The 484,155-nt window shown below is 41.3% G+C and overlaps 3 protein-coding genes and 2 long non-coding RNA genes across 10 annotated transcripts; 1 reads left to right on the top strand and 4 right to left on the bottom strand.

Annotated features, from left to right (window-relative positions):
• Positions 1–20,712: 20,712 nt before the first annotated feature.
• LOC146434920 (histamine N-methyltransferase A-like) lies at positions 20,713–36,338 on the bottom strand. Of its 2 annotated transcripts, XM_085067131.1 has the most exons (8): positions 36,235–36,318; positions 36,098–36,186; positions 32,763–32,959; positions 31,797–31,849; positions 28,359–28,466; positions 24,859–24,989; positions 24,255–24,348; positions 20,713–21,962 (listed from the first exon to the last, which is right to left on the bottom strand). In XM_085067131.1, the coding sequence occupies exons 3-8, from the start codon at positions 32,897–32,899 to the stop codon at positions 21,607–21,609; spliced, it is 879 nt and encodes a 292-aa protein (XP_084923257.1). In that variant the 5' UTR covers positions 32,900–32,959; positions 36,098–36,186; positions 36,235–36,318; the 3' UTR covers positions 20,713–21,606. The 2 variants fall into 2 exon arrangements, with proteins under 2 accessions (XP_084923257.1, XP_084923256.1); XM_085067130.1 differs by having other exon boundaries at positions 36,098–36,338.
• On the top strand, positions 21,958–43,077 carry LOC146434919 (uncharacterized). The gene is made up of 4 exons (XR_014853540.1): positions 21,958–22,270; positions 30,946–31,060; positions 40,038–40,152; positions 42,816–43,077. It is a non-coding gene; the product is annotated as an uncharacterized LOC146434919 (long non-coding RNA).
• Positions 43,078–48,671: 5,594 nt separating this feature from the next.
• On the bottom strand, positions 48,672–54,707 carry LOC146434918 (uncharacterized). The gene is made up of 2 exons (XR_014853538.1): positions 51,296–54,707; positions 48,672–49,785 (listed from the first exon to the last, which is right to left on the bottom strand). It is a non-coding gene; the product is annotated as an uncharacterized LOC146434918 (long non-coding RNA).
• Positions 54,708–55,261: 554 nt separating this feature from the next.
• Positions 55,262–68,843, bottom strand: LOC146434917 (carnosine N-methyltransferase 2-like). Of its 3 annotated transcripts, none has more exons than XM_085067124.1 (9): positions 68,710–68,843; positions 67,157–67,364; positions 65,068–65,129; positions 63,597–63,735; positions 62,097–62,149; positions 58,956–59,063; positions 58,718–58,848; positions 58,330–58,423; positions 55,262–57,319 (listed from the first exon to the last, which is right to left on the bottom strand). In XM_085067124.1, exons 2-9 carry the CDS (start codon positions 67,180–67,182, stop codon positions 56,964–56,966), a joined length of 969 nt encoding a protein of 322 aa, XP_084923250.1. In that variant the 5' UTR covers positions 67,183–67,364; positions 68,710–68,843; the 3' UTR covers positions 55,262–56,963. The 3 variants fall into 3 exon arrangements, with proteins under 3 accessions (XP_084923250.1, XP_084923251.1, XP_084923253.1); XM_085067125.1 differs by lacking the exon at positions 68,710–68,843 and adding an exon at positions 67,492–67,514; XM_085067127.1 differs by lacking the exon at positions 65,068–65,129.
• A 19,064-nt stretch (positions 68,844–87,907) lies between these two features.
• On the bottom strand, positions 87,908–383,235 carry THSD7B (thrombospondin type 1 domain containing 7B). Of its 3 annotated transcripts, none has more exons than XM_085067129.1 (29): positions 383,120–383,235; positions 329,918–330,011; positions 327,754–327,927; positions 277,521–278,316; positions 268,548–268,799; positions 262,462–262,631; positions 251,344–251,499; positions 249,599–249,796; positions 222,346–222,537; positions 218,199–218,433; positions 216,321–216,436; positions 211,650–211,782; positions 210,514–210,617; positions 183,645–183,839; positions 179,742–180,005; positions 164,375–164,553; positions 121,056–121,189; positions 120,214–120,367; positions 111,033–111,174; positions 108,996–109,111; positions 108,429–108,546; positions 102,311–102,456; positions 97,192–97,351; positions 96,674–96,847; positions 96,490–96,585; positions 95,350–95,432; positions 94,207–94,399; positions 90,807–90,894; positions 87,908–89,058 (listed from the first exon to the last, which is right to left on the bottom strand). In XM_085067129.1, the coding sequence occupies exons 3-29, from the start codon at positions 327,890–327,892 to the stop codon at positions 88,977–88,979; spliced, it is 4,815 nt and encodes a 1,604-aa protein (XP_084923255.1). In that variant the 5' UTR covers positions 327,893–327,927; positions 329,918–330,011; positions 383,120–383,235; the 3' UTR covers positions 87,908–88,976. The 3 variants fall into 3 exon arrangements, 2 of the variants coding, with proteins under 2 accessions (XP_084923255.1, XP_084923254.1); XM_085067128.1 differs by having other exon boundaries at positions 383,091–383,229; XR_014853539.1 differs by lacking the exons at positions 87,908–89,058; positions 90,807–90,894; positions 94,207–94,399; positions 95,350–95,432; positions 96,490–96,585 and having other exon boundaries at positions 96,711–96,847; positions 102,311–102,451; positions 383,091–383,229.
• Between the last annotated feature and the right edge of the window lie 100,920 nt (positions 383,236–484,155).

Genomic DNA, 484,155 nt, shown 5'->3' with positions numbered 1-484,155 from the left:
ATTTGTATAAATCCACAAACAGGGTGAAAAGTTTGAATATTTTGGAAGGAGCTGATACATGCCCCACAAAGGACACTGATAAATTTGCTTATTTGTTCACCATGGTTGCTCTGGCAGAAAGACAATTCTGTTGCCTGATGTCAAGTAGTTCAAGGCTACTTTGCTCATGTACATTTTCACAGTCTAATGTTCATTTTTGCAAGTGCAAATACAAAAATATATAAAAAGACATACCTGGAAGATTATAAGTTCAAAAAGAAACATCTTTTCCTTAAAGACAATTTTTACTTCTTTTCTCTAAAAATTACTTTGAAGCAACCTACAGCTCACTCAGTGTTAAAATTAAAAGCAAAGGTTCAAAATAAAGGTGTTAAAATGCTTTAAATTCCGGTAAAATCTTTCTGAAATTTTTAGAGCTAATTGAGGGCACCTATGCAGACACATATTGCATTCCCACCAGCATTGCAGAGGCTGAGAGCTGAATTATTAAGAAAGCTCTTTTGCTGGATTTCTGACAAATCACTTTAATGTGTCAAAATTGATTTGGCATGAAATCGTCAATAGACCCTCCAGAATACTAATAGCATCAAAGGCAGAGGCCAGGGCTGACAAACTTGCCTGGCTGGAGCTGGGTTCATAAATTAGCAGTGAGGTATCCTGATGAACATCTCAGCTGTGCTGGTTGTCTGTCAGTCCAGCCAGAGAGATTTCAGCAAGTGACAAATGGGAACTGGGAATACTGGGCACAAGGAAAAGGGTTTATTTAATTTGGCTTCTCACCTCAAATCTTCATCTGCAAGCCTCAGGTGCTGTAGGTAACCACCCCAGGCAGTAGCTAAACTATTATAGTTTTGTCTTTTTTTTTTTTTTTCATTTTTTGTAACAAATTCACAGATCTTGACTCTGCACTCTCTCTCTTCATCCATTGAAAATACCAGTACAGCCCAGTGCCCTGGGCAGAGAGCACAGAGCTGACAGGTGAAGATCACTGACCTCCCAGCTCCACTTTTAACTCTCCTCATGGCCTTGGATGAAACTTTCCCAGCCTCCAGTTTCTTGTCTGTAAGACAGCAGTGACAGTGCTTATTTTTCATGTATGCTGTGAACATCCCTTGTTGTATTCACCTACTTGCCCTGAAGCACAAATTTACTGTAGGATCTTTGGTATGAAAGTGGAGAGCAATGTTCTTCCCTCAGCTAGTTGTGTTTATGGAACTGAAGAGTGCAAAGCAGCATTTGGAGCAGGTCTTTAGGCACTAGGGTACATATGTGCTATCTCTGTAACACTTAAGGACAGAAGCCTCAGGTGACATAAATCTGCTTGCTTTAACTTTAATGAATTTGAAATCATTTCCTTTGGTGAAGGTATTGATTCAGTTCAGCTGAGGTCCAGCCCTCTACCATTTCAGCAGCAGAGTTTCCTAAAACAATTGGGAAAATTACTGTACAGGAGGAGATCTGCAGCCAAGCAACAACTCAAGGGAGCTAAAACTGTCGTAGCTGATTAACAGAAATGAAAGCTGCTCAGAAACAAATCTGAGTATGAATTTGGAGCGCAAGAATTAATTGAGAAGGGGATTCTCTTTGTACTTCTTTTAGTAGGTCAGGGAGTTTATCCACTAAGATGCCTTTGAAGCTGCCAGCAAAAAAGGCATCACTGGAAAGATGAAACGAGCCAGTGAGTGAAGTCATCTGTGTGTTCTAAACCCTGCTAGTCCGAGTGAATTAGTTGCATGGTGAATAACAGAAGCCTGAGCCAAAGATGCTCCATTACCCTTCCCAAAGACACAGTGAGGAAGGGATATCTCTAGGAAGGGGTGAAGGAGGGCAATGTGCAGCTTTAGTGCAAGAACAGGCAGGATGACACAAGGCTGAGCTGCTGCTTCTCTCACACAGCTGTGCAAACACTTCTGCTGTGCTGCAAAGAGCACCAAAGCACTGAACACAAACTCAGAGCACTGTGCTCCCATCCTGGTGTCACTCATTAACTGTGGGGTGTGTCAGGTGAAAGTTTAGCATCATCTCACAGTGCCTGAGTGGATGGCTGTTCACAAAGCTGTGGATTCAGTAGGAGTTTTGCCTTGATTTTAATAGAATGTGGCTCAAAAGGGGGAAAAAAAGCAGATAAAGGCACAGGAACTGATCAGTAGCATACAGGGGAAAGACTGTAACTCCTGCAGAAGTCAGTGAGAGGAAAGATTTTCCCCAATAACATACAGAAAGGTATTTGAGAAAAAGAAATGTGCATTCAGAGCAAAGGAAATGGAGTGTTTGTTTTTTCTGGCCCCTGGCTGCTTGAAGATACTGACAGTAGAAAAATTCACTTTTTAAAGCTGTCTCTGTTTTTAGTGCAGAAAGGCAATGTAGGAATTTTATCCCAAAGAGAGCAGAAGTAAAAAATAGTAAGATCTTGCACTCCTGCTCTTCCTCATCTAAGAAGAATTGTGGAAGATTTGCCACCCTCTGCCTCCAGCATCTAACCTTGTACCTAAGGCATCACTCATCCTTCACTGAGGATGGGTTAGATATAAGAAATGGAGAAGAAAAGAGTGCAGGCACAGGATATAGCACATTTTAGAGAGTTTAAGTGTGAAAATACTGCTCACTTTGCCCATAATTTTCCATACCTATAGCTGGAAAACCAATAAAAGAGGCTTTTTGTCACAATGCTGTATTATGTTGTATTTATTGTTTTTTCCAGCCTAAAGTGCTTTGTGCGTGAGATTAAAATGCTGCAAGTCTCAGGCCATCTGGCCAACCAAATGGATTTAGTGTACAGGATCACTGCCAGATGTATGCCAGTTGTAAGTTTAATTTTTGAACATATAAAGTGCCTGGGGCTCTGTGTCTGTTATTCAGAGGAAATCATGTTCCAGTTTTCCAAAACAATCCAGGTACAGTTCAAGTCTAGGTGTACAGTCTATTCTCCTTCACCTGGTTTAAGGGCATATTCTTTGATTCTCATAAAGAGAAAATTATGGCAAGAGAATTTTGAAGATATCTTCTGTCTTACATTTGTTTGATCACATCTGTCTGACTTTGTGGAATGGTAGGAAACACAGCAATGAGTTTTCTTTAAGGACTTTCACTGAAATTGCCTAATTGAAAGATAAAATTTCACAGAATACTTTAGATTAATTTGCAGTTATATTTATTTATAATCAACTTGGAGAATAAATGTGTTTTCAAGTATATAATAGTTTTTAATATCTTAAAAGTGATATTTAATTGATTTGATTTCTTTTAAATGAGGAGCTAATGGAAGACAAGATGTATTTTTAGCTTTACAGACTCTAAGAAGGACAAAATGTGTTTAATTTTTTGTTTTGCAAATGTTCTCACATAAGAAAGTCTATAGCATGCCTGGGATAGATATTGTGAAATGAGCAAAGGTGTGAGCACAGATAGCTCTGGGCTTTGCAAAAAGTTCTCAAGGATTTTGTTCAAAGCACACCAGCTGAAATGCAGGGCAGAACAGGATTTGGGTGATGGGAGAGAGTGATTTGTGGGTCTGACTCTCCCACTGCCCAGGTAAGTGTATTTCTCTGCAGCTGAAATCCCAAGGTTGAATTACTTTCTCCTAAGCAGTCCTGAAGGCCCAATGAATCAGAGATAAATGTTTAGAAAGGGAAGAGTGACGTCCTTGTCAGGGTAGGGTTATTCTGTGCTGTCTGAAGGAGCTGCAAGGGAGGAGAGCTCTGCAAGCCACTCACCAGGGGCTCCTGCAGCAAATCCCAGTGCCTTGGAGAGGCACCAGGAGTGGGACAATTGGCAATTTCCATCACAGTCCAGGCAAAATATGAGTAGGCAAAACCAGGGTCAAATATTTGGGAAAGGCGAGTGGCAGCCACGTTGCTGGACATTGCCAAGAGGCAAAGCCTGCAACAGGAATTGCTTTGCAAAAGTCTCAAAACCTAAAACTAAATCTCAGTCTTCCCAAGAAAGGGCTGCATTGGCTTTGAAATCAGCAGGTTTAAGTGTAGTCATTCTCCTGGAGATGGATGAGAAGTTTTGGTGAGCAGCTCAGAGAGCTATTCAGTGAAAAAGGCTCCATGTCTTTTTGTGTATACCTTTCCAATGAAGGACCATAAAAGAAAAACTGGGGCTGTTATTTGTAGTCTATTTTATTCATGAAAGCCATTTTCCCTCTGATATTGGTTCCTTTTTTTCTCCCACAAACTCGTTTAGGGGGTGGGAATCAGAGGAACCAAATAAATAGCAGATTTCATAAAGTAAGGAACAGCAAATTGAGCAAAAGGAGGATTATGAGGACTAAATCTTTTGTTCAAAGAGTGATTAAAAAGCATTAAGTTGGATGAAGTCAATCTAGAGCTTAACTGAATGAACCTTCTGCTCTGTTTTTCTTCTATTTGGTTTTACATGTGTTAAGAAATTAAAGGAGTGGGAGAGACCCCTTGAGGACTGCTGAGGATGGGGCTTCTCAGAAAATAGTAGTTGAGCAAAATCAGCTGGACATAAACTCTGTTTCCTGGTTTCCAGGCAATGTAAATTGTCCTGGTCAGCTGTGTCCAAGAGCAGCACGAATAAATTCAGGCTCTGTTCCAGCAGAGGACTCAAGTAATTCACACCCCAATGTGTGTGCTGGGGGATTCCTCCAGGCAGTGAAATTCTGGGATTTGTATCCTACTCTCCCCATGGCTTAAGTGAAAACAGTTCCCCTGCCCAAGAGCAAATACAGCTGCAGCTCATTGCTGAAATAGGGGAGTTGTCAGGGTAATTGCTATTTGCTTTGCATTCAGAATACCTTTTTAAATTTTTTTCTGTGGATCTAAGATTAAATCTGCACAAGATGAGGGCATCCAGCTCTCAGGGTGGTTTGCCTTAAGGAAAATTGTGCATTTAGAGGAGAACAGCTCCTTTGCAGGAAAGAGCAAAAGTGTAAAAGTAGGAGTTGTCAGTGGATGCTGTACTGTAGCCATGGACATAAATCAAGAGAGACTAAACCCAACAAATTGTCAGATTTCTGCACTCTGCTTGTGTGTGGCATTTGGAAATCTCTGAGCCTTTGTTTCCACACAGTGCCTGTACAGAAAGATCAAGGGTGGGGGACAGAGTGCAGCTGGAAACAAAAGTGAAGTTGGTATATTCCTTTTCCACAGTGTTTCTGTATTTACTGACTTAATTGTCTTCTGCTTGGTCTGGTTTTAAGTTAATTGCTAGTTTGATTTAAAATTAATTGCTAATTTCAAAATCATCTGTCTCCAGCCATTTGCCATCTTTGGTCTGTACATTTTTGTATCCTCCCAGTTTGGCCTGATAACATTTCCTTGATCTGAAATATTTTTATTTCTGGTCTTTGATGTCCTAATGAACATAGCAGTTTCCATTTCACTTCTGGGAAACTCTGCTCTTGGACAGCAGCTGTGTCCCATTGCAACGTGGAGTGACAGCTCATAACAGAGCAATGCAAAACTCTCCCATGCCAGCAACATTAAACTGAGTTGTACTGGGCAAGAAATTTGCCCTGAAGCCTTTTGCACCCCTGGGATCTTACTTCCTCCCTTGACTCACACTTCTCTTGCTAATGAGGACCAGAAGGAATGTCCCCCATGAGGCACTTGCACAGAGACTGGAGGAAAGCTCTTTTCCTTCCAACAGTTGTTCTTGGTGTTCCATCACCTTCCTCATTCTCTGATAATCTGCAAACAGGACCTTTTTCCCCAGAGAGAGCTAACAAGTGGTCTAGTGGCTGTGGCACATGTCCAGGGCAGGAGATACTGAATCCTCAGCCTGGTACTTACCAGAGACTGAGCTTGGCTTTTAGTGCAGGGCTTGGGGTGACTGATTGTCTCCTCTCCCTTCTTCTTCCCCTCTGACCATTCTCTGAACTCTCTCCCCAAAATCCCGTGGAAATTTGCTTAATTAGCCAGCTAACAAAAAGCTCCATGTGGTTCTAGCCAAAAAAGTTGAAAAACTGAAAAAGGATTTGAAGAAGTCAGTTAACTCCAACCATAGGGGATACACATATTTATATAGGCTTTTTTCTTTTCTCTCAAGTACAGTGAATTATCATGGAATCATAATGTCCTCTCAGAATTGCTTTTGCAAGGGGTGATGCTGTATAAATCATGAAAACTAGACACGGAAAATATTGAGCTGGTCTCCTGGTCCAGCCATCTGCCAGGAGAAGATTGTTCCCTGCAGAATTTTCCCCACTGCTCTGCCGTTGCAAAGTACCAAAGAGATGCTTTATCTGCAAAACAGCTCCACGCCTATTTATAGTCCTGCAGAACTCATTATCTTTAGTTACAGGGGAATTATTTTACTCCCCTCTTACAGAATAGGGTCCTTCTGTCCACAGCATTGCCCGTTTGCCCACATCCCCCAAGCCACAAGTATAAAACTTCATATGGGCTTGCTGCTCAATAACTAAATCAGAAATATATCTTATCCTCTGCCATCATGTAAACTTCCCTTGCATAACACATTGATAACCAACCAGCTACCACTTGATTACCCCCCCATGAATAATAGGCAGCACAGCAAAATGTTCCTGTGAGTTTGAAGCAGAGAAGGAGCATTTCATTACCAGATCCTCTCCCTCTTTGCCAGAAGCTACCAAACAATAAAATGGAAAGGAGAGATATAGCTTGTGACATCTGTCAGTGGAAGTAGCCTTTGGTTCAACCTGGGCTGTTATAAATATTATATTTGAAGTATTAGCAAGAGCAGATTGGATTGCAGCAGGCCCAGAATGAGGCAGCCTGAAGGGTGGCAATAAAACTGGAAGAAATGAAATGGTTTGGCATAGGTATCTTCTGCTTTGCATCGTAAAAGGAATGAAGAGGGAAGAGGGAAACCTTTCAGTGTGATTCAGCTCATCTGGAACATTTATTTAGAAGAGCCATTTTTGCTGCCCTGGCAAAGATGGACTGTGCCTGCCTGGGCAGTGTGACACAGGACAGCTTCTTCAAAACATCTATTTAATTACCCCCAGCACTCTTCTCTGCTTTTCTGGGTGTGTTGCTCTGTGTTTAGCTATGTTTGCATCCTCACTGGATATGGACTCAGTCCTCACTTTGGCCAGAGCTGGGAGTGCAGGTTCAACTTTCAGTCTTCATGGCTGAACCCAGTTGCACTCTGAGGGACAGAGGCTGGAGACATTCAGGTATTGAAAGATAAAAAAAATGGTTACTGATTCATCTTGGTTTCATACAATGTGAGCTCCATTTAGTTTTTTTTCTCCTGTTTAGACATCACACTGATTTTAAAAATCTGGTTCAAATCTTTGCATCTTGGTCCCCCACCTGTACTATGGAGAGAAAATTATTTCTCTAGCATAAAATTTTGAGAAGGTAAGAAACTTCTGGCAGAGAATATGAATACCTCAGCTAAACAGGAGAATTCACTACATACATTGAAATTCTTCAAGGGACCAAAGAAAATCAAGAGAGTGTGGATATATCTCATATTTCTTTCTGTTACTGCAATTTTAGGTGTTACTTGTAAACAAAAAAAATTTAGCAAAAAGTTTCAATTCCTAAGTTCATGGTGTTATTAAAAAAAAAAAGGAAAGCAAAAAATCCTTTAACATTTTTCCTCCAGCAATGAGAGAACAGAGCAGCCAAAAATTATTGAAGTCATGGACATTTCCACACCACTACATAAACCCTCTGCCTTGGCATACATGGGGATTAGGAAAGAGAGATGCCAGAAATTGGCCAAGACTATATTTCCCTAGAGGCATAGAGAGATATTGAGGAAAATCACAATCATTCCATTACATGTGATTAAGAAATCGGGATTTTTTTCCCTTGTTTTAAGAATGCAACAAACTGGACAGGAGCCACCAGAGAAAGCTGATGGCAAGAAGAGCAGAGAGAAATCATTCCAGTCAATACTTGGGAAGTATGGACTTGCATCATTTGCTCCACAGCATTTTCATTATAGCAGAAATCCTCACACTAGGAGAATTGCCTTGATCATCTAAGAAAGAAGTTATAAACAATATTGGCTGATGAGAATCTCGGAGTGACTCAGCAATGTGCACCTCCAGCCTGGAAGCCACCAGGGAGGGAATTCTGCCCCTCTGCCCTGCTCTCCTGAGACTCCATCCAGAGCTCTGAATCCAGCTCTGGGTTTCCCAAGGCAAAAAGGACATGGATCTGCTGGAACAAGTCCAGGGAAGAGCTAGGAAGATGTTCAAAGGGCTGAAGCCCCTCTGGTCTGGAGACACACTGAGAGAGTTGGGGTTGTTTAGCCTGGAGAAGAAAAGGTTAAGGGAGACCTTAGAGCCCTTTCCAGTGCTGAAATGGGCTCTAGGAGAGATGGAGAGGGACTTTGGACAAGGGCATAGAGTGACAGGATGAGGGGCAATGGGCTTAAACCAACAGAGAGCAGGGTTAGAGTAGAGATTGGGAAGAAATTCTTCCTTGGGAGGGTGGGGAGGCCCTGCCACAGGCTGTCCAGAGAAACCATGGATGCCCCATCCCTGGAAATGTCCAAGGCCAGGTTGGATGGGTATTTTTGCAGCCTGGCCTCTTGGAAGGTGTTCCTGCCCATGGCAGAGGGGTTGGAACTGAATGATCTTTATGGTCCCTTTGAACCCAAACCATTCTACAATTCCATGAAGTGTAAATTTAATCGCCCTCTTGTTACTCTTTGGAAGGACTTTCCTCCCATTTCAAGTTGAAGATTGGTCTAAACTGAAGAGCACTTGGCACAAAAAGGCACTTGAAGTTTTCTGCTTAAGGACATGCAGTTGCAGAGCCTCTTTGCACAGCTTTAAATAGGTGCTGTGAAGGGCCAGTGAGAGGCTGTATTACCATCAGCTTTCACCTGCGGGCAGAACGAAATGCACTGGCTGACCTTAGCTGGATCAGAAACACTGGCTATCGAGCAGATGGCAGTAAAATATCCCTGACTGCTCTGCTGCTGTTAACCACTTCTGCTGCTGGGCCTGCCTTACAAAGCACAGCAAGGCCAAGCTCTGCTTGCAGGGCTGTCACCCCTACAAGACAGGACAGACCAGTCCCACAACTTACACTGCAGCTATTGATGTCCATGCAAGGGCTGGAAATGAGTTTTCATCACCACCCCTGACTCCCCTGGACTGTCATTTTGCTATTTCGAAACACCCAGCTACAGCTGAATCATGACCCATGTTGGTGCCAGCAAATGACCCCCTGGCAGGTGTGTCCTGCACCTCTCTGAGAGCACAGTGAGAGTCCCATCTCCTCAGGTGACACATGTGGTGTGACATGTCACTGCCCTGCCTGCTGCTGTACCTCGAGGGCTCTTGCCCAAAAGGCAGGGCCATGAACAACCTGCTCCTGAGCACCATCCTGCTGGGATGGTGTCCTGTGCCAAGGCAACAGGTCTGGCCACACAGCCTCTTGCTGTCCCTTTGCTACAGACAGCTGGGGACATACCTGTGTCCCCTGTGCAGCATAGGGTATGTACAGTCCTTTCCCTCCCCTGACTTCTCCTTTCACACTCCACACTGCAATTTGTGCCTTGGCTCCCTTCCTAATGACTGTATTATTAGCTCTATTTTCATCTGCTCTCAGCCCTTTATTTCACATGGAATTATTTTGGCTGCTCTACATACCACAAATTGAGCAGCTGAACCAAGTCCACAAGGGCTAAGAGGGAAAACACATGGAGCAGGGCTCTGTATGACCACCATCGTTGTCACCCTCACATGTGCCACCACTCCTGGCCCATGCCACCATCCCCACTGCCACCCTGCTGCGCCTCTGAACGTGGCACAGTGAGGAGCAGGGTGACCATATGGCCTGAGGCAGCTGGGCCATATGAGGCTCCATTTGTGACACCTAGTTGGTGCTTCCTAAGACACAGAAGGTGTTTAATATGTTATCTGTCACTTTATGGGTTATTCCAGCCTTAATTACTGAGCCAGAAGTGGTGCACAAAAGCTGTCCTCTTGAATGTGCTCCCTGCAGGAGTGGAGGCTTTGTCCCTAGGTCAGAATGCTTTTCCATTTGTGCCGAGGACATCTGAGCAAGGCAGCATTCCAGGTGGCTGCTCCTGCTGTTTGTCATCCACCCATTGTCCCCTCAGCTGCCCATCTGGGGTTTGGGTACAGGTAATGGAAAAGTGACTTGCAAAGGGGTGGGAGAGGTGCACAGGGCTCTTGATGGGTTTATGGAGGGAAAAGGATCTGGGGGATTCCAGTTTTGTCTTGGTCTGCTGTCACCTTCAGACCACAGAGCTCTCTTATTAAAGTCTGAAAGGAGTGGAGATATCCTGAATTCACTTCTCACAGACTGGGTCTTTGGAAAGGCCTCATTTGCAAATGTGGAATCCCAAAATATACCTCTGGAGATCCCTCCCTGTGATCAGCATCAGGTATGAGCCCTGCAGCCTGCAACTGCTCAGGAGCTCAGTGCTTCCTGCTGCCCATCAGCAGCTTCAGTGGGAATTTCCATCTGCACCATGCAGATTGCCTCCGGATTGTTTGTGTGGAGGGAATGAACTGAGAAATAGGGAAAGAGCCCTCAGCTTCTGCTGTCCTGGGAGCAAAGGCTTCCCAAATGTTCTATTTCCTTCTGGCTCGCTGGAAATTTTTGAGGCAACAAGGGGAGGAAGTATATTAGGAGATTTCCTAAGAACAAACACAACAGAAGCACCTCATTGCCCAGGGAAAAGCAGGGAAGGGCTGGGTGGATAGAAGCAGAAAATATCTCTGTTTAGCTCTTCTTTTCCCACTAAATAAAGCTAAAACTGGAAAAATTAAGCAGCTGCCTATCTCCCAGGTTTCGGAGGAAGAAGGAACACAGGTTATGTATATGTGTGTTGTTACAGGAGTCTTTTAAAAAGAGTTTTCTGTATAATTTTACCTCCATCCCAGACAATCCACTGTTTTCGCAGCAAACTGGGATCTCTGGTAGACAACAGCCCACTTTCCAGCAGGAAGAACTCTATGAAAGCTGCACACAGTTTTTAATGTTTAATGACACAAAATCAATTGCAAGTGGTTGCTGGCTCCCAATCAATTTTAGGAGATCTCTCAGAGAACAGGAGAAAGTGGGAGAGTTTCCATTAGCCCTGGAAATCTCATCAGCGATAGGAAAATGGTGATAAACAACCCTGCACTCCAATAAACGTATTAATAAACTTGTCCTCACTCATTTCTCATGTCTCTGTAAGAAGATGCAGTTTTGTCACCAGGAAGGTCGCATTTTGGTCTCAATTCAGTCCTGTATTTGCACAAACACTCAAATATCCCTGTGGCTGTGAGTGCCTAGAGAGAGCCACAGCTCAGGGTTGCTGCCCCATGAGCTGTCCCAGGTGTAGGAATATCTGAGGGACAGGAAACATGGAGGGTTAATCCCTCTGAATTTTGGCTCTGCCCCACAGTGAAAGCCACCTTGTCCAAAATACAGTGTAAGAAGCTATCCTGCCCTAGAGCTGGGTGGGAAAAGGCTCCATAGGGAAACACAGAGCTCCCTGTCCTGGATGAAGCCAAATTTCCCCCAAACACTCACGGGTGGTCACACTCAAGGGCTGTTCAGTCAATGGGGAGGTTCCTGCTGATTCTGATGGGCTTTATGCCATTTTCCAAGCTTTATGCTGCATGGCATGAAGTGCCCTTTTTCTGCCCTTGTTTTGCTCAGACTGGGGGATTGTGATGCCCTCTGCTAGTTGGAATCTGGGGAGGGGTGAGGGAAAAAATGTGAAAAAAAAGGTTATTTTTGGTGTCTTTTAAAAACCCCAGGACAAAGCAAAGTTAGGAACAGCCCTGACTTCATCTCAATGCAAAACAAGGAGCTGTTTTCGAGTTTTGCAGGTTCGCCCCAGGACTCCAGCTGAGTGAAGTCAAGGCAGGGTTTGTAATGCACAATTTAATCAGTGAGTTTGTAGATCTCAAAAGGCGTGCTTAATTTAATATTGTTTCTAATGGCTATTGTCTTCATGCTTGCCTGTTTCCCCGGTGTTTTTCCCTTTTGTAATTACTTGAATGGGCATTTCCAGGTGCACTGCATATATTAGCAAGCATTTTCATTTTAGTAATGAGTGAGATGCTTTCAGTGTTTGTTTCTTCATTGCCCTAATACTTGCTTTATTAAAGATCCTGATTCTCCTAAAGGAGAAAAATAAGCATTTACCACTCCTTTCTACCTCATTTACCTCTTCTACCTCATGATGCCATCAAAAAAAGAGGAGTTAAATTACTTATTGGCCAGGGTTAGACCAGATTTAAACTATCAGAGAAAGATAAAACAGCAAGGGGAGGCTTGGTCAGCCATAGAATGGTTTGGGTTGGAAGGAACATTCAAGATCATCTCATTCCAACCCCCTTGTCCTGGGCAGAGACACTTTCCACTAGACCAGGTTGCTTCAAACCTGGTCTTGAACACTTTATGCCTCTCCTTACCCTTTCTTGGGATGAGAACTGAGCACTTGTTGCACTTAAATCCATTCCCCTGAATGTCAGGACCTCAAAACTCTTTTAAACTCTGTTAGGGGCACCTGCAGTACCCTTTACCTGGCCTCATTAACATCCCTTAGGGTTAATGTGCATTTTCTCACTTTTGTGCAGCCTGGGGACTCGTGGGGTGCAGGAGGCTGAGCCTTTCCTGGCCACCCCAGGCTGCTGATGAGCACTGCAGCAGGATTCCAGCCCCAGCTGATAACCCTCACCCAGCCCTGAGCAGCATTTATTATACATGCACAACAGCCCTGTGCCACATGCCAGTCCAATTTTCAGATTAGCTGTTTATTAGCATTATTATAAACATGGCTCTTCATCTTCTATTAAATGGCACTGCAGCCACTGCTCTCCTGCATGGAGCCTGTAAGGAAGCACTTGGTGCACTAAATTACCCTGCAAATGTCAAACTTGCTCTGTGTTATTAGCTGTACGTCTTACATCCTCTTTATTAGGATTTTGTGACTTGAGGGTGCCCCGTGGCGTATGGGTTTTTTAAAACACAAACCAGTGTCATTTCGCTGTTTAAAAGAACATTTAATTAAACTGGATTCATTGCTTGTATGGGGCATGTTAAATGAAAACTAAATAGAAGGCATATGATTACGTGTTATTAAGCAGAGTGACTGCTCCAGAGACCAAACTCTTTTAACACAACATCAAACTAAATTTATTTCATGTGCACAGGTTAGCTCTGGCCTGCTAGGGCATCATATTTTGAGAGCAGCAGAATGGTTATGGGCACTAAACAGCTTTTAACAAAATGTGTGTTTCAAGGAAGAAACCTTGCCTAAGCTAGACTTAAATATGCTAATGACAGAAATCAAAGCTTAGCACTGATTCTGGGTAACCTTTTAAAAATTACCATTTCTATAGTGTCAGATGCAAATGAGAAGATCAGCTTTGTTTATTATTTCACTAGCTGTAAATTAACAAGAGGCCCCACTGAGTGAAAAAATAAAATTGGAAGCATTTTTTGGGCTTGAGTTGTTGGTCACATCATGGCTTTTTAATGTTCTTTAGGAAAACAAAAGAAATTATAATTAGAAGTCCATTACACGATTTCCTATTCCCTGCTCCTTTTATGTTAACTCTGTTGGTACAATTAGATTTTTTTAAGGTGAGCACTCACCAAATTTCCTTTCCAGGCATTCTAAGCTTGTTTTTGAATGTCTGCTGTTCTCCAATCCCATCCCTAAAATTCACCATAGCACATCCCTGGTTAATAGACAAAACAATTTTTGCCTATGCATTAGGCCAGATCTGTCCCCCTGCCTTGATGTAGGTCAGTGAAAGCCTTGGGAACACTGAAGGGAAAAAAAATAAAAACGAGGAAGAGGCCTTCCTATAGGCCTTCCCATTTTTATGTTGTTTTAATTGCTTTTCATGTTTTCCATAAGAGCTGAGAGGAAACTCTTCCCTGAAAGTGCCACTTCCCCTCTCACACCTATTCTGGGAAGACCTGGAATTCCCAGCCACTGCAGCCCAGTCACAGCATTTTGGCTTTGCTGCTCCTGTGGTTCCCTCTAAAGCTCATCTTCCTTGTCTCCCCTGTGTGTTTCTTTCTTTCTTTTTTGCCTGCAAAAAAAGACTAACCTCCTCCATGCATTGGGAGCATCCTGCCACTTATCCATGAGAAACTGAATCACAGGAAGCAAACTGAAACAAATAAAGCAGTCTTGGAACAATTCTGCTTTCCAAAGGGGAGTGTGGTTGTCCAGAGGTTGAGTTCACAAGTTCTGGGCTTTGAAATGGGCTCTGAAATGGACACTGTTTGGTTTTGTTCATCAACACAATCCCCTCTTGGGACACACCAGTATGGCTGTGGCTCTGGGGCGAGTTGTAGCCAACATAATCAAGTGCAGGGATGTAATTAGTGACATTGGAAGGGTTGCTGTGGGCAGATGGGAGCTGAAGAGGCTGTGCCTGTTGTGAGACAGAGTTTTATATGGATTGGCCTGGGAGTCCAAAGCAATGTGTGATGGATGACCTTACACAGGGATAAACCATTTGAACACTAACCCATGGCATCTGTGGCCTTGGCTACAGGGCAGTTGTACTCTCTCCATAAATCATCCCAGAATGATGTTCCCTTTAGTAATCCAGCTTAGCCTTTCCTGCTGTGTGGCTTGGATACCCAGGGGTTCAAATCAGCTGTTCAGCCACTTGGCCTGAGGTTCACCTGCAAGGTAAGAAACTCCAGATTTCTTTGGCCATCATCCTCTGCCTTCCAGCACAGCCCAGTTTCTTTCTTAGGGCAATGCTGTCTCCAGGCACAGCCTCAAGAGCTCTGCAAGGCAAGAGGAAGGGAAGCCAGGACATGTAGGACACAGAAATACTCACAGTCTGTGCTGACCCAGCTGCCATGGGTCAACTCCTCCTTCGGGGTTTGTAGATCTGAGCAAGAGCATCCCTGGGGCAATTGCTGTCAGCAAACTCATCTGTGATCACTGATCCAAATCTGGATCAAATCCTTACAGCTTTCTTCTCTAAATAATACTCTGTTCTTCACATAAAAAAAAAAAAAGTAATTTATACAACAGATGCAGCTAAAACACCCAGCAAGATGAAGACTCAATTGTGCTAGGCACTATAAAAACAAGCAGTAATCCCCCAAAGAGCTGTTTAAGTAAGGGACTGATATTTTTGTTCTCCTGGGAAGACTGGTCACGGTGAATCTTTAAAATCTATTTCTATTCAGAAAGTTGTTGGGCTTTCAGTCCTTGCAGTTCTTGATAGCACCCATAAAGCACTAAACACAAAAGCTACATGTGACTTTGCAGCTCCAGCCTCAGACAGAAAATGTGTGTAGCTCCTGCCTGATACATCCATGGACTCCTAAGCAGAAATTTCTGCCTGAATCAGTAAAATGTGGAGCTGGGCATTGCCCCTCACTTAAAACCCCAGCCCTGCAGCGGCAGTGTGATCACAACATGTTCCATAGAGAGGAACCATCCCAAACCCTTGACAGAAAAGCATATTTCTGGCTTCCTGCTGTTGCCCTGTCTTCATGGATGTGCCCAAAACAATCGTTTTCAGAGCAGTTCGAGTCCCAGGCTTGCCTCGGTGCACTTGGAAGCAGTTTGTTCTAAGCCAGTCATGTTCACTATCCTAATCTGACATGAAGCCTGATGGAAAAATCTGTGATCGATTATAGCAGCAGGACAAAGAGATATGAGAGGAAAGCAATGCAAAAGAACAGATATCAATCACTGGCTCGCAACGAGCCTGAAGAAGGTAGCTGGTGATATTCCTGAATTTGAAGGCAGTGTAGCACATCTTCCTGCTGTTGTAGGTAAACACTCCCAGCTGCAGACTGTTTGTCTTACAGACAGACCGATTGGGTAAGAAAAGTGGATTTTGAAGTATGGATTTTGTTGGAAGGGGACAAAATAAACTATTGGTTTGTTACCTTGAAAACGGTGTAGCATGTAATGAGTGTTTGCAGCAGCTTCACAGCTGCTTATTACTCTTCTTTTTAAGCTTCTGAGTGTTGAGGGTTTTTTGTTTAGATTTACCCTTTTTAATTGATTGAATGTGAAATATATGATGGAGCAAATTTGTATTGAATAAGAAATAGCAGACACAATCAACAAACTTTAATGTTGAGTTAGCTTTTTCTTCGTTGCTGGACAAGATCATACTTCAAAGCAAATTAAAAATGTGAAGCCAAAACCTGATTGCAATGCAGGCAACAGAAATCTTCCTGTCAGCCTCAATAAAAGCAGGTGTAAGTTTTCAGTATTAGTCCAGTCCATCCAATTCACATGTCTTTCTGTCTTTATCTAATCTAATACATGGTCTTGAGATAAATTACAGAAGGGTATGATAAATTGCATTGCTATTCATTTTTGGCAAGATCACCTATACACTGGCCACTAATTCATCTCCGCCAGGATCCATTGAAACACGCTGGATCCTTGAAACAGCCTCCAAATACTGTCATTTCATTTTCTCTTAAGAAAACAAAGAGATTATATCTGCTGGCAAATAGCCTACTTACCCTCAACAAAATAAATGATACCTCACTGTGACCTCTGTAAAATCATGGTTATAAAAGTATCAAAATGTATTTATAGCATTAAGAGTCTCAAAGATATTAGGTCCCTATATTCTGTTTGAGCGGAAAACTATGATATGTTTTAGACTGAGGGATTTCAAAGTGGGAAAGGATAATGTGGTTTAGGTTTCTCAGTGAATCTCCTCCTCATCCTGCTCTAAATCACTGGGAAACAGTGCCATGGACAATCCAACAGCTGCTGAATCCACCCAGGAGATTGCTGCACCTCACTGATAGGTAAAGTGATTTTGCATATTAAGATTTTAAAGAAATTTGGGGCATTGTGAGATGAAGGACATGACTGATGTGAAAATACAAATATTATATTTACTTCACAATCCATTATCCACACCTGGAAGCAGTACTTAAAAACAGAGCTTGTATTGCAGGGTGATGTGAAAACCTGGCCTGGTGAGAGGTAAAATTTTCTTGATAATTTTGGGGAGATGAAGGCTTCATCCTACACTATTTAGGAGCTGTTGAGGCATAATGGCTACGTCCAGCTGATTGGATGCATTGATGTAGGCACTTGAGAAATGTGATAGACAGATGCATCCAGCTAGAGAGATATCCCTTGGTGCAGAGAGCTGCAGTCAATTAGGGAGTTAAATTGTGAAAGATTTGACCTGGTGTCATTTACATCTCGAGTCATAATTAACACTTAAAGTTCAACTCTATAGCAATTTTCTTTTAATAACACTTAAAACCTATATAGAGCTGAAAGAATTGCATAGACACGATGAAGGATGCCTTGAGTGGATGCCTGAATTTCAGCGTTAGTAATTAATCCTCAAAACACCTTTGTGAGGCCTATGGGGAGCCTCATTGCTCTCCAGTTTCTCCTTTGAAGAGAAGCAGGTTTTACCCAATGGCTCCCCAAAGCCTCTGGCACCTGGAGATAAGGACAGAAGCTCTTTCAGGTGCTAAACTAGAGAACACTCAGCTCAGCCCAGCTCCCATCTCTTTGTCTTGCTGAATTTTTTTAATTTTACCACCATCTTTAGAAATATCATGGACAAATTACTTGTCAAATGGCCTGGGTTTTCCAATTAAAATCTGTGCAAATGCAGAACCTAGAAATCTGTCACAAACACAGCTTCTGCCTCAAAGGTTTTCATATGGATGAAATATGAATCTCACTGGGGGAAGAAACACTCTCTCAGAGTGAGACCTTGTGAGATGGGATTCAGCTCACTGCAGAATTTTATGGTCAAGTTATAACTGCCCGTAAAGCAGGGGTAAAATGGAAGTGCTGACAAAACTTTTAAACTACAACAGTGGAAATGGCGCCGCAATAATTTATAATCTACAGGCAGCTTTGGATTTATTATCACAATGACAAATGCACTGTCATTGTTAATAGGATATTTCCCAGCAAGGACTTCTTGTTATGCAAGCCAGGTTCACTGTGTCATGCAGCATGATAGCAATAAAGTCTACAAGAATTTGTAATGAACTTCAATTACTAATAGATTATGGTTAATGGGAAATATGTGCAGTAAAGATATGGGTTTTTATATGCGCCTTCTGGTACTCTACAAGGCAATGATTTATGCTACAATTTCTGTTAACATTCTCCTGTATGAAAAAAAAAAAAAGCCTAAATTGGTGGAAAGCCACTCCATCCATAACAAATATTTAAGATAATTTTGCACATCATGTAAATGAAGATGTAAAATTAGATATTAATCCATTTCATTTTAGCATTTGTATTTTTATTAAAAATGAAGACTTTGCCCTACTGTGTAATGACATTAAAAATCCTATCATGGGCTGCAAGCATGAATTACCCCAATGCAGGAATGGTGACAGCAGCCGAGCTGTGAGTGCATTTGTTCAATTTGCTGTAGTAATTAACGGAGCAGTGAGAATATTTTTCTACGTGTGATTTAAAGCAACAGCCCTGAAGCTGCTCAGGCAGATGTGTGTGGTGTGGAGGGATATATGCATGAAGTCTGGGCTCTCTGGAGGGGATCTCTGTGGTTCCTTCCCCTCAGCCTTTGAGGCATCACTCCAAAGCTGTGCTTCTCTCATGGACATCAGGCAATTCCCTTCCCTGCACAGCAAACCTCCCACGGGAATTACTTTGGGAAATAATCACCTGACACAGCATCAGAGCCACAAGCTCACACTTACTTATCAGAGGGACACAGCTCCAGGTGTTTGCCTGTTGTTTCTAAAGAGACTCCCTCCTCTTCCTCCTGCTCCTCCCTCCCTCCTTCCAGCTTTTCTCTCCTGTACCTGCACTGGAATCTATATATTCCAGGTTTATGTGCTTGTGAAATGAAAAGAAGAAAGAATGTCTCCCAATTTAAAAACAAGCACTGCTCAGAGCCATCTTTGAGAACAACATATAGATGCAATATTAAGGTTTGCATTTACCCAGAGTCATGTTTCACATCTAAAACATATATTTAGCCAGAAAGCATGAAGAGGTTTCAAGATAATTTCTGTTATATTTTTAATACAGGTATCCTGAAGCCCAACTTGTTTAAATCACTGTAATGCTGGTTTAACACCATTGCTCTCAATGAATCTCTGTACAAAGCCTACAAGTTAATTTTTTAGGGGTGCAAGCCAGGAAAATATGGAGTTGGGGTTTGACTTTTTTACAAGGCTTTTAGTGATAGAACAAGAAGAATGGCTTCAAACTGGCAGAGGGCAGGTTTAGATTAGAGATTAGGAAGAAATTCCTAAGGGATGAAGCCCTGGCACAGACTGCTGTGCAAATCCCAGTCCATGGACAAATTGTGCTTCCCAACCATGCTGTGGAATCACAGTATCTCACTGTACAATTAAGGGTGATTCTCGCATGAAAATGTGGTTCTCCACTCTATTAGGAAGTTGTTTGAGAGATTTCCAAAATGTACTTCAGTTTTTATGGTAAAATGAGCATAAAATTGTGCTTCCCCACACTCATTTCCTACTAAATAATACTTAAAGTACTTGCTTCTTGAGAATGTGTGAGTGTGTTACAAATTTAAAATTAAAACTAATTTATCCCTTACGGGTGCTCTGCTGATTCAGTTTTCCCCCAGCTCTTAACAGAAGCTGTTGCAGGATATAGAATTGAGTTTACTGTATTTTTCCCCCCAGTTTTTATGGAAATTCTCATCAGAAGCAAAACAGGGGAAGAAGCTTTCCCAGGCATTCACTCAGGATATCTTTTGTGTGTGTGTGTGGGGCCAAATCCTCCTCTCTTCTCATCTTTCCTTCTCTCTCCCACATTTTCAGAACAGAACAAGCATCCTCCAAAACCCCTAAAACCCCTTTTTCTCATTTTGTTGGGTTTTTTAAAAAGTCTGATAAACACTAAAACAGCAGGAACTGCAAGTGCATCTCATTGCTGTGTTTTGTTGCTGGATTAGTGGGTTTTTATTTTATTTTTGTTCTGGCATTTCTGTGGCTCCCTGAGATATCTCACCCCTGACAGGGTTGATGTGGCAATATTCAGCGGTCAGCTGCTTTGCAAGCACCATTTAGAAAAGGTCACTGACAGCCCAAAAGAGCCACGAAAATAAATGTAACTTTAATTTGTTTCCCATTAGAAATGTGTGCAGCAATCTGCTCTAATGAGAGATTTTCTTTCTTTCCTGCTCTGGCATGTGACCACAGCAGCTCACAGATATACTGAGGTCTTCTAAAGCAGGAGCCTCTGCACAGAACTGTGTAAAATAGTAATAGATCTTGTTCTGTTCAACAGAGGAATATCATGGAAACACTCTAAAATACAACAGAATTAATATTTGAGCACCAGGTGAAGTTTGTGTTTCAAATAACTTGCTCTAAAATGAATATAAACAGCTATTACACCGGATATGATCTCTTGAAATCACTTCAAATCATTAATAATCTATATTTTATCAGAAATGTGTGTGCAAAAATAAAACATAATTCCTTGCAGCTAAAGTATTACCAAAAGTAAACCATTTCAACACTGAATCAAATTATTTCAATGGCAGAAATCACACCTGTCTCAGGGGATAAATTGAGTATTCAGGCTATTAAATCCATTCAAGCGACTCTATTGTATCCCACTATGTATTGTGCCTTGTAGAGAGAAAACAGTTCTGCAAACTATAAAATCATTTAGCAAAACAAATGCATCAACCACAACAGCCTCACCTGGAGAAGGGGCTGAGGAGGTGAAACCCCTTCTTGCTGAATACCTTGTACAATGAATAGTTTTATCTGACATGATGCCATTGAAAATGAAAAATAACACTACTGGAACCAGTTATTTGGGTATCAGAGTTTATTTTTATATTTTCTTTGTTACAAACCTCACAGGCTAGGGGATTGCTGTGATCAGGAGCTTTGTGTGGTTAATTAAAAATACAAAAAAAAAAAAAGCCCTGTGGGACTGCAGCAGCTGATTCCTAACAAAGATTTTGCATCATGGCTCACAACTGAGATCCACCTCTCCAGGACAGCTCTTACCAGCCCTGTGCCTCAACCATCTTCTCTTGCTTCCCTCTTGTAGGGCCAGCATGGATCTGACACACAGATTGCTCTGCTGATCCATCATCATCAAGTAAAAATACAAGAAAGGGGAAGCAATGTCATTAAATGGAGAAGTCTGCAGGGGCAGGAGCAGGGAACCATTGAACACACAGGTGTGAGGCCATTTTCACTTTAGCAGTTGAAGGTGTGAGATCTTGAAGTCACAAACTCAAGAAATCCCACCAAAGATCCACCCAATGGTTGGTCATTCTGAGCCTCCACTCCTGCCAGCTGCACCAAGAGATTGAAATTTGCTTATTTGGCCTGTGGAGAGTTTATTTAAAAAGATGGTGGAACCACGTGAAGTTGTGGATTATTTCTTAGGAAATGGTTGGGTTTCTGCAGTGCCTTAGTGGATGGTCTGAGTTATAGCTGATTACACAACATCTGTATGATAAAGCACAATTTACTGCCTAATGAGTTACACATTCATAGATTAGTGAAGAATTAATCAAGTATTAAAGCTCACTTATAACAACAAATGTTAGTACTGATTTCTTAACAAGCTCAAAAAATTATTATCAGTGCTGAACCAAATTGGACATTTTATAAAAGATGAAAAAATACATTTCAGCTGTTAACAGTTTGTATCTGACATTTTGTCCTGGATCAAGAAGAAGAGGTTAACTCATGGCTCAATCACTATCACACCCAGGTTGTTATTGAAAAACACCTTCCCATCTCTGCTTTCACTGCATCCAGGCTTTCTTAACTCTTCCATGAGCTGACGCTTCAGTTCAGGAGGAGCAGTTTTAGCAAAGTCAAGTGTTTCTGTCAGGAAATCCAGCAACAGCTCCCCTTCTTTGTCCCCTTCAGTAAAGCAGCTCGTTATGTCCATGTGGGATGGGAGCTCAAAGAGCTGGTATTTCATCCCAGCTGCATCCAACATCCTTGGCAAATCACCAGAGGAAACATAAGAGCAAAGGTCATTTAAAGGGAAGGAAGACCCATACTTCTTCCATAGCGTTTCCCAGCCGCTGTTTCCTAAGAGATAAACCACCAGAAAAACACTCAGAGTCAAGGAAAAACACTGTTTGAAAGTATTATTGATTGTCTGGGTTTTTTAGCAGTTGTCATCATTGCAAGTGGGATCTTTCCAGAGCTGGGATGTGTCCTGGGGCAGGGTGGAGTTGGCTGCCTCCCTGCTCCTGTTCTTCGGGTTTTGGGGCTGCAGGAGGGGATGGACACCTAGCCTGGAGTTCCAGCACCTCTCCTTGAGCCTCCAGCTGAGGCCAGAGCAGTTCACACTTGTGTACCTCTTCTCGAGGCGTTTTATAAAGCAAACCAGCTGGGTAAGTTGAAAACTCCCCATATATGCCTTCACATCTTTATTTCCCCCCAGCCTGGATCCCTAATTCCGTATATCTGCTGTAAATAATTTTTAAAAGGATTACTCAGAATGCCTGGGCAGAATGGAAATAACTTTGAGCCGAATGAGCAGCTCTTGAAAGTTACAATAATTCTCCTCAGGTACTAAAACCAGTTACTCATAGTTTTGCAGTTGCTTTACCTGCAAACAGTTATTTATAGTCAAATAAACAGTTTGTTGTTTAGAGGAGAAGCTCCAATATTTTCTTTCACCTGGTGGAAATGGAATGCAGAGCGCTAATTGCAGGAAATCTGCTGGTGTCAGTGTTGTGTGACTCAGTGCCATCTCTGAGCTGAGCAATTATGCCCTACCTGAACGCAGCATTATTATAATGGCTCTCGGAAGGCTCAGCATATGGCACTGCTTTTGTTTGCAAGGCGCTGTAAACACATTCCCAGCCCCTGCACACCCTGCTCTCCCGGCAGGGTCGGGGCAGGAGGGATTGCAGCCTCCCCTGACTGACCCCAGCCTCTCCTACCAGCCCTGCTCCCAGGCTGCCTTTTAATTAACTCACCCTGGTGTGCTTGTGTTGGAGATGACATTGCCTTTTGTGAAGTGAGCTTTGTTCTGATGATATTTCAGCACCTCCTTTTGCTTCAGTGCTCATTTTCGTGGCACTTCTTCCTTCCCCTCTCTGTTCTCGTTTCCCCCATGGTTTTCCCCTTCCTTTCCTCTCTGCTGTTCTGAGCCCTGCTCCTCTCTCCCACTTTTTTGTCGCCCCCAGCAATTTCTGCTCCATCAGAAAACACAGACTCATGTAGCCCAGAGAAGACTTCAAATACTTTTCATGACCTCAGAACCTTAATCATTTTAATTTCAAGTGGGCATGCCTTTCTTCCTGTATTCACATTTTGTGAATATCCAAAGGGACAGGTTAAGCAACTGGAAAAGAGTTTAATTAACTATATGCAGGTAATAAGCAATAGTCTGGTACTATTATATATTCTCATTCAGCCAAAGAACAAGAACAGGGGGTTTTAAATCATTTAAAATACAGATTTCTAGATGTGAACTGCTTGAAAACACTTTAAACCAAAAACATTATGGAGAAAGGTAATTTGAATAAATTCAGGTGAGAAATGTCACTTTATAGTGGACCATTCATGAACAAAATAAATGGAATTTCATCAGTTTGCAAACATGGTCAAATTCAATAAGAAATTAAGCTTAAACCTCTGAACAAATAACAGTTAACATCCCTCTCAGAATTGTCAGATGTGACTGTTTACACAACTAAGATTTCCATAGCTTTTGAGGCAAATTAAAGGCTTTCTAGAGTCAAATTAGACTCCACCATTGCACTATCTCTGGCATACCTTGCCCACAGTATTAAAAGGTTGTCATTTACTCTGCTCCAGCATTTTCCTGCTGGATTGACCACAGAGCATCTCTGCGAGATCTGAACCAGCCTAAGAACGCTGTTTCGTACCCAAAATGATGATATTAAGGAAATGGGCAGTTTGAGAAGAAAATGAACCATATGTGCTCCAACACCTGCTGTATGGCTCAGCTGAGCCTCACCACAGCCGTTTGCTTAATGCCCCAAATCTCTGGGAGAGAGAGTGCAGTGCCCAGCCTGGAGAGCCTTTCACAGCAAACAGTACAGGCTGAAGAGGCTCCTGTGAGTGAGAGCTGCAGGATGGAGCCTCTCCTGCTGCAGGGCCTCTGCTGCCATCCATCACTGCACAGGCTTCAGGATGGGAAAGGGCAAAAGGAAGATGTTTTGTGCCCGTGATTTGGGGTTTGCTGGCTCGTGAAACCTTGGTCTCTGTGACCCATGCAGATATGGACAGTGGGCAGGTTTCAGTGGAGTCTGTTCACCTCTAAGGCTGTGCTAAACTCACAGGAACCCCAAAGGTCCTCATGGCCCTTTCCTGACTGAGCAGCACTGGTGGAGCAGCTCTCACCTGAGACCAGGATAATGAGGAGCTTCCCCTGCGATTCCAGGAGGCTGTGGAAGTACTGGACAGTTCCTGGGACATCTTTCACATAATACAGCACCTGGAAAAAGCAGAGATGCTTAGAGGCATGCAGTGACTATGTAACTGGGCTATTGTAGCTTGCACCACTGTTAAAAATACCCAGATGGGCTCACACTGCAGGCTCAGGGCTGTCATGCCCTGCCTGCTCTCTGGCACTCCCAGCACTGAGCTCATGTTCATTCATTAACCTGAGATAGAGAGATTTGCCTTTCTGCATAGTGAGGATGACTCCAGCAATGGCTTCAGTGAACTTGGAAACACAAAGGCAATTTCATGGAGAGGACAAGGAGCTTTTGAAGACACTAGCTAAAATGTATTTTTAGTTGACTGCCACCCACAGCCTGGTTAATAGGACTACTGTGCTCAAAGCTGCTTTTCATTTTTGCAGTTCACTTATGCTAAAGCACTTCAAATTACTGGGATGTAAACTCACCTTTCTTCCCCCACGAGTGGATAATGAGGTCACATACTTCATGCATACTTTTAACAGCCGAGTCTTTGACAAGATTTGCTTTGCAGAGACTCTTACCTGGATCATGTGAATGAAGTCCCATTTTTTAGTCTTCTTTTCTGCATTCATTCGGCTTTCATATTCATAAGCCGTCTCCTTGTGCCAGGTAAACTTTATGTTCTCAAGGTTTGATGCCTGAGCCACACGCTCTGAGATAGAGGAAAAGGCAGGACAGAGTTATCTCAATTGCAAATGTGGGACTGATTTCCACTCAGAGCTTTAATGCATCCAAAAGCCATATTTAGGTAGAGAGTTTTGGTACCAGTTTAACACAACAGTGTTAAACCCTGAGCCCATATGTGAGGAGGAGGCTGTAAAGGGCTTTGTAGGATAAAATCTTAAGAGGGTCTGATGCTTTTCCCTTTGCTCCCTCATTTGGGCTCCTCCAGTCTTTACCTGTTTTTTTTTTTTTTTAAATAAGTAAATTCTTCCCCAGGACTGGCTCAAGCTGGATAAAAGATGTTGGCTGGGATGAATAATTATGATGCCATGAGGAGCACATTTTGTATTGAATAAGAGGACTCATGGCCCCATTATTTATGTGCCACACAAAACCCATGTGGCTGAGCAGAAGCCAGGCCATGGTGGAGAGCTTTCCCCAGATAGAAACAGGGGCTCAAGGATGGATCAAAGCAGGGCTTTCTTGTGAAGAGAAGCACAATTAAAAGGTTGAGAAGGGCAGAGAAAGCAAATATCTTCTAAATTTGTGTCACTGGGATGGTGGGAGAGGGAAGGAGCTTTGTTCCATAAGCAAGAACTCATCTCTTGACTTTCAGCTGCTTCTGTGTTGAAAAATTTTTCAGAAGCCCATAGTTCTGACCAGCTGTTTCAGGCAGAAGGGATGGCAGTGTTTTGAAGCACAGAGCAGTGTAAGGAGTGACACATGGTGTGTTTTCAGACCTCCATACGATGCACATCAGCAACTGAGGAAAGCAGAAAGTTGGAGAAGCAGATTCAGAGAGTAAGTCACACTGAGGGCCTGGCTCATGGCTGCATTTCTTTGGTTTTTTGGGAGCAAAACAGAGAGGTAATTTCATAATGTAGGAGATGCTGGAATACTAATGTCCATCTGCTGGCATATGGAGCTCATCTCACTGCGTTGCTGCCTGGTGCTCAGGATTGCTGCAGGACAAAGCAGACCCTGATTCAGATCCTGTGCAAGGCTGGAGTTAGCATCAATTTAAAACTTCCATGGCCCTAAGGCAGGCTGAGCCTTAGCTACAGAGCACATGTTCAAAGCAACAGATTTGCTAAAACCAGTGTCTTTACACCACTGACAGTGTTTCTCCTTTTGGGCTCTGATTAGGACACATCCCTGAAATGCTCCATCAGTGCTTATCTCCTCTCTTCTGTGGCTGGAAATGAGCCACCCCTTTCAGATGCTGCCTCTGTTACTCTGTTAGCTTCCCTTTATCAGTCACTGACCCCAGCATTGGCAGTTCAGATTTAATCTGCTGTTCTGAACTCAGGCAGCAGCTCCTATCCCCTCACCAACAATCTGGGGCAATCTGGTTTGGTTCAGTTGTTGGTCTGTGTGCAAGGAGGAGTTGGGAAGAAACCTGAATTGTTTTCAGGGCTGGGCCTTCGAAGGCAAAATTCTAGGAAGTGCAAGCTCATGATGGGATTATGGTAAATTTCTGCCCATAGGTTCATCCAAAGCCATTTTGAAAATTTTGCCTACATTTCCTGCCTAGGTGCTTTTCCCAGTCTGAAGCTGTTCATTACCTGATGGGTGCCATCAAATCTGGGCTGCCTGCAGCTGTGCACTGGTGATGCAGCTCAGTTTTGGGGCCACCAACTCTCCAATGATGGCCACCAAGGGATTGCACCAGGAATGAAGGGAAGCCACAGCCTGCCCATGAGGCTTTGTGAAGAGCCTCCATCACACACCACAGCCTGAGAGAAACCTGAGTTTGTCATCACTGCACATCCCAGTGGGAAGTTTCTCTCGTGAGCTTGGCTTCTCCTTCCCAAGGAGAAAGCATTTGGTGAGGCAGAAAACATAACCACTGAATTCTCAGAGGTGGGGATAATGTTTCTAATTCTCCATGGAAAATCCTAGGCCTCAGAAACCTAATTAATGGTAGCTACTGGGGACATGATTAATTACCAAATAAGAGAGTTTAAAGAAAGAAATTCAGATGAATATTTCATTTCTAGTTTAGCATAAAACTTAAATAAGGACAACATTTTATATTTTCATTAACTTTCTTCTGGAAAGAAACTCACTGCAGTAGGATAGGACTGCCAGTTAATTGGTGGTAGGTGGTGAGACCATTGGGAAGATTCAGAGCAAATCCAGTCCTGTGCAGCCCAGACAGGATAGAAATGTTTTGTGCAAGTGTACAAATTGTTTCATAAACAGAGAAGATGCTGCGTTGCCCATCCTGCACCATTTCAGCCTGGAGCAATGTGAAAGCTCTGGGGATTTTGCACGAGCCATCCTTTAAAAGATCAGGTCCATGTAATACAGTGAGAAATATAAAACAATTATTTGTTTCCTGGCAGCCTTTGGTGCTTCCAGTGATTCTGAACTACCTCACTGCAGGGAGAAAGGGATTGTTGCTTTTTTGTTTTTTTTCCCCTTTGAGTTCCACAAGCTGATTCACACAGGGAATGCTTCATTTTTGAGGACTTAAGCAAGAGCAAGAGCTGGAGATTTCCAGTGTGGTTTTACCGCCTGGTATTTGCTGTGGTTTGGAGCATTTCCAAACAGGAGACTCGGCTGCTGAGGTTCATTCACTGCTGTCACATCCGTTCAGCAGCTCTCTCTGGCCAGGTGTGCTCTGCTCAGGGCTGGTGTCACCTCCACAGTCACCTGCCAGGTGAATCCTGCTGGGCGCTAATCCAGCGATAATCCAATTCTGCATTGCTATTTGATGCTCACTTTGTAGGGCAATTTGATCAAAGCACCCTCGTTAACACTCAATCCTCCTCGGAAAATGCTTCCACTTCCTTCATGAATGCTGCTTAGACCTTTGGGCTGGGGGAAGGAGAGGAGCTCTGAGCCCCAGAGCACAAAAGCCTTTCCTAGCAGTCTTGCTTTCCTTTCCATGTTTTCTAATTCAAAGCCTGGTAACTAGTGTCCCACTGTGAGGTTTAGTTATTTGTTGGAAACGATTTTTAAGATGTGAGAGAATTACCATGAGACACTAAAAGTTTCTCTTTGATGCTGAGGAAGGATCCTGATTCAATGCAAGCTGAAGTAGGAAAACTTTCTGAAATGCAGGGATTTCACTCCATTCCCATGCAATCACCCATCACTTCCCACCTTGCTTAGCTTTAAAGTCTGTCTGGCCAAGCATTTACCATGCAGAGTTCTTTGCAGTGTGAGAAACTAAGATTTTAACTAGAGTGAACATTGTTGAGAAGCAATGATGGCAAAAAAGCAAGAAACAGTGAATTTTTTAATTTCTAAGTGACAGTTCTGACAAGAAGGCATTTGAACATGGGGTCGTCCACCTTTCAACACATGTAAAATAATTAGTGTAAATTTAATTTATTTAGTGTAAAAATACCTTTGTACTTGGAGAGTTGGTCAGCACTTGGCTCAATCACATCGTTGTTGATGGTGACCCCAGGATATCTGGCTTGTATTTTTGAGAGGATCTGCAAGTCCATCTCACCTAAGCAAGCAGGAGACATGAAACACAGGATGAAAACAAAGCTCAGGCAAAGGGGATCTCCACCACCATCACATCCCCACTTCTGCAGACAGATTTCTGCCATTTATGCATAGATCTACCACACAGGTCCATGCAGCTGCTTTGTATTCTCAGTAAATTGTCACTGAAGACTGAGCTCTAGGATTTGAGAAAAATTTAAATAACAGTCCCAACTCCCTTCATTTCTCCTCTCTGACTGCCACCATCAGGGCCAAGGGAAATCCAGGCAGAGCCATTCCTATGGCTTCACCTCATAGTTCCTGGGCATGATCTAACCTCTTGGGGGAGATCCTACACGACTCCAACAGTGCCAGTTCTGATGGTTCCAAGTCACCAGCACACTTGGCAGGATTCCTTAGCAGTCAGTGGAGCACTTTTAGCCAAGCACCTCACTGCTTACAAGGTCGTGTGGGGAAAGGCAAAGAGAATAAGTGTTTACACTGGAATCAGAGACAATATTCATATCTGTTTGTCTTTAGTGTCCTGTGACTTTTCCCAAAAGAATGATGAATAGAGCACATACCCTTTGTGTTTATCTAACCCTTGTTTACAGAATACTCCAGGGATGACTGCATTTTGTATTTTTGGTGAGGGAGAGTTCTCTCTAAACACTGCTCAGGCCAGCTGTAATTACTTTATTGATGGATGTATGGGTAGATCCAACATTTCAAAATTTAAAAATAGCTGCTATAATTCTTGGCCATCTCACCCCAGCTGCAATATGGGAAACTCAGGGGGATGGTAATTCTGACTGAGGCATGGGTCCAGGGACAATATCCCCTGGCTGACTCAGCTTTCTCCAACCTCACTGCTGCTTATTGTGCTTGGATAGATTTTAGGTGGAAAAAATAACAGCAGAATAAATTAAGGTAGAAAGAATGAAACAGAGGGTAACTACAGTGAATAATAGATCCAGGGGTCATGTTACAAGCAAATATTGAGCTTTGTCCTGGAAGATGTGCTTGTGCTTGCACAAAACTCCTCATTATAAAGCTCCCTACAAAAGAACAAAGTTTTGTACTGAATGGAAGGCCACCCAGCAAAGTTATGGAGTGGAAGGACCACCCAGACAGGCCCTTGCTGAGGGACCCTGGAGGGAGGACTTGCACAGCCTCTGCCCACCCTCATCATTTTCAGTGCCCCTGGACTCCCACTGCTCCAGCATTGGCTCCATTATGCAGAATATTTGAGGTACAAAAGGAAAACATTGGGAATCAAATTGCTCATTAGTGCTCAGAGTATGTAATATACAAAGTGAGGAAGAGCTGGCTTTTTTCAGACTTGCCTTTCTTTCTTGAAGCAACCAGCAACACCACAATTTACATGGCCTCTCTGGAAGCACGTTCTTTGGGGGAGGGAAATTGGATTTCTGAGGCAGCAGAAATAGCTGCAGCTTTGCTATTGCTGCAAACCCTGTGTTCTGTTGAAAAATCAGAGTAAAGCCAGTTGTCTGCAGGCTGCCATGGTAAAGTCTGGGAGCAGAGAATTTGTAATGAACTACTGCAATAGTTTGGTTTTTGGTTGCTTTGCCAACTTTCTGTGAAATTATTTAGCCCTTTGAAAAGGCTGTGCAGGTCCTGACTAAAAAAATTGAATTTTGTGTTTCCATATGCAGATAGGTTAATATATTCCCTTCCACTCTTGTGTGGCCAAATCACCCTTGTACTGTTTTAACCAAAAAAACCACCCCTTTGATTCATAATTTAATCCACAGCCTTAACTGACTTCACTTAGCTCTTTTATATGCAAACAAGTGTCCCGAGGCGTTTTACAGTCAGATCTGTGGCAGCTTGCATTATCAACAATTTGGCAATTAGGCTATCCGAATTATTTAAACTCTCCAACACAATTACCTTTTAAAGGCTACCACTATGTTCGCCATTAAGTTTCTAATTAAACATTTTACGTAACGGGATGGTTTATAGCCCAGTTGCTACTTTATAGCAGCGTTGATGACTTTTATGGTTTTTAAAGGTACAGAGTGCGGCGCGCCGGAGTGTGAATTTAATCAGGCAGCAGAGAAGGCAGTGCTGTGTTCGGGAGGTGTAATGGGATGGGATGCTGCAGCAAATGGGTTCCTGTCTCCCGAGGTGGGAAAGTGGAGGGGAAAAGCTTTCCTTCTGTGCTCCCTGCCTGGGAAATGCAGGGGCAGGTGGAGTTGGGGCAGCAGCTCCATCACTGCCCTCCTGCATCAGCCAGGGTTGGCTGAAGGGATTTGGGAATCCTCCCTCCAAACCTCGCAGGGATCCGTGATGGGAGCAAACCAGGGAGCAGGTGGGCTTGGGTGATTTGGGGGTTTTTACATCACAAAGTGAGCTTTGCCTGCACATTATTGATTGATGGCAAGATGGACTGTCTCTGGCCAGGGAGTGAAGTACCTCACAACATAAAGTGTTCCTGTTGAAAACATCTTTCCTTCTTTTTCTTTCTTCTTTAGCAGAAGAGTGGTTTCCCTTGGAGAGCAATGTTCCTGCTCCGTCACACTGTCTGTTTTATAACTAATGCCCACCATTTACATACAATTACTGTGTGGAGGAGAGACTGACAAACCTGAGGTTAGTCTTTGCTGATGGTATGACTGCAGCATTTAAACTAGATTAACTGTTCATATAAAACTTAAGTGTGGTGACTTAATGGGCAGAGAAGGAAACATAGGTTTTAATTATGAGGGCACTTAAGCAAGAATTTAATGAAAAGAAGTTGGTTGATCTCACTGGTATTGTTTTTCCACTCAGTGAACTTAAAAGATTCATTATTTCTGATTTCTCCTGGATTTCTTCTGGAGCTTATGCTCAGCTCCAGTGTTTTGGGGGACAATAGGAAAAGCTCATACACTGATGGTGGTCAGCAAATAAGGCAAAGCAGAGCTCAGCCATGGCTCTCACATAGCAATGAGGGGAGTTATCACCTCAATAAATAGTTACAGGGAAGAGTAGTTGCAATGCAGTTTGCAATGCAAAAATTAAATATTCTGAGGAATCTAAGACATTATGGCACTGTTTTTTTTGTGTGTGTGTAGAAACTCTATGGAGCAGTTCAAGCTTCTCCTTTCCTTTGAGGTGTGATTGTGTAGAATGAGATTTTTTTGTGGAGGGCACAGAAGAACCAGAGTGGGGAGGCACAAGCTGTTTTCAGATGATGAAAACACCACCAACTAACACCACCTGTCACCTGGAGCTGACTTTTCAAGGAAAAACTTATTTCCCACTCTGCTCCTTTTGCAATTTTAAATCCTCTATTCTTTAAAAAAAAACAAGGAATAAACATATCAATATTGAAGTCCATACACACCTGCTCCTCCACCAACGCTTAGAACATTGATTGTAGACTTCCCGTTTCCAACACTGAAAGACATTATTTATGCATTTTAGGAGAGCTGCCCAGTAGAGAGGGCTCCATGCATGATGTGAAACACTGGAGATCCCATTAAGACTTAAATTTGCAGAACAAAACCCAAATGCAATGCCTGTGTGTACAGACATGGCTGTGAGTGGGCAGGAGGGATCAGATTTAGAACTCTGCCCTTTGGATATTCCCAATTTCCACTTAGTCTGGCAATTTGGAGAGGCTTTTTGCTTTAATTACAAGTGCATACAAGCAGAAGCAAGTACACAGCTTCTCTGTGTCTGTGCTCTGAGGAACAGAGAACCCTCTGGATCTGGACCAGCACCTTAAAAATTATTTGTAGTTTTTCATCATGCAAAATGGCAGGGGGAGAGGGGAGAGTGTAATGCTCTTAAAATCCCTGAGTGAGGCTCTGGCAGAGCCATGCAACCCTGAGCCCTGAGAAGAGCCTCCCCAGAGGCAGGATTTGATGCTGGCTGCCTGCTCCCAAGCCAGCCTGAGAAGTGAGGTGTCCAGCAAAGCACACACACTGGCAGGCAAAGCAGGAGCATTGGCCAGCCATCCCAGAGAGACTCAATATTACCTGAAAACATTGCTTTTAAAAAGCTGCTTTCAATCAAGTTAGATGCTAGAATGTAGTATCTGCTGCTGCATTTCAGAGCTGATTCAGGGCAAGCTGTGCTTGTGTGCAAGGAAACAATGCAGCCTTATCTCCTCCTGGCTAGGCAGGCTCCATCCCGGAGAGCCTCCATCCAGCTGTGAGTGCACACAGAATCTCCAGCCAAGCCCTATCAGGGACCAACAGACAGGGCAGGAACAGCAATCTGCCTCTCCCAGGCTGCCCCCCAGCCCATCACCAGGTGGGACTGTGTCCCTGGCTGTCCTTCAGCCCAGGGTGGTCACCTCTGTTACCTCGCTATCACGTCGGGCAGCTGCTTCTCCACGAACTCCTGCATGCTCTGGTGCTCAGTCGACCTCTCCAGGAAAAGGCGGAAAGACTGGAGGTATCTGTCAGGATCTGTGAGCAAACTCCTCATGGGTGGTGCCATGCTGGGGGTCGGGAGGCTGCAGGAGGGGACAGGCTGCTCCCTGCAGCTCTTCTCTCAGGCCTGGAGAAGGAATGAAAAATGCTGGAGGGGGAAATGCAGCGTGCACCCGGACTTTGCTCCACGTCCCTGGCCCTGCTGCTGCCTGGGAGTGTTACACAATCCTGCAAGAGAAGCTGTAAATGGGGTCCGAGCAGGAAAGGGTAATATATCATCTTTAATCTGTGTAGAGCAAGTGCCAGCATTTTTTAACTCTGCTGACACAGGACTCTGTTAAAACACAGTAAAAGGGTCTTTAGATGGTTTTTAAATACAAGAAAAATTCCTCTGTTTTGTGAAGGCATGGAGAAGCTCCAAAGGCTGGGTCTGGATTAGAAGAAATTGCAACACTCATCTCCAGAGACACTGGCAGATGTCTCTATCTGTTTTTTTAAATCTTTTGATGTTCTTAAAGGGAATGGTGATGGTGGGGTGAAAACAATAAAAACCATAGAAATGCACTTTATTTTTCTAGTTCTTCTGAAGATGATGGTACAATTCCCATGGGTTAAGTAGTTAATTCACCAGAGCCACATGAGTTACTGGAATAGATATTGTGCTAAACCAGCCTTACAGGGAATCAGGAGTGGGGAAGGCAAAGCTTGTTACCAGGGAAGTGTCAGACTGTACCTTGGAAAGTGCACAAAGACATCTTTATCCTCTCTTAAACCTCAATTTAAGTTCATCACATCTTGTCCTAACTGGCAAGGAGAAAGAGGAACCCATGAGGGTTCCCTCCTCATGGGCCCCTTGTTTAAGGACACGCCACATTTCCTCAGTGTCTCCTACCTCTGGCTTTCCTGCAGAGATTACATCCCAGCCCCTCCCATTATTCTCAGAATTCCCTTTGGACTCTGTCCAGCCAAGCCCCATTGTTGCTGCAGTGCAGCAGCCAAGGGCAAAACCCTCCTACCCGCTGATTTCCCTGTTTCCCAGCACGCCAGGATGGTTTCCATGGCCCCACTGAGAGCTGCTGCCTTCACTCACCAGCATGAACACTGGAATACAAACCATGGGCTTTTCCCAGACTACTTCTCTTGTCCCTTTTTAATTACAGTTCTGGCCTCTGTTGTGCTCAAGTCCCTCCCAGCTGCACATCCAATAACACAGTCTTGTCCCTCCTCCAAACCATGAACAGAAACATAAGCAAGTAACAGGCTCAGGTTCATATTTGCCATTACCTCCCTTTCTGGCAGGGAACTTCTGACAAATTTTCTAGCTGTGCAACCAGTTTTCCACCCATCCAATATCTGCCTCATCAAGGCCACATCTTCCTCACTTGTTAATGGGAATGTCACACATGATGTTGCCAATTCCTTCTCCTTTGTACACCAGCAGAAAGAACAGCTTGGAACGATTTCTCCCTGACATCTCCTCATTGCCTGACCATCACCTTATCCTCTTTCTGCTGCAAGAAGGACTATTTCTAGGGACTATTTCTAGGGACAGCCATCATGCTGAGCAGCTGCACTTCCCCAGCTCCTTCTCCTTCCCCCTTTCCAGTGACAACATCAGCTGGCTTTGCCCATTTGCTTTCTCTGCCTGTGACAAAGGTATCACCCAAGCTGTGACATGTTCTGGTTTTGCAGCCCAAGGGCCACATCTCTGCACATCCCAAAGGTTCCTGCAGGAAGGAACATGGTGAAGGTTGGTGGCAATGCACCTCCTCCAGTGTGTGCTGCTACCAGAGCCATTAGCAGTGGCTGAGAATTCATAATCAATTAGCAATGCCTGATAATTGCTTTCCTTGGGGCAGTCCCAAAGACCAGCAGTGACCTCTCTAGCAGATGCCAAGGTTGATTTTCCACCCATACTGCCTCCAAGGCAGACTGGCTTTGGCACACTCCCTGCTCTCTACCTTCTGAGATAGCAAGGATGTTTTCAAGCCAAAACCCAGCAAAACTGAGCATTTAAAAAAGCACTAATGAAAAACAAGCTGGTGCAACACTGGTAACAAGTAGATGGGAGAGGTTTAGAAATTTTGTCAGCCTCTGACTGACAACCCCTCCTTGACCTAGATAAGCAGCACTCAAACCCCCAACAACATCTGAATTAACCTGGGGAATCCAAGCATGAATTTTTCCAGAGAGAGCAAGGAAGAAAACTCTTGGATGTACCTCAGATGAGAATTTCTCACAGCTAACCCACCCTAAAAACACAGTGGTGTATTCTTTGTTTACCCATTCCTTTGCTGTGCCTGACTCCTCTTTTTTATTTTAAGTGCATAAAGAGGCTTTGCTGCTTGCCACTAATATATTTTTACTACCTTCAATATTGAAAAAATGTTTTGCAGTTTATAGGAGGAGATTTAGACAATCGACCCTTTTTTCTATGCCTCCCCCTACTTCCCATGATTTAATTTGCCAACATCCCCTGCTCAGCAGTCTCTAATGAGCAGCCGAGATTCATTTTCATGTTAGGTGCAATTCAAGGAATTTGTCTCATTTCTTTCATTACACTTTTGTCTGCTGGAATTTGCCCCATTTATTTCATTGTGTGGGGGGTTTTTTTCTGTTTGAATTGCAGCCAGTTAACTTTAAAAATGAGTAAAGAGAAGGAAGGAAAGGATTTTTTTTCTGAATGAGGCTGATAAAAACTTTGGGTAATAATGTCCACTTGGGCATGTTCCCTTCAGTGATAATCCAAACTTAAGCATGGCTCCCTAAGAGGATTGAGGAGTTTTGAAAACAGACACTGTGTTTATCTGCAGCTACTTGTGCAGGAAGGAACATACCACCAAGCCACGTCAAGCTCTGTCACCCTCACCAGAGCCATGGGGATTTATGGGATGCAATGGAACCCAGGGAGGCTGAGCTGCAAAGCCTGTCTGGTCCTGCTGGTGTGTCCCACAACCCAACATCCACTGGAGGAACCCCCTGCTGCAGGATGCCCTGCTTTGTGCTGGGGCGAGCAGAGTGAAACTTGCTTCAGACTCAAAACCCTTTAAACAGAAGCGTGAAGCCAGAAAACAAAACCAGAAAACAAAACCAGAAAACAAAACCGGAAAACAAAGTGAGCGTGCCCTAAGCTGTAACCTCTCTGCAGCAGGAGCTTGGGCTCATTAGCACAGGATTACTTGTGTCAGCAAACACCAGAGAAAGTGGGAATCCTCTTGCAGGGAATCTGCTCCACTGGCACTGCCTGCCAGGCTGCTGTACTTACAGAGTGCTCTGTGCCCCTCGGGGATGTGACAGTGATGCTGCTGAGCTCCTGGGATGTGCTCCTGGCTGGCCACCTTCCCGTCCAGCCACCTTCCAGTCCAGCCACCTTCTTATTTGGCCACCTTCCCATCCAGCCACCTTCTTATTTGGCCACCTTCCTGTCGAGCCACCTTCTTATTTGGCCCCTTCCAGTCCAGCCACCTTCTCAATTGGTCACCTTCCAGTGCAGCCACCTTCCCAGCAGCTACTGCTGTCCCACCCCCAGGGCCACGTCACGGGAGATTTTGCTGCCAGAGGAAGGAGCAGGCAGAGTTGTAACCTTGTGTGGCAGCAGCTGCAGAGGGGCAGCTCCAACCCTGCCACATCCACTGGCTGTCATGGCGTGGTCCCCACCCTCTGTCCCCTGGGACACACCTGGCACTGCCACTAGCACCCCGGGAACATCCAGGCACGGAGCTCTGTCCCTGTGCTAATTAGAGTACAGATGACAAATGAAGCCCTGCCAGTGGTATATGGAAAATGCAGCTCTTGACAAATTGGAAACAGTTGTCTCAGTGTGTGGCACGTGGCGACGGGCAGCATCATTTGCAGTTTGCCTATAGAACCCTTCCATTATAGATTACTGTGCTTTTTAGCTGGTTTTCTTGCCAGTAGCTATTCTTCTTATCCCTTACTTCCCAGAGCTTAAGCAATGGGAAACGTTTGCCAAGTGGTGTGCACCCTCTGCAGTCCTGTTAGGAGCAGTTTTATCCTAAGGAATGTAAGTATGGATAAAACCATTGATCCATATCTGCTATCATATTGTGAGTTGGTGTTCAGGGCTCTAATAAAATATTTGCCCTATGTGAGCCTCAAATTATTCTTTGTTTCTCCATGTTTAGAAAGAAAGAATTTTTTAAGCTAAATGAACTTTTCCTTCTGGACTTGGATAGAGAAATGAACTGCTCAAGGAGAAATGAGCTGTTCACATGACAGAAGTCATATAAAATAACACCAGTAATATTAATAATGATGCTTTCCAAGGCACAGTTACAAGGAGAATGGCAGCAGTTTGACATTTAGCTGAGAGTTTACTCAAATGAAGATTTCATATCAACAGTTAAAATTGTTCAGCCAGAACAATGACTGTGTGTGAAGGAAACACCCACTGTGATTTTTTCTCTCTCTGTTCACAGCACCATTTCCTAACCAGTTTGAGGGAATGAGACACACAGCTCTTTTGCAAGGATCTCACCAGGGTCAGAAATGCCATGGTGTTTAGTACCTGCTGCAATATTCTGTGATTCTCTGCTCCAAAGAGTGATGCCAAAGCCACGCAGGCAGAATTACCAGCAACAGTTTTGCCCTTTCAAATCAACAACCATGACTTCCTTGCCCATGACAGGGAGATTAGACCTTGGTGGTCTTTAAGGTCCTTTCCAACCCAAACCATTCTGTGGTTCTCTGATTCTATGACTTTATTTTCAAGGGGTGTTTTAAGGTAAATGAAACCCTAAGTACCCTGTCAGCTACAAATCAAGCTAACTTCTATTGGCTTGCAGTGTCCCAGCAAATGTCCCTTCTGGCTCCCACCCAGGGAACCCTGTCCTGGCTCTGTCTTGGTGATAAGCACTGCTGTTCAAACATAGCTGAACGGCAAGATCAGTGGTGTGTGGTTTTCTGTGCGGTTCTAGAAATCTGTATTAATTGGTATCACCAAAGCTGTGCAGGCTGGTATAAAGAAAATAAACTCAGTGCATCTGGCCCACACTTTTCTCCCTCTGTAGAGCATTAAATATGAGTTTTTCAAGTGCCAGTTGCCATTTAATATGAAAGCCTAAGTTTAGAGAGCCAAAAATAAAGATTATATGCATCTGGTGCTTTTAAGTGTTATATGAAAATAAAAGATGCTGCTGTTAATTTGCTTCTTTAATTTTCCCTGGGGACACATTCTGTGAGCTTTAAGTGGAATCCCAGCCATTTCAGTGCGATGTGTGCTAAGTGCAGGGAGCTGGGGAGGCAGGGATGATCCTTAAAGATTATTTTGTTCCCACCCCTGTCATGGACAGGGACGTTTTCCATTAGACCAGGCTGCTCCAAGCTCCATCCAACCCAGTCTTGAGCCCTTCCAGGGATGGGGCAGCCACAGATTATTAAGATTTATTTAAGAAAAATCACCTTCCTGTCCCATTCTACCATATGCCCTCCTATGTACAGCACTGTCCTGGATAGCAGGAGGCTGAGTAACCAAAAGGAAATCCTACAAGCCATGAGGGTATCAATATTTGGGAAATAATCACTATTATGTATTAAACATCTGTCTGTTGTGACAGCTCAAGGGAGAATTTGCAGCTCTGTAGGTATTTCGCCAAGTGGGAAGTGGAATAATGCTGAAATACAAAGTTGTGAGTAACATCCATGTGTAATGTCCCCTCTGCCTTAACAGAACACAGGAGTACAGAGTATGTGGGTCAGATCTGGACTACTGGAAAGAGGCAGAAGGAATGGGAAAGGCTGCGCAGGAACTACCTAATTTCTACCCTGTAACCAGCTTTCAAGGTATTTGTAGACGGACCAAATATCTGAGCCCAAAGATCCAGGAGTTTATTGGGCTTACCTCTGGATCTGATGTAATCACACACGGCCAGCCTGATAAAAGCAGAAGCGAGACATTGCTTAATGTCTAAAGAATTATTTCTGCTGTCTCCTAATAAAGCACGCTGATGTAAGCTGGGGATGATAACAAGAGCACTGCGCTGGGCTAGCAAAATCTCATTTTTCAGGACAACTGAACTGTCAGTGCCAAAGAACAGACAGGTTATTGCTCATGCTCCTCCAAGGTTACTTTTATTAAAATGGAAATTTCCGAAGCTTTGCATGCACACATACATGGCCACGGGCACAGACTTCCCTGGGAGGGGGAGAGGGGCCTTGCATTATCCAAATGCTTTTTAAAGAGAGGATAATAAAAGAAAAACAGAAGAAAAAAAGCAAAAATTAATATTTTACTTTTTTGTTGTCATTATACATTGAGCAACTAAAACAGGCAAAACAGAACTTGGATGCTGAGAAACAATTTGTTCAACAAATGTGTCCTTTTATCTTCCCCAGTACATCTGAGGAACTGATTAAATTTTTACAAATATGTGCCTTAGTTAAAATAATTTTGCTTTTCCTCCTTCCTGAAATTAATTGAATCAAAGATTGTTTGTGAAATATCTCATTATGGAGCACTCCAAATTTCTGGCTTGCAATTAGTGAAACAAATCAGTGCTCTATTCCCAGACTGAAAAAAAAAAAATATTAGAGCATTTCAATTAGCAATTTGAAACTGAAATTCTTAATTGAATTTATCTAAGAAAGAAATTCAAGTTTAAAAAAAACAAAAAACATTTGTAAGGGGATTTTTTTGCTGTGCCTGGTTTTGGAGGTGGTCAAGGATGGGAGGATGGTCACACCTTCACCAGCTGGTGCTGCAGAAGGAGCTGGTAGAAGGGGATGCTGCTAGAAACCATGCAGAGTGTGCAGCTCTTGTCCTGCAAAGCCATGAGCAGTGATGGATCAGACACAAGACCCTCAGCTTCCTGCTAGCCCTGAGTGCAGCTCAGTTTCTCCTGGGGGCTTCAGTCTGTGCCAAGAAACATTTTCTGTACTGGAGAAGCATGAAGGACTTGGCACAGATCTGGCTCAGGTTGTTGATGTTATGGGAAGGCAGAGTTATGCCAGGGAAGAGGAGCTGGCTTTTCTTGTGTGCCACTTGTGCTGCTGATTTAGGTTTTACTGCACTTTTTAGCAAGCAATAATCATTCATTTCAGAAAAAAAACAATTCTTAGGGCATCTTACATATATGTGGGAATAATTATTTTCTCTTCTGAAGATACAGTGATATGAGGACAAAACTGACAGAAATATCCAACAACCAATAAATGAGAACTAACATCTTGGACATTTTTTTTTCCAGAGACTGTCATGAGGAGCTGCCCCTGGTACCAGGCTGGCCCAGTGGAGCTTCAGACCCACAGATGATAAAAGCATGAAGTGAGACAGAACTTGTGCCACTCTTAACAGCTGCTCATGTAAGCTTCACTTGTAACAGCAATAGTTATTTTTTTCCAAAACAAATATTCCTGGCTCAGAAGATCACTGCCTTTCCTATATTTGTGCAATATCCACTTCCCACTGGCACCTTCCCCACGTTACTAATTTCCCCTTCCCTCCTCCTCCTCTAGCTGCTCCCTAATGAGCTGGTGTGACAAAGAAGATCTGAACAAGCCACGTTTGAAAAGCAATCAACCAAAATTAGAAGGGCTTTCTTCTAGGCTGTGTTTGGAAAGGCATCATCCATCCCCCTGAGCACATGGCACTGATGTCTGCTGTGCCCTGCTCTGACATGGCAATGCAGGGGGAGCAGGGGCTGCCTTCACAGCCTAATTTGACAACTGAATATTCCACTTGGAACTCCTTGGCGTGGCTCACATGCCTCCTAAATCTCTCTGCTTGAAGTGGAACATTTTCATGCCCTTCATATCTCTTCCTGTGGGAACTTCTGTTAAGCTTTGCAAAGGGTTTAGGCAGTAGCTGCTTACAACTCTCATAATCAAAATCTTTGCATGAAGTTGTCTGTGTCAGAAACACTGCAGATGTTTGTAAGCCACCATTCACTGGTGCCAAAACCCCACATGTAAATTACCCTGACCTGGTAAAGAGTATCCTTTGGACAAAATTGATTACCTTCAAGCCTGTGGGATGCTGGGCTGGATGGCAGCTGGAAATACCAGCCCAGGTGGCATCCCCATGGCAACCTTTATATCTAAAATGCTCCACATATCTTTCTGAAGAGGTTCTTCTTCCTGGGACAGAGGAGAGTATCCTAAACCTGGGGCTTTAGCACCCAGCAAGCCCAGTGCCTCAATACCCATCACTTGCCTTTCCCTTTTCTTCTTTGCCTTTTTTTTCTTCTTTGCCTTTTTTTTTCCTTTATTTTCCTTCCAACCCACAAGTTTTTGCCCTTTCTGCCCACCTAATTACAATGGTGGGATGTTCTCACAGGTTCCTGGTGAGAATCTGTGTGGAAAGAGAGGGTCAGTGAGCTTTTGGAGTGCCTGTGTGGGAAGAGGGCTCAGCAGCACTGGATGTTCTCCAGGGAACTGTGTGGCTCCAGACCTCCTGTTGGGGCACAGATGGGAGGTGAAGCTTCACTCTGCTGTTTTCATTTCTCCCATGCCTAACAATGGGTCAGAGATGGAGGAATAAGAAAAATAAAGATCAAGTGCTCCTGCAAGCTGCATGGCTGGCCAGGAGGGCTGCTCTGCAGTGACCTTGGCCTCTCCAGCACTTCATTCTCAGCAAGCACCCCCAGCAGAGTGAGCTTTAGTGGCACTGTGCAACTCACAGCCACAAAACAAACTGCAGACAGCACCCCAGAAATGGACTGACAGCTCTGCAAACTACTATTAACAATGATTTCACTTTTATTTATAAATGCCAGGTGTTACGACCAACTATGGCCACATGCAATTAAACCCTTGGACTCTGCTATTCTGGATAGAGTGAGATTGTCTACAACCCATCAGGGTCTGGTATGGCCAGAGAACCACAGAATGGGCTGAGTTAAAAGGGACCTTAAAGACCATCTTGTTCCAAACCCCTGCCATGTCAGGGACACCTTCCACTATCCCAGGTTGCTCCAAGCCCTGTCCAGCCTGACCCTGGACACTTCCAGGGATGGAGCAGCCACAGCTTCTCTGGGACACCTGTGCCAGGGCCTCACCACCCTCACAGAAAATAATTTCTTCCTAACATCTAAACCTCCCCTCCTTCAGTTTAACACCATTTCCCCTTGCTCTATCACCACCTGCCTATGCAAAAAGTTGTTCACCAAAGCCACGCCGTAGCTTGGCTTTGAACACAGCCATGCTGTAATTTATGGTTTTTTACTACAGTTTGAACTAATATATTAATTTTGGAGCTGAATGTACCACCTACTGCCAAAAAACATTGCAACTGTGAGATTTCACTGTGAAATATCAGTACAAAAGCACTGCTTTCTTGCTAGCACTTATCAGTGTGAGGTACATGGATCATTCAAAAGCCCTTGACACAGTGCTAGAACATTGCTCGAGTGAAAATGTGCAAGAGCTTGTCATGGATAGTGCTGTCATTTAATTTTTTTTAATTACAACTTAATTTGGAGCCAACGGGAGCCTCGACTGGAAGCTCCTCCCTGCAGAGTCCATTCATGCTTCAGCAAGAGATGCTGCAAAGGCCATCTTAAAGCTTGCCTAGCAGTAAAAGTGCTGTGGATTTCCCCCTCTCTGTGAAAAGCTATTCCCACAGAAATGACAGTCATCTCCTCAAGCCCTAAACTGAAGGGCTATTTGTTTGCTCTGAAGCCAGTTGTGAACAATTTTGTCGGAAAAGGAATTTTTCAGAAAAGGAATTTTTCAGGAGGTCATGTGTGGGATGGAAGGGGCAGTGAGGGATGAGCCTGCCTGTCAGCCTGCACAAGGCAGACCTGGAAGGAGGCAGCTCAGTCCCTGACTGCATCCTCTGAGCTCCTTCTCCTCTTACAGCAGCCCAAGCAATTGCCATTCCTGGCGTGATGTCCTCACTCTTCCCTTGCCCTCCTTATTTCTTTCCATGATCCCTGCTCTCCCTTCCCTTTCTGCCCTGCAGGCCTGCAACTGTTGCTGGAAATAATAATTTTTTAATACCATTTCTATCTCTCCCCTCCATCCAGCTGGTGCCATTGTAGGCAGTTTCCAAGTGTAACTGCTTCTCTCAAGCATCACATCCTCCTGCAAGATACAGACACATCCGACCCAGCCTGCTCCCTCTCCTTTGTGCAGGCTTTGTATTGCAAGTTATTTAAACTCCCAGCTATTTTCCTGATTAAATAAACCTGGGACCAGTTACTCTGAAGGCATCAGGGTTTTATTAGAAAGCTACATTGCCATCTTGTTATTTTGATCCCTACTCACCTCTCATCTTCCCACAGACAAAAGCCTCTGAGTTTCTTTATATATAGGTGTATTCATGCTTTTATTGAGCAGGAATCCTCTGCAATCTCTACCCTGGGATGAGCCTGCTCTGCAGATCGTATTTGGTGTTTTACTTGGGTTTGATTTTGTCTCTGCTCTGACAGCAAGAAGTATCTTTCAAATTAGGATGCACAGGGTATGGTACATGAAAATGCAAAGAGAACTGAAATTGGTTACAGTGTAGCAGTTATGGCAAAGATAATTGAAAAAATACAGTCTTGCTATAGTTAATGAGTTTTCCAACTCATAGCCCAGTGGACAGACCTGGGCTGTGGATGTATCCCATGGCTCTGGAATGCTCCTGGTAAGGCAGGGCTAAAGGTCCAGCCTCCTGCCTTCAGGCACAAAAATGGAAACGTGGTCCATTTTTTGGCTTTGCAGAAGCAAACATCTGCTTTAAAGGGAGCTTAATATGAAATTTTTGAGCCACCTTTTTTTTTTTTCCAGACAGAGGGTTTACAGCATGGTAATAAACCAAAAAAAGTTGTGAAAAGGATGATGATGATGATGATGATGATGATGATGATGATGATGATGATTGTTGTTGCTGTTATTATTGGTAGTGTTGTTGTCGTTTACTATTAACATTAATTACCATTACTATTACTTGTGGAGTGGGTTTTTTCCTTGGTGTCATTTATTGCAATTTTCATCAAGGATTTTCTCACTCCAGAGCAAGGGAGTGGGATATTTTGCAGCTATCCAAAACGAGGGCACATCTCTCAGGTCCCTGCAGCTGAGGTCAGCAGCACAAAGTGCACCTGTGCCATCCAAAACCCAAATCCTGAGCTGCTGGGGTGACAATGACGCGATAACATCATCAAAAGCCTCGATAAAAATGTGCCTTTTTTCTTCCATTAATCAGCTCTGTTTAAGTTGGATGTGCCAGCTTTCCTGAGAGAAGTAACCTGCCAGACACCCAAATATTGGCTGTTTAATTTTTCTGCAGTTAATGGAGAGAGTGCCCATAATTACACGTGGCCTGCTGTAAGTTTGCAGCTTTTGTGATGAAGTAGGAGACAACATTATGGCACTTACAGCTATTGATTAGTTAAGCTAATGGACTGAGACTGATTGGATCTATTGCCACGGCCAGAGGATTCTGTGTGGTGCTTCTTTCATGAGCTCAATAGAAAACACCTCTCAAGCTGCAGGGTGGAGAGGTGGGGGAGCAGGGAGGGTCCAGGCTGCTCTCATCTCACAGTGAGTTCTTCATCTCCATGTGGCTCCAAATCCAAATGTCTTGAGAAGAAAGCTGCTGTGGTAATCCTTGTCCCGCTGGTGTACTTCTCATTTGGGGTCTAATGTAGGATTTTCACAGGCCTGTCTTGCTAAATTGCACTCATCTGCAAGAGATGGGAAATTTAGGGAGGCACAGAAATGTATGAGACAAAATAAATGCCTAAGGGGAGCTGAGGGAATGGCAATAAGGGTTCATTCATCTAACAGAGTTCAGCCCTGGGCTCCCCAGGCAGCTTCCCTCAAACAATCCCACAAAGTCTCTCACATCACACATTTTTGAGGTGATTTCATGTGGATCTTCAATTTGATAGCCAATATAGAAGGCCAAGATCAGCAGGATTACAACTGCACCTAAATTTCCTTGTCATTACCAGGATACACCACATCCAGCCTCCAAACTCATTATTTTTGTCAGGCATTCAGCCCAAATTCTGTACCTCCTGGAGGGCAGGGGGGCAGATAGAAGCCATTTCTCTGCACACATACTAAAGGCTGATCAGCACCTCCTCCATCCATGGGGACATCAAAGCCACTTTGCTTTGCAGGGCTGCCAGTGCTGTCCCCACAGGCCATCCTGGGACAGCTTTGCTCTGTGCCATTCCCCTGCTCCAAGAGGAGGCACACAATGGGTGCCAGACAGCATGTCTGATGGAAAATACTCCTGTCAACAACTTCTGGGGTTTGTTGTGAGATTGGGATTTTGGCTGACAACAACACTGAGGCAACCAGTTTGACTCTCACAGCTGCTGGCGTGTTGGTGTGCAATATTTTCATTTTGTGTCAAGACTGGTGAAACTTCAGCATGGTGCAGAACATATGGATTGGAAAGTGCCTGGCTGAATCACTCAAAACATAGGTAAAAACCCCAAAGACTTCAAAATAAAGGCTGCTTCTAGTCAGAAAGATGAATTTCCCAGCTTGGGAAAAAATATTAGGGACATAGCACAGTAATTAGGCATTAAATAGATCCCCAGAGGATTGGCTCACATTTCTGTTTCCTCTCCTGGACCCACACTGTGTCAAAAGTACGTTTATAAAGAACTATTTAGTGGACTGACTAAAGTGTCCAGTAGGTGTTTTAGAAGTGCAATAATTATCAATATGCAATAACAATTGAGTCACGTGTTTATAACATCCCTCAGCCATTTAACAAGATGTACATCAGTCAGACAAAAACACTCCTGACACAAACAGGACTGGGGGAACCCCCATCCATGGCCATGACCCCCAGGCTCCACTGCCTGCCCTGTCTGGGGGTGTTTGTGGTGCCAGGGGTATCACTCTCCCTCCTGCTGCCACTCTAGGTGGGCACAGGTGTCCCACAGGTGTCCCCCAGGTGTCCCACAGGTGTCCCCCAGGTCCCATGGCAGCACTCTGAGTACATCTGCTGTCCCCAGGCACCTTGAGCAGCCCATGGCATGATCAAGGCCACCTCACAGCCTCCCTTGTCACCTCCCTTGGGACACAGCTGGTGGTTTGGTCACCTGCTCCTTGCTGGAGCTCAAAGACACAATCCATCACAATAAAAGAACAAGGCCTAATGAAAACTGATTTTGTGATGTTTTGCTGTTCCCTGCAGGTGGAAACGTGGCTGTCCATCAGCAGGGCAATGCTGACCTCTGCTGCCAGAAACAAAAATTATGGAAACCTGCCTGTGACAGCACAAACATGGCCAGGAGGCTTTGTTGGAGGGGGTAAAACCCCACCCGGGTGTAACATCATTTCTGTGTCACATAACCCGAGGGAACCCAGGTTTGTACCTCCAAGCTGCAGTCCAGAGCCTGAGGAGGTTAATTTTTGAGGAGATTGGTTTTAAAACCCAACTGGGTTATGAGCTGGGGCCAAACCCTCTCCTGATGGCTGGGCAGAGACAGGGGCAGTGTCCCCACGTCTGGAAACCAGAGCTGATGTGTCCAGCCCAGCCAGCACAGTGAGTCTGGCAAGTCTGGCTGCAGCAAATTCATCAGTGCTTTGCTCTGCTGGCTGGGAAACAGGTGGAGAGAGGATGTGACAGAGACAGAAATGATGCTTCAGTTTCTCAGGCAGAAATTGGGGTTTTCACACTTTGAAAATATTAGCTTGCTAAAACATAGTTATAAAAATACAGGTTATTCGTCTTCATTATACCTGGGGTCCAGAAGTGAGGACTGCTCAAAGGAGCACCAGACCTGGAGGCATTTTCCAGGGTCTTCCTCATGGGTCAGTCACACAACATTTCCATGAATGATCCAGGCAGAAAAGGAAGATTGTGGTGATAAAAATGTGCTGATGCCCCAAACCCAGGGGATGCCTTCAGTACAGAGGAGAACTGGGATATGATACTGAGAGGCATGGAGGTCTTTGAGAGGTGAAAGTACAATTTGGGATGGCACAGGGCAACAGGTGAGGAACTGGAGTTTGTCTGTGGTGCCACAGTGATACAACCAGGGGCAAAAGGCAAGGGGGATGCTAAGATGTATCAGGTGGTAGATGTACTTCCCATGAAAATACAGCAGAGTGTAGTAATTTCTGATTTATTTGAGGGCAATTTAGTCAACCTGGGCTACAGAGGAGCTTTCCCCCAGATACTGACACCAGCATGACCCTCCCCCAGGCACTGTGAGTGTTCCCAGCTTTCCTCACTCAAATTCTTCCTGCAGTCCCACAGGTCTCCCCTGAGCTCATGATGGATACAGTGAGCAGGGTGGAATCCTCTCTGGCTTTGTACTCTGGTTTTACACAATTCACAGAATGTGCAGTGCTCAGCCTGGCAAGATCTTTTGTAAGGGCTTGGGGCAGAAAGTTAATGGAAGCAGCTCACTCCTGCTTTCCTGGCAGGGAAAATCCAGAGGAGCTCTGCAGCCTCCCAGGCACTCCCAGAGATCCATTCTGAATCCCTCAGCTCCAGACACTTTCTCCAGTTAGACAATAAGGGAATGAGATTGGTTAGACCTTTTTGGATTCCAGGGCACCAAATCTGGCAGCTCCAGGAGGTGGAAGAGAGAAACAAAAGGCCCAGGGGAGGCAAAACTGGAGCAGTGGCATTACAAACCCACTGCAATCGTGACAAGAACTCATTTGCTGATTACAGCTGACATGGGAACCACCCGTTTTCTACTTTTTGCTAGAAAAACTCTTTCCAATACCATCCTACACACAAAACTTTCAATTTGCCACCAGCTGCTGCACAGGTGACACAGAGCAAGGCACTTGCAGTTCCTGGGCAGTCAAGGAGTAAAGACAAAGCTCATAATCTCATGTGTTAACTCAAAACCCTTGGGGAGAGTTTGCCATCAGCCTGCCCTGCTGGTATCTGCATAAGGTGTTTTATTTATTACTGCTGCTAATCCCCAGCTGGGCAAACAGAGCCACACAGCAGTCAAGTGAGGGAGTCCTGCAGGGAAAAGGAAGAGGCAGGGGCTCAGCAAATGGTTGCCAGCCCTCCAGCACAGGGACAAAGCCAGCAGCACTCCACCCTGAGAGCCTTCTGGCTGAAGGATGAGCTGTGCAACCCTCTGCCACTCCTCATCAGAGGCAGAATTATGTGTGTTTGTGGTCAAGGTGGTCTATCCTGGGACGTGTATTTCTTAGTCATTGTCACAAGGGCTAATTTATCTCTGGTAATTAGTTTCTGTGCCTTGGAGCAGTGAAGCACAAATAAGCATTTAACATTGATCTATTGCAGCACTTCCCTGGGTAAATGGATGGCTCTGGCGTTGGCTGCTGCTGATGCATCAGTGTCTCTCACCATCAGAGGAGTCACTCGAGCATCAGCTCAGCCACAAGCCAAAAAGCATGTCTGAGCTTTTAAACCCAACTCAGGGAAAGTGTCTTCTCTGAGCTGCTCTGTGAGACAACAGCAGCATTTCCCCCTCCTGCTCTGAGGCACAACCCAAAGTGCTCTGAAAGGGAGTTTATTTCAAAGAAGAACACAGAAATCTGGGGCAGCAGAAATGTCCTTTCCTTCTGTGAACCTCATGATGGCTTAGCTTCAGGCCTCACAGCCACTGAATCACCTGTATGTCCAGCTCAGGACCATAGTCTGCCCTAATTAATTAACTAACCTGTTGCCAGATTTCAAGTAATTTCACATGATTATACATGTTTTCTTTTTAGATGAGCACCCACTCCAACCCAAGCTCATCCATGGGACCACCAGGGAAACAAAAATACATGTGGGCTGGTTTAGCCCCAGGGCTAAATGTCTGGCAAAAAAATGAGCAAAGGAACTGTGGTTTCATTAAAAGAAACTATACCAAGTCATTAGTTGAAAAGAATGGGTGTAGCAGTTAGTCTACATGGAATAGAAACAGAAATAATAACTAAGAAAAGCATTATTATACACAAAGTATACTTAGTGGACTGGTGGACTACAAAATACCCATTAATCTCAAAATAAATTAAAGACAGTAAAATCTGTTAGAGCTAGTATAGTTTTTCACTTAATTAAATGTGTTATTATTATTTGATAGGGACGTGCTTTATTCTGTGATACCTAATTATTTCTCTGGAAAAGTTGCATGTTCATCTTTATAACTGTGAAATTAAAAACAGGCCATAAAGTCTCATTTTAATTGAGAGACTCCTCCAGAATACAGAAAGAAATCTTAATTCAGTGCCCACCACCTGGATGCACTAGGCTGGATACTCTGGCTTTTCTACTACCATATTTAATAAAGTGCAATTTAAAAATTAGTCCTTCCTGCCAGAAGAAGTAGAAGTCTGAGCTGCTTGCAGTGTTCAAAAATTATCCCAGTTCTTTGTCTGAGGTATGAAACTGGGCTGCACAACTTCAAAGTGGTTAATTTTATCATGACCCCAGAACCATGTAGCAGCTGGAAAATAATTTCTCCCCAGCTATTAGCTCCATTGTCCTCATTAAAGATTTTTTTTCTGGTTAAATTGGAAATGGGGAGACTTATAGCTGCTGTTCATGATGACTTTACTGAATCATTTTATAGCAGTGGACAAGTTATAGTGGCCAACATTTAAAATTTGGGTATTTCAGTTTATCCTAGCTTGTTGGGTTTTTTTCAGTAAATCCTAATTTTCAGGTACATTTTCTTTTTTCAAGGCTACAAAAACACTCACTAGCATGTGTGAAAATCAGATCACTAATATGAGTTCCTAAAGTAGAGGTAAGAGCTCAGTGGATAATTTTGGGTGCCCTCATTTGGAGATGGTCTCACCCTTTAGAACCATTTTCTAATTGCAGATCAACAGGAGCTTCCAGCTTTATAAAAGAACCAACATATAAATACATGGTATTAAAAATCTTCTTATCAATACTTCTGACTTTTTTCCTCCCTCTGGGTTTGTTTCAGTCTGACTCCTTCTGCTTCGGTTGAACTTTCACATTTCTTTTCCCCCTTTCTGCCACTTCCTTTCTTGAGATCTCCAAAGCACAGGAAAAAGCAGCAAAAAAATGTCACAGTTGGGCTTCCAAGCCTGTGGTATAAAGAGAGTCACAATTAAACAAAACCAATTGAGGGCCTGGTGCACTGATGAATAAAACATGCTTTGATAAAAGAATGTGCCTGAGTGCAAAGTGTCATTATAACACAGCTTGGGTGGAAAAAGGATTCTTTCCTCAATCCAAATTTCTCAGAGCCAGAAGAGACTTTTTAGACTACTATTACTGAAATAACCATCAAGGTGTTCAGCAAGGTAGTTACCCACCTCAAAAATACAGGTTATCAAATGAAACTCCATTTCTAAGTGTTTCAAACAGGGAATTTTCTCAGCTGCAAATTCAAAGGGAAGCGGATGCCTAGGAGCCTTATTATAATTTGAGGAGTTATTAAAGAACAGGATCATCAGGAGAGAGCACAATGGCAGATCAGGTTGAAAAGTACAAACCACTTTATTTTTTCCCCCTGACAAGTCAAATATCAAAATAAATTCACTTCAGGCACATTCCCATCAGTTTTCATCAGCTTCCTCGCACGACTTTTATTGGCACAAATGATCACAGGAAGCAAACTTCACGCTGAAACAGCTCTGCCCACCTCCGAAGGGTAAGTTCATTAGGAAGGATTAATTGGATGAAGGCATTATCTCCTTCCAGAGGTCTTTTTCATGTCACCACTTAATAATGTTCACTCTATTCAAACCAACTCGGGAGTGCAACTTTCTACTGTCACTCTGAATAGGCAAAACACACCCTTTTGTGTCAACTATTTTTATTTCCATTGTAATGAAACAACTGCCCCTTACTAAATGATCAAAAGAAGATAAATGTTACAGCAGAGGACAGAATATGAGGTACAGGAGGTTCAAAGGACACATTAAATCTGCTGGAGTGCCCTGCTTTTGCTCAGGGAACTTCTCTGTGAGCATCTCAGCTCAGATGTACAAGGCAGCCTTGTGCAGAGCTTTGTGCCAGAGCCCTGCAGCACCTGGGACCAACTCCTGCCTTTATCCAAGAGCTTTAGTCACTTTTGGGGCATTGTGAGGCTCTCTGCACATTCAGCACTGAATAACAGCCTGCAGGAGAGATGCAGGAAATCACATCCTTTATAAGAATCTACAGGCGTTGCCTCCTGTCGAAGTCATCTGACACCATCTCTGCTTAGGACTGAGAAGATTCAGAGCGTTTGCATTTGCTGTTGAAGGGGAGAAAAGGAAAGAAAGACCTGCCCTGCCTGTCAGAGGGGTGTTCCTCCATCTCTGCACCCCAGCAGGGACCCCTGAGCCCTGGTGGGAGTGATGGGGGGACTTGCACAGGTGAGAGGTTTGTTGCAGGATTGATGCACTGAGGGCATTTCAGCTGAAAAAAGGCCATTTCTTTCCAAAGAGCAAAAATGCAAACAAGAAGAAAAACCTTTGGTCTGTTCTGCATTCTATCCCAATCCACACATGCTGCAAGAGCTTGAAATGCAATTAATAATGTCAGGCCCTTTTACACTTTTAGAGAAGTTATTTATTATTACTATTGTATTGTCATGACACTTCTCACCTCAGTAATAAAACCCTTTGCTTGCTGGAATGGATCCAGCCTCATGACCTGCCTGAGAGGAAAGGAAGGTTTTAAAGATGGAAAATTAGTTCCAAGCAGGATGAAGTGATCATGGCCAGCCTGGGAAAGCCCACGGCAGGGCTGTGTGCAAATACAGATACCCTGGGAACAGGGGAGGCCCTTGATTACAAAAATGAACTTTCCTTTGCATTCTCAGACTTAACTGTTTCTCTGTTGAATAGCCAAATGAGAGTCTTTGAACAGCAGATTATCTCTGAAATAATTTCTAGCCTGGTTTTGGAACCAGAAGGTGACAGACCAGTCTGCAGTCAGGGTGTACATGAAAGTTGGCCAGATGGTCCTCAAAATTAGAGGAAATTATTAAAAAAAAAACAAAAAAGAGATATCTTCTACCAAGATAAAAAGTAACTGTGGAGAGACACTTTTAAAATAGATTTATCTGTTGCCTATTTTTGCAAAAGACATTGAAAGAAATTAGGGAAATGAATGAGGAAAGGCAAGGAGGAGGGAGGATTGCCTGGATGCAGCCTTTGGCACAGGAGGTCCCCGACCAACAGGTTTCCAAAAGGCAGGAGAGGATGGGGGAAATATAGGAAACATGCAGAATATTGACTATTTGCTATATTCCTTACTTTCCTTCCTTCCCTTGAAAGTACAGGATTCTGGTCGAGGTGATGTTTTTGTCTAAGCCTGAGTGAAATTTTACAAATCCTTATACTTTCCAGGGACTGTTGTGACTCACAAATAAACAAGTCTCCAGTACCAATAAAAAGGCTAATTACGTTCAGAAGCAATTTGTGGCTAAGAGATAGAAATAGAAGATTTATTTAAATTCTCAACAAAACAGGAATGAATTTGGGGACTGTATTTGCTGGGGTTAGGGGGAGAAAAATAAGTTCTCCCATACAGAAAAGCAAAAATTTCCTCTCCAATTAACTCCTTTACCTGGCCTTGTGCTATAGGTTACATTAATGCCCTTAGTTTAAAATTTCAAAGCATCAGAAATCATAAACACTAAGCAGTGGCCCAGGGATAATTTACACAAAGTGCAGAGCAGGGAGGCTCTGGCAGTGCTGGTTTTAAGGCATTTGTAATGGGGTGAGATGCTCCCAGTAAAACACCCAGAGGAGCTCTGTGTCACCTGAGGCTCTGAAGCAAGAAATCTGCATTAACATTGGGCAGGAATTGCAAGGGAGCCAGGATCAAGGCTGGCCACAACCCTGTGTCCTCTGAGCACAGGAGAGTTTTCCTGAATTTGGCTGCTTTGGGATGAGGTTTTGGTCGGGGGATGCTCTGCCAGAGAAGGGAGAGAGGAAGGATGAGGCCTTGGAGAGAAGCTGTCAGAATTACAGAAGTTCAAGAAGGATTTCCAGAGCAAAACTGATATTTTTGACATTGCTATTTTTATGTATAAAAGCTAGCCCTGGTACAAGAGGGGGTAAGTCTAGGTGAATAATTTTGAGTCTGAAGGTTATTCATGGGTGTGTTGTTTGATTCTCCAGTGTTAATTCTGCTCTGTGTTGCATCATAGGAGTCACAAGCACTTCACTGCATCCCAAAATGGATAAGAAATACATAAAATTAGAGAACAACCTATAGTTGATAGTGAATAATGGAGAACACCTATGAATTAAATTTTTAAACCTGTAGAACCTTTTTCTGAATTTCCTTAAATAACACCCCCTTTCCCCAAATAAAAAGTGACATGATCTGCACCAGCATGACAAACCAAAGTCACCATTTACCTACATGGAAACATCTGTAAATCATGTGGGGTCTTTGTTCTAAACTGCAAGTGTATTAGCCCTTTCCAGAAATAATAACATCAAGACATTTCCCTTCTGGATGAGCATTTTTGATATTTTTTTAAAGTAAAACCACTCTCAGTCAGGGAAGCACTGCAAAGTGTTTGCAAAAGCAAGGGGCTGGTTTTGTCAGAGGGAGGCCAATGGCAAAGTGCCCATAGAGTTAAATCCTAAAGAAAACAGCCACCAGAGCAATGAGCTGTAATCTTCCTTAATCCATAGTATCAGCTGTTGACAGATACATCCAGAGTGATTAATAGGATGCTAAAAAAGGTTAACAAAGCAGTAGGGACTTAGGGACTGCTCTGAAAATTTCCTTATCACGTTTATAAATTCACCAGAGGTGCCATCATTACAATGGATGACAAAACATATGTTTTCTCTACCAATTTGCTGGCAGGTCTAATCGAAAGTGTCATCAGAGCATCGGGAAGTGGGGAGTGAAAATGAAACTCCTGTTCTGCTCTTCCCTGGTCCTTCTCAGAGAGGAGGAGAAGAGCCCCACTGGGATTCTGCCATCTCACATGTTCCACAAACCCTCCTCAGGCACAAGATCTTTCCAGCTGGAGCTTCTACTCCAAACGTTTATCTTGGAGGGATTTGGTTCTTTCTTTACTTATTTGTTGTCAACAAGGAATTAAAGGAGAATGGAGGATGAACAACACATTTTCTGCCTAAGAGGACTTTCACCATCTAGCAAGATTTAGGTTTCCCTTGCTTCAGTAAAGGAGTGGAGTGACTGCAAGGAGCGATGCTCCATAATAGAGGTATTTTTAGACTTGGATTAGATATTCACCCTCAGTCTTCAAAAAAATTAGGTTAAAAAGAAGGCTGATAAACTCCATATTCGAGCTATGACCAAGAGATTATTATTCCTACAAAGGCCTCTGTAAACTCCAGAAAGGTGAGTACAATCCTACATATATGATATAAGCCTCAACAGATTTCTGGGGGCAAATATTGAAGGAGGAGGAAAAAAAGTTTAGCCTCTTTTTGTTTGCCCCCTATTGAGATTAGGTTTAATCTTTTCAGTATATGCTCCAATATTTTACTGAACTTGTTTTTAATGAGATTATTCAGAAATCAGCTACTAGATTTTGCAGTTCCTTTGCTACCTTCACTCCCCTGATGATATTCATGAGTAGAGAAGCCTTAACACTTCAAAGGCAAACCACTCAGCCCCCAAGACTGTGTACAGACCCAGTAAAACTAAAATTATCCATCCTTGAAGTTGTAAAGAGCTGCTTTCTGTAACTCCTTTTTAGGGGACTGCAACACACAACCAGAGCTGTGCATTAAAATGGGTGTACAATGAACTGGAAATGAAGATAAAATCTGCAACTACTCCATGTGAAACTATCCAGTTTGGGTTTTGCAGGCATTGATTCTGCTGCAGAGAACACAGGGCATCTTACTGTGTGGTTATCTGCAAAAGCTTTCTGTTTGGACTGGAACAAAGTGTCCTGGTGATGGAGAGGCAAAGCTCCCTCTGGGACACATGGACCAGCTCCTCACTGACTGGGAACTGCCATGAAACTCATCATGGACTGAGCTCAGCAGGGCTAATTTGGCTCAAAGCTAAAGCAGAAGCAGCCTCTGACTCCTGCCATTCCCTTCCTTGTGTTTCCCTCCCCAGGAGCTGTCACTCCTGGTTCTCTGTCTGCAAACCCAGGCTCCAGAGGCATCTGCAAGCTCCAGAAGAGCTGCAGCACCTCAGCTGTCGGGTGGGAGAGAAAAACCCAACCCAAAAGCAGACATTTTGCATCCTTTGTGGCACCTGTGCTGTGCCACTGTGACTTTTTTACAAACCAGAGCCCAGAACCAGAGCCAGAGCCCATGACTGCAGCAGAAAAACAGTGTGTTCCCCAGCTGGTGAGATCAGGATGCAATGAGCCAGCAAAGGGAGCTGAATGCATTTATCTGCCTGACTGTTTGGTTCTGCTTCTTCAGCTCAGCATTTCCCGTGTTTTGGGAGGTGGATTTATTCTGCTGGCTGCTGCAGCCCTCTCGTGGCCACACTGCTGGTGCTGGGAAAGCAGTCTGACATTCTGTGTGGGAGGAGAGCAGCTTTTAGGAAAAGAAACAAATAGTTATTAAACAGCATGTTCACCGAAGAATAAATATATAAATAAATAGAACAGACACTTAGGATGCTATTTATTCCAGGTGCACAAGCAGAGTTGTTGATAAATTACTTGCTTTTGAAGAATCAAAGGAAAAACTACATAAAAAGCATTAAGCAGCTGTGGTTTTAATGGGGTGCCCTGTTTCATCTCCCCAGCCTGTCACTAAACACTCTGCTTTGAAGTGCTCCTTTTCTTTTGCACATTGATTTACCATGGTGTGGGTATATTTTGTGCTCACAGCTGGGTCTTGCTGAATATTTCTTTATGGGGAAAGTGGCTATCTGCTCAGGAAACTCCAAGGAGGGGTGGAAAACCTCTTGGGTTGGGGAAGATCTGGGGAAATCTGCGTTGTGCCAAATTTCTGCACAGACTAACAGGTAGGTTTTTCTTTGAAGCTTGAAAAGCAAGCCTGGTTTTTGGTACCTTTTGTTTTTCCTCTTAATCTACCAGGGTGAGACAGAGACATGGTTACTGATTGGAAACAAACCATGGGAATTCCTGGTGGAAGGAGAGCACTGACGGGAGCAGTGCTGAGAGCTTGTCCAGCAGCCCTGCTGTTCACTCCCTGCCCAGTGCTGGGAGCCACAACCAGCAAAGGAGATGCCTATGGAATGAACAATGGATGGATCAAAGGGAAAGCTTGTGCACAGGTACAGGGTGCTCTGGAGGAGGCTGCCCAGTTTGGATTGATGTTTCTTGAACTGACAACAATACCACTTGCAGGCCAGGGTGCTTCATTCCTGCCAAAGAGATGATACTATGCTACTGCTTTCCAATTTTTTTGTTCATTTTTTTTTCCCACACAATAGTTTCGGGAGAAATGGCTGCATTTCAAAAAGATATGATAAAAACCAAACCTAAAAAAACCTGAAAAAACTAAGGACAGAATGGATCCATTTGATCCATACCAGACTTACACAAAACCCTTAATGCTTCCATAAAATGGTACTTTGCATCTCTTTTGTTTTTAACTAAATAACCTCTTCATTTTCTGTAAGCCCACATGTGCAGAACCAGATGTGACTTTTTTTTGGTTTAAGATCACTTTTATTTCATATGGAGACAAACAGTAGTAAGAAAGTAACAAAATTAATATCTGCCTGAAAGAGCACAGGGCAAGTATCATCCTGGGTACTGAGATATTCTCCAAACAAAAAGGCTGATAAATTTTTAAGACATGTCTATATTGCGAGACGCTGAGAGACTGGGGGCAGTGAATGCCTGTGCTGATAAAACCATGTGAAACAGCCTAGTGCAGAGCAACTCAGAGCTCAGGCTGGGTGCAGTGGCATTACCTGGGTGCAAAGCAGCAGGGACACCTTGCTGGTTTTGCACAGATGGAAGCAGTGGTGCACCAAGGGCTGCCACCCCCTCCCGGGTGGTACAGACACGTCTGTAGGTGTGCAAACACGCTGGCTGCATCAAGTCCCAGCGAAAGCACGGGCAGGATGCACACTGTTAAAAAACAAGCCCAGCTAGGCTTTTAGTGAGATGGAGCTCTTTGCTTTCTGGAGAATACTCTCCTAGGGATGGGCTGAGCAGCCAGGGTGAGACCTTGGCGCTGCTGGCCTCGCTGGGTCCCAGAGCTCATCCCAGGACAGGGGATGCTGCAGCTCACCCATCCTCTCCTTTTCCCTGCCATCCCCTCCTTCCCATCCACACCTCCCCGTGCCTGCAGCGCCCCAAACACCCAGCCCAGCTCGCCCTGCTGCGGCTCTAGGACTCCACGACGATCATGCTGAGGTTGTTGCTGAAGATGACCCTGCCGTCCCTGGTGCTGCTGCACTCGGGCTGGCACAGAGCCTCCCGCAGCCGCCGCCGCAGGGCCGGCGGGGCAGTGCCCTGGAAGTTCTTGGTGCCCGTCAGGAAATCCAGCATGCGGCCGCCCACCGCGTCGCCCTCGATGAAGCACTCGGTGATGTCCCAGCCCGAGGGCAGCTCGAACACGCGGTGCTCCACGCCCAGCCGCTGCAGCACCTCGGTGATGCCGCCGCAGGTGATGTAGTGGCCGCGGTCGGTGGCGGGCAGGCAGTCCCGGTGCTTCTTCCACAGGCTGGCCCAGCCGCTGCTGTCTGCGGGACAGCGGGCAGGGTTACTCTGCAAAGCCGAGGTGGTCAAACAGCAGCTAAAGCCACTAGGAAATGGGATGGGAAAGGTGCCTCGCTGCCGGAGCAGACCTTGGTGGGAGCAGGAGGAGAGCTTTCCCCTGCTTGGGTCTGCTTAGGAATATCTGCACCTCATAAAGCTCTGGTCTCCATCAGCCCTCCCTCCAAAACTCTCCTGTTTCAGGGAAACCCCCAGGAGAAGGTCTCCAGCACGGAATTTGCCCAGAAGGAGTGGGCTACCAACAGGGATACCAACACACTGAGCCTGAGCATCCCTGCCCTCTGTCAGTGTCCCCTGCCAAAGCAGTGCAAGTGTTGTCACACATCAAACCTCAATTTTAAATGCACACTGAAGAATACATACCTTGACAAATAGCCCCAAATAGCAAGGGAAACAGCCTACAGGCAATGTGAGAGGCAGTTTTAATGGGGAACATGGGAATTTGTGCTTTATCCACCACACCATGAGACAGGGATCCATGAATGGCACAAGGGATCAAACACTGTTTTTTTATATAAGTGCTGTCATGTTGCAAGTACCTCTTTTTTCCCATCCTACCATCAAGCCTGTAGCTCTTGGCAGCATCTCTTGTCCTGCTGAGGTCTGGGCCATTGCTGTGCAGAGGTAAGAGCCCCAAAAATGTGTCCACACAGAGCTCAAATTGTGTTTTTACAGTGCTGATTACACCATGAGGAAGGATTGACCCTCATTCACCAACAGCCACTCCTCCCTTACCACATCTATTTCATAAGTAGGGAATCAAGAGCACAAGGGCTATGCCTAAGTGGCCCCATCAGACACTGGAGTCCAAAGCAAAGCCCAAAATTGCATGTTCCATATGAAATCCAGCATTTGCTTTAGTTATTTACTATAGAACAAGCACTACTGACATCCCCAGATAAATATTTGTGGCTCTCAAAATTCAAAGCTTGTCAGAACTCCAGCAGTGAAACAAAAAATGCAAGGCCTCCCTTACCTGATAAAATTATGATCAGAAGTTTACCATGATGGTCGAGGCAGCTGTGGAAAAACTTGATAGTACTGGGGATATCCTCCACACGGTACAGCATCTAGAAGAGACAGTGACACACAGCCATTATTCCTCCTCCACAGTGAAATGACCCTCCAAAGGCTGTCTTTGGAGGTGTTTTAAATTGTGTCCCAGCCTTTCTTGATTGTGCATGCACATTTAGGGACACCTCACAGGCCTGAGCATTGGCAGCTTTGGTGTTTGTAGAGCTTCTGCAGAAGTTATTGCTATGGGAGAGCTGTGATAAGCCCTGATCCCCTTCAATTGAAGCATACAGCAGAACTGAAGGGAGCAGTTAAAGCCAATAATGCCATGTTAAAGCAGTGTCCATCACCTGGATCATATGGATGAAATCAAATTTCTTATGTGTGCCTTTCTCTTTCACCTGCTGTTCATACTCCAGGGAAGTGAGCTGGTGCCAAATAAAAGAAACATTCTGCAGGTCTGAAGCTTGATTCACCAGCTCTGTTTCAAAAAGTAGGAGAAAACCATGAATTTCACAAAACAGCAGAAAAACTCATCATTCAAATGGCTGGTCCTTGCTATAAGCCAGGCAGGAATTGTAGCCTTACCTTTGTAAGCTGCCACGTGCTGTGGGTTGGGCTCCACAATTTCATTGTCAATAAAGACCCCTGGGTGCACAGCCTGCAGTATCCTGATCATTTTCAGATCCTGCTCACCTATTCAACAGACACAAATTCACTCCTTTAGAAAGCAGGTAAACATGATGGAAGGATGACAGTGCCACACTGCTGCCAGGGAATCCCCCAGCACAAGGGAGGCATGTTCTGCTTTGTGTCTCCTGCAGTGGCACAGCCTGGTGACACTCTTTCCATGGTGTCAGAGGAGAGGTACAGAGGAGCCTGAGAGCAAGGCAGAGACAAGCAGCAGCACAGAAACCTGCTGGTGGCAATACCCTGGGCTGTGGGACAGACAGATCAAAAGAATCACAGCTCACCATTTAATCAAATAACCATGAATAATGAGTTTTCAACAACCCCACAAAGTTTTACTGGGAGCACAGAGGCAGCTGACACAGCTGTGTGACTCCAGCATGCACAGGAGGATCCATGGCTCTGGGGATCTGTCACAGGGACACAGTGGCTGCAGGGACACAGCTCTGAGACCTGGGGAGCTGCATCAAAGGGAAAAGACCCAGTGACATGCAGTATCCTGGATCCTCCCTCTCTGGGGATTGTCCACATGGTGTCAGCCCTGGGTGTCAAATAGTTAATGGTTATCTTGGAAATACAAGTAGAAACTCAAGTATTTGTGTGGAGATGCCCTGCAAATGTAGCTATGGGTGCTCCTGTGTTGCTGTGTAAGCTCTGGAGGAGCAAGCACAGTCTGTCCTCCTATTCTAGGAAATTTCCAGCCTCTTCTGAGGTGATGCAGCTCACACTGCTAACTTCCCAGAAATGCCATGATATTCCAAGTGAATGAGTCCCCCATGTTCACTTGAAACTATGTAAATAGACAGCAGATGAGACCACCCTGATGGGACCTCTGCAAGAATCCTGTCTGTAGCTGATGGAGTGGCCTAAAAATAGCCCTGTCCTTGCAAATGTCACACAGAGAGGTCCTGATACGAGACACTGCATCCTTCCTGCTCTCTCAGCTGATGGAGCCACGGCAAGAGCAGTCATCTTTGGCAGGTGCTGCAGTAAATTGAATTCAAGGAGGGAAATATCAGCCATGCCAGCACTGCAGGGACATCTGAGGAAGGATGAGTCTTTTGAAATTGGAGAAGAAATACCCCAGGCCTGTGAGGAACGCAGGGCAGGGCTGGCCAAAGGCTGGAGGGAAGAGGCTGTGGCTGCATGCCTTGAAGGCACTGCAGGGACCAATACTGCTGGCAAGAAGGAAGATCCCTATAGCAGGCAAATGAATGGTTTGTGACAGTCCTACAGTTTGGAAGTGCCTGGTTTGGGCAGCAGCAGCCCTTGGAGGTGCTGACCTGAGCTCCCTGCAGGCTGGGGGAGCCCAGAGGCAGAGCATTGCTGTGCCCTGGAGCCACTGATGGAGGCAAATGGGTACAGCAAGTGGATATCTTAAAAGCTGCTTGGGTTTGGGGTTTGTTTTCACTCCATCTCCATAAAATTCCTTAATCCACTCTTTGCACTATCAGGGAATAACATCTTCAACCAGAGTCTGCAAAAACAAGCAGTAAAACACAGCACTCTCAGGCAGGAATTTCCCTGCTGCAGTTGCCCTGCCAGCTACAATCCTCCAGCACTGCCCACAGCAGGGCTGGACAGGACTGGAACCTCTCTGCAACTGGGAAATTCCAGCCCAGAGTTGAACCAGCCATGGGAAAACATGGGGTGAGTGAGCAAACGTGATTTGGACCACACCACAGGCTTTCAGGATGTGGAGTCAGCCACTAATCCCCAATAATATTTTCATCAACTAAACTAATTCTGGGGGCTCTGTGAAACCAGAGTCCACCTCTGAAAAGGTCAGGGATCAGATATAACCTTTTGCTCTGTGCCATCCCAGCTCACTCCCTGCCCAGCCCCAGAAGTTCAGCTCTCACAGCCATGGGAGGAGCAGTTCTGTACCCTTGGCATCTGTAAGGGGCACTTACCCAGGAAATATAGGAAATTTTACAGGTTTTATTTTTCCATTAAAACCTCTTCTGAAGAGGACATAAGGAAAATTAAGGACGATGCTAAAAGTTCATTTTCCCCTTGTGCTTTCGTAGAGTCAGAATTTCTGTTTTATATTACTTAATGAAAACAGAGGGTAATTGAGAACTGAATGATTTCTTCCTGCTTGGTTTCTCATATGCTCCAACATATTCCCAGTTGGAGAAAACAATCAAATGCTAATTTTCTCTTACTCAGGAAAACAAAACCAAAAAAAGTGAGAAAAATACTTTAATTTGAAAGTATTAGCACTTAAAATTCAGCTGAAAATACTTTTCAAAGCAGAAGTAAACTCTGACAAATCAAACTGCTGCTTCTTTTCTCTGCTCTTTATTTTCTCCCAGTTTCCCTAGGAGCAAAGTTGGCTGCTTCACCACTTTTTTGTTTTGTTGTTTTGGCATTTTTTTTAAACACAAATGCATTTAGAATAGCTTTAAAGCTGTTTTTCCAAAGGATGGGTTTCTCTCTGGGGAAAAATATCATTTGCAGTTAAACCCTGCTTATCACTGGGTAAAAGCACAGCAGTAACAAAGAAACATGGCTTGAAAAAGCTGATGCAGTCCATGCTAATTGTTGTGGCCAGGTGGTTTTGCAGTACTGGGAGCAGGGCACTGCCCAGCCTTGGCCTCTGGGATCCCTAAAAGCAAAGCAAAAGGAGAGATCCCCTCATGGGGATAGCCTAAGGCAGGATTTGGGGTGGAAAAGGCCTCTGTGATGTCTCTAATTCTCTCCAACAAGGTTTGAAGATGCTCTTGTGCCTAACCAGAAGGAGGAGTCATTACATTGAGGCAAATAAAGTCAGGTGAGTCACCAAGAGGCAGAAACCAAGCTAAAATCACACATGTCTCACTGCCCAGAAAGGTTTGAGCAGCAGTGTTTGAGAAGGGAGATGGAGAGGGAAGGAAGGCAAGGAGCACTGCTCTCATCTTGGCTCCAGTCTTTTTCTGCCCTTCTCTGCTTTAATGAGAAATGCAGTCATTGATGCCTGAGTAGTTCTCCTCATTGCCCAATATTTCAATTTCTCCTTCTGCTCCCCACAGGGACCCCCCAGCACCACACTCTCACCTGTGCCACTCCCAACTCCCAGAACGTTGATGGTCGATTTCCCAGGGCCGAGACTGAAAGGATAAATACACATTGTTTAACCACACTGTGTCACACGACTTCATGGTTTCATTCTTACTGCTTGGATGACACACCAGCCTGATAATTTTCATGTAATGCCCATGAATTGGGAGAGAAATTTGAGAGTACCAGACAGAGCCCAGCCGGATCAGCCAGCTCATATTTCAAAGCACAGTGGGCACCAGGGTGTAGAGTTCCTCAACCTTTGCCAAGGAGTTCTCTTCAGACTGTGGTTGGCACTGTGCAAAAAGGGCTCTGGGAACCCCAGGGCAAAGGGCTGGACCTGCTGGGATGGCACTGCTGGGGAAGGAGGGACAAGGTGAGCCAGGGAAAACCTCTGCACTCTCTGGAGAAAATATTTGGTATAGATACCCAGAAAATATATAACCATCAGGCTATCCAGGTGATTGGAAATCATCTCTTATCAACATTCATCTTGGCTTGAAATTGGGAGGAGGGTCAGGATCTTCAATAATTTTTATCTTAGAAAAAGCACTTGTTAAAAGACTCCAGCCACACACCTAGCAGAATATTTAATAAGAGCCATGCTCTGACATGATTTGTGGCCTTACTGTGCTCTCAGGCATGGACTGTGCCAGGGGATTGAGTTTCCCAAACACAGGAGACACCACAGCAATGATTTCCCAGGCGTGGGATGAGTAGCAAATCCACAATCCACAACCAGCATCATAGAAAAAGCCACAATGTTCTGCAGGATTTAAATTCACAAGCAAAATTTCTTCATACAATCTTTAATTATTATTATTTTTTGCTTATTTTATGTATGTTTATCTGATCTGTAGAATAAAAATCTGCCTGCCTAAACTTTTTTTCTCAGTGGAGAATACAGTTCCTATAACACCCAAAAATTACCCAGACTTGAAAGGGCTTTCATGTGGCTTGGATCTAGGCTGTTCTGAAGCTATCTGCAGTTATCCAGTCTTAAGATATTACATCAATACTTTACAAAACTGATTATCATTCGGTACTTAAGCAATGCAAATCGACTTAGGATAGAAATAAGGACGTCTTAGGGGATTGGGAAAACTGAGAATTAGCCACTAGGAGAGAATTAGTGATGTGTTTCTGTTTGGATGGATGTGATGAAGTCCCAAAAGCCGGGAGAGAGCACAAGAGGGCTTTCTTTTGGAAAAAAACAAACAACCAAAAAAAAGTAAACTTAATCCTTAGAAAATCAGCTAATGAAAAGAGATGGGCATGAGAATGAGGTTTTGATTCTTTCCTTAACATAAGCTGAGAGGCAGCACAGTGTATTAGTTGAAACAGCATGTACTGTGGAGTCATTAAATGAAATATCCTTAAAACCACAATTAGGGGGCTTAAAACTGCATTAAAAGTTCATTCCTGCCCCCAAAAATCCTTAAACACTCTACTGCCCTCCCAGGATGGCTTTCCCACCTGGGTGGAAGTGCTCCTTACCCAGCCGCGATGTTGGGCATTTGCTCCTTGTTGAACTCATCCATGCACTGGTGCTCTGTTGAGTGATCCAAGAAGGACTTAAAGGCCTCCACATACTCCTCAGCTGTGAGGCTTCTCATGGCAGGGATCATGTAGAGCTCTTGGGAAACAAACATGGATTGCACATTAGTGGCTCCGAGGTCACAGCGCTTACCTCGTGGGAGGAACTCAACCCAACCCAACAGCAGCCAGAGATTTGGGGAGATGATGGAGAGGATGCCCTTTCCAACCTGTTCACACTCAGGCTTCAGAAATTATTCTAGGGTACCCGTTGACATCAGCTTGTTTGTTAAGTGACTCATCATTACAGGTCAGCCTGGGGAAAATGCCTCCAAAATGCTGAAGCCAGATGTGGGGCTCTGCTTGCAGGAAGGGCCAACACTGGAGGGGTTTTTCTGGAAGACTAAAGAGGAGGTGAAGGGAATCCCACAGCAGGTCTGAACCTGGGGACTGTCACTTGTGCCTGTGCTGGACAGTGTGAGTGGGATGGGCAGCTCTGGGCACACTGCCCAGGAGGGCTGATGCTCCACAAACCCTGCTGCCTGCAGCTGAAACACAAACAGTCAGCCCTGTGCATCTCATCTGTGACTCTCACCAGCATGGCACTGAAATGGGCTGCCAGGGAGGTGAATTCCCTGCTGGGAACTGCAGCTCATGGCCAGGAGGGCAACTTGTGGCAAAATGTTTCATCTGAATGTTCAAATGTGCATGGCTGACACCAAGATTTGTCTCTCTGAGCCAAAACCAAGGGATACTCAAGGGGTTGCAGGGGATTATTGCAAAGTCTCCCTTCCTTGCTGTCCCATCCTAAAGACAGGGCTGTTCCCAGGCCACAAGCTCTGGCCAGCAGTTCAGGGCTGAGGAGCAATGGCAGGACTAAATCTGAGGCTTGTGAGAAGATGCCCTGCAGCTCTGGGTCTGTCTCAGGCTGCAGGAGGAAGGCACTCGTAGTGCAGCCTCCACCCCCAAAATCAATGCTGAAAAGGCATCATTCAATGGGAAAAAAATCAGCTTTTCCTCCTAAATAACATGAGGATGAACATCTTCATTCTTATTTTTGCCCTTCAGGGAGCTGCTTTTTTATCACCTGCTTTTAGTCACCACTGATAAGAAAATTATATGTATCCCATCCAGGACAGTGCAATCTCAAATTGAATGCCTCTGCTGTTTCCAAAATCACGTCATTGTGCTCCTGGTCCAGCCCTATTGGAGGTAAAGATATCAATGTCTGTCCTCAACACTTTGAACTCTATCCTAACATAAGCCTGAAATCACCTGAATTGCAGTCAGTTTACCATCCTGTTTCTTTTTTCCTTTTTTTTTTTTAAACAATCTCTAACTGCAAAAGAATTAAAACATGTTTGTAGTGATAGCAATCTGAGCGGGAATTTTACTTTAATCTCTTTTTTTCTTTTTTATTTCTCTGAAATACCTGAATTATCGGGTGGAGTTGTCAGAATCTCTGCTTCAAAGTTCATGCTGGGGAAACTATTCCTGTAAGGAAAGTATAGCACTTCAGTTATTTGAAGAACCTGTATGCTTTTTTGAAGCTGCATTGAAAATGCAGAACAAAGGGAAGATGCTCCAGGAAAAACTTTCCTCTCCTGATAATCAATAATTTATTTTGTTCTTTTTTTTACCAGAGAAAGCCAAAAATTCTTTGTATCTGATCATAGTCATAGAATCCCTGAATCCTGGAGTCAATAGAAGAGTTTGGGTTAGAAGGGACCTCCAAACTCATCTTGTTCCAATCCCCTGCCATGGGCAAGGACACCTTCCACTATCCCAGGTTGCTCCAAGCCCTGTCCAACCTGGCCTTGGACACTTCCAGGGATCCAGGGGCAGCCACAGCTGGCCACTGCTCCACTGTGTGTCTGAGATTTTGTACCCTGCAGAACCATTAAACCAGTCAATGCAATTGAAGGCATTAGAGTGACATTTTCCTTTCATTTTCCTTTAACAATGTACCTCATACATAAAACAGGGGTCAGGTGCCACTGGCGAAAGGAAGGGATGAATTTAAATTCACTCACTTCTGCAGAGAAATGTCTGGGATGAGGCTGCCTGTGCAAAGGGAATAGTCACCTCCTGGATAACCACATTTCAGTATCGAGATGCACAGCAATTCTTAGGGCTGAAATCCTGTACAACCTGTGTTTACACACAGCAAGGCTTTGCTGTTAGAAAATGTTTCAGGACAAGCCATCTGAGATAGCAGACCCAGCCCAACTCTCCTCTGCCAAGGTAAAAATCCCAAGTGAAGAAAAACAAGGCAGGAGGTGGGAAAGTAAAGAAGGGAGTGTTGCAGTGGGATTTTGGGATACAAGTATGTAATGACTGTGCTGGCTGTGTAGCAAGGAAGTGGCCACGTGCAAATACTGCTCTGCTTTGGTCAATGAAGGCAAGACTGAGATGACCCAGAAGTCTGGGAGATGCTGGGGCACTGCCAGAGTCCTGCTAGAGCAGCTGATCTCGTCTGAGTTCAGTGCCAAAGCCACGTAACTCTCTTCCATGAGATATGCCAAAGGTCTCTCTTCACCACCTTGACCTCACCTCTCCCCAGGAAAGACTTCTCAGAAGTTCAGCAGGAAGAAGTCAGAGCTCAGCCCACCTCCAGCTTGGCTGCAGGCCAGTCCCTCCAATTTCCACTCAACCCTCTGACCTCTTCCATCTCTGCCTATCAAAGCAGAGGGCTGTTTTGTCCCCTCAGTTGGGTGAACACAGCAAAATGGTTTTCAGAGAAAATCTCCCACTAAAATGCCGAAGGGCAGTGTGGCTTTTCCTGTGCAGACAGGAACAGCTCGGGACACAAACTCCATTTCTGACCGGTCAAATGTTTCCAGCCATGCCAGGAGACCTGCCAGGAGAGCTGGACAGACTTCAGCACAAGCATTCACCAGCACAGATGATGCCAAGATCTCTTCCCTTGGCACTTTTGCCACTTCTCCCCAGGCAGGGCTTAGATTCTAAGGCTGATTAACACTTGTTGTGAAACAGGAATAAGTGGACTTCCTCTAAAATCTGGCTTAAAATCCAGACCAGATCCTAAAATTTGTAAATGCCATTTTGGGCTGGTGCTGCCCACTCCAGGACCCCAACACCCAACAGTAAAACAGAGGCAGGGACTGCCAGGCAGAAGGATGCCCACGGGCAGCTGGTCCTGCCACAGCTCCCAGCTCAGACTGATTCCAGAGTTAGCAAGGTTAAACCTCTTCCCCCCATGACCAGAACTGGCTGTGTTATGGACAGCAGGAGCAGGGAATTCACAGTGTTACTTCAAGTGATGCAGCCCCTTTGAGCTGAAAAAGTTGTTTCTAGGAGCACAGATTGCAAGAGCATCTTCATAACTTATAAACTTCATTATTGCTAAGCTTAGGCTGCGGAGGGGCTAAAGGTGTCCTGCTTAGCCCCCATCCTTCCCAGAACAGGGACACATCTGCTGCTGCTCCCACCTCACCCAGAGGTGACACAGAGACAGCAGGTGGGACAGCACCACCCCATTCCCTGCCCGGCCCACATACCTCTTCACCTCCGGAGCCGGCTCCATCTCCGGGCGGATGCTGTGCAGGGACTCAGGAGCTGGGCTGATGGTCCTGGTCCCGTCCAGCTCGGACTATCTGTCGGTGTCCCGGCAGCTAGGGTGGGGCTGAGGGTCAGCCCGTGCCCTGGGTCAGCATGTCCAGCATGTCCAGCATGTCCGGCTGCACCGCCAGCCCCGGCTCTGCCGACCTGTGGGGACAGACAGCGTCACTGGGGCAGCGACAGGGACAGGGGGAAGGAAACCCGAGCCCCGCGGGGCACTGGCTGTCCGCAGAGGTGACAAAACACACAGAGGGACACTCTGAGACCTCCGAACCTTCGGAGCCTGGGTGCGAGGGGCTGAGGGCTCCGAGGTTTCCGTCCACTTTTTAATGTTCTCTGAGCCCTGCCTCTCCTCCCCGCCCGCGGATCGCTTTCCTGCATCCCTGCCGCGCTGCTGCCCGATGGATGGGGATGCGCTGGGAGATCCCTGCCTGCCCCAGGGAAAACAGGAGCTCACTGGCTCCCCTGAGCAAGCGATTTTCCTGTCTGTGACACTGGGGGAAATGGAGTATTGTGGCAGGACCTCTAGCCATCACTGCAGCCCCCGGGCAGCCTGGCACCCCCTGTCCTGCCCCACAAAAGGACAGCGAGCCCAGCCTGCTCCCACTCTGCTTGTAAATCGCAGGGATTAAAAACATCCAGGGCAGAGATAACACAGCAGAAAGTGCAGTGATCACTGTTCCAAATACAGAAAATCCTGGGTGTTCCCTGCATTTGCATCTAGATCTTTCCCCCTACCTGCACCCCCAGGACTGATGCTCTTTTTGCCTAAAATCTAATAACACAAATGTAAAAAAAATAATTTAAAAAAAAGAAAAAAGAAAAGAAGAAGAAAAATAAAGAGTATTTAGAGACTTTCTATTTCCAAGTGAGGTTTACTGGTGGAAAGAGCAGCATGAGTATCCTCATCACTCCCTTTACCTGAAGACAGCAGGTAGAACAGATTGAGCAGATGACAGACAAAGCCTCCCCCTTGCTGAGACCCCCAGAACACCAACTGCCCCTCACAGATCCCTGAGACCAGGGACCTCAGGTGGAGATGCTTCACCATCAAGTGACCTGCCTTGGTTTATATTGGATTTGGCTTCCAGCTGGATGTATCCACCTTAAGGCAGGTCTGCAGCAGCACGTTGACCTAGAAACACATGCATTGCTACTCTCCAACAAAATATTCAAAATATTCTGAGAAAGAAAAGACAAGAAACTCTTTGCTGTAGGTCTAAAGTGCAGATTTGCCTCCTGGTGCCGTGTGGCCACCTGGGCAGTGATTTTCCATCAGTTAATCCAATCCTTCAGCATTCTCAGCAGAGATGCCATCCCCCAGACACCACCCGTGCACCAGTGGATGAGCCAGCAGTGTCCCAGCAGAACCCCAAGGACCTGGGGACCTCGTATTCCCAACCACCTCTGCCTTGTCCCAGCTCAGCCACCCCTCAGCCCCCATGCCAAAGCCAGGGCTGGACACCCCGCAGATCCCAACAAGAAGCCATACCTCCCCGGAGCACCAGGAGCTGTGCAGAAATGCCCAGCCTGCAGGAGCTGCAGAGCCCTTGGCAACCTCCTTGTACATCCACGGGGCTCCGATCCCCTCCCTGTCCCCCTGTGCCCCCCCGGGCCGCAGAGCCCACGTAGGCACATGGCACACTGAGCCGGCATTAGCCTCCAACAGCAGCCTTTGTTCTGCAGGGCTGCGAACAACAACGGGACATTGTGGGCAGCTGCCCGCTGCGGCAGCTCTTGGCAGCGCGGTGGCTTTGGGGATGTTCCCCGGCCAGCCGTGTTTTCGGGTGCTCTGGCAGCTCGTGACTCAATCCGCTCTCAACTCTGTTTTCCGCACACACTGAAAAAGCTGATTTTTGATCGGCGAGGTGATGGCTAAAGGCAGAGCTGGGCTGCAGGAGGAGGAAAACAAAGTGGCTGTTTCGGGCTGATCCTGCAGAAATAGGTCATTACTCTCCCCATGGCCCTGAGTCCCCCTGAGTGTTTCATTCCATCAGCCCCACAACAAGCCTGGACCTGCATCTCCAGGCGGGAAAGCCTGGGTATTCAGACACCAAATTTCAATGAATTTACCTTCTAAATACAATTCAGCTTTTAGGCTGATGATTGTCAGGAAGGTCCTTGGCATTTTTACAGTGTCCATGCACAGGGTTTGGGACTAGATGGTCTTTAAGGTCCCTTCCAGCCCAAACCAGTCCATGATTCCATGTTTACTACTTTATTTTTTGAGACCCCTCCAGCTCCACCTAGAACAATTAAAGCTCATGTAATGTAACTCTGATTTTCTCGTGAGCAAAGCTTTTCTCTTCTGCAGCAGTTTCCTGTTTTAATGAAAATGTTTTCATCAGTTAGATGTTTTCAGTTTTCCAGACTAATATTCTAAAGAACAGCAGTTGCTGTACTCTCCTAAGTGAAATATTTCATGCAAACATGCTATTCTGCATCAAGCAAGTTCTGGTAGAGAGAAGTATAACCAGCAATTTTTTAGCACCCATTTTCCTGATAGTTAACAACAAGGTTTCTCATTAAAGGAAGAAATTTTGGTTTTCGTTAATCCTTTAATCCTGGGCAGCAGTAGGTGTTGGAGTCTGAGCAACAGTATTTGTCTTTATATGTGTATATAGGATATTTTCCTATGGGAAAAATAACATAATTTCTGATAAACACTAAAAAAAAATGGCACTGCAGAAGCAGCACTCATCCCTCCCTGGGGGCAGCAGCCCTCACTGCTGCTGGACTCCAGGATGTTTCTGTTCAACCTCCCAAAATAACTGAATTATCTATTTCTGGAGATAATTTTTTTTTTTTTTTGAACACAGCCTTTACTACTTCTTTATTAAAGCCTGGATCCTGGTACAGCTCTTCCAGACCTTTTAAAATGACCCTTTTAAACCCATTTGACTAGAGGTCATAACTCATGTAGTTGTAAGTAGTTGTAATTACAGAGCCAAGGTGAAGGCAGAGGGAAACTCCGATGTGACTGCCTGCAAAAAAGGCTCTTTGATTCAAGGTGAAGACCAGCTTTGCTCTACAGACCATCCAGAATTTAAAAAAAAAAAAAAAAAGTCTGAGAGCAAAGACAGATATGGTAAAATGTGCTTTTTACCCCTCAAAAACTCACATGTCTTCAGCCAGGAAAACACACTCAGAATTTAAATTTCTCTGGCTGTACTTGTGCTGCTGCCAATAGCATGTGCTGGGAGCCCAACATCAGCAGGATTAAACACATCCAACAGGAACAGCACTCCAAACCAGGGGTGTTTGCCAATCCTACTGAACCAAAACACGAGGAATTGCCAGCAAAAAAGATTTTTGCTAGCAAAGTGAGCAGTGCAAGTAGTAGGGCTGGAGACTGGTGCCTGAGAGGCTTTTGTGGCTCAAGAGGATGAACTGAGGGGGACAGGAAATGAAGGATCAGAATTTTAATTATTTTTACTGACCTGCTCTTAAAGCAAAGCTGAGCTCAGCCATCACACCACATCTGGAGGGAAGGGATCTGAATGCTCAGTGTCCCAGGAGAAGCCACTTTGCTGGGCAGAAATGTGTTACAGAACTGGAATATTTCTTGGAATGTACACAGGATGATGAGGCACCTTTATCGTGGGTAAGCAGAGAGAACCAACAGTGGGAGAGTGGGTCTGAGCCTTCTGCTCACCTTTCACAGAAGCTTTGGCTGTTCTCTGAATTTTCTGGTCTGTCCCACTCTCAAGAAGAGTTTCCTCAGCTAAATTAACTCTTCTCTGAAAGTTGGGTCAAAGTTTCCTCTCCATTGGCAGTAAGTTCTGCCATCTCTCCGACCCTGAGGAATATTTATACAAACAGATCAAATCGAGCAGCTTTGGCTAATGAAGCTCAGCAATGTGCATGTCCATCACTGAGCAGATGGCAGGAACAGAGGAGAGCATGTCTAAACCAAGATACCACGGTTTATTTTGCCAAAAGCCACTAGATGGGGATGCAAGGACATTTTTCTGCTCTCTGTTACGCTTTGATCCCACCACTCTAAGCTCGGGCTGGCCTTTCCCACTCTCAGGGGCTGCTGTTGTCTTTGCTTTTTCTCTTTAGTAGCTGGCAGAGGTCATTTGGGAACTTATCACTCGCTGAGCTCTCATCCTGTAGGGATCAGGCCTCAGGCAGCAGTTAGGGTGCAATTGCTTCTTGCTGAATATTATTTTCTGCACCAGGACTCAGCAGAGGGAAGAGTGAAGGGTTTGCCTTTCAGTTTGTGGATTAGTCTTCTTTTATAGGCTGTGGAAAGAAAAAGTACTTTAGATTGAACACAGGGAGGGAAAAATTGTATTCAGCACACTGGTAATCTCTGAAAATGTCCATACTTTGGAGCAGTTACTGTGGGAAAAACCAGGAGATTTCCTCTGGCTCAATTGCCAAATCTCTGGGTAATTTTTTTTGTTTGTTTCTCGTCCTTTGAAATCCACAGTTCTTCTATGAGTAAGAGATGGAATCAGGAAAATTGGTTGGGCAGGGGTGTAGGCAGGATCAGCCCTGCTCTCCAGGGCAGAAGCACTCCTCAGATCAGCCCAGGAGCACATTTAGGCTGCAGGAGTCTGTGAAATGCATCAGCAATGCTGTGGGAGTGAGGAGAGCTCCAGTCATACAGTAATTGTCAGCTCTGACCTCCAGTAACCTTGGCCTTCTGCAGTGAGCACCCACTCTTAACTATTTTATCTCAAGTGTCAGGATATTTAGTGCTTATATTAATTCCCAGCTCCTGAAGTCAGGTGAAATGGGAAAAAAAAACCCCAAACCTGTTCTAGCAAATATTTAACAGTAAAAATCTGGCTTCAGGTGTATGCTAAGGTACCTAAAATGCACTCCAGGCTTCAAAACACAGAAAATTATTTGAAAGAAATCCAAAGGTTGATTAATTGCAGAGCAATTTCATGAATGCTTTCAGTGGTTGGCAGGGAGGGAGAGTGGGTGTCAGGGTGTCTTCAGGAGTCTGAGAGAAAAGGCTCTGATAAATACCCTGAAAGCAATTAATCTTATATCATAATGATCAATTCAGAAAAGTGGGAGAACCATTCAAATACTAACTGTTCAAATATTATCAAAATAAATGTCTTTCCCACTCCATATGCTTGGAACAGCTAATGCTGCCAGTTCATGGCAATCCATGTTTTAAGGGAGAACAGAGGCACTGGGGACTGTTTGGTGTTTTCAGTTTCATCTCCACTAATTGCTAAAAACTGATTGTTCTACTTCATGAAGCATGAACAGAAGGGCAGGTGAGAGGGTGGAGAGGTTGCAGGGCCAGGGCTGCAGGAGCACTGGGATGGCAGCAGAGGCTGTGTCCCTGCTGGATCACAGCCTGGATCCCCTTGGGTTCTGCCCACCATCCCTGCCAGGGCATTCCCAGCAGCTCCAGCAGGCACTGCAGGTCCCATCTATTCCTCTTCTGTGTTTTTCCCTCACTGCTTAGCAGTCTCCTCATGGTGACAACAAAATGTCTGTTTTCCAGGAGCCCATCTGAGCTGTATGGATTAGCCATGGCAGGCACTTCAGCCCTCCATAAAGCACGGTGACACGCTCTCTGGGGAATTCCCAACAGAGTGACAAATTGATCAAAGCTGATAGAGTTACAGGGCCCTGTGTCCCTCTACAATCTGTGTTGTGCTGCTCAGCCTTTGCAGAGCCTGCAAAGCCAAACCCTGTGAGAACCCTGCCTGAAAAATACGCAAAATACACCTCCATCCTGCCCTTGGCTTTGCCTGTAGTGGATGATGTGCAGGGTGTTCCTCTTCCTCCTCCAATTGCTGCTGGTTCTCCTGGAGCCACATTCCCCCAGCATTGTGGTATCCCCAGAGATGAAGCAGGGAGTGCCGGCATGACCCTGTGCTGCCACCAGGCTCTGACACCTCCTGCAGTGTGCCCAGGGCTGGCATATCCTCACCCCAGCGTGGGGAAAGCCTCACGTGCCTCCTGCATCCCCTGTCACATCTGCTCCAGCAGCAGCCCTTAGGAGAGACTGCTTAAATTATGGGAATATTTAGCAAACTCAGGAAATGTGGCCATAGGTCTGCTGGAGAAGATGGGATGTCATGCAGCAGAGCAGCTGCTGGTTTCTACTGCAGAACCTCATCAAAGCCTTTTTCCTTTTCCTCCCTGCCTCCCAGCAGCTCTTGCTTTTGCTCACTGAGAATATCAGCCCCTTGGAGCACAGTCTGTGCCTCATTTTATCCCAAAATCTCATGGTTTTTAGGAAGCCAGCAGGGTGTCAGGTGTGTAGTCTCTCCCCAAGCATCCTCCAGTGCCCCAGTGCTACAGAAACACTTCCTCCTCCTGTTTGGTAATTACAGTTTGATTTCTGCTGGAATTCCAAAGGAACACCAAATAACAAATCCAATACCTGATTCAAAGAGCTTCCAAATGAGAGGTCAGGAGGGATACAAAGGATATTAAGACAACTGACAAGGGCTCAGAAGTGGATGAGATAACGGGGGAGATAAGGCACTTGCCTCCAGTCTGAAATGTGCAACCAGAGCCAAAGTGCTCTTCACTGTGCTGTAGGTGATCCCCACTCCTGTGCACTGCCAAATTCAGTTCAATAAAGCTGATCACTGCCAAGCCCACCATTAAACCATATCTGCATGACTTCTAAATGTCTCCAGGGATGGTGACTTACAGCCCCCAGTGGCTTTATTTAAATATGGCTTTTAAATTATGTCAAAATATTATCATATGGCTTTGTTAGACAAGAAAAAAAAGTACAGTAATGACTAGTTTCAGCATAGAGAGCAAAGAGGTAATTTTTAAATTATCTATGTTCACATGGATGAATATACAGGATATTCATTAAAAAAATGAGGTTATTTTACTGCAAGCATCGAGCACAGCCAACCTTCTATCACCTTGCAAAATGCTGGATGTTGTCCAGATTTCAAGCTCTGTGCCATTGTAACACACCTCAGCAGTTTATTTATTTTTATCTGAATATTGACAAAAATAAAATGATCTTCTCAGAGCTGTTTGCACTCCTGCCATTCCCTCCAGCTATGACCAATTTCTGATGGGCTTCTCCCCATGTCCTGCAAGCTGCACACACAGGTAAAAGTGGGCAGCAAGAACCCTGGACATCATTAAGGTATTTAGTATCTTTTCAGACAAGGCTGCTATTTAAGTCAGCATTACAGAAAGTGTAATTTTTGTTGCACATAAATCCTTCGTGGCCACCGAGGTGATGACAGGTCCTGATGGCCCCAGCTCCCTCATCTGTCCCCACTCTCTCATGTGGCCACAGAATCTCATTTCCTTTCCCCCAACCAGATTTTGAGCACTTACCCCTGAAAGTGTTGGGAGGTGACCCACAGCTCCAGGCAGGTGTGAGGAGTCACCAAGGACCAGCACCAAGCATTTCATCAACCCCAATGTGTCAGGACCACAACTGCTTCAAAAATCCCAGGAAACAAAAACAAATGAAGCACCTGCTGTGTAAAATGGACCTCTCTGAACTGAGCCACACTCCATGGCTTGTGCCGTTGGGCTTGCCCTTGCCCAGCCCCTGCCCATGCTGCAGATCTGATGTGTGCCCACCTGGAGTGGCCATTTCCCTCCAAGTGAGTGTCCCTGACTGCTTGCACTCACATATCCCCTAGGGTGTGAATCCTAAACCCATACAGCAGGGGCTGCATATGTTTATATATACATTTATATATACCTCCAGGGGCTCCTGGAGGTACCTCCTGCAGCTTTATTGCTGTTCCAAGAGTGCCAGAGGCAAGCAGCTCAGTCAGCTCTGGCACATTCCTGTATGCAGGATTTAGTGAGCTGTTAGCAAACCTAACCCAGACCTTTTCATCTCTTTTCTTCCCTTCCTTCCATGGTACATATGTGAGTGAGCTTTCCTAAAGAAAAGAAAATACTTTTGATCTTGATTACTCACATCAGCTACACAGAGAAAATTAGAATTCAGGGTTTGTTACCAACACTTCAATTATTCAGTGTTATCAAGTTGTCACCAGGCCTTTAATTATTTTTCAGTTTATATCTAATTTCCCACACTATGATTGCTTTAGCAATGTTAAGGTAGATCTGCAACTGTAATAGAAAATGTCCAAGTCCTTTATGATGCTGGGGACTGGAAATGACAACGTTAATAAAATTCACACATCTCCTGTGCCACAAGCCCTCATCAATATAGTGTTGATCTGCAGCTGACATGCTATTTAATTATGCTCTTTTGGTACCAATAAACACTTAATAATATATTCAATGTGAGTAAACAGGATATAACACTGACTGTGATTCTGCATCTATTTAAAGATTGGGACACGAGACCATAAAATCTCACTTTCAAAGCCTTTCAGTATTTGACTTTGCTTTTTGGACAAAGTGAACCTCATTCTGTAGAGGGCATGTGAACCCAAGCCTTTGGTGAGCCCAGCCAAGCCAGGGCTTGTATCACAGAGATTCAGGGAGGATTCAGCCCTGATTAACACCAATTATGCAGATTGTTATCGCTGTGTGCAGAGATCATTTGTTTTAACACACCAGGCAATTTTGACTCATCAAAACATTATGCAAAGGAGGAAGCTGATTACAATGATAGAACTGGTGCAGAAGCTCTCACAGACCTCAGCAGAGCCAGCAAAGAGGCAATTTGCCAAGTTTCTCACCCAGCCCAGAGCATGGAAACAGTGGGATTATTACACCTGCTGAGAATCCCTGTCCAGGGGAGACCCTGAGGAGCTCTTCCTGCTGCTGTGCAATCAATAACCCTGCATCTCTGAGGGAGGATACAAACCAGCCATTTTCTCCTCTTCTCCCCTAACAGGCTGTTAGCAGTCAGGCCCCACTTTGTCTGTGATGTGCAGAGCATGTTTGAGGACACAGCAGGTGAGCAGCCTCTTGGTTTAGGCAGCTCCTCACTGCAGTAGCTAAACATCCCTTGGCACCCACCCCCAGCTGTCCTTCCCCAGGCCCAGGGCTCCCAGAAAAATGGGCAAAGCCTATTTTTGTGCACTGTTGTACACAATTCTGGTCCATAAACCTGATGAGCAGCAAAATTAGAAGCTTGTGTCCAACCCTGCCCTGTTTTACTCTGAGCATCCTGAAACCAAAACACAGTGAGAAAAGCCTTGAGCAGATCAGCATCTCCAGCCTGGGCTCTCCCAGTGACCACCACAGTTTCCTCTTTCAGCTGGTGTTTAGGTACATTTAAGGCTTTCAGATGTCCACCATGTGCCCACTGCTGCTCAAATACATGTTTGACATGATTTGCTTTCTGTCTAATGACACTTCTCGCCCAGAACTAATGAGCAGATGTAAGAAATCACTTTTCTAACTAGAACCTCCATTCCCAGCCTCCAGCACCTTCTGCAAATACATTTTACATATTTGAGATTCAAATTCATGCTGGATCATTAGTGCTGATATCCCGAAATGGGATGAACATGGTGCCCAAGTGCTCAAAATCATTGCATATTTTATTTTATACTCTTCCTCCCTCCACTAACTGAGTTAATTCCACACACAGCTGGAAGGGCATTTGCATCCCCAAACACTCTGATGATGTACCTTTTCACGTGCCAGTCTGACACCTTGACTCACAACTGGCTCCTCCCCCCAAAAATACCTGCACTGCACAGATGTGGATGATTAGTGCCTGAACCAGAACTAACTTCTCAGAAAATTGTACTTATTGCAGGACAAATTGAATCTGCTCCGGCAGAAGCCAGAATAATTGCTCAGGGGAGCATGGGGCTTATCCAGCAGTTAATTCATTATTTGTACCTGCCCAGAGCCAGGATGGAAACAGCAGGAAAGGCAGCAGCAAACAAGGTACAAACTCTGGTATCTCAAAACCAATTTGCTCAGTTAAAGGCTTATTGCCATCACGGCAAGGGGGCAAAACACCTTTACAAGATCTCACAGGTGGCAAAATAGAGGAGGGACCTGCTTTACTGCTGTCCTGTAGTTTTGTGATAGGCTGTACTGACTTGGATGCAATTAATGCTGTGTTTTGGCTTTTCCATATCTTTGTATCCTCCAAAAAGTCAGAGTTAAGAGAGGAAATGTGTTTTAAGTCAGGGCAGATCCCACCACCATGACAATGCCAGGATAAGGCAACCATTGTGTGGTTGCTCTTGCTGTGTGTCAGGACTGATGTTTAGAAAGAAGTAGAAGGTTGGAAAAGGTGTTAAACCCCAGCAGCACTGCAAGTGGTGCAGACACTGAGCTCTGCTGTCGTTCTGCTGGTGCTGATCACTGCAGGGCTCACTTCCCTGCCTGCCCCAAGCACACACCGTTTTGCTGCTCTCAGTACAGCTCTTCAGGGGACTGGGGCTCCTGCTTGGAGTGACCCCACATTGTCCCTGTCCCCCACAGCCTGCTCTGTGATCATCTCTGTGCCTGTGAGCCCCAGGATGCTGCTCTCACCCACCTCACCCCATCACCACGTAGTGATGAGACACCCCATGGTGCCAGGGCTTGGCTTCTGCCAGGGTCTCTGGAAGATGTGGGAAGTCAATTTAAAAAATAAACCAAACCCCGAGCCATTCATCAGAGCACACAAACAAGCTCAGGCACGCAAACCCTGTGTGACGTCCAGCCTGGCCTCGAGGCAAAGCTAAGCTGCTCTTACCTTTAACAGCCTTGACAAATTGGAATAGGATGTGTCTCTATTGAGCGTGGATATTTCCCCACTGCTTTTTCTTGTAGTCTTGACTGGCGCAGGGAATCACCATGAATCTTCATTTGCTTTGCTGCATTCACACTGGGTTTAAATTCTTAGTACTAAATCCCCACGGCGGGGGGTTGGAACTGGATGATCGTTAAGGTCTCTTCCAACCCAAACCACTCTGTGACTCTGGGATTTTATGAAATAGAAACTATTTTGGCTAAAATTCTTCGAGATCGTAATACATTAGCTCTGTCAGATCTATTATTGCTTAATACTTTTACAGAATTTAATTATTTATTAACGGGGAAGAGTGAAGAATACTGCCAGCTCTCTCATTCCCATGAAATGAAGTGCAGAACTGCCAGGTGAGGCAATAGCCAGGGACAAGCCCAGGGAGGTCTCAGAGCAGATGAGGACAGTGTGGCTGGGACAGTCACATTTGCTACTGTGGGTGGCCAAGGATCCTAATAGTTTTTAATTTCAGTTGACAGAATGTGTTAGTTAAAATAGTCTTGGGCAGATTTACACTATTTGTTCTGTGCCATTACACAGCCATTTTTGCTAAGGCAAGCAATAATTAATCTGGCCGTCCCCCTTGCATTTGTGGGGAGTTCAGATATAGTCATTTTTCTATTCCTTAAAAATGAATACTTCCCACATGGAAAGGCAGTTTTCATAACATGATCATGTTTGGCTCAGCAAGGGCACTTGTGTTGCACCCTATTAGCACATCCATCCTTCCACCAGCTCCCAAATGGAACAGAAGTAAAAACAATATGAATTCATGGAAACCTAGAGAGAAAAGAATAATAAATCCAGGCTGCACCATAGCACACAAACCACCCCATCACCCTCATCACAGGCTGCAGCACAGAAAGGCCACTCCAGCCAGCACTAGCACGAAGATCTGCCCTGTGTGTGCAAGAAGGGTTTTTCTGCTTTACCCTCTGCTTGGAGAGCAGCTGGATGTATCCACAAGGAATGGGAAAGTTCACAGCTCAGCAGCAGCTCTGTGCATGAGGAGTGATTCAACACAGGACAGGTTAGGGAGGGCAATGCTTCCAGGGCTTTTACAGAATCACAGAACCACAGAATCACAGAATCACAGGGCTTGGAAAAGACCTCCAAGATTATCGAGTCCAGCTGTTAACCCAGCCCCACCACATTCACCACCAAACCATAAACTCAAGTTCCACATCCACACACACCTTCTGAATGCTCCCAGAGATGACTCCACCACTTCCCTGGGCAGCCTCTTCCAAAGCCCCACCACTCTTTTGTTGAAGACATTTCTCCTAATATCTAATCTAAACCTCACATTCCTTGGACATTCCTTGTCCTTGGAGTGCAGGAATGAGAAAGGATTTCACCTCCCCATAATTCTTCTTTATAGTAGGAGGGTGTCAGTGTGTTGTCTTGGTAGCAGGAGGGAATATCTCAGCCAGGCATTTTTCTGTCTCAGAGGTGATTCATGGGGACACATGAGCCATGGCAGCTGAGCTGTCCCTGTCCTGCAGAGGGTCTCACTACCAGCACCACATCACCTTTCCAAAAGAACACAGATGTGTCCCCTCACTCCTGGCAGAGCCACCCTGGGCGAGCCCTGCTCTGCACAGCAGGGAGGAGCTGAAAGCAGCTCCGTGTTTTTGCAGCCAAAATCTTTCAGCTTTCAGCTGGGCAGCAAATGACTCCTGAGGGATTTCACACCATCACCGAGGTCCATTCGTGAAATTGGTCATTTGGTGGAGTAATTTGGGTGTCTGGCCCCACATCCACAGCCAAACACCAGAATTTCAGCTCTCCCCAGTCACACTGAGATAAATGGAGCTGTCAGGTCAGAGCATGACAATCCATTCTCATTCAAGCACCTATTTAATATTCATCATGTTACAGGGGGACATTTTTATGTCGGGAAAAACACAAATGCTCTCCCAAAATGACTCAAGGGCAATAAAGAATAAATTGTCTTTAAACCTGTATAAGGGATGCTGAAGTCACAAACAAGGCATAAAATAATATGAAGGTGGAAAGTGCTTTTTCCTCATTAGATTTATCAAAGTAAAACTAGGCTGGTAAGCTTGCTCTATCAAGCAAATGGATGTGGTAAAAAAGAGGAAATGAAAATTCTGATCCATATTCATTGTTTCAGTGTCAGCATGGGAGAAAAGCTCCATTTTAATTTTAATTTTTTTTTTTTTGCCTTGGAAAGCTGATCCAAAGTTTTACATAAAAAAAAGGTAAGCAAAGCTGATAAGAAAATGAAAGATAATTAATAGAAACAAAGCACGCAGCAGACATTGTCGAATATTAAACAAAGTGTGAAACACAGAACATGCTTGGCTGCACCAAGCCATAGATCCAGGCACTGACAGCATCTTAATAGGGATTTCTTTCCCAAAACTCCCATCACTGCTGCCCCTGGCCCATGGCTGGCAGCCACCAGGCCCTGCACTGGCAGCAGGGCTTATCTTCAAACACAGTAAGGTTTTCTTTCCTGATTAAATTATGTTTTAACAGAGCTCTGAAGGCAATACCCAGTCACACCCATGGGGCTGTTGGACCCATGAAAAAAAGCCAGACTGATTCCAGGTTAAGAAGAAGCTCATGCCTTGAACAGCAGAAGTTTAAGGGAGGAGAAGACCAGTGACAGAATAGAAGAGATTGGAAGAGTGTTCTAGGATTATCCACTCAAACCACTCCTCCAGCACTGCCAGGTCCACCAGTAAACCACATCCACAAGTGCCACATCCACATGGCCTGTAAATCCCTCCAGGGATGGGACCCAGCCACTGCCTGGGCAGCCTGTTCATGTGCTTGACCACCCCTCCAGTGAAGAGCTTTTCCCTGATATCCAACCCAAACCTCTCCTGGTGCAGCTTGAGGCCATTTCCTCTGGTCACTTTCTACCCAGAGAGCCTGATCCTCACCTGGCTCCAACCTCCTGTCAGGGCATTGTAGAGAGTGAGAAGGACTCCCCTGAGCCTTCTGTGTGTATTTTTCATTTCTGCAGGCCTGACAAATGAACACATTTCTCTCTGTAAAACAACAGGACAAGCAAGTTTCAAGTCAGCCCCACAAGGTGCAGCTGAGGCTCAGGAGGGAGTTGGTCCCACAGCCAGGACTGCACACCCTCTGCTCTGCTCTGGGCTGCAACACTTCCATTTTGCTTCAAATTTCACAGCATTTGGTTTCCATGCCTCCCTCCCTTCCCAAAAATCTACTTCCCAGGTTCACATGATTGGGTAAGACAGGCAGTTTTCTGGTTCTTGGATTTGAGGGGCTGTAGAAGGGATCCAGCAGAACCATTGCAGATGGCAGCTCTTAATTTCTAAATCATGCCCTGCTGGTACCTCAAAAATACTGCACAACTCCAGAATATTGATTTATATTTAATTGATTTTGGTTTTAGGGGCTCTTTTGGCCAATGAGGATCCATGTTGCATGCAGAGTGACAAAGGAACAGGAGTTTGATCCCTTTGGCTTTTCTACAGCCCACTGAGGGCAATGAACAGATCTGTTCTTTCCCCGACATCTGTCTTCAGTCCCACAGGCTCATCAGCAGATTTTTGTGCACATAATCTACTCCTGCAGAAAACACAGAATTACTGGAGAGCAGTTTATGTAAATATACTCTCTCCTCAAAGAGAACAGTGTTTCTAATGACAAATTGAGTGAAATCTCACTTGGCATGAAGCAAATAAAGCAGTAAATATTTCAAGTTACTGCTCCACAGTAATAGAGACTGCATTGAAAATTAATTGCTGTGGATCTGCCACATCATAGAAAGAAACAGAGTGACAACACAACTGTGATGTGACACATCTGCATTACAGCTTTTCATCTCAATTCTCTCTTCAACAGGCTCCATCAGCTGCTTGAACTCAGTATATGAAATGATATTTTCAGCCCATCTCTACTGGAGAAGCAGCAATCTCCTGATTCTTCCCCACAATGAGAAACCTGCCTGAATGTCACTGCTGTCACCGCGGAGTGCAGCCATCAGGCACGGGACACAGCTTACAGAGATGTGTGAGTCTGATGCTCCTCTGTGAGCCCATCAGACACAGCCCCTTGCAACAGAAACCAGAGCTAGGGCTGGACTGGGTTATGAAACCCCATTTTCTCTGCTCCAGGAGTGTCAGACACCGGGAGATGAAGTGGTTTGCCAGTTAAAAAGGTGGTGTGGGGCTGTTAGAGAAACAGCAGATCACCAGGCGCTGCTCTGGTGTGACCTGACTGCTGTGACTCCCCTGGCAGTCCCTCAGTGTGTTTGTCACTGCAAGGGATGGCTCAAACACGGTGTCAAGGTTCCAGTAAACGTCCTCCTTACATCTCTCAAAACAAACTCATCATTGGTGCTGCAGCTGTGCCACAACACCCACAAGTTCTGGGTAGTGTATGTTGGAAGGAAAAACATTCTGTCATTGTGGAATCTCTTCTGTGAAGTCCTACTTTCAATTGCTGCAGGACAAGGCTTCTGTTTCATCAGAGGAAAGATTTACCCACTACAAACAGGGAAAGCACAGATGCTGACTGACACAAATGCTTTTCCAAAAGCATGGATGACCATAAATTGAATCTCTGTTGCATCCCATCATTGAAGCAATGCTGGATTTTCATCCTCAGGTACACCCCATGTACTTCAATTAGATAAATTTGGATATACTTGATTACCCAGTGCACACAGTTAAGCCAGAAAGCTTAACCCTTCCACTACAGAAGAGCAGCCACGGATAATGTTTCTCAGAGAACACTTGCATCTTTCACTGGTCTGACCTGTCAATTGCTGGGATGTTCATCTCTAATCCAGTCACCAAGATAAATTGACCTGTAATGTAGAAAGCAAATGCAAATTGTGTAATTAAATCACTTAATTTGCCACATGAGGTGTTTCAGGATCAATGCACTCATATTCACAAAGCTCAGTGAAGGTGGAGAACTCTAAGGGAGCAGCAGATAACAACCTCTGAATGGTCTGATCATCTCTAAATGAAGTCAATAAGAATCGTTTACTGACTTTCGATCAGATACATTCCTCCTCTGCCACTTCAGTTCTGGTTTGCCTGATGCTACAACAGTGACAGAGCAGCAGCACTAATTGTGTGTGAACTCCTGCTAAACTTGAGCTCCAGAGCAGTTACCAGAGGTTATTTGCAATGGAGAGAGGAAATGTGGCACCATTCCTTGGCCCAATGCTGCTGCTGCAGTGCTGTGACCACTGGGCAATGGCAGCATCCTGGAAACAACATTGCTGGGCTGCACTCATCTGCTCAGACACTTCTGCAAGAAAAGCTACTTGAAGGCTGCTCACATGAGGCAGGAGCCAGATTGCACCCCAAAAACATATTAATTACAAGTGCCATCTTCCTCGTCTGCAAAATGAATGCTGGGTGCTCCACTTCACCCACATACTGTTCAAAGATCCTTTGCTGTTATTATGTCTGAAGAGTTTTTCACAAATGTCATGTGACAACCCCAATATTCATAATGTGCAGGTGAACTTTCATAAAGCACAAGAGAATAGTAACATTTTTCCCTATTGGAGGAAACCGAATCTGATTTTTCATTCCATCAAAACATCTCTTCACAGACAGGATAAATCCCATAAATTGCTTTAACCCATGGATCCACCTACAGCCCATTCTAGACACGATTGTAACAAAACATGTAATCAAAGTAAATGAGCATAATTTCCAATGACTGCAAATATGGGGGTTTAGGTTATTTTCTCAGCTGTTTCATATGTGACCATTGTTTTACATTCAAAAATATGAATAAACTCTATTAGATTGCAGGATGAAAGGGTACACATTAAAAATTCATGCAGAAAGCATCCCGTCGCTGTGATTACTGTTATAACTATTCATTCAAATCCACTCTTCTCTCCCCACACGCAAATATAACCAAACCACAAAGCGTGGCTAAGTAATAACCTGTTCCAAGGCAGAGTGGGGTCCCTTGCTATCAGATTTCTCAGCAAGACTCTTCTTTCATTTCTAGCAGGCAGGAGCAAGAATCGACTGCGCGTTGTTCCATTTATCCAGCGGCAGTTCATGCAAATGCCTCTGGTTTTTACACTCGGGTTTCTAGTCCTGGTTATCCTGATGGCTCAGACAGATTTCTCCAGGGCTGTACAACTTTCTCAAGCAGTGACAACTCCCTGACACATCCCACCCCATCCAGGCAGCTGCTGATGGAGCTGCACCGGGCAGTGCTGGCAGGAAAGGCCAGGAGGAATTACCTTGGACTTCCTTAATCTTCCATGTCTGACAGAAGCAGGAGGCACAGCCCATCGTGAGCATTAGGGATCAGGCCGTGTGACATCTCAATAGGTTAATGGCATGGCTGGTGGCACAAGTCATGTCAGCAGCTAAGTGACAGTAACAGAGTCACCTGCCGGGTCGTGGCTCCAGGAATGAAGGAGCACATCCATATGGATGGCACGTAACAGCCTGAGCTCAGAGATCTTCACAGAGGTGATATAAATCAACCTCCTGTCCAGGACAGGTGCATGTCACAGCTGTAGGACGTGGAAGTTCATTCATTTAAATTACATTTTAAACCAGACAGAACCATAATCTGTCCTGAGGCACGTTAATACATCAGGTAGCCTGATCCATCTTTCACAAGGTTCTGAGTGAGGTAATTTGTTTCTGCATTATGACCTCCCAGTTGAAAACAAGCCTTAAAATTATATTTAAACTACATTTCTCATTCCACTCACAAGTGAAAAATACATTTAGAAAAATCACAATCAGAGGCCTGCAGCACCTCTGCTATGGAGGAAGGCTGAAAGAATTGGGGTTGTTCATGCTGGAGAAGAGAAGGCTCTGGGGAGACCTCAGAGCCCCTTCCAGTGCCTAAAGGGGTTCCAAAAGAGCTGGAGAGGGACTTTGGATGGGGCATGGAGTCATAAGTCATAAGAGAATGTCTTTAAAGAAGGTAAATTTAGATTAGGTATTAGGAAGACATTCTTCCCTGTGAGGGTGGTGAGGCACTGGAACTGCTTGCCCAGAGAAGCTGTGGCTGCCCCTGGATCCCTGGCAGTGTCCAAGGCCAGGCTGGACAGGGCTTGGAGCAACCTGGGACAGTGGAAGGTGTCCCTGCCATGGCAGGGCTGGGATGAGATGAGCTTTACAGTCACTCCCAACCCAAACCATTCCGTGATTCTTTGACAATCTTCCAAGAAACCAGCCATGCCATGTTAACAGCAAATATAACTTTATACTTATCAGGACTAATCCAAAATAGAAGTGCTCAAATGATCTTTCCCCCCCAAGATAATTCCTCCTTCATTTCGTGATGAAACTGCCCATGAATGCAAGTGCACTTAAGCAAAGAAAACTGTGCAATTAGGCTCTTCTTTGACACATGAGTACAAGCACAGGCTAATTTACAAGTCTTCAGCTAGGTTTTCATGTAAAAATTTTTACTCTGCTTCCAAAGCAAAGAAAATGAGTCTCTGCTCTAGACTGCAGCCCCTGCAGTTCAGGTGTCCAGTGACACTTCTAGTGTAGTTGCTGTAAGGAGGTACAGCTGCAATCCAGCCCTACGAACAGGAAAGCTTCCCAAAACTTTAGAATATTTCTGCAGGAAGAATGTGGTTTGATTTTACACACCTCACACAAAAGCCCCAGTGCTGGCAGTGTTTAGGCCCAGTGATGTGCATAAATATGATACCTGTGCATGCAAATATCCCATGCTTGAAAAAGGAATGTAACAGCACGGGAGGAAACATCTGGCAGTGGACACTGAAATCAGTAATGTTGGAACAAATGATGACAAAGTGCAGACTCTCTTCTTATCTGTTTACTATCTCTGCAGGGCATTTGGCAAACTCTTCACCCCCAGATGCCTTCATTCAAAATCACACAACACATATGAGTGTTGATGGGATGCCCTAGCTGGGAGTAGAGGAATTACCTTCCTGAGCAGGACCAGGACCTCTCTCCTGCCTTCAGCAGGGGACAGCAGCAGCACCAGCTACTTCAGCAAAAAGTTTAGAAATCCCAAATAGGCAAGAGTTGGGAGTAATCCCTTCTCCATGTCATGATTCAGTTTGGACAATGAAAGGCAGGAATTGACTCCAGTGCTCCCACAGGAGGCTGGGAACCCTCCCCAGCAGGATATCCAGGCTCCTACAAAGAGCAATAACCTTGGTATCTGTCTAAATGACCGATTCCTGGTTTTGCACAATGCTGCATTCTCAGCCTCATGCACCCTGCAGGGCCACTGGTTCAATTTCACAGCTTAATTCAATCCCAAATTATCAAATCCATGCAATTACCTGGTGATATTTGAATCACCATGCTGTCCAAGCTGGATGAGGGGCAGACAGAGCACAGCCAGCAGTCGCTGCCTCCAGCAGCCCCATGAGCCTTCCCCGCTGTTTTATTTTATTTTATTTTACCAAATCAAACAGGTGCACTCATTCCCTGGGCATTTCTGAACAATTCCCTGCAGGGCACCACTGATCTGCAACAGCTCTGTAACAGATGTTGTCCCTTGTCCCTGTCCATGAGCAGTGCTCAGCCCACGTGGCAACTGCCGTCAGTCCCTCCTGACCAGAGGGTACCTGAGTGGGAAACAAAGCAGGAGAAGAACACCAGACTGAATCACAGCCCCAGCTCCATCTCCTCAACATGAACTCACCTTGCAGTGTTGCACCTGGAGCTCCTCACCTCCCCCAGGATCTGACATCTCCTGCACTGTCAGAATCATTGAGTCACAGAACAGTTTGGGTCAGAAGGGAACTTAAAGGTCCAGCCCCTGCTGTGGGCAGGGACACCTTCCACTATCCCAGGTTGCTCCAAACCCCATCCAGCCTGGCCTTGGACACTTCCAGGGATGGGGCAGCCTCTGCTTCTTTGGGCAGCCTGTCCCACGTCCTCACCACCCTCACAGGGAACAATTTCTTCCTGGTATCTCACCTAAACCTGCCCTCTGTTAGAAGTCATTTCCCCTTCACTCCAAACTCCCCTGTCACTCCACACCTCTGTCCAAAGCCCCCTCCAGCCCTCTTGGTGCTCCCTTTAGGCATGGCAGGTGCTCTGAGGTCTCCCCAGAGCCTCCTCTCCCTCCATCACAGTTTGGATTGTAATTTTCCCTGATGCTGAGGGCAATGACCACATGTTGCTGCTGTCATTTTTGCTATTATTACACCAACTTTCCCACTCCAATGCCTTGCTGAACAGCATGCTTAATTGACTTTATTCCTTCATTATTCAGAGCACCATTCTGCTGACACTGTATGCCAGAGACAGCATATATTAGGATCTGTCAGTGTTGTTCCTAATGGTGCCAGATCATTATTCCCCTTGTAATTCTTCCTCTGTAGATCTTACTCAATGGCTCACTACAGGGCACTGTTAAAGAAAGATTTAGGATCCCAATGTTACCAGGAAACACCAGATCCTGCTTGAAATTCCATAAACAGTCATAGCAGAGCCAGCAGAACATCTTCAGGGCCAGAAACACATGACACAACTTCCCCTCACTGTTCCATCAGCCTTCCTTTCTAAAGAGGGAAGAGAAAAACACATTGCTGACCCTGCCTTAGTAACACAATACCATCTCAAGTGGATGCTGCAGGAGCAATACTGAATGGGTGGGATCCTGACACGGGGAAGGAAACCTATCTACAATTCCATCATTTTTTCAATAAAACTGTAACACTCAGAACACTTTACAAAGCTGTGAACAGCAACATGAAAAGATAAGCAATGCCTTGTACTCCAGTCACAGCCATCTGTTGTGATGCTCCAGGTACCTTTGGATTGGGAAGGACCACACAGGTGCTGGGCTGGGAACAATTCTTTTTCTCTTCTCATCATTGGAATAAGCAGCAGCATTGAGTTGAAAATAAGACCCAACATTCTCCAGACCTGCAATTATTCTCTCAACTTGTACCTGTCTGTAATCTTTCCCTCACTAATCACTGCAGCACAAAATAATGGCAGAGAAATTTGAAATCCAAGCCCAATCTCAGACCCAGCAAATGACTAATAACACCAGTTGTTTACACACATTTAATTCAACATACTAGAAGCAATTTTCTCACTCTCTTTAGCATTTTATTTGCTTATAAATACAAGTCAATACCACAAGATGGCACTTTCTTACTTGCAACACACACTATTATAAACACTTACCCTCTTCAAATGTTCCCAGAATTTTACGACATGTAACTTCTCAGTGGTTCTGAAACATTTAAAAAAGCAAAACCTTCTACAAACTGCATTTGTGTTTGATGTATATTAAATGAGGTCAGGTAATTAAATTCAAAAAAAGGAATTTATAAATATTTCAGATAAGAAAATTTAAATACAAAAGCAGAGTTTGTTTTAATTCAACTGAATAACAATTTAAACTGGCCATAATGTATCTACATGGTTTAATTTAATTTAAAATCCTTTTTAAACAATCAAATCCTCTAGCCATTCATCAAAACACCAATCTACTCAACTCTTTAAAAAATATTCTTGGTTAAGAAACCACCTATGCTTTTTCATAACAATCTTTATTCTGTCCTGTAGGTGGAAATGAAGCAAAATCATATTCCAGACTAGAAAACAGGATAAGAAGGAAGAAACTTTAAAAAACCTGATAACTTCAGACACTTCAACTCATTCTTCCTTGCATTTCTCAAAATACATGATCTGGTTTTAAAGTCTTTGAACGAAATGTAAACACTAGAAAACTCATTGTTGAAGTATGTGAAGAATAAAGAACCCTGCACTAATATAGTGCATAATGATGCTGTGTCAAACTTGTCATTTACAGTAAATGTCAGATTTTCCTTGGGATTGTCATGCCTTTTTTTTTAACTAATTCCTTTTGATGTCTGTAGATTCCCTCTTCTTTTTTTTTTTTCCCAATTCCCATTATTCAACAGGAAGAGATGTAGTTTCTGGTCTCTTCAGAGAAGTTTCACAAGATCCAAGTTTTTTACTCCATTTTTTGTTAATAAAGAGGTGGCAAAATTTTTCAGCTTGCAATATTTCTGTTCTGCCCAGGATATTATACATCAGGAGATTCCTCAAAAAACTGAGAAGTCGCAGAGATCCAAAAAAGAAAGCAGTTAAGGCAGTCGATGTCTACATTTGGATTTCTTGTTTATGTTACATATCAATGTCTCCATCGTAGGCCAAGGTTAGAGGCTTCTGCTGTGGTGGAGGGCTTTGATGCTGCTTCGTTTTTTTGCTGCAAGAAAAGCATTTCAGAAAACAAAATTACAAACTGCAACAAGCTCACAAACATCATCAAAACCCACACTTCCTTTAAATAAATGGAAATAGCCATTCCACCATGGCTATTGAATGCTCAAAGTGGGTGGCACCACAGAGCCCCTCTGGTTGTGCTCTCATGGGTGACATGGACACACAGCCTGCCAGCAATGGGCAGCCAGCTGTGCTCCCCATCTGCAGGGGAAATGAAGCTCATTCTTCTCCTTGTCTCTTCTCACAGCTGACAAAACGAGGAACACCTCGCAGAAAAATTGGAACATGAGCTGTCTGGGAGTGGGATATTGTCATTTTTTCTTTGGCACGGTGTTGAAGCAACAATAATTATTATTGAGAAATGCATTTCCTCAGCAGCCTCCAAGTGATGGAGAAGTGTGTAATGTTATTTAAAAAATCCTCTGTATCCTCTGCTGTGAAGCCACAGAGAAATGGAGCTACATGGCTTGGAAAATAAGGGAGCTGCAGCTCCTAAGCTGTTATTTGAGCTTTTAACCCAAGAGAGAGACAGAGAGTGAGAGGGAACAAACTGATATTGGATGACAGAGGACAGTGATGCTGTCAGGCCACAGCTGTGACTCTCGGGTTGCCTGTCCTGATCTGACAGGGCTTGGGCCAGCTTGCACCATGAATGGTTGTAAGTTCAGGCCAAATCCTTGGGAATTGCAGGATACATGGATGCTGCCCACTTCTCTCTTCCTGTCCTCCCAGAGGCATCAGTGGCAGTGCCTTTCTCAGAGCAGGGAGAGCAAGGTGAGCTCTGTCACACCAGGCTCAGCTGCCCTTCCTGAGCACGGGATGTGCTGGAGTGGGTGGAGACACCCCTCACCCTAAAAAATACCTGAGACCCCCTGGAATAAAGGTGCAGAGCAGGCTCCCTGTCCTTAACAATGGCTGCTGAGAGCAGCTTTACACACAGGGCATGTTTTCACCTGATGTATTCACTGCAAAAACCTATTTAGGGATTTTCTGAGCTGTAGCGAGCAGCCAAAAAACCACAATTAACACCAAGAGACCCAATCTCCCATGGACTCTCCTGCCATCTCTGAATCCATTTATCTTCCTGGCATGCACAGTCCCTGGCAGCAGCAAGCTCACGAGGTAATAATGCACTGTGTGAAAAATAATATCTTTTGTTTATTTTAAACGATCATTTCATCAGATGCCTCCTACTTCTTTTATTGTGGGAAATAAAAATCCCCTAGCACCCTTTTCTCCCCCATTCATGATTTCATAGATCTCTATTGTATTCCCACATCAAACATCATTTTTCAACTGAATGTCCCAATTCTATTTAGTCCTTCCTTGAGCAGAAGCCAGCTCCTTGCTCCAATCACTCTCCTTGCCTTTCTTCAGTTTTACTTTATCTTTTTTTGAAGAATACAATAAAACCCTTTTCTAATTCCAGCAGAAGTCTGAATAAATATAAAGGCCTATTGATAACCAAAAAGAATTCTTTCCCTGCATGGCCACCAAACTTCTTCACAATAATGTCTGTTAACATTTACAATTTGGGGAGTTTTAATTACCCTGAGGTAGGGGCCAAATGAATACACTTAGGTAATCTAATCTCCATCCTTTCCTGAAGCCTTGAGCATTAAGGCTTTAAATGCATTAAAGCATTAAATCCCTGCAATGCAGTGTTGTGATATATTTTGGATTCTTTAAAAAAAAGAAAACTAGTTTTTATTTAAGAATTGCCATACTCACCACATCAGGTATGATGTAAAAATCAGGAAAACGATGATGAAGAACCCTCCAGCTGATACTCCATATACCCATATCTTCAGTTTACCATCTGGTGGAGGATGAGGAAAAAGGACAGAGGTAGAAGAGGAGAGAATAAAAAACTTTATTCTAAAATACACAAAATTTTAAGAGATCAATTAAAGATAAATTAGTAGCATCACTGATGGTAAACACAGCAAGGACTGGCTGGAAATAACCCATAAATCCCATATTTTTGATAACAAAGAAGATTTCTGAAAAAATCCATAATTTCAAAGACAAAATTTTAATGGAAAAGGGAATGGGGTACATTCCCTCTGGAGCCCCAGTGGCTGCTCTGGCAGTGGCACTTCAATGCTGAGCTGACCCAGACACACACAGGCAACACCTGATGGGTTTAGCTGAGGGCTGAGAAGGGATGGGATTGTTCTCCATAAATACTTTGGGGTCACTTGGGGTAAACACCAGCAAGCGCAAGTGGACAAGCTGCTTAGAGCTGGGAAACACTTGGGCAACAAATGGGAATAAAGTCCACTTAGAATAAAAACAAGCATAACTTTGTACTAGTGAGAGGGATAAAGCTGGCAAAGAGCTTTCTGGTTGGGCCACAGGAGCAGGAGAGTTGGCTTTAAGACAAGGTGAGGCTCTGGCTTGGGCTGTTTGGGCTGCAGTGACCCAGGAGCTCTGCAGGAACCCCTCCATGCACATGTGGGCTTGAGGCTGTTCAAACATTCCCTTGTCTCTCAGCACTTTCCTTGGACAGGTCCTTAATTACCAGCTTTGCATTAATAACAACAGCAGTTTTTGAAAGATCAATATTTCCGTTCCTCGCTCTGTTCTGGCTGGACAGCTTTCCTTGTAGGGAGCAGGTTTGGTACTTTTCCATGCAGCAGCAGTCTGAGCTGATTCACATCACCAGAGCTGCAAATACACACTGGAGGCAGCAACAGGAACCTGTGCTGTGCCCACAGACACGATTTGACAGAGGCCATTTCAAATTCAGTCAAGTGAGAGGGACAATCACTGAGCCTGGTTTTCATTTTATGTTTGGATGACAAATTTTTTCAAAGGGAAACACATTTAATCAGATCCCATTCTTTCTCATTTTTCTTCCAGGCTTCGTGGCAAGGCTGAGCACCTCTCACAGATTTTCCCTGCTTCTCAAAACACTTGCAGATTATTTTCCATGTGAGAAAAGCTCTGTTCATCAGGTCTGGGTTGGTTTGTTTGGGTTATTTTGCTGAAGTCTAGGTATAAAATTTGTTGCCCTCTTAACTGGAGATGGCCAAGAAACACTTAGCAGTCCTGCAAAGGGACTGTCACAGCCACATAAAGGCATCACAGCATGTCTGCTATGGAGGCAGCTCTGCTCTCCATCCCCAGCAGAAAGGCACTGGACCGTGTCATCTGACAATTTAAACACTGCTATTTAAATTGCCTTTCAAGTTGAAGAAAAGTTTCTGTACCTGAACTCTGGCCTCTCAGAATGTGGTTAAGAGAGGAGAAACACAGCCTGATTTGAAATCAGTTCTGTGCACTCCTGTAGAGCATTTAGAAGAACAAAAAAATTAGCCTCATTAAGTCATAATAAAATTTCTGTTCCAAACTCTAAACAGGAAGGGAAATCACAGATGAGCTGGAGAAGACACACAGTACTTTCACTGACCAACACAATGCCAAGGACTGTGGTGCTGCAGGGTGTTAAATGCCATCCACACAGGGAGCTCTCACCTAGCAAGAGCAGAGCTGGTAGGTAACAGTGGTTTCCTGGCCCAGCCAGCAGCAGCTACTGCAAACCCCAGACTAGAGAGCCTGAGAGCCTCTTTGAGGGGACTAATTACACATTTTATCGTGAAGTTAGACAAAGGGGAGTTATTTGAAGAGCACCAGCCTTGAGCTGGGGTCTGAAGAGCACATCCAGACTGAGGAGTTAACTGCAGGATGCCACGGGGTTGGTGATACACTTAGCACACAGGGAGCACCTTTATTCCTTCCCCATATATTGTTTCTATGACATTTCTGCTCTAAAATTAAGCAACACCACGTTCTGTAAAAGCCCCTTAGTCACTGTTTCTGTTGCAGACCTTGGGTAAGAGATGGCTCACAGATGCTGCACTGAGGTAAAGCCCTCCAGACGCTTTTAGGGCTGCAGACTCAAATGCTGGTTCAAAAAGAGAGGACTGCAGCATCCACCTGCACTTCCCTCCCTTTTTCTAACCCCATAGAGGTACCAGCTGAAGAGATGACACCCAAGTAAGGCAGCCTACAGAGGGCCAGGGATGTTGACAAAAAGGCAATTAACCCCAAACCTGTGATTCAAACTGCTGGTGAACTGTGTGGGTGAACAGCATGAAGGGTTTGATAGAAAAGCAGCCAACTTTAAAAGGCTTTGGACTGAGCTCTGTGAGCCCAGAGACTGTCAACGCAAAGGTTAACCACTGTCTGCAAATCAAATATGTAAATGTAACATTCAAAGTGTGATCACATATATCAGACAGAATTATGGCTCCCTGAATCCCCCAACAGAACCTTTCGCTACATGTTTTCTAAAGTCTCGTGTTCATTAGAAACTAATTGCAAACAAATGCAACGTCAGGTACCAGAAGAGGGAGAAGAACTGCACTGCCATTTGTTCTTGTGAGGGGAAAAAATGCATTTCAGTAGAACCTGATGTGCCTGACACATTTGCTTTCCATTTTGTAAGTCCTTTTAGCATTTAAGAAATTTGTTTTGAATGAGTTTATCTTGAATACAACAGTCAAAATGGCAATCAGCAATTACAACAATGGACCAGTCTGGGTATATCCAGTCCATGGTTCCATCTAGGAAGGATTTTATGCTGTGGATGTCAAAGATCATCCTGGGATGAGCAGCTTGAGCCCAGCAGCTTGTCTGCCTTTGTGGGACACTGTTAATGTTGCAGCTTCAACACTTAAGACTAAACTCTACACTTTTCACCCTGTTCTTTTCATATATTTTTGAAATACAGCAAGAAACAACCAATGTTTTCTTAAATGAAATCTTAAGCACTTTCTGCTCTGCAACTTCTGAAGCGCTAGTGATCAATATCTTTCCTAGTGCAAACATATTACCTCTAGAAACATCATCAGATAATAGTTCTAAACATCCCCCCAAATCACATATGAGTGCATTTTGCAAAACATTATTGCTTCATCCTGCCTTTGCTATCTCTCAGCATAAGAGATTGTGATTCCTCTGCACAGGCACAAAGGCATGAAAGACAGCACATGAGCTGGAAAGTGGGAGGTCGCTCTGCAGCTCCCAGACACAATCTCTGATGTTATGATCTACAAAGCTTGCACCTTTCTTCTACAGAAACGTTGCAAAGAAAATCTATCCCATTCATATTTCAGTTTTTCACCTGGATTGAAAGGTTGAATAGACCATCCTTTGAAAATGTCATGCATTTTGGAGTTGACAGGTTTATTTTTTCCAGCAATGGTCTTAACATCAGCTTTCTTATCTTCTAAACCTGGAACCTTCACGCAGTAATCCAGGAAACCATCTGATGTCATTACTTCCGTGTATCCTCTCTCACAGCCGCAGACTCCTCTCTGGCAGATAAAAGGGAATTCAGCATGAAACCAAACAGTGCCCTCTCACAGAACAGTGCACACTGTGGGGAAAGGAGCAACAAACTGCAAGCTCTAACCCCACATTCAACCTCACCACCACAAACCAAACCAGCTAGGAACGAGTGCCTGCAAAGCCCACTGCAGTTCAGAAAAGCCAAATATATTTGGGGAATTGGTTGAAAAAGAGTCAGTAATTACAGAGAAGTTCAACATAGAAACATTTTCATCCCAACAGGCTTAGTAAAAGGAATCTGTGGCAAACTCCTCTTGTCAGTAACAATTTTCCCATTGACCCTGTTAGGCAATAGAACAGACAAACCAAAAACAATCCCCCTGCAGACCCAAACCCTCCTCAAGTGTTTCCACTCTGGTATTCCACAGGGCTATCTAAACTGGAGCTTTCTTATGACCAAATATCTACTACCTTGGATCACACTCAGCAGTTTCCTCAAGAGGTTTCTTAGAAGTCTGTGGTTTGCTAAATAGATACTCCATTTTCTGGATTTCTATTTAAAACAACTTTTTTATATTGTTTTTCTTTGCTAATTATCTTATATCTAAAATGTCTGTCTGAGGGTCTGATACTCTTGATCCAAACAGGTGATTGATGCTCTTTTATCTCGTCATTTTACAGAAGTTTTAAACAATCCCTTTTCTACAGGACAGTACAACAGCATTCAATGAAAATTAAACCAAGAGGTCCCAAAACCCCTCCACAGAACAAACCCAGACCAGTAACACCACATAAATTCTCCATCACTTTCTGTGCAGGTTCACCGTTTCCTTCCAGGATGAAATTCCCACAACTTCCTCGAGGTGGTACCACGGACACACTAAACTTTCTCCAAGTCCTGGAATGCAACCTGAGATCCGATCGAATTGATTAGATCTCGCAGTGCTAATTTGCCTGCTCTGCAGCGAGCAGTTACCTGTGTGCAGTAGGAGAAGGGTTTCCTGCACGCCGGGCTGCAGTGCCGGACTTCAGCTGGTTTTGTCCGAAGAGGACATCCTCCTGCAAAAGAAAATACTAACAGTCTTCCAGGGCATGTTTCAAAATGTTTTTGTCTTGGATCACCACAGTGTAAGTGCTTGCCTGCTTATTTTATATAGTTAAATACTAGTCTATTAAGCACATTAGCATAATATCTGTAGGCATCGCATTAATTAATTTGCCTTAACAAGGCAGGGAATTATTATCATACCCATCTTGTTAATGGAGAACAGAGATATACAGATTTAAGCAATTTGCCACTGGTCACATAGGAAGCTGGGGACAGAATTGGGAATTAGATGCAGATCTTCTGTGTCCTCATTAATGTCTTATCAACATAAAAAGACATAATCCACATAACGCCCCTGCCCATCCTCACTTGGGGAAGCCTGTGCTTCTACAGGTATAAAAACACGTTAATGAGTTCTCAAATACTTGGCAACCTTTGCACATAAGATTTTTGTTATTATCCTAACTAGTCATTATAAATAGAACTAGACATGAACATCTGCATTTTCGTTTCTACTCTCTCCTCATTTACCCTGTGCATATTGAAAGAGATCCCAAGGATATGCAGCCCTACTGCCTTTGTCAATCTCTCATGCACCTTCAAAGTTCTGACCATGAATTTCCCTTTTCATCCTGCACAGGCAGAATTTGTAGGTCACAGCAACAGCAGGAATCTCACAGTTTGAGGGATCTGAGACTCTTGTGTTTTGAAAAAGAAGAGGAGGTACAGAAGATGGGGTCTGTAGCACGGGTGTGATGCTCTCTTCTGCTCTTCACAGCCCCAGGAAGGTTGAACTGTCCAGGCAGCCCTTCAGTATGTGTGCACTCATTTTTCCCAGCCTGATAGTAAGGGCAATTAGCCCAAAAACTCCTGTGTAATACATGTGTGATGTTGAGCTGACAACAAAGCTGGTGAGCTCCCACCTGTCCTTCCTACACACAAAACCAAACTGAAATTCTCGAAGAGCGAGGAAGGACACCCAACTCCCTCTGAGCAACAGATGCAGAGGCAGAAAAACCTGTGTTGAGCCATTTAACAGAGCAGTGTGGAGGCTGTTTGGGGACATACCTGTGACATTGATCCCATCGGAGCGCTGGCACCACACCGTGCGCACGTTGTCTCGCCAAAGGCTGGTTTGCCACAGGTAATCATAACACATCCCTCCTGCAACATCAACACCAGTTACTCTTCACCTTGCACCACACCCAGGATAAACTCCTGACAGGCAGGAGCAGCACTGTGGCCAAGCTACCTGAGCAAGGCCGTGTTTCCATCTCCTGGCCCGAGCAGCTGTCCTGGTTTGCTGGAGACTGGACGATGAAGGCTCTGGACCGAGACTGGCGCCCGGTGCTCTCAAAGCTCCTGCCATTGATGCAGGTGAGCTCACAGGAGCTCCACTCTGACCACTCTGTCAGGTGGCAGTCGCCTGCACGTTGAAAGAAGAAATCACAGGTTTTCAGGAAGAGTTAGCCTTGAAGGATAAGGACAAGCTAAGCATACAACAGTTTTAATAGTGAAATGTCCCTAGGATATATCACTCAGTAGTAACAGAGTATTTGGATTTTCTGCTTCATGGGGTATCTCATTTTCTAAAAAAACAAAGCAAGACTTTCTCAGGTGATCTAGAAACAGCAGTGTGAGCATTTACCTGATCTGCTGAAGCACAGATTTGTACTACAAGGGCTGACAGTACTCAGCGCTAAGGGAGCATGTCCACCTCAGACAGCTACCACAGGCAGAAAATTCATTGTGACCTCCCAAAGCCTTTACCTGGGCAAGGCACAGAGCAGGGTAACTGCAGCACACTTTCTTTCGATGGCAGCTCACCACATAATGCATTTTCCACAGGTTTGGATGGAGCAGAAGCTGATGCATCATGCACTACACATGTGAGGTTGCGGACTTGCAATCCATCTCCACACTGTCCACCCTAGGGGATGATGAAAGGGAACAGAGGCACACATCACTGGTGTTAGCTGATAACAGAGAAACTCTGTAGATTCTACATGAAAAGTCTTCAAAGATACAAATTTGGTCTGCAGCAGTTATGACCAGTTATGACCAGTTATCCCCAGTTATGACCAAACAGATGGAGATCTCCTCTCTACAGAAGCCCAGAGGCAGGGACAGGGCCACACAGAAAAGTGTGTCCTAACCAAAGCTGGGGGAAAGCTGGGTACCATAAAGGATTAATACCATCTTTGAAGTCTGCCTTTCATGCCTTTTACTCAAACTAGTGAATTTACTGATTCTGAATTAATGCCCAGTGACGTGAACACAAGCATTTTTGGCTTCTCTAAATAAGCCAAGAGCAGGGCCTGCCCATAAGGAACAGACATTTCCTCTACCCTTTGATGATACAGCCCAAGAAGAGCACTCATGATTTAAACCCTGCAAGAGCAGAAATCCTTACTGCACACTGGGCTATCTGTGCCATGCTCTAAAGGGAGTGACCAGACCTGGAGCGCAGAGAGATCACCAACTCTGTCACACACTCTACCAAAACTGAGTCAGCCATCACCTGCCAGCACTGAACCCCAAAAGGAAGCTCCATCTGAGCCACTCCAGGCTCACCATCCCAGTTCTGAAATACCCAGACATTCCAAACTACTGAAATGACTTCCAAACTACTGCAGATGACTTCCTTTATCAGAAAATATTGCTTGGCTAAAGGTATGATCAAGGGCTGAGGATGCTCTGAGAGCCGAAGCACTGAGGCTATTTCTAGAGGTTGGAATTGTTTCATTCTCATCAGATAAAGAGCTGTGATGCTGTTGAGGTGCCTCATGCCTGCATGATGCCTTATGAATGTGCACCTGAAGCCTTGTGGAAACAGCACTTTACAAAATTCAGTAAACAAAACTCAAGAAGAAGGAAGAAACATTGCTTTTAGATAACCCAGGGAAATGCTCCTTTGGATTTCTTGGCAGTGGATTCTTTTAAAATAATGGACTTCATCTGCAGAACAGAATGGCTCCTACTGAGTGCATTCATCCAGCAGCAGGTTTGCTAGCAGGAATCTCAAGAATGGCTCTCCTGCACACACCTGGCAGCTTCTGCATTCTCTCCATCCCTTCTGTTGCAGATCCACAATACAATGGAAGTAAGAGCATAACTAGCTGGATTTACAGTAGCAGCTAATCAAAAGCATCTCAAAGAAGTATTAGTGTAGATTTACTATCTAAATTAGTATTTACCCAGATTCCAAGTTTTTAACACTGTGTTTCACTTTAGTCAGTGTGTAACTTACTGTTGTAAATTACTGTTTCACTGCTGAAACTTCTGTTGTGGTCTGAGATTAATGGTGTGTGAAAAACTCATGCAGCTGTCCACTGGGTTAGAGTGCTTAGAAATGGCTGGTGGGAACAGAAGATGATGAGAAAATATTCTCAGGGGGAATGGGCACTAATCAAACTGCAGTATTTCCAGTTCAAAGTGACTTAAAGAATGACTGGAAAAGACAAAAAAAGTCTTCAAAAATATACTTCTTCCTCTACAGATAATATAAAATTAGCTACGTACATATCAATAAATAAATAGTAATAAGAATATTGAGAAATAAATAGGTCAAAACAATAATTCTTTTCAGCACAACAGTTTCCAGTATAAAAGGCCACAGGCAACACTCTTCATTTTTCTATCACATAATATTGGAGCTACATTCATTCTTTCTAATGTTTGGAATAAAAAAAACCAAGCCCACGAATTCTCAAAAAAATCCCAAAGATAAAGATATGCTTTTTGACAGTGGTTTCCACTTGCTTTCTTTCCTTTAAGACCAGGAATGGGTCTTTATAATCAATTGAATACACTTAGAAGATAAAATGTCACCCTGTCACTTACAGTAGGAGGTGCTTTTTGGAATATTTGAACAGGTCTTAAGCAATGCAGGAGCACTGCATTAACTTCCCTATCATCTTCAAATTTATTCTTGTCCCCAAAATTATACATTTGAAGATCTAATTAATAGGTGTGGAACCAGAGGAAGTTTGTGGCAGCAATGGCACACTGAGGATGCAAGGAAATAGCTGCTAATCACAGAACTGGCAAGGAAAAATCACATATTCAAAACACAGAGAATCGATTCTCTATTGTAAATGCTCTTCTTTGGAAGGTGTGATCCTCTGAGGTTTGCCTAGAACCAGGATTTGCCTCTTGAGTCGTGATCTCCTCGCTGGAAATATGTGGGAATTAGACTTCCAGAGGGGATTCCTGCCATTTGGCTGCAGAAACTCCTACCCTGACCCTACAGAGGATGCAGAACCCATGCTGGGGTTCCTAAATACAGGGTGAATGTGCTCCTCCACCTCTCACCCTCCTCGCCCTGATGGGAAAATAAGGAGAAGGTTTACACCTCCTGTGTCTGACAGCCAGCAATCTCTGGGATTCAGCACCACACTTATGAAAGGCAGCATCTCCAGAGCCTTCTCTCACATCACCCTCTGATACTTCCCACTTGTAGCACTCTAATAAGGCAGGAGGTAACAGCCCTAATGAGATGTTTCACCCAGATGTGCCTTCAAGAAAAGTTTTCCCTTTTTGGCTTTTACTGGGGTCCATGTGTTCACAATTATTTTAGGTAAAGAGCTGATTGGGCAATGCTTGCACAGGTTGATGAGCATTTAATCACGTAAAAGTCTCTCTAATGAGGGAGTGTTGCATGATCACATTTAAGGGAGTGCTTTTAAAACTGTTAGAAAGGAAAGGTTCTTAGTGCTGTTAGGAATGTCAGCCAGCTCGTGTTTGATAATGCCTAGCTACTCCACTTCTATTCCCTTAATGGAAAAAATTATGAACAGTGTCAGCCACTGCTATTTTATTTTTTAAGCTAATCAGGGTAAACCACTTCAGCTCTAGGAGAAAAATTATTAATGTCCTGTAACCCTTTAAAATGGAAAGTATTGACCAGTTCCCAAGTTCTGCATCCCTCTGAATGTAGGGGAAATGCCCCATGCTGCCCCAGGTGTGCCTGGGATGTGTGCAATTACTTGGGAGAGCAACACTCTGATTTTGTGACAATCAGCAACACAGAACACAGCAGGCTCTCCTCCCAAACATGCAGACACCTCTAATTACTCACATGAAGTCAATTTGGCATAAAATAGTCCTCCTACAGCTAGGAATTGCAGTCTCAGTTATAATACCAGGAAAAAATATTTTAGCCTTATAATTAATTGTCCTGCTTCTATTATTACAGGAAGACACTTTCACACTGTGCATTTTGGCCTTACCATAGGATGCTTTTACCTTATTTCACAAAGCAGCCTTGAAAACAGGACTTCTGAAAGCTTTCTTTAGAACGCAGGCTTAAGCTTCTTTTCCGGTAAAGCGCAGGAATAAATCACCCTGTATTTATGAACTACATTTAATTCCTAAGCACCTCATTAAAGAGAAGTGAACATGAATAGAATGGCTTCTCTCCAAAACAAAGCAAAGGGTAGAGAAACTGCTCTGTGGTAATTGAAGGAGAGAAGCAGGCTCTAACTCACTGAATGCAGGGATGGTATCTGGGTTACGGAAGGCTGTGATTACTCGCTCTGAGCTGAAATTTAGCAGGGTTGGGGATGTGCACACTTTAATCTGCACAATGTGTTATTTAGCTGGAGTAAGCCAGGGCCTTAATTCAGCTTCCCTACTAATTCTTTTATCAGCTGTGTTAGCTCCTATGGTTGAAGGTCTCTTCCCTGATGTTTAACTGAATCTGCTTATGTTATCTGGACAAAATATCAGCTGATGCCATCATTTTGTTCTATTTATGTTATACGTATGTTATATATATGTTATGCATGCTGAGTGCAGCACATACAAGGACCACATCTACATCACTAGTTGCAATGAGTTGTTGATCATAGAAAATATAAATCTACTTCTGTTTCTCTGACCTTGGACTGTCACAATCCATATTTCACTTGCGAAAACCTGGGAAAATTCTGGGTACTTATTGTGCCACTCACATATTCACTACACGTCCCTCCACCACACTGAGAAACCATGTGGGTATTCAAGGCATTGGCAGAGCAGAAATCACAAGGGATGTGTGTCTTTATGTGCATTATTGGCTTCAATCTTCTTCATGATATAATGTGGAGAAGCAGCCACAGATCTGGCACAGGTCCTGTCCCCTGGGACCAGACAGGGCTCGTTTCCACCACACTTCTACCTCCATCTCACCAAAGCCAGATTTAAGAAGCCTGATAAACCTCACTGTGAAAGATTCACCTCTGCTTAAACTGGGTTACCAACTAATATGTTTTAATATTGGAAATGTGATCTAACAGATAAGGAGAGAAGAAAAGGCACAGAGGGGAAGAAAAAGTCAATTCAAGCTTGATGGAAGTCACTGCCAGTGAAAAAATGATGGCCCTGGTGCTGAGCAGAGGTGCCGAGCGTAGGGACAGCACAGCAGAACTGAATTCAGACATTTTTAGATCATTAAAAAGATAGCCAGGGTAAGGAGAAAGTAGAAACCAGCCCTTCATACAATAACTCACACTGCTGTGCTGGAGACCTGGGGGGAGAAGATCTGCTATACAGTCCAAAAAAAAAGGAAATAAAAAAAGATAAAAAAATGGCTAAACTGTCTTGATATCTAGTGTATCTATTTTCTTGTTAGAGTTATTTTATATAATTAAATTATAGGTCACCACAACTATGCTCACTCAAACACACTCACCCCATAAATCCCCTATAATAACTCTGTGAGCTGGCAGCACTTGGACCCATACCACCACTTTTGAATGGTTGCTGATGGCTGCAAGGTAAGAGGCAGGAGTTCACCCCTCCTGAACTTCCCCTCTTCCCTCCATCCCATGCCCAGCAATTAACCCCCAACACCACAAGGGGTTTTCCCGCTGCCCCCTGGCACAGGAAGCTCCGCAGCAAGCCCTACCTGGAGCGTGCAGGCAGACCAGGGCCCCAGCAGCCAGCTGTAGCAGGGTTTCACCGGGCAGCTCCTGTGCTGGCTGAGCTGCTCGGGGCAGGGACGACCCTCTCCCGCTGCCCGCAGCACCACGGAGCGCCCACGCACCATCTGGCCTAGGCAGGGACACAGCACACAGCCAGGAGAGACACAAACACAGAGAGAAAGACAGGTTTGGTAATTTATCGCCATTCCTAGCTCATTTCCCACCGCTGAAACCTGTTAAAAAAGCAATTAATTGGATAGGCTGTTTGGATAATAGGGATGTGATCGCTACGTCTAAGAAATGCAGTCAGTGATATTTTCAAGCATGCTTTTTAAGAGTGGTTTTGTGTGTTTTCCAAATATAGTATTTGTTTATGCGACACATTTAAATACTTGACTAGATCCTGATTATTAAATATGACGGGAAAATAATTCCTATGGCGGTGGCGTTTCTACCATTACACATTCAATATGTTCCCAAAGATTTTTAACAAATGAAATTTTCTTTTTATGAGCAATTATGTGGACCTAATTTGAAATCTGCAAACACTGTAGTGGCTATTACCGTCCATAACCACTTCTACCATTTCCATTAAAATCCTATTTATTATTGGTGAAAACTTCTTCAGCCACTGAATGGAAAAAGCAATTATGTTACTACTTTTGAACTAATAAAACTGAATATATTCATTAAAGTTACAGCAATTCCATTTCCGCCTCCTTTTGCTGTCCATTTATGTCCAGGAATGTTTTCACTCAAAATGTTTCAATTAGAATTCCATCTCCAATTAAAAAGAAAAGTGGAAAAGAAAAAGCCCTTATGCAGTGGGATGCAGAAGATTGTGCTGGGGATAAAATTTCTGCCTTGTCTTTCAACAGGTGTGGATTTGAGTTAAAAACTGAAAGGTCTGGGCAGTAAGGGCAGACAAATACAACAAGGAAGAGGTAAGTGGTAATTGCTAACCTAGTGCAAAGGAAGAGATAAGGTGTTGTGGTCCTTTTTGTGAGCACAGGGGAGTCTGCTGGGGGAGCAAACACCCTGCAAAACAGGCAGGCTGCAATAACCAGCCAGATCCTTCTCCCAGCTATTTATGCACATGCTTTTTCATTAAGGATACTGCAGGTGTAAAGCACATCTCTGATATCTGTCATCCTGACCATCCGCAGAGCTGGGTTTCCAAAAGCATTTTAGAAGATAAAAATTAAAAGCAGACACACCTGGAAAAGGCACTTAGCAAGATCTCCTACCTTTATTCCCTTGCTCTGACCCACTGAATTCTATTTTCAAACCCATTCAAACCAGTTTTAAGACTTCCTCCTTTTCCGGTTTTAATCCCCCAGACCTGGGGATTTTGTAATGGAAGTGATGATAGAAGCTGTTATCCACATGAGTGTGCATTCAGCCACCACAGAATCAGATACATTAGGAGGTGGAAAAAATCCTCCCAGCTGAGAGGAAAGGAAAAAGGAGAGGAGAAGGAGGAGAAGGACAGAAGAGGAGAGGACAGGAAAAGGAAAAGGACAAAAAGGGAAAAAAAAAAAAGGAAAAGGAAAGGAAAACTGTGGTTCACTGGGAGGTCAGAGCAAGGGAAGAGAAACCTCCCAGGCTGCTGTTGGATGAACACCATCACAGCCCTCTCTGGCCCAACAGGCCAAAATTAGTCATTCCTCTCCAGCCAAAGACCGAATTTGCCAAACACATCTCAGTGCTGATGCTGAATTTTGCTGAGCAATGGCAAAGGATCTTTGGGAAACAGTGGGAAGCTTGTGGCTGCAGGATTCTGGGGACACCAGAATCTGCATCTTCTGCCAGGCACCAGCTCCCTGCATGGAGCTCTGGAAAAGGAGGTCTCCTAAGGCAAAAAGATCCAATTTCATTAGGAGGGACTTGAAAGCCTGAAGCATTCATCAAGCTATTTTAATTAACTAAATAATTTCCTTTCGTACACTCTGTTTAACATGTTTCTAGCAATATGTAAATGGGAAGATCATTGAACAGAAAGAGGAATTAACAACCTTTCTTTCCATTTTGGTTTCCTACAGTTGGTTATCCAAACTATTGAAACTCACTACAGTCCCAGTGGTCAGCTGGGGCTTGACTCAGTCTGTCACTTTCTTTTTACACTATGAATCAATTATTGAAGAAAGAAATTTCCTTGGAAGCTTTCTTTGCAGAGTAATTGCAGTGAGTTTCTTAAATCTCTAACTTTTTTTTTACTCCAAAAACATGATCTAGGTGCTCAATTACCACTCAAGTAGCAGAAAAACTCTGTTTTTTTTCCTTTTAAAATCCCTTATCTTTTGCTGCCTATGCAGAACAGAATCTCATTGCATCTGAAATTAATTTGCTCTCAATACAATATCTAGAAGAGTTGAAGCAACCCTAGTTAGTTTTTTTCATTTTCCTTTGAATTGTTCTCTAATTTCCCAATGAATTTGCCATGTATGATTCCTCTGCTCTGCAATGTTATATGACACAAAAATTAGGACACAAAGTGTGCTGAAATTAAAAATAAACATTTCTTCGTATGCTCAAATTAGTCTTGAAAGGGAAAAAAACCAAAAGAAGTCATTAGATCCAGTCAGAAGCAAGTGGGACACGAGATAAATATGGCTTTTCATCCACTTCCCTCCAGCAGGCACTGAGGCAGCCCAAGCAGCATCTCCCACCGTCAGACTGAACTGGCCAAGTTTGAGTAGCAGGCGAGAAAACATCACAAGAAATTCTTCTGCAGAAGGCAACACCAAAAATGTTTTCCCAAATTGGTGATGATCCAGGGAAGAATATAAGCACTGGAATTTTCAGTTTGTGCATCCTTGTAGCCCCTCACACTGTGGTGTTGGGATTCACATCTCCATAGCCCACTACAGTCCCATCGGAGCTCTGAGGACTAAGGCACAGCAACATGTTCAGCCCTGGGTAACTCAGGTAAATCCTTTAATTTATCTGATAAAGCCAGCTTTGTAAGTGGCAAAGCACAGCTGGAGGTGGTTTATACAATTTAGCAGTCCAGTTACAGAACCTGGGAGAAGCCATGTGGGATTGGAAAATGTTTACGCAGAAGAATTCAGCATCGTCGTGTATTCATTTGCCTTAACAAAGGAAATTCAATTTGCTGAGGATTATCCTTAGCAAACCTCTCTCCAGGAACTGTGATCCAGGCCATGGAAGCATCATCCATTAAGGCAGCACTATATATCTTTTCATAGAGGTACAGCAACTGATATAAGGAACTCTAATATATAATAACCCAGTGTCAGCCTAAAGCCCCATCCAGCACCCAGAGCAGATGCTGCCCAGAGCTGCAGCTGCAGCAGGCAAGCATCAGTTACACATTTCCACAGGCTCAGCACAGGCAGGAAAGAGAGATCTACTTTACTCATCATCATTCATAAAAATCAATATATTCGCCTTTGGCTGCTGTGTACCAGAACTGTGTTAGATGCCAGTGCCACATGCACAGCAGCACCGCTTCATGTTTAAATGCATTATTCCATAAAATAAAACCTGAGTAAAGGCACCACCCATTAAAATATATCACATCAAGCTGTTGCTGGAAGAGAAGGACAGAATAAAAATGTTAGCAACAATGTTTGAATAAAAAAACATGTGAAAACACAAATCCAGCAACACTAAATTTTGATCTGAATTATATTTAAATTATGTTTCTCTTTGAAGTACTTTATGGCGCTTCTGCAGGCCCTTCACACGCTCTCAAAAAAAAGCCAGAAAAGCAAAATATTGTTGTGAGCTGATCCAGTAATGCTGCATTAAACTTGCTGTGAATTATTTCTGAACATCAAGCATCTAAGCCCTGCATTTTAGCTGTACCAAACAGTGGGCAATTACTTACTGGCAAAGGGAAGCAGTTATAAGTGTTTACTACAGCCAATTCCCACAGCTCGTTTATTGTCATCCTTTCTTTTTTCCTATCTAATTTGAGGCTTCATCCCACTCGCATAAATGCCTGTTGGAAACTCAGAGTGACCTCAAAGGTGTCACAGTCCATGACCCTTCTCACAGGAAACCCTCTCTGTGTTCCTTTGAAGCACCACCTGTGGATGAGTGCACAAGTGACGTCTTCTCTTATTATTGCCATCATCCAGGAGTATTTACAGCCTACTGGAACTCGGTGAAGCAGCTGAAGTGACAGTGATTGTGCTGCTGGAAGCATACAAGGGCCATGGTCACAGCACTGCTGCCAAGGTCCCTCCACCACACATGTTTGATTCCACGGCAGATCCACACTTTAGAGTTGATACAGCAAAAGTCAGATCAGGATGGAGCATGCAGGAAAATCAGCCATGTGCTTGGAATAATCTGGATGCAAAGAACTTTTGTTTCACTGATGCTCCTGCTTTGGCAGGAGGTTCAGAAGACTCCTGGGTCCCTGCAAAGCTGTTCAAATGGTAGAGAAGGACGGAGCAAAACTCAGCTTCTTTATTACACAGTTTTCCAGACAGTTTTCCCAGCTGCTTTGCTGCCACAGATTCACAAAAGAGTATCTTCAGCTTTTAAATCCATGTTTAACCACAGCAATAGCACGGTGGCCTGTACAAGCAGCACTCTAGGCAGCAGTGTAACAGAGTGATGATCTTGGAGGAGCAGGGATGATCCATGAACTGAGCTGAGCTTGGGCTTGACTGTGTGCTTCAAGCAGCCTCAGTGAGGTTTGGCACCCAAAGGCAGGACACTCGCTGGAAGATCTCCTTTGGCAGGGCACTGCTGTTTGCAGCTTTCCTCTGATTTAACACATGAAGCAACTCATTGTAGTCATTGGCAGCCATCAGCTCTTTAACCAGTCTTTGGAATTTGCACAAGCATTTCAGGATCAGGGGCAGAATACAAAGCCCATCTTCAGTTGAGTACATCCTTTTGCAAACTGTGCAATGTAAGAGCTCAGGATGAAAAAACCTTCAGGTACTATACAGGGTGAGCTGCTCCTTGAGCATGCTAAAAGCCATAAAAACACTACAACCTGCTTCTGCACTGTACTCTAACTTAGTAAGCGATTGAACACTCAAAAAATTAAATTAAGTTTATTCAGCAACATGAGCATTAACACTCCAAAATGGATTTTGAAGAAAAAAAATAAAATTTGGAATTAATAGTACTCCCAGTGTGGTGTTGTTAAAACATTGTCCATGAATTATTCATTTCTGTTAAGAAAGCACTACTTCACAAACGGGCTAAAAGCTCAGCAAAGAAAGAACAGCACTAATCCAAATATTAAGCTTTTTCTGTAACACACTTTGATCTCTGGAATCCATCTGAAGGAATCACTTTATGGAAGTTAAGAGCTTTTTTCTTTTTGACCTTAAGTGAATTTGATTCAAATATACATTATAGCTTTTGAATCTTAAAGACCATTAGCTGTACATCTAATGCACATCAGAAGCCTGGGAAATAAAGTCCCAAGCTTATTGAGAATAAACCTTCAACGCATTTCCTCATGTCAATACTCAAAGGGTATTTCCAATCACCTAAGTTGAAAAAGGTCCTAATCCTTTCACTTTTTGTATGCTGGGGAGCATTTCTAGCTCTAGAAAGTCATGCTGAAGTTACTGGGGTCATAGAAGTGTTAAGGGACCTGTGGATTCACAATGCAAACAGAAGCATATACTAAATGATGAAAAATAGGCTTTGTGTGTTTTCCTCAATGGGATGCAATTATGTTACTAAGAGTTATTTCAGCAAAGGAATTGTATTTATTTATTAATCTCCTCAGAATCCTGTAGCACTCCCCACCTCTTTGCTAGCTTTATGTACTCCCCATCTTTGGGGTGAACCTTTGCTATGACTGAATTCTGAGAGTCTGAATTAATTAATAAATAATCCTCCAGACACCTGACTACTTGTTTCCTAAGTTGCATTTTTTCACTTTAGACTACTTTGAAAATAGCCTGCTTTGCTCTAAACACCCACCACCTCAGGACCTGGAGAGCATCCAAAAGCACCTTGGAAGGATTGGGATGTGGCTTGAGGTATCCTCAAGCTCTGTGCCCCTGCTCAGGGACTACCTGAGCCCACCTGGGGCTGGGAGGCTGTCTGTGCTGCATGTCTGAGGATGGGGTGAGGAGGGCAGGGCAGGTAGGGACTCACCGCCGGCGCCACACGTGTGGGAGCACTGCGACCAGGCCGACCACGGCGAGAGCTGGCAGTCCACGGCACAGCCCACCACACAGCGGCTGCTCGTGGGCACGGGCTGCTCCAGGCCGAGCTGTGACAGGGAGACACAGAAATCAGCTTCCCCAGGCCCCAGCCACCTCCTGCCACAGCCAAGCACCCAAACAGGATTGGCACCAACTCTGGGGGCCAGCAGGGTGGTGTTCACACAGAGCTTTCCTGAGGGTGCAGTGGTGAAAAGTTTCAGTGTTGAAGTGTTTCACATCTAAGCGTCCCTCGGTGTTTGGGTCTCATTCCAAAAGGACACCCCTAGATTTCTAACAGTAGGACACAACCTCCCTGACCCCAGATCTGGGATGGAGGGGTTTGCAGCCATGGAACCTCTTGTGTTCGAGTCAAGGAGTGACACCCCCCAGTGACCCCCTCTGTCCCCAAAGCCCCCAGCCGTACCCCGCCAGCACCGAACACAAACTCCCCACCGTGTTCTTGGTGTGGATCAGAGGGCACCCCAGGGAAGTCTGGCCGTGCCCCAGCGCTGCTCACCCGCTGGCAGAGCTGCATGCTGACGGTGACCCCATCGCTGCGCTGGCAGCTCAGGAGGCGGCGCCGCTCGCCGTGCCCGCAGGTGGCATTGGCACCCAGCTGGCACCCGCTCCAGCCTGCGGACACAGAGAGAAGGGTGCATGCTGCAGCTCACCTGGGTACTCAACACACCATCACAGAATCACAGAATGGCTTGGAAGGGACACCAAAGATCAGGCAGTTCCAATCCCCTGCCATGGGGAGAGACACTTTCCCCCAGGGCAGGTAGCTCAATGCCCCACCCAGCCTGGCTTTGAAGCCTTGAACACTGTTACCCTTAGCTACAGCAGTGATGCCTGATGGCCTCTTGTTCTTTCTTTTTATACCCTTTTTATACATTTTTATAGCCTTTCCTTGTACCCTTCACAAACACTCCTTGTACCTTAGCCCTACATGTTTATAACTCTTGCAGTCTGGTATTTAACTAAGTTTGGGGCTCTCCAGGGAGGAAGATGAAACATTTATAACTATCTCAAAACTAGAGGCTCCAACCTTGGGCAGAGCCTCCTCTCTGGAACATGTTTTTGTAAACTGGGCTGTAGTCTCACTTGAGGGGGGTTAATTAGAATAGGGGGACAATTACTTTATCTGTTACATTTCTTATTGGGGGATTTTAGGTAGATGTGCTAATTTGTGAGGTCCCTAACTTGTATATGCATTGTACACTGGGTGCTGCTTGGCATGTTTCCACCTTTGACGAGTTGTGCACCTGAGATCCTATTAAAACCAAGGTAATACCCTTTTTCCCTATACTGCTGTGTCTGCCTCCTATTTTTACCAGCTTTTCAGGCATCAGCAGCACTGCTCCACATCAGGGCATCCCAAACCCAAGAACAACCAACCCCCCACAAAAGAAAGTTGTTCTCCAAGCCAGGCAAGTCTCAGAGGAGGCAGTGCTCGCTTGGCAGCCCCAGACAGCATCCCATTACGACACTGCTACATCAGAGTGCACATGCTGAACACTGATAAAGGCTATCAGTTCAATCCAGTTGGCACAGGTACAGCACTGCATTGTCTGAAGTAAAATTCCACTTTGATAAAGCAGCTGGGAAAGTTTCTGAAGGGGAACTCTGGTTTAACCTGTTTTTGTCTCGAGGCAAAGCTATCCATTATTTAAAACTAAACTCTAATACTCATGAAATAAAAGCAGTATTTCTAGCGGGAGAAAATGAATATCTTATTACGTGTCTGAAATTATGTTGGTCAGAATACAACTAAACTGAAATAAGCTTTAAAACATCATTTAAAATAAACAAAAAGCATAACAGAAGCCACTAAAATTTCCATACACCACCAATAAATAAGAAGGATGAGAAGAAAACCTATTACTTTGTGTCTTCCACCTCTGATAAACATGAACACATAAATGTTCTGCATTTCTGAAATGTGATGATAAAAAAGGCATCATCCTGCTGCCTGTGTTTCCAGGGCTTTTATTACAAACAGGCTGAGTTTATATTCAGATATTTTATCTTGCTTTGTTCTCCCTTCCCACCAGCCTCCAAACTCCTCTTAGATCTCTCCTCTGTATGCCTTTCTCATTTATTTCAGCTGGTCAAAACAAAAGGAAGTTTTTGTTTTTTCATTTGCTTGCAAAGATCCAATTGCTTCTGAGGTCCTAAATAATGCATTTTGCTCTGAATTTCCTGTGCCCACCCATATAACCCATACTGCCTTCAAAGCAGGCTTCTGTTGGTATTATTGGCTTCACCAGAACTGCACAAGTGATGATACTCTTTTAATTAGAATTTTGTAATGAATTCTGTTGATAACCAACTGAAAATCCGATTTAATGTGGGATTTTAACAATAACATTTATTTCCAGTGTACCTGCAATGACAACTTAAACATAAAAATTGTGCATTTGTCCACTAATTTGTAAAAATGTTGGCATGTAATTACCTTTATTAAAACCAATGATGTCAAGGCTTTAACCAACACCCCAAGCAAACATAACTAAAAACACATACTAAGGGCATATTGAAAATCTGTACCTACCTGTCAGGTTGTACTGGTATTGGAAGCAATTTTGATTAAGAATACATGGCTTCATTTGTGAATCCTCAGGGCAGGGCTTTGAACTGACAGAAGACCTCAGCACTTGTCGGGTTCGGGTTTGCATAATATTAGGGTCACACACCTGTACAGAGATGGGATGGACATGACAGAGACCCCAGTAAATCACACAGACCCCAGTAAATCACACAGACCCCAGTAAATCACACAGACACCACAGACCAGGGCTGCTCATGCACATCCATGGCCCCAGGCAGGTAGGATACAATCCCACTTCTGTTCTAACAATACTTAAAAGCATATGAAGGAAAAAATGTGGTTCAAAATTAAAAATCCTATAGTACTAAAAGTCATCTTTTAACCATCCCGATTTGGCTATTTTAGCCACTCCTATACGATTTTTTCCATGTTTTTTTACAAGGATCCTTGGGGACAATAAGATAAAGACCAAACCATTTTGCTGTGTCCTGCTTTGCACCTCTGTCCAATTCTTCCAGCAAGATGCCACAGTACTGAATAACAGGACAGGATTTCTGGCACAATTAATGCATTTTTAAGTAATATCTGATACTGTAGCAAAGCCCTCATTTCAAAGAAGGACATTTGTAATTGCATATCAGTTATGATGCTGACAACGAGACGAGGTGACTTTTCAGTGTATGTGACACCAATACTGATGTCCTATAAACCAGGATTTGCTTGTTTACATTTTCACAGGAATATGAACCAACTGAGGCAGGTTTTCATTTCTGTTTGTGCATCACAGGCATGAAAACTGTTTGCTTTTAGCAGCCCTCAATCCTCACTCTCTTAGAACCATAGCAGGCAGCTGTTTTCCCAAAATCCAGTAACAGGAATGGGTGAGAGGAAGTGGTTACAGCAAATCTAATGGAAATAAACCCCTTATTAAAGGTATTCACTGCAGTTTATTGAACAGGACGACCTATTTAATTCCTAAGAGTTTTCATTAGCATTGCTCAGGAGCAGCAAAGAAAACAAAAAAAAAAGCAATGCAAGTAGGAATACGTTTTTAAAAATGCTTGGGGATTTAAAACATGATGTTTCTATAGAGTGCTGTAATTACAAAAAATAACAGTTTAAAACCACGGGCTTATTATCATGCAACAAGCTGCCTGCAAACATTGAACCCTGCACGGGTGGAAGTGTGAATAATTCCTGTATTGTGAATATTAAAGGGAAATGTAATGGCCTTGCAGCATATATCTGGATCTCAGACTGCTGTAAACTGGATTAGCTGCACAGATGATAGCAAAACTCAACAGAACAAATATCAGGATAAATGGGAAAAAAGTCTGGTCTGGTCTTAAAATACATTGTCAGGGCTTATTTTCCTTATGTTTACACTACATGAAGGAAAATCTATTATGTTTTTATTGCTGACACACACCTTGTCAAATCATTTTAAATGGTAATCTTATTCGAATACCCTTGGTCAGCTAAAATACCCAATTGTTTCTAATTATCTGAAAATTAAACCTATGCTAAGTGCTTACTAATAGCTTACTGCCTTTTTCACAACTAATTTGATTGTTCATTCTCACAACTAACACTAATAACTTAAATGATTTGCCAATAAACCAAAAAGACTAAGAAAAAAAATCAAAGCATGTATCTCAGTAGCTACTCCTAATTAATGTTTCTCTGAATTATGTTACCAAAGGGGGAAAAAAAAATCAATGAATGCTGTGACAGAAGCTGGCTGTGCCACCTCAGAAATACCAGCTTTTGCTCCCTTCAAAATAAGAACCTGCAGACAGAAAATATGCATCATTTGTAGATAAGTAAATTCTTTTAATAAAATAGTATTTTCCCCCTTTCTAGCATGCCCCCTGTGGTGCTCCATTACAGGGCATTGATGCAGCTCAGTGCTGCCACAGAGCCCCACAGTTCTCCTGGCTAGCAGGACCATTTTCCCTCTCAGATATCCTCCTGGTAGGCAGCAGACCAGTCTAACAGGCCAAAATCTGTCTGGTGTTTGCCAGGACCCAAACAAACAACGGGTTTGCTGATGCTCTGAAGATGGAATTCTCACTGTGCTGATGAGCCACGGTGTTCAGAAGCCAGAGCTGAAGCAGTAAGCTGCTCACTTTTACCAGTTTTGAATAATAAGGAATCTCTGTAGGAAAAGCATTCATTTAATCAAGCTGAGGACATGGGAAACATGCAAAAATTCAAAGTCGGCAAACTGTAACTAATATCCTGTAATATTATTTGTTGAATTTCTCTTAACGTCAATTGAGAAGTCAATTTAGTTTTATAATTGATTTTCTGCCCTTACTCTTTCAAGTTAACCACGTAAAAAATGGAGCCAAATATACGTGGAACTGAGTAAGCGGCAGGAGGGAAGGACTTGCAAAGAAAAAGATGAAAGCTGAGTTTTTCAAAGGAGCAAGAGGGAGCTGAGTATCCAGCTACCCTGAAATCTCAGTGGGCTTGGGTGCACAGCTCCTGCAGGACCCCTACAAAAACCCAGGCTGGAAAAAAAATCAAATATTTACAATACGGCAAAGGTTGAGGAATGGATTGGCAGCCTCAGTGTCACTAGGGGATGTGAGCAGTGAAAGTAAAGCAGATGGATTGTTTCCAGAGGGGAGATGCTGAGGGTATTAACAAGCAATGTCCAGGTCCTGAATGTGGAGGTTAAAAATACTGAGAGCAAAACCAATCACCATCAATAGCAAATCACAGGTTTAGGAGTAGGACAGAAATGACAGCAATTTGTAGAAAAGGCAGCAAAAGAAAAGAGATATTCCTTGAGTATACTTTAATTACTTAAAGTAAGAAATTACCACAAAATTAATTAGGATTTGGGCAAGATAACAGGTTGAGTCTGAATATTCCCACAAATGAAGAAAATGACTGATCTAATTTGACTGTTCAAGAAATCTTCCATACAAAACAGTGAAGGTACCATTTAGGCACACAAATCAAGACTGGATCTGCCCTGGGGATCCAAGTTTCTAATTACAAGCATATATGAATCTACAATTTTGGGGGTTTTAAATAAATAAAACCCACTGTGATTCAGCAATGCTTTACTGAGTATCTTCATTTACAACTCTTCTCTTCCCACTGAGTGGATGCTATACTTCCAAAGATATTATTTTACTTCCTACTGCTCTATTAGTATCTAGTGCTTTCACTGATGACAGATGAAGCTTTTTTTAATTATTTTTTTACATCAATTCAGCCATTACCTCCTGTAAAGCTATTGCAACTGGTTTGTGCTCAGCATCAGCCAACATTTCCACAGTGGAAGCATAAGGAAAGGCAGGTGCCTACAACAGATGTGTTCAGGAGTGGGAGGTTGACTTGTATTTCTGAGATCATCTCTTTATGCTCGTGATACTTATTTTTATGCCTGTGGTTATCAATCTCATAACTGGTTTCCATAGTTGGGAGAATTTGGAATGTAACCACGGGAGAGAAATGGGTGTAACAGCAAATGCTCCCTATTCTGGGAAACTGAATCTCACTTCTGACACCACCCAGCCTGGAAATAAAGATTTATGGGTCAAAGAAGGACAATGATTAAGGGTGCCAACTGCCCAGAAATAACAGGAGGAAAATCAAGTCCTAAGAAATAGAGGCAGCTGTGATGCATGGAGGTAGAAGATCAGAGGCCTGGAGAACCCTATGTACCTCCAAGATCAGGTGCAGCTTAGTTTGGCTGTGAAGTTTTACAGACTATGTTGTTTGTCCAGATTCCTTGTTAATGTAAGCAATGGGGTGTGTAATTCTGGCATATGCATCCTTTGGAACTGGTGATAGGAACAGAATTAATTTCTGGATGAAATTAATATTGGGGTGCCAGCTCAGGTGGCACATTAATAGCCTACAGCACTAGGATGCCACACACAGACACAGCAGGTTTCTTTATGGTAAAACTGTACAGTCCCAGCCTACTTTATAGCATTAAATCTCACCATTTCCATTGTTCTTTCCCATAAAGTATGAAAAAGCTGAGCTACAGCCACAGATCTACAGGCCAGATTATATAAACCACTACAGAAACAAAATATTCTGAAGCAATGAGAGGTCCATAAAATGTTAAGGCAGGAATAAATCAAAGTTTTTCTCAAAGGACAATTTAGAAATTATAACAGCCATCATCTTGCTTCTGTGGAGGAATTCCTGGCACTATCGACTACTGCATTTTTTAATATTTCTTTTAGCCAAAGCTATTTTTTCACCATGCCCACTTGTCACTATTTTAAGCTAACATAAAAAGTGAGGCACAAAAACATACACGAAGGATGTACCCAGCCTTTGCTTCAGACAATCACAGAACTGACAAAGCACAGAAAGTTTGCTCTGGAAGAGAAGGGTATTAAATAAAATAAAGCTGCAAGGTTATGAATGCAAAGTTCCAGCATAAGAGCTGTTAACATATCACACATTAATATACACTATTAGAACTTCTTTGTGGTGGATTTTAAAAGCTGTCCATTGATCCAGGCTTTCATATGCATCATAATTGTTCAGCACAGAGGCTGTAACCCATTACAGGGCCCTCTATGCTGTTTAATTTATCAAGCAGCTTGTATAATGCACCTTGCCCTATAAATAGCTGGCTGCATTATTTTTAACTGGCTATTCATAAGGAAACATACAACCTCAAAATAAGGTAAATGCACAGGCAGCAACCATATTTGACTATTTTTAACAGGGCAATGAACCGTTATATTGTTCATGCCAGTGTGGATGTTTTGTAACAATTTAACAAGCCATTTACAATAACACCAGCAGTCTTTTGAAATGAAAATGCATTTGCATAAATTTTCTTTTTCAGATGCATCCAGGTTCTGAAACCTTGCCTGCCTCCACACAGAACCATTACTTTTTAAAAAGTGATTGTTAACAAAGATTAATAAAAGTAAAACCACAAATCTAAAGAATACAGCAGTTACCAACTTTTCTTGACAAAGCCATGCAAAAAAATCCAAGTCACAGCTATGCATAAGGAGCAGTGCATGTTCTTCCAAAAAAGCCTTGACCAGCATCATTCTCCCACTTGACCAGAATACATTTTCTCTTGGGCTACAAAAACTCTGTGCAAACCTCACTCTTCAGTCCAACCTTCACACTGCAGGTCCTGTGCCAAACTTACGTGACAAACCCAGAGAGGTTGGGGATTTTCCTCTGGAGACATCCAAAAGCTGACTGAGGACACAATTTTGAGGAACACTCTCTGGGGAATCCTGCTTGAAAAGAAAGCACTAGATGACCTCCAGTGCTCCCTTCCAGCCTTGCCCACCCTGTGCTCAGGTCCAAGTTGTGATGAAGACTTTGGTAATCCACAGGGTGACTCCCAGCATCTCCAGGAATCCACAATTTCTCTTCCAGTTGGCATTTCCAAACTGTAACAACTCCAACTTGCATCTGGAAAGAAAGTCCCTGCAAACCCAGGAGCTCGCTGTATCGCCTGGTGACACTTTTAATCCGGTCAGTGGTGGCAGGATTGCTCTGTCCCCGCAGATTCCAGGGAATAATAACTCCATTGTGGCAAGTCCTGAGCGCGGCACATCGCCATTGATCCACGAGGAAAACGCTCACTGAAATGGAGACAGCTGTTCTCACTCACCACACACACAACCTCCTATAATTAACTAATTTCAGACCTCTTGGAATTAGCTGCTGGAAATGCCAACAGCTGAGGCAAGCGAGGAGGCCACTCCAATCCACAACGGGGCTGCGACAGCCATCCTGCGACAGAGAGCTAACGAAATAGATTGGAGGTAATTATTTCAGGGACTTGTAGCACCACTCGCATGTTAACTCTTTTTAAGAATGCTTTGATGAATTCAATTGAAGTCAATTAATTACATTTCCAAGTCAGATGAATACAAAGTCGAGACGCCGCAGGAAGTGTGTGTTATTCCATCACTGAATATGTAACAGAGATGACAGGATTTCAGTTCCCAGATTGTTTAGCTGGATCTTTGAGCAATCAAGTGATGATGTTTGACTGAACAGGATATTGTCCCTGGGACAAATATGAAATCTCTGAAGCAAAATGCAAGTCAACCTAATTTCCTTGTGGCTTTTTGTCTGTTGTTTGTTTTTTTTTTTAAACTAGCAAGCTTCAAACTGTTATTTTAAATGGTTTTAAAGGCTTGATATTTAAGTTACTTGGACATTACTTAGTGACAAAGAACAAAACATTATAAGCCAAAAAATTGTCTGCAACCACAGGGAAAACCATTTTGAGTTTACTTCTTTCAATAAAAAAAGCAAGAATAATGGGGAAGTTTTAAATCAGTAACTATGCATTTCTCAAATGGATTACAGAGAGAAAACCTCAAAGCAACTTTGAGGCATTATATTTCTGACAGCTTCATTTCTGACCATTAGAGGAAATATTAAAATTTACCTTTGTGCAGCAGTGTTAAATTGCACCATAATCAAGATGCAAAAAATGTATTTCAGTTGAAAATCACACATAAAAGAATTGTGGGAACATCTGAAATTATAAAAGACCACAAGTGTTTAAAAGCAAAAGGGAAATGCAGCCAAAAAAGGTAGAACAAATACAATGTTTCAGCAGAAAAAAAAGTACTGAAGAAAATACTTTCCATTGGCAAAGCAGTCACCACCTTTATGACTCATTGATTTCAACAGGATTCAAGATCATTTACCATCCTGAAAGTGGAAAATTCACATGGGAAGAATATTGCTACAAGATAAAACCAAGTAATACCCTAGAAAGTATCCAGAGTACAATGACATATTGACAAAAGGTACAACGGATAATCTAAAAGGCCTTTTTATATTCAGCTGATAAGAGTTAGTTATTCTGCTATCAGGATGAATTTATTATCAACACTGTAAAACATGAGCAAAACACCAAAGTCACTGGGAAGGAATTCTCACCTGACCAGAATCTTAGGTAAATATCTCAAATCAAAGAGCTCCTCAGGCAAAGATGAGGCTGAAATTGTGATTGCTCATTTCTTACAAACTAGAATTTGTCAAGTTTCACAAATCCTCTTTATCTCCAGCAAGTCACACACGACCAGAGCTACAGGAAGATTTCCTGGAAAGGTCTTTAGCAAACTGCCTCATGAGAATGCTGTAATTAAAAGAGTGCCAGCTACTGTGGTATGAAATGTAAATGTGCTTGACAAAGAGCAGTCAGGATGCACAGTTTTGCTTTTTCATTGCAATATGATGTCAATTTTTAAAAAAATTTTTGAATCCACCAACTCGTAGCTGTCCTAAGTGACCACCTTTCCTAGTGGCAACTCAGGGGATGGAGGGTTCCAGCAATCACCCTGGAGCTGGCACTGCCTCACTCCTGGCCATCACAATTCCCTCCATCCCTGCCCCACACACACCAAACACACACCAGTGGCCCAGCAGTCATTCTGCACTGACAGCAAGCCCAGCGCTTGCCTTGGCCATGTGCAGCCTGGGAGGGACTGTGCTGTGTGGATCTCTCTCAAAACCCAACACAAACAGCCAGAGTGGCTGTAAAAGGGAGACAGCGCTGCAGTAAACTCATCAAAGGGAGGGTTTTATCTGCCCATAAAACTTCAAGCTGTTTATTGCCTCATATCTGGACAGAACTATTGAAACACATGCTCCATCGGCACACAGTCATCTCAGTTTCACAACAAAGCATTGCAGAACAGCTTGTGAAAACATATTGTTCAGTTAATTGCATTGGCATGCAGATGCCCTCACATTTATGAATTAACATCCACCATGGCAAAGGGATGTACAAGGAGGCACAGGGACTGTGGCATGTGGCCCTGAGCCTGCCAAGAGATGTGCTGCCTGATGGAGAGCAGCCCACGAGCTCTGGGCTTCCCTTTCCTGCTTCTGTGGGCTATGGAGGCTTCACCATTGCCAAAAAAAAAGGAGCCTTCAGGCAAAAGGTCTGTTTGTCTTACGGATATGAGGGTGCTTAAAGCTTCAAGCAGTCATATATAACCAACTGACTACCATCAAGGCACCTGAGACACTCCCAATGGCCTCAAGGATCTCTGCGTTAGTCCACTGCATGCAAAAATGAAGAAAATCGATGTCTGAAAAAGTCAATGGCAAAGAAACAGCCCAACCACAGTGGGACTCTGAAAGGTATCCAAGCATTTGTATGGGTTGCAAGAGTGTTACACTTCATCAAAGCCCTGCTGCTCAGGAGGAGGTGAACGCAGGAAATGAAACACCAGATTTTATTTGACATGTTCTTACCGAGTATATTGATACGCTACACAAAATATTATGGAAGGAAATTACCTGTGTCAGCAGTAGTATAAATACCTGTCCAATAACCACTCAACTTTCAGTAATGGCCCTGTTAACACGGGGGCAATGAATATGTGTTTGTCACTTAAATACATCAAGCAAGTCTATTAAAAAACCCCTCTGAGATGAAACCTGGCACCTACTTCAACACTGATCAGAGAGAAACAATAGATTTGAAACAACAGATTTGAAATCACGTGGTTTGAGGCTTTTCATAATACAGAATTTGCAGCTTCTTTCCATCTTGTACACGTAGGAAAACACAGAGCACTTGGCAGTGGCTTGAATCCCTGCATAATTCACAAAGTTTTGAGTATTTCATGACATGACAAATTGTTCAGGCACCTTGCTGCCATGCCCTTCTGCTGCTGTAGCCTCAAATCTTCCCCCAAGGCTTTGAGGAGGAGAAGACACAGGACAGAAATAGTGTGTGTTGGGAGGGGAGAGCTGTCATTGCCTCAGGACTGAGACCTGTCCAGGAGTGTCACCACCTGGGTTTGCCAGTGAGTTGTCATGGCAGTCATGCAGAGTGCAAACACTGTCAGAGTGCAAACACTTCCCAAGGCAGACAGCCCTTACTGCAGCTGGAATCCTGGTCCCTTCACCCACTCTGCTCGTGTGGAACTTTCCCACAGCAGACCAAGGGGAAGGATGTGTTGAATCAACTGTCACAGTAATAACTACGTGTTTCACTAACCAACTTTCTACAGCTCAGTCTCTGTAGAGACATAAATATCTCCAGATTCAACCATGCTGGCAGGATCCATTAAGCCTGACATCCCTCAGAAAATAATTTACTTTCCTAGAAAATAACTAGGCCATGAAATGGTTGAAGGAGAAGCGCAGAGCAATGTGTGAGGAGCACTGCCAGGGGCAGGGCAGGAGTGCCTACCTGTGGACAGGGGCTCCACTGCCCCCAGTCAGACACTGCACACTCACTGGGACAGTACAAGCTGCACTTCTGCACTGTCTCTGGCACTTCAGCCTGGTTGCACAGAGCATGGGGCACAATCTCCACACCGTGGTTCTCAGCAGTGCTCACACACCTACACAGAAAACAGATATTTTAATTAGAGAACCACATTTTAATTATCCACCACGATGGATATCAACAAGCTTTCTCAACCCCGTACAGGACATAGACATGACAATAGCTACGAGCAGCATGGCTGGTCAAAACGCAGAATTAATATGTTAATGCAAATGGAATTCAGCTACGTGCACAACATGATTTTGTTACTTCATACAGAGGGGATTGTACCTTTGATCGGCTGACAAAGGAGCAAACAGAAAATGACAACCAGCGAGAACAAATCTTAGTGCTCCTGCTAGTAACATCTGAACATTTGGAAATAACTCAGCATTTCCCCATGCCTGGGGAATGAATATTCAGTAATAATGAATGCCACTCTGGTGCGTGCAGTGCTATTACTTGGGGAAAATGTTAGCAAATCAAAATATAGAGGCTTTGCACCTCAGGGAGCTTTATGTATAGATGGCATTTAGGTTGAAGAATACTAATTTAAATATCGTGCCGTGTTCCTGAAAAACCAAGGCTGCATCTCTGAAATGCTTTTGCTGTAAACCATGGCATATAAACACATGTTTCTTTTCATCTGAAATGCACTGGACTCAGGAATGTACACATTGTCAGATGGCCAGATATTGCAGCTTTATGCAAGAACATATCAGCTCTTTTTGATCTGGAATACCTGAGCTTTTGTCTTCACGCACCTGACCTTCCTCGTTTGTATTCCTTCTCCACAGTGCAGGGAATTTTGTTCGCTGTTGATTTTGCATGGAGACCATGGTTCTACTTCCCAGGAATACTGATTGCACTCGCTGTAGCATGGGACTGCCTCGTGCACCTGCCAGGAGAAAGAACCAAACTCTTCAGTTGAACTGTCCAGGTTAGCACGTCTGCAGAAAAGCCTCAGCCAAACCCACAAAAAGGCACACTGAAAAATACCCTGGCTCACACTCCTCATGCTAAGGCTGCTGTAATGGCTTTAAGTTCATTTATTCATTATTGACTTGCCAAGGGATTTTTAAGTATATAATGAACAGCAGTATGCATGCAGCATCTCGGGAAGCAGGATAAATAACAGCTATTTCCTGCAGCCAGAAGAGGAACTCCATTACAATTTCATTTGCTCTGCCTGCTCTCAGTATAATCTATCACATGTCATTCACCAGGTCCATATGTACCACATCCTTTCGTGTTTCAGAAGGTACAAACTTAAAATCAGCACCCATTTACCTTTGCTTCTAACACATTCTTGTAAGCCATTTACCATAAAAGAATGAAATTTCATGCGTCCAACAAATTTGATTTTTATACACAAAAACGGTAAAATGCTTTTTTGCCTGCAAGTGACTTATCTCTAACATATCTTCTAATCAAACACGACAGTGTATTCACCTCAACTATGGTATCTACGTAGAGAGAAAAATACAGCCAAAAGCTTGATAAAAGGTGCCAGATATTCAGGTTGTTAAAAGCAGCCCACTGAGATATAGCACTTCAGCAGATTTTTAGGTTTAAATAAATGAATGCATCAACATTTCTATTACAGTGATGAATAAAAGTTATTTATTTTGAATCTGGTTTGTCTGCAGAAGCTGATCTGAAGATGCAGTATTCCCTGTTGCTTTGCATGAAGCATAATGTGCTGCCCTGGAAAAATACAGCACACCTAAAACTCCTTCTTCCACACACCAAAATCTCCTCAGCCTTGCTGCTGTGAAGCCATTTCATTCTCACCATTAGAATAACTATAAATCTATAGCCTTCCTCCCAGCTACCCCCCAAAAAGATTCAGCCCCATGTTTAATAATTTACAGTTCCATATTAATATAGCAGATTATGACTAGACGTGTTGTGGCCACAAGAATAAAGACATTTTCTTAGCAACATTTTGGAGGTGGGACGACAAGAAGATTGAAATACCAGTCTGAAAACAAAACTGGTGTCCCATCAGAAAACCACCTTCATTTCACATGGGAGGAAGACAACTTGCCAAGTAAAACTCCTCAGGAACAGAAAATGTCAGAGACTAATTTTAACTGTGGGTCTGCCTATAAATTGTGCAGTTTTTAGCAGAGAAGGAAGAATAAGAGATGCTGAAAAGTGCAAAATATGTAAAGATGAAAAGACAGAAAAGAGGGAAATCAAACTCTGAACTGATGAAGGCAAGGACAACATGAACTTGTAAGAGCATCACGTTTCACACAGAGGGGAAAGGGAGGGGAGCAAATTGGGCAGAGGCAGCCATACCATTAGCACCATTTCCCCTACATATTATTAAGCACAAATTACAAACCTGGATGTGGCTTTGAGCAACCTGAACTAGCAGAAGGTGTCCCTGCCCATGATGGGGGGTTGGAAACGAGACAATCTTTAACATCCTGCCCCACCAGCCTGTCACCTCCAGACAGTCACTGACTCCTGCAGCCACATCCCTGCACACACCAGGGACAACAGCAATTCCTCTTCAGGCACTGCAAAGCCTTTGTGCTCCCCACAGACATCCATCCAGGAGATGGATGTAGAGACAGGGAGTATTTATTAGTTTCCCTGCTCCACAGGGGGAAGGAAAAACTACAGCCTGCCTGTGCTGCCTGACAAAACACCCTGCCGTCTGCAGGAGACGATTAGTGAGGGAAACAGGTGCTTGAGGCATGATCAGTTTTATCCTCATCACAGAGGGAGCGAGCAAAGAGACAGACTTGGACAAAACTGGCTGCCAGGGACCAGCCCAGGGAAGATGGTAAAACTTAATAAGTAAGTTTATTAAGAGCTGGGTGGCCTGCTCCTGCTGTTTTGACTTCTGGAGAGGAAGCTGAGGTTGGGAGCAGGAGGGAGGTGATGGTGCTGTGCTGCTTCCCTCCCTCCACAGGCACAGAGGGGCAGCCCAAACAGCTGCTTTGGGGATTTAAGATTATTTCCCTTGCTCTATTAAATAACCCTTCCTCAGGGTTAGAGGACACCACTGTGAATCCTGCAGGTTCACAGCACTGCCAGCCTCTCAGCACTTGCCCTGCTGCTTGAAGCCAGGATGAAGCCAAGAGCTTGGGAATCCAATCTCATTGCCTCAGTGACCTCTGATTGCTCTGCCTTGAACATCTGTTAAACCTCAGACCTCTCTGAACCAGCAAAGCCCACCTGTGATGGCAGCAAAGGTTTAACATCAGGCATTTACCATAAATGTGTTTTAGTGCTCAGAACCCCCTGTGGCATGTACCTGCTGTAGTAACTGTGTAGGAAAACCACACAGAGTTGGGCAGGCATGGGATGCCACGTGAACTAAAATCTATCTGAGGAATCCTGTGAGGCCAAAACAGAAATCCCATGGGCAGTGACACAAATACTCATAATGTGAAGTGATACTTCAAATGTGCTCTTTCAAGAGCGGGGAGGATCACAATAACAAAGCAACTAATAGAGCATTTCTAGTCTGCTGTCTGATTGTGTCAAACCGGATTGATCCCATGTGAAGTTCCACCAGCTCTCTTCCTCCTCCTCCAACAGACAGACAGACAGACATCTCACAGAGGAAGGAGGACACACAGCACTGGCCACATGTCCCTGTGGTATCTCAGATCCCCAGAGATCTGCTGCTGATCTGTGCAGTACATCCTCTTTGGTCAGGATCCCTAGCTTACATTCACCACTGAAAACCTGAAATACAGCTGTCACAAATAACCTGTTTTCCTAAGCTATTATTTTGCTGACACCACAACAAATCCTTCCTGTGAACAAGCTCTCCCCTCTGCCCTGCATCAGTGCTGAGAAATGCCACCTCTGGCAGCACTTCTGGGACACTGGGGAGATGTAAATAACCACCTGCGTCACCAGGAGGGACAAATTTCTTCAGAACAAGTTATAACAGGCACCAGTGGATGCCATTAAGCTTTTAAGTGGGAGTCTCGAGGAGATGCAACATTTCCATGGGTGGAACTCTGTGGGAATGAGTTCAGGAAGCTGTGAATACAATTTGTAACTCCATCTTTGCATTTAAAAAACACGGTGATGTGCCATGTGGTCCTTTCCTCCACAGGACAATGTTTTCCTCCCATTTCTCTCTCCTGCCTTGCCACAATTTGTTTTCAATCACCTCCAGTTCCTCTTTTTTTTTTTTTTTGTATTTGGAAAAAACCTTAAACAAACCTTCAAGCATTCCATTCCCATCTTTGGCTAGGAGCTGTGGTACTTAAGGAAGTCAAACATATTTGCTCTTGATTTTGCATTTCCAAAGGATTTTGACTAATCATTGCTGTTCTGTCCCACCAAACAGAGAACCCTAGGTTCACTTCCCACCTCCTGGGCCCATGGGAACACTCCTGTCCCAATCCTGAACAGAGGCTCAGACAACATGAGGAGTCCTCACTCCTCACCAGCCTGGGGACCCAAAGTGCCCCAGCCTGGAGGGGATTGGGATGTGCTCCCATGGATCCCTGCCTGTAACAGAGTGCATCCAACCTTCCAATTACACACGGGCTAGGTCTCCTGGCCCACATCAAGTTTGCCATCCACCACCTCTGAGACAGATACAGAAGTTCACTGTCCTGCTACGCCACTTCTCTTCCCAAGCACAAAGACAATTCCTTTGAAAATAATCTGCTTAATGCTCACCCTTCCCCAAGCTTATGCAAATCCACTAAGACAGTGCATTTATAAACCACTTCACACTGAGCCCCCCATCACTGTATGGAGCTGTAGTGTCACAATCCACCTCCTGAAGGACAAAAATGAAATTAATTCCATGCAATAGGCACAGGAACTTGTTGCTCTGCATGGCTCAGCAGGGAGAAAGATGCTGGAAGCTGCAGACACCTGACCTGTGAAGAGCTGCAGAGCTCAGTGCCCAGGGCGACCAGGCTGCCTTCATCCCTTGCTGCCTCAAGAAATAAACACAGTCTTCCAGCATTTTTGGAAATTAACTGCTTTCCTCAATTTTTATGCATATTTACATGCTGGGTTTTGGGTTCAATGAACCAAGGGATGAAACGATGCCTGACTGAAGCCAAGGGGAGTTTTGCTGCTGCCTTTCATAGGATCTCTGTATTGCTCTTTGTAGTCAGAATTAACCTGGAATACTGCTTGAACACCTTGTCCTAGGTTACAATATAGATATATTTAGTATTCTATTACCACCAGCTGTGGGGTACTGGTTGTAATCTCCTGCTATAACTCACCCCTGATAACAGTCAATGACTCCTGGAATTATCTCATCCTACTGTGAGATGCTCCAGCCAGGAGGGAGGAGCCAAGCATTCCCACCTGGATATAACCTGGCTTTGAGCTGCACAAGCAGCTCCTGTCTGCTGGATTCCCAGAGGACAAGAGCTACCACTGGACCTTCAGGTGGAGACCAGACCTTCCACAGGATCACTGCTTTGACCTAACTACTTCACTTGGACTGCTGCCACCACCCTGACTAACAGGGTGTCAGGTTGTATCTGACTCTGTCAGTGTTTTCCCTTGCATTATTGCACTTGTTTTTAATTTTCCTATTAAATTAATAATTCTGACTTGCAATCTCCCACTGGTTTGTTTTTAAACTAACACACACCTGAATCCCAAAGTCAAGTTGATGGGCACAGTTCTCAAATTAAAGGGAAGATGGACAAAAGCTACTTTTTAAGAGACAGACTGCTAAAGCTTGCCCTAATAAAGGAAGCCAGTTCCCATTCACTCGAATGCAAACCCTGAGCCCTTGCTAAGGCATATTGATGTGGACAGTTACTTCAACAAGATATACAAAAGCTAACCTATTTATTTTCTCTTTTAATAGCTGATACTTGCATTTTAATGAAAAGTCCAAATATCTAACCACCAAAGAGCTTTGCTGTGATTTATAATGTTCTTTAACTTACTTATTTAAATATAGGTCAGGAATAACAGTGACCTTGCAAAGAACTTATAGAAACAAGTGTACTTGCTCAACTGATGTGATTCATTAAAAGAAATTCACACCTATACTTCAGGCTGCCTGTCTGATGAGCACCTGCAGAATAAACTAGAACGAGGTTCAACACTTCTGAAAATCATAGTGACTTCATATTTCAGTGAACATCAAGATTTATTGTCCCTCAAGGTAAATATTGACTCTGGTTTTCCCTCAGTCGATATTTTAGCTTTCATGACAGTAAATCTTGGTGTTCACTCCAACGAAGTCAATATCTGCTTATTATATTAGAACAACCAAACTGATCACTGTAGCAGTTGCCTGAGACCCTGAGGACTACCTCTGTGCTATTCATTTCTAATACAAATGGGCTGAATTCATTGCTAACATAAGTTCATTTCACATGGCTGCCCTTATATCAAGGTTACATTAGACCTAATACATTGAAACAGCCAGAACCAAAGAAATCACAACCAGTTTCTAAACCATGGAGACCACCATGAGTAACACTAGAGCTAGAAAAGATCTCATACAGGAAATAGAGCTGACTTGCTCTGGTTTGCAGAAATTGCTGGTAAGGAAAATCAGGTGAAGGTTTTAACACCACTTCTACTGAGTGGACAGCAATTTGCTCACTTTTGGTACTTTTTGCATACCCACTTTTATGTTCTCTGCTTGCCCAGGCTGCAAGAGGAGGCAGCAGTGGGATGTCACCAAGCAAAAGGGACTTCTCCTCCTCTTAGAGCTCAAGGCCACCAGCTGGTGACATGTGGGCCACATCCACCTCCTCTCTTGCCACCAGCCTGACACAAAAGCATCCACAGGATGGTGAGAAATACATTTCAAAAAATATCCATTCGTTGTAATAATCTACAAATTTGACTTATCTATTAACTCTGTCTCATTCATCCCAATCTCTTTTTTTGGTTGAAAGATACTCATATATTAACTGAATAACCTTCATAATGTTCCAATACTGCTTTCACATTCTCTTTAATCCAAGCTAGATAATTTCTAACAATGAATTTCTTTTGTTTGATTCTTTAAAATGGAATTAAAAATGAAGCACTTGCTTTGTTAATTACTTAACTGCCTGTTTGATTTGGCAGATCTAAGCACGCACCTAAAAGCTTTACCGTATGTCTGAAGCACAAGTACTTGCACATTAACAAACAATACATCACAGAAATTATCTCATTAAAATTTCACCATTAAATAGTTCTCTTTAAAATAAAATTGATTTTATTTCAGGCTAGTTTATCCATTGATCACAATTGCCAGAAATATGCTAACTGCTCACCAGTATTAAAACTGGTTGAACAGTTAATTTTCAAGCAATTTAGATTTTCCAAAGCAGTGGCTTCACTGATGAATACTTGTCTTTAGGTATTTGGATGCTGCAAATAGACACCAAAACTTAAAATAAAATTGCTCAAAGTTACTTAGAGCACAAAAGTTTGAACTGATCTTTATGTGGCAAGACTTCTGAATTATGGGAATTCCTGAATTTTGTATGCCTCCAGCAGATACCTGCACAAATACTTGTGAAGCAAATTCAGCAGTTTTAGTTTTCATTCACACCCAAATCAAAGGAGTTTGTGTTTGTTATCTCCTTTGTGGTGTGGAAAAAAGAAAATCAATTAGAGCTTTGCTAAGGTTCTGAAAAGCCTTCCCTGGCGTTGAACCAAGAAAACCTGAAACTGTCTAAAACTTTGTATCTGGCAAAAGGATGGGATCCATTTTATTCTAAGTTCAGAGTCAGGGCAGTAATTACTGCAGCACAGACAGAGTTTCACCAGTTCCCAGGGTCTGCCCTGCGGGCATTACAGAAGCCCCTGCAGAAACACTCCCCACCATTCCTCCACTACTTCAAAAACTGCTGAAAAACTATTTTCTCTGAAAAGAGTGAAAACACTTATCGAGCTTCTGAAGTTTCCCCTGATCTTGATTATCTATTTACAGCCCAATCCTCAAAACTGCTCAACTTTAATCCTAATTTACACGTGAGGCAACTGAGGATGAAGAGTTGAGTGGTTCACTAGAGGGTGGCAAGGGAGCCCTCAGGGAGCTGGGGACTCAATCTGGAAATGCCCAATTCCTTGCACTAACTGGATGATATCTCAGCTTAAAATCAGATTCTGGAAAGTTCAGATAAAGACATTTCAGGTTGAAGGCATCAAAAAAAGCAGCACTGTAAAATTTCTGGCTGCAAAATGAGGAAAAGAGGAGAAATTAAGAAAGCAGCAGGGTATTCCTGCAATAAAGACATCTGGATGCTCCACTTCCCCTCACTGTGGCCTTTAGATGCTTTTAGTGCATCTAGCTTTTTGCTGGACTTTACAAAATGCTCCTAGTAAATCCCTTACATTCTTCTAATGGATAATTAAATATTCAAAGTCAGACCCTGATTTATTTCAAACTCTTAAGTGCAATGAGTGGAAAATGCCTTGTTTAAAAAGTTAATAGAGGCGAGCTCTGTCAAACCCCAGTCGTTACAGCTCACTCTGACAGAAATACCACATTGCCCAGCAAGGTTTATTAATTCATATTTACGAGTGGTAAGTGGTTTTATTTTCTGTGAGCTTGGTGCAGGCATTGGAAATACCAAGTTGTAACATGGTGAAACATGAGTGCTCTTTCTCAGAGATTAAAACACCAAGTTGGCATCATTCAATGTGAGTAAATAAAAGGAAAAAATATGCAGCTCCTGGCCCAAAACCTGCCTTTTTTATTTTACTCATAGTTTTATTGTCACTTCAACCTCTGAGGAGCAGGGCATAGCACAAAGTATAACTTTGCACATACTGGGTATTTATTCCTACCTGAAATACTCAGGCAAGACAATTTAGCCTCAGAGTTATTAAAAAAAATTGAGGTTTCAAAGTGGGAATAGGGGCTATGAGAATACAGTCACAAATGGCCAGCTCCTGTGCCTCTGCTTTTTATTTTATTTTTTAATTGTGTTTCATCACTATCAAAAAAAATATTGAATCCGGATAAGATACTGACAAATGCCATTTTACTATGTTGTCAAATACGAGGGTTTAACACAAGGCAGAAACTCATTAGAGAGAGTTTCAGGGCATTTTTGCAGATTTCAGAAGTTATAGGTGCTGTAGGTGCTGCTGCCTCCCTGTCACAAAGCTAGGCAAGCATAGAAAATTTAAGTAGATATAAATAAATCAATATCCCTTGTTTCTGAAACAGCACATTTTGCTGCAGCTGAAGTTTCAGGGGTAACAAACAAATGTGGCACCTCTCTGGATGAATCTGTTACGTTATAATAATGTTGGATCCAGTTTTGAAGAGAGGAAGAGGAAAAAAAAGCTGATTGATGAAGAAAACATCGAAGCCCCTTTTTACTAGATGAGAACAACAAGATGAAGACAGATTGCAACACCAACCTGAGCCTTTGTAGATGTCCATGTTAGCAGGGCATGACAAGCAGAAAGGAAAGAAAATTATATATTCATTAGTTTGGCTGCTGTATGATAATATTGAAAAAAAAAAAAAGAAAAAGGCAGAAAATCTGCTTAAAATAAAACTGGCACAATGCAATGTCGCATTCAATCCTTCGATTTTCCCATCTTAAAAAAAAAAATTACCTCAAGCAGAAATCAGGCATTTCTTTGTGAGTGAATGGAAAACACTACTATGCTGAAGAATAAAGCAGAGTTCATTCAGCTCCATCCAGCAATCCTCTGGAGCTCATAAAAGTGTCTCACAATCAAAGTTTAGGATAATAAAAAAAATTAAAACAAAAAAAATGAATCTATGGATCTGAAATCTGGTAAGACACAATTACGGACTATCAGTCATAACAGACCTGACACTTTCAGACATTTAACTGGTGGCTCTGTTGGTAGTGAAGCCTGCAGCTGCCATGTCCCACTCCTCTCATCTGACTGGAGCACCCAAGGCAGCTGCCCAGAGGTGTGCCAGGAGCCTGTGAAGACCCCCAGCCTGGGGACATGGCCAGGAGCCCCCACAGCCTGGGGACACAGGGCTCTGGAACTTGTCACCGTCACCACCGCGGTTCCTGCCCAGCCAGCGGCGCTCCCAGACCCAATCACTGCACTCCAGCAGGTCAAAATCCTGCCCTGCTGGGATATCAGCAAGTAATTACTCGATCCAGAAGCCAAGTCATCTGTCACACGAAATGAAATAAACGCCGTCACTAAACACAAACAGTCCCACTGAAGCACTTTCTTTGTAGGCATCTGGACAATAGGCAATTTAAAGAAAAGACCATCAGAGCTTCCTGCTACGTTAAAAATGATGCCTCGGAGACAAAGCTCAGCCCTAGCTTTTCTTTTAGGAGATTTTAAATCATTTCAAGGTCTAAGAGCTTCAAATTGATATTCTATCAGTTTATTCTCATGTCTTAAGCAAGAATGAATTAGCGCAATGAGAGCAGTCACGTCTGTCCTTACCGTAGCATGATCTTGAACTGACAATTCCTCCACACGAGATTTAAAACCAGTTAGCTGACAAGAACAATTTGATTGATAGCACTATAGCCAAGAGATAGAAGAGACTGGGAAGTGTCAGGCAGTTGAAAGTTATGTTTTTTGAAACACTCTTCTGTGAGGCTACACCAAAGGCTGGAAGCAGAGAGAACTGCCAACTGCCCCTGGGGCTTCCCGCGGTCACAGCAAGAAACAGTCCAGTTTATGCTCCTACAGAAGCAGGAATAGAAATGCAAACCAGCCCACAACCTGATTGTTTCGTTAGGAGGAAACTGTCGCTCTCCCCCCAGCCTGCTCAGCAGCAGGTCTCATTCCTCCTCAGCAGCATCCAGACAGAAAGAGATGCTCACAGGGAGAGCCGCACAGGCACTGATGGATGAATGATAGATCCCATAGCTTCAGAGCTCGGGGAGATCACCCACAGCCTGATTAGCAACTGGAGCTGGAAAAATTTTCCTAGAAGAGCAAGATGATGCAGAAGGTGGGTATTTGACAGCCTGCTGCTTGGCCTGTTTGTGGGAGCTGTCTTACTGGCAGCACAGGCAGACACTGGCACCACGTTGAGACACGGCATTACCTCGAGTGATTTTCTCCCTGTAATTACAGGGGAGGCAGATCCCCCAGCAGAGAGCTCAGCTCAGGACCAGGCACATGGACTCACAGATGTGAAGGCAGCTACAACCACACCGCTGCACACTTAACAATCCTGCAATTGTCACAACCTGACAGGTTTTATTGGTATTTCTTGCAGGTGGATCCAGACAGAGAAGATTTAGGCACACGAGAGCTGAGTTTTCTTTCCCAAATGCATATGTTCAAGAAAAGTGATGTGCTGCAGAGAGAAACCATGCTTCTACCTGAAAGAACATCCATATTTAATAAACTAAAGGCTCCCTTGAGCCAGAAGTTAAATTCTACCCAACCTACTTCAAACATCAGAGTGCACATATGCTGTCCCCAAGCCAAAAGATAAGAGGCAAGCGTTTGTGAGCCACTACCTTGTGGGGTAGCTGATGTCTCTGTAGTTCTGGGTATTTTCTTCTCTGTTTCCATTCCTTTCTGTCAGGGCAGGGAATATGTATTTTCAGATTCCTACATTTCTACCACTGACCTGTAGTTTGAGGTTAAATGCTTTACATGGACCTGCACAAATCCCCAAGGATCAATGCAAAGTCTTCTCCTGAATTCCACTGGGATGTGCTGTGGCAAGCAAGAAACATCTGAACATTTATAGGTGCATCACTAAATTTAGGGGTAAAAATAGTATTGATCATGGTGATTTTTTGCTGCAGTATGTATTTATTTAAAATGTACATCAATTCTGCCTATATATTGCTGATTAATGAAAAGTTATATAAAAACCAAATAGATGTTTTTTTGAATAAAACTGACAAGGAACACATCTCTAGGAGTGTGTAGGGGGGGTTGGATTAGATAATATTTAAGGTCCCTTACAATCCAAACCATCTTTGATTCTAGGAAGGAACAACGGAATAATTCTTCATGCACACATGCCTGTGCTCTGCAAACACCAGCATCGAGCACACAGCTACATTTTCTCGGTTTCAAGGAGTTTATGAGTGTCTGACTAGTGGAACCCTACCAGAGAACTGAACTCTTTATTTGCTCACATTCCAGAGTGTACTGGACCCTGTAATAAGCACCAGCAGTGCACCAAGCCCTGCTCTACACCACCATTCAGGATGGGAATGTCAGGGCACCAGTGATTCAGCAGTTCTCACACCTCTGCCATTCCCTGGAGCACCACCTTCATGCATCCATGATTCTGGAAATAATGGAGTGGAAAAGGCTGTTTCCCAAAAAAGTAAGTGAAAGGAGGAAGTAAAATGCAAATGCATATGGAGACTACACAACCCAGCTGTGCTTTGCAGTGTGTTGGACACATGAACCACTCTACCTGAAACCTTCAAGAGAATTAAATAATGTAACACAGCAAATAGCATGTGATATAGATTAGAGGACACAGTAATGTAAAGATCATGCAAATGGTCATTCGTTCAGCTCATAGCAGAAGGGAAAGTAAGGAAAATTAACAACACAGAGACAAGAAACTGATATTGAATAGCAGACCTGAAAGGAATTGAAGAGTCAAAGAAATAAGGGGAAACACTCTTGCCTATTGCAGGAGCCACACAGAGAAAGCCCAACACTAAAAAAAAGTCAATTTACAATAGAGAGAATGACAGGAAATGGAAGATCACAAACAGGGTGAAGACAAAGAAAGGTGAGATAAACTTTTTATGATAGGCACTGACTCAGAAAGTTTGGCCAAGAAGGAGGACAAACATGAAGAGACACCTGAAATAACTTCTGTGTCAATAGGGTTATTTAGGAATGACAGGGACAAGATGCCCAGCATCCTTCGGAAGATGCAATGCAAGAGAGCTGGAGGAAGAAATGAGGAAAACAGTGAATTGCACAGCAATCATATAAACTTTTATTCCTGGGAAAATATTTTCCTACAGATATCATCAAGCAGCAAAAAATAACAAGGAGATGAGTAGCAGGCAGCATAGATTTGCGAAGAACAAACTGTGAAATCATTCTGATGTTCTTCAGTAACAGGATAAGAGATGCTGTGGATAGGGATGAAATGGTAGGTGTTATGTCGACCTTAGTAAGCCTTTCACACACCTTCAGGCTAAGGAAATGTGGTTTGGATTAATCTAATACTCTGCAGTACAATGCTGGAAAATCACATTCTGAATAGTAAAGTGTAAAACTGGCAAGAAACCACACACATGGCTCTGCAGAGCTTTATGTTCTGTATCCAGTCATATTCCTTGTTTTCATTAATTTGGGGCTGATACACTGAAAATGATTCTTACTGACTCTGTGGATGCTGCCAAGGTGAGAGGGACAGCGAGGCAGCTGGAGGACAGGAAGAGAATTCAAGATGTGGTTTATGAATTGGTGACATGGAATGAAAAAATAGGTTGAAAGACAAGTGCAGAACTCTGGTGACCAGAGACTGGCCAGACAACAGTGAGAATATGGGATGAGAAACAAACAGCCCCTCAGTGGCACCACTGTCCTGGATCCAGAAATTGCACAGAACCATAAAGAGAATGTGATTCAACAGTATAGTAAAACGATGAGACAAATGCAGAGTTTGTAAAACACTGAGGTACCACTTCAGCTATGGCACAGCTTCAGCTCAGGAAGCACGTCCAGACTGAGGTACCCAACTTCATGAGGAATCTGAAGGATTTGAACCAACTGGGGAACAACTGGTGACAGCAACACCATAAAGACCAGAATCAAATTGCCAAGGTGAGTGGTGGCACTCCCTCTGTTGCTTTACAGGCAAACATTTAGAACACCAATATAATTAGTTACCACCTATATGATGGCAGGTCTGTCAACAAAGCATGGTATCACTGTCAGATAAAATAGCAGTGCTGAGCCATAAAAAGAAATAACTCTGCTGTATCACACCAGATGCAGAGCAGCAAAAAGACACCTGAGAGAGCTTTAAAGAGATCTTCCAGCAGCTTGAAGCCATCTATCTGCAGCATCACTGAGCTCTGTGCTGGCTTATTCACTGCTGCCTTGAATAAATCACAGATTGCCAGACTGTTTTGGAAACCAGGGGCTCACTTATACCTCATAAAGGAATAGGGGGGTGGAATTGCAATTATATTAAATATTAACAACACTGTGGCAGTTACACTGCCTACAGTCCTAACTCCTCATTGTAAAAGTAACATTGATAATGACAAAGCAGTTAAAGGAAACCCAGGAAAATAATTCAAAGACTGAAACACTTGCCTAAAGTAACAAAATGAAGGAACCTACTTTGGTTAAGGTGAGAGATGGGAAAGGAAAGACTCAATTATTTTTGAGACTATACAGAGAGAATTTCTCTTAGAAGACCTCTTTTTAAGCCAGCAGGTAAAGATGTATGTTCCCAAGGCTGAGAGCTGTAGTTAGAACAACTCAACCTGAAATTATAAAAAAGAGGGAACTTCTAAAGTATTAATTAAATTAACTGCTGGATCAGTTTATCCAGGGCTATTCTTCAGCCAAAGAGTGTGCTTTCAACAAACCTCCCAAGATAGGCAGGGATTTGACAGCAGACAAGGAGCTTATCCTGTAAAGATGTCAAAGGAGCCCTCATCATCATCATCATCATCATCATCATCATCATCATCATCATCATCACCATCATGTAACACTGGTCTTACAACCTCTGAATGAGGAACTCCACAGAAGGCTTCTAAATCATGTACTAATCATCCAGTGAGCACTACACTTATTAAGCCACACTACATACTTTAAATATAAATTGAACATTGAATTTGAAGGGATTCTTGTGTGGATTTCACGGATGTTTCGAGAGGCTCTCAAAAAGCCATAGTTCTACATTATAGATCAGAGGCACAGTGGAGTTCAGCCAGTTCATGTATCATCCCATAAATGTTGATCCCCCAAAGATGACAATATTTTATTTACTGCATCAGCTTTAGCTACTAAATTTTAAGCAAGACAGGAGCTGGAATTCAGCAGAAGAATACACTTTTTTTGCTAGGTCATGATGGCACCAGAGGCATCAGAATTGAGCAGGAAAACGAAATAAAGCAATTATTTAAATAACGCAAACATTCCCTTGGCTGCATCTATTCATCAAAGACTTCTGCCATTTCTCAGCTATAACTCTGGGGTGGGTGAAACTGATGGAATACTTGGAAATGAAACTTGGAGTCTCCTGTCTCTGGATAGAGGCTTCCAGATCTTTGGTTTTCTTCTGAGACAGCTGCTCCTGCTGGTTTTTATTACTAAGATCCCTTCCTTAGCAATGCATCTCTGACCTTCCTGCAGGTCAGTGTGCAGTACCTGGCATGTAGACAAATATATGCATGTATGCATGGGTATCACTAGGAATAAATGGGAGCTGATTGACAGGAAAGTGAAAAGAAAGAAAACAGAGAACAACCAGCAAAGAAGGGCAAATATTCACTGTGCAGAAATGCATTTCAGGGGAAACAAGAAAAAAAGGAGAAATATGGCAACAAGGAATACTAGCAGTGACACAGTAAAGGATAAAGACAAAGAAAAGACAAAGAAAAACACTAGAGGAAGAGGCTCACTGTGTTTTACAAAGGCTTGACAAAGTATAACACAAAGCAAAATATGTCTGAGGCAGGACAGAGGCGCACAGAGAAGCAATGACAAAGTTATTTGCAGCAGGGAATATGTGGAACCCTGCTGGGCTAGACTTGGGTTGTCTCTTTGTGGTTTGGCAAGTCCTGTAAGAGCTTCTGATCACGTGAGACAATAGACAGAAAAGTTGGAAAAGCAGCAATGTTTAAAAGGCTAATGCCTGTGTATCTGCTTACAGTTTGATGGTGACCTTAGTGCCACTGCTTGCTCTATTGGCAACACTTGTGTGGTTATTTTCAGCTTGTTTTACAAAGTCACCTTTGGAAATCTTTGCTTTCAGCAAGCAATGCAGGTGTTAGAATTGAGCTCCATTTGATTTGTACCAAAGCCTCTCCCACAGTGCAGCTGCATTTCAGTGTGTATTCAGCTGCATTTCAGAGAATCCTGGAATCAGAGAATGTGAGGTTGGATGAGACCTCAGGGATCATCTGGTCCAACTTTTCATGGCAAAAGCACAGTCTAGACAAGGTACCCCAGCACCCTGTCCAGCACCATAAAAATGTCCAGCAGTGAGAAACCAACACTTCCCTGGGGAGATTATTCCAATGGATTGTCCTCATTGTGAAAAAATTTCCTTGTGTCCAAGGGGAAGGAATAACATGAACCTCTTACCTGTTGCCTTTTCTACACAACTCCTCATAAAAAGGGAGCCTCAATCTTCTTTATATCCACCCTTTAAATACTAGGACACAGTGATAAGGTCTCCATGGCTGTTTTTGACCTGCTGAGCAAACTGATTAGACTCACACCAATGCTCCTTGCCCATGTCTGCTGGACTGGGAAACAATCACATTTCACTGCCTTTTCATTTAGACTGAGACATGAACCCTACACAGCAAGGAAAGTAACTGCTCACTCAAAGAGCCACTTAAAAATACTTGAGCATGGCAGTAATTCCTCTCAGTGTTTATTACAGAGACATCAGATAGTTTGCAAATGACATTTCTAATTGCCAATGGTTGACATGTCTGGACTATGAAGGATCAACATATAGCACGTTGCTTCGGATGGGTATAGAGAAATATAGCCTGGTAAAAATCACTGAAAAATCCACTGCAACTGGCATAAATAAGAGCTTAGGTTGGATTTTTGGTTGTTTTGGTTTTTTGTTTTGTTTTTTTTTCAGATTGTCTAATAGAACAATCCAGCTGTTTTCTGTTACCATCTATTACATCAACAAAAACTATCAGAGAAGGAAAAGCACCAAACAAATTCCTTCTTTTGCACCATGGAAATGAAAAAGAAAGTAATCAACCAAGTAACACTGTTATTTGTGTTTGTGTATGTTTAGACATGGAAATATTTTTCCTAATAAAAACAAAAGACATTACAATTTTGAGGAAAACAGAAACCTGAGGCAGCATTTTCCCTTCTAAATACAGAAAAAGCTGATTCTCAAGGACAATGCCTGACTTTCCAACTCAGACAATCGCTGGACACCAACGAAACCAAACCACATTTATCTGACTGTGACGGTCAGCAAAACAGGATATTCAAAATAAACAACCCAAACCACACAATTTATGCCTCTCTGTTCCTGCCTGGCTTCCTCAAGTGCTGGGCAGAGGTCTCTGGAGCAGGATGAGCTCCTGTTAAACACAGGTAATGTGAGCAGCTAGCTGTGGTGCACTGCCAGCCAGCCAGCCCTTCATAAATATCTCTGACTTCAGAAACCCCACACAAAGGAAAAAAGGATTTATTTTCCTCACTCATCCAGACAAAATTGTTATGGCTGCACCTGAGCACTGCAGAGTGAAACCAAAGCAACTAAAGGAAAAAGCCTAATGGCACACTGGATGGGAGCAGCATGGTTTCACTAAACAAGCAGATCACATCAGAGATGTTTCCACTGCTGGCACTTGGGATTTCCACCCAAAATCAGGAAGACATAAATGCTATCAGAGGCACCCAGCACTGCCCTTGCAGCCCCTGTACTGGGTGCAAAACCAGCAGCAATCCAGGGGTGTTGGCAGGTACAGAAAAGCATGAGGGACAGCAGCATTCACCTGAGAGAAAGGTGACTCAACACTCTCCCTGCCTACTGGAAAACTCACTTTAATGCTTACCTAAGACTACAGTCTTGATGCTTTTTGCATTCCTGGAATCAACAAGGCACAACACCAGTGGGGAGGGCTGTGACAGAGAAAATGCTGGTACCAGACACTATTGTAATGGCTATGCTTTTGAGACCTCCTGGGGACGAGGTGAGATGCCACAGTGGGTAAAATACACCTTTCCTTGGGGAACAATTATGGGAGGCTTAAAGAAAATTAGGTGAAGTGCTGAAGGAAGCCCCTGATGGTGTGTACAAGGGCAGCTCTAAAATACAGAGAACAAACCAGGATACAGCAAGGCAAGATTATCTTTGCTCGGTGTTGTAATACATGCAGACTTCTTCAGAGCATATCTACTTATAGCAAATGACATTTTTAACAATTCTAATGATAAGAATGGATGCTTTTGCTGGGAATTAGCCCCCTCAGACGAAATGCTTGCAGGAGCCTATCTTATTTTTTTCCCAAAGCAATGTGATGTTAAGCATTCAGATTTTTTCCTGCTATATTGTCTCCTTTAGATTGTTTTCTGTGTTTTCATTGCAGCACAAGCATGCCAGAAGTGCAGACACAGCAACAGCAGAAGGGGATGTAAGCACATCTCCAGTGAGGTTGTGTTCTCCATCAGGCTGGCATGGCAGCAGAGAGGTGAGCACTGCTCCCATACAGCAGAAATAACAGGACCATGAACGTGGTTATTCATCTTCTCCACGGCTCACTCCATCAGCAGAATCACACACAGCAGAAATCCACACCCAGGCCTCTGACAGGACCTAACAAACTCGAGAAATTCTTACAGGTACAATTAGTTTGCTCCTGTCTCAACAGCTCTTTCCCTCTGAAAAGGGCATTGTGGCATTGGTTGATTAGCTAGGAAGACTTTTCCTTACAGTCAGCCTCTATCTCCACTCCTTTAATTCCACCCTATCATCCATGTTACACCCCTGGGCACCACAGTGTATAACTGATATCTTTCTTTGATATTTACACCCTTTATGTGTTGGGAACTGTTCTGAGCCCCCACAGACCCCATACAGCCCCAGACACTTTCTCACAGCAGTATTTGGCTCTTCCCCCTGCCCCAGCAGTTACCTACAGCCCAAACTCCCATTCAGGAGCAGCCTGGGCAGCACAGGGGGCTCTATGGCCCCAGCCCACACAAGCCCTTGAAATCTTTAGCTCAAGCACACACAGGTTGTACCAAGACTTTGATGGAAAAGGGGAACACACCATTCAAACATCACATGGCTTGCTCTCCCCTGGCTTCTTGGCCCATTTACTGTGCTCTTCCCAGGCATTAAAAGGGAAGGAAAGCTCTCTATCTATGTTTATTACGCAATTCAGTTTTATATCAGCATATTTAACTTGTTTACGCTGAACTCTACTGCCTTAGCAAAGAACCACTGAGCAGAGTCTTAGGGGATTAGGTTCAGTATTTTCTCTTAATTAGGCTGCACTGGCTCCTAAGATGCTCTGCACTGCTTTTATCTGCATCCTCCCACAAACTGGAATCGTGTATCTCAATATTACATAAATGTTTTTACTCTTCTCTGAGATAAACCTAAGGAGATTAGACTGGTCGGCTTCTCCCAGGTTCTTGCAGATTATTAGCTGTGACCTCAGTGTCCCCATGTCCATGTCCCTCACCTCCCTCCAACACTTCCTGGTTTTGAATGCTTCTGATTATGTGATAGAGCCTGAAAAATGGCCAGGGGCTCCCTCTGTGATTTGCTCTTTCTGAAAATGCTCTCATTTGCTCATTCTTGCCTTCACCTGTTCGTTTTTCAATAGACCATTTGGGACAATAATCTGAAAGCATTTATTGCAATTGGGCTGCTGTTCCAGAATCATTTGGTCTGCCAACTATTGAGATTCATCACAGCACTGAATTTCAGAAACCTGGAGGCAAGGGAACATCCAAGCTTTCCTAGAAGTCATAAGAAATCCAAGGACTAACCTCTACCGCCTGACCTAGCTCTCCTTAGCCTGCAGTACATTTCTCTGCAGAGATTATGACTATTTAATATGAACATTAAGAACAGTGTGAGGCTGTAAGTCACCTCAGAACCTTTAATCATATTTTCAGACCAAGCAGTGGGAATCTAAGTGTCAGTGGGACTTTACCCTGCAGACACCTTTGTGCCCAAACCACCATCATCCTGCCTGGGCTCCCACATCAGGCAGATCAGCTGGCTGACAGGTATTTTATTAATGTCTAATCTGTATTTAAAACATTCAGCCCCGCATATGTAGGGCATGGAAGCTCCTGCAGGAGAAGTAGGTCGGTGAGCTGGCTCTCAGTTCAGTGGGAGCTAATTTCTGAGAGCAGACATCACAATGCAAGGCAGGGAAATTATGGCTATTTCAGGACAACACAAGGCACTGACAGAGCCTGCCAAGATCAGCTGGGGGAGATCCCAGCCTCTGGCACAGTGCAGTGGAGCTGTCAGGTATCGATTCAGAACAGCCGGCAAGGACTGGGAGAGCTCAGTTTCCAATTCAGCCCAGGATCTGTGGGCATCAAGGGTCTTCGTGAATTATTTATTTGGTTCAACAGGTGATCTTTGGTCTTTAGATTATCTTATTCCACTCAGCCACCTCTCTAATGTATTTTTTTTTCTTTTTCATCTTCTGCTCAACTTTCCCTATGAAAATTAATTTTCTCTCTGCTTCCTGTGCTCAGCCATGTGCTGAATCCCGGATGACTGTCCTTTCTTAGAAGAATATATAATAGGTGTCCATTTTCCCAATGGCAACATCTAATAAATGCACAGCTTAGAATCACAAGTACTAGAGATAAAACATTCTTGAATAATGTCAATATAACCTTCCAACTAGTTCAATAGCAGTATTAGTTCCAGTATGACAATGTCTTATTTTCAAACAGTTATTTATAGGGCTTTCATCAAGTTACCTGGAATTTTTTTTTTTTTTTTTACTGTGCATAATTCTTTTCTCCTTAATATTCAGCCTAAAACATCTCTGAAATCAGAGCTGAAAAAGCTCCTGGCTAATTTGATGTTTCAAGTGTCAGTACAATTTCCAGAAAGTACAAGAATTACCGAGGTCAAAAGAATCGTTCCAACTTACACCTCAATGTTTATTCAGAATGAGTTTTGAGATACCCTTTTGGGACAAGATGTTCCAGCCTCAGTTTCAATAAATGCAGCTTTGAATTTGGGTGATGATTCTGATCTCACAATTACTGGAGCTCCTCTTGGAACAGTTTAGGTGACCATCACCACACCACTGCATTCTGCTCAATATTCTGCTCCTTGTTGTGGTTTACACCCCTTTCCCATTCTGCCTGTGAACAGGAGCACACACACCATCAGCAATTCATCCCAGGAGAACAGAGCTCACAGCTGAAGCACCTAAACCCTCTCTAGATATCACATACAGTACATCATTAACACACTCCAAGTGTTTTACCTTCAGAGGCTGAAGGGAGCATCTCCAAAACTGGCACAAGGGCTAAAACCCACTTTCATCTCGATTTTCACTGAGGGAACTGAAGGAGCCAGTTATTACCAACTCATGTGAGACATCATTTGTTTTGTGACTGCTCACTTATCATCCTGAGTGGACTGTGCAGCCGTGCAGGAGACACCCACCACACACAGTTAATTGTGGGCGCCAGAACGGCTGTCAGGAATGTGCTCCGTCGGCGTTTCCTTATAAAATCCATCAGCATGTCAGCCAGGAGCTTAGCCCTCAGAGAGCAAAGAGAATGGGAAAGGCATTTATGAGCTTGACAGGATCTTAGAGTGAGAGTTAAGGGAAGGGAGGACAGTTTGGGAGAGACACACCAGAGGACAGACTGCTGCAGGTCCAGGACAATTATATTGGGGTCAGCAGCCACCAAGGCACCTGTCTGAGGTGCAGCGCTGCACTAATGCAAGGCACTCACTTTCCAGACATCACTATGACATATTTCAACACAGAAGAAAATGGTCGAGCTGTATTTGGATGCCTCTATGGCGATTTTTCTATTTCCTGCTGACTTTCTATGAAAAATGAGTTCAGGCACGTTAAACACTCACTACATTTGCAAAGTTTTGTAAGTTGCCAGTAACTGAGAGCTGTGTTTGGGTGTGCAAATACTTCTGCCATGTGTATCTCCCTGCCAAAAATACTAGAGGTTCAGTAATGCAAAAATGCAAGAAAATGCAGCAGCTCTTACTGAAATTAAAGTATGTGGCCAGTAAAGGCAGCACTGTACTTCTTAAACAAATCAGAATTAAACAGCTCAAAAACTGTTTTTGGCCACAGATATGGAACAGCCCTTTAAAGTAGCAATCTACACTTGAGGACATATCTTTAACAAGCAATAAACTTTCATAAAAAGGTTCATGCATTTATGCAAGAAACTGCATCACAGAGATCAAGCCACCTCTGGAAGAGAAGGAGCATGCCATCAAATTTATTCACAAAATCAGTTTCATGCTAAGCTACAATCTCATTTACCTAAAAATAATGAAAGAGGAAGGAAAAAAACCATCCAAAATTATTATTAAAATGAACAGAACAGAACATTTACCAGATGTTCAGGCTCTCCACCTACCCTTTATCCTTCTTGACGTCTGACACTTCTTTTCCTTTTAAAAATGCACTAATAAGATCATGAATCATAACAATAAAACAGGTGGCATTAAAACCCTCTAATTTAGGCTTCTAGTTAAGGCATGTTATAGGCACTCACCTCCTTCCACTGACTGTGTAAGGATGTCAGGCTCCCAGCTTTAAAGATTAATGGGAATATCTCTACTGCGGGGTTTTTTTTCCTAATTTTTCTTTAACCTCCAACTTATGCTCCTCTAGAAGCTAAACCATTCCCATTTCTCCTTTCCCTGACAGTGCTCCAGTCCCTACTCTAGCCAGTCCTACACATTCCTGCTGTCAGCGACGAGTTCAGTCAGGTTATTGCTTCTATCAGCGCTGGAAGATGCACAGAGAAATTCACATGAAAAGCAAAATACTCAGTTACCTCCCCTTTCTCCAGCTCATCCTTACCTCAGCAACACACAAAGCACAGTCAGGAGCTGCTAAACAGCCTCACTGGGGGTAATTACTCACTTGTTTAAACAACACTGCTGCCTGCCCTTTCCAATCCCTCCTTGGTGTCTTCCTACAGGAATAAGCAGCCAACCCTATGCCAGCGGAAAATGGGGTGCTTTGTTAAATTACATATGGCATTCCTGATTTCATCCTGCAAAAGTGGGAAATGCCATGCCAGGTAACCAGTGAGGGTCATCAGTTGCCTATATTTAGCTTTATGGCAAGGGAAGGAAGAGGGGGAGCAGAAAGAGGAGCCAAGAGCTGAAGAACCACACATGGGGTGGGGAAAAGAACCATGTGCTCGTGGAACACCAACACATGGACAGGACCAGCTGAGCCATCAGTAAAATCAACACCGAAATAAAGAGCTATTAACACTTTTTTGGGAAGAATGGTAAGATCACAACAGCCTTTGCCAAGTGAGAAACAGGCAAAGAGGGGACATGGGAAGAGGACGTCATGAAAAGAACTTAACCAACCAGGAGTCTCATGAATTGTCAGACTAATATCAGCAGGGATATCACCTTAAAATGGTGTGTGAAAGAAGGTAAGGATTTCAAATTCCCTCGGACAAACTGCCAGCCCCGGCAGCACTGCGAGCTCCAAATGCAGAGATGCTGCTCTGTGCCTTCTGGGGATCCTGCAGAGGCACCAGGGGATTCTTCTTTTCAAGGGAAGGTTTGAGTTCACACTCTTTCAGCTCCTAACACTGTCAACAAAACCACAACGGAGAACCCAAAGCACCAGAATTACACGCTGGGTGAGGTGAAAACAAACTGCTGCATGCAAGATCCCACCTCTGAGGCAGGAGAGGGGAAATGCATGCAAACATTTTGTTCTCCTGCAAAGGATCAGCCAGATTTGCAGAACTGGAGGCTGCTCTTATTTTTACTGGGTGGGGTTTTTTTGCAATTCTATTAGAAAATCACTCTTGACATCCAATAGTGTGAGATATCGCAGAATCAGATCTAAAACATGCTAACGCCACGAGAATAACGATTATGAATCCTGGAGGCACTTTGTATGCTACACAGGTATAGCTCACATTACAGCCACCCTGAATCTGAATTTGTTATCTGATTTTGATGCTTCTACTTGTGTTTTTTGGTATATATTCCACCATATTTCTGTATATTTTACTGCAATATTCCAGTAACTCCTTGTAACAAATTCAAGTCTTTTGCTTTTTTTTTTTTTTAATTTATGGAAGACTTCTTTTTTAATTAAAGTTCTTAAAACTTGCTGCCAAGGACTTTGAAATTCAAGGATTTGATTTAAGCTACCAGAAAAAGGCATTCACAATCACATTGGGATCTTGGTTTCTTCTTTTCCACACCAAAGCATAATTATATCTCTGTAATAGTTATGCTGAATATTAAAGGGAGCGATTACTACGGGACATTTTAACTATCTGAACATTAAAAACCTAAAAGCACTAATCATAACTCTTTTGCCATATTAAAACATCATGAGTAAAGCAGGAGCTGCACTAAAGCAATAGTCATTAATCAGTATTTAAAATAAGCCTGTTGCCAAATTATCTCTTAGGCTTAATTTCCTTGAGCAGTATCATCCCACAGAGAGAAGTCTGGAGTATAAGCTGTCATATTACTGTTCTTCACGAGACTAGTCCAGCCCTGGCAATTGCTCACCTGTATTAGCTGCCCCATGACACTGCCAGAACCTTACAGAGGTGCAAATATCACATTAAATATCCACTTGCCCTCCGAGGCAGTCCATGGCTGCTCCCTAATGGAGGCAAAATTGAATGAGTTATTTTGCCCTAACTCTGCAGGCTGAAAATTTGGTGCCAGCAGCAGAGCTGGAGCTGAGGGAGGGCACAGAGGACTGACAGAGCCAGTGAGGGCTCTGGGAGGCAAGACTGAGAGGAAGGGAACAATTGTATTTTAGAGGCTGCTGATTTAGGGCAGGTGAAAGAAGGGAGCATCCACTCCTCATGCACCTGGGAATGCCAGTTGTGGCTCCTTGCAAGGACTCTCCTGCCTGACCCTCATGCAACACTGTCCTGGTGTCCCATGCCAGCAGTTGATCCCTGCTCCTGAGGGCACAGGGAAAACCCCACAGACTGGGGAACAACCCCCACCTGTGCCTGCAGCTTCCCCATCAGTCTCATGCTCTCACTTCTCTCCACACTCCGTACCAATGAATAACTTGGCGAGAAAATACTTAATGAAACATCATCAATCTAACCATTCTAATAAGAAAAGCTTCTCTGAGACTTAGAGGCTGCAGTGCTGTAAGGGAGAGCATATGGTTGTGACACAGGTCTGTGCCAGGCTGGGCCAAACTTCCTGAAGTTAGGAGCTAAGAGCCAGTAGCAAAATTTCCCACCTGCTGGTGATGATGAACTTCTTCCCTCCCTCCTCCTTCTAGCTGGAAACAATCCCTGCAGAGGCACCTCCATCTGCAAAGGCAAAAGCTGCACATCCCTGCCTGCTGGAGAGCACTCCAGACTGGGAGTATCACCAGCAGGCACAAAGTGCCACCCAAAACTGCCATCCCAGGCTGAGCACACAGGCAAGAGCACGTGCCCTACTCACCACCCAGATGTAGTGCTCCTGCCAGACACATCACTGGTGATTTGTGTTTGTAAGGTGTTAAAAGCCTCAGGTTCAAACAAAGAACAAACAAGCAGGTCTCTAATGCAAAGATGTTATATCCTATTTTATATATACTGCACCAAGGAATAACTACACTGAGACCAGGAGTTAGCTGTCTCTTTGCTATGCCTTTCATAAGTTTGCTCCTTCCATTTATCCTCCTTTTTATGGGGCACAGGAGAGCTATCCCTCAGCTCGCCCGCTCTTCTTTCTCCCTCCCTTGTCCACAGCTAATTTTATCTCCCCCATGGCTTCAACTTTCATTTTCAACCAGCACTTAGGCTGTCATAGCTGAAGCGTTCCTCTCCAGTCAACACATTATTTTAGCTCATCTCTCTCTCACTTCAGTTGTCCCCACTTCGCTCCATCAACGACACCACTGAGGAGCACTCACGTCTGAACTTCTGTTATACCTTTCTTTATGCCACCCTGCTGGAATACTTAGCTGGAATTAATATGAAACATCATTCCCTTCCCCAGCTCTCAGTACTTTCTTGAGATCCACTCCTGCTGCAAGCCTCACCTCTCCCTCCCAAAACCTGCCAGACACGACATCTTGGTTGCACGACTCTTGGTAATACTGACTGCTACTTATTGGGCTTTTTCTGTCAAAAAATACCCTGGCAAAAATAGCATCACTGTCCCATTATGTCTAGTGTTAACCTGCACAACCAAACAGTCTCTGCACTACCTCCCTTTTCACTGCTCTTTGATCCTTTACCGCTGTTTGTGGTTTATTATGTTTTTTTACATTTGGTTCAATACTGATAGGTTTCCCACTTTTGGGAAAGCAATATGCCTTCTGTGTGCATACAGCAACTACATCAGTGAAGACATTACCATAAAAGTGATAAGAAATAGTGCTAAGAGCTAGTTCTACTTTAATCTATTTATCCCACTGTGCCTTCCAGTAGTCAAAATGAAGATATGTCCATGGGATCTGGCAAAGAATCAAATTTACATACCACAATAAGACATGAAATAGTTACAACTGCAATTGCTTAAGGATAATTCAGCCTATTATCCCCTCCTGTGTTATGGTGAAGTGTCTGGGCTATGAGTGAGAGCTGATGCACATTAATAAAAAGTGGATTTTACGTGACTAACAGAAGAATGCTTCACTAATCTTGAAGAGTCGCGACAAATAAAAGGACTTTCAAATTAAAAAAAGAGAAGGCATTTGTCCAGGGAATTTGGATATTTGTATGGGGACCAAAACAAAGCTACTTTTAATAAAGCTGCCATCATTGCAGATCATATAAACGGCCCTCTTTTAGCCCAAAGCACCAGACAAACAATGAGCCCAACCTGGCAGTCACTATTTAGGCTTCACACTCATTAGTTTTTTATCTAAACCATTCTGAGCTGATCAGATTTTCTCATGTGCTGATTAGGTAAGGAACTGAATGTGTTTTATCAGGGTATATCCATTAGCTTTGCTAAATAGTTTAATGTTACTCTAATACTCAATATAAACAACATTGCAATACACAGGTTCTCTCTTCTAAAGGGAGAGAATTTTCCTCTGAAAATGGCTTTTACCAGCTGATTAAAGAAGAAATAAGTCCTACAAAACATCTTTAAAGTGAGGAATAAAAGAAGTGTAACACTTAGGTTGCGCACTGATGATTTAGAAAGCACTTTGATAATCATGGTCTCTCCCATTTCCAACTTGTTATCCAATCTGGAGCACTCATTTCAGGAATGTCACTGCTATTCAGCAGTGAAGCCCTGCCTGGGTGTAGCTAAAATGTGATGCGTGAGTATCTTTAATGAAACCCTTCACTCTACCAGTGACTGGGCTGCCTAATGACAGTCTGAGGTAAAAGACCAGAGGTGAAATGAATATGCAGGATAACTGTTCCAGCTGCAGGTAATTTGTCATTTCAGTGTATTTGGGACAGACAGACAAATGAGACTGAACAAAAACACTTCCACTGACAGTGTCCATTTTGTTCTACTCTGACACCAAATATTCCCAAATGAGTCCATCAAGCCTGACCTTTCAACATTCTATAGCATGGGGATTAAGTGGGAAAAAAATGACAGTGGTATTTTCCAACAGGAAAAAAGTTCTTTTTTCTAGATTTGTACTACTGATAACTGAAGACCTTTTTGAAAACTGTTCGTGGGGATCTGTCTTTATTATCTTTGAACTCACAGCTACCACCCCCAAACATGAGCATTTCCAGGGAACAAACAGGACAAGCTAGTGGCTGAAAGTTCTTCTTATACTTTTCTACCCTCTCTCTTGTAAATCTATATATATTTATGTTTGCTATAAACTGTATTCAGTTATTGCAACCAGGCCACTAACTCATGCCATTAATTTTTCCACAGTACCTCTGAGAAAATTTTTCTCATCATTAATTTTCTCAATGACCTCCTGGCCAGCATCACACATTCTTATTTATTTTTCATGTGAACAAATATTCATGGATAACATTTAATTACAAGGTGGAAAACATCACTCACTTGTTAAAACACCTCTGCATTTCCCACATGGCACTGGCAGTTGAATCCTTAAATTTGTGTTTAAGGGTGAAGAGTGACAAGACTGAACAGAGTACCAGGGAATGCATGACAGAATTCCTGACCAAAGGGGAGCACCACACCTCCAGAGGAGGAAACCTTCAGCTCCTGCAAAACTGTGAAACCAAACCAAACTGCTCTATTGATTTCTGCACATTTCAACAGGATTTAAGGCATCTCAGTGTTTTAAGTGTGTATTTCCTGCCAACTGACCACTGGAAGTTCTTACTGAGTTTATGCCATAAATGAGCATTTAGGTCAATCAAAACAAGTACACAGTGTATGTTCAACTTAGCTCATCATTTCATCTTTTTCTCCAGTATCTTCTCTGTATCTATGCACATATTAAAACACACACATTGTAAATCAAAATTTATACTAAAATACTTCTTTAGTTGCTCTACTGAAAAACCTTAACTCTTCCTAGACAATTACAATTCACACAGCAGGAAGCAAATACAAATGTTTGCATTTCCTGCTGAGAAGCAGCACAGTGCAGCTCTGTCAGGCTTCAAACAAAGATGATATGTAGCTACCTCAAGCTTCTTCTTACAGACATATAAATCAGAAGGGACTTACCACATGTCATGTAGATTCACCAGAGTGAGAGGTAAATGAGACTTGGTGAATTAAATTATTGAAGAAGTTTATCAAAACCAGGCTGAAATTGTCATGGGACCAGCTAGAACACCGGGATGGTTACACTGTGATAATACCATTGAGCAACACACCACAGACCTCCAGAGGGGGATTTTAATATGAAAACAGTGTTATTGGACCACTATTTTTTAACAAGACTTCTCATTTATTGCAGAACAAATGCTGCAAATAAAAATACTAGAATCAGATATTCCCAAAAGCAGTGGGAATAAAAACTGACAGTTTCATTCAGCCACTGAAACAAGGTGATTCTATTTTAGATTTTTTTTCTTCCTAGGGAAGAGGAATGGAAGAGCTGGTTATAAAAATAAATTTGAAGCATGTGATTATATGACAATTCCAAATTAAAGTATTCACCAGCATTCACAGAACCCTTAGAAAAGACAAGCTGGCATTTTCAGTCAGAGATCTTGGCTTCAAAAGGGCAACTTGTGAACAGGGAGGGACTCAGCTGGGAAGTCACTAATCATGATGCTGAAAGATCTGCCAGGGGAAGGAGGCTGGAGGTGTTCAGTCAGAGAAGCTGCTGCTTGCAGGGATCCACATCTCAGTAAGAAATAAAAACTCAAAGACAGCTTGCCTGGTGCTCCCTTGTCGAGGAGATCAGAGCAAGTCCTGCGGGGATGATGGAGAGGAGGTGAAGAAAGCACCAGGGGGAAGCCCAGCCTAGGATTTGGGAATGGCAGAGGAGGAGAGCACAGGAGGCAGCGAGGGGCAGCAGCCACAGCCCAGACAAGGGAGCTGCTCTGAAGTTATTAAAGGAAGTGATGAAAGATGACAAATGCTCCATGAAGAGAGAAGCTGCACAGGGGCAGAGCTGCTGCACTCTGAGGCTGGAGTAGCTGGAGTAGAGACTAAAGGCAGTAGGTAACTCTCAATTACATGAATACACGTTTCAATTCTCATTGATGTCAATGATGAGGAGCAAACAGAAAGTATCAAGGTTGAGATGAACGCAAAGCTCAAGAAAAAGGAAGTCCAGAAACGAGAAATTAAGTAATTTCCATTCAGACTAGTGAATGAACTGGCATACAAAATTTCACATGGGGTAGCAAGTTTAGTAAATCTAACAAGACACAAACAATATCATAGAATCAGAAATAATAAATGTCACATCTATATTTAATGAGTAAAAAAAAGTTATCAGAGCAACTAAAAGCCTTTTCTTCTACATTTAGCAGCAGCAAAGCCTTAGAACAATTTTCAAGGAAAGAATAATCCAAACCAACGAAGTTAAAATAATTTGGGGGGGAATAGCACATGGGTTTAATACAGGTAAGGCACACTGATCTGACATCTTTCTCAGAGAAAAAAAAAACCACCTCAGTTTCCAGAGAAAGGAAATGAAATTGATCTTGGCAGTCTGATTTTGGGAAAGCTTTAACGTTGTGTCACCTGGGAAGTTATTAGTTAAATTGAAGAAGATGGGGGATTAGTACAAAAATTTTAAATTGGCCTGAAACTGCTAGAGGTAGGACAGCAACAACAGCATGAAATGGGGAATGTCAGGCTGGAGGGAAGTTATTAGCATCACTGCTGAGGGACTGCTCTGACAGCCAGCCTTGGATAATATTTCACCAATTATACTGGCACACAAATAGCTACAGCCCTGTTAAAATTTTACTGGAGAGAGAAGCTAAATGACATCTTTATACAAGAGGAGTGGGACAGTGTGGAGCAAGATCCACATGGAGCCAGACCAGAGCATTGGAGAGAGGCTGCAGTTCAGTAAAACAGAGCATGGATCATGTATCTGGAGACTAAAAAAACCCCAAAAATCAGCCTTGGGAAACTACAGGGTGGAATCACAGGATGAAGCATTATGTGATGTGGCTGCGAAATGAACCAGACAAAAATGCAATTCAGGAAGGTTTTAGCTTAGAATTTCCCTAGAAGATGGAATGCAATTACCAGTGTTTTACAAAGCCCTGCTAAGACCCTCTCTGTGGTGTGTACAAGTCTGGACAGTTAATTTCCCAAATTCAAACACAGAGAAATGCAGAAGGAAAACAACAGGGCAATTTCAAGAATGAAGCTCCCATTTTGCAAGGAGTGGCTAAAAGGTTTCAATATGTCTAGAGATGGGAAGCTGCAAGGGATGTCTCTCTTATCATTAGAGAATAGAGATGGTTTTTTTCCTATAAAGAAAATACCAGACAGCAGAGCTTTTAGCACTAATGGAAACTTCAGAAAAGATGAGACAGAAGAAAATACTCAACCACTCAGCCTGGGAGTGATGAGGATTTTCAGCAGGAGAGGATGGGCCAGGCTTTCAGGAGTAATGCAGATCATCTGCCCAATGCCAAGGCAAAACTTAATGATGTTTTCAACTGGAAAATACAGTTGCCTGCAGTTTCTGTGACTGTAGCAAGTCCTGTGAAAATACCACAAGTGTTTCATGTGTGAAGCTGGAATAAGGCAGTGCGACACCTCCCCTCTCCCCCAGCAGATCACACATTAATTTTCCTGCAAAGCCTCAATTACACAAGTGAACCAATAGACAATTATCCTAATGAAACCTCACATTAAATGCAAATTAAATTCAAGACCAGTGAAAAAGTGATCTTTGATTGCAAGTAGGTAATGAATTGGGTTTTGCTTTTAGCAGCTCTTAAGAGGTTTTTGGTAGTTCTGGGGTATCAAAGAAAAGATAAATTGGCTTAAGCAATGACTAATGTAAAGCTACTAAGATAAACACTAATTTTTTACAGTCTGTTACAAAATATAATTAAAAAACCCTCACACTGAACCAACATATTTGTTCTTACTAACTGCATTCAGATGAAAAATGCTTCTTTTTTTTCCAATCAGTGCTGCTTGCAACAGCTTCAGTTTTGGAACCAAGCAAGGCTGGTGAGGAAACATCATAAAAGTGATTTTGTTTTCCATAAAAGCCATTAGGCGTTTTAATCAATTTGGTTTAACAGCAATAGGAAATAGAATAGAAAAATTCTTCTATTATTTAACGGAAGAATTCACCTCCTACCAAACTAAGACGGATGGGTTCCTTTCCATGATTTAGCTACCCTTATCCACATCAAACATAACAATAAAAACAGCAAGAGTTTTACATGGCAAAACTGAAAAGAGGAGGTCTTCCCTAAACAAAATCTATTTACACACTGCAAGTTACACAACATAAATAAAATGTACTGAAAATACATTAGTCTTTTTCCCCCAAAGCATAATGGAGGGACAGAACCCCAACAGAAGGAATTTAAACTGAGGAAACATAAAGCACAGACCTCTGACAATACTTTTATTTTACTTTTAATAGAATTACATGATCTCAGGTTATTCTGGCCTCACCTGGCTCTGCTGTAATCAATTTCTGGGAAGAGTACTCCTTTCCCTTGGATGCTTGCAATATAATCCTGAGAGCATGTCATATTTGCGTGATTTTGAGATATGCTCCAAACATTTGGTTTCTTCCCATTTGCAACTCATGAACCCTTTTCCAATAAATAAATGTTCCTCATTTCACTATTTAAATGATGCTCCAACAGTGTTGCAAATACTACTGGACACATTTCAGGGAAGCATGTGGAGACTGATTGGTTCTTTCATTATTAACTCCATTGATAAACATGAGCTCGAGCCAAAAAAATTATCTTTTGGTTGTTTGAATCAAATGTCATCTGTTGCCCATTCTGCAGATTGGATCACAATCCAGCAAAAACATGAAAATTCCTGCTACATGAAATAATTAACTATTCTGTAGAAAGGCCAGTTTGTAGGCATTTACATCTAACTTGGATCCAAGGTCTCACCTTCACTGAATGGACTGAAAAAAAGGGAAATATTGTTCAAATTAATGCCACGTTATATAAAAAAAAAAAAAAGCTGAGCCAATTCCAGGTGTCTTAAAAGTTAATTGGAATTTGCCTTTATTTAATTAAATGACGAGAGCTGGGCCAGACACATTTGGTTAGAAGAGCACAGCAGTTAGGAAAGCACTGGGTGGAAAACAGGACATAAAACTGGTGTTTGCATCTGCTGCCACACCAAATTCCAGAGATTTACAGGAAAGTTCCAGGAGTGAGGAGCTGCCATGAAGTGCCAGCACAACTGCCAGGCACGTGGAGCAGCTGGAGCACACATCCCAGCACTCACCAAGAGCTGACCACTGCTTCAGGCACTGAGGGTTTGCTGGGGATTGCAAGGGGAGGAGGAAAATGAGCCATGCAGAGGCTGGAGCAACACCCAAACTTCTCACAGTTGGGTTTCAAGAGCAGCCTTTTGGTACAGAATGCTGTGAGAAGAACTGCTGCCCAATGCTGCTCTGCATGAAGGTGAAGTAAATCCTTTAACATCATTAGGAACTGAAAAAAAGAGTCTCATCCTCAGTTTTAAGTCAATGCCTGTCAGGCACTGGATTATTCTCTGGATTTGGTCACAAATTAATTTTCATTCAGGTGTAGAGAAATCAGGCGCACAGAATCAGCGTCACTAGACTAAAAGAGATCTGCCTAAAAGGAAAATTTTACTCCAAAACATGTAAATATTTTAGTGTTATCAGAAGGACTTCAGAAATCATCTGTGTTCCCTTCCCTTGCCAAGCTCTCAGGTACCTTGGTATGCTACGTTATTATGACAGGGTGAAAACACGGAAATGAAGTTAAAAAAAATATTTATTCTAACTCTAGCTGGGATTAATTTCTGAGGTTAGCATGCAGATATGACCCAAACACAACTTGTACTTCAAATTTGCTGTGTGATAAGTAACAAGGCTGGAATGCTGCTGTTTGCATACAACTCCTGTGAGAGATCCTATTATGCAAAAACCAAGACATGAGAACGCTGATGAAAATCTGCAAGTCATTTATCAAACACTGACCTGAAAGGAATATTAAGAAAAACCTCTTTTATATGCAAATGTTTAATCCAACTGAGTTTAATCATGACTTTCCCTTCTCAGGTCCGATGAGTTGTGCATGTACTGTGCTCTGTAAGATACAAGCTTACACATCTCACTCTCAAAAAAGCCAGTTGTTTTGCCAGTGGTTGCTCTGGGAACATGCAGAATAGAAAATTAATCTTTTCTCACTGTTTTACTCACCTGTGAGACTCTCCATAAAGCCTGTTTTGTCTGCCCACCTGCTCATCACTGGAGTAATATCTTCTCCTTTGAACAGACCAAGTACTTCCACTCTCTCAACAAGACAAACTCAAAGCATAATTGATTTCTCCAATGGATTTTCTAATGAATATCTATTGTTACTCTAGTTGCTGAAGTACTCACTGGTTTGTGTTCCAACAAATACAAATCTGTTTATTCACTGCCCAGCTTCACAACCAGACACAAACTGGGGAAAAGCAGCATTAAAAAACCCATGGGTGCCTGTAGAGATTGAAATGCTGGCTCCAAACTGGCAGGAAGAAAAATATATGTTCCACATGGAAACTTGAGAGTACACAGAATTTAAATTAAAGAAACAGATTTGGTTTATTTTAAGAAATTATGAAAATCATCTGCATGTTCATAAAGAGCCACATGTTGGATGTGGTGAGCACTAAGCAACCCCAATAAAACCAAAACCAACCAAGGTGTCTCAGGAATGTCCAACCACTGCAGCTCCTGACCTGGAAGCATGGATTGAGGAGCAAAGATCTTCTAATACTGAATGACAAACATGAACTCCATGTATTAAATATTCACTGTACAACAGCATCAACAAACAGACATAAATTCTTTTCACCAGTTAAATATATATATACAACAAGACATTACAAAAGTAGCATATGACTAGATCTTCACTCCTTTTCAAAGCCTTGTCTAGAAGAGACTGCTAAACCTTTTCCACCTTATCCTTTTCACTCAGACTCTCCAGAACAAGAAGGAAGTACCTTTATGCCTGATAGTTAATTAGAAAGTTCATGAACCTCATAATGTCACTTAGAGAAGGAAAAATTCTCACTTTTACTTAGTGAAGTAATAATTTAAAATTCAAAGTAATAATTTAAATCTAACTTATAAGAGCATAAAGGACATTTAAACTTATCAGCTACTGAAATTTGAATGTAGGCTGACCAGCAAAGCTGACAGATATTATTTGGTTTAGCATTTCTAATGGCCAAAGTTCATCCTAATAAATAATTGCCCAATTCTCAGACTCCTACAGAATAGGATAAAATCTTTCTGACTATCCAAAAGGCATCTACAATTTTTATCTAATGTAAGACATTTTCTACATGATTTTATAGCAAACCACTTTAATGGTTTTTATTAATGATTCTAAAATATTATTTCGAAGAAAAGAGTTTTTAAAAAAATATCAAGGAACAAATTTTTGTTTAAGAAGCAGTGAAGCCTATTCAGTGACAACACTGTAATTAGATATGAAATTATGTAGGAAAAAAACTTAAAGCTAAGGTTAAGAGCAGTTGAGGTTTTGGTTACACCTCACATGGAGGAGAGGGGGTTCCTGGAAGGACCCCAGTGGTTTCAAACAGGACTGGCAGGTGGGACTCAGGGAAAGAACTTCCCATCCATCCAAAGTCACAGGAATCCCAAAGGAAATCCCAGCCAAGCTGAACCAACCAACAGAGGGCAGCTGCCTCCCAGCTACAGGGAATCCTCACTCCTGCCAAAACCCTGTGCCATCAGGGAAATCCAAGCTGACCTCAGAATCTTTTATCTGAAAGCTGTAATGCCAGGATTGGCCAAAGTTTTGCTGGTAAACCTAGCACGTGTTTTCAAATGACAAAGATATTTGAGAAAGGAGACACACCTGCTGAAGTTCAAAGCAGAGGAGTGCTCTCTCTCAAGCCAGCCACCCCTGCTATCACTGCAAAAGTTGAATTTTGTATAAAATATTTATTCTTCAATAGTAACTCATATGGAGGAAAAAAGTCTGTTTTTACAATGCATTCTGGCTATAACTTTAATTAAGGAAAAAAGCACAGGAAGAATCTACCAACAAAAAAAAAAAAAAATACTGCAACAACCAAAGTAAAACAAAACACTAAAACTGGATGTTCTGTTGTTTTGACAACAGCATGTGGTCCAGCACTAGAACCAAATTAATCCCCCATTAAAATCCACATAACCATTTTAAGCCTGCTTTTTAAATTATTAATGTGTAGCCAACATCTGTTCATTGTGAACACATGAGTCTCATCCCTTTTAAAATTAATCTGTAACTCTAAAAAACATGGAGACTACATTTGCCAAAGTATAATTGATGCTGGATAAACTTTATTAAGTGCACTAATATTTAATTATTTTTGGTTCTGAGTTTGAACTCCAAAGTCAACCTGGAACATCTGAGACACCAACGTGGGCCACATCTATTAGTGAATCCAAGGGCTCACAAAATGCTCCTTTCATAAAAGGATGCAAGTTTCCTGGTTAAATTACAATATGGGAAACAGCTGACTCAAAAATAATATAAATTATAGATGGATTAAAAGCCCTCATAACTTTTAATTAAGCAATAAATCACAACAAACTGCACAAGACTGCTGATTTATGCACTCCTCCAGTGAGAAGCAGTAAATAAAATTAGAATGGACAGAATATACATCTTATTGGAGAAGAAGAATCCATCCTTTGGCATTTCATTCATACATAAAAATCTGCTCACCTTTGGTTTTTCTAGGGGTGACTATACATATATATTTCTAACTCAAAAATGTGTCATGATTTATAGATAATGAGGATTAGCTGAATCTGTGCAAACTTGTATTTACAACTCTCTTCTTGGTATCCCTGCTAAAACAAGGACTTCAGAAGGCAGGCAGAGCCCCAGACAGCTGTAGAGGGAAGATGTGTTGAATTTTTCCTTTCTCTCCCCAAACCCACCTGAATGTGTATTTCTAAAGTGTATTTCAGCTTTGGGAAAACAGCCCTTGCAAAGAGCCCTCCCTGACACAGGAGCTGTATTTGACAACCACTCAGAAAACCCTAATTGGGCCTGGAGATCTGAAATCTCTGAGTGGTTTACATTCAAGCCAGCAATCTGGTAATGCTGATGATCTTGATGCTGTCACTTAAAGAAGATGCAAAATTCATGTGCTCAACTTGCAGTTCAAGTGCACACATTTAGCTGACGGCAAGCACAGCACAATGCTTCCACTCACGTGGGGGGACATCAAGAGGAGTACAGAAGGTCATCTGCACTTTTATTCTGCTGTCTTGGAGGAAGAAGCCAATTAAACAACATAAAAAGCAAATCAAGTTCATTCCTGAATCTATCAATCAGCTGCAGAGCATAAAACAAAGCAAACTCAACAAATGATGTGGTTATAATTTCTGAGCAATGGCCACAAGAAACGTCTGCAGCAGAAAAAATATTAACACTTGTTAGGTATTAATCAATGAGAAGTGCTGTAGACAGAACCACACAGCAATATTAAATAGTTTAGAAGAGGCAAGACCAGGATTATTTTAATGACCATCAAGCAAGAAGCACCTGAGAGTTCCTGGGCTGCTCAGGAGCTCTGACAGATGAATTCACACAGCATATATCTTCATGTCCCTTCTCCCTCTTTGAGCAGCAACTTCATTTCCAATTATTCTCTCTTATTCACAAAGGAGAGTCAGAAAAGTAGAAATTTTCTGCTCTGAATGCTCAGGGTGTGATCACAGTGTGCAGGTGAGTCAGACCATGTTTAACAAACTCCTGCTCCCCTTAGCAATGAAGCCATCCACTGGAATGGGGGCAGCTTTAAACTGGGGACACCCAGAATCTGCTATACATTTAGGAGAAAATTCAGTCCTCCTGAAGACACCGCTGTCCACTGGGAAAATGAAAGAAATTACCAAAATCTTCATTAATAACCAACAGCCTCACACTGGTTTCTGATGGTAGGAGATGCTAAATCAGGCCAACATGCCAGTGCCTCATTTACCAACTCAGCCCAACCTTTGTTCATGTTGGATGCTCTGCTTGACTCAGATTTACACTGCAGCTCCCTACACTGGACAGATCCACGCTGCCTCCTGTCCAACATCTTGCCAACATCTTGTTGCATTCACACTTCAGAAAGTTTTGAAGTCATGTGGCAGGTTCTTAGAACCATAAATTACTGCCATCAATTTAGTGACTTGGCTTAGAATCTATTTCAAAAGAAATTTCCACATTCGTGTCTTGCATTATGGCAAACAGTGTTTTGCAATCAACAAGATCATATTTTGGAAATTAATTTTGTACAGAAAGGAGTTATAAAAGAGAGTGGAATAAAAAGGAAAACATGTCAAAATCTTAATTTGCTAAAAGCAAGAGAAGGGATACTTCTGTGTAACTGACTCTCTGAAGACTAAGTCAGTTGTGAAAAAATGCAAGATGCTAAATAACTGTTTCTCACATCTTCTACCATATGAAAAGGTGAACATTTTTTTGTTCTGAATATTCTTGGGTTTGTTCCAATTAGAACAGAAGCTAAGTACACATTCTAACTGTTATGCAGCATCTCCCCCTTCTTAATGATTGCAAACCTAAAACTGAGAACAAATCACAAAACCTTGTAGAAAAAAAATTTAAAAACTTCCTAAAAGGAGGAAAGAGAGGGGGGAAAAATAAAATAAAAAAACCTCAAGATTAAATCTAATGCCAAGGAATAACCAAGGCATCAATCCTTCTTGTTCTCCTGCTCCTAAGACAAAGACAAGCAAGAGTAAGTTCAGTCTCAGTGTTAGACGCTGTCACGCTGGTTTATGGCACAGGCAGTTTGCTGGCCCTCCAGCATGACACACTGTCCACAAGAGATTCAGCACAAACCACACTCCTTTCCTGAAAAAAAAGTCTTGCCTGAACCAATTGAACTTCAGTTCCTTAGGTGAAATGCTAATACTTTCTCCACTCTGCCACCCAACCTTCTACGGCTGATTTTCCATTTAATTCCATCTCCTCAGCTGAGAAATCAACAGGACAGAGCTTTTTGGGTATAATTCCTGTCTTTTTCTATGGCAAGCTATCACATTAAACAATAAATATTCCTTTCAACAACATAGAAACTGCATTTGAATCAGAAATAATTATGGGTACATTCCCATTTCAGGTGTGCAAACATATCAATTTATTTTAAAGAAAAAATTCTTGCTTTGAGATCTGTTTCATTAAAATGTAGGGACTGTAGTAGGCAGGAAAAAATGTAGTTTAATCAATTAGCACAAGTCATCTAATATTTGTGGATTTGACAGTAATTCCAGCATGGAGATTGACATTGTAACATATTTAACTCCACCAAGTGCAAATGTTCTCTCACAATTACAGAAAGCAGCATTACACCATATATCAAGCTGCTTTATTATTAAAAAGAAGTTTAAAGAAGCTATCTAGGAAAAACAAAAAAAAGCCAAGTGAAAAATACTTTTGAGGAAGTTGTTAAACGGCTCCATTCCTGGAGCTAAAGCTTTTTATGAGCGGCAATTGTGAAAATATGTTTATATGACTCTTTACTCAACAGAAAACCTGCAGGAGGAATGAAAATCAGGTGGGGACGGCTATTGAAGCTGAGTATAAAATTAATATACGCTGGGAATTAGAGCAGACACTACAGGGTGATTATCCTGGAGGAGAACATGGGAACTGGCTGCATTTCCCTTTGGAAGTGAAGCAACACCCACCCACGTGGTGGACTCACTTCAGGCAGGTGAGATATTGCTCAGCCTGCACAGATCTGGCTGCTACTTCTGCTCATTTAGCAAACTAAATTGCAGTTTAGTAGCAAAACTTCCAGTCACAGCAAGGAAAGTGTAAGGGGAAACAGGAGGTTCTTGCTGGTTTTTGACACTGAAAATTCTCCCGCATTAGTGCAGCAGGCAAAAAAACTTGTCATTTTTATGGTACTGTAAAACTGCACTAGAATCAGAGGACAGATGTGTTTTATGCTGTAATTCCTTCCTTTAAGGCAGAGTGGGAGGGAAGCAGACCTTCTGAAGGTAAAACTGAGATTAAGGACAGGATTGTTGTTTGCAGGAGTTAAGTTGCACTTGAAGCCAATGAGTGCTGATAGACAGAGCAAGAGAAAAATATAAGATAGAAGTTTTCCTGCGTGGTGCAGGAAGGGATCTGCCACAGCAGATGACTGGTACAGCAGGACTGAACTCAGGAATGAACCACTGGCAGCTGAAATCCACGAGAGGAAGAGATCCTGAGTGCCTCAAAAAGTTCTGTGACTTGTCTGAGAATTAGAAATCTCTGTTAAAAAATAACTGATTTGAGCAGGAGCTATTTATAGTTGGTACATTAATAATGCTATTCTTGAAGGCCAATTTCTAATGCTGGAAGGAGAAAGTTACAAATTCAACTCACCAGAAAGGGACTGGATGGGAGCTAATTCAGTGACACCAATGAAAAATGCTGGGTTCAAACTCAACTTTTAACACAACAGCCAAAAAGTTTCGAAAATGCTGAAAATAATGGTTTTCTCTGAAGCGCAAGTAGGACTGAACCAGCGACTTTCTATGAAAAAATTCCAGAAATTCACACATCTTCACACCTGCTTCTGAGAGCTCTGGGCTGTAAGTGCACCACCACCCTTCTTTTCCCTGTCTTTAAACTCCCATATGCAATTTCAGGAGAAGTACTTGCAATTCCAATGTGCAAAGTGTATGTATTTCTCATATTCTAGAGTGAACACCAGAAAATGTCATTAAGAATAAAATATTCATTTTAATGAAAGCAGTAAGTTTACATTCTAAATACACTACATTTTTCTCCTGCTATGCCTGCCATTACAAATACTCCCAATCCTTTTCAAACGTTTGCTTAAATATATACAGCATATATAGAGGGGATGAAATACCTGCTATGATATTTGTCCTTTAGCAGTATTGGCTAAGAGAGGGAGGGGGAGGAAGGAGAAGGAGGGAAAATCTTGACAAGAATATGTATGAGAGCAATCAATAAAAAAATAATCCCTGGAATTCATGAGTCTTGAAAATAAGATGCATTTTCTCATAGTAATCCTAAAAACCTATAAAAGAATATTCAAGCAATAAATCCCCCCCTTAACTCACATTTAACCTTTCATCACGCAGAACTACATATTAAATAGCTTAGCAACTGCATGCTGTGTAAGTGCATTCAGAGAAGAGCAGGCATAGAAAAATGTAAATGCTGCACCTCTTTTAAGATGCACTGCACAGCCAAGAACATCTGCCAGCTGACCCCCTAATCCAATGGGCTGCTCAGCAGCAATCACATCCTCAGATAAGAGCTGCACAGCCCCGACATGCAAAGCCCATTTTCTTTAAGAGATGGAGCAAAATGTAGTTAGCTAGCTCTTCAAGCGTTTTCAAACACAGGTACAAGGCGAAAGTAATTCTGCATATTGCATGGGGCTGCATTAAAATGCTGTCATCTCTTCTCCCCAAAAGATTGTAATTTAGCCTTTAATTTCACAGGGCAACAACAGAGTTTAAGGCTGAAGGGATGATATCAAATCGAGTGATTTTATCAGAATACCAAGTGCATTCACCCCATGCAAATGTTTGGCACTTCTATTAGAAAATAGCCTGGAATACAATCTTGAAGGGCTCAACCTAGTCCATCACCTACAATGAGAAGAATAAATACAAAAAAGCTGAATTAATTCTCCTGAGTTTACTTCTCACATCTCTTGCAAAAAGAGTGGGCTGCTTGAGAGGCTCTACAGGCAGAGGGAGACATCCAAAAGAATGGCTTCAAGATGCTCCAGAAAAGTCAAAATCTCTGTACAATAAGGAGCATAAATCCTTATGGAATATCATGCAGTAATGGGACACGTCATTATTTCTGTATAAAATTTAATTTCTGCTAAAAAGTTTTCTCCTGAATACATAAGCAAGGGGCACGACACTGACTGGACTAACCCTAGGGCGACAGTCTTTTACACAAAAGTTTTTGTGACTCAAATAACTACTTATATTCATAAAATAAATTGTTTTTATCATGCAAATTGTCCTTCTGTCCAAAGCAGTAGCTTTACTAAATATCTGTATTGGCAGAGCTCCAGACATGGTGGGAAATGGTAAGAAAGAATTTCTAGAATAGTGTTTCATGTAACACTGTTAGATTTATGTCAAATATCTGAAAAGCACTGAAGAAAAGGATATACAGGGGTCTGCCAAAAAGCCTAGACAACACCCTGCACAAAAAGAGGGTGAAAAGATTATCTGTCTTAAGAAAAAGACACAAACTGACTGAGGGGTTTAATTATAAGACACTGGAACAAATGGAGAGTTTCTCCAAAGTAATTGATTAAGCAATAGCAAGACCCAACTTCAGAAGCAATAATCCAAAAAAGTAACTAAAGATACTGGAGGAAATAAAATGGAAATCATGAGTGAAATCTACTGGCACCTGGAGGAATTCATTATTTGTTCTAAGGTATCTAAAATCTTATCAAATGCATAAAACACAATATAACAACAGTAGCCAGGGAAAAGTAGAACTCAGCACCATGGCAATTTAGCTTTCCTGTATCTGGTACCAAGCAAAAGCCCATATTTACTGCAGGTATTTAATCCAGATTACACAAAATAATTAGGATGTCACATTTTTATATACAATCAATCTGTAGAGCTTTGCTCTAGGATTTAAAACCTGCCCAGACCAGAGGGACCAGCAGCAGACAATCTGCCTGGCAGTGTATTAACGAGATGTGTCTGGCTTAGCTAAGCAGCAGCACCATCAGCTAATTTACTTTACCATCTGGGTAGGCAACTTGTGCATCCTGCAATGTGCCCAGGGACCTCAGCATGTTAATTCTGGGCTAGAAGTCCAAGTCCAGTGGGTACAGAGTAAAACTCCTCCTGAAGCTCACAAAGTATTGAGAAGCATTTGGGGAGGCAGTGAACAGAATCATGGGCACAGTGTGTGGAATGTCTAAGTGTACATAAATACACACTTTCCTTATTAGCACAACAATTTTTCTTCTTACCCTAAAAGCTCTGCAATATAGACTCAATCCTTTAAATCTGAATTGGAAGAGATAATCCATTTGTTTGCTAAACCAGTTAGAAACAGCTTGTGTTTTATCCTAGAAAAAACCCTCAAACTCACAGGCAAAGAAACAAAAACTCCAAAAAGCAACCAACCAAAAAAACCCCTTGAAAAACAAGAAGTCACAAAGCTAAGAAAACAGACCTTAACACAATTCCATGTTATTTCTACTACAGCCTGCAACAGAAAGCCTCTAATGAATTCAGTGGGTTTTAGATCACGATGTGTGTTCCTGGTAAAGAGGCAAAAAGCACCAACCACGTTTATATTAATACCAGCCATGGCACTTTGCAAGCACTGTGCACCAATAAACTGCACAAAGACATAACTTCCAAGTTTGAACAATTTCTTTCCTTTAATATCCTCTGAAAGGCTTTTGAAACTAGCAACTCTAATGTGTGTGGGAATAGGCAACACATGATAGCAATAAGTTTGCTATTAATGGAAGGAGTCTGCTGTGTCTATGGGTAACAAACCCCAGTATCTTTTCATTACAAAGGAGCTTATTGTTACCTTATCACTTACTGTGGGATTTCACTTTGCCTCTCTGGTGATCTGTCTGATCTATTAAGAAAAGCACTGAGCTATGGACAACATACACTTTATAGCAGTTTTATATTTTTGTAGTCCCTGCTGCTTCTGTTAGCCTACTTCCAATGAATTTCAAATAGAAACAAGGAAAAAGAGGGAGGAAGAAAAAATCCAAGGAGTATTTGCCAAGTTTCTCACAGGAAAATAAAATTAACTGTGAAGAAAATGAGGCAAGTCCATAATCAGGAGTTGGAAGTGGTGCTGCATTCCAGGACATGACTGCTGCAGCAATGATTGTGTAGAGAAACAACTGAATTCACCACCTCCCAAATAAATCTTTGTATGATACCACTGAAGTACTTCTACATGTCACATATTTTATACATATACATATTCATAACATACAGATGAAGTTCCTTCAGCATGACTGTTTCTGTCCTATTCATTAATTTTCATGGGTGAATCTGAAATATAGGGCAGGCAAAACTAAACAGTACTTCATCAGTGTTAATTAGTGCTGAGAATTAATCAGCAAACGTAGGAAATCACTACGCACTTTGCAGAAATGCATACAGCATTAAGTAGCATTTAAATAGATGCTGATCTTCATTTAAGAGTAGCAATTTAAAGATTATTTTTCTCTGATGGGATACTTCAATATTGAATATACAGAGATTAATGTTCAAGGGAACTTGTGCTGCATTGAAGGGAAACGTTGCTAAAAATAGTAATTTTTATTTAACAAATGTTTCTACAGCAACCACAGCCTCAGAAAGAATTAAAGTTCTAAAATATCCATGACATTGGAGCTCTCTGATGTCTACACACTATCCAGGTGGGATTATTAATCCAGGGTTTACTGTGCTCTGGGAGATAACAACTCCTTCACATAAGAAATATGGTGTTTCAGGTCAAATTCTGCTGATACATGAGCACCTCTCCCTCAAACCTCAGGAAGGTCAAGGATTGCCTTCAAAACATTACCCAAAGCATGCTCCCAGAGATAACTCCTCTCTTTAACTCGTTCACCAGCACAGCAACTTTGGATCCCAATCCAGAACACAGCACAGAGATTTCTGTTGGCTATCGGAACGTTGCTCACCTGATTCTTGAGATCCAGCTTGGGGCAGGGACGACCTCCATTGTAGGGCTTCTCCTTAAGCCACTTGGATCGGATCCTCACCCCTGGGCCACAGGAAGAGCTGCAAGGAGACCAACTGGACCAATCGCTTAATTTGCAATCAAACGGGCAAGGCACCGTGCAAGGCTCTTCAATGTAACCTAAACCAAAAATGTAAGAAAGGTTTTAATCACCGCGGCCGACGAACGCCGATCCTCTGATGCAACCTGTGCAACCAACATGAAATGAGACCTGCTTAAGGAGAAGGCATTTGGCAGACTGAAAACACCATCCAGCACGAGGTTATGGCATCACTTGTGAATACCAGGGACTAAAATTAATTTCTACTTGATTAAGTCCAGTGAAGGCAGCGATAGAACTGATTGTGGCCATGATAAATTCTGGAGAATTGAGTGTTCAGCCCAGTTCTGTACTCCCTTCAGCATCACACTGGCCATCTCCAGAGCTGGCACAGGCAGGAGACAGACACAGGCTCTCTCCCCAGCAGAAAGAACCAGAGGATGGTGGAGGCAACAGAGATCTTCTCCTGGCAGCTCCCACCAGATGTGTGAGAGACCTGCCAGCCAGCTGGAGCACTGTGGGATTCATTCTTGGGAGAAGCAGATGAAACCTGCTCCCCACACATTACAAGTTCTCTTTATACCTCTTTCCAAAAGCTTTGCTTATCTGGGTTTCAAAAATGGCATTTCAAAGCTTTGCTTTCACCTTAAGCTGGTTTGACATGAAAGTCCTCACGAGATTATACTCTCTTAAAATCACAATGACAGACATCTGCAGGACCAGCACCTTGTGAATTAAAACCCAACGGGCTCCTCCAAAAAGGCACAACCCCACAGCTGTTTTAGGAGCTGGCATATGGGAAGAGAGATTCTGCAGAGCCCAGCAATGGCTGTGGAGCTCTCAGAGTGCAGAACAGCAGGGGAGGGTGGCTGAACCTTGCGGGTCTCAAGGGAATTCCTGGAACCAACCTTGCCTTGTCAATGTGGAATAGTTCCTGCACCCTCCTGCTTACCATGCTGCACTTGCTCTCCTCCAGCTCCTATAATCTGCTTGTCATGTCTGTATGTATTATTTTAATTTAAACAAAAAAGAGATTTCATGTTAGATCATGAAAGCCAGTGGCTTCTCAGATCAGCCTTTATTAGAGGCAGCTTCATACCTCTGACAGCTCAGGCAATGATGGTTATGGAAAGAACTGAATTTCATCCCTACCACATTTCTGATGCTTCTAATTTTTATGCCCTTTATTTCTGTTTGGTTTTCATCATGCAAACGCTCCCTCTTGATTCCTCACCTGCAGAAGACCAAATTAACTCATTTTGTGACTCTTAGGAAGGGTTTCCCCCTCTAGACAGTCACTGCAGCACAGAGGGAAAAAACACCCAAACAACAAAACTCAACCCAGAAGAAGCTGCTGTCCAAAACCCCCAGAAAACAGCCCCAGACAACCATGAAACACCCAGGCTGAGGCATCGAGATTACTCTGGTTCAGAGCTGGATTTACTGGCTGAACCATGCCCAATGCTGCTGCTCACTCCAAACCAGACTTGTGTTACAGCCTGGGCATCAACCCTCAGCAGCAATTCACTGCCTCCCTCCTGCTCTTCACGCTGAAGTCAGAATCAACAAAGGTTTCAGGCTTATTTAGGCATCCATCCCCCGGAAAATATCTTCCTTCTAGAGAGGTACAAGAAATACTGGTGTTGCTTTTGTAAACAGTGCCTTAAAAAATGCCAGTAGCAACAGCTCCTTCAGCTCAATGATGCTCTATTTCTCCTCTCCTGATTCCCTGAGATGGTGCTGCCCCTGGTTTCTTTACAGCAGCCACCCTGCAGTCTGACAGCTGCAATCATTTCCCCACCTAACTCATGCTGTAACTCTTCCCTAACGCTGCAGACCTGTGCCCATACAGCCTGCCCTGGTTTGCTTTGCTGCCTCTGATCTCTGTCTAGTGTGGTGCCTCTTCATTTGCAGCTCCAAAGCCACTGGAATTGGGTATCTTGATTATATCTGGCTGAATCCATTCCAGTGGTATTGGAATGCTTGAGGTATTTTAACTTTGTATGCTCATCTCGGTGAGATGGCAGCCATGCACATGCATATATATACAAATGTTTCTAAAACAGACTCACTTTTTTTCCCCAAATAAAACCCCCAAATATCCCACTAATATTCTGTTCCATCTACTTAGGTTGCCACTCAAAGCAATTCATAATACATTATAAGTAAAAGAAATTTGCTCATGATAGATTTATGAGAAGCATTTTTTAGGCAGTTCTCCAAAGAGTTCTGTTCCACCACTGCATGAAATATCATCTTTCCTTGGGCTGTGTGACAGCCTGGGTAATTAACTCTCAACAGAAACAAAGGAAGTGCCTTGTTTTAAAGTAGGATTAGTCAGAGGGGTTATCAACTTATCAGAGAAGGCAAAATGGGCTAAGTCTTTAGGCAGCTCAAGATCTACGCCTATAATAAAAAGAAATACATAAGACAAAAAAAAAAAAGAAAACACAAAAAAAAAGGAAGACTAAGGAAAAGTTATGATAAACAATCTTTCTTATATACAAGAAAGAAGTTTTTTACAATGAACATGGTAGAACACTGGCTCAGGTTGCCCACAGAAGCTGTGGCTGCTCCATCCCTGGGAGTGTCCAAGGCCAGGCTGGATGAGGCTTGGAGCAACCTGGGACAGCTCATTGCAGGGAGTTCACATGATGACCTTTAAAAGGCCCATTCCAACACAAACTGGTCTATGAAGACTAAAGAAACCTATTGTATTCCATCCCCAGGAAGTGCTGTGAGGTATCTCTCAGTGAACCACAGAATTTTCAAAGACATCCTGTAGCTGAGAGGTTTTTTCCAGGTTTCCTCACCTATATTTTTAAGTTACATTAAATATAAACAAATGGCCAGCTACAGAGCACTACATTTCCATATTGTCCAGAGGAAGCTTATTTTCCATATTCAACAATGCTACAGAATCAAAATGGGAACATCACTTTCCTCCAAGCTCTTCTCACAGACTGCCATTACTCTTCTATCAACCTCTTAAGGTTAATCCTATGGTGAGATACTCATGGAGCAAAGATTTCATTCCACAAAAATTTTCCTCCAAAAGTGTTCCAGTGATGTAACCTCTCTGTTCAGATAGAGAATGCCTTTATGGATATCTTTTTATGGTAAGTAGTAAATAACATTGTGCTCAGCTCATCCATTCCTGTGAGATCAGGTTTGTTTTTTTTCTTTAGGAGACAAGCAAAGACTTGCTGTTGTCAGGGGACTAAAAAGACCCACAATAATCCCAGTTTTGGCATCCCTAGAAAACTTGTAGCTTTGGCATAATGCACAATACTAAACAAGCAAAAAGCCCCAAGGGCAACATGCTATTAAAACAATCCATTAATAAAAAATTCTACATTCAGGCTACTATCCAGAAAAATATTTTTACCATAACAGAATGTGAATAAAGGAAATAACATTCTTGAGCTAATGTTGCTCCTTTTGTGAGACAAACCCAAGGCTGAGTTTACACAGCTGGTTTTCTCAGTGTCATCCTTAAATTTCTTACTCATCCATCACATCCCCCATTTTTCTACCCTCTGCAAAACCTAGTACCAAACAATTGTTAAGTTTCCAAAACCTTCTACAGAAAAAGATGCTCTCTATAGATATTCTCTATGTTCTCCATAAAAAATGTTTATGTTTATGGAGAACATAAAAAAATGTTGTCCAGTCCTGTTCAGCCTGCTTTCCATGTGTTCTTAGATTATTTCCTAGAGCTTTCTTTAACCTCTTTATTTATTATTATTATTATTATTATTGTTGTAGTAGTTGTTGTTATTCCTCAAAATCTGTAACACTGTTAAAACAAAGCTCATTTCATTTAGACAGAGCAGATGAGAGCCTCTGTCCTACCTGAACCAACAGCAGGCTCCCAAACACCCCAGAGCTGGAGCTGCACACACAGATGTCACAGGAAGCAGTGACAAGAACACCAGGTTATTTAAGTGGGCACTTTGAAAAAGACTGCTGGGAATTGCCAGGAAAAATTGATCTGGATGACCAAATAAGCCTTTCCTATGTTTAAGTGCTATTGTTTTTCTACTGAGACACTGTCAACATAATGGGATGAACAAATGCATTTACCTAGGCTGCACAGCTCATTTTACTATGATTTATTCATTAAGAACAGTGTGCTTGCTGCTCAACAAGCCACAAATGGAGTCTCTGCTCTAAAGTGTTTGTAACAAAGAAAGCACCCCCAGATCCCACAGGATGTCCTGGGAAGGCTCAGACACACAATGGAGCAGCCACAACTCACTTAATTTCTCCTGTGACAGAGACAAAACAGCAGGAGATTAACAAAGTGAGGATCATGGTCTGGTGGGTGCCATGGAATCACAGAATCCATTATCCCAGGTTGCTCCAAGCCACATCCAACCTGGCCTTGGACACTTCCAGGGATGGGGCAGCCACAGCTTCTCTGGGCACCCTGTGCCAGCATCAGAGAGGCACAAATACATGGGGCAAAAACTCTTATTGTCTCATTTTTGCTGTGCCACCCAGCAGAGCCAAGGCAAGAGGAGGCAGCTGGGGGTGTCAGTGATGCCAAGCAGAGCCCTGCTGGGACAAGCAGGACATCAGTAGGGCATTAGTGGTTTACAAGCAAACATCAGACACGCTTCCACCTGACTGTTGCACTTCCAAAAGACAAATTTGCTGCGGGTGTAAGGTCTGCACACAGCGTTAAACAACAGTGCCAGCAGCATTCCGAGAGGCTGGCTTAAAAGTGATGCGAAAATAAACATTTCTCCAGCAGCTTTGGAAACAGATGCACCTCTAATTGAATTGGCTTTCAACTCATTTGTATCCCCTCTAACATATTTCATGGTTTCAATTAACAAACTTCTAGCAGTTTTACCCTTGTTAGTAAACCTTGAGGTGCTTCATAAAACTCAAGGTCATTACTGTGAGAGGGACAATTCTGTGCATCACCACAGCTGCCACTGGTAATAACACTGCTAATTTCCCTTGGAGTCTGTGGGGCAGGAGAGATCACCCTCGAACAAACCAGGGAGCAGCAGAGTGGACAGTGACACAGGAGAAATGTTTCTAATTACACAGACCAAAGGTAGAGGGGGAAAAAAAACCTGATTCATTTTGCAATTAATATTTACATTCACTTGGTTACCGACTGTGAAATATCACAAAATAACACCAGTAAATCCAAGCAGTGCTAAAAATCCAATAGCTAAAGACTTTATAAGGGAGAGCTGGTGGACCACAGCATTTGGTGGGCCAAATTCTGCTCAGCTGAAGCTTTGGGATCTCCTCAAGGCAAACCTCTTGCTTTAACTCAGGTTAACACTCAGAGTGGAGGCACAGACTGCAGCTCAGTGACTTAACTCCACCAGCTGATCACAGTTCTATGGCTGAGGCTTTCCCAAGGTACCAAAAATAAGGCAACCACTGCCCATGGGCCACATGGCACAACCAAAGGCTCCAGAAGCTTGGGAGCTGCAAGGGGAGCACCTCATCCCAAGTAATCCCCATTAAAAACCTAAATCCTGCTTCAAGGGAGAAAATTATTAACTAAGCATAGTAAGTCTGGGAAACTTAAGTTGCTCAAAATTTGAGTTGCAGCCGAAAAGGATTTAATCTTGCCACAGAGCAAATGTTTAATCTTCTTTTTTTTATAGTACACAAGGATTTGAGAGATTTTATGCATTATTAGTTTGCTGAGAAATTTAGGAGATAATCTAATGAATACATTCAGTACATGCACAGCCAAAAAAAGCCAGCAAAAATAACTTTCCCATCAAATATTTTGCAAGGCTCAAATAATGGACCCTTAGCTAATTTATTCCCACTTGCTCAACAAAAGATGCACACGCTCATGTTATCTCGTAGCAGACTGATTACAGATTCTAAATAGACCAGAGAGGACTTGTAAAAAAGGCTGGTAAGTTTAACTCAACATTATTGTTATTGAAATTCATCCAAAGGTTGGTTTTATGGCTCAATTTCACAGTCTCTATAAATCCCGAGGAGGCAGTTGGGTTGATGCTGACTTTGCATTATGATTTCTAATTTCTTTTGATTTTGCATTACAGTTTTCTTCCTTAAAGAACTTGCAAGCATACGCTTGGTATTACGTACAAGCCCTGGTTAGTTGATATATTTAATCTTTTAACTCAGTAAGGAAATCTCCATTAATTAGCACTTCCCTTGTAACAGATTGCAGAACAAGCTGAGAACTCTTCCGGAGAAGGAGACTCATCTGCTGCCTTCTGAGTGCAAATAAATAGAGCAAATAAATAGGACTTCACAGTGTACATTCATCTCACAGGGAACTGTGGATGCAGGAGGGCAGAAATCCACTGCACAAATCAGTCCAGGCTCCCAACCCAACTGTGGGAATGATGCTCCCTTTTCCCAGAGCTGCTCTCCCATGGTGAAGGGCTGGGCTGGCTGCTTGGGAAGCCCTGACATCTTAACAAAGTCCTTACTCAAATAAAAAACCATCCACTGGGATCAATAGCAGTTAGGGGAGCAGCTCAGCTGTGTTTTTCTGTATACTTTGCTCATCACTCTGCCTCTGGGAAAATCATCTGCTTTCTTCAAACAAAACTGAGTAGCTTTTTTTTTCTTAGCAGAGATGGAATCCTCTATATATCAGGAAAGAAACTCAGCCCACTGTACTTTATTATGGATTGTTTACCAGATATATTTTTTCAGGCTACTCATTTCAAGTGTGTTTTTAAAACAAACCCAAGACTGTGTTTATTTATTATTATTATTATACTTATACAAGAAAACAAGACTTTTTTTTTTTTAAGCCTGAACACAATTAAACTGTGCACAGACCTTCAAATTCCCTTTTCTCCTACACCTGACTTCTCCCAGAGGCCCAGTGGCACAGCAGCCCTGAAAATAGATGTGCACTGCAGAGTGCTCAGAAGATCAATACAGACCTGGGCAATGTGGACCAGGCAGGAAGCATCTGCCAGAGCCAAGGGTCCATCACTGGGACCAAGCTGCTGCCAAATGTCACTGAAAGCATCCACCCCCCTCAGTAAATCACACATGTCCTGAAGGTCAGTGGTTTCAGGCTCTGCTGGAGCACACTAAGAAACTCAATTTCAGAGTTTGGGGCCCTCCATGGAGAGCTTCTTTCTGCCAGTTTCTGCAGCCACGACATTGGGCACTGTCAACACAATATGCCACCTCATTGCTGCTGCCAGGCTGGGACCCCAAGACACAGACAAGGCTCATTTACACAACTTGCCTTGGACAACAAAGTGATGGCTTTCATTTGACAGAATGGGACACACTGATGCATCTCCCTGCATCCTGATAATTAGCATGTATTCTGCATTACAATATTGCTTTTATTTCAGCAAAACAAACCACCACATGACTCTGCAGAAGACAAGAACACTAATTAGATCAGTGTGCAATTAATATTATCAAGAAGGCTCACATCAACATAAAAACAATTCCTCTTTCTTTTTCTTTAAATGTACATTCCTAGCTATTTAATTTACAAACTTGAGGGGTTTTACCCAGTGTAAGGGAGGCACTGGAAAGGCAGAGGAAGGTTGTGAGCCAGCAGTGACCTCCACAGCCCCTCCCCAATGTCACCAGGGGTGAGTGACACAGTGACCCCTCTCTGCCACAGCAGATGAGTGACCCAGTGACCCCTAAAATCCATACACTTAGATCAATACTCTGCCTCAATTCCTTCTCCCACTCACACTAAATGAGAAAACCAGCTGCACACATTAATTATACAGGTGCTGTTTCAAGGGTGCCACTAACCATGACCAGCACCAGGAAGCATGAGGGCTTTCCCAAAATTCAGGTAGCTGCTGCCAGGTCCCATCTGCTCAGACAAAGAATTCCACTCTGCCTATTAGAGCTCCCCTTGTGCAGAAGCAGGGATGCAAAGGCATCTGCCCTTCTTAAATAAAGCTGTACAACAAAAACATTCGCTGAAAACATGACTTTAAGAAAGGAGACAGTCCTGGTTTTCCACAGCTCAGGCACAGGGAGAGCAGCAACTCATTTAGATGATGGAAAACCTTGAGAGGGAAACAGGACGTTTTTGTGACACTAGCAGGCTCCAGCACAGAGTATTGATGCACTGAATTTCTGATAGACTTTTGTTGCAATTTTGCAGTGTAACTTGGAGCTCACTGGTTGTGTAGTTCAATCTCCTGTGCTGGAGGACTTCAGTGAATTCAGAAGCAGAAGGCAATGCAATCCTGTTGAATAACATTATTTTTAGTGGTCACTCCCCCCCTGTTACCAAATACAAATGAGAGCCAAGATTTCACAGTGGGAATCTCTGTCTGCAGTGAGGGGTATTAGAAGATTTGCAAACCAGGCTCTCAGTAATTTAATTTACACCATCCTCATTTGCAAGCCTTGGAGGACAGAGAGCTATTAAAGTGTATCTCAGGCCCAGGAAGAGACTCAGGTAGGATAAATTCTCAGCTACTCACCAATATCACTGGGATAATCCTTAGAGCAGACTGAGCTGAAGTTTGAGTTTAATTAAGTTGCTTCTGAAAATCCTCAGAATATGCCAGACATTACACCCTTTCATGCTCACTGAAGTCCACACCTCCTAAGCCCAGCTGCCACAGGGCTCCCCACCAGTGGTAAAGATATGGAATTGTCACTCTCCACTCAAAAATTATTTGTCATCCATTTATTTGCCTGAAAGTCCTGCTCATCAGAGCTGTATCAGAGGCAAACAGGTTAAAAAGCACTGCAAAAAACCCACAGAAGTAAGACATGAGAGGAATCCTGTGGGTTATCACATGTCACTTCCCAGTGCAGCCACACATCTCTGAGGGATCATGAAGCTCTGCATGAGCAGCAAAAGTACAGAGGTCTTAGGACTAGAATATATAATTCATGAACAGGATTAGGCTAAAAGGGTACTTCTTCATATTTCCAATATAGCATGTTAAACGGAATGACACGTAGGGAGAGAAAAATGTTAATTCTAAGTCTATCTTTGTATGGTAACATTTTATTAGAGCCCTGCTTCATAACAGGCTGTATTTGTGACAAATGTGTTATTAAGGCCAAAGAGATGGGGCCACATTTCAAGGAAATTCTCTTTCCATAGCCTGCTGCAGAAATCAGGGCAGGAGATCACCCAGTGCATTAACCTGCTATCACAGCTCTCCTACAGCTCACATAGACTATTTCTACACTGAGTTACAATTTCTACACTAAAAACATTCCCAAGTCCTATGGAAGAGCTCTAATCAATCTGTAAAAAAACAAACAAAAAAACAAAAACCACCAAAAAAACCCCTAACTGAGCCTAATAATAGAAATAAAAGGGATGGACATGAGCAAGGGTGGCCAGAGGTGGTCCAGCAAGAGACAGCTGGCAGTGAATGTCAGACATGAGAAAGTTTGGTTGAGGTCAGCAAAAAGCCACTCCTTCATAAAGTCTGGTACTGCCACCTCTTCAAAGGGGTCATTTTTATGGAATGCAGCAAAAAGCATAAAAGAAATTTGGGCAAAAAGAAAAGCAATAAAGATGTGTATTTAGAGCCAAGGAGTAACAACAGACATCACTCTGACTAAATGCTGCACTTACAGAGGATGCTGCTCCAACAGCCAAGTCTCTAAATATTTTTTTGTAAGATGCATACTTCCTTTCTCTAAGAAGATAAAGACCTAGAAGAATGTGCATTTCTGTGTACTAATGCCTCAGGGGAAGTCTTACCTTGCTTTAAATACACTTCTTTGATAGCCAGTTTGACCCATTCAGAAATAACTTTTTTGATGGCTGTTTATCTTTGATTCTCTTGCCAGGAAAACACAGAGAACTCAATGTCTGAACAGTTGTCCTGTGATCCAATTTCATTCAATAAGTCTTTTAACATCCATAAAGGAAGAACCGTGGCCAAATTTTCTTATGGTGAACAGATTTTGAAAAAAACAAACAAACAAAAAAAACCCAAAACACAAAAAAACCGAAAAAAAACCAAAGGAAAAGATAGGAAATAACATTCTTTGAGCACTGTTATGGGAGCAATATGTAAAAATGCTGTATCAAACAAGAAGTGGAGGGCAGGTCCTTCCCTGCTCTGTGTCTGTGTTTTAGCTCCCCTGGCAGCCACAGCTGTAATTAAAAGTGTCACCACACACCCAAGGAGACAAGTAGGAATGTCAGAGAGTCCAGAGGAGAACCCAGCCAGGATTTCAGAGCTAAATTTAGAAGCTATTTAGCTGTGAGAGAGCAGAAAACAGTCAAAGGTGGCAGTGGGTTGGAAAAGTCCTGAAGTGGGGACTTGAGGGTAGGACAGAGCTGTGATCCAGCCTTAATCCCCATGCCAGGGGATGGGATAGACAGAAAATAAAGTGAATTTTTAGCTTGTTCCTCAAGCAGTCTTTGAAAAGCTTTCTAGTAGTAATACAGCCATTAATAAAATAAAATCAGGTAATAAAAAGGCCACAGAGAGAGACTGCTGGTTTTGGCTGGCATAGAGTTAATTTTCCTCACAGTTTCTGGTATGGGGTTGTGTTTTGGATTTGTGCTGCAGTGTTGATAAAACACGGATGTCTTTGTTATCTCTGGGAAGTGATTACAGAGAGCCTAGCTGGGTTCTGGAATTAACAGGTTGTACTAAAAAATGAAATTTCAATATAAAATGTCACTCAGACTGAGAACAAAATTAAATTTTGGAATATTTTCAAAAATACAGGGAAACGTCTGTTCAGAAAATTTCTGTTTCTGAAGATTTTTAAAATCAGGGATTTCTACAATTTCATTCTTCAAAATAAAATTTTCTAGACATGGAAGCATGTATACCACAGCAATTACTAAAATTGATACAAAATTAATCAGGCATTTATTCAATGCTGCATTTTCAACCTTTTTTTTTTTTTAATTTTTCCCCTAAAATTGCTACCTGGTAGGAGCACCAACTTTGCTTTCAGGCCAGGACAGACCTCACTCACATTCCTATAACCTACTAGGCTCTGATCATGGCTTTTTTGACCTATACAAATATAAATTTGCAGAATGATTATTAAAATCTAGGGATTAAAAACTACCTGAAAGCAGTTAATTTTCTCCTAAAGTGGGGGGTGTCAATACCAGCATTTCCATTTCAGGATGAGTTTGTTCACCAGCACAGAGAAGGAGACACTGTGCTGTTGAGAGTAAGGAGGTATTTGAGCATCCCTGCCGTGCCCTCCATAAATTCAGAGATAATTAAAGCTTTTTAAGGTGAGTGCAGGTTGCAGCAAACCACTCTGTGATTTAAAACCAGGATCTATTTGTCTGTTGTGTCTTTTTCTTCCAGGTTCCTGTTGTGGCGAGCACAGCAGAATTTGAATAGGATAAGCACTCTTCACAAATTCCTGCTTTCCATAAATTGCCCGGCGGATCAAAAGCAGAACCTCCATGCAAGAGCACAGAAATCTCCAGCCTTTGATTTGGAACAGATGAGGCACCCTATGTTCCTCCAAGATTAAAAAAACCCTGTTGGCACTGCACACAAGAAAGAGAAGCAAAGGGACGACGGGAAATCGTTCAAAACAAAGGAGATGGAAATTCAAAAATAGTACGAGCAACTCAGATGACAGATTGAGAAGCGGAGGAACAGCAATTAAAAGGATAATTTCATGGCCAAAGAGGATGTTCCAAACCAGTTAGAAAAGGTTTGGACTAGCAGTGAGCTGAACACAACGTAAGCAGTCTTCTGATGGGAAGGGGAATTGAGGCAAACTAGCAATTACAATTTTGTAATGTAGTTAGAGATAGTCACCTCTATCCATGATTTCATAAAAACAAGGGTGAACCAATCCTGGGATAAAATCACTAGCTCAATAGAAAAATGTAGATCACTCATTTCTTGAGCTTATTGAATGGGTGATCAAGAAAAAAGGTGACACCACCAAAATAAAGCAGAGTAGTTTATCACAAAAGCCAGTCATGAAAAAAAAAAACAAGTGTACTTTTTTCCTGGAGAAAAATTTGGTATAGAAAGGAATAAAATTCAGAAAAGCCTGTGATTTGGATTTTTAAGCTTGTCATATCTAATGATCACAAGCTAACACACAATTAAACAGCAGTAGGCATGGGTAAATCAGTCAGTTGTGTACCAACTTCAGCTGACCCAAAGTGTTGACTCCAGGCTTGTTCAGCTGTGCTGGGTCAGGGCAAAGGTTCCTTCCTCCAGCCCAGGTCTCAGGTCCTGACAGAAGAAAGTGTATCAAGGCAAGCTGATAGTGCATTTCCAAAAAGGAACAGCTGGAATGCTTTTGTCTTGAGTCTTTCTGGACCTGGGATACTCTGTTTGCAGTAACCAATGGAGACAAAATAGCTTTCCAGTTGGGAAGGTTAATGTATTTTAAAGGGTTTAAAAATAATATTAAAGGGTTAATGTATTTGCAGATAATAGGCTTAGGACAGTTAGAGTCTAGACTGCTAGGAAACACAGATGAACAGACTTTGGCTGGGCTTTTGGTTAGGTTTCCCCCTCACCTTCCAAGTTGCAAATGCAGAGTCACTCAGAAAAGTCAGTGTGAGAGCAAAACCTTAGACCCTGAACTCTTCTGAGCAGTTTATTTCTGCCCTAGACTCAAACTCACAGCACATTCACTTGACAACTTTGATACACTCATATAATGGGTCACATTGACCAAGTGAAACAAACCCTACTCAAGTCTAAGTTCACAAGGTTTCAGTCAGAGAAAATGAAAATCACTGCAGCAAGAAGGTAAAAGCCCAGAAATTGCTCTCCAGAAAAGCTACACACTGACCTATTCTGTTCTACACCATTTTTATTGTCCTACACAGTGTACCCAAGACATTATCAAATCTGGGAGAAACTTAATCCTACTCTTAAGGCACTATTTACATCCTTACATTGATCTTTCTACATTCTGTAGCTCTTCAAAGGACATGAAGAACTGAGGTCTAATCTTACAATTTCTGTCCTGGTTCAAGGGAAAGGAAGGAAAAGCACTGTCTTACAAAAGGAAAATAGTGGGAAACAGAAGTCAGAAGACCTGAAAGAAATAAAAGAGGAATCTGTTTATCCCCATCTCATAAAGCAAGAACAATGCCCAGATATCACAGTGATTGGCATTCAATATATGAGACAATGGATTAATTAGCTATAATCATGGCCAGCTAGCAAATGTTAAAAAGGTCATCTGATACTAACTGTGTGCAAGACAAACTGAGCTGCTTTAAAAAAAACACTGTCATGAATAATTTCTCAAGGCTTAACAATTCTGCATGCCTCTGTAAATTGCTCTTCTCCATTATAGTTGAAAAGCATTCTGCTAATTATTAATTGGATAATGATTTGTTTCTATCACTAATTCAATAAGCTGCTCAGAAGTGCATTTTGAAAGTTCCCAGCTCTAGAGATGATAAATATCAGACTTGTCTTCACATAACCTTGGAAGGCACGTGATGGAAGTGGAGCCTATGGAGCTTCTCCCCATTTTTGGTCACTCTGTGCCCAAAGTCACTGACCACCCCTCTGGCCTCTGACGTGGGCCCTGTGCCAGGGCAGTGTCACAATCATTTCTGCTCACAGAAAAAGCTGCAGACAAGAAAGCCAACAATAATCTCCCGGAGCTACCACTCCCTACTACCTCCCTAAGAGAAGCCAGGCCATTAAAAATGCCACATAAATATCACTGACAGAAAACAGGCTTCAAGGTTATTTAGAAAAGCCCCACGCATAGACAACCTCCCTTTTTGAATAGTGATAAAAACCAAGAGCTTCTCAAAAGAGCAAGTCATGCCACAGGCAAACCCACCTTCCAAAACCCAGCAGCTCCCTTTCTGTAGAAGAAAAGGTAATGTGGGGGAAAGGTATATTACTCCTCCTTCATGGGCCACAGAGGCATAATCAATTGGTACAAAAGCACATTGTTGAAACACAAACCATGGAAAGCTGCTTTATGAACCTGTGCAGCCAGCTGGAACAGCCATCAACAGCTGCAAGAGGAATTCACTCCAGGACTGAATCACTTCATTAGGGTGGAGGTTTTTTCCCTTTTATTACATGCAGCTCAGGCTGCTGATCTCCATCATGAAGACCCTCCAGAGAGCTGATTTTTCTGCTCCCTTATGCCCTCAGGAACATTCATGGTGCCCACTGTATTACTTAATCTCCTCCTGAGACATCTTTTCTCCCCCTCCCATCACACAGCTCATCTGCAGTCTTCTAAACTACTCCATCCTGTTCTAAGGAGTCCCAAGACTTCTGACTGTAAGTCAGAGAGCAGCAGTGGTTTGGGGGCAGCACAGGTACAGAATTTGCTCCTAAAATAAAAGCTTATGTCTGTGATAAGTGATAGGACAAGGGGGAATAGCTTCAAACACACAGAGGGCAGAGTTAGATTAGCTATCAGGAAGAAATTCGTAACTGTGATGGTGGTGAAGCTCTAGCACAGGTTTCCCAGAGAAGCTGTGGCTGCCCCTGTGTGTTCAAGGCCAGGCTGGATGGAGCTTGGAGCAACCTGGGATAGTGGAAGGGGACTGAACTAAGATGATATTTAAGGTCACTTCCAACCCAAACCATCCTGTGACTGCAATGAACTGCATATCATGGAAACTGGGAGAAAATGTCCAAATGGAATACATTTCCTGCTTGTTCTGCTTTTAATTCTGTCCTCTTTCTGTTTGATATAGGCTACTTGATTATACATGAAATATAAGTGACAGCACCCCAGAAAGCAGTGACATGGAAATATAATCTATCAATTTGAGCTGAAGACTGGCACATAATTGCAGGGACAAGACCACTGGCTGCTGATGCCATGTGTGCTTGGCATGAGGGACAGCAGGTGGCATAACAGGGATTTTGTAATTAAATGTAATTATCACTAGAAAATTCCAAATTCTTTCATTGAAAACAAACATGCAAACCTTCAAACTTAGTGAAAGGGAATAAAAATTTCTAAACAAGTAAAAGCTGAAGCAGGAGATATCTTCAAACAAGATGCTGATTGAAATAAATATACCTCCTCCAAAGCTTACACTTTTATGGGATTTTCAGGGAAATAAAAGAAATGCCTCTGGTATTCTGGCAGCATAGCCAACTCTAGCCCTCTTGTACTTAATTTCCAATGCAGAAACGCCAGCAGACCCTTAGAGTGAGCAAAACCTCAGTATTAAAGAGCAATGAGAAGATACTCAAAGAACCGTGTTCAACACCCACGGCAAACTCGTGAGAGCTACTCCAGCAAGCACACAGCTCGGAGGAGCTCCACAACGAGCCATGCAGTGCCATCCACACACCCCGTGGGCTGTTTTGCATCTCCTTACCCGAGCTGCTACAGCGGGATGGCTCCACCAGCCTGCCGCTCCTGTCGTAGCAGGCGATGGCTCTGAGCCGCACGCCCTCGCCACACTCCTTGGCCATTCCCTGGGATGGCATCCCCAGCTGCAGCTCCGATGCACCTCCTCTGATGATGCAGTCAGACCAATTCCCATGGGGCTGGGAGGTGAACTCCTCGCAGGGGCACGGCTCTGTCTCAACTTGAGGATAAACTTCTGTGTTCTGGCATTTGTCTCGCTTCCTGCTTCGCCCTGTTCCAACCACAGGAATCTGCGCGTTAGCTCAACATCTGCTGCTCTTGATAACAACACGTCGTATTACTTATACTTGCATGAATTCAACACATTAGAACCAAGACAATCTGAATGTTAATATTCAGGGATGTTTCTGAAGCGTCTGTTAGCTGCTGCCAGTGCTCTGGTGTGCAAGGACAACGTACTTATCTCCAGGGGCAACCAGAGAACTTGGAAATGCTGTTTTGATGGGTAGATCAAGGAGTAAAATACAAAGTCTTACTCTTGGTATGCTCTGCCCGGAAACCGCTTTGTAATTTCATATAATATCATTTTTCTCTAATTATCTGATGAAAATAAATTGATTGTTTTGTCTCTGTTTGCTCACAATCAATGGTTGCCAGGACAACTTCTGGAGGACTCTACATTAGCTACAACTTCTTTGAGATTTCTTTACAAATTAGTTAAAGATGTGCTGTGCACACAAACCGTGCTTTGAAGAAAACAGAAAAAGATAATCCTCAGTAAATTATTAGGGCTGGAAAGCATTTCAATGGTTATGTTTGCTTTTATGTTTTCCTTTGCTCTGTTCTCTCAACAGGTTTTAAAAAAAGGCTCTTTCAGTAGTTTTAGGAAGCAGCAGCATCCAAACAAACCATGGTACAGCTCTCTGCAACTGCACTCTCCCTGCCCTTCTCCTGCAGGACTTCAAGGCATGAGAAAGGGTCCCCAGTACAAGAAGAAATCATGCAAGAAAGAGAGTTCATGCTCCCTGAATCCCTACAACTGCTCAAGGGAACAAATGTCTGTACACAGGCTCTAAGGATAAAAATCAATGTTTTTATTGGCATAGGTCAGCCAACGTGCTGTGGAACAATCTTGATGCTGGCTGAGCTCAGGAATGTCTTTGCATTTGGCATCTGCACAGAAGGGAGAATTCATCTTCAGCAACAAACTGCATCTGTACCCCATCCTCAAAACGTTCCTTGGGGATCTTGGATGCACTAAAAACACTTCTGCAGAAGGTTTTTAAAGCTTTGATCCCAAAAGAAATGTTTTCTCTTTATTGCACACAATTAAGATACTAAAACCAAAAGACAAGTTATATAACTCAACAACCCCCTTTCGAGCCTGGAACCAAGAGTCATTTCACCACACACAAGCTGGGTCTCATCAATGCAATTTTCCATACAAATATGTTCCTCCAAAGTAAAGCCCCCTGACTGCAGACCCTTAATATCATCATCCTTCAAGCTGCAGCTCTTTCAAAATTTCATTGCCAGCCTTCTGGGGAATGTAGAATTTGTCAGCACAAAGGGATCTTAAACACCAAGAAATCAATTAGTGCCAGCATCTTTATAGCTTGGCAGATAAATCTATGTTTACATTTTTATCTATATATTTATGAGCAAATTCAGGTACAACTCCCCACACTTCAAGGAAAGTCTTTTAAAAGACTTTAAGCAGACTGGGAGCTCTCTAGTGGCATTTTCAGCATTTCCTGCTTGACAAGCCAAGAGGAGCCACAAACTCTCTATGTTCACTTGTATGTTCTGCAATGTTTTAGTAAACATGGGAATGTGGGATTTGCCCATGGTTTGCCATCATGACATGAAGCACAAAAGCACAACAGACTGAGGTAAGGATGTAATAATCTCACACTTATGTGGCTGGTTTTTTCCAACTTGCCCTGCCATCTGTTTTGTTGGAATCTTCCCCCTAATGAAGTTGCTATGAAAGCCCTATTTTGATGGGAAAAGTGACATTGACTCTTCACAAAGAAATAATTTTAGAATTAGTGGTAGTGACATTTTTATCATCTTTACAGACTGCTTTAAAAATTGCTGCTAAAAAGACCATCTCCAAATTTTTTTTGAGGACATAAACCCATCAATTAAAGTCTTTTCTATTTTAATTAGATTTCTGAATACTAATAAGCATTATATATATTAAATATTATGAGGTAATACATACTGTACATAAAAATGATAGAAAACATTAAAAATACAGAAATTGCTTTGTATCCATAATACAGTGAATTAACTGACTGTATTAATTAACTGAACACTCATCTAAAAACTGTGTTTTCATTATAATGACTTTGAATTTTGATATGTTCTGTAATAAGTCTTTTGCTTAAGTAATGACTAATTTTATATGTAGAGTCGATGATGAATTACAAAGTAAAATGAATAATACTATTAAAAATTGAGTGGGGGGCAAACAAATACTTAGCAAACAATTAGAAAATTTCCACTAAATGACATTGTTAATGAACTCTTATAATGAAGCCAAAACGTTCACTTGAGCATAGACACTCACAGTGATGCACAAGAGGAACAATTCATTCACACTCACAGAGAGGTGAAATGCAAATGCATAAAGGACTCTTCACATCACAAAATACTTTTGAAAATAGAATTTTCCTTAAATCTTTGGACTGAGTTCCTATGGATGAGATTTTTTTTTAAGACTTTTGTCCACCTCTATTTTTCAGGAAGTTTTTATGCAATTACAAGTCCACCTATTGTTCCTCTGGGGATCAAAAATTTCTCCTACTATAAACATACAGACATGGCATAGAGAACATTTTAGAATATGCTCTTTGCCAGAAACTACAGAGCACTGTTTTTCTGTGTAAAAGAGAAATCTTTATCCTTTAATGAGCCACACTGATGAGTGGCAGCCTGAAACCAATATATATACATAATGCTGTAATTGTTAGTAAAGCATACAGAACATCCCAGAAGTAACAAATTGAGTAACAAGACAGCCATGCAGGACAAGTGAGTCTAGGAGGAAGGAGCAGTGGTAGTCACCATATTTTGCTGTCCTTCAGATCCCAGCCTTGGTCCCAGCAGATATCTTACAGCAACTTTAGCACTCTACTGCACAGTCAAAATCTTTGAAGTTTCACCTCTGTTAAAGGAGCAAACTCAAGCCAGGTACACCACAGCTCTCAAACCCAACACACAAACATGAAAAGATGTGAGTGTTGAGAAGAACAATAACAGCAAATTTCTTGTAAACCTTCTAAGAACAGCATAATTCATTTTTATTTGATTTAACTACATATGTGGGGGAAGACAACTTGCAGAAAAACATGCAGTTCCAAACTATTCACATTAAGGAGTTTTAAATCTTTTCAGTTTGGTCAGCATTCAAATAGCATAATAACAAACTCCAACAGCAAGTATGGGAGACTGCTCCATCAAATGGTTTGAACTGGTGAGTTTAATGAGTACATATAAAAGATCAAACAAAGCTGTTCTAATGGTACAGTTTTTTCTTTATTCACAGTATTAATTTGCCCTGTTGAAGTAGGGCATACTGCTGAGCACAAAACTCCCAGTTTTAAATTTCCTCCAGAAAATCACACTGATTTGTACTCTTATACATGTATTTTCTGCATGCTTCCCAGATTAATAGGTCAGATAAACTTGCACAAAGCCTGGTCACTGTTTCATTTGGTTTGTGTCTGAAAAGCAAGTCTTCCTGCACTGTTCTTGTAGTGGAATGTGTGTAAGGCTGGCAATGATCAGCACCAAATGAAAAATCAATTAAGGATGGTAACTGCTCTGCCTGGACTTTCCCATCAGTGCACCAACACCCAAGAAGCATCATTCCCAATTACACAAATATGATAAAAGGTTTTACCTGTGAGTGATCTCCTCCTGCTCCTGGTGGTGTCACAGTCAGAGGAGCATGCTGTGAATTTGGACCAGGGGGTGAAGGTGCAGTCCTCCTTGCAGGGAACGAGGCACTCCTGGACAAGGGCTGGCATTGTCCCTGCCCAGCGCACACAGTCACCAACCTCGGCAGGGCCACCCTGCTCCGACAGGCATGTCACAGCTGCAAGCAAAGGGACAGCAACTTTATGTTCTTATACACATGGCACTGTACTCTGGGCAGTCAGTCCTTGTGTTCTATGCAAGATTCACTTGGATTGACAGAATAAAGCTGATTTGGTTTTAGGTCATTGTTCGTGTGTCACTCGATGATGTGCTGGGAGCTTCACAAAACCATAAAGACACACTCTTATTTGACCAGAGTGTTATCTAAATGGTGATATAAATTCAATATTCTCAATGAGGCAGTCATTGTAAGGGTTGTGGGGACAGTTTAACCAGTGATACATTGTACAACCAAGCAAGAAAACCGTGGCCATGTGCCAGAAAACATCTTTGGTCGAGGCCAGGATTCACAAGCTGTGATGCATGGGCTACTCATGGAATTGAAACTGATTCAAAGTCATAAAAAAAGCCCCTAAAAACTGTAAAAGAAAGCTTTCTTCTCCAAAATCATCATCTTTTCTATATTTCAGATGAAGGGAATGACTGAGCAGATGCTACAGCTAAGTGCTTTTTGCAGAAAGATATAAATACCAGGTCTGGCTCCTCCAAACTGAGCTCCTTAAATATTGTGATACTTCTTTTACTCTCCCACTCTATTGTCCTTTTTTAGAACTAATAATTAATTTTTCATGGTGGATACTGGCACTGTATAGCCATGACAGAGAACAAAAGTATTTAATGTATAAATCTGAGTCACAGGAAGCCTAGGATGAAACTTGCTAAATTCAGTGAATTAATTCTAAGTAATTATAATAAATAAAAATAGCCTGCACACCATGGAGCCTTTCATTTCATTAATAATAATTAATTCTCATAAAATCTCCAAGATTATGGGCTATTTATATCTTCCAGTGTAGGTTAAACAAAGCAAAGGTAGGTTGTGACTTGATTAAGGTAATAAACTCAGGGACAGAGTAATGAACTGAATTTGACCACGAGAGTTTAGTCATGACAGGCTCTCTGACTTCAGGCAAGTTCACACATTGCATCATAAAGCTACTGAGAATGAAATTATTTAATCCAGATTTTATTATTTAACTTTAACAACCTGTGATATCATTTTATGACAATTTCTAAATAATTCAGGTTTTTCAGGCTGCATATATTTTCCTTGTTGCCTGCATTCAATGTGAGTAGGAGTGCATGAAAAGAAAGGGAAAAAGAACTCGGTTTTCTTTCAGTTAAAGGATTTACTGGGGTGTAACTCTGCAATGAATACACATGGTTTTTTGGGTTTTAACTACAGTACAGTACGGGAGAAAGGAACGTGTTTGCAACCACCTAGAAATAAAAAAAACATCTTATTAAAATGTAATTAGATTTCTATGGAAAAAATCCGCATTTTGAAGAGCCTGCAAAAGGCGAGCAATTGTTAAAAGTCTCTTTAGACTCAAGTGACAGCAAATCAGCATATTAATAACCACCTCCAAATTGCTGATCCTTGCCTTTCACTCTCAGCCGTGTGACCCTGCCCAGCTCCAGCCTCACAGCAGAGCCACCACCCTGCTCAGCCATGGGAGGTGAGCACAGAGGTCAGCTCTGTGTGGGGACACGGCCCAATTGCCCTCCTCAGGAAGGTTAAATTAGTGACAGACTCTGATGCCCAAGGTCTGTGTAGCCTCATTACCTTCAGCAAGGACAGCCCAGGTTTGGCAGCATGGCTGTGGCCACGGGAAGGGTGGCCAAGGGGATGGAAAGTCCTCCACTGCCACCTCACGCAGCAGGAATGGAGATTGCAGAGCAAACCAGCCCTGCAATGCTCACCAGGAGCTGGCAGAAGAGCACAGTTCACTCATGACACTTATTAAAGTGACATAATGACATTCATTAAGTGATGGAAGTTCTAGGTATCGATGTTAAACTGGACACCCCACTGCTGTGCTCAGTTATTATCTAATGGCCCTGATCTTCTGCACTAATGGCCACAACTGTGAGCAGACAAGTAATTCCCCAAGTTCACTGAGCCTGTTTGGATGCCAAAAGAGATGGAGATATATATACATATTATCTATATATAATGACATATGAGATCAGGGCAAATATTTGACAGAGATCATGGAGCTTAAAGAAATTAGTGACAATGGAAACATGGGTAGAGGAAAGTTAAACTAAAACAAATAATACAGTGGATTAGATATGTATAAGCATGGAGACAAGAGGAGCTGAAAAGAATATTTAATGCATAGTCTAGTAAGAGGCGTAACACCTAAAGGAGGGGAGGAGGAGGATCTCCTGTGACTCTTGCTACATGCTTAAAGCCTTGCTTGTGGTGAGCTGCATGAACTGCTGAAATAAATTAAATAATTAAGCAAAAGACCATTAGGGCATTTTATTGGATTGGGAAGGGGCAGGCAGGAAGCAGGAGAGATGATGGACCCACTAGTCCCCTTGTTTCTCCTTGCTGCAAACTTCCCAGTTTACTTAGCTTTAACTTCTAAGAGAAAAATATTTTCATATACAGGCACTTCTGGAAAGAGAATAGGAGAAATTTGTTTTCAGTGAACTTTCAGGGAAGTAAAATTATTTATCCTCAGTGGTTTCAAACTACTGATTGGTTTGGTTCATATGTGGTTTATGCTGCATAAAAAACATTTCCCCCTAATCCTCAGTTCTGTCACAATGGTTTTAAATAAACTCATACCGCAAAGCCATTTCTGTTATGTCAACATCTCTTTTGTTTTTTCAAGTGGGATACCCCCAGAGAGCAAATGCAGTCCATTTGCAGCCCTACACACTGAGAAAAAAAATCAGAGTAATAAATCCCTCCTAGGCATAATGTGTGATTTCTACCATCTCTGCAGCACTTAAAATGGACACAAACATATGAATAAAACAGCTAATAATAGGACACTGCCAGATAGATAAAGGCTTTCAAATTATAATATTGATTCCCACGAAGAGGGGAAATGCAGGATTTCCTTTTGAACTCCCACTATTCCTTTTTATTATCACCAGTCAACTCCACTAAACTAGAATCAAACACTTAGGGCCAAACCAAAACATTTTCTCTTGTAATGATAAACATGAGATGACAAATTAAACTGAAAGGTAGCCACTTTTGAGAGGCTAGAAGAAAATAACTTTTTTCAGGGAAGGGCTGGAATTGTTTGGCAGACTGTGTGGATGCATCTGTGAAGTTACCAACGCAATACAGCGAATAATCTGAGCAATGAAAATAGCTGCAGATGCAACTGCTTTGCTTCAAAGCATAAGTCAAGTATTAAATGTAGAGCTTGGGGAGCAAATTTCCCATTCTGCTGCCACAGGGCCCTGCCAGGAGACTGAGCAAGGGCTGCTAAGGGGATATTCAGTGCGACAGTCTCTGCCTTGTGGCTTTGCATTGCCACCCACCAGAGCAGGAGTGTGTGCCAGCATCCCAGCATATGGCACACAGAAACATATGGGAGCTACATTCTGTAACTACATTTCTCCTAAATTGAAAGTAAATAGCAGACACTTCTCCTATAAACTTTTAGATGGTGAAATCAAATGTTTGTACACTGTCAGATTGCAGAGGCACTGAAGGCATCCTTGGATGATGTTGCATCGTCACCAAGGAAGTGTGTCAGCACCAGACTGAGGGAGCTCAGGTGCTCCCAGGTGCTCATGCCTGACTTAAGGGCATTGGAGATGATCCTAACAAAAGGAATTGTATTGAGAATTGCATAGGCACAGCAAGGCACAGCATTGCATCCAATAAGGAAACACAACATAAATTTAATTCCTCTTAAGTAAAAATCCAATTACAGACAGCCTCTGTAATCATATTCATTTACCAAAGTTAGAATCAATTCTCCTTGAAAAATGCATTCCAACAGATTCCAAAGGGTAAAAAGCTAAAGACTGAAAGTATCAACTATGAACCAGTAAAATTATATTGTACCACGGCACTTCCAATTTGAGAAAAGTAAATTAGTGTTTTCAAAACTCTGGAATTAAATGTCATTAGAACATCTGAAAACAATGACTGATAATTCCAGGAAGGTACACTCAGGCCAAACACTAAAACTAAAGCTATGCAGTAGTGCAAATCAAATGACTGGAATTAATACAGGAACAACAGGATGAGCTATGAGGCTAGGCAAGGGCTTTAATGCCAAGAGGTGTAGGCACAACAAGGTAATGATCTTTCCTGTCTTCAAATTCCAAGAATGTTTGAAAAATCAAAGCCAGCATGTAAAATCAAAGAAATTATTTTAATATAGCTGTTTACCCTCAGAAAAATCCTCATTTCTGTTGCATAATTATTCTTGGTATCCCACAATGTAATGAGATAACATATCATTTCTTACACTTATCACTAGTGGTAAGCGAAAAAGAAGTTAAGGGATAATATGCTAGAAAAATAAAGAATAGAATAACTTTAGGGTCTAGACTTGCTCACTATAAGTACAGTCTCAAAACTCACAATGACCTAATTTATTTTCTATATTGATGCTCCTTTACACTTACAAGTTTCTTCAGAATCCCAGGTGGAGCACTTAAGAAATTCTTGGCATGTTAACTCAACCCATAATTACAGGAGGCCAGAAGCAGACATAATAGAAGACATAAGACTCTGCTGAGACTCAGATTTAAATCTAAGGTCCTGATTCTACAAGGACATAAATATACACTTAACTTCACCCCTGTGGCAGCCCCCTTGGGATGCAGCAGCACTCCCTGCAAGGAAGTGTGTCCAAAGCCTGGACTTACAGAAACCCAACATAACACAACCAGTAAAAGTAACTCTGAGGAAAAGAACAAATGATACCAGGAAGGACATCACAGACACAAATGTCATACAAAGAACTGAGGAAGAGCTGGGACAACTAGTTATTCAGCAGGAAAACAGTCTCTGAGGTCACCAGTTTCCCATTTTGTAATTATTAATGATATTGACAATAGTGCTAAAGGGCTGACAAATGCCACCGAGCAAACAGAGTGCTGAATAAACACGGATCCCAACCAACAGGCTCTACAAACAAACAAGGGGAGCCCGAGATGAGCTAGGGATGCAATAAAGATGGTAAATATCAACTGAAAAGATAAAAGGAAAGCAACTGAAATGATTTGCATGAAAAGGGGTCGGGGAAGAAATGGGCGGAAGAGTTGGGTGCAGAGCATTAGCATGGAGAAGAGATTGTAACACGAAAGGGGAGAAGTTTGGGATAGAATTAGAAGGGAAGGCAAAAAGCAGGCAAAGCTGTGAACATCCTTCTCAAGCTAAAGTTTCATGTTTTAGCTGCTCTTTAGGTTGGTTTCTCTCTGCAGCCTCTCCATAGCAGACATGTACATGGTTAATAGAGGCACAGGAGCCTCAGAAGTAGTCCAGCTGCAGCTTTCTGAGCACCAGCAAGGTGGGAGGACACTCCAGTGCCTTTTAACGCCATCAACAGGACTCATCTCTGTTCCATCCAAAATAACTCCTTGGAGTAGGACTTTTCTTTGATACTCATGGATGAGGTGATTGATCATTTGGTTTGGAATACAGGACTAGAACTGCTGTGAGAGCTGAACTGCACAGTTTTGCCAAGCCGTGTGACTTGAGGTTTTATTTTTCCTCATCTGTGAACCAAAATTGTTTGAGGAGAAGCAGGAGAGAAATACATTGCTGTAAAGCCCATTCCTCCTCCCACCCACACACTGAATGCAGAGCACAGCATTGATACGTTGATGTTGAGCACTACTTTCCTATAAGTGTTTTCTTATTCTAAATGGTTCACACACTGCCTGGCCAGAAAGGCAAAATAATATGAGTTTTTAATGTTTCAAATTTACTTTGTCCAGAGAATAACTGCAATCTGAGTGCTTCTACATTATGCAATCAGTCTAAAGAATCTCTCACAATTTTTCCCTTTTTTTCCCCCTCACATTATTATAGGTTTTGAATTGCTTTTACTTTCATTTTCTATTAAATAGAAAATCAATGGAAGTGCATTAGATGATTAATGATAGAAATTATGCTCCTTTCAGAGAACATAAAACACAAAAACATGTTAATTTTTTCCCTCTTTCTGTGGCCCACAATTACCAAAATTACTCGAGTTCAATTTCTTTGTAGCGCCTATCATCAAGTTATATTTAAGATGAATTATTTATTGCACAACTTGAAAATAAGACTAAGACATCCTGCTATAAATATGCACATTGAGACGACAGTAAATACAGAGAATCAAACACACCAAATAACACAAGAGAGAGAGAGAGAGAGAATGGAAAACAAACACAACATTCGCAGTACTTCTAGTAACTCAAGTTGGAAAATCACTTAGCTGATAAACCAAGCACTGACTTTCCTTGCAGTGAAGCACAGACACTGAATCCAGAGCACAACACTAACACCCACATACTCACAACTGCCCCAACATTATGTTTAAAATATGATGGTCCAAGGTAACACCTCAAGACTTGAGTCCATCCCTCCTCCTCATCTCCCCATCCCTAGCTCTGGCTCTTCTCCTTTTGGCATTCAAACTTCCCACTGTTCTTGGCCCCTTGCTCAGGGAGCAGCAGCTAAAGCCACTGGGACATAAACAGACCCTTCAACAACTTTTCAACTCATCCTCATCTGTATTCCCCTCATGGAAACTGTCCTCAAAGTTTTTCAAGTACCAGTGGATTTTGTATATATGGTCCTGCACAAAACTCTCCACTTTAACAATCACTTTTCTACCATAAAGAACAGATAAGAATACTAAATGCTTTGAGGTCTGAAGTCTGGCTACTCATCTCCAGCCTAAAACTGATAATACAACTGAAATTACTTTGACTGAAGCTAATAAAAACACATACTCAAATAATTCATGTTATCTAAATTAAGTATCTTTCAGCCATCATACAATACTGTCCACCTCATGAAAGAAAAATAAAGATACTGGACTTGAGATTCAAGGGTCAGCACAGTCTAAGTACAGTAAAGACACAGTATTTACATTAAGGGTGAGAGAGGCAGAAAGAGACTGTGAAAAATTTCCCACCCTCAGCCTTGAAAAATTAAATGTTTGAGGGTTTTCAGGAGATTTACCCAGTGGGAAAACTAAGTTCGCAGATTGGAATCCCAGTAAGAGCAAAGTGACACTGATGTGTGGGAGTTCCATACATAGACACATAATATATAAATCATATATCCAGAAAGGCTTTTATACATTTCTAATGTGCAGGGGAAAGGTGTCTTTTGGAAACCCTGTGCCAGGGTATCCCTTCTTTGGCAGGGGAAAAAAAAAAAAAAAAAAAAAGAAGACAAAACCAAACAAAAAAAGACCCAAATTCCCCAAAAGTGACTAACAGTCCAAGAAGGGTTTATTTCTAAATTGGACATGCAAAAGACCTTGATTCCCGTAAGTATAAGAACTGGTATTTCCCCTGGCTCATGCTAAATGAACTTTTTTGTGTGTGAATGAAGCAGATCAACAGCTTTGTCTCTAGAGAATAAAAAAATAATTACACACATCTTTCCTTAGGTTTGCTGTTCAGACCATTCTCACTGCTAGTACATTCCTTTTAACTCTTCTTTTGAAGCTAACAGATCTAAAGGGACTATTTGTTTTTTCTTTCTAGTCTCTTAAAAACAAGGCAGAAGATCAAAGATGCAAAGGGAGATATCTCACAGGACATTATGATTTTCAAACAGTGATCTTCTCTTCCTTTCTTACAGGCAGAAAAAAAAAAAAGAAACATTTCTTATTTAGCTGCTGCTACTCATCTTAAATTTGCACTAAATTGTTATAATTGAGGGCAGTGTTATAAAGCAGATTGTAATCCTGCAGAAACAATAGGAAAACTCACAATTATTTCAACAACAACACAACAGATCCTATTACACTTTCTTTTTAATGATTCTTCCATGAATAAAGCATTTGTTTGCAAGCATTTGTTTCTAAAGCAATTACACAATCCAAACACTGATCACAATAGGATTGTTCATGTATAACTGATACAACATTTGGACACAGAAAGTTCTCTATCATGATCATGATTCCTTTACCACTGGTTCAGATCATATAATTAATGGTTTACTTAACTAAAAAAAAAGCAATCAAACGCAATAAAAAAAATACAATAGACTATAAATTGCATCAGACCCAGGAATAGTTTCCACCCTGCTGAAAGATTATTAGTATTTTTAGCTAATCTTCACATTCTTCATTCCAGGCAACCACAGGCTGGGATACTGCACTATGCATTCTGCTGCATTTTCTTTTATTACAGTCTTTCCAGAACTGTATAATAATTTTAATCTTGGCTATAATAAATCACCAGTTATATTCTCAGTTTATACCCTCTTTTCACCTGTGAAGTTTTGTTCATCTTTGTTGGAGCCCAGAGCAGTTTCTCCCATAAAATTGCTCTCTGTGTGAATCTTTCTCGATGCAGAAGGTTTCTGCCAACTGTCATTACAAGATCAGAGGTTTAAATTGAGGAGCACTTAAAGCAGGGGAAGGTCATCTTTAGAAATTAACTCGGAATAAAATTTTATAGAAGTGGAGGTGGTTGTTCACACTGTGCCACTGCAACAACAGTGGACCCACTGGACAGGAAACAAAGTCTATCTCAAATCATGCCCAGCACTACCACAACCCTTAAAACCAAAGGGACATAACCAGAGGGACTTCCAAAATTTCCCAAAGCGGTAATTATTTCTTTCATTTTAGAGTAAGTTATTTAGGAAATAAAATTCAATGCAAAACCAAGTCAATACTTTGAAAATCCATCAGGATTCACATCACATTTCATTTTCAGAAGTGAGAACTGATATTTGGAATTTTAAGTGTGTATTTCAAAGAAACGGTAAATAGCAGCTTTTTAATTCATCAGAAGCCCAAAGGAAAGGGAACTTTCCATACAAATGTGCTGTACTTGGGAGACCAACTCTTGCTGTTGCTGTAATGAAAGTATAAATACAGCATAGCAGGAATTCATAGTAATTTGTTTCTATGAGCAAGTTTGACGTGGCAGAGCCAAATAAATTCAGATTGTACAGCTACAGAGAAGTGAGACATTCTCTGAACTACTGCATTGGCATTTTGCCTTCCCTCCATCATTCATGGCATCAGACCTTTGTCTCAATTTCTCTCTCAACCATTGTCTTGTCCTGTTTGAAGGCCCACGCTCCAGGGTTATATCTTACCAGTTAATTAACTTTCAGAGTGGAAACACAGCAAAAATGACTATATAAACTTTTGCTCATATATATCAAAGCCAATGTCAACCAGTGTGGTTCCTGTGTACCTAATCCAGGAGACTTATAATAAAATCTCATCTTCCATTTACAGCCTGAGGCAATAGCAGGTCTTGCAGAGAGAAATGTGAAGTGATGAGGTTTAGTAGAGCAATAACGTTGCTCAACAGTTTAAATATTGGTCTAGCTACTGAACTTTATGCCAGGAGGTTCTGGCATTACATTATTAAATGCCAATATTTCATCCACGGTTTTCACTTACTCAGAATAATGCATAATTCATTTCAGGAAAAAAAGATAAAAATTGGAGTTTAAGGTATTTTTTCTATCCTCACCCCCACCAAAAAAAAAAACCAAAAAACCCTTGAATGTAACATTACTTTTCAGCAGATCAAGGCAACACTAATGGGGAAGTATGGAGATTATGTGTGTGTATAATATATGAGTTCTTCACTGCAAATTAGTGAACAATTTAGTAACAACATCCTAGAAGCAATGAAAACCCTTGCCTTCATTCAGGCCTATAAGGTGGGAGCCAACAAGGAATAAAGGAGAAATCGGTTAAGCTGGCAAGTTTGAATCAACAAATAAGGAAGAGGAGGATAGTCGGAGGCAACTTTGATTTTTATTTCACTGATTTTTCACCTCACATCAGATCCCACTGATGTGTATTAAAAAAAAAAAAAGGGTGAGAAGGAATTGAACAAGAGCCAGTGTTTGAAAATAATTTTGCTCACAGTTCAAAATTTCAATGAAAAACCCAGCAGTGAAAAGGATGAAACACAGGAAAAGAATAAAGAATCTGAATGGGAATTGTAGTCTGAGAGGCTGGGAGCATCCAGGAGCTCCTTGCTCAACTCTGTGCCACCCAGAGAGGAGCAGCCCCTGGAGCTTCTGAATCCTGTCATTACAGAAAATTCTATGATCTGGCATCAAGATATGTGTATATCTCTTACAATTTACTGCCAGTCTTGATTTTTTAAGGTTTTTTTTTAAAGTGCAGGGTTAAATCTAAATAGGTTTATTAAGATGCTGTCTAAAGAAAGTTTCACCAAGAACAGTTTTTAAAAGTCAAGAAAACTTCTTATCATTTTGTTCCAATAAAAGGCAAGAGAACACACAGCAGATTTAGATCACCATATCAGTAGTTTTGATTTACTCACCTTTTCAATGTGAAGACAAGCAATTCCCATATATAACTTTATTCTAAAGCTGTGACCTTGACTTTTACCAAAAGTTCAGTTGTATGGGTATTGGTTTTGAGGCAAGATGAAGGAAGAAAGGAGTTCTCACAGATAAGATAATAAACTGTCAGCTGCAGCTTATGAAATACTACTGTTTCTAATAGATGATCTGATTTAATATATGCCGACCGTCAACTCAAAAATTATGACTAGGTCATTACGTAGCACAGTGGCTACAAAGCCTGAATTACTTGTTTGTCTCAAAAAGAATTAGGTGTGTGAACCAAAGACATCCTCACAGCCTTCCATGTAAGGATCCAAAGTAACAGAATAATCCTAAATTCAATTAAATACCACATAATGGGGGTGTGGTTAACATACACAAATTTGGATTTTGTCAGAAGGTGAAGAAAAGGGCTTTGAAAAGTACTATTGGTAAAGTTACTGATTGCATCAAGATGGAAAAAAAAGTTTTACCTAGTTGTTGAAAATAATAAAGGAATGCATAAAATGGCAATTTTAACTATTAACCCACTGTCCTAGGTATTCATACAACTGTAGAAATAGAGTGAAGCTTATGAAAACACCACCTCAAACCCCATTATCTCCTGAGAGTGATGAGAATTGTGTAGCCATATAAACTGCATACACAGGAAATAATCTCTGTCTTTTTCTCTATTCAACTTAAGTGCAGGTTTTTTCTAATAAAGAGAAAAAAAGATGAGCTACCAACACTGATGTGTCCATCAATGAGAAGTCTTGATGAGACTCCTATGTTTTCCAATACAGTAAAAACACAATAAACCCCTGAGATTCATATGGTGCTTTGAACAGACTTTTATATCCTACATTGTCCAATATAACAACAGCTTGCTTCACATTGTTACATAAAATTATTCTAGAAAACATAGTTGTAACCTAGTTCCAATGAACACTTAAGTTAAAAGATGCAAGATTGACAATCCTTGTGAAGCAAAGGATGAGCAAAGGTTGTAAAGAAGTGAGGAACTGCTTAACTCTCCAAAGTTTCACATGCTTATCTACCTTTCTATTGTACGTTTAAAATGCAGTTTAATACACTTTCCATTACAGCTACACTGGGAGTCTTCAGCAACAACCTCAAACACACATTATATGGAATCACCTCCCAAAATCAAATTATTCTTTATCAAAACAAAATCTGCTACACCTATAAAAACACTGAATAAAAAGCCAACAACAGTCACCTGCTACCAATATTAAACAACTCTTTTCAGAGTAACTTACATGAGGAAATAAAGAAGTAGGAGGTGGTTTTTGCCCCCCACAGGACAGCTGCCCATGTAGACACACTCTGAAATACAGAGGCACTGCCCAACGAGACACCTGCATCCCTCTCCCAAGTTCTCATGGCTCCTCCATCACCTTCACATCATATTTCAGCTCCTCTAACTGAGGTGACGCAATGAGGATATATTTACTCACCAAACCCTTAAAAAACAGACTGGAAATGTTTACACAGTTATCACATTAACATATGTGTTGGGGTGAAACCCTGTTGTCGCCAGTATTTAACAGTGAATTCACATGAATGGAAGAGCAACATAAAAGCTTTTCTGTAAGGACATGGAAATGATGGTGACATGTTGTATTTTATCTATAAATTTTACATCTTTTCCATCTTTGCAATAGTCTCTAGAAATGAATGGTAAACTTTGGTGTGTCAGGGTGGAAACAGAGTAAACTCCATTCAGCCTAGAGTGTAAACCATGAGCAGGAACCAATGGAGAACAGCTGGAATGGGCAGCTAGACTCATGCATTCATATAGATATATTTGCATTAAAGCTGAGTAAAGCATCCTGGAAAGCTGGCCTGGTAGGGAAAAGAATACTGAAGAAAGCCCAGAAAAAAGAGAAAAGCCAAAGTGAAAGCTCACCTATCAGGAATCCCTAACCATGGTGGGGATAATCTGGAGTATGAGAGATCAGCCAGACTCAGTCAAAGGCTATTCACTGCCCTCAGAACAACAACAACTACTAAAAAGGTGAAAATTGGGTCAGGTTCCTGCAGATTAGCAGAAGGCTGCAGCACAAGCATGGAAAATCAGAATTAGCAATGGGCATTAAAGGTAACAAAGGATCCTCCTGCAAATTGGCAGCAGACACCCTCCAGTCTCCCACCCACCTCCTCAAAACCTGCCCAGGCTCTCAGCACCCTGCGCTGGGCAGGGCAGCTGCACTCCTGGGAATGGATTTTCTTTCAGGGACAGGGCTCTCAAGGATAAGCCAGCTATTTCAAAATTGTCTGTTCTAATGAATTCTGGCTCTAACAAACCTAGAGAAACTGATCTTGATGTGTCAGAGGTGAGCATCAGCTTGTTTTTGATTTGCATGAAAATGTTGGAACAAATAATCATCCAGCAGGGACAACTATACCAAAAAAATGGAAAAAAGTTAAATACATCAACTTTCTATAATAGATTGATGGACACAGCGAAACAAAAACAATAGCCTTATTTTAGAACAGTTTGTTTCCTTGAGGACAAAAATCCTAAAAATGCTCAGCACCGTGAATCCTAAATGAGTTCCCTAGTAATTAAATTACATTGCATCAAAAAGCACATGCCTCCAGCAGTTTGATTCGGATGTTCACCCTCTAACCAGGAGTAACTGGGTGAGCAAATAGTGGGTGGAGTTGACATAAAACCATATAGAATGCTTAGCACTAAAGAAAACCTCTGAAATGGAATAGGGCCTTTTGCTTTATGATCATCTCTGGGGTTGATTCACCACTGTTTTATTACTGACTTTTGTTATTGTATCTGAATACAATTTGATTTTATGAGATCTTAAATATTACCTTTATAAACATTTCATGGGATGTTGACTCTCTATCTGCAAATTGCTTATTTGCTTATTGTATCTGTTCATTGATGCCACTGCAATAGCTTATTTTTGCATTAGCTTCTTTGTTGAGTCTATTTTATCTTCTGAGAAAACCCTGAGATGAAATTTTTAATAAGAAATCCTAAAAAAAAAAAAATATATAACTGTAACCGGTAAAGACATTTTCCCTTATAGTGTTCTGTTTGCAGCATAATTCAATCAGGGTGTTTATGCCAGTAACTGTGAGATTTCAAGAAAGTACTTTGTTTATCATTTAATCAATATGATTTGAGCAACCCAGAAAGATTTTTAAATAGTAAGCTAAATTCTCTTCACTCCTCCCGCAACTTTACCCAAGTTTCAGACTACTGCTCAATAAAGGCACTCCACACATAATTTCTTTTGCTTCCACCATTCTGACTGTGCAAACTCAACACCAATAAAAACCTGTGGCTGAATTCCATCTATACAACACGTATTATTAACTCGTTTGCAAGTAATGGGAGATGATGATGACTTCACTGGGAGAAAATACAACAGGATCATTGGGCTCCCCTCATCAACCTATCTGACAGCTGTACTCATACACCCATCACTTATTCCACTGCAAGCCTGAACATTTACATTCCACAAAGCATATAATCAATTTTTATTCAAATACAGCCCAAGAACTAGGTGTACTTAACTTCTGGAAACACATTAGGCGATTATTTCATTCATAGGAAAAATGTAATACTTGCAAAACCACAGGACCAACTGCAAATTGGTAATATGTTTCACTATTATGAAGTGTGCCCCTTGGAAACACCAGCAATTAGGGTCAAATGAAACTCCATAATCCTTCTAAATGTCTTTCATGGTTGCCTCCAGTATTTACACTTACCTGTGAAATTCATCTCACTAGGAAAGACGGGCATCTTTGAAAGGCTTCAGATACGACAATTTGAGAAGACACATTTTGCCCTGTTTCACATCAAAGCATTTAAAATTACAAAGTTTATGCTTTTATATCGGATTTGCAGAGTATTAACATTTAAATAAGCTTAAAAAAGGGGCCAGATACATAATCTAAACCCAAAAAATTAATAAAAAGCAGCCACGTTCCTATAAACGCTACAATTAATCACGATGATGAACAAAGAGGAAGCAATCCATCTCGCCATGCCAAAGAGCTGATGTAGCTCTTCTTTTCACACACCACACAGGTTAATTATTATGAGCAGATGTGCTTAGATTACAGGAAAATTTATACTCCATGAAAGCAGGCACTGAAGATATCTATTTATTTTAAAGCACAAATTTGTCCCTGTTTATTTGGAGGTTTGCTCACATGCAACTACATCAGCAAGATGTCCCAAACAAAACCCATCCATCTCACAGGACTGAGTTTTGCACTGCTTTTTATGTGCTCCACTAGCCAAACATTTCAAAAAGCTCCTGAAAAAGCTCCTACTGATCAAAGCAGCTTCTCACAAGCAGGGCAGTTCTGATTTGTCCCACAAATTCTCCACTGTGCCCTGAACAGGGGATGTCTGCTGTGACCACATGGTGTGCTCTGGGGGTTAAAACTCAACAGAAGAGATAATCCCCCAAAGGCTCTCAGGAGCTCAGCTCTGCAAGTAGCTCCTCACTCCTGCAGGCCCTTTTACGCTTGATTTTCTCAAATGCTGTTAAGTGGCCATTATGAAGATGCCCTCCAGGAGCACAAGGAATAATAAGCTGGCAGTGAGGGGCAGTGGTCAGCGAGGGCAGTGGCCGGGGAAGGCCATGTGTTCTGATGGCATGGCTGGGGCTGGAGCACTGCCCCGGCACGTCCCACATCCCCCGAGGATGTGCTGATCCCCTTCACCCTGAATTTAATGGATGCTGAAGGAGCTGGCCTTGGACAAGCCTATTACATTTTAATAGGTTGGTAAGATCCCCTTGCACTGCCTGCCTGGAGTTCAGGCAGTTCCTCTCCCTGCACAAAGAACTGGCTAAAAACAAAGATGCAGAAAGTTGATATCTAAAAGACACTAGAAAAGAGATAACTCGGAGAAATTTCAATCGCCTTGGGGCACATCACAGAAAACAAATCTATGATTGCAGGGCTGAAACTTCAGTGAACTGTCAAAAAGAAACAATAGTACTGACCCGAATTGATCAGAAAAGCTGTAAAAAGTAACATTTGCTACAAGGCTTCACATCCAAGATCCAAATTTAACACTACAAAATACCTTGCTTCGGGAGAACTCTGTCAAATACCAGAATATATTATTCAAAACTTTCCTTGTTTCACAAAGCCAATATCAGCAATCCTTGAATAAATGATGCACGCACCTGGCAAAACCAGCAGCTGCCAGCAAAAAAATTGACTTTAGAAAAATCTTTGTTAGAAGGTGACATATTTTTCATTACTATCTATTGCCATCAAGGTATAGAGATGGCTTTTTCTTGTGTAGTAATTTTATTCCGGGGGAATTCCAATTTTTTGGATGAAGTTTCACTTGATTTATTATAAATAAAGACGACGGAATCTTCTCCTGAGTCTTTTCAGAAGCAAATCAATGACGATAAGGGAAGTGGAGAAGGGGGGTTTCCAACAGGAAAAATGTTTGGAAGTATTACTACTGCAATCCTCAGAGACGGTTCAGAAAGGGCTAGACAAAGCACTCAGCATATTTAATATTTCTGAACATATTTAGGAACTGTGCCAGCAGAAAAGAGCACCAGCGGACATGTAAAGCAATTGCAATATTGACCATTTCACAGGCTCCTGCTGTATTCTCACAAGTGCAGGCACTTCATAAGCATCCCTGTCACTTCCAGTTACTCTGCTGTCACTTTAGTGCACCTGTTTGAAAGAGAGATGCTGGGAATTTTGACAGACAGTTTGAGTCAAGGTTATTCATTTATTCTGAAATTGAAAAGTCATGTCTAAAACCTCTAAGGCAGACATAAAGTAATCGGAGTAACATTAATATACAAATTCAGAGTCAACAAATATGACATCAGGATTCCTTTTACACCACCTTTGTGGCATGTCACTCTCAAAAAAATCTTGTGCTTGAAGATTTATAGTAAGCCATACTGATGAGCTCTGCCATTTAGGATGCTAATAGTCATGTTGAGTATTAGTTCTTAATCATTGAAAGAAACTTGACTCAATAATTTCCATGAAGAAGTGCTTCCAAAGTAACGCAGAAAAAGGGAAAATGCAAACTGCAACTTTTGCCAAGTTCATCTGAAGGAAATTCCCCAGACAGGTCAAACCTTTGGAGTCTGACAATGAGCAATATATGCTATAAATCAAACTCTGCATTCCTTTCAACATCTCCATTTTCCTTTCACCAACAGCTGGGTTTGTTTGTTTTTCTGTTTTTCTGTTTGTTGGTTTGGGTTTTTGTTTAGGTTGGGTTTTTTTTTTTTGTTGTTTGGGTTGTTTTGTTTTGTTTTTTCTTTTTTTTTGAGGGGGAGGTTGTTTGCTTGTTTGGGTTTGTTGTTTTGTTTTTTTCCTGGGAGGGGAGAGGGGAAGTCCAAACAATTGACAGAGTCCTTGAATGTTTTGTTGATTTAAGCAAGATCAGCATTTGAACCCAGAATTGTGTATTTCTCAAGTTAAACTACTTTGGTACTTCCATGCTGTAAGAATAAACAACTGGTCTTCATCCTTCCAATTAATGGCTCTGGAATGTCTCACAAGCTGATAATCCACTTGACTGAGATCATTATGGATAAGAAAAAGGTTATTTGGCTAAAGACAAGGAGAGTAACATCTCTAGTGTTTTCCTGACAAGTAATAGTACAAGTTTTTTAATAAACTTGCTTATTATTGGTCATGATTCAAGTTTTCCTATTTAAAATGGCTATTTGAAGAAAGGTTCTCCTTAAGGCCATTTTCAAGAGAACCTGGATCTCATCCTGCTCAGCTCAGATGAATTTTTAACAATTTCTCTATGAATCGCAGCGGCTTTGGCATGAATTGTCTTTGGAGTTGTAAACAGCACAACTGTGACAAGGAGGAAATTAAAATTTTATAAAAGCAAAAGTAGATCTAAATCAGTACTGAATGAGCCTGCCTGCACATGGAGAGGTGAACAAGAGAGATGTGAAAATGTTATATAAAATAACAAACAAAAGAGGAGACCAACCAGGACACAAATGCCTCAAGAACAAAGGATGATTCAATTAAACTGAAAATCATCAAGAAAGTGGAATAGTTTACTCACTGCAGGGTTACCCCGCTGAACTGAGGTATGCCAGACACACACAGGGGCCAAAACCCAGTGACATGAGCTCATTTAAAATATTAAGGATTAGAAACCCTCATGTTTGAGGCTCCAAGTGAATGAAACACAGAGGTTTAGGATGAAATGGCTCCTGTATTTCTGATAAAGAGCACACAAGGCTGTGTGATCAGCTCTGCTTACAACCATCCTGCAGCCACAGAGAGATTTCTGTTCTACTCCAACATCCTCTGCACAATCCATGACGTGTCACCACCCAGCCTACTGTTCACAGAATACAAATTTCTCAAGATTTGTGTGAAAAGTCTGAATCAACTGCTCATAACTAGGATTTTAAATCACTGGAAGCTAGTGGTAAAAACAAGTCGTAATTGGAAGGGCCTGTCTCCAGTTTGAGGGAGAGATTGCTCTTCATTATGTCTCTCATTATGCCTTTCATCCTCCTGACTAAGTCTTGGCACAGTTTGGTTCTCCTTAGACCTCTTTCATCTACTATACTCTGTTTAATGACAATCCATCATTTAAAAAAGGACCCCAAAAACGACTTTCGCCAATGATAGTTGCTTAGATCATACAGACTCCACACTAGATAAAAGAAATCTTGGGAGGACCAAAGAGAGCTGAACTTAATCAGAGGGATGAAAGACAAAATGAAAATCTATCTACCCTTACATTTAAAAAAGGAGTTTCCTTCAGATAAGATGATCTCGACTCTCTCCCTCTGTACCTGTTAAATATGGTGTGAGCACTGTCAGATCCTGTGTGACTTTTATGATTGAGGTGCTCCAGCAATTCCTGTAAATTGTAAATATTTGGATGGTGCTGTCTGAGGTGACCAGGCCACTTCCTATTGATCTAAAACCCTTTTTCCCCCCCTCCTTCCTCCTAATCAAGGCAGAAATACATAGCCTGGCAAGCTTTGATGTCCCTCTGCTTTACTCCTCATTATTTTGATCTTTTAACAATCCCTCTATTGGTACATGCCCCTAGCATGCATTTTCAGTGTCCGTGCCTTCTGGCTTCAAAAGGCTGTTCTACCTGATTAAGGCTTTTTATTCCTTTCCCCCAGAAAACAAATGCTGTGTGTGGTACTGAGATGCAGATATTTATTTTGTTTTCCAGTTAAGAACAGTATATAGTTAAGCTAGAGAGGTTGCTTATTGCCTTCTACAGAGCAGAATATACTGTCCTGGTTTTCAAGGAAATCAAATACATGTAATTTATCTGATGCAGTCTCCATCATCTTTATTTTACGGAAAGTCTACAGATCATTGAGTTGCCTTTGGATAAAATGCTGCACTGTAGATTGCTGTCAGGACAAATTCTCTGAGAGTCTCCTCAATTTTTATGTTGCTGGCATAAGGCTACAGTGACAGAAATGACTCGGAGTCTCTCCTGCTATTAGTTCACGTCTATAAAGTAATGTCATGCCAATTCTCCTACTGCCTATGAAATACTCTGAGAGCAGCTCTACCTGAGCTGGAAGCTGGGCAGACCCAGGCTGAAATATAGTTTTAAGTGTCCTCTGATGCCTGCTGACATCCCCCATTAAAAACAGGAGGGCAGTCCACCATCACTCTTCTGTGAACAACCTGTCACTGGAAAACCAGTATCAATCTTTCTTCCCCTTGTCCTATCAACTCACACCCAAAGAAAGAAAAATTGGTCTACAGGAACACATTAGCTGGAAGATCAGTGGGATGCAATACAATATGAGGACAAATTTCCATGCCCCACTGCAGTGCCCAGCTGCAGATTCCAGCCCTGCACATTTACATAGACACCTCTGCTACAGCACCAGGTTTTAAGAAATTGGCCCAGGATGATTTCTATGCAAGCAGGTGATTTTATTTCTCATAAATTAAATTGCAGGAATATCAAAGGCAGCCCAAATGCTCAGAGAGATTGATCCACTATATCTCACATAGCATCATCTGTCCTTTTCCCTCCCCACCTGCTGCCAGTCAATTCCAATGCTACAAAACTTAAATTAATCCCACAGAAAATCTCCCTGGGAGAGGATATCTTCCTCATTCCACTGGTGCAGGGAAGGCTAAGAATGCATACATACATGTACGACATTAGTATGGCATTTTTGTCTCCCCCTCCTTAATTTTTCCTGGTTTGCTCCCTTATGAAACAGTCACATGTTTTTGTAGAAGTAAATGTCCTATCAATTTTGAAGTTAAAAACAGATCACAGCCTATAGGTAAACTGTAAGAAACTGGACACAAGCAATCCAGATTCATGCAATCCCACACCCATACTGCAGTGATCATTCTCTCCATCTCCTGTGTGCAGAGATACATAGCTCACCAAGAATGAAGATTCGTTTTAAATGCAAAACCAAGGGTAAAGTTTCATTAAGCTCAAAAGATTTTCATTTGTTCAGTGCTATTCACCAGAGGTAGACTCCTAAATACTTAATTTCTTTCTGTTAATGAAATTTGGGTATTCTGAAAAAAGAAAGGCTCCTAACCTATTCTGAATCTATTGGCAAACCACAAATTGGAATTACTCAAGAGAAAGTTTTGGTGTTTTTATCTGACCTCAATTGTTTGTCATTACTTATGGTGGCAGAAGGTGTTATGGAACAAAAATAAAAGGGAGGATTGCTTGTTAAATATATTCTGTTTTATGAAACAGAAGAATAAATTTCAGGAACTTGGAGGTGAGAAGGAAAATGTAAGCAATGCAAAATTTTATGATGGGTGCTTTTTTACAACAGGATAATGCCACTCCCACATAGTCCATAAGTCTGAATTCCACACTTTACAGTACTGCTGCCCACCTTTCTACAGGGCAAGTTCTGCATTTGACTTTTTTTTCTTTAATGAAAATTTCACTTTTCTGATTTTGGAGCAGCTCGAATTTATCCGCCATGTATTTTTGGTCTGCCCTTCACAGCACTTCTGATTTGCAGTTACCCAGATGTGTTACAGATGTGCTCTCCAGTTCATCATCCACACTGTCAGCAGAAGCACTGATGACAGCACAGGGTGTGTGTGCCCCGTGGGAAGCTGTCAGGATCTGATACAGAAACCTTTTTAAAGCCCTCCTGGCTGGCAGCAAATGGCTGATAACAGAGCTTGCAATGGGTTTTTTCAACAAGTTGCACAACCACCTCGCCCTGCATTTCTCCAGGTCATACTTGCTTATTGCACAGGGGACTCTGTCATGTGGGACTGGACTCAATGTCTTCCTGAAGTCAAGAGAATATTATCTGTGCTGCTTTTCACTTACCTTATTGCTTGACCCCCAGCCCACCGCCTTGTGAAGGAAAGAAATCAGATTATCAGAAACAATAATAGTGAATCAATTCTGGTTTGGTTGTTTCTTACCACCTTACTGCTCTCCATGTGTTTATAAGCTAAAAACTGCATTATCAGTGACAAGAGGATAACAACACAACACATCCTTTGTGAACTTGCAATATGATGTAGAGTAATTATATCTGTAAAGTGTTGGTGAAACCCTGGGCAGACATGACTGATACACAGACCAAAGCTCTTCAATCACCTTTCTGAATTTCAGTGTCATCCTAGACAAACATTGCTTCACAAAGTTCTTTTTCAAGTGTATCACAAACAAAATTCAGCTCCTCTTTTTACCCTGGTGATTATTTTCCCCCTCAATTATTTGCTCCCAATGCCACCAGCTGCCAGGCAGGTGTTTTCCAGACCAGAACTCTAGCTGGGACCACTCAAGTTCAGCTTGCTGTGCTCCATTTGTGTCCCTGTAACCTACCTGTCACACCCTAAACTGGAACCACCAGAAAAAACACTGACCATCAAATAAACACCCAGCATGACTCAGAATAAGGCTCAAGGTGCCATTGTCCTACCAGAGAAAGCTAATACTCGAGGCAGCTGCTGTCAGCTGGACAGATTGACACACAGGACTCACCTCAGAGCCCTGCTCAGAAAATATCACCAGCAAACTGAAGCAGTTGAGTCTCTGCCAGGTTTACTGTCATAATTGCATTCCTTGTAAACTTCAGGTTATCACATTGCCTTCAGCCTGCAAATTGTCACAGGATTCTAATATGTACCTCCTGAAATTGGTAATTCTGTGCAAAAGCATTCTGCAACTCAAATCACAATGATGTGTTAATTTAGCTAATCAGCAGTTATATTAACTACCTACAAAACAGGGAATAAGAACTGTTGGGTGAATTATCAGATGAGCAAAGAAAAAAAATGGTAACACTGATGCTTTTTTGATGGCACATCTCATTATAAATAGGTTACCCTAAAATAATTGTAGCAGAAACAACAACAGCGTATTTGGCCATTACTGAGTTACTGATGAAAGATACACAAGATAATACAGCTAAAGTATGCCTGTTTGAAATATTTGTGTAGATGCAATCTTAACAGGCTATATCTAAACTCATCTTTTCATCTTGCTTAATATCATGCATTAACTTGGTCACTATTAAGCTTGTTATCACAGTACTGCCTGTATTTTATGTAAGATTTTACTGGAACTGTCACTGCATTTAGACACACTTAGGAAACTTAGATAGCAGATTGTCACCATTTTTTTCTCAGGATGATAAACTCTTGGTCTGAATCAGTCTAGAACCAGTCTTGTCTGCAATGTCCCTACAGATATCAGAAAGCTCCAGAGCAAGAGCCAGAAACCTGCAATGAAGGACACAGGAATTTTAAATTGCTCGAGTCCAGTGCTGCTGCATCCCACTTTTTCACTGTCAGTGCATACATCAACTTTTCAACTGTAACAGATTATATTTAACACTAACCATCTTAGCAAAGTCCATGTGGTGTGAATTTACAACCCAGCTGAAGCAGGAAAGGAAATACATCCTGTGTGGTCTGACAGTAGAATAACCAAAAGAAATAGACTCCTGAGATGCTCCATGGGGCTGTCTGGGATGGATCCACCCTGTGACCTCCAGTGAGCCAGGAAGGGTTCTGTTCTCCAAAGCAAAGGAGTAGTTTCTCATTGCTGCACTGGTGAGTCTGCATTGTTGCTTTCTTGCACATAAATCAATAAACTATCTCTAAAAATATTTCCTGCTCTGTGTCACAGCATTTCTGTATTCTTGTGATGGGGAGCTACAGCTCTGAGATGGACTTACTGTCTCATTAACAGGGGGAAATATGGTCAAATCCTCCAAATGAATCAAAGTGACAGGAGCAAGAGAAGTGAGACATGGCATTTTCCATTGCTGCAGCTTTTCCTTGCTTTTGGAAAGTAACTAGCTTTTTCATAATCATGTTGTCAGTGTATTTCCAAGACTAGTTTTTAAAGCAGAGTCTCATTAGACCAGTCTGGTCTTTAATACATGTCTATTTATGCTCCCAATGGCGTTTGAAGCAGCCTTCAAAGACACTTACAACAGGCTCTCCATCCACTAATTAAACCTTAACAATCTCTTGTAATGAGCAACACATTATTCCCCAAAAACTGTGTATGACCCAGGTGCCTGTTCATGTCAGCACTGAAAGGAGAGGTCATTCCTGAAGGATCTTCCATCACAAACATCTGAGAACAGGGAGGTCACCAAAGAGCACCTGAAGAAGAAGCAATTCTCATGAAATCACGGAATGGTTTGGGCTGAAAAGGACCTTAAACGCATCTCATTCTACCCCCTGCCATGGGCAGGGACACTTCCTCTACCCCAAGTTGCTCCAAGCCCCATCCATCCTGGCCTTGAACATTTCCAGAGATGGGGCAGCCACAGCTTCTCTGGGCAGCCTGTGCCAGTGCCTCACCACCCTCACAGGCAAGAATTTCTTCCTAATCTCTAATCTAACCCTGTTCTCTGTCAGTTTAAAGCCATTCTCCCTTGTCCTGTCATTCCATTCCCCTGTCAAAAGTCCCTGTCCAGCTCTCTTGGAGCCCCTTTAGGTACTGGAAAGGGCTCTGACATCTCCCTGGAGCCTTCTCTTCTCCAGGCTGAACAACCCCAGTTCTCAGCCTGCCTCCCTAGCAGAGGTGTTTCAGTCTGAGCTCTCTGTGAATTCCCCTGGACCTGCTCCAACAGATCCACATCCTTCTTGTATTAAGTGCCCCAGAGCTGGATGCAGAGCTGCAGGTGGGTCTCACCAGAGTGGGGCAGAGGGGCAGAATCCTCTCCCTCACCTGCTGCCCACCTGCTTTGGATACAGCCCAAGACAAAGTTGGATGTTTGCACTTCAAGCACACACTGCCAGCTCACTCTGAGCTTCTCATCAACCAACACTCCCAAGTTCCTCTTCCCAGGGCTGCTCTCAATCCATTCTTCCCCCAGCCTTTGTTTGTGCTTAGGATTGCCCTCACCCCTGTGCAGGACCTTTTCTCACAGCCTTGACACCTCCTAGTAAATTAGTCCCTGGTGGAGGCAAATGACAGCTGTACAGCAACACAAAAGTTTGCCAAGCTCCTCATTTACTGTTGGAAATGTTGTCTGTGTAACTGTCAAGCAACAGCAACATCCACACCCTGTTTTACTTGAGTGCCCTGGCTTGAGGGCTTTTTGCCAACCATGCCTCAAGTTTAAATAACAACTATATTTATTAATTGTATTGCCTAACTTTGTCTTTCCTATAGAACTGCTTGCTGAGTAAGTTAGTCCACTGAAGCTGATGTAAAAAATGAGTCTGTTGTAATTAGTGTAATATCTTTCCAAGATAAAACCATAAAAACTGCAGCTTCAGACAGCTGTCATCTCTTTGGCTATTCTGCTTATTATTCACAGACAAACTCTGATATCTTCTGCATATTACACAGTATGTTTACATGCAATTTCAGTGAAAACACTCAAGGAACAAGATCTCTAGTATCTATCTCAGAATCTAGCCGAGAGAAAGAATGGAGCTTGAAAGTCATTTCAGACCTCATTTTCCCTCTGTACAGTCATTGTCCTAAATAGGTACACATAAACAGATACTGCTTTTCTTTAGAAATAATTTATATGAATTCCATGTTCTTATATAATTGGCTAGATACGACTGTCACTGAAAACTAAAATCCTCTACTTTACATGACAGTCAGGATATGGACAGAAAAAAAATCTAAAAAATGGATGCTCCAAAGAACAGTGAGACTGATTACCTTGCCTTCAGAGGTAAAAGGGTAATTGCTGTCACATGGTAAAAAAGAAATCAGGCAAATTCATATGAATACTCTTAGGAGAAGAAGCACTTACAGGCTAAAGATGCTGTACATTATGTAAGGCAATTACTGTGTGGAGTGGTGGTGATACCTCGAATGCAAGCTCATTCACAGGAGGCCTGAATATTGCAGGAAGGCATCATCTATCTGTCACACCTGGGATTCTTCTACTGATGGCACAGATTCCCCTGAAAATACCCCACTCACAGTATCATACAAGGCAATTTAGGACAGAAGGAACCTCTGAAGATTCCAAGCCTGCTCTAAGCAGGATCAACCTCCAAGTTAGAAAAGGCTGCTCAACGCTTTTTTTGTTGTGTTCAGTATCTCCAAGGAATCTACAGTCTCTCTGGGCAGCCTGGGAATTTTTCTCACTCCACCCTATGACTTATCTTCTGTTAATTCATTGTGCACCTCTGGGAAGTGTGGCACCATCCTCTCTGTGAACTCCACACCAGACATTCCTCCAGGCTGAACAAGCCCAAATCCCCAGCCTTACCTCATATGTTAGTTCAAAGTATCTCCAAAACCCCCTTCCCAGTGAAGAATGACAGGACCAGAAGCTCTCCAGTGCTGGGGTTTACAAGCTGAAGAGCCTCTGCAAGGCATGTAAGCAAACACCTCCCTTGGCTAAAGGGCTGCTCCTGACAGCACAGAGCACCTCTGCACACTCCTGAGGAGTCCAAGCAGCAGCAAGGAGAGGTATTAACAAAACCTTTATGAAAGTTTCCTTTACTAAAGACATCTATAGATAAGATACACAATTGCTGAAAACCCAGCAGCCTCTTTTCCAGACACAGTATGGTCAGAGTTAGCAGCTTGGTTTCAGCTGCCTTCTCTGGGCAGATCACTCCCCTAGTTCATACAAAATATCTTTAAAAATCTTCTTCCATGGGTTTCACCTGGGAACTCATTTTCCTGAGACCCCACTCCTCTTCAATAACACCCAGCAGACTGGTTCTATCACTACTTGTAATTATGAAAACCAAAGCTGTTAGAAAAGCCACAGTTAATTACAAAAAGTGAACGTGGCACTGAAACAATTTTTGCTTAAACCCACCAAGGTATGTTTTTCATGATTACCCTAGAATAGCACATAGCCTAGGTAATTATTGGAGGGCTCTCCACAGAGTAAAAGTAAGTGTGATACTCTTCTATTATACTTTTAACTCTGTCAGAGTAAGATTAACACAAAGTTCATGCACCTAGTAGAATACAGACATTACCATCCCTTCACACAGAGTCTGAGCAATACAATTTACAGATTTGAAAACCTTGTGGTCAAAACCTACTTAAAGATATTTACTCCTTTGAGTTTGAGTTTAAAACACATTTCTTCTTTCAGATACATCCCACATACTGTCAGGGCTTTTCTTTCTTCTCCTTTGTTTCCAGATTATATAAGAAATTCATTTCATCTTTAAAGAATAGCTTCTACCTTTGTGAAGGAGTAAATTATTATGTCAAGTTTCCTCAGTTAGCATACCTGTATAGCAATTTTTTTTCAATAAAAATAACCTTTTGTTAAAGGTTTCTTTATATTTCCCAGGAGACTGATAACAGCCACATCTCCAGCCATCTGCAGGCACCACTACAGACTCTGATGCATACTCTGAACAATGACATTCTTCTCAACACTTCTGTTCAGACAATGGGACCGCTAATTTCTAAATGCTTAATTATGCCAAGGGCAGGAGCCTGAAGCCTTTACCCATGCTGAATTTCTTCAACAGTCTTAATGAAAATCAGGCCTCGGGCAAATCATTAGTAAAATTCAAAATCATGAGGAAATTATCCTTTCCATTTTTAGCACAAAGAATGGATTACTTCATAAAGGCCTATAGATAATTCATTTAAAGCTCACACGCTTCAGCTTTAGGCAGAAGAACAGGTTAAGATATTTGAACATCAAGCACAGATCTCCTCCCATACTCCAAGCCATTGTATTAGTGGTATTTTCACGCCCAGCACAGCAGGAGAACTGTATAATGCATGCAGTCTATTTTATAAAGTATTTCAGTTAGTTTCCAAATTATCTACTGCAAAAGAGCAAAGACCCTACTTAAATGCCACATCCAACACCTGAAATGCCTGGGGCTGGATGGAGGATCTTACCCCTGGCCTGCAGCCCGTGCCCACACGCCTCACTCTGCCCTGGCACTGCCTGTCTCACCGGCTCTGGCACCAGCACACAAGGACTCCAGCGGTGGCTCCTCCACCTGCAAGGGGAACAGTGAACAATGAAGGGGTTAAAACTGGAAAAGGGGTGACACAAATCTGGGCACAAACTTCAGTTACCAATCCTAACATGCTGTGGGGACTTAGAGCTGTAATAACTCCTGGAATAAGCACTGGGAACTGAAATCCAGATGCCAGGCTCACCTTCTAGGAAGCCACATCCTCCTCCAGCAACATCCCCCTTACTCATTTTGCAGGGCATGATTCAAAGTTGCCATAGGAAATATCTCCAGTGGGCTCTGAAACCAGACTCTCCTCCTGCTCTCAAACAGCTGATGCTGTTCCCAGTCTGCTTTCCATGCTCACAGGTGTGCCAAGCCAGGAACAGCAGGAAGCAGCTTCCCATGGCACCAGGCAGAGCCTTGTGTCCCCTGCCTGGCACTGCCTTCAGCTCCTCACTTTGCTCCAGGACCATCTCCCGTGGGATGTGCAGGCTGGAGATTTGTATGCAAAGATATAATGTTTTTCTATTTGCTAATATTGCACAGCAGATGGGCCACAGAATCGTAATGAGGAGCAGTGAGTAACTGCTCTATTGTACTATTTGTCTAATCAGAACTTTTGAAGTGTGTACTATTCACTGGAGTGAGAGTACCAGGGGAAAACACAAGAGTTTCTGCAATAAGCATGCAATTATGATTAAGGCACTCAAGGGCTTGTGGTCCCAAAATAGCTTACACTGATTTTTAGATACAATGAGGGGGGAGTTCCCAGCAACAGCTTCCTTACACACATCAGACCCTGAGGTTACCATTTCTAGGAGCTCTGTCTATTGGTGCTTGTTCTGATGATGACAGATCTACTGAAATCTCCAATTTGAACTCTACTTTTACACATTTTGCAAAGTACATTATTTGTTTAAAACTCTGCATCTTCCAACATTATGGAAATAATGGCAAATTATTTCTGTAATTTCCATAAAATGTTATTTTCTGGTGAAAGTACTGCAGGATGAGCCATTTCTGGAGAAGTGGACACCCACTGGAGACTGATTCCAAGTTAACAGTTTTTACCTATACACTGGACAGATGGGAATATCTTCACACTCTCTTTCCTCATACAAAGTGTCTGGACATGCCTGTCCCCCACTGGCAGCATCCTGAAGGATAATCCTGTACCGGGACTGCTTCACTGCAGTGGCATTGCCTGTAAAGCAAAAAAAAAAAAAAAAAATTGCCTTTAAGACAGAGTTGGCACTCAAAATTAGTGCTCTAGCTGCCTTAGTTAGAAACACCCTCTGTGTTTCATTTATATTTTGAAACTATGAGTACTCTGTAAAATTACTTCCTTTAAAAATGTCTATTTAACAGAACACTGAGTCAGAAAATAAATAAATAAGAAAACAAACACTTTAACCAGGAAAAAGAATAAAAACAAAGAAACAAACTGTCATAATGGAAGGTTTTGTTTCCGAAAACACATTCTGGTGGTCTCAGGCTGCTACCTTCTTTACCTTTAAACCAATCTGTAATCCATCTTTATGGCTCTAGAAATTAGAAATGATAACTTCCTGATAGGAAAGCCATTGTAACCAACAGAGGCTAACTCTCTACTTAACCTGAGCTGATGCAAGATCAATCCATCTAGAAACACAGTTCACAAAATCCATGGCACAGGATGCAGCAGGAAAGACAAGAACAAGATTTATCTATTTGTCTCTACAGCTAAAGCAAACATAATCCTTGGCTGTGTGAGTGGTAAGTGCAAAGTGAGAGCTGGTTTAACCACTGTGGATGGCATTAGTACTTCTGTGGGTACTGTATTCTCACTTCAAAAACAGGTGCTAGAAAAGTAAAAAGGGATCTCAGGAGAGCTCCTTAAAGGATTACAGACCACGTAAAATTCTTTAAATAGTGGACTTCAGCAAATTTCTCTGAAAGAGGAAAGCAGTGTGCCAATAAGCCCACTATGGGTATTGTTTTTCTAGCTCAGAGTAAGGGCAAAGCTGCAGCAGCAAAATTACAGTTTAGTAGAGTAGAAGGGAAACTTAGAAATCACACCACGAACACAAAGTACAGATCAAATTAAAATGTTTCCTTTTGGACCAAGTCATACAAGCCTTCACTAGCAGATGTGACACCACAGTGAGATCACTGCAGAGGGACACTGGAGCTGGCAGGAGGCTGCTCACCACAGCTGCTGCCAGGGGCAGGAAAAGCACATCCAGAGAGATCCTTCTGCTGCTCCTCTCACAGCCACGACCTGAGGCAGCTCTGCAGCTTCCTACAGCCTCCTTTCAGATGCCTGATTTGGTGCCTGCAAAGCCTCACAAAGAGCCTTTTCTTAAAATCTAGCCTACACCATCACTCCTGTAAATTGTTTTAGCTTCTGTCCACTACAAGAAGAAAAGAGGTTTCTCCTTGTCACCTAAAGCCTAACCTTCATGAAATTGCAAGGGCTTGCATCCATTCTAAGCCTTCCCCTCTCTAAACTAAGCAACCCCAGTCCTTTGTGGGTCCAATTCAACTCCCTCTCGTTGCTCTCCTTCTCACAGCACTGTCCCCAATGACTCCCACCTGCAGCCCCTCCAGGGCACACTACAGTGACCCTTGGGGCCTCACATACAACATGTCCAGGAATTTGACAAGTCTGGTTTGTGTTTTAGCATTTCCAGCTGTTGCCTTTCATTCATTTCTTATTCCATTGTATCTCCAGAGGTGCCTGAGGCCACAAAGACTATTTAGGGAGCAGAGCACTTCACACACAGCAGAGAGCAGGAAAGCTGGGACTCTTCTGCTTGGAGACAAGGCTCCAGGACCTTATCAATGTGTATCAATAAACTATAACAGGCAGTAAAGGAGACACAGACTGACTATTTTCACTGTGATATCCACTGTGAGATTTTTCAAGCAGCTGAGTACCCATTTAAGAGTGATTTAATTTAAGCCACTGTTCCTCAGCTTCCTGGTAAAAGTTTAATGTGCCAAAAATCTACCCCTTCCCTTAATTGGAACAGCTATGCTGTCAGAAAAAAGAGGAGATTAAATTTATTGGGCACAATTTGTTCTCAATAAATCCTCACTGGCCAGTTTACTACAATCTGATTCTTGCAATGTTTATAACTTAAATAACAACTTGTTCTTGTGGCTTTCTACATAATGAAGTTAGGATGAGTAATCTCATCTCATCTAACTCATCTAACTCATTTCATCTAATAAGTACAATTTTTGTGACCTTTCTTTTTGGGAGAGTGAAGGTGAGGGGGAGAGTTTTGGTTAGGTTTTTGCCCTTTGGACAGGCTTTCTTGGAGCTTCTAGGTCTTCTGTACTCCTCTCAGCATAGAATATGTTCCCAGGAATTGTAGATACCAATTGCTGCAGTTTGTTGAAGTCTCTTTTTTTTTTTTCCAAATGTCTTGTTGATATTGCCATCCTTCCCTTTCAAGAATCGTGAACTCTATCTCTTTGTGATGATTTTCATTCAAATTATCTACCACCATTAGAATCTTACCCATTTCCTTCCTATTAATCAGTACCAAATCTAAATGAGCTTCCCACAGTAATTTTCTCCACCTCAAGAAACTAAATTATCCTCAACATTTATTGCACCTTACTCAAACCCCATTTTCAAAATTGAATTTCCTCACTGGCTTTTCTATAGCATTCCTTACAAATGTTAATGAGCATAATTTTTATATTTCAGCTGAAATTGCTATAGCCCGATTTTTCCAGAGTGGAGGACTGTCCTTTTAAAGCCAAACTGATTTCAAGCATGGCTAGGACTGTTCACCCTCCTGAAAAAAGTCAAGCCTCAAGACCTAAGGAACATCTTAACTTCTCTGTCCTTGACTTTGCAACTCAGATAATGTTTCTCATTTCAAATCTGATTTAAGGCATGGGGAGAAAATGGGACAGCTACTATCTAACATTTCATGTAAACTTGCTTAGAGAATTAAGTAACTGTGAAATTTCTAACCTTCCTCCTGGACAACCAATGCCCAGAAGAGAAGAGGTACTCACAGGTACCATCTATTTTCAGAAGGAAGATGAAAAACATTATTTATTGTTAGTTGTTTGCTTTTTTTAATCTCTCTGTTTTAAATCCCTGCTGACAGAGCAGAGAGCACCTCATCCCTGCTGAAAGCAGTTACCTCTCCAGGCCACCTTCACCCCCAGGAAAGCAGATGACAGACGAAAATCTACCTTCTGCTGATTCAGATCATTTCATATTCTGAAACCACCCTACTGGCTCTTTGATTCTTTTTTCAATCCATCCTCAAAGACCAGGTAAAACAGATACATTACAGAGGACTGCAGTAGGCAGTTGCCAGATTTAAGTCTCTGAAATGGCAGAGAATCAATAACTTGCAGTGACCTCCCTGTTCCTGCCTCCCCAACAGGTGTTGGGATTCAGTGGCACTTCCTTTGTGAATTATGTTGTCTGTCCATCTGTTCCTGCCCTGAGTTCAGCACTGTCTGCACTTCTGAGGCAGCAGATAATCTCCTGCCAGAAGACAGACGGTTGTCTGATGACATTTAAATGGAGGGAAAATGTCAGCTTTTTTATTGTTAGATGGTAAACTCGGAAGTATTTCCTCAGATAAACTCCCAACAGCTCAACTGGGGAAGTTCTGTGTAAAGCTGATTTAGTGATTCCATGTTTGTCTAAGTTCTGATCTTATGCTGGTACACAATTAATTTTAAATCTGCCAGGCAATACCTGTTCCTGCTTGATCTGATTAGTAATTCACCATCTGTATATTGCTTTCATTAAATACAACTTTTCTATAAAAAAAAATAACACCCCTAACAACTCACGTATGTATAGTGGCTTTGAAATTTCATTACCGTGCTGAGGTTTTAATTGTGCAATGCAAATTAAAAAAAAAAAAAGAATCTTGCAATGCAGCCATATCAATAACAGATTTAGCAAAAAACAAACTCCCTCATCTAAGAAGTTTTAATTTAGAATTATATTAAAATGATAACGCTGCCAAGGAGGTTAAATAATTAATTTCTTCTCATTTTAATTGTAGACTATTATTTAATAAACAAAGTAATTTACCAGGTAATTTATTCCACTTCTTCATAGGCAGCTCATTTAAAGTCTAAAAATAAATTGCTAATTAAAACAGGATTCACTGTTTTAGAAAGCAACTCATTTTCCTGTAAAATCTAACAAGGACTATGCTGAAGCATCCACTGAGAACCTTTGAAGGGCAAGGAAAATGAAATATCCTGATAACTAAGCAGACTTTCATCCAAACAATTAATGAAACACACAGATTTGTCAGAAAACCCAACACTGGATGATCATAAAGAAACTTTGTTGTACACTCAGTGCCCCAATGTTAACCAACAAGATCAAAGAGATGTTTGGCCCTTGAAAAACCACAAAGCACAGGAGGTATTTGCACAACCCTGTAGCTACACCCAGGCTGGACAAGAGAATTATATTTCATATAATGTAGCAATTCCATACAACACAGGGGCCTTGGAGGTCTGACTGAAAGCAGAAACCCAGAAGGAATTTTTCTCCAAATTTTGGCGAATTTACATCTCCAGAGCTGCTCACAAGGATCCCACCTGCCCAAGAACATCAGTGTCAACTCAAAAGTCAAGGTCCAAAGTCCTCAAGTCCAAAACTCAGGCAGACGAATTATTAGATGGTGTGAACTCCATCAGCCACATTTCTAGGCCAATTCTCTAACTTCTCCCCCAAACTCTGATTTCTTTCAGGCTTACCAGGCTGACAGGCTGTGGGACAGGGAGTCCACTCACTGAACAGTGTGACAACACAGTCCTTCCTGCAGGGCAGCAGACACGGCCGCACCGCCTCCGGCCGGATGGACTCTGGACACCTACAGACCCAAACATGGAATTAAAATTAAAAATATGGAGAAAGGTTTTACTCCTAAACCTTGCACAGGGCTCTGAGCACACTGCCATAGCAAAGGCACCACTGCTGGTCAGAACAAGCCTTATTTTTCTTCTCCTTCACACTCATGCAACTCAATTGAATTCAGTACATTTCAAGGATTTAAAAAAAAAATATTCTTTTTTTAAATGGGGAGCTCAGCTTGATGTCTACAGGCTAAATGTAGCTCTGTCTGCGACATCAAAACCACAAAGCTCATGGGAGTAAAACAGATATATTTATTACCGAAGAAAGTGAGTAATTTTGTTTATAAAGTAGTCCTGTTTTAGCACAACATGCAACAGCCTTCAAACCACCTGTCTGTAGGGGCTGATGACATATTCCTCAACTTTCAACCCCCAAGGAACACAAAAATAGTTCCAAGTGTAATATAGTAAGAAGAGCTCTGTCATTTTCTTCATTCATTTTTAACTCTTACATGGAAAACATGTCATCCATATTCTAATAAAAGTTTCAGACACAGTTAATACACAAGGACTCAAAGAACAGAAAAAGGACAATTTTATGGGATTTGGCATATCTTGCATATCAAGTGGGTGAACTGGAAGGGAATTATTCTTTTTTTATTCTTTAATGATTTCTGTGGAAGAGATCACTCAAAAATATCTAGTAATGCATTCAATCCAAAATTATCCCATTTGAAAGAGGACTATTCCACTAATCCCTACAAGAAAAAAAGTCTTAAAACCATGATTCAGCTGCTTCAGTGTTTATTTACCCCCCTCAGTTCCATTTCCTCTTAAGCCACCTCAAAAGTGGAGCTGTCAAACAACTTTTTTAGGCATTATATAAACAATATGTAGGCATATAAAGAATATATTTATCTTGTTTATAAACAATATTGTTTATATAGGCATATAGACAATGTGTTTAATTAGGTAAAGTTCAAGCATATCAATGCATTTGAGACATACATGCATACTAGATTTCTTTCCTTTTATGTAATTAACCCCATTAACCTCAAGAATTTTAATTAACTTTACTGAAATCAGCACAGTCTGCTTATAGGACCAGGATTGTTTTGAGAGCTACAATAAGAAAGGAAACTCAGTTCTAAGTCTCTAGACTCATTAATGGTGCCAAAATAATTAGCAATGCCTTGATTTCTCGATATTAAGGAAAACATCTGTGCTGCTTATTTTCCTCATTTAGTAAAGCAAAGCAAAATTTGGGATATTTCTGCTGCAGAATATGTAATTTTGTTGTGTTGCTATCACATTAAGGAAGTTATATAAACCAACTGAACAATATAGATCACACATATGGTACTGCCTTATTGGAGTGTAAATATAATGCAAAATCTATTTACTTCTTCTATTTTATTAGAGCCCTGCTAATAGCATGTTGCCAAACATTATATTCAAATATATTTTATATTTTCCTCACACCTGCCCTTCAGGGAAAATATTTGCAGTAAACTGTAAATTAGAGCAGCAGAAGAGCTACAGCAAAAAATCTCCACCACTGAAAGCATGCATTCTGCCTGGATTTACACAGAAAGCTAAAATGGGCTGGATATTTGGTTTTGTTACCTGTTACAACATAGTAGTGATAGAGTAATACCTGGAGAGTTTGTCATGAAACGAAATTATTTCAACGCTGCAGGCTCCACACACTTGCTGAAAATGCCTTTATACATCATGTATTTTATAAATCAACCCTGGTAAGCTTTCTTCTTTCAATACCTTTTGGCAGTGACCTGGCCAGAGCTGCTCTTCATGCAGAAGACTTTCCTTGTCTGTATGCCAACCCCACAGGTGGCTTCCCCGCTCCAGCTGCTGGTGGCATTGAGCGCTGTCCCCAGCACGTCCTCGGAGCAGGAGCTCCAGGGAGAAGTTTCCCAGAAGAAATGCACACAGGGGTGCTCATTGCAGGCACGCTGCTCCTGCAGGGCTCGGTCAGGGGGACAGGCTTTTCCACCTGGAAGGGGGCAAGAGAACACCATTGGTGCCTGATGATTTTTGTCCTTTCTTTTTATACCCTTTTTATACATTTTTATATCCTTTCCCTCCCCTTGTGCCCTTCACAAACACTCCTTGTGCCTTAGCCCTACATGTTTATAACTCTTGTAGTCTGGTATTTAGCTTAGTTTGGGGGTTCTCTAGGGGGGAAGACAAAATGTCCCCACTATCTCAAAACTAGAGGCTCCAACCTTGGACAGAACATGTTTTTGTAAACTAGGCTGTAGTCTCACATGGGGGGGTTAATTAGAATAGGGGGACAATTACTTCATTTGTTAAGTTCCTTATTGGGAGATTTTAGGTAGATGCACTAATTTTGCGAGGTCCATAAATTTGTATACACATTGTACACTGTGTGCTGCTCAGTGTGTTTTCCACCTTAGACAAGTGTGCACCTAGGATCCTATTAAACCAAGGTAATAACCTTTTGTCCTACACTGCTGGGTCTGCCTCACATTTTTACCAGCTTTTAAGGCATCACCATTTCCTTATCTCACAGTGTGTGGCAAAAGGGAGACATGAGAAAATAAAAAAAAAAAAATCAGGTTTGCACAATACCTTCTCTTTTGTGCCCCCTCTAAAAAATTAAATAAATAAAGCTTAAATAAAGCTGTTGACCTTTATGGCTGAAATAACAACCTTCTAAAATATTGTTTCTTCATTAAACTAGCCTTGCATAAAATTGTATTCAAATGCATAATGGAAACAGAAATAGGCAAAGTATATTTCTGAGTTGCTTTATTGATAACTCCTACACACAGCCAAGTTAATTCTATTTAAATACCAGTATCACTCGGCAAACATGCAATCAGGTTTAAAGACGAATTAAGCATTATTTTTATGTTCATTCTCCTTGCTAATTTCCCAAGGAGGAACATCTCTCTCTCATATTTGGACTCTATTCACGTGTTGCCTTAAAGATTTGGGCAGTGGAGGATGCTGAACTGTAAGGACAGCAGGATGCATCAAACACCACCCACATCTGCAAATCAAGGATGGGGGAAACTTGAAAGCTACATTTTGAGTATGAAATGAAGCACCATCCTTCAAAGTCATGTCCAAAGATTTTGCTAAACTGCTGCACTTTGTCAGCAACTGGTGACAAAGCCCCAAAGTACAGGAGTTTGAACAGCCTCCCCAGAAGCTGTAACACTCCAGCCAGCAGCCTGAATTTATCCATAAAAGCAGCAGATGATCGCAGCTCAAAAGCTAAGGAGTAATGTGGTGAAATTTAACAGTAAGTGTTGTCATTTGAGGAAGAAAGAAGCAAAAATTGCTTAAATCAAAACCATTCTCCTCCTGGAGGGAGAACCAGGACAACTTGGGACACAGCCAAAGTGCTGCAGCTTTTGAAAGAGAAGAAGTTTTGGGGGCAGACAGCACGAGGTGCAGAGCACCTCTACATCCTACTAAAATCAACAGGAGATGAAAGTATGGCAAAGGGATGCCTATTGCCTCACAGGACTGACCCTCCTAAAATTAGGTAAGGCCCCAAAAAGCCTCAATGAATAGCAGTGAGAAAAGAAAAAGAGAGAGGGAAATTGCCTAACCCAGTGGAAAATCACGTCACACTACCAGTCATCTTTTCATGAAAATGGACTGTTCCACACAGTGTTCAGTCTCAGAAATGTTTAGTATGTTGAGAAAGTGGAAAATGCCCCAGGTAACTTATTTCCTGAAGAATTTGACTTGGCGGGAAAAATGCAAACCAGTTATTTTTCTTGTGTGTTCGAGCACATCTTAAAAATAAATAATTGCAACAAAAAATGGCAAAATGCCTGATCCATTTGGAAGAAAAAAAAATCAAAAGAAAATAGCCAACTCAAATTTTGAGCTACCCAGGGAAAAATTAGGGTGGTTTTTTTCAATATTGTGTTAGTTACAATATGTTAAGGAAGGAGAGAGTAGTAAAGAAGCAGTTTTAACTTAAGACACTAAGAAATATCTCATGGTACTTCCAACCTTGCCTGCAACACTGCAAGCAGGAGATGCTGTTTATAAAGAGCACAAGGGCTTGACCACTTTTTGCAGTTCACTGACAATGTCTGTACAAAGAAAGCAGGACAACATGCCTCTGCTTGGCCTTCCAGCAGTGACCACTTATAGATTTGGTTTTTTATGATGTTCAGCAGTTCTTATATTTCATTTTACACCTGCTGACAATGCCTGCTCTATGATCTCCTCTTGCACCAAGTTTCAGAAATTTGTTGTGTAAAGAATTATCTTTTTAAAACCTGATTTAAATCAGGTCCCCCAGGTTTCATCACCAGCTTCCTGGTTATCATATTCTGAGAGCTGGTGAAAAGCTTGGAGAAAATGACCCAAGAGTTTCCATAAGTCCTCTAACAGCAGAGCCACAGCTGACACTGCCTCCATTGACAGAGGCCAAACAAAATGATCCTTGCAAAGGTACCAGAGCTCTGTAGAAGTTGAGTGCTCAGCTGTGAGCTGGATATGAAAAAGGTAGAGATATGAGTAATTTTAAATTGCCTTAATATTTTGGTGATAATGGTATTAACTCCACTTCCACTCTCCCAACTTTCAATCACTGTCTGTACACAGATGTGTGACTCTGCACAGCAAACTGTCACAACCATTGCTAAATTTGCACAGAAAAAGTCAGGGAGTTTGATTTCAAAAATTAATTATTCCTTCCTGAGAAACTTAAAGTAGTCAGTTCAGAGTACTTCACTTTTATGTCATTGCCTTTCAGGCTGAGATGATTGTGCTTCTGTACTTCCAGAATTGACTCTTTCACAATTCCACTCTCGTAATTCCATGTTTATCTGTTATTTGGATTTCACTACTTCCATGGAAAATATGAAGCCAAGTGTATTTTCATTTTAATTATTCTCTAGCTCGTAGACTTTTTTAGTAGTAGTTATTATCACTCAATCAACAATTATTTTCATCCTGAAGGGTCCCAATTTTCTTCACAAGTGCTCAGGAGGATGTTTATGTGACTACAGACCTTTCACACGACTAAGGGTTTGCAAGATCAAGTCCTTAGCTAAGAAACAGTGGGTGGCTTTAATGATAATTTACAAAATAGCACTTAACAGAGCTTGTCCTGGACTAGATTTGCATCTCAGAGTGTTTTGCTGCTGCATTAACTGCACCAGTTGTGGCAATAGCAAGTATTTTGTGTCAACAAGGCTTAAATCTGTTGGACCTCTTCACGTTTTATGAATTTTTATGCACTTGATTCAAGACCTTTCAAATCCTGTGTGATAAACCAACACATAAATTAATTACCATATGTGTAACTGTATTAGAAGACTACACTTCTAATACAAAAGGGTTTGTTTAAATAGCTGTAACACTGATGTTAATACATAAAAAACAGATATATGATGTGTCTATAAAGATCCAGAAGAAATTATATATATTCATCAAGAGCTATTTACTTACTACAACAGAAAAACGAGAAGGTCAATACAGTCTAGGTCTATAGTAAGAGAAAAAAAAATCAGGTCCTTTTCCATTTCCTCATTTTTCACAGCTCACTGGTTTTAAATCATTACTGGTATGTTCCCATATAAAGAGAGTTGTGTGATGAGTCTGTCATGCAGCAATTTTACTGGTAGAGGATGAAGCTCTTCAGAACCAAATTCACACCCAGACAGGCCCTCAATAGACAGCAATTCAGAGGCTGAAGTGAATAGTTTTGAACTGTGACAGAATTTCTCCAAGTGACACATGAGCTCCAGCCCATCAAGATCTCTTAGCCTCTAGGCAGAGACAAGCATTCAGTATTATCCCTCAGCCCTGCAGAACTGGGATTAGCTCTGATCTAAACACAGCTTGGCTCAGGAATGGAAGTCAATTAAAGGAGCAAACAGTGATTAATCCAGAAATGCTCAGCACTCACCCTCAGCTGGAAGGGCCAAGATGGACCTGCTCCTGCTTTGAGTGCCCTCGGTGTTTTTACTGGAGCAGGAGTGGGAGCAGGGGGACCACGGGGACCACTCGCTGGTGACACAATCCCTGGCACAAGGGACCTCACAAGCCACCACCTCGGGACGGGGGAGCTCCGAGCAGAGGTGGTGTGGTACTTCTTCACCTGCAGCAAATGAAACAAGACAGATGTGGAGGGAGGCACAGCTTGGTTCAATAGGCACAGCCTGCATCAAACAGACTGACTTCATGTCAAATGTCCACCTGCCCATGCAGCAATGTGCTCCAAAGCAGCATGGAGTGAGGCTTCAGGCTGCAAAGTTAGTACTTGAACAACTAACTTAAAAATTTATCCAGGGAAGTAAAGAAAAAAAAAAAGTGTTTCAAGCTTGGTGTGACTTCTTGGCTGCAGTCCACTCTCTGAAGCAGGTGAGCAAAAGGAATGAGATAATTTAATCAATAGAAAGCTGTAATATATCAAATATATCAACAGAATTAATGATAATTGCCTCATATTTTCTAGCAATCTCTACCTACAGAACCTATTTCCCACAGTACAAATTGTGCAGGGCGCCAGAAAAGTCAGATTTCTTTTTCCTGTAGGCCAGAGAAGTATCTGCTAGATGTTTTGGTCCTTCTCATTCAGCCTCACCAGAATGAGCCACTCTTATTTCTGACTCCTTCTTCTCACCCAGCAACTAGGAGATCCAAAATTATCAATCTGATGGGCCACACCATCCAAGGGTGAAATACTTTCTGCTGCAGATGAACCAAGGGATCTGGACCAAAGCATATCTCCTGATGAGAAGTGTCTTTTCAAACAAGGTACGACAGTGGGGACTGCTGGGGAAAAACCTAACAACCAACAGAACCTCTGCCAGAATGAGCAGCAAAAGAAAGCATGAGGGATGCCATGTGGAATACAACTCAGGGAGCTACTGTTTTTAGAAAGGAAAATAAAATAAACCTTTTTTTTTCTTTAATAATAAAGGAAAAGTCCAGAAATTTTAGTAACTACATAGAATTTACAAGGACATCATAATTCATAAAAATTCATAAAATATAATTCTTTTAGTACTGAAGTACACCTAGTATCTTACAAATATATTTTAAGTGATGAACAGTCATGACTAACTTCATTACACTGTTCAATTACTTAGTATCTCTGGATCCTTATGAAATTTCAGCTAAATGTCTGAAGTTTCTGGAAGCTCAACTGTTTATAAACAAAAGGGTCACACCACATGTTACCTCCTCTTTTGCCCTTATAATAGTTACAAACCTCTCCTTCAAGGTTTCTTTAATTATCAACCTAGGAAAAAAATGTAATGACTATCCAGGCTCAATTAGATGCAAGAAAAAAAAAATAAAATTTATAATGGCAGAAAGTGCCTCTTTCACCTCATGCTCCAGGCTCAGACTCCATAACAAGGCAGCCCAGGAAGCAATCATAACTGGGAGTGTAGCAAACTGTGCTGCTTTTACAGGAGCCCACATGTACAAGTGAGTAAATAAGAGAGGCAGGCTGTGAGCACATAAAGCTGTCAGCAGCACGGCGCTATTATCTGCAGTTGCATCCCTAAATGAAGACAGGCTCATCGCCCTCGAGGCACAGATAAAACTTTTCAAGCGTATTATGAGAAGGAACAGCGGATCCAGCAGGCAATCAGACCGCAAGGTATGGTTAAAAATACTTTGGTTTTATACTCCTTTTCCTCGGTGCACACCTCTGCTCACCTGGAGAGGCTCGATGTGGCCAGACTTTGCACCACCCCCCTACACACAGCCCCCTTCCATTGGAGCTGCAATTGGAATCCCAGGAAAACCAAGCTGGATCTGTCAGCCCCTCTGACCAGCCTGTACCACCACTGCTGCTTTGGATGCTCACCTAATGCTGAGAACTACCCTCAGAAAAAAAACAATGTGAAAACAGCAAATAAACCTGTAAGCCTTATTCCAGCTGTCTTCCTGAGTCACTTTAGCATCAAAATCCCTGCTAACATTTTGACAGCTTGTCTGTACAGCAGCAGGTAATGGGAGGGTGGCCTGGGCAGGCTGATGTTAGGAGTCAGTGGTACAGCAGCATCAAGAGATTACATGCTTTAGTGAAGCAGGGTGGGAGGCCTGTCCTCCTCTCCATCACAGTCAGGGGAGCACGTGGACAGCCAGGAACAGGCTGCAGAACCATGGGGGATGAGATGGGACGCTGGCCATGAAAGTGTGACCCCCACCCCTCCATCCACACCACAGATTATCTCTGTTACATCAGGACTTTATGGCCAGGAAGTGCTGTGATGTTCACCAAATTCCAAATTTAGACCAGTTTTTCCACCAGTTAATACTGTGCCACAGATCTCAGCATCAGAGAACTGCTTGTCAAAAGCCAAGAGAGCCTTTCTACTGATTTAATCCAACTTCACACAACCCAAGCCACTCCTCTCAGAAGATGATTTAAAACATTTGGGTTCCCAAAAATTCCTCCACCCGTAAGCTTACGTGCCACATATTTTGGGGTGACCACCCTGTGGGGAAGGGAGGCAAAGGAGCAAAATGCACTTTCAACTTCTTCCTTCCATGCTTTCTTTTCATGCTGGATTTACAGCAGGTGACAGCAACAGTGACACTGCAAACAGAGGCTGCAATTCACAGTTCCTGGGCAAAGAAAGGAAGCTTTGTGCTTTGTTAGAAAGAGTTTACCACCGGGTGCATGAAGGTACAATTCAACACTCACTTTGATTTACTTTATAGCTCCATTCGCCGTGTTCAGGTTTAATTACTGCCTTCTATTACTGCAGAAGGGGAATTCTTCTGTACCAGCTGCCTGGCAGAGAATTCTCAGAAAACTACTGTATACTACAAAGGGAGGTAATAATCTTTCATTTTCCATGAAAAATACTAGAACAGGATATAGCTGAAGTGTGCTTTATGCATTGTCGCATATTTAAAGGGAACATTAAATTCTCAAGAGCTTCCAAACTGTCCACTCAGTACCTTGAAGGTGTAATTCTTATCACACAACTGCTGAATAATCTTTCTAGATCTTTCCACAGTCTTTACATGCACAAGTCTGTTCCATGGGGCCAGGTGGGACCCAAATGAACTGAGGGCAGAAAGGCTCACCAAGCCACTCTATTTTTTACCAGAAGTCCTGGCTATCTGGGAAAGTTCCAGAGGTGATTGGTGACTGGAGGTTGGCAAATGTGACACCCAGCTACAAGAAGGGCTGAAGGAGCATCCAGGGAACAACAGGCCTGCAGCTTGACCTCGGTACCAGGGAAGGTCATGGAGTAGATCACCTTGAATGCCATCACACAGCATGTGCAGGACAACCAGGGGATCATTCCCAGCCACCGTGCAGTTAGGACAGGAGGTCCTGCTTGACCAACCTCATCTCCTTCTGTGACAAGGTGACCTGCCTAGTGGATTAGGGAAAGGCTGTGGATGCATTCCTGGACTTTATCAAAGCTTTTGACATCACTTCCCACAGCACTCTCCTGGAGAAACTGGCTGCTCATGATGCACTGTCCACTGGGTAAAAACCTGGCTGGACATCTAGGCCCAGAGAATGGTGGGAAATGAGTTCCACTCAGCTGGGGCTGTCATCAGTGGTGCTTCCCAGGGCTCAGCACATCTTTATTAATCCTCTGGACACGAGGATCAAGGTAACCCTCAGCAAAGTCACAGACACAGCAAGTTGATGTGCTGGAGGGCAGGAAGGCTCTGCAGGGGGATCTGGACAGGCTGGATCAAAGGGCTGAGGTAAATTGTGGGAGGTTCAGCCAGGCCAGGAGCTGAGTCCTGCACTTGGACCACAAAACCCCCAGGCACCTCTCCAGGGGAAAAGGACCTGAGGGTGCTGGACAGGATCAGCTGAGAGCATGAGCACAACCAGACACTATCAGCTGAGAGCACAACTCAAACAATCCAACTTCTGAGGTACAGGAATTGAAACAGCACCTTCAGCACCCCAGGAGCCCAAGTTATCCCTCTCACACACTCTTTAATTCATGTCTTCAGCACTGATTGTTCTCAGCCTCGCTGAATGCTTGCTTTCCTAAAAGAAGCTGTAGTTAAGAAAAATGTTGCCATTTTCTATTCAAAATGTTTTATTGCAAGCATCCTGACCAACTCTAATGGCATTTTTTAAACTGATTGCCTTGTACTTGAATAGTTTAGTGATTATAAAGCTAAATACCCGAGATATACTCACCAGATAGCATTTAATAGGAAAGATTTAATCAATTTCCTTTCATGTCAGGGTGTAGTAATTACAAAAGAGAAGACAAGCACGGCATTTTTGTAAATATACTTGCTAACAAATTTGCTCATTAGCTAATGTACTGGTCCCTCACCTGAATTCTTTAACAAGCTAACAGAAAAGCACCATTCTGAGTGAAATTTTTCATTCACCTAAAATCAAACTAAATTCTTCCCAACAAGGAAAACAAAATAAGGAGTGACCTAAAACCCTCCTTGAACAAAAGTGCACTTTTTTTTCCTCCAGAAACTTTATTTTTTTCATTGTATTTTGCAATCCAGAAGGAGAAGGCACTCCCACAGTCCTGAGGAATGCACTCCATGGTGAGGCACTGAACCAACAGGAATGCTTCGTTTGGAATCAGTCCAATATTAAATTGCACCTGTCTGTTTTACACCCTGCCTTGCAGCTCTGCTGCATTGTCTCATTTTTCCCAGTGACCTGTTGTGTCCATCTCCCGTGACACAGTTTTTAATTACTCCTGCCAAAGACATCCCTCCTGGCTCAGGGGAAAGGGAATGTCCACTGGACAGGACACAACTAAGGCAGCAAAAAATAAAAAATCCCATCAGGCAGCAGGAATTGAAAGATCAACTCAATAACGAGCCAAGCATTCTCCTTTTGACATTCAATAATATGCTCATTTTTTAGAAAGAGAAATTGCAAAGTCACTTTGAAGTTTTCAGGTTTGAACACGTGTGGAGCCTCAAGTGACCTCCATGGTGGGAAAAAGCCCAAGACGAAGGAATTGCATTTCAGACTGTTCTGCACTGCTACACAGAAGTTCAGAAAATTTTATTTTGCACAAATGACTGCTGCAGAAATGCTGCATATTTAATGACAATTACCGGTTTGCCATCAATATTTCTCCTTGTAGCTTTTCAAATTATTCAGTGGAAATAATGAAGCTGTCATCTAAAATACTATACGTATCGTAAAATTTTATGTCCCACTTAAATCTCAGAAAAGAATGACAATAAACTTTGATTAAATACTTGCCTGTAACAGAGTAAGATGTCAACAGGCAGCAGTAAATTCAGAGGGATTCCTATTGACTGCATGCCAGTTTGCTGAGAGCAACTGCATGCAGACAAACTGTGTGCTGGCAGGATCCCGGCCTGGGCAGCTCATCAAATAACAAAAATGTTACATTTAAACGCAGTAACAATCAAATTACAGCAGCAGAAATTTCTTATAACCCTCCTGAATGTCTTCATCTCATCACAACATCCCAGATTTATTTTTTTCCCCGTGTTGCACACCCAGCTGTAGAGAAGAAAGCATCCAGGGCTTGCCGTGCTCAGTCATCAGCGGATGGATGTCACACTGCACTGAAATCCTGCCTCCTGGCTGACTTTGCTTAATGCCAGTCAACAGGTAAGAACGTTGGAGAAGAGAGGTGTCAGTTTGTCAGGGAAAGCAGTGGGGTATGGAATAAATTTAATTGCACTGGTCCATCACTGTTATCAGAGCCCCACGGAGGGGAAGGGCATGCAAAAGTGATGAAGAGGATGGGAGGTCATGAGTGGGAAAGAAGGTGAAGCTGGGAAATAGAATGACAAGAGGAAACACCAATGAAACCAGGATGTTCTTTTGGGGGAAGAAAAACAAAACAGATGAGACAATCCTGAAGGTTTTGAGTCAAAAGATTTGTTCAAAATGTAACTACAAAAAACATTTTTGATCACATAATGCACAGTAAAGAAAAAGGGGAAAACAATGCAGGAGAGTAAGGAAAAAGGAAAATAAGACAAAAAATACAAAAAATTAAGAGAGGCAATGATAATGAACATGGAAAAATGTGTATGTCTGGAAATACGTCATGAAATCTCTGTAAAATCAAAAGTCTCACCCAAATCCCTGCATTACTGGCCACGATCCTGTCCCTTACCTATGTCCAAGAGACTATTACCGAGGTTATGAGAAAAAGACAATGACAAGTATAGAAAAAAAGCAGTATTTGCTTCTCTTTCCTATACATCCTCCACTTCAATGTGGACTGTTTGCCCACAATTATTTTCTCCTTATGCAGATGCACTTCAGAAAACTGATTTGTGACTCCCAGAAAGCTCAGCACGGGAGGAGCACGTCAGCCAGCAGCTGCCAGGCCTGCAGAGAAGGTCCCAGAGCACCTCTGTGCAGCACTGCCACACTCAAGGTTAAACCAACCAACACACCTGCAGGTTACCTACAGAGAGAGCAGCTCTGCTGTGCCTCCTGCCCCACACAGGAAAGACAAGTTGTCACTTCAAGGAATTTGCTGCACCTTCACCTGCTGAGCTTGGGCACAGAAGCAGAATTAGTTCTACCTTGTGGCTGTTTGTACAATTCATCCTGAATGAGAGAGAAATTGCTCACGTGGCAGCTGAAAGTAAACATGGGTTCACTGTGTCTCCAGAGAAAAGCACAGAAATTCAGGCTGCTGCTCCTAGTAATTAACACAGCACAGCAATCTGAAAACATACAGTATAAGAACAGAACATAATCCATATTAGTGTTCTGCAGGGTTGTTTTTTTCCCTCTCTTTCTTTCCAGTTTTTTCCTTTTTTTCTCCATTATCCCTTCTCCTTGTAAATGAGGGAATCTACACAGGTGGGTTGATCAAGACTGATTGCAATTAAGATTTGTTGTTGGAATTGCTGCTATGGTATAATTGAAACAGGTGTCCTATTTCCTTCTCTGCACTGCTTTGTTCCAAGTGCTAAACAACACAAAATATTGTAGAAACCAATTCCACAAATAAGTCAAATGTGTTAAAATATTATAAAATACACATATATTTCCAAAACTTTGAAGAAAAAAGTATTGGTGGACTCGTTTATTCAATAATGTTTATTTAATAGTGTACAGAGTCCATCCTATAGCTATCTTTGCACTAAGGCAGAATAATTTTAGTGGAAGAATTAAGGCATTTTAGTTCAGAAAAAAGAAGGTGGCATTTTGCACCCAATGCATCACACATGTAAATTTCCAAATATTTTATTTTTGAAAACTTAAGGTGCCATCTTCAACCTCAAGGCTTGAAAAAAAATTATAAGTGGTTTATTACAAAGAGCAAATAATTTGTGCTTTCACACAGCTAGTGACCCCAAGAAGAAAACTTGTGTGTTCACACATGGAAAAGTGCAAAGCCTTTGTACCTACTGGTTTGATTATTACAATTTTTCTTCAGATGATGCTACTTTAATAATTACTTGCCTTGTTTGTTTGCTAGTAAGAATGTAAAACCTATGACTGACTGTTATCCAAGTGATAGTCCCAAAATAACTCGGCAATTTGCCATTCATTGGGAATATCTGACTCTTTTTCTCTTGTAGCTCCAGAAATCACCCCAAAATTGAGCTGGCATTAACACAGGACAATGAAAATTCATGAACAATAGAACAGCAGATGAGGTTGATCTAAGTTGGCAAAATTCTTGTTTTCAGATACAGTGAATGCTAATGATAATAAATAATTGGAAATACCATCTGGACTCTTTAAAAAACATCTTTCTCCAAGTCTGCAATTGAATCTCTACAAAAAGAGGATCAATGCAAAAGAAAATGAAAACAGTAAATTAAAATTAGATTTATGCCAACTACTTAAAACTAAGAGCTCATTTAGAAGCAGTTAACACAAAAATGTGCTCTAGTTCAGCTGCAGAGTCTGGCCTAAGCCCATAAAGCAGCTCTGAGAGCTCCCACAATCCATCAGGAAATGTTCAAATTTGCAGGACCAAATACTAGGCTATTTTTTATTTTTATTATTACTACTATCTTTTTCAATTTTGTCTCTAATTGATCCACAAATCTCAGAACTGAGCCGTTAAAAATAGCAATAAAGAAGAAAATACACCCAGTACCACAGATGATCATCAGTCAAGGGTCTAGATGAATGTCTGAGATTTTTTCTTGACCAAAAAATACAAACAGCAAGCCATGACCTTTGGTTCTTGAGGAGAACTTCCCACTGCACACACAGGTTTAGCCAAGTATCAACTGTGCTTGCAAAGTGCATTAGACATTTTTCAGCTGGGTTAAGTTACTTCTGGCTGATGTACCCTGACCTCTGCTTGAACCATTTTTACATAATAAAGCTGTGAATTTTAGACAGAGTGTTTAATTCCCGCTGTATTTTGCATAGATCATTTAGTACTTAAAATGGGGATAAATCAAATGTAGGAAACACAATATTAACAATATTTTCTGTGTGCTTCCACTCTGCCCATGAGGTGGAACTTTAATTACATCATTAATAACAATGCCTGCATTTTCAGTCAGTAGTGCATCATTCCTCTAGTGCCATTTAAACTGCATTTGGTCTCTAAACTGCTCCACCCTCTGGAACTGGTTCACTGATTATATTGGAGCTGCAGCCTCATCCTGCTTGCATCTCAGCTACCATGGCATCAACAGAAGAATTTAAAGGCAGGAATCACTTATGATGACCTAAAATGGTTTACTTAGAAAAGTTTCATGGTGTTCTCTGTCTCCAAAAAGTGTCTATAGATTTAGAGGTGAGAGTTGTTTTGGGAAAGGAAAAAAAAAAAAAAAACCCAAGGAAAAAAAAAAAAAAATCCATCAGTATGTTCCCCAATCATTCAGAGTCCAAATTGGCTAAAACCCTGGATGTGTGAGCACCTATGGCTGCTGGGCTTTCCCAAACTGAATGATAAAGCTAAAACCTGAAGACTGTATGAAAAAAGGTCCAAAAAAAAGGTTGTTGCCAATGCTTTGGCAGTGCCCTCGTGGTGTGCCCTGGGATCACAGAAAGGGAAGACAGGGAAGTGACAGAGGACAGAGTAAAAGGATGGTAAGGGAAGGAAACCCAGAAGGAACTGCCCTTGCTGTCAAAGTTTCACCAAGCTTCTCCAAAGTAGAAAAGAAAAGAAAAAAAAACGAACCCCAAAGGGCCCAGATTGATACCAACCAATCATCCCCTACCAGGTTTTCCAGCTCCTGTTGTAGAGCTACTATTTTAACTTTGCTACTAGATTAAAGAAAAACACAGAATCGGTAAATGCAATCAGATGAACACACCTCACCCCATTTTTAAACACCCTGAAGTGTCGAAGCTGTCAGGAGGCATTTGGACACACTTTTCACATATAAGAATAGAAACACAAAAAGCGAAGAATATCCAGCTAAAATTTGGTTTTCTAGCACTAAATTTCTTTGTGTGAAAAAAGCAATAACCTCCCTGCAACTTAGAAAATATTTTTGTTCTGATTATTCAGCTATTAAAATAGGAAAGTGTCGTTTTATGACAATTGCTTTCGGCAGGAGATATTTTACACTTATATTTGCAAGGAATAGGAATATAAGGAAGAACAATATTAAAACCTTCAGCGTTAATCTGTATTTTCAAAGCTAAGCACATTTTGACAAACTTTCTAATAGACACTGTTCAAAATTCATAACATATATGAGCATGATTACATTATTCTAATTTATTTTTTCTCCCTTCATGCGCAGCAATAAAATTTTACCTTTGAACTTATATTTATTACAACTTTTACTCTATGGAGGGCATGCAGGCACAGAAATATAATAAAGCTCTGCTAATTCCATACATTATTGAAATCCTAACAGTGCAAATGGTATCTTACTGTCTTCATGCATACTTAAAATTTCAATCCAAAACCTATTTCATTAAAAGGGATGGTTAAGCAACAGTATGTGTTTTTTATACATTTGTAAATAATTGTAGCAGGATTATATTTTATATATTCAGAAAAAAGTATGTAATACTAGTGTTTATTTAGGTGTTGTAAGCAAAAACTTGATAGATGTTAAATAATTGAGAGCTCCATCCACCAAACTCCTAAGCACTATAAAAATGCAGAGAGGGGAAATGTTAGAAAATAACCTTTGCTCACCCATGGGCAGCTGTAAATTGGGTCTAAATCCAGCAGTAAAAATCCCACTGACTTCCCCAAACTGGGAAGTGTCCAGCTATGCAGGATTGCTCTGAACTTGAAGAAGCACAAAAGGAATTAAAGCTGAGAATATCAGGGGTCACCTGTAAAACAAATGATACCTGGCAAGGGAAACATCAGGATGAACATACGACAAACTTGGGGCATCTCTTGACTTGGTGGATAGAACAGCAACTGATCAGCAGTCCAAGGCAGTAAGGAAGCAGCTCCTGCAGTCAAGAACATGACAAAGTGCACAAGTTGACTCAAACTGCAAGTGCAATATTGGCACAAACTCCTTTCTCCTGCAAAGGTCACTGCGCACATTAGCTGCGGCTCCATTGATTAGCAGCTGAGATAGCAGAGCTCGCACTCCTCAGAGTCATCAGCAAAACAGACTAGGGGATGACTTTCTGCATACCATGTCCTCATCACATTGCTGGTAATTGTTCACTCTCAGATAAGGCACAAATAGGGGAAAAGCAGCAGAACAGAGTTCTCTGAAAACATTAACAGAAACAACTGAACAACCTTTACGTTTGGCACTGAGGCGTCAAAAATGATAGCTGTTATTACTGCTGTAATTACATGGTTGGGACTCAGAAGAATTAAATTTTGCTTCCCTGGAAACACAGCCACGTGTTTGACATCTAAACCCACAGGAACAGATCTCCCCACCACGGCCAGTTGGCACATGCCTGTAAGACCTGAAGACACACTGCCAGAAATGATCCAAAGGGATCCCAAACCCATGGGGTCCTCCTGGGGGCAGACTGTGCCAGCTCTCAATTTCAGATCACATTTAAGCTACTGAGCTATTCTGTGCCATGGCAAATCCAGACAAGTCAAACCTCACCTCTGCACAAATTCCCAGCAACAAGCAGCAAAGCAGGGAGCAATTCACCACAGCAAACTATGTTGTGTCTCTCCTACACAAAGCTGAACCTTCAATATCACCTATCACAGCTACAGAGACAAAATTCAACAAAACCCTCAGAAATGGGTTCTCAACCATGTCTGGTATAGAGAGAAATACACACTTTTAAAAAGTTAGGAGAAAGGTTTTTCTCTGAAACCAGATAAGCAGAACAAAATTTTTACCTGGTCCCCAGCAGTCAGTTGGAATGCATTCCATTATGGACTTTAAGTCACCTCGCTGGCAACACAACCTCCCAACATATTGAAAACCAGCAGGAAATGTTGAATTAATACATATATGCTAACAAGCCCTCCTACAGCCATGAATGTTTAATCCAGCTTTTTGCTAGCTGACACAGTCCCCCATGGCTGCTCTGTGGTTTTTGAAGCCCTGAGACAAGGGAAGAACGAGAAGCAAAGGGCTGTAGAGCAGGAACCACAGAAAATCAGTCAGAGGGGAAAGTCTCTGGAGAAAGCCTGGAGCAGAACATTCACAGCAGAAGAGGAAAGGCAGAAATGTTAACAACTGGAGTGGGATGGAGGAGGGAGAGAAGGGCAGTAATGTGATGACCCAGGAAGTCAGCCTCTCTCTTCATTAGCCATGGGGCACATTTGGATAATGTGTAGAATAATTCCCAGCAATATATAAGGTTTTAACACTTATGTGCTATGTATACAAAGAGATGCAAATAGAATGAGTTTTCAGAGACAGAGCAGTACTGGCTGACTGCACAGGGTAAGTTATTACACACAGGAAAAAAGGAACTTCTGCACACCTTTGGGGTCTTACCAATACATCTTAATGTCCTGGACCATGACAAATGATTGGATAACAACTCTTACTCCCCTTGTCATCATCCATCTTCTTAGGAGGCTTATTTCTTCAAATCCTGATGATGAACCTCTGTAGTCACTTATCTGAGCAGTGAAAATTTATTGCCTTTACTAGAAAATGAAATTCTCTTCCAGGAGAGCTGCAGTGGACACAAAAGGGCAAATTTCCACCCTGGAGTATGTGGATGCATTTTCCTTCTCTTTAGTGGAAACTATACATTTATCCAATGTCAGGATTTGGACTAAATGGTTTCTCCTGTTTTAATAAGAATGGCTAATTTCTAATTAAATAAGCTTACAGATCATAAAGATGCCCTAATGAGAAAAAAAAAAAAAGAAAAAAGAAAAAAATAGATGAGGCCACATACTAATCCTGCTTTCACTGCACATATTTAACAGGGCTGCCAAAGCAAAGTCTCCAAAATACTTACTAATTACACTGGACTGCCTCCAGCTGCTGTCACTGCCAGGCAATGGGCGAACTTTGCAACAAACCAACCCACCAAGAGTTCAGAGATGATATTATTATTTTGGGAAAGCCTTGAAGGGGTCAAGAAACAAGGGAATAAACTAGTGCAGGGCTGATTTGGACAGAAAATAGTCCGTGAACTTCATAAGCAGCTGCAGAAAAATATTTTGGCAAAGCTGGGAGCATCTCCCAAACTGGCAAGCTGCAAGAGAGCAGACTAGACACTCCACAGAATCATGTTGGAATTAAACACACACTGTCCCCAGCAGTTACAGAACCTGTAGTGCAGGGTGGAGTGTAAAAAGAAGAAAAGCCACAGGGCAGAAGTCTATAAACTCAGCTGAAATAATCCATACATGTCATGTGTTCAGTGGCAAGAGATGGTACCCCAAGGGTGGTTGTTCCCAAACACCAAAGGATGGCAGGAAGACCTGAAGGCACATCACATAGAGAATCAAGTTCCTCCTTTTGGCAATCAGTAATGAGAACTAGCAAATCTGTGCAGGTGGCATGTGACTCTGAGGAGAAACAGCACCAGGAGCAGTCTCTGCAGCCTTCTCATCAAGCTGCAGTTGAGCCATTAACAGCTCGAGTCAAGAACCTCCATTCCAGCTTTATAGTGCAAGAAGTGTTGACAGAGCTGCAGGTGCCCAGAGTGACACCATAAATATTGATCAGAGTGCTCATTCCACTTCATTAGCCATGGAGCACACAATGGCTCCCCAGGGACAGGAAAAGGCAGGTCCAGTTTCAATCACACTGCCCTACTCAACTGCAAACCTTGTGGAATATTATTTTAATTACTGCTGCTTATTCATGCCAATTGCAGCCTATTAAAAAAAAAAAAGTGTTTCTGGACAGAGTCAAAACTCTAAGCCACCAGAGAGGTACATCCACACTACATGAATCAGCCCTACATAACAATACCCAAGTGAGCTCTGCAACCAGCAAAAAGCAGTTTTTCAGCCCAGCACCTCACCCTGGGCTTGTCAGAAACACAGGTCATTAACCAGCCCAAGTTCTGCTGCTGCAGCTGGGGTGTTTGTGAGCTACAAAGTGGTCTCTGGCAATGAAGGAGCCCCATAAACTCAGCAGCTTGTTCAGACTGACTTACTGTGGTGGGCTGAACCTGGCTGGCACCAGGTGACCACCAAAGCCACCCTGTCACTGCCCTCCTCAGCTGGCCAGGGGCAGAGATCAGCATGGATTATGGAAGGCTCACGAGGGGAGATAAGGGCAGGGAGGGATCACTCACCACTTACCAGCACAGGCAAAACAGACTCCACTCAGGGAGATTAGTTTAATTACCAGGATAATGAGAAATAAAACCAAATCTTAAAACACCTTCCCTCCCTACTCAGGTTTAACTTTAATCCTGATTTTCTCTTCCAGAAGCCACCCCTGTAGCTCACTTGCTACCAAAACCTTGCCACTCAAAGCCAATACACCTACATAGTACATAAATCCTAAACCATTTAACCTTCAAAAATATATGTCTGGGAACACTGCCAGAGAATATTTGAAAGGGATTACAGTAAATGTATTAGTTGTCACTTAAAATTAAAATATGGATTTCAATTGAAACTCTATATAAGGGGGACTTTTCCCCCCAAAATCCGTTAGTTAGCAGCCATGCTGAACGAAGGAGAAATTGTACAGTCAGCTCAGACTACACAGGGCAAGCTGATATATTTTAAAAGCCACATTTTTATCTACTGAAATAAAACATTTTACTTTTTTATTTTTCTACTTTAATCAGAGTATAACCTCATTAAATGACAGTGTGTGAAAAGCACATATAAACTAGAAAGAAAATATAAAAACTTTCTGAATACTTTAATGTTTATTGCTTTTAGACTTTGATATTCTGGTCTTTACTACTTAAATGCAGTTTAAATGTATTACTTGCCACGGCCTTTACGTTAAACCCAGTAAGTCTGCAATTTGTGATAAAACTCCTTATCTCCCTCTTTCTGAACCTCCGCAGAGATCCAAGGTTAATTTGCAGATAATATTACTTCATGAAATAATTATCTTAGTCTATAGTACTTAAAATAGCTGAATTGAAGGAAGATAGTTTAGCAAATGAAGCTGTTAGGGCTGCAGGATGAGGCTGCTCCCAGGGGCACACCATTCCCACCTGGGGGCAGAGGCTGGGTACCCCAGCCTGGAGCAGCCATTCCCCCAGGAATTTGGGACAGGGATGCTCCATGAAGGTCAGGGATCCAGCCCCACCCAGCCTCCCCTTCCATACCCCCAAATGTCAATAGCAAGGCAGCCTGCCTTCCTCCTCACAGCACTTGCTGAAAAACTACTCTCTCCAGCCATTCTTTCTCATCCTGCTAATTTTTCCAAGCATCCTCCTATTAAACTATACAAATATATTCATTTAGTAAACATCCCATTAACCAGGTCAGCATGCAGTGTTCACAACTTATTATGGAGCAGCACCAAATCAGTCACAGAAGCAATTATGCAATTTTAGAGCAGACAACTCACTTTAATCTTCATATGGGGCTGGGATGTACATGCCAACGTTCATTCACAGGACTCATTCATTTCCAAGCATTGTATTCCATTTGTTTCACCCTCACTTACACGGCACTTGTGTCTTTTGATTTGTAAGTTTTGTGGGTTGTCAGAAAATATGAGCTCAGTGCTCCACCCTTCATGTTAGGGAATTTTTAATTGAATTTAAGGGTATTTCTAAGCTTCTAGTGCCTGGGGGCAGTGGGAGAAGCTGGGCTAGATATTTAGAATCAAGGCTTAAATAAGCATTTTTTAAAAATGAAGAAAAAAATTCCCAGTAACAAACATTAAAGAAGTGAAGATCTTTCCAGAAATATTTAAAATAGGTGGTTGTAGAGAAGAGAAATCAGAGCTAAGAATCTGGGATGCTACAGTTACAACACAGGGGAAAAAAATGCCTGTTAAAATCCCAGCTTTATCCAAAGACATGCATTTATTGAAGTGTCTTGGGAATACCAGATGATAATATTAACAAACAAGAACATGCTCTGTCAACCACATGCAGCACCACAGACATTTTGAAGACCTAAATAAATAATGTATTAGAAAACCTAGCCTAGGCTGAATTAATTCAGACTCCAATGATATAAATGAACAGCAGTAGTGGAATTATTTCCCTGGGACTTAAGTCGTATATTGCATTAAAAGTAAAGTCCTTAAGATACTTATTGATAGGCAAGAAAATGCTATCCTTAGATCTATGCATGTCCAGGGAGCACTCTGCCCAACTCAGAGTCTCAGAGATTCCAAGAGAGTTACCAAATCACTCAGCTTTATTTGCAAACACCATGAAATAGAACAAAACCCTTCTTGGCTCTAGTCCCCTCTGACACAGCACTAAGTGTACAACAAACAGTGCTGACTTGGTACTAAACTTGGGAAATCCACTGAAACCAGGGCAGGGGGGTGATGGGAATTCTGCATCTGGCAACACAAAATGGAATTTGAACTTACAGGATCATCTTGGTTTCTTCAATATATTATGGGCAGCCAAGACCCACCTCCCCCCTGTTTCAGGCATATATGGAGCCTTTTTTACAGAACTGCCCAGCACTGATTGAATTCTTGAGGATTCACCAGTTCTGCTGCATTTTCACTGTAAAAATGATGTGGTATTTTATACCACAACCACATTTACCAGTAATAAATGGAAACAACCCTCAAATCAGGGACAGACCTGAGTGCAGCACCAGAGGAGATGTGGAAAGGGTCCAGGTGGACCTCACACCACCTAGAAGTGACTTTGGGCCTCCAGCAAAGCACCCTGGGCTCACCCAGCCCCAGGAAATTCCCTGCTCACTTGCCAGTGGCAGATAAAGATTGTCTCTCCTTCCAGGAAAGTCACTTTTCAAGCCACAACCATCTCACCCCAGATGCAGTGCCTGAATCCCCATGGACAGCACCAGCCACAAGACTAATCCAAGACCTATCTTTGTGGGGTTGTTTTTTCTTCTCAGGAATATCAAAGGAAAAAGTAGTGTTGTCTCTGTGCCACTGCCCCATTCCACATGTGTGTGTTGGCTCATTCTTACCAGCTTATTCTCTTTCTGATCTTGATAATTACCAGGTCAGTGTGAGGGTTCATTGGTAACAACACCATCAGGCAACTGACGGCAAAATATAGATCACAGTTGTCAGAAAGGAGCTGAGCAAATTCATGCTTAACAGTCCACATCTCCAGGAGGATTTTTAATAATGCATCTGTTTAAAAAAACCACGACAAAAGGATACACTAAAATTACACAGTAGGGGAAGACCAGACTTCAAATTGTAAAATGCATCCCAACAATATAGGATGATTCAGTTTCTAAGGAAACTCCATCTGATGTAGCTATGTTCTCTCCACAAACTTGGCTCTGACATTTGCAAGCTGCCTGAAGAGACAAGCTGAACAAGCTGTTTATTTAGAAAGGTACCTTGAAATATCTTATCCTGTTACTTGTTTAACTCTCCTAAACAAAGGCAGTACCTAATTTGAGGCAATTACAGCCGTACTTCATACAGACAGAAAGAAAAACAACGTACAATGGAATTTTAAATTGTTCTCAATCTCCTCACAGAGCTAATCTTTCTCGACTCACTAATTCACATTCACTTCAGCACTTCACAAAAGCTCCCATTTATTAAATACGAGATTCAATTCACAGATAAACAATTCAATAATGTAATCTACACTTAAAATAATAGCTTGGCTTCAAAGTTTGGGGGGGAATTAGGAGTTTTCCCTTCTTATAGCTGTTCTTAGCATCATTTCTTGTCACAACTTCAGAGCTCAAGTCCTATAATCAAGGTCCTCTGAACTTGTGTTTCCATACAAGGCATGATTTATGTGAGGATTGAATCCTGTCAGGACCTATGTGAGGACTGAATCCTGTCCCACAGAACTCACTGAATTCAGTGGGAAATCTGCCAGCAGGAAGATGTTGAAGAGCATTTAGGAGCCACATCTTGTGGCTGCTTTCCCTGCTCTCCAATTTCTCTGCTACTTCATCACGTGTTTTTCTCTTTCCATTACTACCACCTGACTAATCACAAATTGCTGCCTAATGAAGAGTGCTGGCATTACAATACTTAATTAGAATTAAGAGGAAGATTTACTTGAAAAACCTGACCAACCAATATGCCCCAGAGCCAATCTCAGTGGTGCAGAACTACCCCAAAATTTCCATGTCCCAAATTCATAATTAAAAGTTTGTCAAAACTTCTTATTTTACGGGGGGAGCCTTCCCCTCCAGCATTCATTAACCTCAAAACAAGTGACTAAATTGTTTTTAAATCAGCACTACTTCATAAACAGCTTGATAAAAAGAAACTCAAAGAAAGTACAAGACTTATCTTTCATTCCCACTCAACAGCCTTCAGAACTACTGTACAAAGGTGGCTCTTGCAATCACTCCTGTCCAGCGCCGAAGGAATTTCAGCTACAGAAAAAGCTTTCTGTAGGGCCACCCAGCAGGGAAGGATTAAATTACACAAAAAAAGCCCTGCTTTTCTCCCTCCACTAAAGGGCTGTGGTCAGAGATCAATGTGAGAAGCTGTCTATTGAAGTTGCAGGAATTATTCCCTTATTTAAGCCTCAGAGAAGGTTGATGCTGACACCAGAGCAGAGCACAGAGGCAGAGCCTGGGTGCAGCTCCTGCCTGAGGAACAGGGAGCACTGAGAGCTCCAGGGTGCTCCCAGCCCCACAGCCCCACTTCTTACATATATTCACTACCAGGTCTCAGTCTCCTCTCTGTAGAATCAGGTTTAGTTTGTTTCTACTTCATACAGATCTTAACTGGCTTGTTTTGAAACATTCTTATTACCATGAGTCATATCATAGGATTTGTAATCCATCCCACTGAAGCTCACACACAGAATGCAATAAAACACAGCCAGTTACTTCTTTACCCTAATGATCTCCTGTTTAATTTAAGCCTTTTATACAGTTTCGACTATTTCTCTCAGGAAACAAAGTCTTGGCTAAAGCAATTTTGGACTGTGAATTGGGCAATTTTCTCTCTATTAAGAATTTGAAAAATATCACATGTGCCAAATACTATATTCAGGCTTGTTTCAGCCTGGCAACTTAAGAAAATCAGAACTTGCCATTGTACAGTTTATCCATCAGATGAACACCAGAAAATTTTAAAACCTTTTATTAGCATAAGCAAAATGGCTTAGAGACTCCACTTGGGATGAGCAGGATAAAAAGATGACATAAAGCATCCCCATTTCTTATATTCCCCAAGAAGCTGCGAGTTTTAAAGTCTTAACACAAATGTTACCAAATCATGAGTGAGGTATGCCATCTATAATAGCTACATATGATAAACACTTCCTTCCCAAGCAGAAAAAGCAATGAAACCCTTAACCCCTTTTGGAACCCACTTAATCCAAAAAAACAGCACCGTTATGGATGAGAAGAACTCTCACTGTCACATCTTCCACCTGCTCCTCCTGGTACCTTCAGCCACTTTTGGGTCACAGACACAGAATTTTGTCATTAGTAGTATTTTCCAAATGGATCCTTCCAACCTCCTTCCTCTTTCATCCACTTCATTAATTTTAGAACTTGTCATCAACCTACCTTTTTAACACAGTTCAAAACAATACTACTTTGCTCACATCTTTTTCTGAATCAGAGTTGCCTAAGAAATACAGTAAATCTCCAAAAGGAACAGAAACTACATGTGTGTGAAGTTCTACTTACTTTAAAGAAAACAGCCAAGCAGGTATTTTATCCCTCATTTCACTGACAAAACAGGAATTGCTGTTGGTACTTACAGGTATTTTTCTAGTTTCTTACTGAAACAACTTGGGGGTTTTGTCTACAATAGAAGCAAAACCAAATAAAACCATTATACAATTTCTTTTCCAGACTTAAAAAATTAGTTACAAATACCCCTGCAGTTACAATATACCACAAAAGAACCTTATTTCAGTCTCACAATCAAAAGGTTAGAAAGCATGAAACTCAATACAGACTTCCTAGACATTAAAAGCAATTTATAAATAAATAGCTTTAAACTATACATATGCACTTGTCTGGTATATAAATGCTAATCCTCCTATGCAGTTTCCTCAAAGCACTTGCACCAAAGTAACAGAGCTACAGGTCACACACACACACACACACTGCTCTTTAGGTAACCTTTACCACAAGCTCAGATCAAAGCAGGTCAAACTTATTCCTTAACATTTAAAACAGAAAGGGCAATACAGATCTTGCCATATTAACTGATGTTTATATTTTTCTTAATGTTATACCTCCTATTTCTGAAAGGGCTACCTCGAACCTTTGCTCCTAACCTACAAGTGTTTGAAGATAAGGTTAATTTTTTAAAAACATCAGCACCTGTGGCTCCCTCTCACCAGTGCAAGTGGGAGATGGGGATTTGAAAATCCATCTCCTCTCTGCTGAAACAGCCATAGGGAAGAAACAGCCTTTGCCCTCACCACTTTACCACTGCTCTGAAGTCTTGTAAAACATCTCTCAGAGACAGAGGGTATCAAAAAGGAGCACTAGATGCTGAAAGAATCATGGTTTTGCATAGCAATTCATCTGAGGGCATTCTGCACTGACCACAAGCTCACACTCAGCTGGCACAGAAACCCCTGAGTTCACAGGTGGCTGTAATATCTGACAGCACAGGAATGATGAGAGCTGGCTGTATTCCTAATAAACTCCACTGTATCTCCATCAGCCAAATATGAGGAGCTAATATTACCCCTGGATACCAACCATAGCTGCCTTCTGGATGACTGACACAAGACACAGCACCAGCATTTGAAAAAGCACAGTCACAGCTTAGCTGGAAATCATGTAACACATTTGCATTCAAAGATTAAGAAAATGAATCAGAGTATGCTTGAGTTTAACCTCTCAATTCATGCCCACAGCCTGCCACCTGCCCAGCATAAGTCATTTCAGCCTGTACTTCAGTGAAATATTCCTGACTGCAAGACAGTTATTTACACAAATGTAGCTACTACAAGAATCATTTACAGACTTTTCCATTTCTGCCTTCCTTAGCTGGTGGGCCACGTTTGCTATAATCTTGAATGAAGTAAAACTGTTAAAGTGTGACTAAGCACAGAAAGCTCTAACTTTCTAGCAGCTTACCTTAAAATTAACCTGAAGCTGATCTTCTGCTTCTTTTGCATACATCAATTTCAGTAGAGGATGCAAAGACAGTAAATTCTCCTGAACTCATGGCAGTGTCTGTCCTCAGACTGACTGTGCACCAGTGCTAGCACAGGGCACAATCTGCATTTTGGCTTTTTGAATGTTTCCAGCAGGAGACATCAAATATTTGGCATGGTCCCAGCTGCTGGGAGGTAAGGCTTGATGGAGGAAAGTCAATCCACCCCACCTGGCTCGTTAACAACCAGCCTGCTCAAAGAGAACATCAATCTTTATGCCTACAAGAAACACAGCTCCCAAATCTACTGAACAACTCACACACCGTATTTCAGGATTTCTCAAACCCTCAGCTCTGCTACTACACTGCAATTTCCTCCTTCCACCATGGCTGCTAAATGAGAAATATGGATCTTATCTAATTGCTAGAAAGCTTTGAATGTTGCTTTTTAGAATATGTGTTTCGAAAAGTCAGGAAAACACAGGTTTGGGATCAGCATCTCCAGGGATAGGGTATGGTGGGATACACTCCATAACTAAGAGGAAAGAAATTATTTCAACCTGATTTTCAGTAAACTGAACATGGCAAATCTTTTCTCTGAAAAATTAAACAGAATCTGCAAATTAATTCTGTACCATCAATCCACTGTAAAATGAAAAACAGCCCCTCTTGGAGACTGCAGGACATGCTGGGTCTGACCTGGAAAGACAGAGAGGCAACTCAGCACATCACTGTAATATTCTAACCCTAAAGAGTCTTCAGCTTCTCCGAGTGCAGAGCTTCACTGTCAACCTCCGGCAGAACGTAATATTGGATCTTAAAATAACACTGCTTTGATTACCTTACTTCCCTTTACTCCTCACTTCAATTCCAACAGGATTTCAGTGTCTGCTCTGGCAATTGAGTTGTGTGAATAATGGATTTCTGTTTGGGCACTGAACCAAAAAAAAAAAAAAAAAACTCAAAAAAAAAAAAGGGAAAGGAAGAAAAAACGTAATGTTTAAAGCAGTACTGAAGAGAGACTGGGGGAGGATTTAGGAAAAAAAGCAATTTCAAGATAAGGAAAAATGTTTGTTTAACCAGAAAGGAATATTTTGCTTTTGTTAACAACCTCTTTTAAAAATATTTTGAATTTTTAAGACTAGTTCATTTCCAAAAAGAAACCCTGAAACATTAATCATTTAATCTAAAAACTGCTGAAAGAAAACATCTTGTCTCTGAAAATACTCTTCTCCAGTTGTACAAACAAAACTGCCAGATGGAACAGAAACTTGGAAATAGATGCATTTCAACCCAAACATGTACTTTTCCAGTGAACTTATTAATACTTAAAAACACAAGCCCTCCTATCTCCTTGGCAAGTGCCAGGTTCTAGATTCCTGCTGCCTAGAACCACAGCGATGGCACAGGGAAATGAAGCAAAACTGCTGTGCTGAAGCTCCTCTCAGCAGCACTGCCAGAACACCTCTGGCAGCAGTGATTATCCCCAAGCTGCCCCCTGGGCAAACAGTCCACAGCAGGGAGTTCACTCCTTGCAGCCCTGAGAGCTGCCAGATGTGACCCATGGTCAGATGGCTGGCAGCAGCACAGACACCCCCAGGTGCCTGCAGGTGAGCTGAGGCACAAGGGGCTGAGGATGCTGTTTTGGGAAAGGTCCCAGGACAGTCCTAGAGGGAAAAGGGAGAGAGAGATAAGAATCCTGGGCCCCTCTGGACTCTGCTCCCCTGGCTCAGCACCTGCATCTCCCTGGCTCTGCATGAACTGTGTGTGAATAATGAACTGAGAGATTGTTCAGCACTGGTATAAATATTGTCCTCAAAATGAAGACAGCATTTCTAACAAGTTTGGATTGCCAGGCTGGATGGGGCCCTGAGCAACCTGGAGGCATCCCAGCCCATGGCAGAGGGGACTGGAATGAGATGATCTTTAAAGCCCCTTCCAACTCAAACCATTCTCTGATTCCATGAATTTAATTCCCATAAACCAAAGAAACCCTGACACCCAAGCTGACAGTACAGAAAGGCAAATACTCAGCAGCTTTTGAGCTGTGCTTAGATTTGTTAACTAGGAGTAGAATAGAAGACCCTGAATCCAGCAAAATCACATGACCTTCGCATTAATCCTTGTTGTTGACCTAATAATTTCTGATTAAAACAATTAAGCCTTTGGGTATTACTCATTTCGTATATTTGATTACTTAGACACCATGCTGTTCACTGTCACAGAGAACTCCTCTCTGCTACTAATAGTTCTTCAGGTAGGAATCTGAACAAGCAGAAGCAAATTAATAAATGATGACATGGGAATTCCAGCAAAATAGATTGATGACTTGTGGGTATGATTCTGAATAATAACATTTTACAATCTACTCAAGAGCACTGCTAATAGGCAAGAATTCGTTTATGGCATTGTCAGAAACATTTATAAAATGCTGGGAAAATGAATTGTTACTTTTATGAGTCATACTAGTTATTTCATGAGTTTATTGTTATAGTTCCTTTTACGTATGTTCTCAGGTTGTACTCCTCTCTATAATGACTACTCTGCACAAGCTGCATAATAGGCATTTCTAAACACATGGTTTGGTTCAACATTTGTCTTGTTTCAATCTGATTTCCTATTATTAATGCAGCCTAAAATAGATGTGGAAAATAACAATAAAAAGGATGCCCAAATTCCTCCATCAGCCTGAGCCCAACATGTTTATATATTTCTCAGCACCTAAATCAAACAACTGTGAAATTACCTCTGAAGGTACAACTGCTCCTGTCTGGACTGAAGTTCTACCTGCTGACCCTGAGCCAAGCTCTGCAGTCTGAGTGCCCCTGACTCACCACACTCAAAGTGCTTGTACCTCTTAAAAAGACAAAAGAAGCAATGAACACAAAAGATGAGTTTGGTCACTGTATTCAAAAAATGAAATGCAATATGCTTTGACTACTGTACAATTGCATCTGAAAGTTTTGAGAATGTTCATATTTTGTGAACTGGGAAGTTTTCAGGGAGTTCCTTCCATTGGGTCAATGCATAGTAATGTTTGTTGGTTCTATAATCAAGATTGTCCAAAATCAAATGTCAGACACTTGCAGCTCTCTGCCCAAGAATACATTACTAACAGGCAATTATTCAATTCCTTGTTGAACAACCGAAAACAACCACTTGAGAAAAATCACAAATAACTCCTGAGGTGTCTGTAAATATATAAATAAAAAAGAGTTTTCAAATAAATTCTTTTAACTGACATATAGATCAATGTAGCCAATGACACACTTACACAATCCAATTTTTAGTACAATCATCAATTTTCCTATACTATTCTTTTGGCTTCACAGACTTTCCCAAAAATATCCATTGACCTTCACTTGCTAAATAAAGAAACACCTTCCTGAAAAATTTTATTTAGAAGGAACATACAAAATAAATCTTTCTCCATTCTATGCATTACTTCACATTATTCAATTTGATTTATTTAATTTGACTTATTACACTACTGTGTTTAGTTGATACAGAAGAGAAGCACTCAAGGGATATGGACCAGACACTAGGAGTATCTTGCACGTGTCATATACGTGTTTAGTAAGTTATTAACAGAGATTAGAGACACTTCTAGGTGGGAGCAGACACCTAATAATGACAAAGTAATGAGATTACTATTGTCTTCTCATTACTCCTCATCTATGCTAAAGTACTGCAAATCACAAATTACAGACTCCAGCTACTACATAAAACCCTGCTGTCCATAGTATGAGCTCTGTGGAACACTTCATTGTCAGAGATTAACCTATTTAAGAAACAAAAAGCCATTTCTGTACCTCCAGGCTGAGCACAAGGGTTACATCACTGAAGTTCATGCAAGCCCTTATACAGAGATGTTGTTTTGACAGGAAAGTCTTCAGAGAAACCCTGCAAATCAGAGTTTGAACCATCTGTGACTCACTTCTGAACTGTCCAAGCTCCACCTCACACCAGCAGCAATTTGTCACCCGGGACAGTGTCCCAAAATCTCACCAGGAAGGATGGAGAGAGGCTTTTTAACATGGAAAGAAAGGACACTACAAGGGATTCAAAGGTGAGGTTTTAGTTGGAGAAAGAGATTTTTTAGCCCCTGCTCACCTCTCTCATGGCCTGGGCTGGCACCATGGACATGGCAGAACGAAAATGTGGTGACCCAAAGCTCCTTTTTGGCAAGTGAACAAACAGACTCCACATGGAATCTCTGTCCCTGAGCCATGGAGAGCCCAGTGTCACAGCTGGGCCCTGGCAAAGGACAAGGGTGTAGCCCTGAGGATGGAGGGGACAAGGTAGGAAAGGACAAGAAGGCTGATGCCAAAGTCCTCTGCAGCACAGCTGACACCAACAGCACTGCCAGAGGAGCTGCTTTGGAGAGGAGTGAGCACACTGCAGCAACACGAGGAGAGCATCACGTCACCAAGTCTGGCATTCACATGAAAATGAAGGTGTCTTGCCAGCAGGGATACAGAGACAACCCAAAGTACCCTAATCAACACACTCCACGCCCAAATGAACTGTTAAGATGATGATACACTGGATTCCTGCATTTAACAGGGTCCAAAAAAATTTTTTTTCACCCCTTCAGGCATTCAGTAAGAATACTGAGCAATAATGCCAGGCATGGATGACAGAACAACTGGATAAATCACTGGATTTTAGGAGATGGAGCTCAATTCTACAAAAGATGCTTAAGTAAATGAAAATAGCAGCACACAATGCAGCTTTCAGCAGGGCTGTTGCTTGCACAGAATACTGAACATGTGTACAATGCTAAGCATGGACACAGGCCTTATGCTACTTCACCTGTAAATGACACATCTCAGTTTAACACAACTCCCTCCTGACCTCCTACTGCCAGCTAACCAGCTATTCCAGGTAAAACACATTAAGCAAAGCTGACACTTACTCCAACTTTTATAAAAAAAAATAAAATTACTTCTGGCAAAGGAAATCTAGGTAAGAGAACATTACAGAAAGGAGTAAGTAAGGTTATAAACAAAGCAACTCTCTTAGTGAATTGAGAGAAGAAGAAACAACTTGACTCCTTTTCCCCCCTTTTTCTGATTCTTCCAGACTTCTCATACTCAGTCAAAAGTTCAGCAAGGCTTAATAGCTGTATTAAGCAGTGATTCTAACCTGCCTGATGACCTGGATATTTCCTGGTGAAACCTTCTCAGTTTTAAGTGGACACTGATCACATCTAGTGACAATGTTTGCCTCAGGCAGGCGGGGTGGGAAGAGTGCCCCAACGTATTTTTTTGTCACAAGAACATGCACAGAATAATTGAAATGAAAAGGGTATTGTGACACTTCCAATACCTTGTTGAACAACTGAGTGAAGAAGAGACACACTTGAAAGGCCTGGCTTCTGAAGGATCATAGCCACAGAGAACAGTTTGATCAGAGATCAGTTGCATCTGCCACAGAACACACTCTCCATCCCCAGCACAAGTTGGTGCAGAGATGGATGCTGGCACAGCTCTAACTGTGGGAAGTACATGGTGCTCCTAGCAATAGCAGCTCCATCTGCACACATCCTGCTGGCCTGGAGCCCCAGTGATCATCACACATCAGCACAGACCACTCAGGCAAAATACAGACTGAGCTCTTTGCTCTCTATATTCTGGCTGTGTCGTTTGGAAACAACTGAAGATTTCTTTTTCCCCTCCCATTCTCTCACAAACTTACAAGAAAACCACACAGATTTAAATATATTTCAGGAGAATCCATGCCCTTCAGATAAAGCAGCCACCATTTCTTTCTGCAGGGTTCTAATGCCTTGGAAACAAGCCACTATTTTAACCACTTGCCAATTAACCACTCTTGTTAACACCTTGAAATTGTTTCCTGTGATTGGTCTCAGCACCACATAAAAGAGGAATTCTCCATTTCAGATACAATATCAGGCTCCAAGGTTGCACAATTTTGCCACTTTTGAGATGATAGCACAGTCTCGCTGTGACTAAGGACTGCAAAATTGTGCTCCATGTAATTGAATCTAAAGATCTGACAACAGTGACCTTATCAAGAAAGGAAACTTTTGGCTGAGGTTCAAACCATACACAAGAAATAACATCTTGCTGGCTGTTTGTAAACGTCACATAAAAATGTACTTATTCATTATTAGCAACTTGTACCCTGAACACTCTGCAAGTCTCAAACTGCTGCCAAGGGAAGGATTACTTGGTACAATCATTTCATTTACATCTTAGCCTTGTATTAATTTTGGCAGCACAACCAAGCATCCCTGCTCATGACTGTAACTGCTATCCCAATGAGAGAATTATTCACACCACAGGCTGGAAACTGAGGATAGAAGTAGTTCTGGGGGCAAGATTGATATTCTGAATGCCCACAGTGCTGCTGACCTCAGCAAGAGCTCTACTTCAGTACAAATATCCCACTTTTGTAAGAATAAAGCCAGCAATGACAACACAGGTCCTGCATTGGTGAGCCATCCCCTTTTGGATAAAATGGAAGAAAAGGCTCCAGGCAAAATCCCCTATCAGTCCTATCAGCCCCAGGCTTTCAGGAGCAACAGAGTCAACTCAAAAATCTGAAAGTCTGATAAAAAAAAACCTCAGTCAGGAGTCATTGTACATAATCACAATTGTTCTGTAACAAAATGTCAATTTGGGAGGCACAGAACCCCACAGGGCTTTCAAGAGCAGAGCCCAGCTCACCTCTCCTGCTCTTGCAGACAGCTTTCAGGACACGGTGGCCAGGCCCACACTTCCCATGGTCAGTCACACACAGTCCCTCTGACACCACCCACTCATGGCACTGAGCCTCTTCACAGGGAATGGATTCCACCAAATGGGGACAACTTGCCAGGGTGCCCACTGGATCCACGACCACTTGCCTTCGTCTCATCCTAAAGCCTGGAAGAAGCAGAGCTGAATTAGCTGGACAGCAGCAGAAATATTCATACAATAATAGGACTATATGGGGCATCTGCAGCTGAGGGATTTGAAGAGAAACAAGAGAACAATATTTACAAACTGCATTGACTGGGACAGCACTCAGCTGTTTGAGCCCACAGCCCAGGCATGCAAAATCTAACCATGTGCAAAGAATGCCAACAACCCACATTTTTCACATTTCTTTTTCCCTTTCATCAGCATTAGATAGAAATACACATGTCAGAATACAGACATTTACCAGCCATGCATATATTAAAGTTATAACAGCATTGAGATAAAAAGAGGGGAAGAGTTAAGGAACTGAAGATATAAATGACATCTATATTCTGCCTGGGAATCCACTAATGAAAGGACTTGTTTTGAGACACAGCAGAGCAGTTTACTAAGAAATTAGAATTCTGCTTTATGAAGGTGTAAGGTTTTCTGATACATAATGCATATCAGACCTCTTTGAAATGACATCCTATTAAACTGAAAGATTCAAATGTAAAGTGGAAGAAAAAGGTTACAGAAATAATCATAGAATTGATTACATAATCTACCTCCTTCTGGATAAAACCAAAAGTCATGTTGCTATATACAATGCAGAACTAATACACAAGTATCTTTCAGTGTGTTCTGTTATGTAAATGACACAGAATTCTAAGAAAAAGGCAGAAAAAAGTACATGGGGGTCTTTCCTCCAACAGTCTTGAAACAGGGCCAAATACACAGCATTAGTAGAGGTCACATGGAAATGCTTAGCTCATGAAACAGAAAACTAAAAATAAAACATCCCAGAGAATACAACAGATCAAACTTCCACAGTTCTCAAAAGCAAAAAAGAAATTTTTCAAAACAATTTAAACATGAAATGCTTTTGCAAATATTTCTATTTTTTATTATTGCTCCTTCTGTTTGAGAATTTTTGACCTGTTTAAATAATTTCACAAACTTCAGCAGTTTTTGGAAAAGTGTAATTTCCAAACATGCACTCCAAGAGTCATCTCTGCAACTTAGAGCCTTAGGAAAGGCTCTGCAAGGAATCTCAACATGTCACAGCAACAAACACGTACAGCAGTCAATTAAAATCCAGGAGAGGTTGAATTACAATTGCACATTCTTCTTTCAGGAATTTAAACCAAACCCAGAACAATGAGAACAACCTCTTGGGTGCACCTGAGTCCAGATTTCAGGGCTGTGGGATGCACCTCCATCCTGATACCTTGCCCTGGAATCCAGGCATGCAGCAGGACTTCCAAGGGGGATCAGAGAGGGGCAGCCTGGCAGCTGCTAGCCCAGAAATCCAGTGCAGGATAAAAGGACCTGAATCAGCTTGAAAAATCTCATTTTTCCTTCTCACGCGAATAACGGCAAAAGGCCTTTAAAGGTCATATTCCACTACATACATCCAAGAGCTTCATCCTGTGTTAGATTATTTTTTTTTAAATCACATTAAGCTCCCAATGTCAAATGTGACAGCACTGCTTTTGCAGTGTTTCTGCAATACTCCATCCCCTGCTCACCTCTCCCCCCGTGGCGGTGCTGGCAGCTCTCGGGCAGGCAGGGACCCCACGGTGACCAGGAGGACACCACACACTCAGCTGGGCATGGCAGGTGACACACCTGGGAGCTGGGGGGAGCAGGACCCTGGCACAGCTTCCCATCCACAGGTCTGGCAACTAAGAACAAAAATAAAAAGGAAAAATGAAAGGTGAGGCTGTAACTCTGCCCTGGAGTTTACTGCTGGCCTTAGTTTTCCATAATGCTCCAAAATCCAGTCATTTTTCAGGGTCTTATCTCCCAGGCCAAAAAGTTAATCCTGTGTTCAGAAAGGCACTTACAAGTTTTATCTAAATCACTCATATTCAGCAAGCCAGTTGAGACTATGCTTAGTGGTAAGTAGGTGCTTTTAAAGTAGATTCAGTGCTGATTTTCAGCAATGCTGGAGCAACAGGCTGGGATCTAATCATTGATTTGAGTTGCTTGCACCCCTGGATCTCCAATCCTCTTAATCCCAGAAATGAGCCAATCCCAAATTCTGACAAGTATCAGTTTAGTTGATAGTGACAATAGATTTGGGAAGTTGACTCTCTTTGTATTTTCATTTATCATAAGATATTTCTAGATTCAATTAACCTCTCTCCCCTTTTTATTCGGGGCAGAGGGAGGAAGGAAAAGAAAAAGAAAGACTCTTAAATCTGTCCTCTGAGTCATTATATTATATTGCATTTTAATTACATTACAGGCTGAATTTGGCTGTCTCTTTAGATAAATCAATATCAAAGCAGTCTTTCAAAAGGCAAAGGCTTGTTTGAGTTTACTCTGCCATGGCATTACCAAGACTTCATTAATTTTTATAGCTACTGAGTTTGTTTTATCCTCATTTTTATTTTTAATGTCTGTTTTTCTTTGCTTCCATGCATGGAATTGATTTGAAAAGAATTTATAAAAACATGCCAAATATATGAGTAATCTTTCCTTTTTCTGATATTACACCATTTTCTTTACAATGAATCATTTGAAGGAAAACAAAACTTTTTTTTACACAAGACCAGTGCTTAAAATCTCAAATTTTGACTTGCACATCCTGAAGCTGAGTTTAGACCTATCAGTCAGAGCTGATATTCAGACCAATATCAGTGCTTATGATTCCAACTCATCAGAATAATGGGATTAAAGAACAGTGTGATTTAATTCTAAGCTGAAAGATAATATATTAGTAAAAAAAGACAATTTTCTGAATTATTTCTGAGACACTGTAAGGCTTCTGACGTGCTCATTTAAAGATTAGAATGAGATGGCATAAATCAAATTCACCTGAATGGTCACATAAAGAGACCTCTTCTAGGGACCTTGCAAGTGAAGTGACAGACAGAATGAGATAAATATTAGAATTTTAAGGATAAGAGTATTTATTTTACCAAGGAGTCTCATGCATGGCTTAACCTGCCTCTGGATCAGTTTTCTAAGAGCTCACCTAAGAAATTAAAGGAACTAAAACTGAGTGCAGATGGTCAACCCAAGGAATAAAGTCCAGTCCTGCTTTTCTCCAACTCAAGGTGTCATTGCTGGGAATTTGTCTTCCCTCCTCACAGATTTTTAGGTTGTTCAGAATTTAACTGTTTAAATGAGGAAGCCACTAGATACAGCCGAAGGATTGTCCTTCCTTGAAAAACAACCAGTGTACCAAACACTATTTTAAAAGGATTTTGGATAAAATAAAACCAAGCAAATTTGATTACAAAAAGTTAAAGGGGCTACCAGCCACCCCAGACTCATGGATGACTTCTGCCCCTTCTGATGCAAATCTCTGCCTTCCTCTCCCTGCTCTAGCACAGGGAGCTCTTTTCCCAGGACCTACATCCCAGTTGTCACTGGAATAAGATTGTTTGCTCACTTCCTTAAGTAGTTCTTTGCATTCTATAAAAGGTAAATCAGAAAATACTGGTCTAATCAAGTAGCAAATACATTCCAAGTCTTTACCAGCTTACACTCACTCTACACTGACTGCAATGCTCCAGTCAGTCCTCAGGAATCACACCAGAACAAAAAAAACCCAAGCTGCAATGATAAATGCATACACAAGTCTATCCTTTTTCAATACCTGGCAGGTATAGAGACATGGTTTCCAGCCAAAGTGACAGGATGGACCAGTAGGGTCCTCTTTAAAACAGAATTTCATCCCTTCTTCAGCCATTTGATTAAAAACTCTGATTTCCATCAGGTTTATTTCAAAGCTTGATGTGATTTTCTACTGCCCTTCTTTTATACTCTAACCAGTTTATTGTAAAGGAATAATAAGGGGGACATTTGTGAACCTTTTAATGCCAAAATTCTCACACACTGCAGCCTCCAAATGGCACAGGTAGCCTGGCTGGGGATGTCCTGTTCAGGGAAAAAACCTGACACTATGCCTATGATAAATGGGCACAGCTGCCAGGAATGTCTTTAGGAATGGACCAGCCTTCTGATTTCGCTCAATAATTGACTCTCTAATGGCATTTTCCTGTATTCATACAGAAAAAGTGCTTTGTGTGTAATTATTTTCCTTGGAACAATATTAGCCATGTTTTTGGAGGAAGGTGAAAGGCAGAGCCAGGGAAGCAAAGAGTGGGAGGGGGAGGCAACATCTCTGATTCAAGTAGCAGATTATTTATGACACTTGTTTGTACCTTTTAAAATCCCATGTTCTTCCCAATCTATAGAATAAACTTGAAAAAGCAATCAAGCACTAATCTGGGAGCCTCTGAAACATTGCACATTTCTATAGCTGTTATATTGAATCTATCCTTTTTAAATGTGACTGCAGCTGTTCCCAGCACCAGAGTCTTGCCTCAAGTTTGAATTTTACTATTTGCTGTTATTTTCAGGTTATTGCTACCAGCAGGAGATAATAAATTGGGTTCTAAAGTGTCTTGTTTCCCTATATATTTTTACTGAGGTAATGATTTGGAGGAAGAGCAGAAGAGGAAATCAGCTCTGATATGATTATTTCCATAATGTAATTTTAAGCCAATAAATAAATTATCTTTGAATACTGTCATGTGGACAGATACTTGCAGGCACACATACCAATACTATGTTAAAAGCAATGCTGACCAGACAGAGGCAGAAATGCATAGGATAGCATTTTGTTTGCAGGGGGTCCTGTCAAATATGGTTTTCCAACTCCTCAGGAGGTAAATAACACTTTTTTTCCTGGACTTTAACTACATTTCCCTTTTACAATGAAAACCCAAGTGTTGTTCATACTAAAACCAAAATGAGACTTTTCTAAATATCACCAATATATCTGGAATACACACAAAGATTATCAGCTCTGCCTTGTACATATTTTAGGTAATATTCAATTCTAAAGAAAATAGATCTAAATGTTTAGCATATGGCAAAACTAATCCAAATTAATTGCCAGGATACAAGGCAGGTATGAGAAAAGGATGGCATATTCTTTTGAAAGCTCTTACTGCCTTTGCTGGGACTTACAAACCAAAGACACTTGGATCAATACAAAGGGAAATTACTTGAGAAAACCACAAAGGAGTGAGTTATGTTATAAAAACCTTCATGTCTAAAACACGATAGGGGTAAGCCCAGCACAACATTTGTGAGTAATTTCTCTAACCTGAAAGACATTTTTATAGCAAAAACAAAACATCACACGAGGGAGAAGTGGTGAATGCAGTCTGCCCAGCCAGGAAATGGCACCAACCCCAGTCCCTTGCATCTCTCCATTAAGGAGCCTAACGCTCCCCATGTCAGATGGAAAGGGTTCCTTTATGCTTTGAGGAAGAATCAATTCGTTTTGAAGCCACTAAGCACAAAGTTGGAGGCCTATTTTCAATTAAAATCTATTTAATAGACAAGGAACAACGTCTGAATAGAAGGCTAATCACAGCATGAAAGAGGGTTAATAGTGGATTGCCAAGAGCAACAATGGTTTAATGTATTTCAGAACAATAAAAATCCTCACCATTTTATTAAAGTGACACAGACAAAAAGTATCCCTGTGTCCTCCCTCTGCTGTTCAACAGGACTGGGATCCCAGCTGGGATACTGAATGTTTTGCTACAGCAGAATTTGTGGAGATTAACAACAGGCTCCACATATCTGGCAAAAATTCAGAGTGAACATGGGGCTCCCCACCAGCAGCCACATGACTGAGCAGATCAGAGGTGACAACTCATTAAGAGTGTCCAGGAAAAACAGTGGAGGCAACAGGGATGCCAGTGAAGGCAATGATGGGAAGGAAAAAAGGATTCTGTGGGATATTTGAGCCTGTTGGCTGTTATCCAGAAGAGGCTGGAAATCACTGGGGCAGACCACCAGAGAGAAGAAACAAGGAAAACAGGGAAGAAAATCTATGAAACAGGGAAAAAAATCCATGAAAACTTCATGAAAGCATCATAAGAGTGTGAGCTTTGCCCACCACTGAGTTCAGCATTCATTCATCAGGAAGGAGAAACTTCTGTGAGTGCCAAGAGAAAAGCAGCAGGTGGCTATGCCTGTGATGTGTTTGGGACACCAGGATGTGGCACAGGTGGCCCAAAGCTGAGCTGGTGACATGTTCATCCTGGGAGCAGCCTGGCTGCACCACACAGAGCTGGCCCTGGCACACGAATTTCATTTCTCTCCAGGGTCTGCTGTTCCAGACACCTCTGGCTTTGCTCTCTTTCCCCAGTGTCACAGTTTGGGGCACATCCTAGTACATACAAATCCTTTTAATTTTCCATCTGACTCCATGTTGTTGTCTGAACACAATGCAGCTCCCCAGCCTCAGAACAGCAACAGGACAAAATTACACACAACAAACCATCACTGTCTTGAATGGAATTAATCCAGTGTCAGTGGCAGGAAATAATTACAAAAATACAGATGCAATTAAAATCTTAGCTTTCAAAGATAAAAGCCTGGACTAAAACATAGTATCTCACGTGAGCTAACTGGACAGCATATTATTTGCTGCATAGCACAGTCAGCTAAACAAATAGAAGTATTTAAAAAGGGATAACTATTCATGGTCAGAACAAAGAGCTTGTTGAAAAAAGGCCTATTATTTATAAGGCACCTCTTAATAGGTACACTTCTTTCACTGTCTTTTTAAACATTACTCTCTTCATTTTAATTTAATTAGTTTTGAGATAGGAAAGAACTGAAAACATTACACCTCTGAAAGACATTAGGGAAAATGTTTTTTTTTCCTTAATGGATTCAAACTCAAATTTTTGAAATGCACATTTAAACACTACTGTCAAGCACTACAACAATCTGAATAAAATCATTTCCTCTCCTGCTTCTACAGGGTTTCCCCTGAAGAAGCCAGCTGTTACATATTTATTTTTCCATTATGTGAGTTGTATCTCATAAATTCTGCTCAGCATTTGGTGAGCTTACAGATCAATAACTTGGCATGCCAGCAATATAAATCTAATACAGACTTCTCTGAATATATTTCACCCTTCAGAGGTGTATTTCTCATCTTTTCAAGCCAGTACAGTCATCCCAGTGATAAATAACTAGTTTGGGATGAGAGGAATCCTTGGGGGGGAAAGGTTCCACCTGAGAATGTGGTTTCTGTGATTCAGGTCAGCTAAGCCCCAGGCTGGATGTTCCTGTTGCTGCACCAAGAGCAGCTCAACAAAGTTTTTTTCACAGCACTGCTGACCATCATTTCTCTCCCTCCTACGGTCCTAGTCAAGTTTTCTCATTACTAATATATTCTAACCTATTCCTTTTCAATTTCATAAACCAGACAAGGACAACAGGATTTAAACATCAAAGTTCTAAAATTCTAATTTCCGTAGAGTAAATTAATCTTCTCATTCCTGCAGCTTCACCAGCATAAATTTACTACCAAAAAAAAAAAAAAAAAAGGAAAAAAGTGTGCATTTAATATAAGGCTCACATTCCACACAGGGTTCATATTCACTCCACCAGTGCATAACCTGCATCAACTCCTACAGGCAGCTTATCTCCATCAACACAGTCTCTTCCTGATAAAAATGCAGGATGGCAACAGCCATAAACAACAACAACCTGCACAACCAACCTGCAGTTTCTAACAAGTCAGACCTGGTGGCTCACAAGACCCCAGAGCCCAAGGGGATGGCAGCACCTTCAAATTGGAATTTCCACTGGTATTTTCCTTTTCCCAAAAATAGTTCCGTAGTTTGCTGAGCAGATGCCACATGCAGTAATTTGAAACACTAATCCCCCAGGAGACAAACCCTGGAAGGTCATGATTCAGAGCAGAATAAAGAACTTGCAGGGAAAAAAAAATATGGCACCTTCATTAGGAAATGGAGCATACAGAGCAAGGGAGGTAAAACAGCACATTTTGAGCTAAAAAAAGGCAATAGGGCAGAAAGAAAGGGATGAGAATAAATAAAGAAGAACACAAGATATGAATGAAAGGACTTCTCAAATTAATCTCTGTGCAACTCCAAAGAGACCCAATTTCTGGAAAACAAAACACAATGCCAAAATGTTTCCCATATGGGAATCAAGAAGAGTCTGAAAAATTCACTCATCAGATAAGAAAGGAATAGACACTTTTGTCTATCAGCAGTAGGGAGAAAGCTCAATATTTTGAGGAAAACAAGAATGTATAGAGGCCACAAAATAATCATTTTGAGACTCGTAGAAGTAGGACTTAGATGAAAGTGCAGGGGACCAGTTTCAGCTTCAGACCATTTTGTGATTCTGTCAGTAAAGGGGCTTGTAAGACCAAACTACATAAGGGAATACACATAGGGATGGATCAGAGAGTAACCATTAGACCTCAAAAGGTACTTGAGTATTTTCCAAGTCCTCAGCTGTAAACAGACTAAAGGAGGTTTTGCTGCTACAGCTGGTGACACACAAGTTTATGCTAAAAAAAAAAAAAATCTGATGTGAAATGAACCAGGTGGAATTGCATCCTAAAAATAAAGCAAAAATAAGTATAGGCTTGGGAGCTACAGGGAGTAAGTCAGGCAAGGTATTATGTCTACTAACAGGTGAGGACTGAATCTCTCTCAAAGGAAAGAGGGGATATAAAAATAATAGAGACTGCTGTAAGAAATAGTTTTGCAGGGTAACACAAAAATCTATCCAAAAATAATGAAGGCACAACTATATCACATACATGCTATTGAAGTTCAAGCTCAAATAAAAATAAATATATGGAGACAAATATGACAGAGACACTCATTAAGCAAAAAAAATGTAAACTAAACTTAATAACCTTGTACAGGCATGAGAATTTGAAGTGGATTTTCAGATGTAAAGTAAGAAAGATTAAGAAGATTGGAACCTGCAATGATTTCTGGTGAGAAGGTAATAAGAGATACATTTTATTAGCCAAATTTACTATGCTGAGTAAACAATAAAGAGGATTCAAGGAAGCACAGCATTTCACAGAGGTCTTTTCAGTCCTATAATTAAAACTTAAGCAGACAGGCTCCAAAAAACACTATAAGAAAATTCTGATAGTGAGAGGTAAATTGGACCTCATTCAAACAAGTAAAAAAGAAAAAATGTCAAGATACATAAGGCAAAATTTTATGAAAGAATGACAGAGCAGACAGATCCCTGGTTAGAAAACTACAGAAAATATGGAGAGAGCAGCAAGCCCAGTCACTAGAGACAGCAGGTAAGTAGATCAGAGAAGAGAGGAAATACTTCTAGAGTATTTTATAAAGACTGCCATCTCCCAGACTACTGATAAAGAGATACAGTTTCTAGATAAATCCAAAAAGGAAAATTAATTAGAAAACAGAAGGATACTCCCTGGTCTTCAGAAAAGAAAGTAAAAAAATTCTGGGGTAGAAGATTAAATCTAGGCAGTACATATATTTATTAACTGTTTGAAGATAAAGACAGATACCATTCCCAGATTCCAAGAGGAATTTTAATTCCCACATCACTGGAATCATTGATTGTGATTGAGAAGAGAGTTGTACTGCCAAACAAGAACACGTTTCATAAACTGATCACTGCACAATATTCTTCCCTACCTTTTCCAGATGCCTTTTTTGTTGGTACACTGGAGATTGCTAGTTAGTGATGCTCACCCATGTAAATAAAATTTATTACTGGGAAATGCATTGCAGATGAAATTTCATAAAACCACAAAAATCTTCTCTTTTTGTAAGCCCACTTACAGAAGAGTAGAAAACACGTGTGTCCCATGGTAGCAGCATCTGGCTTTGAAAATAATTTGAGGATCTGCATTTCTGCTTTGCTTAAAAGAGTTTCCATATGAATGAACTGATTTACTTTTAAAAAGAAGTACAAAGAAGGGCAGCCATCACCATTCCTACAGTTTGTTCCAGACATGGGATGTCAAGGCACAGGGATCAGGGAGCACCCAGAGCTGAAGGGCAGAAAGGGCTGCTTTACAAATATCTCACTTGCATATTCTATGTTACTTTTTGTGCAAAATGTGTTTCCTCCTCAAAAGCAACATCATTTCAAACATGCAGATTTGCCACTTCCATCTGTGGGTATCAAAAGAATAATCATAAATTTGAATTACTAGATGGCAACTTCTCTATGAAAATTAAGCATTATAAATTTAAGCATGTTAAATTCAGTAAGATACTTAAAAACACAAGGATGTGTTGAAAGGTAATCATGCTAAAGTTCAATCTAAATTAACAAAAGCCTCCCAAGTGAGGAGAGCTGGGGACCCCTTGGGCAGAACAGCTAACATTAAAACCAGCAGAGTCTCTTCACTTAGGTTACCTTCGTACACAGACCTCTGAATTAAGCATCACTTTGCATATTTAGCAATGTAAATTTGGTTGTAACAGCCCCAGAATGCAAGAATATTACCAAGAATATCAAAGACTGCAAGATCTCCTGCCTCCAAATGCTCAGCACCCATATTAAAAGTATGGACTTCCTCCTCGAGGCTCAAAAAACATATAACTTCACTTGGATCAAGATAGGGATTTCTTAGGTAGGTCACCTCTTGGGGGAGGAAAATATGAAACCTTATCAATGCATTTCTCAAAGTAATACCTGAGTGAGAGTTTTCCATTTTCACTATCTTCAAGTTGGAACCTTATAATCAAAATACAGAAGCTTTCAGTAGACTTAACCTTCTGAACAACTGATATACAGGGACTCAAGAAAACAGGTGCTTCCCTTCCAAACATACACATTTTAATAAAAGAAGAAATAGATGGGAAGACTAAGCAAATAAAAAATGGGAGAGATATCCTTGGGGGATAAAAGAGCTTTGAGCAGTATGTATAAACACATCACAGATGGTACCTGTCTCCAACTAGGATTCAACAGATTTTATCCCAGAATGCTGCTGGAGAGACCACAGGACAAAATCTTCTTTCACATATGTCATTGGGCCCAGATCCAAATTCTCTTTGCAAGTAACCAGAAGAATAACAACGGTGATGGATGGTAATATCCCATTAGACTCGCCTGTTTGATTCCTGAATGATCCTTTTAAGGACACTCAGGAGGTGAAGAAAGAAAAATTACTATGCTTTTGATGGTAGCAATTAGATACTGTATTTGCTTATACATAGAGGATTAACTTCCTCATCTTCTCCTCATCACTGAAAAATTGGTACAGTAAAATACGAGATGCCCTAGTGATGAATAGAAGCATTCTGTCAGCTCTGATTGCCAGAAGAAAAAAGCCAAAAAATATGTCATTCCTTATTTATTCAAAGAACAAAAATTAGTCATCTAGTAAATGAGACACTGAATACTACTGGATGAGGAGGATAACAGGGAAGGCTTTCCCTGTTTCCATTTGCATGTGACTGTGCTGGCAGTAGATGGGATTCTCACTTTCCAAACATTACTGTGCATCTGCACTACTGCTTTGAAATTACAGTAATACTTTACACATTGTACAATTCCTCTGCACGTCTGGGTTTTTCCAGCTGCCTGTATGAATTTTTTTTTTAAAGGTTAGAGGTGTAAATCCAAGGAATAGGTATCCCAGGGTTTGTTTTTTCAGTCAAGGAGAGGGCTGAAAACTTTTAAGATGAACTGAACTTTGAGCAAGGGAAAAACCTGCAGGTGGGTCACACACTGGATATGTAGCTGTCACGAGATATATAAATGTGTAAGGAATTCAGAGGCACACCTCCAATCTTCTTGAGAAATTCACAATTCTGACAAAGAATAAAGTGTGAATGAAGTCTGTTCAAGCTCTCTGCTCACCAACCTGCCTCACACTGGCTGCAAGGACCACAGGAGTGCTCAGAATGATGCATAAAGTCAATAAATGCCACACACCTTTCATCAGCAGCACTTTTCTAACTCTGAAAGTCCCCTGCATCACACACTTGGGTGGAACAACAGAGGGGGGCTGTGTTGGGACAGCAAAGCAGTGCCAGATGTCTGGGAGAGGTGAATCAGCCACTGTGTATGGACTGAGCAGAGAATAAAACAGGTCTGGTTTTCTGTAACCTCAGAATCTTTGCTGGATGCTGGGACACACACTGGGCATCCAGGAAACACTTGCTTTGCCTCTGTAAGTAAATAAATCTAAGATACAATATTGCGTTGTTGTTATCTTACATCTCTGCTCAAAAACACATTCTGCAAGAGCACCACATCAAGTAAATAAAACAGCCTATGATGAATTATTCATTGTGAATCTGTAACTACTTATTATTCTTCTAAAAGAAATATAACTCACTTCCAGAGTCCAAAACCCATCTGTCTGTTCAAAAGTTGTGACAATATTATTTTTGCTTTCCCCTTCAAATCACAAGAAAGATTGTGTATCAATCTGAAGCAGACGCTAAAGCCAAATCTGGAATGGTGTGTGACAACCTGTTTTATATTCTAAACTAAGACTACACTACAGATAAGTGCATTCAGCTACCAGAGGGCTGGGTTTCCTGATATATGACAGAGGAAAAAGTCAACCCCAAGCAAAATTTAGTTCCTTCATCCTTTGTAATTCTCCCAACACAAGTGAACAGCAGGACTGGCAGCAATTCATCCCAGGAGGTTGTGGCTCCTGACAGTTCCTCAGCACTTCCTCTGATGCTGAGTAGCACCTCCCTGTGTGAGCATGGACACAAGGAGGGCATCAGCCAGCCAAAGGCGACCAATGGCTCCACATTATCTACTTCTTTTCTTCCCATTTCTCTTCCTTCAGCACCTCACACACGCACCTTCCTTCAGCCGGTGTGTCCCAAATTCCACGAGGATCTGGACGCAGTAGACCACCCGGGTTTGGATCCCACCTCCACAGAGCCCTGCCTGCTTCTGGTGGCGAGGGTCCTGCTGGTCAGGGAGCAGAGACACTTGGCAAGCTTTCCATTCAGAGGTCCTCCAGGCAAACCTTCGGGAATAAAAAGAGAACAGGTAAAATGAGATTTTGAAAGACTGCGGGTGAGGGAGAGGTACTTTATTAGATGACAAAACACAGTTGGTTAAATCTTTATAGCAGCACTTTCCCATCCAAAACAGGGAATGTTTGGAAACATTTTGTGTTAAATTTGCATAGGTTAAGTATGTGCTATTTGTCTGGAGCACTTGTGTAAAACTTTTGACAGAGCACCAATCTCCAAAGCGTTCTGGAACACTAAATCATCCTGACAACACCTTTGAGCACGGCGTAAAAAATGAGCAAAGATTAAGAGGTTTGATTAAGTGTGAACAGTAGTTTTCAAACATGTGTCTCAAAGCACTAAACCACCCTCTCTGCCAAGAGCTGAACACCTCACTCTGAAATGCACTAACAGCTGAAATCCTGCATACATCAACAGTGCTCCAAGCAGTTGCAGCTTTTCTACAGGGGGAGCTTTCTAAGTGCCTAAGGTACTGCCAGTTCCTTCAAGGGATTGGCTAAAGCATCTCAGTTCATTCCATTTTCCACAAGGTGTGATACACAGCAAGCGCTAGATAAAAAATACTTCCATTCTATATCCATTCACACCTAAAGAGCATCAAAGGTTTTCAAGGAATTACAATATTTTGGGGCACAGGTAGGTGTACAGACAACAGTTGTTGGTATGCACCAGCTTAAATGCCAGGAAGAACTTGTTAAAACCACAGGGAAAACAGTGCTGTGTATCCATGGAAAGCAGAAGTTATTTCCCCATCATGACTGAAAATGCAGAGCATATTTCTAACACAACTGTTTCCACAGGCAGAGTTCGCTTTGATTCACAGGTCACAGCATGAGGGGAGTAAATAAGAGCCCAAAGTCTTCCCGAGCTTCCCAAACGCAAATCTTAGGCAATATTGCTTTTATAACCAATCTGTTCACACTTGTGTTGCTTTATGCCTCCACTCCTCTAGATTTCCTAGTTTGCTTTTACCAACAGAATCTTTGGGGTTTGTGTAATGTAAACTATGTGAAATAATTTCCTTCCCTCATTCTCAAGACAAATGCTCTCTCCTTTTACAGCAGATCCACAGTTGTTAAAACTACATATGTTCCTTAACTGCTGACTGATCACTGTAAACTCAAACACAGTGGGGCGTCTCTGCAGAAAAAGCCTTCCACATCATAATTCCATGTATTCTCCATACTGAGTATCTGTTCCTGACTACAGCTATGGCAAGCAAACATGCTGCATCTCAAAATTATATGGAAAATAAACACATTAATTTGAGCACACATCAATGTTCTCTTAACTTCTAATGTTGTAAATGATTTCTAGCCACAAAGCCCTCCCAAATTTTGTAATGCATTCATGGAAAATATTTGTGAATACTGCCAATACTTGCATTTACAGGTACTGTTCAGATGAGCTGTCATGCTCTCTTAAATAACTCACAGCATCACGTGCAAATCTGGATACACTCACAGGGTTCATTACCCCCACAGAAAATAATAAAGAACATGCTTTTCACATGACAAGTATCAAATACCTAACTCCCACAACATATAAAGCACAGATGTGAATTCTTCTTCTCGTTAGCTCATTCTGGGAATTCCTAATCCCATTTCTTGGGCCTGCAGTGTTAAATGCAACCACAAAGGCAATGAAAAGTGCTCTTCATCAAACTCTGGGTGAAGAGGATTCCTCCTCCACATCCCTTCAGAACATTGTGCTTCTCAGGTCTACATTTTCAAAATTAAAATCTTAAATATAGAACACACGCATCTTTCCGCAACCATGGAAATAGTTGTTTTAAGGCAGTATTTCTTAAAACAAAAATTGACTAAGGAAAAACTCATTATCAATATCTGGCTTAGGAAGTCAGCTGTGAACTCTGGATCCTAAAGTCTCATTTCCAGAGGTGTGAGCATCTGCTTCTCCTATTCAGTGCGAGCTGCGGGAGTTAACACCTACGAAAATTAGGCCATCGGTGATTAAAATTATGCAAAATAACTAAATCTGAGCTCAGATATAATTAAACTTCATCAGCTCCTGAATCTAAAAAAAAAAAAAAAATCCCTTTCTATATTCTCCCAGAGTGAGCTGTGCGAGCAGTGTGCAAGGACAGCTCTCGGCACTCTGCCAGGACCTGCTCCAAGCCTCAGCCCTGAATGCTTTTCCCTGCACACATCCTCAGCTATCCAGTGTTCCAAACACAAATCCTGACCTCCAAGCATTCAAAGGGACAATTTTCATTGCCATTAATGAGCCCACTACCCCAGGAGACAAAGGGCTGAAGAGTTGTGCTGCTGCCACTGCCAAAGTGTAACTCCAGAGCCTATCAGAGAGGTCTTTCCTCTCCAGCCTTTACTACTTCACACTAATGCCTCATCTTTAATTTGGGCATAATGAACCTCATTTACAAAGTGATACCATCCCACTTGTATCTCAGCAATAACCCAAAGCCTTTTTTAAAAAATCAACTCTTAAAACTTTCCCATTTTCCATCATTTAACTTCTGAAAAGCTTTGAATTTCCAACAAAGCAAAGAGTTTTTTGCTACATCCCTGTCTCGTAACATAGCAACCACAACCAAAATGAATGCTATGAAGACATAATCATAATTCTGGAAAATCTATCTATTCCCAGCGAACGTGAAAGCTACACATCAAGGATAAGAAAGATATAATGCATTGTTTTAAAACTGATGACTCAGTGACAGTTATGAAACAAACCAGGGCTCAATATCTTTCCGATTTATAGTAACCTCTTGGTCTCTTTAGTCTATAGGACTTATGGCTCTCAGTGTTTCCACAAGTTTTATACCTGTATATACCCATTCACTTTAATTGAACAATCCCAAATTTATATCACAATAAAAGAAAGTAGAATCACCTCCTATGTGTTTAAGCTCTTTAAGCACTTAATCCTTTCAGAACAAATAACCAAAAGTAAAACAAAGCACAAAGCTCTGGAGTCTTACATGCAGTTAAAGTGTTTTATTTTCTTGCATTTAAACTATTGATTATTGAAGTTATTGCAAACTTCAGTCATAAAATTAAAAGCCTTTCCAATTTAACTGCAAATTTACACTTTTGCCACCTACCAGTGATGGGACCTTTAATTTCTAGCAATGCCATGGGAATAGAGGTTATACTTCACAGAGTAGTTCTGAGGCTTAAGGTATTTTTGTCATCTCTGGATCCTTTTACAAGACTGGAATATAACTTCACCCACCTCCCTCTGTGAAGTACAACTCTGCAAGTGCTACCTCTTTAGCTGCTGCTATTTCATGTCAGTGGATGTAGCCGACACTATGTATCTTCATTCAGTCATGGGGTGCTCTCTGCCCCTGCATTAAAAAGCAGCCTATAGAAAATCATGAAATCACAGATTGGTTTGGGCTGGAAGGGACCTTGAATACCATATCATTCCAACCCCCTGCCATGGGCAGGGACACCTTCCACTTCCATTTCCATGGAAAATGCTTTGGAAAATTCTTGACCTAAAAATAAAGCTAAAGGAAAGACTACTTGTCTCCAAATCAATGTAAAAATAGTGACGAGAAGATTTCTAGGAACTGGGAAAGTAAATAGGAGTCTCACCTTAAAGGATTTTAAAACTAATCTGATTAAGCAAACAGAAAAAAGGAGGAATGGTTTGTGTTGAGACCAGACACATGAAGGAGAGCATCTTTTATTTCTCTCAGAAGCTTCTTAAATTCATGATCTTCTTGTAAGGGGAAGAAAGAAAAGATAATTGTTTGGTAAGTCTCAGCAAACCACAGATGAAGTGGCATACATTTGAGGGGAAAAAAAAGCAAAATCTCTCTAGGTATTACCCAGCAAACAGAATGTGGTCAAATAAGGAGAATAGGAGCATCTCAGGTTTCTTTTATTATTTCACAGGGATTAACACTACATCTCTCTATGGCTGAAAGCTGCTGCTTTCCCATCTGAGCTATTTCCAGTAGCTCAGTCACCATGTCCCAAGGATCAACACCAAATCACCAGGTCTGAACCGAAACTTGGACCAACACTATCATTTATCAGCTGCTGAAACCTAAATAAAAATAAAACCTAAATAAAAATAAAACCTAAATAAAAATAAAACCTAAATAAAACCTAACCTCATTTTTGGCTTCTGCTCAATAATACAAAACTGTGGTCCCTACAGCCTTACATCGAGTAAGCCCACAGCACATACTGCAATATTATGGATTTTCATTCTCACTTGTTTCTCTACACTGAGTGAATCAATCAAAGTCTAGTAACCAGGCACTACTGTAAAATTTTCCTGCACAGTCTGAGAAGGTCAGAGCCTACCACCTGCATTTTGAGATATTGCATCCCTAGAAATAACAATTAACTAAATACCAGAGTTTTGCTCTTTAATATTTTCAGCTAAGTGGCTCTATTAACCTACAAGTTCAATGTTATTTTTCTGAGCTAGCACATTAGGCAGTTCATCTTCGCTCATGCAGATATTGCCCTGGAGGTGTTGCCTCAAGGCAGGGAGGCATAACAGGATGGGGAAAGTTTCAGAGTTCACAGACTCATGAAAACCTGGGCATAGCAGCAATACACTGGAAGAACAACAGATTTTCTTCTATAGAGACAGAGGCACCTCCAAAAAATTATCAGTGTTATGCAGGTTCTCACCTTTTGGGCTCTCCTGGCTCTACACAACCATTTGCCCTTCAATGCAGTGCAATGTCAAAAAGCAGAAGTGAGAAACCAGGGACAGACCCACGTCTGCTCACTCCCTGATTAACTTCCAGCCAGTCTCCCCCAATCAGGTGTCACTTGCACCCACGCTCCTGAACAAAATCAGCAAGACAATGTGTTAATCTATTGTCTTTGAAATTGATGTGCGCTTGGGCAGGAGCAAAAATCACTCTGTAAGAGCCTTTTCGTAGGATGTAATCAAGCAACAGAATATTTTTTTTTATACTTCCTCTCTTCTGCTAGCAGGGTGCATAAAAATGATCAGCATTTGATTTTGAATGAGCCCAGTGATACAGAGGCACTTTTACAGGTGACACCTTCCTCAGAAATGTATCTTGCAAAGGCTTTAGAGAAGGTTTTGGCAGTATCTGGCAAAAGCCCCAGAAACTCACATCTTGAACACTGAAGAGATCTCCTATTAAACACACTGATTCACAGACAAGGAGATTCGCATGCATATTTTACAGTCAGTCTCAGAACATGTCACACGAAAAATCAAGCAGTATTTTATTTTCTTTGCAAAGCACACTATCAACCTCCTCTGTTAGCCTGGCCAAGCCTAATGGCATGGATTTGCAGACCAGAAAGACGAGATCCTCTCCTCTGTCAGAACAAAGATTGCCACAAACCAGCTCTCAGGGACTACAAATTTCCTATTTCAAGAAGTACCCAGAGGGAAGCTGAATAAAGTCCAAGCTATTACCTCTGAGCATTTCCCATTTTGCTCAAGCAGGACTGGGATTTTTTTTTATTGGGAGATGAAGAAGAATCATTAAATCTTATGTAAAAATTACAATTTCAAAGCCAATGAAAGCCCAGTCGTGGAGACCTGCCCAGCCTCTGTGCAGCTGAGGAAATTCTCTGAAACAGCAATCAGTACATAAGCCCGCTCAGAGAACAAGAGCAAGAGCTCTCAGTTTGTAAAATGAAACGAAAATATAAACTGTAGTGGATGTAATTCAAATTTATTTCTACATATAACTGCAATTAATGTAATAGGAATAATGAAAATAGCAACAATTAAAAGAATATTAGTAAAAACAAATAACACCACTAATCACAGTTAACAATGACCAAATCGATGATCTCTCAGACACAGAGAGAGCACAACGCCAAACCCTCTCCACACACAAACAGAGCAAGGAGGATCTGCAGAGCCTTCCTTAGCTCCAAGAACCGGGCTGGAAGCTCTGGCCATACCTGGGGCAGGGCTGCAGCAGTGCCTTCTCTCCTGTTCCGCACGCTTCCCTCTCCTCCAGCTCCGGGCAGGGTTTCCCAGCACCCACGGCCACGCTGAGCACGCGGCGGCTGCGGCTCCGGAACGCCGGGGACAGGCTGCCCCAGCCACAGGAGCGCCAGCAGGAGCTCCAGGGGGACCACTGGGATGTGGCACAGTCCTTGGGGATGACACAGGACCTGGAGGTCACGGGGATGGGGTCTGGCAGGCAGAGGCTGCAGTAAGAACACAAGACAACAGCTGAGGAGAATTTGCTTCATAAAGTTCTTTTTGTTTTTCAAACCGAAGTCCCCAAGGAGAAAACCATGGTCAGTCTGGGCAAATCAGAAGATCTATATAAACACCAATGCAAAGGCAATAAGAGAAGTTCTAATGCAGGGCACATAAAGCATTTCCAACGAGCTTTGCACGCAAACTTGCATGCTTGCTGAGTATTTTGTAAATAACGTATCTCATTCATTTCCAGTTAAAACAGATGCAAAAGGCATTATATTTGCTCCTGTGTAGTTAGAATTTCACAGTTGATCCTGTACAGAAAACAAAATCCAGGTCCAAGATGAACACTGCCACTGGTAACCATTCCCACACCATGCACACAGCACTAAATGTCTGCTATCCATCCATCCATCCATCCATCCATCCATCCGTCCGTCCGTCCGTCAGCACATCCTGCTGAGTAACTCTGCTCTTTCAAAACATAATTAGTCCCACACTAATAAGAAAGGTGCTGGTTCCGTGAGGCCATTATCAAACCTGTGCTGTCAAACAAGGTCAGAGCATTTTCCAACCTGACAAACCACCAGAGACCCAGGAGTGCTGCAAGTGGGGCTGGATTTTGGGACTCAGTTACTCCTGCTGACATCAGGACATGACCTCTTTCATTCTCTAACACCCAAAGTCAAATATGCAATGGGAAAATAAATTCTAAGGGCTACCAACTGCTCAGTTTTGGTATCAAGATTCAAAGTCTCAGAACATTTTGAAGAGTTCCAAAGCTACAACAGCTTTACACAACATAGCAAATATGGTAAATGCAGCAAATACTTTTGGGAGAAGACAAACCTTCAGACTAAGGCCACCATCCTTCCTTGCTCCCCCACTTGTCTCAGCCCTCCTGTTCAGAAAACCATCAGGTGGGAGGTGTCTCTGCCCATGGCAGAGGGGCTGGAATTAGATAATATTTTAGGTCCTTTCCAGCCCAAACCATTCTGTGATTCTAGAAGGTCACCTCTCTGCCCCCAAAATGGGAGAAAAGCCTTTCTTGTCTCAAAAAACTTGGCTAGGTGAGATAACAGAGCAGATGATTTGTTGAAAGAGGACTGAGGGATGTATGAACAGAGGTAACACTAAAGCATCATGAAGAACAGGATGGGGCCAAAAAAAAAATCCAGAAAAAAAGTATTCAGGAGAAAAGAAAACAAGATTTTCTGACTTCTGCATAGTGTTCTATGGATGATGCAAACTGGCCTCTGCAATTAAGACCACACCTGATGAACTCAGTGTGAACTCTCTAAGTTTTCCTCTCCAGCCTCTAGTTGCTTGTGGTCAAGCTTTTGCCAACGGTAAGGAGCAAACACAGGCACACTTAAAAGCTGTGAAATGCAGAGCTGCTGCCAGGGAAGCAGCCATTACCTCTCCTGCTATTACTTACAGCACAGTTTGACCAAGCTACCTCCCTCTAAAGAAAACAGACTGGAGCAATCATGTCAGGATGGCTGGGCAGCCTCATGGGGGGAGCAGAGAAGATGAAGGGCATTCACTGGCTTCTCCAGTCTAAGAACTGCTCCCCTTTTCACAAAGGCCAACAGAAATACTCCCACTGAATCACATCAAGTCTGACTAGACCCTCAACCACCAGCAAAATAGAGCATTTAGTGGCCTCTGTTTGTACTTCAAGGTAAAACAAAAAACAAAAAAAAAGTGTAACAACTTTTTGTCTCAATTTTTTGACCCAGAATAAAACTCAGTAATCTCACAGGTGCTGTCAGGATGAATTTACTGAGGTATATTTAAACAACTTCATAAAGTACAAACAGCCTGTGATGTAGCCCCCTCAAAATAAAACTATTCTGGCTTACAATTTAGAAACACATCTCATTCTCTATTACAAGTCAAATGCAACTGATTGCAAAGCTGTCTTTGGTACAAAACAGCAGTAACATTGAAGCAAGGTCTGAAAAGTAATAATCATTATATATGTACTTACAGACCCAGGGATTTTGAATCTTTTTGGAACACTAGGTTAGGTGCAGTCACACGAATGGTCATTTTATTTCCTTTTTAATCCTATTCAACAGGGGAGACACCCATGCCACAACATTAACAAGAAAGAACAATTCCTGATTTTGAGCAGATAAAACAGTCCATAAAAGACATTGTCCTAACTGATGGTACCAGAAAACTCGAGTTTATCTAAGAACACAAAGGGCAGTAACTGATCTTACATTGTAAACAGTAATCAAAGATCCCCATTGAGATACAGTGCAAAATCCATTTTTGGGGTTGCACCACTGCAAAAGAGATTTAAGTCCTGCCTGATCCTTACAGAAACATCAAACAAAATTGAGCCTTTAAAAATCTGGTTTGGAGTCTTCGTACGAGTGAACTTTCTCAGTCCCAGTTCTTAGCCAGACAATGCCTCCAATACCTACCCTAATGGATTCTCCAAACCTGCACCAACACTGTGGCTGGGAAAGCCATCCCTGCCCAGAAATCACCCTTGCACTGGCAAACGCCTTTGCCAAAGGCTGAATAGCTGTTTCTTTCCCTGAAAATCCCCCCACTGCTCCTGCAATAAAAGGCAAGATGCTAACTTTGTTGACCCCAAGGTGAATGAGACATGGAGCTGGCAATTTCCATCCTGTTCAAGTAGGCTTTTGAGGAGAATTACAAGCAACTGCTGAACAGAAAGAAAATTAATTAACTTGTACCTACTCACTCAGAGCCTCCAAGTCAAATTAATTGTGACACCGAGCAACACAAAGACAAATGTAAAAACACTCTTTTGCATGAAATTCAGACACAGCCTTTCATGTCGCAGATGTATTTAGGACGATCTAATACAGATAAAGCCCAGACCTGTGAGACACTCACTAATCTGAGGCTGCAAACCAGACACAGATTTGTGCTGCTGTGGCTGTATCCAAACCAGCAGGGACAGGAAGGAGGTCTCAGGGACAGGAGGTATTATATCAGCCCTGTTTTAAAACTGATTTTCCCCATATTAATGTCGCTGGTTAGATCTCCTACTTGGGGGTCGATCTGGTAACTGTGATATAGTAGAGTAGTTATGCAACTGATGCTTGTTTCTCTGTTACATGCTTGGATTGACACTGCAAAGCCACAGGAATTGTTTCCCAGCCCACGCTGCGGTGCCTGCGGCGTAGGATGGATCCATTAGCGAGCAGCCAGCAGCAGCGCGGGGCGCAGCTCGCTCAAGTGGCACAGTGCCCTCTGAGCCTCTTGTGTGCTGAAGGGCAATAAACCACTTATTAAAGAAACACAAAGCACTAAACCAGAGGAAACCTGCTCGTGCCTCTTTCACACTCCTGGAGCAGAACAGCAGAGGAGGAGGAGGAGGAGGGAAAGCATCCCTGGGTACCACCCTGACTGTGCAGCTCCACATCCCCATGGCTGTGTCACTTCAGGCTGCTGCCCACGGAGCAGCACCACTCATCTCCTCCATCTCCAGCCATGAGACACAGGAATTGTGCAGCCCCGAGCTGAACCACACCACCTTCCTGCTCTGGACAAGAAGTAACTCACCAAAAATAGCACATTTTCCAACAGCTCGGTGCCTGTGCTACATGCCCTGCAGTCACAGAGCCATCACATCCACTGCACAGCAATGAGTGGGAACAGGTCTATCAGCTGGAAAAAGGAGCAACACCACCCAGGAGCTATGCACCACTAAATCAGGTTGGACACAGCACAGGTTTCATTTCCCAACCCTACCAAGGCGTTCAGAACCACAGGTGAATGCATTTCCTTACGTTACATGATGAGACAAGTGGTTATTGTTAAACCTTTCACACTGAAAGGATCATCTGCAAAGCAATTGAACACATGAAGAAGCTGGCCCTGTGGTCATGCTGCTGGGACAAAGGCAGCACCAGGGGGACAGGGTACCTGGTTCCCCAGCAGTTTGGGAAGGCTCCTGGGAAGTGTCATGCCTGACCAGGGAACTCAGGTTCAAACCCATGTGCTGCAGAGCAAGATAACCCTGAAGTGAGCTAAGCCATGCTGTTAAAAACCCATTTCCATGTTTTTTCTCTTTTTTAGCATCGTCTCGTGTTCTGTAAGCCATTCCAGGCTGCTAGAATACACACTACCCACTCTTTGCACTTGGCCAATAATATTAAGGTCTCATAGTGGACAGAGCCTTGCCATGTTTTTAACATCATCAAAGCACTTATTTCCCTCAGAAACTGGCAATCAGTGTTAACAGGCACACTTTTGAGAATTCCTAATGTATTTTTAGGGTCCTCAAGGACTGCCAGGGCTATTTTGGATACCACATATTCAATCTGTGCAGCACAGGTTTCTTTGGCAGAAGAAACATCAGCCCCTTCTGCACCATGGTGTTGAAGATGGGGAATATTTTACTGCCATAAACTCACCTAAGGGAAAGGGAACTGGGAGACCTATAATCCAAACAAGCATGAGTAAAGATGTTTTGGAATTCTCAAAACTTAATGCACGAGATTCTCTGTTTTAATTAAAAATAAATGCTGGCTTACATTTGCACTACCTTGGCAGACTCTCAGATCTGGGGGCTACAGAGGCAGCTGCCTCCCAGCATAATTTGGAAACAGGAGAGAAAACACAGTTATTATTGGGCACTTCTAAAATCATCGAATCACAGAATTGTTGTGGTTGGCAAAGACCTCTGAGATCATCAAGTCCAACCATTAACTCAGCAATGCCAGGTCCACCACTAAACCATGTCCCCTAGTGCCACATCTACACACCTTTGGAACCCTTTTTTCTGGGGATGTTGATTCCACCACTTCCCTGGGCAGCCTATTCCACCAAAATGTTACTCATGGAAATTAAAAAGCCATCACTGCTCCCTTGTTTCTTCTGCTTTTAAATAAAAGCAAAGGAAATGAGAGAGAAAACTTTTGAAAAGAACATTAGGAAACAAAATACCCTTCCTTCTTCTCCAACAGCTCGGGGATTTGTTTTCAAGCCTGAGCACTGAGGCTTGATTCCTGCATCTGCCAGAAGGAACATGAACATACAATTCCTCTCCCAGATCAGAATCACAACCATCAAATAGCATTTTACAGCACAGCATTTTCACCTCCAGACTGTAGAGTTTTGTATTCATCCAGAGAACAGAAGAATGTCAACACTGAAACTGCAAATATTTTTTCCTAAAAACGTACAACAGCAAAGCGGTTAAGCACAATCCACTGGGAAATGGATAATGGAAATTTAAATTACAGAGGCAAACAAAAGAGTTGAATGCTGCTCCACCTCTGCCTTGACAGATGGGCTGTCCCTTGACTGAGTTTGACCTGAATTTTCACTTACAAAGGCAAAGTAAACAGAAACCCAAATACAACTCGATTATATCAATGTTGTCATCTTACACATGGAATGAAGAGTTTAAGAAATATGTACATAAAAGACTCCTAATCCAAATAATAATAATAAAAAAAAAAAACCTTATAACTGTTTGCTCCTGACTTTAACTTCTCAATATGCTTAGTGAGCACACACATCAGGTTAGAAAATAGGGTAAAATTTATCTAGGATTTCAATGCCTAACTATGCATATTTATTTTACTGAACTGCAATTTAGCATCTAACCTAAACAACCTTTTTTAAAATAAAAAAAGAAAGGAACTCATGTTCCTTTGTCTCATTATTCAGTAGATTTCTCCAACTGCGACAAAACAGGGAACAAAAAAGAGCAGAAGTTCTGGAACACTCATTTCTTGCAACTTTTTCAGAGATTTTTTGGTTTTTTAATGCCTGGAAGCACTTATGTTTGAATTTGTTATTGCATACAAGACTTAAGGCAAAACTGAAACATTTTTCTGAACTAAAATGAAACCTGAATTCCACCTGAAATAGTATGAAAAAAAATCCAACTTTTTAAATAAAGTCTTTAAAAGGTTCAAAATCAGATCCATGACATCATTCTATTTTGATGTTATTCCTTTTATTTTCATGAATATAACATTTCTACACCAAAATAGTTTTTGAGCAAAAGCAGATCTTTCTTGAAGCCTACTGATGTTCTGCCGTTCAATTGTTATCATTTCAGGTGTTTTGAAAAAGATCTGTCCCTCCCTTTCCCCTTCCTTTGTCCCTTTTCCTTCCCTTTTGAGAAATATGGAACCTCCAGACCGAAAAAATATTTTATCAAAAACATCACCAGCTCCGTTTCCCTGACACAGTATGTCTAGTCATCCACATGCTTATTCTCCTCTCCAGGCATTTCCTATTTACAGCCCTGAGATCAGACACCAGTAAATTAAACAACCTTGGCAATAAATTTGGCATCTTTGCCATTTCATAATAAATTAGGAGGCAAGATGAGGACACGGCCTCTGTCCCCCTTGTTGGTGGTTAGCTGATCACTCCTGTTACCTGAAGAACTAGGCAGTGGTGGAAGGCAGGTGAAGGGAAAACCCTGCCAGACCAGCAGCTCAGAGCCCACTGCTAAAGCACATCTTGGGATATTCCTGTCTCTTGCCTCAGTTTTCCAGAAGTTTAATTTACATCGGTGCTTGCTTAGCAGTGTTGGTAGAAATGGGAAATGCTGGCCAGAAAAATGCAGGAGCACAAATAAAGCACTTCTTTCCTGGTTTACAGCAGACACTTGGCTGCCTGCCAGTCCCCACTACAGGGTTATGCAAATGCATTTACTCCTCTTTATCAGTAGCCAAAATACCATTGCTGTTGTAAAGCAACATCTGTAAGATCAGGCCTGTTCTTCAGAAGAATGGCAGCAAATCTGCTGCACAACAAAACGAGGAGGACACTACCAGGGGATGCTTAAAGGGAGTCATTGTCAGGAGTATTTGATATCTGTGACACTCCAGCCCTGGAACTAAACAGGGATTGGATTTTGGGCTGGATTTTTAGCTTTGAATTTTATGTCCAAAAGGAGAAAGGAAAAGTGTGTGTGACTGTCTGGATGCTGCAACATGACATGACCTTTTCTCCTCTACTCAATCAATGGGCTTTGCTCTTGCATTTGGAGTAAGAGGAAAGGATGGGTCAGGCTCAGCTCTGCAGTGAATCTGAGACACAACCTCAGCAGAAAAAGACTGCCTGGAGGTGGCTAAGGAGCTGTACACTCCCAAAAAGGGGGCTAGACCAGCAAAAAGCCCAGAAAGCAACATGGAAGAAGACAAGCTCGATCAGGGATGGTCACTAAAACTAAAGCTCCCAGCACCCTCTGCACTGTCATCCTGAAAGTCAGTGTATAACACAGCAGAGAAAACATTTACAGAAGGTTTCCATTTCCATTCTTAGAGCAAATATAGCAGCGAGTGTGTGAGGAACAAGTGAAATTTTAACAGAATCAGGATCCCCCTCCCAGAGCCTCTGATAAGGAATGAGATACAAGAGGCAGAAGAAAGCTAACAAGTGTTAACAGACATAAACCTGCTGCTGGTCGCACTGTGGAATAAATCACAAGTGACTCCATTAAAGTCAAGCAGCTACATGAGCATAAAATCTGTATATTTAGAATCAGCATATATTTAGAGACAAGTAATAAAGTCAAGATGTTAGAAACTGCTGGAACAGTTCACAAAGCCTGACTTTTTTCCAGCTGATAAAAAAATACTCCATACTTGGCTATGTGTGTAATAGGAGTGGGTAAAAAAAAAAAAGGTTAGAATGCTTATTTTCACCTCAGTGTGTGTGCAAAAACACTGCAGAAATTAACGGGGTAGAGAATTGGATGTAAAATAACCCCTTCCCTCTGCCATTTGAGTTTGTGCAGGTGCCAGGAGCTATGGATTACTGACAAACAGATTGATTTCTGCAAAATTCAAAAGCAGGATTTTTCAAGAACTTCTAATATCCTTGAAAAACAGAACACAGTAAGATCTCCAGAAATTCTGACTTTCTCAGGAGTCAATCAATTTATCAGTCATCTGTAGCTACTGGCACCTGCCCAAATCCAACCTGAAGTCAAACAGCAGAGCTCAGCTTAAATTTAAATGTGAGAAATAGAAAGAATAAACATTTCCATTATTTGCTGCACATTATTGTAACCTTCACATCTGAATTACAGCACAGCAATCTAGATAGACAAAGAGAAATCATTAGATAAAACATTAGATAAGGTCAGAAATCAACAACCTCCACCAAAGATGGGACAAGCCAGTCACCTACCCTGTACCAGCACCCAAGAATTATACCTTGGTGCTTGGTTACAGACAGGCTCCTTCATAAGGATGACACTTCCAGGTTTACTCACTGATTTCTTTCCAAAATGTACCTTCTAGCATATTCACTGGGCCAAACTTTTCTGACTTATTTTATCCTGTATTGATCTGTAAGAATGAAGGAGTTTAAGCTCCTGCAATCTTAGACTCTTCTACCAAATAAATACAGTACATGACTGAGAATGAAACCTCCCTCTCCCACAGCCAGGGCCCAGCAACAGCACAAAGTGATATATAATTCCATTTCCTCAAAACAACAACAACAACAAAAGTACAAAAAAACCAGAAGAGAGTTATTAAAAATAACGAATAAACCAGTCGCAAATCGTAGAAGAATGCAAAATCTTCAACATATGCTAGAAAGGAATGAAATCAAGAGAAGGTTCATAAAGAAAACACATTAAAAAACTCCATTTAAACCTCAACAATGGGACTCATTCACTGCGGTGCTGGCAGGCAGAGCCAGCACCTCATCACACAAATCCCGTGGGGATGAGAGAGAGCAAGAACCACCCTTACCTCAATGCTGCCTGCTTTCCATCGCTCCTTACACACCTGACCTGCCTGGTTTGGTAGCCGATCTCCACCTGCCCGGCCCGCTGGTGGGGATGAGCGCCGGGAAGCGCGGATGTGCTTGGCTCTGCAGAGTCCGAGCCCAGCTCCAGCATAGTCCTGGCGGGCAGCTGCACGTCCCTGGGGTGCGGCAGCCGGCATTCGCCCCACGGGCCCACGCGGAGGCTGTAGGTGTGCTGCTCCTCGCCCAGGGGACAGGCGGGAGCTCCGCAGGCTCTGGACTCCGTCAGGTTGGGGCAAGGAGCTCCGCCGTAGAGCGGAGGGGCGATGACCGCCCGGGTGCGATGCTGCAGGCTCTTGGCGCAGCCCGAGGAGCACGGCGACCAGCCGGAGAACTGGGACACCACGCAGTCCCTCGGGCAGGGCACCAGGCAGGCCTGCTCGGCGGGCGGCTGGGGGGTGAAATACTCACAGATGTCGCTGGACACCACGCTGCCGTTGAGCCTCTGCAGGCAGCGGACGCTGCGGCGCTGCAGGCCGTGCTGCGCGGTGACACAGCCCTCGGGGCCCAGCTCAGCGCCCGCGGCCGGCACCAGCCCGCACCTGTCCCATCCCGACACCTCCCACTGGAACAGCTCCAGGTGCCAGTCGCAGACCTTAAAGCACCTCCGCTGGCTCTCGGGCTTGTCGCGCTGGTCGCAGTTGGCGTGGAAGGTGGTCCAGCCCTCGGCGTGGGTGCACCAGACGGCGCGGCTGCGGATGCCCCCCGAGCCGCAGTCCCCGATGCAGCGGCCCCAGTGACCTGCAAGAGAAGGGCTGCTGAGAAATGCCGGGTGCTGCCAGCCCCCTGGGTCTGTCCTGACACCCCACAGAACATCACACAATCGCAAAACCATAAAATCATGGAAGGGTTTGGGATGGAAGGGACCTTGAACATCATCTCGTTCCACCCTCTGCCATGGGCAAGGACATCTTCCACTGTCCCACGTTGGGATAAAAACTCCAAACCCCATCCAGCCTGGCCTTGGACACTTCCACGGATCCACAGTTTCTTTGGGCAACCTCTGCCAGTGCCTCACTACCTCTGACTGAAGTATTTCTTCCTAACGTCTCGCCTAAAATTCTCATCATTTAAATACATTCCCCCTTGTCCTACCACTATCTGCCCGTGTTAAAAAGTATAAATCATATATAAAATATAAGCCATGTCCTTCTATAAAAATATCCATATATAAAAAGCAAATAACTACCAGCTGGTCCCTAAAATTGGTTAAATGCTTCCTAAAGGCTGGGAGTCGCTTCTCCCAGTGTACTCACTTGGAGAAATTCAGGGAAAAGAGAAAATGCCTCACAGTGCTTCAAATTAAAGGCAAGCCTTTAATTTCTGCAGCAGTAAAATTCATCCCAAATGAATATTTAATTTCATTTGTACAAATTAATATAGAAATGATCATAAAAGAACAATAATCTAATAGGAAAAGAAAGTCAAGTTAGATAAGAGGAAAACAGTCTTAATAGAGCAATTAGTCAATGGAATAAACTGCTCTGGGAAGTAGCAGAATCATCATGCAAAGGGATAAAACAGTGAGGATAAATACATGAAAATAATGGCCCTCAAGGTACACCGAGGAAGTAGTTTCCATTTGCAGCACGAGGCACTATGAAAGGTGGCAAAGGCATCATTCAGGAGGAGAAATTAAACCAAAATAAAACCCAGCGACTTCATTTTCAGTTCTGGAGCACATGAACACACCTATGTAATTGTATGAATCTTACTTGAGGATTTGCAAGTGAATGCAATCAGACAAGGCTAAATAGAAAGATTTGTCTGTGAAAATATTATTCAATAAAAACCCACCAAATCAAAAAAATAATGAGGGCTATAAAGCACAAAATTGCTGGCAAACTGAAGAGCGAAGGTAGAGAAAAGCACTCAGGCCGAATCTTAACTATTAAAGGGATTTTGATGATCATCTCAAGGGGGTGTTAGCTCATTCCTAAGTTTAAAAACTTTCCAATACCTCGTAAAAGAGCCATTTTGTTCAGCACAAACATTGCATACATAATTCTTGCTTGAAAAGACACTGCAACTGCCCTATCTTTTCTATTATTTCACAGCAGAAAATGAACTTGCAACAAATAAGTCGATTTATATTAAGCAATGCTACTGCAGTCAATTTTTTTTTTTAATTGATTTTAAAACTACCGGAATCAGTTACATGCTCATTTAACAAAACCAAACACACATAAAAACCAAAACCAATCCCATGATAGGTGCAGTTATAATCCCAGGTATTTCATTGAGGTGATGGCAGTTTTGTGGGCAATCCCATTGTTCTTTCTCTGTGAACAGAGTTGATCCTCCAGAGACAGGGGCTTGACATTGGGTAATGAAAAATGAAAATAAATACATAAAAATTCCTCATCTTTTTTTATTCTTAGGAAAGGAGGGAAAGCAGATGGGAGCTGGATTTAACTGAGCTTCTTTCCCAATAAATCCCATGTTTCTCCTGCAGGTGTTCCTCCTGCCCATGCTCCCAGCCAGGCACCTTCTGCCATGCTGGATAGGCTGGTGCAAGAGGGGATTGCAGAGTCCTCGGGGTTTAGACAACTCCAGCTTTCCCTGAATCCCCTCAGGCTATGTGCAAAAATCTTTGTCCTTTTTATGCCTGTGTTTCACACCAAAAGACTTCAGCCCAAGCTAAGGACTCAGTCATGACAGGTATCTTGAATGGGAAAAGGCAGCATCAAACTCTAGTGTGCTCTACAAGCTGTCCTACACTAATGACAGGCTTTCAACAGAATCCAGTGCGCTTAAAAACTGAATAATAAAAGAAAAAATTAATCTTTAAATATGCTTTTGAAGCTCAGTTACAGGGAAGAGGTCCATTGACAACTTAAACATTTGTCCTTGATACTTCACCTTGATCTTTTCTCATGCCACCAAGAGTTGAAACCAGACATCAGATTACATAAATACTGTAATCTAAAAATAACAGTCAAAATTTAGACCACAAGTACTAGGTGGCTTTTTATTAACAGAGAAAAGTAACAATGTTTAAGCTTCGAAAGGGAATTGTATCATGAGATTATTTATTTCTGTGCAGCACTTCAGGAAAGGCAGTTTAGTTTTTTGAGATGTGGAAGTTTCAATACCAAGAAAGTTTCATTTTTGCCAGTCTTCTTTAAAGCATAAATTCAAGAAAAAATATTATTTTCCTTCAGCATGGAGCAGATCAGTATTTTACTCACCAATAGGGCCTTGAAACACATTACACCAATCAAGGACTTACTGCCTATTTCTTAAGACAGTGAATTGCATTAAAAATAGGATTAAAACCCCCATGGAGAAATGCAAAGCAGTTGTAGCAGAGGAAATCACTCATCAAACTCACCACTGTTCTTTCCTTACTGCGCAGAACTTGTCCCTTTAGCACTTTTTATACATTCCTGGGTGCTGCTCATGAACAGCAGAATTACCACTCCTCACATTAACCAGATAGAGAGATGCTCAGCTGAAGCCAGAAGCAAGAACCAGCCATTATTTAATGTCAGATGTGAATTTAGAATGAAAAATTACAAAAAAAAAAAAAAGTAAGCAAGGACTCGTAAGTAATTACACTGTCGTTAGACACATTACAATTTGCAATTATTCTCTGGCAAACATGCTAAAAACAGAGCCTGCTCTTGGCATACCAGAAAAGGAAGCATGAAAAATAAGGTTAAAAATCAGATGCAAAACCCATTACTACAGATTTTTTTCACTTCCTGACAATCTCCCCAGGACGTGGCAGTAAACTTATCCACAGTGTTTCACTGCTTAGTTAAATATCCTGTTCAGTAGCTTAAATGAGGAGAAAGCTGTAAATACTTCCTAGTCAATAGTCCGCTTTGTAATTAGAATTTAATTATTTTTAGAAGGCTCATGTTAAATTTACACTTTTCTCACAATATATAGGAGTCAGTTAAAAGAAACATCCCAGCACAATGTGAATTATAATATTAACTACATTATAAACCCACTGGAATTTAGGCATCAAAATTGTGAACTTCAAAAACATGCCTTACAACTCCCCATCTAAAATAGAAGGCCACTGGTAATTAAAGCAGAAGATTAAATAAACTTAAATTAATTTCACAGTGATCTGTCTATAGAAAGTACAAAAATATGGAGAGAAAGGATTGTCTGTCTCCTATCTGTTGTAACCTAATCAGACAGTGGATGCATGTTTGATCTCATCAGAGCAGGAGAAATGGGAGAAAGAGACTGTGGATGTATTTGGAAACAGGGAGGCTCCAAGCTGGGTGTAAGGAAAAACCTCATTGCTGTGAGGATAGCACTGGGAACAGGATGTCCCTAAGGATAGGAGAACTTCATCCTTGGAGGTTTTCAAGATCTGACTGAAGAAACCCTGACAAACCTGGTGTGGGTTCAGTGCTGGACCTGGTCTGTGAGGAGGTTCAACCACAAGACCTCCCATGGTCCTTTCCAGCCTGGATTTCTCTGGGTAGGAGCATCTAACTGAAAGCAAGGCTTTCTCCAGTGGATTGCCAAAAACATGTTTTTCACTAATAAATACTATGGAGATCTGACGAGTACCAATAAACATGCAACAGCACAAACAAATCCATTAGTCAACCAAACCAAAGAGAAGTTCAACCAAATCACTATTTCCAAAAATGAGAAGTCAAACAAAACCTGCTTGGTTTGCACAAAAATTGTAACAGACAGTGGGGTGTCTTTGTTTATATGAACAACTGTGAACAAAGACATCCTACTGTTTCTTACAGGGCATCTGTAACACTACAAGCAATGACATGAAAGGGATTAATAAGTCAAGACAATCTATTAAAGCAAAATTACACATTGTTCTGTTTGCCATCTTTCATCAGCCACAGAGTACTGCACTATCACCCCATCCAGCTTCTCTAACCCCTTTCAAACCATGCAATAACACAGCAACTGGAGTTTATTTGATGCACTGTGCACTGATTTGCTTTTCCTGCCTGCAAGACCTACCTACAACTGCACTGTAATTGTGTCTGAAAGGATGCAGTGACATCTGCTCTCTGACACACAGGTCACACACACATAAGGCAAGCAGGCTATACAGACAATAATTACACTTTACAGATAAAATAAAACACCACTGAACAACAAACTTAGAAGAGGAATCCCAGTAAGAGCTGCTTAGTACTATGTTATTGCTTAATAAGAATTGCTAGAATAATTATGCTCTGTTTATTGTGACATTTTAGCTTAATTGAAACCATTTCACCATCGGAGAATTCATTCAATAATAAGCATCTCCCACAATGACTCTGTCCCTGTTGCTATGCACTGATTTGCAAACTTAGCAGAAGATGAGCAATCAGTAAAATAGAATATTGTGTTAGTAATTTGTATCAGATAATAGATATGTTCCAGTGAAGGAGCACTGAAAAAATTAATGGACAACCACTGGAATAGTCCTATTTTCTACCCATTTTCACCTTCTCTTTCGATTTAAGTATCAAATTTAGGAGCAATTGTTCTAAACCTTAACAACTTGCTTTTTAACAAAATCTCCTAATTTTTATGCATCATAACAGAGATGTACAACTCATTAATGCCTGCCTGAGGAGTAACTCCACCAGACACGATGTAAATCCCTAAAAGCCCACAGTGTCCATGTTAATTGAATACTTCTGCTTGAAATGTCCCGTAACCCCTCTGGATGTCATCCTTCCACCAAAGCATGGTTTTGGGAAACACAAAGCTCCAGCTCAGCCTGTGAATTCTGAGAACAGGTAACAACAGACTCAGAGAACACATGAGCCTTATTCCTAATGGCACTACAGCTAATTAATCTTCACTCTTATTAAGAGACAAATAATAAATTCCACTGAACACGTTTCCTCAGAATAAGTGGTTGTTTTATGAGAAGTTTTTATGAGATTTATGTAATTTTAATGTAATTTTATGAGAATTATGCATGTTTTATGAGACTTGGACATATATTTATTTCTCCTAAGCCACAGCTGTTGAAGATCATACAAACTACAACATAGTTTCTCTCCAATATTTTTGTTCTTGGCATGATACAAAGGCATTATGGTTCTTGGTGCATTATGCCAAGAAAAGTAATTCTAAAGATTTACATAAGGATCCTACAGTGACATCTTTTCATGCAGACTAAACAGGCTAAAATCTTTGGAGTGTAGGACACCAGATCTGGGATGTTTCAGTATTTTATAACACAAAGGAATTAGCACAGCTGTACAGTTGGCAGAACTGCCCGTTGCCTTGCTTTCTGAAAGAGCCCTGCTGTCTCCTTGCCCCACATCTACTGCCACATCTCAGCCAAAATACAGACTATTTTCCTTGCCTATTCTTAACTGTCTCAATTATTTTGCTATTCATTATTAACAGCAATTCATTAAATCCCTTTGTACTATAATCTGTATGAAAGATTCTATACAAAAGGCTATTGTTCTATTTGCAATGTGCCACACAGGGCATAAAAAATTCCTCTGATTCCTGGGATTCATTTTAAATATCTGCAGCACTTTTTAAAACTTTCATGACCTACACAAATGAGCAATTCAGCAGCTTAGTTATTCATCTTATTTTAAATCTGAATAAACGTGAAGCTGAGTGACTTACAGCCATGCAGCAGTTCGTTCCAATTTTACATTTCAGGTTTTTCCCTTATTACCCACATGCTGTAACACTCAAGACACACTCCAGCAAGAAAGACATTCTGCAGCAGAATGTAATGAACACTGCTGTTTATGAAAATGCAGTGATTTACTAACCCCTTGGCACTGCAAGGCAGGACTTCCCAGTATTAAGAACTAATGTAAACGGCATTAGCTGAGCTACTCAATCATGTGCCCACACCCCAGAGACAGCCCAGGGAAAAATATTCTTTCCTTTCAACTCTCAATTAAGAAATAGAAAAATAAAAAATACTGCCACACATTCCAATATGTGTTTTGTAATCCTCATCCAACACATTTTGAGGGTCTTTGAGAACAGATTTCTGGCCGTGACAGCAGTGGATATCAGGAGATGAGACCGTAATGTATATAAGCTTATGTATTCAACAACAAAAAGAATAAATAGATGTTATCAACAGATTACAACTGTAAATTGTTTACTGCTTATGATATTAAAACCACCTCAATACTGGATTATAAATAGCTATAATCAAACTCTGGCCTTTTCAGAATTCCAAACATAACCAATTCTGTTTAAAACATAATAGCCTTTATTAGGTGCTCGTAAATGTAACCTTAAGAGCAAAAGAAATGTTTCTTCAGTCACTTCACCTTGACTTTGGGGTTTGTAATCCCCAACAGGAACTGTTATTTCCCAGTGGAAAAAACCCAAACCAGAATCAACACAAGACAGGTTACACAGCATCTCCTGCAACACAAACCACCAGTGGGGTCACAGGGAAAACACATGGGCATTGCTGGACACCCATCTCAGCAGCACCTTCTTCTGAGCCCCTAGTCATACTTAAATCATTTCTCCAGTCCACAGGAAATCTCAGATCCCTTCAACCACAACCAGACAAGAAGTTGAGGAGGTTTGCTCTGATATTTGCAAGGAAGTAGAAGGAAGAGGGAGGTATTTGTGAATGGGGTTATTTCTTACTTGCCTGCAGGAACTGGATGATTCAGAAGTCTCTCCAGATGGATGCAGCTTTTTACACCTCTGCCTTCACACCAGCAAGCTTCTCAGAGTTTTTTCTGCTTTTCCCATACACTGCCTGCCCCTCACTGCCCTTCACACAGACGGTACTCTGAGAGATTTTTCAAGCATGCAAAGCCCAGGTTTCAGCCCATGCCCATGTTCTGCTGACAGCCCAGCTGGGATGCACTCAGCTCTGGACAGTCCACCTCATCTGCATCTCCACAAAGAACCTCAGCAAACACCACCAAGATCATAAAATCATGGAATGGTTTGGGTTGGAAACAACCATAAAGATCATCTCATTCCAATTTCCTGCCACAGGCAGGGACACCTTCCAGGGAACACCAAGCCCTGCCCAGCCTGGCCTTGGACACTTCCAGGGCAATGGGGCAGCCACAGCTTCTCTGGGCAACCTGTGCCAGAGCATCACCACCCTCTTCCAAAGGAAGAACCAATGAAGACAGTGAAGATTGGCACTCCTGGGCTCCTGAGGGAACCAGAGCAGGAAACTTTCTGTCAAAGGTTCACTGCTCTGAGACAAAGCCTCGCTGGGACAGCTGGGGGGAGGCACTGGCAGCAGTTCAGCATCTGCTTATTCGAGCTCCAAGACACACAGAGCATTCTTATTTTAGTTCTGTAATAATTCATTACCTGGCAAGCACCAAAGATAGAACCCAACCCTTCTTCCAAATTGTGTCAACTGCAGTTTTTAATTCTCTTACTCTTTCATGAAGCTTAAATTATGTTTGTTCATTGAAATAACAGCAAAATTAAAAAATTGTTTCAGAGAAAAAGTTGTGAAATAATACAGCAATCTGCACACCTGCAAAACCTTTCCGATGTATCCAAATTTACTTCACAAGCACATTATCACAGAAATACATGCATCCCCCTCCAGACATCATTTTAAGACAGAACTATAATTTTTCTGCTCAGCTTTATCCTATTTCCAACTTACATATTTACAACCTGCTACAGCCCAGAAGCCCACATACATTTTCAGCTACTGTGGTGATCAATAAAGGTAAAGGAATCAAAATCCACAGCTGCACACTGAGGTGCTACCAAGTCTAGCTGAGGTGAAACAGAGGAACTGCTTTACCTGTCCCTCAGCCTCCTGCCCAGCTGATGTGCTCACAGCTACAGATGTGTCCTCCTGGGGAAGTTCTCCAGGTGGGACCTCTGGTGAGCCCTGCTTGGAGTATCCCCTGTCCCCTTGCTGTGGATTATGATGTAAAATATCATGTACTCCTACAGAAATACCTTCTCAACCATATGGGCCACTCATTATTCCTAATAAACATTATAGAAGAGCTATACAATGGGCAGGAGTCCCATGGAGCCCAACTGCTGCTAATTAGTATTTCTGCAATGATGGAGAACACCTATAATAACAATTCCCTGGCAACAGCATAATTAATTCATGTGACAAGTACTATTTTTAAACATGTGCATGATCAATTCTATAAAAACTGGACAGAGGTTTTTGTAGAACTCTGCAAACTGCTTTTCCAGGGAATTTTCATTTTATTTATAGTCCATATCTAATTACCCCCTTTCAATTATTAATAATTAAATTTCAATCTACTCTAGACACTCCATAGTCTCCATATTCTCGAGGAAAAGCATTCTGGAAAAGCACAACTCGCTGTGTTGTTTGGAAGTAGCTGTGCAGGAGTAAACCAAATGAGCAGCTATGCCAAAATTTGGAATGATGAGTGATCTCCAGCAGTAAATCAATCTTGTCCCACAGACACTGGGAGCACTGGCTGCTGACAGGAAGGATCCTGAGCAATCTAAGAGGGACAAAGAGCTCCAGTTACCAGTGCATGGCAGGGTGAAAGGCTTTTAAGATGCCAGTGGTTTTGGTTTTCCCTTCAGGGAAGAAGGACAGGCGCATACTAAAACAAAAAAAAAAAACCCAAACCAAAACAAAACCAAAAAGAATCATCCAGTTCACAAAAGTTCAGTTTGGAGGGGGGAAAAATAATTCATGTAATAGGAAAGCAAGGACAAAGACATTAATGTCCTAATTGAAATAAACTCCCATCACATCATAAATTGTGTTTCTCAGCAGCAGAACGGAATAACTAAAATGCTTCAGTTTGCACTCAGGGAACATGATCACATTACCTTGTTCAGGCTTGCAGGTGTTAAGATAAGGAAAATCTTGGGAATCTTGTGCCAAGAATTACAAAATATAACTAAGCACATCCTATCTGGATGAGTATGTGAAGAAAGAAAAATCTCCATCCCATCTGGAGGCAGATTTTGCCAGGCATCATTCCAAATGACTGTACTTGCAGGTAAGTGAGAGTAAAATATGGTCAGATTAGGATCTGAACATCAGGCCAGACTGAGATCCAGGGATCTTATGAAGAGGTTGTATTATCCCATGAAATTTTCTACTACTTCTACTTTTTTAATTTAGTTTTTTCCTTGTCTAGCTGAGGTTGATTGCATGAGCAAAAGCCAGTAATGCCCTAAGAACAAAGAGAGCAGAGTGCCATAGCTTGTGCCACAAAACTGTCAGGTCCTTACCAGGAGCCCAAGAGCTGCAAATCCTGCAGGTTTTAACCCATGGTCCAGGCTGGGAATGAGCACATTCAGGGGAAGGGGCAAAGTTTGGGGTGCTTTTTTTCAATATCTACACTTAGGAAGTAAAGAGTGCTGAAAGTAGAACATCAGTTCCAGCAAGTCAAAGATAGAAGTGTTCAAACATCAAACTGCACCCTAAAATTACTTCGGGGTCAGCCTTGCCAGGCCAGTAGATCTTTACTACCTTTTTGGCAGCTGTTTTGCTCACATTATTCTGAATTTATAGTGGTTACATATTTCTGAATAGTCTTCATCTATCACTGAAATCCTAACAGATGGACACCTTTACTTACATTTTCACAAGCTGCAGCACAAGGGATAAAACCACCTCCTCTGAGATGTTTAAACACCTGAGAATAATCCATCCTGAGGATGGCTTTGCTAGCCCCACATTTCTCTCAAAAACCACTACCAGATGTGGCAGGCAGCATTCAGGTATTCTGCTGGAGCTGTTTACTGAGCAGAGATAAACTATTTTGAACTTGGAAATCTGGTCAGTGTTGCCATAATAGATCTCACGCCTTGACTTTTTGAAATAAAAGAAGGGTGACATGGAAGAATATCAGTTACAGGTGCACATATGCTGGACATGTATTTGCCACCCAAACACAAGCATCTGCTTTCACAATGTTAGCCCACACTTTGCAACTGAAGATTTTTTAGAAACAGACGTTCTTACACATAAGTAATCATTTAACAAGGCCTCAGAAAATGCAGCCCTTAATAGGTTTAATTAACAGGTTAATGATGTGCATAGCATGCATGCTCTCAAAAGCAAAGATTTTCACATTAAGCTTGTTTCTGTTTCACAGAAGCAGCTTTCTGTAGAATATCTGTGCTAATGTAATTACACATCTGGCACTTCTGCTGCTTTCAATTGCAGAGATATTTACAAACAGTGCTAGTAATTTGCACAAGAGTACCTATCTACTGTTCTACTGTTTTACACTACAAATAAAGATATTTGCATGAAAATCCAACTGCAAAGAGTTCTCTTTTGTACTCCTGAGTGTTTCTATTGAATATATAAAATGACCATTCAGCCTGCACAATAAATCCAACACTTAGACTAATGTTATGACTGCCTAGGATACCTGCATAAACTAAGCCTGCCTCAGGTTCACCTTGATATAAAGGGGTCAACTACAAATTTTTAGATAATTTTAAATTAAACATCAGCCCTGGTAATCATCTTTGGTCCACTGTGCCACCACATGGCAAAACTAATGATTTAAAATATAATTTCTTGGCGATGTACATTCATCATGCTCACTGAAACTGGGAAATGATCGAAAACCAGGCCAGAATAATGGAAATCCCACATTATCTCTACCAGTATTGTCAAGATAAAGCAGTGGTTATTAATTTAAATACGCCTCAAAGAACTATCACAACTCCAAACACGATCCAAGAAGATAAAAAGCCATTTCTGCCTCAAGCTGCTTTCAGTTCAGTTTAGGTCACATTTAGGTTCATCATGATAGCACCTGAAATCCCTCAACTTACTAAATATTGACAGAAGGTGTTGCTGCCCCAGTGGTTAATCAAAGGAGTGGATGAGCCCAAAGTCCTGCTGGGTGTTACTGAAAGGAGATGCCATCAAAGGAACCTTCCAACACCTGCTCAAGCTCAGGAATGGCAGGAAAGATAAGCCAAGACAAATATCCCTTTCTCCTTCATATGTTAAGGCACATCTGATTAAGAAAAATCATAAATTATTCAATAAAAGGGAAAGAATATATGTGTGAAAGTGCATAATGTACATAATTGATGTCAAATACGTATGTACACAGAGACAGACATATATATACATGCTGTGAGATATTTATATCCAAATAATCCCGTTTTGCTCACATTTTGAAATCAATCAGTGTTTTCCTGCTCGGTCCCTATCCAACACACTAGAAGCATATATAAAATGTCATGATTGCCACACCATGGGCTCTGAAATAGAAGAGCCAGCTCCTAACCCTTCCCACAGGAGACACTTCCAGTGCCTTGGAGGTCATGATGGAGGCTGAAGATCAGATTAGGACAAACAATGGACAAAACACTGAAATCTGGTAACCTAATTATTCCAAATCCCCTGAGACAGGCAGAATGAGGAGTGATTTTGGGGAACAGGGTAATAAAAACACTTAGTTAATAACCCTGAACCACAGATTTCAAATGGCTTTTAGTTTTGCTGCTCTTATATGAGTAAGCTGTTTCCATATGAACCAGCTCATTAGCATGTCCCAGCTGGTTCATTAACCAGTACATGAAGATTCAGTATCGCCACAAGAAAACAATAAACTGCTACAAAAAGAGCTTTCTTCAGAGATGGAGAGGGCTATCCGGGCTCTTCCAGAAGGAAATCCAGCTCTCAGTCTTCTCCTTGGGTTTAAAGAATTACAAAGTTCACAGCAAAGTTCGTGTAACCACCCACCAAGAACAGGAAATTTGTCTACACCCTCAATGAATGGAGAACACTCAGCTGTAGACAAATCAGAGTGGCACTTCTCTGAAATAAGAAAAATTGGCTTTCTCACGAAGGATACTGACATAACTGCTCTTAATTGAGTTTTAATTCCACTGGGAGTTGTTTAATTCAATCAAGCCACTTGGAAACAGTATTCTATTACAAATGTCTATTCCTTTCTTATGATTCCCATAACAAACTTTATTCAGAATATTCTGAGGTAAATAAAGCCAATTTGATTTGAGATCCTTTCAACAGTAAGCCATATATTTTACATATACAAAGAGAAATGACTGGTCAAATGCAAAAAATCAATGAAGAAAAGGGAGCTAAGAAAATGCAATCCATATTCATTACATGTTTAAAACATTTACAGTCTACCCTATCTGAAGTTTAGAAATTCAAGATATTCATCATCTTTGAAAACTGATCTTTTATAACTTGTATTCCTTCTGCGATGATGCAGAAAGATTTTTAGTTTATATCTAATCTTGATCCTGCTGCACATATAGAAAGTGTGTTCCAAAAAGCACAAACAGAAAGCATGTATATGGCTACTAATCTGCATAAACTTCAGGCCTTTTTTGAAACAAACAGAAATTCTGATTTCCTTAAACGATATTTACCACTCACAGGATGTGTTTTTTAAAAATCCTTTCTTACACTGAAGTTGGTATGCTAAATTTAAACTGTTTCTACTTTATTGCCTTAAGAATCAAGAAGAGGACAATACCTCCTGACCTCTGAGCCTGGTCATTGTAAGGCAACATAGGCTGCATTGTCATAGGTTCTTTTACTTAAAAACCAGTTAGTTGTGTTGTCCCATCACTCTTCCCAAAACACTTCACTGTACCATATTCCCATTCTCCCAAGCATTCTAACTTAAATCAATAAAACAATCTTGACAGGCAAACTAAGCAACTAAATACTTTTCCCCATTCATTTTTACTCATGCAAAAACACAGTATTAATGACTACTCAGTCACCATTTCCATTTATCTAAATTTGCCTGGTTATAATAGTTGCTGCCCAAAGAATTTTCCCTTGATAATGATGGATGTGTGATCACACACCATATCCACAGATAGCCTTATTTATTTCCACAAGCCATCAGTTTCCACCAGACTATGAAAGCAGAAGCTTCCCACCATGTGTCCACAAAGCCTCACAGAAAACTTTGCAAGAAAGGGAGAGAATAAAACAGTGTATGCACTCCTACATTTCCCTGTGTCTTCCTGGCCCTTCAGGACAGCTTCCAACAGGATCTTAGAGAAGAAACCATCAGTGTGAGCATCATATTCCTTCTGGGAAAAGACTCCAGATGCTGACAGCCCACCAGCTCCCCAGGGTGACATCCCAACCTTGGGATGCATGGGAGCAAGGTGACAGTAACTCCAGGAAAGGTGTGCAGGGTGGGAATTGTGGAACAACTTTAACTGCATTACTCTTCTCCTCTGTAATGATCAGATCTGGACTAACAATGTTGGTCCTCTCACAGCTTCAGACACACTACCATTAATTAAATTAACTGGCTTTACTTATCTTTTCCTTACCCAAGAGAAAGAGGAGAAAAAATTTACCTTGCAACACTTTGACTCATGTTAAAGAGGGACTCTCCTTCTCAGTCCATACAGATGTGTGTATTTTCATTCCTGCAAATGCAGTCCCAAGTCCTACCAGGAGTGCAGTGGAACAGGACAGGGAACCACATTCTCCCAGACCAGCCCCAGCAGAGCACTGTGCCAGAATGCTGGTAAACACACAAGTGCCTGCTGTAATGCAGCAGATTCAAATCCTGAGCCTTGGGAATAAATCAGCCTCAGTAAGTAGAAATAAAGATGTTTTGTATCAGCCCTCACAGAGCCTTCACATTTATGGGGCTCTGCAGTGCCTTGGAAAAACAAGTCACTATGGCTTCCTGACTACAACGTTTAGAGTTTTAGGTATTGCAACAGACCTTAATCTTTTCAAATAATTCATTTCATTTCACATGTAATAGCTGAAGAACACTATGCATAACAAAGAGACTTATGATAGAAACTGATTTAATTTTTTTTAAATACCAAATAATCAGAACATTTTATAAACTCTTCCTTAGATTAAGGCTGTACCAAATCCCTTCTCAGGCTTCATATGTGAATAAATCCATCCATAACAACAAGTCTGTAGGGCTTTCTATATTCATAATTTATGGGAAAATAGATTTTCCCCATTGAAACTTTGGTGAGGCTTGAAAACACCTTTTTACGGTCACCCTAAAAAACCCTCCAAAATCATGCAATTATAATGAAACTGCTTATACAAGCTACATTAAAATATTAACTCAGCATCAAGAATATAGGTAAAGGGCACACAGCAGTAACAACAGCATATGTCATCAGGCCAACAGGGATTACAGCATTCAACAGCTGGACCATTAGAAGGAGTCACTGGGTGCCAATCACACTGATAAAAAATAGGAGGGGGTTTACTGATCACCATGCCCCAGGGAGGAGGAAGAACAGCTGCTATTTCCTGCAGAATCCGTCATATTTCCTCTCTTCAGGGAATTCAAGCCCCAAACAAATGAATTGGTTGGGCAGGCAGAACAATTCTTTTTTTTCCAGTCTATTTTTAAGTATGTGTTTGCCAGCTCAAGGAGAAAAACACTTTTACAGCAAGACTAAGTATCTCTCCTTACAAAATCCATGTTCTTCACTCAGGGGGTTTTCAGTGTCAGGACCAGCAGACACTTGACAGAGGCATCCATGGCATCATCTTCCCAAGGAAAAGAGGGACAAACTCTCCATTATGTCAGCACCAATTTGAGGTGAGCACAGTCCACATTCCTGCTCCATTTTTCATTTATCTCTGTCCTACATTTGGGATGCCAAGCTAATTGCTGAGTTTCATTGATGAACCCCAGTTTGCCAAGAAACATGTTACAACACTTTGTGTCTTTGAATTTCCCAATGGGTATCAGACTGTTATATAATTTCTTGTAAGATGTCACTGGAAAGTACTCTGTATCGACTCAGACTCACTTCCCACTGATGCCTAATCCATATTACAATAATAATGTAAATTATCTCCAAGGAGTGGTTAGCTGTTGTGGTCAGATCACATTGCAGGCAGACAAGCTCAACCAATAAGTAAACTGTGAGGGAGAATGGCATATGTGTTGATTATGTAAATGGAATTGTTTGAAGTCAAAGATGCGGGCCTGTATTTCACTGATAAAATGTGTAAAATAGAAAAAACACTGTGTAAGCAATTAAATTTAACTTTTTAATCAATAAAAGGGAAACTGGGACCTAAATCCACTTTATAGGATTTAGGAATCAAAGTCTTCCTGCAACTCAAAGACAGCTGTGATTCCCATTTAACTAGAGGGGAACTTACTGTAAGACAAACATGTCACATTCTATCCTGATACCACACACAAGAGAGTCATTTGTCATTAGATTAAGATAATTTGGTGTAATGATGCTCCTGATCTTTAGTTCTGGCTGGCATTCTTTGTGAATAAAGCTGTGCTCTCAACACTCTTGATGGCAGCATCTCATAGGAGCTTGAGTGATGAGCCCACCTGTCCTTGTTAGTGCCTTGGATTTGTTTTTTGTAGGTCCAGTATTCCTCCAAGGACTCCAGAGGTAGGAAGCATACTATGCCTTTAAACTTGCACTTCATTTCAGAAATTTCCATGTTGGCAGAACCTGGGTTGGTACCAACGTGCCCAGAGCTGCAAAGCATCCATTCTCCCACCCTGTCCTGTGAGGATGCTGCACAAAAACCAAAAGCAGTGGCCCAATACCAAGTCAGAGCACAGCTTTGTTTCACTGCTGGCTGCCAAATAGAGTCCACCTCATTTTTCCTTCTCATTCATTCATTTCATGCAATCATATAATGTTTGGGTTGGAAGGACTTTAAAGACCATCTCCTTCGATCCCCTGCCATGGGCAGGGATACCTTCCACTAGACCAGGTTGCTCCAGCCTGGCCTAAAACACTTCCAGGGGCATCCACAACTTCCCTCAACCTGTTCCAGTGCCTCACCACCCTCACAGGGAAGAAATCCCATTTTCCTATGTTGACACTGAATCATGGCACAATCAGCCACAAAACACAAACTTCTCCTCTTCACAGAACACTAAAAATTCAGGAGTTTCTGCAGAAACTGCTTGTGCCAAACTTCTTCCTTTACCATTACACACCTGTGAATTGCTGTTCTGTATTTCAGCTGACATGAACTGCAGCTTTACCCATTTCTCTGCTTTGTAAAGTACTGTGCAGTGCCACAGTCTTATTAAAACAACAAATACCCTTTCTGATGACATTTCCTCATATGAAAACCAACAGGCAACATATACATAACACAGGCATATAAACACACATTGAGGTGTTTAGTGATGCAGGAATAACTGAAGGATAAATTTACAACACATAGTTGGGGCTGCAATGGTCAGGCTTCAGGCTGCAAAGCACCAAACGACTACCATCTGCAAGGCCTCTGATAGTTCACTAATTAATGATCAAGATTGCATTTGCTTCAGCATAATTTTGTGCTTTTATATGGATATCTTATTTGATTATAATTATCACAGACTGTAGAAGTTTATTAGGGCCAATCATTTCTTAATGCAATTAAAACCGCAGGGGAACAATACAAAGTAATTTTTATTGGTGAAAGTGATGAGACCTTGTAACTGAAAGGGAGCCTACTGATTGATCCCAATTATTCCAAATTATAAAATTAAAACAATTTGCATGAATTTTGTAATAGTTTTATTGTGAATACCTGAGTTAAAACAACTAGTTTGTGTTAGAAGTGGCAGAATGAGCTGATCTTTGGGCTCCTTCTGGCTCCTCTGTATTCACCTCTTTGGGGAGGGGATTTTGCAGCCTTTTTCTCCTCCTGGATGAAATCACCCAGTCTCAAAATAGCTCTCTGGGCTATTGCCTCTGCTTCCCAACCCTGTTAACACACCACCTCTAATTCTTTCTCTTCCACAACACTGTGACACTTCCCATTAAAATGAGTCCAAAAACCATTTCTCCACAGCACAAATAATTATTTATTCTTTCACCCAAAGGTATTAACATGGAGATTGGAAGGTAAAAACAATAAGAAGTCCCTATGAATGGATTCTATGTACATACACCTTATCCTGTTCTTTTATACATTTTTAGAATACCTCCACCTCGGTACTGGTAAAACAAATTATTCTCTTTCCCATTCTGTCATTCTCTCTCTATTGTCATCCTAAAGGTGTTCCTTTTCTTTCTCTGCCCAGACAAGAGCCTTTCAGGGTTTAGTATGCTCCTTACTCCAAGACCTGCTTAAGAAAAGCAATACATAGCACACTGATGGGTGCCAGAATGTGATTTATTTTCATTTCACCGTTTCCCTACAGTTTCCCCTGAGAACCCAAGTAATCACTGTGAGAACATCTCATCACTGCCACTGGTTTAGCCCCACTTGCTCCCCCTTAAGAGAGCCTTTTGATTTAACATCATGCATTTAACCAAGATAATATTATAGTGTGTTCCAAATCCCACTATAGCATTCTTAAAAGTATTCCATTTTGAGCAATACTATTCAGCTAGTCAATCTACACTGGATGGCTGTCTGTTTCCAGAGAATATAGACAACATTCCACTATTCCTTACGCCACACTATTTAAGCATTCTGTAGTTCTGATGAATGAGATCCAGTATCTGATATGCCATACAAAAACTGGAAAGAAACTGCCCTAAAAAAAAAAGTTCTAAAGAAGATATTTTACTTTTTTTTAGCAAAAACAGACCTAAGACAATAGTCTGTAGAGGAATAAAAGGCAGACCAGGGAAATACCAGCCTGCATTATCTAAGTGAATAACCTTTCTGCAGGCACCTACACCTTTCTGCTGGGATATTTACACCAAGAAAGGTTTTCCACCTGCAGAAGACAAGCAGTGGCACCCAGAACCAGGACATTTCCACCAGGAGAGGCTTTCCACCTGCAGAATACAAGCTGTGGCACCCAGAGCCAGGACATTTCCACCAGGAGAGGCTTTCCACCTGCAGAATACAAGCTGTGGCACCCAGAGCCAGGACACCTTCGCTGCCATCAGCCACCTCACGGGAAGCAAGGGGAGCCACAGATACACAGTGGAAAAAGGCTGACTTCAATATAAATCAGCTTCTTCTGATTGTTCCTATGAATTACATAAGAGGAATATCACAAGAGCCAACTGTGACTGGCACTGAACAATTTTCCTAAGTGTGCTTAATAGCACAGAATACAGGCATTTCTTCCTGTGTCAATATCCCACTGCAAAAGCTTTTCTCCCGAGGCTTAGAGAAATCCTTGCTCCTCTAATCCTGTTTTCCAGTGACAACTTAAGAACTGAAATGGCAATAATTTCTTGTCTCCAGTGCTAATTCACAAACTGCCAAACCTTTTTTTTCCCCTCTGCTGTTCTACTCATCCAGCAGGGCTCTGTATCCTCATCGAATAAGAGTTTGAACTGTTCAGTTCAGTGAGGGGTAGCATGGATGGGTAGAGAAGGACAGGGAACCACTTCTGAAATTATACATTTGCTGATTTTTAACTTCTACTCTTTGGAAAGAATACCAAAATCATCTTGGATCAAGGCCACTTAGCTCAAGGTGCTTAAACTCTCCAGTCCCACTGGCCACCCAAGACTGGGCACCTTGTGTCACAGAACAATAGTTTGTAGTCATTTTCAATATACAGAATATCTATTAATTTCAAATACTTATTTTAAGAAAACTCCCTCTAATAAATCTGCACTGCCTGTGTTTGTCAATTTATCAGTAGCAGCTCACACACCCACCAAGCCATGCACTGGCAACAGCATCTGGATTAACCACTGCTGTGCTGTTAATCATGCTTGTCAATTATGAACCTCAACAATTACAATGCTGCTTGATCTTTAAACATTTCAGGACTAATAAATTAGTGAGATATAGATACATATATATAGATACATATATATATATAGAGAGAGAGAGATAGATATATATATGAAGAGGTCTAAGAACAGGATACACACTCACCTCAGACTTCAAGTCTCAGATAATTCTGCTCAGCAGACACTTTAAGGGCAAGTTAAGTACTTTCCCTTTTTTGTTTTAAATGACTGATGCCAGTTCTGAACCAGAATATTATTTCATCCCAAAATGGAACACTGTACAGCCTGAGTCAATGCCTGTGAAAGTCACTGGAATGCTTAGATACATTTGTTCTGTATTTTTACGATAAAAGAAGAAAAAGAAAATTCTATGCCTGCAGTGTGACTCAATGTCAATTAGACACTAGCACCTCAGGCATTTGCCTTCTGGTTTGATACGCAACTCCACAAATGTTCAAAGGGAAGAGTTTTTCCAAGCCCACATTTGGGCATATCATGTGTTCCCTATGAAATGGAAATCACCTTGTATTAATGGCTAGAGTAGAAACAAAAATGAACCAGTGTTTTCAAAGGGGAAAATATTATATTTAAAAGTCCTATATAGATATTTCGGAATTTGCAGCCAACTATAGTCCTGCAATTTCACTTTTGTTACGCATTTTCTGTCAATTGGCTTAAACGAGAGAGCAAATGGAGGAAGAATCACACATTACTAATTTTTATTGACTAGATGTCAGGACTTAGAGACAAGCCTATAATAGACACTTGTGTTATTTTTGTAAGAACAAAACACCAGTGCTGAGAGGCTGGGATGGGTATGAACATGCACTGACTGGTCACAAAGGGCTCTCCAGGGAAGACACCTCCACGGTTAATGGAGAGCAATCAGCTTCTCCAGCAGCAAACTGGGAGCACCCAGGTCATGGCCACATGTGGACCTTCTGTCCAGAACAGCTCCTCTTTCAGCTATACAGACACAGCTGAGATTAAAGCTTGTCTTTCCATACAGCTCCAAATTTTCCCACTGTTCCTGTAGGAATATATACGTTTAAGGCACTTTTCAAGAAGTATTTTGTAGGTATTTAGCTTGGAAATCCTTATTTTTATGAGGCATATCTCATTAATTACCTGGTCTGTTGAGCCACAAAATGCTGAAAACTGGGCAGGTTCATAGGGATAGGTAGGGAAAGAGTTACGTCTAACAAGATGGTAAATAAGGTTAAAAAGGAAAAGGAAAAATCATGCACATGCCTTCCATTGTGAGCAGCTTTCTGAGCAGAAACCAAACTGTCAGAGCTCCTGGAATCTGGGTCTAAACTGTGATTTTCACCTCTGCAATCTCTCCACTACCCGTCCACACCAAATATTAAGCTTCTAATTAAATAGGACAATTCCATCCACAGTTCTGCCCTAGCAGTGCTCTTCTCAGTCTCTCTTAGCCCCTCAAAAAAGTGCATTAACATCCAGCTGTTTCTAACTTAACTGCCCCAATCTTGCAAGAAATATTATACCATAATATAGAGATCCACTGTGTGCACCAGCACAGCAAAATCCCTGCCTCTCCATCTTAAATTGATTCTTTTCTCCTTCATACATATAATCTCTTAAGCCCTACATTCAATATTTTTGCACAGCCTATAATGTGTTCCTAAGACACACACAGCAGCTCCAAACTCATTCCCTGCTCTTCACCATGAAGTGCATCTCAGTAGAGAGGAACAAATACCTCATTTTAACTGGAGACTCAGGGAAGGAGGTCCCACATGGCCATAGCTGTAGGGTCTGAAACAGTGCAAAACTCCCTGCCTGCCTTGACACAAAACTTCAATCATTCAAGCATCTTCTGTGTTTCTATACCTACTCCCCTTAGCTGGAGAAAGTACACAACATTGGCATCCAATCTGAGACAGAACATCCTAGAAAATATTTATGACAAAATAATACTTGTATTGCTCAACCAAATTTATAGTAATAATAAATGAAGAGATCATACAACATTCAGCCTTATTTTGACTGCTGTTTAACCTTTTCTGACCAGTGCACAGCAGGAAATAACTCCACCCTCAAGAAGGTTGATACACTTTTTTAAAGTTCATTTTCCTCTGATTCCACTCAAATCCAAATTCTCCTGCAATAACAGGTTCCTCACAAGAGAAAACAGGAACTTTTTTAAATTGATCCTCTCAGCCTAGCAGGAATCTTCAGAGTGCAGGGAGTTTTTTCAGACAGGATTTTTATGTACCATATTTTCATCATTTAAGAAGGCCTGGAATGTTGCAAGGATCATTATCACATAACAAAGAATGTTAGGCAAAGCTTTTTATCTTGGTTGCTATTAAGTGCCCTTTTATTGCTGTATCAATCAACTAAATGATTTCCAAAGTCTGGTGTAAAATAGCATGTTGGTGGAGCAGGCAAAGCTGACAGTGGGTGAAACTGTAATCTGTTTATGTCTTTGGATTTGATGGCTTATGCTGCTGGTGAGGCATTTCCTAAATCTTTCATTATTGTAATGAGTGGAAGACAAAATGAAAATGAGTAAGAGGTTGTCTGGTGTGCAGGCGACTCCTTGAAAGCTTTGAAAACCAAAAATACAGCCCATAAAAATAGTACTAAAAGAACTCTGTATGTTTTAACTGTAGGTATGGGGAAGCAGGAGAGGGAGACCAGAACAACTCAGGAAATAAATGGTGTGAAACTGTGGTGATGCAGATAGGAGGGAACCAAAAAGTAGCTGGAAGGATGATTCCCCATGTGGTTTTCATAAATAAGTTGGAGAAAAAAAATGGATTTTGAGTTAAGAACTTCAGACTTCAAATTCAACAAACATAATTATGGTTTTCCACACTAATAGCATGGCCCAGCTCTGTTCTCTTCAAGCAGTTCAGCACTTCTGTCACGACTGCAAGATGAAGCACAATCAGTTGCTTTTATTAGACGTGGTTTCTTTCTTCCCCAAAAACTGAATGTTCAGCAAAAAGTAACAAAATGCTATTTATTAGTACACTCCATGAAACAGTGCAGGGAAAAAAAACCAACCCAGTAAGTCAGGTGCACTTCTTTAAACTGCAGCATGCAAAACGCTGAATTTATAAATGCACAAGTGTATTGGCTCTGGCTGAGATGCAGCAGTTTGAAAGTTTCAAAGCAGCAGTTTGAGACAGATGGGTCACTGGTTATAAAAGTTTGCTACAGATGGAGAATTACTACAAATATTTTACCACTTTACACTTGGATCAAAACTTTGCATAAAATACAAATAATTTTCTCTCGCAACATTGCTCTGTTCTTAAAAAGAGACATTTTTGCAATTATTTTGCAATGTCAGAGAACTTTAATTCTCCAAAGAAATGTCCTGCATTTACTAAAAATATACATCTCTCTTCAAGGCTTCCTTTTCCATGAAGGGAAGTATATCCAGGATTTTCCATACTCTGCCCATGCATCACACATTTGCCACCACACTTGTGTGAGGACAAGCCCTTCCATTCAGCAAGAGTTTGCAGAAGCTTAAAGCAGCTGCTCCAGCTCAAGTACAAATAATCTCCTGCTGTTCCAGGACTGCTCCTACAGCCAATGCTCCTCAGCAGCACAGCATTCCACAGCAGCAGAGTGCAGAGCTGGTGATGTCTGGGAAGGTTTCACCACCAGTCCCAAGGTCTACCTTGTGGGAGAACTCCATCTCAAAATGGGGAAAAGCCTCAGGATGCTGCCCTTCTGGAGCTGGGTTTCTCCAAACGCTATTCCCATGATCTAAAAGCTCTGAGCAGGATGATTAGGAGCCCTGAAGTGTGCAAAGCCCAGCTGTGCCTCACAATGCAGGAAAAGCCCTCCCTAGACTATTTTACAAGCTACCATTTTTATATCTCTTTCCCTCATATATATCAGAGACTACATGTTGCTTTTCATCAACTGCCTTTTATTAAGCCTACCACCAGTTTTATCAGTAAATTTTACTGCGTATAAAAGTTTCCTGTACTTCACTGTACAGCTATTTCGTATTTGATTTTATCTTTGACTAGATGGGCTGTTCAGAAAATTTCAGACAGGACACCTGCTTTACAAATGAATTAACAAATAGCAATAGCTTTGGAAGATCACAGGTAAAACAGTATAATGAGACTCAGAGGTTCAGTTATTTTACTGCTCCTAAAGGCAACTCATTCTCTCCAGGCAGTGGTTCAACAGACTGTTCTTACCCCTCTGAAGGATGAAGGACTAAATGCCTGCCTTTATTTCCTGGCCTTTATTTCCTGGGAACAGAGACAGAAATGATAGGATGTGCTTTTATTATTAAATTTTTGCAAAATTACTGAGCTACAGGTTATATCAAAAGAGACTGCTCCCCAGCAGGTGCATCCTGCTGTAGCCATCTCCATCACCTCCTTACATTTGTGATAAAACAATTTTACAAGAGCTTGTAACACTGTAATATTGGTATTAAAACACCTGGAGTACACAGAAGCACACACTACACTTCTGAAAGGTCAAAACCCAAAATTTTCAAAGCCAAATTGTACTATCCATCAACTCCAAATTATTCCACAACCTGCAAGAGCGTAGCGTGAGTAAATTCAGAGGTGTGCTGCTATCAGAGGTGGGGTTAGAACACAGAGGTTCTCTCTCCCTCATTCCTCAAAGTAAAGGGAAAAAAAGGTAATTCCCAGGGGATGGGAATAACATTAACCTCCTGAATAATATGGAACAGCAGTGAGCACAGGGAAACCCAAAACACCTTGCCACCAACCCCAGCAGGGCATGGGGTGAGAGACACTCTGACACTAAAAAAGTCCCGCAAAATATGCACGAAAAAATTATTTTTTCAGTGTAATATATGACTGCCTAACACTAATGGCAGTAAATCAGTAAACATTATTTAAATTGCCAAGCTCTAACAACCTTCACCCCCCAAAAGTGTACTGCAAAGCCCTGTTTGCACAAATTAACTAGGGCAAGAGTACAATGATGCATTGGTGAACTTGCAGTGGGATGAGTAAACATGGTAAGAGAGTCTAAATATGAAAACACTTTCCATAATACTGTTTGAATTACAGGGTAATTAGGTGTTTTTTTAATACATCTTGTCAAACTTTTGGCTCAGGCTAACATATAACTGTGGCCTTGGTAAAAATAATGCATTCACCACAGACTTCAGCTTCGAATGAGGAAGAGTCTAAAGTTTCAGCTCAATAATTCATTTGCAATTTTTAAACACTGCATATATAATATCAATATTTTAGCACTTTAATCATTGGGAAACTGAACACATGCTTAATTTGAAGTTACAGAAGGAATGATGTGAGGCAGGCTATGGCTGGCACCTCAGATCTAGCCCTGGAAAACATTTCACTTGTGAAATCTGTTGGTGTGAAATGTTCACAGACTGGATTTCCCTGCCTGCCTTCTACTCCCACAGCTGCATAAAACAACCTGTGAGACATTTAAAGATATATTTGTGAGACTGGGCTCTTACAAATCTAGGATTTTAATGAAATATTCTCCAAGTCACTGCACTTTAAGCATAAATGTTGTTTGTCTTACAAATTAAAGGTAGCACAAATGTTCTGAAGTATATAACTGCACAGCTTTCAGTTCCCAGGTACTGAAATGCTTTGGGTCATAAAAGACACTTTTGGTAAAAGCCAGGAAAGGCTTCCCCAAGACAACAGTTTTAGCACACACTGGGCATCTCCCTCTGTTCAGCCAGGGGAGCTTCGAGTATAAAACTGCTAACAGATGGCAATGTTTTACTTTATAAAGTTGATTCCAGTAATTAAGAATGTGAATTTTTCCACTTCATTTCTGCTGATTCAAATCCATTAGAAACCTTGATATACAAAAGAAGCCCACTTCTTGTGACAATTTAAGTGTGACTGCTCCAAATTTGTCACAGACATAACAAGTGTCATCTGGGCTTCATCCAACCTCAATCAGATTTGCTCAAAGAACTTAACATCACTTCAACCCACACTGCTGCTCTTCTTTAAACAAAAACATACAAGGTTCAGGAAAAGAAAAAGTTCATCTGACACCATTGTATCTTATTCTCCATTAACTGCTCTGAGGGGATAGCATCAGTTAATCAGCACCCACGTGTGAGCAAAGTGTCAAAATGGGGCTTTTAATATACGTGCTTTAAATAGTACCTTCACTTTTATGTGTCTATTCTGTCACACACAATACACAGAAAAGAAATTTTCTTTATTAGAATAGTGCTACACATCAGTCACAAATTATTAACCAGTATTTCCTGACAATTCAGTCCGTTTCAATTATTTATTATTTGGCACATGCTTTACATTTTTTCTTAGGTTGTACTTTTCTTGTCTTGTCAATAGGAATTCATATTTGCTATTCAATTTACATAATGTGTAGGCTCTCCTGAATCATCAAAATAAGCTGAAGTAGTAGGGAAGTGACTTACATGAATATCAAGAACTCCTATTTTTCACTCCTAGTGACATCCATACAGAACCCAAAGTATTGAAACATAATACCAAAAAGAACAGGGAAGAAAGGCCAGAGGGCAGGCAGCATGATAGGAAAAACATCTGGCATCAGGTAAAACAGGGTAAGAAAATGATAGTTAATAGAGGAGAGGGTTTTCCTCAGAGCACACACAGGCATGTGCTCACCAGTCCTATATCCAGCCAGATGGGTCCCTAAACATGATTAAATTTGGACTACAGAGCACCTCTGCTGATCAGCAAAGGAATCCTAACCCAGCTCTAAACAGCTGCAAAGAACAGACACTGCAGCCACAGAGCCAGAAAATAAAATAAATAGTTTAAAAAGCAGCCAAAGCACTGGGCAGCAGCTGAAACAGATGACTCAGCCCACAGAGGTGTCCCATTGTCACTAACACCCAGCTAAAATTATACAGGTGATCACCACAGGAAAAGCCAACCAAGTAAAAAGTACTTTACCAACCACTTCTCTGAACGATATGCTGAACCTCATCATTCTTGCCCCAGTTTTTACTATAAGAAATATATTTAGGTACAGAAAGACAAGTTCAGTATTTCTGGTAGGAATGAAAAAAAAAAAAACTTTTTATGTTTCTCCAAATTTATCAGGAAATAATTTTTTTATGCAGTGATAAAAGGCACTGCTATCTATGCTGAAGTGTAAAGCAGTAGCAGACAAAGCACATCTTCACTGGTAAGGAGAGTGTGTTCCACTTTTCTGCACAACTCATTACTGACAAAACCCCAAGAAAATCTTTATAATGTTCTGTTTCTCATTTCATGAATTTTTACAGCTAATGTGCTTTCAGTCAAGAATAATGTAGTGATTAGAACAGAGCAGGGTAAGAATATCTGGCAATGTAATACCTATAGAATTTAATGAATTTCTCTCCGCCTAGAAGAAATTTATTGATCACCAATTTTTTTCTCAGCTTTAGATCAATTTTTACATCATTTAGCATAAAGTTTCTAGAATTAATTCACGAGAAGGTACAGATAACAAGCTTTGAAGGTAACAAGATATTGATTTGTGCGACTTTCTATGCTAATTTTAGGATTTGATCACAGCTAATTTAATTTGACTGGTGCTTTTTTACTTTTAGATATCTACAAAATAACTTGAGGATGAAGATTCCCTTTGACAATAACTTCAGAAGACTCCATTACAAAATAAAATTGGGAAAACTTGTGGGGTTTTGTACTCACTTGTGCACACACACTCAGGCATGAATTCACACACCAGCTTGTTTAGTGACAAAAGATATTACCTGAAGTCATCTGCCAAGACATGAGGCCAGGGAGGTCTCAGCATGGAGCCACCTTTTGATTTAGAGTCTCCACTGAAATGGTAATTTTAAAAATATCAGGAGTAAAAGTTCCTTTTTGCTCAGGCAGTGTTTAGCACTATCTCATGTCGAATCGCTTTGTGTGTTAAGCATTATGTGCCAAATTAATGCAATTTCCACATTGAAATAGTTTAAGCCATGATTCTACACACTGGAGCTTTCACATTCCTTGGCTCTGCCTCTGTGTTTCCTGGGACACCACAGCACTGGACAAGCCTCTCGGACAGGGATTGCTAAAAGCACAACTCCTGATGGAGGGCAGGAACTGTTTGGCAGCCAAATTAAATAAAATCTAGATACCATCTGTTTTTGAAACTTTAATGATTAATTTTAGGAAGATGTTCTAAAAATGAGATTATTTTTGGCATAGCATTTATTTGTAAGACATATCACTAGCAATCCAGCATTTTTCATACCAGGCTTATAACTACATTTTCCAGTTATCCATCTGGGCCCTTTTCAATTCAGTGGTTTAATTAAAACTCAATGGTATTATCAATCTGTTGCATTTTTCATTTTGATGGTTATTACATTTACAGTACAGCAGGAGTACAAATTAGAGTAAGAAGATAAATCTCATCTTAAAATTTCATTTCTCTATCTTCAGTAACTTTCCTTGTCATAATATTTTCTAGCTCATTCACGTTCATAAAGCAGTTTTAATGATCTCTTTTTTTTTTATTACAATAAGGGGAAACAGGAAAAAATTATTTTTCAATAGCTTGACACATCTCACAGGGTATCTCTCATCATTCATTCCATCAGCCTGGTCAACAGATGGGCATTACACAGCAAGGTTGGGAAAAGGTCCATGATGGGGTGGATATTAAGTTTTCACCTCTTAAACGTGTAATTTGGCAGCAGGCAGCCAAGTACATATTTAAGAGACAGAATCAGGGATAGAGATGTAGGAAAAATGTAACAGATTCCCCAAAGAGAATGGTGAAACAAAAATTGCAACGTTGCAAGTTGCCAGTAGATTAAATTAATATTTAAGAAGAGCATAGCTGTGCTTCCAAACAACTACACAGTCCTGGAGGATTTCAGCTTTAGGCTGCAATATCCAGGACCTTAAGGAGTCTATTTATCATCTTTCCTTTGGCTTTGAGCAGCATTCCCAGAGCATCCTCTGTTTCCTGGGGAGGCAATTCCCCTTTTCATTTCCCAGCTCCAAGCCTTGCTGCAGAGCTCCCACCACGCCAGAGCTGCTTGCCTGGCTCTGAAAATGGCAGAGCATTTGGGGCAACACACTTAAAGACTTATTAAACTGAATTTCAGAGCTGGCTTTGGTACTTTTGATTGCTACAGCAGTTGTAGAAAAGGGGAGAAAACCATCTCAGTGTCCCATGTTCAGTGCCACTGAATCCTTCAGGTTTTCAGGATGAAACATTTCAAATACTGCCTATGGTATGCAATATGAGAATCCATAAGGGGAAAGGGAAAAAAGGGAAAAATATTCACCTTGTATCACTAGCTGATAGGCAGCAATCTTAAAACCTTATAAAAATACAGGGCATAATTCAGTTAAAAAGCAAGAACTCTAAGGAAAATGAATATGATTTATTAGACCACAGGACACAGTTAGCAAAACCAAACACTTTCAGCATATGCCATAGCAGGGAGGTGATGAATTAAATTTTGGGCCTTGATGTTCTAAGATGCTTGGATGTGAGAAATACAAATTGTTTCAAGAGTCATTTACACATTCATGGCAAAGAGTTCCTCAGGACTATGAAGGTTATTATCCCCCATAATGGTGCAGCCCAGGGCTCCCATCTCCAGCTCAGGGCTTCCTAAAGCTCCAGGCTTACAGAAGGGAAAGAAGACACCAAAAAGTCACTATATTCTCCCATTTTTACAGTGTGCCAGGCAGGGACAGGGGCAGCCCCAGGGGGACTCTGGCTGGCCACTGCTGCTGCTCTCTTGGACTCCTTTGAAAGAAGAGGAAACCAAGGTTTGCTGAAGATCAGCAAGAAACACACCTTGATTCTCACATACATCATCTTCTGGCCTTACACCAACAAAGAAACTACTAAGAAGCATTTATCTGATTAATGTTTTCCAGCAATCAACCTGTCTGCTGGGACACCATTTGTCAGAAGTTGTGCCTGGATTTGTGGTGTTCATCATTTTGCTTCCACAGACCTCACACAAAGTCAGTGGAAATTCCTGCTGACTCAAATGTTGGACCAGAGCCAGTGTTTCCACAAAAAGAAGCAGTTATACAGCTTCAAGGAGGAAAAATTGTTTAACTGCTTGGTCAAATGAGATTCCAGCTTGGATACTGATCTTGATTACTGAAGGAGAACAAAGAATAACTCCGAAAACTCTGACAGGTATCATGAAATCATGAAGTCCAAAAAACAGCCTGCATCATAACAAGGAATGTCATCTAAGGCTTAAAGTCTGGCTTTTCCTTTTACTGTCAGTAGAGGGTTCCTTTGGCTGAATCTTTATAACAGCATTATTTAAAAAAATAAAAAAGTTTAGATAACACTATTTTTCAGGAAACACACGCAAATAGCAATTTTGCAGCTGATCAGTTTTGACACACCTGGCTATCAAAATGTTCAGCCTCCTCTGGAAAGCCTGTAGTTAGCTGAGAGGAGCTACCAAGAGTATGTCTCCAAGCTGACATTCCCAAGAAGGGATTTTTAAAGCACCTTGGCAGTACTGACTGTACCCATCGCCCCCAGCCAACACCCACGAGACACATCTTACTCCTCACACACTCAAGTGCCACTCACTTCAGCCAACTCTTGTAGATTTCTCTTTGGGAAAAACTGCTGAAAAACCAAAATAGAAATTAATCTTAAATGTACAAATAACTGTTTCTGGGTCATACAGTGGGAGCACTGACTAGTTATCTTTCTGTATGAGGTATTCAGAGGCACGAAAAGGGCTTGGCACTCAACTTGCATTAACTTTTGATATGAGTCAGACACCCAATTATCCTTTGTGCTGGTGAAAAATCCACCTTCAACTCTAATACTTGTATTTGCATAGGAGTTGACATCTATTAAAACATCATTAGGTATGCAGTCAAAACAACATAACACTTCAAAAAATTACTGGTAGTCACAGTTAATTGCCTGTAAAATATTTCTTTAAAAACTCAGTAATTGGATTCAATATTTCAGATATCTCTTCCATAGATTTTGGGGTTGGATACTTACCAGGAGAGCCTCAGCTATTGGTATTTGCAGCAGAAAGAATAGAGGGAAACTACAACACAGTAGTAGCCTATGCTTTATGACTAGTTCTGACTTAATTGCAAAGTTATAATTAAAAGAACTGAAGTGCCTACCAATTCAACATCTATTTACACTGTCGTTAAAGTGGTGATGTCTGTGAACTTGAAACAATTTTGAGCCCAAATCAAATAGAAGAAAATCTTCACAAGAGATGAAAATGATCATTGCAAAGTACCTTACAAAAAAGCTAGAAAGAAGCACAAGCTTGTTAAAAAGGATCCCAGAAATCCAAACATGCAAACCATAAAATGATAAAAGAACACTAAAAATTAATACAGATTAGCCTTTAAAACTTATTATAAATTTTAAAGAAAAAGATAGGAAATCTGGTTAGGGTTGCAGTGCCCTGACTGCTGCCCATGCTGCAGTCCAGGCACACACACTTCTGTTGGAAACCCCAGACAGGCCTGCACCAAAGGCTTTTTTAAAAGATATTTTTTCCCTACCATCATTTCTGATGTGGTCATGTTTCAAACAGTCTTGTCCATGCACAAAGTGCAGCACTGGCAAGAGACTGTGAGAGTTTCAGTACCACACTTGCTTCCCATCAGCAACAACTCTGAGCACAGAATTGTGCTGAACATGGAGAATAAAAGGGGAAGAAAAGATAAATTGGCATCAGATCAATAACCTGCAAAGAAATGATCTGTTTCTTTAATAAGCCAGAAATATAAACTGATACCCGGAATAATATTTTGGTTTGAAACTGAGTGAGAGAATGGAGATTACATCAACTGAACGAAACAAAATACCAAAAATTTATCTGAGTGCTGCATCACTCTGAAATTACTGCAGACAAATTGCCTATTTACTCAGAGGAAGCCAGCTATGGACATGAGTAAGTAGTTCTTCTTTGTTAAAATGAAAATAGTGTTTGGTCTCTTAAAGCGAGGTATAATACAGCAAAAACTGCAAGTGTTTTCTCATCTATTCTTGAATTCCTTTCTAAATGGAAAGGCCACTTAGCAAATAACAGAAATGGATGCAGCTGCAAAGTGAATGGAGATAAGTGGGGAGACGAGCAGCCACGGCTGTAGCATGCTGCTTAGTACATTAAGTTAAGGTAATCCCAAGGCTGGGATTTAAATATCATCTGCAGAAAAAGCATTTCCAAGGACCACTCCAAGATGTAGTTTATCACAGTTTTGTATGGCAGTGGAGGCAGCTGAAACTCAAAAAAAGGTGCCTGTCCAGCACTGAAGAGGATGGCCATGAGTCAACAGGCAGATTGAACAGCAACCAAAGAATTACACAGACTTCTGAAATAAAGGAAGAAAACAGCTTGAAAAGTACTTTAAGAAGCACAATTTTTTTTTCCTATAGCAGAGGAGAGATAGCAGTGGGAGGTAAACCTCACAGGGCACAACATCAACATCATCTGTGGGAGAAGACATCCCCACAACAAGGAACTGGGATGATGATTAGAAACTTTTGGGGATTATAACTTGAAAGGTGTTTACAAAGTTATGTTAAACCTCTTGTACTGCAGCTCATCTGATGCATGACTTGTACTGGCCCTGAACAAACAGTTCACTGCTTGCTGGTTAATTATGTCCCATTAATAAATCAATGAAGCACTTTGATCCTGATTTGATTCATGTTAGATTATTTGAGCAGCTCCTCGCTGCAGCAGGAAGGTGTCACAGCCTTCCCTGCCTGTCTTTATGACAAACTGAGAAACAATAGGCTTCACAAAATTTGTACTCTCAAACATTTTATCACTAATTCAGCCCCTTGAAGGAAATTACTGATCCATTTGAGAACTGACCAAGGAGAAAAGTATTTGCCATGATTTTAGAGGGAGCAAAACATATTTGCATGAGCAAAAATAATGCCATGCTGATTTTAGGCAAGCCTGACCACTCTTCAGATACATTAAAAAAGTCCACTGTGGGTTTGAGCAGCTGATGAGTTTTAATATCAAGTCTATTATTTCTTCCATTAAAGAATTTATTTTACAATAAGCAGAGGTCTGACAAAACTACTAAAACACAGATATTCTCTACTGTCTCAGTGTGTTCATTGAACTGTTTTTCCCCCAAAGCAGACAGGCACTCACAACAGCACAAAGAACAAGTGGCAGGTCACGGCGCAGGAGGATGCCTGCTACAGCAGCAGCAGTTAGCAACTCCCAATTTGTTATGTTGGATTTCATTGTGACTTTTCTGCTGTAAATTCTGTTTTCCTGCAATTCTGCCAAGCCTAGGTGAACTGTATACCATTTACCAGAGTTTAACTCTCTGCTGATTGGTCCCCATAAACAGCATTTGTTGTCACAGCTATGAATTTAGAGAAATGGGATAAACAATCCAAGGGAAAGGATTGTAAAAGAAAAGTGACAATTACATTTCCTTTTATTGATGACCCTGAGCACAGTAACGTCCTGGCAAACATCCTTCTTCCCACTCTATCACAGCCCTCAGCTCAGTGTGTACAACAGGATCACTACCCTTCGTTTCACCTTTTTTTTTTTTCCTCTTTTCCTGATGGATGCAAAGCTGCACAAGGACAGGACAGGTCCACACAAAAGCAGGCAAGAAACAGAGCTTGGGTTGGCAGTGCAGGAGCAAAAGAGAGAAAAGAGATCTCAGCTCTAGGCCACTCTCACTTTTACACATTCTTTAAAAGTATCAAAAAAGCTATGTGGTTGCATTAAAATTAGGACGGATGCCCACCTGCCCTCAGTAGTTAGTATCCTTCCAAGGAGCCACTAAAGCCTTTTGGGAGAGATCTCTTTCTGGAAACAAGATCCACAGGAGTCTGTATGCTTAAGAAGGTGGAGCCCAACCTGAATGGAGAGAAGTTGACTGGCAAAAGGGATTTCCTGGAAGCTAAATGTATTTATTCATTCTACAGCCTTTCTACCTTCTGTTCAATTTATGAGCTTTTATGTTCTGTTATATTTTCAGCATTCAGCTCAAAAAACCACAGTCATGGCACAGAACGAAAAAATCCCATAAAGTCAAAAAGCATAAAGAGAGATTTAACTGCCTCCTCTTAATTTTTTTTTTCAGCTCTGGGATAAATCTTTGATCCAGGCTGAATGTCTCACCTACTCTTCCGCAGGGGCAGAGGAGATGCACACCTAGAACACCTCCTAAAACTGCTGCACAGCTCCTGGGCTCTCACCAGTCCAAACACACTCCACACCCAGGGCTCAGAGATGCCAGGGATGGTTCCTGCTCCCTGCTCACCCCACCAGCATCTCCACAGGCAACAGGAGCAGGGTTGCTCTGGAGATTCTACACTGCCTGTGCTGCTGCCACCCAAAATTCCCTCTCTACCCAAACATATCAGCTTTGTCTGATCTGTCTTCAGTAGCTGCAAAATGCTGAGCTCTAATATATGACAGCAAGGGGGTCTAAATCATTCCACTTTTGAGCTGTCACACGCAGACACACAGAGTTTTGGATGAGGCCAGGCTGGTCTGCCAAACAAAATCTGCCACAAAATTTTCTCAAATTAGGAAGGAAAAAAAAGCAAACCTACTTTATTTAGCTTTGGTTATTCTCTCCCTCTCCCAAAACTGGGAGCTATAAATCTCCTCAGAACAGAGCCTATTAAGACAATTTCTAACAACCAGTAACACCACTGATACCAGGCAGTCATCACCTCAGTGCCTGCTCAGGCTTCATAGATTGCTCATGGAAAAAAGTCAGAACAGTACCTGGGTTTTTGGTTTTGCATCAGAAGAACACAAGGCTGAAACAATTATTATATTGAGAAAAATCATACAGGAGCTACCCAGCAGATATTTTATCTATGATCCCACCTGGTTTCCAACTGAAGGGAAATCAGCCAGCCTTAAGAAAGGGAATCCAGGATGGGTCACAATAAACTGAACAGGAGAAAATGAAGCTCTGCAAATTAAGTTATAGGAGTTTGTAATCTTCCTCTACATCACCAGACTTCATCCTTCCTTACTGCCACAATTTGAGTCTAAGCAGCTGTGATTGTTGCAGCAACTCCTGTAACTCCACCTGAAGCCGTGCTCATTTTAAGAACATACATTTCTCTGGGGATTTTTTATATGTAGAATACAATACCTAGAGAATATACATTTCACTTGGGTTTGAGGAGAAATGAGAAAACAACGTCAATATTTCATTTCAATGTCACAAAGCAAAATTCTCTTCAGGGAGCTTTTCAGAAACTCAATTCCTGCTCTTTGAGAGGAAGAAACTTGGAAAAGGAGTTTCAACTGCCAAAACTCCATTCTTATCCTTCTCATCACCTGCACAGGGAATAATTTCATTTGCTGGTGTTATACAGGAAATGCTGCTACCCTCATTTCTGAACAGAATCACTAAAATATTGATTAGCCATAAGATTTCAAACTGAAAGCATGTTTTAAGCAAGATGGGCTATGCACAAGAGTAACCCAAAAGACCTGATTTTTTTTGGTTTTCCTTTTTAATTTTTTTTCTCTCCTCCTCACAAAAACCTCTCAGATCTGTTGCTGCTGTGCAAAGTCAGTTCTTTTCTCACTGACTGTGAGTGCAGTTGGGCCAAGAGCATCTCAGGTGTGCAGTGCTAATGCTGTGAGAGCTTCACTGCTGTGCAGCAAATAGGAAGCAACGTTTGGATGTTCCTGACTCTCCTAATGTCACCCAGCAATACAGATAATGGCATGAAATGCACAGTCCTCGAGGTTGGCAGAACAGATGGAGCCTTAACCTTTAACGGAGACTCTGGTTACACAGCTTCTGCATCTTAAATAATTTATAGGATCTGATCATATGGGAGCTTCAGCTGTGGAAACAGATGATGCTGAAACAAGATCTGATCCAATCTGTTCATTTGCCACTGTTCAAAACCTGGGCAGGGTGAACAGGTCGCCCTGCAGCCCACGGCGCTTGGAGGCATGGGATTTCCAGCCCCATACACTTGTTAATTCCTGTTCATTGCTTTTAACACAACCCAGCATCAGTTTGTGGTAAACCACATTTGCTCTAGCTAATCAACTTTAATCCAATTTTGCTCTAAAACCAAGCAACTTTTCCTCAAATTACAGTTCAGATGCACTGCAGGCGAAGATAGAAGTCAGGCAATCACTGCACGTGTTATCAGACAAATATTTAAGTAAAAAATAGCTTTCTCTTAAGGTAAAATATTTAGAAATGGGTACAGTGGTTCTACATTAAAATGTGAAATTAAAATAATAAATAGGACCTCAATTTTAGATACACTGAGGAGAAACTTTAGCCAGAGAGCAGCATTTGTGCTGACCCCAGACAGGCAATGCTGGCACAGGGACACTCCAAGGGCTATGGACACAACACAGAGCAGAAAAACCACATAATTGTGCACATCTGCACTTCCACAGAGCAGCAGAGCAGGGAGAGGCAAGGGAGGAAGCACTTGTAACCCAGGTCAGAAACAGGCATAACAGCCCATTTTCAGTAAGCCTTGTCAAACAGCTGTGGCAGTCTGAAAGCTCCCCAAAACCATTCAGGAGAAGCCTATTAAAGCCAACCAGCCCCAGTTTGGATGACTTTAAAATTCCAGGCTAAAAACTGCTTTATAAAAGCTGATTCATGAACAGACTAAATATTGCTGTTCTGGGATGCACAACAAAGAGTGGGGCAGATGGTCTGGGGTGGCAGCAGCTTCTCTCATCTGATTTTAATCCATCACCACAGCCCTGTCAGAGCCTCAGTCACGTGTGTTTCACTTAACTCACTCATTCGGGTTCACCCAAGGCATCCAGAAAAAGCCCACTGAACAAGATGTACAGCTCATATTTACTACTCAACCCTGCCAGCATTCCTGTTTTTTTAAACAAGATTGGAGAAATAAATTTGCTCTTGGCTGCGAGAACCTCTGCCAGGTTTTCCATCCTAACTGTGTTTTAATCGGATCAGCTCTTCAACTTTTCAAAAAACAGTATTTAATGAAAACAAACAGATGTACAACTGCCGAACATCACCGGGAGACTGTTAACATGTGTCATCACCGAGTTTTAATAGCACAACTAAAAAAAAAACAAAGATTGAGAGTTGTGACAGGGAAATATGGTTGCTATAGAAGTCCAGCTTCCACAAGACAACATTCTCAGCAGAGAGGAACTCCCACACACAGCCCGTGCAGGCGTCTGTGTTGGTGTTGATGAGCACATTTCAGCCCCCACAGTCCCTCCTGCCCTCCCACTGCTCACCCTCACAGCTGCTGCAGGGCAGGACACTTCCCAGACTGCTCATTCAACAGAAAACCCTTCCAAATATAGGAGGAAAATATTGTTTCTTTCTCGTCAGGCTTCAAATCGACTCCTCCAGCAGCCTGATCCACCCTGAGCCACGGAGGAGTGGGATATGGGTGGAAATCTCTGCCCAGGGAAGGACACATCTCCTTGTGGCAGCAGTTCTATGCTGCAACCTCGTGCAAAAGTACACCCACCTGAGCAGGTTCTGAGTTAGCAGCCAAGGCAACTTCTCCAGAGGATAATTCCACTAGCAGAGCTCTTAAAAATACTCCCATCCACATTTATGGCCCCTATTTCTAAGAATAAAACTGAATAAAATGGTTTCTCCCTTTAGTTCCCACAGGAAAGCAAAGCAAAGAGCCCATCTAAACTTTCTTTCCTTTCTTAATGAAACTCTTATTGATTTTTCATCCTTGTGAATCATTGCCTTGGAGCAACTTCTTTTAGCCTCAGGTTCTCACATTTAATTTGTATGTATGCTTAAGGGAAAGTTTATCAACAGAGTCTCCAGAAAGATACTAAAAAGGTTTTATGAAAAAGCTATGAAATTTTACATACAGCATTTACCAGCCTAGTTTAACAACAACAACAAAAAAAAATCCAGAATAATGCATGACATTAACAATCAGCAGATTCCTGTGACATCCTGTGCCACCTTCATTCAGCTGTCAGTGCACAAAGGATACAGAAGTCAGGCTGAATAAATTTGTGCTGATAAAGAGTAAAAATAAAAAACCACCACAAGAGACATTCATTGAGATGTATGGATCTTCCACGTGTTAACAGCTACCCAAAGATAAGGAGAAGAGAACATGTGTGTGTGACCATAGTGTGACAGGACAGTTTCTGGCACTAAAATGTGTACTTGGGTTGGGCATAAAGAAACTGCTAGGATTTAGTGAATAAATAAATCAAAATCTATCAGCAATGTATTAACAGACAAGACAGCTTTGCCAATACCAAAGACATAAAAAGGAACAAATCTCTGATAATTTATTCTTAAGCTAAAATTTTCCAGCTGCTTCAATTGCTATTTACATGGGAAAATAACTAGAATGCTACAGACCTTTTAGTTCTCATTCATGCAAAATACACTCATTTTACTGGTCTAGGGAGGGAACAAATTTATGTGCCAACAGACAACATCCAGGAGACAGTAATTCAAGTAACTATTAATCAGGTTTGTCTCTAAGAAAAGGAGACATCCTTTTGCTTAGAACTTAATCTTTTGTCTTTTGCATTGTGATTAATATTGTCTTAATGGCACTGTCCACAAGTATTGGCTAAAATTGGCTCCACAAAACCTGGAAATAAGGATCTTTCACAAAACAGCTAGGCTTCTGGGGAAAAAAAAACAAAAAAACAAATCAGGCCCTATAAAACTTTTAGAAAATAAGTTGAAATATCTGTCAGTTTATCAGCCCAACATCTGCTATCCTTGTTAGGTGAAGCAAAAGGAAAGCTTGATGGAAATCTTTTCCTTGCTCTCTCAGATGTCTTTTCATTAAAGTATCAACTCACTAGTACTGTCCTAATGATGATAACACAATTGTCCTTAACTACTTCCCAAATTACCTGATTAAGGAAGGAATTCAATAGTGTTTCCTAGGTAGTATCAATTAATACCCACCAGCAGAGATCTATAACAGAGCCTGCAGAGCTCTGCCCACGCAGCAGCAGCGAAGCAGAGGAGGGAGGAGAGAAACCACTGCTGGTGACAGGAATGACACTGAACAACAAACTGGGACTCAGTCAGACTCCCAGCCTGGATTGTGCCAAGGGAAGAGAAGTCCTTGAACTGCACAGGAACAAGTGCAGGATGAAGCCAGAGGACACTACTTATGCAGGGATTTCACAAAGATAAACAGGTTGATAAAAAAATCATCTGTTTGTTGCTCATGACAATTAGGTCTTCTACCCCAAAAAAAAGTTTAAGAACTGTAAAAAGTTATTGGGATAAGAAAAGGTTAGGGAACTTTTTAAATGCTTACCAAACAGGGCATACCAAAATGCTGAGATTAAAAGGAAGAACATTTATAAAATCCTACATGAAGCAAACATGAAAAGGTTGCTCAGCTGCAAGATAACTGAGTAATGTAACCTTTCAAAGCAGCAACAAAAAGCGATTAGGCCATCCCTTGGATTGAAAATGATTGATTATGCTGCTGGTATTGGGATTGAAGTTGACTGTAATGCTTTTTATGTAATTGCTTTATTGAATGCTGCATAGCTTTATTCGGCAATACAGTCAGAACTCTGTGAGTTTGACCAGTTCTTTAGCTCCTGATACACTACAAACACACAGTTACAATATATTTATCCCAATGACATTGGATTAAATGGCACATACTGAGGTTGCCTCCTGACCTTTCAGTTAAGGTCTGTGGGGAATCTTCTGCCTGCAGAATCATCTACTTGATTTGAGTACCAGCAGCTTTCCATCCTCTGCATCTGTTCGCTGGTTTATTCCATAAACTATATCAAAAAAACCTTAAATCTGATTTGGGGCCCTGTGTGCTGTAATAATTAAATCATTCTGAAGACTTTGAAAGCTGGCTCATCCATTAGAAAAAAAATCAATCAAGGACAAGTAAATCACAGTGAAGAAGATGAGTAAGTAAAACTATCTTTTTTATATTGGAGCACATTAAAATATCTATGGGAAAAGCAGTGGGGGTGGGGAGTTTTTTGATTTTAACCTTTGTTTTTATCTAAAACAACAGCTTCAAAATTTAAATGTAACTGCATAGAATTACCTTTTCTCACCTGCTTTTCAATTTCTTTGATTTACTATCCCCTGGTATCACTCCCTGCTCTTTGAAGAGAGTCCTGGCAAAGGTCAGCAGTCAATTAGCCATCAATAAATACCCAACATGAGAGTGACAATTTCAGCCTGCCTGAGCTCCCATTACTAAACCAAGCAACATGTTTGAAAGCTCATAACAAAAGGCATAAAGTACTTTGGAGTGTTCCGAACATAAATACAATGTTACCTTTAAAGCAGTAAGTATGAAAAATATCAAAGGAGGTATGTAATACCAAGTTTTATCATCTATTGCACACGTATATTGATTTAACCGAGACACGCTCACTTATCTACAAAGCAAAAAATTGGGTTTTAAGTACTGTACTTTGCAAGACCCTTAGGGCACAATAACATTACTGCCATCATTTACTCTGACTTCCCTGTCTCTCATTTGATCCGTCCCCAGCCTTTTCAAAACATTGCAGCTCTGTTTCTATTTCTGCCACCACGCCAGTGTCCTTGGCTGGATGGCAGCACTGTAATTGTACACGGGTGGCACAAAACATGGGCAAAAATTAATGCAGAAACACACACACACACAGGCACTGACATCTGAGCAACATATTGAACACTCAGGCACATGGAAAATTTGCCCAGTGCTGTGCATACAAGGATGTACTCGGGGTTTTGGGAAGGTTGTTCTGCATGATTTCTCATGTTTGAAATTGTTTGGGGACAATCCTAAAAGTAAGATCATCCTGGCATTTTGCTGAGGAATGCAGAAGACACAGGAATGATATTTCCTTAAGAGAAAAGTGGGATCAATAACAGTTAAAAGTTTGGATAAAGCCTCATTATCAGATTCCCACAACTTCAAAATGAATCCATGTGAGCCTCCTGTTAAATGCAGACACAACCTCAAATGTGGAATCACAAATTTCACACTAACAATGTTTTAAATCAAGATACAGCTATGCAGAGGTTATGAAATATTTAATGCCAGTTGAAAAACAGATGTACTGAATTAGTTTAACTGAAAACACTAAAGTTTAGTTTAAAGTTATTTTAGTGATACACCACAATCATTTAACACACAGAGCTGCAAGCAATTTACTGAAATTCATTTTCACTTCTGCTTGAATACAGCATTACTTTATTAATGCAACCAAGAATATTAAGGGAATAACAATAAAAACATGAGTGCTACCTTATGAGCACTATAGTTAATATCAGAACTTCTCAAAAGTTTCTGGTGTTTAATCATTAAAGCCTTTTAATTCTTGTCTGTAAAACCTCTAATTCTGTACTCCATCCAGACAGCTGCTTCAAAATTCTGCAGCTAATACACATCTAAACTTATTAAATGCATAGAAAAATACAGAAATTTTTTTTTCTGTATCCAGTGTCTCCACTGTGAAGATCTTCAACTGACAGAAGAAAAGTGCTTACTTTGTCTAAAAGCAGATGGGTGATATAAATGTAACTAATGGGTCAAAAGATGTTAAAGATGTCACAAGTACTGAAGTTTTCCCTTCAGCAGCTTCAAACCTGCAAAAGTTATGATTAAAAATGTCATCATGCAGAGAAGTACAACATGCCTCACATATAGGTGGATGTTATTACACTATTGAAATGTGAAGGTCTTTGGATCTCAGGGGTGATAAAACAAACCTCAAAGGACACCAAACAGGGAAAAATTTCAGGTGGTAACACAATAAACACCAGATATCCCCTGGATTTAATCACATGGCTGGCACACCAAGTCACGTTTCATACTTCTGTTCACTTATTCAATGGGTCAACAAAGTCCCGATGAAGACTTAAAGAAGCACCTACCTCGCACATTTACTTTTTAAGCACACTGAAAATATGATATGTTAAATGTCAGAATTTTTCAGGGAGTCATACAGCGTGAACTACTCTTGCAAATGAAGCGTAGGAACACTTTTAAAGCTGCTGTTGACTAAGCCAGGGAATACGAACCCTTCATTACCACTTAATTCTGTACAGGGTATAAACACAACCCTGAGCTCGCTCGCAGCTCCTTGGGCTGTGCTGGTGACACCAGCCCCTCCTCAAAGCTGAAAGTCTGACAGCACTGTTCTACAGAGCCATGAAGAGCTTTTAAACCAGATCCTCAGGGAAATAATAAAAAATCCAAGCAGCAAATATACTGCTTAAGGTAAATACGGGAGGTTTCCTGGTCCTTTCGCCGGGATCAGCTGGGTACCACGGCAAACACACTCCGTGTTGGAGGCGCTGGGCTGGCTCCTCTTTGAACATATGCCCTTTCAAGTGAAATTAATCACTCTCTTTATCACTCCTGCAGCATCTGGAGCCATAATCATTACCCAACTGCTGGGAAAGAAATGAAACCGCTAATCGCACGGGGAGCAGGGCTTAGCGTTCAGAGCAGGAAAGTTTTTATTAAGTTCTCATTTGAAAAGTGATTTTTCATGGCTGGCCTTCCAGGACATGCCACACAAAAGCTGGATCTGCTTCAGCAACTGTCTACAACTCACCCCCAGCATACAGAACCAATGTATTTAGAACCACTATAATGAGGGTTTAACATGCTTTTCCAAAGTTAGCTCTATAATCCTAAATCACCATTACACACGCAAGTACTACACGGAGACACATTCAACCACAAGCTTTAAAAGGTCTCTGGAAGAAGGAACTGCACAATTCTACAAAGAGGTTGACACCAGGCAGTGACATCAAGTGCCTCTGGAATCACACCCTGCACTTGGACTGGACTCAGCCCTGGCAAACTGAAACTCATACATTCAAAACTAGTGCATTAAGTGGTCATTTCATCATATCTATCCACTAGCTGAGGGTGATTGAATTAAACAGTGTCAACACTGTGGAAATAACCTGGATTATCATGAAATATCCTTTCTAACTTCTCTATTTCGTTTTCCTGGCTTTTGCCATTCAAGTATTTTGAAAGTAAGAAAGAATACAAAAGAATTATTTTTTGGTTTTGAAAAGAAAAAGGAATAAACAGATGACAGTAGGTATTTATTCTCATAAATACCCAAAAAAAACCTAGGGAATAAGGCTATCAGAGGGCAGACTACCCAAACCTCATGAAGAGTCAGCAGCATTACCTGCAAACTGAGAACAATATGTATTTTAGGGATTAGTAAGACAATTTTGTGTATTTTCACCCATAATTGTGCTCTACACAAGAGCTGAATGAGGAAGTGATTACCCCCATATACTGAAATCATTCAACTAAATGGCGAAGTAAAACTCTTAACTTAAGATGTAATTATTTAAAAAAAAAAAAAAACCTGCAGGGTTCTGAACAAGGGCAGCAGAATAATTAAACCTAGCACTCCACTAAAACAGGCTGAAAATGTGATCATCCATTTTTAATGCTCTGCCTATACGTAACAACAGAAATCTTTCCAACAGCTGCATTCAATTAAAAAAATATTAACCCCAAGGAAAAACTACAAAAACATCCCCATCTGTTTTTCTTGCCACTCACTGTGCTTCTTTTGTGACTGAAATGTGTACAACAATAAAATTCAACAAAGTTGAATGAAAAGTACCACAATTCAAATAATAAGCTATCTTTTTATTTTTTAAAATGAACAGTTTAAAAGAAACCACTTTTGCAGATTTTCCCCTGTGACCCCCAGCTCAGTTCCCATAGTAACTATTGAGGAAAGAAAAGGATAAGAAGCCTAACATATTTTCCCAATACCAACAAAAAACAGAAAAAAGCACCTTATTCTCAAAAACTATTATTCTCAAGAAGAGAAGAGGGACATTAAAAGATTAGTGTGAATCTCCTGTGTAATCTAGTTTAAACCACCACCTACTGAACATCTGATGCTGGTTAGACAAAGATGTTTGTTAAAGGGGGCAGCCTTGCTGTAAAAGAACTGCTGAAATAGTTTTGCAAGCCCACAATAACAAAATGATCAGGAACATGCTGTAAAAGCTCCCCCCTGGAGGCAGCAGGCCCACAGCCAGGCTCAGCAGTCACCTCTGCCAAAGAACTTGTATTCCAAGCACATCAAGTGTTAATTTTAGTATTTTTTTCAGGGTTATTTCAGTTCCTCCTCTGCTTGCCTTTTTAATTGCTCTGGTACTCAGTGCTGCCCGACCTGCTTGCTGGAGTGCTTTTCTAGGAAAATAAAAGAAGCCAGGGATTCCTTCTTTAAGCAGTGCCACCAAGAACCTCCCTCTGCTGCCTACAGGTCCCCACAGGAAACCAGAGCTCATAAACACACCAAGTTTTACATACAAGGAAAAACAGCCCCAGTTAAAGCATTTCTGTGTCTCTAACCAGCATCCCAAACTGCTCCAGGAGCAATTCCAACATCTCTGCTGCTGGCTGGCACACTGTGTGCCACAGGTCCTTCAGCCATGTCCCAAACACTGAGCTGTCAGCCCCTGGGATAAGGACAGCTCCCAGGTGGGTGTGCAGTGTGCTGCCATGGCATCTATCCAACCCAACAGCAGAGCTCAAGCATCTGGAGGAAAGACCAGGCTGGAAAATGATGTTCCAGCATAAGAAAGCTTCTCCAGCTTTTATGGAACTCTCCTGGTGTACACTTCCATGGTTCTGTGACAAACTCTCCAGTATTTACCCTCTGAGGACACAAGGTCTCCACCAACTTTGAACTGTCTCACCCACCCAAACACAACTTGAACAACCACTGAAAAGGGTTAGAAATTAAGGCAACAGGTGCATCTCCACGACAAGTTGGATTCAGCTGTTGAGAAAACATGATGATGATACCAATATCAGAAATGGAATAAGATGGGTGAAGTGAAGCAGCAGAACCATATGTAATAAAATCTCGAGATTCATGGAACAGAAAGGTGAAAATGTGGATAGGATATGGTAAGGAGGAAAGAAGAAAGAAAACCATATATTTATCAATCTGAAACAGCTGCACTTCTGTCTGAGGGAACATGAGATTAGCTATGAGGCCACCCTTAAAGCTTCTCAAATATCAGTGACTAATATCAACCAGCATATTAAATTTTGCTCCTAATGAAATTTTGCAAAACAACTTCCTTTGAATCCTCAAACATTATTGTTTTTTAAAAATGTTTTGTAGAAATGAAAGCATAATTTATACTGTCTCATAAATTATTCTTTGTAAATAATTATTTTAAACAAATTTAGAATTATTTTTTTATTTAAATCACTTTTCTAATGGCTACATAGTGAAACTATGCCAACACTATAAAAACAACTAAATTACTTCAAATGAAACTGTTCATTACAAAATATCTTTTTTATTATTCTGAGATATTTTAAGCCAGACATTTCTAATTACAATTGTAAGACACGAGTAGGTGAATTGAGATTTGATATAATTCTGAGGAGCAATGCTAAGAAAAGATTTCATTTGACCAACCAGTGTTAAGAAAATATGTTTACTCACAGGGGTCCAGAAGCTTGGTATCCTCAATTCATAAATACATTAGCAGCAACGACCAAAAGAGAATTACTTAAATTAAAGAGTAGCCTGGCTCAGGAACAGAGGCATAAACTGATCATGAACAAAATTAAAGGTAAAAATAAGAAGATTTATCATTTCAGAATGACTCTTCATTATCAGGTTTATGGCAATATTCTGGTTAGTTTGAGAACAGAACTTAATAGGTTTTTAAAAAACTATTAATTTTTAATGACTGCTAATGCTGTCAATACCACAAGATTGCAATCTATAACCCTGGAGAATCACTGCTGTCCCAACCTCTTAGCACAGTGAAGATCCTTTGAATCATACAAAGTTTGATTAAATCAAGGCTAGATTTCCACTTTAAAGTTTCAACATTTAAAATTCCATCCACCAAGGCAGCATAAGAACAACCCACAATCAGAAAATTTGCCACACAATGAGAAGTTTGGAAGCATCAGTCAGATACATTACAAACCTTCCAGACACCACACAAAGATCACTAAAAAGTCATTTGTGCTTCATCCATGAGCTGTTGTCCCATCAAATAAAGGAACCACTTCATCTAGGACAGATGGGCTTTCGGAAAAACCTCACTTGTTGCAGAGCTATTTTTGAGTCTCCTTTCAGCAGGTTGGAGCTCTACTGTCCTTTGAAGACCTGGACTCCTTTTAACATTTGGTGTACACAGGTAAAAGCTTGTCTTTTAAGACATAAGGTCAAAGGCACTTCCAAACCAGCACTTGACCTTCCTGAAATTACGATCTTGAGAAAGGGCATTTTTCTGGTGGTATTATCTGAGAACAGAGAACAAAAGACCTTTTTTCATCGTAGCCAGGGCTGCCTCACCCACACTCACAGGTGGTTCAAAGGTGCCTCTGCATTAGAGGTTGTTCTCTGAAAAGTTCATTTCGTCCCCTTTCCATTATGGATTGTTTCTGAAGAATGACTAAAGATCAAAACCCATTTGCTAACCCTGCTTTAAGGATGACTTTCAAATACGGGTAGTAACTCCAAATTAAAGTTTTTATATGCTCACTTCGGGCAAGAACACTTATGGCTCACACACCTGGCTCCCAAAAGCCCATGAACTCCAGAGGTTTAATGGTTTCTTCCTCAGGTAAAAATCTCTCTGCTGTGATCAGAATCATTACAAACCCATTTCCCAGTCTGATACCTCACTTTCAGTGCTCTTCCACTCATATCAGGGAGCATGTCCCTGCTGGGCTAAATAGTCATCCTGATTCATTTTTTGTAGAGATGGAAAATTCACTGGGACCCAACATCTGGGTTTCTAACACTCTCCTTCTTCCCTTCCACAGCAGACAGAGAATTATTTCCATGACAGCATTTCTACCATTATTAAAGAACCATTTTCCAAAAAAAACCAGCATTTTCATCCTACAAAAAACATTTTCAGAGTATTTCCCTTATTAAAAAATAAAGTCACATCATTGCTTTAGATCTGAGAGAAACTTTCACGGGCTGCATCCCTTACCCCTTTCATTCTGTTTCTATTTTGGGGGAAACAGCACACACCTGAGGTGTCATTTGTGGAGGAGCTGAAGACACCAGCAGTAAAAGGGAAACAGAAATCTCCCATGAGCAACAGCAAGAATCTCTGGGAAGAGACACTTCAGCATTTTGTAATCCTAATTATTAGCCCCTTTCCTGTAAAGCAACCAAAACACTTCCTGCGTTGAACACATCTTACACTTAATTCTGAGTTTGGAATGAAATTTTAGAGCTTCACCCAAAAAAAAAAAAAACCAAAAAAACCCCACAAACAAAAAACCTCACCAAAAACCAAAAACCGAACAGAACAAAAAGAAAACAAAAACCACCATCTGGAATTATGCTGTGGACTCGTGTGTGTGTCAATATTCTATGCATAGTTTTAAAAGCCTGGTTGGCCATCACTAAAACACAGACATACTGGCATTGCAGAAATTCCAGGAACTCTTAGGACTACTCAACTGTTGGAGAAAATTACCATGGTGAAATATGCAAATTGCTAATTGGCAACTGCATTAAATACTATTAATTCACAAGAATTTAGGTCCAATTAAATTTAGCAAGTGTGAGAAAATTATTCAGCTATTTGATGTTGCTGAGCAATTTAGCTGATATGATTATTGCTTTCATGTTTAGTGGCCACTAAATGAGTATCTGACAAGAAATGTCTGGAAACCAGAAGATACAGCGTAGAGATATTAATTTATAACTTTTAGAAGCCAAAAGCTCAAAACAAAAGGTTTTAAGACAGGCCACAAATAAGCAACATGCAAGTGATAGCCCTCTGAATAGCTGAGGGAAGAGAATAGATAAAATTACCTCACACTGCCAAGTTCTCATGTTTTAGAATTACAGAGCCTGGGGTTTTTTGGTAGATGCAGTAATTTCAATATCATTGTTTTCCCCTAGACCAAGACCACCAAGCCCAGAATGAAAATGTAGCAATCTTCATTAGATAGTGTCAAGGATTTAGCTGAAAAGAAGTCTACATTATAAACTGCAGTAATTATTTTTTTTCTTTTTTTTCAGCCCCATCCATATTAAGGATGCCTCCCTGGACTTCTGTGTGCTAGGAAAATTTATTTCAGTACATATAAATTCATTTTCATAAAGTCAGAGCTTTCAGTAGCATAATCTTATTTAATTATAAAGCATGACATTTCAATAAGAAGTTGAATTTCTCTCCAGCAGGTAAGTAACTTGCCATGCTTACAACAGACAATTCAAGATTTAAAAACAGAACAGATCATCCCTTTCCCATTATGGAATGCTCATTTCTCATCAGATGGTTTTATTAAAAAAAAGGACAACAACTGCAGGTTTTCTTTCATCAGAATGGATCTGCTCAGTTTTGACATTAAAAATTACTTATTTTTAGGTTCAGAGAGCTGTGCTTTTATTTACTTTTTATTCTTTTGCATTGGGCACAAAAGACCTAAAACTATGGGATTATATTATTATTATTATTATTATTATTATACAAACCACAGACCTCAACAGGTCGGGATCTCCATGATCCACATCCCAGAGTTATTTTACCATCTTGCCACAGCAGGTTATGTGAACCCTTCGACCTCTCCAAATCCACCTACTGCATTTCAGTTACCACCTCTCTCTTCCCAAAACATTTCCTTTTAATTTGGAAAGTGAAAGACACACCACTGTGATTAATCATACCTGAAAAACCTTTTCAGTTAAGGTATGAAAATGCAGACAAAAGCAAGTCACCTATGCCACCCTGACAGCAGACTGCCATTTACTGCCCATTGGGTTATTTCTTAGGACAATTGCAAAAAACCAAGATTAGGGATTTAGAAATGCTGCTGCTTCACTACCACTGCAGAGAAAGTAGGGGCTTCATAAATTATAGTTTTTTTCTCAGCAAAACAAAATGTGTTGGGTGAACATACTATTGATTTCAACCTGGAACTAAACATCCAGGGTTAGATGTAACTTTTATCTAACTTTCAACAAAATACTGCAATGGGGAAAAAGGGGGATGTTTACAAATATTGGAGAAAAAATCTTTTTCTCTCAATCGGGACAATACATTTGGCTGAAGCTCACAAGTTATTTTCATTTGGAAAACATATCACTCAAAGTTGTTTTCTACCTCATGTCACTCCATAAGCAGAGAAAGCACATCAAAATACTCTTAGGATCTGAGGTTCTGAAAGTGACTCTCGAGAGCTCAGATATTTTTAATCCACTGTGGGAGTCACAAGAACTGATAATTTTCTTGTGCATCTGGAAGACAAACCTTTACAACAAGCCCATTCTGGGACTTTCATGGTGCCCACACTAAGCTGGGCACCAAATTTTCTTAATTCTAAACACATCTGGCCTCAGATGCCTTTGAAGCATTGAAAACTCCTTCTTTTCAGCTGAAATCATCAAATCAAATTAAAGTTTGATGATTTCCAATGCATAGCCCTAAAGACTGACAGTACAACATGCTTTGGAACTGAAGACAGACAGTGCTGAAGGCTCTAATTTGTCTTAAGAAAACAACTCTACCTTTCAAAGCGTGTTCAAAAATCATGTAAATAACAGCAAACTGGAGAAAAGAGAGTTGTTTATTTCCTCCTCATTTCACATGCTAGACAGTGTAAGAAATCTTGAGAAATATAGTATCACACTGTACTTTACCAGCCCTTCCCCAGCACTCAGCCTCCCATCCCAGCAGCCTGGCAAGAAGCTGGTGTTGATCCTATGAGAAGAAAAGGAATTCTCCCAGAAAAATTGCTTCATTATTTGACTAATTCAGCCCATTACCTTCTACAGAATTGTAATTAAAAAACAAATAACCAAAACACCAAAGAACAGCTCAAAAAAACCAGGAGGGAATTTATTTTTCTATCACATTCAATCGCTCTGCTGCTCAGTCATAAAAGGCCAAACCTCGAAGGGATCCTGGGCAATGAAACCCCTGGTTCAGGTGGGTATTTTTGATTAAGTACTTTAAGTCAACATTTCCCAAATTTGCCAATCTTTCCATTCCAGTGAACATTCTCTGCTGTTGTGTGTTGTGCTGCAAATCAAGCATCCAATGCACATGTTGGGGTGTGTGCAGCTGTACCACCCCGTCCCCTACTCCCACTCCATCACCAGGAGTCGTGGTGCTCCCAAAACATCTTCACAGGTTTCCACACCTCATGCACACCTGGTTCTGCACATTCAACCACTGCATGTATCCAGCCTGACTGAGGGACAGAAATAATTCACTAAATGCACCAATGAAATTATAAACAGATCAATGGAGAGCATTGACTTCTGACTCAGTTCATCCTGAGAGATGCTGGTGCTCCCCTTACATTCAAAAATTAAAAGAAAAATGATTAAATATTTCAAAGAAAGCAACATTAAGATGATGGTCCAGTAAAAATACTCTTAGATTAAAAGCATTAAGGAGTCCAGAATTATGTTCTGGGTGCATAATTGCAACAGACATGGAGATTACTAATGAGAAATACAGATTAACCCCTCCTATTTTTCAGAATAAAAAAAAATAGAAGACGTTATCAGACTTTTTAAATTTATTATTGAGCTAAAACAGAATGGAGAAAGGACAATCACCCCATCCTTGAATACAGCAAATATCTATTAGAGAAGCTAACATATCTTTTTCCTACCTGTTTTCCAGACAAACTGGTGACCTCTCCTGGCTTCCAGATCAGCTGTTTGCAACATTAAGAAAACAAACAAAAGGAAGGGCTTCCCCAGGCTCTGCCATGCCCAATGAGGAGAAAACCAGTTCTGTTGTAGAAGCATAATTCAGATAATTCAGTCTCTTGTCTTCTTTGGTCCTAGAATTAACCAAAAAAAAAAAATAAAAAAGAAGAAGAAGGCTTGCTAAAATATTTAAACCATCAAGGCAACAGGCTCAGCCTAAGGGTAAGCTGGTGGCCACTGTGCATTTCCCAGTCCCTGTGGGCCACATTTGATGAGGACAAGTCTGTTACAGGTGCTTTGCTTGGAGAGGGAGAAATAAAAAGCAGGAGGGGAAAAGGGAGAGGAGGCCAGCTCCCAGAGGACTTACAGTCCCATCCTACAAAGCCACTGGAAATGCTTTTAGCAGGTTCTTAAGAAGAAATCTGCCAGTGCAAATAAATTGCAAGGGATCCAGTGGCAGTGAGTGGTGTGTCCCTTTTCTCTGTTTAGCTTTAGTAGGAATATTATCATGATACAGGCAGACTAAACCAAAGTGAGAATGGATTCAGGTGCAAAATTCAGCCCCAAATACAAACCCCATGCCCTACATTTAAGATCCCTGACAAGAGAAATACCAGGAAGTGTTTTACCTCCATACCATGTGTAAATATGGAATACATGAGAGCAACATCAGAAACACAGCAGGAAAAGCAGGCAAACAGGGGTTGCTTCCCCTGATGAGCCAGCATGGAAGGGAAAACCAGACACTACTCAAGCATTTCTATGAAGTTTGGGACTCTCATTCAAGTTCCCTTTGGATCTTTGGGCTCCAAATCAGCAACCAGTTACTCCAGAGAGGTCTCTCTGACTAAGGGATTTTAATTAAGCTCCCCAACACTTCAGACAAACACCAGAGGAACACTGTGAATGAGACAGGAGTGGATCAAGTCCTGCTGCTGCAGCAGTTTTAGACCACACAATTCATTAAAACAATCACTGTGTGGTGCTGGAAGCAAGGAGGAATGTTTCTCTGGGTCTCCCATACAAAGCAGGAGACCAACTCCTAAATGCCACCTTCAGCAAACATCCACATTGTTTGTGTACTACAGAAAAGCTCCAAACAATGGAGATTAAGAAACTCATACAACAAAATAAAACCTTAAAAATTCCAATTCAGTCTAGCAATTCCAATCTCAGTGTCTCTCATTCCACAAGATGGTCAACTAGACACTTCAGCAGATTTTATGTGAGTTTCTGGGTATTTTGGATTTATCCATATCCAGGTGGGAACAATTTGGAAGTCTCAAAAAATGTTCATGGTGCTTCCACATCACACAAGTTTCTGATGTAAATTTAAATATTAATTTTTCTGATGCAACATCTTTTGTATTTATACCATGTATTTATACTATGGTTAAATTCTCCAAATAGTTCTACTTATTAGTGATTAATCCTACATTTACAGGTAAAAATGTCATATCCGTACTTGCTTAAGGATGGAGATAATAACTGTCTTCAAGATTTGTCTTCATGGGCATAATCTTGGTGATTTTCATTAAAATTATCAGTTATTAGAAGTTTAGTCCAAAAAATTCCATTACATTCCTAACCTTATGAAAAGCAACATTGTCATAGTGCATAATACACAGCATTGTTCTTGATAAGAAACTGAAGATAAATCTGGAAATTGTGCACACTGAATATACAGCAAAGCTTTTAATTTCAGGCTGTATTCAAATTACTTTGAAACAGTTTCTATCATGATAAATTCATGCAATTACATTTAATCAGATATTGACTAACTACAGTGGGAGATACAATGTAATATCTGTTATCTGGTTAAGCTCATTCTTGTGTTTCAGATGAGCAGCATCTCATGTACAATCTGAAAACACATCAACCTGACCAAATGCAAGGGGGAAAGGGCTTGATTTATGCTTTGCTCGTGTCTTCTGGGTTAACCTTATTTAAAATTCACATTTAATTCAGAATGCAACCCACCAAGTCCAAGCATCAAGCACCACGGAAGCACACAAGCTCAGAAATCTTGAGTACCATTGAGAAATCCAACGCAGCAGCAAAGTGCTGGGGTGTGGGGAAGAAAGGCCCTTAGACATCCTGGAATTCAGGGGTTTTACTGCTCACCTCACACAGAAGAGCTGAGGAGGAGCAACTCTCCCAGTGCCTTCAGCATCGCAGTCACCATCTATGACGGTCGGAAAACAGAGTCACTGACTTTCTGCCAAGGCAAAGAGAGGGAATTAGTGACAGTTAGTGACACTGGCTCCATTCACACACCAAAACACCTAACCAAGATAGAAATTACTCAGATTTCAGTGCTTGAGGGGAGCCACATGCCCAGCCCTGCCCAGCCAGCACTCATTGGACTCGCAGGGCAGCTCCGCAGGGCCAGAAAATGCCATAAAAACAACACAACTTAAACAGGCAGGGGAGTGGAATGGGTGAATCCAAGGAAATGGGCAAATCCAAGGAAACCTCAGAAAACAGCTAATAAAGATGCTGAGATTTTTAATGAAGCACCAGCAGTGCTCCTGAGCTGCTTTCTCAATGCACTGCCTTCATCTCAGCATTCAAAGGGTCAGGAGCAGCAGCACATCCCTGGCAGCAGCAGCCTCCTGCCCAAAACAAGGGGTTGCACACGTGTTCATTCTCTGGGCAGGACTACAAAGATAACTGGCTGCTGCTCCCCACGGAGCCAGAACACAGATTACATTAAGTCAGAAAAAACAGAAATAAATTAGGCACCATGGCACTGATTCTAATCTCCCCCACCCCAGCAGAGCTCAATAGATTCCACTGATTTACACCCCAGCAAAGCATAATAAAAATTTGCCTGTATATCTAGGTTTGTGTAACACAATTTGGAACAGTAGCTGTTCTGTCCTGATACGATAAAAAATTATTGCACAGGCAACATATGCTATCTACAGAAACATGAATAAATTACATTATGAAGGCCACCAACACTTCACATCAAATTTAGTTACATGATATCTCAGCTCCCAAATGTGTCAGTATGGCTAGCTGTAAACTGGCAAATAAAGACAAAAAAGGAGGAAAAAATGAAATTTACATTTAAAAAATTGATTTCACCTAGATTAGTCTTGATTAAATCTATGCAATTGCTTAAATATCATAAAACCATAAAATGGTTTGGGTTGGAAGGGACCTTAAAATTCATCTCATCCCATCCCCTGCCACAGGGAGGGACACCTTCCACTGGACCAGGTTGCTCCAAGTCCCATCCAATCTGGCCTTGAACACCTCCAGGGATGGGGAATACACAACCCTGGGCAACCTGTGCCAAAGCCTCACCACCTTCCCATTAACGAGTTATTTCCTAAATATGTTCAATAAATGTGCTTTAATGTGAAAAAAATATCTTGCTCTTCCAAAATTCTCTTTGGTCAATATTCTTTATAATACAGGCCTAGCCAGTTAATAGTTTGCACTAATGGATTATCTTGAAATTAAATAATGAGGTGTTGTTTCGATATTTGGAGGATTAGTCACAAGCATCTTTATCATTTTGTTTGGTTTGTACAGAATCTTGTTTAGAAAAACAAGGATATCATCCCTTAGCTGTAATGGCTGGGAATATACAGGCAGTCTTGAAAAAGCCACGTGCAAGTTTTCTAATGATCATAACACATTTACATTTTCTAATCCACTGCTAATACTCTTAATGACAGGATTGAATAAAACTAGCCTTGAAAAGCAGGCTTATTTTAGAAACCTACATTTCTGCTGCAAACATGGCATTCCAGTGTCAAAATGTTAGAAATAAATAAATGTGCATACAGCTGACAAGTATCTTATTTCTGAAGTGATCAAAATTTAATTTCATTTTCAACCTCAATGGAATATCCAGCAGCCAAATCCCAGTTTAATCCCTGCTTAGCTAGGAAGGGGAAAAAGCCTCTGGGAAACTTTCCCCATTTTCCAGCCTCTGCTGAGCACTCAGAAGCAGGTTTTTCTGGGTGACAGGCACTGTGCTAGTCCAAGACACCTTAGAGTCCTCAAAATCATCCTAGACTGGAAAAAAAAGACTCATGGTCCAATTTTGATTCTCTACTCTCACGTACTGCAGTTAGAGAAGAGACCAGTTGCTCCTTCTCCAAATTTCCATGGGACAAGGTGTGTCTCCAGCCCTTCTGCACCATTTCTGTGGCTTAGGCAAGCTCAGCCTGGCTCTGCTCCAGCATGGATTTACAACATATTTAATACTGAATTCACAGAAAGATCAACTTAAACTGATCCAAACCTGAGACATGATTTCAGCCTTGTCATACATCAGTTCAATTCCCCCTGACTTCACAGGGAGCTGTGACCTTTCCCATCATGGGTAAATCTGACCTACTTTTTGGTATGAGATGGGAATGCTGACAAGGACACCTGAATAGCTCTCCCCATTTAAAACACATTATGCAATTAGAATAATCCCAAACACTTTAAATAGCAACAACAACCAAAAAAAAAGAGCAATTGCAGATGATATGTGTGGCTATAAATCATTTGGCAGGTGTCTAGCACAAAGATAAGCATCATTAATCATGAATAAATTTTCTTAATACAAATGTAAGCAGTAACTGTGCAACTGTTTGCCTATTACACACAAATCCAGTGTGTGTGGTATTCCAAGATAATCTGGATGTTTATATCACACTTTTTATCCTCAGATACAGTCTGCCTTGCCTGCTCAGAAAGCTGTTATCCAAAAAGCTAATTCTCTTCTGTCCTAAAGCAGCAGAATGCCTGGCTTGTAGCAGCAAAGGCTGATCACCACAGACAAGAACTGCTGACCATCCCTGGGGGAGAGATTTCCAAAAAAACCCACTAATGCTAGTGCTACAGGTATGGAGTTTAATAAAATAAAAGTGTTTGGACAGTCACATATGTCAAACTAGGAACTGGCTCTCAAATATAACTACCTATATGCCCAGTCTTCTATTTAATGATGAACAGCTACATTAAACTTCTCTTATACTTCCATACCTAAAATAAATCCTATACATTTTTCCACTTACACATTTGGAGGGAGACAATCTTCTGGTTAAGGCAGAGGCACCCAAAGTTCACTCCACTTCCAGCTCTGTCAGAAACTTCCTGTGCAAAAAGTCACCTAAGGTCACAGTCTGACACTAATACTCAATTCTGCAAGCGCTCCCCGTGATTTCAGCAGAGTGACTTTGCATATATGAGAATGGTAGCTTGATTTTCTATACCTCTACTGCCTCACCTCCAAACCCAAATTGAGAATATTTGCTCTTCTTCCAGGTGCATTTAAGAAAATCCTGGATGAAAACACACAGAGTGAATGAGCGAAATTTATACTTCAGGTTGACAATTGCCTGACAGCATTTTTGTCCTAAGTGGTCACTCATTGGGAATCCAAACATTAATCTCCACAGTTCTCTGGTAATTTGCTACAGTAATTGTAAGGGTAAATAATGCCTGAAAAAGTATCTGGTGTTCACAGAGAAAATAATTCCAAGCAATGAGCAGACAGTGTAAACCAGCCTGCTTTGGGTGGGAGGAAGCCTGCACAACCTCCAAATCAACAAAACAGACATTTCACCCTGGTCCATCTTCAGGTATAAACAACCTTCCCCAACACTCCATTGCTGGAAAGCTCAGCGAGTCATCACCATCTTTACCAGTTTTATTTGAAAGTCTGGCTATTTTGGAGATGTTTACAGTAAAAACAGTAAGAATCTATTGATTGTTTTCATTTTTTTTCTTCTATTTAATTGTATACAATTCTTGTTCTAAAGTTATGGAAGATCCTGGGGATTAAAAGCAAGAATATGAAATTATTGCACTGCCAATGAATTGCTTCTTAACTTACATAGACTTGTTTGGGGTAAAAACCACGAATCCTGAGTTTTCCTGCCTCAGTCTTTGTACATCCTAAAAATGTAACAAAAGCAGGTTTGAATTTAGAAGCTTAATTATAAACTTAGCTAAGTGGATTATAATGAAAGATGTTCCAGCAAGGGAGCTCAGACTGATGCATTATGACTACATTAAAGAAAACACCAGAGAATAGACTTTCCATCAGCAGAACAACTTTAATTACAACAGTGCTGGAGCAGAACTGTTCTGTGAAACAATGCTGCTCTTACTTCTCCTTCACCCTGAGTACTTCCAATGGACTCCACGGGAACACACTTGACTTTCAAGAATATAAAGTGAATGGGATGTGCAGACTCTTCCAAGGAATCCAGTTCAGGAGCTCAGTTAAATACAGCTGAGGCAAAACTTGCTTCATTTGCACACCAACATGGATGGTTTGCACTCCCTCAGAAGGGCAAGAGACTTCAAAGTGAGGTCAGGAGTTTGTGCAAAGCACCATCCTGATGCTCCACAGCTCCACAGCCACCTACAGCCTCCAGGCCACCTGAGAGCAGAATGAACAATGCTCAACAACCAAGGAGCTCCACAAAATCTCCCTCTACAGCCAGCATTCAGTGTGACCCAGCATGCAAGTGCCCAAGTGAAACCCAAGCCTTGGACTTCTCAATGGGGTTTAACAGCCACAGACCTTTTGGTGCTTTTGGTGTTGTATCTTAGCACTCAAAGTAGGGTAATTTAGCTTCACAAATGTTCTTCAAGCCATTATCATACCCCTTGCAGCAGGAACAAGTACAGAGCAATTAAGATCAAAATGCTCAAGATTGTCAATAGGCTTCTCTCGTGAACTCAGGCATTGATTTTTATCTGAGCAGCAAAACACAGAAAGTGTACAACAACTTTTAAGTAACCTTTTCAGGCTGCTTATGCACTTTTATATATTTAATTAAATTTAAAAGAAGAAAAAAAAGGCTGTAGAAACTCAAACCAAACATCTCATCAACAACCAACAAACACTTTATAAACTTATGGGGTCCCATTTTTAACCTACATAATTTTGGGTGGTATCTTACATAGGTTATGTATCCAACCCTTACACACTACAGCTGAATGTCTCATGCCAGCCTTCTCAGCCAGCACAGCAGAGCACAGCACAGAACAAACTCAGTGATCTCTTCACATTATAGCACATCCTTTCTGTAACAACAAAACTTCATAGCTTTGAGGGACAAAAAAGTTTCTTTTTGTTTATTTTTCAATGGCTAGAGAAATGTTTGAGTCTATTATCAATACACTGCTTTGCTGTAGCTTTTATCATTGGCAATGGATGAACTGAAGGTCCTTTGAAACTCAGCTATATCTAAGAATTGCTGTCACAGTTCCACAGATCTTGGATTACTGTTAAATTGCAATTAAACAAAGGCAAAGGGAGCTGACACTACTTCCAACACCATTTCAGTAAATGCTATTGCAAGTTTTTGTTCAAAGAGGATTACTCTCACTTCACTGGCAAAGTATTGCATCTAATGCACATTCAGCAGTATAATACCATTTGAAAACTAGTATTTTAAATTATTTTCCTTTAAAAGGTAAACTTGGAAATCAGCCTCAGTAGAGAGCAAAGTCCCTACTTTAGCAGCAGGACCATTCACATGGAAAACAACAGAAAGGTTCAAAGTCACCAATTACAAGGCAGCCGAGTTTCAAAAAAAGAATAAACAACCTCATAACCTCTGCTGCTGGAACAACAGCAGATTTCCTGAGCATTCCTATTAAAGTGCTTTCAGTTCAGAAATTAAATTGCTTTACTGCAGTGATTTTCTTCTGCATTCTGATATTACTTTCTATTATTTGACATTAGTACAGCATCACAGGCTGTAGGTCAGGGCTTTTTTCTCTCCTCACTGGAATATGGCCACCACGTAGAGTTTATCAATCTTAAACACAAGGTCAAAATAATACAATCAAGTATCACCAGACATATGAGCTCAGCAAAGACTTGGGCTCTGCTTAGCAGGGAAGGACCATCTGCTTCCCTGCCACAGGACTGGAGCAGCTGAAACTTATCTCCAATTTAAATTGTTATATTCTACACTTCCACACGTCAGCCAGAGCAACTGGGTGCATGCACACACCCACACCCCTGATCAAAGTAATAACTGCAAAGAGGCAGGAAAATCTTACAGTTTTCTCCTGTTAATCAGTTCTGGGGAGAGTATGTGGGGTTCAGTTTTGAACTTCTGAACACTGGTGACTTTGGCTGAAATATCCAGTCTGCTACACACAAACATGCAGAGGCCAACTTCAATACTTCTTACATGTGTAATTTTCCTTCTGCTGTAACACACGCTCTAAGAATAATTTTTTTTTGCCACAAGATCTGTACCTCTATTTGTAGGTAGTCATTATTATTTTGCCATTTGCACTACCTAGCTGTAGCCTAAACCCAAATGAGCTAATAAGAGGAGACACACACACACACATCCACAAGATAGATCCCATTTCAAAAAACTCATTTCCAAAGTGCTGAAATAAACATTTATTCCAATGCATCCTCTGCCATCAGCTGTTTATTTCAGTGCCCCAAAGTATAAACTCGTAGGAAAGGAGAAAATAAAGAGCACAAAGCACAGCAAACACTAAAGCATTCCAGGAACACACAGGCTCTACAGAGGAGCACAGTTCATCAAGCACTGACACTGTGGTTCTCAATTTCCTATCAAACATGAAGTCTTGTCATGAAGTCTCCCACAACCAAGGCTTCACCATTTCTACAGAAAAAAATCCTGTATAACTCAGGTCCCATGTCAGAATGTGTATTTTATATAATTATAGCTAGATTTGTCAAAATGAATTAATCAAAAGTATTCTGTGATTCCTTAACACTGATTCATTCATTTTCCTTCCTTTTACTTGGCAACACTGATACCAACTGGCCTAGGCAGATAGTGTAACAAAAGGGTTAGGAAAAAACTATATTGCTTAAATTAAAAAATAAAGGTACAGTGAAGGCTAAGAACACATGGAAAAACCCCAATATTGGTATAAAGCATCTCTAAAAACTGCTTCCTGAGCACACAGACAGATGCCAAAGTGCACACACTGCAGTCTGAATTCAGATTTTACTAATTGCCACACGGACTTACTCCAACACACCAAGAGCAACACAGTGCAGTGCTACAAGGCTTGTACTAAAAGCAGCATCTGATTTTTAGCTGGAACTCATTTTCAGAAATGCACAAGCTGCTCCTTTTACCAAACTCCTCAGGCTGCTGCACAAGCAACTCCAGGGAAGGTCTCCAGACCCCCTTTCTCCCGCCATGGCAGTACCCAGGAAGAATGTGCCTCTCCAGAAGACACACCCAGCAGCCAAGTGCCACACTAGCACATCCCATCACTTCATCCAGAGTGAGAAACAGATCAGGCATGCACTCCAGCTCAGTACCTGACACTGGGATGTGTGCCTGAAACCCAGGCATCCCCAGGCACTTGGCAAGAGCCACACAATCAGGTGTAAAAATGTGTTTCTCCATATCAAAACCCATTCATAATATCTGCACATTCACTTAAAAGTGAACTTGCTTTCAACCCAAGTTTAACTGTGCATGGCAGCAACAAAAACTCCAAATTGCCATGCAGGCAGTTAGAAAGAATGACACTACCCTTTAAGCACTTGGAGCAAGCAGCTGAGTAAAACCACAGATCTAGTCAAGAATTCTGTGATTGCTACCTTTTCCACTCCCATTTCTTTTCCCCTGTTGCTGGCTCTAGTCCCTCACTGTATTTTATCATGTTGGAAAGCCTAATCTCTTTCAGGTGAAAAACACATTTGCCCTGAACACAATCTAATATGATTCACATAGGGGTCCCTGACACTGTCGCAGTATTGATACAAAAAAATAATCATAATTACCTGAACCGCTAAAAGACCTCATTGTAATATTATTTCAGCAAGGTCAATTGCCTGTGCAGGTTGTTCTTACCAGAGTTCACGTTACATCACTGGGCCCATCATCCTGACCTTCCCTGCTGTCATCCCATCACAGTTCAATTAACAGAGGAGTCCTGCAGTGGCTTGATGAGCATCTGCTGCCTCTACCCGGCAGTAATTCAATAAGGATACGCCATAGGAAGAGATAATGAGAAGTCAGCCCAGTTGTTCTGTCTCCCTCCAGGAGAGCAGATGAGTTTGGTTTATGGGAAAGAGCGTGACCTATGAAAATTATCAGTTAATTTTGTATTTCAGAGCTTCTACGTGCAACTTAAAGTGTTGTCTGGTTTCTCTGGTGGTGCTGCCCACTAGGACCCAGAACCATTTTTCCTGGTGAGTCCCTGATTAACAACCCTTCCCACACTGAAAGGATTCATCTTTTCAAATTTTCTCTCTGCCAGTTCTACCAAAGGAATGATTTCTACTCAAGCATTCAGCAGCGGTTGGTCTGAATTAAAAAAATTAAACACCTGAGCATAGAAAATGGGCCAAAACTACCACTGAAGTAATTCAGGCAGAATAAAATTCACACACACACACACACACACCAAACCTGGATGAAACACTTCCATGAAACCAAAATCTCCTACACTGCAGGTAGTTTCAGCCTGGCTGTTCTCTCCCTGCCCCAGAACACACTCCTCACTGGTGCCCAAATTTTCTTTCTCCCTCCATTTCCTTCTGCACCTTTCCAGCAGAGACTTCCCTCAACTCCCACCTATCTTCTAACTCTCTCCTGTTGCTTTGGGAACATCTATTTCATCAGTAAAAACTCAGAGCCACCTACAGTCCCTTCATCTCCTGTTCCACCACTGCATGTCACAGGGATTGTCTGAGGGCTATAACTCTGTGCAGATTTATTTTTGCCTTGTGCTTGTAGTGTCCTAATCAGTCTTGCAGCTTTATTTCAACAATCTTATTTGCTGAAATAGGAAATTAACTTGATTTCAAATACAATTTTCTATTTTATGTCTCCTTAATATCATTAAGGCACAGATTTAGTGAAGATGATAGGCATGAGAGGAGAAAAAAGGAAGATACATTTCCTCCCTTAGTTCTGCAAGGTGATCAGTGAACCACGGTGAATTTACACAGCTGCCTATTCCCATAGCTCCACATTCACAGCCTCATTTCTCTCAAGATCAGCTTCATTTGAGCCATGTCCTTTCCCATCACACAATTATCTGCATTGCCCCAAAGACTGCTTGCCTGCTCTGACCACTCTTTTCAATGAGTGCAGTCACCAGGGCAGTTTATTCCTCATTCACAGGGTAAGACAGGTTGGCAAGTCCCTACCTCAGCCCAGCCTTCTGCTCAAAGTAGGACCAGAGAGCTGGGAATCACACAGGACATTCAACATTGTCCCAATTTTTTTTTATTTTGCTTCTGTTCCTACCAGACAGCTCAGTCTGCCAAGCTCACACAAACTGACATGAGATCTGAAGTTGTGGTTCACCCATTCCAAGTCCCCCAACCAGGATTTGCTCCATTTCCACACCATTCTCTTTTCTCCATTCAGTTCTGCCATCTCTTCACTCATCAGTTTAATCACCTGCTGCAGATCTCCTGCATACCTTGTGCTTAATCCTCAAATCCTTCCTATCCTTTCCCTTAATTCTTTCCCATACTAAACTTCCAAAAAGCAACAGATGAAATTTTATTACATTTACCACCAGCTTGGTTTCTTAACCTCTTTTCTCACCCTACAGTATTGATTTCCTTCTCCTAACTAGCCATTTGTTCACTTGCATTCCCTTCTATTTTCTGATTCGCCTATTTTCATGACTCCCACATATTCTCCTCTATTGTTTCCTGCCTTTGTTTGGTTTTTTCCCGTGGAAAAGCTTGGAGAGGAAACACTAGGCACACTACATTATATCCAAAAGAGGATACTATAATAATTTTAGAGTTACAAATAATCAGCATTTAAGAAATGCTAGAATGAAGGTTGCCTTGCAGGAATGTATTAAGACAGTCAGGTTTTGTGATTACATCTATTTTTACCATATTACTAAAGTCTATATTAAAATGCAATTTAAATCTATCTTTGACTTCTTTTGCTTTTATCTATTCATCACACTTGCTTTCAACCCTCTCTTAAAGCCTTACTCATACTTCTCTTTGAAACAGGCAGAAAGTACCTGTAAATCCAATAACTGCATAACTGCAATTACAGAAAATGTTATTTACTTCACTCTTAGCAGTTATGTGCACCATCAAAAAAGAAAAAAGAAGGATTTTTATCGAAATATATTAGGTTAAATAACTCAAAATTGGATAACCACAGTATGGACTAGCTTCCATTTGGTTAAAGAAAGAATAGACAAAGTCTATGCAACGCATTTGTCATACTAGTCAAGGCAAACTCATCAGACTTCTGCAGGTTAATATATTTCCCAGCTCATTTTTATCACTTTTCCCAGTTAGCTGAATTAATAAGTCAATTAATGCATAAAGCCTTCTGTAAATGCACACCCAGATGGATGTTTACCAGAGTTCAGCCTTCTTTTCCATGTGTTTCAGAATTTAAATAAAAATTGAGCCAACCTTCAGGAGAAATCAGTGCTGGCAGACGTTCTCTTGGTGGGTTCACAGTTTCTGCAGTGAAAAAGCTGTACTTAAACCTGAACAAAATCTTCTCACTAACTGAAAGTATTTAGGACTTCTTTTACAAATACTTTCAATATTAAAATCTGCATCCACTCCCAGAGGGTTGCATTCCACATCATTTAGACCATTTTACCCTCCTCTAGCATCTTCTTCCTTCAGAAAGATGGGAATGTGAACTAAATACAGGACTTGGCAGCAGCAGTAATCCAATATATCTGATTACTTAAATAAATCTAAAATTAAATTGGAATTTAAATGGCAGAAATAAATATATTGCAAGTCCTGGGCAGTTCTTTAAAAATTGGCCTACCATGCAATATTTGACAGAAGCGGTGCAAGAGCTGGGTCATAATTCTATGGATTTTTTTTTCCTTATGTGGTAAAACTAGAGGAGGACTGGGTTACCAGTAGAGTTAAAACTCCATTTACTATGTAATTTTTACTCAGTACATGAGTCCCTTTTTAAAGCACTGCAATTGCTTTGAGTTTTACAAAAAGATTGATCTGTAGAAAGTGGAAAATGTCTCCTGCCCTACTTTCAAGAGTGGGATTTTGTCATGCCAGCAATTGTTTCATAGGATCATTCCAACTCTAAGATAAATGAAAAGAAAAACAGATAATTTTTTGTCCTGTGGGAAGAATTTCCTCTGAATTACAGGAAAACACATATTTGCAAATATAAATACGCTTAAAATCACAGCCTCTGCTTTTCCTCTATTTGTTACTTTTCCTGCTACACAAAATTAGCAGTGATTTGGATTTGGTGTTAATGAATGCCGAAAGCAACTTGGCGTTCCCTTGCCAAAGACCTCAGTAAACTGCAGTTCAGCAAAACAAGACAATCTTCTTATCATGTGTAAGAGCTCAATTAAATCATCATTTTAATGTAATCCTATTTAGTAGCTCGCGCATTTTCTGTCCTGATGCTAGTGATGTTAATGGCTTAGAAAACCAAGGAAAGCAAAAATACAGAGGTAGAAGGGAAGAAGACAGGAAAATGCAGCTTCTGTTTCACTGATCATTTGATGGGGGAAAAAACAAAACAGCAGCAAACCAGAACCAAAGAACCCCAAACCCAGAAGCATGGAAACAGCTTGCACAGAACATAAAATCCAAGTCTCCCTGGACCCCAATCCAATCTTTCAAACACCATCCAATTGTGAGTTGAGAAAAACAGGTTCAACCAAAGACTTCCAAGCAATTTTCAATCTGCAATATGTACTCAGAGGTCAACACCTTTCTAAAGAAATCAATGATTATTACAACACTCAAAAAACCACACAAGAGGGCTCTAGAACAGCCCTGGAATGCACATAGCTCTTTATGCAGAAGCAACTAATCTCCCAGAGTACTATGTAAATTGGCTAAGCTTAAAAGTTGCATTTAAAATTATCCTCAATATCCATTACAAAAGAGAGGTACCTACCCACTGATAAATTAGCAATTGTAATAAGGAACTGTAAGGCTAAGGGTAAATTGATTGTTGTTCCTAATTTTCCCTTTATTTTAATCCAAAACTCTCCAAATTGCAAGAAATAAAAGTACAGGCGAGAGGGTGAGCAAAAAGCTTTTGACTGCATATAAAACATCTAAAAATAGTGCTTCAGTGTATTTCCATATGCTGGAAGTGGCAGTGAATATCATCTATATAAATCCATTCCTAGCAGAGGTTTTCAGCAGCATCCAAGACTTGAGAATCAATTGTAAATTTGTATTTTAGATTAATCAATATGAAAAAGCACAAGACACACTTTAAACAATATGCAGCATTTAGCAGGCAGATACAGCTATGCATCATCTCATACAAAATAGATACAGACATTATTAGAAGCCATATATTTTTAATCTTGAGGAATTTATTTGGGAAGAACTTGAAAAAAACTGCTTTTAGAAAAGCACTTGACGAGGTTTGTTAGTGATGTAAGACCCTGCCAAGGCTGTGGGTGCAGAAGACACCCAGGTGATGTGGCTGTGGGCACGGATGGAACCCAAACCCACACAAAAGGGAGGTTTCCTGCACATCCCTGTGAAGTGCCAACACCTCCAGCAGCTGAAGAGCTGCACTGGAATATCAATGCACACCCTACCTTCAGATGAACGAGCTGTCAGCACCAGGGAGGAAAAAGGCAGGTTCACAACTACAGCAGAACATACAGGAGCTGCAGAAGCCTTTGCCAAGCCCACCTTGAGAGAAGGTCACCCCACCAAAGCCAGGAGGGCTCTCCAAGCTCAGATCAATGCTGTCAGACTCACTGGAGCAGCTGTCACTCTCAACACTCGATAGTCCACAAATCCCGCAGGAATAAGTGACAGATGTCACATCTCCCAGGAGTGAAATGATGATAGTATATACTCAGGAACTGATGGCCAGCTCTGAGGTGTTTCTCTTCTTTGCTGGCAGGATTGATGTCTGGTCTATCAGCAGGGGAACAGCACTTAATCCATGAGGGAACATTATACAGACACTGATGGACTATAGTACACCAACAGGAGAAAGAAAAAAGGAGTTTTTATCCTTCTCAATTTCTGGATTAGGCCAATTGCTATCAGATATTTGAATGATGACGTTGGGAAATGATTCCATCTTGGACAAAACTTGTACCAGCATCAGAACTAGGCTGAGCAAAACCTTCTCATTCTAATGCCAGTTTCAGATTGCTGAAGCAGTGCACCAGAATCAGAGAACCACCAAAACCCCAACACAGGACAGTGGCAGTGCTCCAAGCAAGCGAAAATCTTTGGATTAGAGACCTGTAGAAGGTGTATCACTTGAGATGAAACCTGACAAGGCCTCTCAGGGATAAAAGTGCCAGTAAATAGCCATATACTAGCTCCAGTGAATCCCCTAAACATTCACCTGTACAGCTTTGTTATCTCTTGGCAGCCTAACACAATCTTGCCATGCCATGCACACTCCAGCAGCAAACAGTGAACCTTAACATTATCAGTGATTTGACACAGCACAAATGCTTCCATTTTTGCGGTATTTCAGTGGACACTTTACACACCCAAACTGATATGCAGACACTGGAACACAGGGAAAACAGTTTATTTCCCTCACTTCACGCATTTGCTGTGTTAAATATCATTGTTTATTAATGCAAAACAACCCATAGAGAGAAATAAGTCAAAAGTACAGACTTTTTCTTTTTTCTCACATAGCATTTCCCATCAGAGATGAGGCAGGAGTTGCTCTCACAGCTAAAAATAAACATATTATTCTACGAAAAGGGGTTAATTAGCAATGAAGTTACAGCAGCATAATTCTTTCTGCTTTTGTACATACAAAGTGCACCCTCATGCAAGTCCATACCTTAACATCTCTTCAAACACACTCACCAGAATCTGCTCAACATGTTTTCACTCTAATACAGAGAGGTTTCTGTGAATTCAAAATCCATTCAAAGGTTGCTTGCTACTGTTTAATTAACTTCTGAACAAATGAAGAGATACCCATTTTCCTCCAAAATCTGTAATTTTATTTTTTCTAATAAACACTGGCACCATTTAAGGAGATCACTTGTGCACATCCAGTCTCACTTCCTGCATTAAACAGACCAAAGACCCATCCTGAAAAGACCTGCATCCAGCCATAACTTTTACTGAAGATTGATATATGATATGATATATGTACTTTAAATATGGATATCACCTTGCTTTGAAAGTGTTACAAGTTGGAAAATAAAAAATTGTGTATTTATGTAAATTCTTCACGCAGTTAAGCACATTTATGACTATAAATTTGAATTTTAAAGTACTAAATTAACAAACAAACAGGAATGTAAGCAGTGAACCCTGTCTCTTCTGTACCTTTCCATTCCAATACAGCAGGCAGAGTCTGACTGACGGAAAAAAATGACTAAGGAGGGGAAAAAAGTCATTCTAACCATTTTATTAGCAATACCCTCAAATGCGCCCAGTGATTTCAGGTGCCCCTTACAGGACACAGTAAATGGGCTGGGATTGCAGGAAGCAGGTGATGAGGAGCTCCAGAAGCCACTCTTCTACAGGCATCTTAGAGAAATGAAAAAGAAATGTATCCAAAATTATTCACATTACATACACTACTGCAAGTCCTCTTCTGATTGCCTTAGGGGGGTTAAAACAGCAGCCTGTGAAAAATAAGCATCCATCAGGCTCCTTGTGATTTCCAGACATGCTCCAAAAAAAGGTTATGCTTATATATAATCCTGACATGCCAAGTGTTATTTGGGGATTTAAAGACATTGTAAGGATCTTAATAAAAGCTATTATATATTGCTATAGGATATGAAAAATATTAAGATAGATTAAAAATGTTTTTAAAAGCCCAGCTTGTGCAAGAGGCTAAGCTTTTGTATAGAAGTGACTCCATTCTGAAAGGATCCAGCTCAAAAAGTCTGCACTAGAGGAAAGAGAGGCTGAAGAGAAAGGAGAAAAAACCACACAAAAAATTATGTCTAGACAAATCTGGTGCTTACACTTCTTAATTAGTGTAGTATATATGAATTTTTCATGACGAAGGATTCGATTTCTTTTAAAAAAGAAAATCAGTATGAATTAAAAGCTCCCTCTAACTCTTTATTTAAAAGACTACAAGGAGCACTAGATAAACCCTGTATCAAAGGAATTTATGCCATTTGATATGAAGTATTACAATAGTGGACCTGAGCCTGCCGTCACTGAACTCAAATGAAATTTGTTAGCAACTTAATCCCCTTCAAAAAGAAGCTCCTTGGTTAAAGCTCATTTTGCTTCACTTCCAGAAAGAAAACCGCCTTTTTGGATAAAGCCCTGGAACATGTAATGTATGCAGATGAGCAGTCATATACACAAAATACACTCATTAATGTACTTATTAAATGTGTTTATTAATAATATCCCATTTCCCACAGCCTCTTAGAAACATCTCAGCAAGACACATATGTATTGCAGAAAAGTGCAAAGATGGAAAAAAAATCCATCAGAAATCAAGTTCACTCATTTGTTTTGCATGGCTCTTTAGTGCTTCAGTGCCTCAAACAAAAAAGTGGCCTCTTGTATCTCTCAAATTGGGTTTCTGATGTAAAACAACGAATTAAGAAAATTGTCAAAATTAAATCTGAACAGTAGCTGCCCATTCTCCATAAGCTAAAAGTTATGGTCTCATTTTAAAAGCAATTATCTCAAGTACAATCCCATCAGAGAGAAAAATGTAAATCTTTATTTCCTTTATGGTTTCACCTAATTAAGAAGGTGTCTCGTGGATGTACAGAAGCCTGGATTTGTATGGATGCTCCTCAGTGCTTCTCCCCAGTTTCCAACACAACCTCAGCAGTTTCATCATCTCAGCAATGCTCCCAACTCCTTCTCACATCTCCACTCTCCACCCAGGGAGCTGCAATAGATGGGATGCTCACCACACATGGAATGCTGGAGCCTTCCCATCCCTGGGAGCACTCAGTTCGTGTCTACTCCAGGCAGACACACCAGCTCCCATTCCACACACAGAAATAAAATTACCTTTGACACACCTACCACCATGAAATTTGGTTTAGACCATGCAGCAGAACAGAGGCACACACAGTCCAGGCTAAAAATAAAATTTAATAATACATTACACACAGGCTCATAATCAATTAGCATATATAATTTGGCAACAGATTCTATATTATTTGATATTAAATTGATTGTCTGCAACTGGCATGGTACAAGGCCTACAATTAAAATTAATCACTCCTGCTACAACAGGAAAAAATGCCTACATAAATATTCCTCTTACAGTCCACCACTACTTTTTTTCTTTCCCTTAAGGAGCAGATCTATTAGCAGTGCTATTACATCAGAATCTCCTTTATCTCCGAAGAGGAAGTTTTGTGTCTTTCATGGTGGCAACATAAAATCCGCAGACATCACCTTGAATGCACCCTAAGGGATGCTCAGAAACCCAACAGAAAATTAAAAGCATCTCAACACACCTTAGTGCTTTAAAAGAGCACAATGGGGGGGAAATCACCTGATGTTTTGCATTAAAGTATTCAGTACAAAACTGCAACACAGGACTGTGGCAATGAACCCAGAATGAGCAGCCAGGCCAAAGTCCAGAGCCCTGCAGAGTCATATGGGCACAGGTGGTTTGAAGTAAATCCCTTTCTGGATCTGCTGGTCCAGGTGAAGCACAACAGAGAAACAACAACAAATCTGGGTGCTGCTGGGGTACTGAGGGAGGCAGCAGCAAACCCTGTCCTTGGACACCTGCAGTTATGGGGTGGATGGTGGAGCTCCCCAGGCTGTCCCCTGGATGCCCTGGAGCCACCTCACTGACAGGACTGCACACATCCTGTCAGCAGGAGCTCCATGTGTGAGCAAAACCCAGGTTTTGTCTCTGCCAGCCCCAGCTGGCACTCCTGGAGTGCCCAAGCACAACCTGCTCTGCACAGCCCTCCTGCACAGCCAAACCAAATCGCCTTCCCTCTCTCCTCACAGCAGTTAAGCAGCACACAGAAAATTGAATCATAAGGGTAGACAAATAATACATCACACACCGCAGCGCTAGGAAATCTCCCTGTCTTTTGAAAGAAACTTACTGCTGAAGCCTTAATTTGTGGGAATTGAAAGCCTCATAACAATTTACGTTGGATTAAGGTTCCTGCTTGGTTAAATGCCAACACTGACAGTCCTAGATGAGATCCCATCTTATGAAGAACCATCAGCCACATGCTTACAAGCAACATGCCAGAGCACACTGCACTTTATCTACCTTCCCCCACAGCAGATTGTATTCCTCAGGGGATGCAAAATCTCACAATCCAACTACATAAGCTGAGAAATGCACTAAATCTTCCAAGCATCTCCACTCCTCTCGAAGTCTTTGAGCACACTGGTATCTCCAACTTGAGGGTGACATACATAGGAAAAACCAGCATCTTTCTGGAGTTACCCTTGACTGGCCAAGGCACTGTCCATCTTCCCACCAGCCAGCCCAACAATTGCTGGAAGACCAGTGGCTCACATCAGCTGGAGCAGGCATCCTTCAGTCTCATCCATCCTCCCAAGTTCATAGAAAAGTTCTTCCAACTTTTGAGAGTCCATAACCTTGGTGTGAGATGTCATTCTCTGTGAAAAAAGAGTCCCCCTGCTCCCTGAGCAATGAGCCATTCCTTGCAGCACGATCTGCCCATCAGCACTCCATCTGCAGCCGCAGGCGGGGAACGAAGTGTCAGGCTGACACTAGTAAAGGTTTCATGTTTAATGGTCACATTTGAAATGTGTCACAAAGGAAAAATATCAAAGTGTACCTGAAATTTTAGTCCATCTTTAGCCGCAGATTCCTTTCACAGCATCTTCAAGCTCCCAGCTGCGAAGATGAATTCAGCAGCACTTCTGCCCTGCAGAGTTCCATTACCAAACCAACCCCTGCCCACCACTGTCCCGTCATGCACCACGTCTGAGCTGGACACCAGGACATGGGGTGGTGTCAGGGCTGGGCACAGGGTGCTTCTTTCCTGGGGATGGAGCTGCTCAGAACAGTTCTGGCTTTTATCTCCACTGCCTCTCTCCCATCAAAGCAAGGCTCTTCATCCTCACCTGAGCCTGCTGCCAAGACAGCTGTGCCTATTAGGAATACCTCCCATCCCCCATTCACAGAGCTGGATTACACAAATGCAAATGTTATACAGAACAGCCTCTTCTCATACACTCTCACAAACGTAGGTATCTCTCCTTTCCCTTCTAGCCTTCTTAATTTCCATTTTACTTCTAATTTGCATACTCCTTCCAGCCTGGTTTTAGCCCATTTACCACACTACAAATGATTTATAAAGTTTAACAGCAATCATGTATCATCGTCAACATACATATGTTTGACTACACTTGCAGCACAGAGCTTGTTTTAGCTACTCAAAAACTATTTGCTGTTTAACAACACAGATGATTCACTTGATATCACTGTTTCTGATAATGTATTTTCTGCACTGAGACAAGGAAGCAGAAGACAAATCTGAAGCAAGATTCAGCCGCTTTCTGTGATTACTCACTGCTTTTCATTCTTGCAGAAGCCCTGATGTATTTTGTGTCCAATCTCTTTGACAGCTCTCAGATGTGCCTGAGAAAGCCCTGATGGGCAGAGCCTGTCCTCAAGAGTTCTCACCATGTTCTCCTTTCTGTAACTAAACAATACAGACCGTCCAAATGGGCATGGACAAACTATGACACAAGTTTGCCAACAACAATCAGTTAGTCCTCAAGGAGACTCAGGCTGCTCCTGGGGTAAAATTCCACTCCTGAAAATCAGCATCGCGGGGAAACATATTCATTTGTCTGAGTTGTGTTAAATCCTGAAGCCTTAACATTACTCATTTCAAGTGGTCAGAGATGTGGAGAGTCCATGAAGCATCAAGAGCCATCACCTGCACGCCTGCAATTCACATGTGTTATCACCTATCACACCACAGCATGGAGCAACCATCTCCTGTGACCTTGAAGTTACCTCTTCCTCCTGAGAGACACAGACCATCATTTTCATAAAGTGGGGGCAACTTCTGGAGCCCCAAATTGTATTGATTTTCCCATGTCTGTCTTCATACATCTGTAATCCCCAATGACTCCAACATCAGTACCAGACAGCACAAGCATTCATCTTTCAGTCTGCTGTCGAGTGAAACGCCAGCAGCTGACAGCCCTTGCTTCATGGGCATCTATCTGCAGTGTAACAGTGCTAAGTAGAACCTGATTCTGAAGATTTCTCTGTTGGCATTTTTATATTTCGACACCTTTTTCATTACTTTATTGGTAATACCTACTGAAGAACCAGATGGTCCAGATGCTTGGACAGTCATGGACAGGGGCAGTTTGCATATCAGGTTTGGGATGCACTTTTCAAGGAGATTCCATCTGCAGTAACTAATTCATTTAGAGCTCTTAAGAAGCCTTTTCCTTCACAGGAGTGCAGGGAAGTGTTTGTTACACAGACTCTGATAGTAAGCCTGTATACAACATGTGCCTCACACACCACTGGTGGCCATGGGGCAGTTTTAGGTGTGTCTCATCCCTGATTTATGGGATATGGTGTGGCTCTAACACCCAACTCCTCAGCCCAAACACACACAGCACCTCTGCCCAGGATGGAGATGGATGAGGGCCAGGAGGAAGGACATACCTTTCTCACCTATTCAGCCCACAGCCCAAAACCTTCTCTTCAGCAAAACCAATTCTTTTTACCAGGTTAGACAGCAGCAGCCTGAAGGCAAGGAATCCATAATCCACCATGCTCAGATCCATGTTTCAGAGGGCAGCCAACACACCTACACACCCATCATCTGGGCTTCCCAGAGCTGCCACTAGTGCTGGGACACTGCTCCACTATTTCGAGGAGCTCACGTAAAAATTGATTCAGCAGCAGCACAGATATCTGTGGTTGTGCTGTCTATAAAAGATAAACTGAACGATTTCTGATGACCATCTGTTAGGAGTGGCTATTTAACATTCCCATTTCGACTGTTATTTCCATCCATTATTTACCAGACCCTGAGCAGTATTTGCCAATGGTTAGAAACACTATTTAAATTACAATACAGCATCACAACAACCACATTACAATGTGGCATTTTGTAACATGCAGGTTTGAAAGGAGAAGACAAATTCAAGCTTAAAAACTATTTTGTACTAAAGTACAGCATTAAGCATCTGACTCAGGTAGTAGAGACTGACAAGTACGTGGGTGAACAACCATTTCCAAAGGGATAAGAAACTGACCAGCAACCAACCAGAAGCACAGGGCAAAAATCAAATTACAAAAAGACATATCCTTCTCTTTTTCTGTTACCATTTGTTGGCTCTCATCTAATATTCCTCAAAATCCCATTTGTTAAGGTTTAAATTGTGCCCCACTGCTTCTTTTTTGTCTCCATATACGTATTATAGATTGCTTGGTATCTTCTACTCTCTTTCTTCTTAATTTCTTTGTAAAAATATTAGCAAATTTTCCCAGAAGAAGAATAATTGTCAGAACTGGAGTGTAATCTGACATATTCCCACCTATTAGGATTAAACTGTGTTTGACCCCTATGTGGTGGGTTTGATGTGGTTAAGATTAATGAGTCAATTATTTCTAGTCAAAGTACAAGGTCCCCAATTGTTTCACCATTTCAGAATTAACCACCACACTCCTTCTGCAGTGTTTGATAGCCACAAAATAATTGTGAGCAATTTTTCTGTAAGACATAATGAGTATTAGGTTTGTTAAAAAAATATATATACAAAAAATCACTGAGATGAAAAAGGAGTGGGATAAGTGTACAGTTAGAGCTATTGGCCTTAAAGCTTTTCAGCTGACAAAGTGATGTTCCCACAAGATCTTGTGCAGTACAGCACCACCAGTTTGTTGCTGTTCAGCTGTCCAGCCCCAGAGATCTGGGCTTACAGCTCCAGACACAGGCACACTCAGGCACAGACAGACCCCACAGACCCTGCAGGGAAGAGAAAACCCACACACACAGACAGACTTCTGCACAATGAGCTCTCCCAAGGTTTGTAGGTCTCTATTCCAACAGCCTTGGCATAGCATGGTTCAGTATTTCTTGATATTGAATATAAAGGCAGCTATTTCAGAGCAGGTGCAGCCTCACAGAAGGGCACAGTGAGGGACCAGGTGCTGCTCTGCTCCACCACTCCTGAGCAAAGCCAAGCAACTGGCTAAGGAGCTACATAGGTGCTGTGACACCTGTGCTCAGCAGAACAGGGAATGCAAAACTCCTGACTGGAGGAATTCAACCATTTGCTTAAGGTTAAACCAGTTTTTTTAAAGCATTTCAAAGCAGGGACAGTGGTAAGTTCCTCTGAGTAATGCGTGTCTGGCAAGCTTCATGTGAAACTTCTGTGTCTGCAATAGAGGGTTTTATACCATGTGAAAACCTTGCATCACTCTGTTCCTTAGGAGTTGTTTAAGAGACAAGACTTCTGATCCAGAAAGACACCTGAAAGAATGTGGAGATACACATCTTTGGAATCTCCACATCCTAAAAACACAGAGTGTAATCTCACTTTAAGAGCTGGTCCAAATTTATATCGAAAAAATCTTTTAACTTCTCAGTTTGTAAGCTTATATAAGATGGACTTAAAATCAGCAGCTTTTATAATATGCACTTCAGGTCACCAGAGGTAATCAGAAGACATTTTTAACAAAGTTCATTATAAACCCTTTTAAACATGAACTACATTTGAACTTCCATATCTTATAAGGCAATGATTCGCTTCAGTTATTCTCTTAATCCAAATAAAGAAAATGGATCAGCCATAAAGACCTCCAAACCAGGTAATCAGAGCAAATGCTTTAAATTGAGGTAGAGCTGCAGAAGTTAAACTTTAGGCTTTGGTCTGATTTGAGGAAGTTAGTTTTGCTGCTTTGTTCAGTTTTAACTGGAAGTGTAAAATGCAGGAGCATAGCTTGCTCTAGTTCTGCTCTCCAGTCCTGGAGCTAGCTGTCCCAGCTTCACTGACCACCACCACTGATGGACACCACCAGCATAGGAGCAGGGCTCCCCCACCATGGGAGCACATGGCTCCAGAGGAATGGGCTGTTCCACCTCCCCAACCACAGCTGCACTCACCTCCTGCTCAGCTCACCAACAAAGCACTCGTGGGAGATGCTGCACACCTGCCATGAGACTCAGCAGAGGCAAAGGACCAGCTCCCCTGGACGAGTCTGGCACACAGGTACAGCATCACCAGCTGCTGCTCAGGGGCTCCCCAAGCCCTCTTTTATTTTTACAGCAAGTGCAAAGCAGCTCAGTGCCCTGTGAACCTCTGCCACGTTCACCGGAGCGCAGGGGTGATAAAAATGACAAAGCTGCTCCGGGGAAACAATTCAGAGAAGCCACACGCTGCTAAGGACGTCTGGGCATTACTGTGTGGGAGAGGGAATACAGCTTAAACTCAACAAACCAAACCACCCTTCACAATCCTCTCCCCAGTTTCAGGAGGAGAGACCTCAGTTCTCTGTAAACAAGCAATCAAAGCAAATGCCACCTGCCCCAGCTACAAGATCTGCTGCATTTTGCATTTTGCTGTCGTCTTCAACAACAGCAGGATCAATCCTATCAGATGCAAACTCCCTGGCAGAGTGGGAACCACAAGGTAACGTTCCCTAAACGAAGTTGCACAAAACACTTTGCAGTAATCAAACTGTGAAAGTGAATAAAAATACTTTTAAAAGTTAACAACTTCTTCCTTTTACATCAGCAGTCTTCAAAGATGCTATGATTATTTTTTTAACACTAAAAGCCAATCAGATAGATATTACAAGAAAATAGTTGGAGTTTAGTTACCAAATTTCCTTAAGGGAAAGAGTTAGAGATTTTAATATTAATTTACCTCTTACTTTTAGCATTGAATTCAAGATTCAATCAAACAGAAAATAAAATGCAAGCTCCCTATTACTTCCATGGAGCCTTTAGTTAAAAGAAACAATCTTTAATATTTTACAGAATATAAAACTAGCCAAGCTGGAAACATACACATCTTGCCAGTGCTCTAGCAAGCGGTAGTTTCCTTCATTAAGCACAGTAATGACACATTTGTGAGGTCTCTATGCCCACCACTAAGTATGAGCAAGTTAATGAGACTCTGCTGAGGGTTCAGCCTGTGGTGCAGCACAGCCTCTATGTGTGAGATGTGGCTGATGCTGAGCCTGGTACCTTATCCCTTACTGAGAAACATCCATCAGGGGAAGGGAAAGGGAAAGGAAGGGAAGATGTAAGAAAAACATCCCACAGCCTCCTTTAGCTATCAGGAACAAGGTAGAAGACACTATGTTAGAGTTAACAATCAATTCTTCAGAACTGATATTTAATCAGTCAGGAAGTGATTGTGTTTGGCGTGAAAGGGAGACCAAAGCCTATCTGTACAATGTCTGGTCAATGATAAGGAAGAGTGTCTAGGAAAATTTCCTGAAATCCTACCGTCTTGCTTAGACTAACCAAAAAAGTGCAATTACATGTTCTTTTGGATCAAAGGCAGAGAAGGAATGGGAAACAACCAGCACAACAGGAAACACAGTGAGCAAAGATGGGATGGCACAGCGTGCAGGTGCAGAAGCACAGCTTCAGTGCAGTCACCCCAAGAATAACCAACAACTGCAATTAAAATTTCCATATCAATGAAAACTTAAATGTATTTGCATCTATTCATACCTGTTATCTGCAAAATCTACTGCAAGTGGTTAACTTACTGCCCTGTTAATAACACAACTTAATTAGGCCCCAAGGGTGACCTTTAATCTAATTTGCACCAAATAAATCCTAAATCACCAGCACTTGCTCAGTTATACTCCAGAGTAAACAAGGTAAGAAGTTACACAAAATGCCTAACACAAACATTTTTGTTTCCTGGGTTTGTAGCTGCCAAAATCTTCCATAAATTCCTCTCAAAGTTTTAAATCGTTTTTTCCTCTACGGACTCAATTCACCACTTTGCAGTGCAGTCTACAACCTGCTGGTTTAACCTACAAAAACTGCAGGTACAGGGCACTGCTGCTCCACAATCACAGAACTACTGACAAGAGGGAAAAATTAATCCATGCTGAGTGCCATAGTGCTGCTGACAGACTGCTAATGGTTTAGCTGGCTCAGGTTAAAGTTTATGTAGCTGTTTCTGTGACTGAGTGCAATGAACCAGTGCTGTCCCCCAGGACACCTCCAGTACAGCCACTGCTCAGGTGCACAGGGCAGGGCTCCCTCCTGGAGAGGGTTCACTCAAGAAATCAGTTCCTGCCTGATCTGAGCTCTCTTTAAGGAATGATTCTCAGCTGCAAGGGGCATCAGAGCCCTGCCTTCTCTCCACTTTCATTTTGCTTGGGGCAGATAAATGCTGCTGCAGGGGACGCACAGGGATCCACAACCTCCCTTCATCCCTGCTGTGCTTCCCTGTGATGCACCAGCAAAGCCACAGCCTCCTCCAGTCCTGCTGCCAGCAGCACTCACTGCCTATCGCCTGGAAAGACAGGAGAAGGTGTCTGACATGCTCTTTTCCTGTGCCCAAGAGAAATGCATTATCTGCCCAATAAACCTGGTTATCTATCGAACAGACAAGCCGGAGTCCTGCGAGTTCCTCAAAATCAGGTTGGGTACATCCCGACAATTGTATTACACAACGCTGCCCGATTCATCTTTTTATTCAAAACCACTCTTTACAGAAGACAAATGAAAAGCTGAAACAACAGAATCCCTCATTGCTCCCAGCATTCTTCATTGCTAGCAAAACTGTTCCGGTAACAGTGGAAGACAAATGAGATTATTTCAAGGCTGCAGGCATAAATTATGAATATAAATGCGACAGAATAAGTTCCTTCATGCTGCCCTTTCTCACATGTGGTCAGGGAAGCAAACTGTGTGCAGGGAGATGAACAGGATAAAGCCAAACAGCATTTTAAGTCTTGCCCACAGCAACTAACACTTGGTGCATATATATATATGTGTGTGTATTTATATATTATTTTATTTATTTATTTATTTTTAAGATTGTGCCCAGGCAAAACCCCTGCTTTCAAATTTGTCCTCATTTCTCAACACCTGGGGAATTAAAACTAAAGCAGAGGTTCACTTTACAGCCCTATAGCCCTGGAGTCCCTCATTTTTTAAAAAGTTTGCTCTGTAAAGCCTGAAACACACAGCGCTCCGAGGTTTTTTCCCATTATCATTTTTCAAAGCTTGGCTCTGGGTTTGGTTTGGAGGGGTTTATTTGTCTTTAATTTCTATGCTAAAGTGCTGAGAGGTACAATAAGAATAGGTGCAAGCTGTTAATATTGCGACTTCTCTGTGGATTTATTTGGAAAACAGTAGAAAGGCTAAAATGAGTAAAGACTATAGTTTTCCTCTTCATTAAACTTCTCCTCATCCATGCATAAACACCTAATTCTCCACTGAGCTTCCCAGAGTATTAAAGTCATTTGAGAAAAAACGCAGACAGCATCTTACTTACATTTTGTTTTACAAAAACACAGTTACAGCTCTGCAGCAGGACAGCAGCAGCAACAGGCACTGCCACCACCCGGCTTGGAGAAGTTAGCCAGCTGACAATTAGGCTGCAAGTGTTCCAGAAGAGAAGACAAAACAACAGACAAAACAGTAGACCTTCTCCCAAAAAATCCAACCACAGACTCATAGAAGGGTTTTGGTTGGAAGGGACTTTTAAGCTCATCTTATTCCAAACCCCTGCCATGGCAGGGACAGCTTCCACTATCCCAGTTTGCTCCAAACCCTATCCAACCTGGTTTTAAACACTTCCAGCCACAGCTGCTCTGGGCAACTTCTTCCAGTAATCCTTGTTCCATCACTCCATCCCTTGTCCAAAGTCCCTCTCCAGCTCTCTTGGAGCACCTTTAGGCACTGGAAGGTGCTTTAGGGTCTCCCTGGAGACTTTACTTCTCCAGGCTGAATGATCCCAGCTCTTCCAGCCTGTATCCAGAGCAGAGGAGCTCCAGAACTCAGAGCATCTTCATGGTCTCCTCTGGACTTGCTCCTTGTCCTTGGACTCACTCCATAACCCTTCCACTCCCTCTAGGAAAAAGCAGCAGGGCAAGGAAGTTAAAGAACCCTTGTTAGGCACCTTCTGAATCCTGAGCACACAGGGAAGCTGGAGGAGACACAAAACACTCCAGTGAGTACAAGGATGTGGCTCCAAGCCAAGGCACCAGGACAGAAATGTGCACACAGCACTGAAGCTCTCCAGAGTTCACTCATGAACCCATCCTAGGGGATATCCCAATGCAGGAAGGGCTGGCTCCAAAAAATTAAATTTTTTATAGTTGCCAGTGCTTAAGTATAAGCTTCAGTGTACTTTTTTTTTAACTTCCACAGACCTGCTGCCAAGTTTTCCTCTCTTACTGATGAACAGCAAAATCACAGCAATTATAAAGTTGTTTGAAAGTTGTAGCTCACTTTGGAATGCACACGCTACTCTGATTCTGACAACCATGGTAATGACAACTTTCTGCACTTAAAATGTATCTCTGGTTTTAACATTGTATCTAGAAAAATAAAGCAGTAGCTTAGAATTAGGCTTCATCCAGCAGCCCTTTAGTTCAAGGCTGGCTGAACAAAATAATGAATGTAGCTATGGAAAAAACAACGCACTGAATGGTTATGGGCTAAAACTTGAAAAAAGTAGTGCTTTCAATAAAATATTACTTCTTAAAATCTATCAGTTGCATTGATTATACAATCTCACAATTTTTTCCCTACTTAAATATTAAAAATCACATTAAAAAGTTGAGGCATTAGTTATGGATGTTGATTGCTTTGTTCTAAAGTCAGCAACAGTTGCTCTGCTAAGCTTCTTCAGCCTCGGGAAACATTTACCCATTTGACTTTCACCACGGCATTTGCACAGAAAATAACAACTGCCATAGAAACAACTCTACAAAAATAAATTCTAAGAAATATTACATTTGAGAATTTTGTATTTTATGCGACAGCTGGAGCACAGCAAAGTTTTGATTGGAAGCAACAGTCAGTGGCTTTATCCAGACATTCTGCTCATGGTTCCTAGCCTTTACTCAGATAAAAGGATTCCTGTGATTACCTTAAGCATGGACCATCATTAAGATAAACCAATAAAAGCCAATTAATGCCACAACATACCCCACACGGTTTATATACAACATTTCTTTGATGGCTACACACAAACGTAAGCTGTTATTTCTAGCAATTAGCAGTTTTCATGCTTTGTTAAGGTAATGGCACTAATCCAGAGAGAGGTAATTCATGAAGGAAGATCCCACCATGGCCATTAGCAACCCAGCCAACAAACTGCTGCTCTCCTAAAAAACCCATCTCAGCAGTGCACAATCCAGGGATGCTTTTTCAGGTAAAATTTAAGTATCAGACATCATATTTAAGACAATGAGGTCATCTCCACCATCCCACACTGCCTCCAGCTTCCAATAACCACATGAACTACCCAAGCTGTTATAGTTCAGGATATTACCCTAGTATCTTGCTCAAATTAAACCTCTGTAATTCTGAGTGGTCTGTTTATCTAAATTGAATCATTTCAGTGCAGGTTCTGTCACCTAAGTTTTGCTGTTGTTTTAACTTTTAACCAAAAGTTAAAAGCAGGGTAAATTCAACAGTTTCTGACTCCCACTCAGTATTTAAATTATGGGAGATCAACTTGGAATCAAAAAATTATTGGGATGGATGGGACCTGAAAGATCATCTCGTTCTAACTCCCCTGCCATGAGCTGGAACACCTTCAATTAGTGCAGGTTGCTGCAAGATCCACCCAGCCTGGCCTTGAGCACTTCCACAGCATCCACAGTATCCACAGCTTCCCTAGGAAACCTGTGCCAGGGCCTCACCACCCTCACAGGAAAGAATTCTTTCCCAATATCCAATCTAACCCTGCCCTCTGTCAGTTTGAAGCCATTCCCCTTGTCCCACCACCGGAATGCCCTTGTCCAAAGTCCCTCTCTGGTTCTCTAGGAGCCCTTCAGGTACTGGAAGGAGCTCTAAGGTCTTCCCAGAGCCTGAGGATCAGACATTAACCTTCTTCCCAACAGTTTAGCACTGGCTCAGCACAGCTACCATGTGAGGTGTTAACAGCCATGGTATCTTTGCTAAAGGTTAATCACATCAATTCCTTTTTTTCTAAGGCAGAGATAAAGATCTATTGGAATGTTCATTGCTCCTCTCTCAAAACAGAAGGGAGTTTGCTGAGAAAAATCTTCAGTTAATCACCTGGAGGAATGAAAAAGCAGGGAATTTTACATTATTAATGAAAATCCAGGCAATTAGATAAGTAATAGCTTCCTTCCATTGCATAATACAGTTCAAGTTGCTTATAAGGCTTCCTGACAGACCACATCTCAAGCCAAATTAAAACAGCTTTCCCAGTTATAAGTCTTGTCTTATGCACTCGGGAGCTGCAGGGTTCATCCGTGACTGTCATTAAAACTGAGCTGGGCTGGTTTATTTCATCCTGCAACTTTTTAATGTTCTGGTGGATTATGAAGGTTATCCTTCTCACATATATTTTACATCAAAAACATGAGAGAGATACACCTCACCACAGCTCCTTATTCAAAATACTCAGCCGAAACCCTGAATATTAATCCAAGTCCTAGATCTGAATGAAGCCAAGAAGAATTGACCTGAATGAAGGCATCCTAAGTAAATCTCCACCCCCATCCTACCAGCTAGAGACTCTCTGGTGAATTACCAGCAATTCCACTGGGAACATGAAAAAATCATTGAAGAACTTCAATCAAGCCCAGAATATTTCATTAAGCTGTCTCAGTTGCAATTAGAGTTTTCAGATAAGAAATTTTGCATAAGGATGTTGGAAGAAGTTTTAGACATTCAAACGATGGAATGTGTCCCTATGGGTGTATTCTGCAATTCAGAAACTGGGAGGAAGGATTCATCTTTTGTAAAGCCTGAAGAACTGAAACTCACTCTTCAGTACAAACTATCTTCACAAAGTCACAGATCTCTCAACATGCTATTATGAAAATAAACATGAATCTTGGGTAGCCTTTCCCACATGAGGAATGAGCACAATTTCCAGTTCACTGTGTTCAACATTTCCTCTTCTCACACACAACAATCTCCACTGACTATTCCCGGGTCTGTGCTCTGCAGCCTTGTTTCACTGTATGCAACAAAACTTCTATAATTTAAAATATAAAAACAATATATAAAAACACAGATAATATTCAGAGGGAATACATGATGCCTGGTGGAAAAGAAAAACCACAAAACACACACCAAAAACGAGTGTGCAAATCCTGTACATGAAGTGCCCTCAAAGTCACTGGTCTTTAACAAAAAGCATTTTATGTAGTTGTCACTGATACTCTTTGCTCAGAAATGACCAAAAAACAGAATAATGAAACTACTAAATGTCAAGATGTGACATACTGGCAGAATTTATAGCATGCTAGCACACTTGCACAGCATTATGTTCATTTTTAGTAAGTCTTGCTACTTTTTACAACAATTCACAGCCATTAAAAGGTGTAGCTTTATGACATTCCAATGAAATCAGGAATTCTTTTTGGATTTCATTAATTCAACCACAACATTTATTACAATAGTAATAAACAACATCTCCACTTTTGGGAAAAAAAAAAAACTAGCTAATATGTTCAAGGAAAGTAACAAAGGAAGAACTACCTGCATCACTGAGCACAGCCACCGAAAGGTGTGGTGGAAGTTTAACCTACAGCTAAATTATAAAATATCTCCTCAAACACTACCAGCAACTTCACAGCCCCAGTAACAAACCAAGCCCAGAGTGAAACAGGGTAGTAAGGGCAGCAGAGTGAAACAGAAATACACAACAGATCATGGGCACCACCATCTGCTAGGTCAAACACCCAGATGATCCAGGAACATGCATGACCCCATGGGCTACAGGAGAAAGCCAAAAATCCCAGCTTTCTTTGCTCAAGAAGAACATGCTTTCCATTCCTTAAGCCTCATAATCCAATTGACCCAAACCCATAGACTCCAACACACATCTGCTGTGACCCAGCTTTAATACTGATAACACAATACATCTTGATTTTCCTGAGGCCTTATGGACTCATGACAATTTCACAGGTGTACTCCAATATTTCCCTGTCTGAAGTTCTGTCTTGGCATCCTTTATAGTGCAGTTTACCTGTTCTGCACTAAATATATGGAGTGTTCAAAACAGACATGAGTGTTTTGTCTCATACATCTCTTTTACATTTTCTCTTCAACATACAAGGACAACTTCACACATTGCAAAAGAGCATCTTCATTTCTTCTGGTAACTATCTGCTTCAAAGTAGTCTGTAAAACTGACAAAGTAGTCTGTAAAACTAACAAACCATTTCAATTTGCAGGGGTTTAATACCAATTTTCATACAGACTTATCACACAGAAAGATCATTTCCTGCTTTCCCCCACGTGCCTTACAGACTTTCCAAACTTCCAGAACTCCTTCTTCAGAAAAGCAGAAATCAGAAACAGGTCCTCAGTGCCCTTATACCTAAAATGGCTCAGAAGAGCCCTGCTGTAGCCACATGATTATCACTGGCCCTTTCCCTGGGCCAGCAGTGGTGGGAATACACTAAAGGTATTTTGATTTAAGTCCCTGTCTCCCTTCCAATTCGTTTAGCAACAGGTCACTTAACTGCCCAAAAAGAATCTTTAAGTGCAAATGCAGGGTTTTATCATTTCTCCACCACTCCACTGCAGTACAGCTGGCCAATTAAATATTTAATACAGAAGTCCTCAATATTTAATTAGGGACAAATAGCAATCTTTTGCACTTTCCTTGAATTTGAAAACAACCTTTCCTATTGTACCTACACACGAACATTTAATATTACAAAGATGTATTTAAAGTTATTAGAAGTCTGTTGATAACAATATTACAATGAATTAACATTCATTGTCAGGCTGCTGCACACTACAGTCTTACTACTTTATCCAAAGATGGATTGAAATAGTAATTTTCCTGGTCTCAATCAAGTAGTAAGGAAAATACACTCAGCTATTCAGGACAATATGGAAAAATTTTGAAACAAAATATTAAAGATGTCATTTAATCTCTCATAACATGTTTATAGTGAAACGTATCATTTAAATACTTCATAGACTTACTAAATAACTAAATCTGTCATAGCTCATTTATAGCGAAAGGTATCATTTAAAAGACTTTAAAGACTTGTTTAATAACCAAAACATCATATGAAGTTGGTTATGTCATGGCTAGTTCCATCTAGAGATGCTACTGATTTTGATGGCAGTGCCCAGTGCTGTAAGAGGAGACAATTCCACCTTAACAATGGCAGCTTCCACCACACAAAGCTTTCACAGCACAGATTGGACCTCTTAAGTGTCAGAATTCTTTACTATTGGGCAAAAAACTTCTAGAAATGTTGATTATGCAACTAATACAAGCAATCCATGGTATTTCCACCCAGAATTAGAGGATGAAGGAGTCATTTCAGGGCTGCTTCACCACCCTGAAAGGCATTTTTAAGGATGAATACCTAAACCTTCACTATCTTCTGAAAATCAAATTCAAAAGAGTTTCTGGAGGCAACATTTTTTTTATTCTAAAATTATAATCCTACACATTGGAAAAAGCAAGTAATTAGTAAATTATCTAGTACCAATTGCAAATAAATTATCTATTTTTCCCACACATATTTTAATTTACATAGGTCTATATGAAAAAAGATTATGCAGGCACTTTGCAACTCTAAGAAGTCCTGAGGGTTTTACTTGAAAGGCAAAAAAACTCCCAAACCACTCTGGTTTTGCTGATTTTTTGTGTTCATGTGACATGTTCAGCTTTGGTACTTCCACCCACCAGGCTGCCAGGATGCTCTGCAACCCAAATAACAGCCAGGAAACAACTGCAACCTGAAACTACCAGTAACTGCCAAGAACTTTGAAGACATCTTTTCAGCTCAAGAATCAATTATCTTCTCTGAATTCAACCTTTGCAAGATCAAAGACGACATTAATTTTAACATGAAATACATGTCAAACAGCATTAGTGCATCCATCATCATCATCACCACCATCAAGCAGTGTGCTATCCTCACTCAGTGTCAGGTTGTTTGGAGGGAAGGATCCCTGTTGGGGGTCACCAGGATGGAGCTGTGACAGAGTAATGAGGGAATTCATTAAGAAACACTTGAAGGTAGCACTAGGTCCTTGTCTAATGGTGTTTGTTCTCCTCAGAACAAACCCTGGGGAAGCCAGAAAAGAGCAAGTTTGGCAGCAGCACTTTGTAGCCAGAAGAAAGCAGGGCAGGAGCAGTTTGCCTCCAAAGCCCCAGGAGAGAGATGTGCCCTGAAATTAATCTCCTGCACTTGTCCAGCACTGCCTCCAGCACAAAGATCACCTAAGACATCACTGCTGGTACTGAGCCCCAAGTCCCTGTGCTCAACTGCTCCTCTTGGATCTGTTATCCATGGTTTTATTTTCATCCTACTACTCATTATATTATTCCAAACAAGAACAATCTTGAAATAATTGTCTGTAACAACAAACAGCCTCAATATCAGGTGATGGGACATGGAACAAGGTTTCCCAGGTCAAAGCAGACAGCTGTCTAACACTTGGGTTGTTTATTTTCAGTGCATTTTTTTGGTTTGGGGTTTGTTGGGGGGAATTGGGAGGTTTATTTGCTTGTTTGTGGTTTTGTTTTCATTTGGTTTTGATTACATGTATGAAGTAGAAAACACTCATGTTTTCTTCAAAGGTCTTTGAACAGAAATTGCCTTATTAGCCAACATATTGTTTATACTGTAAATTATTAACCTCTTCTTCCCCTTTCTCCCCTTAACATGGTGAAACTACAGAAAGAAAAACTTTGATTTTATTAAGTGTTAACATTTACACAGGGATTTCTGCCACCTGCCTTGCTGGAGTTGAAGACCAATCTCCCACACTGCTGAGTAGCTCTCATTTTCTTCCATATAATCAAAAACCATTCTTTAATCTCCAAAGCCCTATCACACAACCATTTACTTCTTCTATTAAAGAAGGCAAAGCCGAACAAATATTCCCAACACTTGGTGGAGAGGTTTCCAATAATCCTGAGCTCCCCATGGGATCTATTCCAGGGGTAGCTCACTAAAACACTGCTTTCCTACACTGACAAGTCTCTCACAGAAGACGCTCCAATTCTCAGGTTCAAAGTCATGCGGGGCTTTTAAATTCTGTTTACTACCTCAAAAGATTTCTCTGAACAATTTTATAACCTGCCTCAAGATCTGTGATGGCATTTAGCCCCTTCTGGACTTTCACAGCAATTTTCCACTTGTTTTTAAATAGCCTAACATTACCTATACCTACAACACAGCGTGTGATGCTTGTTGCCATGTAATTGTACGTGCAATTGCTTCTGCAGAGGTGAAGTTTCTTTCCTGTAAATACCTTATACATTATTTAATAGTATATATTGATACCAAAGTACCTATATATAGTATCCTTATAAATATATTATTAACTCCCTGCTTTACAAGGGCTAGCTTCAGTTCATTCTCATCTCTATAGCTGCTGCTGCTGCTCAAATATTGCCTTGGTCAAACTCTAAAGTAGCAAGAAGGAACCAGGAAGGAGAAGGTGAGGTGGAAACATGAGCAGACACATTCCTGAGTCAGGCAAGCAACTCTTTTATGGATGTCATTAAGCCTCTGTAGAAGAGTAAGTATTTAGACATTAATTTTTTTGCATCCTAAACAATAGTAAAGCAGGGCAAATGATGACAAATTAAACTAAACACAGTAACAATTCGTATCTATTAAATAGATTATGCAAATTCAGCTGTACTTAATGTTATCACACCTCATTTGTTTTAGTTACTTCAAATATTCATGTTTTAACAGAATAATTACTCACAAATTCTGGCACAAATACAGGCATGTATTTAAAGCAGCTAGAGATGCACAGAAAGAACCTTTTTGGACTAATGTGCAGCTTGCACAGTCTGTGCCTGTGCTCCTGCAGGAGAGCTGAGGATGTGGCACTGTGTGCCATGGCAGCTTGGCACAGGGAGCAAAGCTCCTCCAGGGAGCACTGATTCATCAGTCCAGTCACTTGTGACACCAGCAGCAATCCCAACACACAACAGCAGCCATCACTCCTCAGCAAATACGGAATATTGAGACATAAAAGAGCTAAATAAGTTAGAGATGCTCTGTTGAACACCGAGGGCAGTCTGCCTTGCAGGATGCTGCTCGCTACCCACAGCAGCCCTCACTGCTCTGGAATTGTTCCAAGTATATTCCACAGATCAGACAGAATATTTCACTTTTTTTTTTTTTCTAACCAGGAAACCAGAAGTGTTTCCTCATGGTTGTTTCAAGAGAACAGAATTTTAGAGTCATGCTGAAAAACAAAAGAACACCACGTACTGTCAGAAAATGTATTTCTTAGATTTCCTTTCTTGCCCTCACTGTGATGTTGGCTGCATTTTTGGAAATGGAACTACTACTGAAAAACACCCCACCTTCCAATGCTAGTCAAATGAAACACCTTTCTAATGTAAAAAACATTTCCCTCATAGCAACAATAACTTCAGACCAACCTAACTGGGGCAATTTCAAAGTAGGAGAACACTACAGCAGAAGACCCACAGACTGCAAGAGGGGAAATAGGAGGATGAAAGTATTTTCCTACTTTCCTTTGATTTGCTATCAGTTATCCTTGTAATTTCATCTGCCTCTGGAAAACAGATTTCATTTGTTATTACTTATACAGCATACTAAATTTTGAAACAATTATAGAAGTCTGAATTTTTTTTTGTTCCATTTTAAAAAGTGGATGATTTTCAAGGGATTTTCCTTTTCTTACTAATCAGCTGACATGTTTAGCATCTTCACACCTGCAGTGCTTTCCTGTTTTCTGAGATTATGGAAAGGTTACAGAACATACACACGAGCTAACTTTGAAACCCAGAGAAGCACAAGTATATCCACACAGCTCTTCGCTTCACAGGAATACCAACATGTGACAGGAATTCCTCATACAGTATGAGGCACAGAAATCAAAACTGCACATCAGATACCAAGGTCCCTCCCAAGTACTTTTTAATATTAACATACCGAGTTCAGTCCCATCATGATGCACTTGTTATCCACTATTCAGTGCTGCAAAGGATTTCAGGGTTTCCAATATATGGGCTGTGGAACAGAGAGGATATTGGCATGGGATGAAGACTTTCCATACATTCAAAAAAAAAAATCCATACAGTAGTATTTTCAATTATTCTGCAAAAGTGTTAAAGGACTTTGCAAACTTAGCTTTTGCTGTTTTTCAAAGCTCCATTAGCATGAATGTCTCCACCTGAGACACACACCAGGGCAAATGGTTTTCCATCTCTAAGTACTTCCAGGTGCGAGGGAAGCTACAGAACTCTGAACACTCCAACTCCAGGGCCTCAAAGAACTCAAGCCAGGGGGAAAAAAGACAAAGACTGAAGCACAACAAATATTTCTACATTAAATCATAAAATTATTTGCATATGTCCATGCTGCAAACCAGTAACAAACCAGTCTTGGCTCCAGAACGCACAAGCTCCCAGCAATGTGCTTAACCCTGTTAAGGCCACATTAACTCAATTTTAAACCAGAAACTACTGCCTTTGAGTGCTGCAAAACTAAATCAATCACTGATTGACTAGTGAGAAGGTCCTGATTTATAGTGTGCCTGAACTGACCTGAAGTAAGTGACAGCTCTGACTAAGAGAGAGGATCAGTGAAGCCAGAGATTAGGCTCTGTTTCAATAGAAACAGCCTATCAGGATACCTTCCACAAGCAAATGTTTTAAAAACTCTGGCTGTGATCCTGTGCATTACTTAAGAAAAGGATAACATGAAAATCTGGAATACCAGAACAATAATATTAAAAGCTGGAAGCAGACTCTACTCTTGCTTTTAATTATTGCTTAAATTCTTTCATGACATGTTGATAGTCTATTTCCAGACATTGCTTCTATACAGTGGGAAATTTACTTAAAGCTAAGAACAGGACCACCAGCTTTTGCATTCCCATTTGAATCAACAAAAAACCTCATACTGGCTTTGTTAGGTTTCAACATTTTCCCATTCTATGTTTCCTCTTTTGGATGAGTCCATGAAAAGAAGTGACAAGGGGAAAAAGGGGTGCAGAGAATGAGAACAGAGCAGAGAAGCTGTCAGCTCACTGAAAGGTCTTCCCTTGTGGTTATATTTCATACACATTTGTCTTACAGAAACTAAACTTTATTGCTATAATATTTCATTAGAATAATAAGCACATGTTACAACTTTTTAGAGCTTATATGGACTGGGTCAGTCACACCACACCAGGTACCTGACAATGTGACATGGTCTCAATCAAGGACCAGTATTGAGTAATGTGGTTTTTAAGTATTTCTATCTGGTGTCAATGTTTCTACCCAGCAATGGTACAAAATTCAGCAGAGGAGAGCTCTTATACAAAGATAGTCAAGTCACCAAAGAGATGTAGCAGACGGGTTTTACCCTTCATTAAGGCAAGGAGTAATTAAGTTATCAATTAAATATAGGAAATGATACACATTTGGATCTGCAAAGAATATCAAATTGTCAAGGCTGGAAGAGACCTTTAAGATCATCCAATCCAACTGTCAGCCCAGCAGTGCCACTGTAACCCCAAAACCACTGAACCCCATCAGCCAGCTCCACTTGAACACCTCCACGGCTGGTGACTCCACCACCTCCCTGGGCAGCCTCTTTCAATGCCTGACCACCCTAACAGTGAAAAACTTTGTTCTTATATCTAATCTGAATCTCCCCTATCTCATCTTAAGACCATTTCCTCGAGCCTTCTCACCTGCATCAATAAAAGGAAGTAAAGCATCATCTATTTTAGTTGACTGGTCACGCTAACCCCTGGATAAGAAAAACTCGATTATAGTTAAAAGGTTAAATTTGTCTGTATCTTTCATCAGACTTTAGAAGAGAGGCTGGCCATAAAACACCAGCATACTTATGAATATTCTCCAGTTAACACTATGGGAAGCATCAAGAATGCAAGAGGAACAACTGACACCCATCACATCAAGAGAGGCTCCAACACATCACACAAACAAACCTTTCTAGTTTAACCTTTGAAAATGAACAAGGAAGTGAAGATTTTTCTCTCATTTCTTCATCCAGGATTTTACTATTTCAGATTTTGTACATAAATGACTGCATTTTGCCTTCACTGTTTTGAACTAAGCATGATCTCTAGTTCAGGTATTTCTCTTTCAGCATGGCAAGTCTATTGAGCGAGGGCAGCCAAGCCCTGGCAGTGGGTGCCCCAGCTCAGACCCAAGTTTTCCAGAGTGTGCAAAGGCTAAACATACTCCCCTGCTGGAGTTGCAAAGGTTAGGGGATTCCTCCCAGCTTAAGGATCAGGATGAATAAAAAAATGCTGGTAACCAGAAAGGCTCTCTATTATAAAAAACAAAATACTGGAAAGCATATTTGACTCTTGAGCATCTCCAGGGAATTTATTTACAGCATCTTGGAGAAATGAAACATCAACAGTGGCATCCTTAAAAGCAAACATTTTTTTTCCCCAATCTCTTTAGACGTTTCTTGGACTTCTCTCACATTATTTTCCTATTGGAAACCTCACTTCATTAAGTGAATCAAAACCATCATCATCCCTTTTTCAAGTATCTTCATAAACTGTGCTTGCTCTCACAGCATCTACCAAGTGCCATGTTAATGATTATGGGAAGATAGAGTTTATCTTTTGGTCTTCAAGCAGCTAGTTCATCATTCAAACTTTGTACTATTGGACTACAGCTAAATGTTATCTGAACTCCATAGTTCTCCAATTTATCTCCTTTTCTCTCTCTCCTCTTTCCCTGTGCATGGTTTTCTCTTAGAAAAATGGAAGCTCTTACAGTTTAGCCTTCCCTACTTAAAACTGAACACAATACATTACAGTCTGGGTACTGCTCAAAGGCACAGCAAATATTAAAAAAAAAAAAAAAAGGGAAGAGAGCTAAAAATTATTTTTCATTTGTATTTTTGGGCCTGGATCCTTCTGGAGGCAAAACATTTCACTTCTCCTACAGAGTGGTTGCTGTAAGCTAGAAATCGTTGATGGTGCAATTTTCCCCCACAACAGTCCAGCAGCATATCTAAAGTCAAGGTGTCTTACCAATAGCTTTTCATGAGGATTAAGACATTTTGAGATGTGAACTATGTCTGCTGGTTAGGATTTGTCTTCCACAAGGATAAACAATGGAAGTTATTAGATTCCATATATTTTCAGCTGCCTCATACAAGCTATTTTTTCTCAGTCACAACTTTCTAGCAATTTTTAGGAGTCTGTTCCCCCACACCAAACCCTAAGTGCAACATATCCCATTCACATACATCAGGAGATCACAATCTGTGCTCTTCCCAAATACTCAAGGACTCTACAAACCACTCATTACAACACAGACTTTTTGCTCCTCTCTTCATTCTTCTTTCCCAAACTTTCCACCGTCACCGCTGCCCTCAGCCCAGACTCTCAGCTGCAGTAATTCCCAAAGCTCCCCAAACCCCTGCAAGCCCCTACAGCCTCTGTGCAGGAGTTCAAACTCAGCTCCCAGCCTTTCAAGCACCAGACACCAATCTGCTCTGTTGTTCAGCAATCTGTGCTTCCCTCAAGGCTGAATGCAGAAAAAAAAGCTACATCCGTAATCCTTCCTTGCCGAAGCAGAAGCCTCAGTACCTCAAAGCACAGAGGATTACATCAAGTGCGCGACTCTCCACTGAAAAGCGTTTGTACAGACAACTCAAAATATTCTGGTACAGGTTTTAGGGAGATCAAGAGCAACAGTGAAGATGGGAAGGAACCAAAAATGCCTTCTTTTCCAGTGTATCTTCCATTCTAGTAACAAGATTTTTTTTTTTTTGTGAACCTACTTTCTTAGCACTGCTCTACAACTAATGAATGAGAATCTATCAAAATCTTTCAAAAAACCCTGCAAAGCATAAAAAACATTATATAAAAATGGCAAAAACGCCTCATAAATAAAACCAGTAGCAACTTCCTCCAGTTACAGCGCAGTCATTCAAAACTCAACTACATTAACCTTTATTTCATGCTAGAAAATTCCACTTGCAGAAGTCTGAATACTCCCTTCTACACTGCTGGCCCATGGTCTACTGTGAGATATACACACAGTCATTTAGGTTGGAAAAGTTCTTTAATTAAACTGAAGAATTTACAAAGTAATCAGAATATGGAAGCCAGAAATGAGCATTTGTCATCTCAGTAGGATAAACAGGTATGTTTTATAAACATTTACAAGCTAATGACTGGAGATTCCACAGTCTCTACTTGCTCAGAAAATTTCAGGTCTTTGAAGCACGTAAGTCAGGTTTCACTCATTACTCTATCAGTTAGAAAGGAAACTGAAGTCTATTTTTTAATGTTCCTTTTCTTGATCTCAGAAGGGCTTATAAATGTGGCTTCCCTAGAAGAATTTTGGGTTTAATCTCACATCAGATAAAACCTTTCTCTATTTCTCTCCGTATAATTTTGAGGAATAAAGACAAAAAGACAGAAGGAGAATGGTCAAATCAAAAATAATGCTGTCACAGCAAAAATAAAAAATTCATAATGAACTGCAAAGACCTATTGTGGCTCTTGGCGCTTAAACCCAGAAGGATTTTTTCATTTATTAACACCCTGTCCTTGTTCAACAGCATACTAATGAAGTTAATCTAAAGGCTAAATTTCAATTATGAATCACAGAACCGCATCTCTGCTCCCTGATTGCTCAGATAATCTGAATTAAGCCTTCTCCTCTACAAAGCACAATAGCTGACTGCAGATAAAAGTTCCCAAACTTCAAAAATATTCAGTCCAGAAGGTAAAAATCTGACAAACACCTGTTTTCAGATCCATTCGATAACTCTCTGGCAAAGTAATGATTTCTAGTAACTTGACAGACTCCTTGCTCACTTAAAATATGCTGCACAGGTTTGAACAATAAAAGGAACTGCAAATGTTTAAATCTCTCAGGCTTACAGCCAAGACAAAGTCTTCAGCCAGAGTAAAAAAGGGTTTCCATTTGCTAAAATAATTTAGGAGAAAATGTTTTCCTCTTGAGTACCTACACTGTATTTGTCCTGGAACAAAACCCAGGAGAGCCACCGCTGAAAACCAAGCTCAGCCAGAGGCTGTGCAGCACTTGACTATTAATATGCACAACTCCAGACTGAAATGTGGTTTTGTGACGTGTCAACGCAGCTCAAATAAGGAGCTGAAGCTGCAGAACTGGAAAAAAACAAAATATGAGTAATAACAACGACCTGGACCATTTGCTTCCAATTGCTTCTGCAACCAGAAGAGTGATGATGCTCACAAGAACACCAAACCGTGCTGCTCTCCCATCTGAAAGACTGATAGGGAGGAAACACTGCATCTGCTTTTTAACAAGACAATAAAAGAAGCTGAAGAGCCAGCCTCTGGCTTTTAGCTGAGAGGGTAAAGCACAGAAGGACTGTTGGCTTTTGGTGGGAGCCAAAGGAGCAAGAGAGAACCACAGCTGGGAAAGCTGTGAGCTCCAACTTAGAGAGGAGCTCTACTGGGTGAAAGAGAGCAGAGCCTTCCAAATGATCTCTTGGAAGTGTTTTCACCATAAAGTGCTTGTGATTTCTAGACAATATAGCAACTCTACAGTCAATTCCTCCATTTCTCATGGGGAGGGAAACCTAGAAAAAGTCAATGCACCACAACAAACCACTATCTGACCACCTCTAGGGGTAAAAACTTCAAGGATTTTCTTCCAAACCTAGGACAAGACAGTGATAAAACTCCTGTTCCACACACACCTATCAGCTCCTTCCCATACTCCAAGAGTATAGATCCCAGACAGGGAGAAGACTGCCAAGATTTGTTGTCATTCCACAGCACTAAACACAGGTCAGGTCTAGTCAAATACTTTTTCACTGAGTAGTTAAGATTTTTTTCCTCTTTCAAGTTAGATTAAGTCAAACATACACACCCAGACCTTCACAGCAGCCACTGCACTGCTGAAGGTTGCTGATGTCCTAAACAAAAATATTAATTCCTGCAATTATTCAGTTCTAGTTTTCTTCAGGATATAAGCAACAAATAGTTAATATTCCAACTCCAGCCTCAGTGTATTTGTACCCCTTTCCACTGCCTTTATCCTTCCAGTTGATGTCACCCAGTGGGAAGTTACCAGTGCCTAGATAATCCTGAGATAATGGAAAGAAATCCTTATAATTAAAAAAAAAAAAAAAAAAAAATCCCAGATTGTCAAGACATTCATAATGTTATCTGTTTTGGCAACATTGACTACTAAAACACTGATACATCCATGGAAAACCATTTGGCAATTACATCCTTTCCAAGCCTAAAATCTTCCCATTGTCATATACCAAATGGGCACTTTGCTTTTGTGTTTGACTGGATCCTGTGCAAGTTTCCCTCCATGCCTTAGTCCTTAAATGAGCTGTTTCTCAGCAACACACTCACACTTGTCAGCCTGAGCAATAGGCACGGATGTATATGCTTAGCAATATGCTTGGTGGACATTGTCATTCATGGTTTTCACTGAAATACATCTTAATTGAGCAGCAGCATTACGCCACAAATGAGCCAGAAAAAAAGGCCAACAATAATGACAGACCACTAGAAATAATCTGTTGCCTTCTGGGTAAACTGCTCAGTGCTAAAACTTATTATGTGTAAAAGCACCTTTTGAATCACTTTTGTTTTGCCCTGTGGAATACCTTAATGTTTCCACTGGTAATAAAATTTCTGGCTTGCAATACTGCCCTGGTCTATAAGACCGCAAGAGAAGGGAAGGGAAACAATGAAAACAGGGAAACACAGAACTGCTGTTATTATTAAACCTTTAAGTTACAGAGTTAATTCCAGCTAAACACTTTTATCTGCTGCACTGCTTATATGAAGTGGATGTTTTTTTCTAGAAGGAAATCTAATTTTAGCAGCCCGGCGTCAAACAACTCCGTGGCCATCCATATCTGCACTGACTCCACTTCTGCTACAAGTAATCTGTTAAGCAGCACATCCCCAGCTGGGGACTGTAATTAGGGTGCAAACTGCCATACAATCCCCTTGCCAGATTGATGAAGGAGACCTCTTACAAGGTGATCCAGAAGGCAGTGTTGAGATCATTAATCATTTATCCGTCGAGGAGAATACAAAAAGCTCTGCCACCAAGAGCATTACACTGCAAAAGTATCTTGACAAAACTAACTCCTAAAAAAAAATACTGAACTTTTAATTGAAAGGTCAGACATTAGGTAGTGTATTATTTTTTAAAGTTTTGGATAAGTTCACATGAAAAAAAGCTTTATTCAGATGTCAGACAGAATCTGACACTCCTCCTTTGCTACTCTTTTTAAAAGCTTGATAACGATCAGCTCAGAGGGTTTTTAGCTCTGCAAGCAGCATCCCCAGATAGTAAACAAATGTAATAGTCATCTACACTGCAACTTAAATACACTGCCAGGCTGCCAATATTTCAACCTGCAACTATTTGTTTTCAGGGATCTAAATCCACAGAAAATGCAAGTATTTTCAACAACACATAATTGCAGACATTGTTAGTAAAAAAAATTCAGTCTACAGGGAGAACACCAGATCTTGAACACCTGCCTAACAGGGTCTTCACTGTCCACCCTAGTCAGGTAAATCTTGCCTCTGCCAGATATCAACTAAATTTTCTTTATGTCCTAGGTAACAATACAGATGTATTTAGTATTCTATTACCACCAGCTGTGGGGCACAGGTTGTTATCTCCTGCTCTGACTCACCCCTGATAACTGTTAATTGGTCATCAAGAACTAACCCCATGACTGATGGAATTATCTCATCCTATTGTGAGATGCTTCACCCAGGAGGGAGAAGCCAAGCATTCCCACCTGGATATAACCTGGATTTTTAAACTACACAAGCAGTTTACTGGATTCCCAGTCTACTGGATTCCCAGAGGACGAGAGCTACCACTGGAGCTTAAGGTGGAGACCAGACCTTCCACAGGATCACTGCTTCAACCTAACTACTTCACTTGGACTGCTGTCACCACCCTGACTAACAGGGTGTCAGGTTGTATCTGACTCTGTCAGTGTTTTTTCTTGTATTATTGCATTTTTTTTTAATTTTTCTATTAAATTTATAATTCTGACTTGTGATCTCCCACTGGTTTATTTTCAAACTAACACAGCTTACTATAACGAAACACTTCAAGCATTTAGAGTTGAGTTTAAGCTTAAGTGTTTTCTTTCCTCGCTGTCATTTGACCCAACAAGCAAGCCCACACCATCCTTAGAGAACTCATGAAACTATGGAGGTAAAAATGCAAAATCAAGAACACTTAGGTATTCTAAGGGTGTATTGAAAGAGCTTGAAGTATTGGATACAACTTTTTAACCATCTTTTGTGTGCAACCCCGTATTTTACTTACCACACTTCATCCAAGATCATCAGCATCAGAAGTTTTCTAGCTACACTCATCAGCTTCACACACATTTCACCTGAGCCCAGCCTGAGGAGAGCCAGTCTGGCAGGGTAAGGGGAGGAGGTGAACTCCTTTCCCTCCCCTCCCTTGAATTACCTGGAATTTAATAGAATTGCCTAGGAGACTTCTGCTGTTTCAGAAGCAATCAAAATCTATCCTATACAACCATCTAACCATACCAGACTAACAGAAAATATATTTTCCTGTAGAATGTGCGATAGGGAGGAAACTTAATCCAAACACATCATTACATAGTCCAACAGGATTTGCTTACAAAATCTAAAATCTATCCCAGTGAAGGCAAGCTCCTAGAAGTTAAACAAAAAATAGTCAGCAGGCAAGTACTTTTTCTTATTTTAACTGAAAAAGCCAAACCTAAATCCTTTTCAACAGATCAAGAAGCACATATGAAATCAAGAGAAGAAAAAATCTACCACCTGTGGCTATGAAGTTAAACTAATTTAAATGTTTAAAAAACATTCTTGTTTGCAAATTATGATAATTTCCCCTCAACTCTCCTCATTCCCCAGAGACAAGAGGATTTTTCCTAAGGGATGCAAAGAGTTAGGAAGGCATCTCAGGAGTAAGGAAAACCCAACAACATTTTTAGCATCAAAAGCTTTTATAACAAGGACTTTTTTGCAAATCTAACTGAAGATACAACAAAGCTTCTTATTTGTTTCTTCAACACTGGGAAGTTCTGATTTCCAAACCCTTTCCTTACGTGAATAAGCATGTAAGTAATCTTCAGAATATATGAGTGAGAGAAGGAAAGCAGAAACAGCTTCATTATCATTACACAGAATCTTACAGGCAGCTGTGGAAATGCAAGTTCCTTAAAAATTACTGCCATGATGAAAAAGCATAATCCATTTCAACAGCAAGTTCTATCGTATATCACCGATTCCCTCAATATTTAGATTTTTCCAACACAGCCTGAACTAATGATAAGAGTTCAGCAACAGTAGGAGTATGTGTAAGATAATTTACTTATTCTGAGGCACCCCATCTTTTTTAATCAGAGTAGGTAACATCAACACATCACCTAAGAAAATGGAGCACAACTTGCAAAGACAATGGTTCAAACCTGCAGGTTACAAAGGCAGAAAATCAAGTGTGGCATCACTTGCTGAAAGGCTGTGGCAATAATCTTAGAAAAGACTTAAAGGTTTTAAAAAATAAGAAAATTAATTCTCTGCACTGGATGGGCCAAGGCAATCCCATGTGTACTGCAACATCTAATCCTGCTGGTATTTTTCTTGCAGTTTGATCCTGCACAATAAAATAAAAAGTATTAAACACAACACACAACTGAAGCAACACTGCAATACTTCAGACTCTGAGGTTACACCCAAGTTAATTGTTCATGTTATTTTAGAGTAACAAGGGAAAAAACCTGCCCACCTTCCCTTTCTGAGTCTTGTTGTATCATCCCTTACCGACATTAGTATTGCTCTCCTCCTTAGGCAAGCCCTGAAAGACTCTGATCCTTTATATCCTTTAAAGGGAGCAATTAATGCTGCTATTCAGAGTTTCTGACCTTTAACTCTCAGTCCCAGTAGTGTTATTCAGATTTTTCTTTTCAAGTTTAGCGGAAAATAGTAACTATTTGTATCTTCCTAAAGGCAGACAGGCATTAATCCTAACCTCAAATTGGAGTCCATTTTGAAAAAGTAATTGCCAGATTTTTCACCTCCAAATATGCTCCTCTGCAGGATCAGATGCTTCCCAAATTCCACCCTTCCAAACTGCTTCAGTACAGGTTTTGCCTTGCAGAGGTATTTTGGCAAAACCCTTTGGAAATGCTTTCATAGCTGTATAAAGTTCTGCATCCCATACTGCATTCCCCCCTTCATCCTCTGCAGGAGGATGCCTATTGCTATGATTATTTTCAGTGAAGCCACAGTGCCAAGTCCCATTTTCTTTATTCCTGCTAACACCACTCCCCACTCAACCTTCCTGCCTCACATTTTTCCCCACAGCCTCTTTTTCAGCTGCCCTGTTGCTTCTTTCAGGAATATTAATAAAGAGCATCCCAGAGTCAAAATAATACATCTACTATTAACTGTTTTCATCTAATTTGTACTTTTGAGCTGTCCAATATAGAGGCTGATTTGATGCCTAGAAAAAGCAAGAGAGAATGTCATGTGCAGAACTGCCTCACAAAGCATATTCCATTTTCTTTTCAAAGAGTAATTAAGGTATGTTGTCTTTTACAAGGTGCCAAGCACCTTATGCTCATACCCCAAAAGAAAAAAAAAAAAAAATATCCTATCCACTCTAACCCCTCTCTAAAATTAAAAAAAAAAAAATGAAATCTGATCATTCTAGCCCATCAATACCTTTCTGCTTTAAACCTTTCCTGATAAGAAAGTCGTTACAGCTCATCTGGAAGACTGACAAGCTGGTATTTCTCTAGACCCAGAGAAAGGGTATTCCACAGCCAAGACTCTTCCAAATAGCCAGGGAAGAAAAGTTATACCTATTTAAACAGAGAGCAAGACAGGCTCAGCTAGAGCTGCACAGGGAAGGGGCAATCAACCTGACAGTAGATGTAATTAGTGTTATAATTCCTGCCAAAATTAGACATGATATAAGCAGATATAACAAATGAATTTGACATGATATATTACCATTGATGTTCCTAAATATATAAAGGCTTTTTGAAGGATGGAAGAAGGGTTTTACAGATTTTAAGGGAAAAAACAAATCCTGACAAGCCTCCATCATGTCCGTCTCCATCCTCTTGTTCATTAGTTTCTCCTCTCCTTTCTGGCTCCTATTTCCATCACAGTCAGAGTGGCACAAAACATCCCTCTTTTGTTGCAGCTAACTAAAATCAAAGTTGCATCATGTCTCCTTCTCATGTCTTTTCTTCCCTCCCTGCCAATCAGAGGCTTCATGCCATTTGCTTTCTGAACACATTTGCAGTCCAAATCCATTCCCAAACATCAGCTCACTTGCCTGCCTTTCCTGTTTCCACTGGCACTCACCAAAACTCCTTCCCATCACATCACTGCTCCTTTCCAATTTGCCATCTTCTCCTGGTTGTCACTCACACATCCCTTTTCCCTGGTCCCAATACCAAATTTTAATAGAATCATAGAGTCATGGAATGGTTTGGGTTGGAAGGGACCTTAAAGATGATCTCATTGCAACCCCCTGACATGGACAGGAAGCACTTCCACTTGACCAGGTTGCTCCAAGCCCCATCCAGCCTCGGCATGAAACCTAATTTACACCTGATACTGAAGAAGAATCACCCTCAGCTCAGCCCCAAAGAAGTAACAGGAAGACAGCAATCCTTAGCACTCTCAGAGCTGGACATGATTTGGCTTCTCTGTTAAATGAAAAGAAATATTAAATAAAAAAATAAAAGGCACCATACACCCCACACCTCCCTTCCCAAAAGAACTGAACTAGAACTGAATGCTTATTTTGTTTTTTCCTCTGTGAGAAAACAACACTAAAGTTTTCATTTAGTCAGCCAAGTTTTATTGCAGAAAGATTATGGCTTCATTTCAGGGAAGTTTAACCTTTTGCTTATTTTGTTTCTATTTCTATTTTGAATCAAAGTTTTACTTAAAAATACATTGCAATGTCTAGACAAATTTTCCAAGTTCCCAAATCATTTGACTTCTGAAACAGTGACCTTTCACAAGCAATATGCTCTCCAGGGACCAGACTTGTGTCCTCCCCAACTGGAAGCCCTGGGCTGCTCTGTTTCCTGCAACACCTGAATTTGTCACCAAAGTACTTGAGATGGAAAAAAAATCTAGGCCAGGCAGAGGCACTTATGACTTTTTTATGATGGAAAGTTTAAAAATTACTTTAGCCCAAGAAATAAGTCTTTAACTGGACTTGTCTTTGCTATAGCAGCAAACACTGAGCATATTGGCGTTCATCTCCTGACAAATTACTCTCCGGGAGAATACAAATCATCGGCGCTGAGCTTCAGAAAGGCTCTGGAAGAGAGCTCTGTTTCTACCCACTGGAGACAAAAAGCCAGCCACAAAACAGACTCCATCCCAGTGGAGAGCCTCCCTCGCTCATAAACATGGGTTTTAATCCCATTCATTAACAGCAGGATCGCGTTCACCTTTATTGTGCTACATCCTCAGGTTGCTCTTCCATCCATTACAGTTGGTGCTGTGGGTGTATTGTCTGTTTTATTAACTGTAATTTAATTCAATTGATATTCCTACACAGGACAGGTGATTTTTCTGAGTGTTTCAAAACATTTCACAAGATGGAGCACAGATAAATTTTTAAATAGCAAACAAGACACACGGAGATGAAAAAAATTAAAAACAGTAGAAGAAAAGCTATTGTGTGTTTCTGTTAGGATGGTTTTGTGAAATAAAGTTTGTCATGACTGTCAAGCCTCCCACCACCTAAGTTTTCTTCTCTGAATGAATACCCCACACTAAAAATTGATGCTCCATAAACTGCACATCATTGCTGGAGAAAGTGGCAATCACTTCAAGCTGCTTCCTCCTTTACCAAAGGTGTATATCGTGTTTACTACAAATACCTGAAATCAGTTACAGAATCATAAATATTTGCAGCCTACAGTTGTCAGGAGTGTCTCAGAAGGCATATGTTAATGCCCAGGAGTCATTTCCCCCACACTGCAGTACCCTCAGGCGCTCTGCTCTGTTCTACTATCTGCTGACATCAATTTTGCAAAGAAAACCCAGCAATTCAGTTAAAATAGGCGCTTAAGCAAAGATAAAAATATCTATCTGAAGATGCAGTACCACTGTGCTATTGCACCTGTCCCAAAAAATTATATTTTTTTAAATATATATATATATTTATATTTCCCATAATGTGCTGTGGCAATTTACGCTCTCCACAAATCCCTGTTGAACATGCAGCAGACAGAATTCCACACTGCTGTCACCATGTGCTGAACCAATGCCAATGTCAATTACAAGTTATTGTGGGAGATGGATCAGAAACAGCCACAATTACACCTAACGAGTGAAGAGATTGTTTCATTTATCTTTCTTCTGGAGGGCTATGCCAGTCTGACAGAGCCAAATGGCACACAGTGTCTTTCTGTCCATTTCTGGCAACCTCAAGATGGATAAGGAATCCTACCTCACTCCTAACAAGGCAGAGACCAGAAGTCTGCCACATTAAGTTATATTATCTCCAACCTTTCAAAAATACCCACTATACACTACCAGAATATCCCTTTCCTGTACAAACACAATTTCTGTTCAAGAAACTGAGTCAGCAGAGAGACTATTCCTCCACTTTCTCGTAGTTTTTATATAGCTTTAAATGTCCATTTCACTTGTAAAACACTTTTCCCTCTCTCCTGGTTCATACTACCCTTTCAGGTGACAATGAGATATCTCATTGCACTGCAACTGGGTTTGCAGATTTTGCCTTTATCAACACGAAGTCTGCATGACCAAGGGACACTGGAGATGCCACGGGGATCAGGCAGCAGCTTATTTTTTGTGTGATTCCTTCTCCACTGCCTGGGACATGCATGGACACCACACATCACACATATTCTGGCCCTACATCACTAATACAGCTTTTTGTTTGCTTTCTTGGTGGACCTTGAACCTCCTTCCTTACCCATTCCATACACTTTCTAAAAACAGCTGCCCGTTCTGGGAGTGCAGGTGGTGTAGGGGAAAAAAAAAAAACCAACCCCCTTTTAAAGTAGTTACCTTATTTTCAGACACAAATACGAGCATCAGCTAGATGAGACTGAAAAGAAAAACCAAGATGCTTTTCCAAAAAAAAATTAGAAGAAGATTTTGTTTCAAATCAGAACAAAAGCTCAACAAATAAAAATCATAATAGAAAGGAAGCGCAACTAAAAGCGTTCCCAACAAAAATGACGCAGCATGTCCTTAATACTCAAGTGTTTTAACTAAATACAGAAGTACAAAAGAAAGCCTAAAGATGACTCAATAAGGAAGCTTTCAAAGCAGAAAGAGCATTACCAGCACATTCATGGTAAGCTTGCTAGTCCAAAGCACAGTATTTTTTTGCTCTCATGTTCCAAACCAGACTGCAGACAGTGGGCACTTGTGCTCAGATGCAGAAGGAAGGTAGAACAGGTCACCAGTGACTCAGAGACTGGACCTCTGCAGCCTCACAGAGCAAGCAGAGAAACCTACCTTCCTTGCAGAGTTTCTGATTCTAAATGACCCACACAGCTCTCATCCTCTAGCACAAACTCCTGGACTTTTTTTTTTTTTTTTTTTCAAACAGTACTGTATTTTGCCTGTGGTGCTTTATCTGTTTCACCTACCACAGCACCACTTCAACACCACCTTAGAAGCTGCTTTGGATGAAGTGGGATGCCCAGCTTCCCACCTGAGAGTTCAGCATCCCTCAGCACGATCCTGGCCTCACCTGGCATCAGAGCCCCATTTCACACCACACCTTCCCATTTGCTTTACTCTGTAGGATACTGGGGCAAGTAACAGAAAAGGTAAAATGCTATCTCAGTTTAAAAAAAAAAAAATCAAGATTTTCAAAGTTCAGGCAAATTGCTGAAGTGATGTGTGGGCAAAAACTCAACGGTGTGGAAGGATTCAGAACACACAGAAACACATCACAACTGCACAGTTTGGCCACAAAGTCTGATGCCATTATAACATGAAACTCAATTATAACGAGGCATGACAGCCCATCCACAGCTTCTCAGCTTCTCTGGTTTAGAGAAAAACCACAGAAGATCTCACCCCTAGGCAGCCCCAGCAGGACTCCTGATCCTCAGCCTCACTGGTAACACCGGAGCCTGTGAACTGCCGCCAGAACCAGACAAATTTTCATTTTCCATTGTGTTAAAAAACCACAGAGCAGCTCTGTCTTGTGAAAACAGTGCTTTTGTCTCTCCATACTGGAACTAGCCCCCCAAAATTCAATGAAGTTCCTGAAAACTGACAACCCAGACACACACTCTTTGAACACACTTCGAGGCAGTCCATCAGGACAGTTTCTCTCACCTACAAAATGCCCCAAGAAGTTCCCAAAACCAGCTCTGAGTCAGGTGGCTCGAGGAGACAGGTCCCTGCTTTCCCTCATCCAGCACATCAATAGCATCAAGCCCAGCACAGCACAACCCATTAAAGCACAGCATACACCTCTGATGGAGAAAGAAGAACTTACCTCCCTGAACAACAGCCTGGGGGCATTTCCATCACCTCTTTAATCTGCAACAGCATCCCTCTTGCTCAGCTTTCATAATCCTCTTCAGTTAAGGTATGGGGCTGCCAGCAGCAGTGCAGGGCAGGGAAGCACAGCAGACTCAGGTACTTGTGGTGTCTGTGCAGCACTGCCAACTCAGGGCAATTTATTTTTTGGTATTTTCTTATCCCACTCTTTGCTTACAGCCTGCAAAGCCAGACAAGCTTAGTTGCCTTGGACACCTGGATGAAACTATTCACATCACAGCACATCTTCCACCACAACCCTCCTCCTCATCTACCAATAGGGAATCAAAAGCTTCCAAAGTACAACCACTACCTGGGGTTTCCACTGCCCAGAACCACTCTTGCATCACTACCTTTGTCCTATTATTCAGCACTGAGCTTGGCACAGGGTACCTGCAGCACCTGGAACGTTTCTCCTGCTCCAGCTCAGGCTCCTCATGTGCTCTCCTCTGCTCCCAGCCACTGGGGTAGTTGCTGCTGTGCCCAAACACAAAAGGAGGAAATGTCTAAAACAGGCACGAGAGCTCAGCTCATCTGAGAGCACGTAAAACACCAAATACCAGTTAGGTTAAAAAAAATTTGGAGACCCATGGGAATCTTCACTTCTCAGTCACAAACCCCAGAACTTCTGTGCCACTAAAGGCAGCTGAAGGCAGCAGCCCGAGTGCCTCCACCAGCGCAGCACGTCAGCAAACACGCGGCGCGCGATCTTATCGGTGAGGCTTTCTAGTGAGCAGACGTCCCTAGAAAGCAGTCACTACAAATACAGTTTTCCTGAATATCATTACTGATCCAGAAGTAATGAAATAGCAGATAATATGGCCCCAGGGTACAAATCAACCACCTACCCTAATGCATACAGATGGAGCTTAACAGCTCTTTTGGTCTTCCATTACCAGAGTGAAATGGGATCTTTGAAACACCATTCAGGCAAAGCAGAAGAGAAAGTTTACTAATGAGTGATGTTTACTTCTGATTCTTCAGAAAATGCTTTTCAATGCTGTATGCTGAATAAAATCCTCTGTTTTCAGGTACGAAGATGAGTAGACATAGCTTCCCCTCACAGAACCAAGATAAAAAAGCAGAGTGTACAATCTCCTGCTCTTTCCTCATGTCGCAGAAAAGACTTTGCTGAGAACAGTGTCTCGATACTTTTTGTTATAATTAACAATGAAACTTTATCCAGTCCCCACAAAGCAAGCAGGAAAACCATCACAACTCACAGCAGGGTAACACTCCCTTGCTGATATTCACAGCAGTTAAAGCAGCAACTCCACAACGCTCTTAAACCAGCTCGGCACTATGCAAGGTACAGGCAGGCACAGAATCCCTCTGCTTCCATCCTCAGGGAAATTCAGCACTCAGCACTGCGAGTCTGTCCCCACAAAGACCCAATGTTGTGCATTCTGAGCTGGTCTCACCCCCACAAACCAGCCAAGAACCTGCTAAGCTCACGGACAGCTCCACACATCCCAACACAGCTATACCTGTCTTCCTTGAGAAGTATCCCTGGGCTCCCACACCTCACTTTAATGCCATCTGTCACCTCTGACATGGCATTGCTTAAATTCCACTGGAATCTTTTCAGAAACTACAGAGTTCACTACTTTTTAAAATCAGTTTCCTTAAAGTTTGAAGATTTTACGACACAAGTTGAGCAGCCACGCAAGGCACCCGTGTGACACAAGGCACAAACAAGAGCCACTCTCTGTAACCACGTCCTCTCACAGGTTCTTTCAGTGGTACCCAGTTCTAACAGGTACATTATCCCACTCACCTGCACACACACACAGACATCCCCTGCACAACTTCTTCCAAAAATTACATTCTCAGGCAACCAATTCTTTACGCTGATTTTCTGTTTTCATTAGAGGAATTAACCAATATATTTCAATTATCCAAAAGAGCTGGAGGCAGTGGTCAGCAAGTACTTTTTATGACCCTCATCTATTCTTTTAAAAGCCTTCAACAGAAACGCTCAGGCAGGCACAGGAGTGGGAGGGAGAGGAGGAGGAGGAAAAGAACAGCACTACAGAGTCCTCATCATATCTTCACATAAATAAAGTCCAAACTCTATACTGTTTGACCTTGAATGAATAATAATACACCAAACAAATACAAGGACGAGCACAAATTAAGAACGAACGTTCGAAGTAACGAATGGTTAATGAAGAAGCGTATAAGCGTGCCTTGTTTAAAAACACTGACTGAAGAATCGACGGAAGGAAAAAGGAAACCCAAACACATCGCGCTGCTGTGGCTGAGGGTGGGCGGGTAGGAAAGTAGGGGTTCAGAAGACACCCCGCACGGCGAAGAGCCCAGGCGAGCCGCGACCGCCCTGCCCGCGGCAGCTGCGCTACTTTGAGCGCTGCCCGGCGGAGCGGAGTTGCCGGCGGTGTCCGCACCGAGCCGCGGCTGGCGCTGCCCGGCCGCATCCCAACTTCACCTGTCTCACGGGGTGACGGTGCTCCGCGCCCTGCCCCGCTCCTCCCGCTCCGAACAGCCCGACCGGCGCGGGGGATGCGGCCAGGCTCCCGCCCGCCGGCGACACGGGAGATCCCGGCCGGAGCGCTCCCGAAACCGCGGCAACTTCTCCGGCGCGGCGCGGCGGGTCCGTCCGTCCATCCATCCGCGCACCCGCACCCCGCCCGCGGAGCCGAGCCCCCGGACCCACCCTCTCCCCCGGCAGCGGGGCGGCCGCACCTCCTCGCATCCCGGAGCGCGGCATGGAGCCCGGCGCGGCGCGCTGCGGCGGGAGGTCTGCGGTGCCGGCGCCGCGGGCGAGCGGGGCGGGACGGGCGCGCAGTCCCCGCTCGGCCCCGCGGCGCGGAGGGGCCGCGGGCGGAGCGAAGATGGAGGAGGCGCGGCCCTGCCCGGCCCAGCCCCGGCGGGAGCGGCGCGCGCGGCGCCCTCTGCCGGCCGGCGGCGGTACGGGCCTCGTGAGGGCTGAGGGGAAGCGCGGGAAGTTGCGGCTGCCTCGGAACGCGGAGATTTTTCACGGATGTTGGTAAATGCACGGTAGCTCCACAAAACTAGTCAAAACTGAATTTTGGCCGCATGTTCAGCCCACACCGAATCACCGACACCGCGTTGTCACCAACCTCCTCACGCTGCTCGCCATGCGGTGCTGAGGGAGCTTGCAGCGCTTCTGTAACAACTCCAGGTAATCACAGAATCGCTGAGCCGATTGGGAAAAGCCCTCTGAGGTGATCGAGTCCAGCCCATGATCGAACAGCACCTTGTCACCCAGACCATGGCGCTGAGTGCCACATCCAGGCTCTCCTTAAACACCTCCAGGGACAGTGACTCCACACCTCCCTGGGCAGCCAGTTCCAATGTCTAACCACCCCTTCTGAGAAGAAATTATTCGTGATGTCCAACCTAAACTCCTCTGGCACAGCTTAAAACCAATCTTCATCCAAGGACTGTTCACATAATTTACCAACTCAAAAGGAAACCAGAACTTCTCTGTGCTAGATGCTGTGTAAAAAATCAGTGTTCCTACTTTCAGAGTTCTACCTTACAAAGAGAGACAGCAGAGTAGAAATGAAGGCAGAGAGATGTGATGATACATATCATAAGATATGAAATCCAGATCAGAGATTGAAACTCAAACTTCCTGGCTCCAGGTTCAGCCTTTCCCATTGCTCACGTGAGCTAAAAAATACTGGACATATTCTGGGGAATGAGAGTCCAGTGGAGGGTTGCACTGCAGCTGGTCCAGAATGTTCCAAACTTAGTTTTGTGAGAAAATTTATATTTGTCAAAGTGGAAACACTTGATCAAAGAGGATTGGTTTTAAGAAGGTTTTTTTACCTTTTCTCTCTCCCAGGTGAGAGAGCCCTACCCCCAATAGTGAGGGCATGCACTGGGGTTGCACCGGTCCCAGCTTCACTGATCTCTGTTTTTCATTGAAAAGTTTTTAAAGGTCTCATTTTTGCCTGATACAGAATGGAAGACACCTCTTGAAATGTCAGGAGTTTTTCACAAGTGACACTCTTTTCTCCTGACTAGCTCTGGACTGGAATCTCTTTGCCTCCCCACAGCCCTTATGGTGCTGTCTGCTAAGAATAGCCACATTTTGCCCCTCGTGGTTAATCTGGAGTTGAAACATATGGGGAGCTGCAGTGCTGCAATTCTTATCCTAATTTGCCAATGCAGAGTTTGCATTAATGCAGCTAATCCAGCATCTGGACACAAGGAGCCTGAACTCCTCCCTGTGGCCCCAAGGGCAGCACTGATGAAAGGAAGAGGCAGCACAAGAGGGCAAGAAAGAGAGTTCTTGCAGTCCTACAGCCAGCTGAGTGCCAGCTCCCTTCATTGCACATGTTTTGGCTTTGATTCTCTTCCTTAGGACTTTATCTTTCTTCAAAATGGTCATGGATGACTGTTTATACCAAAAAGATGTGTAGGAAATTAATATGGAATGAATATGGAGGAAATACATTAAGCAAACCTGCTTTTCTCAACTTCAGTAGAAAGGCTGAAGGATGAGACCAAGAAGCAGCAACAGGAAAATAAGAACACAAACACGGAGTGGAAGGAGCTTGAAACTCAGAGTAACCTGTTAGGCTGGGTTTTAGCCCAGATCCCTCGTTGTTCCTTCATGTTTCTGTTACTTGTGATCCTCTTGTTACACGGATCTCACCTGCCTGGTGGGGCTCAAAGAAAGAAAACCAGTGCCCAAGTGCTGTGAGGGCTGCAGGGTGTAAGCCAGCTCTTGCTTATGGATGACTGGCTCAGCCTAAGAAGGGAATAACAAAGCCGCTTGAATGACAGCTTGGATCAAGTTTATAATGACCTGGTTTGTACAGGCCAGGTGTTATGTAGATTGGAGCTTGTTATTGTGAAAAATTTTGGCAAGGCTTGCGATGCAACAGCCAGTTCCAGCAGAGCTGGGCAGAACGCCACAGACTACAGGCAGGTCCATCTTCAGCAAGATGGGCAAAGCAGCCACCTCCTCCTGTACTCGGTACCGTGGGGACCTGAACCAACCTGCCTGCACAGCATCTGGAATAAAGCTTATGCAGGAGCAGAGAACAGTTTCAAAACATGGCATTCCAGGCTTAAAAACAAAGAGGTAATCTTGCATAAAAACACGGCGCCAAGTTTTTGTCTGTGTCTTGGGGAGCAGAAATTCAGAGCAAAACGGTACAAGCCAACCACTACGGCGTTAATGGAAAGTGAGCAAACTGTTACAGAATGTCCCTATCAATATATTCTGCATTTGTTAGGAAGCCTTTCATGATACTTTCATAATTCATTTTTTATGTTATCTAAAAGTAGTTACTAGAGTAATGTGGATGAAGAGCTGTCGAAATTAGGGCTCACCTATGATTTGTTCTCTCACTCTTTATCATTAATATGCACACTATGATTTGTTACTGAAGCTTAAATTTTATTCTTTCTTTAGATGGCCATTTTTTTAAAAGAGGAAGATTAAAAAAAACGTAGGGAAAATGTCTTGGGTGCAATTTTTGCAATAATAATTAATTCAGAACTCAGGAAATACACTCTTTTCACCAATACTCAGCACTTATTCCTGTGCCCCAATTTAACAAAAGGGACTGTACAAATCAGAGCAAAGCCAGTTAGATGAACAGATCAGGTTTCTATTTTTCTTATAGTGAAGACTTTGTAAGTGTGGTGACAGTGATGTTTTTACACTGTACCACAAAAGCTAGGACAACTCAGGAGAAGAAATTTGATTTACCAGGATGTTCATAACTGCAAAAAAATTACTTTTTCCATATGGGAAATATGGCATTTTTACCATAGCGGTATCAATTTTCATACTGCACCATGGAAAAGCAGCAGAAAGCCAAGCAGACAATGAATGTCTGACACAATGGATCTGCAGCCCAAAGGCACAGCTTTAGATGAGTGTTACACACAGGCCAGGGACAAAGTAGGAATGGTTAGCTGGGCTTTAATGCTTCATGGAAAGGTGGGTTATGAGGAGTTTCATGAATCTCTCACTGCTCCAGAACTTACACTGAGGTTTAGAAGTTATTTTTAATAGTCTATTACAAGCTGGGATCATGAGAAACTGAAAAAAGAAATTATCCTCTCATCCTTAGGGGCAGTGCCTCAGAAATCGATGCTAATGAACAGACTGCAGCACAGGGAAGCTTGCATTTCCCCTGCTGCACCAATTTTGTGCATTCACAAGGGACACTGCAAGTGCCATCATGTGTAATTAGAATCAGGGAAGGGGAAAAAAGGATATCATTCATTCACACTTCGCATGGTGTCATTTCTTTGTGGCAGATTTAACAGAGATTAAACAGGCATTCAGTTTAATACTAGTCCTATTAAGGACCAAGCGTAATTTATTTTTAATTATGGAGTTATCAAGATACCAGCATAATTGATGGCAGTCCTGTTGTGAACATATCCTTAGGTGATGACTTCTTTAGCAACAGAAGAAATGCATTCAGGCAGGATATTTATCTTTCCCAACATTCTAGTTAGAGCACACCTCTGTGAATAGATCCAGCCAGTGTAAATGCTGGATCCCAACCCACCACCCATTAGTGAGTACAATACCCCAAATCCCAGTGTGCATCCCCACCTGAACCCAAAATAACTTCCTAACCAGGGTTTGAAATCAATCCTCCCTGTGGCATGGACTTTCAGGGGCTGATCAGCACAACAGCCTCCTCTTCCCCAATATCCATCTGTCCCTTCCTATTCTTCTCCACCCAACTGTCCCATAAATGGTGGCAAGTGTTTCTCAAGGGACACAAAGCTCCTTTTTACATGACCTTATTGTACACCACAGTTCAAGGCACAGGTAATAGAGGGTGTAAATTGGAATCATTTGTCCTGTTCACATATCAGGATCACATTGTGTGTTATTTTTGAGAATGCTGGATCAGACCTTTTGATGCCAGTGATGGGCTGAAGAAGGAGGAGCACTCACCGAATAAATAATCATTAAAAATCAAAGCGCAGAGCAGAACTCCTACAAAAGACCAATTATCTTGCTGGCTAGGGCCCCCGGTGCTTAAAACTGTGACACTCTTGTTAATGTCTGAGGAAACACAACAGTTGGATTTGTGTTAAGAGAAAGTCCTTTTTAAGTACCATGGTGTGCAGGTTAAAGAAAAACATGAGTAGGGTGCAGCACGAAGCAATGCATCTGCCACCTATTCACCAGCCATGGCAGTGCAAGAAAAGCTGCGATGGAGGCTCTTCACAAGCTATTAACCTTTCCTGATTGGAGTCTTGCTTTACAGAAAGAGCAGCAAGCACCTACTCAAAGAAGGGCCTCCCTGCAAATAGTAACTGGCAATAATTTAGCAGCTGGGAACCTGTCAAGTGTTAAGGTTTTTTGTCCCAACACACTACTTCCTTAGTAGATAAAGTGATAATAAGAGATAAAGAAGGCTCATGCTAGTGACTAATAATTAGATTTGAAATCTATCGATGACTATGGAGCAGAACACTAAAATTAAAGGTATTTTCTAATCATTATGGTTTTGCTTTGGGGTTTTTTTTCTCTCTATTAGTGCTTCTATTCCACTGCTGTAATTAAGTGTTGAATACAAGGTAAGGGATTTGCTCAACACAATCAATAATGGCATTCTGATGCTGATTTTAAATTGACTTGCTATTTTTAACATGCTGCTTAGTTATTGCCTATCATCCTTAGTCACGCCTTGGGCTCTGCAGATACATGCCAGCACAGGAGGTTCCCAAGAAGGACTTTGTCTCAAGGAGTTTGAATACTGTTTCAGACTTCTGGGGATCCATGGAAGAGATGAAAAGTCCCTCCAAACATGGCAGTGGTGCTAGCACTTTATGCATGTCTGCAGAAATCTGGTTTAACTCAGTCATGCTCATAAAGAACGTTTTTCACTCACTACCATACTTTACTAGATTAAGCTGCTTTTATTTTGTGAATATGTTACAAAGCCAGTACAGATGAGTACTTCTAACACTACCAAAAAATCCTGCCTGATAATACTACAGATTCATAGAATTATAGAATGGCCTGGGTTGAAAGGGACCTTAAAGATCATTTCATTCCAAAACGCTACCATGGACAGCGACATCTTCCACCAAACCAGGTTGCTCCATCCAGCCTGGCCTTAAACATTTACCTTGCTGCAATTTATTATTTCAATGAACTGCTATTAAATTCCCTGTCATGCGTGGCAAAAAAAACCCACGAAATAGGAAAGTATTCACTCCATAAATGGCTGCAATGTTTTAAGAAAAAAAAAATTTAACTTACAGAACAGAAATGGGATGAAATAATGAACAGAAATTCAGCCAACAGATTAATATTCAGCCACGTTTTTCAGAAGGTTTCTCTGATTTCACTCATACATAAAGAGCAGTCATCACTTTTTGCCTAAAGAACCAAAGATGAGATGGATGTTCAACTCAGCTAAGAGCCTTCCCTCCATCCCAGGTCCCTTTCCTTCTCCAGGGGCTACTAAACATCACAGAACTCTCCAGAATTTGTATGCACCTTGTGTACCTTTGAAAAGCTCTTAGAATACCTGAGTATACATCCTCTCTGTCTGTACATGCAACACAATAAATGCATTATACACAATTTTCCATCGCCTTATCAAGCTTTTCATAACTTTCTAAAATGGCAGTTTTCTGCAATTTTAATAGAAAATAACATACTAAATTTAACCAGTTTCCAGCAGTAAGGATTCAATTCAGTAGTAAAGATTCAATTCAAACATCATTCATATCTATGTAAGGGGGACATATGTAGAAAAGAGCTCAACTGAAGTTCAAGAACAGCCACAAAACAAGTTTGAAACTATTTTTGCTACATTTTTTAAAGAAGGTTTAAAAAATCAACCCCTACATTTTTCTTCTTCTGTATTTAAGGGTGATAGTGAATTTTTCTGACACTTCCAGGGAAGCCAGGTATTTAGGTTCATTGCTCCTGAAGGCTTGCTTACTGTGCACATCATTTCCCAACCAGCCTGTCCTGCCAGAAAAACACTGCAGCCTCCTAACAGCATTTAGGACTTAGTTCAGTGTATTTGCTCCTCTTTTTTTCCATGACAAGTCATCTCCCACTTTAATAAATCCACAAAGCCATCCTATGCTGCACATCCAGGAGCAGCAGCAGGATGGGGAGTAATGGATCCAAACCCTCCTAAAGGCAAAGATCATGAGTTGTTGAATGCCTTGATATTGATGACTGATTAAGGCAACAATTAATAACTTTATTAATGTTTTCCTGCCTCTGAAATCCTCATCTAGTTACATCTTTCTCTGCTTTGTAGTTATTTCTTTTCCACTTTTGATGCCTTTAGGAGTTGAAACAATTCACTTGAACCATGGTCTTACCAAGTGCTAAGTTTCATATTTGAATGACATTTCTGAAATCGGGTTGTTTTAACAAAAGCTATTTTTAAAAGACACATAGTCCTAGAACCTACATAGATGTGGTGAAATATCCCTTCTTTCACTATAGCCTTGGTTTTCAGCATCATATCAGACATATTTACTAAACAACGTGGGGTTTTTCAGATGCCACAAAACAATACAACTATTTTAGGCAAAATCTCATTGCTTCCTAAGGACATAACTAACTGCTGTTGGAAGCCTCTGAACTTTATATTAGTCTGTGTTGAAGCACTGCAGGATTAGTTATAATTAACTGTCATCATGTCATTTTTCTCCCAATGACTCAGATTTTAAAAAAAGGAAAAAAATCCCTAGCAGCAACCATGATTAAAATGTCTCTGTTTCCCATCCCAAACTTCATTTTTAACTCCCAGGGGTCACAAGCTCTTGTCCACATATCCCTCAGTTTTCACATAGGTACCTGTGCCTTGTCTAAAACACAAAAATAAGCATTTTTAACAGCAGTGGGAGAGTCAGTTGTTCAGAAGTTGTGAGCAGCTTAAGACAAACATTTCATATTAATTAAGTGCTTCTTTCCTAAACCATTTACACCCCCTGGTGTGATAGTTTGGTGGGTACCTCTTGCTAATTTATTCATTTATATTGCTTCAAGGAGCCTGTTAGAGCCTGTAGGCACACATTCAAAAATAATTTAAAAGGACATGAATTCATCAGTGAGCTGATGACAACTAATGGTAGTTCACCAGTTGCAATCTGTGCTAACTAAAATAGTACAAAACTGCCTCAAATTTGGGGTTTTCCTAGTCTAGCATAGGTCTCTATGGTCTGCAGCAGCATCTTGAGAGTCAACAGAACCCATATCTACCTCCTCTATGACAGGTGATAGCTTTCACCAAATGTATCACCTATGATATGACAATTTTCAGCATACAAATGTTAACAGCAGTTAGCATAAAGGTATCCTTAAATGAAATTATAATGAGCAATCTCTAACTGTGAATGTTAAGAGACTAAAGGTTGTCACTTTCATGTGTGTCACCCCAAAACCCTAATGTTTATAGTTCTCATGTGAACAGATTTTATTTCTTTGGGATGGAAATGGATGGAATTGCAAAACAGAATACAATATTAGGAGAGAAATGATCACATAGAAGGGCAGGGCAGCCATGCACTCCCTGAATAGCATCTCCACTGCCACCAGCAAAGACAGAATACAAGACAGACCCCAGTTGGATCCAATAAGACATCTCAGAAAATACAAGCCAGAAGATACTAAACCAACTGAAAGACATTTATACTTCTCTCAAAGTTCCCAAACTGAGGGAGATTTTCCACCACTACTTCTGTTGGAAGGGACCTTAAAGATCATCTCGTTCCATATGGCTACCATGGACAGCGACATCTTCCACTAAACCAGGCTGCTCAGAGCTCCATCCAGCCTGGCCTTAAACATTTACGTTGCTGCAATTTATTATTTCAATGAACTGCTATTAAATTCCATGTAACTCTGAGCTGGAGCTGGAGCATTCTGTGTGAGATATAAGGATTTCACTGCCTTGTCCTGGAGGAAGCTCCTACCAAAGCCAAGGTTTCATTTTGCAGTGTGGGCAGGTGAGCCACACCGTACATGAGCAAATTCATTTCTTTGGGATCAGCTCTGGGACATGGCTTTATTCCCTCTCCCATTTATGCAGTACAAACCTTTCCTCACTAGTCTGAAGGGCAAAACATTCCCTTTCTGCAGTCTCTCTGCAACCTTCTAAAACTCATTACTATGAAAACTTACACAATTAAAAGATTATTTAAACATTTAATGAAAGATTCAATACCAAAATATTTTAACTGGATGTAAAGAAGTGGGAAAACTATACATTTGCTCAGCTTTTGTGCTGTACTTTCGCATTTACCTTTCCTGAGTAGATGAGATAATACCCCTCACTGATTGGTGATTTGCTGCTCTGAAATTTAATGACATTTTTAACATATACATTAAGGTAGTTTCTGGACAAAGACCCACCAAAGTATAGCTGCATCCATGGGGCAAAGCATCTGAAGAGGTGAACCAATGCCACTGGTGCCAGTCTGCTTTACATGAGACAGATAAATACATATAAATCCTCATGTGCTCCCAGGACATGGAAAGGCACAGTTCTAATGCCACATCCCTGGGTGAATTGATAGGATGAGGGGGAATGGATATAAAGTGACAGAAGACAAGGTTAGATAATAGATTAGGAAGAAATTCTTTCCTGTGAGGGTGGGGAGGCCCTGGCACAGGGTGCCCAGAGAAGCTGTGGCTGCCCCTGGATCTCTGGAAGTGTCCAAGGCCAGGCTGGACAGGGCTTGGAGCAAGCTGGGTTAGTGGAAGGTGTCCCTGTCCATGACAGGGGTTTGGAAAGAAACAGTCTTTAAAGTACCTTCCACTCCAAACCAGTCTGTGATTCTACAGTTATTAGCAGTGGGTCTGACTCCAGCATTTTAAAAGAGAAACACCTAGACCCTGCCTTTTATGATCAAATCAAAGCTGTAAAAAGTTTCATCTATCAATAAAGAGAGAACAGGGTCAATGCTACCATTCATTCAAACATGAATGAGAGAAATTTAACTATATATTTAAATCTCAGTAGCAACTGATGAGGAATTTCATACCTGGAATAAAATAATTGTTCATAAAAATCCCCAAAGGAAATCAGACAAGGTGGGCTGCTCCCAGCTGCTCTGTAGAAGTAATGGCTTTCTTTACCATGTCAGACATTTTTTGTAGAAGACTTCATTCCTCCATGACTCCCTTAAACTTATTCCCTGTCTTCAGAAATCCTTCAAAACCAACTGTCTTTTTTCTGAGGTGTTGATTCAGTTAAAAAATATTTGTTGCTTGATAAATACTTTTCCCATCTAACACTTCAGACTGCCAGCAGCTGCAGGAAGCCCCAAATTGTTTTTATACCTTTGAGCACTCCCAACTGCCAGACAAAATTTAGGGCAGCCTCCACCATTCTGTGTCTCCCATGGTCATTTCTGAAACCCTGTAGCCAGCAATGGGGTCTGACTTGCTTCACCTTGGCTAGGGAGTGATAGCAAGCTATGGCATTTTGAAAGGCTTGATCCACAACAAACCAACAAATTCTTTTGCACTTCACATCATTTTTGTAAATAATGCAAGAGTGCCAAAGAAATTCAAAACCTTTTTCTGTTTAGTTTTTAATCTAGAACAACATGAGCCCAAATGAAAATAAACCAGAGGAGATTCAGTGCTGCCCTAACTCCTGCAAAGGGCACCTTGGCTTAAATGGACTGAAGTTTCAGAGAAAATCTGAGACTCACGTGTAGATTTCATTCCTTCACTTTCAAGAGCAAACATGGTGAGGAGAAAGGGAATGGGAAGAGGAAGTCAGAAGCTATTCAGTCTACCTTAATCTCCAGACACTAACAGAGTTTCATCTGGAGGGGACCAAAACCATACTTTTTTCCTGAGTCATTAAATGTTACTCTAAATTCATTCATGCTCCTCTTAGCAGGCAGATCAAGTCCATATGACTGCCAGCAAGTGCCCATAATTTGATTGATGTCTTGTCATCCATGTAGTAATCTGAAAAGAATCCTTGTAAATGATTAAATATTTGATTCCTGGCAGCAAAATGAATGAGAGAAAAAAGCCTACATGAGTTTCTAAATGGCAAACACACTGGGCTAGGGCCTGAGGTGGCTGCATTCCAGTGTCTCCACTAAGGAAAGCAGAACAAAGGTAGTTTTAAAATTTCATTTGTGCTCACAACCATAGTGGCAGTGAGAAGGCATTTTGACCCCCAGCACAGTAAATTATTTCCAGATCTGACAAGCTCCAGAGAACATTTCCCAGCCTGGCATCACCGCAGCACTGGCTGCAGCAGCTACTGCAGAGGCCAAGACCTGTGCACAGCCAGTGATGAACTGCCTGGGTACTGAAGGAAGCAAAAAGAGACCTTAATATGGGGCAGGGACTCATCTCTAGATTTAGGAAAAAAAATATTTCAGTGTTATATTCATAGTGAAAGCTAAATTCTTAGCCACAGTGCTGATCAAAGTGGGACCATTTGCTCATTTTGAGGGGTTAGTTGCACCCATGGATTTGAAAGAGGATGGTGGTTATTTAACCAGAGTCTTTTAAAAAGAAAATTGAGAAAAGACAGAAAAAATGAAGACTAATGAGACAACTTCAGAAGACCACTTTTTCTATAAATGATTTATTAGAAAAGAAATAACCTGGAAACCAGGATTCACAATCACCCAACCAATCATCCATTTCATGTAAAGTTGCTGTCTTAACCTGCCAAAAGAAATCAAGTGTAAAAAAGTAATGAAAGAAATGGCACATTCCTCTTGGACTTAAAGATAGTGTTTAGCTTTAAAAGTATAATCTAAAAATAAACCCTGCTGCTCACTAGTCTCATTGTATACTCAGATTCATTCTTCTTCATTTAATAGGAAATCAATCTAATATCCATTTGGCATCCAGCAAATCTTTTAGTCAGTGGAAATACACAATTTTAATAATTGTTAAAAGTGGATTTTTGCAATAAGGAAGTAAAAAAAACATCTGGCAATTAACTAACATGCATAACCCATGTCTTCTTAGATTTGCCTTATTTCCACATCATCAGCATTGCATATGTCAAACTTTCTCAGTGTGAGGCAAAACAATTGCTAAAATGAAACCATGAAATAACATAGACTTACAGGAACAGGCAATGTCAACTCCTGTGCCAAAAAAATGACACAATTAATGGTCTATTTATAGCATATTTATAAACCTTGCACTAAATCTCATTTTCTTTTGCGAGTGATACCTTTGAAGTTAATGTGACTCAATTATCTGCTCTGTGAGAAGTGGTTGCATAAGGTTTCTCGCTGCAGAATACTTGGAAGGTGAAGAGTCACCATCCTCTCAAGGGGTAAATGTCAGACATTTATTGGTCTGAATATCAATAATTCTGAGAACTCTTCCTTGAACTGTATTCCAACAGCATCCAAGGGTTTCCCTGCAATGCGTAACAGCGACTACAGATTCAACACAGCTCGAATACTCAAAACCCCTCCTTCCCTCTATGAAAATGTTTTGATACCTACACTTTTCCCAGACTTTAAAGTTGAACTGCCAAGCATTTAAGGACCTAATCCCAAGGAAGATTGCACAGTTGAGCTATATCATACCAAAATTTAAATAATAGAAAAGATCTGCTATAAGAAATTTGTAGGTTGAAGGGGGAAAAAAACCACCACTTTTTGACAGTGATATTATTACTGTGCCAAAGGTAGTAGCTGAGACCTGAGCACTGATCCTCAGAGAGCTAACTCTCCTGTTGGCACTCACTTCATAAATAATCCTGCAGAACAACCAGGCACATCTTGTCTCATAATAACAAAGATGATCCTTCATTTAGATTTCTCCAGGCAGGAAAGCAAGGAGAGAGGAAACCTCATTTATATCAGGTAGCTCCTCTGCTACTCCTAAGTCAGGCATGCATTGCTCATTTAAACGGGCAGAAGTGCAAACAGGAGGAAGGGCTAAAATCAAAGGGTGCACCTTGCTGCCTCAGAATCTCTCCACATAAACCTAAATCTGAACTAGGCTGTCTGCATCCTGTCATCCAGGTAAAAGGAATGAAAAAAAAATCACCTTCTGTTCCTCAGACTGTTCTGTAAATGGTTGTGGGTCATATGAAAGAGCCTGACTTCTCAGCTCCCTGACAGAGTGCAAATTCAGCTGCTGTCTTCTGCAGGGGAGATAATGCCACAGCAGGACATTCTTGAAAAACCTCTTCTTTCTGCTCCTATTTATGTCATAGATTCTTCTTCTGCAAAGCACTAGCTCCCAAAGCAGACTACTCAGCCCAAAAAAACCAAAAAGGAACTCTTCCTCAAAATATAGTGAACAATAGGAGCTAATCATTAATCAAGGGCTTCACCCCAAAAGCAGATTTGCACATCGTTAAAGGTTAACTGGAAAATATAGAGCTTACTGTGGCCCAGAAATTCCTTAATCAGTTTGTTACATTTCAGACTGTACCACGACAGTCCACAAATCAAGTGAAGGCCAAGGAGATGGAAAACCCCTCTAACCTAATTATAGCCTTCAGCAGTGGCAAAAGCTCGACAGTCACATCCCGATAAAACAAAAGCAAGACCAGCCAGAAATGGACTTTCCCAGCTTGACACTTCTCTCATGATCACATCCAAGGGAAAACACTATTTCTATTCATTTTCTTACAGCTTCTAGTTTGGCACTTTACTTGTAGGTAAAGTCACATTGGGGGTGATAACATTTTTCTCTGAAGCATCTCCCTTGTAAAGTGAGCTTTACAAGTGAGTGCAGATATTAAATATTTGTCTACAGGAAAGAAAGGCTTTCACAAGTAGACCTAACTTACAGTATAATCTTCATCCAATAAAGATGTATTAGATCAAACAGTACTTGATGTTCTGGCAGCAAACTGATTTGGGTACCACAGCTAGCAATAAACTGAAGAAATTTTTGCATAGGATTAAATAATGTAAAAATAATGTCTGTACCTACTTAAAAGATTGACTTTAAATGCTGTTTAAAGTAAAAACAAATTGCTGAGACATGTTTAAGTGCTCCAGCCAGATGAATCACAGTATGCCCAGAACTCCCACTAAATCTATTTTATCCAAAGAGCTGCATGGATAAAACTGGCAGAAAAATATGCTGCTAAAACTGATTACATCAGTTGTTTCCCAACACTGATCACTCCTCCTTGCTGCATCCTAAAGATGTATCTTGGTTCAGTAAATTCCTTTTAAATACTTGCCTTCAAGTACCTGTCCTACTTCAGAACTGACTGCATGTTAGTTTTAAATAAATTTAAAGGATTATTCAGGAGATAATTTTGTCTAATTCTGCAAAGTCTCTGTAGACTTCATCATGAATGTTAAAGGCTTGAATCCCTGGACCCAAGGTGGGTTTTGTCATCAAAACTTCAGCCACCTGGCAGAGTGAACAGCAGCTGGTGGGCATCACCCTCACCTGGGTGGTCACTGACCAGCTGCCCAGGACCAAGGGTTTCACCCAGGGAGTGCCCTGGCCACCACCAGCAAACTGTCCCCAGCAGGGGCTGCAAGGCCATGCCAGGAAGGGAAAGCATAAATCCTTCCAAGTCACAACATTTATTTTGCAAAGCAGAATTATTTATTCTACCTTGCAGCTAAATTAAGGAAAGAGTGACTGGGGCAGGAATATATGATGATTAAAATAAGGGTTTTGCTTATTGTCCAGATTCTGTTGTCATACTGGGTTAATGAAGAGAACCTCTGTGCCTGCAGCAGGGCACACTGTAACCCCAACTGCAATTAATGGTTTTGGGTTTTACACCTTCAAGGGTAGCCATAAAATAATAAAGAGTATGGGGCTTGCCCACTGATTGCAGCAGAACACTTTCAAGGTGCAAGGGGAGATCATTAGTACTTGCAGTGCACGTGCACAATGGAAGAGAATTAACCTTGCCCAAACAGCCTTACCTTTGTCATCACTGGAACTTTGAACAGCTCATTTGTCATTCATCTAAGTGTTCTTTCATCACAATTTTCTAGCAGAGAATTTTATAATTATTTCCAATTACTGTCTATAATATATGCAACTTTCTGCTCTGCAGTTACATTTTACCACTGAACTTTAAAGCAAACATTTTAATTTAAAATATACTCTGCCAACTGTTTGACACAGCTACTCCGAGATAACTGTCAAAGAAACATCAAGCATAAATATTTACCTCATTATTAACAATAGAAAGGTTGTAGTTAGGTAGGCATAATAAAAATTATCTTGAATCCTGTCAATGTCTCTCTGCTTCCAAAGAACTCAGTCTTACAACAGTTTTAGAGCTACATAGAAAAGTATATGGAGCTGAACTCCATACAGAATAGCTCCCCTTTTCTACATAACGCTGCAATAGCTCCTCGGGGTTTGTAGCAACCAGTGAAAGTCATTAAAGAAGCACTTCTTGCCAAACGTGTTTATTTGCCATTGGACAGCCAAAAACGTTAGGTCTGCAATGGACCTGTTTACTCAAGCTGTGCTGTGTGTTGTAATTATGATCATCAGCCCAAAGGACTGCTAAATTAGCAGAGCCAATACAATCGATAAGATCAGGGGTACAAAGAGACTCAGGAAGGAAGGGATCTGCAAAGAAAACTATTTAGTATGACACAGCCGCCCTCTGCCTCCCTACTTTGTTGACTCAGCAGCAGTAATGGACGTGTCTGATGGAGTGTCAGGGGCACACCTTCAACACAGCAATGGGCAGCAGTAAATGGAAAAGCTCTTTGTGCAACAGCCACAGCACTTCGGGTGAAGCTGGAAGGATTTGCCACTCTGTTTTTCATGGCCTTGAATAGCCAAGGAATTCATACAGGAGTTCAGAGAGAGTGGAAAGAGCATCCTTTGTGCAGTAAAAGGGCAGAAAAGCATCCCAAACCATGTTTAAACGTGGCAACTAAAAGTAAGCAACGGAAGCCTGTGACCAGTTCTACATCCTTAAACTTTTGCAAGCTTGTATACTTTGGTCTTAGGGAATGTGTTTGAATATACTCCTCTGTGTAATAAAAAGGGGGGTCGGTGGGAAACCCCTCCAAAAATAGGATTAAACTGAAAATTTCTTGTCCAGAAGAACGGAAAGAAGAGAGCAGCTGCTTTGCTCTTTATTTCTGTGGTGCTGGTGAGCTTCTCCTAATAGCCACCCTGTAATGGTAAGCAGAGAGGGGAGCATGTTTCCAAGGAAAGGGCACAAGGGTTTCTCACCTCAATATACACTCATTAACTCTGATTCCAACTCTCCAGGAAATAAAAGACCAGGCTGTAGTTAAAGAGATTTTCCTGCCAAAGGTCAATGAAAAGTTAGTTCCAATGAAATAGTGCGAAACCCCTGTATCAGCCTCCAATTCTCTCAGCTTTGTATGACAGACAGAAATGTCTGGGGTTGCAGGGACAGGGTTTAGACACTTTTCACAGCACAGCCACTAAAACTAAGTCAATATCTGCCATTAAAAACACTAAAGATATAACACAGGATGGAACTATAAAGCTTTATCCATGTAGTAGAAATCAGTGGCTCGTGCACTTCTTATAGTGTCATGTTCAGTGTCTTCATGCTGTTTTGCTTTTTATTCTATACTTGCTTAAAAAACACTGTGTAAACACAGCATACAAGAAAAATGCCCTGGTGTAACCCAGATTGAAATCAGCCTGAGGCTTTTAAATATTGTAATTTATTCACTTTTTACGAATTGTTGTATTTTTAAATCTATTGGGAAATCATGCACAATTAACTGCAGTGACTGAAATCACCATTTAGAGAATGATATCAATAAATTAGTCCCTCTTAAAAGTACACCAAAGTCATAAAATCTTTCAGGTACCATTTCAGCTCCCATTAGGAAGGAGCTGGAGGCTGGCATCCAGATAATGCTGACCTTCAGTTGTGACTGGGTTTATCTGGATTAGCATTGTTATTCGCTGGAACTTTAAAAAAAACAAAGGGCTAATCAATACAAGGTCACAATAAAAGTGTCACAGATGGCTCTGGACGTTCCAAAAAGGTGACATCTGTCATCAAGAGTTACTGTGGGAGCTGGCACAGTGCTGCAGCTGCTATTGCTGAGGCCATTTCTCTGGGAAGCTTCTGCAGGCAACATCCACAAGCCATTTCTCAGGCATATTTCATGCCCAGTAGTGGGTTACATGCACCAAGAGGTCAGATGGATCAACAGAATGAAAAATATATCAGAAAAACCCAAAAAAACCCCACAAACACACGGAGCTCAGCCTTTTCAGCACACAAGGATCAGATCAGGCTGTGGACACCAAGAATCTTGCATACCACCTAGAAGAATGTTCCCAAAGAAAGCCTTGAGGTACAACAGCATTCAGACTTAGAATCCCAGCTCACCCTGGGACACTGTCAAAAGGACATCCAAGACATTCAGAAAGCATTACATTTTATATTACAAATGCTGCAAAGCCACATCTGTTTATTGCAGAACCATTATGCAGATAAGGATTCAGGATGAACTTGACTGCCTTGGGGAAGGTCAAGCTCAGACTACGTTCTTTGCATTCTGCAGGAGGGGTTGTAGGCCAAAAAAACCCCATCAGGTATTTGTTTAAGGAGCAAAGGAAACTGGCACCTTAGTCTACACTCTGCTCCACCTTCTCACTCTGGGTATTTAGTAGCTAATGAAAGCTTTAGTAACCTACTTTGCACATTAAATTTATTTGCAGATAAGTTTCTATGAGTTTCTGCTCTCAGAAAATGTTTCATAAAGCCTTTGCTATTCATTTTTGTCATGGGGCAAGTAGGGAAGAATATGCTAATCACAGACCCTGGAACTACAGCTTCTATAATTGGCAGCTCAGAATTCTCTCGTAGCCTTAATTTATGCGTACTATTAAAAGGTTAAAGTTGGTCACAGGTCTCCTGTGACTGTCATCTGTGAAATAATGCTGTTGGAAATGCAGTTTGGGTTCTACCTCATTCCCGCCTGCAAATAAAACCACACATATTCTGCACATCTTTCCCCTGAACACTGACACCTCCAGCGACATAAAATCCAGCAAGCGATGTGACAGCTGCCAAGGTCAATAAGAGTTATACTGAACTGCTGAGTAAGTGCTGGCCACACAAATCAAAGCTGTATAAGGGCAGCTGAACATACACAATCTGCAACTTATTCCAACTACTTTTTGGACTGAGACATTTTAATCATTTTTTTTCTCTTCCGCACAAAATGTTATATAATGAAATGTGATAAAGTCAAGGGTATTTTGTGAAATCTTTGCTTTGTGTCCTTTGTGTCAAATTACTGATAGCAAAGGGTGTTGAGAAATACATTTCACATTTTTGAGAAGCGTAACACTTAAGGCCAATTGTGGGAGGGCAGTAATATGAATTGTAAAGTAAAAATAAAGTAGCAGGAAATTTTAAAGACACATTGGGCAATGCTATCTAGTTGTGACCTAGATTTGACTATAAAGATGAATTCCTAAATAAGGAAGTCTGCACTGGACATTTTCAGAGATGCTTTAAGCCTTCTGCCTTTGCTATACATATCAAAAAGGATTCAGTATTCTTTTGCAGCTGCAGGTTGACATTTAATTATCAAAACACTATAATTTCCCAAGATGTTGCCAATTGATTGGTAGAGATAGGAAGGTATTTGTGGCAGATCCAAGGGCTGGATTGGATTTTATATCTGAACTCTTCACTCAAAATCATAGACACAGAAACTGTTGTAACACTTGTATTTTTGTTGCAGTCGTGAAATATTGAGATTTAGAACAATTGGATGTAAAAATCATTCTGAACTTTGTGCCTTTAGTAAGGCCTTGTGTGCCAGTGTCCCTGTTAGCAAGTATTTACAGCTGAGTTGAAAAGCCCTGGAAATAGAAACTGTTAATAGAAGAGCTGCTGCAGCTCTAACTGGATTGCTGCGACCAGTAACACTCCAGTAATTACAGTGAAGGAAGTGTTAAAAGGGAATGAGGACAGAAACCTCTCCATCATCTGTCAGACTCTTGCTTACTCGTGGATTTTTCACTGAGAAGGAGAGCTACTGGCAGAAAGGCTCTGCAAGGGCTTCTGTCTTCCTTTATTCTATTTTTAAGGTTGCTAATTGATCCTCTGAGGGAAGGTTTAGTCCTTTTAATGCAATCCCTCCATTAATGAGGAGTCTGTACGAGAGAGGCTGAGGGGTGTGGGTGTGGGAGCCATGCAACCTTTCATGCTGGTCTTCTCCACGATGACTCACTAGGAAGGGAAGTTTGAGAACCTTCCTCACACGTCAAGAAATTGTCCTCATCCCCTGCAAACAGTGCGGGGGTTGTTACTGGGTTTGTTTTGCCTGAAGGCTGCCTGGCTGACCTGAATTTTCCAGGTGTGGGTATGATAACAGGTCAAGGAATAAAGGGATGGAGAAAGGAAGAGACCAGATTGTGTAGGAATAGTCATTATCTTGACTGACACATTCATCCATGTTACAGAAACACAGGCAGTGGCTGCTCTGCTCTGCAGTAGGACATCTCGCTTCAGATAAGCAAAATAAATTCCGGGAGAAGCTTCCCTTTTGAGATATTGCCTCTGCACTAGCATAAAAATAACTTTTCAACTGCTAACTTTCTCTTGTAATACAGAATAGCACAAGAAAAAGAAGCAACAAGGCTGCTGGCAGTCAATGAGTACCAACAGTCCCATCACTGCACAGGGACTGACAGCTTGTCCTGGGCTGACTAATGGGTTAATTTTATCGAAGCACTACCAGACTGAAGAATGGTTTTATCAAGTATTTCACCATTTAAATATCAAGGCAGTTTGCCAAGCAAAATGGCCCATGGTTAAGTGAGAAGTGGTGCAGTTTACTCATTCCTTGAGCAAAGCATAGTTTAATTTAGGTCTTAGGCACTATCAAGGAACATTGCCATTCTTCTTACTCAAGGGTGCTGTAGTTACACCTACAAAAACCCACTATCTTGTGAAATGGAAAGAAGTTTTTTTTCCCCTCTCATCCATGACTCTTTTTTACTTATCTGTTCTTTCTGCTATCAGCCAGGAAGCAACACCTGCTAACTTTCAGGTACATCCAGAGCCCTTATGGCCAAGTGCCAGTTCTAACAGAGCCCACGTAAAGATTTCTGCTCCATTTCCATTTGATGTCAAATGTTCCATCTGAGTTGAGCAAGGGCTTCAGTTTTTAAGCTGAAGTTCTGATAAGATTTTCGTGTAGGATTTTCTGTCATGACTTACGATATCTGAATGTCTTTCTGTGACTCAATGCATGCACAGTGTCAGGAAAAAGACTCAATACAGCAAGTTGTCACTGGGATCCTAGGAACTGCCCTCAGTACTGAACAGGGGGAAAAGCTGGTTTCAAGTACTAATCTTGGCCATGTCTGAAGTCTATTCAAGGGACTTTGGTTTTATTTTGATATGTTTGAGGAAAACCCTTATAAATTCTTATTAAAAGGATCACTCAAAATTAAGAAAAATTCTCAAATCTTTATAAATTCTATTACTTCCCTTTTTTACCACAAGCTAAAGCATCAATAAATACCTATTTTGAACTAATTGTATGTAAATTTCTGATAAATCAAATAATAAGATTATTTTTTTCATTTAAAATACATTCACTTTCTGATCAGCATAGGGCTCACTTTCAAATGGTGTTTTAATGAGATGCATGAAGCTAATTTTAGAGTCTGAAGTGAAATATTAAGGGTTTGGGATTTTCTGCCATTCTCTTCAAATACTGTGCAAAATCCAAAACCAAAATAAGACTCATGTATAAGCAATCCCAGAAAGAAATTGAAAAGACAACTAAAATACTGCAGAGTGTGACCAAACACAGAAGTTTTCAATTCAGAGCCCCAGGAGTAAACAGAACAATCACAGAGGGCTGGATTGTATGGAAATTGTATGTATGTGGTGTTGTTCTCATCCTGCAAATGCAGAAAGGGGTTTGTGTCATTCTGCCTCCAACTATTCTGTAGGTATTCACACAGCTCTCACAGAGGAGTCCTGCTGTGAAAATGAGGCGAAGCCCAGGAAAGAGAAAATCCCAGGGCACTAGAACAATTAGTGGGATTAACTCCACATCTCTCGATCAACAAGTGGCTGCATGCCCAATTTCTTCTCAATCACAACCCACCGTGTCATAAGTTCATAAATTCACCATGTCGTAAGTCAGAAGTTGCTCCAAATGAGCACAGATGTCCAATGGCTCCACCTTTCCCAACCAACACCTGGTTACAAATCAGGATCACCTTCACATCAGTTCCAAGATGCCACAGCCACACTGGGATAGTGAATCACATCTCTGGGGTGGAGTGCAGCCAGTTCAGCAGTGCCACTCGACTCGGTGGCTTTCTCACCTCCCTAGAGGGGACTCAAGTGATCAGTTGTCACAGACTTAACCTGCTTCACCTTCTGCAATTATATTGGCAACTTCCCCAACAGAAGCAAGGGCTCTTTGGCAGGATCAAGTGCCCTGCATTTCTAGATGTGCTACAAGCATTTGGCGCCTAAGAGAAGAGGAATTATTGAATCACACCTCTCGAATTTGTTATCAGGAGATTCATTCAGTGCAGAGCTGGGTGTGCTGGTTGAAATGCTCAGCAGGCTAAGCTGGTGCAATTCCACTGGAGGCAATGGAATTACACAATCCATAGATATAAAGACATTACCATATTAATATTTTTCTAGACACCCCCAATGAGCATCATCTCTCTTTATTTTTCTTTCGTGGTCTTTGGTATGGCTTTGTTTGAAAAGAGATTTTATCCCTGGATTTCCTCTGTCAGACAAATCTGAGCTCCAGGGGTTCCTCAGTGTTTAACTGCTGCAGAACTACATTTAAGAAGCAGATTCTAGACACACACTGTAGTAATCATGTGTCTTTGCACTGGATCTTTTTTAACTTTCTCCCTGATTTTTTACAATTGCTTTAACAAAAATTCAGTGATTTGCCTAGTGTAGAACCCAAAGAGCTTGTTCTTGACCCTTTTCATGCATTTCTCTGGGATTTTGTGGATAAATGACCTTGCAAACAGAATACACACACTGTTGCCCTTGCAGCACAAGCCAGACAAGAGTTATTGGCCAGGGGGCTGGGGGCTGCCTGAGGCTATGCAAGCAATTCTGGGTTTAGGTTTTGCCTGGTATATTCAGACACACATAATAAAATAGAGCTTTTATTTTAAAAATCAATAAAATGACCAATCTTAAGTCAGAAAACCGTTTTGTTTTACTTTTGCCATCATTTGGGTTTTATTGCATCTCACATTTGGTTTTTTCCTTGTCTTTTTGCTGCCAGACAATCAGTCTCAACTTGTGTTTAGACTCAGCTTCCTACAGTACCTTACTTTTCAGAGGTAGTTCCTCCCCTCCTGCTGTTGTTGCTGGTTTTGAATCTTTCTCACCCAGGTTTTCCTACCACTTTCTCCACCAGGCTATTACAGCTAACTCTAATACCTAAGGAATGGTACAGTGAACAATTACACCATTTAGAGAAAAATTGCTTTTTCTTTTTCACTCTGAGCTACATGGGCCTATAAAATAGGAAAACAGAGGAAGCAATGAAAGATGAGTTACACATTTAGTTCATGTGCTCCTAATTAATTATGCCAGGCCTGGACATACCAAGACTAATCAGTACCAAAATTAATCTAAGTTTCTACTTTTCCACCCTGCTCTCAACTGTTCATTTGCATTTCGATTTCAATCTGCCACCAAACTGTGATGTCACTCTCCTCTGGTGCCACACTGCAGGTCAGTAAAATTATCCAGGCTAAAACCTACCCCACTCAGATCATTTTATGGCTCTAATTCGTGCTGCTGCCTCGAACAATTGCAGGAACAACCACAGCACAGGTGGGAATTCACCAGCTGAGACAAGGGGAGGCAGCTGGGTGCTCCTTAAGCTGGTGTAGCAGTTACACATCTCATGTTGCAAATCTAGTGTAAATAATTGCATTCTCACTCATCTGGCTTCTTTCTGTGACTCATTAGTAAATCTTTCTAAATAGCTTAGTAGGACAGGCAGCAGCTTTTCTAACTTTCTTCATATTCCTCCCAAATACTATTTCAGAAATGACCTTGTGACTTCCAAGAAGAAAGAAAAAAAGAAACAAAAGTGATTCCTGACCTCTTTGATATCTTGCAAAAATGGTGAGTCTGACTATTTGTTACACTCCTGTATTGTTAATACCAATAAATGTTAAAGATACAAAGATCAGTTCCTGCATAAATCTTGGTTCAAGGATGACAGGCAGGCAGCTGGAAAACATTTCTTCATGTCTTTTTCCCCTAATGTAAAACTCTCACTAGAAAAATGATAAGGATAAATGGCACCTATCCAAGTGATTCCATTATGGGAGCTGGTTTGTCTGCAACAGATGATTCACTATTTATAGTGAATACAGTGCTGCCTCACAGTGTAGTCTCACAGTCAATCTCAAAGACGTTGTTTAGGCAGGGTAACACACCTGCCTGCTCTGAAAGACACAAACTTCTGCAGACAAAGAAAAGAACATCTTTGGGGATAAATTTCTCTGCCTACAGCCATTCAAAACCTGCACAGAGCTTGAGTAGGTAGGAACAGAGGAAGAAGACCAGTATAAAGCCGAAACATTCCTTCTGACTTTGGAGAACTCCATGATGCTCCAAGGTGTATAAGGATCCACGAGCAAGGCTGTCATTTCCTTCGAGACACATTTAGACACTCCCAGCTGGAGCCACAAACCCAGCAAACCCAGCTCTGATTTCTCCCAGCACAAAGGGCTCCAGCTGAACCACCAGCTCTGACAGCCATCAAACAGCAAGGTGAGAAAATGCAACTCATGTTTTGTGACAGCCACTTACACCACAGACACTGCCACACTGCAGCGTTTAGGAGTCAGATTCAAACCACTTTCAAGCTCCTGGCCAGAGGGAAAGCTGCACAAATCTCCACACAGACTGAAAATACATGTATTTAAGATACTAGTTAGCACAGAGGATGTACCCAGGGTGATTTTAAGCTCAGCAGTATCAGGAAGCAGGTGTGTAATTGCAGCTCAGGTGGGTTTACAGCAATGCAGGCTAAGCTCTGGAAACTCCTGGCATTATCCTAGCCTGGGTGTGCACCAGCAGCTGGAAAGCAGCTGTAGAACCTATTTCACTGATACATGGGTGTACAACCAGTGTTTTAGTTGCCCAATGCAAAATTGCCCTTTTCATATTAAAACCCAAGAATGACTGTTTCTCCTTCCCTATTCCGAAGAAAAATACCTGTTTAATATTGCAAATATTCACTCTCAAAAAATGTCTCTGGCCCCTATGGTTTCAGTGCCTTTTATTCCCCAAACATTGTTATTAGACCACATAAACTGTAAACATGGAAACAATGACATACTTTTAAAGCAGTTTGGATAATAAAAAAATGAAGCGTTCCATTCTGAAAAATATCACAATGGGAATTTTCAACATCAAAGCATTTGTCAAGAATATAGACAGAACTATCACAGAACACTGCAGCCATTTTATTTCTCTTGTTCAACATTTCCAATTCACTGTCATCAACCACTACAAACAGAGGTTACAATGTTTTGCTTTCCTTTGTTGTTTTGATTTTTTTTAAGCCTTCACACAGTGATACACCTCTTTAAAACACTGAGATAAACCATCATATAGAAACATCTAAATTACTGTCGTGGCCTCATTCTCCACAAAATACAAAAGCATTTTAAAAATGTATTATTCAGAACATTTCAGACCATGAGTAAACCCATTTTATGCTTAATACTCTGTATGAATGACAGATTTAAAATCTACATAACGGAGGTCTGCTGGTTAAATGTGTTGCAGTTTTTGGATTTGGGTTTTTTTGCAGCACATTTACAGAAACTTTTAGAAAAAACATCAACTGAAATCTACATCACAGGTGAGAAAAAACATGAGTTAGATTGACACCTGCAAATCCTGAAAACACTGGGTTTTAGCAGTTATTATCAAAGGGCAGCTGGAATTCCCATGGGGACGCTGACATTTTTTTCCAGCAATAAGTGCAAAATCTTCCCTTGTTGATTCTTACCCTGGACAAGCTCAGTTAATAGATCTGCTGGGCTCACATGTGTGTTCCTCATCCTGGCTTCACTTTCATAGATATCTCTGCAATAAACTATTTTCTGGGAGTGATTCATTGCAAATACAGCTTCTCACCTCATTTCTTCCTACTCCTTCCTCAAGGTAAAGAGGAGCCTTGACAGTGTTTTCACTTGAGCTCCTTTCAAACAACATTAGAGCCCCAAGGATGGGGATGGCTGTGCATATAAAGCTGATGTAATGGGCCAACACCCGACTGAGCCAGGTCGGCAGTGCCACACACTGGGACTGCACTGTCACTCCGCAGCAGTTCATTAAACCTTCCTGTCCTCTTGAGGTGCCCCAAACAGCAGCTTTCTTTTGACTCCACATTTACTGTTTTTTTTTTCCTTTTAATCTTACCACATCTGCCTCCAAGTCCACAAAACATGCCAGCAAACTTTTACCAAAAAACAGAGCAGAAGGCTTCCACATTTTCTTCTCATTCTAGATGAAGGAGGGAATTTGACTTTTGCTTTTCCACGCTGAGCCCCTCAGCCTGCTTCCTCCCAGAGCATCAGTATCAGCCCATTGCTATGCAAGCCTCCTTTAAGGAACAGGTGTTAGCTTGCCCCTAACAAAACCAAATGTTTCCCACCAAGAAGCAGCATTTAGCCCTGATGAAAAGACTTGGTGAAAAATCATATCAAATCTGCTCGTAGCAAGGCAAAACTCCAAGGATTTTTAACTAAGCCCAGTTGCTCAGAGCTTTATGACACCTGTATCCTTCACAGCTTTCCCTGTGTGCCACCTCTTCCTCTGTGCTCTGGGCTCTATTTTGGTCAATGATGTGTGAAAGTGCAGCTCAGTGCCATTCATTGCAACAATTAGTCAGGGGTTTCACTGGTGTCATTGACAGAAGAATTTGGATAATATCTGCCTCGTCCACAATGTAATAAAACACAAAATTGAATGAACCAGATGTATTGGCAATCGATCATTCATCCATCATCAGACTGACGTGAAGATATTTCACTGACTAAAATGTTTTAATATAAAGAAAAAATTCACATTTCAGAACAAGAGTTTTATAATTGGCAATGAATCCTCAAGTGAATTTTATAGATCAGTTAATGTCTAGATGAGTTAAGGGTGAAAGGTAAACTTGACATTAAATGCTTAGTTAAGAGTGCCAGAGGATTCATTATTGTTGCTAAAAGGATACTGGGAAACTACACTACTCTTTTTTCTTGTTGGAAAAACAAAAGGTTTGCAAGATCATTCATCATCACTGGAGTCTAAAGAAAATAGTGCAAACTTTATGCAGCTGACACTCAGACCATTAAAATAGCTTATTCAGAGAGAAAACATAGAGATTTTGCTCCATATTTCAGCCAATTTACAATTTTAAGCCTTGTTGACCATGTTCCTCACCAGCTCCCTATACAAGACTTGGTTTTCTTATATCTTTGATAAAAAGCTACTATTAAAGTAAGATTATTTTAGCCTTAGAATGTTTCAGTTTTCCAAAACACACAATTGATATTTTGGCTTTAACTACTTGGCACCCTCCCTTAATCATAGCAGAAGATGCCAAGTAAGGCAAACTACACAAAGCAGGAAATCACAAGTCTCATGAACCATATCCTGTAGCTAGCAAATTCCCCTGACCTCTGTGCACAGCAGCAGCTAACAGGAGCTGTAGCCATTTGCACTCAGACATCTTTCCTGTTTTCAATTCCAGAGGAAAGTCACTCACGGCATTATTTCCCACAGTATTATTGCAATAACAAGAGGCAACATACCCAAGTGACAAGTCAGCTGTCCTTCACATCACAGCTGAAATTTCAGGGGCTTTTATTTGCTTCCCAGACTTTGAGACTTTGCATTTCACTTTTTCAAGTCTTCCATGTGACTTCCACTGCTAGAATTCTTCTCCTAAGCTTTGCCTTCAAAGTAGCAGTGTCACACTGGAAAAGCTGATCCAGGAGGCTACAATTAGTATGTAAGTCCTACCAATGCAACTAAAACTAATTAAATAATAAAGGATGAGTGACAGAATCAATATAGTCATAGACTGGAGAGAAATTCTGAGGCAAAGCAAAAAGGAGATGTTAACTGAAAGGAATTGCAATTTTAAGATTGCTAGGAAATACAGAATACACATCAATGCTTTACAACAACTGAAGAACCTCACTATCAGAGCATTAAGTGGAATATGACACACCTGTCTATGAATACAGGACATGTAACAGACATAAATATTTCAAGTAATTTTCAGTATCAGGATGCAAAACACACCTTTCCAGTGCATATTTAATTATACCTTCAACCTAAGAGATTGTGCTCATATGAATAAGATACTTAGTATGGTACCAATATCAGAAATTAATAAAAATGTGACATTAATAAAATGAAATATAACCCCATTATAATATAGAGCAACATCAATACCTGATTCAAAAGCATATGAGAGATGATCTATAGCCTAGAGAATTGAATAGTCACTGTTAGAACTTCATATTGAGAAACTTATTATAACATTTCCATATGCACATGGAAATTTTAATAAGGCAATTACAGCACAATAGGAGGATTTGGGAAACAGAAGGAGGATGGTCATCTTATAAAATTGAAACTCTGCTACAGAGTAGAGTGCAAAGGAAAAAGGTCATTTATGGATTGATGGGTAAGAGAACAGAGCAATTCACTAAGCCACACACTTGCCATGGAGCTCCCTGCTGATGGCACTCATTTTCTTTCCCCCCTTAAAAGAACAGCTCAGTGTTTGGCCCAAAGATAGATCAAATGAGCAAAAACTGGAATTGAGCTCCAGAGGGAGGAGCATTGCATAGGTCTGGGATAAATATTGAATAAGTCAGGGCAGCTGGGGCTGTTATTTGCCTTGCTGTTCCATACTGATGAGCTCTCTACACATCAATCCTTGCTGAGTTGTGAAGTGTGACAAGGGGTTTGTGGGTGCTCAACTTGATAGAGCAGTGCCATTGTTTCATTGTTTTCTGTAACCACAAGTTCAGCTCTGCCATGACAGGAACAGCATCTGGGAACAGAAGGAGGTGCTGGACAGAGAGAAGCTCAGTTCCTGCTTACTAAAATGGAAAGAGGCAATTTTGTTTTCAGCAAGCAGACCACAAAGATGCTTCTCAATGACCACGGATCAGCTCCCTGAGCAGGGCCATAAGTAGATCCTCCTGCCTCCCTCTCCTGCTCTCAAACCCTAGAGTGTCCTTTTATATAAGCATTTGATTGTGCCTTTGCAGCTCCCACTATCTGCCAATTCTTGCTTTTTCTGCTCATCACCACCACTTCACCACTCCTTGCCCAGCACTTTCCCTCCCCTTCTGCAGGCTGAATCTCCTTCAGGAGAAATATTTCTAATTAGGCACTCACGGAAGGTAAAAGCCATCCTTAGCTAACCCCTCTGAGGCCAGGGCCACAGGGTGCTTCCAGCCTGCTCACAGGCCCAGCCAGCCCATGGGCTCCATGGGAATGAGTCCAACCCCAAGCTGTGCTTGCTTCACTGCTCTCTTTGCTGCCAGACTGCTTCCCCAAGAACAGAGATGTTTAAGGTATTTTCTTCCTGTGCTCGTTGTCGTTAATAGGCTGTGCAGCAATCCCTGCTTCACTGATCAACATAAACCATCATTTATGAAGCAGCTCCAGAACCCTCTAAAAGGGATGAAACAGCTCCACCTGACCTTTCCCTATGGACAGCAGCAGCAGCATGAGCAGTGTTGTGCTGGCTGCTCCCTTATCAGCGTAATAAACCTAAACTTCATTGGAACTTATGTCCAAAACACCTCCTCTGCAGTGTTTCCTTGTACTTCCCCTGAGTGAAAGCCAGAACACTACATGCCACCTTTATTCAGTTACATGAAGTTATGGCAAAATTAAGTATGCCTATTAAAAAAAAAAGTTACAAATTAGAATTAATATATTTAATTATTGTTCCCTTAATTTAAAGTGAGAAGCTTCATGACTTCCAAGACCTGGCAGGTTTTCAAAGCAGACCTGTGAGCCTTGATATGCAAACAGCTCCTGATCTGAGACTTTTTGCCAAAAGGCAAACTCAGAAGAGCAATAAATGGAACAAATCTAGACTGTCTTTGGAGATTAGCCAAGTATTCATAAATGGCACATCTTGCAAAGACAGACAAGTGAAGCGTCAATAAAGCAGTAAACCAATAAACACTGAAATCTCTCTGTTGTATTCATTATATATTCACAGCTCTTTCTAAACTTAGATAAGAACCAATAATAATCCATTCGATACCCTGAATCTGAGGCCTAGTAAAAAAAAAACCCACAAAACATACAAGCAGATTTGTTTCTGTTCTTCTTGTATAAACTTTTCCCTCTAACATGATTTGAAAATCAAATCATTCCTGCTGTTTCTTTCTTTTTGAAGGGTTAGAATTTTTCTTAAACAATAAGTTTCAAATCTCCCAGTTTCAAACCTTATCTTTATCCCCGAGGTGTGCTTGGACAGTCTCACTCCACAAAGAAAAACACTGTTAAAACAACTGGAGAAACACCCAGTTAGCACTAGCTAAGAATCTAAATTTGAACCCAAATGGAAAAGCTCTGTGGAAATAAACCCACAAGTTTAAGGTATGCACAATAGTCAAACGTGTGGCAGCAGCCAGGGCAGGTGTCCTTGCCAGGACTCTGGATCTGCAGCAGCCCCTTGCAGAGACAAGAGAGTGCCCAGGCAGCTCTCAGCACTGCTAAAATGCTATGTGAGCACGAGAATTTAGATCAAACATGCCAGGCCAAGTTAGTCACACAGTCTGTGGTATGAAATAAGTCTTTAATGTGTGATTCTGTCTGTCCCTAGTCTCTGGATTAGAGACTGATATCTTGCTCCAGGAGCATGAGATTCTGGGTCCATTTCCCTTCACAGCATCAGGCACACCCCATTTCCAACCCCATTTCCATCTCCAACTTGAGATGCTTTCAAGAGCATCTCAAGAGAAACTCCACTTTGTAACTCTCTGCTTGCAGTCACAGAGGAAAGTTTGGCTTGCAGTCTCCTTCCTCAAAAAACACAGTTTTGCCACAACACAAGCCGCGGGCTTGGCAGCCTAAAACAGTGGATCCAATCCTGCTCACAGAAAATACACACTCCAAGGGGGACTTAGCTCAGGAAGAAGCTGTGACAAGTGGCACCAAGAGCTGCAGCTGTGCCACCTGGCTGGTGGCTGGTGTCCCATCACCAGTGTGGAGAATGGAAGATCTTTGCCCAGACCTCCTCCTTTCCTGCAGCAGTGCAAACACTCAGCAGAGCTTGGCTGAGCTCAGTGTGCTGCTTACATTCCTTGTTACCATCAGAGAAGGAGCAGAAAGTTTGGAGTTTCTTTTTTTTTTTTTTTAATTAATATCCAATTTCAGTTTGAGCAGACGAATATATAGACCTCCATTAATATTTGAGATTAAAATCTTTATCCAGGCTATTTTCATTGCTTTTAAATATTTCACAGCCAGTACATGATGAAAAAGCTGGGTTTTCTTTACTATTCACTCACCAAAAGCAATGCCCAGTTTAAGCTCCATCGTTACACATTTTAAAAACATAGAATTGAGAACATACATTGAGATTTTTCATTTTCCCTTGCACAACACCCAATAAAATCTTACGCCCTGCAACAAAAAATTACTACTATTGCTCCCACCACAGCAACCTCACAAATCACCCTTTAATTCTGGTGAAATGGGACAAGATCAGCTCAGAGCTGAAGCCTCCCAACAGCATTTCATCTAATAATGGCTATCAAAAACCTGATGCATTTCAACTCTGGAAAAACCTCACTTCAGCTATCAAAACTCTTACCAAGAAATATATTTTTGTTTCCTTTTAGCAGCAGTTTCAGATGGATTGATCAGCCATACTCCAAAAATTTTCACCTTAGTTGCTCTAATGACTTCTGTGGATAAGTTATCGGAGCTGTTTTCAGTTCTTACCCAGAGCTCTTCTGTGCAGACACTGCCATGGCACGAGGCTGGTGCTCAATAACAGTTTGCAGAATATTTCACTCGAGTTAGTGGCTGGATTGCACTTTATATGCTTGAGCAGCACTTTGCAATGCATGTTCTGTCATTTTGGTTTACTCAGAATATTACTTTTTATTTCTACAGTGGTGTCTCTCTGAGCCTTGCAAGTGACAGAAGTTAACATATTTTACATCTTGCGTCTGCTTTGATTTCCAGGATTTTATAACCCATTTGAAAGCTGTGCTGGCTACTGTCAGTGGCAGAAGTCCCATGGGTGACTCGGTGCCAGGCAACTCTGGCCATTTGAGCCTCATGCTCTGCTCCCACCTTTGAATTCTCCTGAAAAGTGCATGGACAAATTTGACTTCTGCATGAACTTTCTCTTTATTTAAACCCAACAGCAGCATTATTTTTTTTCCTATAAAAACCAATATTCTTATGAACAATATTCACGTTAATACAAAATAGTTTAAAGTATTAGCAAAATGTAACATTTTAAATGGTATTTAATGCAGCCATTATTGTCCCCAACACTGTGAACACCTGAGGGGACTCCAATCCATTTCATAAAAGCTCCAATTCTGCTGGGCGGGAATGTGTAAATAATATAAATGCATAGATTGTATATGAAGAATGGAGCTAAATGTAGTACAACCGTGCAAAAAAAAATTAATGCTGGGGGCATAATATCATACTCAAAGAATCGAGTTCAACATTACCTACAGCTTCTAGATCTACACTGCTGCTGCATGTTTTAAATTTTAATTCCAAAAACATGGGGAAAGATTCAATTTTCTTTCCTGGTATAGTCATATTGATATAAAAGCTTTGCTTCCGCATTATGATCACTATTAAGAGTCTACAAATTGTATTGCAGATTTACAACACCACAGACTATCTGAGAAACCCTCCAGGTTTAAGGTGAGAAGTGAAAGTTATTTTTCAGTACAAGTTCTCCTGAAAGCACACAGGGGGAAAAAAAAAATCCCAGCCTATTAATCCAGCAGCTCCAGTGATTCAGTCTGTAGCACTTGGCAATCTGAATTCAACACGAAGCACCTATTCAACCAGGCTCCACTGTGTTCCCATCCAGTGCCCAAAGATGCCTAAACACAATTATGTGACAAATCAGAGGGTGCCAGAATGACAGTGAATATGAAGGCTTAGAAGTTTCCTTTTTAAAAAAAACCTTCCCTTAATTTCAGTGTATTTTGAGGAAGACAAAGCCAACTGCTCACTCAGTAAGAAAAAACAGATAGACAAGTGTCTTAAGGTAAGACTGTTCATTTCATGCTTTATTAGCACAATCCTATTACATATATTTTCCCCCTTCGTTTTAATTAACAGAACTGCAATATAATGGAGCCATCCTGAAGGCCTCATAGTCAAAAGCTGTAACTTCTATTATAAACTCTATTTTTAGTGGTACACAATCTTGGTTAGGGAATTAAGAAAACAGCTTAGGCTGAAAACTGTCAGGTTTATTTTGAAGACAAACAGAAAAGAGGTTGAGGTCTATGATTTGAAGATGATCTGGAAGTGTTGAGTTACAGGTCATTAGCATTGCTCTAATTTAAAATGTTCTAACCCCTCCCACAAAACTCATATCTGAACATGCAGTACTTCATTTTCTCATATGCAAGGTATGCACAGCTTGTACACAGACTGAAAGACTCACATTTTGCATCTTGGTGTATTTATAGTTTGTATTTGTGTGCACATGGCCCCTCAACAGGAGCTTCTGCAAGGGGCAGTCCCAGGGAGAGCTTGAGGTAAGTCCCTGTCTGCCAGCCCAAGGAAAGGGTTCTCCAAAGCCAAAGGAAAGAGGTCATCCAGCCCAGAATATAAAAACTGCTGTCCTTTGGGCATTAGCAGCCCTGGACTTGGGTAGAGCACCCAGCCGAACCCAAGAGATCCCTCCAAGCAGCTCTGGTGCAGCTCACTTGGTCATCTTGCCCTGGGGATAATTCTTGACTCATTTTTTCCTCTCCATGTCTTTAGGGACTCCAGTGAATATATAAATTACACTTCACAGTTAAGAAAGCCCTCATTTGCATTAAAAATATAGAAGGAGTGGTTTTTTGGGGAAGAACCAGGGCTCTTGCAGCAGCCTAACAAGAAGGTGCTGCTTAAACACCCCTATGACCCTGCTGGCCCCACAGCCAGGCTAGAAGGTGACCAATGTGTCACAACAGGCTGTACAGCTGCCCCTGCACCTGGGCAGAATGCAGCTGCTGTTCCCAGCTCTGACCCTGCAAGCAGAGCTCTCAGGATCACCACCTTCTGGTGTCTGATGTTCAAGACAAGATTGTTTTCCACTCTCCCAGACACCCACACACCATTTAAGAAGTCCATAATATCTCCTCATCACAGCAGCAATCTACCTCAGAGCTCCATCTGTATTAAAGCACTATGATTTCCATCCCAACTCTTTGGGAGTGATGAGAAATTAAAACAAGAAACATTTATTTAACAGCAAATGCCTTAACTCCAGTCACATTACTCTTCAGAAAAAAACAGCCATATGGATGGTACAAATGTTCCCAAAAAGTTATGAGCCTCATCCACTGACTTTCTCTGAATAAAAATAAGGGTCTGTATCAGAAGGGCAGACTTTAACACTCAGCAAAGCAAAACTTATTTTGCATAAACCCCATATTTACTTTTTATGAAGTCCACATTGAGCTAAGAGAGGCAATTAGCATGGATTGGATCAGTGTTGCCTCAGGAAAGTATGGCAGGATTCTGAATTGGAAACAAGGAGATTATTAGATGAGCATCTCCTGCTCTCTGCCTCATCACAGACCATTATACAGATAAAGATGCATTTTCTGGAGTGTATAATGGAGAACAAAATTAAATAGGTTTTCCCGTTTTCTGTTTCATAAAGGCAAAGACAACCCTGGACTCCCTAGACAGCAGAGGAGAAGTGAGATAGTATCTCTAGCCCATAATCTGTTTAACTGATTTTGGAGCCATAACAGATGGGAAGAGAGGTCTAAAGGAGCTTGTTCCATTTTCCAAAACAACTAATGGGCAAGATTATATGAGCTGTTCTTTTAAGCCTTCAACCTTCACTTATCAAAGAAGTAGGGAGATTTTTTTTTTGTCATTGGCTTCAAAAGTGGAGGATCATGCCTTAAGAAATGCAGTTTTTGTGGGAGTGAGATGAGTTGAAGAGCAGCTTGACCTCCCTTTGCCACTAATTTCACAATCTTTAACTATACCATTCCCCTTTAATGTTTATATCTACATCCCACATTGATTTAACATTCATGTTTAACTTAACATTAAAATGTTGCCTCCCTTATGACACTGTGTGTGTATGACCATAAAATGTCAACCCCTCAAACATTTTTATTGCAAGCACAGGGAAAAATAGGGAAAATTACTCTGAGAACCACGTTACAAAGCCAGCAACATAAGCAGCTGGGGTGGTTCCTGTGTGATAACCAGTGCAGGGCTCCCTCTGGTTTGTGCTCACAGTCACTGTCTGCACAGTGCATAGGATGTGAGGCTGACAAGGACAGGCAAAGAGTGCCTGAACCTGTGGAATCATCTGCAAAGTCTCCCTGGTTTGCTTCCCAGCCTGCTGAGGGCACTGAGCAAGGCAGGGCATCTCCAGGCAGTGGCTGGGAGCAGGCAGAAGGACAGTGACACAGCAAGACTCCAGAAAGGCTGCAGTGCTGGAGGAGGTCCATCAATATCCCATTTCTCACACACAATCCATTTGCCATTTACAGGGGTTTGTTATCTCCCCATCAATGGATCAATGGAATTACAAGCTTATTATGCACAGTCAGGCTTGGATTATAGCACATATTAAGACAACATATGAGGTTTTTTAATACTGAAACAATGTTTTGCTTGTTTAATTTTTAAACACCTACTACTACCAGAGCATAAATCCTATTATCAGCTTTTGAAGTTATTACCTCAAGGTCATCTTCAACAGTATTTACCATTATGCTACCAATTTCAAGAAACTGTTTTTAGAAGGCTTTTCTATATTTACCAATTGCAAGTTTGGATTTTAAATCAGTCAAGTTACTTGATTTCGATGCAAACTGGGGGGGAAAATGTATGAATTAATTTCAGGAGAGACGAAAATGACTCACCAGTATCTCTATTCAGAGAAGCACTGCAATCTATTGTGGTGGTATTGGCAGCAGGACAAGACACATTACACTTGCAATGCATCAGAGGAAGGAAAGGAAGTAGGCTTGTCCATGAGGGATGGAAAAGCCAAGTTAAGTTGTCAGAGTACTCCTCCATCCCACAAGAGGCTCAGGGTGACAGCAATACTTTTGTTTATTGTTCAGTCAGCTTCCTACAGTGCCCAGTCCTGTACAATAGAGGAAGGACAAAGAAAGTGGTCAGTAAAAATGAAATGAAAGTGGGCACAGCAGATTTGATCCAGAGCTTCATGAAACACAGAGGAAATGCTTCAGATGTTCAGCATCTTCCCTGGTGGCTTCAGACTGGTATGTTCTGGTGCCTCTTAATCAATATTCAACAAACCAGAGGTGGCCTTTCTCTGAGGGCTGATGAGAGGCTCTGACCCCGATCTGGTGTTTAGCAGATTGTTAATACTGCTACTCACAAGCCCAAGTGAGGACAGCAGGGCGAAAGAGTAATTTGGTTTAAACTGGTCACAAGCTGCTTTTCTCTCAGTAAAGTTATGATAGCTATTTGTCATGCAGCTCTGCCTTATACAAGCAGAACAAAAATTAAAGGATTGTGATATTTTTAATATTACATTTATGAAGATGATTACCCAGCTGCTGTTTAATTTCCATCTGTGTTCTGCTGCATTTATACCATTAGTGCCACACTGTGGTTAGACAGACAGACTCATATTTTGGAGAAAAGAGTGTGGCTGACAATTACCATTTAACTGTGTGGAGTAGCAACAAACGGGCTTTTCTGTACACAGCTACCTATAAATTATAATGACTGCCTGCTTTTTGATAGCTTTTCAAAGTCAAGTTAGAGACACAAAGACTCATGCAAGCCCCAGCTTGCATTCAAAGAAGTTGCCTCCATGACAAATTTGCAAAGCTTCAGTTTAAATAGACTAATAAAGTCCCTCCCAGCAGGGAGTACATAATAATTTTTATACTAAGAAGAAAATTGCAATACAACTAATATCTAGTTGCTTCCTTTTTTTTTTTTAAGCCTTGTTTTTATATAATTCTACATTCATGCACCACAGAACTGTTCCTCATCTGTTACCCCGTCCCAATAATGATACACTCCTGCTTTCCACACGGTAAATTAAATTCTGTTTTCCAGTCAGTCATAAAATAGGGGGCTACAGGATGCTCTCAATGTGCTTTAGACACCATGAGGAACCTTGTGGTCCTCTTGAACAACTGTCTGGCATCCTGGCCCCTGAACAGGGAAGCAATTCTGCTCTCTCAGAGAGTCACCTGGTATTCCCAGTGCCATTAGCTAGCCAAATGGATGTGAGCTGTGGCACAGAGTCACAGAACCAGTATTTGCACCCATGGGCACATAGACATTTCCACATGCCCATGGGAGGCTCCTCTTTCTGGGCAACTCCCTTTCCCCATCAGACAAGCACAGCTCTGTTCCCACCACTCATGTTCTTGCTCACCTGCCTCTCAGATGGACTCTGACTCACCTACCATTTCCTTAGGCAACACTCTAAAAGTTTTATACCCCTGATCATCCTGGATATCGATTTGGAGAGGCTGCAGTTGATTCAGGCTGTTTTGGCCCAGGCAGGAGGTACTTCCCCATTGATGTACCTTTTTACCATTGCCTCACTCCCTGTGAAAATCTCACTACAGCTGCCTTTGATTTCACTCTGTGTCTGCTGCAGGGAAGTGAGATACAGGCAGCCACAAAGCAGAGAACATTTTTGGGGGTTTTGAGGAGGGTTTTTTAGTTTTTTTAATGCCACACCAGGTTACTTATTTTTGATGACAGGCTAGACAAACTCCACCAAAGTTCTTTCTTGAAGAGAAACAGAAATAAGCACCTCTGCTCTCACTCCTTTCCTTTACAAATAAGTACACCACACTGATTCTTTCTAGAATGAGTCTCAGCTGTTTTCAAACTGTCACTTAACCTCTACTTCTTCAGCCTGAAAACAAGCAGCTCCTTTTCTCCCACATATGACACCTTTGATTGGGAATTTTCCTCTTCATAGCTGGTTCTTCACACTTAGAAGAGCTATAAATGATAAAAAAAGGTACACAACCCTTATTTTCTGAGAAGCAGAAGAGAATTGAAGGTTTGTTTGGGGTTTTTTTCCCTTTTCTGTATTTTACTTCTTGATATCTGTTTCTTGATTTCTTCTTTTACAAAAGCAAAAAAGACTTGCTTCTCTTCCTGGGCATTAGCTGTCAGAGATGCTGACCATTCAGACTTGGTATTGATTACACCATTACTTTGGGGTATTCCTTAGATGTAAATATCAGGCCTATTACCTGTGTGCATAGGTTCTAAAAATACATTGTTCCAAGCACAGACTTTGTGCTGTCTCAGGCAACTACCCATAAATCTCTTAAAGCACTAAAACTCAAGGACTTGAGCTCATCAAGAAACAGTTATCTTTACCCATACATCAAGCCAGCTTTCCACATGTGACAAACGTGCAATTATTTACACATCTAATAGAGACCTGCATTCTGTCTCAGCTCATTGTGGCAAATTCCTCACAGTAAATTCAGAGTAACTATACTGCTTTCAAAGACTTGGGCACAGCGTGTGTGGCCAGACACCACTAATGAGAACAGGATTGCTGCCTTGCTCCCCTTCTGCTTGCATGCTCTGGATTCCTCCTCTTATAGACAATTAGAGCAATATAGATGAAAGAGTATTTATTTATTGGGTCAGTAGTCAAAAAAATTGCAAAGTCATACAATGAGAGAAGAAAGGAGAAACCACAGGGAATACCACGAACCCCACTTGCACTTTTACCTTTGAAAGTCTCCTCTTCAGTTAATTAAAGACTGTATTACCCTAAACTGAAAATCAACTATTCTCATGAGGTTCAAATGCACAGTATCTCTCCTTCCTTCCTAAGAAATGTAATTTTTCCTGAGATAACTTGCTGCTTCTCAAAGCCAGAGGAAAAAAAGGTAGTAGCAAATCTGTCTCAGAAATAATAACTTACCCATTACATTGGAATAGTATTTAAGTGACAACAAGGCAATCAACAAAAGAGCAACGTTATTTGTTCAGTCAATTTCTTTTAGAGAGATAAAACAATTCAAAGCCCAGGCCATTACAATGCTGATAAAAGAAGGTAGGCAGAAACCTGGGGAAACAGAAGCCTGGCAATATAAAATATTCAGAGTACTTACACATAATATAGTTTCAGAGACAGTGGACACAAAATAGGAAAACAATTGCAGTGTTTGAAAACTAGAGCTGGGCAAATCAATGATTGCTAGTCATCAGCCATGCCTCACACACATCATTTATTCAATCAGAATCCTTATTTCATCCTCCTTGACAGAAACAATAAAAAACTCCTCTATGCAGTTAAGCCTCAATCTGTATATCTGAGGAAGGCAGGAATCAGGTAAATTCATTTTAAGGGAGAAATTCTTCTTCTAATTTTCCTCATAGGTAGTAGTTTTCTAGCTCTCTGGTGTCCTACCTTGTGATTGTGAATCACAGTTATTGCAGAAGCACTCACATGGAAATAGTGGCAGTAATAGCAGTTGGGTTCAGCAGCGCCTTCTGCCAAATGAAACCAAAAAGCATTCAGTATTGACGACCCTGGAGGTCATCACCTAACTGTGAGGGAAAAGTGGGAGTTATTGGTATCATAGATGTAAAAAAATCACTACTAAAATACAAGGAAAAGGTGTTCTTCAATATATTTTCCCTATATTTTTGTCATTCTTATCAGCATAGTGTGCAAAAGCCCCTGTTCTGGGAGGCAATCACATTCTGCTAAACCCCTTACAAACAAATAGCAAAAAGATGGATTAAGTCCCAAAATCCAAGAGGAACTAACAAGGAGGAAGCCAGAAAAGGAATACAAGGAGACAAACTCCATGGGGATGACAGGCCATGCTCTCCACACACAAGGAGCCTCATGTGTATCTGCAGCCAGCATGAATTATAAGGAGCAATGTGAGGGATGGCAACAAAGACATTTCCAAGATGAGTCTGCAGACTGGGAAGGCAGTTTGAGAGAAGACTTTGTGTTTGTAAATGCAACAAAGCCAGGCTGGCGCCGTGGGATGATCTGTCACTTCTCTGTGAGATGATCCATCGTGACCGAGGGGATGAGAAAGAAGTTGGCATTTGGCACAGCTACAATTGTCAAGGTCAGAGAAAATTATCTGCAGTAGCCAAGGCACAAGTAATTAAAGTCTAGACAAGATTATTAGGGACTTCTCTGTGCCACAGTCACTGGTGACAGTGCCCTTTCTCTCTTCTCTGTCCAACCCTCCCATTTGCCTCTCTTGTGCCAACCCTTCCACCTCTTGCCCTGTCTCCCTTTGTTCTAAATTAAACCCAGGTTAAAAACAACAGATGAAGCAGCTTCTGTCACAACTGACATCACAAAGTAAGGATCATATTAGCTAATGCATTAAATAGACACTGAAAACCAGGGAAAGGGATAAATTATACCCTTGTCTGTTTGCTCAGCTGCTCTGGCCTGTCAGTTGTGGTGTTTGTTTGTTAAACTGTCCTCCCTAAAACAACACCCCGAGAGCTCTGGTGCTGACAGTGCCAAGGCAATGGACTCCCAGCCCCTTGCTAACACAGTGTTTCCCCTTCCCTTCAAAAGGGTCTACAGCTGCCACCTTCTAGGACCCTCTTCTGATCTTTGTGTTTCAGGAGGAAAGTTTGTCCTCGTGGCATTGGTGTGTTGATCTGGAGCAAGCAGGGAATGAAGAAAACTGGAATTGTGTGTAGGATTTTGTGAAATTTGGAAATACATTAAGTAATCAGGCAATCCATCCAGAAATCTATCCCAAAGCGCTAAGAAAAGGAAAATGTTACTTCAGTTTACATTATCACTAACCAGGAAAGCATCTTTTACCATTTTTTTCCATCCTAAGGATAATTTGAGGAACAATAAGGCTTTGAACTGGTATTTCAAAGGAAGATCAAGCCCTTTTGCTACTTCATATTCCAAGTGATTGATGTGTTCATGGCAAGTATTCTTGTCCACAGATCAGAAATGACAAGCACCAAGCCATAATCTCACATGGAATCACCTGTAAAGCATTCTGACTAAACATCTACCAAGTCCTAAAGACATTCCTCAATATTGTGCCCCACTTTCTCACTTGTTCTGCCTGACTTCTTGTCTTGAGCACTGACAAGTCCACTAAGACAGATGTGAGAAAACGTGGCAGAAAATAGAGGAGAAAGACAAAAAAATGAAGCCGTTAATTTTCAGAAATATCATTAAAGATTCTCAGGGATTTAAAACATTTATTTTTTCAATACTCAATGCAGATGCAGCCCCAGCCATGCAAGACTAGAGCCACATAAGCAAGAATTAATTTTAAAATGAATATTGGCCATTCTGCTTAACTCATGGAGTTTATTCTTTTTGCTGGATCTAGCTGCAAAGTACACTTATTCAAGGAAACTTGCCAGGATACACTAAGTTTGGGGATTATACCAAGGATTAAGGCCATAAGCATTATACAGCACTCTTTACAATAGTCCTTGGATATTCAAATTTTTCACAGATCACTTGCAAAAGGTAACCCGAGGTGAAGGATTCTCATATTAGGAGCATTGCAAATACAAATCCGAACTTGTTTTTGCTCCCAAAATAGCAGACATGTCCTGGGGTATAAAACATCTGAAAGCATTTGGCCTCAGTTATTGGATGAAGGCACAAATAATGGGACTCTGGGGAATGAGTGGCAACCCAACCCTGCTTTCTGAGAGCTTCTGTTGTTACAACATAGTTCCTCTCTTTCTAAAGGCACAGCCTCTATAAATCATCACCCTTCTAGACTTCAAAGGCACTGGGATATCCCTATCAATACATCACTCAAGTCAGAAATCAGCTTTAACATGCTACATGATCAGTAAATAGTCAGGGTCAGCAGTCAGAGAGCAAACGACTGTTGATAGGTCCAGTCAATTATTATTTTCTGATAAAACAGTATCTCTAGGAGATCTCTTCTCTTCCTTGTGTTTCTGAAGATAATACAGAGTTGTGCTTCAAACCATGACCCTCAGATGCTATAAATTTCAAGGGTCTGCACCAGGACACTCACTCACTTCAGACACTTAAAACTACAAAGCTTCAGAGGAGGCAGAACTAACATGAAAGTTGTCCAAAATAACATCTGCATCTGTACCAGCCACATGTGGAGGCAAACAGCTTGAGCTGCTCTCTCCTGCTGGGCTAAGTGACCTTAGCTTGAATCTTCCTGAATTGCAGCTAATGACCCAGAACATCCATTGCAACTATTAAAGCAAATAAACAAACAGCCTGACAACTCCTGACAGCATCTGAATCTTCTCTTTCTCTCTGTCTGGTATCTCTGCAGATCATCTTGATACCAGCCATGAAAAACAGTTGCCAGATCTGTGAAATACAGAGTAATGGGCCATAGTTTGCCAGAGAGCTACTTGAGTTCCAGGAGGTCTACAACCAACTGGAGAGAGTCACAGACTTAGAGCCAGTCCGGCCAAGCTGGGTAGGTTTTGCCCTTGGATGAAGAAAATGCATCACATTTCAGAAGGTTTGAGCAAGAAAATGGATAACAAACTAGCAGCTCTTATCCTGACAGGACAGGTGAGGAGGCTCCAAACTGCCCCCAAATGCTGGCACCCACAGGATACATTCCCAGGTGTGGCCATGCTGCATCCCTGCTCCTGAAACTGGGTCACTGTTCCACAAATACTCAGGGCTAGAGAGAGAACCTGTTTGGTAGCCCAAAACTAAGTTCTCCCATGGAAAAACATTCTTCAGATCCATTAGAATTGCTCTCAGTTCCGCTTCAGATCCAGTTGTATTTCAAAAGCTTTCTGATTAAACACACCTAGAGAATGGGAAGATATTCCTCTTTCCAACCAAGTCTTAGTCTTGCAAATTCAGACCAGAGAAAAGAAGCCTGCTTTGGCATGACTGCCAGTCTCCCTCCTCCCTCCAAGCCTTTTCTTTGCTGTGGTGGCTATAGTGACAAAATAGTCCCAAAATGTCCGCTTTCATTTAGAAAGAAGTCTCCAGCTCCTTTGATCACAAAGCAAACCTTTGAAATGTGAAATGAGTTTAAAGCGACGCATCAATGTGTGCTCAAGTCTTTAGGCACCTGTAATAACAGTGGTTGGATGTGTGAACTGTCCTATTCAAGTCAGCGGAGTGCAAATTCTAAAGCCAAGTTAAACAGAGGACACACGGTCCAGTGATTAGATCATTATTCTGGCATTTGTGATGCTCAGGGTTAGTTTTCTGTTGAGCCACACAGGGAATGGGAATTTGGACAAGTCGTTTGGCAGAAGGTTTAAGCCACACGTTCTTCCCAACAGGGAGCTGCAGGTTGGTTGGTGCCAGAATGGCAGAGCTCTGCCTCCTGCTCTGCCTTGTCCTGCTTGCCATCTATGGCTGGATTTGCATGGAATCACAGCGTTTGGCCACAGGATTGGAAATCCACTCAAAATATTTGCAAATTACCAGATTGTACTATTTGAGCAGATCAGGGTCTCAGAGTTCATTAATTCCATGAATGGCAAGAGGATGCAATGCTGCATTTCTAATGAAAATATACAACAAATGAAAAGCAGGACAGCAGCAGAGCTGAGCAGTGAAAAGGAAAATACACTCATCCTGTAACTACAGCCCTGTGACGTGAGCTCTGTCCTGTATGACATCTCAAAAAAGGAATTTCATGGTGTTTAAACATTTCATTTTCTGACAGCAGATGAAATAGTAAGATAATGGAGTAACTACTGCCAAAAGCTAGTGGGGAAATGCCTGGCTCTGCTAAAAACCACCGAACATGACAGAGAAGGGTGTTTATGTGTGTGTGTAAAATTAATATAGTGGTTTGTATCATTTACCAATTAAGTGTGGGTATATCCAAAGCAGCAACCCTACAGAAACAAACAGCAGAATTCACTATTTTCTTTCACCAGTTATGACAGATTCAGAGCACCAATGATATTTTGACAGATTGCTCACTGAAATAACTCAGGCTGCAATTTATACTTTTTATTTTATCAAAACCCTTGCCATGTTAAAGCCCAGCAAACCCATAGCTTTATGAAAGCAGACCAGAATGTTGACTTCAAGAGGACAGTGAGGAGGAAAAGTCTGCACCTAGGTATTCTATTGAGAAATTTGGCCCTGACAATTCTGGCCAAACAGAGTCGTATCTATCCATGTGGAGCATCCATAATACAAAAACATATAAAATGGTACCTCTAAAAGCCACCACAGGGATCATATCTGGAGCAGAATAAAAATGGTGTACAAGAATAAAATATTCCCTCCCATCCTTCAGCCCATTGATGCAAGAAAGAAGGGAATTTTTCCCTTCTAGCCAGCCTTTCTTAGACAGTGAGGCCATCCTATTTTCTGCCAAGCTTCAGGTAGCTTTACAAGGATAAGGTCATATCTTTTAAGATGTACCATTAGCTTCCTTACTGCTGGAGAAAATTAAAAAGGAAAATTGCCTGTCACACCCAGAGAGCTAAGCTGATGATGAAGGCAGAAGTCTGCTCAGATTTTCATTCCTGGGCTTACACTTTAAGGTTACCTTATTTATTTATTTTCATGCACTTTGAGTGCTGTTTAAAATACAAAACCTGCCAAGTATTTGCTTTCTTGCAAAGATGATAAATTGGGCTAGTTTTCCAATGTGCTGCATATACACAACCCCAACTTTTAGGTGATCTGGAAGGGTCTCAGGTAATTTTATCTTTTTGATGGCATGTAATCTTCAGTGCTGGAATGAGACACATTTTGTCTCTGTTTTTCCCTCACCATCTAACTCGTGTCTGGGCTGATGATGCCAGGATTGATGTGCCTAGGAAGAGATACCTGCTATTTTTATTGCTTATATGTTATCTTTTAGTTTTACTATTATTTTTCTGCACAGTGTTTGGAGAGCAGTAGACCTATCCCACTGCATCTCTTTCTGAGTGTCAGATTACCCATCCAAGCAATGACCTTACTCTTCTGGAAGCCTAAAGATGTGTTTGTTAAAGCAGACAATTGGACACACTGAGACAGCCTCCGGGCATGGTAACTTTGTCCACATGAAAGGTGATGGCTATAGACTCTGATGGATTCTGAATATCCTTTTTCTGGGACAAAAAAATACCTGACTCCTTCAGCATAGCTCCCATCTTACTCATATGTCTCAGGGAAACTTTTTAAGCCTTCAAGATATAAAGAAAAGGGACGTATTAAAGTAGCCATGGTACTCAGATGATATTGAAATATCACACAGCATCAAAACCAAGTATCCTTTTCTTCCCCATTTCTAACCTTGATAGATGAGGGCCAGCACATAAAAATAGTCTTTCTTCTTCAAGAGACCACACAAAGCCCTTTGACTGCAACAGGCTCTTCCCTCTAGGCACTGGTTGGCCCTTTCTTCTCTCTGTGTGGGGAGGAAGAACATCCAGCACACCACCACATTTAAAACCCTGATGGCAATGCCCCACCTAACCCCTCAGAGAGCCGGCAGTCAACAGATTGTGTGTTTCCAATTGGCAAACACACTACAAAATAGCTGCATGGAGAAACAAAGATCATTTCCTCGACCTTAGACACCTATTATTGCTGCTTTCCCTATGGCACTTCCTTGGAGCTCTGTGGTCTTGCCCAGCACTCCACTCTTATCAGCTTTGCAATCCATCTTCAAAACACTGTCACTCCACACTGGAGCTCTCCCAGTGCTTCATCCCACTGCCTCCACAGCCTGCTGCTCTTTGTCACTGCAGAAAGGAGCCACATTCAAATGTTGGGCCTGATTTACAGCAGCAACAGCTATTCACCAACTCTTATCCCACAATTTCAGTTGATGTCTGAACAAAGGCAGTTGGTGAATGGGAATTTTAGGATTACCAAGCAAGGACAAAAGAAGCCTGGATTGTGTTTCACTGTGACCAAGTGTCATTATCTTATACATACAAAGGCTCTTGATGGCCAAATGATCTTCCAGGAAAGCACTTACAGGAATAAACCCCATCCTGTGGCCAGTCTGACACATATAGAGACGCTCTGCAAGACTTTAATAACGTGACAGCTCCATGCAAAACCACAAGCTCCAAAAAGAAAAGTACAAATCCAGGTATATGCAGCAAACTGCACTTGAAACCAAGAAGATGCCAGCAAGTGAATGTTTAATATATTTTAGGCGATTTCTTCTCTTCCTACTACCATTCAATGCATCTTTTTTACAAACACTTATGGGCCAAAAAATGCATTTTTCTTCAGATCATTGCATGTACACAGGTTTAATTTACAGACCAAAACAATCAACAATATGGAAGCAGTATTTACCAACAAATGCAGGTTTTATTCATATATGCAGAATACTGCTATGCATAAAACATGATGTGAAACATAGCTTTATGTATTTTTACTAGGCAAACTTAAACTTTGATTTACGTCCATTTCACTAAAACTTTATTGCTTCCTCGTCAGACAGGACAGATTCCTTTCTGTATCTTAGATGGTAAATATAGTTAATGTGCTGAGGCTGCAATGGATCAGCAGTGAAGCTGTTTAATAGTGACATAAATTATTTCAGTGACTTTTCCTGCAAGTGAGAGATGACTCCATGTGCTATAAACTAATACCAAAGGAATGATGCTCTTTCATGCTAGCAAAGTGCCTCGGCTATATTGTTTTTGTATCCTGTTGGGGATGCTACAAATGCAGCATGTATTACAACTACATGCACCTAGGCCATTTTTCTTTGCTGTTTTTAATGCTCTCCTGCACTGAAAATTGAGCTTCAGTGTCTGAATGAAGGCAAAGCCAATTACTTTCTTTGAAACCTCTCTTTAAAGTCTGCAAATCCCAACAGATTTTTAAAAACCTTTCCATTAGCTTAAAAATATATTCTAAAATAATGATGTCTGTACAAACTAAGAAGTGTGAACAGAGTTGGATGGCTGTGGAGAGCCACATGCACATCCCACCCTTCCCCACACTGCAGGGGCTGCTCAGCAGTGCTCCATCTCCATCAGCCTGGCCCTGCCTCTGGAGACCGTGTTATCTTTTCCAGAGCATTCTGTTCAACCTGCAGTTCAAGTGTGCTTCTGCTAGGAAAACAGCTTCTATTTGTCCTCTAATTGGTCACTTATAAAAGACCTTTCATGTGCATGGTGGTTCCTCAGCAGAAATCATGGGAATACCGGGGAGCGGAGCAGGCGTTTGTAACAATGGCACAGAAAATGTGCCACCGGACACCTGATGCAGAAGGGAACAGTTGTCACCTATTCAGTGCAGCTGCATTGTCTGTTCACTTTTGTCCTTGCCTCCACAGGAATTCTCTTTCCCCTTTTGTACATTTTCTTAAAAACTTAATTGCAGTTTCCCTCTGTCTGTGCCTTCCACCAAGGCAATTTTGGCAGTCGCACAGAACATCCCCTTGCTGTTAGGTTTCATCCCTGTAGCGAGAGCAGTCTCAAGCAGATCATCAGGACCTCCTTTCCTACTTTTCCTCCCCTCCTCAAGGACTCTTCCCACAGTGTTTCTTCCTCCTTTCCATCTCCTTGCAGAAACTTGAACTGAGTTCCTTCTTTGACATTGTCCGTTATTTCTCTGCAAACCAGCACTAATCTCTTTTTCTCTATACCTGCAAATTCTTCCCAATGTCTCAAATTTGATCTATAACTTCTTCTTCAGTCTCTTTCTCCATCACCAACTTTTTCATCCAGCTCCATCAATCTCAGCCCCCAAAGCAAATGCAGAAACTCCACAGTCAAGTTGTTCTCCCCTAGAGCCCCCTTCCCTACCCATACATGTAAGCCACACTGCCTCACAGACATTTGGATCCTCACACTTTCTTCTATATTTCCTGTTAACTTATTAATTTTCACCTCTGCCTCTGCCATGTCCAAGTGAAGCCACAGTGTGACCACCTCCTGTCTGTTTTACACACAGAGCTCTCAGTATTTTTCCACTGTTTTTGAGTGGAAAACAACAAACTTTTCGACAAACTTTTTGATCATAAAAAGATTTCTTTAAATATTCCTGAAGTGTATGAGAAAAAGCCTTCTTAAACCTGTTTACTTGTTTTCACAGAGACTGTGAAAGATGAACAAACTGAGCACTTTCACTGTGAGAGGGAAGTGGCAGACAGAGACCCTTTCCTGCCAGGGAATATCTGCCTCTGCCTCCATTCCCTCAGGACCAACCCTGACCAACCTCAGGACAGCAGAAGGCACAGCACTGCCCCACTCAGCCAGCATTACTCAGCATCTACACAGAAAACTAAGCCCTTCCCAGGTCTTCCTTCTCTTTCCTCACTCCAGGAAGACAATGTAAGAAATTGTCCTAGGCTACAATATAGATGTATTTAGTATTCTATTACCACCAGCTGTGGGGCACAGGTTGTTATCTCCTGCTCTGACTCACCCCTGATAACAGTCAATGACTCCTGGAATTATCTCATCCTATTGTGAGATGCTCCACACAGGAGGGAGGAGCCAAGCATTCCCACCTGGATATAACCTGGCTTTGAACTGCACAAGCAGCTCCTGTCTGCTGGATTCCCAGAGGACAAGAGCTACCACTGGAGCTTAAGGTGGAGACCAGACCTTCCACAGGATCACTGCTTCAACCTAACTACTTCACTTGGACTGCTGCCACCACCTTGACTAACAGGGTGTCAGGTTGTATCTGACTCTGTCAGTGGGTTTTTTTCTTGTATTATTGCACTCATTTTTATTTTTCCTATTAAATTATAATCCTGACTTGCAATCTCCCACTGGTTTGTTTTCAAACTAATACAGAAATATTTCAGCTTTGTTTTCTAAATTTGACCCACAGTACAGATGGTCTGCATCACTCCTCCACCAATCCCTATGGAACATTCCTTTTGAGGATGGAAGGAGTCTGGGGGAGTCCCTTATGGGTGACTTCTCCTTGAATACAGAGCCCATGAAAGCACCAGTGTAAAAGTTATTTCCCCATTGTTCATCCTGCTTTCCAATTTTGCACAACATACAAATGGGCAGAACTGAACAAAATGCACAGGACTGGCAGTGTTACAACTGAAATATAATCATAAAGAACCCGAATTACATAAAATTTAGATGTGGTGATAAATGTATTGCACTTTGGAGTATTTCTTCCCAAGGTTTCCCAGGAAAGTCTTCAGTTATGTCTTAAAGCCTAAACTGCCTCTCTCAGGAGGAGATTCTATAAGTTATCAGTCTTTTCTGTAGTGGCTAAAGACTACTTTAAGACACAACAGAGAGCACTTAATCTGAGAGATCTCAATCACTTTAAACATTATTTTATTGAAACCTATGATGAAAACTCAAGTCATCTGCATAGAAACATCCAGCATGGTCTCAGGACAGCCCTCCATATTGTGGCTGAAGCAGGAACAGCTCTTAAGGGAATGTTCAAAATGCACAACAATATAAACCTCATCAGAAAGTTCATGTTTTCCCCATAGTTCTGAGGGATCTCTGGCACACTGCTTTCCATTACTGACCTCAAGTTTTAAGTTTTCTTCAATGCAAAATCAAGATGTTCTTCATTACATGTTTTGAGTCTTCCTTAGACTTTAAACCAACCCCTGGAGAAAATCCTGCTTTTGAAAACTGAAAACTGCAGCTGTGTATTTTGTCCCACTGCCTCAGTCAGCTCCAGAAGAGCCTGTAGAGGCCCCAGTTCCAAGTATTCTGCACCTTATTGCCAACATCTGGAGTACCATAGGAACTCTAAGGCTGTACTTCCAACTGTTGATAATAATTTCCTGTCCTCCTTTCCACAGCACATGGATTGTCCCAGTCCTCCAGGAATCCCAGCACAGGCAACATGCCCCAGAAACACCCCAATACTGGGTACTTTCACTACAAAGATTATTGCTGTGGCCTTCTTTTCTCTTGAGCCACTCAAAGATTTTCAGAGGAATCAGTGGAATTGCACCTGACTGAAGTTCCTACTGCTGAGACTGAGATTGTCCATGTGTTTCCAGCATTTGTAGAAGAGCACTCAGTTTAGGTGGCTGATGTGAGTGGATGAAGTGCTTTGTACCTCCAGCCTGAAACAACAGCTCAAGGAATTTTTTTCTTCCTCCACCCTCTCCTTCCTCCTCTTATTACACATAGTTTTCCAGTCCCATCACTTCCCATTAAAAAAAAAAGCAATGTCAAGGTGGAGGAGGCGGCTGGAAACTTCACTTTGAGCACTAACATAATTTTTGTGATTATTTCATAACATACTTTTCTGATGTTTACTTCTCCTGGAATGGTCTGTAAATGCACAGTTCTTTTACAGTGACTTATTACTGTCATTATTACATATGACAACCACAGGGAATAGACTGACATAATTCAAAATCCACAGAATATTATAATAAACATCTCTGTGATTCCAAGCTGGGTTTTGGCTTAATAGGAAGGAGTTTTTCATCCTGTAAGCCTTTTCTTAGCTGAATGTGTAACAAGAGGGCTGGATGTCCAAGAGAATTACACCATTTGTCCATGATTACAGTACCACACTAACCCAGAAGAACTGGTATAAGCAGAAGAATTCATTTGGCTGCACCTTTCTGGATAAATAAAACTAAATTTGGGAGTGAAAAAAAACCCCAAGGAATTTCTGAGCAATTAAATTTTGTCCCAAAAATGCCAATTCATGTAAGGGAGGCTGAAGTTGAGAGTTTAAATTACTGACAAATACCAAATGATTGCTTGGGTCTAGACTCAGAAAAATTTTGGTTTTCAAACTCTTGCACAGGATTACTCTTTCTTCTCTTTTTGCTTGAGCACACATTCAGGAAATCCACATTTGTAAAAGCAGAGGAGAAGGACAGGAACAGATACATGAGCTTTTCTTTCATGTACAAACAAGCTGTAAGTACAGGTAAAACTGAGAGATCAGCCAGTCAGAGGTCTGGAGTTCATCTTGTCTCTTGTTTCCCTTGTGATTTTTTTCTTTCTTGATTATCAAGAAAATCAATAAGGTTGTGTCCAGTGATGTCTGGTGCTTGTCTATCAACTCTCTGTGCATGAAAAGTAATCGATTTCCATGATACCACAGAAAAAAAATAGACTGCCATCATTTTACAGCCCAGGCTGTGTACTTGAACTTGACTGAGGTAATCAGTCTGTAATCAAATGCTTCCTGTAAGCAAAAATACTTTCAGAGATGTGTGCCCCTAGATTGGAAGAACAGTCTTTCCCATTCTTCCAACTCCCAGTTGGTTTATCAGTTTTGAAGCAGCCATTTGACTTATTGGTGACTGAGCTCCATTTGAAGTGGGAATTTGTTGCTTCCTCCAGTCCCCTGACTTGTGGTGCCCTCAGACCATGACCAGACAGAAGAGGGGGAGCTGCCACCTCTTAAATTTTGGCTTGTCCTGTTTCATTCAAGAGATGCATCTTTCTGCTCTGTTTCCAGCAAGAACAGGAAAGAACTGATAAAAAGAAAACTAACTTTTATTACAACTAAGAATTCAACCATATTTTTTTCAGTATCCAAAGTAGAACTGCCATTAGTAGTGGAAGAGTGAGTTAACCTGCAGCAGTTTTCATTATCTTCCCAGTATCAAGTGCTGGATAAGAAAAAGCTACAGTTCAATATCTATCATGAAAATATTTATGTTAGTCTTTAAATGTCAGCATTTTAATTTGGTAAGAAGTTTGCTCCTCATACAAAAGGGCATTCAAATATGTTATGAGCTCTCCATGAACGAGTCCTATACTCAGAGAACACTCTGATTCAAACAACAAAAACCACATCTTTCTACTTAATTCATCTGAAACTATTTTACAAATTAATCTGAATTAATGTGGAGAAAAAACCAAAGAGTGAATTTCTTTGTAGTTGTTATCTTGGGCTACTGTTATCTTGGAATTAAAGTGACAAAACAGGCTGAGGTTTTTGGCTACTATATTTTCAGTGGAATCATTTTTCCCTTTCATTCACATTTGCCCCATGGTTTCACAGAAGGAACTTCACCTACATCCAGCTCAGAGTAGTCTTACATTGCTGTTGTATTATCCATCCACTCAGAAACCATCTGCCCCAATAACACTTCATCAAATCTATGTTGTGCATGTTCTGCTTCAAGGTGGCATCACTAATTATTTTTTTTTCATTGTAATTACTGCACCCTTAGACTTGAATATGCATTTTTGTGTTGCTTTAAAAATCCAGAAGAGCACACACATACACACTAGAAATAGGGGTCTCTTTGCTTTCTGCACTGTAGACCTGTCAGTCATTCATATCTGTGCAAAATAAGTGCAGCATAAACAAAGTGCCAGGTCTGATTTGACATCAACTGTGCAATGCATAAATAAGGTGCAAAGCAGGGAATGACTGACCACAGAAACTTTATAGCAAGCTGCTGGGTAGGTACAGAAGTATGGAAATTCTGGGTGCCAATAACTTCATGGAAATGGGTTATACAGGAATACAAGGCTGTATTTCCTACAGGTACACAGTATTTCTTATATATGTCACAGTTTCCTTAATACATTATCTCTCTGAACATATGAAATTGATGGCTTTTGCACTATCTCTACCTAGAAGATGTATAAGATGGCAGAAGTTTCAATGTCTGATATGAAAAAATAAAAGTATTGAAAAAAGAAGCCATTTCCTAAAATCCAATCACAGCTGATTTCTAGCACAAATAGTAAAGGAATATCTCAACATGTTTGCTCTTGAAAATATTTTTACTGAAGAGATTGTGTTCACCTTAAGTTAACATCCAGGCACACTTTAGGGCAATCCCTGTGCCAGTGATGACAGTAACACTCCTGAACTTTAGATTCTACTCACATGCTCTGTGTCTAAGGAAGAATTTTCTTTTATTGTTCTTATTTTCATATACTTGTTTTCTGGAATAAAAGACAAACATCCTAAGGAAGCAGCATGTTCCAGTGGGACCAGCACAGCAGCAAGGAAATGAAGGTTGAGGTTTTAAGTCTGAGCCCAACTTGCTGTACAGTCTGGTTAATTACCTCCTTTAAGTTTATCAACTTAACATTATCTAAATTAGTAGAATTCTCTCTGATTTAAACAGAAATTACAGCTTGGGAATTGCACCCCTTCAGACATGGAAATGGGGAAGGTAACAGGGTGAGGAAAAAAATGCCAATGAAAACTTCACTATTAAAGGGTGCATAAAACTCTCAAGTGTAAATTTCATTAGAATATGAGTGCTGAAAAAGTTAACAAAGCTCAGAGAAATAAAATATTAAGTGTCTGGGAATTTTGCTGGGTCCAGAAAGGAAACCATGATTGACCACTTTATTGCTCTTAAATAATCAATTCTCTACACATGCACAGACTGTCATTTAGAATATTGAACATTGCTTTAAGTAAGAAACATTGTAAGGTCTACTAAGGAAACATATTTTGTTAGATTTAGCTGTGTAATGGACTTGCTCTGAAATTAGCATACTAAATTCTACCTAGACTTGCATCTTAATAGAGTTCACTGAGAAAATGTGTAAATAAGAAGTTTCCATCCATCATCTCTCTGACATGGGCACTAAAGTCACTTTTAATCTCTGCATAATAAATGGGATTAAGTTTTCCCTGCATATGGCTTTATCCTGCCAGTTTACAAGAGCCCAATAGACAAATTCTCCTGACTGACAATCTACTTTTCCACTGTTTTGGCTGGAGTAGGAGGTTTATCACCTCCTGCAAGCACCCTTCACTCCTGCTGTGAATCACACAAACATTCTACACTGCAGAGGTTCTCTCTGCTGGGGTTTGTGGGCTACCAGCACCAGCAAAGCTTTTGATTTCTGGGAAACAGTAGAAGGGTAAATGATATGGAAAAGGAGAAGCAGGTCAAACATGCAGTTAGAGAGAAGTGAAAAGCACAAGTAAAAGGTGTGAGGAGAGTGGTTTTAGAAAGAACTGAATAAAGGTTCTTTCCCCCTGAACCTCTCTGAACTGGTTCAGCTGTGGGTTTTCTTTAATACCTACAGTTCCTCATCTGTATAAAATGGGAAATATTTCCTTACTTTGTGTCACATACTGTGACTTTGAGAGGCAATCATATGCAATGACTACCAAAATATATTGTGAGCAGCAAGTGCTAAAATCTTTGTTTGAAGGTTTGGTTTGGAGCCCCTAAAGACCAAGACTTTTTCATCTTCTGTCCTTCTGCTTCCCCACAAAATTTGTACAATGAAAATGCCATTAGATGAACATCACAAATTTGCACCAGAATTGAAGGGAGGGAAAAGCACCCACTGTATAAAGCCAGTAAACAGCTACTTGGGACACATCAAGAGAAAATTAAGGAAATGCAACATCACATTTAATATCCACACCCCTCCATTTTGTCAGTCTTCACCCCCTGCCCCCAAAGCTGCTGTTCCCAAGATGCAGAAGCTGTTTCACCCCACAAAGCTCCAGGACCCCTGGCACAGCATCAAGGCTGATGCTCAAGGCCACAGAGTGAAAACACACATGGAGGTATTGTGTACCCAGCCCCAAAACAAACAGGTGATTCCTAAGAGGACACAGGTAAAACCAAACCATTAAACCAGTTTAAAAACATCAGGCAGAGGCACTGGGAAGAAATGAGGCCAGAGCCAGCACAGCTGCTTCATTTTGGTAAAACTAAAATTCTGACACCAATTCTGACACCAACCACTGCAACAGATGCCAGCACATTAACTTCCAAAAATATTAAATCATAACTGCAAGGAAAGGAATGGATTTCCACCCCAACTCTCCAAAACAGTGCTGACATTTGAAGGGGCATAAAAGCAAACTCTATTTCACTCCTCTAAGAAACATCAGGTAAGGGTCCAAAGGATATTTGTATTTATTCTTCTATGTGTATGAGGTGGGTTTGGGGGTTTTTCCCTTATTCTTAAAAGAAGATCAAATTGAGTCTGAACCACATACAATAAGATTTTCAGAATCCCTCAAATAATTCAGCAAAAGAAATCCCTCTCAATAGGCTATGTGCTTTTGCCCATGTAATGTCTCAGGTAAACTTAAGTTAAAGGTATGTAAGTACATATACAATTATCCACAAGAGTTTTATTTGTTTATTTAATGCTGTTAAAAAGCATTTTATTAATAGATTGGAAGGAAAAAACCAACAACCAAAGTTAAAACAGTGGATTCAAATTTATGTCAGGTCATTGAAGACGGAAAAGATTTGAACATTTTCCATATTTCTTCTTCATTGGGAAAAGTAATTTAAGCCATGTGCATAACAGCATTGACATTTCAATACTTTAAATCTGTTCTCCACAAGTTCAGTCTTGCTGTTTGATGTCTGTAATAAGAAAGATTCAATATCAACATATAATTTACTTTTTCTCTTTTCACCTGTGATTTACTGCTCAAATTCCCAAACAAACATAAAATCTGAAAACAAGGAGAAGGAGATACATGTGGCACACTGTCCTCATCTGTGCAACCACCTACAACACTGTCGAGACAGAGCTGGTGTTTTGAAGATGAATAAAGTCTCACTGTAACAGACATGAGCCTCAAAACTCAGACCCTGAAAGACTCTCCTAAACCACAGAATGCTGGACACTGGTCTCCTGCTGTATATATGGTCAGAAGAAAGAGATTTTGCAAATGTTGCTCATCCCTACCTCTCTTTTCTTTTTTTTTTTTTAATAATAGGAAAGGTGATGATTCTTACTTAACTCGGTAAAACATTCTGAGATCAATAGATGAAAAGGTTGATCCTTGCATTTAGAAATATTACTGAGTACTTTGCAGCATATAGCAGTGTGCCTGAAAGCATGCCAAATGCCCCATTTCTTATTCCACAATTCAGAATGAGCCAGTGAATGCTGCAGGATCATGATTAAACTTTTAAATGCCACATCTACTAAACAGCAATATCAGTCAGATATTAGACAGTGTTATATGAACTTAGCTCACATCAGTGAATGAATTATACAACTCTTTCCCCATAATTTGTTTCAATAGGATATGTACACCTCATAGCTACAGTCAATCACTGTGTTCCTCATTTAAGGAGTGTGAAAAATAAACAGGGTTTATTCAGCTCCACTTGAGGAAAAAAGAGGACATACATTTTATGCACTGAACAGCACAAGGTATTATCTCTGTACTCATCAGCTCCTTGGAATGTCAGGCCTACACAAATCAATAACAATGATGGCAGACTGAGTGTGAGGCTGTTTGAACATTCCTGAAGGGCTGCATCCCGGGGAAGGGAGCAAGTTTGTGAAAAATGCAGCCCATCAGAAGGACACATGCTGGAGAAGCTCATGGAGGACTGTGTCCCATGTGGGGCAGGGAAGAGTGTAAGGAATCCCCCCTGAGGAAGAAGGAGTGGCAGAGACAACATGTGATGAACTGGCCACAGCCCCAAATCCCCATCCCTTTGCACTGCTGGTGGGGGAGAAGGTGGAGAAAATCACAGGTGAAATGGAGCCATGAAGGAGGAGAAGGTGGTTTTAAGATTTGGTTTTATTTCCCCTGATTCAACTCTGATTTGATTGGTGATAAATTAAACTAATTTCCCCAACTTTGTTTTGCCTGGGACAGTAACTGAATAATCCCTCCCCAGGGACTTTTGGTTATATTGTCTCCCCCTGGCCAGCCGAGGAGGGCAGTGACAGAGTGGCTTTGGTGGACACCTGGTGCCAGCCAGGGTCAGCTCAGCCACAGCACCACAGGAACTGTGTCCTGCAGACTCCACACAAGGCCAAGAAATTATGAGCTGCTAATCATGAGACTGAGATAAATGATGCAAAACTATTTTGCTATATCCTAACTTTGTATTAAGGTGTGGGGTTTTTTTTACTTCACTATAAATTTGTTTATCTAAGCTAATGACTTTTTTATTATACAGAACTTGTGTTCAGATCTAGACAGACAAAACCATAGGATATAGTTCATAACCTCCATTTACAGTACCACAGCATCTGTAAATATCAAAAATCAATCAAAAGAGAGGTTGGCTGATGTGATGTGCTCAGTCACAGATCAGAGCCTTTGTCTGATCTCTGGAAACAACCACAAAAATCTGTCTTAGAGCAAGGGAAAATACACTGTTTGACTTCCTACAATTATGCATGGCACAGTAAATGCTCACTTCCATGGCAGAGAAGGACATGTCTCTACAACAGTCCTCACTGCCAGTCAAGAGTAGTTGAGGCCAAATAATCAGAAAGAATTCAGATCCAAATTGCCCTGAATTGATTCAACTGTATCCTAACCCAGCTCTGCCTTTCTCTGGCCCCATTGCTCACCCTCAGGCAGAGCTGGCCAGCAAAAAGTATTTTACAAGGACAACTCTTCTTTGCTCACTCCCCTCCAGCCTCCCTCAGATTGCCTACTTTTTGCCTCGCCAATGACAAATGAAGGAACATCCCACAGATAAATCACATATAACAAAGGCTGGCTCTCCTTATAGAAAGCCTGTACTCTAAACACCTGCTGACACTTTAAAGAAATGAAATTCCCTTTCAAATGGGAAAAGAAAAAAAACCAGAGGTACCTCGATGCTTTAAGCAACTTTTCCAAAGACCTAAATGTTGAATCAGAAAGCGATGAAACACACCAGGAAAGTCCTAGTCAGTTGAAACAGTACATGCCCCCTTCTGAACAGCCTTCAAGGAGCAAAAATAAAATGTGTTAGTTTTGTCTGAAAACACAGCAAGTTGTTTTCCTTCTTTTAAGTCCATTTGATGACAGTAACAAACCTCCACAGGAGGCCTCTGAGATCTTCCTTGGGCAACATCCACAAATCAGTGTATTCAGAGCTACTGCACAACAAAATGAGAGCAGGAAATATCTCTCTTGACATCTTCCAGGAGTCAAATTCAGACTTTGATTTGAGGCAGGTGCATTTACATGCCAGGGAAAATTTCTATTTCTACATAAGATTAGCAGCAAGGAAAGCCTTAGAAGTTCAGACAAAAAAAAACCTGCTTGACCTTGAAATGTAAAGGTCATTCAAACTCTGCTGGACTGCAAAGCTTTCATCTTATGATAGGGAGGGCTACAAATGGAAGACTGTGCCAAAATCTGCTCTCAGCCACTGTAAGGCTCAAGCAATTCCTTTTGAATTTCAGTACAAAAACAACATTTGGGGCAGTGACCTTCAGCCTTCCTCGCCAGGCACACATCACACCCCCTACATGAAGGTGCCTCTGTGGAGCACCATTAGCACTGCAGGAAGCAGAGATCCCAGAGGCTCCCTCGGGTTTCACCATCTTCCCTTCCCTCCTGCTGCTCTCTAATTGTGCTTTTAAGGGAAGGACACTCACAGCCAGGATGTCTCTCATTAAAGACATAAATGCCTTCCAGCTGGTGCTAGCTTTGTGTGTCCCTGCATTTTTAAAGCGTTGCATGAAGGGTTAAAATGCCCAGACCTAACTAATAATTGGAGCTATATGACTGAATTTCTGGGCTTGTTCCTAAGCAGTAATTTTTTGTCTGACTGACAAGGTCCTTCTCTCTCAGAGTAGCAGGGTCACAGAAGCCATCAGTCAATTACCCTTTCCCAGTCCAATGACTGGCTTTTCACCTCTCTGACTAGAAGGACTTAGCAGTGATATTCACACTTCCACGAGTGCAAAGCTCTTCATGATCTTTCTGGATAAGAGATATTCTTCAGATAAAAGCCGGAATCCTCACGATGTGCTGCTCATTTTTCCACACCCTTTCACTGCTTCACCATAGCACAAGTGGAGTTACAAAGTCAACAAATACCAGTTTATTCTTATTTCCTCCTCAGCTGCGTTTATTTCCCTCTTCTGCAGCAGCATCAGAGACTTCAGTAAAGGGAAATAGGGGAAAACCCACTTATCAGTATATGCATTCCTGGCTCCATTTTCCTTACCAGAACTACATTAGGGATGAATTTAGGCATAAACTCTTTTCATTAGTTCTACAGTAAGTAGAGATGCTAAACAACACTTGTCTAAAGATACTCAATTTACAAGCCACAGCTCATCAAAGATTATGTTACCTCTATAAAGCGTGGACCTAGAAATAAATGAGTTGCATGAAGCCAGAGCCCTTAACCAAAGGGAGATAGTGGGGAAAGCTGAGTTATGAGTCATGGGTAATGAATTATAGTCTTTATTCTAATGCTGTGCACTTTAGTTACTGGGCACTTAACAGCACTTAGAAAAGTAAGTTTAGTGCAACTTTTCCAAAGTTATACCTTTAAAGCTTAATCACCAGGTCAGCTAACAAAATCCTCACTCCCAGTAAGGCTTCTTGTGTAGTGGAAAACAATGGAGAGAATGGAGATAATTACCTAATTGCAGATTATATTCAATGGTGGAAAGTTTTACATTCAGCAGATCTAATTGCTCACAAAACTTGATATTTCTCCTAAGTGTCATGAAAGGAAAATGTTCGTAACTTGTTCATTTGAGAAGGTAACTCTTGCTTTGCATAATCATCTTCCTCTTTGTTCCACATTGTTCTGGCATCACTGATCCGAGATGTATCTAATATTTTAAACTGCTCTGTGCATATGGTTTCAATGATGTGTAATGGCTATTTCATTTGCATAAAGGTCAAAAGCAGAGGTGAGCAAGGTGCTGCAAACACAGAGCTGGCTGGGCTCTCTATTTCTATTTTCTTTGAAAGGCAAGACTCTCTCCAGATAGAAGCAGTATAGAGCACTTAATTGCCCTATGTGGAATCAACAATTTCTTCAGCAATAATAGACTCAGATTAAACACAGTTGCAAGTCTATTCTATCATCATAAGAATTACCCAAGCACTGCTTTTGGCTCTGTTGACAGTGTAACTGTCAGTGTAACTCAGGCTTACAAGCCAGCTGTAATGTTCTAACTTAGAATTCAGATTGTCTGTAAGAGGGCTGGGAAGCTTTGTGACTAAACATGACTAACTCTCACGCTGAAGCCAGCAGAGACTGTAGAGAAAGTGAGCAGATTGTAGACGTTTGCACTGCAGATTTTTAACATCCCTGAGGCTACTCTGAAACCAACCCCGTGTGCTGTGTGATGGTCAGGAGGTGCCAGGAGAAGGGCCTTGCCACTCCTTGGGCATACAGCACCTTTATCATGAAGGCAATAACTACAGACTGGTAACATTTCCTGCCTTGAAGGCAATGAGTCTTCACTGCACACAATTTCCTAACCATGTGTCACTGACCTCATTCTCAAAGCTTTTATTTTTGCAGGTCATCATGATCTAGTTCCTTCTCTTCACAAAGGAATGTGTGTATATAAAGATGTTATTAGGTCTTGAGTCACTCCCAAATTGTGCTATATACTCTGTCAACAGCTCATGACACTGCCTGATGACATAGAAACACACAGCAAGGTGGGGCAGGACAAACCCGAGCCAGCTGAGTGCCAGGTGTGCAAGGTGATGAGCTCTCCAGCACTGAGACAGAAGTGCTTGTGTCGAGGTGAGCTCTGGTAGGTGAGCAGCACTGGCACTGTCAGCAGGTAATCAAACCTCACTGTGTGGAAGGGTCATGTAGCCCATGGCCGGACCAATGAATGCCTGATTTGTCACATCACTATTAAATATATTGGATTTCCACCCTTTAATATCAGTTTTCTCCCCAGCATCACCACAAGGGCAGAATGAAAGAGGATGGAGAGTTCATTGCTGCAGCTAAGTAGGAGAGTGAGACTATCCCTAAACAAATCCACAAAGCTGCTTCTAATTCCTGCCCAGTATTAGTCAAACTGCAGACAATCACATCAGCGAGGTGTGACTTCCTCCACAGCAGTAGGAAACTCATCCTTAAGCAGGAGAAGTAGATTAGCAGGGAACTTTGCTACTCCTCTTCTTGTAAGCCTTGAGAGTTTATGCACATAGCAGGTGACCTATTCCTCATCACAGACATGCAAATGCCAGACATCAAAGAACACTTCTAACTGAATTCTCAGCATAATTAATTTTCACCAGAAACTGGTTTAACCTTTTAATCCATCTGAGCTAATAGATAGTAATGGCCTTCATTATAGCAACATCAGAACAGCTCCCAGTTTTTTCAGATGATGGCCTGTCACCGTGTTTTGTGAGGTAAGGAAGTACTAACCACCCTCTTGCACCGGGGTAAAGCACCAGGCAAATGCCAACCAAATAAACTTTTCAATTCTATGTATGAAACCATGCCTGATAAGGCCACCATTTCTGTTCTCAAAACACTTTGTGCCACAGAAATAAGTTTTGGAAGTTTAAACTACCATTTCACACAAAACATTGCATACTTTTCCACCACCCACATGGGAAAGATGCTCATTCTGGCTCCAGGGAGCTGAGAAAAGCCAGAAAGGGCCATTTGCCCCTCAGAGAGATCTCCCCATTTGTACAATGCTAAGTGTCAATAGCAGACTGGCAGCTCAAAACGGGCTTGAACTAAAGGTCTAAAAAAACTGAATTCCCTACGGCCCAGTGAGTCAGCACACGGAATTCGAAACAGGATTAAATTCAAGTTTGCAAGTTTGATAGCTGATATAATGAAGCAAACCAGTGCCTCTGAGCTGAATTTCTTGAGAGCCACAGTCCAACCCTCCCTGCTGAGCTGGGCAGCTCAGGTACAGCACAGATGTTGCAGGGAGTCATCGATCCCCTTTGTCAGAAGCAGGCAAAAAGCCTTTCCGTATCACAAGGCAGCACTCAGCAGTAATCTGTTCTCTACATCTTTTACTTTCAACAGCAGAAAAATTCACTGGAGTAATTCAAAGTTAGAAGAAGTTGTAAAGGGTCAAATGAAAATGCCCACCCAGTATCACACCTTTAATTTCTTTAGTGAATCACAATGCATAAGGGGATTTCTGTTGTCTTCCAAGCCTGACAGCAGAGATTGGATTTATGCAAATGATAAGGTTAAAATAATTAGAGATAGGTCAAAGGTATAAATCAAACAACCAGAGCTGACATGTCTAAAATTCTGCATGCTAAACAATCAAGGTGTTTCAAGCCAAAGAATTTATTGGTTCTTAATTATGTGGAAAAAAAAATATGGAAGGATTTGCTAAACTATCTGGTTGTTGAGGATGTACAAATATTTTTTTGTCTGTATGTTTTAAAGGTCTCACAAGGGAACACAAAGTCTCGCTCTCATTTGTATTTCTGCAGCAGAATTAACATTTATGGAGTAGCAGGTGAATATTTCAATCCCCTTCCCTATCTCTCATTTAAACACTACAAGCAGAAAACCACCCAAGAAATGGATTATCACAGATCTGCAAAACAGGTGTGTCTCAGCCATAAAACAGCAATGCAGGCATAAATTGGAGGAAAGGATGGAAAAAACGAAGTCCCAATTTAAATAAGTGAATAAAAAATTACAACTCTATTTTTTTTCAAAAATTACAAGTGGTGTTCCCTTTCTGTGGAAAGGTCACTATTGCCTGAAAGGAATAAGGGAAAAATGCAAACAAACAACAAAAAAAGTCTCCTACAACATTTTGTCTTGAAAACTAAAATACTTTTGTCTGAAATGCCCCATCCATCAGAGTGCCCCACCCAGGAGCTTTTCAGAACAGCTGGATCAGTCCTGCATCAAACCAGGGATTTCAATACATATTTTACAGGTTTGGACTCAGACATATCATGAAGGAAAAAAGCTATTTTGTGGGTAGCTGTAGTGAAAAATCATTTGCTGGGGAGTGAACTTAGCGATACTTTATTTATCTCTGGGTCCCTTGTATTTTCCATTATTGTTTTAGCAGTGCCCTATGAATAGATGGAGATATAGTGGAAATGTGTGGAAGAGACACATATTTCAGCTATGCATTTGTTGTCTGAAATTATACACATCATGGCCAATATGAGATAATTAATATCCCTCTTGGTTAGCTTATCAGTAGAGTAGAGAAGAGTAGAGAGTATAGAGTAGAGTTTCACATAACATTAAATATTCCATGGAAGAAAACAGATCCCTGAATGTTTCATGGTGAAATAAATTAACAAATAGAACTGTACATTGACTTTTGATAGGTAACATAGTAAATAAATAAATAGATAAGTGCATCTTTTAGTGGTGAAGTTTTCATCTCTGCACTTAAGAAGTGAAGAGGGGAGGGAAAATAGAACCTGAGTTTACTTTATTTTTTCTTTTTTTTGTGCACATTATGCTTGAAATATCAGTGACTGATAATGGCCTACATTTCCTAGCAAAGAAATAGTGCTTTTTTTTCTAAACACTGAATGAAGTGGCACTCATGAGGTTTGCTCTCTTCCTTCTGACAGTATGGCAGAGCAATTCTGCTCATACCTGATCCAGTTTGTTTCCTCAATTCCATTTCTTTCCCCCCCCCATTCATCTCTGTCCTCTCCTTCTACTTAAAAACTCACTTATTGTGCTCCATAGTTCATTAAAATGTTCCTTGCTTCAAAACCACTTTAAAATTCATTGCACATATTTACTACTCCTCAAGTTACTTTAAGTCACTTTTTGTCTTACAGTTTTGAAGTGACCTCATTTCCCCTCAGATGACTTTCCCTGTGCCTGAAGTCCATTTAACACAATATGCACACATAGCAATTTAGGGAAATTACAGAAAAATTCTGGCAAAGACTCCATATCAGTGAGGGGCTGCTTGTGCTGGAGCAATGTGAAAGCACTCTGTGTGTATTTCAAATATCCTTTTCTTTCATTCTCCTGACATTGGAAGAATTTGTTTGGAATTGAGCTGGGCAAATGTTTCACCATGAATTATTTACTTTATTCATGTAATCTCTTTTTGTTTGAATTATTTGTGAACAGTTCACAATGATCTCGTTAATTATTTGAAATAATTTGATAAATAATTTCATGATCCACCCACATGCACAAGCCAAGCTCTCTAAATACAAGCTTTCTGCTTGGAATAAACAATGCTAAGCACATTTCTGTCTTTTGGGGGCATTATTTTATAATTATAATCATTATTCTAAGGCTGTAGAGGTCCACTTAAAGAAAAAAAAAAGTGCAAATTATTTCAGTTCAGAATTTCTTAATTTGTATTTAGTATAAAATTAAACATTTAATTTGAATATGAAAAATTCAAACAATTATATTTAATTGTCCTCTAAAAAAATTGCATGTGTAGTTGATAAGACAGAGGCACATGTGTTTATAAGAACTACTTTTCCTTTTTCCAGCTAAAGAAAGGCAGTTGAGAAGAAATATCTTATAAGATACTTCAGGGATGCCATTCTTAAAATATTAACAGTACTTTATTTACTGCAGCAACATCCTTAGCAGCACTGTAATAAAAGCTCTGTCTGTGTTTCCATTCTTTATCCTGACTTCAAAAATTTAATGTACAACACTCCTAACACTGCAGTGTGGTTTAAAATTTAGCTTGAAAATTAAACCTAAGAGAGAGAAAAGTCACTCTTTTTTGTTGTTTTTTTTGGTTGGTTGGTTGGTTGGTTTTTTTGTTTGGGTTTGTTGGTTTTTCTTTTTTTTTTTTTTTGTTTTTTTTTTTTTGTTTTATTTTACTATTTAGGTACTAAAGGACACTTATTCAGAAGGTATTTACAGATGTGTTGGGACAATTTGCACCTCCCTCTAGGAGACCATTTTTGTTTTCTTCAATCAGCAGCTGCTCCCTGATACTAAAAGCCTAAACTTTAAGCATATTTCTCCAGAGGCAGAAGCCAGATCAACCCCTCCAAAATAGTTTTCTGGGGGTTTTGTTCATTTTTTTTAAGGGAGCAATTTGAGTCATTGGAGATTTCCAGACTAGACAGGACAAAATGCTGAGCAATCCTTGATCTGATGTTAGGTCTGTGGGGGGAAGACTGTGGACCAGATAGCCCTCAAAGGTGCCTCTCAAACTGTGTTTTTCCATATTGCAAGTTCACAAACTCCATGGGAAGGGGTTGCATTTGGAAAGGGCTGAAGCTTTCATTCTGACCTTAAGCTACTACCTTATTTATTTTGATTTTTTTTTTAATGCAGTTAGCCAGTATCTCTTTAATGAGAGAACTTAGCTGCCATTTTTCTTCTGCAAAAGTGCAAATTTAGTGGCAAGATTTATGGTATTCCTATAATAAAGTCCTATTAAAGATTTTTTTGTTGGTTCATTTGGTTTTGGTGGGGTTTCTTTTTTAACCTAAGTAGGCTGTAACTACAATTTTACACAAGAATAAAAGCTGTGAGTAGTTTGATTGAAAGAATTAATAACTGTTATTTCCTAAATGGAGACATTTTATTTGGAATGCTTGTAAAATACTTCACTTTGCTACAGCACCTAAAATCCAAGATTCTGAAAGCCTTTGCTGACATTTATTTCTCTCTTCAAATACTTCTGTAAGAAGGGTGAGAAGTGAGGTTAAGAGAAGCTCAAAATACACCAGTGAGAGACTCCCTGACATTTCCAACCTCCTTTTCCTCTGCTCTAGCCACTGGAATTATTCCCACACCCCAGTTCAACACCTGCACTGGTATGATAAACCTTCGGAGCTGCTGTAGTCAATCAAGTTAATGACATGCACTTTAGACAGTCCTTTAACTAAGCCACCAAGGCTATCAAGGAGCAGTTAGTCTACAGATGCAACAATTCAGGCAGTTTTATAAGGTCCCTAAATGTATATTTACAAGACAAATGGTAATAGACTCATCACAGAGCACACAGAGAAAGCAACAGCCAGCAGCCATTCCTGAGACATAGTGCAACTCCAGCCCACAGCACCAGTTGCAGATGGGCCATTTTTGCCATTATGGGCCCTTTTTGCCATTAAGCCAACCTTGATGCTGGGTCTGTGCCACTAAATCTGATCACTCTGAATGTTGTTCTGCATTAGCATTGCACCTGAGCCAGCACTGCTTCCCAGGCAGATCAGATCAGATCAAATCAGGTCACATCACATCACTCTTTATGTCAATCCACACTATCATTGCCTGCCCACAGCTTTGCTGGAGAAATTCGGGGTGCAGATAAAACCCAAGGCAAACATGTTAATAGATAAGATAAGGTGAAACAGCAGCACAGGAATTCCCGGTGTCATTGTTCCAAGAGCCAGTTCTCCTGCAAAGAAGTTTGCTTAATCTCCTGGCAGTTTCTTAGTGAGATGTCTGAGTTCCTCAACCGCACAGTTCACTTAGAGTTGCCACTACAGGCTGGATACTTTGCCAGGCTGTTTCTTAAGGACTTTCCTGTGCCCAGAGATGTGTTCTGGAGGGAATTAACCAAGTCTAGAGCCAACATGATAGATGAGAGCTACCAGAACAGATTTGAGTCTCAAAGAGTTTTTATACCACAACACAAATTTTAAAACATCCAAACCAACCTGGAATTACAAACGTGGAATTTCATCTCAAGCTTCTCTATTTTCTTTCTTCCTTGACTTATTACAGTGCATTTATCCTCCTAACAGCCTCAGATATTTCACACTTTGAGGATCTTGGACATCCAAACTCCATTTGCAGCTCTCTCTTGCACAAGGGTTCACTTTTTATACATTTATTGCTTCTTTCCTCTGCATTTGAAAGCCACCTCAACACTCTGAAGAGCTCACTGGGGTACTCAGAGCTAGACAATGCCTCTACCTAGAGATTCTCTAGGTGAAACATAGTCATGGGAGCATGTACTGTTGTTAGCACCAGCACTAAATTATTCAAGGCCCACACAGAAGTCTCTTTGGAGACCAAGACATGCCTGTGTCTTACGTTTAAAAAAGATACTAGAGGGAAAAAATAATATTTTTCATCTGCATAAATTATCATGAGAAGCAGAACGCTTATACTGCCCCTGAAATCCTCAAGGTAAAGATTAAAGCTAAATGTGATTTCTGGGATACCAACCTCTCTTCCCAGGTCAAAAATGGCAAGTAAACAAATAAAACAAAAATAAGGATCCTCCCCTTGCTATAGGGCAGCAAGAGTGACTATTGAGTCACAACAGTCTTAAAGCAAAAAAAAAAAAACAGAAACAAAAAACCAAAAAAAACCCAACACCGAAAATGTCCAGAAGGACTTTCTTTTTTCTTTTCTTTTCTTTTTCTTTTCTTTAGAATACCAATCAGCTCACCATTCGGCTGGACAAACTACACCCAGCCTAATGATTCAAAGACTAATTAGAACATTTACTTTACAGCCCATTTGCTGCAGCAACAATGAAGCATTATGTAGATACACTTCTTCCTGCAGGGGCCGGGAAGGACATACTGTTGACAGAATTTTAAATGAAAGGGAAAATGAAATTTCCATTAAACCCTCTCATAAGCAGATCAGCTTGCATTCATTCCTGTAAAGGCTCAGTAGTCCAGCCCTGATCAGCAAAATACTGAGCCCCTAAAGATTAAGTGTAAGCGATCTCAGCATTTTCAGCTTTTACAGTGCCCACATCTTTAAGTTAAGCACATAGTTAAACGATTTCAGAACAGAGCCTTGTACCCGCCTGTGACTCCAGCACTTTGAACGGTATCCATTAGCCTGTGTATTCAGAGAAGAAAGGAAAAAGAAGCTAATTGCACTGCAATTTATGTTCCTTCTTTTCTCTTGCATTGTAGACAGAATTTCTTATCATTTCTCATTACCTGTAAAAAGGGGATAACTTGAAAGTTTAAGCTGTCCAACATAAACCTGTCGGTTCCTGTAATAGCTAAATTTTGTAAATGCTACTGTTATGCACAGGCTCACTCTAAAATTCAGAAGATGCTGGAATATGTACACTTTAATATGGCTTTTTAAACTAGATAATTAGCCTTCATAGTCCTTTCATTTTTGCCCACTGTATTACTAAAAGGTTTACTGCACTAGAGAAGTCTGGCACACTAAACCAGACCCTGCTTCTGTATCTGTCATTGCCTAATGACTGCTTTTATTTATCTTTGGTTGAGGTACACTTGTTAAACTTCCTAGATCTTCTCTTCCCCATTACCATCTGTGTCCAGAATAAGCAGAGGGTACTGGCTGTATTTTTTTCCCACATTTGGTTGGTCTAATGGCCCCACCAAGACTTGTGTTGGCATAGCTGGGGAGGTTCCATGGAAGGGGAGTGAGAGCTGGAGGGTAGAAGTCAGCAGCACCTCCTTAAATCAGAGCTGCTGCTGCTGCTGCTGCTGCAAAGACAGTAAAGGATATCTTAGTGCTATACTGGAGAAAACAGGCAGGCTGCAAACAAGAATAATTTTTATGGGCAGACCCTGCTGGTTTTACTCATGTTGGAAGTCCTAGTGTCATTAAATGTAACTGTACGTGTGAATTAAGAAAGCAGTGTTTGAATTTTTATTTATGTGGTCTCCTGTGCAATAACCCTGGATGGAAATGCATTTGTTAAGTTTTAAATGCACTCCAGGTTTTATCATTACAAGAGAGGCACTGCCTTCACACGGCTTTTCTGCAAAATAAATATACTGTCTGCCATAAACACACTGTCTTTTCATTTCAACTCCTCATTACTATATCTTCGGATTTTTTAATCTGCAATGCAAATATGCAGGTTGGTGGTCATTACACGCTATGTTTCTATATCTTCTTGAGCTTAATTTAAAACAGATACAATGCTGTCTTGTGAATACATTGGGGTTTGATGTTCTAAATAGACTTTTAGTGTAGATGCTTATTCTGACTCCATTATTTTCCCTTTCACCCTAAATAAAGTTTTCCCAGATCACTGCTGCTACTGCAGAGAAATAGATTTTCTATTTTGCCTTGAAAGAAATGTGAAAAAGGAAAATGCTGATGGCACAAGAAGCAATTTGAATCCCATGATAGAAAACATAGCCTTAGCAGACAATGCACAGTAATAAATAATAGTATAGGAACACTGGGGTTTTTGTTATCAGAAGAGAAATGCAAGGCACACATTTTAAAACAAATAAATGTTTCCTTTTGCCCTTTTTTTGGTAGTAAGAGAAAGGTGGTACAAGGCAAGACAGTAGACCTGAAAAATAACATGCCCTGTCTATCACTCAGTAGGTACAGAATTGGTTTTGTTTTTTAATAATGTGCATTGGTTCCACTGTTGTACAGACCACAAATAAAGGACGGGCGACAGATAGAGGTCAGGCACGATTACAACCAGTCATTTTCCTCAAGGTGTCTTGGTACCCTTCGCTGTCATTTCCATTGTCATTATCCTATGTGTGGAATAGCAAAGGAAAAGCTGTACATCTCACTTCTGTGAATGTGTTGGGCTGTTTGTTTTAGGCTTTGCCACAAGTAAATCAGATTTAGTGGGAGTGATTCACCAGGTACATATTCTTCCTTAAGTATAATAGCACAATCCAGGACTGTGGAGTTTCAGAGATGACAAAGCATACATTAAGTGTTATCCAAGAGGATAGTTCGTGTCCTGTGTGACTACCAGAGCTTATTACATTGCTCTTGATGTAACAGGGTGAATTTAAAACTTTGTGAAGTGCTGCCTTGTGACTGGCAAACTACTTCTGACATGAAGCTGAAAGCTGCTGCTATTTGATAGCTCTTTGGTGACCTTTCAGCAGAGAAAGGATGGCCTCAGTCCAAGTTATAGCACACAGACATCTGTATCACTACCAGGAGCAGCTTCTACTCTGAGGGAGAATGAGTTCAATCATTCTTATGGGCAGGGATTTCCCAATCAGACCCCATCTTTCAGAATTTCTAATCACAGCTCAGCTATATTTTCTCATTCCTTTTCTTGGTATTACAACTGAGAGTGTAAGATCCATGGCTAATGCTGATTAGATGCACAGATGATGATGATGCACAGATCACTGGGCAATACCATTCTTCTCATCTAACTTCTTATGCAAATGATCATGGAGAAAAATCAGCTATTATTGCTTATGAGTATCATTGCCACCAAAGTACAACAGAAAGTGAGCACAAACAAACAGACAGATTCATCTCAAACAGACTGACAATGTGCACTAATCAGGCCTTTTGAAAGGGTCTTCATAACTGAAGCAACTTCATTCGGAGTTGATTTGTAAGTCACACCATTTCTGTACTGCAAACAGCCCAGTTAAATGTCAATAGAGAGGAATATTAAAATAAGTCCATGCTTGTGTCACAGAGAGTAGATAACTTCTTTGGCTGTCAGGGACTGACATATGTGAAATTACCTTTGTGTGCCAGAATGCAGCCACCAAATCTTTAACTACATAACCCACAGAAAATAAAGAAAGACTGTCCCCCCCATCCCTGGACAGTCAATTAACAGAAATGTTTGTTCTGTCTTTGGCTGTAAGAAAATATTTTTTCTATTTCTTTTTAGTTCCTCTGTGGCTTTTTGCAGACATTTTCCCTTTCCAAGACTTAGCTGGCATGCTCTGTGCTCTTCGATTGTCACCTGCCCCAAGTGGGGGCTACATTTCCACAGTACATTAGGTAGGGACTGCAAAGCAGCTCTGCTCTGGATAATAGGAGTTATTATTCCCATTATTATTTTTGATGCACAGTTAACTGTAGAACATGGGAATATGCTGACAGCTCATGTCTAATCACCACTGTTGCAACAAAATATGCTTTGTTTACAATGAGTATACACACCAGCTCTTTTGTTTCTAATTATTGTCAACTATTTACTGCATCAGAAAGAGAAAGAAATAGGCCAAAAATTACGATAACAGTGGAAATCATCTCTCTTACAGCTGAGTTTATTTCTTTGAACATGAACAGGAAGGAACGTAGAGGAGTGACACACCAGGAGAAGAGCTTACACAGTGTCTTTTTAATGGAGTCAGTATCCAGTGTATATAGGCTGGAAAATATGCAAAGGCACAGAGTGCAGGAAACTGTGAACAGTCTGCTTGGAAAGCACAGGCCAGCAGTGACCATTAGGTCATCTTATTAAAGATGAAAAATGGCTTGGCTTTGAAATAAAAGCCAGTTGCATCCTATTTAATATCTTGATGTGGTTACAGGAGCATAGAGGCGAAATACAAAAGCTAAAGTACAACTATAAATACACAAAGAAACAGCAACATGAGAATACTTCCTAGGTACATTAGCAATAAGTAGAAAGAGACAGTCTGGGGAAAGAAATCAAGTAACAGAAACGTTTTGTGCTGGTTTGGTTCAAACCTAGATCCATTTGTGATTTACCTTTGAAGTCAGAGGGGCAGGCAAGAGTCTAACAACAGAAAAAGGCAACCTATAAAATAGCAAGCTCCCTAAAAGTCAGCCTGACTTGTTTCTAGGACAGGTTAATAGGCTTCTGAGCTCAGGATTAGTTTTAGATTAACCTCAGGAAAGCTTTTTACACAATCTCTTGTGATATTGTCAAAAATGAGCTAAGCTGGCACAATCTCGATGAAGTTATTGTACAAGTACTAAAAAAAGTCTGTAAAATTGTTGGTTCGCTGCCAAAAGGAAACGATGCATTGAGCAAAGCTCCTGCAAGAGCCTAAGCTGAGCTCAGTGCTATTCAGCATTTTTATGAATGACTTCAATGATAGAATAAAACACACAGTAATTAAATTTGCAGATAATATCAAGCTGGCAGGATGCATGGGGACTGTTGAGGATAGGATTCAAATTCAAAACTTATCAAAACAAACTGAAGATACACATCAGATACAATTCAGGGAAAACAAGTGCAATACACTGTATTTATGTAGAAATCATCAGTTGTGCACATACAACATGGGGAACACCTAAAAACACAATTAGTTAGGAAAAGAAGATGTGGAGGATAAAGGATTTCCAACAGAACATGAGTCAGTATTCTTGCTAATAAAATTCCCCTCCTACAAGGGCGTGTAATGAAGGTGTCACATGTAGGACATTTGAAGGAGCCCTCAGCAGGCCACAGCCTGAGGCTGGAGCACTGTAGGGAGTTTAATTCACCAAACTTCCGGAAAAAAAACAAGTCAGCTGCACAGCTGAGAGCAGCAGGAACAATCAAAGGTTTGAAAACACCTTCTGAGAGGAAAGGTTGAGAGAATTGGGTTTGTTTAACTTAGCCAAGACTCAAGGAGACACAACAACAGTCTTCAAATAACAGAAGTTTTGCAAGAGGTTACCCTTACTGCCCACCCTGCTGATATGTTTACATTGCAGACAGGAGTATTTAAGGACAAATTAGAAAAATGTTAGTCAGGAATGACTTGAGAGGGCTGAGGGATCTCTCAAAATATCTTCCAATCTTGTCTGCTGCCCTTGTATTCTCAATGTTATTTTTCAAACCTCTACTAAAAGCATCCTTGAAAAGCTAAGAAAAATAACAAAAATATTACTATGATTATTTATTTTGAAATTTATATTAAAGGGTAAAATTTCCAGTTGTTTCAGGTGAACTTCAGAAAACAAATCACCCTCAAGTTACTAAAAAACTGCTGTCATTTTTAGGTTGAAAAATTGTACACAGGCCTAAAATGGGAAATTATTGCAATTGCTGCAGTTATGCAATTGGAACAATGACATGTTTGAGGGAGCGAATGACAGAATGTAGATATTTTGGTCATTTTACTGTCATCTATCTCCCCATTTTAAAAGTTTACACCAAGTATCAAAGGTACATTATAGAGGAAACTTAGACCAGAGCTTGTTCAGGGAAAGTATTCACTAAACAGATGGCAGTGATAATGAAGCTTTGCAGGATGAAAGGTAATTAACCTGCTCAAGTGCTCATGACAGGATCCTTGATACAACATCCAAGGGCCTGAAGGCAGAAAGGCAGAAATGAGCAGTAGTTTGAATTCTCAGGTGTAGGATGCCAGTAAGCTGGGCAGCATCAGGGGCTGTTTGCTCACCTGTACAGAGAGAGCTGCAATCACAAGAGTATTTGGGGCTCAGTCAGTCAGTCAGAGGCTGGACAAGGTACAATTTTAGGTCAGGTCCTGAAAAACAGGATCAGAAACCATTCCTGGAGTGGCCAGCTGTGGCTCTTGGTGACCAGCTGTACCTTGGGGTGCCAAGAGCAAGTCCAGAGTGGCCATGCACCAGTAAGAGCAGCAGGCACTGGGGAACAGTCAACTCTGAACATCTCAGCTCATCTTTCTCTCAGCAAAGTGTTAAGAACGAAAACATTTAGTTAGTTCAGCAGAGTGTTCAGTTTGCTCTGCTCATTATTTTGATTCTGCTACCTTTTAGCTACACTTTGGTAAAGTTAATTGAAGCATTTTTTTCACTCTATTTTATGCTGCCAAAACAGGACTCACCTCACTATCATTCATCTATTACATTTTCCCATATTAATTTCCCCTTAGCACTGTCTTCAAATATACTGACATTTACTTCTCCAGCAATTGTTTTGATATTTTTCATCATTTTAGTTGCCCTCTTTAGGACCTTTTCTATTATTTCATGTGGTCTTTGAGATAGAATGCTGAGATTGAACACTTTAGTACAGGCAAAGGTGTACTATAAATTCTTGTAATGATACTTGTTTTGTCTTAATACAATCTAACATCTCAATTTCTTTCTAGACTGCACTGAACTGCAGCCTTCTCTATGCGGTTCCCTGCAATGACCGGAGTTGTTACAGCTAATTTAGAATCTATCAGGCAGTATGATTAGTTCCAATTGTCCCTTCAGCATCAGTTACCATCAGCTGTCTACCCTGAAGCTCACCTGTCATTTATTACTGAGTGCTCGATCGCTGTTTGGTCCTTCTGCATTCTTCCTATCTCTTATAGCTAACAAGGCCCATGTAATTTCACCTTGTCAGCAACAAAAAAAAAAAAAAAAAATAAAAGGAAGTACTATTTATTGCCTTTCCTGATAATTTTCACAAGTTCCAGTATGGATCCTTACATTGCTCAACTATTAATCTTTTTCTCAAGTCCTTATTTCTCACCTTCTTAGATCTCCCTAATCCACAAGAGAACTTCCTTCTTATACTGAGATAATTTGAGTGACTTTATCCACATAAACTGTATTTACTATTGTAGCTACAAGATTTCCTGTCTTCATGTAATGAAAGAATTCGAATAGACTGCAAAGATAATGTTTTCCTTAACAGGAGCTATTTTGATTCATTCTTTGATAACAGCTTTATCGAAATGATTCATAAAACTCCACACCAGCATGATCTCTACATTTCTTGCAGGAACTAGTCACAAGGCTAAGACTCACTCTCTCAAACCATTTGTACTCCCTACATCTTCCACTCTTCCCTTTATCTATTTGCTTTATCTTTATGTTTGCCTTTCACTTAGATTTTCAACTATTTGAGGATGGCTTTTACTCTTTTTTATATTTGGACAGTGTATAGCACAGTGATACTGGAGCACACACATACTAGAAGTACCTTGCAAAGACAATAGTGACTTATTGCATGGAAAATGTTTCAAATAAAGTGATTTACTGCTTATCAAGTGCAAACAGACATTTCTGTATCTTCTGCTCAGGTACTTCTCTGCTCAGTCCTGATCCTAATAAAAATAATTCTTTTCTTTCCCAGTGGTTTTCTTACATCAACACTGCACTGATCCAAAATAATACCACTCTTAGATTAACTCTACTGGATGTACAAGAAATGAATCTGGAGACCTCTGTCTGTGCAGTTACCATCCTTGGACTTCAGATGGTATCAATTCAGACAATGATTTTTCTTATCTCCACTTGGGAGTAAGTTTTCTCCTTTTCCCAAGAAGCAGTTCAGTATAGAAAGTTAGGAAATTCCATCACCTTGGTACATGTCCCTCTACTGTCAATAAAGTAAACTGCATGTTTGAAGAAGCAAATGATGCTTTAATTATTTTTACCAAATAAAATGTCACTTACACACTATTTAGTGGCAAATAACCAACTAGGACAGATGGTAACAATCCCCTGTGTGACTGTTGCAGTAGGAGGAAGAGTAAAGACGAATGCAAGAGAGCAGATGTCCAGGATGCACGTGGAAGATGACAGGAAAATGAGTCACACTCAAGGATTCCATTTCCACCGCCACAACTTGATTAGTCAAAGGCAGGAGTGTGGGGTTGAAAGCCAGCAAATTGAGATATCTCATAGGAAGAGAGGATGGAGGTCAGCTTGTTGCCAGAGGGATTCCAGGAGAGTTCCCAAAGAAGCTTTATCTTCCTCAGGTTCAGGGAATGGTATGACTAAAGGAAAACCCGAAAGCAAGCTGTGTGTGTCATGGCTCCTGCAGAGAGCTTTCACTGGAATGAACATTGTTCTTTAAACAAACTATGCAGTCATTGCTCTTGGAGAAAGCAGAACTGCAAGGTCTGAGATTAACAGATTTACCTGGGTACACAGCAGAAGAGAAAGGGAGAAAACTCCATGCTCCTTTCTCAAGAGGAATGGTAGGAAGAGGCTGCCTCAGAGGATGGCAAGTTACAGAGATATGATCCAACAACCTGGTGACAACCATAAGCAGCCACACTCATTTTGGCAGTATCTGCCTTGCTGGCTAAGTGCAGATCTGAGCCCTTGGAGCCCTCTCACCAAACCCCATTTGCTCTCCATCCCCACAGCCTGTTGATTATGTCACTGTCAAACTCACCAACACTGCAGCAGGAAACCTAAATACCCCCTCTGCCTGAACAAGAGGCCCCAGCTCACTCTGGTGTGAGCCACACAGGTCAGGCCTGCAAAGAGCTAAACACTGTGCAGACCAAGCCCACAGTTATCCAAGTTTTCCTCTTTTTAAACAGTCTATGGATTAATTTAAAATGTCCAGAAACATCCTTATCTCTGTATAAAGTCTACACTGGAAATAGGCACAGCAAATATTCATACAGTTTTAAATTCTTTGGTTGCTAGTATAGACACCGCTTTACATTCTATTCTATGGTGCTACAAAAAGAAAAATAAAAAAATCCACAGTCAGAGCTGGCAGTCAGCTTCCCTCCTGGGGCACTGGAGGCTGGTAGTGCAGCTGGCTGTTATCATGTCAGGAGCAGACAAGGAACTCTGCTCAGCAGTGACAGTGATGAAATCTATTGTTCAGTCCACAGCCAAGATGAATCACTCTCCTTTTCATCTCTTAGTGTCTGCAGACCGTTTAAGGTTTATACATTAGGTTATTGTGGAAGAAAAGAAGAATATAGCACTGAAGATGAAATTAAGCAAGACTTAATGAAATGAGACCATCTCAGGATAGTGAAAGGTTGCACCTTCAGAGTAGTCTTAAACTCTAAACCACTCTTGCCAGCAGGCTTGGTTCAAAACATGGGAATAAGTAGGTCCAAATAAAGGGAGATATTGGGATTGTAGATCAGTTCTACCAATGTGTAACACTTAACATTAACAAGTTCAGAAAAAGGTAAGCACTGTTTGTGAAAATTTCATATTTCAATATTTCATATACTTTTCAGAATATCTTGTATTTCAGTATCTGATGAAGCATCACATTATTCTCCTACACATAAAACTAATGGGAAGTTGGCAATAATTGCTTCACAAGATAAATGCTTAAGAAGTTTCCACTAAGTAAAGCTTACAACTCATAATTCATATAAAAGCAAAAAGCTCTCTGAAATAATTTCAATACAACGTTCATTTTAATGCACAATAAATGTGTGCCAGCTCTCTTCTTACCTGTATTGTTTGTTCCACAAAAGAGAAAGTTAAAAGAGATCTAGAAGTGCTCTCGAAATGCCAAAGCCAAAACTGATGTGGCATTTTCTTTCTAAAATTCTGCTTTCAGAAATGGCAGCTTTGAACTTCACCTTCTGGGGAGAATAGCTCATGATTATTTTCAACATAGAAAGGACTTTTGAGGGAAATTTTAAGGAAAGCCATCACAATAGGTTTCAGTTAGCACATGTAGAAACCTTAACAATGTAGTGCACTTAACAACAAGCTTCTAGGTGTCCACCAGACCAGTGATGGAAGTTCATGCACCTGCTTGTTCATGTTCTGCCTTAAGACAAGATCCTGGGTTTTCAAACCAATGATATAACCTTGAAATTGTGCACACACTGTGTATAATAAATAAATTTGAGTTAGAGCTCAGGCTGCAGCCTGATACACAGCATGCACATTCTTTGTCTCAGCTGGACAGAGGAAGATCAAACAGGATCTTACATTAAAGATATCCACTGCTCACCTTAGTGCTTATTGATTTCAATAGAAATAATATTCACCTGTTATGCAGAGCTTCACCTGTAAATCTCAAAATATTTCGCAAAGGAAGTCAACGATATTATCATCATTTTACAGCTGTGAAATTTGAAGTAAAGGGAGGTAAAGTGCTTTGTCAACAGTCTCCAAAAAAAAAATAATGGACTGAAGGAAAGTCATTAAGTTCAGCACAAGGACTATGTTAAGAGGAGGGCAGTACACTACAAATACATTTTATGGAAAAGAGGTGTTAACCTCTAGCAAGACCCTGAAAAGCAAAGAGAAGAGAAAGTTTAATGCAGAGACAAGGATCATACACAAGAAGAAGCTTGACAGGGAGATGTGGAGCAGCACAGAAGATATGAGTAGATGCTAAAGGAATTACCAAAGCCAGTGAAAAGCAGGGACGAGTGGGGTGTGAGAAAGAAAAATATAAAATGGAACTCTTTGGTATGGCCCATAAAGGGTCCTGAAAGTCCAGAAAAGAAGAGGCTGCAGCAGTCCAGATAAAACCAACAATATATGTTGGCAAGAGAGGGTTGAAGCTGTGCTCAGGTGGTTTCTGACCTGAGCAACTTGAGGTTGTGGGTTTTTTAACTTCAAGCTGACACTGATGCTGCAATCCACACTGAGGCTTTGCTAAGTCTGAAACAAAGGAGTCGATTTGCTTTTCATGTTTCTCCTCTGCTCTGCTTGGATCTTTTTCCAGGGTGGTTTTCTCTTTTCTGCTGATTTATTCTCTCTCCCATCACAATTTTTCCCCCCTATGCTGATCTCTACTTTCAGTTCCCAGATTTTGTGAAAGTACACCCCCCCACCCCAATCAGTACAGGGTTTTTTTCATTTAAATTGATTTAAGCTTTAGTTTTGCTGTAGGAAATTTTTCTTCTCTTCTGCATTGCTATGACCAACACTTCTGCCCTTTACCTCAATCAACATGTAATGGCATTTGTGCTGCTATGCACAAGCCATTCTTTATGTCAGAATATTCTGTGGAGAAAAACAGAGCGACAGAGAATTCATCCATTTCAGATACAAAAATATCAGGAAATTTTCTCTAACTCACTGAACATGCCTATGCATTTCATATACCAATCTATATGTATTTAGAAAGGAGCACAGTATGAGAGTGATGGCCTTGCATAGACAAGATTTATTCACATTTAGACATTTCTTCACTGCTGGAAAGCAATATGTAGGTGTAAGATCCTGTAATTGCAACTGCAGTGGTGGAGTGCAGTGATATAAGCTTGTGTGTTTGCATGTGTGTGCAACACTCCCTTCATCAGTACAAAACCAAAGGAATTTTAGACCTTAACACTGTGTACAAATACAAGTCCAAAATTCTGAATCATCTGTGCTTCAGAGTTATCAAAACCCTATTCTCCTTGCTTGAAGATACTAATATGATTTGACTTTATCACAGTTGCCTAGAGAGGATAGGAAATAAAACTTTACCATTTTGTCCTTCTCTCTCCTGTCCACGTGCAGATGACCCAAAATCTGTTTATTGATGGTGCTGAGCACATTTCATGGCACAGTTCACGTGTTGACTTTTACAGGCTCTACTGAGTCTAGGTTTCTCAGTATGTGACAGTGAGTCTTTTCTTATCTGTTAAAATCTTAAGGTTCTTTGGGAAACACCTTTTTAAGCCACAGATCTCTGGATTTTCTTCCATGCACAGTTTAGGAATAAGATGACAAAACTAGTAGCATGCTAAATTTGTTTTCATAGTATTTAATATTTTCTGACCAATCCCATTTTTTGAAGCTCAGCCTGACTGGAATTTAGGAATACAATCATAGGAGCTGAGTATTGCTAGTATATATAAAATACTGTGTGGTTTTGAGAATATGTTGCCTTTTCTGGTGTTTGTTAAGCATTATTGATGTTTTTCTGATTAATATCTTCTGAGACCTTCTCAATTTCCCTAAAACTGTCTTGGCTCTTGCTCAAGTATAAGCAATTCATCTCACTATTTCCTTTTCGGTGTCATGGAGTATTTCTTTCTAATGACCATCCACATATCCTGCATTTATTAATTTGTTTTGGTCACAAATGAATTAAAGCAATTGTTAATGGATATTGATAGCCCTCTGCAACACAATCTTACAAGCAGCCTTTCTTGAGGAAAAAAAATCATAGAAAGAAAATCTTAGCACTGTACTTCAGATGTTTCTTCTTTTGAATGAAAAAATCACTGAAAACTTAAACATGTCTGTCATCAGGCACAAGGATAGTTGAGCAATATATTTTTGTACATAATTCCTTAAATGCATGGGGAACCATGGCTCCCCACTGAAAACATCCTGTATCTGTTTTCCACATTTCTGGACTGGCATTCCTGCTAAGCTCCAGACTTACTCAGTGCATGTCAGGTTAACTGCTTGACTAGTGAAATCTGAAAACCTTTCTGCATCATATCTTTTAAATTATATCAATGTGGCTGAATAATTAAAGAGGAATATAAAATAGTAAATTCCTACATCTAAGTATTTTGATTTCCTAAGAATCACAACATCAAAATCAGATCTTTTTCAATTTGACTGTTGAAATGGTCTATTGTTTTTCTTGAAAGTCCTTGAGCTCCTTTCATATGAAGTATTGTGGATCAAATAAAAAGATTAAAACTTGGAAAAATGTTTTCACAATGCCTGGATCTTCTGAGCTTCCCAGATATAAAAAGAGATTAAACAAAACACCACACAATTTGAACCTAAATAATTAAACCAAATCTTTGACTCATCATGTGCAGAAATACCAATTCTTCTGGCAAGTATATGTGACAAAATCAAAAGCCTTCTTTAAATTCATATGAAGAAAATAATATCAACACTTGCAATTTCTTATATCAAGTCCTCAAAATGGACACCCAGACAGTACATATACCTGAGGGTAATGAGCAGGAACGAACAACACAACTTCCAAAACACTGTTTTGCCTTTACAGCTGTTCATGTATTCTCTCCCCACCACCACCACACATTTCTGACATACACATAAATAACCATTAAAGAAGCCTAATGAATGGTGCAGCATGGACTGCTTGCTTTCATGCTTGTTCCACGACCAACTCACCAAAGGCACATCAGAAATTCAGCTTTACTTATATAATGATTTATTTAAAGAGCAAGTTAAGGAAGATTGCCAGCTACATCTGCTCATTAACAGGCTGTAACACCCTCTGTTGGTTATCAATGCCTTTTCTTTCAAGAAATCCCAGGAGGTAATTCCTAGTGTGTTTGTTTTCTACTTCATTTGTGTGTCTCTCTCCATTGTAAAACCACTGTGCAATATGCAGAGATGTTTACTGTACATTAATACCAGCATTTCCAGACTGAAGTAATTAGTGAATTTCAAAATAATGCACACAAGAATGTATCTCTTCAGTTGTACAGTTCTAAAAATAAAAAGAGTCTGGATTTAATAAAACTTGTCAGTGAAGGCTTGCCTCCTTAGGGCTGTGAGAATCAGGAAAAGAGCATTTTTTTAACATCAAAACCAATATTTTAAATTAAAGATATTATATGCAGGTCTAAAAATGCATCTGTAAGAGGACTTACAGGAAGCATATGTCTCACTAAATCTGCAGTGCATGACAAAGCATGGAGAAAACTATATATATTGTAATGCTGTGAAAACCCAAGATATCCAAAAATCACTCCCTTATTGAATCAGTTCAACTGATACTCACGTTTGAAACAACTCATATTCTAAAATAACTCTCAGATTTTATAAAGGATTCTTTTTCAGTTAACCTCTTACTTTAGATTTCCTCTTTAGACATCAAGAGCCTGTATTTACAGTCAAATAATTACATATGTGACATTTTAAAAGAAACAGAAATGGTCTTTGGAATTACACTTAGGTTCTTTATTTAGGATATCAAAGATGCAGACTGAAGACACAAAATTATTGTGAAATTTCTCTTTTATATATAAATCACAGAAAAGTAAAAGGAAGCCATTCATTCAGCTGTATTATTAATACTTACCTTTAAGCCTAAAAGAACTCACATTATGTCTGCCAAAATCCCAAAAATTATTCTTTTCCAAGTCTTCAAATATTGTGCAATGGATTTAAATCCATTAAAGGAAGATTTCACTTCAGATCCATAGCATTATATTCAAGTCATCCAGGGATATTTGAAAATTTAAGTCTGTAGTACCTTCACAACTGATTACTTTAATGGCATTTAAGATAATACACACCAACTGTTTGGAATTACCTGTCTACATCAGTGTCACATCAAACTAGTCTTTCTGCCTACATCAAGATTTTGTGGCTCTATGTGGGAATCACTGTGTTATTCCTGTCATTCACACTTTTAGTGCTGTGCTGTTATTCACCGCTTAAGCTAATGAATAAATAATAGCTATTTTCCCTACTTTTGTCAAATTAAACTTTACTTCGTTTGGTCTTTTGCTGTTGTCTCAGCTCCACTGGGAGGAGAAGGGATTTACAGGTAAGTATGTTTTCTGAATTTCAACTTAGCAATAAGTCTCTCTCTTCCTAAGCAAAGGAGTGCATGCAAGCAAAAGCATGCTTGCACTGCATGCAAGCAAAAGCAGAGGCTGCTTGATTCCTCTGTTCATCCCAGCCCAAACCTGTTTGATGGCTGCAAAGGAAATATCCCAGTCCAAAGGATCAGAGAGACACTCGGAAGCCAGGATCCCACAAATGCTAACTATATGGCAGATCTTCACATTTTATTTATTCACTCAGCTGTTAACTCCCTTTCCTTAGTATAAATGGTAGATACTCACCTGAAGAGGCTGGGAAGAAACACAGCCTGAGTCCACCTGCCAGCTTCCCAAATTCCAGCACAGGTGCAGAACTGACTCTCTGCAGCACCAAAAGGGAGCCTGATGGAGATACCTGTGTGTTTGCTTCTGTGACCTCTTGGAGACACCAGCAGTGTCAGGCTGGAAATAAGGGAGACAGGAGGGAGAAGTGTCACATAGGGGCAGCACTGAGAGTGTGACACCTCAGCAGGTCCCAGCTTTGGAGTGTGTCATTTTCACACACTGTGCATGCAGGAACTCCTTGTCCAGAGTACAGTTTTTTTCCAAAGGTTTCTCAGGAAGACTCCTAAGCTAGAGCTGTCTGTATCTTCCAGCTAAATTCAGCAATCAAATATCTGCTAAGTCTCTACCCCCTCTACAGAAAATAAGAACTGGAAAAAATCTTCAAACTGCATAGACACAATGAGGATTAGCCAAAATCACCATCAGAGAGCAAACAGAAGAAATCCTTGCCCTGCAGTCTGTCAGAGAGAACCTCTTGTTCTGTTACTCAAAAAGACTGCTAGTGTTGCAACTGATATAGCTATGCCTTTATCTAAGATGAATTATGCAATTTTGCTTCCAGATTCTACAATTAGAGTGAATATTTTCAGATGCTGCTTGGACTTTCCTTCCATGAGTTCAGCTCCAAGCATCACATTTGCCTTCTATGGCTGCAGCTAGGAACTACTGTGGCTGCAAGAGATCTCTTGGGAGAATCCCAGCTTGAGACTGTAGCTTTTGACGCTGCCTAACCATGTCCAGCATTTCAGCTTTAAAAAGCATTGCAAGGGTGTTTGTGACAAGACAGTTTGTCATCCAGGAGTTTACAGACCTCCTCCTGCCTTTCCATCTGGCTTTTGGGTTGGCTTGTAGAATATCAGAATGTAGTCTCTCTTTGCCAAGTCCCTGCAGCTGTGAACATGGGAAGTTGTTGTTCATCTTATCAGCACCCTGTTCTGGTGGTGACACTGAACTATTTTAATACTGAAATTTTTAAATTCATCTTGTTTACTGAACGTCTTATGACTAAGTCTTATTATTTAAGCTCCACAGAACACCCACAATCACAAAAAACTTGCAGCATAAGAAGCAGCCACAAACTTCACTTACATATTCTATCTAGTTAACAAGGCTTTGTATGGAATCTAATGACTCACAACAGAAAAAAATAACCTTTTACCTGTCCTTGGAAGAGAAAATAATTTAAACTACTGGTTAATTTAGCTTTTTAGATGTCGTGGAAAATGTATGAGGAGTTATAGTCTGAATTGCTACTGATAAATTAGAGAAGAACTAAGGAAACCATAACAACAAAAGTTAAGGGATTTTGCATGCAAATTGATACCTGGGATTTAAGTTCTATGTTGGATCCCAAATAGGAAAGGATATTTTCCAGTATAAATAGGAGTATATCCTCCTTCTGCACACCCTAGACCTCACAAGACTTGTAACATTTATGACCAAAATCTTGTGAGAACACCACGTTAACACACAGCCTTTATGTTCATCCTCAAGTCTTACTGCTCTGCTCCCAAACCTAATTCAGATCTAAATTTGCACAAAAGATATTAAGGGATAGGTTGTTCTATCCCTGTTGAATATTGTATCCTTGAATACATTATAGTTTTTTTTAGCCTTCCAATTACAGACACCATGAAAGCATGCACATTTGGTAGCTACTTTTTAAAGCTAAATTCTCTACAAAGTCTTACTCGATACAGTAAGGATCAGACAAAAACACACCTAAAGGGTGTCATAAAGCATTTTCATAGAAGGTCATCCTTTGACACCTTCCTGAATGGTAATGAAACCAACTTCCCTTTGCTGTTTTCAGTGAAGTCGTCACATGACTAGTTTTCTCCTAAAGCAATTCACAGGTGGAGGATTTGATCAGCTGCTGTTTTTCAAGCAGTACAAAAAGATTTCTCTCCTCTCTCGATTCTGTGGTACAGCATGAGCTGCAGAAGTGGCACCTGTGCCATCTCTGACCTGCACCAGCATCCTCCAGACGAGAGGAATTCTGAAATCCACACACATAGGTGGCACCACTGGCTGGTTCCAAAGCCTGGGACTCAAAAAACTGCTTTTTTTCTTTCTCTGGCACTGGTCAGACCAAGAAATGCTTCAAACACCAAAATCTAAAAGAGAGCTTTCCCTACTACAAGGCAGTAATTTTTTCTTAAAATAGATGTTTCCTCCTCTGAAGGGTTTTTTTAACCTTTCTCTGCCTATTTTGTGAAATTCTCTCTTACATCTTTAAATTATAGCTACACAGACATAGAATAACAGCTCAAAGGCAATAGAGTGTCGGGGAATAAACACACATTTAGGTGCTGTCATGGGGTTTTTGCTTTGACATTTCCATGTAATTTAGAGTTAATATATCTGCCATTACACCCAAATGTGTAATGCCAAATACTGGGAAGTGGTGAGTTTTCCCTTCACTCTTTTCCTTTCAGCTTTAGCATTTCACCTGATTGTCTGTCACAGCTTTTGAGTGGCAGCGCTCCTGTCCTCACTTGTGTGCACCTGGGAGATGCAGCCGTCTGTCTGCTGATCCTATTCCTGCAGACAGCACAGTAACAGAGCCCTGCCCGCAATTCCCCGCTCCTCTGAGGAAAATTAAAGGGATAAAGATTTGCATTTTCCCTGGAGTGGTACCCGCGAGCAGCTCGCTGGCTGCATGGGCACCTGTTCATATCCCCGTGCTGACCGCGCGTCTGTCTGCAAAACCACGGGCGGATTTAAAGGCTCGGAACAAGTATTTTCATGGAATCATTTTCCGTGGAGCCGTTCATCTCTGGAGATTGGCCTGATTTCTAAGCCAAGGATGCTTTGGGGTTTGGATACACCAGGCTGCCCTCCGGCGGCGGCCGGCGCGCCGCGCCCGCTCCCTGCTCTGCCGGAGCATCTTCCCGGCCTCGCTTCTCCCGCTCCTCCCCAAGCAAAACCCTCCGTGCAGGGCTGCTGAGGAGCACAGGTAGCTCAGCCATCCCGAAAGGGTGTCGTTCCTGCCGGTGGTTGGTGCTCCGTGTGGCTGTGAGCCATGTCCATGCGGATGGGATCCTCCCGGTGCTCCATGTCCCCGGGAGCCGCCTGCGGGGATGGTGCGCTCAGCCAGTGCTTTCAGCCTGCCTGTGAGTCTTCAGGGACCAATTCGAGGCTGCTGGGTCAGTATTAGGAAGGAAGCAATAATTGCGTTTGGTTTCTACACACGATGAAAAAACTGCTTCCTTTAGTTATTACAGCAAGATGAATGGAAAACGCTTCTCGTTTATTTTCGGAGGAGGCAGTTACTATCACCCTCAAGTCGATTGCTATTATCAGTGCTCAGAGAAGAAAAGGAAGTGCTGCTCTCAGAGTACAGTGGTCTCACCTGCCACAGTTTGATTTTGAATGCCTCTCAAAAACAGGGGAGATTTAGTGATTTGTCCCTGTGTATTCTATGAGCTGGATCAGCTCCAGTGTAGAAAGGCTGCACCCGAGGCCAGGGGATGGAGCAGGTTTGGTCCTGTCCATGCTCGACCTGCTTGGATCACAGGGGTGGCAGTTGAGTCACCTGGAACCAAGGATCGCTCCCGTGTAGCAATGATCTGAATTTCTGTGTGAATTCAAACACGGGCAGTGGTGGGGAAAGCAGCAGTGTCACAGCTCTGGCTGCTCACAGCATACAGAGGTAGCCAAAGCCAGCAGTGAAAGTCAGTGATCTGTCAATAGTCATGAGACCTTCTCTTGCCTTCTGTGTTTGGTAAAGCTCTTATTTTCCTTCAAACTGAGAATTTTATGGTTACTCTCCAACACAATTACATGGAAGAATACCTCTGTCTTTCAGAGGACAGTGGCCAGAGGAGATACAAAGTGTTACATTATTATTTAGAAAACTCTGCAAAAGGCTGATGTTCTGCAGGAGAGGACTTAATGCCACGTGTACTCTACAGATCTTGGTGCAGAGAAATTTTATAAGAATGCACTGGAAGTTGTTTCAACTCCTATGAGCCCAAAACATCACTGATAGCTCCACCTTGGCCATCTTATGTTTTGTCACAGAAAACTATCCAGTGCCTGGCCAGGTCTTCCTAACATCAGTGTTAAAAAGGGAAAATACCCTTGATATGCAAAGTGGGAAGGATCAGCCAGTTTGCAATGGACACTAATGGTATGAGGAAGCACTTTATTCAATTATACCATGTCTGTGCAAAGTGTGAGAGAAAGGGTGCCTTGCACAGTCATGTTAAAGGGTGCCCTGCTGCTAAGGTTAAAAAGCACCTCACAAAAACAATGAATGGGAATACGGCACACACATAAAGGAGACTCGTGCATAGGTCACTCCTACACAGCACCACAAATCTGGATGCACAGGGTAAAAGCACTGCCATAAGCAACTGACCACAGAGATTTGACACAAATCATCAGTTGTTTAACAATTAGCTTATTAGATCAGATTTAATCTAACCAGGAATCTGGTGAGAGGTTAAAACTCTACAATTAAAACCTTCTCTTGCTGAAGATTTTTTTTTTAATAAAGAGCTTGTAGCTGAATGGTAAATAAGATTTAGACCTGTTAGAAGATTAAGTGTTCTGCTCTGTTCCTAAGCTTAATCTTAAGGCAATTAATAGTTCTCAAGGTCTGAACATTAGGGATATGCATGAATTTTCTTAATTCCACCAGCTGAAAGTGAGTTGAATGACTGCTGCCTTACATTGTCACACAAACACTGGTATGGCTTGCAGTGATGTGAATCAGCGGTAGTACAAGATTATCCACCAGTGATCCATAAGAAGAGTAATACATCATTATATACTACAGCAGATTAAAAATGTGTAAAAGAAAATCCTTTTAAAAATCATAGTGAGAATGGGGACTGTTTGATTTTTTTTCCTTTTATTTACCCTCTTATTTAACTTTCTGGTTAAATAAGATTAAGTGAATGAAGCAGTTTATAAAAACCAAAACAGTTGTAAGCCAGTATGTTTAATCCACATCAGCATTAAATTGTGCTTATTGTGGGGTATATGATGTGACATGTACAGAGACATATTTCTATCCTGGAACCACAGGCAAGAACATAAACACAAGCTTGGTTTTCCCAGGTCAGGATCCTGAAAGCATTTTTCCTGACTTCCCATTCCCACTCTTCCCAAATGAGCACTGCAATCCTGTGTTTTCCTTTTAAAACTGTATATACTCATTTTGTCAGCCTCTGCTGTCACACCCTGAACAAGGAGTACAAACCCAGCAGCATTTCTGGGTGATCAGCTGGGATCATGTTTGGACCAAGAGGGAAGTTGTGCATTGATATTGCAGCAAGCAGTAATCAGCAGGATGACCCCATGCAGTGCCTTTTTTTGGGAGTCAGCTTTAGCAGGATCAAGTGTTAATTTGGTGCTGCTGGTGCCTGACAATGACACACTTCATGGACCAGCAGTGGGTCACAGAACAGGGCAAAGCTGAGCATGGCTAAGGAGATTCTGGTCACAGCTGCTTTTGTCTCCCAAATAGTGACCCATAAAGCAACAGCAAATACAGAAAGTGATCATTATGGAGCAGCCTAATTAGGTTTGCCATCTACTCGCTTACAGTGTTATGAATCACTTTATCAACAGGCATTACATCTTTATTTGAAGTTCCCACTTTGTGCAGTAATTATAGTCCAAAAGCCCTGTGCAGTCTATTCACCTCAGGAAAGGTGAGTTGCATTGTTAGTGTTGCAGAACTGAAATCCTTAAATTCTGCCACACAGAGAACACACCTCTGGTGAGACAGTGTCCTCAGTCTACACCCTTCAAGACCCATAGGCAATAAACCACCTGCAACTAAATTAAAGATTTTTCTTGACCATGCTTCACCTTTTTTTTTTAAATAATAAACCATTATTTAACTTCCTAATAATTTGAAATAATCAAGCTAATATCACTAGTGTTGGCAAATACAGAAATTCCTCCTGCCTGGGTGCTATTCACTCTGTATTGAAAGGTCTCCTAGTCATTCTGCTATTGTCTCTGAGTGACTCAAAAGGGGAGTTGTTTTCTAATTAAGTAATAATTAAATGTAAAACACTTAAAATTTCTTGATAACTCTGTTCTGCAAACTCCTCAAATAAACATGGAAGCTACTTCATGGTGAGGACATTTTCATTGCTCTTCAGAATTATTCTGCCTTCAGGACCATAGATTTACCTGATTAATTAATCACAAATAAGGAAAAAAAAATTGATACCTGCAAAGTATCCAGCAGATATTCTTCTAAATAACATATTAGTGAATACTTCTCATTTGTGGCTTTACAGTTGTGCCCCATATTCTCAGGGGATTCTGATTAAATTCTCATTAATTTTTGCATCATAGAGAAGGAGCTTTAAAATTTGAAGTGGGTGTCAAGTTGCATTAGGATTTGTGAATTCATTCTGCCTGAACTGTTATTCATGCACAAAGAGTGTAAAAAGTGTAAAGAGTGTCCTTTTTAAATAAAGGAAGATGCTGCAGCCCCCACTGTAGAACTTCATGGTGTGACTATTTTCATGTGAATTTTATAAAAAATAAAATTGTTTAAATGGTGTGTGTTTGGTGTGTGTTTTGGTGTGTATTCTACACCCCATGGTGCAAGTTACATAAGAGAAAAACATCATCAGTATCATGCCAAGGAAGGTTTCTCTGTTCATCAAAAGATTGTTCTGCATATCCAGTCAGTCTGTCAGAAATAGTTTGTCTGCTTTAAGAACTCTAAACACATTTTTTCATGTTTTCTCCTGGGCAAAGTTCTGTGCTATGCCTGGAAGTAAGTTTTGCTATAAAAGATGCTTTCACTAGTCCAGGAACACACACAACACTTAGATTTCTATGGGGTTTTTTAATAGTGTTATTAATAAACATTATTGACTTTGTGATCCATTTTGCTATTTAGCTCAGGTTTTTGTTTTATTCTGTTTTGTGCAAATTGCACAAAATTCCACTGAAAGTCAGAAAGAAAACTCTCTGTAACTCTCTGAAAAGGGTAGGAGGAAGCAGACTTTATTTCCAAATGCCCACCAACAATGCTGTCATCTCAAGTTTTAGGCCATGTGAGCCATAACCAAAGAATCAAGAGGAGAGATGTGTAATGATATGAAATCTTTACTCACCTGCATAAAAATTGAACCATTTAAACAGTTTCACTGCCACAAAATAATGTGGCTGGAAGCACTTTTTATCTCAATTTCCTGATGATGCACAATAGCAAACTTGCAAAGAACAGTGACAGTAGAAATACAGCACTCTGGCAAATAAAACTATTCTTTCCTTAAATGCAATGTAAAAGCAGAGTGACTGCCAATTCACCTTCTGAACCCGACAGTGTTGCTCACCTATGGCAGAAATATAACTGTCTCTCCAGTACTTCAATTTTATGCTAGTTTGTTTCTCTAGGACAGCTTGATAAGTTGATTGTGTCATGAAATACTTAAAATTTGTAGCATAACAATCTCTGCAACACAAAACCACATAACCAAACAACATTGAGGCTTAGGTATTTCCACCTGCCAGAACAATTTGACTAATCAGTATTATTCCTATTATTTGTACATTTTCTTAAAACTGATGCATACACACACTTCCTTTCTTTTATTGAGTATGTTAAAAACAAAAAGGGCTGTGTATGAATTTTTCAAATCAATATTAACCTTTTTTTCTTAAGCTATAAAAAATGTAACCTATTTCTGTTTCAAAGTTATTACCAGGCAAGCTGATGTTCTGCTGGATGCTCTCAAAGCTTTTCAGTGCAGTAAATATTGTTGATATAATTTCACTGACATATGGATCAGAATAATATAGATAGTTCATAGCCAATTGTATGAAATACGTTTGTGTAGGAGCATCTAAAAGGAGTGGGAAATAAAACAAAAGCTTGTAAAATTTGCTGCCAGCATCTAGATCAGTGAAGAAAGAGGTGATTGAAAACAACCCAGCTTTATAGCAAAGAAAGGATTGTTATCTCATACAAGGTCAAATAAGTTGAAGAAAAAATATCATCCCTTATTTGAATAAAGTATAAATATTAATTAGCTTTAACATAGGAGCCTGGAAATAAAATAATTTCTAAAAATATGTGATTATGTATTAAATATTCACTCAAGGATCAGAATAATAAGGTGACCAAGAGACAGTCTAGTATATAAACTGGAACAAAGAAAGAATTACAAGCAGCCTCCTTGCAGTGTAATCGATCAAAGACAGTTGCACTTAGAGTTGTGTGTGTGAATGTGTGCTGACAGGGTCCTTTACTAGCACAAACACAGAAAATGAAATGGCCATTTCCCAGTAAACTGCCATCTCTGCTGCTGATGGCTGCCTTCTGCAGGGTGAGTTGGCTCATTCACTCTCTCACCATCACCCTCCAAAGCTTCACATTTTGGAGAAGGAAGCATTTCCTTAGTCACCAACAACACTGAATGTGCACATTGCTGCCATCACGTCCCAGGAGCTACTTCTGTCCTCCAAACCTAACCACAGTTAACTGCTCACGTGGGGCATCCTCTAACCCCCTGGGACTGACAAACACCACAGGAAGAATAAAAATAAAAAGGTTTTATTTTCTGTTTTGAAGAAGTGAAGACAAGAATAACTTATTACCACGCCTGATTAAGCTTGTCAATATATTTTTAAAGTAAGGCATCTCCCAAACTGCATAGGGTGTCCCTATGTGGGTCCAGGAAGTACAAAAACTCTCCTCATACACAAGTGGAAAGTATGAGAAGAAATAACTCTGTTATTCACAAATGCATTAATTGCAGTTAAGACAGTAGAGTGGGAATGAAAACTACAGCTCACTTGGCAGGGTATAAGTGAGCAAAAACAATCCCCTGAGAGGCCATGTAATCAGCATGGCAGGTGGTTGTATTCTTGTCCTGCAGGCTGTGTAAAATATCCATCAGAATTGACATACAACACATGAACATCAGTGGATACTAAATAAGGCCATGAAACAATTTTTCTCCCTGATTTCCAGCAGCCTCTCTAGTTCAGCCACACCAGCTTATCTATTTTTACTCACAGAAGAGAATCTCATTTCTGTCCTCTTATTGTAGTTGGTGTATCAGAATTCTCACATAATGCAGACATAACTATTCTACCTCCAAAATGCTTCTCTGACCTAATAAGTTTTCTTTAAAAAAAAGCACCCAAGAGTCTGATACATACAGTGAAGAGTAACATTGTCCATAGCTGCTGGCAATGCAGCAGATTTTCAGTTTGGAAGGAAACCTGGAATGCAGCCATTCCAAAGTTAAACAGTAGTTTCAGGCTGGCTGTCCTGGAAGGGGATGGAGGTAACACCTTGTTTTTCTCCCACCACTGCTGAAATGTGGTGTCCATGCTGGCCATGCAAATATACACAAGACCAGCAATGGGGAAATGATTTCCTGCCCTTTTTAATAACAAGTGGGAATTTGGAAGGCCTTCACATTCTTTATTCCTTCACATTTTTTAAACTGCTGCACTGTTGGTGAAGTGGAAAGGGAGGGAAGAGGATTTTCAATGTAGCCCTACTACACCTCTCACATACAGATTACAGCTGGTAAGAACAGACCATTTTTCCAAGCTTTATAAAACGTGTCCTTAGGCAGTAGTTTCAAAACCACTTACTTTGAATTTTAAGTCTCATGAAAGTGTTTCATTTTCTCCATGAATATTTGATCCTCACCCAGACAAAGCAAGAAAATTGAAAGAGTTTTGCAGTCTTTATTTCTTTCCCACTCACTTAACAAGGAATTTGGTAAGGATGATGTTACCAGAAACTGAATCAACCAATTAGCAAGACTATTTATCTTGTGCTTCTGCTGAAGAAGGAACATGGGAGACTTGAGAATATTGAAAGAGCAGTAGAGTATGCAAACCATCAGGGTGTTTCATAGACTGCAGCCTCTTTTCACACAGAGAACAAGGATTAAAAAAAATCTCATTTAATTATTTCATCTCCCACTGTTGCTGTCACCTTCTATAAACAACTGAGTAAAGAAAGATGAACTAGGAAAAGTAAACTAAAGCTTAATTAAGAAGGTATTTTCCTTTCTTTCCTACTCAAGCCCATGCATGTATCATATCCCTAGGATGCAGCAGACATGTCATTTCCTTACTCTGCTAATTAGAGACACCATATTCCCTGAGCAGAGTGTTGGAGGTATATTTTCAACCATTTGTTTTAAAACAGAGCGACAGTCACGTCTCTAACTTGTAAGTATTCATGTAAACGCTGCCTATTTGCTCAACACCACTTTAATCTAATTGACATTTCACACCTTTCCAAAACTAGAACTGCTCCAAAAGAGGTCAACGCTGAAAGCCTCAGATATGACACCAAGAAAGTTGAAGTAGGTGGAGCTGAGACAGGAACCTTTTTTAGGCTATCACTGAAAGCCTGTGGAGGCCTGAAAGACATGAGCCCTAATTATTATGTCTGAATCCAACTGAAACAGTGGAGTGACTGCTTAGCAGGCAGAAAATTAATGACCAAGCAGAATATCTGTAAACTATGAAAGGAGTGACCAAAATCTACCCAATGTATCTGTGGCATGTTATGAGTCTGTGCAGACCAGGAAGTGCCTCACTTGAGTATTTAAAGATGCCTATCACCAACTGAATAAATAGTGCTGCCAATAAGTGGAATTTTCTACATGTTTATGCATGGATAAATAACCAATTTAAAGTTGCATTACAGAAGATAATAACCAGGAGGAGAATGCATAATACGATGTAGGAACTGGAATACAAAGGGGATGCACAGCTTCCCTCCTTCGCAGTCAAGCTGTGTAAGCTCAGTGGGTGTCATTTAATCAGCACAAGGCCTTGTGTTTATCTGTCATCCTGCTTTCCCAAGGAAACTGCCATGGCAAATGCCCTGTGAGGAAGAGTGTGGTAGCTTTAAAAGGGCTTGGAGCAGGCAGTGGGTGCCAACAGGTGAGCAACTGCACGTTGAAATACCATGAGTGGGTTGATTCAAGTACCCCCAGCTCCACAGGGAGAAATGTGCCTGAGATTCTAATTAAATCCACATTATTTTCAGCATTATAGAAAATGTACTTTAACATTTCAGGTGCCTGTTAAGCTTCTCTTGTCTGATGGCCCTGGGGCCTCTGGTACCATCCTGTGCCCACACTTCCAAGGGGTCTGGTCCCATCACCTGCCTGCTCTTTCCTACATTGTGCTTTTTTCTAGTGTCATGGATAACTGACTGTACACGAAGGACAACTTGTCATTACTACCTATTAATTACAGAAATACATATAAAATAAGCATTAGTGCTACATGGACATGGTTTGTCCTCAACATCACCAGCTACAGAACAGGGGTCCCTGTGCTTAGGTGTCTAAACAGCATTTTGATGTTTTTGCTAGTTTAGAGATAAACTTTCACAACAGCAGCCAACCTCCCCCTCTCTAATAGGAAGGACAAACTCAAAGCCTCTCAAAAATTACTAGCAACCTTGCTGGATACATTAAATGGAAAATGTCTGTAAATACATCAAATATTAGAGCTGAGCAGCACCCTTCACATAACAAAGCTATTTAGGGAGGGCATTTCCATCTCAGAAAAGTGCCCAATATCTTGCAACATATAATTTGCATAACCAAGAGATGGCAGCACTCCATCAACCGTTTGCCTGAAGCACTTATTTGGAAATGATAATGCATCTGTAAGCACAATACCTGTGTGTATGAACAGCACCAGGAGACTAAAAACAATGGAATAACAATGGAGTGAGACCTGTGATTATTATTCTATTGCTTTACAAAGGTCAAGCAAAGATGAAATTCATTCACCAGTAACTTGAATTATTTTTACCCACCTTTTACTAAGAATAGGAAAAAGCAAGTATTTGTTTTCATTTGGTTGTCTCATGGATGTATATTCTCAAAGCATATTTCATAAGATAAAAAAATGACCTTTCACAAAAACTTAAGAAGCACATATATATATAATACACATTTCCATTTAAAGCACTTTCTCAGCAGCTGGAAAAGTTCCTTTGTAATAATTTTAAGGATCAAGGCATGTGTAAAATTTAACATTTAGTTATATTAAATATATATATTCATATATAATATAATTAAATGTGTTATAAATGTACTTTTATATGTATATCAATATCTGATTGTCTCCTGTCTCCTGCAGACTGATGCCAGACAGAAATTGGAGGAGTTTAGGATTTCCCAAAGACCTCCAGTATTCCACATCATCAGGCTCACATATACCCAGCAGGTTTGGTAGCAGTGATAATTAACTTCTTTTACCACATTCAGTCCAATTTACTTTTAGATTCTGTGAACAGGGTATGGAGTCCAGTAACAGCCTTCAAACAGTGCTACAAGGGAAATGAGCAGCACGACTCTATGGACACTATGAGGTGATGAGGAACTGGGTAAAAGGCTGATAGCAATGAACCAGGCTGAAAAGGAAATTGTTGAACTGAGCTGTTGCTGTTGGATGAGTTTGGAGAGCAGCATTATTTAAATTAATGACATTCACAGCTGACTAATGTTAACACTGCTCTCCACCTCTGTTCTTTATTGCTGAAAATAATTTTCCAAGAAAAAGGCTAGGTTCAAACAACACTGATTATATTTCAGAAAAAATATCACAAATAAGTTGCATAGTATCACTAAGGATCTTACAGGTTTTTGCATTTAAATATTACTCTTGCTTTAAAATATCTGATTAGATTTTCTCCTATTGCAACCTTTTTTACTTTAGTATCTCTCTAACTCCATTGATGTTACACTTAATTTAATCCAACACACGAGGAGAATTTCTTTGTTCCCTTAAAAAGTACCAAACATAAATTTTTGTGATTTTTGTTCTTTTTTATGGGGTTTTTTTCAGTGTGACCTTGTTCTTCCATGATATCTCCACCTCTACAGAAGACATCCACCACTACTGGATTCATTCCTGATATTTCTAGTTATACAAAATATTATCTTTCTTAGAAGACTAGCAACTGGGTTCAGTTTTGTTTAAGAGTCTAATAGAAGTGGGAGTATCATAGCAGCAGGAGCATCACTCGAAAACCAATTCAATATTTCATCAAAAGATACAAACTGTAGGCAGTAACTAGAATCTGGAATATGTTTTTATTCTACCTTAGCCTGTATGTCCTAAATTTAAAAAAAATCAGATTGTTGCAATCATGACAACAAGTCTAACTGTTCATCTCTTCTTGTTTTTATCTAAAGCAGAAGGCTGCAGCATCAGTTTTCTCCTCTTTCTCACACAAATTAATCCCACTGTCTGTAATGAGTTCCAGTGTCACTGGAAGGAGATCCATGACACTGTTCAGACTACCTGGATCAGATCACTCCATGAAACTGAGCAAGTTCTCCCAAAAATAGATTGGGAGCTAAGTTTTTCTGACTATTTCTATTTATGGGCCTGGAGTCCCCATTCATTATTAGTTCAATGCATTTGCAGAAGGTGGAAAATGAATCCTTAAGAATGTATCTCACAAAGAATTTATAACAGCACATTCCTTGGATTATGATTAACTCAACAGAAATCGTGCCTGATATAAATATGTTTTAAAAATAATTCCTGGGGGTAAAAATTGTTAACTTTTTTTATTCCTCTCTGAGATGATCCATTCTTCTGGGGCTCCTCTTCCCCCCACTCTATGATGTGGTTTTGTCAGAATCAATGATCTACTTATAGATAAAAGGACAATTTTTTTACTCAGCGTTGAATAGATTTATACTGCTTTCAGTTGTATTTAGTATTCCTTTTAAGTTGTTGGGTTTTTTTCTGTGGACAGAAAAGTTTAGATAACTGCTTTGAAGATAATTCCCATATCAAGCGGAAAGCACAAACGATTACTAAAGTTCAAAACTTTTTAAGTTCTGACTTAGGGAAGATAGAAGAGTTCACTTTTTCCAACACAGGGACCTCCAGGTTGTTCATAAACACCAATATTTAGCTCATTTCCTTTCTCGAGTTTCATACTTCTCAGCCTGTAACTTTGCTTGGGATTCCTTTACCTGCTTTGCATCCCCAGTCTGCTGGTCAGCCAAACACAGATTGTGATTTTATTTTTCTTCTTTTCATTTCTGTGACATCAGCTTAATTTTAAGTTACCCACTCCTGATACACCCTTTTCTAATATGTTCCTATGTGTTCTAATTGTTCTTTTACTTGCATGATACAGGAATTGATTTCCTGAATTTTTGTAAAGAGGGTGAAATTTAAGCCTTTTACAAATGAATGGATGTCACCTCGTAAATTGTATTCCCACAATTTTATTAAAAAGAGCAAAATCTTTCCATTTAAAAAATGCTTCAGGTCGTGGGCAGGACCACAGCAGAATTTACATACAAACTTTCCAGCATTGAATGTAAATTTCGGGTTGAACCCTCCAAGGTTCTTGTGTCACAAGATCATGATTTGTCATGATTTGGGCTACTTAAATGCATATCACGCTTTGACATCTCTGAAGTCACCTCTGGTTTACCACAATTAAAAGACCACCGTTAGTTTCAGGGCATTATTTGATGAGATTTAAGACCAGTTTGAACTCAAATCAGTAGGAATACACGCGTGCTTACTACTGAGCGCAGTTGCCAGCTGACGAACTCAGCGAAAGTTCTCAGGAAGGACCTAAGAAAGATGTTTTGGTTGTGTTTTATGTAGACAAACAGCTTTGCATGATCCTGATCCATTCTTATCCAAGGTAACAGTTCGCTGAGAGAGATTTAAGTACAAATTCCAAAATTTGAAGCAATTCGCCAGAAAGCAGAAATAGGGAATATGTCTTGAGTAAACGAACGCAATCTGCTAATTAGCGCAATGTTGGAATTTTAAGATCACTCGTTTTGGTACAGAATTCGGGGGGCAGAACTTTGCTGTGGTTGCCTGACCCATACCAAAACTAAGCTGCCAGAAATTTAGGCAAGCTCAAAAATCACTTCTGTCAAATTATCTTGAACAAGAAGTTTGCTTTGGCCCTGCTTTTATAGTAGTAAAAACTGGTAATCTTCCTGGGGGATGAGCAGGGGTTCATTCAGCTGCTAAAGTAAAGCAGATTAGAAAGGCGACTATAGAACCTTGAGGTTTCTCCGATCACCCGCAAAGCGATCCTGAGTTCCGTGAAGATAACCACGTTTAGAATTAAATGTCCCAGCATTAACACCTTGGATCTCAGCTCCATTCTCCTCCTTCGAATACAATTGCCTAGGAATTGTCAATTCGCACTACTATCTACCGGTTAAATACGGCATTTGTTAGGCGGTAGAGTTTACCCTGACTTTCAAAGGCAGCAGCTCCCTGCTGGCTGACGCCTCCGCGGGGTGAGCCCTGCCAGCGCAAAATGCGATTATTAAAGCGGTGCACACTCCTTTCTTTCTTTCTTTCTTGCCCACGCCCAGGCTGAAGGCAGCAGTTTCGGTATCTCTGTGCAGGAAGCCGCTGCCCACAGCCTTTCCAGCGCATTCTCGCCCTGCTTTATTGCCGAGTTGGCCGGGATGGAGCTGGGGATGTATCGCTGCCAGCAGGCTCCTCCAGCAGCTATTGCTGATCGCGATAAAGGCATGTCGTGCTCGACAGAGCATCACCGAGCCCACGGCCCCTCTCCGCCTGATTGAACATTCACAGATAAACCCAGCAGCCCGCTCTGCCCTCTGCAATGACTCACATCTTCCTAAACACTTCGCTGAAGTTTGTTTACAGCGCTGCCGCTTGCTACAGCAGGGGAAGGAGGGCTCTGTGTTTCCTTTTTTACTCTTTTTTTTTTTAAAGCAAACACAACTGACAAAACTGTCAACTCTTTTTATTGTTTTCAAGTTGTGTAAACAGAATTAAGCTGCAGGGAGTCTATTAATAAAGTCCTACACAATAAAACCATTCACAATCTTCAAGGCAAATTCTAATCTCCCAGGAAAAAATCAATTTTATTTAGAATAAACTAGTAAAGAATGGAGATTACTCCAGGGAATTAGTCTTTAAGGTATGATAGAGAAATATAGATTTTTTTCTCTATAGGAATATAATGTTGCAGTGCATAGAAAATGTGCCATAACAATTACATAAAGTGTTCTTTTAAATTTCCAGGCTCATTAACCCTATAGCTTTCTAGAAATAAGTATCTTTTTGGGGAAAAAATTATAGAGACAAAATACCTGGCAGAAAAAGCTTACAGTCTTGAATAAGTTCCACTGCACTAATGAACCACTCCACCAAATCCCCAGAGGTTAAAATATATTATGTGTGTTGACTCCGGTGCAGAAGAAGTAACCTTGTGCCCTTGCTTTCCATATCTACGGCATCTCCAAACTGTCACAAAGGGATCGATGCAGAGGGTGAAGTTATATTAATACAAGTTAAATGGTCACCTGGAATACAGCTGCCGAGACCTTTGCTCACAGATGGTGACACTTTGTCCTGGAGGCTGAATCTGTACGAACAACCCAAAGATCACAAATTCTGCTCTCGGTTATACCTGGGCTGCTCTGCAGCTGAGCATCTCCATCAGCTGCAGCAGAGACAATGAAGCTGTTTTTACTGAACACAGAATCTGAGATATTTTCACTCTAGTATAGGCACTATTGGTTTTTCAACATCTGTAGCTTGGAGAAGTCAGAATGACTTCAAGTCCTGACACTTTACATTTACTTGTTAACAGGGTCAGGATTTCACTTTTACCTCTGGACTTTATTTCTCTTAGCCACATAAGTGAGACCTGAACCCTGTGCTTATTATTCCCACTGCAAAAATTTAAAGAACCTTTTGAGTCACTGAGAAACAAACAGCAAACGGCTGTACTACTGGCAAAACCACTTCTCAGATCTTTACACTCTTTAACTGTTCATGTCCCAAGATCTTAATCAAATAGCTGTTAAAGCCTTCTCCTAACAATTAATTAGGGAAAATTATAATTTGTATTTTGCAGAAACTATAGAGCCACAAGAGCATTGACAGCTGTGAAATTAGAAGGAATGTTTAGTGGTTATTGGGGTTCGTGTACACTTTCTAAAGACATTTAGCTTGCTTTTTTTCAGACAAAGAAACAATCTAAAATCCCAAGCCTGAATATTCCATGACTCTCAGAAATTGCTTTTTAGCAGTCACAGCCACTTTAGGCAGAAGGCGATCTTGTATCTGAGCAAGGAGAAAAGCTCTGATCCAGAGCTCAGCTGAATTTTGTAACTTTCTCATCTTTATTAAATTCAGATATATTCATGAATATTTAACAGTTAAAATATTGTTATTACTGCACAAACATTCTTCCAGCCTACAAATTGTCATATTCTGCCTCTGTTTATACTTTAATTTGATTTTGGTCCAAAGCAAGTATTGTCTATTTTTGCAGAGAATTCAGTTTTCTAGTGGAACTAACCTCTCCTCCATCTGTGGAAAATATTTGTTGGCCTTACAGATGAAGGAGCTTTTGCATTGACATTACGCTACTAACAATTCGGCTAATTTTGGTGTAAATGGCCTACATTGGGATAAAACAAAACTGACAGAGAGATGGCTTGTGTGGTCTGAGACCCAGATGACCCAGCTGTCACAAACATGGACAGGCGGGTTGATGTGGTGTTACTATCACTGCGGAGAAAAGCTTGCAGAGTTTTCACCCAAAGATGCTGCAAGGTGGTGCTCGTGGCTGTGGGTGCAAACACAGCAGTATGGCAGCAGTTAGCACTTCTCCATACACCCACACTGCCGAGTGAAGGTGGTAGCTATGCAGCAGATCTGCTCTAACCACACATCGGGGGCTCTGCTGACATTGTCGCCTGTAGCGTTTCAACACCGGCTGCCTTCCGTCCTCCTCCTTCATCCCAACTCCCCTATTCTTTGTTGTAGGAAATAACAACCCAGACAACGGCAATGTCTCTTTTCCTTATTGGTAAACACTCTCTGGGCACATCTGCAGTGATGATGATAAGGCAGAGGTCTGCTCTCAAATGGGAAAAACAGAATGTCAGTTTACATAATGGCCAGAAAACAAGAAAAAGAACCTATGCGCTCGAGCAGCAAGCCTGTTTCTATCTTGCTTCATTGTCTTAACAGGATTCTTATTGTGTTTATATTTAGAGACATGGGAAACTGTGCTAGCCATGCTCCCCATTGTTACTTAACCTCAAACAACCTATATAATATGCTGTCCATTAAGGAACCTGAATGTAGACTCTAATCAAGGTGGCTAAACAAGATATAGGAAAATAAAGCTCAGTGCTTCCTCCTTGTTTGGGAAAAAACAAACAGGAAGGCTCCCTCTTACACTCACCTCAGCAGAAGAGAGGGAGGGAGAGTTTGTTTTTACAAGCTCACAAGATTTTAGCTCTCTGTTGTGCACCTGTTTGGCTTTTTCATCATTCACGCTGCCAATAAATGGATAGAAACACTTCAGCAACTTATTTCCCAACAGGGGAACTTTTTTCTTTACTTTACTTCTTAGGAAGAGTGTTTATTAGAAATCCATGTTTAAAATTGACAGTGGAAAGCTGACATAATTAAGACAGCAAGGACTGTGACTGACTGATCGTCAGAAAGTTGCTTTTGATAATGCGTTAGTGCTTGGGGAGGCTTTCCTGAATGCTGAATAAAAAATGAAATGTTACATAAAAACTTGAATCCACATAACAAATATTAAATTAAATGCAATGTTCCTAATGACGATTAAGCCTTGATTGCTAAGAGTTAATGATTCCAACTCATAGACACCAGTGTTTCAGAGGACTAGAAGTGGCAACTGAGCCTGAAATCCAGAATGTAAAATCATTTCACATGAAGAAAGTATTTACAATGACTCCTTGTTGAAAATATTAATTATTTAAACAGCACATTTCAGTCTTATGTTGTCTTCAGAAGCCACAATATATGGGCCTTTCAAATCAGCCAAGGATGACAATTCTACAAAATCAGCAAAGGATGACAATCTTAAATCCTTTAAAGCTTTAAATTGGCAAATTTATATAGACAGCTTTCACCTCTTTCTGTGATGTTGTCTCTTGTCCTAATCATAGCATTTGAGATTCCTCAATAAGTATTAAGGTTTCTTATAGAAACATTTAAATTTCAGATATTTATCTTAACATAAAGTCATACCAGTTCCTGGCATACAGCACAGAGACAAGTTGTCATCTGAAAGAAATACAATTCTTTTTTTTCAATTATTGGGTCCTGGTGAATGTCAGGCTGTGAAGGTGCCCCACCAGGTGTGCCACAGGCTCTGGGACATCAGAACAGTGTCTATTTCACTAGGTAAGAGCCTGAAGACAAGGTTGCTCAGTGCTATCCTGAGCAAACATATTTCCTTGGTGATCACAGTTCTTACTGTCTTGTCACCCAGGCATCAAACAGGAGATAGATGTAAAGATATGGAGAGTGTAAAGGCTGTGGTTCTTTCTTCCTCCTCCTCCTTTCATCTTCCAATACCTCTGGAATCCTGTGCAATGATGGAAAGGAAAAGCAGGAAAGGAAAATGGGAGGCACACAGAAGGAATATCAGTCTCCAGGAGGAGCTCAGGGAACAAGAGATCCTACGTGGCACCTTCCTACACCACATGCAAGGAGAGAACCCTTTCCTGTCCTAGTTTCCTGTCTCTGCTGCTCAGGTTTCACCCACGTACCATACCCGGTACATCCTGGATTTAGTGCTAGAGATGAAAACAAACTGATCCCCGGGTGTGAGGCCAAGGTCTGGCTTCATTGTGAAGGGCTGCAGTAGGATTTCAGTGAGATTTCAAAAGGAGACCTTTATTTTGATTTCATTTAATTGTCTTCACTGCTTTCTCCTCCCCCTTAGAGTCTCCCTTTCTTTCAGGTGGTGGCACTGCTGCACCATTTGTGGTGCTCAGCGCGGCTTCCTCTGCCAGATTTCAGAGTGTATCTTAACAAGTAATTAGAGCAATTTTCACTACCTCATGCTGTCGGCTCTCCAGCTCCTGCATGATCCAAATGGCTCTCAGGGGATGTTACATTATGGTTGGTTTGTTATTGTTTGTTCCAGGCCAGTGCCACTAGACAAAAGCGTTATAAAACCGGTGAGTGGTATTAATCACAATTTCTTAGATGTCTATGTCTGCAATGTCCCTATTCTCACTTTCCCATTTTTTTGCTTAGCTTTCATTTTTTTCTGAAAGAACAATTAGGATGTGATGTACAGAGTCCTGTGCCATATAAAAGCTCAGCAATAGGCTCAAATATTTGTAAGGTTAAATAAAAAAGTAGGAGAGAAAAAAAAAGCATTGCATTTCAGCAACACCACCTCTTTGTTAGGAACGACTGGATTAGTACCTAAGAGCTTCCTTGAAAACAACCAGAATCCCACCAGCTTTGGGTATTTCAAGCCCCTAAATTCAACTGAATCTTAACGACTTACCATTGTGTGTTTCCATATCTAACTTGACTTCAGCATACAATGCAGAATGTCCCCTGCTGTGCAACCCCAAAACAAGCCCCTTTGAAAATAGTATTTATTTCAATTCAGTTAATCCTTATCATTTCAAAACTCTAATGGCTTTAAAATTCAGAGAGATGTAAGTCTATCCCTGTGGCAAGAGATTCAGTCATGTAGGGGGAGGAAAATAAACAGAGTAAATATAAATAATTTATTCAATTTCTGATCTTATTGATTCCGGGTCTGTGGGGCTTTTAAACCCGTTAATTGAGGCAATAATAAGTAATAATAGGCAATAATAACTTTGGCCTATCTCCCTCCTGGGTCTTTTCAGGACATTGAGGTGGTTATTGAGTATCATAAGAAAGAAACCTTCCAGTTGAAAACCCACCGACACAACTGAGGATTCTCTAAAAATACAGAAGAGAAAGAGAAGACAACCACTTTGATGGGATGGCTAAAGGCAATTGGACTGCTGTTAAATATGTTTTGCAAAGAGGAATATGATCCTGGTAGATCATTGACTGAAGCAGCAATAGTAATAAGCCTGCATTTACATGGTGCTACACACCTTCAAAGTGCTGTGCAAACAATAACTAATTGATCTAGTCAG

The sequence above is a fragment of the Lichenostomus cassidix genome, chromosome 7 (genome assembly GCF_008360975.1).
Source record: "Lichenostomus cassidix isolate B80296 chromosome 7, HeHo_3.0, whole genome shotgun sequence".
NCBI classification, from domain to species: domain Eukaryota; kingdom Metazoa; phylum Chordata; class Aves; order Passeriformes; family Meliphagidae; genus Lichenostomus; species Lichenostomus cassidix.
This window is presented reverse-complemented; position numbering and strand designations above follow the sequence as displayed.

Coding starts and splice junctions, on each gene's coding strand:
- LOC146434920 (XM_085067130.1), bottom strand. CDS start 32,899: ATGGCACCACCCATGAGGAGTTTGCTCACAGATCCTGACAGATACCTC. Junction 24,349..24,858: donor ACTTCATTCACATGATCCAG/GTAAGAGTCTCT, acceptor TGCTTTTTCCAG/GTGCTGTATTATGTGAAAGA. Junction 21,963..24,254: donor CCTCATTATCCTGGTCTCAG/GTGAGAGCTGCT, acceptor TTTATCTCTTAG/GAAACAGCGGCTGGGAAACG.
- LOC146434917 (XM_085067124.1), bottom strand. CDS start 67,182: ATGGAGCCGGCTCCGGAGGTGAAGAG. Junction 62,150..63,596: donor ATGCCCAACATCGCGGCTGG/GTAAGGAGCACT, acceptor TTATCCTTTCAG/TCTCGGCCCTGGGAAATCGA. Junction 58,849..58,955: donor GCACGTGGCAGCTTACAAAG/GTAAGGCTACAA, acceptor TTTTTGAAACAG/AGCTGGTGAATCAAGCTTCA.
- THSD7B (XM_085067129.1), bottom strand. CDS start 327,892: ATGCTTCTACAACAGAACTGGTTTTCTCCTCATTGGGCATGGCAGAGC. Junction 268,800..277,520: donor GGAAAGCAGGCAGCATTGAG/GTAAGGGTGGTT, acceptor TTCTTACTGCAG/CCTCTGCCTGCCAGACCCCA. Junction 120,368..121,055: donor ATACAAACGAGGAAGGTCAG/GTGCGTGAAGAC, acceptor TTTTCTGTGTAG/GTGTGTGAGCACTGCTGAGA.